At 33.4% G+C, this 576,716-nt stretch overlaps 27 protein-coding genes and 2 long non-coding RNA genes across 57 annotated transcripts in view; 12 read left to right on the top strand and 17 right to left on the bottom strand.

The window, feature by feature from the left end:
- Nucleotides 1–71,295, bottom strand: part of LOC135832036 (potassium channel subfamily K member 18-like) — a 128,574-nt gene extending 57,279 nt beyond the window's left edge. The window contains exons 1-2 of the mRNA XM_065345001.1: nt 70,853–71,295; nt 20,083–20,163 (exon numbers count right to left, since the gene is read on the bottom strand). The gene's annotated coding sequence lies outside the window, so the exon portion shown is untranslated. The remainder of the gene's footprint in view (nt 1–20,082; nt 20,164–70,852) is intronic.
- An 18,891-nt stretch (nt 71,296–90,186) lies between these two features.
- LOC135832030 (prenylcysteine oxidase 1-like) lies at nt 90,187–95,509 on the bottom strand. 4 transcript variants are annotated; one of them, XM_065344990.1, is made up of 10 exons: nt 95,019–95,509; nt 94,127–94,333; nt 93,884–94,061; nt 93,584–93,795; nt 91,423–93,416; nt 91,018–91,112; nt 90,824–90,909; nt 90,607–90,732; nt 90,424–90,534; nt 90,187–90,326 (listed from the first exon to the last, which is right to left on the bottom strand). In XM_065344990.1, exons 1-5 carry the CDS (start codon nt 95,101–95,103, stop codon nt 92,650–92,652), a joined length of 1,449 nt encoding a protein of 482 aa, XP_065201062.1. In that variant the 5' UTR covers nt 95,104–95,509; the 3' UTR covers nt 90,187–90,326; nt 90,424–90,534; nt 90,607–90,732; nt 90,824–90,909; nt 91,018–91,112; nt 91,423–92,649. The 4 variants fall into 4 exon arrangements, with proteins under 4 accessions (XP_065201062.1, XP_065201061.1, XP_065201063.1 ...); XM_065344989.1 differs by having other exon boundaries at nt 91,022–91,112; XM_065344991.1 differs by having other exon boundaries at nt 90,424–90,531; nt 91,022–91,112.
- LOC135832031 (alpha-tocopherol transfer protein-like) lies at nt 94,661–98,856 on the top strand. 2 transcript variants are annotated; one of them, XM_065344993.1, is made up of 7 exons: nt 94,661–94,856; nt 96,492–96,601; nt 96,792–96,948; nt 97,031–97,283; nt 97,389–97,499; nt 97,596–97,701; nt 97,835–98,856. In XM_065344993.1, exons 2-7 carry the CDS (start codon nt 96,493–96,495, stop codon nt 97,984–97,986), a joined length of 888 nt encoding a protein of 295 aa, XP_065201065.1. In that variant the 5' UTR covers nt 94,661–94,856; nt 96,492; the 3' UTR covers nt 97,987–98,856. The 2 variants fall into 2 exon arrangements, with proteins under 2 accessions (XP_065201065.1, XP_065201066.1); XM_065344994.1 differs by lacking the exon at nt 94,661–94,856 and having other exon boundaries at nt 96,386–96,601.
- Nucleotides 98,857–98,894: 38 nt separating this feature from the next.
- LOC135832029 (G-protein coupled receptor Mth2-like) lies at nt 98,895–104,224 on the bottom strand. Of its 4 annotated transcripts, none has more exons than XM_065344987.1 (7): nt 104,122–104,224; nt 101,536–102,323; nt 100,930–101,385; nt 100,500–100,578; nt 99,907–100,091; nt 99,634–99,814; nt 98,895–99,299 (listed from the first exon to the last, which is right to left on the bottom strand). In XM_065344987.1, the coding sequence occupies exons 2-7, from the start codon at nt 102,266–102,268 to the stop codon at nt 98,960–98,962; spliced, it is 1,974 nt and encodes a 657-aa protein (XP_065201059.1). In that variant the 5' UTR covers nt 102,269–102,323; nt 104,122–104,224; the 3' UTR covers nt 98,895–98,959. The 4 variants fall into 4 exon arrangements, with proteins under 4 accessions (XP_065201059.1, XP_065201058.1, XP_065201057.1 ...); XM_065344986.1 differs by lacking the exon at nt 104,122–104,224 and adding an exon at nt 103,785–103,981; XM_065344985.1 differs by lacking the exon at nt 104,122–104,224 and adding an exon at nt 103,424–103,980.
- Nucleotides 104,225–105,018: 794 nt separating this feature from the next.
- Nucleotides 105,019–112,535, top strand: LOC135832033 (retinaldehyde-binding protein 1-like). Of its 2 annotated transcripts, XM_065344996.1 has the most exons (7): nt 105,019–105,444; nt 105,521–105,680; nt 105,751–106,000; nt 106,129–106,239; nt 107,532–107,637; nt 107,822–107,859; nt 108,900–109,039. In XM_065344996.1, exons 1-6 carry the CDS (start codon nt 105,345–105,347, stop codon nt 107,827–107,829), a joined length of 735 nt encoding a protein of 244 aa, XP_065201068.1. In that variant the 5' UTR covers nt 105,019–105,344; the 3' UTR covers nt 107,830–107,859; nt 108,900–109,039. The 2 variants fall into 2 exon arrangements, with proteins under 2 accessions (XP_065201068.1, XP_065201067.1); XM_065344995.1 differs by lacking the exon at nt 107,822–107,859 and having other exon boundaries at nt 105,023–105,444; nt 108,900–112,535.
- On the top strand, nt 110,037–112,535 carry LOC135832034 (uncharacterized). The gene is made up of 2 exons (XM_065344997.1): nt 110,037–110,244; nt 111,666–112,535. The coding sequence occupies exons 1-2, from the start codon at nt 110,037–110,039 to the stop codon at nt 112,235–112,237; spliced, it is 780 nt and encodes a 259-aa protein (XP_065201069.1). The 3' UTR covers nt 112,238–112,535.
- On the bottom strand, nt 112,279–118,829 carry LOC135832035 (uncharacterized). 2 transcript variants are annotated; one of them, XM_065344999.1, is made up of 4 exons: nt 118,685–118,829; nt 114,159–114,226; nt 112,809–113,032; nt 112,279–112,718 (listed from the first exon to the last, which is right to left on the bottom strand). In XM_065344999.1, coding segments are annotated over exons 1-4 (312 nt in total). In that variant the 5' UTR covers nt 118,703–118,829; the 3' UTR covers nt 112,279–112,716. The 2 variants fall into 2 exon arrangements, with proteins under 2 accessions (XP_065201071.1, XP_065201072.1); XM_065345000.1 differs by lacking the exon at nt 118,685–118,829 and adding an exon at nt 118,363–118,645.
- A 13,931-nt stretch (nt 118,830–132,760) lies between these two features.
- On the bottom strand, nt 132,761–137,987 carry LOC135832028 (calmodulin-A-like). Its single transcript, XM_065344983.1, has 7 exons — nt 137,833–137,987; nt 137,421–137,496; nt 137,279–137,312; nt 137,087–137,188; nt 136,213–136,348; nt 135,949–136,097; nt 132,761–134,747 (listed from the first exon to the last, which is right to left on the bottom strand). The coding sequence occupies exons 2-7, from the start codon at nt 137,493–137,495 to the stop codon at nt 134,716–134,718; spliced, it is 528 nt and encodes a 175-aa protein (XP_065201055.1). The 5' UTR covers nt 137,496; nt 137,833–137,987; the 3' UTR covers nt 132,761–134,715.
- A 2,006-nt stretch (nt 137,988–139,993) lies between these two features.
- LOC135832023 (acylamino-acid-releasing enzyme-like) lies at nt 139,994–145,323 on the top strand. Of its 2 annotated transcripts, none has more exons than XM_065344977.1 (13): nt 139,994–141,296; nt 141,391–141,611; nt 141,680–141,852; nt 141,941–142,083; nt 142,210–142,477; nt 142,564–142,706; nt 142,788–142,959; nt 143,035–143,289; nt 143,372–143,509; nt 143,574–143,794; nt 144,209–144,288; nt 144,794–145,009; nt 145,091–145,323. In XM_065344977.1, the coding sequence occupies exons 1-13, from the start codon at nt 141,261–141,263 to the stop codon at nt 145,200–145,202; spliced, it is 2,178 nt and encodes a 725-aa protein (XP_065201049.1). In that variant the 5' UTR covers nt 139,994–141,260; the 3' UTR covers nt 145,203–145,323. The 2 variants fall into 2 exon arrangements, with proteins under 2 accessions (XP_065201049.1, XP_065201047.1); XM_065344975.1 differs by lacking the exon at nt 144,209–144,288 and adding an exon at nt 143,949–144,028.
- A 655-nt stretch (nt 145,324–145,978) lies between these two features.
- On the top strand, nt 145,979–148,208 carry LOC135832024 (UDP-glucosyltransferase 2-like). Of its 2 annotated transcripts, none has more exons than XM_065344978.1 (5): nt 145,979–146,271; nt 146,339–147,136; nt 147,211–147,445; nt 147,521–147,740; nt 147,830–148,208. In XM_065344978.1, exons 1-5 carry the CDS (start codon nt 146,266–146,268, stop codon nt 148,098–148,100), a joined length of 1,530 nt encoding a protein of 509 aa, XP_065201050.1. In that variant the 5' UTR covers nt 145,979–146,265; the 3' UTR covers nt 148,101–148,208. The 2 variants fall into 2 exon arrangements, with proteins under 2 accessions (XP_065201050.1, XP_065201051.1); XM_065344979.1 differs by having other exon boundaries at nt 145,985–146,271; nt 147,211–147,436.
- Nucleotides 148,209–148,249: 41 nt separating this feature from the next.
- Nucleotides 148,250–159,731, bottom strand: Sec16 (Secretory 16). 5 transcript variants are annotated; one of them, XM_065344972.1, is made up of 28 exons: nt 159,410–159,731; nt 159,090–159,239; nt 158,816–158,945; nt 157,499–158,728; nt 157,297–157,428; nt 157,033–157,225; nt 156,808–156,954; nt 155,929–156,015; nt 155,763–155,825; nt 155,502–155,564; nt 155,234–155,334; nt 154,884–155,151; nt 154,699–154,811; nt 154,461–154,611; nt 154,250–154,367; nt 153,990–154,176; nt 153,750–153,916; nt 153,562–153,679; nt 153,271–153,488; nt 152,960–153,202; nt 152,561–152,882; nt 152,279–152,490; nt 151,939–151,962; nt 151,143–151,334; nt 149,868–150,108; nt 149,665–149,796; nt 149,535–149,599; nt 148,250–149,435 (listed from the first exon to the last, which is right to left on the bottom strand). In XM_065344972.1, the coding sequence occupies exons 2-28, from the start codon at nt 159,198–159,200 to the stop codon at nt 149,370–149,372; spliced, it is 5,094 nt and encodes a 1,697-aa protein (XP_065201044.1). In that variant the 5' UTR covers nt 159,201–159,239; nt 159,410–159,731; the 3' UTR covers nt 148,250–149,369. The 5 variants fall into 5 exon arrangements, with proteins under 5 accessions (XP_065201044.1, XP_065201043.1, XP_065201042.1 ...); XM_065344971.1 differs by having other exon boundaries at nt 152,558–152,882; nt 159,090–159,235; nt 159,410–159,726; XM_065344970.1 differs by having other exon boundaries at nt 152,558–152,882; nt 159,410–159,725.
- Nucleotides 159,732–159,900: 169 nt separating this feature from the next.
- Nucleotides 159,901–161,620, top strand: Sec22 (vesicle-trafficking protein SEC22). Its single transcript, XM_065344982.1, has 5 exons — nt 159,901–160,324; nt 160,628–160,737; nt 160,816–160,976; nt 161,050–161,196; nt 161,268–161,620. Exons 1-5 carry the CDS (start codon nt 160,250–160,252, stop codon nt 161,414–161,416), a joined length of 642 nt encoding a protein of 213 aa, XP_065201054.1. The 5' UTR covers nt 159,901–160,249; the 3' UTR covers nt 161,417–161,620.
- LOC135832026 (retinol-binding protein pinta-like) lies at nt 161,543–165,308 on the bottom strand. The gene is made up of 6 exons (XM_065344981.1): nt 164,917–165,308; nt 164,659–164,818; nt 163,064–163,316; nt 162,238–162,348; nt 161,856–161,958; nt 161,543–161,774 (listed from the first exon to the last, which is right to left on the bottom strand). Exons 1-6 carry the CDS (start codon nt 165,062–165,064, stop codon nt 161,626–161,628), a joined length of 924 nt encoding a protein of 307 aa, XP_065201053.1. The 5' UTR covers nt 165,065–165,308; the 3' UTR covers nt 161,543–161,625.
- A 3,194-nt stretch (nt 165,309–168,502) lies between these two features.
- On the bottom strand, nt 168,503–180,088 carry LOC135832025 (alpha-tocopherol transfer protein-like). Its single transcript, XM_065344980.1, has 7 exons — nt 179,855–180,088; nt 177,078–177,292; nt 172,051–172,210; nt 171,707–171,956; nt 171,020–171,130; nt 169,063–169,168; nt 168,503–168,834 (listed from the first exon to the last, which is right to left on the bottom strand). Exons 2-7 carry the CDS (start codon nt 177,223–177,225, stop codon nt 168,674–168,676), a joined length of 936 nt encoding a protein of 311 aa, XP_065201052.1. The 5' UTR covers nt 177,226–177,292; nt 179,855–180,088; the 3' UTR covers nt 168,503–168,673.
- A 3,574-nt stretch (nt 180,089–183,662) lies between these two features.
- LOC135832021 (alpha-tocopherol transfer protein-like) lies at nt 183,663–192,543 on the bottom strand. Its single transcript, XM_065344969.1, has 6 exons — nt 192,248–192,543; nt 186,078–186,237; nt 185,056–185,305; nt 184,220–184,330; nt 184,014–184,116; nt 183,663–183,911 (listed from the first exon to the last, which is right to left on the bottom strand). Exons 1-6 carry the CDS (start codon nt 192,387–192,389, stop codon nt 183,760–183,762), a joined length of 918 nt encoding a protein of 305 aa, XP_065201041.1. The 5' UTR covers nt 192,390–192,543; the 3' UTR covers nt 183,663–183,759.
- A 25,339-nt stretch (nt 192,544–217,882) lies between these two features.
- On the top strand, nt 217,883–341,747 carry FMRFaR (FMRFamide Receptor). Of its 5 annotated transcripts, XM_065344968.1 has the most exons (5): nt 217,883–218,334; nt 304,708–304,907; nt 337,617–338,285; nt 338,361–338,851; nt 340,933–341,747. In XM_065344968.1, exons 3-5 carry the CDS (start codon nt 338,060–338,062, stop codon nt 341,497–341,499), a joined length of 1,284 nt encoding a protein of 427 aa, XP_065201040.1. In that variant the 5' UTR covers nt 217,883–218,334; nt 304,708–304,907; nt 337,617–338,059; the 3' UTR covers nt 341,500–341,747. The 5 variants fall into 5 exon arrangements, with proteins under 5 accessions (XP_065201040.1, XP_065201036.1, XP_065201035.1 ...); XM_065344964.1 differs by having other exon boundaries at nt 304,765–304,907; nt 337,617–338,851; XM_065344963.1 differs by having other exon boundaries at nt 337,617–338,851.
- LOC135832005 (uncharacterized) lies at nt 234,391–235,657 on the top strand. Its single transcript, XR_010556262.1, has 2 exons — nt 234,391–235,200; nt 235,388–235,657. It is a non-coding gene; the product is annotated as an uncharacterized LOC135832005 (long non-coding RNA).
- Nucleotides 341,748–343,432: 1,685 nt separating the features above from the next.
- LOC135832017 (mediator of RNA polymerase II transcription subunit 22-like) lies at nt 343,433–344,760 on the top strand. The gene is made up of 2 exons (XM_065344962.1): nt 343,433–343,669; nt 343,772–344,760. The coding sequence occupies exons 1-2, from the start codon at nt 343,567–343,569 to the stop codon at nt 344,092–344,094; spliced, it is 426 nt and encodes a 141-aa protein (XP_065201034.1). The 5' UTR covers nt 343,433–343,566; the 3' UTR covers nt 344,095–344,760.
- A 233-nt stretch (nt 344,761–344,993) lies between these two features.
- On the bottom strand, nt 344,994–363,334 carry LOC135832007 (uncharacterized). The gene is made up of 6 exons (XM_065344945.1): nt 363,034–363,334; nt 362,885–362,968; nt 355,929–358,050; nt 352,719–352,943; nt 351,721–351,859; nt 344,994–346,798 (listed from the first exon to the last, which is right to left on the bottom strand). The coding sequence occupies exons 3-6, from the start codon at nt 357,921–357,923 to the stop codon at nt 346,554–346,556; spliced, it is 2,604 nt and encodes an 867-aa protein (XP_065201017.1). The 5' UTR covers nt 357,924–358,050; nt 362,885–362,968; nt 363,034–363,334; the 3' UTR covers nt 344,994–346,553.
- A 367-nt stretch (nt 363,335–363,701) lies between these two features.
- Nucleotides 363,702–371,140, top strand: drosha (ribonuclease 3 drosha). The gene is made up of 20 exons (XM_065344944.1): nt 363,702–365,071; nt 365,141–365,284; nt 365,367–365,521; nt 365,596–365,729; nt 365,806–365,973; nt 366,045–366,234; nt 366,314–366,439; nt 366,514–366,657; nt 366,724–366,874; nt 366,950–367,291; nt 367,411–367,523; nt 367,609–367,829; nt 367,900–368,031; nt 368,116–368,259; nt 368,329–368,432; nt 368,516–368,621; nt 368,699–368,860; nt 368,928–369,088; nt 369,164–369,309; nt 370,844–371,140. The coding sequence occupies exons 1-20, from the start codon at nt 364,431–364,433 to the stop codon at nt 370,954–370,956; spliced, it is 3,597 nt and encodes a 1,198-aa protein (XP_065201016.1). The 5' UTR covers nt 363,702–364,430; the 3' UTR covers nt 370,957–371,140.
- Nucleotides 371,141–371,304: 164 nt separating this feature from the next.
- On the bottom strand, nt 371,305–372,736 carry LOC135832019 (uncharacterized). Its single transcript, XR_010556265.1, has 2 exons — nt 372,236–372,736; nt 371,305–372,140 (listed from the first exon to the last, which is right to left on the bottom strand). It is a non-coding gene; the product is annotated as an uncharacterized LOC135832019 (long non-coding RNA).
- Nucleotides 372,737–372,932: 196 nt separating this feature from the next.
- Nucleotides 372,933–376,796, top strand: LOC135832013 (pre-mRNA-splicing factor 38B-like). Of its 2 annotated transcripts, XR_010556264.1 has the most exons (13): nt 372,933–373,198; nt 373,291–373,370; nt 373,453–373,593; nt 373,663–373,787; nt 373,860–374,011; nt 374,487–374,547; nt 374,618–374,737; nt 374,813–374,952; nt 375,027–375,425; nt 375,693–375,775; nt 376,332–376,400; nt 376,520–376,576; nt 376,698–376,796. XR_010556264.1 is itself a non-coding variant. In XM_065344954.1 (12 exons), the coding sequence occupies exons 2-12, from the start codon at nt 373,352–373,354 to the stop codon at nt 376,711–376,713; spliced, it is 1,299 nt and encodes a 432-aa protein (XP_065201026.1). In that variant the 5' UTR covers nt 372,934–373,198; nt 373,291–373,351; the 3' UTR covers nt 376,714–376,796. The 2 variants fall into 2 exon arrangements, 1 of the variants encoding a protein (XP_065201026.1); XM_065344954.1 differs by lacking the exon at nt 375,693–375,775 and having other exon boundaries at nt 372,934–373,198.
- Nucleotides 376,797–377,795: 999 nt separating this feature from the next.
- Nucleotides 377,796–402,812, bottom strand: GABA-B-R1 (gamma-aminobutyric acid type B receptor subunit 1). Of its 2 annotated transcripts, XM_065344947.1 has the most exons (17): nt 402,367–402,771; nt 402,091–402,258; nt 386,632–386,730; nt 384,763–384,897; nt 384,394–384,564; nt 383,358–383,574; nt 383,129–383,277; nt 382,845–382,977; nt 382,297–382,424; nt 381,991–382,132; nt 381,754–381,904; nt 381,436–381,676; nt 381,115–381,322; nt 380,760–381,016; nt 380,527–380,664; nt 380,296–380,394; nt 377,796–378,100 (listed from the first exon to the last, which is right to left on the bottom strand). In XM_065344947.1, exons 2-17 carry the CDS (start codon nt 402,229–402,231, stop codon nt 378,065–378,067), a joined length of 2,445 nt encoding a protein of 814 aa, XP_065201019.1. In that variant the 5' UTR covers nt 402,232–402,258; nt 402,367–402,771; the 3' UTR covers nt 377,796–378,064. The 2 variants fall into 2 exon arrangements, with proteins under 2 accessions (XP_065201019.1, XP_065201018.1); XM_065344946.1 differs by lacking the exon at nt 377,796–378,100 and having other exon boundaries at nt 378,200–380,394; nt 402,367–402,812.
- A 968-nt stretch (nt 402,813–403,780) lies between these two features.
- Nucleotides 403,781–406,207, bottom strand: Kyat (Kynurenine aminotransferase). The gene is made up of 9 exons (XM_065344953.1): nt 406,051–406,207; nt 405,850–405,954; nt 405,579–405,729; nt 405,245–405,481; nt 404,931–405,180; nt 404,686–404,852; nt 404,426–404,612; nt 404,172–404,335; nt 403,781–404,086 (listed from the first exon to the last, which is right to left on the bottom strand). Coding segments are annotated over exons 1-9 (1,329 nt in total). The 5' UTR covers nt 406,053–406,207; the 3' UTR covers nt 403,781–404,020.
- Nucleotides 406,208–407,179: 972 nt separating this feature from the next.
- LOC135832016 (RRP15-like protein) lies at nt 407,180–419,396 on the bottom strand. 2 transcript variants are annotated; one of them, XM_065344960.1, is made up of 5 exons: nt 419,099–419,396; nt 411,178–411,626; nt 410,719–410,804; nt 410,435–410,624; nt 407,180–407,868 (listed from the first exon to the last, which is right to left on the bottom strand). In XM_065344960.1, exons 1-5 carry the CDS (start codon nt 419,133–419,135, stop codon nt 407,779–407,781), a joined length of 852 nt encoding a protein of 283 aa, XP_065201032.1. In that variant the 5' UTR covers nt 419,136–419,396; the 3' UTR covers nt 407,180–407,778. The 2 variants fall into 2 exon arrangements, with proteins under 2 accessions (XP_065201032.1, XP_065201033.1); XM_065344961.1 differs by lacking the exon at nt 419,099–419,396 and adding an exon at nt 415,681–415,899.
- Nucleotides 419,397–419,875: 479 nt separating this feature from the next.
- LOC135832014 (kynurenine aminotransferase-like) lies at nt 419,876–424,011 on the top strand. 2 transcript variants are annotated; one of them, XM_065344956.1, is made up of 9 exons: nt 419,876–420,009; nt 420,094–420,417; nt 420,511–420,661; nt 420,738–420,974; nt 421,161–421,407; nt 421,475–421,641; nt 421,702–421,888; nt 422,807–422,970; nt 423,581–424,011. In XM_065344956.1, exons 2-9 carry the CDS (start codon nt 420,341–420,343, stop codon nt 423,635–423,637), a joined length of 1,287 nt encoding a protein of 428 aa, XP_065201028.1. In that variant the 5' UTR covers nt 419,876–420,009; nt 420,094–420,340; the 3' UTR covers nt 423,638–424,011. The 2 variants fall into 2 exon arrangements, with proteins under 2 accessions (XP_065201028.1, XP_065201029.1); XM_065344957.1 differs by lacking the exon at nt 419,876–420,009 and having other exon boundaries at nt 420,043–420,417.
- LOC135832015 (uncharacterized) lies at nt 423,586–494,423 on the bottom strand. 2 transcript variants are annotated; one of them, XM_065344958.1, is made up of 5 exons: nt 494,067–494,423; nt 480,072–480,141; nt 425,511–425,652; nt 425,084–425,398; nt 423,586–424,602 (listed from the first exon to the last, which is right to left on the bottom strand). In XM_065344958.1, the coding sequence occupies exons 2-5, from the start codon at nt 480,107–480,109 to the stop codon at nt 424,132–424,134; spliced, it is 966 nt and encodes a 321-aa protein (XP_065201030.1). In that variant the 5' UTR covers nt 480,110–480,141; nt 494,067–494,423; the 3' UTR covers nt 423,586–424,131. The 2 variants fall into 2 exon arrangements, with proteins under 2 accessions (XP_065201030.1, XP_065201031.1); XM_065344959.1 differs by lacking the exon at nt 480,072–480,141.
- Nucleotides 494,424–496,097: 1,674 nt separating this feature from the next.
- On the bottom strand, nt 496,098–538,752 carry LOC135832010 (uncharacterized). Of its 5 annotated transcripts, XR_010556263.1 has the most exons (5): nt 538,130–538,347; nt 537,458–537,534; nt 500,456–501,878; nt 499,631–499,766; nt 496,412–496,547 (listed from the first exon to the last, which is right to left on the bottom strand). XR_010556263.1 is itself a non-coding variant. In XM_065344950.1 (4 exons), the coding sequence occupies exons 2-4, from the start codon at nt 537,509–537,511 to the stop codon at nt 496,156–496,158; spliced, it is 1,869 nt and encodes a 622-aa protein (XP_065201022.1). In that variant the 5' UTR covers nt 537,512–537,534; nt 538,569–538,752; the 3' UTR covers nt 496,098–496,155. The 5 variants fall into 5 exon arrangements, 4 of the variants coding, with proteins under 4 accessions (XP_065201022.1, XP_065201021.1, XP_065201024.1 ...); XM_065344950.1 differs by lacking the exons at nt 499,631–499,766; nt 538,130–538,347 and adding an exon at nt 538,569–538,752 and having other exon boundaries at nt 496,098–496,547; XM_065344949.1 differs by lacking the exon at nt 499,631–499,766 and having other exon boundaries at nt 496,098–496,547; nt 538,130–538,344.
- Nucleotides 538,753–539,188: 436 nt separating this feature from the next.
- mtm (myotubularin) lies at nt 539,189–544,142 on the bottom strand. The gene is made up of 13 exons (XM_065344948.1): nt 543,867–544,142; nt 543,517–543,633; nt 543,324–543,434; nt 543,042–543,260; nt 542,820–542,930; nt 542,590–542,742; nt 542,187–542,503; nt 541,988–542,118; nt 541,724–541,899; nt 541,527–541,634; nt 541,267–541,451; nt 540,973–541,171; nt 539,189–540,886 (listed from the first exon to the last, which is right to left on the bottom strand). The coding sequence occupies exons 2-13, from the start codon at nt 543,613–543,615 to the stop codon at nt 540,737–540,739; spliced, it is 1,959 nt and encodes a 652-aa protein (XP_065201020.1). The 5' UTR covers nt 543,616–543,633; nt 543,867–544,142; the 3' UTR covers nt 539,189–540,736.
- Between the last annotated feature and the right edge of the window lie 32,574 nt (nt 544,143–576,716).

Here is a 576,716-nt window from a genome sequence, read left to right as displayed (position 1 = left end):
GAATATGAGGTAGGTACTTTCCACTTGTTGAACTAGCCGATAAAAGTTGCAAAATGTTCCCGAGTGATAAGTAATTAGGTAAGTATTATTAGTCATATTTGTACATGCACAAGAAATACGATGATATCGTGAGTATTACCAATAAGATTACTTCGTAAAACCATATTGTAGGTAGGTAAATACTTTTTTAGTAGAAATAAATGACCAATTTTTTTCTAAAATCTGGTCTTCTTTCTTTCGATATTTTATTTAATAAAACGTTACATTGTGCTTTTCATTGCTATTGTGCTCAAGTATCGTATCTGTTGATATTAGGTAGGTACTAGGTACATAGTAATGTTGGCGAATTGAAAAAAAAATACACCCTTGTACGCCAAATAAGTATGTGATGCACATTTATGATTCTAAACGAAAGCGTATGTTGTTGAAAAGCGTTAAATAAAATTATAACGCCATGTCGAGAACAGTATAGTTCATTTCAACCAATAAATTCCCTTGAATAGAAATAATTAAATCAACGTTGCAACCCTCTTCACAAGTTCTATTGTGAAACTGTTTACCATTTTGTTGGGAAAATACAATTCGTACTAAACGAGAAGGATGAGAGCATAACTCCATCTATTACTGAGTACCTACTACCTACCTACGCTACTAATGCATTCAAAATACTCAATGTGCATTCGGTTATCCACATTATACTACCTATATACTAGCGATCAAAAAACTCCATTTTTCCACGACCGTACACTTTTTCGAATAATTATATTGGTGGCGTATGTGCCGTCGAGTCGCATAATAACTATACCTTATGGTGTGTTTTCATGAAAACAAAACCAATAAATTTCGAGCATCGTTTGTATGTGTACGAACGTATTAGAGCATTATTTGAAATGGAACCTATTTATTTTCTTGCATATTTTCCGCGCATTCGACGAGTAAACGCGTCAGGCGAAATTTTCTGCGAATTTGAAATGCGAACGTGAAAACGATGGCTAAAATTTCTCTATTATGATATTTCTATTTGTTTAAACACACATTACGAGGTTGAATTGCAAACAAATACGTGGCTATATTCACTAATTAATCTAAAATTACTATGCCAATTTTATTTCACGAGTTTAGCATTTTCTCCTCGATTACTCGTCGATGCAAGTTCTGAATGTATATTTTGTAGATTGAATCATGCACCACTCCACCACATCACGTGCACTGTAGCATGTGCATCAAGTTATCATAGACGAATTAGGTATACGTTTTGCATAGTTTTGTGAATTTGTAATTGGGGGGGGGGGGTGGGGGGCTGATTATAATCAAAAAATTATTACCTATACTTACACCAATTTTAAACCCATTTCTATAAATGTTTACTAGGACCTAGATAGATTATCAGGAGATAAAAAGATTGGAACTCAGAAACCTATTACAGTGTCATAATGAATCCAAAGGAAGTGGAACAATGTGTGTAACTACCTGCTGCATTCAAAACGTATTCACTGAATACAGTAGCATTTTCATAATTAAGATGGATGAATTAACGAAGCGCCTTATCTTGATTTAATAAAAATGTAACACTGCTGCAGTAAAATTATAAATGGCACAATACGAAATAGGTACATAAAGGTACCTAGGTGGTTTCCTGATGTACTCGTACGCTTCCTTATGAAGTAGGTAGGTACCTACTTAACTGACATACGTATTTGGACGTAATATGGAAATACGTAAGTACCTATAAGTATATCAACTTCGCAATTAAACGAAATGAAACGAATTTATGTACAAGCTCGCAAAAACGTTTTACTTGAAATTACAAACTTTAATACAGTCTATGTATTTATATAAAACTTGATAATTTTTTGCCTATTAAACGCTTTATCGTGTTAATCCTTAAAACACTAAAATAGGCGAGTATTTGTTAATTAATTTACGTCTGCGTATTTACAACAACCCGATAATAATTGTCAAATGAAATGATAGGAACTCAAATTATATTCTTCGATTTTAATGAAGCTTTCCGATTGTATTTTTCCTCGCGCAGTACGTAAGTAGACCTAGACCGTTGGGTGTATAGCTAAAAAAGTATATTTAAGTACCGGTTACGTATTAAATATACTTTTTTAGCTATACATTACTACTTTAGTTTACGGAATATAGGTATTTCATTCGGAAGTAAGTACCTAGGTATTTTGAAATCTTTGCGAATAAATCTCTTGCTTTTAAAACTATCTTTCGCCAAACCTCATTTACACACCTTTTGATTGCGATATTTTGTTACATTTCAAAGCACTCCTAGTCATGGTCGTTTACACCGATCCTATGATGAAAATCTTCGAGTTGTGGGTTATATCATGATAGAACTATCGTTCGACAATCCAATCACGTCCTGTTATCCATTCTTTTTGGACAACGAGCGTGCTATTTTGTTTAAATGTTTCGATGAAATTTTTACTTCACTTTTCCACAGTTATAGGTACGCGCTCTGCTTCCAATAAAGTGTAGTCGATGACTCTACGTGTGCTCATACGCATACTTATATATCAAATACTTTCATGCTATAAGTATATCAAACCAAGCTACCAAACCAGCTCATTCGATATAAGGAAGTATTATAGGAAAGCAAATTTGATATACATATCTTATTTCGATCAAGTCAGTATTATGTCCAAATTACAAATAAGGATTCCATTTCATGAATTCTTTAATATATTTGAGAATTTCCATATAGTTCGTGCTTGATCATACGGAGCTCTGTGCGAATTGTAAGTAACTTGGACAATATACAAGAAGATTGTCAATGATTTCAATGTAGGTTAGTATGTTTTGTTTTCATGATAATTTTTATGAGCAGTGCAGCAGGAATTATTTTGGAGTCCAAAAATAAGAAAATTGCTACCTACTTTGAGAAAAAAATTGAGAAACAAAATTATTTTCAACATGCAAATTTTGACAAAATCGCTATAACAGTAAGTACATATTTTTCGAATAAAATGGTTGCATACTTAATGTATGTATTTGTCGCAAAGCAAATAACAAAATTTATAATAATGTTAATCAAACTCAAGCAGATTCGAATAAGTACCCGGGGAAAAAAGTTCAAACTTGGCCATACATGATCATGTATGGTGGATGAACTCGAGCATACATGATCATACATAAACCGAAGTTTCCATACATGCTCATGTTACAAAATTGTCCCCCACATGATCATACATGTCATATACGATCATGTATGATCAAGTATGATTTAGTGTAACCATGATCATGTGTAAACGCGGGGATTTTTTTTAACATGAACATGTATGATCATACTTAAAATTCGAGAATGTATGAATTTTTATAATAAAAATATTGTCAGTATAAAATATTTGGGATGATTTGCTGAATGGTATAAGTACATAAGATGTGCTAAGAATGCAAGACAAATGTGGATAAATGAATTTCAGACATTTTTCCAGATTATAGACACTTTTCTAGATTATAGAATAAAATGTATGATATAAAACATGCAATTTCATACAAATGATCCATACATGAGCATGTGGGGGACAATATTTTAGTATGATCATGTATGAAGTCGTCATACATGATCATGTATGGCCAAGTTTGAACTTTTTTCCCCGGGTAGGTAGAGACGTTTCAAGCGCAAGAGTATTTTTTTTTACAAAAAACAATAACTAATAGATACGTAGATATAGGTAAGAAAAAGTGTGCCGAATGAACTCCTTCTTCCTACATAACTTCGCTGCTAATTTTCAGCCATCCGAGTGGACTTGAGGGTCTTTCAAAAAAATTCAAAAATTTTCAAAATGAACTCGATTTCTTGCTGAGGACTTCAAAATAGTTCATCAGTCTGAAAAATCTCGAAGAGAAAATGTCTCTTAAGCATCTTTCATTTTTTTTCAAAAAATGATTCATTCATTTCAGCAAAATTACAACAGTTATTAGCCATTGGTTCTTTGAGTCATTACAGCAATTGACGAGTTCCTCCCAATTTTCAACCACCTTTCTTTGTATTTAATATGGTGCGCGCGACATGTCGATTCCTATAAATTTGCAGTCACTGCATGTTATTACGAGTACCAATTCATTTTTTGGACCCCCGGATGTGCTGGTAACTCTCAGCATCTATAGCTTGAAAAAAGCTCAAACGATTTCAAAATAGTGGAAATCGACATGTCAAATCATTTCAATCGAAGGACCCGACTTTTTCCAATAATTTTTCCATTGGGAACATTGTCAATCATTTCCTCTGGATATCTAAGTCACTGGTTTTCTAATTTCACTATAAGCGCGAACTTTTTCAAGATGAATGATACCGAGTAGATACCTATAGAGATATACTACATTTATATTGTTGTGGTTCACACATGCGATTTCATAAGTTGCGCAAACTGTTTTTCAAAAAAATAATCTCTTCAAACATTCACATCACGAATACAAGGCCGAAGTCTAGAAGTCTGCAAGTTTAAAATTCAAAATCATGAGTGTCTTTTACTGGCTGGAAATGTTTTTCACTTAAGCTCTAAAGTTGGAATTTTATAAGAAAAATAATAGGTATACGTATGTATGTACTTTGGAGCATAAAAACTGTTGAAGGAAAAAATTGAAACTTTATCCAAATTACCGGTTTATTTATTTGTACTTTTCAATAACAAACGGGTATAATGTTCATGAAAAAAAAAGAGACAATAAAAGGAGAAGAATAGAATACAACCGACGGTTGTTATCATTTAAATACGTCTCAGCTGTAACAAGGCTTTCAAAATGGATTCGGTTTTATATCGTTGAATTTAAATATAACACCATCGTACGAACAGAGAGCTTTACCAGCGCGAAAGATAAGAAATTCGGCGGGAGCACTATAAAATGTGGAGAAGCACTTTCCAGATGGAAGTAATGGTAGGTTACGGACGATGAGGCACAAATTCGAAAAAGAGATTTTCTATCCGCTGTGTCAGTGTGGCGTACTATATGTAGGTATATTGGTACTTCTAAATATCTTATATTCCGACGGCATTTGGCACCTTTCGTCGAATTCGCATTTTAATGCAATCCAATAATTTAGTAAACTTCGATAACTTCATCGTTAACTCGCGTCGCGTCGAATTCAAAAATAAATTATATACTCGACTCAGGTACCTACGAGTATATCGATACATTCAGGTCCGAATTCTGGAAAAAAAAATTCTATAATGTTCATTTTTCTGCTCGAACAGCTCGTCGCCTATCTATTAAGAAGTAAAGGTTATTTTTTTCACGATGTGAAAATCGTTTTATAACGTTATCGGGCTATCATTTTTATCGATTAATCGATTATATATTGGCGAGTCTCTCTGAATTTGATTTTAAGTACATACCTACAGTCAATTTTTATGATCACAGGACTATTGATATTATGATTCTCACTGTAAAAATGAAACTCTTTTTCTACGACACTACGGCTCTATACTACCAGTGAAGCCTCAAAGAGAATATTCGATGTTGGTAATTTGTATGTAAGTTCTCTTTTTTACTTGAATACAATTACTTACGTCAAGTTCAACCGTACTTGGTGTTTGTAAGTAAGTAGGTATACGTAGTACATACTCGTATTTTCATCACATAATGTACCTAACTACCTACTCAAATTGAATAACATTCGAACTACACAAATTAATTCAATTTCTTCTTCTTCTTCATCTTCTACAGAAAAGAGCAAAAAAATATAAATTTTATAAAAACGAAATTCGACTGTACAGCATCAAAACTCGCCGACAACAGTGTTTCTACATCATTCTTATAGCTTCTACAAAGACCCTTTTTGAAGTGTAAAACATACCAAATAAAAAGGTCTAAAGCTCATCAAGACCTTGAATAAGCCGATGAATAAAAGTAGAAGCCAACCAAAAAAATGCTTTCGCAGAGTTGAAAACTGAAAGATGCTATAAAAAAAGAGCACTGGTAAAACAACGACAAACAAACAGAATCTGAAGCAGAGAAAAAAATTTCTTATGTACCATTTAACTCGGAACAGTAATTAGAATTTCCATTTGAATTTGCGTGCGTTAGAAAAACCGCAGCGCATTTAACACGCGGAATTTAAATGCTAATTCTTTTGCTAATTAATTCGTGAATAGGTACTTATATAACATTATTGTCATCGATTAGATAAGTACATTCTAATTTCGACGATTTCAATAATTAATGAGAAGGTTCTCGCCGTAAAATAGGTTCCTATTCGTGTACGGGATTGGCACATAAAATGTTAAATAAGTATGTGCTTAGAGGGAGGCTTTTCCCACGAATCGATTCAAAGCCCAAACTACAATAAAATAGAGTGTACAGCCAACGTTTCAAATATAAAAATTTTTCAACAATTCTTTTTCCATGATGTACATCTTGGACAGATTTCAGCTCTGCGGAGAAATTCAATACTTATCCTCACGAAACGATGACAATGAATTTTTGTGAATTTATGTTTGAAATAAACATAGGTTCCTACTAATGTAAGTATAATAGGTAATGAGAATGGAAAAGCCAAGCAAGCCGGTTTTGGACAGGAGAATACGGAAATCTTCACTTACAATGGGTGGAACAACATCAATAACAAAAATCTGGTTTACCTACCAAGTTTTTTAAAAAATGCCTAATGGCCCATCAGGTATCTACACTCTACAGTACCTACCTACGTATTAAAAATATGTACCTGTCCACCAGTCCACCAGGGAACTGAAAAATTGTAGGGACTCAAACATTTTGATGGACAAAGTTGAATTGGCGACCCTGAAATGTGAATGCATACGACATAGGGTACGTAGAAAAAAAAAACTACCCAGATTGCATTTTCATTTCACACATTTGCCAAACATTCAAAAACATAATAAGTGTATCAACAGTTGAAATTGAATACCTATTCGGAATAAATTAGCCGTAAGATCAAAATTATTTCCTATTTAATTAGGTATCCTACTTACATCAAAATCTAAATTACCTATGACATTCGTCATTTTACGGTTTGATGTTTTTATAAGAAGAATTACCTACCACGCCTTTTAAAATCGAAACATCGGTGAAATGTTGATTTTATCGACACGGGGTATCGCGTATTATGCAGGTACGTATGTATGCGCCTATTTATGTCACCTGCAATCTGCATTCTCAGTGAACATGAATTACAATTCCGCTATATTTTTGTCATTTTATCAGAGGCGGAATTTTGCGATATGCTCCAGATATTTGTCGTAAAATAAATTTCGGTCCGCAATTTAAATTTGGTGCCGGACTGTTTGTGGTCCTGGAGGTTAAAATACGCTCCATAAAACATACTGAAAGCGTGAAGGCACCTGAATAATAAACATCTAGATTTCAGTTAGTTGACCGACTTTACACCTTCCTCATCTGCTCGTTTCACGTATCTAAGGTACATTTAGTATTCAAAAGACGAATCTTCGTAGTTCGTACGGCGTTACTTTAACAATATTTCGAATCTCATACGGACGTACGAGTAGGTAAGTAGGTATATTTATACTTAAGATTTTCGCAAAATCTATTTTTAGAAAAATGAAAAAGTGAAGTGAATCTAAAATGAACCAATAAGTTATGAGTATTTATTTACCTTTTTATGAACCTACAGAATTATTTTCCTACAATATCCAATCCAATATCCATCGACAGCGGCATGTGAACATGAGAGTGATTTCGTTTAGGTATACTTACGAGTAATTAGGCTATACTAGGTACGATTATTGAAAGACTAACATGTTTCAAGAGTAAGCCACCCGATAAGCGTATAAATCGACATTTTCAAGCTTTTCATATTTTCAGTGAGAATTCAAAAACGAATCTATATGTACTAGCTCATTGTACTTTTGAAATTCTAGTAAAACCAATTTAAGTACCATTTGCCAACTTACCACCAATTGGTTTTATTTGAAATCATTGAAACAGTTTCATTATTATCAATTCAATGCAACCAAAAGCAACTATCAGCTGATGAGTTTTTCATTGAAAATAAAAACCCTAAAAATGATTGCAATATTGAATTTCCAGTTACACGATGCCTATTTGAATCTGGATATATTTAAGGTAGCTAACGATTTAATACGATAGCAATAAGGTATTATTTTGAGGCTCCACCAACCAGATGTTCGAACATCATTACCTATCTAAAATGTATCCTAATTCAATAATGAAGCACCATGTACACCTCAGCATTTTGTTGGAGAATATGATATACTTAATTCCGTCAAATTATATGTATTTTTATGAGTTCAAGGAAACCTGGTATTCGTATTAACTTTACTGTTTGATAGCTTTGGAATTTTCTTTTTATTTGAACTTAATATAGGTAGGTATCTAAGAACACTGTTTCATAAAAATCATAACGAATCGTTTCAAATCGTTTGAAAAAAAATAGTTTTATTAGAAATCTGTCACTCAAATTTCATTAAAATTTTAAACCATTTTTCCCAAATCCCAACCCATCGAAGATAAAACATTTTTATTTTTTCGTAAAGAAATATAAAAAAAGAGAATTGTAAGGTTACGAATTTTTCTAAACAGTAATCTCATACTTTGTACTTGAATCCGCGTTTGACTTTCAATACCTAGAGATAGTTACTCGTACTTTAACAGAATAAAATAGCGAATTTATTTCGAAGAATTTTGTTAAAATTTCCGTGTAGCTATCATCTACCATGTACAAAAATTTTCACCGTCAACCCGTTAAACTCGTGGCATGTTATAGAATAACGCAATAAAATCTTTTCCCCATTTTCTCGACCTTGTTTAACCATTTTTTGCATTGCCTTTGATACTATCCCGCATTTTAATAAGCTTTTTAAGAATGTAGTTTTCATTCCAATTTAAAGAAGTCTAGTTCCGACTAACGGAGTTTTAATATTAACGCGGCGTTTCAACTGTTTTTTGTATTTCGCTTTTTTTCTTTGCAAAAAAGTAGTAATCAAAACTTCCAACAAAAAAAAAACGAGCAGCTAGATAAGTAATTAACTGAAGTTCGTCGCGAAAAAGACCGGAAGGAACGAAATTGGGAAACAAATTTCACTTGAATCCTTTTCTTATAAAAAAACAACAACAACAAGATAATGAATTTAGGCAGTCAAGAGGCATGTATCACAAAAAAAAGGCGCAAAAATTCCGTCACAAAAATAAAACTTTTTATAATATTGTTAAAAAACAATTACTTACCTACTGATGATTTACTTAATAAAGGTTGCAAAAAAATAAGTTTAATGGTGGCAGTATCGAAAAAAAACAATGAATGAATTGTTGACGAAATTTTAGAGAATAGGTGTAGATAAGGTACTATACACAAATGATGCTTTGGAATTTGGATTGAATTACCTACATCCTAATATACGTACACTGAAATCTTGGGTGCGTATAGAAAACGAGTCCCATGATCAATCGTACCTACTTAGGTAGGAATTGCCTACAAAAATATCAGATTAAAATATTAGGTGTCTACTACATAAATACTTAAACATACAGGTACAGGTAGGTACTACATAATCTTCCGAAAGAAAACATTGAATGATGGTTGCGATTTCAACAAACTATGGGAATTCCAACGATTAAAGTAAAATTTGAAGGTGATTGAATTGAATTGAAGCACTGATAGTTTGACATAGGTAATACCTCCACCTGAAGTCTTAATAACGGTAATTAAGGTTGAAAACTGCAGTTTAATTATGCATAGTTATCACAACAATTTGCAGATTAAAATAATTATGATATCTACTTAATTAAAATAAAGCATTTAGGTATCAACGAAATTTATTCAATGATAAGTACATAGGTGGGTACCTGTTCTTCTTCAACTGTTCGTTTTTCACATGATTTATGATTTTTTCGCACTATGCATTCAAGATGTTTATTAAATAGGTACCTATGAACCGCATTTCCCTTGATAAGTATTTTTAAGAAGCTATATGAACATGGGAGAAAAACAAGAAAGAACTTCAAGATTTGTAAAAAATAAATAAATTTTAAAATCGTTTATCGCAATTCATTACTGTAACCTTTCTTTACAAAATACTTACCTACTTAATGTAGTTCATTTAAAAAAGGAATAAGTCATTCCAATATTCTATAGGTACAGGTATGTACCAAGATGAATAATATTCGAGCCTAAGTCACATTTTTGCATAAAAATAAAATAAAATACTTATCATAATAATCTAAATGTGAAAAAAATTATTTCACTCAACATTTTCTTAAGAGTTCCTCCTTTCGGGAAAATTCTTAAAAGTTAAAGAACCAATATCATTTCACTCCTCACTTCTTCGGGGAAGGGAGAGGGAGTGCTTTCAATCCTATACAGTGAAACTGGTTAAATTAGGAGGTTGGCATTTTTTCGAAGCCATTTCCTCATTACCTACGGAATTAAGATTTTATAGTATGTACCTATTAACCTATTAAAAAATGACAAAAAAAATAAATAACAAAAATATTCTCAAAAAAAGAAAGTTTTCAAGAGTGTAGAAAGAAATAAGGTGCCAATAATTCAAAATTTGAAAAAGAAAGTCATACCGAAGGTATATATTCTAGGTACTTACCAGAAATACGTGGGTACAATTTTAGAAAGGGGGTGGAGGACAGACTCTTGGTTCCGAAACAAATCATGGAAATTGTGAACAAGTTTTCTACGTGTATGATGTTGTGGAACAAGTTCATGACGAATTTCAATAAAAATAATGTGATCTCGTACGTATACCTTTACCTAGGGAGGTACTTAATTAATTTTAAAACCTAATGAGTACGCCACTCAAAAGTTATGTAAATGCGTGCCGAAAGAAAAGCTTGACATTAAAAAGCTTTCATTCAAAAAAAAAACCTACGATCGCACCTACCACATCTGCTTTCTACATTATAGGTATATATCTACGTACGTTATACAGAGAGGAAAACCTTTAGGTTATGTTTGTTTTGTAAGTTAATACATAGTTATAAAAATCACAACGGTAGTAAAAAAAAAACAACTTCTAAAGGAAACACAATAAAAGCTTTTGAATTCAGTATTCACTCTTGTTCCTTTTATGTACATTTTCATAACTTCATTAAAGAAATAGGCATATGCTTTCAGATTCGTGTCAATGCCAACTGAGAAGCAGTATGGAGTAAACGCAGAATACCCAACCTGGCTGATTGTTATCAAAATTTCTCACAATTTACTGCTCCCTTGATGTGTTAATTAATAGTTGAATTTAAATTAACCTAATTGCTCATTTTCTGCAATAAAGATCAAATCTTTTTATGTACTTTGAATCCCAGATTTTACTCGTACTTACTGTTTTTTGTTTTTTGTTTTGTTTTTAGTGTGCGTAGCACACTATTACTTTCGTTCCGAAAGTTGAAAAATTCTTTGGCTCGAATGTTCTCTTAGAGGAATGGGCCGATTTTTTTGAATCTTTCGTAGGTAGGTGAGGCATAACTTGAGGGAGGGAATGTCGTAATTATAATTGCAATTACTCAATTAGCTTCTTGAGTAATTGCAATTAATTAAGAAAATTTGTACCAAAAAAAGAATAAAAAAGGGAAAAGGGCCATATCAAAAGGGAAGCCGACAAAAGCGAAGCCGACTTTAAATTTTCAAAATTGAACAATGAGAAAGGTATCAAAAGGGAAGCCGACATCGGTTTTGAAATGTAACACTGCAGGGGTCCTAAAATATTCTTATCTACAGTGTTATCTTTCCCATTGTTCAATTTTAGAACACCTGCTGGTGTTTCATTTACACACGTTCAGTACCTAGATGCTGAAAGCAGGTGGTTACCCTTTCGGAATCAAAACCCACCAGTCATTTGTGATTCTGCTGTGCTCCCAAGAGGTTCTCTCACTCTCTCAGTACTGCAGTGCTTATGCTTTCCTGATACATATATCACGTTGTGCTCCGGAGCATTCAGAATAGCATAGTATTCGGAATCGCGTTGTGCTTTTTTTTTTTTGAAATCACGTTGCACTTCTTTTTTAAAATCGCGTTGTGCTTCTTTTTTAAAATCGCGTTGTGCTTTTTTTTAAAAATCGCGTTGTGCTTTTTTTTCGAAATCTCGTTGTGCTTTTTAATTCCTAAAATTTGCATTGTGTTTTTTTTCGAAGTTCGCGTTGTGCTTCTTTTTCTGAAATTGTGTGGTGCTTTTTTTCGAAAACGCGTTGTGCTTTTTTTCTAAAATTCGCGTTGTTTTTTTATTTTGAAGTTTGCGTTGTGCTTTTGTTCAAAATCGCGTTGTGCTTTTTTTTAAAATCTCGTTGTGCTTTTTTTTCAAAATCACGTTATGCTTTTTTTCCAAAATGGTGTGGTGCTTTTTTTTCAAAATTTTGTTGTGCCTTTTTTTTGAAGTTTGCATTGCGCTTTTTTTTAAAAATCACGTTGTGCTTTTTTTCCAAAATTCGCGTTGTGCTTTTTTTCTAAAATTCCCGTTGTGCTTTTTTTCCTAAAATTCGCGTAGTGTTCTTTTTTTTTGAAGTTTGCGTTGTGCTTTTTTTTCAAAATTGCGTTGTGCTTTTTTTTAAAAATCTCATTGTGCTTTTTTTTCAAAATCGCGTTATGCTTTTTTTCCAAAATGGTGTGGTGCTTTTTTTTCAAAATTTTGTTGTGCCTTTTTTTTGAAGTTCGCGTTGCGCTTTTTTTTAAAAATCACGTTGTGCTTTTTTTTCAAAATTCGCGTTGTGCTTTTTTTCTAAAATTCCTGTTGTGCTTTTTTTCCTAAAATTCGCGTTGTGTTCTTTTTTTTTGAAGTTCGCGTTGTGCTTTTTTTTCAAAATTGCGTTGTGCTTTTTTTAAAAAATTGCGTTGTGCTTTTTTTTTCAAAATTGTGTTGTGCTTTTTTTTAAAAATCTCGTTGTGCTTTTTTTTCAAAATCGCGTTATGCTTTTTTTCCAAAATGGTGTGGTGCTTTTTTTCAAAATTTTGTTGTGCCTTTTTTTTTGAAGTTCGCGTTGTGTTTTTTTTTGAAGTTCGCGTTGTGCTTTTTTTTCAAAGTTCGCGTTGCGCTTTTTTTAAAAAATCACGTTGTGCTTTTTTTTCCAAAATTCGCGTTGTGCTTTTAAAAAAAAAAAAAATTGCATTGTGCTTTTTTCTAAAATTTGCGTTGTGCTTTTTTTTTAAAATTCGCGTTGTGTTCTTTTTTTTTGAAGTTCGCGTCGTGCTTTTTTTTAAAAATTGCGTTGTGCTTCTTTTTCTGAAATTGTGTGGTGCTTTTTTTCGAAATCGCGTTGTGCTTTTTTTTTCAAAATCGCGCTGTGCTTTTTTTCCAAAATTTGCTTTGTGCTTTTTTTTCAAAGTTCGCGTTGTGCTTTTTAAAATGAAAATCGCGTTGTTTTTTTTTCAACGTTCAAGTTGTTTTTTTTCAATGTTCACATTGTGCTTTTTTCCGAAATTGTATTGTACTTTTTTTTCCAAAATTGCATGGTGTTTTTTTTCAAAATCGCGTTCAAAATCTCGTGTTTTTTTTTTTGAAGTTCGCGTTGTGCTTTTTTTTCGACGTTTGCATTGTGCTTTTTTTCTGAAATAGCGTTGTGCGTTTTTTCGAAATCGCGTTGTGCTTTTTTTCCAAAATCCGCATTGTGCTTTTTTTTTCAAAGTTGGCCTTGTGCTTTTTTCAGAATTCACATTGAGCTTTTTTTCAAATTTCACATTGTGCTTTTTTTTCAAAATCGCGTTGTGCTTCTGCTTTACTAAAATTCGCGTTGTGCCTTTTTTTTCAAAATCGCGTTGTGCTTTTTTTTGAAGTTCTCATTGTGCTTTTTTTTTGAAGTTCACGTTGTGCTTTTTTTCCGAAATCGTGTGCTTTTTTTTCAAAATCATGTTTTTTTTCGAAATCGCATTGTGATATACTACCATGCCTACATTGTCTACGTGAGGGATATTAGGGAGACACAGGTTGGTAACACTGGGATATTCGCGATGTCCTGGTCCTAGACCAGGATATGAGCAAATATCCCAAGCCAGTTCGCTATCCTGAGTCGACGCAGAGTAGTGCAATTCGTGGACAAATAGTGCTATTAATAACAGACCCTTAAGGTCATTCAGTTGATCCCTTCTTTCAATAGAGTTAAGGTGTTATCGTTATAATTATCCCAGTATTAATTCGTTGTGTGTTAAATTGAATCGTTCGTGTTAAATAATCCAAAATATACGGTAATTGGTGAGTCACTACGGTGTTCCCTTATTTGTTGTATATTTACGAGAGTAATAGTGCTTTATAGTGATTAGAGCTAGTCTGGCCCCTTGGAGGAATTATTCCAGCTGAGTAATTCCAGGAGTCTTCCAATGTACATGTTCTAAGATATATTCCATCGAGCCATACGCCATAAATCTATTATTATCTCTCAGCATTGTGCTTTTTTTGGAAATCGCGTTGTGCTTTTTTTCGAAGTTCGGTTTTTTTTCAAAATTGCGTTGTGCTTTTTTTCCGAAATTGCGTGGTGCTTTTTTTTCAAATTGCGTTCAAAATCGCGTTCTGTTTTTTTTTCAACATTTGCGTTGTGCTTTTTTTTTCGAAGTCGTGTTGCGCTTATTTGCGTTGTGCTTTTTTCAAAGTTGGCCTTGTGCTTTTTTGAGAATTCGCGTTGATCTTTTTTCAAAGTTCGCACTGTGCTTTTTTTCAAAGGTCGCACTGTGCTTTTTTTCAAAATTACGTTGTGCTTTTTTTTCAAAATTGTGTTGTGCTTTTTTTTTCAAAATCGCGTTGTGCTTTTTTTAAACTAAAATTCGCGTTGTGCCTTTTTTCAAAATCGCGTTGTGCTTTTTTTCGAAATTGCGTTGTGCTTTTTTTCCAAAATCGCGTTGTGCTTTTTTTAAAATCATCATTGCGGTCTGCTTTCAAAATCCCAATTGCTTTTTTCCAAAGTTGCTTTGTGCTTTTTTTGAAAATCGTATTGTGCTTTTTTTCTCGAAATCACGTTGTGCGTTTTTTTTAAAATCATGATTGCGTTCTGCTTTCAAAATCCCAATCGCTTTTCTTCAAAGTTGCATTGTGCTTTTTTTGAAAATCGTGATGTGCTTTTTTTTCATAATCGTATTGTGATTTTTTTTAAAATCATGATTGCGTTCTGCTTTCAAAATTCCAATCGTTTTTTTTTAAAGTTGCGTTATGCTTTTTTTTCAAAATCGTATTTTGATTTTTTTCGAAATCTTGTTCTATTTTTGAAATTTGCGTTGTGGTTTTTTTCTAAATCGCATTGTGCTTATTATTTTGAAGTCGCATTGTGCTTTTTTCAAAGTTGCGCCTTTTTTTGAAATTTTGTTATGCTTCTTTTCCAAAATTGCGTTGCGCTTTCCAAACTAAAGAAGCTACGCACACTGTTACAGCTGCGCTTGGCGCAGCTGTCTAGTTGAACTTTACACTTAGTTATAAAAAAAGAGAATTATTAACTCACTCACTAAGATTAGAAAATTTTTTGAACTTTGTAATAGATTTTTGTACATACTTTTTCCTTGTAAAACGCCTATTTTTTCCCAAAGCTCCCTTCCCTCCGAGAAAAATGTAAAAAGTTGCTTCACTCGACTGAAAAGTAAGAATTCAATTTTTTATGAAACGAATGATATCCAACATTTAAATGGGATTTTAAAATTTCAGAAAGAGTTGGTACCTTAATAATAATTAGGTATATCTACATTTACAGGTAGATAAGGCAGGCGAGAATTGTACAAACTCACAGGTTGAACGAATCAAAATGAAAATATGAAAATTCTTGGCTCAATAAGTAACTTTATTTTCAATTTATGTTGGCACGAGAATTTAATCATGCAACGTATTCGTGTTTCAATGGCAAACTAGAAAATAAAAAAAACACATTTCTTCGACGATTGAAGACCCATATTTGTACCTACCTATCTTCATTGAAAAGTAAAATAGCGTAGAATGAAAACTCCTCCATGTAGATAGATAAACATCGACAATTCAGACTATTTTGTCATACTCGAACTGTAGATGCCAGAAATGTAAAGAAAACACATTGCCACTTTCCACGTTCTCCTATATAAAAGCAAGGTAGGTCAAACAAAATTACTAGAATTTTTTTCACGCAAGGCGAGAAAATCAGGATAAAAGGAGAAGAGTGAAGTACTGCTCAGCTTGTACACCTACAAAAACTACCGAATAGCACTGCATATACGTTAGTACCTAGACACCTACCTACCTACTACGACATATTCTACAGAGCGTAAAATTTCTATCCGCAGCTCTAACTCGGCCGACACAAACTGTCATTTGTAATTCACCATTCACTAATTTATTCATAAGCATAACCAAATCTATCATTAGACGCGGATTTTAAACTAGGAATCTTTTAATTAAGAACAGCGATTTCAATACAAAAACAGACTAAGCAAACCACATTATAATACAACAGGATAAATCCACAAGTGCTCGAATGTAATTTAGTTTCTCCGGCAGTAACATTTAGTTTTACACCACTTTAGAAATAGGATGTCCGATTAAACCGTACTCTGCAGTTTACGTTAAAATTACATCGACATCGAATAAAATCTTTTCGTATAAATACAAAAATTAAATAGATAGAGATTAACTAGATTCTATCAGCTGAACAACCGCAAGAATGTAGATACTATATGTAGGTAATGTACATACCTAACTACTATACCAGAGTATAAAGCTACATTACATGCATTGTGATGGTCTTGTGCACATACGGGTACTTATATCGTATGTACATACATGGTCGTGATAAAATTTTAAGTTATCTATCGGGGAAATAATCCTCGAAAAATTTCTTGATAGGACGCCGATTTTTAGATGAGATAAACATTTTTTGATTTTTAATCGATTACCTAATTCCTTGTTTGACTCTTCCTTGTCCATCCCCTACATTCTTCTCTTCTCACTCCCAGAAAAATCATGCTAATTATTTTCGTGGTTTTCATAAAACTCCTATCCAAGATTCTCAATTGTGATCAGTGAAGTAATTTTCGAACGTACTACAGTGAAATATTTTTATAAATCACAGATTCATTTGCTTGCTGTTGAAGAAAAAGTAATGAAACGTATCTAAGTTTGTTTGAGGTTACCTATACTTAATTTCCTTATTGAGCACCGCAAATAACACTCCTACAAATAATGTCTCTTGAAACCTTCTTTGAGTGACCTAGTTTTTACCTACTCGCACCCAATATTACCACTATCGAGGTTTATTTGGTTTTAATATTTTGAAACCTGCTAAAAAGGTGTAAAATTGTGGCTTTTACGGTGAATTTCTATGTACGTAGTACATTTCAAACCAGTACTAGCTCTTCCTTTGGAATTCAAAAAACAAAAACAAAAAACATTGCAGACATCGCAGCAATTGGCAAAATTTTGATGATGGTCATGAAATTTTTTCTTCGAATTTCTTCCAAATGCGTTGAAATTTATTATAGAGATACGCAACGCGAAAATCTATAATTATAATTCAATCGAATTCTAGTCTGTCACTTCAAACGTAATTTTTGACGATGTTGTAACGTAGGTACCTATACCTACTCGTAATTGTCCCGAAAATCTGGGTTACGCTGCAATCAAAGCCATCAATGTACATAGATAAGTATAAAGAGAAAAAAAATTGAATACCAACAATTTTTTCGTTGCTTGGTTGTGCCTTTCAGGTAATACATACCTACAAATTCACCATCACCCCGCACACTAAACTCAAAATTTCATTATCATCAAAAAATAACGAAAAAGAAAAAACTAATTCAAAAAACAATCATTCGTTTTTATTTATACCCGCAAAGATTATTCTGTAGTTACGTGGAAAGCATTCCACACCACGCCATTTCATCAGTTGGTAAACAAAATTAGTTGGCAAATCATGCTCAACTGTACTATGCGAGTACGCGACTAGACCCTCCATTCATAAAAATGAAATACGAGAAAAAATGTCCTTTTCTAGATTCTTTATCTTAACAACGGCTTCTTTTATGACCCATTAAAGACAGTAAACACGTGTAAGATGCTTCGCTACATTTCAAATAGGTCGTAAACATGGTAATGAATTTCAGGTCACAAGGTAGGTACTAGGTACCAGATAGGCAGATACCTACTACTAACCACTGCGTCGTTCTCAAACGCATAATGTCATCTCACATAGGTATAAGCTAGACACGGCGTGGGATATACTACATTTTTTGGGCGAAAAGCGACATTTTCCTATTTTGAAGGATACCTACGAGTAAGTGAGTATTTTAGTTTTCATTGCTCATAAACGAGTAAAAAAGAAAAAAACTGTAAAATACAAGTTAACCAACGAAACGCGCTTTGCAGTTTGAAAGAGATGATTAACGTTTGTAAAAACACTCAAAGCGAGCTAATTTATTTCGCGTTTCTTTATTGAAATATAACCGCTATTTTTCCTCGAGGTGACGTACCGAAAGAAAAAAAAAGAGCGGTAAAAAACTCGGGAATGTTTCCATTCGATGGAAAATGGAATTTAAAAAACCTTTAGGAATCTCAAAATTACTTTAAAAATTATCACTGCATTTATTTTCTAATTTTTATAGAATTTCGCTTTTGAAGCGGAAAAAAAACACGCAAAAGATCGCATTTCTTTTGGGAATTTTTTTCATTTTATAAACTTCGATTTATCGCGTCAGTACGTAAATTCAGGGAATTTTTAGTTGAAATGAAATATAAATGATAAAATAAATAAATACGAAAAAATATTAAAAACAAATCCGTACCTAAGCAAGAAAGATATTTTTCTACTACCTATATAAAACTTGATTCAACAGTTAACTCAAACAATTTACTCTGGGTATCGTTCGTTGCTTCGCTTAAGCATCAAACTGCTTGATGAAATTGGAATTTGATCCCTAAGCATTCCGAAGAAAGTTGTCTACAATAATATGGTCGAAAAAGTACATATCTAAGCACGGTAGGAGAAAAATTGTTTTGGAAAAGCGTTCATTCGTAGCTTTCAATATTCAAAATTTCAAAAAATTTCAACTGAAATATCAATAAGCAGAGATAGACTAGGTAGAGATGTACTTAACTTATACAGAGTTACAATTCGACTCGACGTTGACGACGTCAAAAGTTGCCTAGGTAGTTGTCATTCAGAAACCTTGTTCTCGCCACGCGAATAGAATTGCATATCCAGTTTGCCGTATTTATGCAATTTACGTCTTGGTCAGAAGTTGAATTACCGATAAAAACGAATTTCAACATCATCATAAATACCTATTTACTTACTGACGTTAAAAGGTATATTATGTGTGTGTGCAATTATCTTAAATTTACCATAGGTACGTGATTCTTTTGATTTCTTTGGAAAATTGCGGTATCTATTATAGAATTTAAAAGTACATATAAAGGAGCAAGTGAGACTGTCAAGATAAATTTTTAAAGATCTGGCTTTTAATTTTTTTTTTAACTTTAAGTACCTATACCTATTCATTCGATAATTATTTTTTTGAAGGTTGTTGTTCCTCAACGAAAAATCAATTCAGTCCTCTCGTGAAGAAAGAATGTGGCGTATTGTGAAAATTATCAATTTAAAATTTTATCAAACAGTAAAACTGATTCTGTAAACTTCATCAAATAACCTATGTACTTTAATGAATAAATAATGATCGGTCTTCGCTACATAAATTAATCATAGTAAAATTAACGAAAAGGGTACCCAGTCCACGTACTTTTTCATTCAGACTATACCTATTTATTAATTCAATTCCAGCATAAACTTCGTCGCTAATATTTTAAGCACGAGTTTAATAATCTTTCGTTACTCGTCAAAATCATGAAATTTTTCACACCGATAACTAGCGTAATTTTGGAAATATTCAGCGGAGTATATTTTGATTACATACCTTATTTTATGACACTATTACCAGAATACGTAATACGTAATAGAAGAGTCTAAGAGATAATTTTGAAAATGCCAAACACATAAAACCGCTTCATCAAAATTTTCTCTCACAAAACATAGGTAAGAGATAACCTTTCTTAAACGTTTTATCGCGTAGAAATTGGAAGATATCATGTTTATCGTTATAAAGTTAATAGATAGGTATATATTTTCAATAATTTTATCGTTTTGATTATTCTTTGGTTATAAAATTAATTTATTTTCTACGTCGTGATCACTTACCGCTCCTTGGCTACGTGATGGGAAATTCAAAATCATTACAGTTTCGTGCAGCCGCCAACTGAACAGCTTCCCGCCATTTTCCTATAAAACCAAATATACTTATTTATATAGGTACGTACATTATTACCACATGAGAGTAGAAACCGTGAAACTCGAAATAAAAATAAACACAAGAAAAAACATAACGAAATAACTTATGTAGATATAACATGTGAAACACATAGTAGATGTTGGTAGGTACTATGTAGGTATCTGTACTTTCTTTTCTTTTTTGCTAACGCTTTATGCCGTAAACACGCGTAGGTACAGAAAACAAGTTGCCATCACCTGCCAAATAAGTACTGAAAATTCTAAAAAAAAGTACATATGCAGCTAAACGTATTGTGTAGGTAGGTACGTGTTGGGGTCAACATCGAAAATACGGCGAATGTAAAAATTTATTTGCGAATGTCGAGAAAATGTAACCCGAATTCACTATTTATTCGTTAATACCTACTTGATATTAGTGGATGAGTGTCATCGCAATATCATTGATCTAATTTACCTAATGGTTTCTTTACTTATTTGACAAAAAATCAAAAATTATCGAATGCTACATAAATCTTTCTTCATTCTTTTTTCATCCGTAGAATAATTTACGAAATTACAGCATTGCACTCGTAATACTTACAATATGGTTAGCAGATAGTTAATTTGCCAACCTTCCTAGCAAACAGTTCAACTCTACTGCGAAATAGGTATCTAGTATATAAGTAACTAGGTAACGTGAGTATGCGCGTCAAATTTCACTAAAGGAAAAGGCAATCTAGCTCAAACACATTGTGTAGCAAAGTTTTTAAAAAAAAGTGTCACCACATAATACTCAATTTTAGCTTATTTCTTTGAATTCCGACCAAATGGAAAAATTAGAAGACTATTTTTGTGGAGTGAGTGTAGCGATATAACCACACAAGCCAACTTTAATTTTTCTTTGTGCTCGAGAGTTATCAATTTACAACAAGTTAAAAAGGAAAAAAGCAAAACTATAGGGTACATACTCGTACTTCAAATATTACCCTTCAACAGCTTTTTATACGTTAGTGAAACGAAATTTCAAGCTATTACCAACTCGCGTAAGCCTGTTACTTTGATTTTGTCTAGCTGTAAATTTCTTTTGTTTCTTTTTATCGTTTTTTTCTCTGTTTCATATCCTGCCTGTATTTTGGTTCTTTTCACGATTCTTCATTGCCACTTTTCTCAGTATTTTATTCTCTTTTGCTCTCATTCTAACCGCATCTATAAGTATACCCTTTGAAGAAAAAAATCACTTTTGATAACATCATTTCTTCAACTCAGTGAAAAGTCAACTGTCGTGAAAGTTTTTTCGTTTTTAAAAAAGATATCAAGTGAAAAATTCCCATTTTTCAACGCCATCGATATCGTTTTCTGATTTAATCCTCCATTTAGCCAAGAAGATTTTTTTTCTGTTCAATGCGTAGGTAGTTTTATCTGGTGTCAAATTTTCTTGTAGAAGACTCGTATTTTTTAAATAAATTATTTTGTTCAATTAGCGAAAACGTCAACTTTCATCCTGTGCGAGGTGTTTCATCAAGCCTCTGTCAAGATTCGGGTAGGTAGGTATGTATAATTAAAATTTGGGAATGAAAAACCTTGGAAGGTTACGAGCAGAGCACCTAGGATTGTTATTTGAAAGAGAAAGTTCTCATTGACTATCCTCTCTAATTTCAAGAACAATGGAAATTTGAAAGGATAACTGGAGGTGCACTGAAGATCGTATCGGCGCATCCAAAAAATGAATAAGTACGTTGGTATATGTAGATATTGGAACCCAGCGACCATGAATAGATAGAAATCAATGTAGTAGGCACCTACTTACCTAATCGTGAAGAGTTAATATTTTGAATATTCCCTCCATTTTCATCAAATTTTGCGAATAAGTAGATTTGCTTCAAGATCAACCAGTTTTGAGACATGAGTGCCTTTGAAGTCTCATTGTTTTGCTAGAAATCGAAACGTAGGGAGAGTTACCTAGCCCTACCCAACACCCTGAGAAATATTCTTTTTTCACAATGTCACATGACTACATGGTACCTTGGGCTATTTCAAATTTTTTGTCAATTAAGGCTTCCTAATAACTTTCTTAAATATCCAAGATGCACAAATTGATCACAAATAATTTTCATTCAGCCGGAGCCTAATTGTTCTTACATCCATATTCCATAGGTACATTTTATCACAGTTGCCTCTTAAAAGGTTTGAATGGTCATTTCAAGTATATACCCATGAACACTTTTTTGATACCTCCTTACGTGCATAGAACACCCTGTATAATATGCCGTTCCATTATTTGCTAAACTTACTACTCGTTAAGAAAAAATATCTCCAGCGAGCAATTCGTTATTTCAATAGCACCAATAATACATAGGTACTTACTTACCTACCTAGTAGGTACAAACTACAAACGTTAACAAAATAGCAAAATGTCTTTTAAAGATAGTTCTAAAATTTTTTCTTTCACTCTAAAATCCATCATTTTGCCTGCACTCTTCAGGTACGTACCTAGGTAACCTACATATTACGTAAATACATTTATAGTTAGGTACCTACTTTAAGTACACTTTACCGGTTTTGGTGTCAATTCTGAATTATTGGTAGGTACATAGAATACTTAAAAGCAGTACTTCGTGAAGAATTTTAAAAGGGTACCCATGTACGAGTCAAAAAGTTTTATAATTTAAACGAAAAAAAAAAAAAAAAAAACTTTTGTGACATATGCTCAACAGTTTGAAAAAATCGCGTTAAGAACAATTTTCGTAGAAATATTTGCCAATACAAAGTAAACTTCGTTAGGTGCACTCTTTTACAGTAACAAGAAACGTGAAATTGAAAAACTACTTGAGCGTTACAAGTTTTGTTAAATCGTTGGAACATAATTTAACCTATCCGCAGCATGAAATTGTGTTTACACATTCGAATCAATGACAAAAACGTTTTTCAGAACAAATCGAAAGCAAAAACCATATGTAATGTTTTCAAAGACAATTTCGTTACGTAAAAGCAATATTTTCTTTTATTCGATAAAAAAAAAAAAAAACACACAAAACAAAAAACCGTTTAATTTCTATTTCCATTCTCAAAGAGACCGCAGATGTTGATATCTTTCGTCGGTTTTTACGAGTATACCAAATAAACTGAAATAGGTATCGCTATGTAGGTATTTACCTATATGCAAAAGTCTGTTTCGAGGTATACGTATTACTTATGTAGGTACACTTAGATAGGTAAGTATAGCCAGTATATGTAGATACTTTATGAGCTGTACCAGTTTTTCATTCAAACTTCATTGCCTAACAAGTACCTAATCATTTTTTTAAAGGAATATCTATAGGTATCTAGAGGTACGTATTTGAAAAAAAAAAACACACATCTGAGTGACTGATACAGAGTTCACTGCGCACGAACTTGAGCAGCTGCATCTGATTCAAAAAATCAACAAATAATAGCATTTAAAGTTACACCTTGCGAAGAAAATTAGATGAAACAAAAGAATAACACTTGAAAAAGATCTTTCATTTTAGACAGCAATGCGAATGAATCAGATTTGAAAAACAACCTTTTCTTCTAGACATGTTTTTTGCACCAAATTGTATAGTGTATACCAGCATTGAAAAAGATCCTCTATTTGTTGAAACTTCTTTACTGAGAATCACATGTTTTAATCTCACCATTAAGTTTTTCCTTCTTTTTTACAAGTGTTTCTTTAATAAAAAGTTTGTTTTAAAAAAAAAACTTTGTTTACATTTTGGTTTCTCAAGTCACGTTCACACTAATGCCATTCTTAACAAAAAGAATACGTAAATACGGACGAAAGAAACGTGAAACAGAATTGGATTCTAAAATAAGAAAAAAAACAATGAAGTACTTATTCGATATCAAGTACATATACATATACCTATACCTATGGAAAGAATCGTGACAAATCACCAAAAAGTAATTACTACTCTGCTAGACGACGAACTACATAATTATTAAAGGCACCTACCTCACTATATACATGAGACTACGGCATCGAATTTTCGCACAATTTTTCACATTCCTTACTCACATAAATACGAAAATAAATAAAAACGTGCAACGCTTTCTTCGAATGTACGCATTTATTCATAAGTAAATTGCCGAATAAATTATTTCCCAGCGTAGATAGGTACATAAATCTTAATTCGCAAAACTAAAGTTGAAATTGAAAAAAATGAATAAATAATAAGTATAGGTAAATAATACGAAATTTAAAATAAATGATTGCATTTGACCGATATCAGTATTTGTTTATTTTTCATCATAATACCCCATTCCCGCCTATTCGAAAACGAAGTCCATGTTGTTTTTATATAAGTCACACGTATTACGTAATCCCTTTCGATATACGAACGCCGTTTATTTGAAAAACTGTGTCAATTTATGATTTCGGTTAAAATAATCTAGTTGTAGGCAAGGGTATTTGATACTCGTAGAATATTGTTCGTGTTCAATATAATATCAAAATATAATATGTATGATGAAGAAAATACATAGTTCCGAGATTCATGCGATCGATATCAAAATTGAATGAATGAAGGCTATCTCGCCATATATTTATTTTTGCACGCGCATAAATATCATGTGAAAGGTATAGAAATCTAAAAAGTTGAAAAAGCGTGAAATGAAATAGCGAAGAACATAGCGTCGGCTTATTTTTCCACGTTGAAAGTTGATTGAAGTAGGAACACTCACCTCAAGTCACGAAAAATAGCGTAAACGTAAAGAAATAGATGTTATTATGATCAGTGAAGTATACGAGCTACCTACCTAAAATCGAGTCCCTTAAATGTTTCAATTAATTTCATCGCACAGTTCAGAAACATACACACAAAATGTTATTGAAGTTTTTGAGGTTTCTTAGATGTTAAAACCTTACGCACGCATTTTTAAATTGGCTCTTTTGTTTGTACACATTATTTTGCTTCACGTCGTTGTATTAACTGCTATGGTGCTTCTTCTTGAATAATTTTTTGATTTCAAAAAGCGTTATCTCAGGTACAAAAAATGTTTGAGGTTTTAGGTCGAGATAAAAAGAAACCAAAAAAAACATCCACAGATGCACCACAATGAATCTAAGATTTCGAGGACTACATTCATTTTATTTGGAAAATTTTGGCAAATTCTTGCCTAAATATTCAAAGATTTACGAAAAGCACGTAGGTAATAGAAAGCTGAAATTGTGATTACTCACATCAGCTATTTCTATAATTCAAGTTCCTGAATTGATCAGTGACAAGATTTTGAGCTGTTCTGAAACTCTCATTGTCAGTGGATTTTTGGAGTTCTCAACTTTCGAAAAAATTTAGGAAATATTCCACAATGAGATGCAACATAATCAACACCCAGGAACATCGATTTAGGGCACTCTTTTTCCCAGATCCTCCAATTAATTTCATCACAATTGGCTGAAATCAGATTTTCAATTCAAATCCTTTTTTGGGGAGGCAGAGGAGGAATCTTGAAAAGAAATTGAAAAATTTATCAGCCGCGTAGGTAAGTATATTCAACATGAAAAACTTGAAATTTGGTTTATACGTACTTGAGTAATTTGTTTTCGATCACCAAATGAATGAAATTTGAAAACGTATTTTTTGTTTCTTTCGAATTAGGTAAGAGAAAGACGTTTTTTTATTTAAAAAAAAAAAAAATGTGTGTTACATTTTTGCCTTATTCATATCCACCAAACCGTTTTAATACTTTATTTGAAAAAAAAAGTTCAAGGAATCATCGAAAAATTCAATTTCATTTTTTGGAAATCACTATTTTACTTAAAAGCCAATAAGAAAAATGAGTTTTCAACTTAAGGTAACATTCTTCTCTTCTTTGCTTTTAATATCTACCTCAAAAAATAAAAAAAAGGACAAAAGAAAACAGCTAAATGAGAAGAATCTAATAACTAACGTATCTGATATATTTTTTGATCCGAATGAATAGGTAGATATCGTACCTAATTTTTATTATTGGACGAAGTGCGTTCATGTTCTTCATTTGATATCATATTGGCGGAGAAAAAATTACTTTTAATAAATTCTTCTACAAGCTTATTTGATACCTACTTAGGCACTACGATTTTCAATAAAAGCGGAATTCAGACTTCTGCTTACTACAAAGTTTCTTTTTCAAATTTTTTCGCATCGATGTCAAGAGCTATAGTTTTGAATTTTTTGATCTTTTTGAAGTATACCTATGTAAGGAAAAGGATACTTACCTACTTCTTCAGTGGGTATTTAATTTTTTTTTACGTAACTTCTTAACTTTGATTATTTATATTTAGGTGAGATGGAAAAATACATAAGCTAATCGTACATATGTATGTATAAGTAACCGTTAGTGAAAAGATAACTTGAAAACCGATTTAGCCAAGTGAAACCTTGGAAAAGCTTATCTCGGAAACCATCTCTACCAATTCTGCACGAAAAAAAAACGCGATTGGACATTCAAAACAAAAAAAAAAAAACAAAAAACTTCCATTTTCATTTGCGTAAGTTACGCTACAATAGAAAATGTCTTATTCTAATTTTCTGGCCATTAAACATATTTTTCTATTTCGCATCTCCATACGTGACTTTTCAAAAAAAAAACAACAAAAATGTAAAAAAACAAGCAAAATGGAAATCATTATTATGAAATAGCAGAAGAATTGATTGACATTTCTTGAAAATCTGCACACATGGAAAAAGGTCACTATTGTAAAGAATTTTACAAGTTTGGGAAATTTAATGTAAGATTGAGAACTATACATAGATGGAAGCGTGTTGAAGTTAATGCCAAAAGTTTTCCTTATCAATGTTAATATAAAGTTTTAACGCACTCAAATTGAAGAAATTTTATTTACACTTTTCTCTACTTTATACTTTGTGAACTGCAGAATTGGAATTTTAAGCATGCGAAATTTACGGACATGTTTTCAATTGCTCTGAATTTCAAATCGTGCTTTGTAATGGTAAATATGGACTACCAAGAAATTTGAAAAAAATTGAAAAATATAATTAAAAAAGTAGAATTTATTAAGGTGGGTAGTGGGTACCCATCTACCTAATAGGCATACAAGATGTCTGAAGAGTGTAGCACCAAACTGAAAATTTGGATGTGAACGAGTGACGAGTACCTATTTAGAAAAAAACTTCAGTAATATAATTTGTTACATTATCAAGTGGGTATCTCAACAAAATCATCGAAAACTTCTGTAGGCATATCAACCTCGTTGATAAAATAAGCATAATGCTATTGGGTTCTCATACTACACTTGTTAAAATATAGGTAGGCTAAACAAAACCAACACACTTAGGCGTAAATTTTTATGATGCTTAAGAAAGCTTCGTACTTTAAAAAGAGGTACCTACAGACGGAATCTTCATTTATAAAACACTTCATAGCATATTATGTTAGTTGGTGAACATGAACACTTATTCTACTCGTATATCTGATTAGGTGATTGCCTACTCAAGTAAAAGACAAGATAATGACGAAATGAAACGAGTGTTTTTTGAATTAAAATTAAACTTTATATTTCCGTTACATTTGAAGATTTATTTTGGTTAGCATATTTATAATGGTGAAAAAATAATTAACCGTTAAAGCTATCGAAGTAGAAAATTACCACTAACTATGAATCTGGTTCATTATCCAAGCAAGAATAATTTAGTATCTCAATGGGGAAAAAAGTTAATAAAAGGGTTTCAGCATAAGATGAGCTATAAATCAGGATCTATCGGCGAGAAAATGGAAAACGCTTAAATTCGACGCTTTCTAGGTACCTACCTCAAAAATTATTCTCTTGTGCGCAATTCAAACATGGCTTTACTTTTTGCAAAAGCATCTGAAGTGTATACCAGTGTACACTGCGTGTCCTCGAATACGGAACGAGGTGCTTCGCAGTACCTACCTACCTACTATCTAGTTTCAGATTATGTGAAAATCACCGACACATTTTACCTCGCCACATTCGTACGGTGGAACTTTTTTTATACGCGACTGATTTCCATTGTAATATTAGTATGAGAGAGTATTGACGTGCTGTATAGTTGCGCCTTAATCAGCTCCGGTGCTTTTTCCCCTAGTAAAATACAGGTAGCCTACCCATTTTTGCTCGTATTTAAATCAACAGTTTTTAATTTCTGTGAAAGTGAAATTGACAATCAAATTTCTTTGTGTTTCGCGATATTTGCGGTAAACGTTTTCATTTTTGACAGATGTTGTATTTTTACGTACTATAATATCTGCGATGTTTTTTTTTTCTTCTTTTTTCCTTGATGTTTTTTATCTCAGGAAAAAATACATCAACTTTGTTTTCCTACTTCTTTGAAAGAATCAATAATTTTTCGGGGGAGGGTGGGGTGGAAATACATTTTGGAAACACGTCACTTGAAATACTGTAGCCTAAATTTCAAATCACGAAAATAAGAAATTATTCTTATGTAAAATAGCTCCATTACATAATTCATAATAAGTGCATAGATTGTAGATAGGTAGACATACCAACAATGTTGTTTTGTTATACCTATTGTCCCAGCTTATAACACTATAGTAGGTGCCATCGAAGCATTGTAAAAGTAGGTATTTCATAGTTCACTATCATACTTTAAATAGTTTTTATACTCATTACATTCCTTTATCTGCTTTTCTATAACTTTCATTTTAATCACGAGTGGGTGTAAGAAAAATTTGAAAGAAAAAATCGAAAATAAAATGGATACATTTTTAGGTGCTATAAATTGTCGATGTAATAAAAACGAATTTGTTTGCATTTATGACTGGAATGGTAGTAAATAGTAATATCGTTAAAACAGCGCCCGGTATCAGCCGGTTAAATTACACTTTACGAGATACATCGCGCAGGAATATTTCCTGGCAAATATATGAAATTATGAATAATCGTATTAAGTAAGTAGATGTTGTTAGGGGTCAAATGCGACACGATGTTGAGCAAAGTAAACAGATATAAGTTGTGGTGCTTGAGAAAGTTACTAGGTAATCTTACAGTATTAATGAGGCAGCCTACTGGAAATTTGATAGAATGGAAATTTTTTTACTTTTACCTAGCTCATATCAGACTTTTTTCAGTTTTTCGTCTCATATAAACGAAATTGGAGTAGGTAAATAAGAATAACGATGACTTTAACCGTAAAAGCGAATGTTTCTTATACCTATAACTTATAAGTTTTATCGTTTAAAATTAGGTAGGTACTTTCTACAATGTAGGCCCGATTGAACATTTTTTCATATCATCCTTTCCAGCGAACAATTCATCTTTGTGAGTAGAATTTGAAAAAAGTGACTGTTATTATTTTATCGTAGTATTAAGTGAAAAATATCTATCTGTTGTCGTAATTGATTCGCGGACACGCGGATGACTGATTACCAAGACGAAAACAACGGTCTTTTTTCCACATTGTACATGCCTAGCAACCTACTTGTAGCGTGTAATAAGTTGAATGTTGTTTCATTCCTGTTGTAGATATACTTTGTCATTAATTTAAAAATGAACTTATGGGGCAATTCGCAAAGGTTATAGTTATAATATTTTGTTTTTCATCAGTCTTCTATACTTACATGCAGTAAATTACAGATAACAAGGTGGGTATGTTTTACGTCAAAAGATAATAAAATTCTCACACGTGATTTTTCACAAATACCTACAATATCTGCTATCATAAACGTCAGAACATATTATATTTTCCAGGAAAAATAAACGTAGGTATAGTCTTAAGGATCCGCAGGGAATCAATAACTTTCGCTTTATCAAATCAAAACTCGATAACCGGAATTCTTTTGAATACATACTTACTTATAAAATATGAGAACACTTCTTCAGACAGAATAGTCAACCATCTAATCACCTGTCGTTTGTGTCCCCCTCCCGTAATGTAGGTACCTACGTAAGTAAGCGATAATTGATTAGTTTTGATTTTTAAAAAATGTTAGAAAAAATAGACCTGCATCGATTAAGTTTTCAATATTATTGTAACTTATTGGTTACCTGCCGCGTGGACAGGATTCAAACGAACTGCTTGCTGCAGAATATCATAAAAATAGCGTGTCTGATCAATTGTGAGCTTCTCCAAGTACTTTTTTTTTGAGATTTTGTAAGTTGGAAATAACTCGCTTAAAACAAAGCTAAATGCCTTAAATTTTCAAAAAAAAAACTTGCCAGAAAATGCCTACAGAAATTGAAAATGTATACGAAATTCGTTTCACTTAAGTACATTTTTTAAGTATCGTCCTAGGAATGAATTTCTGGATGCGTGCCTTATACCTGCCTACTATTCTGTAACCATTACAACGCCAGTTGAGTCACCATAGCATGACCACAAATTCCATAAAACTCAACGGCTACCTAAACATTGCAGCAACGCTTTTGTTTTGAACTTTTAATCCGAAATTTACAAGCCATAAGTTTTTACAAATATTTCGAATTCGAATCTTTTCATTGAACCATTCTATTTTTTCGTTATTTAGCTGTATCTATATGGAGCTTGCTTACTATCCGAGACCCAGTACATCGTACTGCTGACGATCCGAGGCCCGCGTCTTTGACACTTAGAAAAATTTTAAAGAGTGCCTGGTAAATTCGTTCGCGCATGCGCCTTGCTAGCGGCTATCAAGCCTGGTCTAGAGCCGTTGGTGCGATCTCCAAAGAGTGATTTATACAGGAATGGCGCGAGTATGAAGTTTCTGTGTGGGGTGAAGTAAGGTAAGCTGTATATACTGTAGGTATGATACCTACTTTGTGAGTCCCAGACAAAAATTTGTCTATAGCATCCCTGAAGTGTGTACATCATGAAAATATAGTTTTTAATAGGAAAACGTTCCGAGACCCGCTAACGGGCCTCGGAACGTCACGTCGGGTCTCGGATAGTCGATGTCACTTCCAGAAACGGGCCTGTATAAGCTGTAGCAAGTCTGTATAGGTATAGGTTTATTCAAGTTATTTTGATTCTATAGATACGGGTTTGAAAATTATATGTAGATTAGGCGATTAGCCCATATGCTTTAGTATACTTTTGACCAAATTTTCCAAAAGAATAAATGAAATTTGATCAAGAATACCGAACTGGTATTTGATGGCTATTAGACTTACTTATTACTTACTGAGTATAGGTACATGTGCGAAACGAAAAAGAATAATGAGGTACCCACGTAAAAAAAATCATTTACTTAGCCATAAATCTGGCATACCAAAAAGTATACCTACTTATTGCAACCGAAATACGTACAGGGTGCCCAGAAATATCGAGCACACCTAAGAACGTTTTCTACTAAAATACTTTGGTTGGTCACAGTGAATGATAATAATAAGGCTAATAGCACATGATTGGTAGTTGGACTGGAGAGATAACGTTCTACCAATCAGATGCATCTATTTCACGTTGCCAACCTATATTTTTAATAAAAAACTTTCTTATGGGTGCTCGATATTTCTGGGCACCCTGTAGTATGAACCTTCATCCGATGCAGATTAATTTGGTACCTAGGTATTTATAAGTTTGCATGGATAGGACATACGCCAATTCTATCGAACTGCATGCTAGTCAGTATTTAGTAGAAACGCATAGGTGAATATATAATATTTCATCTCCAATTGTTTTTACGTTACAACAAATTTTCGTTGCAAATAAACATTATTTACGCGGAGTTCAACGTCGAGAACGCGGAAAATTTGTTGCAAGTTTTGAATTTCGTCACTATGGTTTGAACACATAATTAAAAGTGAATAGGTACAATTAAACAAACAATATCTTTCAAACAAAGACTAACACGGTATAAATAAACCCATTTAAATTAAAATTAGCCGATGAACAAAGTATAAACGTTCAAAGGGTAGACAGGGACTCAGTACGAATCGTTCGCATTTACAAGTAATCACTTTTATAGTCACTTATTAGCTCTATACACGTTCTACATACCATTTGCATAGAATGTATAGTGCATACTGTAATTTAAAACAAAATTTAAAAACAAAAATATCAATAGGAGCATAGCATCAAATTTTACTGCAAATAATATACTATTACCTGTAAGTCTAAGTAGGTACTTATAAAATGGTTTCAAAAATACCTAATTTGATTTGTATTTTATTTCAATTTCTCCGGGGATGGCAATCAGACACGCGAATAAAATAATATAATTATTCCTTATTATTACAGGTATCAAATTCAAGTACGTGTACGGTAAAGTATCAAAACAACAATTTCCAGGAGAATAATACAATTTTACATAACTATCGAACGTTCGAACCTATTGAAGGTAAAGAAGATTGATGAGGTTGTTTTCAATATTCACTGTGCAACACAAGTTTACGATATCGATACCATACCTAGATTATAGACGATTTCATAGGATTTTTTTCAAACCATAGTTGAGTAGGTAAGTACCTATTATATTAAGATTGGTTTTGGTACATATGTTGGTAGGTAGGTAGGTAGGTAGGTAGGTATAAGTAGTAATGAAACGGCAATAATTTCAAAATTCTTATTTTATAATAATATGTAGGTTGGCACCTAATTATTGAATTATTTTAGTTACGCAATGAAATTAAACGTAAAATTATTATAAAAATTTCTTATTAACATGGTAACTAGGGTAGGTAATTTGTTTATTTGGGGGAAGTACAAAACGACTGAAATATTGCTGGTTTTGTGCTTTTTTTCATCTTTAATGCTTTTTTGAGTAAAAATTGGTAAAATATCATTTTTCAGTTTTGGTTTCTGATTTTTCTTCTTTTAATTGGTTCAAGTTACTTACACATATTCAAGGGAGATATCATACTAGGTTTGAAAAGACCTTTTTTTTTGGTATGAAACATGGTACCTCCAGATTTGATAGAATTTTTTCTTGCATTCTTTTTTTTCATACCTAGCGCTTAAAATGTGTTTGATAGCGCTTAAACATCTTTATAGCCCTACTGATCCCAAATACGAGTACAACCATTTCTTCATAGTTCATTGTATGTTTATGCTAGATGTATTTCTGGCATCGAATCGAGTGTTTTCCTTTCCCCTTACAAACACGTAAATAAGTGTAATCGCGTTAGAATAACATTTTTACTTACCTACATTTCATTTTTTTTCCCACGAAGTGTGTAAATGAAATTCAAATCAGATCCATGAGATAGCGATGTAAGTGAAAAGTATGGAGACAATATTTTTGAATATCCTTGTGTATTACTTTAAATGAAAATATCATTTTCGTCGCTTATTCATGCAAGTCACACCAATACGAAATCTGTTCGATACTTAAGCCGATTTAAGAATATTTCATCCTATCTTCTGAATTTGTGCAGGTAATCTTTTTTCAATTTTCTCTACTGAGGCTGTACTATACTTTCGTGTTTGTGGAATCTGTTTTCAAATAAAATTCTATCGCGAATGTCAAACGCGAATAAAAATCAGTTCTATCTAATGCGAAATGAATAACACTCATAAATAGGACAAGGATTTTTATACATTTTCATATTTTTCTCTTGCTCTATCTTATCTCGTACTTATATTCCAATTTTTTCGGCGCGGCGTTTTAAATTCTGCAATTTGAAAAAAAAATACGAATTTTGCGAAATTTTGTTATTATTTTAGTTTTGTCTGTCTGTCTGTCTGTCTGATGGTCTGTATAGTAAAATGATAACGGTATACTTTTCCAGTTTTCCACCCTCACGCTGAACACTCAAACGTGAAAACACGCGTTACTCCACGATTTGGAAAAATAACTTCACAGACTTGTAGAAAAAGTTCATTTTGAATTTGTGTGCGTTGTTACCCTCGTTTCGCCACCCTCGTTGTGAAATAATTATACTATTTCAACTCTGTTCGAAATTTCACGAAGTCTAGTGAAAAATGTTATGAAAATAATGTGTAGTCGACGTACTCGTAGTAATGTATCATTGTAGTGCATAGAAAGGTATGTACTTCTGTGTACAAACCATTTACCTAGCTCTCTTATTTTCACTATAGGCATAAACATATCCGTACTTACGGCCTACTTATCTTACCTCTTTATCTATTTTAAAAGAAAAGAAAAAAAGTAAAAACTTTTAACAAGTTTAAAACTATTTAGTTTTATTTAAACGTAAAACATCAAAACAAAAAAATGCATAAAACAGAGGATCGAGTATGTGGTTTTTTTTGAAGCCTTATTTTCACATGTAACTTCCTCTGAAAGCGGCTCACTTCAAGAACTTTTAATTTTAAAAATACATATTACATTATACCCACTAGTTCTCCAAGAAAACTTTTACCTTTCACGATACGAATATCAACGAAAAGAATTCAATATTTCTACACTAATATATTTTTATGAAGTTTTCAAAAAGTTAAGGCGCATTGGAAGGTGAAAGGAAGAGGTAAGATGGACGAATGAATCTGAGTATGGGTTTTGAAATGAACTAGTGGTATGTAGTAGGTCTCCGTAGTATGGAAACTTCCTGTAGTGAAATTTTTGCTCTACTCCGTTCATACTCCACAGAAATGTTTCAAAAAATCTTTCAGCGAAAATTTTTCATTTTTGTCAATTTTTATGCGTAATTCTAGGCCTTTGAAGTTTCAAAATTGTATGAAAAAAGTGAAAAAACACATTTGGTACCACTGCTCAAGATTACGCATGGCGATACAATTTTATGCGTTTAAATAAGCAGTTAGGAGGTAAAACTCAATAAGTAAGTAAGTAAGTAAGTACAAGTAGGTATATCAACTACCTACACAGAAATAAATGTTTTCTTTTCCTTGAGAAAAAATTAATTTAAAAAAAATGATAGGGAGGATTTACAAGGAGTCGCCAAAAAACACTTATCAGAAGCATCCGCAACGATGGTGAAAACTCGAAAGTAATTTTAACGATTCGCCACTTTATTTTCATCGTTGAAAAAAATAATTACTTTTGGGTAAGTATAACAAGATATCTCGCATTCATCTCTCGGGAAAATTTCAAATACTTACTCGAATACGTGTACATCTATAATAGATAAACGCTTGAGCTCATTCATACAAAGTATACTGAGTGCGGATACAATGTAATGTACCTACATGTAGATGTTTGTACATTGTACTGTACATATCAAAAATGTGACATATGCACTGATCACGTTATCACGGTTGGATTATTTTCAAGCGAGGAGGATTTTTTACTGCCGCGTTTTTTTATAATTCTTTTTAAAGTGGCGGAAAGCACGTTCATCATTCATACTGTTGATTTGTTTTGTTTCATTTTTCGACTTAAAAGGATTTCAATTTAATGCGGAAAAGTGGCTACGTTTATGTAAAAAGTTTTCTTTAAATAAATTTCAGCCACTGAAGCGTAGTTTACGTTTTTGTTTCCGGGGAATGTGTATGGCATCGCGTTGATTTAATTTTTTTTTAAATGTTCTGAGGGCACTAGACGTAGACAGTAGACACCTATAGATTTTTTGCTCAGTTTGGTTTTCGAATAGCTGATTGTGTTTTCGCAAGTTGATGTTTACGCAGGATTTTAAAAACCAATATTTTAATTTTATTTCTAGAAACTATCGATGTATGTTGCAACATATCTATGATGTATTCGCTGTAGATCAAATAATACAATATTTTTCAGGTAAAGTACCTATTTTTCATCACGTTTATTAATATTATTCGACAATTTTTTACAACATATCGCATATCTTCAGTTTAAAAAATCTATACAACACTCCGTCACAACAGCTATGAATTTAAAACACAAACAGTTACCTAGCATTGCTAGCAAACTTCCCTTCCCTTGCCTTTCAATACACAAAATACATATGCTAGCAGGTGAACACTGTCTGGATATAACTACTTTTTTATGAAGTAAAAGATAGGTACCTACTTAACTACCTATATTTCTAGGAAGAAAATAGAGATAACTCGCCGTATTTTTTATTACTAGTTGTATGTACTTTTTTCGTGAATTAAATAATTGTGTATAAACAGTAACGTAAAATGGACTATGTTGTAAAATGGTCCATTAAATCTACTGAGTTCTAAAATCTGATTTATAAGCCCATAAATTCAAGACGTATCATAACATTCATGTTATAGTATGCGTTGGGATAGCAATGTAGGAAAACATTATTTTTTTGGTTCAAAATGTACATTGCCATTCCCTAGAATTGATTAGGAGATAGATCTGCGGCAAAACATGAAAATCATTGTAAAAATTTCTGGAAAATTTTTTCTGGCCGCACATACTATGTACATCTTCTTACGATTGTTCAACATTCAAAATTATGTAAGCTGATTAAGCTCGAACAAAAATTATTTCACACAAAAAAGTAAGTAGGTATACATCCGTTTCAGTACCTTAATAGAAAATTTGTGCTGGGGTGGGGTTGTTTTAATTTTTTTATCGACATGAAAACCAAATATTTATTACCTACAACAATCGAAACATTTCCAGATCGAAATGTTAAATTATACGTACTTATTTGGGGCGAGAAGGTGAAGGAAGACGCGCTGAGAAATAAAAGGCAGGTAGGGATTGAATTAAGGCAATTCCATGTAAAATCGAACAAATCTTGCACGATGGGTCATCGATTTTTTAAATATTTTTCATGTGTGTTAAGTAGGTACCTAATCGTTTTTCAAATGATGACAAATGACGTACTCACATAAAACCGGACGTTTCGGTGATCTTTTTACCCGAGATATGAGCTTTTGAAATTTTAAAAAAACAGTGTTGCGAGAAAATTTCAGATGCGAATAGCTTTGTTTCTAACGTCTTGGAGTTAGCCACGATTTTTTTCAATTTATTCTACCATTAGGTATACTTAAGGTTATCTATGTAAGAGATTTTGTTAAAAACAGATTTGAAAATCCAACCGAAAGCTGAAAGCCGAAAACCGATGCTTTTTGAGGCTGTTTGAAAGCTGAACGCCAACTCAGTTGTATTATTCTCCAGCTAAAAGCTTCATTTTTTCGGATTTTTTATTATTTAAATTTTGTTATCTTTTTGTAAGTTTTGGAATTTTAGAATGGAAAAAATTTCATTATTACTTTATTTTTAAAAAGTTCAAATAGAGATTTAACCAATGTGCGTTTATTATGATAGGTGCATCTGTGAACTAGAATTTTAAGTCAATTTTTTTTCAATAAAATGACGTACAGGTACCTACTTGTAGGTATTTTTTAGATTTTTCATGCAAAAGGCCACATTTTACCGCAACTGAAACCAGCTAAAAACCAGCGATATCGACCATATCAATTTTGAAAACCAAAAGCCAAAGCTAAAATTTTTTATATTTTATCGAAAGCTAAAGGCCAAAACCTCAGCTTCATCTTCCGGCTTTACAAATCAGGTCAAAATGCCAGATAACTTGCTCCAGACAGCATTGAATGATGCGCATAGTCGTTCATTCTGATGACTGATTCTAAGTGTAATGGATATGCCCTTCCTATCTTGTTTATCTGACCTGAACTATGTATGTAGATACTTGACTGAACAAAAATTTATTCGTTTTTTTAAACATTGAAAAAATTATAACCCATATGTATATTCTCATTATTAGGTAGGTACTTAAGTAGGTATAAATTCAAAAATCGCTCGAAAATTCAAAATGAAACATGCAGTCTGCAGTTGCTGTTATTCGCGTATAGAAAATTCATATAGAGCCGTGAACAAACATCGTATGTTTTCTAGGAATGAAATACATTAATAAAGTAAAAGTGTACGTTACATTTATTTATTTGCTCAAAGCATCGTAAAAGATAATTTACAGTGATTTCAAATAGAACGGAAAATTTTATCTAGAGGTAAAAATATTGATCAGGGGTTCTCCTCCAATTTCATGACAAACATGAACGGATATCACAGCATAAATAAATATCTAGACCCACATCTTATATATACGTACAAAACACGTGTAAAAATATGTAGGTAAAATTACATCATGTGGATGTGTTAAACAAAATATGGTAACTTTCAATAGAACATTTGCAATTCACCAAAAACGAAATATTTGATAAATTTCTTTTACAATCTGAAAACAAATCACACGGTGTTTTCCAACTAACGAGAAAACGAAAATACAATGGAAAGTGCAATTTATCAAAACCCATATTTAGGTACTATTTTATCCTTATTTTATTACGTCGCTCGTAAAGTTACAGTAGCGGAAGAAGATAGGCTTTTTCAGTGCCACGCACAATGCCAGCCAAAAACAACTTGTGTTTGAATTGCTTTCGATTTGCAAAACTGCGGTATTTTTCGGTCATTCGATACGGTGAGTTATGTGCAATAAGTGAATCCATTTAGCAAAAAAAAAAAAAAAAGTCCAAATAACATTTTTAATTTTAGTTACATACACGTACCTACCTATTATCAGTTGTTAATAAGTAAGTACTTGGACAAATATTAATATTATCGCTTTCAATATTAATATATCTTCATTTTGTATCACGCTGAATAGATACCTATAGGTTTTTATTCAAGCGCGCTATAATTTATTCAAAATACATACGCGACCTTATCAACTTTTGTTCAGTCAACAGTTGTCGCGTAGAAGGTTCAAGTTAGAAGACATCAGTCACCGAAGCTTCAGACATATCTAGGTAGATACCAGATATTAAATCCAGAAAACCCACAGAAAATTTATGAAGGAAAGGATGACAATTCAGCTTGCGGAAAAATAACTAACAGCCAGTATAATATACCTAAGCACTGGCGTCGCGCTGCGTAGCGTGTAAATATCGCCGTATAAACGAAATCTATGTCCTACAACTTCTTACTGCCTGAAAATGTTCGCAGTTGTACGAGTAGATTTAATACGATGTTGTATCATTATGTGTACTTAGGTACTATCTCCCACAAATAAGCTCATTTTTTATAACGCGTGAAATTTCAAATGAGCTGAAAGGAATTATAATATTGAAATACCTACCTACGTTTCACATTACACGTTCATTATCTCTGCACAAAATTTGTTACTCATCAAAAGACTCCTGCGTTATACATCACTATCCAATCCGTATACCTACGAGTATATCTATCTACACTACACTAGCGAACCAATTTTATGCAAATAATGTGAATTTAATACAGCATACAGTGCATTAGGTGTAGAGTGACTACCGAAAAATAAAATACAAAATTCGACGCCTTTTATACACTTTACTAGCATCCATATCACTATAAATACAAAACGTGAGCCATACAGCTAGGTACCACTAGTATGTATAGTATGTATGTACAATATTGGGCATACTTTCAACTATATGCATTATATGTATTTTGAAAATGTTGATAAGAACTTTTTTTAAACATCAAAAGGTTTTCGATGCAAAAGACGAATTGTTTCGAAACTTAAAAAAGGTAAAACTGACCTGACTATCCCTTTTATCAACAAATTTGATCGACAAGTAAAGAGTTTCATTAATTTACAGAATCTCTCCAGTAGGTAAGTGAGTACAATATTACCAAACAGCACATGATGAATGCAGGGCACAGAGAGACCTAAGAGAATCAAGGGGGTTTTCTTCCAAACCCCCGAAGTTCGAGTTTTCAAAGCCTTAAGAGTATTTTGCATCTTCAATCCTAATAACATTAATTTATCGTAATATTTTAGATGTATGTACCTACACAATAGGCTCACTTATTAGTCAAAATTCGCTAAGAAAAAGTAGTGTCTACTATGTAGAAGAATTTCTTAGTCCCTTTTGCTATCTTAATTGCACCATACGAGTAAGACCTTGAAAGTAGAAATTTACAAAATGTGTTTTATGTTATCGTGTACAATCCAAGGGGATTATTGTGCTTGGAAAAACTTTTCGAAGAGTGTACTGCAAAAATGTTGGGATAGGTACAGGTAGGTATACTTACTGTTAGAAATCTGTTTCCTTTAGTCTTTGATCGAAATTTTGTAGACAAGCTTTACAATTTTTCCATCGTTTTTTGATAGAAAAATTAACCAGTCAAAAATTTCATTTTCTTTTCCGTTCAATTTTTCAAATTCTTAATAATCTGCATTTGAGGAAATTTTAATATTTTTCAAAATGTTTTATCAACTTTTCAAAATGTTTTATCAACTTTTCAAAATTACTAGGCACCTAGCTATAGTAAAAGCGTAGTTTTTTCAATTAGAAATTAATACCATGTATCATCGCATGTACATACGTAGATACTACACGCAACGAAAATTCAATTTATCTCTCCTAAAATTTTTTCAATGTTTATCAACATCAATTGTTAGAGATTTGATAAGTGCTTGATTCTATGGTTTTTATTTACTCGTATATAGGTACCTAAGTACATATTATTATTTGGTGGGAACGATACAAATTAATTATTCGTATGTTGATGAATTTGCAATCAACCATACGTAGACTATCTACCAATAATAGTATACTATTTTAATTTCATATGAGAGGAAAATAAATGCTGAAATTTTAAAAAATGGCTAATTTCGAATTTGTAAACATGTGCGGAAAACAGCTACTTTCCTCCCTAGGGAGGAAAATAACTACTTTCCGCACTTGTTTTGATAGATGCGTTAAAGACGTATTTTCCAACCACAAAACTGTCTAGGAAACTACTCATTTTCCGATCATATGAAATTAAAATTGTTATTATAATTCCCGAATGTTTTTTTTTTTTGACTTTCAGATTAGTTTCCTATTTTTTACAAATGTTGAGGCTTTTTCAAACATTTCTTTTCTGGAAAATAGATGTAAAATTAATTCATTACTATATTGACAATTATTCACAACATCATGTTGAAAATCAAATGGTAGGTAATGGGTAATAGGTAAGTAGTTAAGTACCTACTTATATCATCACTTCATCGTATTTACGGCAAACTGGTTATGCAATTCTATTAAGGGCATATTCCCAATACATGGCTAGTACATATTATATCGGTTTACCTGCCAAATGTTACCTAATATTATAATTCAGAGCCGCAGAAGCATGGATTGGGCTCAAATTTGAAATACATGTTTATCAAGGAATTTTGAACAATCCTATGTATGCATTTGTAGATACGTTGAGTAGTTTTTTGAAAAAATACGATTTAATGAGATGTTGGACTTTTTGAGAAAAATTCAACATTTCTTGAAACTGAATTTTTTCGAAAACTAGATATTCAATGTAATATTGACAAATGCATGCATAGGATTGTCGAAATGCCTTAAAAAACATGTATTTCAAATTTGAGCCCATTTCCTGCATCCGCGGCTCCAAATTATAATACCAATTAAAGTTTGTCCCATAAGACCAATGCAAAATAAGGCATTTTGGTTATGCTGTAAAAAAATTTGGTGTATTGGGAATATGCCCTTAATATGAAAACATCTGAGTGAGATGCAGTTCACACATCACTGAGCATATTTACGGCAAACAGGGTATGCAATTTCATTACATGAGTGCATCGGAAGATGACGTCTTAAACAGGCCAGCAGAGAAAGAGTTTCCGTGTTGATAGTTTAGATACAAGGAATAAACATATGTATACCTACTCAACGACATTGAAATTTGAGTAAGCATGTAGAATTGAATTTTTATTCGAAAGATCATTGGAGGCAGGATGTTCTGTATTAATTCTCACGAAGGGAGTACCTAATTCAAATCAAACGTAACCTGTAACAGTGTACCTAACATTAAAAGTTCAAAAATTTTATAAATTTTAAACTGCAAATCTCTTTGAATAAATTTTGAAAATTTTGAAAAAAATTGGCAATAATTTCAACGTAGCCAAAAGCAAGTTGCCGGTACGAATATGCAAAATTTTGAATGATGTATAGGTATGTAATAATGTAATTGTATCATATTTTACGAAGAAAATTCTCTGAGGATTGAGAAAGGGGGATTCGCGATATTGGTAAAATTTCCTCGTGATTCAGAGTGAATTTTTATATGAATCAACCCAACACCAACTGGACAGCTTCCTTTCTTTATTAAGTGTTGGTTCTCAAGAAGAAAATTTCAACTGCAAAGTTTCAGATTCTCACGTGACAGTATGTTACAAATTTTCCAATTTAAAAAAATACTAACAATTTTATAAAATTGTATGAAATTGAACATTTTTTGTCCATTATAATTTCTCAAACTTCTTGATCAATAGTGTCTCTCTGTAGTGGTAGTTCACTTCAAAATAACTAGAATGTAAGCAAAAAACAGACACACCAAAGCATAAGATAAAGAATAAAATTAAAAATTAAAATTTCAAAAAACTAGGGGGCTCCGCCCCCTGGCCGCTTCGCGGCCCAACCCCCGACTCGTTCCTCGGGCGCAACCCCCCTCATGGTCCGTCAACCATTCCTATCTGCGTGATAGAAGAAAACTTCTGGAAAAAATTGATATTTCATATTTTTTGGTACTTGAGCTTTAAAATCTTGTTTTCTATTGCACTGATAACTTTCTAACTTACTCTATCTTGTACAGAACTTAACCTTGATCGTCTTCCATACCCAAAACACGTATGTCCTTATTCAACATTTCGAGTAAATTTGTAGGTAGATATGTAGGTACTTATTTTAAATACGAAAAACAATTTTTTCCAAGAGTTTTACAAATTTTAGTTTTTATAACTTGTTTTCTATCGCATGGATAACTTTTTAAGCTACTCCATCTCGTAGAGAATTTTACGTAGATTATTTTCCTTACCTCAAACACCTATGTTCTCACTCAAAATTTCGTTTAAATTGTATTTTTTTTAAATAACACGTTTCTCAGCCCCATTTCAACAGATTTTGAAAATTTTTCAGTACGTCATGTATATCTTTATAAGGTTTCCCCACAAAAATTTTCAACCCCCTCCCATCATTATTTAACCCTCGAGATGGCGTTTTTTTCATTTTTTATGCATATCAAGAATCAAGATTGCGAGGTACAGTTTTAGGGGGGCTTAGGGCTCCGGAGGGGCTGTGTGAGTGTAAAACAAAATCTGACGTCATATTCGTGCCCAGCGGTACCGAATCATAAGAAAACGACACCCTACTCATTGATATTTATATTTGCCAAAATTCCCATTTCACCCCCCCCCCCCCCAATAAGACACATTTTTCCAACTTTTCAGCACGCCGCACCATTGAAAAAATGTCGAAAAAAGTACATGATGTTTGGGGGTCAAAATTACATCCAAAAAACGCGTTTCTAAAACTGTACCTCGCAATCTTGATTCTTGATATGCATAAAAAATGAAAAAAACGCCATCTCGAGGGTTAAATAATGATGGGAGGGGGTTGAAAATTTTTGTGGGGAAACCTTATAAAGATATACATGACGTACTGAAAAATTTTCAAAATCTGTTGAAATGGGGCTGAGAAACGTGTTATTGAAGTTTCAGAAAAGTGGGGTTCGCCAAAAAGGGGAAGGGGTGTGGATCTGAAACTTTCCACGCGGAAGTTTCTCAATGGTACCCACCTTCCATGCTAATATCAACTCGAACGTTTTCGGGGACCATTACACCCCTCTTAGGCGCCTATAGCCTTTATGTATTTTTCAGAAAACCCCCCTCATTTAAATGGTTGCCATGTGACCGTAAAGAAGCGTAGTTTTTACCGACTTTTCGCACGAAAAGTGAAGGTATTGTATTTGTCATGAAGGTTCGGGATTTGGGTGGGGGTGGGTTTTCTTGACGTTTTGGAGTGTGCTGATCACGATAAGACGTATGGCACCAAACGAGATAAGTATATATATACATATGTATGTATGTATTTATTTATATATCAATTTATGTACAAATTTGTGTCACGCTGAACTCAAAAGCTCCGAACTTCAAGTCGAAACTGATGATGGCAAAATATTGCTGTGATACTGAACTAGAGAAATTTTTAATTTGGTCGAAATCGATTCAGCCGTTTACGAGATATGAACGTTTAAGTGTGTTTCAACGTTATGGATAAGCTGAAATATTTGTAAACCCTTATATCTCGAAAATAGCTCCTTCCCAACGAACTGATGGGGTGGTCAGGGTGTGTAGATTGAAGATTTGTGCGCCGGAGGTCGGGAGATCGAATCCCGCGTGAGTCAAGAGATGAAAATTTTTTGTCGATTTTTTTACTGATTTTTTTTTTAAATTTCATCCTTTTAATTTTTTTAATATTACCTTAATAATTTTTTGCAATCAAAAATCAAAATTTTTCAAAATTTCTAGTATTGGAATCGCGAATTGCAAATCAATAGTTATTTTTGGCGAATAACTGGTTGTAATACTCGTTTAAAAAAAACGTAAAGTTTTTGGTGAATAGCTAGTAACTTTTCATAATTTTTTTTTGGTATATTAAGTACCTAAATAATTTTTTTGCAATCAAAAATCAAAATTTTTCAAAATTTCTAGTATTGGAATCGCGAATTGCAAGTCAATAGTTATTTTTGGCGAATAACTGGTAATTTTTGTTTTAAAAAAACGTAAAGTTTTTGGTAATTGGCCAGTAAATTTTGATGATTTTTTTTGGTAAATTAATAGTAATTTTCAGTAAATAAAATAATTAGTTATTTTTGGTGAATTACTTGTAATTTTTGGTAAAAAACACATAACTTTAGCTGATTACAGGTAACTTTTGATAATTTTTTTGAAATAAATTACTGGTGCTTTTTGGTAATTGTACCGGTAGTTTTTAGTAAATTACCAATGATTTTTGGTAAATTACCAGTATTTTTTGGTAAATTACTCGTAATTCTTGGTTGGTAAATTTCTGGTAATTCTTGGTTGGTAAATTACTAGTAATTCTTCGTTGGTAAATTACTGGTAATTCTTGGTTGGTAATTTACTGGTAATTCTCGGTTGGTAATTTACTGGTAATTCTTGGTAAATTAAATTTCTGGTAATTCTTGGTTGGTAAATTGCCAGTATTTTTTGGTAAATTACTCGTAAGTCTTAGTTGGTAAATTTCTGGTAATTCTTCGTTGGTAAATTACTGGTGATTCTTGGTTGGTAATTTACTGGTAATTCTTGGTAAATTACCAGTACCAGCAATTCTTAGTAAATTACCGGTAATTTTTGAAAATTACCAATGTGTGCCAGGGAAAAGTCGGTTGATCTTGCGCGCTGCGCAAGATTTTTTTTCTTTCAACAACTAAAGCAAAATCTATGTAAGATGAAATTAAATATATAGCATTGCGAAGTAAAGTTCTGTACAAAGTAGGGTGGGTTTAAATGTCATCTGCGTGATAGAAGAAAACTTCTGGAAAAAATTGATATTTCATATTTTTTTGTACTTGAGCTTTAAAATCTTGTTTTCTATTGCACTTTCAAACATACCTAATTTTGTAGAAAATTTTACTTTCCTTACATTTTTTTCGAATTCTACTACCTCGAAAACATACTTATTGACATATTTCACATCGATGAGGGTTGAATCCTAATTATCGCCGTTTTTGGGGGGTCTGTGACCCACTGTGTACTTCAAGAATTCGTAGCAACATACTATTGTTTTGCGAAAAAAACACGCGGAACTGTGTTCACTCGAAGTTCAAATTGAATTTTTCGAATATCAAACATTAAAAAGATAAATTAGTCGTACGCACTTGAAACTTTGAAAATCAAAAATCAGGGAAATTAGTTTATGTAAAAAAGTCAGTAGAATCTGAAAACTACCTTAAACAACTGAAATTAAAACTCACTCTTTTTTATTTAGGGTCTAAACATCTATTAAGCCCATGATTTTTTCAAAATCCGTAAATTTCGAGTTTTGCGAAGCAATTGGCTTCTTCAACTCACAAAAAAATCAACCAGTCATAATAACGATCTACAGTTGAATTTAATAAAATCCTGAAAGTTTAAAATCTCAAAACTAAATCTAACCGATGCCTCAGGATGATTGAAGTCACATAACATTTTTTGAGCGTCGATGGATTCTTGCCCACGGTGGCACCGCAGAACGAATTCGTTATAACGCGGGAACTACGAAAATTCGCAACCATATCCCCCCCTCCCATCAAAAAATAGCAGGACGTACTTCGGCGATCTAGTGATATCCGCATCCTCGCTTCATCTATCCTTCTCTCCTGTACTTGAACCAGACCAGTTCTTTCAATATATGTACTGCTTTCCCGCTCTCCTTGTCCCTCTACCTTCTTTCATCACCTACACTGTCCGTTCTCCTTTCTCCTGTTCCTTACTTCAACACCCAAATGTTTCACGCGGCTTGTGTTGCGCCTGCGCCAAGGCTCACCACTACAAACACAGTACTATGTTAATACACGTCACGTTGCAATTCCACCACTCCGACATTTTCGGTGTTCGGTGTATTTCGACTCTCACTACCACAAACATACAGCGTCTTGTAAACGTCTTGTAAACGCCTTACTAACACATCTCCGACTTCCGAGTCGTTCGCTCTCGTCCAGAAGTTGTTTGACGGGTTTTGATTTTTTAATATAGAGAGATTTCCATAACTTGTCATCACTTACGTACTCATTGTCTCTTTTAATATCTAAGAAACGGCTTTGAGACATTCAAATAAAATATGTAGGTACATGTAGGTATATCTATCCCAGGTTTAGAAGGTGTCTCAGGTTGTGGCTGAAGGGTGATACTTTTGCCCCCCCTCGGTGATCGATTCTCCCTGAATTAAGTGACAGTGCCTGGTAGGTGTTGTGGAGTGCTCATATTTTCTCTTATATTGTGTGCTTACTATGTTTTTGATGCTACATTATCTTGAGTGCCATTTGTCACTTTTTGTGTTGTTTACTCGCTAATTTTTACTTATTCATTTATTAATTTTTTTATTTATATCAATTTGTTCCGTTTTGTAGTAATAATAATCCGGCTCCTCCCCTCACCTCTGGGCATAGAGAGGTCGTCATGTACCAGAGATGATTGCATTATATAGTTAAATGAATCAATAAATTTCAATCATTTTTTTTTAATATTACATCAAAATAATACCTAGATATTGTAAAAGTTACCGTCGCGAAACAGATTTAATAAAAATCAATTCATCACTATAAGTAGGTACATCATTTCCCAAATATTATGAAAATTTTAAAATCTTTAGATGAAAATTTGATTTTTGAGTTTCAATAAGTCTGCTCAAGAGGCTCCTCGTTGACTTTGTAGTTGAAATTCTCATTTTTCTTCACTAACTGCCATTTTGAACTTTTTAAATTAAAGATTCGCCTCAAACAAGTGGTCATTTGTTGAGGACAAATGTATGAAAAAGGAGACTTTTCTGAAGTTTCACTATCCGCAATAAAAGGAAACAATTAATTACCTACCATGCATCGTGAAAGTTTCTCCCATTCATTCTACTCGTAGGTAAGTATTTTTATCAGATCCACCCCCACACGTCAAAAGTCTAAATTGTTACTCTTCCTATGTACGTACGTATCTACACACACGTTCACATTATCACAATAATACGCAATCTAACGCGCAATTAAGATTCAAAGGCGACGAAAATGACAATACAACAATGATTTATATATTAATGTGATTTCATTCAAAAAGAAAAAAAATGAAAACATTTAACAAGATAATAACGCACAGCGACAATAGAGTAAAGTGAGGTTCACCAGTTTAAACCTCTACGAGCACTTAACGCAGCTCCAATTTGAATTCATTAATTGCTGCGGTTACCTGTGAAGTTTACAAAGTACCTAAAAGTTACGCGTTAAATCGTACTTTAAGCATTTTGCGAAAATGGTAAAGGGCGCTCACTAATTACGTTTTCCCAGCGATCGTATGTCAAAAACGCAGGTAGGTAAGTATACCTTAGACTATCGAAAAACTTTCGTTTCAATTAACCAACTTTTTCTCCCTGAAGTTTAATCAAATTTTTTGTGCATATATAGCCTTTCTATACACTTTACCTACACTCTGTACATTTCCATCCTAAAACTGTTTAATAACAAGTTTTATAAAGTATCAAGTTCCCGAAAGAAGTTCTACATTATGCTTTTATTAGTAAATTCATTAAAAATACTAATTTGAATTAGGTATTTAAGATCAATATTTGGAGGTGGCATATTTATTCTTATTACTCCTAGAAATAACTACATAATAAGGCCTTCTATGTAAAACGGTAGGCTAATTATACATATGTAGTACACTCAATGAGTTATGTTGGCATGTTTGCCTGACTTTTAGTAATTTTTCATCATTTTTCATCATCGTACCTATAGGACGAAAGAAAGGGTAGGTATAGGTATACCACAGTTATTAAAAAATTTTACTTTTTTAAGAAGTCCAAAATTGTTTTTTCCTTTCAACAGTGATACGATTATTTATTTTTCGAGTTCAAAATGATACAGTTTTTAATTTATTTTAAATTTATAGATAGAAAATCAAAATATCAGAGTAGGTAAAAGAAAATTAGCAAAATAATGAAATAAGATCTCTTATCATATATGATATAACTAAGTAACAAGGATTGACAACCCATAATGGTTCTGAATTTCATTTCACTAGAATTCGAAAAAGTAAATTTTCAACTGTCGAGAAATGTTTACTTCAATTTAAAATGCCCACCAAAAATTAATCAATTTGTCCATTCGAAATGACTTTTCAACTTTAAAAAGGAGGAGCTGCTCAGCACACACCCCCAAATACACGACTACAAATTACCTTCATCATTTAATCTGGCTACGTCGAGTCAATGTATTATAAAACTCGGCTAACGAAGGTATTAACAAAAACATACCGACCGACGACCGAATAAAGACACACAACTTCCGAGAAAATCGTAAAGACTAAAAACAAAATCTTTTCCAATTGATGACGGAATTCATTCTAGGAGAAAAAAGAACCGGTAGAGATTAGACGAAGCGATAATATCAATTCATGTAGCCGCAGAAGCACAAAAATCCCGGCGACTGTTTCTGATTTCCACAAAATTACTCTATTCCATGAAATCTTGAGCGATTTGCGAGAAACTCACGGCAATGCCGGCGTAAAACATAAAACGAGGATAGATAGAGCTTCTGTAAAGCTCTTTTCTATACTATACCGTTGCCATTTATCTTCATTCAGTTTTGTGTAAAGGTAACTTTTTCTTTGGATTTTCAAACTGATTTTACTATTCGATTCTCTATGGTATAGGTACCTAACCTATCCACACGGACCTACCCACATTCAATGTAACTCGTCGATGAAGATTTATCGTGTTTTTCGATGTACTTATAAGTGATGAAAAAATTGGCGTTAATTTTTCTATTTATACATTCTACAGTTCGTTGAATTTTTCAGCAGCTATACGATACATATACCTACCTATTAGAAAATTTCCCGCAACATAAATTAGCTGATACCCGTTTCAACTTTAGATTTGGCAGGTCTAAGAACAACATTTCATTAAAAATGAGAAAAAAAAATCGGTTAAATGTAGAAACGTAAGTAAGTAAATATATTGAACGGTTTTTATCCAGGATTTCGAATCCCTTCATGGGTCATCTAAATGTAAACTTGAAAAAAAAATAAAAAGGAAGATAGAAAAAAAGAAAACCCGAGGAAAGGAAACGAACGGAGAATATTTTATTCGTTCAATAAAAGAAATGAACAATGAGCGGCGGTGTTCTTTCTACGTTCATTTCACTTTCGTGAGTGAATTGATAAAAAGTGTTCTTTTCTTGATGCTAAATAAAATTCATTGAGAACGATTTCGAACTATTAACTCTAAGACGAACCTATTAGCAGATTTTAATGTTTAGTAATTCTTTACGTAACATAAGTCAACTAAGGTAAAACGAAGAAAAATCAAAAATATTTCTTTATTTTTCAATCAACTTACTCGTATTACTTATGATAAAAATTTTAATGGTACTTTGTAAGCGCATATAAATCTAGACAATCAATAATGTTTCCATAGGACTTCCATCGAAAAAAAAAAACAAAAACAAAATAGAATAGGTATCTACCTATTTTGAAAATATTTATTAATTCGAATTGGAAGTATAGGAAAAAAAATATTCCATAATATAAGCTCGATATTTTAATTTACTAAGTGAAAACGTTTTCAAATCAAGTCCAATACCCTTTAAAATGCTGGAAAATTGCCGAAGCAGAAATAATAAAAAGTGGTTGAAAACTGATTTCCTGTGCACAATACCGTGATCGTTTTCAAATTGAGTGTTTAGGCGTTTTTGTCACATTTATTTTTCTACAATGGTATTCCGGTTTTTTTTTCAGAGGGTTTAAAATCCGCAGATAGCGTTTTTATTAGTATCTATTGTAAATAAATTAAAATACAGAGAACAGAGAAGGCAAAATTCAGGATTTTTTGATTTGAAATAATTAAATGTTCCGTATACAGCTCTAGGGTTATTTGTCAAACGAAAGCGTGAGTAATGAATTTATAATAGCATGGTAAGATGCGTGCTCTGTCACATTATATACTTATTTACTATTGAATTAACACGAGAGAGTAAACAGTATTAGGTACGTTTACGTTTACGTACCTACCTATTTTAAACAGTAACGTAATCGCGTTACAGGTGATATTTTAGAATTATGTCACTCACTACAAAACAAATTTACATGCATTATCGTTGCTCAAAAATATAAACCTTCATAAAGGCGTTTCAGGAAGTATGGTAGGTATCTAACATTTAGCTTTGTTGCTGGGAAACAGTGATATTTGTTTCAAAAGAGGTTCTCACACCTACCTGTATTAAAAAAATTACTCCAACATTGTCTGCTCGTAGTACCTATTCATTGAACAAAATCAAAACCAGAAGTAGCTGGTACCCATCTTCTGTTTCATCAACGCAGAAGGCCATTAGTTTCACTTCAATCCCGCAAATATCGTGGCCTATTCGATAGATAAGAATTCAAAATCAGGTGCATACCATTCAAATTGTTATTTTAATTTTGATTGAATTTTGAACCTACCTCCTTCTTTGGATTCTTTTAATGAGAAGAAGTGAAAATGACAATTATAGGTAGATTTTTTATCAATCCCACAGAAAATATACCTATCTACTGATTTTCAGGTACGATCAGAAAATGTTGAAATGGACGATTTTCAAATTGTTTTTGGCGAACACTTTTTCGCAGAACGACGAAAAAAAGTGGTCTCAGAGGAAAAATTACTGAATCCGATCTGACCTGAACAATAAATATGTAGGTACTTATAGGTATAGGTAGAGCAGGTATACATAATTAAATCTAGTCAGATCAAAATGAATCCGATAAATGTACGAATTTAATCTGATCACCCTCTCCTGAGTAAAATTTACATACTATACTCGTATGTTCTGTTCATAAGCTTGGCCAATACAAAAGTAGGTGTATTTACTTATGAAAAGCATGGATAATTCCCCTCGACATAGAACAAAATGTGGGCGAGGAGATTGATGGGGTACCAAACAACATTCTATGTATCATGAGATTTTTTCGATTCGAAATTTTCTCCAAAATAATTGTTTTGAGGAACGAGAGGAATCCACAATCCAAGGATGTTGTTTTTTCTTAAACCCTCCTGAAATTCCAGAAAAACTGAATTTGAAAACACTGTCACCAAAAGGTGGAAGTAAGGGCTTGTAAGAAATCAACCAACTGTAGATTTAGGATGCCCTTTTCAGACTCGTTTCGTCGTTGAGATTATGATTGAAATCGTAAAATGGCAACAATAAAGGTTAATTTGAAAACTCTTCGTATTATTTGCGTCAAAAGGTTGATCCATGGTTCGTTTGCGTTTAAAATTTCCACCAGCCGACTTGGCAGCGATCGTTATAGCGAGATGCTGGAATTGCTGGCGGCCATTTACCAAATAATTCTCAGGATGAATTAATAAAAACGAGCGTAGGTATCGCGTTTCGGCGGTCGAAATTTCTTACGCAATTTTCTTTCGTTCTTTTTATTTGTATCATTACTTTCCACTGCCGAGAAAAATAAAGCAACGAGTTTCGGGAAATAATTAAGCTTACGTTATCCGTGTCCAACAAAGCAGACTTCTATTATGACACAAATGAATACTCTTCATTTTCTAAAAGAATCCAACTCATCAACTGAAAATATCAATAGTGCCTATAGAAAGTTTATTGTTTAAGAATATGCGACTTGATTACCTTGAAAAACGATGCAATAAATTCCAAAAAATACATCGAGCTGACTTTTTTTAATTTGTTGATGTAGGTACAATGATGAAACGTCGGCTAACCGAATTTCAGAGATTGGTTCGAGCCTATCAACATTTGTATTGTTTTATAGTTGAAGTTCAGCTTTGGTATTGATATTTGAAGTACATAGTGATGTTCAATTCAAAATGGAAACAACGCGTGCTATTGAAAAATTGTCACACCACTTTGGCTGAAGACGGATAAAGGAAAAAGAAAATAGAGAAAAGGATACTTCCAGCAGTAGAATGTAATTTATAGGTTTTCCGAGAGAATGTACCTATACGCAAAGTTGTAATTTTCTTACCAACGTTTGCAAATGTTTTAACTTTGAGAGGCAAATACATACAATGTTTGTTAGGTACATTACATACAGTACAAGGTTGCAGTCACAGCGAGAAAAAAAATTAATAGTCCGACAGATGAATACGGCTATTGCAATCGTTGTTTATCAATCTATCATCAGTATAGGTATGTTTGTACCTACCTACCTAATACGAGTAGGTAGGTATTGTATAACAAATGTGTGCTAGTATATTTTGGTGTTTTTTTGTTATTGTTATTTTTATCATTACACTTAACCGAGTTCAGGAAAAATAAAATTACAGTGATTTCATTCTTAATTTGCATGTGACGGTGTCATTAGGAAAAAAGGAACAAGAAAACGGAGAACCTTCATCAAGTTTAGTATCCTTAATACATGGTTAATGCAATAACGCGTCCCTTCGTTTAATTAACATGAAAGTAGTCCTTGTTACGGTACACCCTTCATCATTACCTTCTCGTCACTGTAAAAGTTTAACTTATGGTGAGCTTTTCATTAAGTTTTACGCGGAAATAATTAAGCGAAGAGGAAAAGGTTCCATTCTTTTGATTTAATTGCTAAAACTCCCGAGTGTGTTCGATGTTAAGAGCTGATTTCACTCGCGATAGCACTTTTTGTTACCTACATATGGCTAAGAAAATTTAAATACGAGTACTCCTGCTTGGTGAAAAAATAACATCGCTTTGACGATTTTGGGTAGGTGCCTATACTCCAATTAACAAGTCCATTCTCCTTTTATATGGTTTTCTTCTTGACTGAGTATGAACAATTTGCTCTTTAGATGCAGCTTTCATCTAATGTATCGATGTAAGGTACAGCGCCACATGAGGTACCTAGGTACATACCTACATGAGACTTGCGTTCACAGAACATTTTTATTTCGATTTTTCAAAATCATTTTTGAGTAGGTATAGGTGCTTACGGAAAAAATAATATTGATACATACTTATCACTTTGAAATTTTTTATTAGGTATTGTATGTACTTAGCACAAAACTTTTCCAACGTTTGACACCAACGGTTCCAAGTGAAAATGTACTTATTATATATTTTTACGATAACAACAAATTATGAAAAAAATCTCTTCAACGCGTATTTTTGTAGGTAAGGAACTACTCATTAAATAAAAAAATAAGATGAAGTAAAATCTTCAAAATAATGTACCTACATAGACATACTAACTTTGTACTTCTACTTGTAGCGGGTGCGTCTGCGTACGTTCAAGTTTCACGCAATTTATAAACTAACATTCTAAACCAGAGATGTCAAAAAGTTTGCAATCAAAGCGTCTGCTCCAGATCAAGTTAGTTTTAACCAGAGTCAATAACTGCCACAAGCCATGTAACCGTATTTAATATGTTAATATGACTTACCTACATACATAGCTTATATAGTAGGTATATTATACTTTTACCTAGGTAGATACCATACACAAGACGTGTTCGTATTTATTGATATACCTATATCTAGGTACCTTTAGCAAATATGATTATCATTTTTCAATTTCAACAGATTACGAATGATTCAAAATTATACCTGGAAAATTGTGTATACAGCAGCGATCTACATTGTCAGTAAAATGGGTATCGAAGAAAAAGACCTTCTGCATGAATTACGAAGCTGAAGTTCTGCTAAAAGTTTTGATCTCATAGGTACGTTTTAATTCAACTACTTACTTACAATAGATAATATGTAGAAAGACAGTTAGCTGGGGATTTATCGTTATAGACACTGTAAAAAGGGAAAAACACGCGAGAGCCTACTGACCACATGACTTTTAAAAATTACGAAACTGAAAAATTTCAAACAAAACAAAACAAGTTTAAGTTTATTTTTCACTGTCATTTGATTTTTTTTTATTTTTATTTTTATTTTTTAAGAAACAAAACTGAGATAAGGAGTGTATGCTGTTGAGCTGTAACATGATACTTTATCCTCGTCACTTGATGGAAAGTTCCTTTGAGGATATATCTAATACGTTTGTTATGACCTAGTTAGCTCATTTCGCCGCGAAGATATTAATAATGAAATTTCTCTTGTGGAAGGTTGGTACATTTTAGAAGCAAAAAATTCCGGAGTTACGGTAAAATTTAATTATATTACGGTTCAGAGCTCGTATAGAAATGAAGCATTTTTTATTGCCGAGGAATGGCTTTCGTGAGGCTTTTGAAGTATAGCAAAATTTACTACCTCTACCTCGTCTTAGTATTTGATCTGCGTAAAAATAACTACCAACACCAGAACGTAATAGTAGAATGAAACGATTTTGCTCTTCCGATTGAGAAGAAATAAGCGCAAAAAAGGTTACAGCGCTTAAAGGACAGATAAGTGAGCCTTTTCGTTTGCACCTTGCCTTGGGAAGTAAATTAAAGGGGTTGAGAAAAGCATGGGCAGAATTCTATATGAGCGGTGAAGATTGATTTTTGAGAAATTATTATCATTGATTTTGTAATCATCATTTTTCACGTGACGCAATCTTTTTCTCGAGTCGTTCATACTTAATTGATTTTTAGTTCAATTTTTTTCTAGAAAAATTCGACTAACGTAGCAGTAAATTCAGTTTTAAAAAAGGTGGCGAAAATAATTTTTTTCTAGCTTTTGTAACCTACTCATAGATAGGTAGGTATACGTACATACATTATGGCTAATTATTAGGGTGGATCTGAAAAAATTCATAGCCCGATCGATTCCGCTAAAATTGAAGTACGATGCAGGAAATTTTTAGTTGAAATTAACCCAAACAAATTTTCAGCCCCCCACATGCCCCTGCCGTAGAACGGTCGGGTCATTTTTTTAAACGCTGTTTTTTGAATATAAAAGCACCAGATCTCCACTTTTTTCCGTTTTGCCATTTCAAGTACCTATGTAATAGAGGATGCGGTCGATTTAGATGTCGAACGCGGTTTTATGACTGATTATTACTGTTTACATTGAAACAAGTAAATTTAGTTCGTACTCCAATCGTTACCCCGGCTCCATTCCCGAGGGCGCACCCCCCAAATTTGAAAACTCGTCTACCAACTTAAATAGGTATTTCCTACATTTTGGTTTTTACGAAAATTTCATTAGGTGCCATCCTTGAGCCCCAAATTCCCAAAAACCATTTCCAAAAAAAGTCGAAATCGCGTTTTTAGGAAAAATTTGGAATAAAAAACGTGCTCACAACTAATATTATTCATTTTTTTCCGCCCCTGTCCCGCTCCATATAAACGTTTAACCAAGTATTTCTGAATTATTTCGTAAAATTCATTACTATTTTTTAAAAATCAGTAAAATTTTAAATATGAAATATTTTTTTAAAGTGAAGAGGGAATTTTCAATTGGTGGGCGCCCTTGGGAAAAGGGGAGGGGTGAAGATTGGAATACGAGCTAAATTTACTTGTTTTAATATAAAAAGTAAAAATCAGTCATAAAATCGCGTTCGACGACGTCTAAATTGACCGTATTTTCAATTGAAATACATATCAAAAAAAAAAAAAAAAAAGCTGATTCGCGACTTTTTAAGCGCCAAATGGGGCGGTTAGCAAGGGTCAAATCAAAAAAACCAATTACGCTATTCAATTCGTCATCTCAATTGCATCTGTTGAGTAATACCCCGCTCTCGGAAAAAATGGAGACCCGGTGCTTTTAAATTCAAAAAATAGCGGATTTTTCATAAACGACCCGGGCCACTGTTCCCGCAGGCGCATGTGGGAGCCTGAAAATTTTTTTGGGGTCATTTCAACTCAAAATCTCCAACTTTACTTCAATTTCAGCGATATCGAAGACTATGATTTTTTTTAGATCCACCCTAATGCTTACCTATATTTTTTCACCTGCATTCTTAGAACGACTTAGCTTTATAGCTACAAATCTGGTAGATCGAATGGTCTCGAATTTCGTGAATCATATCTATTTAAATAAGAGCATTACCTACCTTCACACCACACAATCATAAAGCATTCGTTCAAGCTTGTAGCTTTTTATTTATTCCCGAATGATGGAAAGCATACCGCATTCTTCTTTTCAAAATAAATAGGGTAAGTTGTGTGTGATCATGGAAAGAATAAAAAAAGACACATTTTCGTATCTGTGTACGAATTCGTTCAGTATTTTCACAAATACGTATTTTTAAAATTAACCAGTAGGTACCTACTACCCACTTCAAATCGAACGAAACAATTGTTCACTTTCGACCCTTGTGAAAATAGTTAATGAAAAACGTACTGTAATTAGGCCACTATAGCTGTCACATAGGCATTGCGAAAACTGCGCTCAAATTTAATTGCTTGACGTGTCGTGTCAAGTTAAGTTTCATTCTTGTACCTAACTGACGGTATTCAAAATAAACAATTTCCTTAATTTTTCGAGGCTCGCTGAGTTGACTGTATGTTGAGAAAAAATTTCCATTTCAAAGTGATTGGAAATGCTAGATTGCTAGAACGTTGAAAGGAATTCGTAATTAAAAACTCGAAGAGTGATATTTCTCCTATATGATTTCTGTAGATGAAAATTTTTCAAATAGTTGAAAAAAATTCTTTCGGCAAGCTTGAGGAACAAAATACAAAAGTATTGACAAAATGAAAAAGAGAAGTTAAATCTTTACGAAGCAATATTATCTACAACGAGAAAATTTTCCAACAGATGCGCTCCATTTTCAAGTCTAAAAGTTTTCACCTCGTTCAAATATTTTAAAGATTTTAACGAGGTAACGATTTATTACTTACAGATGAAATACAGGAAAGATAATTAATACGAGTTCAACCATGAATAATTATTCAGATAGATAAACATGAAAGAAATTTATCAGGTTTTTCAAGTTCCCATTTTGATTACAAGTTTGTCAAGAAGTCTCAGAAGATATTTCAGATTAAGATTTTTGCAGCTTTTTGAAAACAAGAAAACGTTCAATGATTAATGTAGTATGAACAGATTTGAACCTTTAAAGACTATCATGGTTTGTACACAATTTACCTACGAAAATGGAGCCAAGCGTTTCATTTATGCAGCGTTTATTTTCCGTATCAATTAAAAATTGATGGAAGTAGCTCATCACGTCATCAGTCTTTTTTAACGTACCTATACCGTACTGTACCTATAATTTACGTACCAATTTTTAATATTCAATTTCGCCGTGGGAGTCATTGGGCTGAAGTAAGTACATACATTGGTCAAGATAGCTGTATATAAAATCTTTCAGGAATAAAGAAATAATTCATATTCCATTATTTAATATAGATAGGTACCTTGGTAATTAACGCTATACGTGAAGTCTATTCCTCTTAATCCCAGATAATAGCCTAATAAATATTTTCCATAACTAAAAATTTCAATGTTAAATAAGCCTGTAGGTACGGTCTAAAAGCATAAATATAAATACACCACACAACAACCATTCTGAAGAACTTGAGCGGTAAATTGAATAAATACTTCATAAACAAGAGAAAGCACTCGAGTCATTTGCATGGAAAAAGTATAAAGAAAAAATGAAAGCTGCATTACGACGATGAACGCATCATCAAAAGGATACGGTAGGTATTTCACTTTAATAGAAATTACGTTTTCACCAAACTGCATTAAATTCGATGAAAACTCTTTACAAATAGGTACTCAACTTCTTTTTACAAAGATTGTTCTATAAAGTGAATAAAAACCTCAAAAGCATATCAACGAAGCGTTTAAAGTGAAAAAAAAAACTCCACCAAAAGCGAAAAATTTCCCAAGCTTCAAGATACCTATGACATTTTTTTCGCAGGAATAAAAAACAACTCGTCAATGAAAAAAAGACATTAGGTAAATAATACGAAGCAACTACACAGCCTACCACACTTATTGTGACTCAGGTAGTGCCTTTTAAGCATAAAGAAAAAGAAAAAAATGAACAAAACGAAACCGTTCAACGTGAAATTCAGCAACTTCAGTGTACTAAATAAACCTACTCACCACGTCATCATGTATCCTCTATCTACCTAGTTGTGTAAAATAAAATATACTTAAACGCGATTTGAAATCATAATCAATGGAATTTTTCAACTTCACTCCACGATATATTTGTACTTATTTACTTACTTACTTAATTAATATAGTATAAGAAGTAAATTGCATAATTTTTCAAATCAAAAAATTTCTGGAAACGTGGAAACACTCGAGTTAATTCTATGGTCAAAATGAAATTTCAACTTAAACAAAACTCGTCACTGTGTAATAATGAAATTTTTAGTTTTGTTTTTCTTTTGGATTTATTCTAAAACGTCAAAAAAGTTAAACCATCCAACTAAATGTTCTTTACGCCTTTTCATTTAATTTGCATAAGAACATAAGTTATATCTATTAATCACTGTCATAAGTTAAATATGTAATGTTCGATTTGCTCGTAACCATAAAAAGCTGATTAATTATTCTGTCATTTCTAACATATACATGGAAATTTCTACATTAAGCAAAATATGTAAATATCGGGACAATTTACGTTTGAAAGCTGTTACGCTGGCAAAAACCTATGACAACATTCAAGCAATAAAAAATTACTGTTCTTATTCAACATTTTATATCTACTTTAATCATATGTACATCATCATGCATTTAGGGTAGTACGTACATACTTCAGGGTAGATATGGGGTGATGTCTTCTATTCTGTGAGCATGCAACACTCACTTTTACGCGGGTACGCGTATATTGTCTTCCAGGCGAAATGGCATTATGATCTAAATAAATTTTCAACTTTTTCTCTTTTTTTTTCGATTCTTATCACTACATTTTTTAACTATTAGCCATTTTAAAGTATCTAGGTCTCAACCGCAGGAAAATAATACCTAACAATAAGTAATTCGTCAATCATAGTTTGGAAAATGAATGCGATAGAATCGTAAATTAAGATCAATTCAGGTTTTTGTTGCATAAAGTAAGTACCTAATTTTCATTATTGAAATTCTATACCTATACTTCAATAATCCAAAAATGAACACATTGAAAAAAATAAAGAGAATAAATCCAGCAGTTTAAAATAAGACAAAATGGTATCTACTTTTTAACGGCTTTAAATGTCAAAATATTGAATAAAATAAAGAAATAAACGCAAAAAACTCATTTCGTCGAAGAGATTAGCCTATTTTGAATTTTTTTTTTTTTTTGCAAAAACATTTCATCTTTTAACGGCTTCTCTCTTAACTGAAAATGACGTCGATTATCTGCAATACGCCGAGGACATTAATAGATTAAATATATTCTTTTCTTTGGAAATGTCAAAAATGATGTACCATAAAAAGAAGTAATTATCATCACAAAAGATTCCGCAGAAGGACTACTCGCTTCGTCGAATAAATATAAAGTATTTCGAAAAAAGGTTCTTAAAAATGTCTCGAATCCATCGCTTTCAGGTCTATGTTTTGGTCTTTTTATTTTTCACTACGCTTTAAAGTTGCACTCTTTTACTTTTTTTTCTTTTCTTTTTTTTTGTTGCCGCAGGAATAATATTACGTTAATTTTATCTCGAGGAAGAAGAAAAAACAAACCAAGATCTTATATAGGCAGACTGAAAAATATTTATTCCAATTGTTTTCGTGAACCTTTGACGTAATTCGAATTCTAAGCTCATTTAAAATTTGATATATTGTTACACATTCGTGCTTACGAAGTTACGAATGGGTACCTTTACCTATCTGGACTTGACATTATATGAACATAAATTAGATAGGTACGTAGGTAGTAGGTACGTTACGTAATGAATATCTATACAGGGTTCCCAGAAATATCGTGACCCCCTAAAAAAGTTTTCTGCTAAATGTTTCGGTTGATCACAGTGAATAATAATAATGATAGCGCATGATTGATTGTTAGACTGAGGTGATAACATTCCACCAATCATATGCATATATTTCGCATTGCCAACCTATATTTTTAATAAAAAACTTTCTTAGGGGTTCACGATATATCTGGGCACCCTGTATGCACTATACATGGTACCTATAAGTAAGTACCATGAAGTAGACTAGATACCTATCTAATTATTTGTTCATATAAATACAGTACCTATAAATCTGCAAAATTCAACAATGCACTGAAATATTTGTTGAGTTTGTAATTTCATTCAGTTTGATTTATAAATATGAACTTATTGTTACATGTTGTCATGTGTTTTTATGAAGAAATTCGATTTACATTATTGTATTGGAATTGAACGCAGCGTGTTTACGTAGCCAATTTAAATTCGAGCACGTAGGTAAAAAGAAAGGAGTAAGCGAAAACATAAGTAATATAAATTTTTGAAACAATTTATTAGATATATACATGCACAACTGAACACAGAATTTTATTTCGATGCAGTTCATGCCATTAAGTGTAGGTAGGTATACCTACCCAGTACCCACTTGAAGATGCCTATGCATTTTAATTCTTAACTACCTATTATTTCAAGTGAAAAAATTTACTCAACAAAATTTATTTATGACTGGTGTTGCTTTCTACTTTACACATTTTTATCTTTTATAATTATTTATGTACGAATTTTTATCTTATTCAACCAAACAAAAAAATGTATCCGCAAATTTTACCTTTCAACATGCGTAATCGTACCTACCTAATCCTATTAATTTTCTTTGCCGTATATAAACACAATAAACAAAGTACTTTTCATACCATTACTACCCCACAAATTGAGTTTAATTTTAATGCAACATTAATGGTTTGATGGAAAGTTATTTGACCACGAAAATTTGTAAATGGAGAAGCAGAATCAAAATTTCATGAAACAAAACTTTAGTCTTTCAGTCATCGTCTAAAGTTTTAAATGAACCAATAATCTCTATAAATTCTGAAAGGAATGAAGTAATTAAACAATGCTCTTTGAAACTATACTTTGTTTTCTATATGGAAGGTTAAAGTAATATCGTTAGTGCTGGGGTTTGTAGTAAAACGCTTATGTGTCCTGTTTCTAAATTTTGAAACTTTTCATCTTTAACATAAAGCTCTAGCTGCGTCTTTTCAAAGACTCATATAGGAAATTGCATACCTACCCATCTATCTATCTATGATAGGTACCACAAAAATATCCACAAAATAAGTATCTAAGTAATGAACCATTTAAATGGGAAATGACTATGCTGTTTTCTTTATTATACATAGATACCTAAGTAATCGGTAAGATTCAAACACAGGGTCCTCAATAATATCGAGCACAGCTAGCGAGCGTTTTCATGACAAAATGTGAGTTGGCAGCGCTGAGCCATATCAAAATACATTATGATCAATGCCCCCAACCCACATTTTTTTGTAAAAATTCTCACTAGCTATGCTCGATATTATATTCGGGACCCCGTGAGTAGTATCAAAAATACATTTTTTTAAAAATCTACATGTATCTTGCAACCTATAGTATAGGTAACATTAGCATTGAAAAACATCTATCAATACTAATTCACTTATTGGAAAATACTTTCGTAATAGCTAAGTATATTTTCTGCTGTCAATATTTTAAAAAATGGCTGAAATTATACCATTCTGGTGGTTTATTAACCATGAAAAAACACAGGAACACAAGTTCTTTTTTTTTTGGCACCTACCTGCCTAACTTATTTCACAAATTTCAAACCATTCGATTTTGACAAAGGAAGAGACACACAGACATATATTTTTTATAAAAAAGTTTCCGTTGCTTTTCTTACCTCTACTCCTCTCGAAAGTTTTAGTCATCATTTTACACCTGGGTGTGAAATGTGATGAATCGACAAAATTTGAAAAACGTAGTGATGGATTGGCGAAAGTTTTGGTCAAAGCATTGTTGTTAATGTTTCTTTTCCAAAGCTTCGTAAAATTTTACACTCCAAATTGAGGTACCATACCTATATTATTTTTTTTTTCAACCGCGAGAAACACTGACTATTTATATGGACCCTTGCTTCACAAAAAAAATAGATAGATGTATGTATTACACAATGAAAAGTTCCTTCTTCAATTTCCCCGCTTTGTAAATCAATTTTTTTTTAACAATTCTGTTTTGTTTTTTAATTTACCTATATACTAACATAGCTAAGTACCTAAAACAAATTTCAACACTCGTTGCCCTCTTCCATTGTTGAAAAATATTGTAGATGACCTTACAATTTTTTAAGAATTTCAACTCAGAGCATGAATTTCCCATACGTAAAGAAAGAGAAAAATTTTAAAAATTCAGATCGGTTCTTTCTTCACGAAAAAAAAAGTATGGATAATTTTTACTATTTCACACAGTAACCGGGTCCCATTCAAAAATATTGTGATTTTTACTATGAGATTAGTAAATACTATGAGAGTAATAAGTTTTACCTAGTTCTATAGGTAAAATTTATTTGTTGGCTGAGTAAAAATCACTATTATTTTTGAATGGGATCCGGTTACTATACTGAAATAGTAATTTTTATCAATTTTTTTTTCCGTGTTTTTATACCTAGCTACTATTTAATAGGCGTGGGTAAATAGCGGGCTTAAATAGGAAAAAATTGGCACATGAATTTTTTCTTCGGGAATGTGTTTGGATGGACTTTCTGAACTACCAGAAAAAAACTGACCCTACTACCCCTGGAGGTAATTTTTTTAGGGGGCTAAAACCTGTTCCGATTCACGTTTTTTGAGTTTTACTCCGCAAATATCAGGTTTACGAGAAAAACTACCATAACTGAAAATGTTCCCCTTCAAATTTTCGATAATTTGATACTACGCTCGATACCCATCCCTCAAGGGGGTGTCTAAAAAAAAGGGATGGAAAGAGTCGATGTTTCAAAAAAGGTCAGTCGGCCAATAAATTAATCCAAGTTATCACTTGATATCATTCGTTTACGCTTAAATTTTTTTTACGAAATCTACTCACTCAACTAGGTACTAATTAAACCACCATTGATTTGTCTTCAACCATGTTCCAATTTTTTCCTTTTCGCCCCCACTTTTTTACGTTATTTTCCCGCTCTATATGTAGGGAGGTACACAAAGGCATTTTCATTTCACAATTTTTTAGGTTTACAAACATTTGAATAGGTATTGTCAAACGCCCTAATTTCGGACACAAATTTTAAACGAATAAAAAAGGAAACAGTGAAAAAAATGAAACCTGAAATATACGAGGTGTTTCTTATACATTTTCTGGTAAAAAATTGTTCATTTTTCCTTTTGATTTTGTTTTTATCGATCAAATTTTCTTTAAAAACCCGATGTCCGAAATTGGGACAATTGACAGTACCTTATATTTTATGGAACAGATGCCACAGATAATACGATTCGTTTAAACGATTCCGACGCATCAATAAAAATAGAAATGAAAACATAAATTTAAAAAAAAAAACAAGAGAATTTATCTTGAATATTTACTTTGATTACCATGAAAACACGAAAAAAAGAAGCATATATTTTTTCCAGTGATAATAAGAGAATATGTGTGATATAGATTTTCCATTGAAAATATACTGCAAACAAATGAATTTGAAAATGATAGTTATGATAAAAAAGGGAGAGAAAATTTCAAGATTTAGGCGAATTTTATTGCAGATGACACACGCTACCGAACAGCTGCAACAAATTTCTTTGCGGCAAATATGAACTGTTTGTGTGGGAAAGCATAACATATTACTTATATAAAATAATAATAAGTTATGCCCGAGAAAAACACCCATTAAATTAATGCAATCATTAATAGTTGGACTCGGCGGTTACAGGGTGCGTTTTTACTCGCAGTATAGGTTGAAACACAGTGGATAACAAAAACAGAAAGCGTACATTTGTTTCTCGTTTTTAGCCAAACTTTAATCATAAAAATAACCGAAAAATGAGAAAAGGAAGATCCATTTCCTGAATAAACTTTTGTTCCATTTTTTTGGTAAAAACTTTTATCATTAAGAGTAAAACCGGTATATTTTTTTGGTAAAATATAATAGGCGTCGGTGCTGGAAGCGCGCAACCTTTTTAAATAGATTATATGTCAAATGAGTGATTCCAGTTATTACAGAATATATGTGTGGTTGAGTGAGTATATTGCGATTTTGGCGAATATTTTTATTGTACTCTGACAACATAATACATAACTATGATTAATTACGTAATGGTTTTAGACTTTCAAGTTATATAATAATTTTTACAGCTAAAATGGGGCGCTTTTGACTGGTTTTGATGATGATATTAGGTAACATAATGTTGGAAATGTCTCGATCAACTTTTCAAGTTGGTATAAAATTGAAACAACTTTTTGGGACGGAAGAGAGGGATCAATAAAAGAAGTACTTGAATCTTTTTTTCACAACTGGCATTGAAAAATGTACTTCAGAAATATTTGTAACTATAGCCTATAGGTAAGTTACCTCGCCGAGCACAAAATAAATACGAACAGTTCATCTCGAATCGAAAAAATAAGCCAGTAGTAGCCAATATTGGATTTCAGCGCTTTCAAATTTGCAAAAATCGATATGCTACTGTAAGTGCGAAAAACCCTCGATTTTTTGAAAATGCCTCTCCTTTGAGGGATTATATCTCTTCTTCAGAGACACTTCCCAGGCTAAAATTCTAAACGCGCACGCCTCTGGTACTCAGGAGTGCGTTCTGAACTGAAACTATAGCTCTTGTACTTTCTTTCCTGGTTGATGGGGCCTGCCTTTGGTAGGTACTGCAATTACTGCATCCACAACCGATCAGATTGTTTCCTTCTTTGGGTGACCGATTCCAACTCTTTTTTCTCACGCTGTCGTCTCTACTGAAATAACTTGCTCTTTCCACGAAAAAATTAAATTGAAAAACCAGTAGGAGACAACAATTAATCAGACACCCAATAGATATGAGTTGGGGAGGGGGAATGAAAACCGAAAACGAATAATGTATCTTCAAAAACCTGCTGGTAAGTAAAAAAGTGGGAGTAAGTAAGTATTTTTTCACGTAGGAGTATTATAGTAAGTATACGTTGTTTACTATACTAAAGACATAGCACTGGGATTAACTGAAAGCGTTTCCATTCAACTGCTTATCCAACAACATGGCCTGGTTCATCGCTTTTTTTCAAACTTTCATCGATAATATTTACTAGCCGTTAACTTGTTCAAAGTATCGCGTAAATGACGAGTGAATCATGTTTATTTCTTTTTGATCGTTTCGCGTAGGCCTGCATGAAAGCTACAATAGACCTAAATGTCTACCATACCTCAATCTTTATTCGATGTTAAAAATTTTTCAAGATTTCAAAAGAATTTTCTATGATGCAACAAAGTAGATATCTACGTAGATTTAAATGATAGGTACCTATACTTATTGAAAAATGCTCACAAGAGATCAATCCAAACGAGGAAAAAGTTTACAAAAAAAGCTTCTATACTATAGCTTTGAAATTTCAACATCCCTCATTTGCTTTAGGTACGTAGTACGTACCTATAGTTTTTAGTTGGAAAAAATAGTAGATAGATATAAATAAAACACCTAGATTTAATATGTAGGTATTCAGTTTCGTCGAAAAACATTTTTTATCATATGTAAGTAAACTAAAAGTACCTATCTAGATGAAAACTACACGGAAGTAAAAAAAAAAAAGTGAATACTATACTGGAAATGAAAATTTGTTTAAAAATAAAAATAAATGCAGCTCCATAAACGAATGAAATATTAATGCGAAAAACAGCTACTTAATTGAATTTTTCTAATGAAAACATTCAAACGATGTCGAGAGTATATAAAGTAATTAATCACATTAGTATATAGCGCATATAGTTCGGATGAAATTAGCATACATCGAAGATGAACAAAATAAACAAACGGACCAAATAAGTCTTGATTATTTATTCAGAACCTATACATACGAAAAAAGGGGATTTCTTGAGATGAATCGAAACGAGAACTCGAGCGTAAATTTTCTATCGCGTTGTGTTATAAATCAAACACCTATAACATGTATGTTTTAGAATCCGTTTTTATAGTGCACAGTTTTACAAAGTTGGTAAATTTTTCGCGTTCATTTGAGCTTTATGAGTTTTACATTACGAACAGTAAAAATAAATCGCAAAGAAACTCGCGCTATTAATCATCCATGTAGTTTATACATTTAATGGACCCTTAGTGAAAATGTTGCTTTTATTTTTTATTTTCGATTGTTCGCAAAGCGGAATCTAGCTTTTCATTTTAATGAATATAATATCTTGCGTTATTTCTCGAAAGATTAATTCATGGTTTAGGTTTTTGAAAAATTTATAACGCTGGTTTTAAATAATTTTTCAACTGCAATACGATGGATAAAAATATCAAAAATTTATAAGTATCCACCGTTAATATTTAAATATAGGTATAACAAGAGTAGACTATAGGTAGGTAGCGAGGAAAAATTGAAAAAGGAAAGGTACCAACTAACAAAAGCAAGGCTAATTTTTACTACGATTTTAGGTACACGCTTAGAACACGACTGTTGTACCTATTCATAATTATTTTATTCAATTCGAATCCCAACAATAAATAAACAATGCATCTAACTCGAACTAAAGTTTAGTTCACTGTGGTTTTTCGCGTCTTTTTTTAAAAATTATGTATTAAAAACCACACCTCTAAATTATGTATTTAGTAATCATTATGACTTCATTTTATTCCCCGTTTTATGTCATATTTGTGTCACAATATCCCATCATTAGTGAATTTCCCAACGTTGTTTGCGATTATGGCATATGCCGAGGAAATACACATACGTACAAATTTAAACGCTACGTTCGGATGAAAGTTCATAATATCGTCATTATTTATTGAAAGATAAAATTAGTTCGTGCAGCTAAAAAGCGAACGTAATGACCGAATACAGGAATCGAAATGTTTTTTTAATACGTACTAGGTACGGTATATTTTCATCGATGTGTCAAAATAGATACTAAAATGTGTGTTGTCCATCATAAGCAGGTAAGCTTACTCCATATGTGGTTAAAATGAAAATCTACACTACGAAGGTCCGGCGTTCGTATGGAAATAATGCGATTCCACTAGAGCGCGGATGTTTTGAGAAAAACAATTTAATAGGTAACGATTTTGAGTAGGTTGTGAGGTAGCTAGCTACATTATTTTTTTCGTTTCGTATAGCATTGGCTTAGTAATGCTGAAGTCGCGTGCTTAGAAACATCGGCACTCCAAAGAAAGTTTTTTGTAAAAAATAAAAGTTGATAACGTAGCACAGGACATGTGGTTGATAGATCCAACAAACAATCATGATTCATGATAGTTATCAATGTTCACAGGGTCCAACTAAAATAGTCAACAAACAACTTTTTTTTAGGAATGCTTGATATTTCTGAGCACTCTGTACCTACATATTTTCTTATACGCCCATTACATACACAGTAGACTCACCTTTATTCTGTTTCATTTTTTTTTTTTCAAAATATCCACTAAAATACTTGAATGAAAAAATATAAATTTTGAAAAATTCACCGGGGTGATCACAAAAAATATTTATTGCGGTACCTATTTCAACGTGCGAAGGACGAATCTAGCGATAGTTTTTTCAAAATAGAATTTTCAATGATAGAATCGAAATATTTCCGATCTATTAATTTCCAAGTCGTTTTTAGAGGACTAAAAGTGGTGTTGAATTTCAAAGTCAGTGGGTCAGGTAAGTTCAGAAATTCCTAAGTCACGTCTTTTTAGGGGGGGGGATGACCATATGGTTACAGGTAAAAGTATACCCAAAAATGGCAAAAAGCCTTTAATTTTGTTCAAAAAGGACTCAATTTAAAGACAACTGGCTGAGCTCCCAATACGGTTAGAACTCGACATTTTCCTCCGATTCAAACTTCAACCATAATATTAATTAAAGATGAAGAGAATTTCTCATCCATTAGGAACTTTGTAGGTACTCCAAATTTCATATTTTTTTATGCAATCTCAGGAAAAACGGCCAATTTAGGAAAAGATACTAAAAAAGTCATTCAAATTTTTCACTGTGTGATTATTTTAAGAATAAATGTTAGCCACGACTAAGCTGTTGCTGGGCACCCGACATGTTTTCGGTCTCATAAAATCAAAGTTCAATAAGAATTTGTAATATTTTTATTTTTCCGAACTTGAAAAACCTTCGGCTATGGAATTAGATTGGATGGGTTCTCTGAAGACGTTATTTCTCACCTACTTGAATAGCTTCAAAAAGTAGGCTGTATGTACTATGTACTTGGCAGCTTCCATTACGAGTAACTGTGTATCTTCGTTCATAATCACTTTCAACGTAGATTTGACTATAGAACTCTTTAAACCCTGTTGCTTTTGGTTTATTTAGATTTGTATCAATTTTGACATACAGTAAAATCAAAAATCCATCGATTTGTACCCATGATTGAAAATACAACGTGAAATTGAATCAAAACCAATTTAATATTTCTCCAAAGTCTCTAAAATGTTTCAAAATTTGATACAAACCAAAAAAAAATTCAAGCCCGACATCTTGCAAGGTTGAGGATCAAGTATAGTCCGTTCCAAATAAGAAGTGCAAGCTGCAACCACGCAATACACCAGGAGGCGCGATGTTCCGGGGAACTGACGGGGAGGTAAACCACGGATCAATTTTCGGATCGATTTTCAATTTTTGTTACCATTATGGTCATTGAATATGATGATTGAAAAAAATGATTTTCTTCCACTTTGAAACAAACAAATCATTTTTCACATTCCATGTTTTGATCTTGCTACTTTAGACAAATCAAACTTCTCATTTTGATATTTCAATTACCTATTAATTTAATTTAAATAACATTAAAATCATTTTTATTTGAAATCTTTTTGGATTTTTTTTTTTTTAATTACATGAAAAATTTTAAAACAAATAAAAAGGTGAAAAGTGAGGGAAAAAATGGAAAAAGTAATAAAAAAGATGGTATCGATGGTGATCCGTTGAATGATCCGAAAATGAGTGATCCGGATCATGGATCAAGATCAAATTTTTGAAAATGATTCGGATCATGATCCGGATTATGCCGAACCTTGCAAAGTGCCAACATTTTTCCATTTTTATTTCAATTTAGACGACAACCCCACTCTCCCTCCCCCTTATATAAACAAATTATTCAAACTTAATTGTGGAATTCAGTAGCACTTAATTCATTTATTAGATATTCAAACTTTAATGACTCTAGCAGTAACATGAGAAGAATTGTAATTTTCAATTATTCCGATTAAAACCTCAGCCCAACTTTATTTCACCCTACCTATCATTTTTCAAAACAGGTATACCTTTCTTTGTAAATGAAAAATAGATATCTACCTACTCTAATCTCGCAGAGTTGAGTTTAAAATAACGTGCGAATGAGCATGGGTTGTAAACACAATTTCGCTCATTTGAATTTATTGATAGCACGACACGTTTCCAATTAGTCTAATAATCATTCTCATTCATGTTTTCAGTTCAGTTAACTCATTTTAGATTATTGTTACCGCGGATACCTATTGGACGGTATAATATGTAGGTATGGTATATGCTCCCGTGGGGTTTTGAAACTATCTCAGTTCAATTAATTAGCATTCATTTTTTTTACAAAAAAAAAAAAAAAAAAGGTAAGAAGGAATGTAACAAAAAATAAATCAAATACGTACGTACCTGGATATTTCTATGAAAAAGATAGATTTCAAGTTAGGTACCCACTTTTCTTTCGAGGCCCTGACTCATCTAAAGTTCAACATTTTCTCGGAAATATTAGGTACGTCCAAGCAAACCATCTTGATTACATTATTGTAAGATGAATACACCTCATCAGGTTATCTCACATGTACCAGAAAACCGAATTTCTAGACGGTACCTATGAAAAGAATTTGTAGTAATGTTGTGGTCCTATGGATATTTTCTCTCCACGGTAGTGTAAGCAAATTTAAGTTTTATTCATTCATGTATAGGCAATATGTACCTATACTTAAACTTATTTATGCAGAACAGAGTTGGCCATATGCACTAAAAAAATCAGGTGCAGGAGCAAAAAATAAATAAATAAATAAAATCATTAGTCTTTAAAACTTTGACTTTCCATAATGAGAAATGTAATCATCACAAAGTTTTCGCCTCATATGTAATACTTTTTGAAAAATATCAAACTGAACACCAATGTTTCAAATTTGAAAATCAAAATTTCTATGCATTAAAATGAAAAATGTCATCTTCATTCAACTTAATTGGCACTGATGCGAAATGAAACCAAAAAATTCAATTTCTACGTATTCACAATGTAAAAAAGAGACTTCAACGGTTATAGTCATTTTAAAGTACATATAGGTAACCTGCAAAATATGTACTTCAGGGCATGTTCTAACTAATACAAATTCACATACTAGTTCGTCCGTTGAAGTGATCCTTACCTCAAGGTCTGCTTCTTACATAGACAATTTCATATCTATTATTAGGTACCTAGACCTACCTACATTTGATATGCAGGTACCTATATCCGAAGCTATTAAAGAAAAATATTTTACCTGAATTCAGTATCTCGTAAAAATTAAATAAGTAACTCAGTCAAGAGGAGTAAATGTCACAAATATTAATAAAATTCAAAATTCTAGGTAACGAACAAACGAGAAAACCGCTGTTTTTATGCCACGATAATTTAAACGCATTTTCTCACCACGAAAACAACACTGTTCAAAAGTTACTCGCGTAATCGAACATTTAAGCAAACTGAAAATTACTCGCGTAAAAAACTCAATTTTTATAAAAGATTCACGTGTAAAAAATCTCGGAATAGATACCACCCTTTACCGTAAAATGCTGTCATGCCGGCACGAGAACCGAAAACCAACTGAGAATGTTATACCGGATGAAAGCGCAAAGGTGGAAAATTTTCCGCCATCTAAGGGTAAAAAATGTAACGAACGGATTTCGCATATAAAAATAAAACGGGAACAATAATCCAGCTTATATTTAGTAGCGGAAGGCAAGCATGGGCTGCGTCGTATTATTTGCGAATTATTAAAAACTAACGATTTCGTAAATAAGAAATAAATTTGTTTACTTCTCTCCTTTTTTTTTTTCGAAGTCATTTATGCGTAACAGTTCGCTATGGTTTTTTATTGAAGCAGTTTACTTTATGGTTCTTTACCTTTCTTTACCCTATAATGTAACAACAACAATCATCATAGGGTTCAAATTTAACCAAAAGTAACTTAATGCGATGAAGCGTAGAATTTCAAAAAAGATTAAAGAAAATACATACCCTGACATATCCTGTGCTTAGGTAGGTACGTACTACTTACACTACACCAATTAGGCCTACTTGAAAAGAAAAGAAAACCCTCAAAAGTATAGGTACCTACCTATACAGAAAAGGTAAAACGAACTCAAGATAGGGGACTTATCGTCATTGCGAAAAACAGTGAATTCGATACACAATCATCTAAACATTTAACAGCGATTAAGGCAACCAAAACATGGTCGTCGACAGTTACACCAAAATTAAATACAAATACATGATATAAGGGAGATTCTATAGCAATTCTGATCCAAATTTAACTTACCAAATAGTACATTGGGGAGCATCGTATAAGGATTTTAAAGGGCTTAATACGATTTTATGGTCAATAAATAAGATAATAGAGGTACGGTCTTCACATATCAGTACAAATTCTGTTTTTTAAAGGTTTGCCGAGATTTTCTCCGATTGTTGAATACTCACGCTGGCAACATTTTTTATCCCTGGAAGATTTTCATTTCGACGCAAAATTTATTGATTTTTCAACACAAAAAGATTAAGTAGGTATAGTTCATCTAATAGTACAACGACGACGAGAGCTACTCAAAAACTAATAAAGAAAAATCACCCTCGGGGAATAAGAGCTAAAGAAAGCAGTAATCCTGTAGTGTACCCCAATCGTCCATCCGTCATTAATCTTCAACTTTAAGCTTAATTAACGGAATCTAGCGGTCATCGAGATGAATTTTCTAACGAGCAAAACAAATTTCATTTTCTAATAGTAAGTATGTAAATAAGTACCTATTTAAATTTCAGAAAAAGTCTGATAATAGAAAATACATAGTAAATTCGGCTAGTCGTGAAAGTAGTCCTTTGGAAAAAAGTATAATTTCTTGGATAAGTATTTGATTCTGATCCACCAAACCGTAAATTCGACGTTCGTCATTTCTAAATTATAATTACAATTTTACCATTTTTAAGTTAAAAAAAAATCAAACTTTTAAATAATGCATAATCATGTACAACCTATGAAGTTCCCGAGGTTTACAAGTTTGGGAACATACCAATACATAGTAAATTCGGCTAGTCGTGAAAGTAGTCCTTTGGAAAAAAGTATAATTTCTTGGATAAGTATTTGATTCTGATCCACCAAACCGTAAATTCGACGTTCGTCATTTCTAAATTATAATTACAATTTTACCATTTTTAAGTTAAAAAAAAATCAAACTTTTAAATAATGCATAATCATGTACAACCTATGAAGTTCCCGAGGTTTACAAGTTTGGGAACATACCATGGATTATTATTGATTAGGTATGTATGTACCTCCAAAAAAAATTTACGTAAAAATTCATATCCCTCGGTGTTGGAGGTAAAATGTTGACACCACATGGAATGAGTAGAGAAATAAGAGAACTCTGAACTGTCATCAACACTTATTATTCTATTGTCCCCATCTGCTCTAAGATCGATCATCTCTACAAATAGACCAAGGCTCCCCATTCATTCCTGACGACCCCTCTGAAATAGAAAAATTCATCAATTTAATCAAAAAACATAACTTACCGAATTCCATATAAACCTCTTTACGAAGGGTGTAATAATCTAGTAATTAAAAATACCCCCCCCCCAAAAATGAAAAAATAACTCTGGACTGAAGAGGATAACACAAAAAAAAATGCAACAAAATACATGCAAAATTTTTCTCTAAAAAATGTGTCAACGACTTGGCAAAAATACATGCTAACGAATTGTGCGCACAAGCTTACCCTATCTTTGAAGTAAATTCAGTCCCCATATATCGAGCATTACAGCAGGGGAGAATTTTCACAAACAAATGTGGGTTGGCGGCATTGATAAATGTGTTTTGATATGAACTTTGGAGGTGGTACACTCGAATTCTAATGTCACAACACTAGATCAAAAAGGAAAACAAATTTTCATCAATTAGGTACGTGTTATGAAACATTTTTCCCTCGCCAAAATGGCTGCCATGCAATTGCGCCAAATATACCCTGAATTGCGCCGAGTAAAAAAATAAGCATACCTACCTGCAATTGCGCCAAATAGGGAAATGTGTTCATGGGGAATTGCGCCGATCAAAAGAACGAATCTTCCCGACCCTTTGCTCACACTGCGGACTGTCAGAATCGTAATTTTGGTGTACTTAGTTGAATAATTCGTTCTTATAATTAGGTGTAGACACTGTAGACGTAGGGGCATGAGGCCAGGTACTTACCTATTGCTATTATATTTTCACTTTTTATAAACATAAATTTTTGCAATCTAAAAACATCGTTTTCTTACTTCTCGAAACAGATTTTGTCCTCGCTTCGTTCACGTCCGTTTGTTTTTCATTTTCAAAATTGAAATTTTCAAAAACTCAACATTCAAATTCTAAAATTCTTGAGCAGAAAAAGAAATAAGTTTTTAAAAAATACATCGTTTTTCACTTCTTGAAATACAAATTTTTGAATACTTTTGACCTCATTTTGCTCGGACCAATTCCTATCTCTTTCCCAAACTAAAAAAATTTCATACATATTATTATTTGGAACTTCCATAAATTCAAAAAGGAAAATTACAATTTTTAAATAAGCTTTAATGGATGAGTGAGTACCTATTTAGAAATGCATCATTTTATTCGGCAAAATTGGTATTTTTTTTCCTCATACCAATCGAAAAATTCTCAGTCACCCTCCCCACCTCCTCTCGAACAACCTCTAATTTTGTTCCTGTTCGTTGAACCTATTTTTTTGCGACATTAGGTGGAGGAAGATTCTGGAGTGAGTGAATAAATCATAATTATAGATCTAACTTTTGCGACTGAACGATTCATTCATATCTTGTTCGTTTCGCATTTCTTCAACTCGGCGCAATTGCCAGTGTACTTTTTTGAACACCCGGCGCAATTCCGGGTACATGATTTTGGTGATTTGGCGCAATTGCAGGGCTCCCGCCAAAATCTCAGTCACCACATTCCATTTTTCCCGAATTTGGGGTGATTTCCAAAATCAAATTAGTAAGCAAATCACACTGATTATACGAAATAGGGAAGGATCGTCGAGATCTCGATTTTTACAGTTTTTGAATTTTTTCTAGCAAAAGTGAATAGTACCGGAATATTTTTTTCCCTCATCAAGAGTTACTTTTTGATAATTTAGGGACATTTTCTTTGTTATCGAAATGTTTAGATAACTTTTTCCATCAGACGAAAACTTTTGCACCATGGAAGAAGGCCCATGATCCAAGCTGTCAGAAAACGTGTTCGATTATACTTTTCATGTATTATTTTGTATAGGCCTATCAGTAAAAATAAAAAAAACAACATGACCGAAATTAGGGCAGTTGTCAGTATATAGATACGAGTACTTCATATTTTTTTTATACCTAATTAATTGATGTTTTTGAGCTTGAATCAGGAGCTCATTTTGTGTACGAGAATAACTGATTAAATAAATTTGATAGGTAACCAAGCGGACCCAGTGTAGTTAATTTACACTCAATTTAATTACAGGCTAATGATTTGATAGATATCATATCATTCGCAGTTTTTCAAAGAGGTATTTATATAAGTACCCAAGTTTTATAATAAAATTTCAATTAATGAAGTCACACCTTTTGAAATCTGATTATTAGAAACTATACTTGTAACTCACCGAGGAAAAACTTTAATAATATTTTCAATACCTAAAAGTTTAAACGCTGCGACGCCTTATTTGTCGCACGTACGTATACTATACACATTGATATAATAAGCCACCTATTTAAATGAAAACGCAAAACGCATTTGAAAAGGAAATGGTTAAATTTTTGAAACGCGACAACGCAGTTGAACTTGGTTAAATTTTAAAAGGTAAAGTCGGAAAGTACAAGCTATAAGTAGAAGAAGGGAGTGCTGTTGAATTGCTATTGTTTCTTATGGCAGGTAACTAAGGAAATCCGATATATCTGAACTAAGTCTGCAACGGAAAGGAGGAGGAAGACAATGGGAAAATGAGAAGTTCGGAAGGTGGAAACTGCAATATAGCGGTTTAAATCCCCTCCCATCGTGACACATTGGAAGATTCCAAGGATGAATAAATTACATTGTGTCACTGCGCGCCGTCGCTGCTACAATGAATATCACAGTATTTTATTAAGTCGGCGAGTTAATTCCAGTTGACTCACACAGGTTAACAATTTTCTGCGACGACGACGAATCGATGGCAATGTTTTTATATCGTAGGTACGCTACAGTAATTATAAATTTACCATAGAAGAGCATACCTACCTAAAGGTTACCTTCAAATTATACGAGTACAGAAAAAGAACGACGCGACGCGACGTTTCTTGATGTTTCGTTATACGAGCGGTTCAAGCTTCAGGCGCACAGAAAGTCGAAAAAACATCAGATGTAAAGGCTTTGTTATACCAAAGTTGAAAATTTTGACTGCAATATTGTTTAAAAGCGAATAGATTCGAGAAAGAATTCTTTTGATTAGTACCTTTACCTACTACCTATGGTACAGTCTATCGTTAGCGTACCAAGATAACAGTCTCGGAATCAAGCAGTCCGGTCGGACTGCCCCGCCAAGCAAGAAAAAAAAACGAACACAAAAAAAACAAAAACCGATAATACCAAACGTGATGACAGTCCGGCCACTTACTGCTTATATTCCCTGAACAACTAAGCGTATTTTTGATGATGAATTTCTCGCGAATAAAAACACGCACGAATCTGATTTTTTGATATGTTGTTGGCATCAACGAGAGCTTTAATTTGGTATGCTTACAAACTTTCTACGGTAAAAAATGATGTAGATTGGAATACCCAAAGTTAGCATTTTGGGGTAATTTTTGAAATCACTAATCTTCGTGTCAAGAGAAAACTACTGAACCAATTCAAGTCAAATTTCGTACACTGGTGTAAATTAATGAGTTATTTTTAGATACAACGTCAGTTTTGAAAAAAAATTATTTTTGACCCCCTTTTTCTCAACTTTAAAATTTCTTTCCCCCCTAAAGCACCCCCAAAATGAAAATTTTTCGCGGTACCGTAGAAAAGGGTCATCTACATTATATTCGCCATCATTGTGCAAAATTTCAAGCAAATCGGTTCATTTGGAAAGGCTGTAGCCTTGTCAACGGAAATTTAAGCATGAAATTTCGTGATGACTATTTCCATTTTTCATCCTAAACCACCCAAAAAATGAAAATTGTTAGCTGTATCATAAAAAAGGGTAATCTACATCATATTCACTATCAATGTGCAAAATCTCAAGCAAATCGGTTCATTAAGAGAGGCTGTAGCCTTGTCAACGGAAATTTCAGCATGAAAATTCATGAAAATTTCCGTTGACAAGGCTACAGCTTCTCCAAATGAACCGATTTGCTTGAAATTTGGCACAGTTGTATTAAATGTGATGCAGATGACCCTTTTTTATGGTACAGCAAACAATTTTCATTTTTAGGGTGGTTGAGGGTGAAAAATGGAAATATTCATGAAATTTCATGCTTAAATTTCCGTTGACAAGGCTACAGCTTCTCCAAATGAACCGATTTGCTTGAAATTTTGCAAAATGATAGCGAATATAATGTAGATGACCCTTTTCTACGGTACAACGAGAAATTTTCATTTTTGGGGGGTTTTATGGGGGAAAGCAATTTTCAAATTGTGAAAAAGAGAGTCAAAAATGATTTTTTTAAAAAACTAACGTTATATTTTGAAATAATACCCTAATTTAAATCACTGTACGAAATTTGACTCATATCAGTTCGGTAGTGTTCTTCTAGTGAGAAACTTTGTGATTTAATCAACAAATTATTCTAAAATTGTTGGTGTACCCGAATTCCCATTAATAATTTATAATAATGTACATTATTTAAAAAAAAAAAAAAAAGTGGTGATATCAATCGAAAATACTTTTAAAAAGCAAAAATTCCGCCAACCAAAAAAAAAACTTACCTACAAAAAAACAAAAAGAATTGTCAACAAAAATCTGATATTCTCAACTTCTTGGAGTATGTACCCAGATTCGCATTAACAATTTACAATATGTACACATTAAAAAAAAAGTCGTGATATCCATCAAAAATACTTTTAAAAAGCAAAATTACCGCCAACCAAAAAAAAAAAAAAAAAAAAACTTGCAAAAAGAATTGTTAACAAAAATTTGTTCATTAAGTAACTTTAATGAAAAAATTCATGATATCAAAACATCGCCAAGCAATTTTCATTCAGCAGTTGTGATCAGGAATTGATATGGAATTTCAAATTAATTTGGTACTTACTGAAATAAAATATCCATAAGTTTGAGAACTGAATTGAAAAACCGGGCCAAGCGCCGGCGGAATTTATCGGTCCGGTTTTTCAATTCAGTTCTCAAACTTATGGATATTTTATTTCAGTAAGTACCAAATTAATTTGAAATTCCATATCAATTCCTGATCACAACTGCTGAATGAAAATTGCTTGGCGATGTTTTGATATCATGAATTTTTTCATTAAAGTTACTTAATGAACAAATTTTTGTTAACAATTCTTTTTGCAAGTTTTTTTTTTTTTTTTTTTTGGTACAAATTTATGTCCGAAAGAACTCGCTTCTGCAAAGATATTGGCATTTAATGAGGAAAAGTTCAAATGAGTAAAGTTGAAAATTACAACCTATTTGCGTTGGGAAACGGCTATAAAAAAAACCTAAAATCTAATGGATTCTTTTTTCACTCATGCATGCACCGAGACAGTTTGATTTGGGAATAAAGTTTCATCATTTTTTGAAATTCGCGATACGTAGCCTACGTGCGGCTAGAAGACTCGAGAGTTCGCAGCTTTCCACTTTTCATCGAATAATGAAACAGCTATCAAAAGAACTTTTGGTGTAATTTTCGAGGAAATATATAGGTTGGTATCCTACATTTTATTTATTTTTTTTTGTTGAAAATTCACAGTCCTATACGAGTAAAGTACATATGTTGGAATTTCTTAAATAATTAAATATCTACATTGTTTCTTTGGAGATGACTTTGTTGTGTTTATTCACAGGTAAGTGTGAAAAACGATCATATCGCGAAATTTGATGAAAATCGTGCCGTGGAAATTGATGAGTAGGGGTATAAAAATAATGAGTAGATCAAACACGTAAGTAAGTAGGTATATAGACTCTACAATAAACTTGAACAGATCTGCAGATAAGTATAGTTCATTTCGAAATGTTCTCCATATTTTGAATAGATAATCACGTATCTACTGTAAAGGAAGTTTTCTTTTGTGGGAATTCGTTTCAAAAAAAAAAAAATCAGATATGACGGATTTGCTACGCCAGTAGTGAAAGTTTCATTTTGTTTCGCCCGAGGGCTGAATTTGGATATAATTTCCAACTTGAAGATACCTAACTTTACAAACTAGAATGTGACGACGAAAACGATATAACAAATTATTCTCACATGACGCTTCAATCTTTTAAAAAACTGCAAAAACCATGACTTTAAAATTTCTTCTGGGTAATCCATCAGTATGAAGTGCTCGAATATGGAAAGAAATCTACATGTTTTCAAAATTTGATAATTGCTAGGTGAAGTCACTTTGCTGCTTCATTTGTTTGAAAATCGAGCACATATATGAGAGTCCAACACTATTCAAATACCCCTCGATGGAAAATTTGCTTTCAAAAATTTTCATATCGTTACGAGAAAATAAAAATAAAAATAAATGAGAGTAAAAAATTTCTGATTGGAACATGTATGTAGAATATTTTTTTTGAACTTCATTCAAGGTAAGTATTATGAAAATTTTTGGTAACTCGGAGCTCAAACGACGGAGAAAAAATAAAATACAGACAGAAAGTGACAAAATAGGTACGCCCCTCATATCGAAACGTTCACCAAATTTACTTTAAAAGTTGAAATTTGGTAGGTATGTGTATGTACTATGTACCCTATTTTCAACCATTTCTAATCTATCGGAAACGGTTTCGAACCGTTTTGAGCAGATCATGGAGACTCCAGAAAATTTTACAATGTTTAAATTTCCACCAAATTTCACCCAATAGACGTTTTCAATGATACGTCATAGTGACATCACTTTGACGGACAGCTGCGATGTGATTGGTTGATAGATAGCGTTGCCAATCAAATTTTTGGCCGTAAATTAACATTAGGGTATAGCTTAAATGAGAAATTTAAAATCTACATACAGAGCGGAGCAAAAAGCAGTTTGTAAATTTGCAAAAGTTGAAAAATGAAAAAAGCAAGTTTACAAAATTCAATTTTTATTCAATTACATGTAGCGCGAAAATTCTTACAGTAAGTGCTCGAAATGGTCACCGCTGACCTAAATACACTTTAAATAAGGGTTTTCGATGAATTTAACAAGGAGCCTCTCACCAAATTGTGAAAATTCTAGATTTTATAAAAAAGGTTATACAAATTGTACAAATTAAATAAAAATAGGATAATTAGGTATAGGGGACGATTTCATGCAGTCGACGTGTTCCTCTTCCTGGTACCTATTCGAAACATCGTTTGTGCAAACACATGTCACAAGTACTCATACGTCTCAAGGTTGGTGACAATGGTGACCCCTCCCCCTCCACTGAAGTGAAATAAGTTCCTTTGTACTAAAAACGAAGGAGAAGCGTACCCTATGTAATGCAAAAAAGTTCCAATAGTACCTACAATAAATCGGGCTCCGGTCTTTCTCATTTCTTGTCGTGTACTTTAAATTTGTAATCACGTGGTTTTTTTTTTAAATTCTCACGTTCATTTTTGCCATGGTAGTCTCGTCGGCAATTATTCTAATGATCTGTTCCATAAATTCTCATGTCGTGAATTAATAATTGTCCCTTTAATTACTCATTTTAATCGTTTACACCTACTTTTTTGTCGTATACGAATTGTTTTCCCGTGAGTTTTTTTGTTTCGTCGTAGTCACGACCAATTTCTGTCGTGCTAATGCCTTTTTCTGATGTGTCGATATTACCGAAAAAAATTGTATGCTATAAATAAAAAAAAAAACATTAAAGTCATCTGCTCTTCTTTGCAATGAATTCAAAATTTTCAATCACTCGAATTGATCAATAATTCCTGACGTTTGAAATGATGGAAGCCAAACAAATTCAACTTTTACATCTTCAATTTTTCATTAATTTTTCATCAATTCGAAAAAATGGATTATGTTAATGTTGTGTAACTATAGCTACACCCAAACATAAAAATATGTATGTACATACATATTATAGGTATACCAAGTACGAAAAATTCAAAGTAATTTTCTGTTTTATTACCTCAATAGGTACCTTACCAGTATGTATTGTAAGTACGAGTAAGACTCAGTTTAGGCCTATCTAGTAGCAAACACAAGAATTTAATACCGTATGTATATTATCTTGTAAGTAAATAGGTACTTACTTTTCTCATACCTAATGCTTATATGTAGTTACTAACGCTTATTAAATATTATGTAGGTACACGAAAATAAAGTAACATACTTTATTACTTTGTTAAATGCTACTCATTTCTTCGAATCAGCAAATCTTAATATGCTTTAAAGATAAATACATCGTTCATCGTTAAATATTTCCAACTAAATTGTGCCTGGCAACCGAGAAAAGTATAATTAATGAGAAATTTCCTGTTAAATTATTCAGCCGCGATTTAACAAATGCCAAAAGCAACAAATTATTTGATAAGAACACGTTTGTTGTTCCTTATTATTCAGTCGATTATGATTACAATTGACGAGGAATCATTCTGAAAGCGTTAGTTATTGTGGTAATATCATCATTGACATTTCATCTACTTATAACTATACTAGTTTCGTCATCTACAAGTCTAAGCGAATGAAACTATAGGTAGAAATGATTAAAATGTGTGACAGACTGTCTACGGGTACATACTACATACATATTAGGTAGGCATCCTATGTATAGGTAGGTACTTGAGTGTAGGAAATGGAATCAGCGTTTAATTTTGCATTTTCGCTAAAATAGATTGGACCTAAACAAAATAACACTTGTCTCAATTACTTAACCAAACTTACGAAATCTCAAATTCATCGAGATGTCATCTTACATCGAACGTTGAAATACTAACCAAAAGTAAGCAATAATTACATCCATAGTTCCCACGTAAGAATACTTATGGAAATGAATATTATTTAATGCGTTTAAATTCAAATTATCTTCAGAATTACTTAAAGAATTGTTATTCAAAAAAGTTGAACCAAGTTCAGTAGCTGTGTATAAAATATTTAAGACTTTTTTGTCTTTAAAGTAGAACATTTAACTTTAAACAATGTGACCTAATACTGCAATAGCTCGACCGACAAGTGCAGAAAGAACATTTTACATTATTAAGTTAAAGGAAAAGTAGTTGGAAAAGAAACTAAAGGTGATAACGGGTAGAGAAAGGTACTTAATTCTTATGCATGCTACACGCTTCCCAGTCTTCATTCTCCAAAAGCTGAATATCAGTTATCGTAAAGTCGAAACTTATTTTCCTTACATTTCACATTTTTTTAAATGCCTGAAAGAGAAAAGTGCCACCTTGCTCGAAAAAAACGCAAACAGAATTTTGAATTTTCTAGGACTATCCCAATACAATACATACCTAGGTATTGCTGGTACATATAAATGAAAAATAAGTAGGTGGGTTACATATTCTTGTATATTCTTAATAAATTATACTTAAAAAGGATTTCATTTTGCTACAATGATGTAATTCAATATTCAATATTGCGTGGAGTTTTAAGCGAAAATTCAATAAATACCTAGATAAATAAATAAAACGAAAAATGAAAAACTGTACTATATTATTTGATGCGAAATACAATGGGGAAATTTTTTGAAATCAATTTCTTTTCAGTATACACCAGATAGATCTAATTTGAAAGAATAACAAAAAATAATTCCGAAAGAAATTACGGAGTTTTTTTTTCATTTTATTTAACCAGAAAAAAATCACTGGAGGCGACCTTTTTTCTTTTACCAAACTTCTTATTCATTTTTTTCCCTATTACAACCATATCCACTTAAAATTTTGAAGCCTGAATTGTGTGAAAAACTTTTGTGTTTATAGCAGTTCGTGTGAAATCATATTGTAGGAGAAAACATCAAAATTAAATTAAGGTATGTTAGATACGCTAGAATGAATGTGATGTGCGCTCTGTAAGTAGGTAACTAGGTATACAAATTCGAGTTGAAGAAAATTCTGATGCTCTTTGTTCTTTTATCTAGTTTTACGGACAGTTATGTCCAACAGTTGAAATTAAGTTAGGTATACCTACATATCTACACGGTGCGCAGAAATATCGAGTAGGTACCCCAAAGAAAGTTTTTTTGTTACAAATGTAGGTTGGTAACGAGAAATAGATGCATATTATGATTGTTGGAATGTTATCACCTCAGTCCAACAACCAATCATGTGCTATCATTGTTATCATTTAGTGTGACCAACCGAAACATTTAGCAGAAAACTTTTTTGGGGTACCTACTCAATATTTCTGCTCACCCGCGGTATCTATGTACTACATGGGAACATGTTGTTGTCTTGGATAAATTACACACAAATGCATTTCACTTTATTTTTACTTATTTTCATCTAAATCACTCCAAACCACAATTGTATAGAAATAATGTCTATGTTATTTTGTAGTTGAAATACAGCATCGTCGTTTGTTCGACTCGTCAAAACAAACTACGTACCGTATTCGTATCAGTTAATCCATTCTTTGCGATCGTGGACAATTACGTTGAAAATATGATAAATTTTTAGTCCTCAGTGGCACTTTTATTTTAAATACAAAGTTTGTTAGGTACACGATTACCTACCTACGCTGAATAACCAAGCGAAATGTAGCGATGCCGTAATTTGAACAAAAGGAAAAGCGGACCCAATTGTCCAATTTGGAGGGATGAGAAACAATATCCAGCAAATATTAGCATTAATGGTCCTTTAGAATGATCATAGGAAGCTTTTGATGTGGTGTTATCTGTTGAAAGTACTTCCTATTAGTTTAAAATTCCAACATTATCAGTTTTAACATCTTTAACTATGGTTAAAAGGGCCGGTTTAAGTGGTCAAACCATACAATGAACGGATTACTCGCCCGTAGCCCTCGCGAAATTACATTATCTCGGATTACCGCGTTTTAAAACAGGGATTCTCAAGTTGAAGTTGTTATAAGTTTATAAGGACAAGTTCTTTTTATAACGAGATGTCAATCGAATGAATTAGTTAACCGGAATATAAATAAGAAGCATGTCCAAAAAGATTGTCTCTTAATTAAGTACATCGAACCTGTGAAGGTAATAAATTTAATAAATAGGTACGCCATTTAATATAGGTATAGGTATACTTGGGAGTTTTTCTAGTAACCTATACATGCGTTTGGAAGTGACCAGGTAATTTTATTCTGTGATATCGAATAAAATAAATCATACAAGAGAGAATATGTATATTTTTCCCATGTGAAAGATGGCTAATGTATCACATAACATATCTAAACCTACCTATGGTTGCAAGAAATGAAATGTTTCTGTTTTGTTTCTAATAGGAGAGAAATCAATCCTGTTGTTTTTTCATACTTATTCTTTGGGGACGAATACCCGAATATCGCATTCAATTGTTCAGATGTCAATAAGTTCTGCTTTATTTTTTATTAGTTTACACTTTAGTCCTATTCCGAACCAACCTAAAATTAGACAAGTGATATGGGAATTCCAATTTAACTTTCAGTCAAGAAAAAACGTTTCACAGTAGACATCCAACGATTGCATTGATTTTCAATCTTTCGGACAAATACAAAATTGACATTTTCAAGCATAAAACTTTCGCAAGCAATATTAACGCAATTTCCTGCCAGTAAAATGTGGATTCTTCGCATAACGTTTAATTAATATAACATTCAACTCTTTCGATGAATTTAATTGACGTTTGAGAACGCTACTCCGTTTTATTTTTTATTTTATTTTTTTGAAATTTGATCACGATGGCCAATGGGTGAGGAGAGGCTTTTGCGCTCACAAAATGTAGGTATTGCGATTCCGTTTTGAAATTTAGTTTCTTACCAAGAAGAAAAAAAAGGTTCTTCACTCTAATTATTCGAGTTTTTAAGTGGCCGTTTGAAACTTTCGTACTTATCACGAAAAGTTGAGCTCTCACTCTGAATATTAAAATTTGAGTTTTTTAAATTTTATCAACACTGGTTTTAAATTTCTTATTTATATTCCCTTTGAAACTTCACATTCAGATTTACTCCAAATTCAATCAGTCTTGAGATATGAGCCTTTAAAGTTTGACAATTTCGCAAGGAATTGCAAGCGCGTAAAACCGTCACCTCCCCCCCCCCACCCTGGACTTCTGGAGGGTTTGGGAAAAAACGCTGGCAGACCATCCGAAGTGAAATAATAAAAAGATCATAACACTAACAAAATCGAAGAATTTTTTGACTCTATTTCGGTTACCTTCAGTTTAGTTGATGTACTGTAGGTATTTATTTTTTGTAAATAAAATGTGTTCGCAGATAATCCGATGGTGTTAATAGAATTGCATACTCGGTTTGCCGTAAATACGTAAGTACCTACAGAGTATGTACAAAGTATGCAAACTTTTACACGTCTGTTTTTTACACCATTTCCTACAAAACTGTCAAACTATGAGAACTCATGTGCAAAATAGCTTAAAATGTAATTATGCACATCAATCTACATATGTACTATGACGTACTTACTTAACCAATAGCAACAAGGTGTGTAGCTATTGTATCTAATTATTTCATACGTTGCCAAAAAGTTTTATCCTTTTGGCTATTTTTCAAAAAATGAATTTTTAAAATGAACGGGCTTCTTGAGAAATTTAAACCCTATTAAAAGACTCAATACCATCAAAAGTAGGTAAGCTAAGCTAAATCCACCAGACTGGTATCTGGAATCGACAAATAGCTATGAATACCTAGTTACATGGTGCTCGGCTACTCGCGTTATCTGTGTACTTATGCTTCATTCTCATTCATTCAAATTATTTTCATGTAGCTTTTCAAGACTGAAAACACAAACTTTATAATTGAAAAGTTGAATAAATCGCCGGCTAATTTACATAAAGAAAACGTGTTTCGCTTATAAATATAACAAAGGAAATAAATTTTTTAAACTGCACTCGGTTATTAACATTTTAAAGGCGGGAATTTCTACTGTTAAATACACAGATTAAACGTACTATATTTAGAGGGCCTTAGTATTTACCTATGAAAAGATTTCCTCAAATAACGTGTGTTCAAAGTTTCTTTATGGTTAAGGGTGGCTCTAAAGAACGCAATATTGTGGACAAGCCGAAACAGCGTAGGGGTTAAGTGGCACGTGACATGAAGTTATAAACTGAATACAAGCGAAATCTACTAAGGTCAAATATCCAAAAACGTGCTGCATAAAACCGAAAGATTTTACACCCTTTGATATACGTCGGCTTGGATTAAGTTTTAAAGTATCGATAAAACTCTAACAAAAAACTACCATACATGACTCTGAAAATAACAATGAAATAATTTTCAAAACGCATAAATATTAGGTAGTAGCTCAAGTAGGTAGTACGAGTAAGTAAGTAAGTACCATAGACTAATGTATGTAATCCGAAATTGGCATTTAATTTTAACGAGAAGGGGGGAATCGAAACTAAAGATACCTATTTTTCGTTTTGAAAATATTTCTACATACGTACCTACCTACTTGAATTATCTTTAAATTTTATGCGTAGTCAGGTGTTGATGCCAAATTGTAGAGATGAAACGAAAATGATAAGAGTCAAGATGGTGAAATTTTACCAGATCGTTTTGAGGTTTCGGCACAATTTTTATGCTACCTACACACCTACCTCATCACCTGCAGCTACATGCTCCCATTTCTATCACATTTCACAAAAATTGCCATACCTCAGATTTTTTATATTCACTTGCAAATGTTCATCGATTTAGACTGATGGTTTTTGATATCTCGAACTATCAATAGATAAATTATACGTTATTTGTAGTATGCAGTTTACGACAGAGAAAAATCTTTGGACTATCACCAGCAAATCAAATTTACCGCCGACAAAACACAACAATTTGTTAAATCAAACTCTTGCTCTTTGAAAAATTATTCTTTTCAAAATGCCAATCGAATAAAAAAATTATGATATTTGTTGTTAACGGAGAAAGTTTTGTTACTAGTTTTATTGGTTTCTTTTCTACGTTGATGCTGAGATACACTCAAATAATATTGTAAAATAACCTCTTTCTTTCATAATGCTGAAAATTAAGGGAAAATCAATTTTTGAAACTTTTTCCGTTTGGAATGTTAGGCTAGTAAATATTTTCAAGGAATCCAAAAGTTCAAAAATTCCTATTTTTTTTTAGAAATGCATCTTGTTCAACTTTCGCTCTTAAGAGCTTTAAATTTTCCTATCATAATAGAAGAAATTTTTTGATTCAGCAAAATTATCAAGCAGACAAGTTACTGTTTTGCCTCTCAAAGGTTTTCCCCTATAGGTTGGGAAATTTAAATGGCTGCCATGCAATTGCGCCAAAAGTACCCGGAATTGCGCCGAGTAAATAAATTAGGCATACCCGGAATTGCGCCACATAAAAAAATATGTGTATGGGGAATTGCGCCAGTCAAAAGAACGAATCCTCCCATCACACTTATACTCAGACTTCGGATTGTCAGATTTATAATTTTTCTGGTGTGGTTAAAAAATTCGTTCTTATGATTAGGTACCTAACTTTTAAGTATTCAGTCCAGCTCCAGCAATAGATACAGATTGTCAAAAAAAAATAATCCACATTTCTAATACACCGAGGGCGCATACGAAAAGGTACCTTATGGCCACAAAATTAATTTTTTTCTTCTTCGCCCAATTTTCCTAGGGATTCTTCAAAAATCAAGTAGAACCCTCCATAGGCAAAAATTTTTTTGGCCATAAGGTACCTTTTTGTATGCGCCCTCACCCCTCACATATATCTGGATGAGCATGTGAGAAGTAAGTTTTTAAGGTCGAATGAAAAGCCTCACACACATTCCTTGTCCTTCCCGTATGTCTATTGACGCTCATAGGTGAAGAGGAAAATCTGAGTCTTCGGATATGTACATACATAGTACTTATGTACTCTACCAGATAATTACAAAATAATATGTGCATACGTAGGTACTTTATGTATGAATATAGTAAAATGCACCTCTATACGTTGGTGATTCATTATCAATTCAGATAACTGCGACTGAACGATGAACGATTCGTTCATATTTTGTTCATATCACATTTTTCTCAACTCGGCGCAATTGCCAGTATACCTTTTTTAAAACCCGGCGCAATTCCGGGTACATGATTTTAACCATTTGGCGCAATTGCAGGGCTCCCATTTAAATTAGTTTACAATGATTGCTCGATTTTCTCTTCTCAGCGAACAATTTATCGCCATATGTCTTATTCGTACGTGGATTATGCCACTTCGAAGTGAAATTCGTGAAATACATTCTAGTATCCATAATGCTTTGAGCAACACATAATTTGCATAAGGCACATTCAAAATGTACATAGGTAGATAGATATAGTCTAAGTCTTCTTTAAACGTGACACCGCTCACGCGCAACTTGAATGAAAAGTTAATTGTTACCGATTGCGAGCGTTTAGATTTCAAACATTCATTTCGTGAACTTTCTTCGGAATCATGAAACGAAGACTGCAGATACATAGGCGCAGTAACTTCTACTTAATGGATTTCAAATCATTTGTTTTGCTGTTCGATCAGTAAGTAAGTACTTAAGTAGGTTTGCCCAGTACGTAGGCCGTTACTGAATGGCAATTATTGGACAAGCTATTGAAAAGAAATGGACAACGTGCGAATAAAAATAAAAAGGTTCGCCTATAAACATTCATGTAGAAAAGTTTTCAGCTGGTAAGTAGAAATTGAAACAGAATAACTTTGAACGGAGAATGAAATAAAAGGTACGTAGGCTCTAAGAAAAAGTTTGAGTAGGCTACATAAACATAAAACCTGTCAAATACTGGCAACTTACCTAGATCGTGGGACATAAATATTATTTTTATTGAATCTTTTGCCACAAGAACTGTATTCTTCCCTCAATGAAACGTAAGCCTGGAGGTAATTTCAAAACAGTACTTACATTTATGCTCCCAGATAACGATTTTCATCGTCAAAAAATTTCACCTTACTTAAAACACACTTTAACAAAATAATGAAACACCCATAGCAGTCAAATAATCGTCGATTCACTGAATTATTTTTGTATCCAACTCAAATTTTACTTTTATACCAACTTTCTTAGAAAGAAAACGTGATTTATTTCAACATTCCTGATCTTAAATTTGACTGTTTACCCTCACGCAAAAAATAGTATGTACTTTCTGAGAAATATTTTTTTCATGGAGTAAAAACTAAGGTACTTAAAAACACCTTCATGGATAAATACGTATTAGTAGTTTTACTTAAAAATTAGTTAAAAATTACTACTTCAAAACTACTACTTACGAAGTAGTAATTTTCACTAGTTTTTAGACAAAGTAGTAATTTTAACTAGGTAGTTTTTTTTTTACAAAATAGTAGTTTTCAAATAGAACTACTAATATTTCTCCATGAAGGTGTTTTTAAGTACATAGGTAATAGTTTTTACTCCCTGAAAAAAGTACTAATCAGAAAGTGTTATTTTTTCCCCGTGAGGGTAAAGCGATAAAAGTAGAAGAAATTGCTTCAAATCAAATGATACTGATCGAAAATATAGACTATGCAATGGCAACAAGCATAAAAACATTATAGACTAACACATTTAAATCACAATATTTGTAGATTGATAAACGATCCACAAATCAGAGAACTGACGTGAGTGATTACCAGAGTTGGACATGGCTCGTCGCACCACATCGTTGTTACACAAGTATGATACTCGTAGAGAGGGAAAGGGGGTTCCCAACCACTCGCCACTATCAAACCCATCATTATATTTGCGCTAGAAACATTTTAGAAATTTTAGATATACCCTTAATAAACTGATTTTATGCCCCGCCCCCTCTATCTCCTGACAATATAAATTTTATTTCACTGATCTAAAGCTACAAGAACAATCACGTTCAAAATTTTACCACAAATCGGTACCATTTGTGGGAATATCAATATACAGAAAAAATTTGAGCAGTTTGTTCATTTTTCAAGAGAGGATGAGTAGGTCATATCACAGCGAAGGCGAATGCACTCAAAACTGAAATTCAACTATGCTGCAAAAGTTACACCAAATAACCTTACAAAGTTTGAAGTCGGCATGGGGTCTATAGGTATCATTTTTCAGATGAGATGACATCAAAAAGTTGGCATCCACAAATGAATATCCGCATTAGCTTGTAATCATTTTAAACTTCATTACAGGCCACCATCATAAGCATAATCGGCTTTATTATGCATCATCAAATGATTTTCAACGAAATAAAAGCTATCAGTATCAGACCGTGTTTCAAATGGATTTTCTATCATTTCTTGCACTAAAACACACAGCAATTGAAATAACTTAGAATTATATCAAAATGTTGAAATCTACTAGAGAGAAAGTGGTGGTAACAGTTACTTTGTTTTTCAGAAAGAGCGAGGAACTAATAGATACATATGTTCACATGTGTTTTTACTATTAAGAATACAGTATTCAAATTTGAAATCAAATGTTTTCAATAGCTTATCACGAAAGAAATGCCTTTCAATTATGTGGAAGTTGTTCACAGGAACATTACCCACTGTAAATTCAACACTGGAAAATGAATTCAAATTAGACTAAGTGTAAGTGGCTATCTAATTTAATACATAATATATTGATCAATGATCATTCAAAAATGCATATAACTTACGTTGCTCCAACTAATTTGAGCTTCAAGAATTGAGGAATAACTGATAACGAACAAAACGACCAGCGTTAGGGTTTGTATCACTGTTTTCTTTCTCGAAGCATCCATTTTCTACTGTGTACATTGAACGGTTTTTTGTTTCGTAATATTATAAAATATGAACATCCAAACCGATTCAATACTTACCAGAGGAAAATGTTGGTTTGGCGATTTCAAATAAAGTAATTCCGGTCTCAAGATCTCTTATTTTAAAGCGTACAAAATCAATATCATGAACAATATGAACATTCATATGAGGTGAGCACAAATAGTCTGAAAAGCATAACAGAAATATTGGCATTGTTGCAGATAGTACTTATCTAAAATTATTCCAAATCACATCAATACTAAACTATAGACATACTTTCAGTTATCTTATTCAATTTCATCGCATCCTCTGGAGAAACAAGCTTTTTCTGGACGAGCGTTTCTTCAGTGATTTGACCTAGCCTATATAGGGATGAAGTATAATGAAATCAAGAATACAAATTGGTATGTATTAAAATATATGAATAACTAAACTTCGAAAAATTGAACTGAAATCAAAAAGAAAATTACCTACTTGCGTTATCACATTGAAATCATCCAGTAGTGAAATTTTTGGGTTCGTTACAATGTTCATGTTCGATTGAATTCGAGGTGATCTAGTGTATCTGTTATGAGAGAAAACAGAATCAATCACATTAATAAAACCAGCTCAATGTTGAGTGAATACAACTTATCAAACTGACAAATATACAGGCGAAGAGCGATACACAGAAACACATTCGTTCAATCCTAATCTCATCATTTTATTTTATCATATCAAAATTAAATTGGCAATTTGGCACAACGCGAGTCGCGACGAAGTATTAATCAACTGAATGACAGTCTAATCAATTTATTCGATCGAAGCATATACGAAAGCAAGAACTGAATTATCAGAATAATGATAAATGAAGTATTACAAATTGAATTATTCACCAAAAAAAAAGGGTTGATGAACTTCTGCCCAGAGGTGTAACGATTATAATCGATGCTGCATCGATCATTTCGTCCCAAAATAATCGGACTAATCGGAGGATAATCGATTAATCGGCGATTATTCGGCCAAAAAAATTTGCTGTTCCATGATTGGTTGGAATTGAGTGACGTCAGTCATCGCCATTAATGTTTTCTGAACCATTATCTGAACAATTTTCATTTCCATTTTTTTACTCAAAAAGTAATTGTAATGAAAGGATTGAAGAGAAAATGAAAATATGAAACATCAAATAACAAATTAAAACCAAAAGGAAGACATAAAATCAAGATTTGGATTAATTTTAAAAAATTACCCAAAGGTCCGATTAATCGGCGATTAATCGATTATGGCCGATTATAAATAATCGGCGATTATTAATCGGAGATAATCGATTATAATCGTAATCGTTACACCTCTGCTTCTGCCCAAAATTAAATAAAGGACATTCGCGGTATCCCGGCAGTTATGCAAACGCACGTGCGTAACACAATTCCAATGATTCCAAGCCAATCGCTCTCAAGAAATACAGCTACTTCGTTTCCATTGGTTGCTGATAACGACGCACGTTTCCCGCGAATTCGAATTTATATTTTTTATTTTTTTAATAGGACCGGCTATACTGAATTTAACTGATTTAACCGTAACCTTAAACTTGACCCTAGAAGTTAAACAAAGGCAACTTTTATGTTAACGGACATTAAGTTTAGCATAAACCACAAACCAGTCTCATTCTTAAGTTACGGGAATACGTTTACGGTTAAGTTCAGTACCTATAGATAGCTCATCCTTTTATGTTCGAAAGAAGAAAACATTTTTTGAAATTTAATTCAATTTTCATTAAGCAAATCAAAAATCAGAAATCTATGCCCCAAAATGCACAAGTTGCAAAAGAGAAAATTCAATCTTTAAAAATTCGTATGTTATTTGCGCTACAATTTCATTACAAAATTTCTCTCCATACGTATGGACATCTATGGGCGAGGAATTAGAAATTGTGGAATACAATATACAAGCAAACAATTGAATAGGTACAGACATATTATTTTCGATGAAAAGAAGCTACATAATTTTACAATATTCTAACTTTGAAACAAATAAGAAGTAAAATATGTACCTATCAGTATAAATATCACAGATCACAGGGCAATTTACGAAAATATTGTAGATGTTTACGTAGAAACAAAAGTTCATAATTCATTTCGCTCATTTTTCATAAAATTCTTTTCATTTTCAACTTGAATAGACAACTCTTTTGAGATTAATAATGCAACATTTTTTGCTCCAATAACACTCATTTCCATCGCACTAGCAGCCCATTCAATAGCATTAATATAATACAACCCGGGATGTAAAATGAATTTACTCGATACTCCTAGATCGGTATACTGAGGATACGCTAACCAATCGACGACAGAACACGGACTACGCTCAGAAAATAAATCATCCAATTCAGTTTCAGTAAGAGGTCTTTTGCTAAAAATTTTCCATACATTACTTTCACTCAGTTTCGAAGTACTAACTGGATTAATTCTTCCTACTGAATTTATCACTTTACTCACGTCATTATTGATTACTAAATCAGGCACTTTTTTTTCTTTTATTCCAAAATAACTCCCATTCAAATTACCAGCTAATATTGTAGAAACAGTCCGGTGATATTTTCCTTTCACTTTAATCGGATTGGGGAAATTGATGAATTCAATAGGATCTTTACAATCGTCCGTGATAGGATGTGCTAAAACTACGAATTTATAAGTGTTTGATAATTCATCTCCATTTTTCTGGTTAATGGATTCAACGGTGTAGGTTTCATTTTCATCATTGAATATGATTCTTATAACTTTGTTATGGATAAAATTAACGGAATTGTTTTTAATTAATAATTCTGGAATTTTTTTGTTTCCTCCTTCAATGGACCATAATTTACCAGTCATTCCCGCGACGGAAACGGAACCTGAAATGATTGAGACTACATTAATAAGTATTTGGATCTGGAGGATATCTCATATTAGGCTTTCACAGAAATGCCTCAAATGGTTTCATTCCAGCACATTATTATGTAGAATTAAAACCAACAATATTCTCAAAATTAAATTTTTTAAAAATGCTTCAATTACCTACCAACAAATAAATGGACGTTAGTGGTTTGTCCATAATTTACTCTTAAAGATCCTCTGACCAAGTCATTTATCGTTACTTCATTAATACCGGCGATTTTCGAGAATCCATCTTCAGAATCAATGTTCAAGTACTTCAAAAAGTTAGCACTAGCGGAACCCAATAAATCTTCAACTGTTTCGAATGATTTACCTTGAAGTTGAAGTTCGTATATCCTACAAATTTGCATACGTACATATTTTTAGATTATTGTCTCATTAACAAGAAAAGGAACAATTCTGTACTTCATTAATATCTCATCACCTATCGAATTCATCCAACATTGTTTCAATAAATGAATCCAGTTTGAATAAAGAATAACCGTAGCGTAAAAGCATCTTCGCAAAGGTCACCAACTTCCATTCGCTGGAAATGAATTCAATACCATTTTGATCATAAATTCCGATTGCATATTCAGAACGTTCTTTAGTTTCTTCGAGCTCTAAAAAAATCGCCACTTTGAAAATAAATCCTTCAATTTTCATTTCAAAATACACACCTTCTTACCGAATTTATCCCGGAAGTAACTCATGTATTTATTCCTGCTATGAATCACACATCCTCCAACTTCATATGTACCCCCCTTATAGTCCCGTGTGGCCAATCTTCCACCAATTTTATCAGCTTCATAAACGTCTATTTTGACCGTATCGCCCATCAATTCGCGAAGGAAATGAGCGCATGATGATCCTCCGATTCCTGATCCTACGATAGCTGTAAAATAAAAATAAATTTAAAAAGTTGACATTTTTTCGGTCTCTTAACAGTAACTTTACGATTGATAGTGGCAACAAGAACTGAAATACCTGAATACGTATCATGATTTTTGTGAGATGCGGATTACACAACTCAAAAAAATTATCTAAAACGAATGACATAGCATAACTTACAAATATTTGTCAACGTGATTCAAATGTTTCAAAAATCTCAAAAATGTACCAAAATAAAAACCAGTTTGATCTTCAAGGACAACAGACATCTTGTCCGTTTCCCATCTAATTTTAAATTAAAACCTGCTTATAGTTTTTTGTCTCAAGTTTGACGTCAGCGTACTGTTTTTCAATATTTTATTTACGCGGAAATACGTACTCAAGTGACTTTGTTAACTTTATCATTAGGCACGAGTAAAATAATAATGAAAGAGTCGAGTAAAAAAACTTGACTTTTGTATCAAAATAGTTTACTTTTTCAGTTCAGCAGCAACAAAATAACTCGAATTATTCTCCATCAAAACAATGTAAGTATTCATTTTGATTTAATATAATTCTGAAAATTTAGATATTCTATCGTGTATAAATTCACACAAAGTGTATAGAGAAATATTATTGCCTACTCAATATATTTCACAGATCTATATGTATGTACATACGAATCAATATCAATTTTAAATCATTCTTACCCACTGTTGGTACATCATATCCTTTTGTCGCTTTCAATATGAATAGCAGAGGGACATAGTAAGATAAACTTTTCATCTTCATCATATTTTTCGAATTCTGCTGAAAAATGTAATGTATAGACCACTCCGTTCACCGGTTATAATGGTGCACAAACGTTTTCACATTTGGTGTTTCGCAGAGTACAATATTTTTAGCACGGAAAAATTTTATGAGCAGAACTTCTCTTACTTAAAAACATATGTGTTCACATTTTTCACTTTTTCATCACACCGCATAATTTACTAGCATCGAAACTGCCTCAGTTCTGAAAATTTCGGCTTCATTTTGCATGTTTACGTTCAGTTCAAATATTTTTCACGAATTTGTTATCATTAATGATAAACATTCATTGTTGCCATCTACCGAAATGCTCGTAATGTGCAGCCCTGCAGCCTCGACTGCAGTGTTACGCGAACGTAAACGCGAACGCTCTACGCGAAACTGCGAAAGAAATTTCACAAAATTGAATAAAATAGAATTGAAAATACAATGGCAATATGTACGTCTACATATTTGCAGAAATTGAAATCCTATTCATTATTTGGGTTCTAATTATTTTTAATTTCAAAAAGTTGATGCCGACAAAAACAACGATGAGTGAAGTGAACCTCAACGCATTGAACCACAATATGTTTCTAATCTGATGATCTGATGCACCATTATTTTTAAATTGACCTACCTACCTATATTTCAACTTCAAATTTGGCTTTTAAAAAAAAGGATCTCGCAATGTAGGTATGTGAAAAGACAGTATACATACACATAAATGTATAATACCTCCATTTATTTGTTTCATTATTTTCTATGCTCAATGAGTTAGGTAGGCATGCTTATATGTACATTTACATTTACGCGCTTGAAGAATTAGCGGATCTCTAGCATTTTTTACGATTAAGTTACTGCGTGTTCAGAAAATGGAATAAGGGAGACGAAAATTATTCAACGCAGAAATATTATAATTATTTCCATTTAATGCGAATTCAGATTTTTTTACTGAATACCATATACCAATTACCTATTACGTCTTCGATTTATAAATTTTTTGTAATGCATCGTACGTGAATCACATTTAAAATGAACTTTCCAGAATCCGTAGAAAACGAAACGAACATAGGTTATTCATATACTTACTCGCCTAATACTGAAACAATGAGAACTTTATAGCAATTTATTTACAATCAGTTAGAATTCAAGGTAATGTAGGCAAATCAGCAATTAGGGTAGAGTGTTTGTGAATCGTAATTTAGGTTCGTGTATGACAATAACAGTGAAAAAAAGGTATAATTTGACATCCCATCATAATTATGATTGATATTCAACGTCAACTGAAAATACAGCTGAATATCTCGGTATTCGGCAGTAAATTTTCATTGCACTAGTTCGGTTGGAAACGTTTTTAAATACCGACACTGAAAAAAATTTATACTTTTCAGAATGTTTAACGTTAACGCAGAGTTTGAAAAAAACCCCGAATTGAAAAAAGATGACATTGACCATATACAAGAATGGGTTAAAAAACAACCGCATCTCCCTGAAATTTCAGGTATGACAATTACATCTACATACTGAATACATATATTATTACTTACCTACAATACCTACATACATGCTTATAAAAGTAAGTACATTTTTTGTAACATTAGGTTACGCTTTAAACAAGTAGGTATTGTTTTTCGACTGGATTAATGTACCTACCTATAGTTTGAATTTTCTTGCATTAATTAAAATTTCAGAGCAACAGGTGATTATGTTTTTACACAGTTGCTACTATCGTTTGGAAGCAACAAAAACCACGATCGAAAATTTTTTTACTATCCGTACCTACGCTCCTGAAATTTTTTCCAAACGTGATCCTTTTGAAAAAGATGTTCAGGAATCACTGAAAACAATGTAAGGCTCGCTTGACGATGGTTAGATTAAGCAAATAAAATTCACTTAATAGGCCTGACTCGAGGATTTTTTTCAAATCTAGGTACATGACAAAATTACCTGGGAAAACAGCTCAAGGGTATGATGTGTTTTATTCAAGACTGAAACGTATTGAGCCAGAATTTTATATCATGGCTGATATCATAAAAACTTACAATATGCATTCTGATATCTGGAATGCTGAAAATGGAACTTCAGTTGGACACATAATAGCTTTGGATTTGGAAGGAATATCACTTGGACACGTAGGTCGGATCAATATGAATGTCATGAAAAAAAATTTATCATATCTGCAAGTGAGTGTTACATTCCTACCTATTTTATTAATAAACAAAATCGAATCAGATATTTTATTATTTTGATAAGCAATAACAAAATGTTCAAAAAAAAAAAAATGTAAGGATGCCATGCCAGTTCGTTTGAAAGGAATACATATGCTGAATGTCGTTCCATTCATTGATATGGTTATGAACATGCTAAGGCCATTCATGAAACCACACCTGCAAGCTTTGGTTTGTACCTTCATATAATTTTTTTGCTTTACAAATTAGTAATATTATATTTTCAGAACTGAAATTTTTCTTACTTTTACATATACCTATCTACAGTTTCAATTCCATCAAGCCAATTCTCCAGAAGTTTACGAACATATTCCCAAAAGCTTAATTCCAAAGGAATGCGGAGGTGACGGCGAAAGTTTATCAGTTTTACAAGGTAAATTCTACAGTGCATTGATAACCATTCTCCCTGCTTTCAACTTCCTTCAACAAGTTTACTGAGTATTTAATTACATAACATTTTATATTTTGTACATAATTCAAATTATGAAAAATTTGAACTGTTTCAGCTGAAACTAAAAAAATATTGGAAGATAATGTCGAATGGTTTAAAAAAGAAGAATTGCAAAGAGTAGACGAAAGTAAACGTCAAGGAAAACCAAAAGATACGAATGCTCTTTTTGGAATGAGTGGATCATTCAAAAAACTATCTCTCGACTAGGTAACGATTCGAAGAAAAAAATATTCCAGTTGTAAAAAAAAGATTTCATGCGTTATCGTATATCGTAAGTATCTACCAAGTGTTCAATTATTATCCCATCAGCAGCTCTTTGCCAAAAAAAACCTCTTAAGGGCACAGAGTTTTTATTTGGTGATATTGCAATACACAGTGCATTTAGTACCTCCCTACTTAAGCAATTTTCATTTTTCAAATTCTACTTACCTCTTAATTTTTTGAAATAATGTTTATAAAAGTGTAATGCAAGGATAAAGGGGCTAGAATCATTATTCACAATTTTTTCACATAACTGCTGAAATTACATTTTGGCCACATCCTATAAAAATGCGGATATTAGGTATACGCTGCAGACTACAGATATCCTCTTCAGAAGTTTGTGTTTCGCATCGTTTGTCGTAAACACAATATTTAATACCTAATATAGTTTACCCTATTGTACTTTTTAAAATGTTAAGCACAAATCAAGATACTCGTAGTTTTTTACGCTAAAACATTTTACGTAGGAACGAGTACATTACTTTTAAAATGATGTAGAAAAATGTGAAGTATTGCCAAGACTCGATAACAATCGTGATCATGATTTACGTTCAAATTGGGAGGAATTGAAAATGAATAAGTACTATGTAGCATGATTTTGATTTTAATTGGGTTTCAAAAGTTTAAAAATATTCAAGATTCACATCACTTAACCTTAATTCTGTATTTTGATACTGCATGTAAAATAATGTTAGACTACAACTCTTGTACAGACAAATTGATTTTTAACCTTAAAATTGAATGCCGACTGTACAAAAGAAATGTTTATTGTAAATAATATGTGCAACAAAAAAATACATTAATATCAAGTACTTATATATGTATGTATTTGTTTTCAACTATCTTACGATAGCTTTATGACATATGTAGGTAGGTACATTAATAATGTACTTCCGCTATTGTTTTTTTTTTCGTCGAATTACTTCGTTTCTTCATTTCGATTAGAAAATTCGGCCAATTCCAATTGAATGGAATTTGTTTTATTTGTAATGGACGTACAATCAGTTTTTGTGGAAGAAGAATTCGATTGTTGACTAGTACGAGGATACGTTGTTTTAGGAATATTTAAAAATGAGTTTAAAAACATGAGTAACGTTTTTTTCTTACAACAAAAAATTAAAAATATAAATAAACCTCTTAGAGAGTTTATTGCATCTGTAACGTACCAGAAGTAAGGAGGTCCACCGATAGCCCATGATAATATTTCGAATATCCACGTGACACCCATGAGTCCGAATAATTTTGCATACAACATCAATCTGTAAATCAAATACAGTCCATCTATTCGTCAAAAATGCAGGACCAAAATACTACATTCCGTAAAATAAATAAAAATATCAATTCTAAAATATTTTCAAACTTAAAAGGGTACCTAAGAGAGAAAAGTCTTCGGATGGTCATCCTCTTACGGTACCTACTACAAATATTTTAATTTTTAGCTTATTATTTTTATTGCTTGAAAAAAAACACGAGAATCTGGATGAGTTGAATTTATTTTTTTCTCAACGAAATATGTACCAACAAACTCGGTGAAAAAGTCGTACTTATAATCGAGAAAAAAACGGGTAGGTAAATTTATCTTGAAATTCTTACTTGTGAGTTTCTTTCTTGAAATTATGCGTCCCCACGTATCTTTTGCTTTCTTGATTAAACAGTCTATTCGAATCCCTCTGCAATTTTATAATTTGTCTGGCAGTAGACAGGAATAAGTAAAGATTGTAACTGAGAACCACACTCACAGGAAGGTAAAAATAAATAAATTTGGCTGTATCGCCTGCAAAAAAACATAGGTAGGCACATTAATCATACAACGATGATGATAAATACTAAATACTAAATTGTCAACGCGATGGACGAATTATTTACCATAAAACCAACAATATCGTACTCCAAATTCTGGTCTGAAAGATTTTTCCAAAATGGATGTATTGTCAGCGATCATCGTGATCACAGTTATAATCGAACTAGCTCCCCACACATAAATGGAATTCAATATAAAATACTTTCTACCTTTTTTTGGAAAAATGAATTTACTTGACGATGAGTATCCTCTGAAAAATTATTTTTTTATGTAAGTATAGGTATGTAGATACCTGCCTATATGAGTTTATACAGAATAATTTGGTGAATTAAGTTAATTACACCTATTATAGGTAATGGTCAATGTCAGTGGGGATCTCAAGAGCAATATATATAGTAAGAGAGTGTGTCTCTTTTCTCCTTTCTTCAAAACAAAGGCAATTTTTTTTTTCAAATTTATGAGCATTTAAATTAAGTACAATATACTTTGATAGATAAACTTCATTCAAAAAAAAAAATCGTTCACGAGGTAATCCATTGTTCATAGAGCTAAAATTGCTTGCTGTACCCGTTTCCCTTCTTTAATGTCTCTTTATCGCCACCATTGATCATTGATATAACAATTTATTTTTAATAATGATTTTGTAACACTTACTCACTTAAAAGTTTCTGAAATATCAATACACAGAACATTCAACCAAAACATTGCTGCTATAAAAGAAAACTGCATCGAGTAAGCTGGAAAAACAATTGAAAATTTAAAAAATGGCACAAAAAAGGTGTAATACCATACCTATGTAATAATTGTTCGTTGAAGTTCGATAACAAAACATTAAATTAAAAAATAAAAACTGATCATTTTGGTCATCTTTGAGCTTAAAAAAAAACATAATATACAAATATGTAGGTACTCATAAAATATTAAGGTATAGGACTATAGGTAGGTACCTAACTACGAGTACATACCTACAAGATACAAAGTGGTAACAAATTTACAAATTTCGAAAAATTCTACACAAATTTTTCCCCCATTAAAAACGCTAACATACTCGTATGTGTATAAGTAATTGTAATTAATGTAAAACTTACCAATTATGATGCAAAAATTATGTTTCGAAAAAATGGAGAAAAAAAATTCGTTGAAGGTAAGCGTTAAGGACGAAACAAACATGCAAAATACGTGAGCCATTAAATAATGTGCATGAGTCGCTGATCGTAATTCTTTCACTACTCCATATATCAAAAGAGTTAGAGCCAGAAAGAAAGTTCCAATTGCGAAATAGGTACCGTACAAAATACGTTGAAATTCGGTAGGAGCCTCCTGTTCATCAGGTACTTTACAAATTCGTAAATTGGTTTGGAAACTTCCGTTAATATTCCAATAATGAACACAGTAATCCTCGAATTCTATTTCAAAAGGATGTCCTTCGGCTTGAATATTGCCATTAGGTAAAATCCAAAATTTTAGCGAATCGTTTAAATTTTTATTCAAATAGTATTCGCCGTGTTTGCATTTTGGTTGATTTTGTACCGTGCTGTACTTTTCTAAGAAAAAAAAACAACACAGAAAAACAAACGAATAGATCAAAAAAAAAATTAAATAAAACATAAGCATGCAAGTAAATAGGTAGGTAGGTACTAGGCACCTAAAGTTGAATAGAAACTGGGAATTAGGTAGTTAGGTATATAATTTACCTGGCGGTTTAGCGACTTCTTCGAAAGAATCGTCTTTATATTTCAAATTCCATTTGAGTGTGATATTGGGGGAATACTCGCAGGTTTCCGGAGTTTTCGAGACGTTTAAAAAATGTTTCCATTTGCAGCACATTCTAACACATGGCATGTACAAACAAGGACATAATAAAATGACAAAACTGTGATCGTAAATATGCCCAGGCCTTCCTTTCCTCTGATTTTTACTCAATCTAGATACACGATCCACACAATATGAGTTATAGGGAAATAGAATCGTTTTAGGCCTCACATTGTCTTCTGTGTTTGTAATCAACAAAGATCCATTTTCAAGAATGAATACGTAATCGGCAAAAGGAACAATTTCTCTTTCCGTAATAGAACACGGGTAGGTCTTATTGAATAAAAATTCCATATCGGTTAATTCGCTGAATTGAATTTGTACCACTTTGAATCCCGGCGACTGAGACTTTGATGAAATGAATTTAATATCCGGAGGCAACCACCAAACATGATGACTGTCATTTTCACCATTTTTCACGAAGTGAATACCATCTTTATCGTATGTGCTGCCAGTTTCGTACATCTCTACACCGTCGTTGCCATCGAAATCTATACACGTTTCAAAGTTGACGTCCAATTGCTGTCTTCTATCGCAACATTTTTGAATATACGAACATTTGCATATGAAAATCAATTGAAAAACGTGAAGTAGTAAGTTGATATTCGCTTTCATTGTCCGAAAAACAATTTCATGTGCTGCTTCATAGCTTCAGCCATTCAGTATTGTCCTGAAAATTTTCAAAATTGAGTTCTTATTTCACATATTCCAGGTTTGAACAAAAAAAAACTTATGGATAGAATTTTCACAATGGAATTAATTAAACGGAGGGATAAATTATATGGATAAGTACATACCTGTACCTAGACAAGTAGACACTTACATATAGTGATTTTTTTCTGTTCAACAGACAGTTTTTTCACCGTTATCAACAGATAAAAGATGTTAACGCTATATAGCACTCGCACACTCAAAATCTACGCCTGGGAAAGATTAGCACCTTCCTTGAAAATGATATACCAATGCAAACAACTTTTTTCTGTAATTTCTTTTGATAAACCATTCAAAACCGAATTTAATACAATTTTTAAACTGAAAAAATTGAAACCTGATTGGAATGTGTGTAGATACATACTAGTATGTAGGTAGGTACCTATTCTAAAAATAAGAATAAGATAAAATTGCACACCAAACAACTGATAAAAATTGAAGAAACAATTCATTTTAGATTAGAAAAATAAAGAAAGCTGTATTGGAGTTTGAAATTTGAAAATTCAAGTTTGAACGTACAATGTATTTCACGATATTGCCCTTCTCACAATTTTTCCAAGCTTCATCCTCGGAATAATATTTTGACTAATTAGTAATAATAAAAAATAGCCCTTCGTAACTTACATTTTTTTTTCAAGAATATAGTTAATTTCGACATAGTATACCTACTACCTAGTACCTAATACCTATAGCTACCTACATAGGTATCCATAGTTCTGTCATGTTCTTGAAAATTATTAATGCATTCTCCCTCCCTCCCTCCCTCCCTCCACATCAGTATACATTTTAAAAACAATGTAACAATGTACGTGATTCTCAATTTACATACATATATACTTCTTGATTTTTTTCCACCCGAAATCTAAATTTTTATCGAATTCATCAATTGAGATTCTGTGCTAAAATTCAAAAAAACGAATCTCAACCCTCAAGCAAAATTATTCGACCGCAAGTTTATAATAATATCAACTGCAGATAACTAATTTACTAAGTATAAGTAGGCACACCTGATTGATAAAATACCTTGATAATAGTATCTATGTGTTCAAAAATACTTACGCGTACAAATACAATGTCTCTACGCAATGACCATAATTATGCCACAAGTACTATAAGCGCATACTTATTTCTTGCTTCACAAAACACTTTTTTTGAATTCCCATAATTAATTTGTTATCATGTCTATAAAATCACTTAAATTGCACGCGAAATGCAACACAATTTTCATGGAAAAAGTTCATTATTTTTTTCTCGAACCATAATATTTGTATTCGAGTAAAAAACCAACGAAAAACAATGACACACGAATTCGTAAGTGTAAAAAAATTGTTATTTTTCGTTTACGATTGTTAAATAACATAAATTAAATTTTCCAAACGTCATGTACATGAATAATGAAATGGAAAAATAGAGAACGTACTTGGACTCACATCACCACGACGAATCGAGAACCGTTATCGTTATCATATTACAGATTGCTACAAAATATGCCATCGTTCACTTATATTGACAAGTTTTGAAAATATGATCGAAGATTCGGACAGATAACATGTACACAACCCCACTCTATCACAGACTTATCATATCGCGTATTTTCTAGCAAATAAGACAATAATTTTTCCCAGCCTATCTCCATTTGGCCTAAACCATAACTTGTCTCCTTTTTTTTTGCGATGGTCCATCTTCCTAAGAAATTATGACGAATGATAGCGATAAAAAATTAAATAAAATTAGCTAAGTTGATTTTTAAAACTTACTGCGCAAATGGCAAGTGCGTATCAAACACCAAACCACCCTAACTCATCTAGGTAAAGATATGGTATAAGTAAGTGCAACCTGTAACCAACTGATATGAATCGGCTATACAAGAAATGTGATTAAAGAAAAACGCACTGATAAGGTTGTAATTTGAAATAGTTGTTTTGTAATTAATACAGTACATATATTATACGTACATTTGGGCAACACCTACCTAGTACCTTACCTACACCTACATCTTGTTTCATTAATGAAGCAATAGTTAGCTACGTTCATCGATATTCAGTGACTTTACGCATGAAATGCAAAAAAAAATGGTAGCCAACGAATTACCCGTCTATGGGTGAAAATCCCTTGTATTAGTTTTAGTATGCAAGATTAGATGGGTAGGTCTATGTCATTTTAATTTACGTATGTAATTATTTTTTAGGGAGGGGGGATGGAAACCCATAGATGAAATATTCTTGACACTTATTTGGAACTTCACTCAAATGACACGGAAATCGCTGATAATCGAAATTATCAACTTCACTTCTGAACAATAGCACAATAGTCTAATGTGTGTTTTTTTTGACTAGGTAAGCAAAAATAATCGATGAAATACGAGCGAAAATACGTTTCTTTCTTTTGCTTTCTTTTTCCACAAAAAATACCTAGGAAAATACACGAGTCAAGAACATAGTTAAAAATCAATGTCATAATTTCGGTGACTTTAACCTTAAATAAAATTATAGTACTTCCGTCATAATAAGCTCCACATTTCCTCGAATAAGTTCTTTCTTCCTCAAGCAATAAATGTAAATAAGCCAAGCGGGTGTGATCAGGTGCAAAAACAAATATCGCTCGAGCCAATTATCACACAAAACATTTCCATATTCGTGATAGTAATTAGTTCATTGCCATCGATATAAAGAATGGAGTATAATATTTCAATTAAAATTTGGAAATTCCTCTTTATTTAAAAAAGTACGAATTGGATTACCTAATTTACTATGGAAATTTCTGCTACGATTTCTGTTATAAACGATGTTACGAATATTTTTTCATTTCATTCATTGCCATGCCGTGGCGAATGTCAAGTGCAACGAGTGGACATTATCGAAAAATTGCGGACTTTTATTTTATAGTGTGAATTTCACGAGTATCTGATTATATTATTATTGTTGTTATCAAATCGACCATTTCGCAATACATCTCTCCAACTGAATAGTAAAGCATTACAATGAAGATTCTTGATTCAAAGTCGCAAAAAGAAGAGGAAATTATACGTGAAATTTGCCAGTGGGTTGAAAAAAATAATGCAAACCCGGAATATAAAGAAAGTAAGTTTCGAAGTAAAGTTATACTCATTCTATAACATTCGTTGAAATCAAATTGAAAGTATAATGGTTTTCGCAGATGAATACGCGATTCGACTTCAATATAAATTTTTCGGATGTGATGTGGCAAAAGTGAAGAAAAATTTGAGTCTATACTATAAGAAACGAAGTCAAGTAATAACTCAGTATGGCAGATATGACAATATTTATGAAAACTTAAGAAATTCATACGATATGGTGTAAGTTGAACAGTAAAAATCTTATTTTTCGAGTCACATTGAATTATATTAAAATCGCCTTAATTTACAGAGCAGGAGGTCTCTTACCCGAAAAGAATCCATTTGAGCATTCGGTTATAATAGTTAAAGTTACGAATTATGATAAAGATATTAATTTCATGGACGGCCAAATGCGTCTCATTCTTGCTGTTGAAACGCTTCAAAAAGAAGATCTTCTAGGGAAAAAAGTCATCTGCGTTATTGATTATTCGGGAATTTCATTGAGTTATTTATTCAAACTGAATATATTTGCGCTTCAGAAAGCTTACAAAACTTGGAAAGTACGTATTCGTGTGCCTATGACAGAGTGAGACTGCATAATTTATTGAATGGGTAGGTACATAGTATGTACTTATGTACTTCTACCTACGCTTACTGCTATTGGTTGACAACATTTTTTTATGAACAGGACTTTGCTTTCTTATCGTGTTCTGAAATACATCACATCAATATGCCACTGTATTCTCATTACATCGTCAATTTAGCCAATTACATCTTGGATGAAAAATTGAAAAAAGTTGTAAGTACCTAACTAACCTGCCTACCTACCTACCTACCTACCTAGTACCTATGCAATTCACAAATTTATTTCAATGAACATTCACATAAGTAGGTACCTAATGTTTAAAAATTATTAACGATATCAATATCAATGATCAAACAATCATCGATGAGTTCATGACTCTTTTGAATTTTTACATTAAAAAGTTTCAAATGTTCACAAAATCTTGTTTCAGAAAATTAAGTTACGACTTTCTAAAGCCTATCCCTTTCCCTGCGATACAATTTTATGAAACTCGAACTATGTACATACAATACATATTCTAAAAACCGTAACTCGTTTGCGCACAGGAAACGTAGCTCCACAGGCTTAGGACTGTCTGTTTTATCAGAGGGCCTATTTTCTGAATTTTCGAAAATTGTGGCTTGAGAATGAAAATCTCCTTCGCATCTCATTTGAGCCCTTTATAGAAGGAATGGGCTCCATTTTCGAGAAATTTCAAAAATTGTGACATACTCGTAGGTACGAAAGAATAGGGTTTTGGGGTAGCTGATTTGTCTTCACATGATTCTCTACCTCCGATTCCAAATTATATAGTCCCTTCCCCAAAAATTAAGACTTTCGGAGGGAATTAAATTTTCTAAAAATTTCAAAAATTGCGGCATTAGTATGGAAGACTTGATTTTTGGAGTCGTTAATTTTGATTTTTTTTTTGTTGATCACACTCCAATGCTTAGAGGGGGCGTAATTTATTGAAATTTCAAAAATTTGACATTTGTGTGAAAATCTAGTTCTTTGGGGTCGCTAATTTGATTTCTTCTCTTGATTCAACTTTCGATATCAAATGACATCCCCCTCACCCCAAATTGAGGGCCTTTTAGGGAGAAAGTGCTCAATTCTTGAAATTTCGAAATTGTGTCCTGCATGGTGTTTTTATGTTGCTGATTTTGATTTCTTCACTTGATTTGGCCCTAACTCCGAATCAATGTATGTGCGCAAACGAGTTACGGCCGATAAAACAGTTTTTGGCTCCTTGCTTTCTTTGTTTTTTTTTTTTTTAATTAATAAAAATCATTAATACCCGATTACCTGTTTACCATTCTCAAACACTATCTATCCTATAAAGCTGCAATACCGTATATCTATCTATCCACCTATATAAATAGTTTTTAATTATACTCGAGCAGTAAAAAAATTGAGCCTTCTATGTGTTAAGAATATGTATAAAACTACCTATTCCTACTTAATTATGTTTTGTAGATTGATTCACACAACGTAGACATACTTAATAATTATTTTTTTCTCAACAGAATTACTACCACACAGAAAACTTGAGTGAGTTTTACGAACACGTGCCCAAAGAAATATTACCGAAAGAATACGGTGGAAACGCTCCAGAAATCAAAGAACTAAGCGGTAAAATTTTAATTTTCGAATCATTTACACTCATTTATCTAATCGTAAGTTGAGGCTATAGTAGCGAGGAGGGGGTACTTCGAGCTGGAATCCCTTTCCCCTTGGCGTAAAGTCAAAGGATTTCGCGGACGAAAATTTTACATAAAAAATACAAAAATCAAGCAGTGTTTTTGTTGCTTTATAGGTTTTTAGTCCATTTTTATTTGAAAAGTTTCAGTTTGAGTAAGTATTAGTTTTTCTTCTATTATCTACTTAGTAGGTATATAAACTAATCGTATAAATGATGAAGTATTTTTAAAAAATTATCTCAAATTTTAACCTTTTCATTCTTAACAATTTAATTTGTCAACTTATGATTTATCCCTCCTCTTCCAAGAAGATCTTGACTACAGATCTGATCCAAGTTATTTATAAACTGAGTCAATGTGCAAGAAAATGCTGTCTAAAAAAACATCGAAAATATTTTGTAGAAAATTTCTTAATTGATTTTTTATAGCATAAGTATCAGCATCATGGACGCATTTCACATCCCATTGATGGTAAACTGATTCAATATCGTCGATCGGAAAGATACACATCGCCTTCGTAATGCACTCGAAGAAATTATTCAGTTTCTTTTGAAATTTTCTTAATTTGGAAATTAAAGGCACAATAATATTGTTTACATTTACCGCAGTAAAAGTTTTGTCAATAATCTCTGGCACCACTGCCTAAACGGAACAAATTTGCAGTTTTAAATATTTTTGGAACATAGGTACCTACTATTTACAGTTCTCTCTCATAGTCCAATCCGGGGTTGAAATTATTTTCTCAGGAAACATGTCAATGTCTCCCCCCCCCCTACTTGACACAGGTTTTTCATTCTCTAATGGTCTTCAGAACATTAATTTTAATTTGTTAATCGAAAAGATTCTTCAATTAGGAAGGCGATTTATCACTGTTTTCATAGATTTTATGGCTTATGGAGTATGGACTCGCTCGAAAAAGCTCTTAGGAGGTCAAAATTATTTTCCGAAGTTCGCCATTTTCATGTACCACCCTATTTTCTGGTTTTAAAATGTAATAAGTTGCAATGCAATGACAAAATACGCAAAAATGATTGAAATACTGATTTTAAAAATTCATTGTGATTTGTAATACCTACCTAAAATCACCTATCTATACTCAATTAGATCAAGTCTCATTATAACACTGTATTCACTAAGGACAAGTTGAATTTCCTCCGTCATTTTAATGATGTCCAATATTTCTTATCATTGCAGAGATTTGGTATGAAGAAACGATGAAACGTTGTGATCCTGTTATCGAGCACTTTAAAACACTAGCTGAAAAATCAACAAAAATCAAAAAAACTTCAAAATCTTTCTACGAGATCCCTTTTAAATTATTTGGAAAATTAAGAAAACGAACAAACGCAACATGAAAATCTATTCTGCGAATTTTTTTTGTACTCAACATCGCATTGAAAACCGCCCGCGCCCGTTTTTCTGCAAAGATAAAGACTGTAAAACAAAAAAAAGTTCATATTCAGGTGCTTCCAAATTAATAATGTAGGTATTTGCATTTGAGTTTATGGGTACCTGGTACCTTTACCTACCTATATAGCCAGGTCCCCCTTGGACATGATTTGACCAACAAAAAAAAACGTATAATAATAAGTATGTAAAGTAGCAAGGCATTTTATATAATTTTAGAACTTGTTTTATTAGGTAATTGTTTTCTAAAATATTTCAATTACAAACACTTAAAAAAAAACACAGTGAAAGTTTTTATAGATGAGAAAACGCTGAAAATTTAAAATATTAAAAATTTGTAAATTAACCGCGTCGTCCTTCCCTTGCCACAGATATTCAATTTTTTGCTGACTTAATGGTAAGCAATTCACTTTCCGGTTCACTTTGGAATGAACCGTTTTCTGCGCAGTTATCTTCCCTAATTGCTGCTTACAATTCTCCAATCCTTAACTATGCAGGTAGTATAGGTAGCCGGTATACTTATACTCGTGCTGCTTGCACTGGACACCGTTACAGCAAACTTCCAGATACATGCCAGTGTGCTGTGCGTGCATTTAGCCATTTACGACAGTAAGATTGTCTCTTTTTCTGAAGTAAAAAGGCGGTCTGCTTAGTTGCTTATACAAATGTTATAGTTTCGATTCTACAGAAAAGTAAAAAAAAAAAACAACCTCATCATGAAGCCATAAATTATGGCGTAATTGGTTTTGACTCGAGAGTATAGCTATTCCTTCAACCATATGTTTGAACCATGACGATGACGTGCCACCTTATGTGTACCATGTATTTTAAAAAATCCTTAATTTTTTCTCTGCTATTGTTACATATACAGACTACAGAGGTACGTACTGTATACGTCCGAATAGAAATTCGGTTCAACATATCATGAAAATTGTGAGAACAGTGTGTTGTGTGTCGACGCTCCTAATATTTGTGCGCGGTGTTCCATTAGGAGAAGAAAATGAGCTGCAAAATGAAATTCACGAAGGACAACGAGCTTCGGAGGAATCAAGAGGATATTTTCAATCCATTACAGACACAGTGAAAGAGTACACTGTCAATAAGGTGCTGAATATGTTTAAAACTATGCCTGGTATGGAGTAGGTACCAATAATTAACAATTCACCTATAATCATAAAATTCATATCAACCAGTGTTTTCTAATGGTCTGGACTTCAATTTGCTCGAATACATTTGAATTGCAGAAAAAGAGTGCAAACTCAGATTAGCACCTGCACCACAAAAAAGACCATCTTAATTCGAACGAATTGCCTGCCTGAAAAATATAGGAAACTTGATACCTACAGAAAATCTTACTCGGAAAAATGTGCTTTATGCGACAGAAAGGCCATTGATTTCTGTACAGATGTTTAGGGCTAATTGTGATGAAGATCCTGTCCCCTCTTCCGTCACACGGTACATAGCCTACATACAAAATGAAAGTGCCAAGTACCTATACTGTCGTAATGCACTCATTGATGAAGGTTTTCATTGTTTCTATTAAAAATGCCAACGATTTGTGGTACCTACCTAGGTACCGTGAATAAGATGTCCCAAAATTTGTAAAACTGTAATTTCTCAGATCAAAAGCTATGGTTATTCAGTGATTCTCAATCCGAGTTGAGGTAAAAGTGATTTATCAAAAATAAAATGCCAAGAAGCGAAAAGAATTTAACCAATCCCTATCTGTAAGGAATTAAAAATTATCAGGATTTTTTCCGATAAAAAACACTTCCTATCTCATTTGCGTCAGTTTGTAATCTTTCTACTTTTTGTGAATTGTTGAATAGAGATTCGGGATAAAAATGAAAACAATGGCACTTTTCTTAAATTTTTAAGGAAAATTTTCATTTATAGAGCGTTTTTTAATTCACAAAAATGGTCTTTATTCGATTCTATAACGATTTACTCTCCCCTTCCAATGCAACATTTTGAATTTTCGTATCCCTACTCCTCAGATAAACGGGAAAATGTTGTCAATAAAAAAAAAATTAGTTTGAGAATAATTATGAATAGTTACTTAGATACCTAATCATACATACTAGAAATTTAAAGAGCAAATTTTTTTGGTTCCTTTATCGTTAATACGTACAGAGACAGAAGTCCTTCCTAATCAACGAGGTACTTTATTATTATATCATTTGCGAAAAAAAAAATTAGACATAGTTTGCTACTTTCCGGGCAATGAAGGACGATTCTCTACGTATTAGGTAATTATATGTAGCTCATAAGGTGACATAAGATTAAAAAACGCATTCTCTTCAATCCAAAAGATAGGCAAGCTATCCTACTTGTGTTCAGCATGGGTTGGCTACTCAAGTATACTTATCAGATGAAAGGGAGCTAGTCGATGGTCACACACCAATTAAGACCATCTAATGTATTGAATAAGATTTGTAGTGGAACCCTCTTCACCACATTTTTAAAAAAATCTTTTTTTTTTTTTACAGATTTAATTTAAAAAGCAATATTTATTAATTAACGTTCTGTCTTCAATTTATTATCACATTTCAGTCGAATGCAAGTCAAAAATCAACAAATCCGGAAAATTAATCGCTACGAAGAATGGAAAAAAATTCTGCGAAAAAACGTGCCTTGAGATTTATGAAAAGATAGATAATGCGAAAAAAACAATAAATGCGATAAAAAGTTATCTTCCATTTGCGCAAACTTTGGAATTAAAACCAAGACGTCATCAAAACTCACGTGTATTCAAATGCGCTCGAAATCTCACTGGAACCAAACTCATATGCGATTGCCCACAAGCTCCTCAATTCAATTTTGGTAAATCGTTGAAAAATTATTTGGAAAAAACATTTCTAAAGCCGTCTGCAGCAGCAAGAGATAAACATAAATACTACTATCCTCCACCATACTACGGATACGGATACAATAACGGTCCTTTTGGTTCTTATGGCTCTTACGGTCATCACGGTCATCCTTGGGGGTACGGCTTTAATCCTCTCGGAGAATTATTTTCAATGATTTTTGCTCCTTTGAAAATTTTATTCTTCATTGTCACGCTACCTTTTTGGATTTTCCTTTTAGTATTCCTCGGAATGGAATTAGATGATATTTTTGACTAACAATACTCGTATTTTGAAATAAAAACATCAAAAATAGAAAATTATAAAAAATGGACATTTTATTTTAAATGGCATATTGTGGTCTCACTCGTCAAGAAATTGTTGGTAACATCTCAGGTATAAATTGTAAGCACATCTAACATATTATGTACATGTAAATACAATAGGTCTACATTGGTAAATAGGTAGGCTATACAAAATTAAAATTTAATGAGATGATGATAATCATAGTACTTATAATACTAAAAATTCGATGATAGGTAGGTAAGCGTACGAGGTATGCTCGAAAAAAAAACAATCATAATATAAAAGTACAAAAAAAAAAACAAAAAACAAAATGCAGGTAGACCAAAGATGGTAACTAATTATGACACATTACTATGGATAGGTCTATATGTACATCGTATTTCCTCTCCTTCAAATAACATACAAGTCATTTTCATTTTTCTCATTTAGTTGCTCGTTTCTTCGACGCGTGTTTCTGCAATAAAAGAAAGATACTCGCACATTAATTATTCAAACATTCTCGCTATAGATATGTGTAAATTTCCCGCGCATTCGTGTCACTTACATTTATCCCAATCCCATCCACCTGATGACCAACCACTAGAAGATGGAGTCCAGTCAGAAGACCATCCGGAACTAGCTGGAGCCCAGTCAGTGTGAGAGTGCTCTTTGATGTAGATTGGTTTATGTTCCTTAATAATAATGGGCTTAGATTTTATGTAAATCGGAACTTTGTGCACGTGGTGGACGTGGTGAACATGGTATGGCACATGAATAATGTGATGTTCACTGCAACAGAGACAAATTCAAATATTAGAATAGGCAACTGGTTGGAAAAATTTCTCAATTTTATCCTTCCTACCAATTTAAAAATATTTACATCCTAATACTGATTGGTGGTACATATTACAATTTATTGCGTAAATTAATCCGAGTAGGCATCGAAAATACCTATTTCTTATTCAATTCGCGAATTCGCGACGCATATTTCCAATAACGGAAAACTCAACGAAACAGTCGTATACGATAGGTACCTAATTTCTTTTGATACGATTTAAAAATCCGTAGGTATCTTAATTGTTCGTTACATCATTTTAACATGTCACGTAAATTATTGACATTTTTATCAATGCGAAAATATAGACATCACGGCGTTAAATAGATCGATCGGACGTCGATAATTTGTACGATTTGCCGCCAAAACAGATCACATATCAAAAGAGCGCAGCCGGAAAAACATTTTTGATAATCCGATGAGAAACGTACAAAAACACGTCAACCGGTTTTACTTTTATACGGTGCAGTTTCACTTTACCTTCATGTTGGATATCGTTTGAACAAATATAATTATATTTTTATGTAATATCGCGTCATACATCATGATCAATTTTTCCAGCGAGTAAGTATGCGTACCTACATTACATACCTATTTCTGACAGTTCGATAAACTCTGACACATAAATGCCAATTCCTACCTAAATAATAAAAACAGGTTCGCCATTTTAGGTACCTACCAATATTAAAGTTGTGTTTATTGAAAATTATGCCGAAATTACCGGAAGACTTTTAATTGAGCGAGGAAACAGTAATACCATCCTTTGGTAAGTATAGCGATTAATGGCAATTATTTTTTCTTGAAAAAGGTAATAACATGTAAATTACTTTGACTATAAAATTGTTTGGCTTAATTAAATACCTATACAAGTGTGAGACCATTCTTGTGCAAGCGATTAATTTCGCGTAGGTATCGTTTTTAAAAAGCATTATTTTTCAAATGTATTTGCGGCACGTGTTTAAGCATTTATGTACCTATAACTATCGTTTGCGAGTTACACGATGATCGTTCGGCTTTTAAGTGGTAATAAATACATACTTATTCTAAATGAATTTATATTTTTAAGAGAGTAATACTTACTGTTTACCCCAACCACTGGGAACTGGTGAGGCGGATACAACGGCTAAGACAGCCAGAATGCAAAGAGCCTGAAATAATTAAAAAATATAAGTACATACAATGCTCAAGTATGGTATAGATAACATGTGCGGAGGGGTAGATGGGAGGTAAAGGTGATTTATTTTAAAAAAAGAATCCGAACGAAAAATATTGCTCCTGGTTTAGCTATAGAGCGAGCATGTGATGTGACACTAGGTATAGTCAGAGTATAACACTGTAAAGTTTAAGAGATAAAAGCAAAAATCAATTCTGGAAATTCGTTGCATAAATTCACCTATTGAACTGATGGTGTTAACCGACGTTGAAATTGTATGATTTTTGAACAAATCTCGACCATTGAAGAATACTGTAATGTGTGTAGATATGTATCTCGTCTCTAGGTATTCGAAATTAAAATTGCGCGGCGGTGATTTTGGCATTCGGGCACTTCCCGAAAATTTAAGAATGCGTTTTTGCCGGTACATTTTGTAAAATACCTACTTAACTATGGCCCAAATTAAATTTAGCCCGAGCAAACTTGCTGTGATGTATTATTGGCCCTTTTAATCAATTGTAAGCATTTTTTGCCAAAATATTATTCCTGCTGATACTAATTCTCACTAGACATTTGTTGGATTGGAAAAATAAAAAGTTCGTTTGTACGTAGTTAGTTTAAGGCTAAAGCACCAAGTAAGGACTCCAGAATTGCTCGAAATTGCCGTAGGCCAATGTTTCAGCTCTTTTCCTAAATTGATCAAATTTTGATATTTTTCACAAACCAAATTTAAAAATTTAAAAACCCTTCGGATTCGAATATCGAAATTTTATTTTGTACCTATACTTAGCACTTGCCAAAATACGTATTTTAAGACGATTTTTCGATTTTTTTCGGCCCCGGCCTGAAGGTTTTTATCGCTTGAATTATCTGTGATGCGAGATCTCTCAAACAGTCATCAAAAATATTTCTGATCACCTTTTCACATTTCAGGATAAACTCCTCTTTTGATAGTTCCGTATTTATGATCCTGATTCCTACAGGTAGGCTGTTATTAGATACGAGATTTTCCGAGTTTGATGGGACAACCTGCATAGGTTTAGCTACACAAGTTATAAGTACGTTTACAGTTGAAATACTCATTCCTTTTCTTTCTTTAACGTCAATTAACGAGTGTCAAAATAGAATACAACTATAGGTAAAATAATCTGGAGACCTTTACGATTGATTGGACATTTTGTATTTGCAGAACGACTAAAGCAGTCGTTCCGCCTAAATAAGTATACCTACCTTATCACTCCTAACGTTTGATGTAAAAAATAATAATAATAATAAATAATACTGCATTTAAAACGTGTGGCTACGCAATTTAAAATGATCTTCAATCGATTTACCAAGTTATTGTTCCATTTTAAATGATGATAAATAAGTTTCTCGTTCACGCGCATCAATCACGACTCAATGCGTGACTGGAAATTGGAATATACCTATTCACGAATAGATAAGTGAATGTTAAGACTATGTGCCAGGATTTAAACATCAAGTAGGTACTTCCTAAAATCATACTTATTTATCCAGAAAAATAATTCGTCACATACATATAAGAAAACTTAGATAGATAGATATAGTTTTCATGATGTGTTCCATGTAGATAATGCTAGGTACGTTGAAAATTTTGTGTTTTATATTTATATGTAACATGACGGTCATCATTATATTCATTACGCAGATAAAGACAACCTGAACCTGCCCTGCAGTTATAAATCTCTCCGTTACACAGTTGCAAGTAATATTTTTGCACCTACACGATTCTTGACCTAATGGTAAGTTCAATGTACTAGCGAACGTACATCTAAGTACATACACGCACTACACATACCCATACGATTCGCATCATGCGTGACTTTGAACTTGATAAATTAAACAACAAACTACAGGTACCAAACGAAAATAAAGCAATGACATTGAAATCACTCTATAAAGTGGCATAATGCACTTCATCACACTTGATTAGTTGTTCAGCTTTTCAGAAAATGCTCGCAAGTGTAAGCGACCGTATAATCTGCGCACCTATTACTATTGCATTAGGTAAGTAAGCAGGCGGCCGACCTAAAAATTTGTCTACAGAACATCGACATTAAAATTTATGTTCTTGGTGTGAATTTTTATACCTAAGTAGGCACATAGTCTATTACATCTACTCTACGACGACGAACGACTTTTTCGTTAAGCAATCTATGTAGACAATAATTTTTTTTTTTTTGAAATATTATACCAATGTAAAACTGTTGTACCTATAGTAGAAGTTACGTAAAAAAGATGAACTCGGCCTACATAAGTACACGAAGTAGATATTTTAAGCATTTCTTAGGCATTGTGTGGGTGATACTGGCTCAAGATTCAGTGTATAAAAACATTGACCAACAAAACTTGTGGAATCACATCAAAGCAGGGTGGGATGATACATAGGTACCTACAAATAAATTCTTATTTAGAATTTCGACCCAGTTCATATTTTACTATCCGCGAACTTCCATTTTTTTTCCCCGATGGAGATTAGTGTAAAGCTGTTGCTTTTTTTTTTTATTTTTTATAAATTTTTTCAAGCTAATTTCTAAAAAGTGCCATAAAATTTTTATCTAATTATGATCCATACATAGTTAATTCTTTTCCAAAAGTGCCTCGAAAAATCGTTCAATTGTGCCACCGAGTTTCGATCATCAAGAAAATTTATCGAGTTCTATTGCATCGATGCAAAACCGAATCAGGGAAATGTAATGTTATTATGTAAATGAAATTTTGGTACATATTTTTTTTATTCATCACTATACCTATTTCACAACATGTTTCGAATAAAAATTACTTACCTAATAACAGAAAAGAAATGATGACACGGCGCGACAGAATTTCTGTATTTCAAAATTTAAAAAATGTGGAAATTTGGCTCTTTATCGATAAAAAAGATGCACAGAAAGGTCAAGTAGGCACCCCACAGAAAGTTTTTGGTTAAAAATATAGGTTAGCAACGTGAAATAAGATGCATATGATTCGTGAAATGTAATCTCCTCAATCCAACAATCAATCACGTGCTATAACTACGTATTATTATTCACTGTGACCAAGCGAATTATTTAACATAAAACTTTTTTGAGAGGTACCTACTTGATATTTCTGTACACGCTGTATACTGTATAGTGTAAGTAAATGTGATAAATTGGTACCTAGGTAATGTGAACGTTGATGAAAATAATAAAAAGTATACAATTAAGTACAAATTTCCGCAAAATACACTAAAAATTAAGACTTTAAATCTTCAGTTTATGACCACAAAGATGAAATCCTTTTCTAAAGTATGAATTCAAAAGGAGTAAGTACACGAAAAAAAAATTAATAAAAAATTAGGTACTATTTCATTATAGTAACCGGATCCCATTCAAAAATAATAGTGATTTTTACTCAGCCAAAAAATACATTTTACCTATAGAATTAGGTAAAATTTATTACTCTCATAGTAAAATTTACTGATCTCATAGTAAAATTTACTAATCTCATAGTAAAAATCGCAATATTTTTGAATGGGATCCGGTTACTGTTTGAAATAGTAAAAATTATCCATAATTTTTTTTTCCGTGTACATATAAGAGATAGGTACGTTCAAGTGCCTCGTAAAATATAAACAATAAAAAGTGAAAAACTGACTAATTTGAGTAACCTGAAAATTGAAAAAAAATTGAAAATATTGTCATCAAAAAGTGAAATTTTGGTAGGTATTCCTATGAACTAAATTTTCTTCACCTCCTTTTTCCTCTTCAACTTGGTCGACCATTTTGTAGTATTGTGGTCTTATCATAAGCTTGAAAGTTTGCGTTGATTCAAGCAATCTGCTCAAAAATGGCTTCAAAAATTTGTCTCGGAATCAAAAGTTACAAAAGTGAGTAATAAGATATTGATAGATAATTATCTACTTACCTAGTAAACAATAATTTCAAAATTTTAAATAAACTTAGTTCCTTTTTTGAAAATTATATTGCGTAAAACCATTTCTTTTTTATTTTCAACTCAGAAAACTGAATTTGATTCTTGAAAAACAATAGCAATTCTATCTTGATAAGTTTTTCATACTTAAAAGATCAAGCATGCTAATTATATTTGGAATTATCTTTTCCAACTAGGTATGACGCAAATACATACATACATACGTAGCAGCATTTTCCATTAAATTAGGTAGTGCATGACTTTCCCACACTTCTTAACATTTCAGTTCAATGTGGCACCGATTAAAAAATTGTTTGGTATTTGTTTTACGTTCGTTTCAAAATTTCAATCAACTAAGCACGTGTCACAATAGTAGGTAGGTATAGGTAGGTAAGTAGGTATAACTGAGACACAAAATAGAACATATTCCGCACATGAAATTAAAAAATCTTCAAACACGCGAGTAAATTTGAAAAAATACACTAAACAAAATCAAAAACTATTGTTAAGTATATATTATGATGTAGGTAGTACTTACAATAACACGAAGCGACATTTCGAAAATTAATTGACGACGATTTCGCGTATATCACGGTGAAGGTTTTAATGATTGTAACGCGTCGGCTTTCATACGTTTCAATATATATATTAACGAATGCAGGTATCTGGATTTTTTTTTAAACAATATTTTATTTACCCCACTATACAGAATTTTTATCCTACATAATTATCTTAAACACATCGCGAATTACATAACGATAGGTCGTCGAGTTTACAAGAACAGTATCGCATGCCCGTCTGAACACATTGTGAAATGACCCGACTGGTCATTTCTTGTTTTTTTACTCACGTCCACCTCCCCGAAGCTTCTATTTTCTCTTACTAGACTTGATATATTTCCAATATTGGTACAAAGTTAGACACATTAAAATAATATGCGTCTGGCATCTTTGCAAAGTGCCTACCATGGGAATTTAAACGAACAAATTATCCGGGTATCGAATGGCATGAAATGTACATTGATGAAGGTAGGTATTATTTAGGATTACGAAATTAGATAGGTAGGTATATATCTGGTTTATTCTTTTCTTAAAAGATGAGATCTTATAATCGGGTGTTTGTTTGTTTTTTCTCGAATCTTTCGATAGGATGTACCTATATTTGAATTACAATTATCAATAGAAATTTTATTAAGTACATAATAGACAGCAGGTATTTTCCTATGTCCATCGTTCATTTGTCCTTTAATATAAGTACCTAAACGGGTACGTACTTTAGCATATTCAATGCATTTTGAGATGGTTTTATTGACTGGTAAGTCGTGACCTATATATGGACCTTCTCCAGAGGGTGTAACTGGACTTAATGAAAGAACACACGTTTATGTTGTTTCCTCATACAAACAACATGAGCTGACTTACGATTTCATTGGTCATTGAATGAGTACCTACCTACATATGTGTATACCTACGCATAGGAATCGTAAAATCTTTCAATAGGTAGGTAAGTGAAGATGTTGTAGATAAACATCTGAGAAAACAATCTTCAAATGAATTTTCTCCGCTATTTCACAGCTAGAAAAACAATGAAAGAAATTTGTCAAAATGAAGAAACAAAAATATTTATAATGCAATCAGCCTGGTAAACACACACCGAATGCTAACTATTTGTCCGCAAAAATCGCGGAGGAGAAAATCGTTTCAATTCGCTGTCGAATAGAATGCAAAAATCGCATAACAAATTTCTTGTATTTGCATTTGAATAGAACTTAAAGTTGAAGGATTTTCTGCAAGATTTTTCATGCGATTTTTGCATTTGATTCGCCTCCAATCGAATGAGAATTCAGATATTAGGTAGGTATCTTAACGCGAGCATGCAATATAACGAGCAGAATTTTGTGAATTTCAGCTTTTCGTTGGTGTTAATTTCAAATTGGTTTTCTGTAGTGTTCAATTCTGATGAATTTTTTTTCGAGTGATACCTATAACAAACAAATTTTTTTCGTGATTTTTAGAATAAATTTTTCACCAGTGATTTAAAATTTCATATTTTTTAAAAATTCGGCTTAGAATTTTTCGTGGCGATTTCAAATCGGTTTTTTAGTGTTGAATTCTGAATTCTCATACATTTTTTTTCATGTTAGGTAGGTATTACAGAAGAATTTTTTCGGGAAGATATCAATAAATTAAATGCATTTTTCGTGGTGATTTAGAATAAATTATGTTTTTTGTACTTAGTATTAATTTTTAATGAATTTTTTAGGTGATTTTCTGAATACGTTTTCCTCTATGATTTAAAATTTCATCTTTTTTTATTCACCTTACCGTTGGAATTTTTCGTGTCGATTTCAAATCAATTTTTTGTAATAGAAAATCCCAAATGAATTTTCCCGCTATGATTTCTGATTTCAAATGACGTGAGTTTTCATTTTCAATGTTGAATTTTAATAATTTTTCTGAGGACCATCGCAAATGATTTTTTTGCGATGATTTCAAATTACCAATTCGTATAGGTACAGTAATGTTATTCATGAATCATGATGATTTAAAATAAATTTTTCGATGAGGATTCAATTTTTTTTTTGCTGATTCAGAATAAATTGTTCAGTGGTGATTTTAGAATAATAATTTCTTTTTGCTTATTCGGTTTAGAATAATTTCTGATAAAGGAGATGGAAAACAACCCAGGAAAAGAAACAAAAGTAAAAAAAAAACATGAATACTTGGATTAGTGCTTCTGCTAATGTCGCCATTGAATCGCTTTAGAGTAGCATTTTCCAACTATTTTCATGCTAAATTCGTTGCGTTTTCCGCAGGCTATTCACCTTCGAATTTCGCTGCAAAAAAGGCGGACATTTACGTCCGCGAATACGAGTAGACTGCTATTTCGAACGCTATTCGTGCGCTACTGGTACGAAGATCGCGTTCCATTCGCGTTTGAATCGCACGCGGTGTGTTTACCGGGAGTAAGTAGGTACCTATTAAAAATTGACGTACAATATACCAATTTCTTGTACCACATGTCATTTTTTATTTATTTATAGGTACTTATATTCTATTTGGTATTGCATGAAATCATAGGATGAATTAAATATTTGAATCGAAAATAAAGCATACTTAAGTAAATCGTTAGTAGCAACTACCAAATTAAAAAAAAAAAAAACACTTTTGGCTTACTGTAACATAAAAGTAAATGCGTGTTTCCGATTATCACGTGAAAGATAGTAAAGTCTACGTCCAGATATCCTGCTGCGATAGTCGATCGAGAGACAGTTCAATAAAATAATTACGAAACAAATTTTCAACGCTCCAGTCGATCAAACAATTGAAATCTCTAGGTGCTGAATGGACGGCGAGAGGGGGAGATTCGTGAAATGATCTTACTAGGTAGATGATTTTGCCGGGGCTTCCACCTGAAAAAGTAGGTACCTACCTAATCAGTAAAAAGTAAAAAAATTGTTGTTTTTTTTTGGACTGAGAAACTTGTACGTGTACCATATAGGTTTGAACTTTTCATAACGATATTCGCATTTATTTTAAAAATATGTAAACGGGTACCTACTTACAATGATGGATTATCAAAATAATTTGAAATGATCATCCTAAAGTAGATATGTACATGTATTTCAATTTCAAGTATTTGACGTCCAAGCTGCTCACCCACTCTCCATAATAAACTATAATTTCTTAATTGATTCTTTTTTCAAAAAAAAAAAAAAATTAAAGTACCTATAGTGTTCTCGTTTAGCATTATTGTATCCGCCCGTTCCCAATACGTCATTATCATTAAGAACTGAAAATTCAAAAAAATCATATTGGAGCTTGGAAATACAGGTAGATACATTTTTTGAATTGAAAAATGAAGCCAGTTTCATATCAATTCCGCCTTTCTCCATCTTCTCAAGAAAAAAACTTGAATTTTTTTTTTTGAAAATTTTGAAACAAGATTTTAAGCCGTTTGGCATGTTTTATATGGGGAGAATATAAAAAATTTTCAGGGTAATTTTCTAGGAAGGTATCGAGTTTCTTACATTCTGAAAGCTCGTGGCTGAATTTTTTTCTACCTAGTCTCTCTCCTTTTCTCCTTTCAAAAGTGTATAAAAATTAAAACATCAATTTTTACGCGTCCTCTCCTAAAATTACTAAGAAAAGTGAAAGGAAAGTTTTCCAAAAATATCAAAACACGTTTATTGGATGAAAACTGATGTTTCATTATTATTCATTTCTGAATGAAGAGGGTAAACTTTAAAAATAAAAGTTTTTATGGGCTCTCAAAAAGAAGAAAATTGTATTTGATGCACACGTGAACACTCTTTATCTTTTTCAGAAAGTTCATACGAGTTAACAATTTTTATACAGTAGGTATTCTTTTGAAGGAAATCATGCAGATGACCTTCTAACTAACATTTTATCAAAATCTGCTGAAGAAATGCTCTTTTTGATAGAAGCGTACGATGTAAGTGATGCACGTGCACCACTTACATTGTTATATTTGCGAGGTTCTAGGTGGTACCTAGATCGAATCGGTACAAACCACGTTAATGAGGTTGCATACTTATACTCTTAGTTTGGGTAACTTATGCGCTATGTAGGTAGTTTGAATATTATGCGTATGGTCTAGTTATTAAAAACATTTCGGCAGAAATTTTCCGATCAAGTGGGCACACTACTTATCTGATCAAAAAGTAAGCACGTACATATTATATTGAAGCTGAACTGTAAAAATCGAGACTACCTATCTTAATCGTTTTTCTCTATTTTCGGTGATAAATACTGCTTAAAAATTAGATCTGTATGACCAAGTTGTCCTTTTTTAAATAACTGTTGCGAAAAAGGATACATTTTCACTTTTCAGGCTAAAAAAATTCAAAGATTATTTTTATTATAAAAAACAACATTTTTGAAAATTTTCATTTTCAACATTCAACTTAAGCATAAGTAAAAACATTTTCAGTCTAGAAAAAAATTAAATTTGATTATTTTTATTACGATATTAAACTTTTTTTTTTTAATTTAAATAATTACCATTCAAACTAAACAGGAAATTTAAATTAACATTTTTTTCTAGTGATTTTTGGCCAAAAGTATGACTTTTGTGTGACTTGTATGACTGATGCAAATCTCAAAGTATGACCTTTATATGACTTATATGATCCGGCATAGACACCCTGTAGCTAAGTATACCTACGTATAAATACCTGCCTAAGTGCCTACAAATGAAAATTTTTAATACTAAAATCTTTCAACAATATAGGTCTTGCTCATTCACTACTTCTTTTGGCAAATTATATTCACCCAAGTTTGATGTAGATACCTAAATCATAAACCTTTACTTTTAAAAAAATGTAACATATTAACAAATCATTGACTTTTTATTTTTATTTTTGTTTTTGAATACGAGAGAGATAATGCATAATACCGTATGTAATACGTAAGTAAGGCATAGAATGGCAGGTAAATTAAAAATTACAATATATTGTATGGCATCAATTTGAACTTTTGCATGAAACATCTTAGCTTCGCCTTCGCTGTGAACCAACGAGAAAGCTTCAAAGTCGCAACCTTTCATGAATTCTTTCAATTTTATGCATAGGTACCTGGACCTACCTCCTCATAAGTAAACAGCATTTTTATAGATGTTGGTATATTATGTATACTTTCCGTAGGGCATAGGAATAGTATGTTTCAACAATAAAAATCTACACTATTTTTTGATAAAACATCAACTTTAACATTTGGTACTTGATAAACCCATAGGATGAAAAATTTACGTAAAGGATTTTGCAAAAATTATCAGTAGGTAAATGTCGTGCACCTAGCGTTTAAAAGATCCGATAATTCAGTTGATTTTTCCAGAAATCAATCAAACACCCATAATAGGTACGTATTATGTATTTGGTAAAATACTCGTAGTAGGTACACAGAAAACTAGCTAGGTATTAGTTTTCAATGTTTTGAAATCTTTTGTTATGAACGATGAAAAATCCGCGTAAATAAATTTCGAAACCTTTATTTCTTAAAACTGGTTTAACTTGTTACACGATTACCTTGTATTATAAATACTGCATGAAATGTAGGTGTCTCGAATAAGCTTCCCGAAGAAAAGCATTTCGTCCGATAATTGTAATTTTTCCCCGGCGTCTATTCGTGCACCTAGCCATTGATTATTCATTCCATTACTATGTATAGTGTGTGCGCCGACGACGATGAGAACTGAGAACCTAGGAAGTGGTCATTTAAATAAGCACACCTAGATTGTGTTTGATTATACAAGAACTGTCGTTATTATTTCGTAATAATTGGACTTACTTTTTTGTATGGAATTTTAGAATCTTTTATTTGATAAATTTTTGGCACCTACCTTAACCAAGTTTTAAATTGAAAAAAAGAAGATTGGATTAAAAACTGAAATAATTAATTAGGTAGGGTTCATTCCCTAGTTTCCCGTCTTTTTTTTTTTTTTTTTTTTTTTTTAATGGTGTCTCATACTGAAAACCTATTCAATTCGAGTATTGAAAATATACATTACCTATTACGTAATCGAACCTGGGTTATGAAAACAAAAATGTACCAAAGTCAACCTATCCACATACCTGCCTAAATACTTTGTTACGAATTGATCGCCGAGAATACGAAATAATCTTTAAAAGGGCAACCAATCGAACCGCAGTTAAATTCCACAGTTCCATATTTTTTAACGTCTAAGGAATCTCCCTTCCCTTGTTTATATCTAATTATTATTCTCTTAACACCGACTCACAGGTGCCAATGAAAAATTTCAATTGTTGACAATCGAGTTTATTAACTCACACCAGACTTACACCTACAAAGAACAATAACCGGTATAGCCACTTCATTTCGATATTAATTTCATCTTTCAATACTCCGATATACGTATTTGCCTACCAAGTAATACTTACATACATACTTAAATGAATGAGCATTCAAGAAAATTTGAAGATTCGACAACACATCACAATTTTACACTACCTGGCTGAAACTAAAATTAAATAATAATGACGTAACATTTGCAAATATTAAATTACGAAATTTCTTTCAAACGGCAGAAATCGAAAGAAAGAGTAATAATGAACCATCAGTTGAAAAAACTTGAAAAATTATGTAGACTATGTAACTGTTTTATTTTTAACGCTATCCAGTATGAGAAAGATGAACTTTAAAATAATTAGCCTACAGGTGAGATTGATCTCCTGACCTTACACATTTACATTTTTGAATAAAAAATCAGCAGCCTATCGACTTGGATTGCTCGTTTGTGTAGTAAATCAGTATGGAAAATACCGGCCGAGTAATTGCATTAGGTATAACATAATTCGGGTTTATGGAAGGAACGTTCACGTATCACATGCAAATTAAATTACATAAAAAGGTCGGCACACGCATAACATAGTTAGCAGTTCGATATATCCTTCCCATCATAATATGTACCTATTTACGTATTTATGCATTTCTCTGGATACATAACATATATACCTACTATAATATATACATTGTATATACATGGAAGTAAAACCATATACTTGAATAAAACCCAGCCACCCAGCAAAAATATAGCCCACTTCTTTACATACGAGTACCTATTCCTGAAAAAAAAACACACATACACACACAAAAAACTAAATTGTGATTCTACGTAGGTACAGGTATAACTACCTAGTTTTTTGCTTGGAGATGCACTAGTAAAAATTTGAAAAACGTCATAACATAATATTATTTACTGCATAATATAATCTATGCAATTGACCTACCTATGAATAACATACTTACTTACGGATAACTGTAAGGTATAGGTACTTAGGTATAGGTACTTGGACTTACATGCGTCTGCACTGCAGCCTGTAGCATAATAGAATGCAGTTTCTTTCACGTAACGACGACAGAGTGAAGTGAACATTAGTTAATTCGCTGAAAATGTAACAGTTACCTACAGTTTCTAATTTACCTATAGGAATTACGGCGTATTACTTATTTCACTTGATTGTAGCGAGCATCCGTCAAGAAAAAGGTGAATGATTTGTAATGAGAGGAACTGGAATATTTTATTGCATTCGTTCAATTATTAAACAATAAACACCCGAGTAGTGTTATTTATTTTAGAACTGTAATTGCGTCATTATAATAAATGTACATAAATATCTATACCGTATACGGCGTATACGTATGTACAGGGTGTGGCAGAGAAACCGGACCGATTTCAAATTTCAATCACTTTTTTTTAAAAACAGCTAGACTCAAAATTTTTTCACTAAAATAATCTTCATTTCGGACTATTTTGAAATGCTGATGGCTTATTTGAATAAAAATTATTTCTTGAACATGATGGGATTTAAATGCGCACCCTTATTTTTGACACATCAAAATTGACGACTATGAAATTTCATCAAACAAACTTTTGATGACTGATGAAGCGCACTTTTACCTGGATGGTGACAAGTAAATATACAAAATAGTATACATTGGAGTGATACAGATCCAGAAATAATTCATGAGAACCTGCTTCACTCTTCCAAGGTTACTGTTTGGATGAGAATCGCAGTTTGGCATATCGGACCTTAATTTTCTAACAGCACAGTTGATTGATGACGCGTATAGGATGATGTTACATGCCCGAATCGAAGTGTAGACGTCACTCGTAGTTCAGTACGGTTCCAGTAGGACGGCGCGACGTGCCTTACAACGGTAGAAACCTTGGACCCGCTTCGAAAACATTTCGACGCGCGCATCATCTTTCTGCACAGTGACTTTGCTTGGTCATCCTGTTTCTCGGATTTCTCTGTCCGCGATTTTTTTTTAGGGGTTAAATGAAAGCGCGTGTGTGCAACAACCTTTCATACACCTTGGCAGAGTTGAAGGCGAATATTAGAGCCGAAATTTATGCGATTCCAGCGAGTATGTTGCAAAAACTGTTTGTTAAGTTGAAAAAATGATTCACAAAATCTGTCAAAAATAAGGGTGCGCGTTTAAATTCCATCACGTGTAAGAAATAATTTTTATTGAAACGAGCCATCAGCATTTCAAAATAGTCTGAAATGAAGATTATTTTAGTGAAAAAATTTTGAGTCTAGCTGTTTTTAAAAAAAAGTAATTGAAGTTTGAAATCGGTCCGGTTTCTCTGCCACACCCTGTACATCAATACGCGAGATTCGCGATTTAGCGACGCGACGGAATAAGAAAAAAATTAGGTGACCAGAACACTATTGTTTCTCTGATGAAAAAAAATTAATTTCAAGTTCCCTTATCTTGTTTTATAGATTATCTCTCTTTAACAATTGCCTATGCTGATAATGTCACAGCACTGTGCGTACTATAATATACTCGCACTATAGGTATTAGGTACCTGCTTACTCGTTTCCATATATTTGTAGGCTATGTACTTAACTTACCTACCTAATACATAGGTAATGTAATTATGAAAAGTAAACTCTTGTTGGACGAATGCTTTTACATAAAGTAAGGGAAAGTGATAGATGAATTTTTACCCTCATTTTCTCTCCATCCCATTCCTCATGAGAATAATTCAAACAATTAAGAATCATCATTTATGGAACTACGTAAACCAATTCGAACCTCAGTCTAATCGTAAAGTCTGGTTCTTATCTAATAACGAGACCCTTTGAGGTGCCCCACTATAATTCTCGTTTGATTTGAACGGGGTCACAATTTTGAATTTTTGAAAAAAGCGTGGTATAAAACTCCCTCTTGATTAAAATTTTAGGTAAAAAAATTGATTTTTCGGTTTTCAGCGAATTTTGAAAATTCATAATCAACTAATTTCGGAGATTTGCACTATTTAAAAATATATATATTCAGTAAAATGAATACAATTTTGTCCTAAAGGCTGAAAGTATGGTACCTACATAATAACAACTCCTCCGAACCGAATTTTACTATTGGCCATTTAGAGCCTCCAGCGCGATTTTCGATTTCTCCAGAATTTCAAAATTTTCCCAGAGGGCGTGGAAATCAATTTGCGGTTTATTCCTGACCTACTTAAAGAGTTTATCCATGTTTGGTGTGATTCCCGGGCAGAATACTCTGGGAGCGCTTTTTGACTGCACATAAATATATACTGATTAAAAACTATACTCTCAAAGGTTCCGCCTTGAAAACAGCTCAAATGCAGATAGGTCCTTTGAATGGATCGGCGAAAATTGATTCCTACATACAACGGACGGAACAATTTCTGAGAAATTGAAAACTGCACCGAGGGCTCCAGAATGACCGGAAACAGTGAAATTCGGTTTAAAACAGCCAAGATGTCAATTTTTGATTTTTTTAAATTTGTCAAAAATTGAAAAATTAATCTGGACAGCTAAAATTTTGACTGTGGCAGTTTCAGTTTGAACCATGCTCTATCCAAAAATCGCAGTCCAGTTTAAATCGATGGCGGACATGGAGGTTTCCTGGTTCAGATACACTCGTAAAGAAAAGTGAATGTAAAATAATTTTTTTTTAAAGAACCTACAGGTGTAATTTAAGGAGGTAACAAAATTCAGATTTTTAAAAATATGAATCTTCAGAAATTGACTCAAAAAGTAAAACCCAATTAAAAAAATGATACATATTTGTATAATCGCCACTAGGTAGATAATGATAAAGGTACCTAATACCTATCTACTAAGTAAGTGGTTTTAGTTTCGTGTTTCATTGTATGTATTTTTATTTTATTTGTACTTCGTCTTGGAGTCGCCAGGATTTCTTGAAGTGGGGTAAAAACGGTTATTTCCGGAACTTTGACTATCTCTCCTGATCGCAAAAACTACTTAGGTATTTAAATAAAAAACTCACTCTGTTTTTTGTTATAGGGTCTAAACTATCGTTTAAGTGCATTTCCAACCCAAGTACAGAAAAAATTTCCACATTGTTGCCCAGTGTAATTCAGATCATAAATGGGTTGAATAATTCCTATATATTTTTGTTTGCAGTTTTATGGACTCAAGTAGGTACTGGTACTCAACCTTAACAGCAGGTACACATAATAAGTATTACTGATAGACCTGTACAATGATAGGTATTCCAAATACATAGATATGTATAATTGAATACTCGGTAATTTTTTTGAATAGGTAGGTATGTATCTTTTCAATGTAGGCACTGCATTTATAGTTTTATTGTTTTTTAAAAGTTGATACATTAATAACGGTATACAATATACATACATATGTACATAGATAGATAGGTACCTACTTTATTTGGGTAACTTTAGAGTAATGAATATAAGTGTATTGCTCTCTGTTGTAAATGAAATAATACTTACCTAATTATTCAAAGAAATATGCTACTTGTTCATGCATGTGTTCAATTTTGATTACTTTAGTTTGTTGGTTTTGCTATCTATGTAACTAAATCACTTATAATAGTAATTTTTCATCTTAAAAAAATATTGCGTTTATGGTACGAAATTAATTTATATTGCACAATTTAAATGCGTGCGAATGATCTAATGCTGAAATAATGATTATCTACCTACAAACGTTACTCTGCGAGTTCGAGTTAAATAATTACAGTTCTGTCAATGAACGGACGAATGAATAAAATGTGACAAAATATGTGCATAGGTAGGTATATACGTAGTAGCCTATAGTGATGTCGGTTAATCAAAGTCTGATTCTGCACTACTTTCTAAAACTGGTTTCAATTGATAATAAGAACAAAAACATGAAAAAAATTATTGAAATTAATTTATGATATTTATTCAATTACCTACTAGTACTCATATCGTTGATCACCTTTTACTACTTATGTGCATGAAATACTGATAGCTGATTATACCAGGCTGTGAATAAGCGTATTAGGATGTAATTGAAAACATTTGTCTTCGAAAGGTAAGTATGTGATTTTTCTCAATTTATTGAGCTGTAATCATCTTACATAAGTAAATATGTTGGGTTTCATGGCTTAGGCTATTTGAAAGAAGACTTATACAGACAGGTATACCTATGCCATGCCTATGCAGATTCTCAGAGTAAGATTCATTTTTTAAGAAAAAATGTTTTGGTGTTTAAAATTCTTTGCCCTTCTTCTTCTCTTGTTCAAAATCCCATATCATTATGAACTTTTGAAACTTCGTTACAGAGTTTTGCTCCACTCAAAATTCAAATGAACGGGTGTTTGAGTAATTTTATCAATTACCTACAAATATTTTTCTGATCAAAAAATTACATATTCCTGTTTTTTTAATGTTTTCTTTTCAGTACCATACAGGTAAATTGTAATTATTATTATACTGAAAATAAGATTTAATTACAGTAGACTTCCGGTTATCCGACATCTTAATTATCTGACCAAAAAAATGCATCTGACATCTTCCGATTAACCCACCAAAAAAGTCGGATAATGTTTTATTATGCGACTACCTAATGCTGAATTTCTTATCAAATCCATGTCACACTTTACGAATTCTAACACTTTTCATTTTCTGCGAATTTATGCAAAAAAGTTATTGATTTTCAGACATTTTCAATGATTTAAATATTTTTTACATAATTTATAAATGCATTTTAACACCTTTTTTAAAACGTATTTTCGGATAATTTTAGTAAGTCTAGGCACCTAGGACCTACATTATCAATATTGATTTTTAATGCTCGTTTGAGTGATTTTTCATAAATTATTCCGTCTTATCAAAAATTTAACTTTTTTCGAAATTTTCAGCCATAGTACTTCATTTTGATACTTTCAGTTTCTTCGATTTTACTTCTTAGGTAGGTACTCGTATTTGGGTATTTTCCATCATTTTACCGCGTTTTTACGCATCTTTGAAACTCTTTTAATGGCATGACTTTTATTCTTTAAATTTCAGTGAAAAATCAAAAAATAAATTACCTATCTGACTTTTATACGTATGCGACATCTGTCTGCCCCAATTGACTTCGGATAATCAGGAGTCTATAATATTCTGGTCTTACCTATAATTAATTGGATAATATCGGTAAGTAAGTAACTATAAGTATCAGGCTACGTGTATATAAACCTCATGTAGGTACAATTTGTTGCACTATATTTAGGTATAGGTATGAATGAATTTATATCTTCCGACTTCTGAAGAGTGTTATGGTAGTAGTCTGAATGCACCAGTTCTCGATGAATGATGCGTTCATTTACCTACTTTTGGTTTCTCACGAGCTGTTTGTTGTAACACAGTCCTGGTAGTAGCTATAGGTAATAGGCTCATACTAAAGTACCATCTGTATCTACATATTTCACTGTAGAATATTTTGGTAGCGTAGGTACTTCTGTCAGCAGAAATAGTGTATGACCTATCTAGAATTTAATTATGAGAACGACGTATTTTTACCAGGTAGGTACCCATTTTTGTTTTGATTGAAAATGAGTAGGTACCTAATTATTTGGTAAATCTATCTCATTTCACGCATGCTCTCAAAGCTTTCCTTAACTGAATAAATAAAATAACACATTTGGCATTGTGAATCGTATGTTTCTCCTATGTTTTTTAATCGTAGCAACAATAAATTTAATGTAGGTACCTAATACCTGCTTACAGTGCACATAAAAAGACAGTTTCTCATAGTTACACTATGCATGATGTAGGGTAGCTTATAGGCCTATGTACGTACATACCATCTTGAATAACAAGAATTAGTACGAAGTGTTCGTGTGAACACGACACATGGAGATACAAGCACTATTATTCTTTATTCTGCACCAAGTGCAATAAGTGCATAAAATGAGACTCATTGCAGTTGCTTACTTATTTTAAAAGATTAAGAACCATATTTTTAAACGTTAGGTACATATTCTTTTTTTTGGAAATTTCTTTATGTACCTACCTAACCAAAGTAACTAATTTTTTTCAGAGAACAATTTAGGTAGGTACATACAAGATATTAGATATGTAAATTGAGTATAGGGAAGGAGACAAAATTGAAAATGTTTTCCTGGCAGCAAGCACGAGTAATGAACGGAATAAGGAGGTTTATGTTTGGAAATATTTCAGCTTAGCAATGTTGAGCTGGCTTCCTGGCTATTTCTCTGTTTGACACTTACACTACACTGGAATAATGTAAAATCCAAAATCATTAATAATTCAAAAATTTGAAAGAAAAAATAGAAAAATCAATTTGGATATCAATTTTTTGTTTTTTTCCCACACTGAAAAAGAAAAATGAAAAAAAGAAAGAAAAATAAGTTATGTATTTGTGATTGTGAATGTTCAAATTATTTTCTAAATTATTTGGGTCCGCATTGTAGTAGCTTAGCTTTTTCACAAATGTTTGTAAAAATGTTGACAAAACGAGCATTTACAATTTTCATACAGATGTTCTTAATATTCCCTCTTATTACTCGCTCCTAAAAAAAAAATTAAAAAAGAGATTCGAATCAGTGACAATCACGAACTTTAACATTCACTGATACTTCCACCAATGGGGAAAATGAAAAAAGTAATTCACATTATACTACGCTAGGAAGCGTTGTTGTAGAGTTCTGAAGGAAAGTCATCGTCATTCGTCAGTCCAAATGTGCCATTACTATTACCTACATTTAATACAGCTTGGTATGCTAAATTCTATAAAGGATTTTAATAGGGTTCCCATTGATGGAGGAACCAAAAAAACAAAAAAAAAATGCCTGGAAATAATGACCTACATATATTTCAATTTTCAATATGTTTACAAAAGCAGAACTGAATGTTTCAAGTTAGGCAATTTTGTGTAAAATAAACAATGCAAGAAAGAGATACAGATGTTCATTTACTTCAGAGTGATTGATCACTACAATGATAATGTAAGTACCTACTTAAGTAGTTATTACATTGCGAATAAAATCATATAGATAAGATAAGTAAATAAATTTAAACCAATAATACAATAATTATAATTGGGCTTAATTATGATTAGGCACCTATTGTATAATACATATCACAGTCACACTTTTGTACTAAAATTACCTATACCTACCTAAAAAAAATAAAATAAAAATAATTTTGTAGAATCTGTAATACCAGTTTTAGTGGATTATAAAAATGAATTGAAACTTGAAAGTATCCCAAAACAGATACAAGTTCTCATAATGGATATTCATTTTTTCAAAATCAAAAATTGCTATAGCCTAAGCTATTTTTATTCTTTCAAATGGCGTGAAAGTATGTTTTTAGAAATGACTCCTAATCCAGTTTTGAGATCATATATTTTTGCATTTCTAAATCTACATCAGGGCAACTTCCTAATGTTTCAACACTTTCAACAATTTTTTAAATTAGGTACCTATTCAAGTTTCAAGTTTGGTCATTGACCGTTTTTTATCACTATGAAATTTTATTTGAAAATTGAATTCAAAGAATTAGTGTTATTCAAAAGAGATAGGTAAGTAGGTATAATATGTCCTAGAATAATCTTTTTGAAAACTTCTTGAAAATATTCGCTTTAATACAAATTTTGTGCCTTCAACCCTTCTTACTAAAACGCTTTCAATATCTTAATAAGAACCCATACAAATAGGTACTTGTAGGTATCATTATTTCGTAGAAAATTTTTCATTTCATAGAACTTGTAACTAGGTACCTATTAAAATTAAATCCATCTATGGCCTACTTCAATCAAATTATAACTCCTATAAGATACCTATCTAATGGTATAGAAAAACTAACATAGTGCAATATCTAAGAAATCTAAGGACCTAATTACTTAAATAAACGTTAATTTAAACAAATCCATTTAAAATAGCATAAAAGTAAATAGGTAGGTAAATTTAAATTTACGAATATAAGATGAAAAAGTTTATAAACGCAAAATTTTCAAACATATAAAAATCAAGTCCAAAAAACGTTTTCTTCTCACAGCGAAATCAAGTCATTATGTTCTTAATTTACCATTGTTTTGTGCTGGTGTTGATTTGTTTTTTGATTTGTACATTTTTTTATTTTTATAAATATTCTGGGGAGCAATCTCGTAACCTTTTTCTTTAAATACCAGCAAACGCATAACGTTTTGGCAAACTCGTAACCTTTTTAGGACTTGACTTTTTTATGAGGTGCCATACGGAGAGTATACTGGCAAAGTTTGAGCAGGGATCAGGGATGTGAGATTGCTGGACAGGTCTATCATTTAGCGAAATAACAGGCTTGCAGGGTGATGCGCGCTCTGAAATGAATGCTGAGCAATAGAGTTACAGACGGCGCGTGAGATCACTGTTTATACGTATAAAATTTTATGAGATGACCTGTATATAAAATACCTATTAAAAGTGATTGTAATTAAATTCTTTGTACATTTTTGTTGATTAAAATATAGGGTAGGTAAAGGGTACTTGAATGAATGGCTGGATTTTTCTTTTTCTTGAGTGTATAAATGTAGGTATAATACAAATTAATGTTTGAAAAAAAAAAAATACTGAAAATAATTCAAACTTGAAATCCTGAGTTCTTAATAATACATATTGTCGTCTTGAAGAAAGGTCAGATTACCACGGCGTATTGACGCTGTTCCGCATCCACATCTCAAGTGAACATATACTTGTACCATAGGTATACTTTCCAGCAATAGGAAATAATGATATGAACTGAATGCTCGTTTGCAATATTATGTTTCTATCATTTGCATGGTTTTATGATTGCAATAAATTCTAAAAATTCAAATATTTAATCAAAGCATTAAAGGTAGTAAGGTGATCGATCATCAACCAGTACTCTAAATCTGATCATACATACGTCTATCTTGTAAACTAATGCCATCGGTTAGCCGACTTCTCTAGGTGAATTTGGGGCCGAGCAATTCAAAAAACAAATAAGGTGGTCGATAATCGGGCACCTCGATATTATTATATTTGTTTTGGTATTGAGGTTTCGTTTTTTTGTCAATAATTTTGTGGTTTCTTATTCTCATTGGATGCATAGTTTTCTCAAAACATCAGCTTTAATGATGAAAAATACAAAAATAGGATCTGTATAGTTAAATTTAAATCAAAATTGAGGAGTTAAAAATGAAAAAACCGTTTCAGTCGATTTTCGACCACGTTACATGAAAGGGGAGGTCTTCAGGCAACACAATTACAAAAATACAAAAAAGGAAAGAAAAAAAAGAGTTTTACGATTAATTCACATTTTTTGCAGCATTTAGTTGTTCAAAAAATAAAAACGTTTTGGTATTGGTTTTGGTACTTTTTTTTTTGTTGCATATTTTAACGTATTTTTTCGGTATTGTTAAAAAATTTGGTATTGGTACCGTTACTAGTCCCTGCTTTAAATATTCCAAATGGAGCCTCCAACTTTACTTTTCACTTCTTATAGGACAACTAACTAAATATTCAAAATTGAAAATATATATGTTGGATCAAAATAATATAATTCAACTCTAAAATACCTATACTACCTAGACCTACTACCTATAGGTATACCAGAACTTCACGTATCCCTTAGATGTTTAAGGTCGATAAACCAATCAGCACTTGTGCAGCTTAGATTGCATTGCCGAATTGCAAGGCAAATGATTCGGCATTTCGAATCAACCCTTTCGAGTTCCATGTGTTTATTAAAAACTTATTTTGCAATTTTTTTTTTGTATTTTAGCGAGGTGTGTCTTTTAAAACGCTGATCATATCATGACCATCTAATCAACGTTTTGTATGGAACTAAGAGTATCTTGATTGATGTAAGCACTTATTTTGTGCTTGGCTGCTGAAGGGGAATTGTTCGCGAATTTTGTATGTATTCAAAATGTAGCGGATGCATTACCATGGGCTCATTTTAAAAACTGCATCAGCACAAATCTTTGAATGCATAGACTATATGTACAAACTAATTATAAAATATCCTACGAGTATTTACCTGTAAAATCAACTTTTCCATCACCATTTAAATCCGCTTCTTTTATCATATCGTCTATTTCCTCATCGGATAATTTTTCTCCTAAATTACACATTACATTTTTCAACTCATCCGCAGTTATGAAACCATCTCCATTTTTATCGAAAACCCTGAAAAATATTGATAAGCGCGTGATTTAGGTATGAACAATAATCTTTTATCCAGTGGTAGAGTTGGTAAAACATATTTAGGTAGCAGGTAACTTGATGTAATTTTATTTCGAACCTAAAAGCTTCGTGCAACTCGTGATCTTTATCTGTGCTTTTGAGTTTCTTTGACATCATTTCCAAAAATTCTTTGAACTCAATCGTTCCGTTACCATCTTGATCTACCTCATTAACCATACCTTGTAGTTCATGTTCTGAAAGTAATCCGTCTAGTTAGGTGTTCATACGTTGAATGAATTAAGTACATAGGTGTAGCCTGTGCTTGTATCAATAAAAGTTGCTAGCTGATTTACACAGCCATACGTATTTCGATTGTTTGCTGAAATACGGTGGCGAGGAAATGACCAAAAGTAGGTACGCATCTCACTCATCTACGCCGATTCCATTCAACAGGGCATACTTGACTAGTTTTCAAAACGCGCTCAAAGGAATTACTCAGAGAGAACTCGCATTTTATTTTTCAAAATTGATACCTATCATTTATAAACGGCAAAAGAAATTGGCTGAAAAATATATGCGAAGTTTATGCATAGGTTTTCGCAAAACTTTTTGAAAAAAACTAGGCACATAATACATAAGTATGTACTTCCAAAAAAAAAAAAAAAAAAAAAAAAACTGAAAAATGGCCAAGATTTTCATTTTTATCAATTTTTAAAATTGCGGGTTCCCTTTTTTTTTTTTTTTTTTTTTTTTTTTATTATTTTTTATCTGAATCACAAAATATTTTTGTACTGTTTGAACCAAAAAAAAAGTTGTTCTATAGGTAGTACCTACCTATGTAAGTATTTTTAAGAAATTGTCTATCTTTGAAAATTTAAGTTTCTTGAAGTTCAATGATACGCGTAGAATGAGATAAAACTGCCTTCTTTTATCGAGAATGAACAATTTAGATCATTCCTTCGTAAAGCATTAAAAAAAAATCTTTGCAACACCTTTTGGTTTTTGCCCCAAAGATCTCATCACCACTCCCAATTCTGCCACTGTGATCCGGCCATCTTCATCTTTATCAAATAATAGGAATGCTTCTTTTATTTCTGTGAAACGAATCCATTAGAAGTATAGGAATGTAGTTTTCAATCTTTTACCTACAATACTCACTATCCTTCAAATTAGTGTCATTTTACCTGCAACTTGATCTTCTGTTAAACCGTACTCAGACTAAAAAAAAAAATTAAGAAAAGAAGTGTTCAAACTCGAACTTGGGCTATCGTATGTGTAACTGTTGAACATAATTAAGCAAATATTCAAGTATACAGCATAACGTACAGAATGTGATCGTATATCATAATGACTGGTAAGCCTTCTAAGCCTTGAATATTCATAAGTATATCTATCGTTCATTCTAAAACAAATAAACGTTTCTGAGTACTTAATTAATGAACTGTCACAATAATAGCTCAACAAGAAACAAATTCCGTATGAGTATCCTAAATTTTTAACACAAGCAAAGCAACTAAAATTGAAAATCATCTTTACGCAAATAGGTAATCGAATTTCCCGTTGTGAAACAAAAGAAGAGAAAAATAATTCGGTATTAATAATATACTTAATAAATATAAATACTCGTGAAAGCTGCATGCCGATTTAAAGTACATAAGTATCGTTGTAATTTAATTAGGTGAGTGCACAAAAATTATACTGATAAAATTAAACAGTTCTCTGTAATGCGTTTACTTACCTAAAATGATGTAGGTATACGTTGAACAAATTTAATAAAATAACACCTGACACCAATGTAATTTAAATAATAATTTGTGTTACCAATGCACCGATTGAACTTTCTCATGATAACAAATTAAAACAGTTTCCCGCTAAAAATAGGACAATAATATTGCATCTTTCACATAATAAACGTTGGATTTATGCCATTCTGGCACAAATTTCATTTTTGTAAATTTTCAAGATGTATTTTTAATTTCCATAGATACATTTTAGAAGCCGGAATTGACAGAAACATGTATGTAGTTGATAGTCAAAGTGAATAATTTATTATCGTGTCGTCAATTCTGCATCGAGAATTTCGAAAGATTCATCGATTTATACGTTTGGGGTATTTGACTTACAAGTAATTGGAAACGTATTGCATAGTACATACATAAATAGTATGTCTCATTGTTATAGGTACATATAATGTAGGTAAGGTACCTACCTATGATTTATATAATATTAAAAGATGGTATATGTCAACGATGTCACGTGTTATTATTGTGTTTTTATTTCATTATACCTACCTGAGTTAATAGTACGTAAAGTTATGAAATTTTAATACTCGTATGTGTATATGTACTTAGGTATATCATTTTGAAAAATAAATATTTTCTAATTAAATTGTACCTTCTTAATTTAATATACCTAGAATAAAATACAATTTTCCAGACACCGAGAATTATTTTTATTTGTACTTTGAATTTTGTAAATAAATACGTCACTATATTCTACATAGGTACCCTTGCCCTTTACTCACAAAAATGTAATTTCAAATTATATAGTAGGTAACTATTGAGCGTAGGTAATTATCTACTTAAGAATATCTGGCTGTTATATTGTGTGGATGTCAAAAATTAACCCATGCTTACATTTTGGAATAAATTAATAATAAATTTAAAAAACGGAGGTTTTTAGCCAGGCACAATCTATTATACATAGGTATAGGTAGGTGTTCAATATTTCTATTTTTGAAGCAATTTTATTTGGTCGAAAAAAGTAGTTTTTATCATATAAGTACAATTCGTTGGAGGAAACAAAACGTAGGTATATGAAGGTACCTACTTATCTGTTTCCTGTGCAAATAATTAAACCATGTTCGCACATTTGATCCCAATTTAGCTTTTAAAATATTTTTAGAATGCGATTTTCTAACCACTGAGCAGTTGTTTTTAATTAAAACTGCCAATTAATTTAGAAATGGTGATGAAAATTCCGCTAGTTGATGAAAAGAAATAACGTTATAAAAATCCCTTTAAAAATGTCTTTTTATACCATTGCATTACATCGGTGAATTTCTTTTCTAGATGATTTTAGATAACAGACTACATAAGTTTTAAAAATGCGCTCTTAAGTTTGAAAATGAATTAGTATTGTGTTCGAAACATTACAACCTTCAGTTTTAATTAGTCTTTGTTCACGGTTACTCGAAATATTCAATAATCGTCCCGGATAAAATTTTCGTACACTTGAGATCATTTTCGACATTGTGTAGGCAGTAAATATGTGCAGGAAGTACATTCGCGAATAATGGTGAGGAAAATAAATAAAGTAGTATACATATTTTATAGAAAATCTTGGAGAATATGTTAATGCTATCTTGAATTTGTACTGATTCGGTTTACTTAATTTGGAATGTTTAAAGTGAAATCGGTGAAGGAGCATGGCGATGAGATTACTCATATGTATGATTTTATTGTTATTGATAAAATGTAATTTTTGTAAAATACCAACAACCCATATCAAAGGTAAGATCTTAAAAAACCATAATCATATATTTTAATTTGATTTTTAGGCAAATATGTACATAGGTATTAATAGAATTTGATTTGTATAGGAAAATAGTATTTTTCATTTCTTTGGTGTAATGTAAATATGTATGTAATTTAAAAAAATTCTTGTAGCAGATATGGTCTTTACTTAAAATGTTCGGATTTCATTGCATTTGAAGTTTCATTTTTTTTACATTTTAGGAAATTGTTCTCCAGGCCAGCTGGTGTGGGTTGATTGTAACTTATGCATGTGCAGCAGGGAAGGTCGTCCGAATGCAATTTGCGCTATAATGTGGTGTCCACCACCGCCTACCAGTAAACCAAAACATATTTTGAATGATAACTATAGAAACGATTTATTCTATTAAAATTAGACAAACCAACTCGTAAAATTATACATTTTTATTTTTTTATCAAGTGTTTGCCCAGCTACATATAATACGAATTACGATTACTTATGTCGAATATTGAAATATACGTACCTATTACTTGCTCAGCTCAGCTGCAGAGACGTATTTTCTGTTTTGTCTACGTCGATCTGATTTAATTGTGGATGGGTACTAAATAGATACATTTTATCTACCTGGTTGAAAACGGGGGAATTTCTACACTATTAAAAAGCATGAGAGACTACATAATTCTTCATTGTACCTATATAGCAATAGACGACAAGTTACGAAAATATCAATGTAGAGTTCTATAATTAATCAGTGGAATAAATTTGAAGAAATTGTACTTACATAATTATATGTACCTACACTTGAGTATAATTCACTCAATTAATTTTGATAGTTAAAAAATTAGAAATACTTACAGTTCAAGTTTATGAATTAAAAGTTTAAAAGTGGATTCCAAAAGACAAATCGCAATCAAGCTCAAGTAAGATTCAAGACACCTTTAAGTAAGAATTTGACTTTTAAAGCAGGTACATTTTTAATAAATAAGATGGGTACCCTACCTAATTTTTAAAAAAAAGAAAAGAAAAGAAACTGAAATTATAAATAAGGCAGTTTTTTGACTCGTAGCTCATGAATATACCTAACGAATAAAAAATCTATGAGTGCCTACAAGCCTAAAATCAAGGGCTCAGGTTTTCAATTATGCAAAAATGCTTTTAGCTTGATTTACTGATAGGTACCTACTTCATAAATGGAATTTCAAAAAGGTATCCTAGTGAATGTGGTTCTGCGGAAGCAGTTATGTTATTAGGTACGAGTACTTCAAGTACCTCTACTTATACTAATTAATAATTTTAAGTAGATTACTAAAGTAAAATTCAATCGCTTCTTAATTTATTTCGGATCCGAAATTCTGAATTTCGATTTCGATTTCCGTAATTCCGTATTCAGTCGAGTAGTTCCGGATTTGGCCGGAACCGAAACATTTCTCAAGTTTTAAACACGTGTTATATGTTTACATTATTTTTCTCCTTATCAGTCACTAATTTAATCCGTCCCCGTCATTCGGAAGAACAAAGAAATAATAACTAAATTTAACGTAACTTTCAAGTTTGAGCTTTATTTTTTAGTCGTCCAAGTTTCAACTTTTCTTTTGCAGTAACACTTGTAAAAGTGTCGTGAATTGACAGTATCTCTGTACTTGTATACCTATTTTGTGTTAGGTATTTATCATGGATCATAGTTTGCCGGAATTGGAAAAATCTGAGGTAACATTTTCCTCTATAAGTTATTTATTAAATCGCGTTTCCTTTGAGTACCTATTTCAAGTAATGTAATCGTAATTTTGTTCGCGATTCGCAGGTTGATGAAATCGTAGATGTATTTAAAGACGTTTACCAGTCTGCTTTGAGAATCGTCTCGGCCAGAGTACGCAAACTTGATAAAACGAATAATGTGATAGTTTCTGAATGGAGTCAACGTGGTCTAGAACGTGGGTCATCTATTAAAATATTAAGGACCGCAGTGGCCGATTTATGCTTGAAATCATGTTTTGAAATCGATTCAGTTGATGTTTCTCAATGGTAGAGTATTTGCTTGTATTTCACTGAGATTTAGTTTCGCTGTAGTTAACGGCAATCTTAAAATACAGGGCCTTGAATGCGTTTTCGAAATCGGAACAGCTTAGAGCAATAATACGCACTGTTCCAAATGAAAGTGTGAAAGGAACGACTAAATATTTTTTGGAAATATGGTCCGAAGGAAAATGTAAGCAGACGTTCGATCTAGCCGGTTTGGATGAACATGGAGCTGTATATACCGATGGTAAAACATAGATTAAATTGACAAAGTTTTTATTAATACTTATTTTCAGCGTTGCAATAAACTGTTGCGTCCGGTGCTTTGTTTTTAGATTGTTTTGGTTCACTTTCTTGGTCAAATGTAGAAGATAAAGTGGTTTATATAGCTGAACAAAAAGAAGCGAAAACCTCGCCTTTTTATCAGCAAAAACCACTTGGCGATGCTACAGATGGTTCAAAAAATGATTGCGGCAGGGTAAGTCTTGGGAGAAATAGTCCCTCTTTGTTATTTTTTTGTACGTATTTGTGTGTTATTTCAGTGTCTGACAGTATTTTCGTTCTATTTGGTAATATTCATGTTGATGTCGTATTAATAATGTAGGGAGATCAATATGTTTATGAAGAAGACTGGGGAGAAGTGATTTCACCAAAACGACGACCTGTGATCGTATCTTGTGATATTTTAAAGAAGAGCATTACCATATTGGAAGGCGTGCCGAAAGATTTTTCTCCTGGTCAAGTAATTTGTGAACCGCATGGTGATGGTGTGATTGGAGTGGCATTTATTAATACACCGAGGAGATTGGGATTAATATATTGTACCAGTAGAAAGAGTCATGTATTTTACTTATCTAGTAAAGGAGAATATGGTTTGTTCATTTTAATAAGTTGATGGAATGAATACTTAATTTATTCATAACGACACATTATCATTGTAAATTTTCCATTTGTGTAGTTATTTTGAGCGATAAAAATGTAGCTGTCCAATCTCCTCGGTTTAGTCCTGACGGAAAATATCTCATTTGGTTGCAAAGACCGTATGGCGGACCACATCACGCCGCTCATTCGATCGTAAGATGTAACTGGGATACGAAAGAGGTGATGAAAATATAATTTCTGTACCTAAGTACGTTACCGTTTTCATTTACTTTTTTATGTCTTGGAATTTTGTTGTTGTAGATTTCTGTGGTTGTAGATATTGTTCAAGATAGCATAACAACGAAAAATGGAAAGGAATTTTTCGGAGTTTTTAATCAAGGCTTCGTTACAAGATGTTGGACATCTGATAGCAAATATTTACTTTTCAGCACACCTCAAAAATATCGCATTAATACTTACGCAGTTGAAATAGGTATATTTTATTTAATAATACTTCGTCGTTGTTCTTCTGTCAAAACGTTAGCTTATGACTGCGGAATTTTTGCAGAAAATGGTAATATTTGGGATATTGGTTCAAAAAATGAAGATGAGAGTACCATCGTTTTGGATGTATCTGAAGATGATTATGCGCTTCTGAATGCCACCTCATTTAAGCAACCTCCAACTTTATCGTCGTTACATATTCCCTCCGCTATTAGTAATAGCTCAGATGGTCCTTTGTTGACCACACTAACTGAACAATCCTCAATTTTCGATAAAAATATCATTTCAAGATTTACTTTTCCTAATGAAATTACAAAAGGTACTAAACGTGGCTATTTTAGTATTTTTTCAAAATTTTAGTGTACCAAGTAAATAATAATGGTTTGATTTGATCTTTCCAGAAAATTGTTTTGCCACTTATTACGGTCCACAGAATGAGCTAAATCAGTCGACGCCATTGATATTGTATCCTCACGGAGGTCCTCATGCAGCAACTTCCAGTGCATTTAGTCCTGCCTTCCATTTGTTTACTAGACTTGGTAAAAACATGACAGTAAGTTAAATTTTGGCAAGAATTCAGTGTTACATATTCTAACTTTTCAGGATTTGGTGTATTGATAGTGCATTTTCACGGATCCACTGGCATTGGACAAAAATACGTCGATTCTCTTCCTGGTAAAATTGGTTCCATAGATAGCGTAGATTGTAATTCCGCCTTACAAACTGCTTTCAAAAAATTTCCGTGGCTGGACCAAAACAGAGTTGTATTGTTCGGCGGTTCTTATGGGGGATTCTTAGTTACTATTCTGAGTTCGCAGTATCCGGTGAGTTTTTGTGTATTGTTTTCATGTTCGATTGGATGATGTATGTGTAGTGCTATAAATTAAAATCCAATTTTTCGTATGAAGGAAAACAAAGTACATAATTATATCTTATTTTATTTTGAAACCATGTTCCTTAATTTTTAAAATATTTCAGTCTTTATTTTCTGGAGTAGTAGCTCTAAATCCGGTGGTCAATATCGCACCTATGATTTTCCTTACTGATATTCCCGATTGGTAAGATTAGCTTCTACCTCATGCAACATTTCATTATGTTGTGATTCAGTTGTGATCATTAGCCGCCCTAAATTCTTGATGTTTGTTTTGATGAAGACTCAAAATAATTATTTTTTGTGCATATTTTACTTTTGTTAGTTATCAAGTTTTGCTGGTTCACGTGTAACTTGTTTGTTTTAGAATGATTTTAAAGCTGTAGTTGCCCGAAACCCTGTTACTAACCTTATCTTAGCATGCTTCCTTTCCGATATTCCTGATTGGTGAGTGAAATTTTCTCCTTATCATAGCTAGGAATTTCGCCGAGGTAGCAATAGTTCTCGAAGTTTCCTGAAACACAGCTTTATTTTCATAAGACATTACATATGCTCAGGGGAAAATTATTGGAAATGAACACAACTGGTCAGATCGAAGTTTTGATCGAATAAGATTTCTTCATTGTTCAGACCTGATCCGTCCGAATAAGGGAAAACCTGATTAGATCTAACCAGATCAGATTCAATCATTTTCCCCAGGATGCTTACTTCCCGAGTGACGTGATAGCATTGTTTATTTATTTGAAAAGTCATGCCATGAATTGAAAAATCAAAAATTATTATTAAGTATGCAATACATTTAAAATAAATTTCGTATAACTTTGAAGAGGAGAGCGATTGCTCTTTTCGCCCTCTTCGGCTACGTCACTGACTATTCACAATCCTTGCTTGCACTATTGAAAATCTTATTAGAAAAATCGTTCATTTAAAAAGTAATAATATCTGTTTGTAGGGCTACCGTCGAAAGTGGATTTCCTTATGAAGGATTGACTGCTGTTGTGGATAACCCAGAAATAATAAATAAAATGATGGAAGTTTCACCTATAAAATATATTAAAAATGTGAAAGCACCTACTCTGTTGTTATTGGGAAAGAAAGATTTGCGAGTTCCACCGTCTCAAGGGTTAGCTTACTACCATGCTTTGAAAGAACTCAACGTACCTACGAAGTAATAGCTTGCAGATACACTTTTTTTTTTATTTTGACTGCGTGATTACGAGAATCTTAATTTTAAAATGATTCGTTTTAGAGTGCTATTCTACGAAGATAATCATTCACTGAGTACAGTGCCGGTAGAAATGGATAGTATCATAAACTCGATCATTTGGTTCAAACGCTGTCTTAAACGAGTAACGAAGTGAAACTCATTTCGCTTTCGATTTGTGTAATTTAATTTCAATATTATGAATCATCGTACCTACATAACGTATTTACTATTTACTCGATAATATGTATTATAGCAATATATTTTCTGCTCATTCATCTTCCTACATATTCTTTACCTAAATGAATACAGAAAAGTGATGTACTAAAATATGAGGAGTATCACCTGTGAATACAAGACCATTCGAAAGCACCTAGTATCACCTGTGAATACAAGACCATTCGAAAGCACCTCGTTTGAGTGCCACACTCTTTTCTACTTGAAAAATCGTATGATGTGTATACCTATTACCTATATGATTTTTGCTCGATCCAATTTTGAATTTTCTTTTTTCACTATTGCAACTAACTATTGCGCAGCAATTTCTATATAAAAAATTAAAAAATTTTCATCCTCATACTTACATATATTTGTTCTTATTGAATAAAAAAAAATGACGAAACTGAATAAGGAAACCTAAGAAATGTCATCTCATGCTAGACTTACTTGAAATTCTGGATTTTCGCTCCAAGTTTTTCTCTTTTAAATGCTTTATTATTCTCTAACAAATTACTTGTTGAAAAATGTCGCGTTCATCATAGTTTTTTCGAGGGAAAAGATGAAAATTCTTTAAAAATTCGCCGAACGCTTCCATTAATCTAATTCTAAATCTAAACAAATGAGCATGAAAAATAAAATAGTCCCATGGATGATGGAACCTGCAGTCCGCCTGACTGGCCTAATGACGTCACGTGCGTCATCTGCAGGCTGAGGCGCGGCTTCGTCTCGTCTTATCAGGATTTCTTATCAGTTATCACAAACGATGTTAGGATTGTATTGTTAGGACGATGTGGAACTGGATAATTTTTCAATTCATTTTTTCGTTTCCAAAAAATGTGTTTAATTAGTGAAATTAAATAATGCAACTTTCCTTCTCGTAATTCGAAGTCTTGTTTCGTCGTACCACATCGTATAAGAAGTTTTCACTTCTTGATTTGAAATCACCATTTCACAATTAAAATTTCCCGGCGTTTCAGTCTGCAGTATTTTATGAGCAAAAAATGAGAGTAAGTAAATTTTAAAAGGAAAATTTTGATTCCAACAGTTGAAGCATCAATTTATCTTCTGTTTCAGGCATTCTTACTGTTCTCGTACTGGTTTTTGATTGCATTAAATGTTACTAATGCTGCTAAAATATTATATATCTTTCCCGTTGGCTGCAAAAGCAGTTTTTTGTTTCATCAAAAAATGATCGAAATTCTCGTTAACCACGGACACGACGTCACTGCAATTAGTAAATTTCCCCAAGATGCGAAACGTCTGAACTACACCGATATCGGTGTATCTGAACATCTGTACAGTATGGCAGATGCTATATCAGTCACCAATAATCCTCGTGGATCGTATGAGAATCTGTATATACCGTATAGTGGTCAGTTACAGAATTGTGAAAAAGCATATGCTGATAATAAGATAAAAGATTTGCTCTCAGAAAAATTTGATTTGGTATTGTTGGAGGTAGCGGCGACTAAATGTTTCGTACCGCTAGCGTTTTCATTCCGGGTTCCAGTCATCGGAGTGGTCGCTGGTGCTGTAGTTTTTTCTGATTTTGATGGATTTATTGGTAATCCTGGGAATCCGTCGTATGTTCCAGCCATCATGAGTGGTGTGTCTCCTAAAATGAGTTTTTCTCAAAGAGTACTCAATACATATGAATTCATCTTACATTGGTTGTTCAGATGGTACTACACGCGTCAAGGAGATGTCGTTGCTCAAAAGTACATCAAGGGAACACCTCCGATTGAAGATCTCTTCACCAATACTTCCTTGATATTTTATAACAGTCATTCTACGTTCTTACCTCAACCTCTGGCTCCGAATACCATTGAAATAGCTGGAATTCATTTAGAAAAACCTAGACCGTTACCGAAAGTAATAAATCGTTTTTTATAAGAATACTTTTTGTCGCAAAATCATAATTGCTGATCGTTATGTGTGCTCGACAGGAAATCAGAGATTTCGTTCAGAATGCACCAAATGGGATAATTTTCGTAAGCTTAGGATCAGTTGTACAGTTCAGCAGTTTTCCGAAAGAAATTCACGATATATTTTTAAAAGTATTTTCTCGACTCCCGTATCATATCATTTGGAGGCATAATAAACCAGAAGAAATACGAAACCTGCCTAAAAATGTTCTGGTACATCAATGGCTACCACAAAATGATATTTTAGGTAGGCTAGGTACCTAATTTTGTTTCAAATTTATTTTCACTGGAATAACTACCCTTCTATCTCACAACAATGTCTTTTTTCTAGCTGAAGAGAAAACTGTGCTGTTCCTGAGTCATTGTGGAATATTCAGTATTTACGAAGCTATTCATTATAGCATACCTATTCTTTGTATTCCAGTTTTGTATGATCAGTTTTCCAATGCAGCCATTATGGAAAATTTAGGAATCGGTTTGAAAATAGACTATCGAAATATTACCGAAGAATTGTTATCGGGATCAATTTACGAAATCTTGAACCAAAAACGGTACGACATGTTTAAAACTGTAAAAAAAAAAGAAGAAAAATCTGATTCTTAACGGATTGTGTCAATTATAATATTTCTTTCATTTCTAGATTCTCTGATAATATAGAACATCTGTCAGAAAAATTTAACGATCGTCCACTTAGTGCCGAAGAAACCTTTATCTACTGGATTAATTACGTGATTCGCTTCGGAGGGGCTACGCATTTGAAACCAAATTCTTCAGGACTACCATTTTATAAATACTTACTCTTGGACGTGATTTTATTCGTTATTCTTACATTATATTTTCTAACTCAATTCGTGTATATGTCTTATATTTTAATAACAACAATCTCTTTCCGAAAAGAGAAATTGAATTGATGTTTTTGTGTCTCTCATGTATCAAGATATTTATAATGTAATTTCATGTGATGAATTGCTGTGCTATATAATTAGGTATTAAATCATTTCGTTTTCATTACTATTCAATTGGTCAGCATTTTTTCCAAGTACATACATAATCACAAAAATGAAGTACACATTCGCGTATATTTCTACCCGAAGTAACAATTTATTCACGAACAAAATACAAATGTACAATTTTTATTACAGACATATAATGACCCACAACACCATAAGTTTAAAATTTAAATACGGATTATTTAGAATATCAATCTCAACAGAAATAATACATATAACATGACCGCAATCAAACAAATTTTCGATACAAGCTAACCATATCGAAACAAAAATCACAAATTGGATATGCTCTCATAAAAAACATAGATCCACATTCAGTATAAATACAATACATTCAAATGCACGCGAATCGAATTTTATTAAACAATTTACATGCATTTCATCTTTCTATTTCTCGCATTTTAAGCAACTTAGGTACCTACATAGAAATTATAGCGTTTTTCGCACATCAAAATATGAAACTTCAGAAAAATTGACGAGTTCTCTTTGAAATAAATCATTGATGAATAACAGGTGTAACTATGTTTTTCATATGCGAATTTCCGAAATGGCACACGATAACGTATTAAAGTTTTTGAATTATAAAACAAAGAATTGGGCAATGAAAAGCAAAAACGATCCGTTGAAACATTAAGGTAACTACTAGTTAACTACATATTTAGGCATTGCAAAAAAAGAAAAAAAACGACGAATTGCATAAAATACCTTTAAAAATATCATTTTTAATCACGAACAGCGTCCAATTAAAATTAAAGCTCATCAAATTGAATACAAAATCGGGGTCAATATTTCTTCTTCGACATAACGTAATACACTTTGAAAGAATTAAGATGACCAACGCTTATAACGTATCAAGATTAACTATCGAATCTTATTTTTAATTTTTTTTTAGAATTAAAAAAAAATTATGATGCAAAGATTATCTTTTTATGAATTTTATAATCATTAATTTTACGAACGAAATTGCGCAGTAAATTTTTGGGTTTCGCATTATCTACACAAACGAAAAAAAATCATCATTACCTATATACGTACTTTTATAAACATTAAGACTCGCTCAGTGAAAGTAAGAATGATAGAAAATCAAATGATTACAATTTTCAGCTTTTCTGTCACATGTTTTCATTGACGGACGATACGTGAAATCAAATGAAAATCTTTGATAAATATTTACGAATTACTCGTATATTGAGCAGGATTATAAAACATTGGCATTTCTGGATTAGAATTGCGAATCTGTAATATGAAAGTATGGATGCATTAGTAAGTAGTCTGAGATTTATCACATCAATTGAGCAAGCAACACAATGTACCTTATCTTGCCAGTTTACTTACTTGAGGATTTTCGGGTAATTTAGAGTTGGAACCCGGATCTCCGGATACATGATTAGAAACGCCATCTGGGAAAAAAATGAATGCTCAATGTTGAACTGAACTAAAAAAGTGAATAAAGGATTATACTTACCAGACGAGGGAGCAAAGAAATTCATATTAGAAGGCATTTGAGAATACCCATCCATTGCTGGGCCCGGTGGAGGAACATTGTTAGATGGAGTCGTGCTTTGAGATAATACATTGACATAATTCATTTTCATACCTGTAAACGAAGATCATATCCAATAAAAAGTGAGCAGACGATTTAAAATATTACCAGCGAGTTCACCTCACTTTTGCCTCTGGGTAATTTATACATATTCGTTCCGGAGGACTGTACAGGAGGCTTATTAGGATCGGCATGAAGTTGCGACATACTTGGTGCACCATTAGACCTTGGTAATTGATTTGGTGCCAACTGAGGTTGTACGTTCGGCACTCCCGAAGCTCTGGGAGGGGGTGGTATTTTACTAATATCGTCCTCGTCATCGCCGTTAACATCAACCCATTTCTTTTTTTCTTCATTCCATACGATCTATGGAAAATGAAATATTCGTAAAGTTTAAATATTGCAAACATTATTACAGGGACATTAATCCTTTCTGGCTTCTCCTAGTTTGAGTGAGCCTAAATTGAAGATTTGGCGAGTTCACCATTCAGAAGACATCATTTCCAAGGTTACAAAGGGCAAGCCGTATTTCCCGAAGTAATCAATATCCAGAGAATGTGGAGTGGGCGTCAGGTGAAAAATCAATCAATGAATGTGAATTCATGTCGTCAAGAGAGCTCTTTTCTAAAAATTTCAAAATCACGTCGGAAAACAATTTACATTAGATATCATGTCTGATTTACGACTCAGTAATCGACTATACGGGTCGTCTGAAAATTTCATTCAGACAACAGCAATGGTTTGCTTCAGAAATCATCAGATAAATTACCATTTTTTTGTTGTAAATTTCCAGTTTTAAATAATTGAATTAGGTACCAAAAATGTTTTTAGATTTCCGACGTGATTTTGCAATATATGGAAAAAAGCTCTAGTGACGACATAAATTCACATTTCATTAATTCATTTTTCACCAGACGCCTACGCCACATTCTCTGGATATTGGTAACTTTAGGAAATACGACTTCTGCATTTTTTTTACGTTTTTATATATTTTTTCTCCTAAAAATTTATTAGTATCATGTTTTTGAAGTATCTGGTAATTTCTATTTTTGTTGTCGTTATTTTAAAATTTACACACTTTTTACAATTCTATCACATATTTTTCTGTTCGCAAATAAGCGACAACTTTTTTTAAAAATATGCTCTTTTCCGACGGGAAAATATTTTTAGAGATAATTTTTTTTTCTGTTTTTTAACCTTGGAGTGATGCCTTATGATACACTCGCCAGATTTTCAATTTGGGTTCACTCAAACTATGAGAACCTCGAAAGAGTTAGAACTTCAATTCAATTCAATTCTTTATTACGTACGTGGGCGCCTTTCGGCTTTGTACTGTACAAGTTAACGTATGAAACATATCTTAAACTTATGATCCTAGTTTACATAGTTCAAGAACTTACTGATGGATTCTTATCATCAGGGAGTTTCATTTCGGTTTTCGCTCGAAGGCTCAGTTTGCCAAAAATACCTTCCAACCAACCGCCACCATTTTTGCTATTTTCGTTTTTATTCTCCTTCTTGGTATTTTTATCGATATTTTTATTCGTTGGCTGATTATTCTCTCGAATGTTTTGAGAAGCATCTTGAGTCAACTACAAACAGACCGTAAAAATGATATCATTACGAAACGAAACGAAAACTGTACATCTCATACAGCCTCTTCGCCGCAAAATAAGAATGAAAAGCGGAAATAGAAAAATATGGAAAAAATTCCAGTTTTTGATGCGAAAATCCGATAAATAATTTTAAAAATACATAAATTCAAAAATTAAACAACAGTTAATTAAGGAAAAATACCTGTAATTTTTCACCGAATTTTTTTCTTATTCCAAAAGGTTCATCGATAGGAAACGTTCCGTTAAAAACTATTTTCGAATTACACAACGAATTGTAACGTAAGATCGAGGTGTTACTACTTTGGTAACCGTAAAACATATTTTTACTAATCGTCAATCTTTTATCGTAGAAAGGATTATCCATAACATCGTGGTTTAAGCGAGCGATTTCGTATTGTTTCAAATTCGATGATCTATCATCAAAATAAATTTCAGCACACTTTTTATCTGTACGAACGCCCCATCGATGCAACCTTTTGATGCGGTATGTTTTCGTGTTGATCGATCGATGAGCTACATTATACAATATTCCGCATTTCTTTGGCATCATATTATTACTCGAAGCTCCTGATTTACTTACATTATTCAACTTTTTGTTCGAAATCTGATTGCATTTCCAAGCGGCAAGCAATAAAATTAATTTGTTATCATAATAACAGGAACGTATTTGTAATGCTAGTTAATGTAATCGACAATAATTCTCAATGTCGAAGAAATGAAAGGCTGACCAAAAGTTGGTTAACGTTTGAGAATACGAGTACCGATAAAATTGTTGATTATACAAAACTGGCTCGTGAAAACGAAAATGAAACTAAGAGTATAAAAAGTTACAAAATGCCGGCCTCGAGCCTCAAAAGTGAACTGACTTTTGTCTAGCCAGTCTTCATATTATAATATCAGTCGTCAATAACATTACTTACGGGTTTTTTATCCTCTTCTGGGAAATAAGGGAACTTGGATTTCGAATGCATGGTAACCGTTTGTGGCGATGTGTCCCAGTAACTTTGTTGTTCATTAGTAAGGGCATCGGACTGATCGAACTGATTATTTAATTGCGTATTACTATCATTTGGCTCGAAATATTCGTTATTATTTGAAGCAACACTTTTATATGGATCTGGTACAGCATAGTCTGAAATTGTTATTTTTTTTAGTATCAAATGAAATTCCAGTAGCACGTATTTTACTTTGATACACACTACTTATAAGTTCGTGGCTATGAAATTCACTTTCCCAGGGCTGACTCGGACGTCTCTCCGAAGGTTGTTTACTAACTGGAGGAAAACTGGGAGGTAGGGACATCGGCGGATTAATGGGTAACGATGGATTAAAAAAGACAGGTTGTTGTACTTCATTTGGTGTAAATGACTGCGGCTGATTACATGACGGTTGTTGGCCTGCTGTGTGCTGCTGCTGATGTGGTTGTTGTTGCTGTTGTAGTTGATGATGAGAAAAAGATTGATCCTCAGGATAAGATGAATGTTCATTCAATTGAGGCACGCCCGAAAACCTCTCATTGTAGTCCTAAATAATATATCATAATATTATTAAATCCTGCTTCTTAATCGCTGTCTCTCTGAATAATTTATCATTATACTCACAAGATTTGCTATTCGGCGTAAATCAATCAGCCATTGTTTTTCGTCACATAAATCCGATGCGTTTAAAAATTTCCCATCGGAATACTTGACTTTTTCTGATAATTCAACGACGTCGTTAATTTGACTTTGATCGTAATCATTAGGATTTTCTATTATATCCAACGCCATCGATTCTAAATATTGTAAAGCGACCGAAAAATTTCTATGGCTGATTAAGCGAACTGCCAGCAACAATTTATAAGGCTGGATATAAAATTACAAAAATTAGTAATCAAATCAAAGCAAATTTTTCAAATATCAATCAAACGCACCAATAATGAACCAATGGTGAACTTTTTCCGTTGCAGCCGTTTGGCAAACTCGTATATTTCCGTAAGTAATATAGCGCGAGTAGGCGGATAGTTATCGAAATTATCGGCACAGTTTCGCAGCGTCAATAACGTGTATTTTGTCGACTGTTTCGTCGGTGGACCGAAATCCGCTTGAGCAGCCAGATAACAAAAATGTGACGCGAATATATCCTTATGGCCTGAAATCGATCACAGTTTTAAAACGTTATTTCAAAATGAGTCATTTAAACATCGTCGACTTTGAATATTTACTTAATGAATCTCCCAAAGTTATAATAGCTTGTTTATTAAATTCTGGATCAGGGGTAGGGTAACTCAACATTACCGCCAAATGGATTCTCCAATCGTTCCATTTTTCATCGGAACAAATCTATAAAATTTAGAATTAGTTACGACAAAAGGAATGTATGTTTATCCATTCAAGTGCTTTTTAAACCCACCATTGCAACTTGTGGAATTTGCTTCGAATAAAATTGATAAGCCGTCTTCAACGGACTATTGATCGGAATATTAAAGAATTCATTCAGCACTCTGCTGTGGTATTTCGGACCCATCGTGAATCCAGCAATCATAGCTTGGCCCCACATTTGGTTACTGAGAGCCAGATCTGTAGAAATTAAATCAGTCAGAATACTGTACGGATATATAAAATATTTGAATACGATTGGAGTAAATGTTACCTAAAGCTTCATTTCTATTTCCTTGGAAATAAAGATTGTAAAACTTTTCAATTAATTCCGTTTCCGATAACGATTGATGATTATTAGCAGCTAATTTCATTTCTTCCTCAGAAGGCATAACGTTGGCGATTTGACTTTTGCGGTAATTGTCCGTCAGTAATTCGGATATAGCGACTTCGTCAGTTACCTGGAATAAAAATCTTGCTTATTTAATTCTACATTAATCCTAGAGATTTCAAAAATGAAGGTATTTCATGTACCCCTCTGAGTTTTATGATGAGATCAATCAACTGATACAGCAGTTGTTCTGAAGGATCGGACGCGTTGTTGATGAGATTTCTCAAATAATTCGAAACGGTGTTCACATGTGTTTCTCCGCTGTATAAATTAAATAAAATTATTGACAATAATCTATTAGCTTGATGTTGATTTGCCAAAGCATAGTCCAACTCTGTTAGGAAATTTACTTACACTATGCAAGGTCCACTAAATTTCAAAAATTCGATATAATCAACATCTTGTTCAACGGATAAAACACGCCCAAAATCTATATTGGCTCGTTGACCATCTCGAGGCGAACACGGATTGATCATCAGCAATTGGTTAAGCGAACTAAATTTACCTAAAAGAAAACAATTTTCATTATTATCAACATGACAAAGTTTTTAAAAATCCAAAAGCTATATCTCCAAAATCATTCTGTTTTTACCTTTGGCATGAGGTATAGAGAATTTCATCGGTGTACATCGTATTTCTTGCGTCAAATTCAAGTCTGATTCAACCGGTTTGAACAAAGACTGTTCTCTACTAATATCCAATGATCTGTAAAATATTAGGAATAAGTATTCCAATTTCCAACTTTTGAACGTATGACTTCAACCTAACTCAACTTACCCATCGTCATTCGCGGTAATATCATTATTAACTGAACTTTGGCCAGAATGACCGCTGCCACGTCTATCAGCTTGATATGTATTTCCAGGCTGGACCATTTTCGCACTGACGTATTTCAAATACCATTCTTTATATTCTTGAACGAAGGTTACTTTGAACCAATTCATGTATTTTTGAGGATCTATTTCACGTATTTTCGACCAGTAGTCCGTTTCTTTCTTACTTAATCTAGGTTCACCACCGTAATTAACAATGTAACGATGATCGACTGCAAGATCAAACGATAGAATTCGATTATTACATGACGTATTATCGCTACTGTTTCCGAAGCGGTTAGTTCATTTACTTACGATGCTCGTAATACGGCAGCCTGTTGTAAAATCTTGGATTCACATAGTCGACAAATTCACGCCGATATTCCGAACCAGATCTGCTAGATGGTCTTGAATTTCTACAAAAAAAATAAACGAAATTCTGATTGAAATCTGTACTGATTTGCTGGAAAATGGAGATTAGTCTTCACGTCAGTCCCTCAGTGGCGTAGTGGGTAGAGCCGCGACCTTTTTTTCAAAATAAAACTTCACTCACAAAATATAATTTTGAACGAAAAAAAATTACCTTTCATCGCGATAGCGTGGATCGTGCTCATAATGTTTGTACAACGGTTCTCTAGGGTATCGCCTGAAAACAAAAGATGGGATTAATCATAAATATATCACAAATCTTGTTGCCATTCTTCGCGTATTGTCTAGAAAAAAAGGTATCGTGATCGTAGCTTCATATCTACTATAGTAGTCTTTACCATTACAATACTCCCCCCTCCCTCAATAAAACTTCACTCACAAAATGTAATTCTGAACTGAGAAAAAAAAACAATACCTTTCATCGCGATAGCGTGGATCGTGCTCATAATGTTTGTAAACCGGTTCTCTAGGGTATCGTCTGAAAGCAAAAGATGGGATTAATCATAAATACATCACAAATTTCACAATCTTGCTGAAACCTTCGCGTATTGTCTGGAATTTCAAAAACCATCGAAACATACCTTCCGTAATATTTACGCTGATTCCTATAAGTATAATCATCATCATCGTCATCATCGAAATAAGATTCGTCTTGCGATTGTGTAAAGCTGTAGAGTATGAAATGAAAGCGGAGAACATACAAAGGGTAACAAACAGAAAAACAAAGGTGAAATTAGTGCAATCCAACAAGCATACCAACAAGCAAAATGATTCTTTCGAGAGAATATTATTCAGCAGGTGAACAGAAACTCATCAGGGGAAAGGAAACGCGAGACGTTAATTTGTTACAGAAAGCAGGATGAAAGTTATTGAATGAAATAAAACACAAAATTGCACAAATGAATGACAAACCATAAAATGTAATCTAGGTAAGAACTATTGTTCAGGTACACGTCTGAATCTGTCTCTTCGTTTCGTATGTTTCTATCGTAATTTGAGAAGTTATTACGTAATGCACTTCTCGTGAAAAACTCGATAGCTAAGTAGAAGTATGTACTATGTAGATATCGCTCTTTTCGTCACAACTCACTTTCCATAACCGATTTAAAAAAACATTACCGAAAATTAATAATATCGAACATAATCGAAAGGAAGAACTATTTTAACGAATGGATTATCATTTGCTTTCAATCCTTGAAACGAAAATGTACGGACCTTTACAATCCAACAATTTCAATGTCGAGTCAGTATCAAGAATAAATTTAAAAGGCGAACACTAAATAACAATAATGGGGTTGAGATATATCCCTTCTCTATTCTCAATAATGATGATGAAAATAAAAATGTGTATATTTTGATGAAACCATATAGTAGAACTGTAGAAGAAATGCGATGTGTGCGTTTACGAAGGATAGAAAAAGGAAGCGATCTAAATGCGGCTTAAGTCACCCAGAACCTACCTATCTCGAGTTCTTCTATAAGAACGTTTATCACTACGATGCGGCGGACTATTTCGATAATACTTGTCATGGTAACTGCGTGATTCTCGATCAGGACTGTTATCGTATGTTCGATCACCGAATTCTTCATAGTCTTCGTCGTCACTACTACGAAAAATGAACACGTCATTAAAAAACAGTTCATTTCGATTTATGATAAGTACGAAAATAAGTAAAATCACTTACTCTACGTTGTGGTGCTCTATCCGATCGTAAAGTTGTTTCTTACGATCTCTGCTGTAACGCGGTCCAGATGGATTTTTACTCTTACTCGGGATATTTCCTCCTTCACCCACAACCATACGATGTTCCAAAGGTTCAATTTTATTCGATTTACTAAATGACGAATCAAATTGATACTGCGTGTTCACTTTCGAATCTGTAAAACAATATCATTAATTAAATTATAAAATAAAATGAATCACAAAAATGCAATAGGCGACAACATACCTGGAAGCATTTTTCGGGAACCGGACCGTGGTCCTGGTATCGTGTTACTATTATAACCTAACACCATTCGACGGCCTAAAGATTTCTCATCGCTATCGGTACCTTGGACAATCTCTTCTCTTTCACCATCATCTGAAATAATGAAATAATTAACTTACGCGAAAAATCAGAACTCTACAATGACAACTTCTTCACAAATTACCTTCGATAGTTTTGAAAATATTCGAATTATTATAATTAGAATTGTTCGAATTTTGAAACGAACGCATTGATTGGTTTTGACTATCATTGGGAGTACTCTGAGCGCCAGGCACCTTGCCCCTTTCTAACGAAACCCCATCATAATCAGCTCGATCCTCTCCACCAACAATGGAATTCTTGCGATAAGGTGACTTCAAATTTGATTCTTTATTGACGTCGACTATAAGTGAAGCTTCTAAAGTGACATTTGCGAGTTCACGATGATCCGAGAAATTTCCATCATGATGAGCGGAATCCTTTTTCGCAACATCTCGATTTCCAAAACCATCTTCTTGATTACCTCTGATCGCTGATTGTTCGGTATGGTTGAAATGTGCATTATTTTCCTCCAGAGGATTAGATTCGTAAGTTTGAAAAGAAGCATTGTAGTTTTGCGAATTAACTTGCTGATTATAAGGAATACCGTAGCCGGTGACGGCAGAAGGATGTTCTTGAGTGAAATTTTCCACAGATGGTCGTCTGACGGAAAGATATGCATCCAAAGGTTTTTCAAGGTTGGTACTTTGACTGTGGTCTAACGGTTTTAAGACTTTACCATCCGGTTGTAAGTGGTTAGCACGAGTTTGTAAATTCATCGGAAAAGGTGAATTCAAATTCTCGTTATTGAAATCATCGTTGAAATTATTCTGCAAAGGTTTCGGCGCATTAACGGGTTTTTCAGGTTGAAAATAATTTCCTCTTTTGCTAGCTTCATTATTATGAAAACCACCGGGCAAGTTCGGGAACTTCTTCGAGCACTGGTTAGGTTTGGAGGTACTCTCATCGTGCGCTGAGTTACTATCTTGTAAATATGAGTCGAAAAAATCTTGAGTAGATATATCATTACTGCTCATATTTATAGTATCTTTTTTCGGCGGTTGAACACCAGCAAACGCACTATTATTGTACGCATTCAAAGTATCTTTTTTGGGTGGCTGCGCTACGAACGGTTGATGAGGCAATGAGCTATAATCTTTCGTTGTACTACCAGAAACATATCGTTCAGAAATGGCAATATTTTCCGGATAAGGATCAGCTGCTGGCTTGGACATTCTCGCAGGTTGGGGGTAATTACTGAAAGCGTTTCCTTCGCCAGGAACAACCCGATCGAATGGAGGTGAACCTGGACCATCGTCAAATGATACTGTTTGGCCGGTAACTAATCTTCTCAATCCAGGAGGTGGGTATGGCTCTGAGTGACATAACAACGATGAATTTAGGTTTTTTTAAAATACATAGTACGAACAATATTTGATACAAAAGAAAACATTACTCTCACCATCATCTATAACATCGTTTTGATTTGCATTAGAATCCAAGTCACAACTATTGTAGTTTTCTTCGGTTAATTGAGTTTCCATATATTCTTTCCGATTTCCAAATTCATTAGGAGGACCCGCTGACCATAACTAAAATTCATTCAGATTGTAATTAAACCAGACATAAAATTTTTATGTAGGCTACGCGAGTCAAGGAAAAATACTGAAAGGAAAAACAATGAAGAGCGTACCTAACTATTTGTAATTAAAATTGAAATTGATCAAGAAACGTACTTGGTTAGCCGAGCTTGATAATCCGGAAAAATCACTTCTCTGCTTATTCTGATCATTTCCTAAATGACCATACACAGGAGGAGGTATGTGTGAATAATGGTGCTCGGACATTTCAAACTCTCGCGCAAAAAATTACATCAGCAAGTCTAACTATCAACAGATGAACATAATATAGCATTATAAATTGATAAAACTAATCTACTTCTTCAAATGATGAACTACATATTCGTCGACACATTTTCCTTGATGTAGATTAACTTATCTCCGAAATTGCAGACATCGGTGTTACTGTGGGAATTTCACTATAACAATATACTAACCTTATATTGTATAAATCACATTTCGCTGCGTGGTTCAATTCGATTCAAAAATACATCTTGTAAGGTATTACAGCCAAATTTATGTTCAGAAATCTTGATGAAATACTTAACTTAACTTTCACTCCCAAAATCGAATATTCATTTTCATTTTGTGTACGTTACACTTTAGTTTCTGTGGTAGTAAGTCAGCAAATGTTGCGGATCGTAAAGACATAAAAAGCGTTACTTTGCCCAAACTAAAGTACACATTTTTCTCAAGATTTAACAATAATTGTACGTAATAAGACCTAAAACAATTTACAAAATTTGAATTCTAGTATTAATAAACACCGTGAATGCTTTTCATTCTACCATTTTACGAAAAAAGGAAAATAAATAACTATTAAACAAATCGGAAAGTGTTCACTGAGAGAATTTTTAAACGGACAAGTTGAAATGTTATCAGTATGACGATTGCAGTGCTCTCTAACAAAACGTAAGCGAAATATGTAACTAAGACAATTATTGATAACACCGGGAACTACAATTTACCAATCTGCGTGTAAAAATGACGTGTAAATAAATTCAAAAATTAGGTACTATATTGTTGTGAAAAGTGTCATTTTAATAATCTGTAACTCAGAACCTTTTCTTGAAAAGTTTCTCCACATTGCGGAAGATCGGTCCACTAAAGAAAACATTCCAAATGTACTGAGCGTTCAACCACAACTTTCTTCGTGTTCGGATTTCTCTCTGGTAGATGATAGATGATGCTTAGTGTTTGTACCTGTAGATAATCTATACTTTTCGAGACATTAGATTTTTTACGATTTCAAGAAAGTTTATCGAACGATTTACACAATGGTTTTGATGACCATGATTGGCCGTATCCCGGACGGCTTACCATTAGCTGCAACTATACAAGAAGACGAACAGGTGAGAATAGAATTACACAGCAATTTTTTGAAATGATGTAACTTTCCTCAAGTGTTTCTGAATGTAAGTTCAATGGAGATCCAAAATTTAATTGAAATGACCTTTAGAGTGAACGAATTGAAAAGAATATCAACTTGCATATCCAATATCATCTTCATCATGTTAATAAACCTGTTGACATGATAACTAACTAACTTACGTCACTATGTAATGTATCATGGTGATGATGATGTTACCGAGTAATTGAAGATCCATTATCACAGGTTTCAATATTCAAAGTCTTGTGTTCTTTTTTGTTTTCAGCATGGAAGAAACTTAATTGATTATCAGAATCAAGCTAAATTGTTATTTCGTAAATTGAACAGTCAAAGTCCCGCGCAATGTTCAATCGAATCTGGGCCTTTTCTTTTTCAGTAAGTATATCGCATATTTTTCTTTGAAATTATGTAATCGTTACCATTTCAAGTATTTAATTCCGATTTATTTTCCAGCTATTTAATTGATCACGATGTCTGCTATTTGGTATTATGTGAGAAAACTTATTCTAAACGTTTAGCTTTCTCGTTCTTAGAGGATATCGCCGGAGAATTCAATTCACAGTATGGTAAAAGGGTTAATGTTGTTACAAGACCGTATTCCTTTATAGAATTTGGTAAGTGTAGACTTAAATGGAAATATAACCCATATATTACTTCATTATTTTCATTATGTAATATGTTTGGCAGATACGTACATCCAGAGAGCGAAAAAAAATTATACAGATTCTAGAGTTCGAAGGAATTTGAATAATTTGAATAACGAATTGCAAGATGTCCAGAGAATTATGGTTCAAAATATAGATGATGTTTTACAGAGAGGAACAGTTTTATCTGGTAAGTTTGTTATTTTAATTGCTCATATTGAGTGTATTATTGATTTTACTTTTTTTCTCTTTTACCATTAGAGCTTGATAATAAAGCACAGAATCTCTCGATGTTATCGCAGAAATATAAAAAAGATGCTGCATATTTGAATATGAAATCATTTTACATGAAAGTAACTGCTGGATGTATAATTGTTGCTGTATTTATATTGTATTTTTGGGTTTTTTAATTACCGTTTTCTCAAATTTATCTATTTATCGGACTATTTGTCCAACTTCATTTGTAGCATATAATTTGCGGTTACAGGATCCCGTGATTTACACGATATACTATTAAGTGAAAATGAAAATGATGGTTATAATTGTTTATGTTTTGTATTATGTTAGATTCCATTAGAATTGTATGTTCAATAAACAACACAATATTATACAAATCGTTTTAATCGACTGAAATTTGTCTGAAAGATCCGACCATACCAGATAAATCGGTTGCAGCAAAATCTTTCGGTGCTTTTGATAAATCGGTGACATATTTTTCGGTGGACTGCAAGTATTCATAGTTATTTTTTATTTCTTCGAACCACAAATCTGCACATATTTAAATATAAATACATAAAAACATTGTATTCGATTTATAATTCTACATGAATGATAGTTGCAAATTTTTACCTCTAAGTTCTACCAAAGGAAGTTCCTCTCCTCCGTATTCTCGTGGGATAATTTCTTTTGGCAAATATTGACATATGTCTGATAAGTTCTTCAGAATTTCTATCTGGAATTTAACTATTACATGTAGTATATGTTTTAATTTTTTTTCTTTTAAATCTATTAGTAGGTGTGTACATGTTTGATTGCAACTATCAACTAAACGCCCTGAAACTTCTATACTTAAAGAAATAATTACTATTCGTTTACATACAAATTTAGATTAATAAGTCGCCTTTATTGAAAATTGAAAAGGAAAACGTCGTTAAAAAAAAAATGCGCCAAACCAAATTTTCGGTTATGGAAATGAAAGAAAATTTATACACCATTACTAGGTAATACTTACTCGATTTGCTAATTCTTTCTTTATCAGCGATTTACCAATAGAAAGCAGTATTTCACCAGCTTGACTCATGTTGCAAAAGTACAATTTTTTGTATCGGACTGATATTGCTTTCTGCAATTGTAATTTAAATTAGGTATAGGTACCTAATTAGGTAATAAAGTGCAAAAATCGGATGATTTGTGAGTAGGTTACTAACAGATATGTAGATCAGGTAGGTACATATGTAAGTGTCAAGGACAGGGAGGGGGTTGGAATACACCTTTCTAAAAATCTATTATTCACATTCAAAAAATGTTTAAATCAAAAAAATTAACTCCTTACATAAAAATAAACGGTTTCTAACTTCTTGAAACTTGAATTTTTCAACGCTTTTGTCCCATTCTTTTTCAAACTTAAATCACCATCGCAAAACATTGTTTTCACCTATCAAAATACGAATTTTTGAATAAAATTTTTTTATAAGTCATGACAGCCTGGCTATAAGAAGACCTAGGTACCTATAATATCAGCAGGCAGAATTGTTTTCTCATCTTTTGTTTTATTCGACAAAATTAGTATTTTGTTCTCTTATTAGTCGACAAAACCTTAATTTCATCCCTAGTAAGTGTAGGACATTGTCTACTAGGTATTTTCACTCTACATCGGTGTTATACATCAAGTGTGAAGTGTTTTAGTTAATTTTTATTATTGGCCGGACCACAGGCCTAGTTTGTTTCCAATTTTATGCTTTCTTCTTCAACATGAAAATGTTACGAAGGAGTGCTCAATTTTTCTGAAGATTCTGTACCTACACCTATTCATAAATCTTTTTATGTTACTAACCAACCTCCGTCAAGAGTATCAGTTTTTGTAAATGAGATGAAAATGAAACAACTAAGGGCATAGCAATATTTGCTACATCGTGGATAACGATCACTCCTTTTGGATAGTCTAATTTTCCCATCAACTCGATTGTCATCTGATTCAGTTTGAAAAAATCATCTAATGAAGGATGATGAGCAGTTTTAACTTCTTCTGAAAGATAAAGCATCACTACTCTGTATCCATCTGGCGTTAGTTTTCGTAAAGGAACAAACATTCTGCAAAAAACAGGTTAGGTATTAGCGTTATTAAAAGCGATTGGATGCATAATACGATTATTCTTATAGCAATCAATGATGCTGTAAAAAAGAAAATAAATATGACGAAAACCGAAACTTAACGATTTACGTAGGTAGGTAGGTACCTATGCTAACTAGTGTTGGCATTGATCGAGCAAAGAGCATAATTCTCAGTGCGAGTATTCTCATTTGGTTACCTATTTTGAAAAATCTCAAATCTTCGCGTTTGGGGAGAAAAGTCGACACTAATTTTGATTTTTGCTGCAAATATTTCAGAACATATACAACTTGAACATTTTGCAAAAAAAAGTGTAAATTTGAGCGTTTAGTGTTTTTTTTTTTAAATTGAACGTACAAATACCTATATGTGTGAGAACCAGAATAGTGCATCAGTTGTTACTTGAAAGTTAAAAAATGAACCACATATGTATTTCGAATTCGACAATTTTCCTCAATGTTTTACAAATGTTCGCGAACATTTGCAGCTAAAATCAAAATTCGCAAATGTCAAAACTCTATTTTATTAAACCAAATTTTCAAAAGAAAAATGATGTACCTAGCGAGTGTTGTATATTAATTATCCTACTTGTATTACAACCAAAGATAGAAAAAATATTCGCATTCATCACAACGAAAATATTACGTAGGTAGATACCTACCTACACCTAACATTTTTTTTTTTTGTTTACTTCTTGTAACGACTCATTGAGAAAATGAATTTAATCCATTCAAATGGACATGTTATTTCGAATTAAGTAGGTACCTACCCATTTTTTTTGGGCTTAATTCGCGCAACTACGAATTGTCATATTATTATAAACAAATGCTGAAGAAACTTGTAAGAAGTAACATATTACCGACAGTTAAAGTAATACTGGAAGAGAAAATTCTCGGCAAGATGTTTGGAACTATTCCAAAGAAAATGAACGCAAAAACATTAAAGTCTCGAAAACAATACCCTGTAATGTGGGTTTATTCCCATGTACATATAAAGTTGAAGCAGGTTTATCTTGAGTCAAAACCCGCGCAACTTTTTTCTCTTTTTAATCGTACCTAACTGTTTAGGATACAGTTGATCTCTTTTACAACTAAATACGGAATTTTGTTGAAGTTCGTTTACAAATCGTTAACGTAATACATGTCAACATTTCAACTTGCCAAAGATTTTTTCTAGAGGGAGGATGAGGCTGAGCATGAGTATTAGCAATCGCGTCGATGACGCGTCTAATTTTTATTCCATATTTTATTCTTTGAAAGGTTTACACGATCAACTATTTTCATGTCACATGTTACTATAAATTATAAGAGTTTGAAAACTTACCCGATATTTTTTTGAGTTTCGAGTTCTTTTTGAAAAGGGCTTCGATTGAGAAATATCTCCGGTAACGAAGCTTTGGTGTTGAAATACATTTCAAGACGACGTTTCGTTTTTTCCAGACTGTTTTTGGAATTCAGCAAACAGTGTGATAATACGTGTTCATCTGAAGGTACATATGAAGAATATTCTTTAAGCATCAAGGTTGATACTTTTTAAATTTACACCGAAGGGCTTAGTTAGGTATCATTGAGTATCCTTAACCTTTAAAATTTGGTAAGTGAGGTTGTTTTTCCAGCCATTCTGCCAAAGCTTGGACATCTCTTTTCACTGATTCCGCTGTAGAGTTGACTTCTCTCCTGGCATTTTCACGTTGTTCGTCATCAGGAACTTCCAAATATTTCGTTCGCATTGTTTATCGTATAGGTAGTTAAAAAATCAACAAAATGCGTCCGGCAAACAATTAAATAATTTTTAAAAAAACCGAAAACACGACTAGTAACAAAACGTGCTTAGATATTTATTGTTTTGCACAAGTACCCAGCTACTTACCTAAATATACCTACCTACCTTAAGCTGATGTCTTATAGTGGAAGGTCATTTATTAAAAGAATTAACCACACGCAAGATACTCGAATGCACACATGAGTGACATATCATCATTACTGTCGTATTATTAAGATATTAAAACGCTGCAAATGGAATATAGTTGTCTGAAGTTCTAGGCTTGAATAATAGGTACCTACCCTAAATTAAGCCTGAAATCTTACAATTATTGCACCATGTCAAAATAATCTACCTAATAATTTTGTTTACTAAGAACAGTTTATCAGTATAGTTTCAGATCGAATCAGGTAAACTGAACATCACCTTACGTCAATCAAATTTCTAGATTTATACCTACTCGTAATTAACGCATTTGATAATTGGAGTTGGCGACTACCAGTAGTTCTAGGTACCTATGCTTAGTTATTATCTTTGTACACCCCATAAGTGGGTAAATATGTAGGTACCTACAAATTCATGAAGATGTCGATATCTCTGAAGGAAGGGGAGGAGGGAGGAGAATTCTCTTCCAAATAATGAAATGAGTGGGAGAATACGAATGTGGTATTTAAAAAGTTCAATAAAGAACCAATTGTTAAAAATTGAAAATTGAGATAGGTACCTACCTTAATTTGCATGCTACCTATTAAGAACCTACGTGTACGTATAGCACAGGGCGCACAGAACTCAGAAGTATCGATGAATACCTAAATGAAAGTTTCTTGTTGAATAATATGCAAATTGGCAACGCGAAATAGATGCATATGATTCGCATATGAATAAGTAGTGGAATGTTATCACCTTCACCCAACAACAACCAATCATGTGCTATTTGTGACAAACCAAAATATTTCACGCACAATTTTTTTCAGAGGCACTTGATATTTCTGCGCACTCCATACGTTCCCAAGTGTGGGTATAATTTCATACGAAATGACTGCAGATGACCGTGAGTACAGCTACAGTTGCATTCATATAGGTATATGTACTTTCGTCTATAACGCTATGCAATAAAAATAAGTACTTAATTAAATAAATTGGCTATAAATTTGAGCAGAATGATCCGCATTGTTTAGTTCTTAAATAGATACAGGTCTTGAGCGTTAGGCTTTGGGTGAAAGGATGTGAATGCACCATTTAATTTTTTTTTGTAATAATAAGGCACGTTCGTTCGACATAAGAAAATGCGCCTAAAAGGGCTAAAATCGATTTTGAATTACTAATGGTTCTGTGTGATTCCGAGTACGAAAAAATGATTGGGAGTGGTTTCAGACTCCTAGGAGACTTGCATTGGCCTTAAAAATGAATTTGAAAAAAAAAGCTAATTTACGCGTATGTCACAAGTCAACCAATTTTTAAATGATGGACTGAGGTTGAGATAACATGGTCAAAATGACTTCCAAAATATGTACTTCAATCGAACTAGCGTAAGTACGTATAATGCCTGCAGTTACCTCGAAAAATGTCAAAAATTCTCGCAAAAAACACTCAAACTAGATTAAGCTCTATTTTCCCAAAAAGTCATATTAAGCCTTCTAAACCTCATTTTCTTATTCCACATCACATATTCATTTTAGCCTTGGCGTTTCAGCTTTTCTGACCTTAAAAAGTTCGTTGCACTTGAGTTTTCTTCTTAAAATCTCAAACATGCTTTAGGGTAAACAAAGCAACTTGATGTGTGTTTTTAAAGTAAAACTTCTTATATGTAATTAGCAACAGACTCATAAATTATACTTATTCCATTAATACATATTATTTAGTTTCACCATATGGTCACACATTCAAGTACCTACATAAAATGACGAAAATTACTTAAAACGACATGTATCTATCTATGTATAGTCGAATTCCTTGCTATTAAGTACATATTTATTCGTTACACTCATGCAATGTAAGTAATAAGTAAGTATACGTCATTGTGTTGATGGAACTGCGCGAATTTGATTTTAATACCTAAGCATTTGATAATAGGTACACCTAAAATTTGTACGCGTAACTTTTTTTCATTAGGTACCTGGATTAAATTTTCTGTTTTTTCTACTTCTCTAATATCTATTAAATGTGATCATACTTTAAGAATTTCTTGAAAGTGAGGTTTCTGATAAGTAAGTACCTGTGCCTAATTAATTACATACCTATATAGCAACATTTTTTGAATAGAAATATCAATGTTATATTTTGAAAAAGAAATTTAAGAAATGCCATACAACTTTCATGAATTGAAAATGTTTTATTTAAAGTAGGTAGTTTTCATTTTTTGTTTGAAATTTCAGTTTTTTTTCAAACTCGTGAAACGATCTTTGATTTTTTTCAGGAGAAGAAAACCTATACCCATCTACAATTGTGTTTTTTAAAATTGAAAAAGCAACAGCAAATTTAATATTTTAATGCGATATTTAAATTTAGAGGTTAAATAGGAAAAATATAAAAATAAATGTTATGAGATCTTACGTTTAAAAATGGTTCTACCTACCTTGCATAAAATTTTACTGGAATTTTTGTCAAAGTTTGTTTATTTTTTCTGTTTTTTTTTTTTTTTTTTTAACCAAAAAAGCTTTACACCTCATAAAAATTTACCATAATATTCGTAGATGATGAAAGTAATTTTTTTCTCAAATTTTTGAAACATACCGATTGAATATTATGGTAAAATTTGATAAATTTGAAATAGTCCTGAAAAAATTAGCAATTTAAATGGATGAAAAGTCATCTGCTGTAAAAACTTTTTTCATAAGTTCAACACTTCAGCTACCATAGTCATGTAAAATAAATTACATACCTACCTATTTGATTTTGGATCATTTTGTGTCTGTACGTAAGTAGATGTAAAATTTCTATTGTTTATAGTACCAGACCTACTTCCATCGAAGCACTATAGATGAGGTACATTACATTAGTAGGTAGGTATGTATACTAAGTAGGTTCTTGTTTTCCTTATCAACCCCAAATTTTCAAACCTGTAGGTTCAAACTTTGAAACGTAATCAACATTAAATCATTACACCGACAGTGCACTATGCGTACAAATAAATTTTATATTTAGTAATATTCATGGAAAATCACGCAATGTCTCAACATACTTGTTGTGTTCCTGTTGAGCTATGCTATTTTATAATATTTTCAAAATTATAATTCCAAGAATAGAATGATTCACCTTCCAACAAATAACAATTCAAGTTGACATTCATTTACGAAATGAAAGAAATGGGTAATGTTGATAAAAAAAAAACTTTACGAGTGATAGGTAGGTACCCTATGTATCCACGATGCGAAAATGTAGAATTGAGTAGAAATGATGACCAATGTTGAGTATATTGTAATTTATTATGGAAAATCTTTTTACATAAGTAATAGGTAGGTACTTTTTTTAAATCGTAATTTTAATTTAAATTTTAAAAATGACTCACAATTGTTTGCAGAAATTTTAAAATGAATTATAAATAAAGTGGCATAGAAAATATAAAATAAACACGACATCAATCCAAACAGATTTTACGAAATGAACCCTCTATTCCATAATTAGTAACATCATTATTTGCGTATGAACTATCCACCGGTTTTTTATTTAAATCGGCTTTATTTTTTTCATCGGAAATGAACCAATCTTGGTAATTTTTTATTTCTTCGTACCAACGATCTGAAATAAATGAAAAAATTTTATTTTCTGCAAATAAGATACCTTGGTAATTAAGGGAATTGCACATATTAATTATCGATTAATTTGAAAATCCTGGTTTCCGAGCATAACGCGCTGGAATAGGTATAGGTAATTATAGGTACCTACTATATGCATAACTCCCTATCTAAGTATTGAAGTTCTAGTAAACGTAGGGTCTACTAGCTCGCTAACTTTTAATGAAATTACCTTTGAGCTCTTCTAGTGGTTTTTCAGTTCCTCCGTAATTTGCGGGTAATACTTCCTTTGGTAGAACAGTAATTAATTTTTTTGGATCATCTTTCCATACTTGAACCTGAAAGAAAAATTTAATCGTCAACATTCGCGGATATAGTTACCTAATTTCATTTTAACGAAAAATTGCATCTTTTTTTTTCTTCAAACATGTACATACCTATCTGCGTAAACACATAGGTACCTATAATTATTTTTCTCGCATTCTCAAAATTTAACGTGGATAGATTGAACTTGAATTTTTTAAAATTCCATTGAGGAATAAATATTTCCTTTTTTTTTCTTTCGACCTTACAACGGAAGAGATTGTAAGCAACAATTTAGGTAACTATATATTTGGAATATGATTTCAAGATATTTTGTTTGTTACACATCCAAGACATATCATTAGCAGTTTTTGAATTTTCGTACATATGTAATATAAAATAAAAACATTGAACTGAGTCAAGGCAAACAAGAAAGTAGGTACGCGAACGTTCTTCCTACGATTGATTCATTTTTTATTAGATATGTAAATTGGGTCTAACCAAGCATTCTATACATGTACCATACCATACCATACCTATATCAGGCAACGAATAGAAATTTCAAATGTTTTATCAATAGATTTTATAAGAATGGGATAACATGTAAGTACTTAGTTGAGACATGTAGGTACTTGAGTACCGGATACATACATTTAACTATGTACAAACGATTCGCAAATTTGCAAAATTGATATTTATTCGGAAAGCCATAGGCTAATTTTCAAATTTTAACGACGTCATGGTGGATCTTGTTGGTAAAGACTGTAGTGTTAAGTAAGGTACTCGAAACAATTTTCGTAAATTTCTTTTCATTTTCTTCACAATGTATGAAAAATTTGTATCGATACAAAATGAGAAAATTTGAAAGAGAAATGTTCTAATACAAACTACATACCTATACAAAATCTTAGGCGCTGAATTTTCTTGTTGCAAGTTACGGCAAATTTTTAAAACTTTTAATTTGGTGTGGGAAAATATCACAAATTTGGTGAATTTTAAGTTTTTATCTCCCTCTTCTGGCCTTGAATCGATTTCTGGTAGTTGATATGGCAGAGACGCCACGAATATCGTGACCTACCTAACTTTAATTTTTGGGCTGCGAATTTCATTAGAAAGAATCCTCTTGGAGAAATTATTTCTAAAACTTTAAACAAAATACAAAATCTGTAAGTAACTTCAAAACATCTCTAATATTTCGTCGAAATCAAATTTCAGTTTTTTGTAGATATATGATTACTAGATTATTGTTCAATATAATTTTCCTGCCTATCAAAATTTTGATTTTTTTTTAGATGCACACAATTTATGTCATCGGCGTTAATAAAATTTTGAACGAATTTAAAACCTTACTTTTTGCTTTTTTTTAAAGTTTTTTTTTCCTAATATGAGAAAATATTTGTAATTGTTGTTAATTTCATAGAATAATACATTCGTTAATAAATAGATAATTTGCATCATAGGTAGGTGGGTAGGTACCGGGTCTTATGTTTTATTTCTTGTTTTGAAAAAAGACGCCATCAAAATTTTTAGAAAATTTCAAAATTATCTGCACGTTTTTTAAAGAAGAGGAAGAGCGGGAGAAAAATGTAACCGACTTGAAGTTGAAGCCTATTTTCTTGGACATTTTGAATGCTAATTGCTGCGAGGATCAGACTTTACCCCTAACACACTAATTAGTAGGTAATTAAGCTATTAAAAGCGCGTGGCATACGAGGGAGTGTTGACTGTTGCGAAGTTTAGGTAGGTACATGGTACTTAAATTTTGAGAAATATATAGTTGAATAATTATTATGATATGTAGATAGAGGTACTCGATTCACGTAATAATAATAATTTCTAAAAAATGAACAGACATTTAGTGTTCAGTACTTAAATTATAGACTTACTCTATCAGCTAATTCTTTCTTCACTAAACTTTTACCGAAACTGATGATTGGTTCGACTGCAGGTATCAAGTTGAGAATGTAAATTTTGTGATAACGACATGGCGTTGTTTTCTGTAAAACAAATCGAGCGTAAAATCAAAACGAATAAAAAATAATTTCTCTTCATTACACATATTTATTTACACTGGGTAGTTGATATAAATTCACGAACTGAAATTATTGACATCATCTCTCAATGAAACACATGCGTATACTTATGCCATAAAATGGTAGAAGTTTTTGAATAATGACTGAAAGCAGAAAATTTGTATTGCTACCCCATGCACGAAAATTTAGGTGGGTACCTAATATCTATGTCTACATGTTTGCGCGAAGTTTTCAAAATAGTCGTCAACATTCGAACATCATTTTACAATTTGGATATTCAAGGTCGCAGAGAATCCATTCATTCGCATCCAAAAGCTAAAAAATACTTTTTACTCGTGAAAATCGTATACAAAGGATAAATTTCAATTCACTTTAAAAATCTCATTACAAAGATAGATATTTTTATCGAGGTTTCTCTCTATGTAAGTAAGTATTCTTTTATTGTATGTACTTTTCATTTCTTCGAAATCGATTCACACGCCAGTTGAATTTTACGTAGGTATACGTAGATAGGTAGGTAGGTAGAGTTGCCAAACTTACGGTGGCTAACGTGAGCAATTTTTTCAATATGGAGAACATCATTGTGATATAATTCATAGTAATATTCTGAAAATCGTAAATCACAATCATTCCTCGAATTTTATCTACTTTCAAACTGTAATCAGTCGATATTTGTGTGGCTTTAATTATACTCTCTGGATCTGGAATGCTGTTCTTTGAGTCGTCGAAAATTCGAAATATTACGATACGATAACCATCTGGGGTTAATTTTGTAGTTGGTACGTAGCCTCTGAAAATAGAAATAAAAATAAAACATCCTTAATAACATTTACACTGGCTTATTTTCTTATTATGACCGTCTTTACTTAGATTTACCAACGTACCCTTGTCGAAATACATGTTCTATTTGTTTTGTGCATGGGTCGCGATCTTGAAAAACTTCGGGCATCAAGGTCCTCGTTGTGTAATATCCGTCTAATACTTTTTTTGTCTTTTCTAGACTGTTTTTACATCTTAATAAAAAGTTGGTTAGCCACTCATCATCTATGCAAGCAGACAAAATCACGAGTATAGGTAAATAAATATAAAAATTATAGATTACCTGCGTAATATGTTCTACATAGGTACATTATTTTAAAATATGCGCTATCACGTGTGAGAAATGAATACAACGTTTGTTGAAAAATTAGCGATATAATAAAACAACCTGAGCATATTTGTAAGTAAGTAATCTAATAGATGAATACCTACGCTATATAAAAATTCAAGTAAGTAGGCATGAGAAGTTGGATACCTGTTTTATGAATTTAGATGTATGGTACTAAGGACAACCACAAATATTGCACTTTTTTTTCAATGGGAAATTTCCACTTCTATCTCATCTCATACATTTTTTAATTTTTCGATATTGGTCAGCACTATACGTAATTCAAAATATAATCTGACCATTCTGTGATTCTTTGAGATGGAAATTTTGAAATCTTGATACGAATACATAGACACATACCTACATATAGTATGTAGGTACGATGAATTCAAAGAACTGTATTACATACATATAACACCGTAGGCAAAATGCTTTAATAATTTCTTCTGATTCATCACTTAAAATTTCCCGTCTGTGTTTATGAACTTGAGCAGAAATACATATGTAAGTACGTATATGCAAAAATTCCAAAAGAAAAAAAATGCCACCACTAGTATTAGATACCTACCTATAGCAATATTAAATACAGACTTCACCTACGTACGTGCCCATATCAATGAACTTTAGGAGAACGATTGTTGTTTATTTGCAGAGCACTGACGCGTGAATCAAAATAAACCAGTATACCTGTACGAGTAAGTGGGAAGGTGAACATTTAATTTTTCAATGAAAAGTGAAATTTACTCGTAAACGCCGAAACATAATACCGGATTCCGTTGTAAAAATTAATTCTTCACTCGTAATTCCACGCAAAGTATGTAGGTATTGAAAAATGTATTTGAAAATTTTTTCAAAAAAATGAATACCCACCTACGAAAAATGCGTTAATATAAAACCCCTTTTAGAGACCATTTTTACAAATAAAAAGCACACGATATGAGAATTTTTGTCAAAGGAAGTTAATAAATCATAGTAAAAAGGTATACCTATACGTACTAGATAGGTTGGTTGGTAAATGATTTGTGATGTCGTTGTGTATTTTGGTTCAAAAATACGAATAGCTATAAGCAGGTAATTATTAGAATATTTTCAAAATACTTATATATAGAAATGGTTTCCACCTACCTAAAAAAAAATCCATTAGATATGAATGGAATGACTCATCGTAAATTTTCACATAATAGAGTTGTTACAATTTGTTTTTATCAGTGACTTGAAATTTTGAAATAAAATATTTTCGGGGTACATATAGGTATACTTACAGGGTGCCCAGAAATATCGCGAACCCCTAAAAAAGTTTTCTGCTAAATGTTTCGGTTGATCACAGTGAATGATAATAATAATGATATGTAGCACATGATTGGTTGTTAGACTGAGGTAATATCATTCCACCAATCATATGCATCTATTTCACGTTGCCAACCTATATTTTTAGTGAAAAACTTTCTTTGGGGTTCACGATATTTCAGGGCACCCTGTATCTAGTATACCTGCTACTGATTTATGCTTGACTATTGTACTGGGATTAACAACTGAAAAATGAATTGCGTGATTTTTAAAGCCGGCATCGTATTTCACGTGCGTTGAGCGAAATCACCTAGCTACTACATATTTTCAAGCAACATAATTTTTCTGACGCCCTGTTTTAAATCATCGATTATTGCCCACTTCTGAAAAAAATTTACTTTCGAACAAAAAGTCCAGGAATGAATGAGGTACTCGTATTTTAGTGTAAAACGACGAGTGCAGCGTTTGTTCGACTCTATAATACGAGTAACAAGTTATCTAATAATAATTTTGAAAAAGATGAATGGGAGAACCAATCTACGCAAAACCGATCAACTACGCAACCAAGCAAATTTTCTCAAATGAATAAGTACCTCTAAGCAAGCTTTGATTTGGATAGAAACACGAAGTGAACTACGATTTATATCGCAAATGCATGTCGTATGGTATATGGAAGTTCACCTAAAATTGAAAATACGAGCCTGTGTGAAATATACATAAGCAGATCTAACAGCGTGCTGTAGTCCTGTGTTACTAAAAACTGCAGCGAGGAAATTGATTTTACACAAAATCCGGCCTTTCGCTATAAATTAAAAGATATCGCTGCCATTACTTTGTTTTTAGAATATTTTAGAAACGATGAATAGGGGTGGCTAAAATTTAACCGCTTAGATATTTATATAAACTATTATGAAACTGTTAATGGAGGTGTAGGTATTCATAAAACCTTACATAACTTCATTATTAATTTAGAACGACCCATTAGGAGTAATATCACAAGGGTAGCATAATTTTTTACCCCAGCTTTCGATGTAATTTTGAATAGTCTAGTAAATATTTTTAGCCCACTCGAAATGCACATAATATTTACACTACTACCTATGATTTTTTTTAAAAATTATACTTACCTAGTTCAAGTTATTTTATTTTTGTATAAAGATTTTTTCTTCATTCAACAGTTTATCAGCAAAAACCAGTATCATGATGATACACATGTGTTTAAAATTAATTTAAAGAGGGTTCCTACTACCTACCTAGTACCTATAATAATGTCGTTGTATATAGGTATAGAGGTACCTACCTACCTACCTACCTTACGCATTTGGAGTTCATGCTTATGAATTGGAAATTTTTTTATATAATTCGATTGGCTACAAAATGAGTCAAATAAAAGAAAAAACCCGAGTTGTAGTTGTTGTTTTTTTTTAAAGAAAATTTTTCTAAAAACATATGAGCACTGAATTTTTAATCCAACTATAGTGATTGATCCTGTGATTCCATTCGAATTTTTGGTTGATGGTACTGATGGCACTTATACTACCTAGATATAGGACATGTAGGTACCTACCTACATATGATATTTTCGAACTATACCCAGAACACCCAAGAATACCTGATTTATGAATAGAATTTTCCATCTCTGTGAGTTTTTTTTTTACCAGACAGCTTCAAACACGTGGGGATGTAGGTATAGGTGAGTTTTTATGTTAACAATATTTTTAGGTTTTCCCAATTACAAATGCGTGGCCTCGAAATCGACTCTAAAGTGTTTAAGTACCTATCTATAATGTTGGGGAAATTATCGAAGGAAAGGTAATAATTACGAATAAAGTATTTCAAACTATACTCTACATTCTTAAATCAATTTTTATATATAAAAAAAAAGGTCTACTGTAAGGCTAGAAAAATACATTTCCAATATTATTGGACTCCTTAGTTTTGGTTCATCCAATACCACATTTCTAATTGCAAAAATGCAGGAATAGGTTCCTTCCTATTGTTTTTATTCTGACGATGAGCTCAGAGCTCTTGAAAATGAGACCAAAATGAAGTTCGTATACAGTTAGCCTAAGAATTTGTTCAATCATCTAATTTGCTACTAATGTCTCCTTATCTTAGTGGGCATGTGTAGCAACAATTTAGCACCCATAATAAAATGTAGAATTTCTCAATGTTTCATGAATGTTTTAAATATTGATTGCTTCGACTCGATTGTTGAGATGTACCTATTTGTTGACACGTTTCTAATATACTGCAACAACGATTCTTGAGGGGAAAAATCCGCGTATTAATGATACAATCACGGTATAACCTTGAACAGTTGAATAAAATACACCTGAAAGTAGCGAACATCTATCTGTTCAATTTCGAGGTCACTGACACGGCTGTGTAGATGCAAATGTGATAAATTTGTGCACAGGATTTGAATTTGATAGGTGAACAAAACGTACATATAGATACCGACAAACTACATTCCTCGCTTCTTCCCTTTCTATACTGCCTTCTCCCTCCAAAGGAAAACATTTGTAAATCACTGAAAAAATGATGTCATTTTAAATTATTTTTTGAAATGTTACATAGCGAATAAGGAAAGCTTTTTAAGAGCGTTTTAAAGAAATGCTGCGTCCCTTTTTTTTTTTTGAAATAAGAATGACTCATCCGCAGATCCGCGACCCTCCATTTTCGTTGATTCATTACCAGGAATAAATTTGTTTACAAGTGATAACACTATCAAATCAAAAGAAATTTTTCTATTTAAAAATGCCATACTTACCTACGAGGCACAAAGAACGAAAGTATAGTGATTAAGGAATTTCTAGCCATCTAAAAATTTTTGACAAATTTTGAAAATCCCATTTTATTGTAAAATTTGAAAACATCAAATAATTTCAACGAATTCTTAAGAAAAATCACGCATTAGATAATACCAATACCACCTCGCGTAGGTTGAGAAATATTCGAATAACGTAGAGTTACCTATCTCTAAGTAGTTGGAGGTGTTTCAGACTCATACTCTGATTTGTAAAAGTGATGGAAATCCACAGGCATTTTCTTAAACAGTTCAATTTATAGCATGCATAATTTCATCACTGAAAAACCCCACCCACTCATACAAAGTATATGAAGACTATTCGCTTCATCACACGATAATACTTCAGCAAGTATTATTTATTACTTATTAGTTATATTTTTTCTCACCTGTCACCTAATTCATTCTTTGTGAAAAAAGTACCTACCAAATAATTTCTAAAAACAAATTATTAAAAAAGGTGAGTAATAATAAGATGTTGATATCGATTCAGAATAAAATATGGAAGAAGAAAGCAATGCTCAGGCAGGTACCTATTGTACTTACGACTTACGAGTACAGTAAAAATATAGGAACGTTATAACAAAAATATATAGGTATCAAAAAGATGGACATCACAATAACATTAAAAAATATTTCCAAGTTTTCCATCACGTATATTCTCTTACCTTCAATAGTTGGCAAATGAGCTTGTTTCCTAATCCATTCTTTAAGATATTTCACATCATTTTGGACTGATTCTTCGGAAGCGTTGAATTCGGCAAAAAATTCATACAGTTGATCTTTGGTACAGATTTGCAAAAACTCCGAAGACATGATAAACACAAAAATGACGACCGAATTTTGGCGAAGCGATAATTCTCCCGAAAACTGAGCAACTTTCCTAGACGAGAGAACTGGATAAAACTGATTTCCCGGATATAGGTAAATAAAATTATTATACGTAAGATCAGTTCAATATTTAAAGCCCAAGTTTTTTTTCTTCTAAATAGAATAATCCACAGCAAAAACTCGCAGACCTTGATAAGAATATAAGTGAGTTCCTAACTTCTCTCATTCGTTCTGAAATTCTCTATACCTTCCCGTGTGTCTGTGAACGAGTACCTACTACATATAACAACTGTTTTGGACCGCAATAAAAAAAGTTGAACCAGAATCATGGCCGAATAGCGCACCGAGATAACCACTGTAATCCATCTTCATCTCCAGTTCTTTTTTCTCTATTTTTTTGTGTTTTTAATTTTCAACGCGAAAATTAAATTTTTCTTTTAATAAAAAAATTGTTCTTCACTGTTTTGCTAGGACGTACTTAATTATTTTGTTTACCTGCTTTTGAAATGTAGTTTTTTGTGATCTTACTTAACAACAGGAGAGAGAAGACTGAATTTGTTTAACAGATTTTCTACCCGTAAAAGTATAATGATAAACAGAATACTCTAAAGACATTAGGTATTGGTGACAACCCCTGTCCCCTTTCAAGGATATAGGTACCTGTGTACATACATAGTACCTAGATATTTTGATAAATTGAAAAGGTATGTTGATGGTGTACATCTTGAATAATTTTACCCAAAATACTTTCTTTGGAAAATTTCTTTTTTATCAATATGTCATTATTCTTCTTCAATTATTAAAGGTTATTAAGCCATAATTTATGAGTGACACTAAGATATTTGAATTAAATTTTTTTATTCGTTATACCTAATTAATTCAACGTGAGAAAAGAATCATTTAAAAAATACACTACACATTAAAGGTGAAGTAAATATAGCCCAAGTTATCAGCATAAATACTCGCAATTTTACTACAGACTTGTTCTTAAAAAATAATTTTACATTAAGTACGAATGAAATAGAAGGAAATTATCACTTGGTACACTTGGGTACTTGCGGTACTTATCTAGGCCCTTGTAAGCAACATAACATATAGGTAGGTAAGTAATAGAAGTCAGACTACCTTATATTTTTCAACTGCAAAAATTTACAGAGAGCTATAGATCGTGGAAAATTTTTTCATGAGTCAATATTTACAGCATTCGGTGATTGTCCTCGTCAAGTTTTGAAAATTTCATTTTAAGCATTAAATCACCATTATACCCACCGAGTAAAATAAACTACTCGTGACCGGTTTGATAATTAACCGTGTAAGTATATCCAATGTATTTGAATGAGATTATTCACAAAAGCACCGACTCGCTAATAAAATCGGGTTAATTGCAAAGATTCGTAATTTTACAAAAAAAAAAGAGAGAAATTTAGTCATGTTTCCTTGTTTATTTTCTGAATGAATTTTTGGTAGGTACCTATATCTACCTGAAAAAAATGAAATAAAGAACTTGTGGCCGTACAACATACGTACTTAGGTAAACAATTCTTTGAGTGTACGCGAGTACATGGTGAAAATTTTTCTTGAATAAGTATTCGCTGAATCCGAATTTCCTATCGGAAATTTTTGTGCAAAAATTTTTCAATGCTGATCGAAAGTACAAATGAAGGTCAATTTCAAATTAACTGATTAAAACATTCTTCACGTCTTGCCCATAAGGGAATCCTAGTTGTCTCAAACAGAAAAGAGGACAGAAATTTCACGAAGCTCGAGAAGTAAAATTTCATACTTTTTCTGATTTTTGAGCTTGGGCATGTTTGCCTCCCGCCATCGCGCCACCAAGAAGTCCTCTCTCTCAAATGAAATTCTCTAAGATTCGTTAGGTACCTACTTTTAGTTTGGTTTGGCTGATTGAAGGAGTTTGCGTGCGGATGATCTTGACCTGAAACTGATACATACATGTCCTAACATTCAGGTAAGGAAGAAAGGAAAGGAGGAGTAAAAACCAAAAAAGGTGAAACGCATAGGAATGGGCTGGAGGGAAGTTAAAGGTTGCTAGCTCATCTAAAAATCAGAACTCTCAATGAATTTGAAGGAAATTAAGAAATCCAGAATTTTCGCGTTTTATGTATGTGCTAATGTGCTTGATAAAAATTTTCATACCCTCCACCCTTTTAAGAATTGATTTCAGAGATTGCCAGAAATTTGGTATGCACGAGTAGTTACATCGGGACTGTACACGACTGATGTGCTTTTTAGAGGTTTAGATTTGAGAATTTTCATGCTCATCCCACTCCGTCCTTTTTTAGTTAATAACCAAAAAGCAGATTTTCGCGCTGTTTTCAATGATTTTCAAAAAAAGAAAAAAAGAAGATGCTTACCTATATGAGTAAGTGCCTACCTATCGATTAAAATTTGGACATGTTTGAAAATATTTTCAAGTTTGGTTATATTTTCTGAACGGAGCTGGAAAAACTCGAGAATAAAAAATCACTTTTTAATAGGTAATACATTATCTCATAGAACATACTTACCTACATTTCAAATAATAAAATTTACAATATGGGATAAGTAAGTATGTACTCTTTAATACCAACTTGAATGCAAAATTGCAGCTTACCAGTATATCTTTCGGCTTCATTTTATGCAAATAGGATTCATTTATTGAGCCATAAATCCAATGCGAATCATAAAAAAATGATTTCAAAATATCGCGACATTTATGTAAAATAAAGTAGGTACCATGCTAAAATGGAATGTTCGGCACGTTTTTTAAGTATTTAAAAAAATACACGATTACACGAAAAATTGAATCAGTGCACTTCTAATCGTAATGTAGACGGCAAATTGACAAAATGAAAAATTATCCAAGTATTGTTCACGTGTCATCAAGTCACAATGATGACGTTAAGAATAGATGATTTTTTTGGCTCCAGTATAATGTTACGTGACACATTATTATTTTACTGAGCGATTGTTGGACTTTTACTTCATAATTATAAGCAGGCAATGGACATTAGGATTCACAACTCGTACCCATCTTCCATTTCTCTTTTCCCATATGTTTAATGACTTTATAATCAAGGTACAGTAACATTCAAATAATACTAACAAGACCTAACTAACAAATATTTTAACATTTAAGCCAGCGATGGTACGTATATTTTTTACTTCACGAATAAATTTCTGCAAAGGAAGCTATTTTTCAAGAAACAAAAAAATATACCAAAATAGGTAGGTGATTACGTAGACGTATGTATTAAGGACGATACGCGCAGATTTGAAAAATAAAACACGCCTACGAAATACGAATTCGTCGTATCTACAATCTACTACAGTATTTGTTTAGTTAAATGACGCAAATAAAGTTCGCAATGTTTGGAAAAGCGAAAGACCGATTTGATGCTTAGAGAACTGGCTACAAAAAGTAACAATTCAGTCGTTGCCCTTTTCGAGATAATTTCCCTTTTGTTTATAGGGTCATTCTCACGATAATGGTTATGCAAAATTACACGGAAAGGCAAACAAATACGAAGATTATCCATTGATACCTATGTTCGTTAGCTTTTCGTATAGCGTTTATAAAAATTCCCGTTTTTACGAAATTAACTTTCCTCAATAAGTAAGTAAGTACAAGTAGGTATAAGTAACTTTATACTTCTTTCTTATTTTCTTTCGAAAGATAAAACAGGGAATTGAAAAAAAAAGTTGGAAAAGTTACACAAGTTTTAACCCGCAGATCGCGCAGTGTAGGTAAATAAAACTACCGTCTGCCTGAAAAAATTCGTAATTTTTTTTTACTTAGGTAGGTACTTTATTTTGTTATTAATGAGTGTGTATCTTGAAACCGCATATGGCAGATACCAGTTCGAATGATTGCAATGAGTATATCAGGCAGCTAGGTACCTACTGCACAACAGGAACAATTTATGGTTACAGCCTGGAACCAGTTAGCGCGGTAAAGAAGAATAAGTAAGTACCTATATATACCTAATAACAATGTTTACATAAGATTCAACTTCCACGTTGTGATTAATTACCGACTAATTACTTGCTTTTGGTAGAAATGCGAATATTACTTATCGACACTTTTTCGTTAATCATAATGATATCTCGCGAATATTGACAGGTAGGTATTACATTTTATTGAAGTGTTAAACTGTTACAGAACACCAGTTCAGCTCTTCCCCCTGACTGAGTATCGGTACTTTGTCCTCTTTGTAAACTATCACCCGGCTTACTACATATAGTCCAAGAGCTATACCACTGTGATTGGGCCGAAATAACTGAAAGCTGGGAATGGTCTCAAAAGTTAGTATACATACCCCTATTTTGAAAACACTTGGTCTGCCGATCCGCAGCTGCTGCTTTAAAGCTCAGTGAAAGCTCGAAAGTTCAAAATTTTTCTGAACTTTCAGCTGAGAAAACTGATGGCTGAAATTGGTGCCTAATTATAGCATTTTTCGCGCTGAATCTGAATATAGCGGTCTGCCGACCCATAAGTGCCGCCAAAGCCCCGCCAGACTGGGTCAAAAGGGGAGCAAATTTGACAAATTTCATGTTTTTGGGTTAAATTCTCATAAAAAGCTACAAAATCGGATTGAAAATTATTTTCAAGCAGTTTAACGGAATGCTCTATGGCTAAGATGATTTTCAGGCACCGAAATTTTTCAAAATTTTCATTTTTTGGGGGGTGGGGCGTAAGGGGAGTATTAATGAATTCAGCAAATATGGCTTTGTGATACATCAAAATATATGTTTTTTGATCGTATTGTCCTCCAATGTGAAAAATATTGCCATAAATGAATTCTACAGCTCAAAAAACATATATTTTGATGTATCACAAAGCCATATTTGCTAAATTCATTAATACTCCCCTTACGCCCCACCCCCAAAAAATGAAAATTTTGAAAAATTTCGGTGCCTAAAAATCATCTTAGCCATAGAACATTCCGTTAAACTGCTTGAAAATAATTTTCAACCCGATTTTGTAGCTTTTTATGAGAATTTAACCCAAAAACATGAAATTTGTCAAATTTGCTCCCCTTTTGACCCAGTCTGGCGGGGCTTTGGCGGCACTTATGGGTCGGCAGACCGATATATTCGGATTCAGCGCGAAAAATTCTATAATTAGGCACCAATTTCAGCCATCAGTTTTCTCAGCTGAAAGTTCAGAAAAATTTTGAACTTTCGAGCTTTCACTGAGCTTTAAAGCAGCAGCTGCGGATCGGCAGACCAAGTGTTTTCAAAATAGGGGTATGTATACTAACTTTTGAGACCATCCCCAGCTTTCAGTTATTTCGGCCCAATCACAGTGGTATAGCTCTTGGACTAATAGGTGTATATACCAACTACCAAGTCGAACCAAATTCACTACATGTTTTTACAGGTTCTCTTCAATGGTCTTGTGAAATAGACATCATCATTTTCATCCTAAAAACAACAGGGAAAGGAGACGAACCTAGAGCCTTGCACTGGAAACGAAATCATCAGCGGCGGCTGTGGTAAATATACAGCACTGGTGGCTGGCGGCGGCGGAGCCAATTCTACCCGATGTTATCAGCGCGGCGCGCGGCTGTAAAAATTTTATTCAGTGGCGGCTCACTGCCTCAGCCGGCTACAAAGTTGAAATTTCGCGGTAATTTTTGGTAAATTATAAAATTATCAAAAAATATAAATTTGTATGCGAATTTAGATTTAACTTTTCAAGTAAGTAGGTATTTTTTTCCCCAACTGAGAAAAGAGTCCTGCATTTCAGTAGTCTTTCTGTTTCTAAAAAAAAAATGAAAAATTTTACTACCTGAAAAAACAAAAGTATGCAGAAAATTACAGTGAAATTTGGCCATTTTATAGCAACAGCATCTAGAGTGATTACTGATTTTTGATGCGAAGACTATGGCGTGAAAAATGTTTGAAAAATTGACGCCGCGCGCCGGCGATAGCGCGGCGCTTCATAATTTCTACATTTTGGCGATTTTTTTTGGGGGAAAACCATAAGTCCTTACCTATATCAAACTTTTGAATTTGAGAAACTATTAGACTACATTATGAGAAAACCTACTTGCAGGGTTTTGAAGAATACAGATTGAAGAATTTAAAATCAGTTATCAAAATAGGGTGTAATCACCATGCAATTACACAACCCCCCCTCCCGCCATAAAAAAGGTAATCAAAAGATTCAGAATTTCCCAGCAAATTGAATTTTTTTTCCATGCATGCCCTTCTGCACGGTAGGTAGGTAATAGGGAGGTATCTCGTACAGGATGCTCAGAAATATCGAGTACTCCCAAAACAATCATGATTGGTTGTTGGACTGAGATGATAATGTTCCACCCCAACTTTTATTTTAAAAAAAAAACAACTTTCTTTAGGATACTTGTTACATTATAGAAGAAAATAATGCGAGTTGATTTATGACAAAACGCAAGTACATGTAATACAACATTTTTTATTTCAACTAAAAAAAATAAAATTTTGGCACAATTTGCAAAATGGGTAGATAAGTAGGTATTAAAATTATACAAATCAATCTAAATTGATTTTCCTAAAAGACCCTTCTAGAGGCGTATCACCCAAACGGCTATTAGTATGGGTAAGTTTCTTTGATTTATCAGCTTTAATTTCATTTTCAGCAAAAAACCAATCTCGGTAATGTCTTAAAGTATCTAACCAAGCATCTGAAATATACATAGCATTGCAAGAATTTCAATTTCAACGGATCGATTCGTGTAGCTGGTAAAAATATAAATACTATTAAAAATATTAGAAAAAAATTGCACCTCGTAGTTCGCTTAACGGAAGTTCTTCTCCTCCGTAATCTCTCGGTAATATTTCTTTTGGAATTGCTTTGAGTAATTCGTCGCTGTTTCGCAAAACTTCCAGCTGTAAATTTTTGACAAAAAGAAAACCGGGGTACAAAATGCACGAATCACGTATAAAATAATTTTTTATTTGCTAAAACAACTTCATTATACAGTCAACATACCTTTCGCCATAAATCTTTTCTGATAAAACTTTTGGCAAGTACAATTAATGATTCAGCAGATGGTGGAGCATTAATTACGTAATTCCTCTTTTGTCTCATAGGTATACCTTTCTGCAGGATATGAAAAAGAAAAACTTGAATTGAAAAAGTTATCATTTCACGTCGACAAAAAATTCAATTCTGCCTTCATTTTTAAAAAATTGCTTATTAGGTACCTAGTTATAATTCGTCAGTTTTAAAGCATTTGGTGCCTTAATTTGGCACGCTTTAAATAATTGCAAAAAAGTGATTTGTACAAGGTTGAGGGCTTAATAGAAATTTTACTCTACAGTAATTCGTACTTAAAAAATAGGTAGGTAGGTTCCCACTTGAACCTTGAACCAAGTAAAAATGTGTAAGATTTTCAGTTTCCAGCATAGGAGGGTAGGTATACCTACTTGTTAATCAATTTCATTAAAAAAAAGTATAGTAAGCTACCTTTCTATCCACATTTACTGATCGAATATTCAAAACGTTGTTATATATACTCGTAGGTATTAAAAATTTCAAATTCATACTTTAAGAATAGGTAAGTAGGTAGGTAGAGGTATGAGAAAAATTGTTACCTATTCATCTAAATGCGTTTAATATGAAACGCGTTTAAAGACTAAACTGTAAATATGTTTCATATATGTATCGTATGTATTTAATTTAAAAAACAGAAATTGATGTGTATTTTTTACATAGGTATCAAACATTTTTTCAGAAAGTATACCTACCTATACTGGATATTTTCATAAGATGTGATGGCATACAATAGTTACCTATTCATTTTTACAAATATTGTACAAACTTACCGTTCCCAAGATGAGAAATTTCTTCAAATTCGCCATTATCAACGACATGATTGGCATGGTGAAGTCTTTAAAATCAAATATCAGTATATCCGACCGACAACTGTCTATTTTTAGTCGAAGATCTCCCGACATGAAAGTAGCTTTTATTACATCATCTGGGTGAATTTTATCTTGTAAGCTGGCGTCAAATACACGTAAAATGCTTACACGACAGCCATCTGACGTTAATTTTGGTAAAGGTACAAACGCCCTGGAGCAGAAATATAGACGCGTTAAATCGTTGAATTCATTCATCTGACAGACATAATGTATTAATTATTTGATAATATGTAGGTAGGTATATCAGTTTCAGTATGTTTATACTTATTTGTACAGCTTATTTAGGTAAGAAGGTATACGATTTTATCCTTCAGTAAACTTAATCGAGTCAAGTTAGGTACCTATTGAATGATGACTGACAATGTGATAGGCAAAAATGTAATAAATTCAGAGATCGTGGTCGGTAGATAGTAGGTATGGGTATAGCGTATTTTAATTTTCTCTTTTCATACGCCATGTACACGTTATGGAGTACATCAACATTTTACTTTAAATGAAATGACTCCATGAGGATGGATTGGTATAAGTATTTTTTCAAAATCCATACCCATGAAGGAATCTTAGGTCAATGCTAAAAAATTTAAAGAAGAATTTTAAAAAGAGTACGTCCTTTCCTGAAATTTCAGAACCTGTAGTGCGCTCTTATACAGAAAAAAATTAAATACACGTAATACGTATATATACACATGAAAAGTGGTATTACGCAGCCCATGCCGGGCTGCAAAAAGTCCTGATGGGCCGCAAAAAGTCTGAGGTTTATCTAGTATGGGCTGCGTAATACCACTTTTCATGTGTATATATATAGGTAAATTTGGATTCGGGTAGATATGTATGATAATTGACAATGAAATGTAGGTACCTATAATAAAGAAAGAAATGAATTAGTTTTACTGTAGAAAAATTAGAATGATATAGAAACTTACATCCCCTTCATGCATCGTTCGATATCGAGAGCATACGGATCTCTATCATCATATATTTCTGGCATAGCTGATTTTAGGGTGTAATATGCTTCCAAAACAGTTTTACATTTTTCCACGCTGTTCTTACATCGCAATAGACAATGAGTCAGCATTTGCTCGTCTGCAAATAATTTTTAATTTTTATTGTTGGCTGAGGTTGTATTGATATACCTTTACCTGTAGGTATAAGTAAGTACTCTACCTATATATTACAATGTATACCTACCTATAGGTATGCATTATGGAGGCATCCATCTATTTTTATTATCTAAAGACGAAAAATTTCGCAGTTCTTGATAATAATCCAATTATCATTACAATTTAGCATGTGGTATAAAATTACCAAAACAGTGCGAAGGTTAACTAACTGTATGCCTACATCTATTAAGGTAATCTACGTACGTAGTAGGTACGTATAATACCTATACAATGTACATGAATGATAATTTGACTAGCGTATCAAAGCACATATTTCTTGGAGAAGTAGAAAAACAGAAACAAAAAAAACAACTCTATGTACCTACTTACTCACTGAGGTACCTCCACCTACCTAATACGTGCCTACATACAGGGTGCCCAGAAATATCGAGTGCCCCAACGAAAGTTTTTCATTAAAAATATACTTAGGCTGGCAACGTGAAATAGATGCATAATTATGATTGGTGGAATGTTATCTCTCCAGCCCAACAACCATGATCATGTGCTATCATTATTATCATTCACTGTGACCAATCCAAAGTATTTGGCAGAAAACTTTCTTTGGGGTACTCGATATTTCTGGGGACCCTGTATGTACATCTTAAATACCTACCTACATACATACATAAGTATACATAAAAAGCAAGTGTTTATAGATTTAAGCTTAGGTAGTCATTGTGGTGCCCCTTTGAAGTATACGTAGGGTAGTCATTGTGGTGCCCGGTTTTGGGCTTGTGGTGCCTAAATCGGGCAATACGAGGTGTTTTTATATAAAACGATGTAGAATTGAATGAAATGCACTCAAAAGTGAAATTTTTTTTTTGAGGTGGGCACCACAAGTACCAATAAGTTTATAAGTATTAGCTGGTATCACTATGACTAAAAACCCAAACTGCGCCAAAACACCTTTATCATACATACAAAATATGTGATCCTCTATGTAATACGCGGGCAACACAATTACCTACCATAAAATACCCGGGCACTACAAGGTACTAAGTACGTATATTCATATATGTAGGTAAGTACACCTATCTATACGAAATGTTGAAAGGGTATCTAGGTAGTACCTATATAGATAATATTAAAAATGAGGAAAAAATGTCAGCGAATATATCGAATTGTAAGATTAAAAAAATGCAGCAAATCACCTACCGCTGATCAAACGAGCACAATGAAATCTAACGAAAATTATTACACTTTTCTATACCCTACAAAAATTCTATTGTATGGGGTAGAGGTACCTAAATAAATACTATTAAAAAATGTGAAGTAAACAATTGAATCGGTGGGTGCAGAAAGGGAACAAGTCACATTTTTGGAAATTTTTTTTTTTCACGGATATAGGGGTTTCAAAATACGGCGGATCAACTGGTGATGTCAGATTTCCGCAAAACTGCCGGGAAAGTGGTATTTGGGCGCAGAAAAAGGGCGGATCCACATTTATGACTTTTTTGTAAAATTTTTTAAATTCCTTGAAAAATACTTAACTAACATTTTTGAGAAGACCATTTTTTGAAATTTAAGTTAATCTCTGAACTGAAAAATGATGAATAAATTAACAACTTCGGCAAAAAGTCTTAGAACTCAAGGGGTTTTTGGTCAATTTAAACGAGATAGCAGTCTAAATGATGTACTTAGATTTAGAATCAAGCCCCATTCGTGCCCGAGCAATTTCAAAAAAAATTTTGTCGATTGGGTGCAGAAAGGGTCCAAGTCCCATTTGTTTAGGCAGCAACAGCGCCGGCGCACGTGAATATTTTTTTTTCTAAACAGTGCTAAAAATTGTGTCTTGGGGTCCTCTTTCAATGACCTTTAAGCATGTTTACCAAAAATTTTTGATTTTCAAATATGTAAATCAGTTTTTTGTTATTCCTGAAAAGTGCGAAAATGGACTTGTTCCCTTTCTGCACCCACCGATTCAATTATATTTGAAGAAAAAAAATTGGAAGTACCAGGCACATTGCATGGCGGTGCACTAAGGTTAGCCCAGCTTAAGATATGAGCCAAAAGCCATCGAAATTTTGTAGCTTTGCAATAAACCTCCGTTCACTTTCGGGCATAGGAGGTCCGTTGAAAAATACATAAATTGTATTGTAAAATACCCATTCAATAACGCATTGAATTTAAAATTCTATTCCAAACAAATAAAATTTTATTACTTAATAAATACCTACCTAGGTAATAATTTCTTGAATTATAATATCCTCAAAATAATTATTTTTTTGATAGGTAGATAGGTGTAATATAGGTACTGCCGGTGAATTTATTGTTGTCTTTTACAAAACGTGATCAAATTTTAATTTTTGTGAAAATTAAAAAAATATATCATACGGATTGAACTTTTATAGTCAAGAATGAAGCAGTCTCATTGAAAAAAATAATAATTTTGGTGATTTTTATTTTCTTGAATCTTCAGGTTGTCGGACTTTACCTATAGGTAGGTACCTATTGGTATCAATTTGAGCATAATTTAAATGAAAAAGATACAAAAACCGCAACTTTACCTCTTCACAGTATTTTCGCTTCCAAGAAGCTGGTATAGATATTTTTTGAAAGATTTTTAGCTTAGAGGTATTGTAGAAGTAAACTACCTAACTCTATGGCTTAATTAATCAAAAAACAGCACGATTTTTACTCCACTTATTCTTTACAGCGCAGTTCATACGCCTATCATATCCATAACATGTACAAGTATTTGAAAAATAAAATAAAAAGAAGCAGTTATGAAAATTGTTTTATAAGGAATAGCCACTGAATAATGGGCCAGAACTTTCGCTCCACTCTCTCACCAAGACACCCCGTACTTTGTATTAAATCATAAATCATGCCTCATAGAGTCATAGGTACTCGTAGATCTGTTACGCCGTCGCATAATTTCTTGAAGTTGTACCGTAGCCAAATGCGAAAGAAGAATAAGGGAGCAACGTTTCTTCGTCTAAACCGAATTAATTACTTTTTCAGAATAATTATTATTTTACACGCATGTGCTTGTACGTACCGATCAATAATTGATCATATTTCGATAAATAAAATTATGCAAAAACCTGTTTATACAATATTCAACAAGTTATTCACCTAATTTCAGCAATAAGAATAGGTAGGTAGGTATAACAATTCTCGTAAATTACGAGTACCTACATGTACATACCTATACAATATGTATTCATGAAACGAAAAAAATTGACTAAAAAACTGAAGATTTCCATTTTTATAATGCCAGAAGTTGATTATTCACCAGGAAATGAAGCAATCGCCGACTCGCCGTTAAATCTCGTACAGATGCATAGATACATACTGCGCAAGTTGTCACGGTAAGTATAGGTATTAGGTATAGGTATCTATACCTACAATACCTATACCAATTACCTACTGATAGATTGGGGTGGATCGCAAAAAAAAAAAATGTCGGAATATTTTGATTAATTCGGTGAAAACTTTCATTTTAAGGTGAAAGTTACTTACAAGGGAAGTATAATTCCAAATGGCACAAACAATTTTGAACTGGACAAGGAGAATCGAAAAATCAAAATTTCAGCAAATTGACCTAGGTATAGACAGCTGAAATTTGGTTTATACCATATTTTCGATCTTCCGAGTTAATTGATCATGGTTTTGAACCGTTCTGGAGCCTCCAGTGGATTTTTGGTTTCTCCAGTTTTCGAGTGAAAATGAAAATCAGCGCCCATGAGCTCGGATGTACCATCTTTGCGACCATTTCAATCGATTAGAATTTAAATTTGAACCAAAATTGCAAACATTTAAAATCTTCGCAAATTGACCTAGAAAGCTGAAATTTGGTTACCTAATACTCTATTTTTCGACTTCCCAAGTCGATTGGTGACAATTTCGAACCGTTCTGGAGCCTCCAGTGGATTTTGGAGGCTCCAGAACGGTTCAAAATTGTCACCAATCGACTTAGGAAGTCGAAAATAGAGTAGGTACATATTAATCTTTCAGCTTTGTAAGGTCAATTAGCTGAAATTTTAATCTTTTCCAATTTTGGTCCAAATTGAAATTTTTTAAAATTCCCCAAAAATCAAAAAATGAATTTCAGCTCCTTTTGGCTTTTTTTCTAGATTTCTTGAAATAGCAACTTCGTGACTAAGGAATTGGAATCACAGCGTTTCAGAATATTTTTGAGTTTTGGAAATGACACCTTTCGATGTTTTAAATTTTAATATCAATGCGAAATGTTTAGGTAGAGAATTTTTTTTTCAAAATACGAATTCACCCTGATATAAGCGATTTGCGAATTGTCAACCACTCAGTAGAACCCTAAAAGTAGTCTTGTACTTTGATGGGAACAGCTTAGGTCGATGAAGAATCTCAAATTCTATCTTTGAAACTGGGCCATTTTCCGCAAAACAGCTAAGGTATAGGAGCTAGAACGAAAAAACTACAATTTTTTGAAAATGTCCCCTCTTTGAGAATCCCAGATACTCCTCACCATGCCCGCCATATTATAAAACGTTTAAAAGGTGAATTAAGTAAGTACTTAGATAACCTATTAACAGAAATTGTTGAACCACCGGAAAAAATTCATAAAAATCTCAATTCAAAAAAAAAAAGAAGTTTAGGTTGCGATAAAAATAATAATTAAAAAAAAAGGTATGTAGAATTGTAGATGTAGATACAATAAGTAAATCATGCTAAATATAATAGTAATATGCAGCTTATAAAGGAGGTAGGTAGCTTATAAGTAGGTATGTATACCTATGTAACGGAAAATTCAATCTCGATGCGAAGAACTATCTATTAAAAATAATTCGAATAAAATAGGTACTCGTACATAAAAGCGCACCAAAGCTTCAAAAAAAAAAAAAAAAACAAATTTCCTCATCCAAAAAAATAGAGGACAGAATATCAATCGTAATTTTTCAAAAGCACAAAAATGTCAAGACCAAAAAGAAAAATATCCTGTCCTCAGATGAAATAAAAAACTGAAATATCCGGTTCATAGGACGATTCGAAAAAAATTAAATAGAATTCTTGATATGGCTACTGCACATACGCAAAAGCATAAAGAATCGAATAAGGGTGAAAAAATATTCTACTTACACGATTTTTGGTATCTCTCAGTACCGGAACGTAAAATAAGACGTAAAATCTTTTACACTTCATCTCAAAACGGGGCGTAAGACAAAACTTGAAAAAATATTATACACGAGAACAAAGCGAAAGAAGAGGTGAAAAATAATAAAAATTTTCCCACTTGGAAATAGGAGCGTTAACCGTAACATTCTATTTTCTATAACAATGGGGAGCCTGGTTTATATCAAAAAAATAAATGAAATGCTGAAAATCTTCATTTGCATTTTCAAAATCCAAACATTAGAATTTAGAAATCAGCTAATTAAGCCATTACAATAATACCACCGTGGAAAATAATAGATGTGTACAAAATTTGAACCATACCACCGTGAATTTCATTCAGTACCGAATATTTCTCTTGCACTACATACCTACGATGAAAATATACAACATATTGAAAGTTAACATTTTCATTAACCAAATGTTGAGCTAAAATGGGTCAAAGCATTATTTACGAATGTGATTATAAGTAAATATTTTTGAGAATCTTGTGCAATTTTTGGTAGGTACCATATAAGAAAAAAATTGTAAGAACCATCTTTTCACGATGTACCTGAGTTCAAATTTGTGTAAGTACGAGTATATCCTCGCTGTAAAAAAGATCGATTTTGAATTTCAACACAGCCGAGTCTATGAGTACCTAGGTTAGTACCTATATATGTTATAAGTAGGTAGTTAAGTAAGTATATTTATTTTTACGTATTATTTAAAAGCTATTAATATGTTGTATAAGCAATAAGAGTAAGTATCTAATTTATTTCAACATCCGATATAATTTCTTAGATTAGGTTTTGCAGTATTAAAAACATCAATATAAACGAGCAATAATGGATACAAACCTTCAACATTGGGAAGATGCGGTTGCTTTTTCAGCCATTCCATCAACGAACACACGTCTCTACGAATTGCTTCCGGAGTCGTATTCAATTCTCCATAAATGAAGTTTAATTGCGATTCGGTGGCTTGAACTAATTCCAGCATATTCGAAAACACTCAAACGATGGCACGCGTGTTACTTGATACAGATAAACCAATGAATAAGATAATGCCCCGGTAAACGTAACTTACAATGATATTAATTGATCATTATTTCACCATACCACCAGTTATTATATGTACCAGTAAAAGCAATCACAGCATTTCAAGTTTCCGATATATTTTTTCGAAAAACTCGGTAACCTTCGGCTCGAAAAACGATTTTAATGTCTCATGATGTCTGTTAAGTGTATGATTCATCATTCGATGCCATAAGAGTAGGTGAGTGGTAGGTAGGTGCTAGGTGCCCAACTGCCCACAGTACGAATCGTGGATTCTACATGTATGTTAGAAATGAGCTTTATATGTTTATGTATAAATTTCGTTCATTTAAACGAAAATTCGATTTAAAAAAAAAGCATTCAAAATTTTTGGGTACTACTAGATATTTGACATAGGAATGCTATTATTCTGATAGTGAGCAACAGCGAACAGCAGCATTTCAATAAGACATTCTTCGTTCGGATTGCATAAAAAAAAACAAAACAAATGAAATTCGTGACAAGCGTGTGAAATGCTTTTCAAAATAATGCAATTGAATAGCTCGGTTGAAAAATCACGAATTATACAGAAAACCAAACTTTGCCCATAACAAAAATAGCACGTTTGTTTGTTACTGGTAATACATCCATAACGTATGTATAATGTACCTAATAATGGAAACTAAGCTCATACCATGCCTACCTATGTATATTTTATAGTTTGCTCGACGTGCTTACTAAAATTCATTTGAAGAAATTGACGATTGAAGTAGATACCTATCTATTATATAGCAATTTATAAATCACTTTTGGCTTGAAATAATATTTTTCAAGTGTTCCTTTTGCTTTTTTTTGTTTTAAAATATACATTTATTGAGTAATTCAATTCGCTATTCTGCAATCAGGCAAGCTTTTGTTTTTTTGTTCTTGAAAAATAATTAATAACGTTTGAAAGATTTGTGTTTAAGTATATTTATTCATCCTAAAAGATTATAGCAACGCTTTGTAAAAAGCATAACTTAATCGTTTCGTGAAATAAATTATACTGGCAATTAATACCCGGATTAGAGAAGAAAAAAATTTCATTAATTGGGAAGAAATTAAAGTAAGTGTGTTTTTGTTTGTAGGTAAATACGCAGTACCTACCAATCAATCCGCATAAATGATCCCCTTGGTCCCATTGTGGGTATCTAATGCAAAATTTGAGTTGAAAATATTTTTGAAAGTTATAACCTTTTTCAAATTTATTTATTCTCGAAAAAGTACCTACATTTTCATTTTCAGCTTAGGTATTCAAAAATTTCGTAGTTACTCGAGAAAGTTACGAATTTTTCAACCCTATACTGTTGCTTATTTAATAATAAAATGAGACTCTGGGGAGAGCGGAGACAGCACTACAGTATCCGTTTGAATAAATGGATCTTTACGGTCACACCGTCAGCGATTTTGCAATGTTTTTTTCCCGAAGCGTGAAGAACCATAGGGTGGCTCAATTTTTGTTTAGCAGCATCAATCAAAAAACTCGAGGCTCTCAGGGGTTTCAATTTTTCAAAGTTGGTGGTCCAAATAACACATTTTATCAATATGTTAATGTACCTAGATGATTACTGATAAGACTTCATGTTGAAATCTCTGTAGGAAGTATGCATTTTTGAAGGTGCAAATTTTTCAAAAAATAGAGTAACAATGGCGGATAACATGATCCAGTGGCTGGATAGCTTTGAAAATTTTTTTTCTGGCATATTTCATCTTTTATCGAATTTTGAGGCCCATGTTTGCAATTTTTCAAGGGCTAAATGTTTGACAAAAATTCAAACGACGATATCTGAAGTTGTAGCTGCCCAAAACTGTATAGGTAGGTAATAGGTATTTTGCCATTTTACCCCGTTTTTGAAAATTTTTACCCTCTAAAAATATGTACTACGTAGGTATAAGTACATATCTACTATGTAATATTTTCTGGGCCGAAAGCCGTGACTATACACATAGTGTTTTTTTTTTTTACTTTTTTAGGCAAATACGACCTACTTTTAAAATAAATGCTATCTTCTTTGAAACCTATGATTTTTTGATTGGGTTGCTGAAATTGTTTTGTGACCTACCCTGTAGGTTCCCATGTTCCTTCAAAGAAAATAGGCCAAATCTTACAAGCTAAAGTTCGGGAGGTTTCCAAAAAAACAAAACACTTCGTTACTACATATTTTTATTTAGCCGAGAATTAAATTCATCTGGGTGATACAAAATGAGCAATCCAAAAACGTAAACAGCATTTTAAAAACATAAGGCGATCGCGTATAGTTCCATTTATGCATCACGTATCTTTACCTACATATGAAGAGTGATATTCCAAAACTCGCTTTGTCCATTTTCACAACTTTTCAGGAGAGAGGAAAAACAGTTTCCCTTTAAACGGGTAAATTGGCTTTTTAGGCGAGTTTAGCACTTTATTTGGGTGGATTTATGAGGTAGGAGTGTAGGTATACATTTCATCCACTAAATACTGCTGAAAAAAATTTCATTTTGGTAAGTTGATGATGTAGGAATGTGTGTTAATACTTCATCTACCAGGTACCATTGAAAACCCAACTTTGATAAAAATGGACAAAGCGAGTTTTGGAATATCACTCTTCATATGTATTATGAGACTAATGTGCAAGAATCGATGATGATGTTGAGGCAGTTAAACTATAATTCAGTTTATACCAAGTTACCAACGCCGAAATTTTTGCGTTGCGTTAAAAAAATGATAAACCATGCATTTCAAAATGAACATGCACTGAGGATAATAATTTTAGTAGGCACGAGTTTGTTTTTTTAAACATTTGTAACAAATTAATTTGTAGATATATGTATACCATTGAAAACCATACCTAATCTTTTGAATATAAACGATAGGTAACCAATTTCATTGTAGACACCTTAACACACCCACCTACCTACTCATTATTTGAATAAAAACTGCAATTAGACTACATACTACTGTTACAATGCCATACTTATGGTGGCATGCCATAACCATTATAGAGTAGATTATTTTTAAAATCTAAATGGCATAATGAAAAGTGAAAGAAAAAACAGCGGAGGAAAAAACGTAAAAAATGGATGAATTATTAGGACAACGTTGATTTGTTTATGCTGTAGCAGTAAAGCTACCGCTCCATTTTCTTAAATACCATAGATACTTTTTAAATCCCCATCTTCAATTTCACGTCATCTCTAAATAATCTTATTTTCAAATTTGGTCTACATTTTTTCCTCCGTTAGGTACATTTTAAAGGAAAAGAGAACCTTAAAACCGAATGATTTTGTTTCTTATTTAGGTATTTATTATTTTTTTTTACAAACAATACGAAACACATGAAAAAAATTACCTCTCGTTTTCAAATTGATGAAAATGAATCGGCGAAAGAACGCGATGCGTAGGTATCACCTTCGGTTAACTACACGAAAACTCGTAATTTTTACATTCGACTGATCAACGGAAGTCTTATGATCTACCTATACTCATCGAAAGTATAACCAACCGTTGGAATGTACGACATTCGAAAAACTCGATTAAAATTAGTTTAAAATTTAATAAGTCGAGAAAACATTACTGCCGTCGTTCTTTCAATCAAATATGTACAAGCCCGATTTCGTTAAATTTTCTGGGGTGGGGTTTATTAGTGTTAATTTATTCCAAACCAGGAATATATGAGGCTACATTTTCATGTACCTATTTCATAATTAATAGGTACCTCAAAAAAATGAAACACGATTATCGCGATAACTAGTTTATTATAGGAATAATTCAGCAAAAACCAACAATGTGATTAGCTTAAGAACATTTGCAAAAAATAAGTAACATTAAGGATATACTTAAGGTCTACGTAGGTACCCACATTTATTTTAATTCATTTGGTACAATATTATAACAACATCAACGAGAGTGTACATTTTCTGAAAAAAAAAATCCAATTAGAAGAGAAATCCTGTCACAGTTGGTTAAGAAACCATTTAACAATTTGATAATCAACCTTGATGGACTGTGTGTAGGTGTAGGTATAATACAATAATTGTAATCCACATATAAGTACGTAACTTTTTACAATAGTGATTAATATAGGTAACAAACATACATCAAAAATAAAAACAAGAAGCAATATAATTCACGAACAATACATTGTATACTACCCATACATACCTATGGCTATACAAGTGACCCGATAACAGATATCAATTGAGCGCAATAATTTTAAGGAAATTACGGTTTACTTAAAATCACAAACGTAAGAAATAGGCGTTTCTGTCTACATAGCCTTATTACTCAACAAATGAAAAATCCAATTAAATCGTTTGATGCATACTACCATATCTATTGCAGAGGCGACAAAGAAACAGCGAAAACACGAACACCTAACAAATAATTATACCTATAATACATACGAGTACTTATTTTCTCCCCAATAAGACAGTCCTGGACCCGGTCATAATATTCTAAAAATAAACTTCTCTATGTAAATAGGTACCTACATTGTTTTCTCTGAAAGTATACAGAGTGTCCCTATAGCAATTTTCTGACTTACATTACTTAAAATTCTGGTATAACTTAATTAAAAATGAAAAAAAAAAAATCACTTGAAGAGTAGGCAGGCTGTCTATTTTGCAACTTGGAGGAATTTCAATGCAAGATGAACCGCATTTTACTAAAGCAGACTTGCATACCTATCTTTAAGTTTAGAGGTCCACTTCTGACACCAGCGAAAAGGTGGAATGTTATCCCTCCAGTCCAACAACCAATCATGAGCTATGATTATTATCATTCACTGTGACCAACCGAAATATTTAGCGTAAAACTTTTTTAGGGGTTCGCGATATTTCTGGGCACCCTGTAGGTACATTTTAGTGATATTTCAAGTACAAGTACACTGTAACACGAAATTTTTTGATTTTGCAAGGGGTGCACAAAAATATCGAGCACCCCAAAAAAGTTCTAGCTTATATTAAATACTTCGGTTGGTCACAGTGAATAACAATAGAGTAATAATAGCTCATGATTGGTCGTTGGATTTTGGATTGGGGTGATAACATTCCATCAATCATATATGCATCTATGTCACTTTGCCAATCTGTATTTTTAACAAAAAACTTTCTTTGAGGTAGGTACTCGATATTTCTGCACATACTGATGTAGTTGAGTTACCTATTTACCTATTACATAACCTACATGCCATGCCACTGGCGATTATACCCAAATCAAAAATGCCCACAGCAAGCATGAAACATAAGTGTAATTTCATCTCTCAAGTCGCAATGCAGTTATGTCGCTGATAACAAACAACATAATTTTATCCGATTGTCCACAAAATGCGATATTATATTTCAATTCATGCTCCATTTCTTCAACAAATAAAAACCATATAAAAATATAGGCCCAAGTAATACGGACTCGTGTTATAATTACTTATTGAAAATCATCTGCAATTTATAGAAATCAGGAGGAAGTTGAAAACACTGGTTTTACCAAGGTTCTGGGAGGTAACTATGCATCGCATACATATAATCATTTGGTTATTTTTTCGTCCATATTGATTATTGTAATATGTACAAGTAAATGTGGTGCCTATACGATAACTGACCTTCAATTATATCCAAAACTTTGTAACTTTATTCTGTCGAATTTACGCATTCGAGATACACACAGGTAGAATGAAACCGGATAAGTAGCGAGGTAAGCAAAAGTAAAGGGAACATAACAACCATTTGACCACACTTCATTCATCCGCATTTTAAACGAAAACAATGAGTAAGTATCGGCATCGACTTAGGATCCTACCTACCTATCCAATGTTTGTTTTCACTGTAGGTAGGTATTGATTTCTAGATAAATTTATTATAAGCTTGTTATCGATCGAAAGAATTCAAACCAGTTCACGTTCAAATAGGTAGGTATCAGGTAATATCGAATGCATTGACTAGACATAAAATAATTATGTACATAAAAAATGCAATTTGAATTAGCTATACCTACGTACATAATGCGTAATTGCATACCGGATAATTCCATTAAGCGTAAGTTCCTCTCCCCCACCCACGAAAATAATCTGTAAGTAATTCTTATTGCACTTGCAAGAAAACTGGTATTGCTTGTCTTATTATTAGACATAAATTGATACATGTATGTACTCGTACGTACATACAAAACCTCTCAAACAGAAATTTTTGATTGATTCTAATTATAAACACGCTGTCATTTTACCGCGTAAAAATAAAAATAAAAATAAACTTGAACTTAAATATCAATCAGGGTTGTTCACCGAAAAGATTCGTCGTTAATGATTATTAGCTGTTAGGTATACAACTATACTTACATGCGAAATACAATTACACTAGAGAAAAGAAAAGGAAAAAGACTGTCAACACAATGACCAAATTTGAAACATCAACTTGAATTTTACAAGCTTAGTTAAAGGACTCGCTATCCACCCACCAGCATAACTAAGAAGATTTTAAGTGAAAAATATTCAAGCCTGATAAGAAAGTCTTAACGATAAGATTCCCCAAAGACTCAAATCCGGACACAATTCTCCGTAAAAAGTGATTCTTGTCCCTTAAAAGAAATCGATCTGCGACTGGAAACTCTTCCTATGGATAGATAAGTAAAGTATACATTCACGTACGTTCTCGAATCGAGTAAATGCTATACTTTTGATAGTTTTTCAAAGTTTGAACAGCGTTGTAAAATGAAAAAAAATTATTGGCTTCGTTAGTTGATGTCTTTCATCGCATGTTCCTCAGAACTTTCATATTTTCAAGATGCATCCGTTCATATAGCCGTACTGAAAATGTTATGCTACAAAAATGGTGGGAACCTGAGTCCCGAACAAAAAAGTAGTACGTACGCTATTTTGGCGGTAAAATCAAACGCAGTGGGAAAAACGGAGAAAACCTTATTTTTTTAGAGGGGTCGGGAGGTGAATCCTCCTAAAAAATTAATAATGAGTCTGAAAGGTGGTAACTCTTAGGAGCTATTAAGGGATCACTCTCGACAATTTTCTCCAATCAAAGTTTATCTACAGGTAAAAATGTTTTCATTTTCCAAAAAACATGCCAATTTGCGCAGGTAGTTGATTACACTAAAGCGCCTTCGATTTGGAAAATGCAACTCATCGCACTGTTTTTATCGTTCTGTAACCGAACGTACTCGTAAAAACATTTCCGCGTCAGAATTTGCGGTGATTCAAGGCCCCCGTTAAATTCGAAACAGACAACCCAAATACGTAATACCTTGTCATCTTTGTAAACATCAACGCAGACATAACGTGATGAAAGAAACAAGGTTAAAGTCGAAAGGCTTCTAAAATTTATTCTCCCCTTTCTGAATAAATGAAAAAATTATGAACATCAAATATTGACCGAACGAAGCGAAAGCGAAAATTTTCAGAAATCAGAATTTCAACAAAGAAAATATAATTTCCTTATTATTTTTATCATAAACATTCCCCTTTTCTTTTGACTTTTTTAAAGGTCGTAAGTAAGGGTTTAGATAGAAACTCACTTATTATTTTTAAGGAAATATATCCAGATAAAGTCTTTGAAAATAAATAGGTACGAGTAGGCAGTGTCAAATTCACACTATCACTGAATCCTCGATAGCCTAATGGTTACCTATTGTTATTCTAATCAAATCGAAGTTCATAAATTGAAAAAAAAATTTATGGCGTATGGAAATGAAAAGACTTCAGATTTTAAAAATTTAATACCTATGGGTACCTCTACCTACGTATTATTTCTGCATTATGGAAATGTAAGTTACCTACCTTTGGTATTTTTGATATACTTACTTAGGTAATTCTATTTTCGTGTAAATGTAACCGTTTTACAATGTTTGTACCTTATGTTGCAGTATGAACGGTATCTAGTTCTTCGGGAGAAGTTTTTGTACAATTAACATTTCAACCACAAATATCATGTTCTTAAAGTACCTATAAACACTACCTACGAGTAAGTAGGTATATTATAGCTTGATATGTACCATACTTAGGTACTACAAAAAAATGGAATTGACCAATGTTAGGTATGGAGTTTTTGGAAAATTCCATGACATATTATCCGTTTTATCTTGTAATATCGAAGCGCGTTCAATTGAAGAACATCACATTAAGTAAAAGTCTAGCTACCCAATAAAGGCGTTGTCCTTTCTTTTTAAAATATTGATACCCCAATTATGGAAGACCACATACTTAGTTAAAAACTTTCAAAAGTACCTGTTTTTTTTTTTTTTTTTTTTAATGATGTATTGTTCCTTTTCAAATCACGCTTAAAAAGGAACTTTGAATTTCAGTAGGTACCTACATGCAACAAAATAGGTATTATAATCAATATCTCGTTATTCATCCCATCTCATTTAAAGGTAGATAGGTACGTTTAAAAATCTATTAGGTACATTCAAGTACCGCAATAACGAAATAAAGAAAAGAAAAACACTTTTCGGGGCCAATTATATTTATTTTTATAAACGAAAGTATGTGAGCAGAATATCAATCACAATCAACAATTGCACGAATTCATTGAATCGATACGAATTCCCTTATATTCTTTAATTACATAACCAGTCTCGCAAAAGAAAGTCGGAATCTTTCATATGAAAAGTTCTGAATCAAGAAAATGACCAAAAGTTCCGAGGATAATATATATGTTAGTCACGAGGCGAATGTTAACATAAAAACAAACCCGTATCTCCAAAACACACTTCAGTATTGGAAGAGGATTTTATCTGCCTTTTGTTTTTACGCGTTTCCTTTTTCCTTGTTCATATACCACTTCGTGCCAGTGTTACTTTTCCGCTTTTAAACAATATTTACATCTAAAATTTTTCAACATTCTATTTCCCAGCAAATTTATATTTTATTTTTCGTTTAATTTCTCTCTGAAAATACTGTTTACTTGTTCGTGACAGATTATATCAAATTGATTATCCAAGTGTCCTCGTTCGATTTCGCTTACCACTCAAACATTGGTATTTGATAGTTGCTTCATAATGTTCGTAGAGATGGTAAAAAATTTCGCACAGGATGCGTGCCATAGCCTGTATACTACATGTTTCAAAATTGCACAATTTACAAAAGTTTGAACTTTTTACCAGAAAAAAACAGCAAACGCTTCAAGTCATATAATGAGATCAGCAACTTGCTAGTTAATTGCTATACTCACTTATTTTTTTCTCTTCACTTAACTAACCTACCTATACTAATGTAGGTAGGGTATACATATCAATATGAATTTGAAGGAAAAAAATCTTATAATAATAGCCTCTCTTGATGTCGAAAAAATTGACGAATAAAGAAGTTCTCAGTCATTGAGATTGTCATTCTCTAATTATTGCTGAGTAAAAAAATCCGCCATCTCGAAAATTTTTTGTATTTGAACAATACCTAATTAGATAATTTTGAGTGTTGATTTAATACTCTTTCCGAAATACGCGACTGGTAGGTACCTCTATACCTATCTAAATAGTAGGTAGGTATTTACAATTAGAGGAACTATTTGAACAGGAATTGATCAAATTAAAGTCTTTCTCGGATTAGATTTTCGTTAAAATGAAACTTTATTACATGGCAGTGATTGATTACATCGTGATTTTGATAACAAACCTTAGAATTTAGGTGTAATGAAAAAACAGGTCAAGTTTACGACAAATGTTCATTAAGAATATGATGTGTCTGCATGATAAAGAATAAAGTAAATACCCGTACCGTAAACAGTAAACACTGAGACAAATTATTTTGCCAAAACGGTATCCAGGTTGATACCTTACCTAAATTAATGAACACCTTGCGCCGCTGAATTTCATCCTAATTCAGTTCGTTGCAATTTGTAGGTCCTCAAATTGATAGAAATGTTTGAATTTTCATTTTTAATAAGATCACTAAGTATATACCTTCCAGAATCACAGCTGTGTGAATCGAAACGTGCAATGCTCTACAAGACTAACTTTTAGTCCACACGGCTTACTTTTTCTTTATTATTTTACTTCTGGAAAATGTGCGAATAAAATTTGTCAATTAGATGGCATTACGCATCGACACCGATTCAACTCCCATATTAATAGCTATGCATCGTAGACAAATCATAAGCATGTCGTGATAAATTGTACGTAGGATACTTACTTGTTACAAAAATTACTGACAAAACGAAGATTACCGATATGGCTCCAGGCTGTCCCATAAAGAGAATAGTAAGCTTCTTTCTTCGAACGTGATAACGTTATGAAATTGTATTTTACGAATTCGAAGAGACGAAGTTTTTGAACTTTTTAATATACGCACTAGTAGAATCATTTATTACATTTTTAGAGAATTACCTTCATAAATAAACATCATAAGAAAAAGTAACTCGCAGTATAGTAAGTAGGTATGTAGGTGTTCGAAAATGAACTTTTGATCGACCATTCTCATCTCACTGCTGTGTAAACACAATTTATAAGTTCGATAACTACGAATAGAATTTTGAGCGATTTTTCAAAATGTTTACCATTTCTTATCATAAAGGAATGAATGGATGAGTGAGTGATCAAATGTGTAAGTTAGGTGGGTCAATATGCAAGAAGTCAAGTCGCCGAACATCGAAAAAGAAAAGTCACCATCCAGTGAAGATATAAAGAGTTACCTTCATACCTGATAGAGTTGAAATTGACGTTGCAATTCTTGAGTTTTCAACTTTGATGGCGAATGCAGTTTCTACTAGGTACCTAATATATTTTTTTTAAATTAAATGTTTGAAAATTTTCTAAACCGAAACAGGTGTTTTCATTCATAAATTTGACCGGATTCCCAATCATATTATGTAACACTCAACTCCATTTCAGTTCAGCGATGCTGAATCATAAGAAATTATTCACAAATTTTCTCAGTGTTAATTAAAAGAAATTAACGCATCTTAATTCTCAAATAAATTCTAGATTCTGGCAAACGTACAAGCATTCAGTCAGGATAAGTTGCATATGATAAAGATGGAAGGGAATACACTTGTCGGTTGAGTGGTTTTCACCTTAACATGCACCTCTACCTACCTACCAATACCTACTTCTGCAAATTCAAACAAGGGAATGTCGCTGATTTTGCGTATTAACCAGAACGTGGAGACTCATAAGATAATGAAAAATTGCGGGTCCTGCGGAAATTTGAAATTTTCAAAATAGTCCTAAACTGCATAAATCGACGATAACATCAAATAGGTACCTACTACCTAACCAATTCGTGCCCTGGAAAAACATGTAGGGATTATGATATTTTTTGGGACCGAATTTTTTCGAAGGGCTGGAAATCCCGAAATATATGTACTTACTTACTACGTATATTGAGCAGCTACAACTAAGGGAATTTTTTTTCTAAATCTTGATCATAGCCCAACCTTTACCATAATGTTGACACCTTTCAAAGGTCACTTTTGCCATGAGTGAGGAAATGTGTGTTTTTTAGCACTTGAAAAAAAGTACCTAAACCTAGATCTCCATACGTTGGTAAAGGAACAATCAAAATCGGCAACTGAGCAGCTGAAAGTTGTTTTTTTTTTTCATGTATTTGAGGTAGGTATTGATCTTGAAAATAGGTACCTAGCATAGGATCATTAAAATAAAATACGATTCTTTATTTTCCAAAATTTTGCGATTTTTTATAGATGGTATTTCTAAAATTAAATTAAAATGTCTTAAACTTGAGTACGAAAGAAAAGGAAATTTTTAAGACAAAATTTATTATTTCAAAGTTTGAAGACAGTGTAACCTTCACTGATCATGATTATTCACTTATGCTTGGCAAAATTAGAATATAATTTTTATGCAAACACACCTCAGCTCTTCGAATCGTCAATGTTACGGTAGAGAGGCGGTAGGTACCTAACTCATGTCAGTAAAATTGAAACGTTTCTTCTCAAAAATATTTTATTGTTCCTCCTCCCTCTGTCTTAAAATATCCCGAAGTTCAAAAGCACATCCAATTATCCAGAATAAAAAGAAATAAACCTCCCAATTGACAAAAATTTGGATAAAAATGCTAGATAATAGCTAGCTAATCACGCTACAATTGCGCTAGCGCACTAGCGTGATTTTGGGACTCTCTGCTAGCTTTTTTTCGCCAGTGTTTCACGCTAGAAAATCACTAGCAAAAAGCTAGCGTGTTCGTTAAAAGAAAGCGAGCCTCAGCTAGGAAAAAGCTAGCAGAAAGCTAGCGTTTTGTGCAGTTTTCGGATTTTTTTGAGCGATAAAAACGCTAGCAGAACATGTTGCTTCTTTCTCAGCTCGCTATACGCTACCATTCCACTAAATAAAATAATAATCACCCATTAAAGCCAAAATTTTATTTTCAAAAATTAAAAGAGTGGGGTTAGGTACCCTCAATTTTGAGAATTTCTTTACGTCTGAATTCCCCTTATCACAACGAATTTTTTAAGACCTAATTTACCTACGAAAATTTTCCTACCTAATTAACGGGGATTCGAACCAGCAACCCTATGTTCCTAACTACCTACGCTTAACGACATGGCCACGACGGAGATATTTGATTCAGGCCCTCCAAGTATTGATTGGTGTATCACTGTACAAGTTTGTAATGTGGCATTTATTGGATTGCAGTGTGTGAATCAGTGTTTCTCATTGCAAATTTTTTAAAGAAGAATGTTCATTATCAATCATTTATCTATAAATTGAATTTTCAGTTAGGTAGGTAGACCTACCTACTTAAAACCTCAATAAAAAATTGAAAAATATCCATCATAGTCCAGGAAAATTGGACAAAAAAAAGGGTCATTGGGAAACGTGAGGTAGAAAGCTATGTGCTGAACACGAATCCGATGAGTCCCCGCTCGTCCCTGGTGAGCGTTCTCCCCTATTGTGGATCTAAGCCTCCCAAACCAGTTTTTCGCAATTTTCTCCCCCGCATTGCATTTTAGCGAAAAATATGTGGTTAGATAAAAGAATCTACGTCAAATTTCCGATCTAGTTATATATCAACTTTCCTTCCACCCCCAAGGGGGCCGGAGCTGGAACCATTCAAATGAGAGGGGTTGTCTAAAAAACACAAAAAAACTATCGGCTCATAGGAGGGGTGAAACGGCCCCCCGAGAGCGTTCGGGTTGATACTAGCATGGAAAGTGGGTAGCTGGGTACCATCGAGAAGCTACCGCGTGAAAAATTTTAGATCCACACCACCTCCCCTTTTTGGGAACCCCCTCTTTTTTGAAATTTCAATAACACTTTTCTCAGCTCCATTTCAGCCGATTTTGAAAATTTTTCTGGAAGTTATGTATATCCTTGGTAGGTATCTCCACAAAAATTTTCAACCCTCTCCCCCATATTTACCACTCAAAATGGCGTTTTTTTCATTTTTTTATGCCTATTAACAATCAAGATTGCGAGGTACAATTTTGGAAACACGTTTTTTGGATGTATTCTTGACCCTCAGACATCATATACTATATTCGAAATTTTTTCTTTGGTGCGCCGTGGTGAAAAACTTGGAATAATGTATTGTAGGGGGATGGGGGGTAAAATGGGAATTTTGAGAAAAATGATTATCAATGAGTAGGGTATTGTTTTCATATGATTCAATACCGCTGAGCACGAATATGACCTCAGATTTTCTGCTACACTCACCTACCCCTCTCCAGAGTCCCTCAGCCCCCTCAATTTTCACGATTTTTGAAATAAAGTTGTATTGATGACATTGGTTTTGTTGCTATGGGAAAATTACATAGGTAAGTGCATTGTTATTGTACATAAAATTTCTCATAGAATGAGCTAGAGCACATGACTTCCCCCCCCCAGGGGGTGGACCCTTGATTTTTTTGCTACACAGAAAACGTTACAAATCTGTATGTGTACTGCACTGTATAGGTATACAGAGCATATGTGGCATAATAATATTCATGATAACTGTAACTTGAGTACGTATGAGTATGTATTTTATAATTCAATGACTACCTACATGAAAAATCACGAGAAAAAAATATGGTAACGAAATACTGATTAAAAAAAAGTAAAGAATGTTATGAGGGGGAGCCATGTGCTGTAGCTCATTCTACGAGAAATTTCATGTACAATAACAATGAACTTATGTAATTTTCCCATAGCAATGAAACCAACATCATCAAAATAACTTTATTTCGAAAATCATGAAAATTGAGGGGTGCTGAGGGGCTCTGGAGAGGGGAAGGTGAGTGCAGCAGAAAATCCTAAGTCATATTCGTGCTCAGCGGTATTGAATCATATGAAAACGACACCAATGTCATCAAAATGATTTTATTTCAAAAATTGTGAAAATTTAGGGGGGCTGAGGGGCTCTGGAGAGGGGAAGGTGAGTGTAGCAGAAAATCTCAAGTCATATTCGTGCTCAGCGGTATCAAATCATATGAAAACGACACCAATGTCATCAAAATAACTTTATTTCAAAAATCATGAAAATTGAGGGGGGGCTGAGGGGCTCTGGAGAAGCGAAGGTGAGTGCTGCAGAAAATCTTAAGTCATATTCGTGCTCAGCGGTATCGAATCATATGAAAACGACACCAATGTCATCAAAATAACTTTATTTCAAAAATTGTGAAAATTGAGGGGGGCTGAGGGACTCTGGGGAGGGGTAGGTGAGTGTAGCAGAAAATCTGAGGTCATATTCGTGCTCAGCGGTATTGAATCATATGAAAACGATACCCCACTCATTGATGATCATTTTTCTCAAAATTCCCATTTCACCCCCCCTCCCCCTACAATACATTATTCCAAGTTTTCACCACGGCGCAACAAAGAAAAAATTTCGAATATAGTATATGATGTCTGAGGGTCAAGAATACATCCAATAAACGTGTTTCCAAAATTGTACCTCGCAATCTTGATTGTTAATAGGCATAAAAAAATGAAAAAAAACGGCATTTTGAGTGGTAAATATGGGGGGGAGGGGGTTGAACCCAACAATGTTTCATTAAAATTTCAAAAATCCAAGGGTAGGGGCATTTTATCTATTTTACTCTGGAATACCCTTTGAAAACAAAGACATGAGTAGGAAAGCTAGCAAAAATTCACTCGCTGATCGCTAGAATTACACGAGCAAATCTAAGCATTTTCAAACTAGCTCAAGTGCGCGAGATGATCGCTTGCTTTTCGCGAGCATAAAACGAGCAAATCTAACCATTTTTAAAGTAGCTGAAATGTGCTAGATGATCGCTAGCTTTTTGCGAGCATCTGAAACGCTAGCTTACAATCGCTAGTAAACTGCTTGATTTGCGTAAGGAAGGAAATGTTGCTAGCTGAAAATCGCGAGAAATTCGCCAGATAAACGCGAGTCAGCGAGGTAAACGCGAGGTTCCGCTAGCAAAACGCTTACGATTTTGTCAATTGGGCTATAATTGCTATTGTTTCTCGTACTGTAGGTATGTGGGTGGAGGTAGGTAGGTATGTATTTCAGTTGTATCTCCAAACTTGGAAAAGTTGTCAGTAATCCCAATATTCGAGACGTAACTCTCGATAGAAAATGTTCAAACATTCTCATTTCACGTGATACTTTGATACTTGATATTATACCAAGAGGTATGTTCAGTGTAAGTCACCAAAAACATGACTTACAAGCGTTATATAAACTTTTAACATTTGTTTAAATCCCAAACCAATAAACTAACGTTTTCAAATTATCGGAATTCTTTTTGCGCGAAAGTGTAAAGCACTCGATACATGAAAAACGTTTTAAAACTTTCAAAGTAAATAAAAAGAAGACAAGAGTTGAGCTGATGCATCAGCGTAAGATATGAGAATTTATTTCACGACAGCTGATGTCGTTTAAAAAGTAGTTGATTTGTATTTTTGTCAATAAAATTAGACGTAAGTAGGTATATTTCGCTTTAAAATGCAAAGCATACTCGTACCTACAGGTATACGTTTAATTCTCAATGCAAAATTGAATGCCATGCACTCTAATGTGCGGAAACGAATTTTTTGGCGGGTACCACAAGCCTACCAATTTTGTATAGGTACTTAGTCGGCTCCGCTATGACTAAGAACCCAAATGATACCAAAACTTATTATTTTCAAGATATTTGTACTCCTCTAATGTACAAGGGCACCACAAGGTATGTATACTAACTTTATAATACCTATTTATTTATAAGTACCTACATATAAAATTAAAAAAAAATAAAAGTCATAAGTCAAATTATTGTTGAGTTATATGTATGTACATGGGCACGATCGAAACAGACATTTCTTAAAAGTAGATACCTAATTCTCTAAAAAGTGATAAAAATTTTCTATTCAATTTATATATGATACAAGACTCGTAATACCATTGGTTAATCTGTTTCAATTTTTAGTCGTCAGTGCCTATTGTTATAAAAGAAAGTGAGAAAAAAGTTGAAAATAAATTAGATAAATTGGAAACAATCAAGTTTGCAACCGTTTTTAGCTACGACTACCTACATATGTTTGCATTGAAATTTTTTCACACATTTTGATGATTCGATTGACTGTCACCCAAAAAAAGATCAACGTAATAGGTAAATATAAATAATATTGTATGCCTTAGGTAATGACTGCAAACTAGTCCAATGCCTTGTACATTTTGCTTAGGCAATTCAACCGACTTGAATACCCGAAGACGAAATATCTACTGCCCAACATTTGAAGCTATAAGGTAGCTTATAGCTCATTAATGAATCCTATACATGCACGCAAAAGACATTCTCATCTAAGCCTTTCGTTAACAGATCCGTAATTGACCGAGAGAAGCAATCTGTATTATTCTGAAGGATAAATGAAACGAATGCCCATCGAAAATAATTACAACCTACAAAAGGTTCTGATCAAATAGAATAATCCCTTCGAAACAAAATTTCATATTAAGGTACAAATGGATGTAAAGTTGAAGGTCCTCGATGTAATTTTTTACGCATCCTAATTTATTTCAACGAACCATTCGTCATGTCAGTAAGAGATAAAATCAAAACACAAAAATTTAAATCTTCACTTCGCATTAATTTGTTAGATACTGATTTGAATGCGTAAATTGAAATCCGAAGCAATTTCAGTTTCGGAGAATGTGCACAGATTGTGTAACACAGTTTTCTCTTTCTCATTTTTTTCGTCATTCTCGTACGACGACAGAATGAAAAAAATCTATTGTTATTCAAATTAAGCATCAAAATCAATTCGTCTATAAGGAGCCTCCGCTGTTTACAAATTTTTTAGAATGATAAAAAATTTTTTACTTCGTATTTTTTGTGTAAACATTTTAATCGATTTTCCTCCAATTTTACCCTCGATTGTTAATAATGCACTTCCTTCTGTTCGAATTCGTATTGAATTTCGGGTATTAATTTTTCCCACGTGGATATTATACCTACCTATTTCAATTACGATGACGGTATATTAAACTTTTTTTTTGTTCTTTTTAATTGTATTTATTCGCGTGAAATGGAAACCTATGTAGGTATGTGACGCGCAATTATTCGAAATGTTATTTTCGATTAATTGCACCGTTTAATCATTCAACAGTTTTGCCTATCTTATTAAACATGTACGGTAACAAATAGTTTATCCATTGTCTCGTTAAGTGAACTTTTTCAGCTTAGGTTATTTGAAAACTGTTATAGACCCGAAATTTTCAGACGATGAATTGATGGGAGCAATGTTTTACATTCATTTCTGTCCCTCCTCTCTCCCTTGAGAAAGAATCAAAATAGGTACGATTAGAGTCGTTCAAATTTTAATGTTTTGAAAACTTCTACTTTCATTTTCCAATATCATGTAGCTATACAAGTACACAGAACACACCCACACACACATATATCTACCAATTTTGCGAAAAAGTTATCCTCTTGTTTATTACTACCTTCCTATCTAGGTATTCCATTAAAAGTGTTGCCAAAAGGTCCCAGATTTGATAATAAAAAATTTCAAGATGGTACCTACCTAATACCTACCTATGTGAAGAAGACTGAAACATTCTTTATTTCATTTTCTTTTGATAAAACCTTTCTTGATAAAGACATTTTTTTAAAAAATGAGTTCTTGCAAACAGAAATCAGGGAAACTTCTGGTTGATTAAAATTTCAAATAAGTCAAAAACAAAAAAAACAAAAAATGGAAAAAACCCTTCTTTTATTGAACCTTTGGTATCTTGATTCCTATGCAGTCCTTATGAAATGAAGTAAACATCGAAATCTATACCTACTTATTACAATGTTAAGTATTTCTTAATTTAGATGCTTTCTCACTTATACCTATGTAATCAAGGTTACATACTTACGTGATTTATAAGTACACAGGTAAGTTTATGTTTTTTTTTTTTTTGAAAGATAAATCACCTAATTTGGCTTATTTGATGTCTCTCAGATTTTTAATAAAAAGTATAAAAACCGAAGCGAGACCATTTTCTATCGGGAGTAAGGTTTATCTCAATTAATATCACGTTCACCGTTTGCGTCCGCCTTTTTTTTACAACATTAATCTGTAAAACGATACCTATTATCCAGTTAATGTATCTTTCATTAATAACACGCTCAACATTCTCACGCATAATTAAACAATTTTCACCGTAAAAGCGTGTGATTAACAAAAGCTAAAATTTCAAATGTCCAAAAAAATTCCTACGCGATATCATCGTCGCAGCAAATTTACTATAAAACTGTTTGTACGAAATGTTTTTAGAAAACAAAGAATGTTATGACCACCTCTTTAACAAACTAAAACTAAATTTGAAAAGATTTTGTTTTAACACGAATACCATAGGTACCCACCAGTGGAAACTTTTATTCTTCATACGCGAATTTCGACACTTTTTTTTTTTTTTTTTGAACAACGTTATTAGGTGACACTATTACCATTAAGCAGGCGTTACTTATTTTTATATTAAACTAAAACACATATCTTCGCAGAATTTTTAGAGTGAAAAAAATAGAATAAAAATGCAATTACAATTTACCTATTCTCCGAAGCATGTATAGGCTAGTTTGTAAAATTATGTACCTACCGACGAGAAAAAAAGTTTGAAATTGTAACTACTTTTCGGAAATGATTAGGCATGTTTTCTGTTCTTCATTTAGTTTAAAAAAGAAAAAAAAACTGCAGGTAAAGTACATACCTACCTACTCGTGGGTAAAAACTCAGAGGAGCCGTACATTCATTTCCCAATGGATACGCTACATCAATTGACACCTATACAAACCCTGGTTATAGCACACAACCGTGCTTACAACTCTTACAAGTACATAGGCTACGTGTGTACTACGATTCGTATTACGCAAAGAAATTTTTTCATCAGTCATCGATTTATCGAGAATCGAGATAAATCTACGAACTTTCTTTATCGTCTTGAAAAAAAACCGCTGACAGAACGAAAGCAATAAGGGAACGAAACATTAACAAACCACGGTGCCTACTTGTTTTTTATATTGATACGACCGATCCCTCAGAGTATTTACCATTACAAAGATACACCTAATCTATCTGTTTCATTACGCATTTTCGTCGCGACTTTTCCTTTTTTCCCTTAATAAAATTTTCATTTCTTCGACAAAACTCGAGGAAAGAAACTTATTCTGTACAACAAGTTTAAAGGTGAGTACAATGGCTAATTTTTTCCAACCAAAGAAAGATTCACAAAAAGTTTCTAAAAAGTTTCGTCCAAATTTATGATAGTTTCACAAAGTAAATAAAATTTTATTATAATAATAATATAACGAAGAAGTCATTACTTACGTTTGAAATAAATTCAATGATTGAAAACTCCACAAAAATTCTTAAGGCTTCTACTATAGTAATTGGTAGTTCTTCTACGGCAAAAGTCTCAATCTGATATAGGTATGGTATAGGTACTCACCGTCATCGTATGTCTTCTTGTTCATTTTCATAACAAAAATTGAATTTATCGAAGATAAACTTACTTAGATATCCTCATCTCTTGAAAGATCAAAATTCTATACTTACTTTAGATTTTCTGTAACTACAGAATGTAAGGAAAACACTTGGGTATTCGAAATTCAATCGATGTGATTGTGTTGCAGTATGCTTCAATTCATTAATCCCATTTTTAGCGAATTCTTCTTCCAGCATCCTTTGCATAATTATCTTCATTTAAAAGACACAGTGACACACGTATTGAAGAACAACATATTTTTTTCTTCTACCCCTGAAAAATACTTAGACGAGGGAAACAGGGACGAAACTGAGCATTCTTGTGGGGGAGGGGGGGGGGGGGTAGTCGACCAAAAATTTGCCGAACGATATGACAAAAAAATACCTACATATTTTGCCGATTAAAACAGTGAATTTTTAAATGTGAAATAAAAGATGATGAGAAGATGATTTCGCCATTGATATTATACTCAACACATGGTATTAGGTAATATTCATAGCCTATTATGACTTATAAAAAATTTTCATGTTCATTTTTCAATTTTTAGAAGCCTCAAGCAGAATTTTTTCGTTTTATGAAAACGAAAACAAATAAACAAATTGGCCCGAGCATAGCGAGGGCAAAATAAGCTTATGAAAAGATTTATTTTTATGAGTAAAAGAACAATGATTTTTTATGGTAGGAGGTTGATTTTTTTGGTTAAAAATTTTCAGAATTTGAATAATTTTTTAAAGTTAATTTTAGCTTAAAAAAAGAAAAGCAAAAAGGTCCAAACAAAGTGAGGGGTAGACCTCTCAAAATTTCGTCTTTCGAGAAGTAAAAAACACTTTTTTTCTATGTGAGGAGTTTATTTTTGGATTTAAACATTTTTTAAAAGTTTGAATAGTTGACTTTTAGAAGTTTAATAAGTCTGAGCGAAGCGAAGGCTGAAGTCGACATTCTTAAAATTTAGGAGAGTACCTCTACCTAGAACAGATATTCCCAGGTGCAAAAATCTAGAAATAGACCAACTGTATTCAGCCCGAGCGAACCAAGAGCAAACATTTTTAAAATGTGCTATTCAAGTTCCATAAAAGTCGGCAAATAAGTCTCTTTATTAAGACTAACAATTTTCAAAACTTATCGACTTTGTCGAGTCTCAGCAAAGTCGGCAAAGTCGGCGATTGCCGACTAAACCAATTTTTAAAAATCCAAGAATGTACCCCATACCTTTAAATTATTCAAAATAATTTCAATCAAGCTCATACACAAAAAAAAAAAAAAAAAAAAAAAAAAAATGGAATACGAAATTCAGGAAATCTGATCTTAATTTTTTTACATACATACTTAATTTGATTCATCATCAATGTTTTTATCAACTGCAAAATATAAAATTGGTCTAGGTACTGATAAGAAATTCAAAGCTAAAAATAGGGCAGAAACTAATGTAGATACGTACATAGGCACTTATATATTAGGTACCCTAGTTGATAAGAAAATCAGAACCATTTGAAAACAAATACTTACTTTATTATATGTACTTACTTATATGTACCAATTTAAATTTCCAAAAAGCTGTGATTAGGCTACCTATATCTGTTCGGTTTTCATGTTACGTACATAACATTATAAATCAACGTCATGTCGACTTTCATTCTCCGGTAAGTATGTGGAGTGGACATGTTGAAAGCAGATGTGAAAGAGTAATGTTATTGCAAAATTCAACTTTACCTAAACCTACATCTTTCAAACGGCCAATAAAGCACTTTACCTTATTTTTGAAAATTTGTTGCTTATTTATATTATATGTACTTATATTGCATTATACTTATAGTAACACGAAGAATTTTACTCCAGGAAGTATGAAAACTTTTGACAGACTTCACATTGAGTAGGTTATACTCTTTATTGAAAACAGTATTTACTTGAAACTTTTTTTATGATACGTAGATACATATTTTCATATCGTTAAAGTAAGTCATCGTTACATAAGTTCTACAATTTTGTTGTTTTGCGAATCAAGTTTCACTTTTAAAATTGATTTTATTCGCATTCAACAAAATCTGTTAGGTAATATGTAACGATTGTAACGTAGAAATACTACAATATTGATACATAGTAAGATACATTATTTTTCAATTTAGTATGTAGTGTATACCTAACTCGGGTGTATCAATAGATAAGCTATGGCTATATAGGTAGAGGTACCGTATAGGTATAGTTACCTACATGCGTAGGTATACGTATAAAAATCTGTGTATCTCAATAATTTTCGTTTTTCTAACATCTACTACAAAATGAACGATGTTTATAGATATATATCATCGATGAATTAACTACACACCATACCGAAAATGTGTTCAAGTGACTCAAAAATTCCATAATGGCCAGACAGCTTTTAATAAATTGTTAAAGGAAGATATTTTTTTTCCAACATTGAGCACAAATAAAATATTTCCGCTCCATTTAATCTTTGATATTTCCGAAAAACCATAACATTTTACGCAAAAGAAAAACAGTGAATATTTTGACACATAAAATATGACGAATAAGTTGAACTTAATCTTTTTCCAAACTGTCCCAGGAAAAATAAATTCAGTCAGGTATTCCAGATATTCTTCGCACATAACATTATAACCATTTGATATTCTTTCGACACATTTTTTAGAACAAACTATGAGCCTATATCCTTTTCTCTTTTTTTTTTTCATATTTAAAACCTTATCTAAACTGTCGATGTTGCATTTGATAAAGCTTTCTCCTACAGGTATCTTTCAAAAAATCAGAATAGGTATTAGGTATATGTACCTATAGTATCTTCCTATTTTACAATGCCTATAATAAAATCCCACGCATGAAGTACCTACTTACCTCTAGTTCTAGAGACCTATCATAAAACTGCGACGAAAATGTGGACGTCTGAAACCAGAATTATTATGTAAGTACCTATCCTTTTATTTTTCAAATCATTCGGTGTTGGTGTTTTGTTTTCACGTAGTTATTCAAGCATTCTTTCCTCCAGAAAATACCACGGTTTTTGTAATGTCGCAGGATTTAGACTTTGGAAACACCTACTATCAGACTCATGGTATTTCAAAAACTGAAATAATATTCGACAATTCAATTTCATGTTGAGAAAATATCCTACAAAGCTGAAAACTTATACAGACACCAGAGAAAATGCGCAAGCAGACATGCAAATAAAAGTAACATTTTAAATTTTATTGTTGTTTGTACATATAATTTGAAATGAACTTACTTTTACTTGTTGTCATCAGATCATTCAATTTAAATGGCTTAAATTGACAGCAAAATTATCAAACTATTTCACCCTGAAACGTTATATTATAGGGATACATGCGATGTCTTACCTTACGATACGACGACAAAATGATGCTAGTTCAGTTTTTTTTAAATAAATTTTCCAAAGAAAATCCCAGAAGTCCAGCTTTTTGCAAAAAATTTCAATGTTGAGCTGATAAAAAAGTTCGATGAATGATTCTAATTTTCACCCTTATACTAAGCATAGGTACAGTACAGGTAATCTTTTGGACCGGACAGTGATTGTTCGAAGGGTTTCGAATCCATGTCTATGGAGGGTGTATCATGATATTTTGTTGTCAAAAAATCGTAAGTTTGCCAACAAAAGTTAGAATTTCAATATTCTAAGTACACGGTAGGTACATGTACCATAGTGGTTTTGTTGCCAAAACTAGAATATTTCAAATGATTTGGGATAAGTTACATATGTAAGTATTATTCTTAAAATTTTTCAGTTGAATTTTTCTATTTTTAAAATTTCCGAAAGTGTAATTATATCGGTTCTTTTTTCTTGGAATTTTTCAAATTTTATTGATTGATTTCTTAAAATTTTAATTTTAGAGAAGAGAATTGAAGTAAGCCGAGGGCAAACGCTTTCGAAATTTTAAATTCAAGAAGTAAAACAACGTTAATTTTAATGTGAGATTCAGTTTTTCCATCCTTGGCATTTTTAAAAGTTGGAATAAATATTTTTCAAACGCAGTATAGAATATAGATGTAGGAAATTTGGGAAAGAAAGAACAACAATCGAACCCAAGCGAAACGAGAGGGCGAAAACTGAAGAAAAAATAACAATTTGTTGTTAGTTGATTAACAACTTTTCCAACGAATTAAATTTTCAAATAAGAGGAGAGGGTGTGTACCTCTAAATGTATCCTCTCATAAATCCGTTCGAGAGACGGAACCAAGAAAAATCAAAAGAGCATTCAAAAATACATGACTTAGGCCAAACAAACGCTGCACTTAATTTTTCAGTTCTTCTTTGTAAATGTTTAAAAATTCAGAAATTCACTTTCTGTGAGGGGGAGATGAAAGTTTGGTTATAAATTGATATACATACAGGGTCCCTAATAATATCGGGCATAGCTGGCGAGAATTTTTGTGGGTTGGCTGAGTTGAGCCATATCAAAAGCTATGCCCGATATTATTGGGGAGTCTGTGTAATGTAGGTAGAGGTACACGACGGGTATCATGACAAATAAATCACAACTGCGAGAAAACAGTTAGGTTTCTTCGTGCATCCTCAAGAGAACAGAAAGAAAATTACAGTGGATTTTTCGTCTCCTACTTGGAGAAAAATTCACACTAATGTTAAAGAAATGTAATAGAAAAGTGGCGTCGAAAAGAGGTACCTAAATTATTTTTGAAATTTTTGAAACTTCCCATCATACCTACTTACTACACCAAAAAAAAAAGCTGGACGTCCTGTACTATTTTGAATAGGTACTTAATGGATACCCTTCGCTGTCTTGTCCATTAGTTTCCAAATTTTATACCTAATTATAGTATTCTTCTACCTACGCAGTTTCAAATTTCCAAAATAGGTATATTATAGGTATTTGGCAGTGTTTTAAAATCTGTAGATCTGCTGAAATGGAAAAAGGTTTTAATAGCTACTCTAATTGAAATGAAAATACGGACATCGCAAATCTAATATTGGGAGTAAAGAACAAAAATTTCCAATTTGAGCGATCGAAATTAAATGCGAAAATACGCGATTCCTATAAAATCATCGCTTTTAAAAAATAGTTCTGAAAAAATATTAATATTTTCTATTATACGTTTGCAACGTTTGATAAATGATGGGAAAAAATTCTCGCAGGCGATTTCTCAAAATTCAAGAATAAAAGTGAATGGACGGTCATTTTGCGATAAAATGTTGCGGAAATTCAACATACAGAAACTTTGAGAAGCACTATAAAATTACAATTTTTCGTTTCCTTCTATCCCCACCAAAAAGTGCCGAAATAAGTTTGTCGACCATTTGTGTATATTTCACCGCGATAACAAAGATAAGCTTAACATGTTGAGCAAACTTCACGCCGTATATCGAAAGCTTAACAGAAGAAAAAAAAATTTCAAAATGTTCTTATTGCTGGTTTTCAAAACGCTATTCCAAAATGATGGGTAATTAAGCAATAATGCCAGTAAAAATGTATTTCCGGTACAACCGGATTATTAACATTTTTCTTTATAATTACATCGCTTGATAAATCGGATAGGGACGGGAGGGGGACAAACAGTTAGCGCAAACGCTCTATTATTAAGGGGTTCTCTGTTACAGCTGATAAAAAAGATTGCTTCGCATTCACTCGAATCCTCGAAAACACGCTTACCTCTCGTTGAACGATCTTAACCGATTCCTTTATGCGCTTTCCGTAAAATACGATTCGAGAATTTTTTTTTCTTCGTATGTACTTACGTGTGCGTGCGTGAATCTATTTTTCAACGAGTTTATGCAGTTTTTTGCGTTTATAATCTAGGTAATTAAAATTAAATTATGTAATTTATTATTGAAATTTTGTATTGCGGTGAAATAAGAGTATAATTTTTTTATCAACTTTTCGTACAAATTTTTTTGGTGAGAATAAGTAATATCGAATTTGATTTTTTCTTCCTTTTTTTGGAAAAATAAAGATTACGATTTGTGTTGTGAATTGTGTCTGTGTTGTGAACCATTTTTCATTCATATTGCGAACCACCTGCCGAATGATTTTTAGCCAATGGTTTTATCGAAAGGTGAGTGAACTGAAATAATTTTTCATCGTCGTTTTTTCAGATTCGATATGTACTACTTACAAGCTATGTACTTTATTATTTATAATAATTACTTTTTCGTTCTACAAAAATTAATACAAACTGCGATCTCACCGCGAGGGAAATTTTATTTTGCGTCACTTGACGTAAATTTAAGCACCTGTAGTAAAAAATTTTCGCGAAAGAAAGAAACGATAATCCGAAAACTCGACGATGTTTTCATTTACTTATTTATTTTTTAATTAAAGCGTCGTTTTGACGTTTAATTTTTCGGTTCATCAAACTCGGCAAATATTTTTTCAAACTTCAACATTTCATGTAAAGTTGACTTTATAACGAAATATTTTTTATCAGAGATTCTATACATTCAATATTTTTTCAACCGCCGTGTTGAATAGATAATTTTTAATCAGTAAACTTTCATCGTCTAAAAGTACCTATTCATTAAAAAGTTTATAAGTAGGTAGGTATGGATCGGTAAGAAGTTAATGAATTTCCAAGATTTTTTCTTGGTTGAAAATTTCACAGAAAGGGAGGAAAAAACACAATAGGTGTCCTATTCAGATTCACAATCTCGAACGAGGCTGATTTTTTGTTTACAATAAGGTAACATCGCACGTAGAAAATTTGATCAAGATATTACGATTAATTAAGATAGGTACCTACTCAAAGTTGTTTAATAGTCACCCATTGAAATGGATCGCTGATATTTCGAGAAGTAAAAGAACCTCCCAAATAAAACTCACTACAGGTTTTTTCTTTCAATTTTTAGCTGTTATAAAATACTTCATGCAAATGAATAAGACGAGAGGTTAATATCTCACTGATTGATTCTATAAAGTGGTCATCGTTATAAACGCAGACTGCGTTCTGATGCGCTGATTTATTAGTTTTATACTTAAATGACAATGTATTTAAATCTACGCAATTAAAATATGGAAATAATTTTTTTTCACGCAAATAGGCACTAGTCATAAAGTTTATGAATAACGATTATAACGATTACACGATTAGAAATAATACTTATTATTTGTGAAATAGGCTGAGAAAAATACCTACTCGCATTGTAGGTACCTAATAATTACATAATGTAACATAAATGGTTATTGGTTAACCATAAGTATAGGTACAAATAATTATTCCAAAGCATTGGTTAATTAGTATGAAAATTCATCAGCTTTTAGGTATTACAAGTACATACCTACCTATTTCACGAGCGTGTCAATCGAGCCACCTTAATCAAATATCTGCGACATTTAATACCAAGTGTGTGAAGTGTGCAAGTTCTGATTCATTGGGAAAATTTCAGTATTTTAGAGGTACTATGCACTTAATAATGTTGATTTATTTGAAAATCGATTCGTTTTAAATTACAATTACGTACTTTATCAAATGACACGAACAAAAATCGACGGATATTAGTTACTGTTTTATTGGTATTCATTAGACGGCTGTATCTAATTACGTATATCAAGTCCGTACTTCAAAAATTCTGTCTTTAAATTCGAAGAAATGCATTCCTAATTGGTATTGCTTGGTATCTACTTGGAATAAATCGTAAAGTACGATACGTAAATACAACAAATAACAAATTACTGTTTATTGAAAATGATCACTCTACTTTTTTTTCCACTGAGGAAACGTCGAATCTAGAAACAGTTTTTTAAATTAAAATTCAGAGGTAATTTTACCCCCTCGAGCTATACGCAAATGTTTACCTACCCCATCGACAGAGATTTAAAATAAAAAATAATACAATATCTACTACAAAATGAATATTAGAGTGTCCACCTCCATACAGGCGTCATGTGTTATTATAACGAACTATAGGTAACGGTAACATATTTTTTATCGTAATATTAAAATGATTCCAAAACTTTCGCACGTTTCACAGAGTTTCAGACGTGTTTTACTCGTTTCTTCCCTGTAATCATCTCATAAAGTCGATGGATTATGAATTTTGCTTCGTGAAAACTCTTTAATTTGGAGTTTCAGATTTTTTATTCGGATTTTTTTTTTCATTATTTATTTCGATCAATTGTTTAGGAAAGCCGAAATTTTTTTGGAAGTAAGAATGGTGCACGGTTGTGGTAACTATCTCCGTTTCATTTTCCTTCCCTCTCATCAAAGAGTCTACATGTGTGAATCTATCGTCCTAACAATATTGTTCTTTGTTGTTGTTCTTATTTATAGGTATATTTAGAACCAAGTTCTTTGGTTAAACGACGCAATAAATAACATATCGAGTATCGTGCCTTTGAAAATTTCAAGTCGGATGCATAATAAAACTCAGTATTTGGAAACGTTTCAATACCAATACAATATCCAATCAATTAATTAATCACATCAGCGCACTGTTACAGTGCACCCATCATACTGCATATTAGAATACGAGTAAACGATAAAAATAGAGAATTCAAAGAAAATCCTTCATTCGCACGATGAAATTCGAGTTAAACCATCATTTTGCCCACTCTCCCCGCTCGTAAATTTGAATACATATTATAAAATTTTTAAATAATCCAACAAAACCAACATTATGCATTCAAAAGTGTATAAAAACGGAAAATATACACCGCGTATTATTCAAATGTGTATTTCAAGAATATAGCAAATGTAGACATACGAAACCAAAATCAACCAAGCACGAATGATAAATTCAGCATTTTTCTGTAAAACAGCATCGAAATGATAGGACGTACAGCGATGCAAAATTATACGTAAAAATCTAAAAATCTTCCCCAATGAAGTAAATTACTCGAATACCTACCTTTGCCAAGAATTTTCCTAGATTACGTAGTGAAAAATAAAAACTGAAAAGAATAAAGTGAAAAAAAATATATAAGAAATAAAATAAACTAGTTAAACGTATTTTTTTGTTCAGTGATACGGAAAAATGTAGCTCACGTAAGTAATCATGCGAATATCTTCAGAAAGACGTTTTTTTGATTTAGGTAGGTACTCCATTGTATCTTTATGTTTCCCGCGTGTTCGAGTTCGTTATGCAAAATATCCCAATTAGACTATAATGAATTCGTTTAAGAGTATCGGACTTTTTTCCGTGATTTTCGATGGGAACATATTTATTTTTATAATTTAAGCATATACCTTGATATACGATGTTATCATTTTGCTTTTTCCTTTTATTTGGTAATTTTTTGTTGTTGCATGGTACCTAGTTAGGTAGTTTAGTTTGATAGTTATTCAACTCAGCGTTATCATCAGAAATTTCAAAATTTTTCCTTTTTTTTCTTTTACAAAAAGATACGTATACTTATTTTAATATACGTATTTCTACCCACCGAATACTTTTTACCCAACGCTACCTACCTTTCATAGAAGTTTTTATTTTTATCTTGGAATGGAAGAAAAAAATTATTTTCGACAAAATGTTAATTGAAATAAGGATATGAAAACTGTTTCAATTTTTTTGACCCCGCTCGAAGCATTTTTTTTTCAACTATACCTATTGTATATAAGAACTAAGTATACGTAAGAATTTCAGAATATTTCAATTTTTTTTATCAAACTGTACTTACCTACTTATTTCTTTTGAAATTTTGTGACTTTAAAAACGTGGTTGAGAATGAAATATAGCTATTCAATATTTTATTACTCTTTTGATGGAGTAGATACTCATAAGTACAGTACATAATTCGAGCCGTCCTCAAAACATATAAGAACATTCTCTCGTAAGGTGTGATCATGATAATCGTAGTGGATAGGCTACATGCTCACTGCTCATGTTGAAGTGTTTGAGTCTCACTAGAATTTTCGTTTTTTTGATAACAACCAAGCGTTAAAATAATATTCTTAATTGTCCGGCAAACAATATTTTCAAAAATATTACTCTCATAAGTAGAGAAATTTTCAAAATTCTTTAGATTTTGAAAATTTGAACTGAAATCTATATCGAAAGATTCACTAAGACGGTTTATCCAAGCTTATAAGTACGTATACTTGAGTACAGAATTTGATTTTGTTACTTCTCCTGGAAAATTTTTCAAAATAGACTGCCACTAATTAATTGAAAAGATCGAAAACGAAGTATAAAACCAAATTTCAACTTTCTGCTATTGCCCCTTTTTAATAAATTCCGTCGTTAAGGGTGAGTTGTACGAATTTCGTTCAAGATTTTGAACTAAATTTAACTAAACTTTGTTTAAAATTTGAGTGAAATTCGTACAACTCACCCTTAAATATAAAAAGGCCCTTTGAATTCTCAAAAGTTCGCCAAAAATCGAATAATCAAATTCAGTATCTGAAATTTGGCATAGTAGGCTACCTAATGTAGGTATTTTTGGTTGCTCGATTTTGATTTTTTTGATTTTTCTATGTAGCCTACTGTTTATAAATTGTTCTGCCATCCCCTATGGCAGGATAATTTTCGAATCTTGGATTATAATCTTTTCCATTTTATAAATAAAAGTATTGTCTTCGCATTTAGAATCCACTATATTTTTTTTCTCAAATGACCCACCTAATTATACTCATGTAGGTACTACACCTTTTTGTTCATTACCTATTTCAGGCATACTTACATAAGTAAAAGGTATATGGCATAGTTTCCCTGTGCTCTCCTTCAGCCTCTGTGTACTATTCTATGCTATACCTACCTACTCCACAAAATTTTGAGTCATCTAGCTGTTCATCAAATAGCTTTCAAGGTTAATAATCATTCTAAGTTACGGAAAAAGTTTTTTATTCGAATAAACACGCAGGTTTCGCGCATAAAATCACACCGCAATAAGATTTTCAACGCGAGTGTCCTTTAATCTGGATAGGTCTAGAATATACAGGTGAATCAGTAGTTGGTGGTGGGTAAAACATATAAGTAGAAGTACCTACCTGTACCTACCTAGGTAGGAAAGAGGGTACGAGCGCGTATAAATATGACAAAGAGAATTGGCTTTATATTTTTCTCCAATTGCGTCACGAAAACGAGTGAAAAAGTTTTCGCATCGTGGTAAAAACTAGATAATAATAATTTCGGTTATCATTATTCGTGAAAAATGTTCACCCGAACGTTATTGCAGCCATAAATAAAAGAAAAAAAAGACACACGTTGGAAGCTTTTTCTCAAAATTCAGACCTTTCATGAATATCAAGAAATGCCCAGTTAGGTGCATTATCAGGTAATTTCAACAGTTTTATTTTTCTTTGAAAACTTTTCCAATTACAACGTCCGTTTTTTTTTTCTTATCGCGTAATCCTTTTAAAAATTGTCAAAAAATTATAAAGTAATATGATATATAAACTGAAGAAAAGTTCCGTTGGGTATTTGAAAAAGTACTGTAGGTAATACATAACAAGAAAAGTTATTTCCATTAATGAATATCTTAACTTGAACCTTTCAGAGTTCATTATATTAATTTTTATTAATAGCTAGCTTTAGAAAAATTGTTTCACTTGGAAAATTACTAGCCAAGTCACTATCTACTACGTTTTAAAAACAATTAAAATCATTCGTTGAAAAAAAGCCAATCCATCAGAAGCCCAACTTTTTTTTATGGAATGTTTTACAATAAGTTTAAGTAGGTATACTAAAGAAAAATGTGACCCTCAAACACATTTTCACTTTTTATTAAGAAGCATTTTTTGGTTAAAAAATATGCGAGCTACATCAATAGCAAATTGAAGGTTTTATTAAAACCCGAAGAATTTAGTATGAAAAATGCGCAGAAAAAATTTCAATTTCAATCTTCTTTATGATTACCAGCAAAAAAGAGAAAAATAACCGCGTAAAATATTTTAAGGAAATAGGTAGACTAACCAGCAAACACGCGCTATGTCCTAGCCCTTTAAAGCGTTTTAATCCGTTACGTACTTACCTATTTTATTTTTGATAAGATGTTCATTTCCAACTTTAAAAAATAATGGGTAAAGTACTTATCTACCTATAGGTACCTAGTAGATCTTACATATGTGCCTAGATGTACCATCATTTCAATTTCGATCCGTAAGTATGGTATAGAAAAAAGTTGATTTAAAATTGAAAAATTATTATCTTTCAATAATTGTCTCTTCGTGGTAATCAACACTGTTCTTTATGTTTTGAAGACCTTTTTTTTTTTATTGTAACCTTAATTGAATCAAAGGTCGCAATTTTATTATTGAGGTAAGTACCTAAGTTTGACTGGAGGTAAATCAGAGCGATAATTAGAATACTCGTAATATAGGTACCTACCTAATGGACAAATCAATAAAAACTCATTTTGAATAGGGTGTTAGATATACGAGTACGTATATAGAAGTTTCTTTCTAAAGTAGGTAGAATTAGACTGAGAAGGTGCAGCCTATATTTTTCTTGTCAGTGTGAATTATAGTTATTTCATATCTATATTCAAAATACCTATTGAAAAGATAATACCTATGCTGAGGTATCGGCAGAGGCATTTAATATGTAAACGCTATTAAAATGTTCATCATAAAATTTATTGTTTTTCGTTGATCTAACGTAAATATGACTGAAAGAAAATTAAAAAATTCACAATTCGAATAAATCATAAAATGAAATATAACATACATATTTCCAATCTCGGGCTATAAATTTTAAAATTTTTCTTATTCAAACGTATCGTTTATTCGAAATAAGCTCAAATGCGTAGCGGAAATCGTCCCAGCAGAATATCGACTTAATTTTTTCTCAGATACAAAAAATGAGAAAATTTTTCTACCCTCCCGAAGAATATAAATCCAATTTTCTCGTTTTAATCTTTATTTTACAGAATGTGAATTATGTTGAAATAATAAGTTTAGTATGTATTGGGAAATAGGCACCTATAGTCTAGCTGTGCAGATTCCATTCATATCAATTAAGTACCTATCTATTCCATTGTATTGGTTTTTCAATCCATCAGAATTTTGTGTTCAAATTTTAAAGATGTGAAATGTTCTCACCGTATTTTGGTCTCTGATAAGCCTTAACTTTTTATGCGAATATACGAGTATGTTATACTTATTAAACTTGAACCTACATGAAGAATAATAAGTAAAAGAACGTATAAAGGCTATTTTGAATTGGCACAATACCATGAAACTTACACCCTGAAGCATGGAATAGATACGTTCCAGCCAAATTATCGTGAACCTATGTCCGTACACGTTTTGAAACATAAAGGAACACGTGGACTAGCAGTTCGGGTCAAGTTTTGTGTGAACCGTCATTTGAGTATCTTACAACGTTCGTCATTTCATTCAAAATTAATTTTCGGCTTTATCCAATCAACGACTGAGGAGCAAATAGAGTTATCTAATGGCCTTAGTATGTATACTCGTACTTTATGCATCAGAATGATCTTTTCAAGGCCAAATAAATCAATATAATGATTTACAAATATTATACTTACATTATTTATTTTGGGTACCAACCTATGTAATTTGTTAAAATGGCGTCGTTGCGCACCAAAATCTTTTTTTTTTGAATTAAACAAGTACATATAAAAATTGTACCTATATGGAACTTATATGCAGAATGTTTATGTTCGAGAATTTCACTATGGACTAATACTCACAATCAAACTTTGAGATGAAGGTTAAATTGAAATATGTAGGTACATATCAAATTGAAGGGATAAACATGAATGGGCAGGACTTCCAGAAAAGCGGAATCCAAACAATTGTTTGATGATGACTGATGAGAGAGAGCATACTTATGCTAGAAAAATTGAGATGGTTTCACCAAAACGAGTTTTTGTGCCACCAATAAAGTAGAAAGAATTTTGAGGAAAATTCTCACTTTTCATAAAACAGGAAAATTTATCAATGTCTAAATATTACGTGAAGTGTTGTACAAAAAGGTCACCATTTTAAATTCCTCAAAATTAATTTATTTTCAAAAATTTTAACCGTGCCGAGTGCACGATCAACACCCAGACAGCTTCTACGAGTAGGTATGTGTTTTGAATTACAGCTGGTGGTCTTGGACTCCTATTATTCAATCACCTATTATATGCATCGTATTATTTGTGAACATCTTTCCCGGCTTTATAAGGCACCAAAATATCTTCGTTCTCGCGACCAGTGGCAGTGGCGTGGCTTGGCAATAACACACTATCTACATTACTATACGTACCTATGTAAGTACTAAACACCCTGTATAGGTATGTGGGAAGAATCTTAAGTTCAATTCATTGTAGGAACTACTATCCACTTGTGAAGTTGTGATCTTTACTTTTCTGGTAGGTAATTTTCAATAAAATATAATTCACATACTTACATGTCTTAGGTAACTTGGAAAATTTTGCAACGAAAATCAATAGAATAACTACTTAGATTTAATAACTTCCAAAGTATTGCAGGCGCCAACTTGATAACACGCATTGAAACGATTGTTTAAACATAATAGTTTTATGGAAAGTCTTTTATTGCCAAAAATTTGTTCAACTAGGTATAGGTTAGTACCTACTCTTATTATATTCGAAAATTTCAAAACTATTTATCGATTCACACTATGTACGTACCTACTATACATACGTAGGTAGGTATATGTTACTATAAAAATAACATCAGCCGCCATGAACAAAGAAACACGTGAAGTGATAAGTAGGTATTTTAGAAAAATGGATAGCCTACGAGAACGTAGATAAATAAATCAAAACAAGTGAGAAACTGAGTTGAAAACGCAAAAAAAAATCACAAAAGATAAAAAATAAATTATAACCTAATTTCACTTCATATGTATAGGGAAGCATGCTAAGCGAGAAAATGTTATATAAATATCCCCAGTGGCTTGCACGCCTCCGCCTATGTTGCTTATTAAGACCCTACCATACTACTGAACCTAATACTGCCATTTAATAACCACACACGAGTAGAACTTGACGAATCAAACATTTAGTTCAGTAATGAATATTATTATAAGTCCAAGATTTTACCTGTACTGGGACTTAACTTCTTCGAAATTTCAATTAAAACACAAAAAAAATTGTTAGGTACCTAATATAAAAAAAATAGCGTAGACAATTAAAAAGTGAAGTCAGACACCTGTAAAACAGTAGCAACTTTTGAACTTTAAAATATGAACTTAAAGTTTAAAAGCTAAGAAAAAAATACCATGACATATGAACTTCCATCATACCAAATCAAAAATCAATTTAATAACTAGTTGCTATGAAATTTTTGTACTTGAATGTTTGTTAAATAGGTACATAAGTATCAAAGTATTCTTGGTTTTATTCCTGGCTAAAAATGTATGCGTCATTCTGTCAGCTCTCTAGGTATAGGTACTTAGTGAAGTTATACCATTTCAGCGGCTGCTATTTCTTCAAATTCATCAAAGTTTATAGGAAGGTATCAGAATGAGGATTGAATCCGCGTATATTTCGCCCAAGAGATCTCATTAGTCGTTACTCTCGATCAATTTTGAGCCAAGCAAGCGTACTGAGATTTTGAAAATATCAACTTCTATAAATTCCGTTTATTTAGCGATTTTTTTTTAAAGTTTACTCGCGCACCTGATGTCCTCTCATTTTTTGAATGTTAATGCAATGGTCATTTTCTACTCATCCAATTTATAAAAAATAAAAAAAAGTAGGTAGACTACTTAAAATTGATTATTAAGTTATACAATGTAAAATGCAAAAAAATCATGAATAAGTAATATCGGGGGCGTTATATAAAAAGTAGGTACCTATTGAGCTAAACTCGAAAAAATTTTTAACATGATAAAATAATTTCGTCAGCAATTTTAAACTTGAATATTATGGTAGATTTACTTTGATAATGCATAAATTACAATCTCGTGTTTAAGAAATACGCATACTTAATCCAAGTTAACTTTTTAACTTGATACCTCACCTACCTGCGAAGTAAAAAAATAAAGCAAAAATAACAACACGAAATTTGATTAAAATCAAAATACGTATTATACCTAATCCGTTTCAGCTCACGATTTCTTTCTGGCACCTGCACCTAATTCTAATTCAGATTTTTTTTTTTTTTTTTTTCAATTACCGCCTAAATTTAATTGTTCAAGTTTTATTTTGAAAATACTGCTGAAAATCTCGTGCTCGATTTGGTAAAACGAAGCTCGAGTAACTGAATCATTATATTTCATTTCGTTGTGCTTTTGATAGTTTCAATACAGAAATTAATCGAAAAAGGTCGTTTAATGCTGGAAAAAATAGAAAAAAAAATAATAAAAATAATAAATGAAAGCGCTATTAATTTTAGAGTTAATTAAACCAACAATTTGAAACGAGTTTCTAGATACCATTTTCCATTATGAATACGAAAGGAGAGAACGGAAAATAGGAGGGATACAAAACTAAAAATTTCTTCATTTTTCCTCTCCCTTTCGTCAAGAAAGTTTTCGAAATTCAATTGGTAAATTTTTCGTACCCGAAAATTCTTTACCAATACTTCGATGTTTTCAAATTTCTAAATTCTGGAGTTCGAGTACCTACAGTAGCCGACCCTAACTACATGTAACCACGATCCTAAAGTTTATGAATAATCGAGATGTTAGGTTTAAGCTCATCTAAATACCCACCACCTACTCCTACACACTATACAAAATGTCAAAACAATTTACACTAAAAATCTCCAGTATTTTGGAAAACTGCTGTTGATAAAATAAATTCACGATGGTCTGTTTTACCATACAACCTCCGCTGTCATATAATCCAAGTTGAAAACAAATATTTCCAATTCAGCTCCAGGGTGCGCTCTCCTTCTTCATTAAATATTTCGCAAAAACGCGGTTTGCCGGGCTGTCAGCCTCGTCAAATATACGCACGACTTACAACTTTAAACATACAAAGTATGATATACGCTCGAAGATATATACAATGTCATTTCGGGGATATATTCGCAGCATTCAGAAAAATCTATCACTATGTATAATTTGCAGCTTAACAGTAACAGAAGGTTCAATACATTTTTCCGCGGAGTTACCCGGATTTTCAATCACATGCCTACCTATTATACTTAACCCTCATTCTTGGGTATGTTATGTACCTCTACTTACGCGGTTTTATATTTAAACTTCTACAGGGTGAGTACAGAGGGTGCCCAGAAATATCGTGAACCCCTAAAAAAGTTTTCTGCTAAATATTTCTGTTGGTCACAATGAATGATAATAATAATGATAGCACATGATTGGTTGTTGGACTGGAGAGATGACATGCCACCAATCATATGCAGATATTTCACGTTGCCAACCTATATTTTTAATGAAAAACTTTCTTTGGGGTTCACGATATTTCTGGGCACCCTGTAGGTACATGGAAATATCGGGTGGGTATCCCAACTGCCTACCAAACGAAAACGCAACACAGTTTTGTGTTTTGTGTGTGAAACATAAGTTGGTAACACCTAACGCGTAAGCGAACATTCAAGTTGTGTTATCAACTTGATACGTGTTACATACAAAACTGTGCTGAGTTTTCGTTAGGTAGAGGTACCTAGTTGAGGTACCCGATATTTCTACGCACCCTGCATAATGCATACTTGGTGCCACAATAATACATACAGGGTGCCCCGAAATATCGAGCACCCCTAAGAAAGTTTTTCATCAAAAATATAGGTTGGCAACGTGAAATAGATGCATATGATTAGTGGAATGTTATCTCTCCAGTCCAACAACCAATCATGTGTTATTATTATTATTGTTCACTGTGACGAACCAAAGTATTTTAGTAGAAAACTTTCTTAGGGGTGCTCGAAATTTCTGGGCACCCTGTATCAGCTATTGTAGGTACATAGGTAGTAGGTACCTATCAAGTTATTACAGGGTGTCCAGAAATATCGTGAACCCCCAAAGAAAGTTTTTTTTATTAAAAATGCAGGTTGGCAAAGTGAAATAGATGCATATGATTGGTGCAATGTCATCACCTTAGTCTAACAACCAATCATGTGCTATCATTATTATTATCATTCAGTGTGATCAACCGAAACATTTAGCAGAAAACTTTTTTTAGCGGTTCACGATATTTCTGGACACTCTGTATGTAGGTCTAGGTATACGATATTTACCTACATGTGTAATTGTGTACATTTACGTGCACACTAATACGTATAGGTATTAATAAAAATCTTATGCGAATGGAACCATAAAAAACTTTTAAATAACTTTTGAGATGTTCGAATTCTACGATAATCTAGAAGAGAGCAATTTCGCAAAAAAACACAGCCATCATAATTCATAACACAGCATAACACTATAACACACCAAAAAATCAATTCGTATCTGACTAATTTTCAATTAATTACGAAGTAAGTATTTCTTCGAGATGAATATTATCTATTTTTGAAACTCGCTTTGCTTTAATAAAATTTCAATTTATTTTCCTATAGTACTATTTACGTGTGTTTTTTCAATTAATTTTATAAAATTTTGTTTACGCGGAATTGTTATTTCCCATGGGTCGCATTGTCCTTTTACAGACTCTAGTAGTATGCCGTATAGTTTCAACACAGTAAGTCACCGAAAAAAAATTATCATCAATCATTTTTAAACTTTTGTCGTCATTCGTCAACTTACAATTTCAATTCGTATTAACTTAACGATATAAAGAAAAAAAGAAAAAAAAAGTTAAAATATGTCTCATCTTAAAAAAGGATGGATGCCTATTCAAAGAGGTACCTACGTTGAAAAATAGACTACACTTTGAAAATTCCAAGCGGGCTATCTTTGGCGAACAATTATTACATGAAATATTGTATTTTGCTGAGCATAGCTAGGTATACCTAACGTTGCGAATTCGTGGTATTGACATCAACTACCTAGGTAATTAAATTGTAGATGGGTAAAACTTGACAGTACGTAACGTTACAATCCTACATTTAATTAATTGCTGCGTGACTCAACCGTCTTCAAATCTTGTTTATTTTGAATAACTTGGATTAAAATCTAAATTCGGGCAAGAAATGTATTAAGTTCATTTGATTTGGGCTTAGCGAAGTTAAGAAATTAACGAATACATAGATATGTACAATAAATTTTAATTTTCTGATTCTAGGGAAAATTTGTAAAAATCAGTTTAGGTAGGTACCTACCTTGTTTTCTGGCCAGGTTTGTACCTACTGGTAAATATTTCTAGCACACTTATTAACAATTTTGATTAGTACCTCCTACCTACTGCAGCTTACTATAAAGTGAATGTGAGTAAGAAAATCAGAAATATATTGTATCTTGTAAAAGCTGACCTCAAAACCAATCTGTACTAAAGCTGAAAAAAAATCTCACTACTCTGTGATTCTAATTACGTAATTCTTTTTTGTGCATTTCCATTACTCGAGGGAATTCAATTAATGTTACAAAACCGCATTTGTTCACGACTGACAATGAGAAAAAATCGTTCAGCAATTAAATAGAATAAACAAAAAATAATAACGAGCAATCGTTGCTCAAATTTAATCTTTGTTTTAAAAATATAGGGAAGTTTTTTTTTACCGTGGTAACCAAATTAAATATTTTTCCAGTTATATCTTTTTATAAAACAATGTTCATTCGCTGTTTATTTGATTGCAAGAAGAAATTAATGGTAAAGTATTTTAGCGATTCGTTATTTTCTTCTTCCTCTTCTCTTTGTACTTATTATTTTTCTCTTTTTTAAATAAGAATTTATTCAAATTAAATACAAGACGGTATACAAAGTATTTCTGCTACACGAATTGTTTTTTATTCAGAATATCTGTATTTCGAATCGTTATACTATACCTATACCTAGTTGGAGGAAAATTATGCCTAGGTAATAGATATAATATCAAAAATAAATTACTTTTAATTTGCATTTTAGGCAAATACTTTGATGTAAAAACTATTTAATCATCGCCAAGATTTCAATTGATTAAGAAAAGGTTATAACATTAACAAAATAAAAACAAACAAGAAACATTTATTTTGACACATTTTCTTTGAGGGATGGATTCGAAGTAGAATACCTGCCTAATGCAGATTTCAGTGCAATGAACACGGAGTCTTTTCATTCTTATTTATGTACGTATAATTTAAAAAATAAAAACGTATACGTGATCGTACATAAATAATAGGTAATAATGTAGGCTATGTACCTATTTAAATTTTTTTAGCAGTTCAAGTTCGCATTTTTTTTTCATTTAGGGAAATGGGTTGATGTTTCGGATACCTATTTGCTTATTCTGACATTCATATATTTTTTGGCCTGCCACCAGAATAATTACGGAGGAGGATAGTGGAACTATCTATGTTACAGCGATATCTGTGCATTTGGTGACCACTCGAACAAAATACTTCTTTTTTGACAGAAATTTCACTTTCTGCATTATAAAATTATGAAGTCAATATGAAAATTTGAAAAAAAAATGTCTAACACCGCGTTATTGGTAGTCTACTAAAGTAACAGAAGTTCAAAAAAGACTTTAAAAATATTCAAGTTCATTGTAGAAATCACCTGTTTCATAAAAAATGATATGGGTGGATGTTTCGGACATGCATATTGTCCTTGGCGCCTTAAATACGTACCCCGCATGTGACTAAGTTACGTACGAGGTATCAAAGGCGCCAACCACGATATACCTAATTAAGTAAGTATGTGATAATTGCTTTTTACATCAGAAAAATTAAGATATTTTATGAGTAGGGACACAGGAGGATGTTTTGGGAAGGTCCCAATGAAACGAAAAAAAAAAAAAAAGTGTTCCGGTCCTAAAGCGTGCTCAACGGTACATTTTCACAGGAAGGTAAAAAATAAATTTTTCAAAAAAGTGCCCGAAACATCAACCTATTCCCCTAAGGTAAAGTTATTAAGTAAGTGTAAACAAAACAGTTGCATTACAATTACAAATTCCTATTGGAAAAACTGAAACGAGACAAAAATTGTAAACTCAAACGGAACTAACGGGAGCATTGCCTTAAAATTCGTTTCATTCCATGCCGTGTTATATCTAAAAGCCACAAAAATTTGATGAACACAATAAAATTTGCTACCGGAACGTCAGATTAATTAAAGAAGAACATATTTTTTCTAAGTGAATAAATATTTTGAATATGTTTAATGTTCCATGATATCATAGGTACGTATGCTACATTTTTCATCGCTACTCTACCCACAACATATCATGATACCTACCTACCTTACTTGTTTTACATTGTTATTTGCGTACCAACTCACCTTTTGATTATTTAGAAATGCAATAAAACTAACACATGGTATTTTGAAATTTTTTATAAAAGCAATGATTGCAATTATTTGCTAATATTGTAACAGGAATTACCTTGTTTTCTTTGTAATTCATGCTAAATAAACTACCTAATTTATTTTTACCAACGCACTGTATAAATTATCATAATTACTGGCGAAAAATCAAGGATGTGCGATACCTCAGCGTAACACAATTTAATTAACAAGTTTATGATTTAGATTTTTCGGAAATTTTACGAATAATATTGAACTCGATGCCTTTACCTACCATACGTGCAAGTGACAATAACACGTTGATGAAAAAAAATTACGATTTCTTTCATTAATAAACAGAATGTAAAGAATTAAAAATTAATAGTTACCTAGATTCTGATTCATCCCCCCTCCCCCGTTATCTATAGATCTTTGATTGTTCTACATTTACAGATTTGTGATTTGAAACCGCCACACGAGAAACCTTCTGAATTTTAACATTTTTAAAACTTTCAAAAAATACCTAGGGTTAAAAAATTGAAATTTCGAAAATATTTTGATGTTTTTTAAAAACCAAAAATCTCAAATTTCTCAAATTTCCAACTTTGAAACGTCCAGTTGGGGGCTGAAAGTATACACTCGAATTGAGTCGTCAATAGTTCAGTGAGATGTAAAAATTCGAATCGCACCTTTTTGGTGCGGTTTCCGAAATTTTACCCAACGCAGGCGATGTCCAGGTCAAAAACACGGTTTTTTCAAAAATGACCCAACTTTGAGACCTCCTAGCTCCGCTCCCTTTTGGTCTCGGCGACTTGAATTTTTCCTTGTGCTTTTCCAATTCAAAAAGTACTACCCCTGTAAAGGTTCAAATTTGTAATACTTTTTTTCGCGGTCTACCCTTATGTACTCGTACCATACCACATACTACTGTGATATACTACCATGCCTAATGTACTTATCCGGAGAATTCCGGTGTGTCAAGGTTGGCAATACTGATACATTCACAGGATCCAGGTATCTATACCTGGATGCTGTGGATGTATCTTCAGTCGCTATAGTTGGGTTAACGCTTCTTATAGTTCCTCATAGTCAAATTGTTAATATAACGTGTTTACTTAGCTTGTCCATTCGGTTGGATATTAACTTTCAGTAGTCAAAGTGATAGTATAGCATATATCCAAACCCTCACACATTAGAGCACCTTCACTGAACGAACGTTCAGAAACGTGATTCAAGTTCTTATCATAACTTCATAATTCATAAATCATAACACAAATTATTTTTACTTTACAGCAACTTGCGTGCGAAATTATTAATTATTTTATTTTATAGACTCGAAAATTTTCAATGATAGCCTACACACGTAATAATTATTGCTATGAAACAGCGAAGTTATAATTTTTTTTACACTCGAAATACTCAAATTTAGGCTACTATTCTATTCTATTTTACACTACGCAACCAATGAATCAAAATTATCGAAATATTACGTAGATTATTAAATGAAGTTTACCAGGAGGAAAAGGTACTCAGCTATTGTTGCACTTGGCCGTTTATAGGTACATATTATTATATATAATATATTGAACTATTGAAATTATAGATTACTGTACTCGTAGTTGGCGTAATATTTCCGCTAAATTCGTTCGATACATCAACTGAAAGAAGCAGTACTGTTCGCCATTTGTGATGCTAATTGCTAAATATTTGTACTTTGATCGAAGTGAAAGACATGGGGTGATGTACTGATGTACGTAGAACTTAGAAGTTGAAAAAACAAAAACCCTACTTGCTGACCATTATTTTGCTCTCTATTTGGAGGAGTATTATTCTTTTCAAAGGAAGAACACCACGAAATGATATTATTATCCACAGTTTTATTAATAATCATTTCCTTCTATCGAAAATCGAAATTAATTAAGTAAATTCCATTGCAGGTCAGCTGGTGACTTAATTTGTATACACTGTAAAGTAAAACGCAGCATCGGACATAGGATAAGTGATAAAAATGCTCTAGGGTGGTCGCATTCAGCGGAGAACGATATTTTCCATACTTTTCGCTAGGAGGTGCTCTAATGTGTGAGGGTTTGGATACATGCGATAGTATAACGTGTTAATTCTATAGTAAAATTGATGTTCGTATTCAAGCAGTTATTTTAAGTTAATCGTCAACTTGTTAAGAAGAAGAAATATAATCGTGGTAGTAAGTGATTGTGTTATTATTGACTTCTATGGTATATTTCTGTGGAGTGTGGGTAACGTTTAAAGCTAGTGAAAGCTTATGGTCAAAGTATAATTTCTCAGGTAAGTGTATCTAAGAATAACTCCGAGGAGTATATTCAAGATTTATCTCATCGAGTACGTTTGGTCAATTCAGGGAGTTCGCCTCAAGTCTATAATTAATATTATTCCACTCTCACATTGGCGCCCAAACGTGTTAAAGCTCAACTTTAAATAGTTAGAACTTCACGCATGCAATTTCTCGTATCACATACGGAAATTCAACTCAATTTTGCAAATTTTCACCTATAAAAAGGTTGAAAAAATCACGAATTTGTAGTATTACAAATCAAATAGATAGACGAAAACGTGATACTTTTAGTATACACGTAGGAGCACAGAAACTAGGTGCCAAAATTCCAACGGTAAAAGAGAGCATCAGTGCGGTGCAGTAGACCTCCGCTACCCCGCCGCCACCCTTCAAGCCAGTTACACCTATAGGTAGTAACGGCTACAACCTTTCCAGGTAAAAAAAAAAAATAACGGTACATTAAGTACACGTCCCTTTCAACACACAGTTCTATTCGCATTCCAAACACATTAGAATACTCACAAGTATTACAATGGCAGAAAACGCACGCGAATCAGGAAATGAGGCACTGCAAAATTTAATTTGCATGTGCAATTCACTAATACATAAAGAAGATTGTCCTTATGGTGCAAAGACCAGAGTGATAATAAAAAAATACTCCAATAAAGAAAAAATTCAGTGTGTACCAGGTTCGACATCGTCATATATGGAAGAATTATTCTCAAGTGGCCGACAATCAGAGGACGATGAAGCAGAATTTGTAGACGCACATACAACGATATTAAAAAACAATAGAAAGCCTATTGAAGCTCCATACCAATCTCAAATAAAAAGACCAATCATGCCTGAATCTCTAACTCAAGAGAATCCGGCTCACAATCTATTTCAACAAACATGGGATTGGCACACAGATTTCGAGAAAGAAATAAACTCAAAATACAACTCACACGAAACGGCCATTCAAAATCTAAATGAGGATGTGCACGTACTAGACAAAAATCAAAAAATTAACCACGCAATGATGAATGCTCTACAAGAATCATGCGAAGAATGGACTACTAGAATGCAAAATAAGGTACAAACATTCGAACCGCGCATCGAAAAGAATAAACAGATATCAGAAAAAGCTTTAGAAGTAGCCACCGACACAAAAACACAATTAGTACTCGTAAAAGAAAATATGATGTCTACTTGGACGGACTGCAAAAAAATGGCAGATGACTATTATAAAAACCGCACAAACCTCACAGGGGGTTGTGGTGGTAGGACAGGGGCAGTTCAAGCGAGAGCAATCTCAATCGAAGCTGCAGCCATAAAAAATGCTGGAATATATTATAACGAATCACGAAGATATTTTCCCCACGAATTCCTAGACGAATTCGAAGACTACTTTAGCACAGGCTTGGTAGAAGATTAATACAAGATAATTGCCTTTAAAGGTGTAATAGGAACGAAAGATTACGATAATTGGAAAACAAGCATAGTTGGCCTGAAAACATACGATGAAGTGAAAGAAGCTTTTATAGAATATTACTGGAATGCTGAATACCAACAAGAAGCTTGGGATAAATGTAACAGAGACTTCGTACGAGCAGAATCATTAAAAGATTTGACCATCCAACTAAAATGTTGGGCAAGACAACTAGCCCACATGACAATAAAAACTACAGACCAAATCATAAACCTATTGATTGGAAAAACCGATTTCTCATATTGGCCTATGCTATATCAACCAAATCAAACTATTGAACAATTCAGAGCAAAATGTGACAATTTGGCATTGTTCAAAATCGATCCACCTACACACGGAAAAGTAGAAGTAAAACCAAGGAACCGATTTCCAAGAAATAGGTCACCACCCAGCCCTACATTACAGAAAACATTTCAAGGTAAAACATCAAACGACACCGCCGAATTTATAAAAAAGGCAATCTCAAAGGCATTAACCATGTCAGGACAAGGGAATTTCACCAAAAAATCAAAACATAAATTTCCTAACACAAATGCATCGCAAAGAAAACCTTCTGAAACACCAAAAGAACCCATAAAAACCAATCAAGAAGAAAAACCAAAAGCTCCAGAAGCAAATAGCGAATTGAAGTTCAAAACTTTCAAACCAAAAAACGCATCCCAACCAATACAAGTATGTCCTGTATACGTAGACATATCAGGCAATATATACAATCCAGCTGACCTTGAAGGAGAGGAAGAAATAGAGAAAACAGAAGAAACTCAACAGCAACAAGTACCTCTTGATGTAGCTACAATTGCAGCCAATTTGAGCAAAATACTCACTGGCGAAGACTCTGAGGAATCTCAGGGAAACGACAGCAGCTAGACGCGAACGAGGCAGTGCCTAGCAACCAAACCGTCCTCTAAAAAACAATTTTCACTGAATTTATATGGGTAGGGGATGGACTCGTTCATTTTATAAAAAGGGGCGACATAGTCTTCCCCAACAGCCAAAAACCATACCTCAGAGATCAAATCCCTCTCGAACATCTATACACTGTGATTGACGAAGAAGATTTCCCTGAAAACGGCAAATTTATCCTATCACTAGGTCAACGGGAGATGAATTTCTCGAAAAAACCATTTCTGATAATTCAAGAGCTAATTGCTCGAATATTAGACCTGCTATTCAAAAAGAAAGCAGTGTTAATAATATTACTATTTCCAATTGTAAAACCTCGAGTCAAATTTAATGAAAGAGGATACACCAATTATGAAAAAGAGGTTGGACTAGGTAGATACATCCACTTTCGTAACATGTATAATAAACTAGCCGAAGACAAAAGAGTGGTACTCTGGCAAGAGCCATCTTACACATACCTCCAAATGGAGGAAGTAAAGAATGAATCAGGTACAAAATACATGCGACCTATGACTGGCAATTACCAAGAAATATTAGCCAACGAATCCAAATTCCACTACGCTAAAGACTTGAAGCGCTATTTTCCAGCAATATCCACGTATAGAGAAACCTACGACACGATGTGCCGAGGTATTCAAGAAATTATGATAAATCTTGAAAATAAAAAGAAGAAAAACATTGCCAGTGGAAATAATCGCGACAGTAACGCCAAGCTAAAGAGACTAGCAGATGTCAAACACGTCGAAGAAGCTCCTAAAAAGCGTCAAAAAATTGAAAATTCAGAAACAAAGGTTACTGAAACCAATGAAATTGACATCGCTGCAATCATTAACAAAATAAACTTCGCACCGTATAAAGGATTATTTACGAAAAATAAACTATATGAAAACGCAAGAGCGGGTCAATTATCAAAAATGATGCCAATAGAAGTAACCAAACGTAGCAAATTAAAAACATTCACGAGAGAAAATCCTGAGACTATATCGACTGAAGAATTTATAGCAAAGCACACCAGTGTCGAGGCCATAGATGCCATAAACAATACAAAATTAATAAATGAAAAAGATATGAGTTCCGAAGCCAAAGAATACCTAATAACTCAGAACATGGAGGATTCTTCTAGTATAATTCCAATCCAAATTGACACCAGTCAATTAACGCTACAGCTAGACTCAGGTGCTCTACCCAATGTAATATCTCACCAAGTACTCGAACATATTACACGCAACACTAAAGGATGGGTAAGATACGTAAGGCTAGAAAACCCAATTCTACTAAGAATGGCAAACCATGCTATAGTAAGATGTACGCACGTCGCTGAAATAAAAATGTGGCTAGGCAAAGAACTGATTAAAACTCCATTCTACATAATGCCGGCCGATGGACGCACATTTATTATGGGCAGAGTAGCGATGCGTAAACTACACATACATTTACATTTCGACGAAGAAAGTATGACTGTAGAAAACCCAGGCGAAAAACCATACAAAATACAATTCCTAAATCCTGAATCATACCCAAACATAATGGGGTGCTATAAAGTACTCCCAGTTCAAAGCATAAGACATGTCGATCAATGTACACACACGATCGTACATCAAATAGGACGAAATTCCGAGCGCATTGAACAAAACATCATTACTCAAGAAGACCAACAAAAGGCGCTAAAGATATTAAAAAAGCGACTAAAAGAAGATCTAGACGAAGCAGTCAAAGAAGGTAGAATCACGCCGGAAGAGGCTCAGCTGGGGCACAAAAAAGTCGAAGAATATCAAGACATTTTTAGCTTAAACCCTGGCGAATACAAAGGTGAGGCGGTAAAATTCTCCTTTAAACCTGGTAATGGACATTTAAAAAAGTTTCGTGGTGAGAAATTTCGACCATCGAAAAAACTTAATCCTGCTCTTAGACAGGCTATTAAGAAAATGCTCGCATTAGGCATTATTCGACCATCACGTTCGACATACATAAATACACTGGCGCCAGTAATAAAGAAGAATGGTGACATTCGACTATGTCTGGCTGCCGACGAACTAAACAGTTTTTTAGAAAGCGTACTGACCGAACCTGCAACAATGGATAGTGTTATCTTCGACAGAACAGGTGACAAATTTTTTTGCACTCTAGACTTCACATCCGGCTTTTGGCAGCTGGTATTAGACGAAGAATCACGAAAATACACAGCATTTATTGTATGCGGTCAAGTATACGAATTCTGCAGATTACCATATGGACTAAAAATCTCCAGCGGAGAGTTTGTCCATATGATAAATCAAGCCATTCCAGACCAGGATGGAGTGTCAAAGTTTGTTGATGATGTGAAAGTCGCCGGCGGTACTTTTAAAGAGACGCTAGACAGACTAATACAGGTATTTGAATCAATAAGAAAAAACGGTTTAAAACTGAATCCCAACAAGACACAATTCTTTAAACAACGAACTGACCACCTGGGCTTTGTACTCTCGAAGAATAGAATAGAGAAACAAAACAGCAAAATGGAAAAGCTAGAAAAATTTGTAACAGATCACACTAAAGGCGGTGTATTTAGATTAAAAACTAAAAAGGAAATACTCGCATTAATCGGACTGACCGGCCTATACAGAAGCTTTATTCCAGACTATATGCACATAGTAAACCCAATATACGAGCTTACCAAAGGCAAAGGTGAAGCTGTAGAGTGGACTGAGGTACAACAAAAAGCTTTCGAAATTCTCAAGCGTGAATATAAGAAAGACTTCAAACTCTCTCAGCCACCAAAAGAAGGTGACCTATACTTAGATACACAAATAAAACACGACACAATGAGCGGAGTACTATACCATATGGTAAATGAAGAAAAAAGCATCATAATGTTCGTATCGGTTGCCTACAAACCCCATCAAAGGGACTACACATTATACGATAAAGAAATGATGGCATTAGTAGCATGCGTAAAGAAGCTTCAAATGTGGATTTATAAACGAAGAATTCACGTAAGGTCTAATTTAAAACCAATAAAAGATGAATTCACAAAATTAGCGCAAACTCATCGTAAAGCAGCCAAGTGGATCACCACACTGAACAGCTATGATTTAATCTATGATATGAAATTATCTAACAAGGCACTTTATGACATAAAGGCCCCTGAGTTGGTAGTAAATACAGTAAACACTGCACTAATCAACAATGATAAATATGAAATGTTTTTAAAAACAAACATAAACCTCGCATTGGATTTAAACCCACCTGAAATAGATAAAGAATACATAGGTACAGCGGTTCAAACAACAGAAGTAAATTTCATCGAAGAACACACGCCTATCTTACTTAAATATCTGGAAGATATAGCTGAATTTCAAAAATATGACAAGCAATGCCAACAAAGCTTTGAACTGCTAGAAAAGAAAATTCCAGCAAACAACAAAAAACTCCAAGAAAGACAAAATCGCAAAAAAGAAGCTTTCACAATAAGTAAGGACAAGAAACAACGCAAAGTCCTACCTAAAATACTAGACGACGGATCAAAAGTACCATATTTACCTGATAGAATATTTTACGACACCATCGACTATTTACATTGTGCCTATGGTCACACCGGAGCGGCTCGTTTAGATATAATTTTTAAACAACTATATTACCATCCGAGCTCGCTAGCATATATCCAAGAAATAACTGGGGCATGTATTGTTTGTAAGGTAAACAAAAATTATGCAATGCACAAAGTTCTGGAGTATGCTCAAATCGAAGCCTACGCCATAGGCGAAGTACTCTCCATAGACATATATGGACCAATTCCAGCATTAAAAAATGAACCAAAATATGTTCTCGTCGCTAAAGACATATTTTCAAGCAAAGTCTGGCTACGTACAATGCATCAAATTAAAAAAAAAACAGTTTGCAATGCCATGCAAACAATTCTTGACGACATCAAAAAAAGAGATATACAAATAAAGAAAATTATCACAGACAACGGATCTCAATTTATATCAGAATCCTGGTATAATTTGCTCGAAGGAAGAAAAATCAAAGTGGCTCATACAACAGCCTACAATCCACAATCATCTTCAGTAGAACGCACAATGAGATGTATTGGCGACAAACTTCGAGTCAAACTCAATAAAATATATAAACCAAATCAAACACACTTAAAATGGAAAATATTCATTGAAGAAATCGAGGACGAATTAAATAATACCCCGACATCATTCAGATTCAAACCTAATGAAGCTTGGGGAATTAAGGATAAAATTTGCCCGAATATACCTCACAAAGCGGTAACGTTCAATTTCAAACACGAATTGATCAAATTACGTGAACGCCTAATTAAAGAAGAGGTACCGTCCATAACGTCTGAAGAATGCAAAAAATTGAAACTAGTGCCAAAAACTGACCTAGTATTCGACACAGACAATTATGCAAGAGTCACTGCCGATGGTGCGTGCTCAAAAAATGGTGATCCACAGGCGATTGCAGGCATAGGCATTTGCTTTGCGCCGGATTCGCCACACAACATATCAGAAAGGATCTCTCACGATCACTTCCAAGCATCCAATAATTTAGCTGAACTGCAAGCAATAATCACTGCACTAGAGATATTGAAATTAAATGACATAAAAAAGGTCAGATTACTCTCAGATTCGAATTATGTAATCAAAGCTTTACTCAATACAATTTCCATTTGGCAAGCAAACCAATGGAAAAATTCGAGAAAAAAGCCAGTACATCACAAAGTACTGTTTGAAAAAATCATCGAATTATGTAAAGAATTTGAGGACGTGCAATTTCTTCACGTATATGCTAGAAAGTACGAACATACCAACATCATTGCTGATCATTTGGCTAAAAAAGCGGTATACACGCTCGAACACACAAAGATAAAAATTGATGAAATGGATGATAAGCAAATAATAGAAACTTTCATCCGAGAAAAAAGGTACCTGAAGAGAATTGAAGATGAATATTTATTCAACAAAGCCCATCCCAGTCCAACGCTACTTGAACCCGGTGATTTGGTATTAATGACCAATCATAAACAATCAAGCTTTGAGAAAAGAACAAGTGCGAAATTATACCAAAAGAAAACAGGTCCTTTTACAGTGATTAAACGTGCTGGTCACAACAGCTACTTAATAGCACCTACGGACGGAAGCTCAGTAAACAGAATCTCAAATGCGAGACAACTGACACGCTTTATGTCCAAAGAAACGCTACACAAATTGGAAACAGACGAATGTCTAATTTCTGAACTGGACAATAGAAAGGTCGAAGAAAAAATACGAGCGTTCCTCAATGAACACCTCGATAAAGATCTCGACGAATCCAGTGACGAAGAAGATGGTACACCCCCAATGGAGAGTGCACCACTCGTGCCAAATGCCAGTAGAAAGGAAATAGCAAAGGCTGAACACTTAATACGTCAAAAAGCAAATGCGGCGCTTGCTCAAAGAGCACAAAAACGCGAAGCCAGACAGGAAGGAATAAACGCTGACCCGTGTCCAACAGCATCCGAAGGACCACCCAAACAAACAGGCTCGACAAACGAGGTACCTGTAAAGAGAGGATGGGGTAGGCCGCCAAAGGAAAAGGATAACAATAACATTGTCAATCCTAACGCTAACGATACTAAACCCTTACCTGTCAAAACAAAGACAACGGTCAACAACACAAAAAGGGTTAATAATGATCATACTCAGGTAGACGATGCAACCCCCTCAACATCAACAGGGGCACCTGCAACAGAGCCCAAAAACAAAGAGATTGCGAACGAGGAAACAATCACCAAGAAAAGGGGCAGACCACCTAAAAACAATGATAAAAACAATACAAATGATCGTAATAAAAAACCCCCCGAATCAAGCGAAAACAAACCCAAAATTGAATCAAAATTACAACAAAAGCGATCTGCGAGGTTACTAGCTCGTCAGATGAGAATGGGCAGTGATATTCAAACAATTGGGTGCAATTCAATTGACTACCACGATATTACATACGATGAACCATATAAACTATTCTTCAACAATGATCAAATGGACGATTACAAATTAATAAATGACATAATCATGCCTCTGAATTATATGGCTCCAGAATTAACCCCCAACATAGAAAAAGATTTGGGATATGTGTACTCTGAAAACCCTGAAATCGAACACATACCCATCCCTGATCAAAGAAAACTAGCTTTGATACCGGAGAAAATGATTTTTTCAGCACTATTACCTACGAAGAAAGTATCGCTAGAACAAATTAATTTTAAAAATTACGGCGTACCTGAAAACCCCAAACAAGAACTCAAAAAATTTTCCCACTATCCAAATGTTAAATCAATACCTTTGTCTGAAATGAAAGTATCGGCTAGAGTACTAAAACTATTGGGAAATTTCAACCCATTTAGAAAAGAAGATTAAAACTCACCGATCAAAGTTATCCATCTTGAAAAATTACCATCGTAACGAGATGTGTAATAAAATACTTCAACACACGCGACACTAATTACCCTAATTAGATGTGATCAATTAAAAACAAAACTCCATAGACGAGAAAATACACCCACAAATAGATAACAAAAGCAAAAAATACATCGAAATAAAACGCGCTGCGCACCTAAAAACTGAACGAAAATGACTAGAATCGATTGGTAACTTCAAAATACCAATTAAACACATTAATCACGAAATATTAAACTAAATTATAAACGACCAGCGCGAACAAAAATAGAATAAATTCAATCACACTTCAAAAATTTAATAAAAATCAAAAAACGCGAAGTGATAACGAATGATGCGTTCGATACGGTACCGACGCGGTATCCGGTAACGTTATCAAAACAAACGAATAAAACTAGACTTTTTCATAAAACAAACGAATAAAAGGATCAAAGCAAAGCATTTCAATGCTAAAACTAAGTACTCTGTACATAATAAAACACGCAATCCGTCTCATTGAACAAGTACAACGTTAAAAAACCGCAACAGGTAAAAAACACAAACACCGTGACGTCAGCATGATACGGAGAGGCATTCCGAAGCACATGGCGCCAACGGATACCTTTGACAAATCAGCTCCGTGACAGCTGATGAATTATTTCATAATACTACCAAATACGTTGTGTGTTTTCTGACTGAAAATTTTTCTTCTTTCTTTCGTACAAATTTTTTTCAAGTTGATTAAAGTATTTTTTTAAGAGAAGTGAATTCGATTACAAGCTATTCAACGAGTTTTAATTGATACGCGAATAATCGTACGTGTGTTGCGGTATTTTTTTCTCGTCGAGTGGATATTTAATTCTCAAAAATCTTCGAAATGGCGTAAGTACAATCTCAAGGTGTAAAAAACCTAGGAGTTACACTAACTAAAATTATGATTAAAATGCATAAAACTATAATCAATCCTTATCGATGTGGTTTGGAGTAAGTCTAAGAACACTTCTCAATAGAAACCCATCAATAAACAAAGAGCCAAGCTCAGACAAAAAACACTTAGTGAAAAATGCATAAACGTGTCGATCATAACCACGTTCAAAGTAAAAAGTTAATGTAGAATTAAGGTTTCAAATTCCCAGCATACAACAATGTAATTCCAAGTGGAGATCATCCCTCGATATGAATACATTCGCATAATAATCTAATCTGTAATATTTCATATATGTTACAGTATCGCTTTCCACACTTTCGATATGAAACCATTTGGTTTAAACATCCCAAGATTCATCTTCCTCCAAGAGACGGAGATACTAATCGGAGATCTTCGTCTAGTAGTAATAACAACTAATGAAGGACAGAAGAAGATACGATTACTACCGGACTCGTTAATCGCGATCATACGGGCTGTGTTATAATATCATGTAAACGAGACGAAAATGCATAGTACAAATGAGACGACGAAGCTCAGTGATCTATCTAATAAGCCCAAGTACTGATATTTTTATAATATTCTAAAATTAAGCCCACGATGTCGAAATTTTATACTGTTTATTAGTAATATATGATGTCGAATTTTTCTACTAAGATGTCAGTTTTTTCTTTTTTTTCTCTCAAGCGAAAGATCAACCATGTCTGATTTGCATCAGTACTTTCAACGCAAAACTCAATACTTTCGACTCAAGCGAATAATACCTAGGTAAAAAAGAATAAAATACAACTAAAGCAATATATTTTCGATTATATGATACAGATAGAAAAAAGCATACTACTAAGATAAAATATCTATGAACTAAAAGCTACGAATACATTAATCTAAAGCATTACAGGTAATGAGAAAACAAACATAGACTAATGAATTAATTAGGCAAGAATCAGGCTCAGCTGCAGTGATGATTAGTAGATGGAAAAACTTCATGCTAAAGCCATACTTGAACTAGAGTCTAGAGCCAAGTAGAGAACTAGCACAAAGATTCCGAATCTAAATTAACAAGCTGCAACTCACGACGACGTTGAAATACGATCAAGAAAGTATATCACGATATTCAACATTCAATAATGCTTGATTGACAGAACAAGCAAACATAATCGATGTTGGGATCGAGATAAGCTAGAAGGAAAGACCTTCGATATTCAAAACGATACGTAGCGAACCAGTTAACTACGATAGTGCTGAAAAAACCTAAAAATAGAATACAAGCTATGATACAATCAAATAAGAACCAATTATTAAAATAAAAATAAAATCAAGCTCGTACAACAACCATTAAAAATGGACAAAATCATCAAAAATCAAAGAAATACAATGTGAAATGCTATCGGTAAGTGATAACAAACGAAGGATGTTTATCAACGATTAGCACAGATGAAACCGGATACACCACCTTGCATTTCTAATTTCCAATATTTCACCCTAGAGTGCGATGTAATATGAGTGAAAGGAGGGTGAAACGGAAAGAAAGCCAGCAACCACATTGTACACCTCGAAGACCAAACATTGTATTTTCTCCACATGTACAAAGCGGTACTAAGTATTACTGTGCTCTTGAATGCGACAAAGTTTTTGTTTCTTTTTTGCAAAGTGCGGAAACAGTGTTAATTGTTATCCAATTAAACAATTATCGCGACATTTATGTGTCACCAAACGTTATCATCCGTGTAACAAGTATCATTGCGACATCCTTTCGTGTCATCAAACATTATTTATCGTGAATCAGTGAAGTGTATTTAAGTATACACAACTCAGTGCGATACGAGTAATACCACCACGCAACGTGAAGTATTTTGATTTCATCTCATCGTATAAACAAGAAGTAAACTGTAAGTAGATTTACAATTACACTATAGAAAGTGAATTATATGTAAAGTGCTGTCAAACATACAAACTATCGACCAACTTAACACGCACATGGTAGATGATTTGCTCAAAGCTCACACACGTGTTTGCATATTTTTTTTTTAGATAATGGACCAGAGCAATCAGATCGTATGTGAAGTATGCAGACTGCCTTTGAGCGAAATCGTAGATACGAACACCGATCCGAACGGCACCATATGCACATACCCGTGCCACCATGTATATCACACGGCATGTGCCATAGCTGCTGGAAGAAAAAGCACGGAAGGAAAATTTCACTGCAAGCATCCCGGATGCACCAAGATGCCCACAACAAAATCAAGGATCACGCTAAACGCTGCTCGTCAGATGATCCCGCTAAAGAATCAAGACATCGTCGACCAAATGCAAGCTCAAATACAGGCACTGACGGACAACGACGAAATACGAACAACCGAAATAGCGGAGTTGGAAGCAGAGCTCTCCAGAGAGCGAGAGCGAATTAGGGTATTGGAGAGGGAATGCAAAAATTTAGAAATTAAATACGAAGAACTAAAAAAAATCAGGGAGCGCCGTACGGTGTCTTCGACTCCAATTCAATCATCACAGGTAGCAGCGGCTATCGCCACCGCCAATCTACCACAAGCCAAGGATGACGCTCTGCGCCAATCCAAATTTACGCAAAGTAAATATTCAACTCACGAAAGAAGCGAAGAACAAGCAAAACGACGTGACTCTTCGTTCGACAGGAGTAGTAATCGTTCAGGCGCGAGCTATAAAAGCGAAAATCGATCAAATCCATTCGATAAATCAAACAAATCAAATCAAAACTCCGGCATTTCACCACTATCAATAGCCCGACAACAGGAAGATTTAGGCGAATGGAATAGGCACAGAACATATTCTGAGCGAGAAAGTATCGGTTCTACCGATTCCACGTCTCATAAAAACAAGAAGTCGAATAAAGAAGTAGACCTATCAATCTACGACAACGGTAAAAACTACAAGCGTTTCTATGATCGCTACAAAATACCGCACAAGGTAATTTACCCATTTTTTCCGATGTGTAATTACCCAGAAATGTTCTGCGTGGCCGGAATAACGAATAAAAATGGCAAAGACTCAATTGGAATATTCGCATTCTCAATCTGGATCATCGGAGACTGCCATGCGGTATCAATTGCAGAATTCTTAATCGGTGAAAAAGATTTCTTCGACACATTGAACGAACATTTCTACCGAAGAGACCTAACGATAAAAGAACTCGCAAGGCTAGTAAAAGCCTGCGGTGTTTTACCAAGAAGAATCATGCTTTCAATAGGAAATTACGACGTACACATTGGTACTTCATCGAAAGAATTTAAAGCCTACATGGAAGAAATATGCAACAAATTCGAAGAATTAGGCGTTCATGAATTACATATTCTACCAATCATCAATTACCCTGGCATCAACCAGGACAACTTTAACGCCATAAGCCAGGTATTTGATATAAACTGGGGAGAGATAGGCAACTTCCACTACTCAATTGAACCTAGGCACACGCAATATTTGAGACCCATTGTGCCAAAAATAACAGAAAAAGGTCCGGTGTACGACAAAGAACTTTACCACACCGTGATTAGTAGTATCCGAAGAGACTATATACCAGTGGTTAAAGGTGACGAAAGGCCGAATAACACCCTAATACCTAAACCGAGACCCAAACCACGTCGACCAAAACAAACAGCGGCGGTAGCGGCAGCTCCAACAGCAGCGGCACCGGCTGCAGCTCCGACGACAGCGACACCGATAGTAGCGCCTGCTCCAGCAGTAACTGCGGCAGCCATTACGTCTCAAGAAGCGCTAATCAATGCCATGGCAGCAGCGATGCCATTATTCTCTGAAATAATGCTACGAAAACAATAAGAAGCAATGGCAAGATTGAACCCATCGCAAGTGCCACCGGGTTTCAACATCGATTACTCAAGCATCATTCAACAAAGACCGCAACATTTCCAAGATCCAGCGATCATCTCTAACGTAATGCCTGGCCAAACGAATGCCCTACACGCTACCACATCAGCACTTCAATTTTTAAGCCAAGCGGGTGCGTCACAAAGCACACCGCTAGCCCCCCAAGCTACGAGTCAAACGGGTATTTTACAAAATACACCGTCAACAACACAGACAGGCCAATCGCATACGAGCACACCTACAAAGGCAGCTCATGACACAGCACAAAATTTGAGCCACTCTACCTTCAATTTATTCAGCAAAAAAGAAGGTGAGCCTTCCGGTAGCGTTCTCTATAAACAAGAAAAGAACAAATCGGAACCCAAAAAGGCTATCGATAACCAAGCGACCATGGAACACTCCGGACTCGGAGGCTACCACTTAGATGACTTTACGGTAGGATTAAACCGATCGGATGCACGGATGACACCTCCAAAAACCAGACCACGGTCTCAATCTCAGGGTTCAGCTCTATCGTCAAGACGGAAAATATTCCTTGGACCAGAAAAAATAGTACAGCAGGCTGAGTCGACAAAAACGACTTCGGCAACCGATGATACTCTAGTCGACGACGATGACTGGAATAACAGTAAAGACGACGCTCAAGACGTCACCGCCGAAGACGAAGACGAACTTCTAAAGGACAAAGGCCCAGAAGAGTTCAGTAAAGAATAAACCCTGCCTCCTCTCCAGCACGCCTCTGTTAATAGGATTCATCATCATCTGAATAATCAAACACATACGTCACAGCGCGCAGCCAATCGATGAATCATGCAATCATTACCAACACCGCATAACGAGACGCAAATGTATAAACTAAGAAAGCAGATTAGTAACTCTATATACGTGTAAAAATTTTTTTTTTTGTTCTTTTTGTTTGTGGTTTGGCTATTTTGTATTACCTCATTACTCTCTAAAACTTAATATATAGCAATCTGTATTTCTCTACCCGTAGCATACAAGCATAAGCTTGATAGATATCTTTAAGTTTTTCTTAGTTTATATACGTATTTTTCCAATCTTTTGATTTACGAATCACATTTATTATTCTAAGGACTCAGAAGCTTATATTTTTTTTTTTTTTTCTCTTTCGTTCTTTTCACAGATACTACATAGATTTCGATGTTTAATTTTTTTTTTTCTTCTCAGACAAACATTGTACCTAGATTAATCTCTTTTGTTCATCTTTTTATTTTTTTTATTTTTTATTTTTTATTTATATTTTTTTTTTATTTTATGTCAAGAGTATCACCCACACAAAATTCATCTGTAACCCTGGTTCAGATTGAATATTATCATCATACAAAAATACACCACATTTGACCACCACCATTTCGAACCTGTTATAAAATCTTTTGAGTGTTTTTAACCAACGTTTGTGTAGGCATCCATTGTACATTGAGCAATCAATGGATAGTGGATACTACACATCCGATTGACCAGACCTCAATTCGATAATTTCAAAAAGTGGATATTCTTAAACTCTAACCGTCATTCTCCGTGAAACGTACGGGGGGCAGTTGAGATATCCATTCCGGGTAGGTACATTGGGGTAGGCTTAGTATACACTACCGTGCGTTTCTCCGTTGGGAATGCCTAAGGGTAAACCCACGGGGGGCATATGTGATATACTACCATGCCTAATGTACTTATCCGGAGAATTCCGGTGTGTCAAGGTTGGCAATACTGATACATTCACAGGATCCAGGTATCTATACCTGGATGCTGTGGATGTATCTTCAGTCGCTATAGTTGGGTTAACGCTTCTTATAGTTCCTCATAGTCAAATTGTTAATATAACGTGTTTACTTAGCTTGTCCATTCGGTTGGATATTAACTTTCAGTAGTCAAAGTGATAGTATAACGTGTTAATTCTATAGTAAAATTGATGTTCGTATTCAAGCAGTTATTTTAAGTTAATCGTCAACTTGTTAAGAAGAAGAAATATAATCGTGGTAGTAAGTGATTGTGTTATTATTGACTTCTATGGTATATTTCTGTGGAGTGTGGGTAACGTTTAAAGCTAGTGAAAGCTTATGGTCAAAGTATAATTTCTCAGGTAAGTGTATCTAAGAATAACTCCGAGGAGTATATTCAAGATTTATCTCATCGAGTACGTTTGGTCAATTCAGGGAGTTCGCCTCAAGTCTATAATTAATATTATTCCACTCTCACACTACCTATCATGAAATGAAGAACATAAACTTCACACCTTCAGCGAATTGTAGCCTCGCTAGCCTGCATTGCGATGTTCGTTGTGGAACGAATTTTATCCTTAAATTTCTCAACCAGATCGCAAATTTTTCCAACCGGAATATTATCATTTCCAACATAGCGGAGTAGAGCTGTTTCTGTTTCCCTCGAGTAGGAGTCCCTTTTTGTAATTAATAAGTAGAATTCTGGTGGAAAAAATTCAAGGACATAAGTTGAAAATGTTTCTATATAAAAACGCAGCGTGAATATTTCAAAACGTGAAATAAAAATTAAAAAATCGCCTCGTATACTATGCATTCTTGATTCATTAAAAAACGTAATTCCGCCAAAAGTGATCAACGTTCAAGATTAAACTTAATGTCCCAGTAGAGAATTTCGTTGCAAAATTTTTGTAAATTGAAAAGGATTAAAGGTATAAAAAGTTGGAACTAACGTTTAAAATAACGACACCCAAAACAGCCATAAATAACAAACATGTTGGAAATAGAGCAAGCCACTCAGTAATGAAAGTAATTTGCTCGCGTACACGTCTGTATATGCAGCAATCAAGAAGATGATATTAATGATATCATCAACACAGGTTTTTATTCAATAAACAATATCTCCATGTTTTTATAACTCCTTATGGGGTGCATATATACGCTACAAAAGGCCTTTTTTCACTTTAAAAAAAAAAAAAAAAAAAAAAAAACGAATCTGTAATCTTCAATGAAATAATTTCTTTAGTTTGTTTGTTTTCCTAAAACTCGTATTTCTTTTTACAACCGCAAAAAATGACCACAAAAGCAAAGAACTACAACAGTGAATTTACGACGCGAGTCTTAAAAAACCATGTTATACGTACGTATACCTACTTACTTACGTTAAAAAACACGAAAATGAAAACGTTCAATTTAACATGAGAAAACGTTGTCTTGTTCAGTTTCCTTAAAGCGTAGGTATTATGAATTTAAAAAAATACCGTCGTATTTTAAAATTTTCAGAAGTGGTGAAATAAATGTTTAAGTAGGTAGGTATCTAGAACTACATAGACTTGTACGTAGGCCTAATTCTAGGTAGGTGGAGGTACTTATAAGCAGAAGCTAACGTTGAACCACAACTTGAACGCGTTATAGTTCGACAAATTGAAGAAATGAATAAAAACGAATGAAAAATATCGATACATTCGTTCCTAGTTCATGTGTATAAAAGAACTAAAAATAGTAATATTTTAAAAGAATCTAAAAAAAAATCAATACTTATAACTACCAAGGCTAGCTTAGCTTAGCTCCAATTAAAATTTGAATGAAATCACAGCCATCTGGGAATATTCTCAAACACAACTTTCAAATGTCATTTTGTGGACGTATTTAAAAATAACAACATCGGAATCGAAATATTTTACTCAGTTGATGAAAGTATTTTTATTCAAAACCTGTATTCCCATGAAAGTTTTCGAACAAAAATAAAAAAAAAAGCTAAACAACAATCGTTATTCACGAATAATTTAAAGCGGTATTGTCCGGTTCAAATTATTTTTGCATCAATTAAAAATATACGAAGAAGAAAATTCTTCAATTTCCTGAAAAGTTTATGGTGCCGCACCAAGTATAGGTAACTACTCATATCTTACATACAAAAAATACCTAAATGTTTAGATAGGTACCATACCTATTGAATGTTGAAACCTTAGTTCTTGCATCCTAAAAGAATGATGACCTTGGAGTAAAATTCGTATGAAAAACTAATCAAAAATTTTGTACACAAGAAAAATATTTTCTGATAGATTTTGGAGATGAAACCAATCAAATACGTAAATTCAACAATTTCGTCATTTTTTCGTCTTTGTTATCCCGAACACAGAAAAATAAAATAAGAGAAGGCCTATTATAGTCGGACGATTTCTATTTAAAAAATCACGTTTTTTACGAAACACTTGACGTAAATTCTACGATGAGTATCTCATATTTCGGAATATAAAAAGATAAATTTTTTTAACAACACAAAACACCTACTCTCATTACAAATAATAACATGACATTTTTTTTAGCGTAGAAAGAGAAAAAAGGAAAAGTGAAAGGAAATAATGTAAGAGTCATGAAGCAAATACTTCAAGATTAAGGCCTAATACTCAACAAATTACGAATTACAACAAAGGCAGCGTATTCATTTTGTTTTCATAAATTTTTACTACATTCAACTCGGCAATTTTGTGTATTTCTTTCTTCCATAAACTTTATGGTTTAAAATAATCGTGGTTTTGCATAAAGTAAGATAACAGACAGAACTTGAATTTTTTGCGTTTAGAATATTATTTATTTTTGGCCGCGTCTAATACCTTACCTTGCTGTTAAAATACGCGAGGTCTTACAAAGCTATGAAAAATTTGTTACAACAAATTTCAAAGGCGAACAAAGAAAGTTTAGATAGGTACCTATTATTTTGGCGTCGGCAAAAATTATTTCATAATCCCACTTTTTCGTTGCAATTTTTAGGATTGCTCACAGTTTGTTGTTGAAACTTTCTATTTTTATTTTTTGAGAGAAGGCAATAGCGCGCAATCGAATCAAGCGATATTCAAAGTACCTAAGTATTTTCTTTTGAAATAAAAATTCAGGGAATGGAAAATTTGAATTGAGAAGCAGATTCCTTCGAGTTTATAGATACATAGGTATAAAAGAAATTGAAATCGTCATTATTTCAGATACCTAGAAGGTATATAATTATATCCGGATACCTTCTTCTGTTAGCATAATGGAATGATAGGTATCTGAAAAAATTCCACTAAAATAACAAAGGCATAATTTTACTATACCTACTTACCTACAAACGAAATTTCAGCAAAATGCATGGTTAATACCCGAACCTATGCAAAAAAAAAGGAGGAATGAAACGATTAAATAAAATTCTCTTAAATTGAACTTTTTTTTCTCGCGAATTCAATACCTACAAAATTTATTGACAATGTGGACCAAAGACTTTGGACATTCAGAAAAAATTGATCAGAGTTTTTTTTAAAAATAAGTAAACTAAAAATAGGTACATACCCTCAGTTTGAATAAATAGGTAGGTATGCAAATATGCACAAAAATGCTGGAAAACTCGATCAAGCGATAGGTATTTTTTAGCCGCCAAATCGGTGAATGTGCGCGAAGGAAAGCATCAACATAAAGTTGAATCTCTTTATGACTGCTCGTTTAAATAGCATTCATTAAATAAAGCTAATCCCTTTGCGAAATGTCATACTGAATGTTACATGATGCAGTCGTTACCAACCCCAAATTTAAATTCAACATTTTATCTTTCGTTTTGCGGATTTCATCGCGGTGTTTACCCACAACTCAACACTCGTGCAATTCAAAAAAAAAAGATTTTTTTAATTTAAGGAAAAGATATTGAGTACGGTAAGCTGTAGTGTCGAATACATCCAAAACTGACCGCAATTTTCCAACATGATAGAAACCGCTAATTGATTTCTATCGTATTATTTTGGCATACACCTATACTTACTAGGATAAAATTGTGTTAGTAGGTAGTAGGTACCTACTTGAGAAATACGTAAATTTGCTTTGTTAAAATAAGTACAACTACCTATCGTGTTCTCAACCTAGTACCTACCTATACTACATTTTACATCGAAACAGGAAAGCATTTAAGAAGCAAGGTAGCCATCACAAACACGCGTTTAAGCATCTTTGATTAATTTATGGGCGATGATTGGTTAAGAAAATGTACGTATACCCTTGGAACAACTACTACGGTGGCAAGTATGGTATCGCGGTTGACCGAAGAAATTTTTAAGGGAATGCAATTAAACTAAATACAATTTCGACAAGAATGCAAACACTCGTTATACATAAGTACGACGTTAATTAATAATGTGGTTAAACATCGCCTAATGACTCTCTTAATCCGTTTAATTGAGAATCTATGTTCACATTACACCGTGTACGACTTATTGTTATTCATGTTCGGCGTTCGCCTTCTTTAGGTACCTAAATTATCTACTATTTTACTCTTGAATAAATTGCGATTCAAATTGCATACTTACACTTAATACGTGTACCTAACTATTATGTATAGGTATGCTGTAGATATGCGCATAAAAATCAACAATCCATCACAGACGATGCAAAAATGGCGATTTAAAATCCTACGTATCATATTTTTTCCCATAGGTACCTAATACCTAGACGTACGAGGTATAAATATAAAACTGATTAAATGTGGAAGCGCATCATATGTCTTCTATAATAGTTGCGAGAGAAGTAACAAATTGATTTCCGAATTATCTGGTCTCTTCACAAATCGCATACCAGTGTGCTTTTTCACGTCATGGTAATTTTTCAGATGTGGCTACCAATGTGGCGTAGGAATTAGCATTCTGTTAGAAATAAAAATACGCATAATGTACGAAAAAATAACAATAACAATATTTAGTAAAATACCTAATAGGTAGCTAAAACAGAATAAAATTCCATTTATATACATATAAATCATGTATGAAGTCATATACTCAAAGTTGCCAGTTGCAAGTTGCAACTTTGAGTCTGACTCCGTATGTTATTGGTATTAGCGGTCTAGGTACTACGGTAGTAGGTATCCAAATTCTTAGAAGTATTCTGGTGGCAGCTAATAGTGTAAGAAATTTAAATCGAGGAAAATGTGTATTTGAGCACTTATATTGAGCAATCGGTAAGAGAGAGCAAAAAAGCATTTTACACTCTGTGTTGAAAAAAATAAAGTAGGTAACGCCCTCCAAAACACTCTTCTATAATCTATAAATATCTAATTCACACGATCAAGAAATGAATTCATGCAACTAAATTAGTTTGAGAATGATTCAAATTCAAAATTGCTTGAAACTTTGAAGAAATCATACGAATATACATATAAAGCTGGATTCTAAGATAGGTATACGTATGCAGGATATGTGTAATGTGCAATTGTGTACCTATGCTTCCAAATCACACCAACGATACGCTTAATTTAATGACGCACATGCATGCAACTTCACTTTTACCTTTCCCCTTCCCAATTACAAATATGTATTCGCCTGAAACAATAACGAAACACATTAAAGTTTAAATCGAAATAACTAATGGCTTAGGTAGTTTCAGCTTATGAATGAGTTTTCAGTTTGTTTTGTTTTTTGTTTGTTTTTGGTTTTTTGTTTTCATCTACTTACATTTGATTGCGTTGGTGGGTCTAGATAGATATAGTGTACTCTTATAGGTAGTAGTTACATCCTACACAAAGTTCTCTAATTGCCAGCAAAGGTGCATAAATTCTTATAAGAACATTGAGTAAACGTTTCCTCCACTCATATATTTAAATTTCAGCTTGGTATACATACGTACATCGGAATCGGAGTAGGTACCTACTACCTACCTACCTACCTACGTACTACGTAGTGAGGTCAATAAACCGTTTTTTAAAATGTTGTTGAGTGCTGAGATTTTACTTTAAAAAATCATCATACTCTCGTCAATTTTTTCGAAATTTGAAAATTTATATTGTGTATGAATGAGAGGAGGAATAGAAAGAAATAAGATCGCAACACCGTGACCTGCGCTATTTACTATACTTAGGTAGGTCTAGGTATATTTACTCTGCAGTGTACGTCATTTGATAACTTTTTTGACGACCCCTTTTTTTCAACTTTGCGAAAAGAAGAAGGTAATCTCGATCCTGCTCTAATGATACCTATACTCTCTTTCTCACTTTCGGTTCTTCTTTAAGCTTCTGTAGGATACTAAATGCCTATAATAGGTACTATGTACAGGGTGCCCAGAAATATCGAGTACCCCTAAAAAAGTTTTCTACTAAAATACTTTAGTTGGTCACAGTGAATGATAATAATGATAGCACATAATTGGTTGTTGGACTGGAGAGATAACATTCCACCAATCATATGCATCTATTTCACGTTGCCAACCTATAATATTTTTAATGAAAAACTTTCTATGGGGTGCTCGATATTTCTGGGCACCCTGTATACGTATTGTACGTCTGGGTACCTATTTTTGTTGCACTTTTTTAAAGCATTATACGTACGAACTTCATATATTTATTCAAATTCAATCAATCCTATATGTGCGTTAAAGTTGGGTACACCATAACATCTAAATCAAGCTTTATAACTTTAAGCTAAGTTTCAAGGGATAAAAGTACCGAAGCTCATTCATGCGTCATTGAATTATACGGCACGTCTGAATTAAACAAGTTGCAGGCTCTAAAACAACACTTGCCTTTGAGAATATTTAAATGAGTGGTAAAAGCGTTAATCTTTAGGTGTAAAAGTCAACGATTTATTGCTGCCAGTGATTAAATCCATTCAATAAAGGTAGAGAGTGTACATATAACTAAAGCAAATATATGTGGAATCTATTGAAAGAATTTTCCTTTCTAATTTGGACTGTTGTTGGAATTCTTAAACAGTTTCGGAGTTCTTCAAGCAAAACATTTTAGTTGTTTTAAATTTGAGAGGGCTGCAAAGTGACGCGTAAAAATTAGACATTATAGCAAAGTTTATTATAAATTAACTAAACTTTCGTGCCATAGATACCTCCCCCTTTTTTATGGCTGAGATAAGTTTTGTGGTAATTATTTCTTTTTTTTTCTTTCTTTTCCCTTCTTTTTTTTCAAGCGAATTAAAAAAGCATATTTCGCATGCAAAGATTCGTCAAGTACAATGGTATCATTTAGAATTAAAAATGCAATGGTGATAAAGTATGTGTTTCAAGAAAGGTAATGTACAAATTTGTATGAACAATAGGTAAATCAAATAAACGGGTCACAATTTAAAATGAAAAAAAAAAAAAAAAAAAAATGAGTAGCCTATAAAACGAACATCACATTTAATTTTTAAAAACTTCAACTGAAAGCTTATATAGGTACTACATGGGAAGCTCATAACATTTATTTTTTTTCTTCAAAAGTACAAAAATCAAAAAAATGCAAAAAAAATCGTACCTACTCGTACTTACAGGTAAGTTATTTACCGATATCTCCTGTGGAAAACTTTTCATCAACTTTTATAGGTAGTTACATATACCTACCCGAGTAAAAATTCGAGTTGTACTCGTAACATTGTAAAGAATTCATTGAAACGAAACAAAAAGAAGAAGAAGAGGAGAATAAATAATAAATTTAAGTAGGTATACATATAATATATGAGTGTACTGGCATACCTTTAGGTTCCTTTCCTACATATAGAGCTATAGGTATTCTCACGTAACGCGCGATAAAGAATCAAGAAATCTCTATAATGATGCAAATAAACTAGGCAATCATTACACCTATACTGGATATCCCTCGAATATAAAGCTTTGCTTGTGGCTTAAACATCTGTGTCTTTTCACAAATGGTACACATTTAAACGGCTTGTGTGGCAATTTACATTCACGCTTAAATGGAAGATTAGGGTTTTGTCTTTCAAATAAAATTCGCATATGTAAGGTAACTGATAGGTAGGTACACATCTATATTTACATATTTTGTGTCCTCATACATAATTTCAATATACCCATAAACGCGAATCATTCTTCCGCTATTTTAAAATCGCGAGTCGATTTCAATCTGTTTTTATACCCTTTGTATTTATTTCTGAATCGTACAAAAATTCTTCGACAGTAGCAAATTATACGCGTATTTTTTTGTTCATTTTTCTAAAAGAAACAGTATCTATTACCTACCTAAATCAAAAAATATGGTTTTTAATCCAATATTTTTTACTCGTTTCAACCTATAATTTCTCTTATTGCCATATTTTATTTACGCTCAGTGAACACACCAGTAATTAACTCCTGATTTTGACTCGCCTTTTTACAAATACCTATATACTTTCAGTTTGGAGTGGTACGAAAAATATGTCTTTGAATTTTCGGTGCGAAATATTCTTTGAGTAATCTCATCCCCTTTAAAATTCGAGCTTCCATTCGTTTCATTAAAATTTACGACCCAATTCTTAAATCTCTGATTAGGCACCCTCTCCTACTTTCACAAAATAACACCTTTTATACTACGATCGGTTTGAACAAATCTGTACTTAATAGGTTACGAATACCGTTGTGTGTTTAATCTTTTATGACAAATTCAAAGCTTTATTCGTAGGTACCTACCTAGCATAATCTTCTAGTTTGAAAATTATTACCAACCTACCCACCTAACTTCTGTATATTTTATTTTAATTTATAAAAATTGCCTTTTTTAAATTATATTTTTAATAATAGCGTCTGCAATGCTACGTACTTTGAACATGAATCACTCTCGAGTCATCATTACAATTCAATTCAAACAGGCTATAAAACCCCATATGTTATATTATGTTATATGTACCATTTTACCTACATATCTACTGCATAGGTACGTACTACGTATGTATAACAAACCACCTTGAAAATAATGAGAATGCATCTACTAAAATGAATCTTCTTCATGACGATAAAATCAACCAAGTTAACAAATTCAATATAGCAGATAAATAAATATTCGTATAGGTATACCAATGATGAATAATATCGATATGATACAAAGGGAATTGTGTGGGTGTTACATTGCATGCAAAGCGCTAAAACCTGTGATAGAAAATAACAAATTTCAACGTTTTCAATGAAGTGTACTCAGTACCTAACCTACCTATGTTTGCTTTAAATTTAGCATACTTCAAAAAGCTTCTTTAATTTCCGTAATTTAAAATGGAAATCACGATGTGTAGATAGTACGTAGATACCTTGCGTACGAGAGATCAAATATTTTGCAATAGAAAAAATTGACGTCACGTATGATTTAATACATATGATAATGAATTCAATAACGATAGGTATAGGTACTAATAATGTGTAGGGATCTAATAATGTCCACTTGAATTACCTGGAGAGAAATGATTAGATCTGATCAGGTCATGGTTTAATTGGGTCGCGGGGCAATGTCCGGGTCTGATTAGATTTGGTCTTGTCCAATCAAAATCAGATCTTTTTAGGTCTACCGTATTGGATCTTATCAGGTACGTACAGATCTAATCTGATCCAGTAATTTATAATGTACCTACCTAATCTTCGTTTGTTGTTTAGTTTCATTGTCAGTGAACTAAATCGTAACGGAAATTTAATTTCATGTTCTTTCGAATTTAAAAAAAAGTGTTTGGGGCGAAATGTACACAGTGATAGACTAGAATTTGTAATCATAATTCAGAATACCTAATGTTTTCTACCTAGCTATCTAGTCAATGTTGTAATCCTCAACACTACTTTGAAAAAGATGTATGTATACTTACGTGTATTTTAACAAATTTTAATATTCGCGAAAACAAACTTTACGTCTATAAAGCATACTACCTACTCTTCCAGCTTATAATTTTTTTTTTCACTGAGAATAATTTATCATTTGATTATTTTGAAAATTCTCAAATCTTCGCGTTTGCGGAGAAAAATGACCAAATTTCGATAAAATTTTGATTCCTGCTGCGCAGCGCCAATATTCGCGAACATTCTCGAACATTTTACAAAAAAATGTGTAAATTTGGTCTTTAAATGATGTTTTTTTTTTAATAAATTGCATATGGGTGCTTCAGGTTTATTGTTACTTGAAAGTTGAAAAAATGTTTGCGAACATTCGTGAATATTCGCTGCAGAAACCAAAATTTTTGAATATTGCCAACACTATACCTATAATAGGTACATACATGCTAATTTTAATGAAACATTGAGTTGATACCTACATAAAAAGTGAACTTTTCAAATGTACAAAAATCGTCATATTTGTGCAGGTGTAGGTACCTATACTATAATTAGGTATTAGGGTAATACGTATGAACCAAAGAAAAGTAAAACAATCGGTTTCGAAAACACAGGTAGCTGATGTAAATTAGAGGGAAAAAATTCGTCACAATGCCAACTGTATACACGATTTCGTGGTCATTCGTCTTTACCAGAACTGCTGCACTGTGGCATGGCGTATTTTACTTCAAAGAACGTAAATTTACAAAATAGGTACCCGCATTCCACAGGAGGCGTAACTCTTGATAAACAAGAAATTACACCTCAAAAATATGCCACCCCCATTTTGAGTCGGTTTCATTGAATAGCCGAAAAATAAAGGTATGCCTACCTACTTGAAAACTGCATTTTTTTGCTTAAAACAGCTGATTTTTTTCTTATTGAAAATCTATTCGTGAGTAGTAGTTTGATTTCCTTCTAAACTATACCTACCCATTTACCTACGCTGTGTACGTATAATATTTTGTTGATCAAATTACATTGACATCTTCGACGAAGAAATCATTACCAACCTTATTTATCGCATTGCCATAAAGCAGTTTAAGTATAATTCCTACTTAACTACTTAACTTGATACGCCCACATTATATGTGCGAAAAATTTTTCAAAACAAGCTGATAAATACTCGTATATCCTATAGATTTATACTTATGACTCTTCTTCGTATTTCAACAAATAATATCTACTTTAATATAGAAAATATTTAGAGAAATTCTCTCTACGTCGAATTCCGCTTAGATAGATGCGTATATATATAGCTAATACTGCGATGATCAAAGTTGAAATAATGGATGAATGAAAGTTTGTATAGATTAAATTTATTCTAAAATTCAATTCATTATAAAATGTCTATTGTTGACATCATCAATCAAGGAAATAATAGATGTACACGAACTAAGTTGGACAGTTTTGAATTAGGTCCATTTTATATCTTTCAAAATAAAAGGATATAACACATGATTTAGTGAAAACAATTTTAGTAGGTACATACTACAATTTTCATACTGTTTGCTTAATGAGGATCGAACAAACAATTTTTTCATACTCTAGTAGGTATACTTACAGTGTAGGAGAAATAATAATATAAGAGGTAATTAAAACGAGGAGATACTTATTTAAAAAATTGTAAATTTTCAAAAGACCCATATTATTCCGCAGTTAAAGGGATAGTTACAATAAATTCGAGAAAAAGGAAACTATAAGGATACAATTTCAATAATAATGGTTTTAAAACGATTAAGTGCCCAGTACAAGAAGTAGAAAGAATATTTATTGCTGACCTCTAGGCCCTAAGTATATTTTACTTCTGTCCCATTACTGCTGGGTGTTCGCTAACGTGGTGTAATGGCCTTTAATAACAACACAAACGCCTAACGCAGATCTGCGCAGAAATTATTTCAAGAGTCAATCTTCAACGCTGGTAATCTTTTTACAGCTATTTAACTTTATTAACCGCTACCGATGTTACTGAGGAACGAAATCCGTATGCTGCATTTTGATGAGATATATGTATTATCGTCCATTTTATTTGTACGTGTGTAATTGCCCAGTACGTAAACTATATTGCACGTGCCACGCCGCCACGGGTTCTCGTGATAGATTAATAAATTCCGCGTGTATGGTGGATAGTAGAATTAGATATGGGTAGGTAGGTACCTCTACCTTCACTTCCTCAAATAAATTAGCTCAATTCAAAAGCGCCAGTCAAAACAAAACCTTGGTATATAATCGAAATGATTCTTTAAGGGTTGCCGATTTTTTCCCCCAAAAATGAATTCTCCTAGCATACCTACCTACGCATAGAGAATTTTTAGCCAATTTTTTAAATAGGTACCTGTACCTTCCTAACTTCTTATCTTTCTTTACAAACTGTTGTCACGGCACCTGACCTGACAATAGAAAGAAATTCGACACATAAAGACAACAACAAAGATCATCAATTTTTATGCTCAAGTTGATCAATTTAAAAATTTTCAATTTTGCCTCGATTTTGATTATATGTATGTAGCTCTACGGTTATTTTTAGTACCTAGATGAGTTTTCAGTTTCGCTTCCTTTCTTCACTCAGTTCTGAATATTAAAGAGTTTAAAATTAGACTGGTTTTGTTTACAGTTACCCCCGGCAAAAAGTGGGTAGGTAGGTAACTATATAAATGCTCGTGGGTAGATACTTTCATAGTGAATGAGAAATGAGCAGATACAATTTGTTAATCGATACCTATAGGTACATAGTAGGTACAATCGAAATAAAGGTAATGAGAACAGTCTGGGTAATCTGAAAATTCGCTTAAAAATTTCGAAAATTCAAAATTCATCTCACGTTTAATTTTGGTAGTTTCTTTACCGGTCTTTTTGTGGACAGTTTTTTTTTGAGTATTTCCTCAGCATGATCTCTTGGAGAAAAAAAATGAGTGATTACTTACTCAATTTTTCAAAAATTAACTGGATATATGTATGATGTGCTTCTAAAATTTCTCTGCTCATTTATATGTATTTCAAAATGACCTCAAAAAAATAATTTTTAGACAGTTTTCATATTTACTGCTCGTAAAAACCTGTTTATTGGGGATTTTATAATTTAAAAAAAAATTACAAAACTTCCTCTCATATAACAGCTGATTTAATGAAAACTAATTGACTTAAAATTCTCTTTTCATTATAATGGAATAGAATAATTGAAGACTTGGACGTTCAAAAGGCTAATAAAGGATGAATTTCATCTGGATGAACAATTTTTTTAAATAAGCAAAATGTTAAATGTCTACTTCTATAGCTAGGTACGTGTTTTTTTATTTAATTTTTTTTCATAGAATTTTACGCATATCTACCTAAGTAGCAGTATTCATACGCCAGGTTTCGCTGTACATCTCTACGGAAGTGAAATCCCCGACTCAGGAAACTGCATGAAATGCGATAGTACCTATGTTGCAAATTGGGAAACTGTGCATCTTCTAGTTTGTTTTTGGCGCGGCGCGGCGCGGCGTGGCATTAAAGTTAAGATGACGTTTGGAATGGGGGACACCATGCATAAGATGTGAAGGCGTTTAAATCGCTAGTTCTACTTATCATCTTCTTCCCATTATTATCAAATATGTACTTCGTTATTTTAAGATAATGCATTTGTGCACAATTTGCGAGTGAGGTGTATTCTAAATGAGAATTTAAATTCGTTTTCCTCTCAGCTTGTAGATGTTTGTTAAGTAATCGGCGCATATTTATGTTAAATGGATTATGGATAACTTTCAGCACATTAATTCGATTACAATTTCAACTCTCTCGATAAAGTTAGTAGAGCTAAGCAATGCTAAGCTAAAAGCCATGTATTTTAGCATTATATCCTTTGTACTCGTACTACAGATACTTATACAGGTAGGTCTACTTTTTTTTTACATTTTTTTAAAGCGTGAAAAATCTAATTAGGCAGGTATTAGATTAGGTACGTATTTTCAAAACTCGTCGATTTCGCTTTAAAATGATAATTTAATACGATAATTTAATAACAGATTCTCTCACTCAAGTCCCCGTTGGGATTTTTTTCAACGCTCAAAATACCTGCACTTACTGTCTGTACGATAACACGGATAAAATGGTAGTAGGATCAGGATGGTCACGAGTACTCGTATATGTAAACTCACGCATAAAATATAGATTATGTAGGCACGAATCTGCATTTAAAACAAACTTAGATCTACTACAGGTCAGTTTAATACTGCAATGTCAAGAGGATGAAAAGGGGAGATGAAATTTTAAAATCCGAGAAATTTACACTATTTTTACAATTTAAACAAAAAAAATATTTCGTATCGTGATACTCGTGGGTATGTATGTAGGTAACTAGGTATGTACCAATTTTTAAGCACGAAAATTAAAATTCAGACAGTTCGATTGAGCTGATAAAACGTTGTACCTACTTCCCTGGATAATCATTTCTATTTGCTGGTCATTTTTTCTCGTAATTTTGAGGGTCATTTTATATAGAAACTTATTGGGTAATCAAGAGGGAATTTTTAGGGTGTCACTTTTTTGAAGGAATTCCGGTAACCCGCTAAAAAATCGAAGGGTCTTAAGCTCTGAGATTAAAGTTTCAATATTATACCTCTACTGATATACTTAACTTACTACTAAGTGTGTAAATTCAAGTTTTGGAAACTTAAAAAATTATTAGGATATTGAATTTTGCTGTATAGGTACCTAGCTAAAATTGTTAGGTACAGAGTGGAGTACGTCGAGAAAAATGTAAATTGGTACCATGGAACAGGCATATTTATGCATCAATCACAAATCACCATTACTACTCTTCACTGTGCCCAACTTACAAACACTATTGCGAGTACTTCGAATATCATCAATTCATTGCTGATGGAACGAATTTAATGAAAATAAACTAAATAGACATGTATGTATGTATAAGCGACAATCAAATATAGATTATCTCAAACATTCATTTCACTTTCGAATGATTAACTATGAACATCATTTTATTATACTTGTCTGAATCTTTAATTTAATCAAATAAGACAAAATTGATAAAGAATCGTTTCCGTATTATAGATGAAAGCATTGAAAAGTTGACGAACTCTTACTTATTAGGTATTCATAGTTTTTATATGTATAGTTATACTCTTTCGTACATTGACGCTTCATGATTTTAAAACATTTACAGAGTAAATTCTTTTCAGTTTTAAAAAAAAGTGCTGAGTTAGCCTAAATTTATAACTAAACATGCTGTTGGCATTTTTCAAAATTGTTACGATCATCAAAAGCCTATTATGAAAGTAATGATAGGATGTAGTACATCCAACTTTGAGCATTGTAATTAATAAATTAGTCCGAGTACCTACCAGTAGAGTGTAACTTTTTTTAAAACAATAGGTACGCTGACAAAAGTTTTTAAAATGCATGTCACATGTGGTATATTCTTTTATAGGGACTTTGAAAAATAGGTATGTAATTTTTCATTTTAAAGTAGGTATGTAGGTACGTAAGTATAGGTATAGGATAGGTAGGTATAGAAAAATCAGACAACTCTTCAATACTCCAAAAGTAGTTTAATGTCTAGATTTTTAACAATTTTTACAGCAGACTAACACTGAAATCAAATAAAAATTGTACCATTTGTACCTGAGAGTTTACACGAATTTTCCGCAGTGAAAGACCAGGCCACATTAGAAAAAATCGGAAATAATTTATAATAGGTACTTACTTACCTACATGTATAAACTATGTTAGGTGTTCATCAGAAGAGAAAGTGATTACAGTTCGATTTAGCTTTTACTCCGGCGATGAAACCAATTTAGTCTTGAAACACCCAATCTTGTTTCAACTCCCTCTGAGCATGTACATGAGGATACCTCGAAACATCATTTATTTTCGAAGCTGTGGCACTACAGGGACATTAAGTTGTAGGCTAAACACGATAACTGGAAAATCCACAAACTTACAGACAAGACACAAAAGTTGAAAGAGGTCGAATTACTGTAACAAAAGGAATTCACTATAGCTCTTTGAAATTGACAAATTCTCTGCATACTTATTCCTTTGAGAAATATACAGTACCTACCTATCTACATGGACGTATATTTGTTCGATTTTTTTTCCTTTTTTCAGTGTTGCTGTAGGTAGTGAAATCAAGAGTACATTCAGTATAAAGTTATCGTGTGTAAATATTCTCGCGGTTATATCGACTTACCAAGAAACGGTAGAATTTTTCGACTTGAAAAATACGACTAAGTTATTATATAACAAATGATGTGCCTTGTTCTTTTACTATTACCCTGGGTAATTTGATTTTAAAAACAATATTTACATAATAATTTCTGAATTTGAGTTGTTAGTAATTTTTTTTAAAAGACAGGTACTGAAACATTTTCAAAATATAGTTTTGTAGAAGTATACTCGTAGGTACTCGTATAATTATCAAAGAATCTTCGTAGCCTGAATTCAGATGCAAAATTTGAAACTGAAATAAAACAAAATTAAAACCGTTGTCCTATCAAGTTTTTTTTTTTTTCTCAACAATTAAAGGACATTATTGCTGGTAGTTACAAATCGTGCACTGTATTGTATGATTATCTTTCTCCTGCCGCTGAGAAATGTTACTTTTTCCACAAGGGTCGACCCATTAAAAGTCCGCAAGCTGGAAATTTTTAACGCAACATTTACTTCTTTTTTTTCTCTCTCTACAAGGTTTACTTCCTTATAAGCGAAGCGAAAACTACCAAACGCGCTTTTTCAACCACTATCACAACTTTTGCCACACTGAAAATCAACTATTACTGGGTTTTCTTTTGAAAAATGCACTGAAATCGATTATTCTGTTATAAGTATTTTTATCAGCCAATTGCACTACTTTAGTGTTTCCATTTAGAAAATTATGGCAAGTTCACATTCCATGGAACAATGGCTTATGAAAAACGTATAGATATACATACCCACCTAATAAGAAACTGTTATGATCATTCTCAAAATTATATTTTTCTTGTCATTGAATTAATTACATTTAAATACATACGTAAGTAACATCTCAGTTTTACCGAGTTTTCGGTGAAACCGAAAGGCCGGGTACTATACCTGTGTTGACTCGGTGGGAGTGGTGGAGGGATGTTAGTTTACTTTGCGTTTTAGGGGTTAAGGATCACGACTAGACCACTCACTCAAATTGGGGTTTCCTTATTTATTTATTTATTTATTCATTCGTTTATTTGAATGTTTTTAGGTTTATTAGGTTAGGTTTGTGGATCAAATTTTGTGGGCGATTATAAACTCGAAAACTAGATATACCTAGGTATGGTGATTTGTGTAGATGGTTTTGAAGTTCTCAGATTTCGAGTTACCTAAATCCAAATCGAAATGAAGTTTTTGTGATTTTTATACGGATTTCCCTTCCAATTAATCCGCTTTAGTAATTTACGTTCAATTTTTTTAATAAAAAAACTGAGTGACATTTGGCTAAAATTAGGGAAATACGCAGGGTGGATGAGGTTGAATACAATCTGCAATCTGCATTTTTGATATTTTTTTAATTCAACTTTTTAAAAATTTTCACCAAAATTGTCATGATTTATTTCAAAAAGTAAATTTTTGAAAATTTTTGCGTCATCCGATAAAATTGACTGAAAAGTTGGTTTTCTCACGCAGTTTGCGTGAGTTTTTTAAATGAATTTTCCATTTGAAATGCAAACACGATTGAATATTTCATACTTATTACCATCTGAATTAAAAAATTAACGCGTAAAGATGGTTCATGCGTGAAATTCCACACAAACGAATTCTTCATTTTACTTGATACTAACGAATGTAGGAAGGTACATACATACCTATATGAGAATAAGTTCTCGGATAAAAGGAAAGTTTGATGATAGTTTCTGCTAACTTGATAAATATTTACACATACATACTTGTTGAATTTGAATAAAGATAAATTCCCTCAAGAGTTAAGTGAGGGAAACAAAGGGATATACTCGTAAAAGTTTGCAAAATGATGAGAAATACCTTCATGTAAAATTTTGTGGATTTCTTTTTCTCTCTTGAAAATTACAAACAAGTTTGTAGTATCATCTTTGAAACGCGAATGATCATTTTCAACGTACATATCTATGATGATTATAGAGGTTGTCCATGGGATGAGTAACCAAACTGAACCACTGAGAAAGTAAAGAAGTGGGATAATGTGAAATTGTGAAATCATGCATTTAAAAAAAGTCTGTTGACTATTTGCGCTTTTCATAATTGCGCTTTTATACTTACCTCGATTGCGTTTTTGGAAAGCAGGGATTCCCAAACTTGTTACTATGTTAGTAATAACATTATCTAGACACCTATTGGAATGCGGAAGTACCCTTATAAATAACCAATCATATAGGTACCTACCTAAGTACGTTACGTATGATCAATGTGTAAGATGAATTTCATAATTATTACTGTAAGCTGTTCCTAGCGCATGTGTAATGGGTATGAGAAACAGAGAAAGCTTCATTTTATCACGAACACCCCTCAATTGGGTCAGTATTTCAGTAATTTCGGTTTTAAAAGAAATCCAAATAGAGAGTCTAATTAAATTACGGGATATTATTTCGAATGGTAATATTAAAGAAATGGCATCAAGAGACAAAAAAAAATTGATAAAATTTTGAATATATTCCTAAGTAAGTATGTACCCAGATATTTTCAATGTATATACCAAGCAAATCGAATTTCTCGTTTCAAATTTATAAAACGCGTCAGTTACCTGAACAGGACTACTGATACTAATTTAAATTTTACTACCTGTGAATGCTTCAGTTTTTGATCGAATTTCGATTCGCTGTTTTTTATACTCTCATGTTTTTTAAATTTTCGCATTTTTAATGGATCATTTTTACTCGTTGTGTTGGTTACACTTTTTAAATTGATAGTAAATAAAATAATCAAGTGCTTAACATTTTGATGCTGTTTTGAGAACCCCTACAACACTGACGAAATGTCAGTCAAAAGCGCAAACGATGATTCGCCTAAAAAAAAAACTTGGAACCGGTACCCAGTGTATGCTAAAAGTAGACAAATTTGATTACCCAGGTAAAGTACTTTTTGCTTGGTACAAAATTCGGAGAATTTATTAACACCTAAATTTGGCGGATTTGCAGTTTTAAAAAATTTTTAAAAATCCTATCCCTTTTATTTTACGCATTTCCAAAAAAGATTTTCCACCGCCACCTACATATGTATCTATATACCTACCTAAGGTGATCATTTGAATTGGAAAGAAGTCTGTTTCATTCCGTCACTGCAAGTTGAAGCTGATAAAAACATCTAGACAAGTTACGCCATTAACAATATTTTTTATTTTAGCATTAAAATGATACAGTCAATGTGAAGTAGGGTAAACTCGCAGCATCATTAAACCATTAAAATACGAAATAATGTGGTTGTATCTTGTTAAAAAACAAAACAAGAGAAAAAAGAGAGGAAAACGGTAACATAATTTGGAGTAGCCTCAGAAGTTTTTCTGTTTGGTTTTTATTTTATACAAAAGCAAAAATGTGGATACCTACTATATTAGTATAGGAAACATAATTTGTCTGTAAAACCAATTTTCATTATCTTTTCTGCAATATTTAGACGCATATTTCTCAACAAAAATTCGATAATTACAAACGTTTTAACATCATTATTCACAACTTTGGTAGATATTTTAGACATTATAGTTCATTTCCTATAACTTAATTTGACACTTTCCCGATTACGTAGTAGATACCTGCTTCAGTTTCAACCACCAATTACGGCAAATGTTAACTTACTCTTATTCAAATGAAATATTTTTACTATATCTTCCATTTGACTTTTAATATAAAGATTTCAGATACAAAAATCTGCGTAGATTAATGTTGAAAAGTTTCTCAAATTGGTCGACGATTTAATTACAAGTTAACGATATTAACAATCTCCGTTATTACTCGGAAGTTACCGTGTATTGTATTCAAAAGACACGATATTTCGGAAGAAAAAAAAATAACAAAATACGACAATAATGTCTCTATTGTTTACAACCCGAGTGTAAAAACGACAAAAAGAATCAGCGAGAGTAATTTTGAAAAATGATGCCGGCTTTGCTAGCATTACAAAAAAATATGAATCATCTCAGATAATTTAGTTTATTTTGGCGTAAATTATCGAGAATTTTGTCAACGATTACGTTTACGTGGAGTGTTTCCAAGGATTTACCATTTTAACATCACTTGGAGTAAGTCACTCCCTTAAACTGTCCACCACAAAACTACCAAAACCTTTACGAACTCCTAATCATTAATCATTTCGCCAAGTTACGCGCGTCGAATAAGAAATTTTTCCTGCGTTTTAGAAGTGTAACCATTCACTAATATGTTTCGCCATCAAAATCTACTAGGTATGTAATGTACATTACATATACGTTTTCGCAAAAAAGTGAAGTGTTATCAGCATTTTATTATGAAGAATATTTTCATCGCTTTCAAATTCCTCAACCAAAAAGCACGTTAATCGTCTAAGTATTAGCAACGCTATGAATAGGGTAAACCATATTGATGTGTTAGGCTATAAAAAGATAATTTTTCACGAAAATTACAAAATTGCGTTAGGTACGCGTTTCTTTACTGGTAGCTTGTATCCATTGTAAAAGGAGTTTACTTCAACGCACACACTTTTTGATTATTACTGTCCGCAAAAGCGTAGAAATTTTCTCGCATGTACATTTAGAGTAGGTTAGGTACTCCTGGAAAACGGCAACCTCCTCCCCTTCAGCATTTTTCATTTTTATAGAAAACTATTCCCGTAACTTTTCCTGATATATAAATGCTTGCTTACAAATTTCATGGAATGAAAGAAATATCGGACGCGTAAAATTTTATTTGTTCATGGTCGATTGAAAAAATTGCTTACGGTTTATTTTTTCCAATTAATGAATGAGAGTATCACTTAAAACTTCGCCTACAAGGTGCTTATAAATTCTGGATACCTAAACCTACCCCTTTTTAAGAGAAAATTCGTAGTGAAATTCCCTTTTCTATGGGTGGAAAAACCCGTTCAATGATCTAAGACCTATAAAGTATGCTGGAATAGAAAAGGGCCTTTTTCAACTTTTGTTTGAAATAAAAAGTCCTGGTCCAACAGAGTGGGGAAAAGTGGCTTTGGTAGGAGTATAGGCAGTACTTCAAAATTAGGCTGCTCTACATCATCAACCTGACAAAATATATGTAGTTAGTAAACATAAAGTACCTATAGGTAGAAGGCAAACAAGTTTCTTCATCATCGGATAGTCCCACAAAGAGTACTGAAATACCCTACATGTTATTGCTACCAGCTTACCACATGGATACATTAAAAAAATTTCATTCCCATACTACCTCTCCTCGTTTTCTCTTCGCGCTCCTTTCATGCACGTGCAGACACATATGTACTTAATTCAAGCTATGTAAGATTAAGACCCATTCCTGATGCGTTCACGTAATGAATCTTCCAATTTTTCGTAAAATAAATTTGATAACCTTACTGCAGCATAATTTTCTTCATTTTTTTTCAAATTTCATTTTTGGAGAACATGTAGATAGAGATACACCATGATAGGAAACAGCGATTACACCGAGGTAGGTAGGTAGGTACCTAATAATAATTATGTACAATAAAACTTCTACCAATGAAAAAAAGAAATGAATGAGTAAAGGAAAAGCATGATCTTTGTCACGTCCTGCCGTAATTATTTTCCCATCAAAATATCGTAAAATTAGCGCAACTTCAGTCGACGCTCAAAAAAAAAAGTCAAACTGAAACAATCGCATTTCCTTTGCATGAAAAATCTTGTTTACGACGAAAATACCATCCAAGCTGAAAGCTACAATTTTAATTAAAACGCTGTCCTAATATTTTCATTGCACGCGATAAATCTTTTTTATTTATTATAGTATATGTTTAAGCGATAGAAGAATAGCAAACCTTTACAATTTTTCGTTTTGGGTTATTCATTCAAAAAAAAAAAAAAAAGTTGTGCATTGAAAGCAGGAAAACAATACGTATTCTGAACATCGAATAACAAAACGCCTATATAAGGTTGCTGAGATTTTATTATTTCCCATTGTTATCTAATACATCCGTCAGAGATTTACTTTGCGGTACATCAGGACAGATTAAAAACGCACCCAAAAAAGATTAGCCCATGAAGCGAATACACGGTAAAAAAAATATATTAAACTTTACCTAATTAAAATACGCGTTGTTATCGAAAGCAACAAATCACAAATAAAAACTTATGTAGGTTGCGGTTGGTTTCTTAATTCGTGATTTTACAGACCCCTCGCAGCGAAATGAAAAAATACCAGAAGCGCAACTTTTTACACAACAGATTTCATTCCGGGCGATGATTTATGAGAAATGTCATTATAACAATTTGTATAAATCACACTTTTAAATGGGACAAAACTTTCTTAATTAAAAAGAAATACAAATAAAAATATCTTCCTATTGTCAACTTTTTCATTTTGATTCAACCTTAAACCCTTTAAAACTAAATGTTTCCGACTTGAATACCGAGTTTGTGAAATGGAGATATCTTTCAGAACAAAATACCACTCTAAAATATGGTACGAAAAGGATTTTGTAGCCAGGGAGAACAGATAGAGCAGTAAGTACTTGATCTTACAAGTCACTTCACCAGTTGGTTTGGTACTTCACTGGACCCTAATTTTTACTCATTCACAGCCTAATACCAAATTTCGATTCATATTTAGGGTCTAATTACCTATAATATCCTTTTAATTTTAAGCCATAGCATTTATTTAAATAAGACTATACCTACTTGTTATTGAAGGTACCGACCCAATTAGTTTATAGGTAAGTGCGATTTTAATTAGAAAATTATCGCTGGCCGAATTGGTCTTCAAAAGGGTAATAAAATGAATACAGTGGGGATAAATTTCATAAAAACAATAAAATTTGTGTGCAGATAGGTAGTTAATGAGGTCCATTGGTTAAATAAAATTTGTATCAATCATTGTACCTACCTATACTTACTTCTATGTGCACGTACTTAACAACGCTTGAAAAAAAATAATAAGTAGGTATCTAGGCATATCGTCTTAAAAAAATACTACATAAGTACATATTTACTTACCTACTTTTTACTTTGAAATTTAAAAATGGATTTAAGAAAATAAAATACCTACTTTTACCTTTATTTCGTACCTACAAAATGTTTCAACTTCAACTTTCGCGAATACATTTTTCATTCTTAAGATACCTTACCTCTCATTTAGGCCTATGTAAATACTTTTCAAGTGAAAACTGAAAATGGGTAAAATAAAGTTGATATTCTCAACTCGATACTTCAACAATCAATACTTTTCAAAAATAAAAAAAATAGGCAAAAAATTATTGAAACTTAAGATGTAAAAAACGAAGGCAATACAAAGTTCTGGCTGTTGATAAATAAATCAAGGTAGGTAGGTAGGTACTTACCTTTAATAAGAGATATTTAAATAAGAAACTAGATACCTGTGCACGTGCCATCTAGGTATTTTAAAACTCGAAACAGCGATCTTATAATTAAAATTTAAATGGAAAATTTCTCGGTTCGAACAAAACTTTTCATAGGCACTTATATAAGGTGATCTAGAAAATCATTACATTGTAGGAGCGAGGTAACTAATTTTAATCATTTTTCAAACTCTTGATTGTGTTTTTTTCTCAAGTGCTTGAAGAAATTTTTAAAGAATACCTACGTAAACTTTTCAGAGGAGTCGTGAAAATAAAGCTTGAAATGGAAAATTCGAATTTCAAAGTATACCATAGGTAAATAGGTGCAATTAGTAACAAATGAAGAGTTGCGTTTTTTTTTTCATTTTTTCATTTAACTAGAAACCACTGGAAAAATGAAGTACCTACCTAAAATTTTTATACAACTAAAATGAAAATATAATCTACTAATTCAAACAAATTAACAGAGTTTTGCTTTCATTTTAAAGATTATACGAGTAAGTAAATGATTTGATTGAATGTACGATTACCTATTTGCTTGAAACTTGATATACCTATTTTAATGTAAGTACTAAGTATGTCCAATTCATGTGTGTTACAGAGTCAAACCTGCAGTGGCACATTTTTTAAAATCCACAACTGATATACTAAGTTTGTTTTTTTTACACGGATTATGGCAGATTTTCGAGAATCTGGATTTTGGCAGATTTAAAATCCACCAGAATCTGTTAGGATAGTAGCTTTTGAAAATGGATTATGGATTTCACTTAAAGAGAGAAGACTTCTGATGTTTTGAAAGTTTGTGGTGGGGATCTAAAAAGTGTTTAAAAAAGAGATTCAAAAAACGTCCAAAAACCAGATTTTCGAGAATCTGTGTAAAAAAAACATACTTACTAGTAAGATGAAAGCCCATTTTTTTAAATTTATCATAAGTATGACAGGTCCTTGTAAAAATACTTGCTCCCGCGAGAAGGGAACGTGATCATACTGTCAAAAAAAGGAAAACCGCTTTGAAATGGGAAAATTTTGTCATCGAGGTTCTAGTTCTAATGTAGGTACCATATCGCACCTCGAGAGTAATAAGGTCACATCTAAAAAAAAATTGATTTTGATGTTTTTGCATTTTTGGGGTTTGCATGACCCCCTGCAACCAAAAATAACACTTTGAGTCGGGTATGCTGCTTAGATCATGTAAAAAATGCAAAGGGCCTAACTCAAAATTTCTACAACATTGCAAGTTGTTTGGAGTTATAAGGTCACATCTCAAAAAACTCCTCTTTCTTTGAGTAAAATTCGCACATACAAAGTGTCAGAAAACAGTTTCGATAGTTTTGAACGTTTTTAAGATGTAAAATAATCACAAGGAGTGTATTTTTGGTAGGTTTGTTCCAAAAAAAAAATTTTAAATAGAACATTTTTCAGGAAAATTAATTTGCATATATATTGAAATTTTAGTTTTTTGAGAAAAACTCAAAAACTAAGCACTCTAGAGAAAAACTAACGACATTATGTCGATTGGAAATTTAATTCTCTACAATTTTGTTATCATGAAATTTTTTTGGACGCTTTTTTCCACCCAGATCACTTTTTATGAAAGGTTATTAATAACTCAAAATGTTTTCCAAACATTGAAATATTTCCTCTTTAAGAGTTTATTTTTCAAAATATTCTTACGCTAAATGAAGGTAGGATACCCAATCTTCAAAATGACATGCTATTCATTCCTCACAATTGATTATAAGTTGATGAAAATAATGAATCAAGTTTTAAAAAAAAGAAAATCACTCTCCTGTAAAATTTCACTTTTTTGAGATATGACCTTATTACTCCCGAGGTGCGATATATGCCAATGATGAACTACATGAATTACACCGCGGCCTTCAGTATCTGAAATGATTTTAATTTAAAAAAATATTGGCTCAATGTTCTAAGAAGTGGATTACCAGTAGAAAATCATAAGATCAGATTCAATCATTTTCCCATGCGTATTGTGGATGAAAAAATCTTATAGGTTCCTAGATACCTAGGTAAACTGAGCTTCGTAGTTGGCTGTGGTACGCGTTATTATTATCCAGTATTGAACGCGTAATATATGAGGTACTTGCATTTAAAAATTTAACAAGTTTCAAAATGAGGTGGCGCGGCGTTTACTATTTTTATATGTATGTAATATGTACGAGTACAATATAAGACATACGTAAGTGATAGAACTGAAAACATTGATCTGCCATCAAGAGAACCAAATATACGACTTGCAAAGAAAGTATACGTTAAAACGTTGAATTAAGTTCAACAGGTAGGTACATAAATTATGAAATGTAGTAGGTAGGTAAGTACCTACTCTCTTCTAAAAAAATCCTCAATGTGTCTAGCTGACTCCATTTACTTTCCTAATACAAAATGAACTACAAAAATTTATTTTTTCAACACCATCGCATACATTCTTTTTTAGATATTATATCAGTAGGTAGAAAAGTACTTACCTACATATCTTCAAAGTTTCTGTTTTCTTGAAAATTTGACGAGATGAGGAGAGCCGAGAGAGATCATACATTATAATTATGTGAGTGACAGTCGAGATAACAAAATTTTCAACATTAAGTCTTCTAGGTTTCAATATTTTTTCATGGCGTTGAATTTTATTGTTGTTTTCATTGGATTAATTTTTTTATTCCTTTTTGTTTCAAGAAAAACGACACGATTTTAAAGAAGAAAAATCATAAAAATTCACTGAAAAAATGACTTGAAAAAATTCAATTTTTCTAAAAGTTATGTACCTACTTCTCTCAAATTTATGACATTTTTTTCACATTTTTTCATTGTGTTTCTGGTTTGTTGCTCGCTTATTAGTTTTTATTGTTTATGCCATCATATAGGATCATACGAGGACATTTTTTTTCTACCTAACATACGTATGTACCTACCTACGTGCATACTTGGTAACCAATCCTCTTGATTTTTAAAAGAAAATTCTGTTACAGTAAAACTTTTTTGTTTGTCTTAAAAAGTTGGTTTAGCAGCATCCGTATCTGTAACATTCTTTGAGGTTTCCTAGTTTCAAAAGTACTGCTCCTTGAAATTCCATAAAACAAGCAACAGGTCCATATAAAGTTTTTTTTTACCATAACAGAAGTACAATAAGCGTGTCATGGCTCAACAGCCCAAAGTTGGGTTCTCTCCTCAGTATGCCAAGTTTTATTGCTCACCATGGCTTCTTCAATAATTACGTATACCACCTTCGCTGGTTTAAAAAATTTGTTCAAACTGCAGCCACGTAGGTATCAAGGACAAGTATGTATCGATATGGAGGAAAAAACGAAAGCATTTCAATACGAGATACTCGAAATTTCTCTTTTTAGCCATTTTCGCCATTAAATGCATGAAAAAATCAATTTGAAAAATTCAAATTTTCCACGTAGCAGTTTTTATAGCCAAAATGAGCATTTTATCGGGTAAAATGGGTGATTAGGTATGCGGTTTTGGGTATTAAACGAAATTCTAGTTCAACCTATAACAATTCGAGAATGCTCGTTACGCTGCTAATTCGCAAAATATTTATAATAAAATTCGCATAAATTAAGATCTTACGATTTTTTTCAAAGCCCATACGACAGCGACACTATAAAAAATATGAATACGTGTCCGGTACATCGTTGTCGAATAGAATTATCGCAAAACACAATGTTCAATGAACTGCGTTTATTTTACGTTTGACATGAGTACCTCCTTTCAATTAATTTCAAACAAAATCACCTCGAACACATCTTTAAAAATTTTTAATTAAAGCATTAAGTTAGGTAGGTACCTACATTACAGAAGAAAATGACGCGCGTGATTGGAATTACACAACTAATTAAAAGTGATCAAATATTAGGATTGTTTTCGAAAATTACTTAACCTACAAGCGAGCAATTTTCAAAATTAAAAATACATCCAGCTGATGGAATAAAACAGTAAAATTCTATGCACGAATAGAACTTAATATTCATAGGACAATATTGTTTTGAATATTTCTTTCTTTTTTTTTCTTTTTTTTTTTCTTTTCTTTAATAAAAGTGATAAACTTAATGCAAAGTCAAAACGGAAAGTTGTTAGGGGGTTTTAACATCGCTTTTTTGTCTTTCTAGAGTAGAAAGTTAAAGTGGACATAAGATACTGGATAGCGATATGTAAGCTCATTCGGACGTGACTGAAATAACAGATTTTGTAAAAGGGATAAGAAATAATTGGGTTTTGGAGTGGGGCAAAGACGCGCGTATAACTGTGTCCGTTGACGTAAGTTGTTGTAACTGACTAGCGGCTAACCACATAAAAATCCCTTTGGGAAGTTTGGCACGCTATATAGTGTCGGTTTTAGTACAAAACCGAGAACCATTTCCATCTTCTTGCTAACAAACAGCAGTGTATTATTTGGATTCTTAAAACTATCTCTAACAATGGTACTTTCTTAGCTAATGATTTGTCTAAATTAGTGGTTCAAAAATTTCCCAGCCTTTTACTACTTAAATCATTTTGAAATTTTACGAAATCCCCGACTTTAACGTTGTAGGTACTATTTAATCACTATTTGCAAAACTATTTTTGTAATATTGTTTTAAATTCGGGCAGTTTTTTCTTGTTGGGTTTGAAATGGTTTTTTCTAAATACTTACGTAGGTACGCATCTATTTCTGAATTCTCACCTTTAGGTCTACAAGAAAAAATTTGAAAAAAAAAAACATGAAAATGATTATGTACTTGCTTACACAAAGGCAATTTAAATAAAAAGATACTAAAAAAAGGTGCTCAGTTATTCCTTGGAGTAATGAGTGCTTCAAATAGCTAGGTGCATGTATGAACTATGTTCATGTTAATTACGAGTATGTACATCATCCGAATCTATCAACTGACATTGGTCAAATTTTTAGCTTGTTCACAGTTATGACTTATGTAGAAATAATGTACTATAATTCGCACATCAATTTCTGTTACTAATGAGAAAAAAACTCTTCATCAAAAAGTCGAAAATGCTTCCCACGAGACACACGTTGTTGGATTGCACTCGTATTGAGCTTTCATATTTGTCACGTTGAATGAATGGCATTCTTGATAACTAACACACGTTATAAGTTCTCATCATCTCATCTGTAGCTATCACCCCCTCCCCATTTTGCACTAGTGTCGATGATCGTGATACAGAGCAATTTTTTAAGGTGTTAATTTCAAAAATAGGAGACTACAGCAGGCGGCTTGTATCATTCATGCCTACTCATCCATTGCAGAAATTAATGCACTTCACCAAATATCGTCAGACGGATGTATGTATTACCTAATATATTGTGAAACATCAATTATATACCTAGTACTGAAGTACTATATTTAATAGATATTGTACATACTTACATAGATGTGAAATTGAAGGAGCAAAATATGGCTGAAAAAAAGTTAAACAAGTTTTCAACCAAGAGAATTGGGGGTCGAGTAAGTACCTATTTCAAAAAACAACAATTTTTTTTTGAAAATTATATGATTTGAGCACAAGGCCGCTGGCAGAACCATCATTCGAGTTCACCTGCCGAAGTCGTGGATTCAGATATTTTCAAAGAGCCTGTAGAGATAGGTAGGACTAGAAATATGACTAGTCTACCAGCTCATGTACCTATCTATGTATACATAGATGAAGATTTCATTCCTCACACTAAAAAACTTTACTTAATATTTTTCAATGATATTTTCCAATTGAAAATATTGTAAAAATATAAGAATGAAAAATTTTCAATTTTGTTTTTTTTTTCAAAATTGAAAGCTTATAACCTAGGCACTAATTTGCGATAGATCTATTCTTTCATGAAAAGGAACAACTTTGAAAGATGAGAAAGGGTAAAAAAAAGTAGGCCTATACGTAAGTAGCAATTGCAGTTGGGTGGGTGGTTGATATTGAAACCAAATCCACCACCCTTCCTACTATTGACGACTTATCACCATGATCCAAAACTTTATAGATAGCTTTCGAGTGCAATCGCAGACAAAATTAGGTAGGTACCTATGTGAAAATCTGCGTGGGGTGAATCAGCACACAAATTCATTAAAAATTGAATTTCTCAGATTTAAAATTTCACAACAAGGCTACTAGCCTGACATTTCGCCATAATCTTCAATTCATCATGTACCAAAAGCTCAAATGCTTCCAAGTTTATCGCGTGACAAAATTTATTTTCAAAATTTTTTAAAAATTAATACCTAAGTATCTAGAAACCAGCAGAACCGATATCGATGAAACTTGAAATCTCACAAGACCTTCACCATTCCTACAGTCTACAACCATCACTATTGAAGAAAAATCGGTAAAACTGAATACCTATTAGTGAGGATAACAGACCTATAGATTAGGTAAATTGAATGTTTTTAGCATACTTTTTCTTTAAAATGAATTTCGCTATTTAGTTTTATTTTTTATAATGTATAAGTAGGATCCACGAAAATTAAAGTCGACGAAAACCGAACCGACAAGAAGAAAGTAGTAACGTTAATGCGTGAAGTTACTTATCTAATATGTATCTTTTTGCGTGATGTACACACTTAGCTGATGGTTAAAAAAAACTCACAAAGCCTTACCTAATCTGGCCTTAACTCCTTAAGTCATTGAAACAGAATCTATGCTTCACAAGTTACGGTTAGTTTGAAAAATACATGGCCTATTATGTGTTACCGAAAAAAATGATAAAATAAAGTCCTTACATTGAAATTTGATTCAATTGAGGAGAAAAAGATGAGCAATGATGTGGTGAATACATAACTTGTACTTGACCATGTACCTGCCTACATTTTACGAATCCTGAATTAGGAATTAGATAGTGATAAAACCAACTGCCCACACTTCAGGTAGGTACCGTGTATAAATAGGTAGGTACCTTTATGTTGAACTCAAAAATGCGTTAGGTATCAAGAGGAAATGGATTCGGTAGATGGAAAGAAAAACGAATAAACTTCGAATGCGAGGACAGCTTCATTTTGCACGACTGAACATTGAATTGAAAATAATTTCAAATATTTCATGGAATGTAATCAAACTACCTAGTACCTACATTAACAGTTTGGTCTGGTAAAGCATGAATATGGTAAACAGTTAAGTTTAAATAAAAAATATTTGAAAGAAGTTTAAAGGGTGAAGATGACAGTCACATTCTCTAAATATCATTATGTGTACCTAATTACCTTACCTATGTATCTATTTGACCACTATGTACTTCAATCGTGAATATATTTAAAATCTTCAAAAATAGGTATCTACAGACACTCTTCTCTTAGATCTAGTTAGGTACCGTACTTATCTACAAAATATTTCATATTACGAGACTGTAAGGCTTTCGGTACCATATAGTGAAAAAAAAAATTAAAGACGTCGTTCTTGTCATTTTAGGTTGACCATAAACTTTTTCATAACATGTAAATTATCTGGACTAATATGGGTGTTTTCTAGTTTCTTTGGTGTTCGTGTTTCGAATGTTGTTGCATGAAAACAAAGAAACAATTTTCTGTTATGAAATTTACACAAAGTTGACAAAAAATGTCGGATTAACCGTTTTATACGTATACCTACGTAGTATATACATACCTACGTACTTGCCACTTGGGTACCATACCTACATTTTTTTTGCCTCGCAAAAGATATGTTTACATATCACGTGCCGAAAGATATACGAAAGGCTATGTATTACCTACCTACTCATCATATCAAAAGTTCTGCTCATCGATAAATTACTCTACATAAAGAGTGTTATCACAGCATCGAATCAAAATTTATAAATGTATGTACTTATAAGCTACCTAGTACCTACCTACAGTTGTAATAGCTCTTAGTTTTTCATAAGTATCGTCTTCAATAAACTATTATAGGTACCAACCTTACATGATCGTAAGAAATATCGATTTTTTTGTGGAAAATATAGGTCCCTATCTATTTGTAGCGAAAACGTGGAAAACTTTCGGAATTCTTAAAGCTGCTTTTTCACGATCAACATTGCGGAAAAACAGGGCACAAATTTATCACAAACGTGACATTTTTCAAGCTTGTATACGAGAACTTAAAACCAATAAAATTACCAAATGAAAGTTATAAATGAAACACTGCGTGTGATAAAGTATCAGATTATCTCGTTAAATTTCAAAACCATGGAATCATAATTCTTATATATGTATACTGTAAATCCTTTATATCGTATTCCGCACTTAAACTAGGTAGTATAAGATATCGTATTGGTTTAAAATAAGGAATTCGAATCGTTCTCAATATTTTTAGGCATCAAAATATCATACACAGTAGGTAGGTAATGTCATAATGTTCTTCGTTATTCTCACGAAATATTACATGAATCATTGGCGGATCTTTGATTCATTTTTTTTCTTTTTTTTTCAAGAACAGAAAAGTGTGAACTTCGGTTTGCTTTCTTAGAATTTCATCGGATAAGGTACTTTTATGTAGATCAGTTGCTGATTTTATCAACGAATACTTGGAAAATGCTTATTTACGTTGAAAATTAAGAAAGAAACCATACCGCCGTTTTTCGTCTCCAAAAAAAGATGAAGAAATCTACTATAAACGTGTATGTAGGTATCGAACGAAAATCTGACATTTCTTCTGTGAGATTTTTCCTACACAAACAATCGTCTTGACTCTTGAGATGAGACATTGATCAAAACAAAGAAACACCAATCGAACCAGAGGGAATAAGTATCTAATACCAAAAGTCTTAATCTCAACTTTTGAAAAGTTTTAATTACTCAACAACGAAATCATTTCGGAATTCGGGTACAACAAACATCATCGTTGCGATATTAATAAAAATACACCACGCTTCAGCTGAGTCTTGGAACACCATTTCCAAAAAAATAAAAATAAAAAAAAATATAATTCACATAACGGAAACTGTAAAACAGACATTTTTACTTTACTACAAGTCTATTTTACGCTCTAACGCAGGGGTAATCCTTTTGTGGAAATTTTCTTGCTCTTGAAAGGAGAAAAAATAGGTACTCAACAAGGTCTCTCGTTTCCTTGAAACTTTCCTTTCTTTAAAACGTTTTAACATAATTTCTGCCCAAACACTAGATTTTGAAAAACTTTACCTAGTCAATTTTTTTCTATAAAAGGAAGATCTCCAGCAAAAAAGGAAAAAAATTCTGTTTCAACGCGTGAATAAAATAACTCGTTTCTGTGTTAACACACTTGATACCTACCTGTCTACTTATGTAATACGTAGGTATGTACTCGTATATCAGAACCGATTGATCGAACATAAAATTCATCATAAAATTATCTATAAAATTTAAACTCAACATTCCAATAGGTACAATGAAAAGAAAAATGTAACGCTCGTATAAGTAGTAAAATACAGATTATTTTACCTGATACAATTCCACAAAATAACACCTCGTTTTGCTTTTGTGAAAACGCATACATTATTAACAAAAGGAAAGGCGTGTGTTTGGTATGTGTATCTACCAAAGGCTCAACGGTTATTTTGCAAACAAATGTAATAAAGCTGGACACGAAATGGGGTATGGAATTCATCTTATGTGCTTTGTAAATTCATAAAACATTTACCAAAACCTATATCAAGAAGGCAAATACGTGACCAATAATATCATTTTGCAAATTTTCATTATGCTAGACAACCAACGATAAATTTTTGATATGTTTTATGCGAAGGTTCATTTTTTATTGATTATTTGGTCCCATTTCTCTTGAGAGAATGTATGTATAGGTAGGTACTGCACCTTTCCTACTGTAAGGTAGAAGAAATAGGTATGTAATATATTACTGACTTAAATTCGGTAAGTGCAAAGGCTAATTCGTTTGCTAACTGTAATTTTAATTTTGGATACCCATGTGCTACTATATAGGTCTAATACTCTTTTGCCAATTGACGATATTTTTTTTTATTTCCCGATTTCGATCTGGCTTGTTTGTGCATAATGGAAAAACGTGAACATCCAAATTGTACGTGCTTCGTGTAACCGTTTCGTTTTTGTGATTTCGAGATAGCAAGTGTTCATGACAGTTGCCGAGTAAAATTTTAAGCTTCCATGTCTATCCTCGGGTTTTTATATTCTTGGTTCTCTTATCAAAGATGTCGATTTTTTTCTCTTGAATCTGTGTAATTTGTAGAAGCGAAGGCAATAATCAATCAAACAGTCGTGCCAAGCTATGATGCTAATATTTCGACATAAGAAAGTCTATTATGCGAGTATTCAATTTCTGAAATAGGTACCTAGTAGGTACTTAGGTACCTAAATATTTGTCTGCTTCGTTCTACTGGCAATTTTATTGCGGGGAGGTTTGTGTTTTGTTTTTGACAAAATTATCATCGCTTTTTTATTACCTACCTAGGTACTTATTTCTTTCAATCATTTTTCAACTTGAAATTAATCAGTACGTACTACGTACCTACGTAGGTTGGTACTTCGTTTAAAACGTGTCTTTCGTCAAATGAACCAATTTGAAAAAATTCTCGCTTGAAGATGTACAGGTGAACGACAGAAAGATAAGATAGGTAGGTAGAGGTACTTACGTCACGTCTGCAGAATAAAACACGCGAAAACCCCGTGTTTGCTGAATCCGATGTAACGCTGAATTTGTATCAATGTAGGTATGTACCTATACCTACATATACATTTATACCAATACACGATGTATAATCTTATGAAAATGGGTAATAGAAGATACTGTATTGGGGTTCTATTTCGTTATACAATGGGAAACAATTTCGCAGCATAGGGGAAGAGCAGATAAAAATAACGATGTTTTAGTGAATAAGTACTCACAATTGTGGCACGAATAGGGAAGCAACAAAAAAAAAGAGATGAAAATTCACGTTTACGACGCTCATCGATACGCGACAAGTGAAAATTGTTTTAGATATCGCTAAACTCATGGTGAAACAAAAAACTACTGGAAAACTAGTAGTTAAGCTGTATAGTCAATAGTAGTTTTCTACTACTTCGGATGTGTGTAGTTTTCCAGAAGACCACCCTTTGCTGTGTTGTTATTACTTACTACCTAATAGTTCTGTAGGTAGAGACATGTAGAGCTATAGGTACAAAGCATCGACCTTGCAGCTTATTCAGTTCGCTTTATGTTCGGCAACAAGATTATTTACAAGGTCGATGGTACAAAGTGTAATACGAGTATATCGAAGACGTGTGACAAGTAATCCTGACTACGTAATGAGTAGCTCACGCCAATAGAAAAGTGATTCATTTTAGGCTCCATCCCTCTTCAGGGAGGACAAGATAAAGGTCTGCACACCTCAAAATATTAATTGTAAATAAGTTGATGCGAAAAACCATTTAAAAATTTACCAAATTTGACCGAAATTCAGAAATTTTTTTTTGTCTTCCTCACGCGAATGTGTCTCTTTTAGAACTTTTAGAAGGTACCACACTTCCAAACCAGAAGTGATGGCGTGGCGTGCTCTTCTAAACCTTGGATCAAGAACTACTGAACTAGAAGTCAAAAGGTAAAACTAGGTACGAAATACGAATAAACTACTAGCATAACTGCCTACAGGAGTAAACGAGTCCCAAATGGAGAGAATAAGCTATTATACATTAGTCCAAGCTTCTTAGCGGATAAAACTACATAGTAGCTTTTTCGTGCACTTTTTCGTCTACGAGTAGCAGTCCTCACCACCACACCACCAGAGCTGATCGGATACTCGTATCTATCTAATCAAACTGTGCTATAGGAAGCGCGGCAGTAGGTACGCACTATATGTAAGTAGTAGTACCTAACTAGTAAGGACTGTATGAAAAAGCTAGTTGAGTAGTTTTTTTTTCATCTTGGGAAAGCGTACCAAGATTTGGTTAAAATAGCCTGGAATTCTATAAATGATTAATATGAGATGTGATAACGCGGGGCATTCAGAAAGTTTGACCCAATTTGGAAGCAGATAGGTAAATGTTGTGAAAATGAAACGTTAGTTTAATGTTTGCAATGCTTTTATACATAGGTAAACTAAACTAATTACACCTATAATAGTAAAAATTCTACAACTTGTGTGAATTAACCCGAGATCGTTTCTTAATGTGGTCTGACAGCTGATGTAGGTAATTAGGCATACCCATAAAGCATGGCCAAAAGTATGCAAAAGTGGCGATTTTCATCCACATGAGTAACAGGTTTTGCAGCACATTTTAGACGGAGAGATACTACTTAGCTAACAGCTACTTACTGTAGGTACCTGGTCATATACCTATTTGCCGGAGAAGATTTTTTAAATTCGCATTACCCTATTTCGTTGCTGGGAATAAGAAAATACCAAGAGGTAAAAAATATCCAGTTTTCAATTAGGTAGGTACCTACTACCCACCTATTCAATACAAAAAAAATTGTATGGTTCTAAACAATTCTCTACGTACGACCCAGTTCTCAGTATGAATAAAAAGTTAGTTCGAAACTGAGGGATTGTATTATTTTGAAAATCAATTCAACGGATCGGGTCTTTTTTAGCTGTCGCGCTATAGTTAGTGTAGGTAGCCCACTCTTCCATTTGATCTGTCAAACCGAACATTGATTAACATCTATCCTCAATGTTTTTGGATACTATGCTCTTTTCTACTATTCAAGTTCTAATTTTATATGTAGGTATCTCTTAATAACACAGTGTTGTCAAAATGATACCTAAAAATTGGAAAATGTTTTTATGCCCCTTGACGGCCTTGACCAAGTAGGTATACATACATACGAGTATTTGCAAAAACCTTGATTTGTCTCCTACCTTGAAAATGTTCTGGTAAAATAGCCTTCAACTGACAAGCTACGTGTAAGTATGTAATTTTGTTAAAATAAATTTCACAATCAAAATAAGCACAATCGTCAATCTCGCTGAACTTCTGAACATTTTAATATTATTGCATTGTGTATTGATGAAGTTTGTTAGGTACTTGCCAACTTCATGAAGTATGTGCTGCATAGGTATTCTATAAACAAAAATCCTGTTCCATATGGGCTTTTATTTTATTTTTTATTGTTTTGATATCACAAATAATTGAACTACTTATGGTAACAGATGAACAATCCTTAAGAGCAAGTATTAAGAAATATTACCTACTCCAACTCAAAGACTAATTTAGGGTGGGGGTAAACCTCCCATAGTTGTCAGCTTTAAAAAAGTCGATCAAAATTTACCGACTTTGCCGAGATTTGACGAATTCAACATATTTTTCAACTTCATAATAATGACTTATTTATTTGCCGAATTTTTTGGAGCTTGATTCGCACATTCTTGAAATTTTTTTTACCTCGCTTCGCTTGGGCTAAATACATTTTTTTCTGTTTCTGAACTTCTGCGCTTGCGAAATATCTGTTCTACTAGGTACCTAATTTTTAAAAATGTCAAATGTAAAGAAATTGACTTTTTGTGAGAAAATAATAATTTACTAGGTACAAATTTTCAAAATCTTCAGCCCTCACTTCACTACGGCTTATTAGTTTTTCTTTTTCAATATCAACCCTATCGACCAAACTTGGCGTTTTTATGCCACATAGATATCTGAATAGCATTTTACGATTTGCAAACGATTTATGCGATTCAGTTTCTTATAATGATATCGTATGTATGTCTGACTATATCAACCATGTCACAGGTATATCTATCGATATCTGCAACAACGTATTTCTCATCATAACTTTTCTAGATATCGTTTCGATATTGTGGAAAGGATATGGGTTTGGTGATATCTCTAGGATATCTGTAGAATATCGTTTCTACACGAGGTGGTTTATGTAAAAGTAGCGATATCCTACAGATTTCCAAGATATAGAACGATATCTTCAACACGTTTTTTTGTATTCAGTAAGGAGTGCAATGTGTGTAGAGTATCAGTCAAGTCAAGATGGCTGAAAAGTGAAATTGATGGTTTGTTATCTCTAAAGTGTTTTCTGGAATGTTTCATAACATTGTTCATTTTTTGTTTTTTAAGGATGGTGAAGTTTTTTTGAAACATTTTATAAATCAGTGTATGTGTTTGTGTTGGATGATATTTCCGAAGTCTTGAGAATTGAGCATTTTTAAATGGAATGATGAAGCTACCAATACAAATTCCATTAGACTGTGATTTCATTTTCATTGAGGTACTTTGTTTTATTATTTCAACTCATTTTTTGAAAATATATACATGCCTTTTTTTTTTTCTACAAAAACATGGTTCAAAACGTTTCAAAAACGTAATTTTAAAAATTTGAATTCTTTTCGAAACTTTGTTGTGACCAATTTTACTATCAAAACTCCAAAATAAAGTGATATCTCCAAAAGTAACACATCATAATCATTCTTTTGTTAAATGTATGTACCTTATATGTATGATCATTAGGCCAGATATTGTGGTTGGTACCACACAAGAGATAACAATAAATAAACGATTTGCCCTGGCACCTCCTCCCTGGGCCAGTGGTGCCCCTGTGTGAGGTTCCCTAGTTACTGGCTTGTGAGCTTTGAGAGTGAGGCATTCTCCATATTTGAGTGAGGTTATTGATCTTACTCAGAATTTTTGAATTGTATTGATGTGAAATGTATGTTTTGAAGCTAATACTGTGAGTCATAGAGAGTAATTTTGTACCTACTTGTAGGTATTGAAAAACAAGAGAAGTGAAAATTTTTACATTACCTACTGGTGTAAAAAATTGACTTTTTTTGTTTTACAATGCAAAATTATTCTTTGTGACTTGTTGTATTTTCTTCATGTCTTAGATTTTACATCAATGTGGTTCGAAAACTCTATATCAAAATTCACCAGAAGAAAGATATACATACGATATAGATGGGTACCTATTTCACAGAAATCGGATGATATCTACAGATATAGGCTAGATATCTAGCGATATAGCAAACGATATCCTCTGGATATCGAAAATATATTCCTCAGATATCTATGTGATATATACTATAGCAGTGCTATATCTTGCAGATATCGCTGGTCAGATTTCTGAATATCCCTGAATATCGCTGAGATATCATCAGATTTACAACGATTTAGCGATATAGGCGGACATTTTCGCCATTGTATGGATATAGCACAGACATGATACAGACTTGTATGAGATATGAAAAGATATCGTTTGGTCGCTAGGGAAACTTTTAAAATTATTCAAACTCAAAAAGTGTTTCAATCAATAAATAAAATCCTCATAGAAAATAATTTTTTTTTTACTTCTCGAAACATGAAATTTCGGGAACGTTCGCCCTCACTTCGTCCGGTCCCTTTTGATTTGATTTTTGAAAACTGAAATTCCTATTTTAAGAAACTCATTCAAATTCTGAAACTTTGAAGCCAAAAAATCAAACTCTTCACATGGAAAAAACGTTATTCTTTCATCTATTAAAATACGGATTTTCAAAAGCTTTTGCCCTCGCTTCGCTCGAGCCAATTTGTTTCTCTTTTGCAAAGTGAAAAAATGTCATGTTTGAGGCATTTAAAAGTTGAAACGAGAAAACGAAAATTTTTCTCCTTCAAGTCCTAATATACGTACGAGTACATATAGGTATCAATTTGTAAAACTGTTTTCTCATCTAATTCAAAAACTCGGCTTTTTATTCGGAAAAATTAGTAGATACCTATTTTGTTCTCATGTTAAGGCACTATAGCTTCACTCAGGTGAAATCGGTCGGCCATCTTTGGTGCAAAATAACAATAGAATTTTTATGAAACGTCACAGTGACGTCACTTGCCGAACAGCTGTACTGTGCTGTGATTATGGCTGAAATCATAATTTTGCACCAAAGATGGCCGACCGATTTCACCTGAGTGAAGCTATAGTGCCTCGCTCATGTAAGTCGACAACATTTTGGTTCACCCCCCTTCCCATAATGAGAGAACGCTTGGTCTCGTCCCTGCTCCAACTATCAATTTTTCAATTTCCATCACATTCGTGGTGCTATTTCTGTAAACTTACTATGTAAGAGTAGGTACACCACTCGCGGTAGATATGTAGATAATATCTTTTCATGCAGACCTAAGTAAGCGTAGGTAATTGATACTGTTTCTAAAATGCAATTTGCATAAAACACGAAAGGGATGAAATTCAAACGGATATAATAAAAATATATTCAATAACAATCAATTACAATATTGAAGCATACGTTTCCAAACTGCACTAAGTCCATTTTTAAGGTTTCTGAGGTTGCAGCGAACGCGCCATCTAGCATGTAGTCGCCATTTCTACATTTCCAAACTGTACTAAGTAGGTACCATGAATTTCTTATCAATATTTTTTTGGACTTGGTGCGGTTTGGAAACGTACCTATGCTTCAAATGAAAAAATGTAGGTACCTAATATGTATGTTGAAAATTTCATGATTTTAAATAGGGAAAGAGTTTTCTTTCAAAAGAAAACTTACATATTACATGCGTTGCAAATAAACGTTCATGCCATATAATGAAAAAATTGCACAAGAAGAAGTACTAACATGACCTGGACATTTCAAGCAGGCGTAGGTATACTTCGCTGTTTGCTACATAAAATCTACCTACTCAAATATTAATCTTTGCTCATCTATCATAAATAAGTGTCGTAACAAAACATACTTACCATTTACGTACCATAGTTGCACTTTTGGTGGTAAAGTTATCTTTGATGCTAGGTAACCTACCTAAGGTATTAAAGTGGAGAAATTTGATAAATTTGATTTTTCTGAAACAGTATTATGTGAAGTAAAAAAGACGATAAAAGAAAAGGAAAAGTGATAAAGAAAAATTACAAGACTATGCTGTGGTTTTAAGTACCTACACCTACCTATGTATGTATTTTTTTCAACTTACAATAAGAGAGCTTTCGAGTATAACAAATTTAAGAAGGCACACGTTTGCATCATTAATGATTTAATAAACTGTAAAATGAATGCTCAGAGTAGCATAATTTATTTTCGCTTCTTCAAACACGAAGTTCATCCCTCAAGTTATATGTTAATTAAAATGCTTACTTATACAAAGCCTATAAAACAAAGATTTTTTTATGCTCACCAACTTGTAAATACGCTTTTTAGCCTTACACATGATATCACAATCTTGTTAGTAACACCCGATGGTTTTGGAACTCCGTGTTCTTGAAATAACATTCGCGTGTGTATGAATTTGAATCAGGTTGGAGAAAACTTTCCAGCGAAAGAAACATATTGAAAACAAAATATTCAAAATAACACCAACAATTTTTTATCAGAAACCGTTAGGCGACTTATACAAAGTGTGAAAGTCTTCTCGAGATATCGTCGCGTATTAAAGCAGAAAAAAAATAATAAAACAAATGATGGGCCATTTTTAAAAATAACAAACTTGGTTCTTCGTCCGATTTAATATCCGCACATGTAAAGAAATGCTACACCAGTCCCCGAAGTGCTGTATAAAAATAATGCCCCAACAACGGCAGAAAAAATCCTGATCGTAGTTTTCCGATTCTTACATTGTATTTCTTTTTTCACCCTGCCAAGGGAGAACATCGAATCACTTCTTTTTCTTTTCCCTGTTCTTTGCTGCGTGTTGAGCAGTAAACATTTATTAAATTTTACGTTCGGCAGTTTGGCAACACTAATTAAAAATTATTTAATTCGCGCGGGACACTTGCATGACGTGGCCTTGAAATTAATTACTGAAAAGTGAAAAAATATTTAACCATGGGTGAGCCATAAGAATCATTTTGGGCCATTATCTACTTATGTAAATTTCACAATGATTGTTTGGAGTGTGTGTAGTTCCTTATTTTTTGAAATTTTGATCTTGCGGAATTTTTGTGAGAAATTGGTATGAAATTATGAAATATTGTAATATTGTTTCTTTTTCGGTGCTATTGTTTAATAGTTTTTTAGCCACTCAAAGTATTCAAGGTTTTGCCTTCTGAAATTTGATGTAAAGTTGGTCCCTATTGCATAAGTAGGTATATATTTAAAGATAGCTAGATAGGTACTTATTCCTCTTGAATGTCTTATAAAATATCAACAATGACACTCGTTGGAATTTTGTTGCGTGTTAAGAGAGAAATTTGATGAGATAGAAAAGAGAGCGATAAAAAAATAAACTAGCAATGTCGTACATGCTGGAAAAATTAAGTCGGTGAGAAGATGGTAATCAAAATGAGAGTGGAATAGGTAGCAAAATTACACAGAGAAACGTATTACCCAGAATCAGACATTTTCATCCCATGGATTATTATAGCAGTTTATAGAGTGTTAGGGTTGAAAATTAGGTATTTACTTATACCTACCTTGATACCGACGTACAGGGTCCCAGAAATATCGTGAACCCCTAAAAAAGTTTTCTTCTAAATGTTTCGGTTGATCACACTGAATGATAATAACGATAGCACATGATTGGTTGTTAGACTGAGGTGATAACATTCCACCAATCATATGCATCTACTTCACGTTGCCAACCTATATTGTTTGTAAAAAAACGTTCTTTGGGGTTCACGATATTTCTGGGCCCCCAGTAAGTAATGAGTAGGTAAATCAATGCCGAATAAGAAAACAAAAGACGAACGCGTGCTATCTTGGTAGTCGATAAACGTGATTTCTGGGGTACATTTCCCCGTACCCCCCCATTTTGGGAGGGGCGGTAAAAAGCACCTAGAAGGATAGTGCTAGGTTAGTGCTGGTTAGTGCACGTATCGCCGACGTTAGTGCACGCCTCCTTCACCCCCATTTTTTAAAAAATATGTGGGGGGTACAGGGAAACGTGGTACCCCCCCCCCATTCGCGGAATGGGGTTAAAAACTCTCTAGAAGGATAGTGCTAGGTTAGTGCTGGATAGTGCACGCATTCCCGACGTTAGTGCACGCCCCCTTCACCCCATTTTTTAAAAAATATGTGGGGGGGGGTACAGGGAAACGTGGTACCCCCCCATTCGCGGAATGGGGTTAAAAATCACCTAGAAGGATAGTGCTAGGTTAGTGCTGGATAGTGCACGCATCCCCAACGTTAGTGCACACTTTCTTCACACCTTTTTTTTAAAAAGTTTGTGGGGGGGTACGGAGAAATGAGGAGCTGGATATCAAAACGCCGTAAGTCCATTTTGCAAAATTTTCAGAAATGAGGAAAAACTGTGAGGGGGTCGGGGGGAGTCGAAAGGGGTCAAATGTGGTATCAGAGGAAAGGGGAAGTCACCATGACCTCAAAACAGGAAAGTGCCCAAATTTTTGAGAACCGGGGGGAACGTGGGAAGGGGGAGAAAAAAAGTTACTGCGTTTTGATCTGAAACTTGCTACAAAAATCACGCACATTTTATATCAAAACGCAGTAAATACACCGGCACTCTCTTACTGAAATAAAAACACATGGGTAGAGAACCATTTTAATGATTATTATCTATTAAATAGTAAAAAAAATATTCAAAATTAAAGCGCCGTTTCCCATAGTGACTGAGTCATGACACAAGATTTTGTTTTTTATGTTCAGGCCAAGTGTTATTATGATTGAACAATATGTTGGAAATTTTTTAAAAGTCTGTAGTTTCATTACCAACAGTAACCACCTTCTGAAATCAATGTTTACCAACCTTAAAACACAAAAAACGCGAAAAATAGTGTAGTTACTGCGTTTTGAAGTAAAATTGCTGGTTTTTACTGCGTTTTGAAGTAAATCTCAACTTTGAGTGGGATTTTCGAGGTGAAGCATGGCAGATGGATTTACGACGATGGCTGCAATCGATTCCCCGTTGAATTTTACATAGGAAAACACTCTTATCTCAATTTTCATAAAAATGGACTTACGGCGTTTTGATATCCAGCTCCTCAAATGATTTACAAAAAAAGGGGAAGAACGTTGTTGAAAGGGTTAAAACCCACATAGTTCGATTCAGTTTCGTTAGTGCTGGTTAGTGCACACACTTATACAATTATTCCCCCTCCCCCTCCCTCCCTCAATATTAAATAAATAATTTTACACCCTATGGTCCAGTAAAATGAGCATCGAATAGGGAAAATCGAAGTGGCAAGCTGATTTTCGGTATGTTGGTCCATTTTGATGTCCTGAAAACGAATCCGAGGAGTCTCCTACTGTACCGGGTGAGCTCCCCCCCCCCAAATCAGAGTTTGGCCAAAATCTCGAATAGTACAATATACTGACTCTAGCGCAAAAATGGTTTTAAAAAATGTTCTTCTACTTGAACGTCAAATTTCCCATCAGATGAGCGATTGATCAATTTTCCGGTCCCAAGGGAGGTGGACCTACGGCGCTCCGAACATAAGGGGATTTGGGATAGCTTCATAACGTTGATAGTTAATATTGATCGTAATATTTTCAGGGCGGACTACCAGTGTTACCCCTCCCACCTGCCCATCACCATTTAGTTATTTGCCCATATAACGTACGTGAAATAAATTGAAATGTACGAAAAAATGTAAAAATGTCGAATGGAATGTTAATACGAGTTTCAAACACCCATTTCAACGTAGAGTAATGAATTCTCTCCCTTTGTAGGTCCCAAGCCCCTTGAAACTTTTTCCTATCAATCTTCTTCAATATGGGTCAAATTGGAAAAATTTGCCATAAAATGAACCTTCCTTCATATTTCTCACCTCTGAAGGGGCGAGGGGGGTGAACCTAAATCATTGAATACCTATTACCTACCTACCTTCTCGTTCTCCCAATGAAATTTCCAATTCAATCGTAATAAGCAGCGCAAAAATGTGAAATTAAGTAATCATAAATTGAATCGGTGAGAACAGAAAGGGGCTAAGTCCATTTTCGCAGTTTTCAGGAATAACAAAAAACTGATTAATTCGGAAATTTAAAATTTTTGGTAAACATGCTTAAGGTCATTGAAAGAAGACCCCAAAATACAATTTTCAGCACTGTTTAGAAAAAAAATATTCATGAGCGCCGGCGCTGTTGCTGCCTAAACAAATGGGACTTAGACCCGTTCTGCACTCAATCATCAAAATTTCTCTTGAAATTGCTCGGGCACGAGTGGGGTTTGATTCTACATCTAAGTACATCACTCAGACTGCTATCTCGTTTGAATTAACCAAAAACCCCTTGAGGTATAAGACTTTTTGCCAAAGTTGTTAATTTTTTCGTCTTTTTTCTGTACAGAGATGAACTTAAATTTCAAAAAATGGTTTTCTCAAAAATGTTAGTTATTTTTCAAGGAATTCAAAAATTTTTACAAAAAAGTCATAAATGGGGATACGCCCCTTTTCTGCACCAAAATACCACTTTCCCGGCAGTTTTGCGGAAATCTGACATCACCAGTCGATCCGCCGTACTTTGAAACCCCCATATACGTGAAAAAAAAATTCCGAAAATGTGACTTGGTCCCTTTCTGTTCTCACCGATTCAATTATAAACACACAAAATCTAAAAAAAAAAGTATTTGCAATATTTTTTTTTCACTTAGATTTCAACTTCAATACGTTTGCCTAAAAGTCCAATTTCAAGTTGAAGTTTTCAAATTTTATCATTGATTTGAAACCCCTTATGTAATTCTTCTAAAATTCCACTATCAGATTTGCTTCAAGTTCACTCAAGTCTTCAGAAATGAAAGTCTCCAAAGTTTGTTTGTTTCACATAAAATCGAGAGTATGTGATTTCCTATCCCACTCCCCCCTCCAAACTTTTAGAAGTTTGTGGAGAAAATGATTTTTTTTTAGCAAGACTGCTATGGGAACGCCTTTAAAAAAAGGTAAGTACCTAAAGGGAATTTTCAGTTCAATGTTACAGAATCGGGACTTTTAGAAAAATTTGAGGAAAAGTGAGGGGAGGAGATGAGTCTTCAGCGAAGACAGAAAATCACATTTTGCGAAAAAGTGTGTGAAAATCCGCTTGGGGAGAGATTGAAAAGTCATTGAAACACTTAAAAAATACACCTCGGAACAGGAGTAAAATAATTCGCCTGGTAAAACAATAATATAATCGATTTAATGATGATTAACTATCAACGTTATGAAGCTATCCCAAATCCCCTTATGTTCGGAGCGCCGTAGGTCCACCTCCCTTGGGACCGGAAAATTGATCAATCGCTCATCTGATGGGAAATTTGACGTTCAAGTAGAAGAACATTTTTTAAAACCATTTTTGCGCTAGAGTCAGTATATTGTACTATTCGAGATTTTGGCCAAACTCTGATTTGGGGGGGGGGAGCTCACCCGGTACAGTAGGAGACTCCTCGGATTCGTTTTCAGGACATCAAAATGGACCAACATACCGAAAATCAGCTTGCCACTTCGATTTTCCCTATTCGATGCTCATTTTACTGGACCATAGGGTGTAAAATTATTTATTTAATATTGAGGGAGGGAGGGGGAGGGGGAATAATTGTATAAGTGTGTGCACTAACCAGCACTAACGAAACTGAATCGAACTATGTGGGTTTTAACCCTTTCAACAACGTTCTTCCCCTTTTTTTGTAAATCATTTCTCCGTACCCCCCCCACAAACTTTTTAAAAAAAAGGTGTGAAGAAAGTGTGCACTAACGTTGGGGATGCGTGCACTATCCAGCACTAACCTAGCACTATCCTTCTAGGTGATTTTTAACCCCATTCCGCGAATGGGGGGGTACCACGTTTCCCTGTACCCCCCCCCCCACATATTTTTTAAAAAATGGGGTGAAGGGGGCGTGCACTAACGTCGGGAATGCGTGCACTATCCAGCACTAACCTAGCACTATCCTTCTAGAGGGTTTTTAACCCCATTCCGCGAAGGGGGGGGGTACCACGTTTCCCTGTACCCCCCACATATTTTTTAAAAAATGGGGGTGAAGGAGGCGTGCACTAACGTCGGCGATACGTGCACTAACCAGCACTAACCTAGCACTATCCTTCTAGGTGCTTTTTACCGCCCCTCTCAAAATGGGGGGGGGGGGGGTACGGGGAAATGTACCCTGATTTCTGCATGGTAGGGACTCAAAATCGGTCACCTCCAATCGACTCACCTAGCATGTTGAAAATAGGTGAAAACTTGAGGTGATGAGCAAAGCACCGTACGATCATTTTTGCATTCATATGTATGTACATACATAAGTATTACCTATTCATAAACTACAGGGTGCCCAGAAATAGGTATCGGGTACACCCCAAAGAAAGTTTTTCATTAAAAATATAGGTTGGCAACGTGAAATAGATGCATGATTGGTGGAATGTTATCTCTCCAGTCCAACAACCAATCATGTGCTATCATTATTATCATTCACTGTGACCAACCGAAGTATTTAGCAGAAAACTTTTTTAGGGGTACCCGATTTTTCCGGGCACCCTGTATGCATGCTCAAATAACCTATTTATTTGATTCTGTTTATTTTTTTTTTTTTAATTTCAAGATTTCAAGGTCAAAAACTGAAATGACTGGTAGGGGAGAGGGAGGATGTTCTGGACAAAAAAGTTTGAACCCGATTTTTGACTCCCGGTAATGTGGAAAAAATTGATCAAGTGCGGCAAACGATTCCTTTGGGTGACACATACCACATATATTTTTTGCAAATTTTTAAATACAAAACTGGTGGAGTAATTCAACTTTGAAAATTTCGATGTTTTTGTCCAGAACATAACTTTGGGTGCCATGTTCTGGACGCGAGGGTGCCATGTTCTGGACAGCATACAAATTGTACCTAAAATCAACGATGTGGTATTCTAATCAAAGGAAAAACGATTGAAATTTATTAAAAAACAGTTTATGCGTTTATTCAGAACATTTAGGGCATTCCACAACCTCTTGGTTATTTTTTGAAAATCCGAGGCAAACATCATGCAAAAAAAAAAAAAAAAAAATGACACATTTCGAAAATGACGCATATCCACGCAAAACCAAGCTTTCTTTCTTTCTAGGCCAGTTTTCCAATCTTTCATGCATTTCTTCAGTTTCTGAGACAATGTAGGTATTCCATACATGTAATATAAGCAAAGTGTCCAGAACATCACACCCCCTCATTTTGGAATCAATCGGAAATATTACGAGTTGAAAGCGTTCTAGGATGAATATCACCAATTCACGTTATAAAGTAAGGTTCACTACTTTCATAATTGCCTGCAGTTTTTTCTCCGGTCGTTTCTTCTTTTCAAAATATTGAAAACTAAAAAAAGTTGTCGGCGAAAAAATCACACAGGTTTTAGACAAAGTCACATATTTTTTTGATAAGAACTCCCAGGGGAATGTTTGTCAGTGCAAACGCATGTAGTATCACAATGCCACGTACTCTTATGAAAAAATAATTTTTAGGCACAGTCAAAGTGGTCAAACTAGATTTCGTCCAGAACATCACCCTGTCCAGAACATCCTCCTTCTCCCCTACCTAGTTGATCCCAAAAATTCAGTACCTAGTTGACTATAGTTGATCAGCTGATAAGTGTCATTTGAATAAAAGAAAAGAGCAGATATACTTAGGTAGGTACCTACTCACAGTGAAGTATGATTGTGAATTAGAATTACTGAAATCGAAGTTGTTTTTGTTAGGTAATTCAGAGGTGTTTTAGTGCATCCAAATTGTTTAATCACAGTTATTAACTACTGGCTGAGAACTATGTATATTTTTCACGTGCACTGAGTGATCAGTGGCCAGTTTATCCACACATTTTTATGTGATTTGTTAAATTTCAAGTTACAAAATGAGTATCGCTGAACTTTCCTTTTTTAAAACATAATAATGTACCCATTATGGTTTTTGCGAATTTTACTAGCTGTTTACTGTGTGGTAAGATCAATTATTTTGATCAACTACATGGCTAACAATCAGTTACTCGTCTGTTTGAGTATAGGTAGGTACTTTACATTGAAATATAGCCTCAAATTTTTGTTAATCTGATGTCTGATCTTTCATCGATCAGAAATACAGTACTTACCACTTACATGCCATAGATGATAGGTACCTAAACTTCAAATTATGGGATGGTAAAACTACATGAACAGCTGTACCTGCCTACTTACTTACGAAATCACTTAATTTAAATTCCAAATTGAATTATTCTGCTTTCGCTTATCTATGGCAGCTATAGGTACCTAGGTACATACATATAACACAGCGCGATTTCAAGATACCTACCTATAATATCATGTAAGTACCTAATTTATTTTTATATGGAAGTTTTGTATGCTGTAGGGTCAACAAATGAAGGAAAAGGTTGTTTTCTATCGAGGTATTTCATAATTCAATAATTAGAATAATTTTTAAATTAAAAGAAATATTACGATTAGACAATGGAATAGGTAAATGCTTATCTATACCGCGCACTCCATAGAACAGCTCACTGAAGAGATATTTTTCCTTATTTCAGAAAAGGCGGGTAAATATAAGTACAAAATATGGGTCTGCATTTAAATAAATATTGTATTTGTACCTACTTCGTCAAACTATAACAATGGCTTCTCGAATTTTAAAATAAAGTCAACAGTTTCATGTTGTAGGTACACTTTACTTGCTAAAGAAAAACACATTTTTATACTGAAACGAGACAAATCGTTATTGTACCATCGAATCAAACTTTGTTAGCAATAGAAGGTAACGAAGGAGAAAATTCCAAATGAATGCTCACATTTTTCGAAATTACGAAGTATGAAAGCCGCGCCTCATATTCCTTGATACAGAATCTAAATTAAATCGAATCTGAAAAATAAATTAGCGCAATGGCCTAAGGCTACATCCCTTCGAGTTGAGAGTTAAACTTCCTACATTTTTAATTTGTACAACAAAACGCGAATGATTCTAATCATGAAAAGAATCTGATCATGTTTTTAAATGGATACTAAGTACCTAGTTATAAAGCCATATTTAAAAATGACAAAATTTAGAATAGTGGGGAACTTCCGTAGGTATAAGTATACCTTCTGAATTTTGCCTGTGATTTAACTGATATACATATAGGTATACTTACGTATGTCCACATTTCAGAAATATTTCCCGATTTTAAGCATCAAAGTCTAAAAGTGTTGAAACAAAGTCCAAGTCATGTAGCGATAAATTTTCAAACTATCCGAGTAAACGTCAATTTCTATTAGAATAAAAAGAACAATAATTCTATTATCAAAAAAGCGGGTATATTTTTATACAATTTAAATTTGAAAACTGTTTTGTTTCTTGCATTGCTGGCGCCCGAATGGGCATCAGTATGAATAAAAAAATATTGTCAACCGTTGTTTGCAAACTTATTTTCAAACGTTATTTTATGGACAATAAAACTAACAAGTTATAGAATGACGCCATTATGAATTTTACAACTTTTCACAGAATTCCAGCAAAGTTCATTTTATTTATTAACTAAAGAATAAAGCATGCGGTCAGTAACCGAAAAACTGTTGATACTAGTTCTCACCGCATGATACATATCATTTTAAAATTTCCGACGCAACATTAAACGAAATCTCTCCCTAATGGGCCACTATAGGAAATTTCATACAAAAATAATATAACGATTAATAGCTTCGTGTACAAGTGCAATGATTTCTCTTTATATGTTTTAATGACCACGGGTCATCCAGCTGATTTGAAGCAATATTAAATTGGTACCTAATCTATGAGCATGGAAAAAATGATATTAAAAATTTACCGAGTGGGATAAGTACCTACAAAAGGCCTAGGACTTGCATTCATCGAACAATTTTTCTGAGTCTTTCTTCAAATAGATACCCATAAGATAGGTAAAAATTCAAATAGGCTAGGTATTCAATTATCTGACTTACGTAAGTAGGTACCTACTTATGAACTTTTCAACATCGTCATAATGATTGGTCAGTTGAAGTAAGTAGGTAAGGTATAATAAGACATATCTTCTACAGTAAGTAATCTACCGTCTACAACACGCACACGCACCGCAAAGAACGTGTCTCTAAAAATTCAGTCAAGTCGTCAAAAATTTAAATTTCCTTACTTTCACTCAGCATCCAATAATTATAGATTCAAAATGATAACCAAAATTTATCGGTCTTGAATTTCAAGTTGAGCATAAACTTTTGACACTTTAAACTTCACAACAAACGCAATATTTTAGAATAATGCGAATATTTAAATCATTTTATGTGACAGGAAACTTGTTACTACGTGAAAGTTTGCGTTAGAGATGGTCATTAAGTAAGTAGTAAAATTTCATTTTAATCTACAGCGATAATTTGCTCATACGGAAAACGTTTCCTTTGTCATTAGTGGATGATGAACTTTGAATTCATAATAATGAACCAGTATCATGACTTTTCTTCGCATAAAATGTTTCCAGCAAAGTTTTAACTTTCACGTACTGTCAAATGTTCGTGAATTTATCAAATTCAAGAAAGCAAATTACTTTTTGATGCGGAGTGGTAAGTGGTGATGATTGTGTGTCTTTATTTTAAACACGTCGAATATGTTAATTTGGTTCCTGTGTATTTTACTGACTATACGTAATACGTATTAACCCATTTTAACCTTTCATTTTATAAGTAGGAGGTATCCAAACGCCTTCAATTACGTTATTAGCAACATTAGACACTTGAATATTGGCAGGTAGATATTAAAAAAGAAACATTCACTTTTTTACTGTTACTTATAGAAACTTACTTGATTTGTTTTTTGCTCACATAGGTAGGTACCTTGGTACTTGGTAGGTGCTAGATACCTCCTTTAAAATGAACAAATATCTTAAATACCTAAAGGTTTTAATTAACATGTAGCATTAGGCACCGCAGTTACCATATCAAATCATTTGAAAGATTCAATTCGAAATTAAAATCCCCTCTCTTCTCCTAGCAAATAATTGGCATTAGGTATTTCGACTGGAAAAAAAATAGTTTATTGTACATCAACGTCAACGGACCCCTCAAATAACAAACCAGTAAACCATAGCACAAAAGAAGATTGCAAACTTGGTAACTCACGTATATAAGAAGCTTTTTTCGTGCCAATCCAATTTTTATTTAAAATCGTAAATTTAACGCGAACTAAATGAAACAGAAATGCGTCAAGATTTTCAGAAAATTCGTTTTATTGTCTTTATCTCTGAAAATCCTATAAAACTTGAACAAAAATTTTGCATTTGAAATAGAAAATTCATTAGAATAACGAAATACTCTCGATTCAATTACTCGAATTTTCGCGTACCTAAATGATGAATGATTCATTACAAAAGAATGGTGGGTGAGTATTGAGTAACCACCTATTTCAAAGGCGGTTGTAAAAAGCCATTATTTCCTTCACATTTTTTGTAGGTAGGTATACTATAATTTCACTGTTCTTTTCTTAAAACCAAACTTACTAATGAAGTTTTTAAAAGAAAACCCTCCGTAGGTATTTACTTTGGCTCACTTATCCAGAGAATTCATACTTACTTCCGTGTTGAATGTCGATTTTAAACATACTATTTTATTTTCGTTGAAGTTTCTCCCTATGTCATCTACGGCTGATAATGATAACGATTGTCTAATGTTCTTTATACCCGATTTAAAATACCTAGGTACTTCAAATTTTCAAGTGTTCACGCTTTATAGGTAATATTTATAATTCTGAATTAAAATTAATTAGGTATCCGTCTATTCTCTCTATACTGAATTGAATAAAACTCCTTCTCAAAAAAGTTTACTGCTGAATTGAATAAAATCCCCTCTCAAAAAAGTATCTGGATACAGTAGATACCAAGTAAAACTGAAAAAATTAGATACTAAAGGTAAACTGATTTATATGTATATGAATACACGTACTTACCTAGTACCTTGTGGTGCCCGGGTCTTTTATGGTAATTGTGGTGCCCGCGTACATAGAGGATCACATATATATATGTATGATAAAGGTGTTTTAGTGCAGTTTGGATTTTTCATCATAGTTAGTCATAGAGGTTCCCGATACATAAACTTGGTACTTGTGGTGCCTGCCTTAAACATTTTTTTTTTCACCTTAGAGTGCATTTCACTCGATTCTGCATCGTTTTATATAAAAAGACCTTGTGGTGCCCGATTTGGGCGCCACAAGCCCAAAACCGGGCACCACAATGACTAAGTTTAAATCTATATATACTTAATAATTCAAATGAGTTATAGGATTTATTAAAAACAATCGCCTCTTCCTCCTGAAAAAGTAAAACATAGGAGTGCGCTCGAATTCCTCAGAGATGATAACATCCTATTTTGAAAAGTAGTTATTGGTGAGCTACATAATCGTAAGTACCAACCTATAGTATGAAAATTTTCTATACGTGGAAGCTGAGCTGATCCAATGATTAGATAATGTAGGATAGGTAGGTACCTAGCTAAAGGCACATAGGTAATCGTTTTATTTTTCAAAACTTCTCACATATTCATTACAAACCCCTTTTGAACGCTATAGGTAGGTACCTAATTATCATAACGCCTTGATTTTGAATTATCAAAAATTTCGCATAGGTACTTAAGTAAACGAATCTCGTACCTATACGTACTTTTAAATTAGATTATTTTTCAAAACTGAGGAGCTAGGTATGCTTTAGGTAGAAAAATCTATTAAATTCAAACACAGCTTTCGTATACTGAACTCAATCTGTAGTCTACTCCGATTTACATTTTCATACAACAACTGAAGTTAAGTAATAGTAATCGAATCTACCCCTAGAAACATTTCCATGGCACAGGATTCACACGTGATTACGATATCGGCAAATTTTTCATTCACAACTGCTTCGGTTTCAAAGCCTTTATAACACACCAGAATGAATTGCTATATTTTCGGGTTTCGATTAGCTTATACGAAAAAGCGAAATTGTTATTTTCATCTCATGAACGTATTTCCAGCTTTTTGCACGAGATACTAGAAAGTTAACTCAATGAAGTTGGACTTTCAGAACTTATATTTAATTTATATTTGCCACGTACGTTTTTCCATAATATGTTTTTCTCGAACTAATATGATCTATTTTAAACGTGTCTATGTAAACAAACTTTACATCGAAGTAGGTAGGTAGGTAGGTACTTACTATTTATACATCAAATGAGAAGTTCGACTACACAATTTTTTGCCACGTTGCGGAAAAGCAGCACTACTGGTGGTGAGGAGGGGGATGGTGAAATGTCCCGAGCTCGCAGACTAGAAGGCAAAAATACGAAAGTTTGTCACGTAGTAATTTTTTAAAGCTATTCCAAGGACTAATTTTACCAATGATTTCAACTAAAAAGGTATCATGTTCTCACCTCGCCGCAACATCCCTGGCTATTCCGAAACCTCCATTCGAGGTAATTTAATCACGAAGGATGCGCCGAGAAATCTTTAATTTCCCAGGCCCCACTGTTATTTCTAGGGTTCCATTAAATCAAAATTTTCATCATTGAAAGGAGAAAAGCCACAGCAAAGCCATGTTTGATGAAGCAGTTTTCCACTGCGTCGAGTTTTATATCTATCATTTATATTAATTTTATAAATTTGTGATTAATCGAAAGCGGCTGCTATGTACTTATCAATTAAATCAACACCGAGTAGCTTTATGATAGTAACACGACTGATTTTTTTTTTCAGAAGGAGAAGAAGGTATAATAAGTCGACTACACGAAACTTCAAATATTATTGTTCCAGAGACGATAAGATACTAAAACTTGAAGGAAATTTATTCAGTTCCCCTTCATGAAGCAAGTCGGTCTCATGATAGTTGGTGATTTCTTTACGCATGATGGAAAGTTAAGCTTCTCTAAAAGGAAATAAATCTCGTCATTTAACATGTAAGTATTCGCATCAACGCAATTGTTTCATTTTTAAAACTAGGTACCTATTTTAAGTAATTTCGTCTAAATTCAGTTTATTATAGCAGATTACGTTTATCTCTGATTTCTATTTCAAGTACGAAATTTTTTTCCCAAAATAGGTAAGATATTTCACAAGGATCTGATTTTTAATAAAACTGTACGCTTATGATAAAATAACAATAAGTTACGGAAAAAATAAATATTATCAAGGTAGGTAGATATACACGAAAATTTTTCTCGCCATTTTTTTCTATTGCATTTCCCTTTCATAAACTAATTTATCAATGTCGAATCATTATAACCGAATTTTCGCTTTAGCCCGGCTTATTCTTCTAATTCAGACAGAACATTTTTCAGAGATTAAAATGAGTAAATACGCGCTATCTTGGTAATCGGTTACACTTGCTAAAATAAATGTAACGTAGGCTGAAACTAAATTAATAGCTGGTGCTCTTCGAATTATAAATATACTTTACCATATATGCTTGTACTTGCGAAAATTCAACTCCATTCTTTGAAATAAACCATGTTCACGACCCTTGAAACGAAATACAATATTACGTTGCATGTAGGTAGGTACCTACGCGAAACTTATGACGGGTCATAAAATTCTAGAAGGAATGCCAATGACCAGTTGTACCTCTGTTTTAGTAAATTCAACCCTCTTCAACGTGTCATAATACAGTGACAGATAAATACGATCGCTATAAAGATATGTACTTGACAAGAACTAGATGTCTGAGGTTATTTTGTTCCAGACAAACACATACGTACCTACATCAGACGTATCAGTTACATTCATTTCATTAATCTCAAGCAAATCAGAACATCGAGAACGAGGTAGCAAATTTTGTTAAAACCGTTCATGGAAAATGAACAAGTATTTATCGTTTACGGATGTGACGCTATAATTAATTGCTTCATTATTTCAAAAAATCTTTCATATCCGACACCATTTTCGGATGAGAAACGGAAGTTGAAAAAATGCAGATCGCAAAAATTCTAGATTTTCAAGTACCTATCAACAAAAAAACAAATGAAAAAATTGTTTTTAAACTCAAAAATTCTAGAAATCATTTTCAGTTACATTCTTTGAACGATTACTTACCATACTATTTCACTTAAATTTTCAAATTTTGGTTTTTCTTCAATTGAAAAAATTTAAAAAAAACGTGGGCACAATTCTTTTTGATAAATATCTGTTTTGGGGAGGGATGGTTGGCTTCCATGAAGAATTTTGCTCCAAGAAATCTCACGAAGAATTGTCCGCAACTCGAAAAGTACATAGATAGCAACAATTAAGACTTATTGAAAATAACTAGGTACCTATACTATACATGTATAAGGTGCGCTTCTATATTATGTAGAATTGTCCACATCGCATGATGCAGAACCTACCTCGTATATGAGAAAATGTTTTAGTTCAACTTGAAATTGATTTCCTTCTTTCTTATTCATTTATTTTAATTTCATATGATCGGAAAATGAGTAGTTTCCTAGACAGTTTTGTGGTTGGAAAATACGTCTTTAACGCATGTATCAAAACAAGCGCGGGAAGTAAGTGTTTTCCGCACATGTTTACAAATTTGAAATTGACAATTTTTCAGAATTTCAGCATTTATTTTCCTAGACAGTTTTGTGGTTGGAAAATACATCTTTAACGCATGTATCAAAACAAGCACGGAAAGTAATAGTATATTACAATACAAGGAGCGAAAGTGAAACATTCTTCACGTCGCTTCTTGCATTGTAAGATGTTTTTCATTATTCATGTTACGAAAATAAGTTTTACGCCCGTTTTTGGTTAAAGTGATGAGTATGACCCCTTTTTTGCATAGTAAATATATCGAATACTAAGCCTCCTAGAAAAAAACTAAAGACATTATGTCGATTGGAAATTTAATTCTCTACAATTTTCCTCGACTTCATTTTTCCGTAGAATGCTTTTTTCCGCCTCCAGAGCCCTTTAAAAGTTAAAAGATTTTCATTTTCGACCCGGGTAAACATAGAGCATTTTCGTAGCATGCACAGAGGGCGGAAAACTTATACTTTCGTAGCATGTATAATGAAAAGTTACTTTTCTCCCTAGGGAGGAAAGTAACTGTTTTCCGCACATGTTTACAAATTTGAAATTGACAATTTTTCAAAATTTCAGCATTTATTTTCCTCTCATATGAAATTAAAATAGTATACGCGACAGGATTGGACAGTAACGCGATTAATTGTGCGATTCAAGTCGCTCGGCTTCGCCTCGCTCCTTAAACTTCGCACTCGTTAATCGCATACTTTCCGCTCCTGTCACGTAATATACTATTACTATTTTTATTCATTGCATAGAAAACAAAAAATTCTCCAAGAAATATAGGAGTCCATGAAAATACAAAATCAGAAAACACTCCATAAAATGTCATACATACCTACCTAATACTATCTTCATAATCACAGTTGAGTCGTTGACTATGCGACAAAAATACACCATCGAAAACGTAATTACGACGCACGATTAGAATTGAAAAGACAAAAAAATTCAATAAATAAAGAAATATTCTCACTTTAAAATGAAAATATTCGAGTCAATATTTAATTTCGCTGTAAGCAATAAAAAAGAAATTTAAAGATATTTTGAAGCAGACCGTCATATTAAACGTATTTATCAGAATACGCAAACGTGAGATGTAAAATGAATGAGAAAATATCAGAAGAAAAGAAACGAAGATACATTCTTTTCTCCAAAAACAGAGAGAGATGGAAAGTTTAAGACAGAAAAAAAAAGAAAAATCGTAATTTATTTGCTTGAGGATAAAAACAATTTTGAAAAATAAACTACGCGTACTTGTAAATGCAACAGCGCGAATGAAATGTTACACAAATTTTACATACGAAGGGGAAAGTCGCTGTTTGCTTCTTTTTTTTTATGTTCAACAAAACCATAAAGTGCGTTACGTTGTGGAACCGCCAGAAATATATTCCTATTATTTCGGAGAACATTTCCCTTTTATGCTGGATTATTGTACATATATTTTACTACACGTATCAGAAAAATTTTTATGTTGAAAACTTTTCTTACTCCCCGGTGAATAAAAGTTTTGAATTTAAGCAAAATACAATTCGCTTCGCTTATTACATGTAAATTGAAAATCAATCGAATACTTCTTCGTAATGAATAAAGAACCGCGCAGCAATATGATAAGAATTTTGTTATTACTTTTTAACAATTCGAAGTATCTTTCCAACTTTGAAAAACATCCTCCTCAAAAAAAAAAAAAAAAGAAGTTAAAATCAGAAGAAAAGACATGAGGAAATCTTTATATCTACTACAAAATATAGGTAGGTACAGTTGTACATTATACATACATGACACGACCATTTAACGACGAAATTGTAGCTTTTTGTGTAGGTAGCTAGGTATGTACTTCGCTATAGTCAATGCAAGTACCTATGTTTACATTGCATAATAAGACTATCTCGCGTGCAGTATAACTATAGCTTTTGCAAATGGTGCATACTCTTCAGAGTGATTTCACCACTTATACATATATACGTAACGTACATAGATAGTTGTTGCACTATCGTAATGTACCTACCTACATGTACCTAATAGGTACTGTTTTAGAAATATTTGCATAAAATTTCAAAGATATCGAATGATTGCACATTTGATGATAACTCGACTCGTAAACGATGCTTCACTCACTCAAGGGAACTAGAAAATAGAGGATTCCATATTGTACATATGTAAGCTACGAGTATGTAATACGGTGATCGTCACACCAAAACAGAATAAATTCCATTCAGTTAGGTTAAATATTTCTGGAGAAATTCATTTTACAACTTTCAGCGTATTTTACTCGAAAACGTTTTTTTTTCTCTGACAGATGTCGTCTCCTTTTCCTAAATTTCTGAATATGTTTACCTAAGAAAGCTAAGTACCTAAGGCGAAGTAAGGTGGTTCCGGGAGAGATGCCGTACTTTTTTCAATCTCGAATTATTTTTTTTCAAATTCAACTCAGAAGCTCAGACGATTATAATTGGATCAATCGAAAGGTATCCACGAGTACCTACTTTAGCTAATGATAGCGAGATATTTTTTGAGTACTTATTTTCATTTTCAAAAAAAAAATGCGCGCGGCATCTCTTCCGAATAAAAAAAGTCAGGAAAGATGCCGCGCCTGAAATTAAAACACTTTAAAACTCATAAACTGAATATTCTTCAAAAATGTGATGTAAAATCAAAACATTATGAAGTTTTGGAGCGAGTAATACAAACTTTTTTCGCTTCAATGTTTCCTCTCATTGAAAAAGTAACTCAAAAGTTTCAACAAGGTCCCAAAATGAATCTATAAACTTTACCCATACATCGAGGTTTCATTTCGATACCTTGCTTCTGAGCCGAAAAATTAATTTTTCAAAAAACACAAGTAGGTAGTAAGGATTTTTTTTTACTCACCTATTCAACTACATATATACCTTATTCCTAATGTTTTATAAAAAAGAGTTAGAGAAAAGAGAACAGGGCAATGAAAATACAGAGAAATGTTGTTGATCGAACTAGGAAGACGTAGGTAAGTAATAATTTCTCAAAATAAATCTCAACTCTCCCCCTCTCTCAAAAAAAAGCTTCAAGTTTTCAAACTTTTTTGGAAAATTTGAAGTAAAATGTAACTTACTTATCTGATAATATTTATGGAATTTGTATTTCTTATTCAAAATCAGGATTATCAAAACATTAGCAAGAAAATTGCAGATTAGACCCCCCCCCCCTATCACGTCTTTTTTAGTAGTTACATAAAAACTATGGTCAAGTGAGAGTGGAGAGTTTTCATTTTTCAATTTCAGATCGCAGATCACATAAAACGTTTTTCATTTCAACTAAAACATAAATCAAAAATGCCAAAAAATATGACGAATTTTTTTAAAAGATTTCGGTCATAATTTGGATGTTTTAGGGGCTCGCAATTTTCAAAAAACAGTACAAATTCCAAAAAATACATGAACAAAATTAATGACTAAAATGACCGAGCAGCTTCCTTATTATCAGCAAAATATAGACAGCTACTTACAGTTCCGAAAAGATGAAATTGTTACGAAGTATGTGGAAACGAATGTCCTCTCAGCTAATATAGGCATTAGTCTACACTGAAAAATAATTTGAAATATCAAAACGCAATTCTTATTCTTACACTTCGTATTAAATGAATCACTCAATCAAGACGCGAATTTTGAAAACAAAATTAAATCTCGACTGCGGCTGCGCGGCATTGCTTCTAAATCTAAATGAAAGAAGAAAAAAGTTTTTTTGTAAAAACAAAATATAAAGACAACTGAATGTGATACAGTGCAATATATGGCTCAACAAAGAATCTAAAAATTCGATCAATCATGGAAGTACATTGTTACGTACATTACAACTTCATATGTAGCAGGTATGAAAAGGCGCAATTTAACCCAAATAAGCCTATACTTAGCTATAATGAAAATGATATCATCCATTTGCTTTTTAATGTATGTAGGTACCTATATGTATGTATAGGTCTAGGTACCTACAATAACCTGATACCCACTCTACAAATCATCTCAAACTTGAATTAGGTATAAAATGTATTTTTCTAAAACATATTCCAGGTAAACCTTGCGAACTAAATTGAATAGTGTTTGGTAAGATAGGTATCCATTTTACGTATTGAATTAAGCATTATCTATTAAAGTGATACCTTAAGTATAACTAAAGTAGCGGAAGAAAATGCAAAAAAATTAATTTCATTCACTATAGGTACCTAGATAGTCAGTTTAAACAGTTTCAATTTTTCATCAATACAAATTATTCAAAAAAACAGGCAAAAATATTCTGCTTCAAAATAGCTACCTACTTGAAGTTACTCGCATACCAATTTGTGTTCAAAATAAAATATTCGAGAAAAGAATCGTCCGGGTGATTTAAATTCGGTGAATCGGATTTGGAGAAACGGGTTTCGGGAAATCGGATCCGGGGAAATGGAATTCAGGGAAATAAGATTCGGGGAAATGTCCGGTCACGGGTCGTGATAATGGATTCAGGGAATTGTACCAGAATCATGTTGATTTGTTGTAAACGTATGGTCCAATACAAATCGACGAAATCAAATACTCACGTAGCTATAACTAAGTATAAACTTGGTGAAAATTTATCTTACAAACTCAGTAGTTTACCTTACCTATTACCAACATCAGCTTTCTACAAACTTGTGAACACTTCAAATTACAGTATAGGACAAAGAGAAAAAAAACGAGGAAAACCCCTGCAGCCTCGTAGGAGTCATTTTATGCAACGTTACGATATCAACGTTTTCCAGAAAAACCGTAATCCCTTACATGTGCGTACACAAGTGATACCAAAAATCGCTTCAACGATAAGTACATACAGATATTCTTAGTTCATTTTCCTTTATTTTTTCTTTTTGAGATACCTTTTTACGTTTGAAATAATCCGTTTGGATTGTTATTACCATACACCTACGTGAAAAAAAATTCACGGATGATCATAAAATTGCTTTTTATCAATATCACCAAAAATAGGTAGGTACATTTCCACTTGAGCGCGTTTTATTTTTTGTTTTGAAATTAATAAAAGTAGTTTTTATTTCGAACAAAGTGGCCGACGTTGTGATTATTTAAGACCACATCTCGATGTCGTAAAAATTCCTAATTGTTGGCAACTACTCGTAGGTGCTTCAAAAATCCATGCGAAGAAAAAATAAGCCTTTCAAATAACAAGGTTCATCGCATATAAAGGGTAATAAAAAGGCAGATTGGGTGAATCAAGACTAGGTTTATCGATCTAGAAAAAAATTAAACATGGTCTTGAACAAAAAATAACACGCTGCTAAAGATGTTTTCACATAAGAGAGCTTTTCTCATTTTTTCTTAAGGTACCTCTTATACATTCTATAAAAATTTATGTAACGGAAAGTGTATATTTTTGAAGGACACAGATGCAAAATAAATGAAATGTAAATGATAGATTAGTTTTCTAGTATACCTACAAAAAAAAGTGAAAAAAAATTCACTTTCTTCAAGGAAGCCAAAAAGCAGAGAAAATTCGGGTAAAATGTTAAAATGTTTAAATTCCGGTTTTTGCGATGAAAATATTTTGATTTCGTGTACTTAAAAACGAGAGCACTTTAGGTACAAGGTGTCCCAAAATGAAAATTCTGTTCATTTTTTAAATTTTTTTATTGCATCTAGCTGCACCGAAATTTGAAGCACAGACATGAACAACACATTTTATGGGGTGGTAGAAATGACACAACCTTGACTAATTATAAGAAGGAAATACATAGGTAGGTATTATACGTAGAGCAGGTGCGTCGGTAGTAGACATCAGATATTCAACTCTTAATTCGAAAACATGGTCTCCATTATTCATCACGAATATATCTGGTACGATTAAGTATGCACATAGAAAGTAAAAAGTTGAGAGAATTCGGGATTTTTTCAAAGAAATATTATCTCGATCAAACAAGGTACCTACCTACGTTTACAACGAATAAGTCTAAACCCTTCATAACATAATTCAAAAAAACAAGCCTGTAAAGAAGTAAATTTTTGTCGTAAAATTTCCCTTAACTAAAACACCGTCATCGGATAAGTTTGTTTTTAAGATTTTCAGCATTTGTTCCCGGACGAATAAGTCACGTAGAAGTGAAAACTAAAACCATTTGTCTAAAAAGCTCTCGCGAAAAAATATGACCGTCTTATATAACGTTTACTCCGAGTTGAATTTTTTTTTTAACTTTTGAAAATGAAGAAACTGAAATTATACTGGTAAACTTTTACCCTGGTCGTTATGGTGGAAAAATTTCTGGAATATAAAATTTAAACTTTCACGTTAGGTACTAATTAAGAAGAAAACACGTTGTGTACGAATAAATATTTTTTATGGCGTAAGTGTCCTATCAGAGTTATGATTACTCAACATTACATAATTTTCTTTTTAAACGTCTAGCAGTGTTTTCAACTTAGCTTGATTGTTGGGAAGTTTGTGTAAACAAAAAATTAAATTACTTCGATGAAGGGGAACATTAATTTATCTATGGTTTACCACCGAAATTACATTTAACAAGTTGTATAAGATTTATGTAATTTTGTTAACTGTAACAACCAGCGGCGCTTGTTAGGCAGTAATTTACTACCCATCTTTTACACTTGTCACCGACATTTAATCCTGGTGTACGTACACGTAGACAATTCGCCGTGGAATTTTATGGAAATTGAAATGATTCGGAGATGTCATCAAACGCATTTTGATTTACAGCAACAAGCGTTAAAAAAATATTTACTCGAAATTTATATTATGTAGAGGGCGTTTTGTATAGGTACAGTAGGTGTGACTTTTTTTTTTCGTTTCCCTTTTGAGTTTTGATGTTGAAATTAAAACAGAGATTTTCAAAAGCGTCATTCTCCACGCACTATATCAATTTAATCTCGCGTTTTGTGTTTTTATTGGTAAGCGGCTGGAGTAATTAGAATGAATTGTAATCTTTGTAGTTATGTGCGTATATACTGTGTATGTGTAAGTGTACTATGTAGGTTCTGGGAGATAACTAGGTATATAATTTGACGATAATGACGTAAAGTTCGTAGCATCAGTTCTCGCTCCAATTGAAAAGTCGAAAGTTAAACCTCTTGAGGGTTAAGCCAAGTATTGTTATCAGAGATTAAATTTACAACCTTCGTCTCGTCGCCTTCTTGAAGTTACATGGCTTTCGAATTAAATTAATGATTTCGACAATATTGTTTCATAATAAGCTCCATACTCCGGGATATTATGTCGCTTTATAATCGTATCTTTTTTCACCAGCAGGATTGAAAATTTTGTGTTTGTTTGTTTTTTTTAGCTAGAAAAATGACCTTGATGAGTATTTGAAATTTAAAGCTGCAAAAAATCATGTGGAGGTGTATTTTCCCTTCAAATTATTCGTTGCCTCCACATAGAAAAACAGGCTTACCTTCTTACTTTAGAACAAAGAAATACAAAAAACCATGTGTAGGTATCTACTTTAGATTTTGACCAAATTCATTGTGGAAGTTTGTTATCACATGGTTGACGTGCTCTCAGCAGAAAATATTTGCGAATCTGATCAGATATATGATCTCACTTAGTTATGCGCACTTCCTGGATCCAGTTTGATTCAGTCAAATCTAATCTAATCAGATCTGTTCAAATATTTGATCAGATTAGATCATGTTCAGACGTGATCAGATTTGATCAAATTTCACCTGACTTTTCTCAAAAAATCTTAATTTATGGTTTTTAACTGTCAGTTTTCCCTTCTCTCACCTTCATAAGATAAGAAATTCAAATTTTTCATGGTAAACTTTCAACTTTGTCGATGAATTTAATAAAAATCCAAAAGATACGTTTGAACACAATAAGTAAGCAGACCGATACCTATACCTACTTATGAAAGAAACAAACAATCTCAGATTTGCCATTTTTAATTATTTAAAATTACTAATATGGATAAATAAAATTGAAATTTCATATTTAAAATATTTTTTAATAAAACACACGAATGTTCGAGAAGAAATTAAATACCGAAATCCTTTTACTTTACAGGCATGAATTTAGCTGAATAAGGTATGAAATGAAAATAATCAGTAGATTACTTTCTGAATACTTGGTTGGTACACTTCTGCACAGACTCGTCGAACAGTCGAAATTAAATTCAAATTCAACTTATGACAAACGTAGGTAGTAAGTACATAGTAGGTACCTACCTAGCTACGTATATTCACGACAATTTTGTAAGAAACAATTAAGATGAATACTTTAGGCACAGGTTCATTAGTGCGTTTATATTTGAACATACTCTTGTTAGATTTACGCAGCGTAGTTATAGTAGTTAATGAATCCATGGATTTATATGTATGTACTATAGCACATACATATATAGGTAGTCCTTTCAGCAAAAATGAGATGAGTTTAAATTTAACTTTGCTGCAATATTCGCTTTAGAAATTAACTGGTAGGTAATTAAAAAGCGGATCTCATTCATCAAAATGAGTCGTCCGGAAATGACTACATTCATCTATACACTCGTGCATCATAAATCGAGATAAGCACTTCCATAATAGGTAGCTATGTAGAATGTACGAAAAAAATACATAGAAATTCTCCAAAAAAAAAAATACAACTGAAATGTCACCGAAAAACTCGGCAGTTTCTTATTTCAAGCGAAATTCTAACAGACGCATTACGTGTGGTACGTCAGAATCAAATTTTAGCTACCTACCTACACGATTTTGTAACAGAAGAGAAAACCAGACGAACTTGGTTTTCCTCGCGTACCCGTAGCATCACATTTTTATCTGCGTTAGTCGTTAAAAAGTCAAATACAACACGAGCATTAGGCTCGACGCTTGACTGGAGTTGATTTCCACCTCCTAATACAAACTTGACTTGTGAAAAAACAGCCAAAAGTACTTAAAATTGTACGAGTAAATAATAGCAACGAATGTGTTGTCACAAGGTGAATGATTTTCTAAACTCGACAAAATTTCCTTCGGCGTTTATTTATTGACAAAAAAACTTACGCCTTAGTAAAACGGTTACATTAACACGATTTGTCCACGAATACGAGCAAAATACGTAACCTTATTACCTACCTATGTTTTTATATTGAAAACAAACTCGACGAAAAATTAGACCCTGATCCGTCAGGATTTTCCTTTCTTTTTATAAAACAAAATATAATGTACCTTTGTACCGACATTAATGAAACATTTTTACTTGCGAACAGCTAAACAAATAAAACCTAACAAAATCCCTTCATATGTGTGAGAATGACGAAATTAGAACATGTTCTGTAAACACATCTTTCAAACTGTGTCTGTAGACATTTGCTCTATGCCCATTTTGCATTTGAGTCGAGGTAATTTTTTGATGAAATTTATAAAAAGGTACAAATGGAATGGATATAAAATGCTTTAATTCGAAATGTACGTATACCTATGTAAGTAGTATTTCAGAGTAGAAGTAAAGTCTTCTTTATATAAATAGGCCTATGCATCGTTTACTGAACCCATGCAGGTGTGTTTGCATAACATCCACGTTACAGGAGTAAGAATACATTCGTTAAAAATTTGCATTCTTATTTATTCTTATTGAGCTTAACTTTTGTCATCATGATAATTGTAAGAAAGAAAATTTTGGAAGAAACATGTTTTTTTTTTTTTTAGAAATCTCACTTTGATCCAAATCACGGACGAATATCTTGAATGAATCCTCATTCTCCAGTAAGTAAAAAATCAAGGAATGAAAACTTTTGCTACGAATTTTTTCGCGTAATTAATCTACCTTTGCGTTTTTTTCAATGAACTGTAGATAGGTAGGTACTTTTCCGTGTTGATCAGTGTCCTACACGAGATGAAATGATGGAACTTGCAACGAAAAGTCATTTTTCGCCGGCTCGTAAATTTCCTTTTCTAACAGATAGTTGGAACTCAAACAAAAATTAGAAATGAAGAATTATAATCGTAAGAACTGTAGCTAGGTACCTATAACAATAAGCTCTCGCCCCTGTCTCCTGTAGTTCCCAAGTTATGGAAATGTGTCTATACATAGGATCAATTCATGTTGCCTTGTAGTATGAAAAATTGTTACTTTTACCCAGAAATAATCTACATTCTAGGCTTTTATATGGTTTATTCATTTTGTAAATTGAGTTCCCTCATTTATTGCTTCTCGTAAATATAATTCAACCAATCCGAGATTTTGATCCACCAGAAAAAAACACGCTTCTTCAAGCTGATAATCTAACCGACATCTGACTTTTGCAATTGCAAATCTTATTTTAAAAATGTACCTACTACCTAGTACCTACCCAGGTATTCTTATACGCAAGTACCTACGATAAATATGAGGAAAACAGGCAAGTTAATAAATAAACAAACAAAGTTAGTAGGTAAGTATGCGTGAATGAATTTGAGTTGATGTTAAGTAAAACGTAAATAAGTATTATTATTATTATTATATAAGTACGCAGGTACATGTACTCGGGATTAAGAAACACAACCTTTCGTTTTTACGCATAAATGTTTGCATTGAAGTGAAAATGGGTACTGTAGGTATAAAAGTTTATATACATATCTACATGCTTTTTGAAATATGTAGAAGCGATTTTTTTTTCAATTATGAATTTTTTCTACAATATAAATTCGTTATTAGAAATAATTCTGGAAAATACGAGTAAATGGAACGCTTAGGTATTTCTTCAGGGTTTTTTAACCTCAAACGTACATACGGGATGGAAAATTTCTGCATATGCATAAAGCTTTTGATTTTCAATCAAAACATACACGAAAGCTAGTATTAAAAATACACAAATTGCGACAAATATCCCACTTTTTACGCGACAAAATGAAATGTTGTGAAAAATCAATCAATTTTATGTACCATATGACTTTATTGTATAAAATAGGCCTATATGCTCAATGCGACTTCGTTATATTTTTAAATGTCGATGTACTTGCAACAACAAAAAGTTTTCAGAGATTTCTTTTCATACCTAAGCCGCTGCTATCAATCCGAAATACGGTAAAATGATTTTCACCTTATTTGGAATTGAATAATGAAAACCCGACTTTATTCAATAATTCACTTGTTACGTTATCAGCTTGATTCAAAACATCCGCACAACAATTTGGAAATATCTTTTTTTTTTGGTTTTTCTCCGTTTTTTCCTTGACAGCACAAAAATTCATTCGGATTTCTACGTCGTGTAAGTATTTATTGACGCATGAAGTCGAGTTCGAGTAAAAATTTCACTACTTCGTTGGGAACATGAATTTTTACATCAACGAAAAAGAGAGTAACATTTTTAACACATAGTTCAACAGTTTCTCATCTTTTCGACATTACATTTCCTTCACATTCCTGAAATGTAATATGTAGAAACTTGATTTACGTATAACAAATTAAATGCGTGTCGATGAAAAGGGCTGTAACTCAGTCTGAACCCCTCCCCCCGCCTCGCAGTTTGAGAAAAACATATACTTACTGCTCAGATTTTCTCAACTAACTCTTGATCACTGAATCATACTGATTATGCTCACTTTTTTTTACCAAAATATGGAGACTTATAAGGTAACTCTCGAAAAATTTCAGCTGCCTAAACGGAAAATTCAGAGTCTTACAGAATTTTTTGTTTTCCATAATCGTATAAAAATTGCTTACCGAAACAGATGAAAAATATCTAATAACTATCTACCTAGTTGTTATTATTCTAGGAAATCTCACTCATTTCCTTTCACCTATGTTAAAAATGGCCTCTACCGCGCAATAGAAGTAGGTAAGAATATTACACTAGGCAACAATTTTTGACCTTTTTTTTGTTTTCGGGTTGAAAATGGGCTTAATCGATAGTTTAGACCCTAAAACAAAAAACAGAGTGGGATTTTTCAATTTGAGTTGTTTTTGTGGTCAGGAGAGATGATCAAAGTTGCAAAAATGGCCGTTTTTGCCCTATTTCGCGAGTTTGTGGCGACATCAGTATTAGGTTTCAAAAAAAAACAAGGTCATATTCGAATTCTACGCACTTTTTCAAGTAAACATCTTTACCGGATTTTTGATTTTCGAACATTCAAGCGCATACATACGGAAGATTTTCGTTTGTAACACGAGATTTTTACTGCACGAGAACCTCGCCCGCGCGAACACGGTCCGCGCCACGATTACGTCGTGGAGTAACGCCAGCGTCGCGCCCTCCGAGTTTTGAAATATGTTACAAACAAAAATCTTCCGTATGCGCTTGAATGTTCGAAAATCAAAAATCCGGTAAAGATGTTTACTTGAAAAAGTGCGTAGAATCCGAATATGACCTTGGTTTTTTTTGAAACCTAATACTGATGTCGCCACAAACTCGTGAAATAGGGCAAAAACGGCCATTCTTGCAACTTTGATCATCTCCCCTGACTACAAAAACAACTCAAATTGAAAAACCTCACTCTGTTTTTTATTTTAGGGTCTAAACTATCGATTAAGCCCATTTTCAACCCGAAAACAAATATGCCGTTGCCTAGTGTTATGAAAAAAATGCTTAAAAGGATATTTTTCAGTGTTGCAGCTGTACAATTGCACATTTCGGGATTCAGAGGCGTTTTTTAAAGAATATCTTTTTTCATTCATCTCGAAAGTAACTTTTGACACGAGTGAATTTTATGATTTACGAAGTGAACATTTTACACTCATTAGGGGTATAAAATTACTTTACCACCTGAGGGGATAGGCAGTGCTGAAAAGCAATGTGGTTTAGTCTTATATACCTTGACCATTCATATCAGACAGTGCCGGTGTCAGGATTTTTCCTTTGGAGAGAGATAATTGAGTCTAAACCAAGTAATTTTATCGCCTCATTTTTAGGTGGAGGGGGGCAAAATCAAGTTTCCCGGGGGAGCAGAAACGTCGATATTACACTAAATGGATACACATGCGAGTAGGGTGATGAGTGGAAAATTTACGACCGGGGAAGTGCACAGAGGAAAGGGACGACGAACTCGTGTTTGTTACTGCGCATCCGTTTAGTGCAAGTATACCCATCGAAACGCGTTTTGCAAGGATGAAGAGACGGCTGACTTCAAATTCACATGGCCCTACGCGGCCACCAAATTTGAATTCAAATTCAAAATTGACCATCTTAGATGCCCGCGCAGAAAAAAAAAACAGCAGTAATAACTTGATAAGCCAAGCCGCCGTTGTTATTGGTCGGAGAGTTAATGGACGTGCTGGGTAGGTACAGGTAGGTATCCATCTATGTATAGTGTATGCCATTTATTTACGTACCTATACCTTCTTTATTTTTTAAAAAGAGGGATTTCAGCGACTGAAATTTGTCTGGAAGGTAGTATTTCGAGTAAATAGTGTACGAAAATACCTGCAATAATGCAGGTTTGAGAAGGGCCTCTTATTCTCCAAAAGACAAAAAAAAAATTGAAGTAATATGAGCTCAAGTAAAGGATGAAGGACGCAAAATTTTGAAGAATTTTCAAGTTTTTTTTACAATTTTAGAACAAGCTTGACATAGGCGTGTAAATCGTGTAATGAGCATTTGTCCCAGCACAGTGAAACGAGAGCGCATAAATGCTTGAAAAAATTACCTCTTTTTATCAACAAAAATTGTTTTTTAAAAAAACTGCACTGGAAAGGAGAATTAGCACCCCAAATTCCTCCTTCAAAACCGGCACTGATATCAGGTAAGTTGAACGATACTCAAGTTGAAGATATGGGAGTTCTTTCTATTAGAGGCTTAGAAGCATGCACGAGTTTCATTTCATTTTGATCTTATAGCACATATGGTTGTAAAACAGCGCAAGTAGCAATTTCATAACTCGATAGCATCCATTTGAATAGATAAGAAAAAAAAAATGCACACAGCTCTCACAACATGCTTTCAAGTTCGGATATACCTACCTACTTACATAAATAGGTTTCCACAATTGTACGTATCTACTTAAACATTTTGGTGATGAACTACGATTGTAGTATTCAATTTTATTACGTTGAGAAGTAGGAGACATCAAGATTTTATTTACTTTTTTCGGTGCCGTCCTTTATTTTTTTCTTTTTAAGCGAGTTTCAATTTCTCGGGAATTTGATTAAAAAATGACTCGTAGATTTCTTCAAAAATGTAAGATTTGCTGAAAAGGTTACGATCGACGATATATTAAACCGAGAGAGCGTAAAATAACTTTAATGGCAAACTGTGCAAAAGAATTTCATACTCTCGAGTGTTTTATCTGGTTTTATTTAGAAAATACATCGCGGGTAATTCATTCGGGATTTTTTCCCCTGCAAATAACCATTTTAGGGTTTATTTTTGCAATGAGATTTTCAGAGGACAGTATTATCCTACGTAGAAAAGGTATCGAAACGCTTTGAAAATTTAAAAATCTGCAACGAATGCGGTATTTTTATTCCAGTTTCAGTGTTGCTGTATCAAACAAATACTTATGCTCAAACATATATAAAATGTAGGATCTACCTATACAATATGATGATAAGTTTAGACAATAATCCAAACTGTGATAAATTATAAACATTAAAGTAAATGTTGCTAGTAATTTATGCATACTTACCAACACAACCGTTGAAAAATTATTATAATTTTCTAATGGCTTGATAAATGGTATCTTCAACAAACTATATGCAAGGTTAAATGCCCATGCCCATCAAAAATTTAGCATCGTTTGTTAATTGGACGCTTTTTTGCAAAAATAAACTCGTTACTAATGCAAAATACTAGTCTGCACAAACACAAAATACCCACCATCAGAGTACATCCTCATTATGCAAATAAAAACGTATCCTATCGTCGCGTCGGCGTGCTTTTCTCCTTAATTATTCATCGATGTAAAAAAAAAAGGTCTATCAAGACATAAAAAAACATAAAATAGCACGTTAGTTAACAGCTAAAATTAATAAAAAGGAATTAAAACCAGCAGATTGAAGAAATTATTTACTTATTTTTGATTAGTAGGCTAGCATTTGATATGAAGACTGAAGAGGTACTACTTATATGAATTTTCATCCGATTGTCTCTCATGAGATGACGGCTCATTTTGACTTCTTCATCTACTGGGCGTTCTGTTCATCAATTTTCTCAGCGTTTTTTCAACTCAAGAATGTTTTAAAACTTTAAAAATACATATTTTTTCATTAAATGAAATTCAAGAACATAATAGGTAGGTACCTACTATTTAATTTCTTTTACTTTTCTATAAGTAGGTAGAGATTCTCAAAACGCATTAGATGTATTTCAGTTCTCGGTATCTGTTCTTTTTGGTTTTTGTTCTTTCTCAAAAATGGTGTTTTTTTCGTTACCTACTTTGGTTTTCACAATCCCATAAAAAAGTAGGTAGGTATCATACATAGAACAATATAACTTCACTTAAAACCAACTCTAGTTTGTTTAGAATGAACTCAATCATGACTCAAACTAGCATATGAAATGACCATATCCAAAAATAGGTACACATTAAAACCTCCTTAATCTTCATTAGGTACTTATTTATTAGAAAATGTATAGTAAACACAGACATATGTACTAGTAGCGAATTATATTTAAATCTTGTTTTTTTTTTCAGCTGCTCTGCTTCATTTGAAACTTCCTGGATAAAAAAAAACTACGTCGTAGTTGGCTAAAATGATTTCAATTAATTAATTTTTTTAAAAGAGCTGTTTCAGCCATGTTCATAAAAAGTAGGTGGGTATGTATAAATATCGTACAAAACTGAAGAAATCAAACTTGGAGTTCAGAATCTCTACCCTTAATTAAAAATAAAATTGCGATTACTTTAAAGTAAAACTTGGAACAGAAACAAATTCATATAAAAAATGTGTTTACGCTTCGGCAAAGCCTTACGCATTACAGCAAGAAAATTATTTTTAGAAATAAAGATAAAATTTACGAGCATGAGGTAATTCGAGTTCGCATGGGGAGAAAATTTTTCAACTTTTCTAAAATTTGTTTTCGAAACGTATACTTAAATATTTGTAGGTTTAATATCGTTAAGAATAAAAATCGAATGAAACTGAAATCGGGGGTTTTAAACACGCGTATATGGATCCGGTACACAAATTTCATAGGCAAAAATTGTATATTGGCTCTCGCTATAAAAATTCATCGAATAATATTCAAAAACTTGCTGAACATGAATGCTGAAATGTTTTTGAAATATCTAGACTTGAGAGAAATCGAAGTGAAATAATTTTAATTTGAAACCCATTTTTACTCGTTATGATGAAGGGAAATCAAATTATAAATAGGTATCTAGGTACATACTAGGTACACTCTAACGAAAAACCAAGATTAAAAACACGAAATCGCCAACTTTCACCGTGCAATTCGATAATGCTTTACTGGATTAATTTTGCTCATACCTAAGTTGATAAATATAGGTAGATAGGTAGTGGGTACCTAGCTACCTAAGTACCTGTTAGTTTTGAATACTGTGTGACATCGTCATCGCCGCAACAAACCTAACAATCAACTTTAGTTACATGCTCGATTTTCGAATAAACGCACTTAACGGACAACGATCCGACGTATTATTTAAAATACACTATATGTACTAGATATAGCTTCAGCGTAAATTTAATATTTAAACAATTCACTTTATTTTGAATTGTTCCCGAATGAGATTTTACAAGCGAGTGCGAAATATGCGACAATAGAAGCACCAAGTACCCTTAGTAATCGTAAACAATCTCTTTTACTTCGCATAATAATTATACTATTTTCAATTTGAATTATCGTTTTTTATCACGTTATTCCATCATTGTAATTATTTTCCACCCTGTAGACGTGTACATTAGCTGTTTTACCACACAAAATCTGCATAAACCGAGCACCGAACACATCCTCACTTCGCTCTTATCTTAATTAACTTTCGTCCAAATTTTGAAACCGGAGTCCCCTTCGTAAAAATATTTCCTACACATTTTCATTTTTCATGGCATTTTTTTTTTTCAAAATAGGTATCATGACCATAATTAACTTATTACCTACGTCACTATCTTCGTTTCCGCGTTAGTTATTGTACTTATTACTGTTGAGTGTCGATGGCCGGTGCAATCTACGCGTAGAGAAGCTGGATAAAAAGAATTTCATTCATAATACTTCCCCTTTCACACCCTATTGTATAAACGGGCATAATTCTTGATAAGTAATAGTATCTAATATTGGCACTATGCCTGAACGAAGAGAAATTTTATACCATGTAGGGAGAAAAAAACGCTGGAGAACCAAAAACTAGCTATTTTTTTTCAATGCCTCGCTTCAGCAGATTTTTGTAAAATAACGTACCTACTTATGCGAGAAAATGATCCAGTGTAGATATCTCTAACTACGTGATCCGTGTAAAAAATTTTAGCAATCAATTTACAAAATTCATCAACATTTTTACTTCGTAATAGGTAGTTAATTAGAGCTTATATCGTCATATTTTTCCGGTATGTCGTAAGAGCACATTTTAACAAACAATTCGTTCAAAATCGGAGGGTGGGGGGTTGGGTAAAACATACGAACGGGGTATTATTTACAAAATACGAATGCGAATTACTACTTTTAAAAAGCACAAGAAAACCTCTTCGAATGTATGGAGTACAAAATATTTCCAGTTCCAAGTTTATGCAAGTTGCGCTAGAAAATATATGTTAATAAATTTGCATAACCAGTTTGCCGTAAATACAGTGAGATTCACATCGTGAGATTTATTCGCATTAATTTGAACTAAAAATGAAGTCGGGTTCTCCGATTCCACTTAAATTTTTTCCCAAGTTGCTTTCGATAGTCTAATTGAATGACCGCTATTTCCACGCCAACCCCTACCCAGGGAATAAGGGGCCCTTGCGATTACTTTATATAAGCTCAAAATTGAATCTTCAAGGTGAATGTTCGACTTTTTCAACAAGTAGGTACACACTACACAAGTTGAAAACTACTATAAGTACATATTCAAATTACCCGATTTGAAAAAATTAGAGAGAAAACGAATCTTCTTCACTGTAAGTATGTTCATTCAATTTCCAATGTAGGATCATGATATTTCAGATGAGCCTTTCCCTGCTGGTGTTCTAGAATTTATTTCGTGTAAAAAAAAAAACTGTCTCGAGAATAAAATATTGTATTCTAATATCCAGCTCTCTACCCTCCAATGGCAGTGTTCCTGAACCTCATACTTTTGAAATATGAATAAAAAAAGTTGGAGGGATGAAAAAAAAATATTACCAATTTATAAATTGACGTTTCTTCAAAAATCATAATATTTCAAGTTCTGAGAGACTTTTTATAGATGTTTGAAAAAATTCAAACTCAATTGAATGAACGTCGATTGTGAAAAACTTAATTTTTTATGCAATTTTGAGGCATGAGTTACCTATCCACAATTATAAAATAGGAAGCGTTTTTAATCAACTGAGTTCTTTAAAATAAGATTCGATACTTCAATCTACCAATTTACGTAACATAAAAAACCCTAGCAAGTATGTAGTTACTTTCTCTTTTTCAATTTCACAGATGGCCTTCGGTAGAAATTTCTATTACTGTAACTACACTGAAAAAATTCCACTGAAAATTGATAAAAATGAAAATTTTCAACGAAGAACAATTTTTTTTGTAAATAGGTAACTAAGAAATATGACTTCTTTCATTTCTTTCTTTTCGCGTTTTATTGATAACTAGGTATGTGTATAAGTCTAGGTATACTTCTCCGTACCTAGGTACCTATAGATATTGATTACGTAGTACGTAGGTACCTACTCAATATGATACCGAAAAAAACCATCACTCAAATCCTATAACGCAATACATTAAGAAATAAATCGTTCTACATTATTCAATTACATGTTATTGGTCGAAGCAATCTGTCACTTCATTTATTTTATAGAAAGAACAACGCCTTGTTTCTTCTTCTATCGCACAGGATGAGAAATTGAAAAATGGTATTATCATGTAATCATGTAGCACGTATGTATGTACCTACTTTTCAAATCTTCAATATTGAAAGAGATTGTTCAGTAGAAAACTACTTGTAAATGCATTGTACATATATATATAGGTGATTTCATTTTTTATGACAGACACTTAGGTAGTAGTATAGATAAGTAAATATCTACTTCTACGTATATCGTTTAAGCATTTCCGGATTTTTGACTTCGTAAATCATTTTAACATCACTCACGTTTTTCAAAATATTGACGTAGGTATACCTTACCTATAATAGCCTACTGTATTTTATTTACTGGCTGTTACTCGCGAGTATCTAAGCAGTACCTACTTAACCTACCTACCTAAATTCTTTTTCCATCGTGAGGTTATTTTTATTAAATCAAATAAGGATGTAATCATCAACAGTAACCTTTTGTTGATACAGTTGGTATTTCTCTTTGTAACATTCGAATTAAATAATTTAGGCATTCCGATGTTTTTCTTTTGTTGAAGACGAAAAACATACGTATCTTTTCAAAGCGGAGGTTGTAGACATAAATTACGCTGTAATTTCTTTGAAATCCTTAATTGAGTACATAGTTTCATTCTTCCTTTTCTTGTTCTTTCTTTCTAGGTTTTCATCAAGTTGGTGAAAAAAGTTATTAGAATTTGCTTAGGTAGGTACCTACTTAAAAGTATTCAATGGTTTTTTTACACTTGGAAGTCTTCTAAATCTTTAGGTACTTATGCAAGTAGGTAATCGAAACAAAAAAGAAAAGTTCTGTCCAGAAATAAAGACATTAATTATCACTGCAGGAGCATTTCGCCATTATATACATATAATTCTTCAAATAAAACCAATGTACTTAGGTACTTACATAAAAATAAAAACTTTATTGAATCTATTTGTTGTAAAAGTGATATAAAACTTTAATTGCAAAAGAAAAGGAAAAATCTTTTCGGTGATGAAGAAACTTTCATTTTTTTTTTGTTTCATTTGAATCATCAAAAATAAAAATTTTAAATCAGAGTTCACAAAATTAAGAGCGTCACATATCATCATTTTTAAGAGAAACGTTACTGAAATCTGAAAGAACCATGCAGCATGCACGGATGTGCATTATTGTAAGTACCTATTCGGTTTAACAGGTCCTTCCAGCATGGTTATACCTATAGGTACTTTGTATTTTTTTGATCATTTGTTTTTTTTTGAATTTATTGTTAAATTAAATTTTAAAACATTTTCAAAGAAGCAAAAAAACTTTAGATGAAAATGTTAACCTCATGCAGTATCTTTTCTTATTTTATTCTGTTCATTTTCTTACTTATTAGGTAAGGTAAACCCGGGTAAGATGGCCAACGGGGTAAGATGGCCAGGGGGCCATTACTCGAATATGGGACGGCGGATCGCGCTGCAAAAAATATATTTTATTCCTCTTAACAAAAGAACATACCAGACATAAAAAAAATTTTCAGTACTTCATTTCTGTCTGTGTGAGAAGTGTTAATAACATTTTAAGGCTAATTTTTTTGCCAAAAGAAGAATTTCGGATTTTTATTATCGTTGCCAAAACGTATTTAACGAAGTGATAAGTAAATATTTCTGTAGTGACAGATTATATAACCTACATTATAAAATTTACCTGGTTGAACAATATAGGTCATCATGATACAGTCTACCTTAATTTTTACCAAAACATCCTTTCTCATATTAATTCCCATAAGAACTCATTTATCATCTCATATATCTAATTGTATGTTAATTTCCATAAGAGCTCCATTATCATCTCATATACCTATTTGTATGTTAATTTCCATAAGAGCTCCTTTATCACCATATATTTACTTGTATATTATTTTCCATAAGAGCTACTTTATCACCATATATCTACTTGTATGTTATTTTCCATAAGAGCTCCTTTATCACCATATATCTGCTTGTATGTTATTTTCCATAAGAACTCTTTTATCATCATATACCTACTTGTATGTTATATTCCATAAGAACCCTTTTATCATCTCATACAGCTACCTGTATGTTATTTACTATAAGAACTCTTATATCTATTTGTATGTTAATTTCCATAAGAGCTCCATTATCATCTCATATATCTACTTGTATGGTATTTTCCATAAGAACTCTTTTATCATCTCATATAGCTACTTGTATGTTATTTTACATAAGGACACTGTTATTAGGTACTAGTATTTTAGTATATAAGCTCAAGCAAACCTAGTAACAGTATTCAGTTCTCTTCCAAGCTTCATTGGAATAACTTATAAGAAACCTTACTGTTTCAACTTATAAATGTCTTAACAAGTGTTAAAAGTATATTTAAAAGTGTTTTAAAGTTTGTTGTGTAAAACAAAGTAAATAAAATATTTCTTTTTAAAACTGAATCAATAAATCTGTCACCACAAAATTTTACTGTTTCAACTTATAAATGTCTTAACAAGTGTTAAAAGTATATTTAAAAGTGTTTTAAAGTTTGTTGTGTAAAACAAAGTAAATAAAATATTTCTTTTTAAAACTGAATCAATAAATCTGTCACCACAATTTCATATATCATTCGAAACCTACGCTGAAAATAAATTAATCGATCTAGTACATGTCTCTGTGATCGTAATACATGTCTCTGTGTTATTTTACAGCTATAAAAAAAGAAAATCCTATAAAAATAAGATAGATTATGATAAATAGTTGGAATATCTGTACCCCATTTGGGGTAAAATTTCCACCTCGCTGTAAAAATGATTAAAAATTGCAAATAAATTAACAAAATGCAAGTTTCTCAAGTTATTAAATTTAAATATAGGTAATAAAAACCCCCGAAACTTGATTTTGTTAATTTATTTGCATTTTTAATCACTTTTATGGGATGGCCATCTTACCCTGGGTGGGTTGGCCATCTTTCCCGGGTACTTTTTTGAGAGCCCAAAAATCTACTTTTCGAATTTCTTTTTTTTTTATATGAATAAGTTCACCAAACCACTTTTTAATTAAGGGAAGTTGTAGAGGGATAACTTAGGTTTATTTAAAAAAAAAAAAAGTAGAATCGGACAATTTCTGTTGACTCCAGAGCGGTTTTGGCAAAACATGGCCATCTTACCCGGGTTTACCTTACGTCTTGATAATGATATTACGTACCTACTTTATTATTGGACAGGTGCTTTAGAGGTTCGTATGTATCAAAACAGAAACAATAATTTCAACAATAAAAATTACAAAATAGGTATACCTACTTACACGGAAAGTGAAAATATTCGTCCCTAAACACATAGGTACCTAATTAAGATGTTTTTCAAAAACCAGTAGGCCTGCTTAATATTTCACGACTACGCAAATGAGAAAAACTCTATTTGTAACATGCAGGGCATTGGCTCGCTGAAGACGTTAGGTCTTCATTAATTTGCCAATTACAATTAAACAGTGTTAGGTACTAAATGGGTTTCATTTTTCAATCACGTTCTTGACAATGTTGGCGCAAAAAATCGATAAGTTTTAATTTCCAAGCAAAACATCACTGTCACAACGCTATCATTTTCATTACTTAATGGATGAAGTCGAAACTAATAAATTTTTAAGATGCTCTCGATATAAATCGAGTTAAATGATAGCTACCAATATTACGGTTCGATAACATATTCGCGATAAGAGCTCTTCAGAATGTAAATGAAACACGTACTGTTAACACATTGCATCCTATACATTAATAAATTCAGCCTTTCGTTTAACATAAGCTGAGCTTTACAAGCTTAGTATATTACACGTTGAACCGATTAATCAGGCATTGTCAAACATATTAAGTAAAGCATAACCTCATAATCAGCAATACCTACGTATCGTACCTACACTCTCTTATTAAATGAATATACATTAGTGCACGTTAATTTTGGTGATAGATATATTATTAAATAATTTCCAACGTGCTATCAATACGTAAATCTAATATAAAGCTACTACTTTCAATATAGGTAGGTATACATACATCATGGGTAGGTACACAATACACACAAGTGCAAAATGAAGTGTCGTCGAATTTTCGAATGAAATCAATATTCATAACTGTTCAAATGCAAGGAAAAGGATTTTTTCTAATCACATCTTTTTTCGGAGGGAAGATTTCCATTTTCCAACCTCACATTGAGTGAGAATCTTCAACACCTATCACCTATACACACCGAAACGAGCATTGCAAAGTTTATAAATAGATACCTACCCACTGTACCTATTTACTTATTGCTGGGTACGCGTACACGTAGAGAACTAGTACACGTAGGTACATAGGTACATCGTCTGAGAAGTTTTCAAATGCTTCGTGATGCTTATCGAAAACGAGTTTCATTTTCATTTTGAATGTAAGCTCTTTGTCGACAAGCCGCTGGCAAGTTGAAATTTTTTTAAAGTATGAATGAAATTTTCATGGAATTTTTTTCATACTTACGATGAAGTATTTGATAAATAATATGAATCTCGAACCGGAGTTGACATCATCTGTAGGATCAAACGACTCTCAAATAACCGATTCTAGGAAACTGAATGGAATATTTTGCATTTCTTTTATGTCATATCGCATCGGTGATTTTAGATAAAATTTACAATTTTAGGATGTCTATTAAATTTCAAATAAAATGAAATTTTCGGCCATTTTCGATTCAGCTTTTTTCCCGCAGTTCACCAATTCCTAATACTATCCATACGGACCCTCCTTCTTTCTTCCTACCTAGCTCTGCACAAAAAATATTAAAAATTGCGTACCTATAGGTATAACTACACTTTTTTCGCACTTTAAAAAAAGTAAAATTTCCACCCTCTCAACATTATGTATCGCTAAATAAAAAATACGTGTAGATACCTATAAACACATGAGTCCGGAGAAAGTTTTCGAAATAAAATTCTCGAGAACCAGAGCAGTAGATATTTTGACGTGTTTTTTTTTTTGGAACGAAAAATTCTTTTACATACCTACTTGGATAATTTTTTGAACAAAATGTTCAACTTTCTGTGCATTTTCTAGAGGTAAACGCTCTTTATTTGGTTTATAAATTAAATATTTTGTGTTGTTATGAGATGGTACTTTCCTTATCTTTCGGGCTTGCTTGTATAGTATACTCTTAAAAGAAAGACAGAGGTCAAAATTTGGTCTGATATAAATCTACTCGTATGCAATGATTTCGAGTAGGTACCCATAATTACGATATCTACTCGTATGTGCACGTTTATTTCATTGTGATAAATAAGTGGTTATTGTCGTCAATTCGCGTGTTATTTTATTTTGGTACCTAGCTCTTACCACTTTATATTTTCTCGGTCAAGAGTGAACGATTTTTCCAACGAGTGAAAAATGGTGTTTATGTGAGTATTTTGTGTACTTACCTAATTATTATAGATAGGAGGAGAAACAAATAAGTACCTATATGGAGACATTGTTCAGTTTAATCTTACGTGTCTACTTTTTGTGAAAATACCCACTTTAAAGTCAAATAAACATAGGTACGTAATAAATAGGTATCCAATTTCACAATGCAATTAAAAAGGAAAAATTCGAAAACAGTTTTGAAAACATAGTTCTAAATTCAGGAAGAAAAAAACCACTTCCGAAGATATTTTGAGTAGGTAGGATGGTTGTGATTCAATTTTTAGGCACCTAATCCACTAACCTACTTACATATTATTTTGAATTAAAAATTGCAATGTTTTTCGCTTTTTCCATTCATAAATGATGGGTACTCTTTTCAAATAGGAAAAAAATAAATAATCGATTTTGGTAGAAAATATCAAATACATATTTTGAATTAAACTGAAATTGTTAGATACTCGTACATATAATCTGCTTCAAATCGATAGTTTATATGTATGTACTTGTATGAATATGAATTGACGTAAGTACATATTTGGTTCAGATTCGAGTTAATGGCGTATTTAATCGTACTTTTTGTACCCTTTACCATTTTTATTAGTACGAAATTTACTTGATAATCTTGTTGAGTGAAAGTACTTGTATCGCTCTCTCAAAAACCGTCCTTTTCAAAAATAAATATAGGTACCTATTCATAAATCGTTTTGTATAATGCTTGTAATTAATGCAAAAGATAATCATGCTGCTGCTCATAATATCTTTATCCCTCGTTAAAATCGAAACCTTCGGCTATATTTCACGCCGAAATTTTGTTCACAAAATTTTCATTGCGATACGATAAAAATTTCGAAATTGTCGAATGGTTTAGTATACTTATCTACTGTTCGTAGTATAAGTATAAGCTATTCGAGTAAGATATCAGCGCGTTTGTTAATCAGTAAGATTTTTAATTGAATCGTTTTAGGTTTTTAAGAAAACACGCTTCAACAACTATTATGGTAAAGATTTTTCCAGTAAACTTACCCGCCGACAAAAATTTATTGAATAAATTTCGCGTAAAAATTCTTTCGCCTAAATGAAGTACAAAATCTGTAATATACTTAATCGGAGCAAAAACTCATTAAAATTCATACCAAGAAATCCACCCGAAGCAAACGTACCACCATATTGCGTTTTGATTATTATAGCATTTCAGCAAAGTTAATGTTATCTTTACACTTGGCACTTATTATTTTAACCAAACCTAACTGATAAAATCTTTATTTGTGCCAAAATAAATAGCCGTCTACAAAAAAGAGCACGCGCTTCTGAGCAACTCAATTCAACTAATTTTGAAAAAATTACCTTCTACGTTTGGTGAATATATATTTTAAAAAAAAAGAACCTTCTCTCGAAATTACACAATTGAAAAGGAATAAATCGAGTGAAATGAAAGAAAGCGTTGACTTTTTTCTCCCCAAAAGTAGGTACAATATTGTAAAAAAGGCTATAAACGTGAAATTTTATGAAAGTGATTCAAACGTACAATTCAAAGAACCAAAATTGAAACCTTCATTGGCAAATTTTCTGGTATTATTTGCAGAAAAAAAAAACACCAGGACCATAATGAATTTTTCAACCATAACAGTTACGGTTAAAACTTTAAAATATCGCTACCCTTTTTTTTTTTTTTTTTTTTCTTTAATCGTCCTTAGTTAAAAGAACAATTTATCAATGACGCCAGTTTACACGATAATTCTAAAGCATTTTTGTATAGTCTGTACTGTATTCTATGATATCTTCGACGAACTCTGACCTTTTTTTTCACTAGGTTTTATTTTCGCAATGCTATTTAACTTTTTTTTTTTCGTTGCAAAAGTTGTGAAGCTATTTTTATCGTGATGTTTACCAGGGGGTTATAGATTGAATTTAATTTCGCTAACCTGTTTATTTATTTAGCGACAAGAGGTTGCAGTTATCAAACAGCTTTTTTTCGGCATTTTTTTCTCTCATCTTAACAAAAAGCTTAACCAATTTAAATCGTCTGGAATGTTAAATGAGATACGAAATTGAATTCATTAAAAGCAAAATTTTGCAAATGAAACTACTCGAACGCGTTCTACCATGTTGTACCTACTCGTATTTGCGGCGAAACAGTTATGCAATTTCTTTGACATTTTTGTGAAATGCAAATTAAAGTATCCTTTCATTTACTCGCTAGGCAACTTCACTTGCTCGTACCTTCGAAATCGTCGATATTGTAGGTAATTAAAATTACACCAACGGTAGGCTCGTTTCTTGAATAATATTTTTAAAATTTTCACATTTGTTAAAAAATGAGTGGAAATACATTAATACGATTGAATTTCCGAATACGACATCAATTCAATTTTAAGAAATAAATGAAGAAATTAATTTGATAAGTTGGAAGAAATTAAAAAGGCGGTCTTTGTTGAACGTTTCGTGATAAAAATTCAACATTTGAATTAAGTAAAGTGTATAGAAAAAATGTTGCACGTCATTACCCTTGGAAGAAATTTTCAGATTTGAGTGAGATACATATAATAACGTTTCATTCAACATGATCGATGTAATATAGCTTGGCAGGTAGTCAAGACCGTTTGCAGTGAAAAAGTAATGAATACCGCGTCGACTAGGTTTTAGATTGAACAAATCTTTCCAATAAAACAACTCCTGATATCCGTCTTAGGGTCATCAATACTGATCTTTCAAAGCTCCAATCAAAGTGTAACAGCTTAAGTTGGACATACCATTTCCCGGTGGAACCGTTAAGACAACACTTCGACTTATACTTTTGGTGACCTGATGACAGAGTGAAAAATTGTATGTATCAAAGTACAGCGAGCTGTCAATAAACGAAAAAATGATAAAAGTTGATTTATTTATGAGTTGTACCTATTTAAATTTTACATCAAGTAGGTACCTAATTTACGACAAACGGTGTTTAAAATTTACGAACCTATAACAGAAGTAAATAATTTCAGCGAATGTTGTAAGTATCAAGATTTCAAAATAGGTAGGTAGGTAGGTAGGTATTAAACGCGCGACCAGAAATATGATAAAACGTGATTTACAGCAAATTAATTTATTTATCGGCCATTTATGTAGTTTCCTAAATAAAACCATTAAAGTTGAACGAAGATGAAAAAAGTACTTTTAAAAAAAACCGTAGATATTTATTCATTCAACTACATACTTAACTACCGCGAGCGTTTCATTTTAAAGATATCACTTTCGCTCGATTAATTCAAAAATTAAATTAAACGAGCAAGATGCATTCTTCAACGTTGCAAAATAGGATGGATTGAACTCTGTTGTTTTTTTGTGTTTTTTTTTGTCGGGAAATTAAACGAGGGATAGCCTAAGAGTTGTTTTGAAGTATAGAAATAACTTTAACCATCTTTTGAGTCAATATATTTACGCCTATCACTCTGCCCTATGATGAGAGCAGAAGCAGCAGACCGAAGAGAGCTATTGTGAGGACGTGGAAGTTTCCATTTGCGAGCTTCAGCTTCCAAACTCAACAATGGAAATTGTTAACGCTTTTCTCAGCATCTAAATGAAAGTTTCATGAGATTAGGCCTGAAATTTTACTTGATTTTTTAATGATTTAAATTTTATGGCAAAAAGTTCTGAGAAAAAATATAATAATAGGAATGTACCTATATCAATTTTTCCAGACTTTGAGCGAACGGTTTGATTTCTGTATTCTCTCGTGCGATTCAGTTCTGCAATCAAATCTCAAAAAAATATGGCATTTTTTCCAAAGGGAATCGAATTCGAAAGATATTATTTCTAAAACTGGGAAAATATTTTAGGATAAAATGGTGTAAATTTTTTCGTCATTATCGTTAATGTCAGAAAATTGAGAAATTTTTATTAAAAATGGTCAAAAAAGTGTTACCATTGCATTACAAAAAATCCGCCCTTTTCAGAAATGATACTGTGTTACCTACGTACATACCTATTTTTCGTTGTTTTAGCATAATTTACGCGCAGTATTCGAGAAAATAATATTTTCAAAATTCGAGATCACCCAAAAATAAGCATTTGCAAATTTTCAACTGCTCAGTAGAATAGCCCTAAAAGTAAATTCTGTATTTTTTTGGAACTGGGCAATCCACTGAATTTGGTCAAAATCCTCCTTTTTTTTTGCGTTCCACCCTATAATGTCTATAGATATTCAAAAAGTAAGTGACTAGAAAATTGGTATCTATTAAGAAAAAGAAATTCGAATATCTAAACAATGTTACCAGGTCTATCTACATTCGTTTCGTGGCCCTGCTCACGGATATAGGCCCCTTGAAAGAAGGTTCACGAAGAAAGAGGAGGCATGACACTTCGAAAAATTAAATATACGCATAAGCGCTCAAGTTTTCATTGAAATCATCTTTTCAACCATCTGCAAAAAATATTGTCGGAGCAAAAATCGGAATAAAAACTAAACTGGAGTAAGTAGAAAGAAATTCTTTGCGCCCGCTCCAGACCCCGGAGTGGAACAACACCCAAAGTGTAATTCTACAATATTAATTTACTATAGTGAAACGAGAGTGTAAAACATTTTTGAAGCATGGAGCAGGAGCCGAACCCAGAGTCAAAAAATTTTACTCCGCAATACTAATTAGGTATTGTAAACAACTCGCCCGTCAAATTAATCTGCCAATCTTATTAAAATTCGAAAAATGTTCTCCACACGTGTTGATTAAAAAAGACAGGTTTCAAACTAGGTATCATAGATTTAAACTGAAAAAAAAAAAAAGTTCGATACGCGAAAGTTTACCCATATCTAGCCCACTTCTTCATTATGTTATGATGTTACGATCCTACATATTTTGTTTATCAAAGCCTCGTATATTTGATTTGGACACTTTTATCTATATGTACCCATTTCTTTTATTTTTTTCCACTTCTGGCTCTACAATACGATATATCCGCGCTTACTATATTTAATTCTGTGAGTTATTTATTAGGTATTATTTTTTCACCATTTTTATTGGATAATCTTTTCGACAATTTCGAATACATGTAGTAATTTATATCCGAGAATAATGTAAAGCTGTGTTGCTCTTGGCCATTTTATCTTCGTCATGCTTTCGTCGTTATGCGTACGCGGGATACCTAATGGTAAAATTTTAGAAAACTGCGATCAAAATACATATATATTTTCACGTAGTGCTATAGCTTTTTGAATTATTCAGATAATATTGCGTCTTTGGTTGCTGATAAGACGATAAAATTTCCCTCGTGGTGTATATCATTCAATGAAAAGATTAAACATAATTTCGTTGAAAACCTACACGAACAGGTAAGTTTGAAAATGCAAAATGAACAGCGTTTAATTTCACCGCAAAACACGGTCGTTTCTTTGAAATGATGAAACGAGTTTGAAGCCAAACACGATGCTAAGATATGATTTATTAAACACGTGGGAAACAGTGAGATTAAACACTTGTCAAAACAGTTATTCCGAGAACTTCCTAATAAAATAAGATTCCATCTAATATTTTCACCAATAATTAATGAAATTGCAGCATGGTGTGATTTTAATTACACTTAAAAAGATTCCAGCGTGTATCTTTCTCACGTCAAGTCTCAAGCAAAAAAGCCATCGAAGTACAACGAAAAATAGTAGGAAAGAATCACTCATCTTTGTACAGAGTGTTTCTGCAACACTTATACCGAGTTAATATAGGTACCTAGACCTACTACCTACCTATAATTCTTCACCCGACTTCTACATACACAGAAGCTGCAGCAGGGGCAAAGATAAGTTCGTAGAAAAATTGTCATTTATCGTTTTTAATTTTCATTGCATTGACAGCTGTGATAGGTTGAAAGAAGGGGACGAAGTGCGAATAAGAGTAGATTTCTAGACCTACCTACTATGTACTACGTACAGGGTGCCCAGAAATATCGAGCACCCCTAAAAAAGTTTTCTACTAAAATACTTTGGTTGGTCCCAGTGAATGATAATAATGATAGCACGTTATTGGTTGTTGGACTGGAGAGATAACATTCCACCAATCATATGCATCTATTTCACGTTGCCAACTTACATTTTTAATGAAAAACTTTTTTTTGGGGTGCTCGATATTTCTGGGCACGCTGTACTTATTTTTCATTTATGTGATGGGTCGTAAGGAAACTTTTGATCTATCTAAGTAGGTATGTAATCTGAAACATCGTGTAGGTATGTGAGTAGTTTATTTTTATATTTCAAAATGCATGATTATTCGATCCGATTACCTAAGTAGGTATACAATACATACGAGTATAATAGTTAAATTTTTTGGAATAGTCGACACCGTCTTTCTCGGCTGATACAAGTCATTATCAGATTTGAATTTACCTGATTAGGTATAGTAAAAGTGATAGAAAATTGATAATGTATCGTATACGTTACCTATACTTCATGACCATCGCGAATTAATATTTTCTCAACTAAATAATAAGTAAAACAGAATGTGTAGACGTAGGTCTTAGGTAGTTTAAATTTAATTTCAGTTTTCGGGAGTATTTCAGGTTTCAAAAACGTAGGTAACCCTAATATCTCTCGCGTGAATATTACATACTTAGTTAGGTGTACCTACAACCTATATAAGTGGTACGTATACGTATCTACATTTTTTCCTGAAGATTTTCCAAAGCAATAACAGAGAATCTATGTAGGAAAAATGCCCGAAGCGTTTGGCGTTTTTGAAACGAGAAAAAAACGTAGACACAAGGATACATTTATCACTTTGTGGTGTGAGGAAAATAAGAGTAATCGCGGTTAAAAACTAATAATGAATACAATTTATATTTACAGGTGAGCAATGAGCGTCGTATATACTCACATGTTATTCTTCTTTTTTTGTTGACAGCTTTTCAGACAAAACGGAAATTTCGAAACCGCCAACTACCGTAACTGTCGACTGCGAAAATTCCAGCAACAAAAATTGAATACATACCTATCATAGTGTATATGTACACGTGGGCGGTAAAACAGCACATTTCAAGTGATGGAAAAATCGTTTCTACGTGTCGTTATAGATCCTTCATCAGTTTACAAATACGATGTAAAGCATATAAAACGCTAAAACCATTTAATTTGTGAAACAACGGAGGGTAAATTTTAGAAAAAAACCGGTACTACTCGTACTGGGCTGTAGTAAACTGACGTGAAAAAAATCCAGTGAGTAACAAAAAGAGAAATTATCGATGTTATCGTCAAGATTTCTCCAATGCGATTATTGCCAATGGGTACTCTAACGCACGATGCCTGTGTTGCGATTTTAAAACATTAATTCCGATTTTGTTTCAAGAAATGAATTTTTCGGATGAAGAAAAATTTTTGAGCAGTGATTTCTTCAACGAGACGAAATTTTTGAACAGTAGTTTATTGAACGTTACTAGCTTAGTATACGATTTAGAGTATTGTGCGTCAGATAATTCCAGTAAAGAAGACCAAGAAAACGAGAATGTGAATATATTATTCAACTTTGTGACATATGGCATATTACTGAACTGCGTTGGAATTTTCGGGATATTCGGTAACATAATTTCGATGATAATACTATCCAGACCACAGATGAAATCATCTATAAATTATTTATTAATTGGTCTAGCCAGATGCGACACTGTTTTAATTATAACATCCGTTCTGCTGTTCGGCATGCCTTCCATATATTCGGCTACAGGACACCTTTTTATATATTATTACCGAGTGTACCCAGTGATTGCTCCTGTTGTTTTTCCAATCGGCATGATATCGCAAACTGTATCCGTTTATTTAACGTTAATTGTAACTTTGGAACGATTTGTAGCGGTTTGTCATCCTTTGCAAGCTAGATCTCTGTGCACATGTGGCAGAGCTAGACTCTACGTTATTGTAGTGATCATTTTTTCAGTATGTTATAACATCACTCGGTTCTGGGAAGTGGATATTCTGGAATGCAAACATATTCTGTACGATGTATCAATATACAGAGTGTACCCGTCGAAATTACGAAACAATACGCTGTACATTAAAATTTATATCCATTGGATGTACCTGATATTCATGTACTTCATCCCATTCGGATTTCTCTCCGTGCTGAATACCGCAATTTACAGACAGGTTGGTTGCAAATGATATTAGATAAATACCTAGGTTTTTCTTTATTTTTAGTAGGTTAGATAGGTACTTCAAATCATACATGTGTTTTTGGATACTGAAAAAAAAATATACAACTGATCTAAAGTCTTGAACTCATGAATTGGTCGTGACGTAGGAGAAGCGTAAGAGTATTTTTGACAAGCAAATCGCCAAAAATAGGTACCTTGGAAAGAGAGAGGGGAAAGTGTTCTTAAGTGTGCTCGTAAGATTAACGCGAAGAATAGCCACGCCCACGTTAAAAATGTGTTCATAGATTTGCCTAACCAGTTTGCCGTAAATGCAGTAGGTAAGATGCACTCGTAATTTATCTACATAATAGTATCTATCTATCTACGTACTTCACGTAGGTACTTGAATGTTTTCACGAGTAAAAAAGTTGAAAGCTACCATTTGGAGATTTGAAAAAATTACTGTGACAACACCTTTATTCAAACACGCGCATCTCAAAAGGCAAAAGCTTACTATAAATGCTACTGTACAATGTACAGGGTGTTCCGGCTCGACAGTACCCCCTTATAACCAGTAACTGTACTACCCATTGTGAGTTGATGTATGTATGTTTGCCTACCCTCCAGGCCGCAGGGGCAAAGTTATGGACTTTGAAAAAAAAACTTTTTTCGATTTCGTTCAAAATTTTTCGTCATGCGTCACTCGAAACCCGTTCTAGATAGAAAGTTGCACTCGGCGGCGTTGGATCGCAAATTTTGTGTAGAATTTTTTAATGTGGTCGATGACCTTTGTGGAAGCGAAGGGGAGTCTGTACGAGTCAATATAATTAAAAAAACATGACCAAAAGTGGTCAAATTTTTTAGTTTTTGTTAAATATCACAAAATTTTTTCCTCTTAAGCTATGATTTTTATTAACAACATAGGACGAGAAAAGTCCGAGCTTTTCAACGCCGCAAACCACAGCCTTCTATCTCGATTAGTTACGGAGTCATAATGTTTTAAAAGCAGCAAAAAAATCAAGCAAAAAAAATCAAATTTTTTGATTTTTTTTTGCAATCATTTTTTAATATAAAAAAATCATTATAAATTCGTTTCAACGTAGAGGAAGGCCCGCGACTAGGCCACAGTTGCTCAATTGAATTTTAACGGCTGCTGACAATGATTGCAAAAAAAATCAAAAAATTTGATTTTTTTTGCTTGATTTTTTTGCTGCTTTTAAAACATTATGACTCCGTAACTAATCGAGATAGAAGGCTGTGGTTTGCGGCGTTGAAAAGCTCGGACTTTTCTCGTCCTATGTTGTTAATAAAAATCATAGCTTAAGAGGAAAAAATTTTGTGATATTTAACAAAAACTAAAAAATTTGACCACTTTTGGTCATGTTTTTTTAATTATATTGACTCGTACAGACTCCCCTTCGCTTCCACAAAGGTCATCGACCACATTAAAAAATTCTACACAAAATTTGCGATCCAACGCCGCCGAGTGCAACTTTCTATCTAGAACGGGTTTCGAGTGACGCATGACGAAAAATTTTGAACGAAATCGAAAAAAGTTTTTTTTTCAAAGTCCATAACTTTGCCCCTGCGGCCTGGAGGGTAGGCAAACATACATACATCAACTCACAATGGGTAGTACAGTTACTGGTTATAAGGGGGTACTGTCGAGCCGGAACACCCTGTACATATACGTATTCATAGGCACACCCATAAATTTTTCAAAGCAGGAATGTTTTTCAAAAACCGTATTCCTCCTAGTGGAAGAGGAAAAAGGGAGAGTTGAAAATTCAACGATTTCCATTGTTAGTCTTAATAGGTACCTACTTGATTAGATGTGTTCAAAGTTTTTGTAACCTTAGCGTTTCCTTCGTGATATTGCAGAGAAAACTTGAGCAAACAAGAGTTCAAAATTTCAAAAAAATTTTTATTTGGAAGTTTTGAGAAGCAAAAATCACGGTATTTTTCTCAATGACCAATAAAAATGGTGTGAATGTGTAACCGTTATGCGAGTGCGCATATGCCTATTATAGTACTTAAAAATTAAATTTTTTTATTTCAGCGAATACAAGCCGACGATTTAATTTTCTGTTCTAGGTCCGAAAAGCGAATCAAGAAAGACAGCGTTTATCTAGATTACAAAAGAAAGAAATAGGATTAGCAACCATGTTGTTATGCGTAGTCGTTGTATTTTTAATATGTAATTTATTGGCGTTGGTCTCAAATGTACTGGAGGCTTTTTACGGACAAACAAACGATTTTTTAGTAGAAACGGGAAATTTAATGATAACGATAAATTCCTCTGTAAACTTTGTAATTTATGTGATATTCGGAGAAAAATTCAAAAGACTGTTCTTCAAGTTGTTTTTTCCTCACGGACTGAGGTTTTGCGGTAACGCTTTCGGAGGAAGAGATTCTCCTGAACACATTCACGAAGATAGTTTCATGTCATGTAACGGTGATCGGAGTTATTCCATAAGACAACATTTGCAAAGGATAAACACTACTTATTCGAAAAATAACAGAAGTATAAACGTTAACCCACCCGGTAGAAAAGTACAAAGTACTAGAATTCCAAGAGCGTCATCTCCTGGTCCTTGCATTTACTATCCTGCTCGAGAGAGCAGAGGATCGTGGGAACAAACTAGCACTACAAATTTTTGAAAACGTACTTAAGTATAATATTTTTAATCCATTTTCTCGTTTTTTTCGACCAATTTTCATTTTCCCCCTTGAATGTCCTTTCTTGTTTTCCCTCGTTGTCGTTTTTCTTTATACAGCGTGTATCGATGCGAAATGTAAATATTCATGTTTCAATTTAATGTTATAAATTTTTTTGTTTACATAAATGTTAATGGTTTTCTCATTTTAATTGTATTGCATTCATCGAAATAAATGAATAATTGGGTGTAGCTCGAATTTACTACAACTAAAAACCAGTTTTTAATTTTTCAACGACTAAATAATTAGGATTTTAAAACAAAACATTACAAGTAGTTTTTTGACATAGGTAGGTATCTACGTATTATCAAATCTTTCACCAAAAAGACAGAGGACTTCTCAGTCATGTGTCAGGAGGACAATGCCACGATTGATAGATCGCAATAATGCACAGGTAAAAAAATATGATGTGATCGATTTACCGCAAGGTCTGTTTAGATTTGGAATCGAGAATCCAAATTCGGAAATTCCAATGGACGAACTTCGCGTGAAATGAGCATGATATGTACCATCAATCAAAATAAGTACATAATACATAAATTATTCATAATTATTTATTTTTTTTTATTTTTTATTTTAAACATTGATTTAAAAATCAATGTTTTAAATTTTAAAATTTGTTTTCCAAATTCCAACTTCTAACTACATACGTACAACACTAGCGCTTCTACTGACGTTTTTTAATACCTTTGTTTTTATTTTATCAGTTATCATCTTATCAATATTATCAATATCAAATTTGCAAAGCATGAAGCGACTTTTTTTGTCGCACGCCGGATGCGTCACATGAGTCATTCGGTCGTTCCTTTTCCAATGTTTACAATTTTACATTTACATCGCATCTTCATCTTGGCAATTTTGCACTTGTATTATTTTTCAATTAATTTCAATTTCGAGCATCGAAATAATAAATCGGCACATTACTTATCTTTGTACTCATAAATTTGAAAATTCTCAAATTTCCTGGCGAATTAATTTGAACACCATGCAGTCATGCACATGATGAAAAAGTTACATAAATATTACATTACAATTTGATTACATACTTACGCAATTTAATTTCATTTTTGATTTTATATCAATTTCAATTTAATTCATTTCCAACGGCATGAGGAATGATAAATCCAAAATCGAAGTACAATGGACCAAATGCCTTCTCCCCCTTTGCTTATCGCCGATTTTATTCCATCTGTTTCTCTTTCCCTGTTCTATCTGAATGAAATGGCTATATCATCTCTTTTAAGAATATAAAGATCTCGTCTCAAACTTAATTGCAGGTAAAGTAAAACGTAAAAGTATGTATACTTTGCAGAAAGTGGCATGTGTTGTGTAGTTGTGGTGGTGTGTGTCAATACTTAATCGATTAAATTTCAAACTCGTAGTCGTATGAGAAAGAGAAACTGAGAAAAAGAATACCAATTTTCTCAACACTAGGTACATTCGTTTTATCAATTTCACGTTGGGGCGTAATACTTTTTAAAAATAATGTAGTTCAATTCAATGTTCAAACAGTTTAAGCTTTGCAATTTGCATCTAACATTTGATGTTTCGGACATACTTGAAACTTGAAAGTTGAAATTGAGATCAGGGTATGAGTCCGAACTTCATCGAAATCTCGAAGGTGTGATGGTAATAATTCTGCACGAATTAATAATATAGCAATCCTTGAGTTGAATTTATTATTTTCATGCTTAAAATATGATTTTCGTTGTAAAAAAGGAAACTCAAAATTGGTCAAAAGTGTCAAAACTTTTGTGTGTATGATACAGAATACAGATGCGTGATAAGATATTTAAAAACCAAATGAGTCTATTTTGCCATGTTTACATCTGGATGTGACGCATCCGGCGTGCGACTAAAAAAGTCGCAAAAATGAAAAATAATGAAAATAATTCATTAATTTTATGCCCTAAATGTATTTAGCGCTCGTTAGTCTCGTTTATTCTTCTTTTTCAGTATTTTATTCATTTATCCCTTCAATACCCCTAGTTGGATACCGTTTCTTGCGTAATGAATCCTACCAGAGCTTTACCTCAAAACAAAGAAGCTTTACTGAAGTCTTATAATAGTCGGCTTAAAGGTGACGTGAAATCGATGCTAGATAATTTTGAAGGTAAATATTCTAATGCAATTCAGAAAAAAATTGTATTTTTCAAGAAAGACATCTTGAATTTCCATGTTTTTGTGTTGATACTGTCAACCTCCTCTTTTTTAGATATCGTGAAGCTTTGTAAAACGGAACATGACATACAAATTTCTCGTATGACACAGTGTGAGCTTGATGCTTACGAAATGCAAGTTCGATCAGCTAATATGGTCAGAGCAGCTGAATCTCTCTTGAAATTAGTATCCGATATAAAGCAGTATCTGATTCTGAACGACTTTCCTTCAGTTAACGAGGCCATAACGCAAAACTCAAAGGTGTTTCGTGCCAAACAAGCTGAATGTGATCAAAAGTTAATGAACCTGAGAGACGATATGGCTGCCGATGTCCATGATTTGGAAGAAGATTATTATACTTCGAATTATAAATGTTGAAAATTTAGGACATACATATTTCATTCAAGTGCTTTTCTTCAAACAGCTGCGTCAATCGTTGTACAAAAAACAACAAACATGAAACATGAAAGAAATGTTCGATTACAGCATGTTCATAATCAAGGAATATTAGTATAATCATACTTACTAATTTATATTCCTTTTACATTATAACGTCTTGTAAACAATGTTGAAAACGCCGATACACTGTCCAAGTGCCCAATATGCAATTTTATAGGTACCTAATACCCATCATAATTTTCAATTTGTTCAAGTTTGTTTAGTACCTAATTGAATTTTGTTACTTGTCATTTTTTTACGAGTAGTTTTCAAATTACATATAGTACATTAATCTATAATCCATCGAAATTTTCCAAGAAAAACCGCGTATAACTTGATGTACGTCTACATATTCGAATTAATGAGTACAGTGCTTAATGATTTGATTTTTGTAAACATGCTTCTAAAATGTAAAAAAGGTTCTTTTCTTTGAATAAAATCTGCAGGATAAGTGTGTAATGTATTTATCAGAATGGATCTGAAAAGAAGAACCATAAAAATTATAAATTTGAGAAGCTGAATTGAATAAGTAGGCAGCCCTACTTATGTATGTAGTACAATACAAACATGTATCATTTATAATAAATAGGTACGTTGATTAGATAATTATTTAAATGATTGTTTCAAATGTATGTCAGAAAAATTGATAATCCAATCCAATGTAATGATGATAATTGATAACAAAATAAATGAGAGAAAAACTCCATCACAAAAATTCTCTCATAGAAAAATTCGCAATGAATCGAAATGTATGTTGAAATGTTTCTACAATAAACTCACTGAAAGAACGTTTCTTCAGGGAATGGTGTAAAATGAATCACCTTGATGAAATTATAATATCTTATTAATTATTATACAGGAAATTTATTTTACAAGAGCAAAATTGTTTTAAGAAATGCATACAAAAATTGAACACAACGATATGATTTGAGCAGTGTTAATTATAATTACCAACTACATATATATAAAATTTTTTGGAATGATGAAAAATTTGAGCAGATTTATATTTTAATCAAAAATATAGGTATAGGAAATTTGAGAAATAAATAAAAAAATCAATCAAAATATGTTTTGAAAAGTAACATAAAATTGTGAAAAACAGGGCTTGATACCCTACCCGAATATGCGAGCAAAAATCCATCAATTTCGGTACCCATGCCCATACCCAATACTGGTACCTGAGAAAATGAAACGAGCAATATCTGTCTGTACCATACCTGATGAAACTATTTTGAACCCATACACGCGAAAGATTGGGTACTACATGCGGGTATTTCATTGATATTACTCTAAATGGGGTATTCTACCATTATCATCTAAAAATTGAAATAGCAAACAAATAACAATAAAGAAAATTCAAAATTAATGGAATACCCGTTCCCCAAACAGCACCCAAACCCAAAAACGTTCGGTGAAAAACATGGAACATCATTTGTTGATGTGAACGTATAATGAAAAAGCCCTCGCAAATTTTAACAGTAATTCGTCAACTTTTAACAATTTTGGGTTTTGACATGTTTTGATTCTGAAAACTGAGATCTATCCAGCTATGCAAACAAATTTCGAAAAATAAACAATGAATCATCAGAAACTCAACTTATTTCAATGATACAAGTAGGTATGAAAAATTTCTTGTTTTCTCAAAGTTGCCGTTTGCAGACCCGCTCACCAGGCATTTAGACAGTGTCACAAATTTTTAAGATTCAGCCAAGTGAATGAGAAATTTTTCTTTTTCTTGTTTCTTTACGCAATATCTGTTTTTTTTTTTTTTTTTTTTTTTAAATTTGAAAAAAGAAATAGTAACTGCAAATGACAGCAAAGAGAAGGACTGCGGTTTCTACACATAAGGAACCACAAACAAACGATTCAAAAACATAAAATAAACCATACAGGTAATCACACTTTTGACTTGAGAACCTCAATTTTTTAGCCTGAGATTAGCAACATCCCTACTAAACAAACAGCATTTAAAAAAAATAAACTTCAAAATCAAAGCAACAAATTATTGCACAAACTTAAAATAACAAGCACAACAAACAAAATGCAAGAAAAAGGAACAATATAATAATATAATTTACTTATAATAATCTCTCTCTAAGTACTCATAATCCACACTACACAAGATATATGTAAAAATGAAAGAAACGTTTCAATTATCATTAGATCATTACTTTAGGAAAACAGCTGATGGAAGTTTTAAAACTAAAAAAAAAAGAATTGTATAAAAAATTTATGAATAAGGAACAGTTCAGTTTTTGTTAACAATAAACGTACTTATGAATAATATTCACATTTTCAACTAATTCATTTTTCAGAAACAACATGGGTAAATCATGTCCTTTGATTAAACACAATCTCATATCTGAATAAACTGTGAAACTGGATTCACAACATTGACTTTAAAATAAAAGATCAGGAATGGATTCTTTGCTCCACACCATGTTTTCATTTTCAGAGGCTGGTTTCAGGTAATTGGCAGAATTTTCATTGTGTTGTATTGTACTATGGCTATTTTTTATGATTTTATCGTCAGCACAAAAATTTACAACATTGCTGATTACGCCATTACTTCTTGTGATGCCCAATTCAAAACATTCGCCCATGCTAAGCGTACTAGGTACATAGTTAGCCAAACTGCTGCCACCTACAACAGCCAATCAACACCATATTAATTATTATTAATATAGATATTATAAGGTCTAATAAATGTCTAATGACCTAATAGCGGCTTTAATTGTTTTAATTAGTGGAAATTTAGACTCTTCAGGATAAAATTCAAGTAACCCACTAAGAATTTGCTTTCATTGTCTTGATTAGAGACATCATTCTGTAAAATGTTATTTTATCGATTAAATGACTTTTTATACAATTGCATCCTGTGTTTCTGGAATTAAGTCGTATTAAGCACCCAAAATTGACTTTTCAAATTTTGACTCTTTTCAGGAAAGAATTCATTTGACTACGCTGAAATTTTTAAAAATTTTGAGGCTTTGAAATATGTACTTGTGTGACAATAGATAGACTGATGTAGGTCGGTATATTTTAACTTTTAAGCTATCTACTATGTTTTTGAATAGCGACCACGGCATTCAAAAACAGAAATGTGGTCCATAAATGGCTACCTTACCCCGTGTATACATAAGTACCTACATACTTGTACAGCTATAGGCATAGGGCAGATTAATACAGGGTGCCCAGAAATATTGAGTACCCCTAAAAAAGTTTTCTACTAAAATACTTTGGTTGGTCACAGTGAATGATAATAATGATAGCACATGATTGGTTGTTGGACTGGAGAGATAACATTCCACCAATCATATGCATCTATTTCACGTTGCCAACCTACATTTTTAATGAAAAACTTTCTTTGGGGTGCTCGATATTTCTGGGCACCCTGTAGATTAATATTCATAAAATTTGAAATTTTACACATTATTTTTTAAAGCAAAACAATGGGAAGAGCAGAAAACTTCACCGCATTTTGTAAAAAATGATTATGTACTCCTATAGAATTTACAATTATTTGAGGTTGCTAAAATTGATTTACAAAAAAAAAAAAAAAAAAAAAAAAACGCTCAAAATTTGTAGGATTTTTTTGTTGAAAATACATTTTTTAGCAGGAAGAAGCTCAGAACCCCCACCCTCCCTGATTAAAATATATGTCTACATGCCTTTTTTTTCTAAAGCAAGGTGTCCAACAAAATTCCAAAATGAAAAAGCAGGATTTTAACCGAACTTTTAGCAAGACATTTTATAAACACTGGGGGGTTTCAAGAGAAGGAGGGGTGTGGGAGACAAAATTTTGTATTCAAATTTTTCACTTTCCCAATGTAATTTCATCATTTCAAAATTTTAGATTTCATTTTCACGTTTAAAGTTCTTGCTAATGTAATGAAATTGAGCGAAAAAAAATGTTTCCAACATAAGGTAGGTAACAAATTCATTAAAAATGTAAAAAAAAAAATATGGGAAAATTTGAAGGACATTTGGAAAAAAAATATACAAATTTTTCGAAATGAAACGTTGAGTATTCAAATAAAATACATAAGAGATAAAAAATAACAGGTATTCAGACTGGAATGATTACCTACTCAAATGCTTTTTCTCAGCTCAAAATACATAGGTAATTCAAAACGAAGAAAAATCCTAATGTGTTTGTCCAGTTTCAGCCAAGAAACATTTTTCAAAACCACGTAGCCTATACCTACAACGATATGATTTTTAAACGATGAAAAAGTATTGTTCAAAAGCATCAACCATAAAAATTCTTGACAAGATGAATAATTGAATTAAAAAATGAACACAAAACGTCCAACACTTTCTTCCAGCACAAGCAGAGTAAGTAAACGCAACGCATAGAATAAAATATGTACAAGAACAGTGACAGGAACGCAACTTCAAAAAAATAAATAAATAAACAACGACAAACATGCAGAGAAGAATTTTCTAACGTGGTGAAAAATATTTTTCATCAGGAATCGTAACCATACTTAGGACATACAAGTTAGAGGTATTTCCAATGAATTGAAATTCAAATTAAAAAACTTGGTTCAATTTTACACATTCAACGTATATAATATGTGTGTGTAGTCGTCGTACGCATAAGAATAAATGCTACACCTTCGCTCAGATGCAAACATCACGATAAATTGAGCTAACGTTTGAAAGACTCCCAACGTTCGTATTTCGAAGGCAGCATCATAAAACATTTTAGTGGAAATTTCTTATAAGATGAACATGGCATATTCTACGAATAATAATGCTTTAAATCGTACTACAAAGCTTATAAATGTACCTACTGGTCCCAACAATGAGAATGCAATTTGCGAGTTAAAAAGAACTAACGCGAGCACAAGTACCGAGAAATATTGATTTTTTTTTCTTCTCTCCTCATCGTCAATGCATTCAATACACAAAGTACAACCCGCAGTATTGTGCTCGTCCAATCAGGTCCTTTCTTTTGGTACCAATATAATTTTACCATACAGTGGAAATAAGTAACACAATGTAAACTCGTTATGAAAACGAGAATACTGACATTATGACACTATCAATGCACTCAAACATGTACCTTCTTACAGCAGGTAGGTAAGGAACATATTATGTACTGGGTGCTCAGAAATATCGAGCACCCCAAAGAAAGTTTTTCATTAAAAATATAGGTTGGCAACGTGAAATAGATGCATATGATTGGTGGAATGTTATCTCTCCAGTCCAACAACCAATCATGTGCTATCATTATTATCATTCACTGTGACCAACCAAAGTATTTTAGTAGAAAACTTTTTTAGGGGTGCTCGATATTTCTGGGCACCTATGTATTAGGTAGTAGGTAAGTTTAAGATGTATGCAAGGGCCTATCCGAAAGCCTGATACGAAACGGGTCGGGTCGGATCTATTGGTCTTTCTCGCGCTGAGGAAAGAAAGGACAAAAGTTTTTGATACTTTATAATCCATGAAGTTAAAAGGTCGAAGTTCAAACAGATATTTTCCAGATCCAGTACAGTTCAGAAATAGAACCTGTTCAAACCTAATGTAGCTAGGGCAAAAGCCATCAGAAATGTATACCTAATTCTACACCAGTTGAAAAAATTTAGCACTCTCCTCCTCCATAAGTTTTGTTTCATACTCATGCAGTTAAAATTGTTATGATCCTGAGGATAATCAGTGGATGACATGAATTTATTTAGTTTGTTACTAGGGCAGTAGGGCCCAACATTGTGAATTGAAGATGAGGTGTAAAAATAATTTTTTTTTTAACTTTTTTTAAAATTAGAAACAAATGAATAAAAAATATGGCAAGGATAGCACTTTGTCGCAACAATGCCTAGACCATCGCATTGCATTGCGTCGCATCAAGGTCAATGCAACAACGTAATTTAACTAGGCGTTGAAATACGCTAGGTAATTTTTTTTGTGCAAAAACTCTGACGTCGCGTCGTTGGGTACCAAACATCACAACATCGAAATATGGTAGATGTAGTGATTAAGTACATATGTAGAGAAAAAGAAAACTCAAAATTTTACTTTTTTGAAAACTTGAAAAATGAATGGAAGTATGTACCTAGGATCCTTGTGAGTTTTCAGCAGACACAGAAATGAAAAAAAAAATTGTAAATCGAGGACACTGAAAATGACTTGGAAAGCTGCCAAAAACGGATTGTTTTTTCACTGTCATTCCAGAATTAAAGTTAAACCTAAATTGAAGTGAGATTGGAAGTTCAAAATCAGTTTGCAAATAGCTCCTCTCTCCATTTGTCAAAAAAAGAAGGTTGAGATGGATTGCTTTCTCTCAAAAATGAATTTGCCAACTACAGAGAAAATTAAAAACAAAAAAAAATCCTTTGCAAATGCATACTTTTCTGCTAAATTTACACAAAGAGCTTTTGCCCTCACTCTGTTCAAACTTTTTTGCTTTTCTTTTTCTTAACTGAAATTTCTATTAAGAAAATCATTCAACCTCTGAAATTTTGAAACCAAAACAGTCAATCTCTCGTCGGCTACGTGGGAAGGGTGCCTCGTGAAATTCGTAACTTTACACCTGTGTGAAACGGTCTTTCCACTCTGAGCACCATCTATCAGTCCAAATGTTCAAACCAAAAGTTATGTTGCCTCAAGAAACCCTTCCCATCACTTGAAGATGCCTTCAGATTTGAACTTGGACTGATAGATGGCGCTCAGTGTGGAAAGACAGTTTTACACAGGTGTCAAGTAACGAGTTGCACGAGGCACCCTTTCGCACCACCCTTTCGCACTTGGGCGACGCTTTGCCTCCTACCATAAAAAAATCATTGTTCTTTCATATATCAAAAGGAGAATTTTCAAAAGTTTTTTCCCTCGCCACGCTCGGGTTACATTGTTTATTTCATGTTTCAGGCTTGTAAAAATTGAAAAAAGAAATTTTTTTATAAGTACCTAATAATAGACAATGAATATGACCTAATTAAGTATCTACACATTATACCAATTGACAAATAATTCTAATCTTTTATTTCACATTAAACAATTGTTTTGCTGTTTGGGAAAATATAGGTATACCCATTTTTTCATCATATCAGGAATAAAAGTTGAACCTACATATCTCAAAAAAAAACCTCCCTTTCAGATACGCTCTGGCTATGCATCTGCCTGCGCCTTCAATTTCCAAGTTAAATGGAAGATAAGCAGCTGCAAGTTGTTTTTTCATGTATAACACGTAAGTGAAGTTCTTTTCAGATCGGCAACTAACAGTTGGGGTACTTCCCTCATAAACATTGAATGTACAGAGAAAAATTTGTTAAAATAGCATTTTTAATTTTTGAATTCATAATGAGTAGGTAATCTAATCTGAATAATCTTCAAAAACCATCCCTCAAACACATCGCATGCCAAATTATTTGTTAAAAAGTGATATTTTGGCTAATAGATCAATAACAAAAGCAAACCTGCAGGGGCATTTTCTGAAACTCTTTTCGCATAAAACCTAGTTTGTTGGTACAAATAATCATTTTTGTCCGTAGAAATATAAACCCACATTAATTATGTTGATTATATTACAGGATGAATTTTGACATCAAAGATACTTACTTAAATTAGGTGAAACACTTATCAAGTTACTGGGAACGATATTCAAATCATTTGTCAAATTAGACAGATCTTCCCTTAATAAAGAAGCTTCTGATGGGTACTCAAACGTTGTTGAGGTGTCGTTGAACTGGATATGTAACTAGAACCAAAAAAACATACCAATTACACATCTGCTAGACTTATTACAATCAATAACCGTTTACAATTATTCATAATAGGAGAAACTTTTTTAAAAACAATTTGATCACATTATGTGAATTTTCAACATAACTACATGAAAAGCTATCATATAACTGCTTGATTTGCACTGCAACATCTAACAAGTACGCGTAGGTATATTTCCCACCACTAAGTGAACAATGTAATTTGTACATCATTCAGATAGTCATTGTCATTAAAACCAAAAAGTTATTGCACTGCCCATATCATCAAGTGTACCCAAAAAATTACAACTAGAATCGTTAACTTTGTTAATTTTTCAATCAGTGTTCACATTACATTATAATAACTTTCAAGATGTATGTCTCAAGGGTCATTCCACCTCAATTCAACCAACATTTTTGAATCATGTTCTTCGATTTTGCTCAATTTTTTTGTTACAATGTCCACCCAGCCAATGAGTGAAAAGCCTGCAATAAGTTTAGTCCCAGTCCCTTCAAGGAGCAGGTGGAGAGAAGATTCAATTATTTTCAAATTGTCTCGAGGTACTCAACTTCAGCAGAGCATGTCTCCAAAGTTATGGTACATTGATCAAAACTGAGTTCACAATTTGAAAGGGCATTGCAATTTAAACTTTACAAGTATTTTGAAATTTTCAAAAGTTGAAAGTTGAACTTTCAAATTGAAAATTCAAATTTCAAAATACAGTAGGTACCAAAATACCAATACAATTCATGATTGGTATGCAGCCCTGACCTACATCAGAATGCAGACAGAAGCGTTTCATTCATACAATTTTTCACCAAAAAATGAAATAAAATAGCAAGTAGGTAACTCACCTTTTTCTCTCTGGGATGTTTCCTTAAATTCGACTTTCCATTTATCACAACATTATCACCTTCAAAATTAACATTACATGGTGATGGAGGGCCAGATACAAGCTGCCATTCTTCGTTACATGAGATAGTTGGGGCATCAGTGGAGGACTCGTTTATTGAATTATCCAAATTACTATCAACTCCTAAGATGATATAACCATTACCTCCGCTTTCTTGCAATATTTTCTGTAATTTAAAAAAAAAAAAAAACAATGTAACATCAACAACATTTTGCATCTTGGGAGTAATAGGGTTAAGTATATCTAACAACATTTCGCACCTTGGTAGTAATAATAATAAAGTTACATCTCAAAAAACATCAATTTTGACATTTTTGCATTTTTGAGGTTTGTATGAACCCCCCTCCCCCCAAAAAATAAAATAAAATATCTCTTTGAGTTGGGTACCCTATCCAGATCTTGATCTTGTAAAAATGCAAATGGTATACTTGACTCAAAATTCCAAACAACATCACAAGTTGTTTGGAGTTTGATGTTGTTTGGAGTTATGAGGGTAGATCTCAAAAAACTCCGCTTTTTTGGATAAATTTTGTACATACAAAGTGTTGAAAAACAGTTTTGATTGTTTTGAATGTTTGTCAGATAGAAATAGTCACAAGAAAAGTATTTTTTTTTTATTGGTTTGTACCAAATGGAAAAAAAAATTCAAATTGATCACTTTTCAGAAAAATGAATTTGCAAATGTAATGATATTTTAGTTTTTTGAGAAAAACTCAAAAACTAAGGACTCTAGAAAAAAACTAAGAAGATTAATAAGTCGATTGGAAATTTAATTCTCTACAACTTTGGTGAGATGAAATTTTTTTGGACGCTTCCATTCGCCTCCAGATCAATTTTGATGAATGGTTATAACTCAAAATGTTTTACAAACATTGAAATATTTCCTCTTCAAGATTTTATTTTTCAAAGTGTTCTTATGCTAAATGAAGGTACATTACCAGATCTTTAAAATGAGGTGCTATTCATTCCTCACAATTAATTATAAGTTGATAAAAATAATGAATCAAGTTTTTAAAAAAATGAAAATCACTCTCCTGTAAAATTTCACTTTTTTGAGATGTAACCTTATTGCTCCCAAGGTGCGATTTGATCCAATGTTTAAAATGAGATGTATTATTCATTCCTTACAAATTGTAAATTGATGAAAATTGAAAATAATGAATCAAGTGTTTTAAAAAGAGAATTGCTCTCCTGTAAAGTTTCACTTTTTCAAAATGAAACTTTATTACTCCAATAGTGTAATATGTCAGCTTTGAATCAAAAATGCTCAAAATTTTCAGTGAACACAAGTGTGTTTTTAAAGAGCAAAACTGTTTGAAATTTCATCCTTTGTAGTTAGTTTTTCATTTTGTTTTTATTTTCAGAAAGTTTTACCTCTCACTATTCAATTGTTCTTGAAGTTCAAATTTGCAGAAGCAGGGCAAAAACAATAGGGGAATTTTGCATTGGAGTAGAAGTATATCTATATACAGTAGGTATGACACAGAAGTAGTGCCAGGTGGCTTTTATTTCTAAGTGGGAAAGAGCTAGAGAGATGAATGAAGCGGCGTTGAGTAGGGAAAAATAAGGGCTTTCAAAAGCAACCTTGAAAATTTCAGGCCCATGTACAGGGTGTCCACAAGGCACAAATTGAAAAACTGGTTTGGTCAAAAAATTCAAACTGGTTTTTATTGGCGCAATGTATTCTACATACTAAGGCCTAAGGCGACAAAAATGTGATATGAATTTTTTGAAACTGGTTCGTTAATTTGCAACAGGTTAACAAAAAATACCCAAAAATTGCAGATAGAGAAAAAAGTTTGGAACAAAAGTTGTAGAGTGTGAAAAATTACACAATTCTGTCCAATCACATTTTGAAACCGGTTCATTGGTTCGCATTTAGCAACCAGTTTTTGACAATCACCTAAAAATTGATGATAGGGAAAAATTCTTGAAACAAAAGTTGTAGAGCGTGAAAAATTGAAGCGTTTTCGCTGATCAGATTTTGAAACCGGTTCATTAATTTGCAACCAGTTATCAAAATTACCTAAAAATTGGAGATCGAAAAAAGTGCTTGAAACAAAAGTTGTAGAGCGTGAAAAATTACACAATTCTGTCTAATCACATTTTGAAACTGGTTTATTGGTTCACATTTAGCAACCAGTTTTTGACAATCACCTAAAAATTGAAGTTGGAGAAAAATGCTTGAAACTAAAGTTGTGGCGCGTGAAAAATTGAACCATTTAAGCTGATCAGATTTTGAAACCGGTTCATCAAGTCGCAGCAAGCCATCAAAAGTTACCTGATTGTAAGTTAATTAGCCATTTTCAAAATACAGTCAGGAAAAATGGTTCAATTTTTCACGCTCTACAACTTTTATTCCAAGCATTTTTCTCTGTCTTCTATTTTTAGGTGATTGTCAAAAACTGGTTGCTAAATGCGAACCAATGAACTGGTTTCAAAATGTGATTAGACAGAATTGTGTAATTTTTCGAGCTCTACAACTTTTGTTTCAAGCTTTATTCTCGATCTCCAATTTTTAGGTAATTTTGATAACTGGTTGTAAATTAATGAACCAGTTTCAAAATCCAATCTGCGAAAATGGTTAGATTTTTCACGCTGTACAACTTTTGTTTCAAGCATTTTTCTGTATCTTCAATTTTTAGGTGATTGTCAAAAACTGGTTGCTAAATGCAAACCAATGAACCGGTTTCAGAATGTGATTGGATAGAATTGTGTAATTTTTCACGCTCTACAACTTTTGTTTCAAAATTTTTTCTCTATCTACAATTTTTGGGTATTTTTTGTTAACTGGTTGCAAATTAACAAACCAGTTTCAAAAAATTCATATCACGTTTTTGTAGCCTCAGTGTGTAGATGCATTGCGCCAATGAAAACCAGTTTGAATTTTTTGACCAAACCGGTTTTTCAATTTGTGGACACCCTGTACAAGTGTACATGGGCCTGAAATTTTCAAGATTGCTTTTGAAAGCCCTTATTTTTCCCTACTCAATGTTGCTTCATTCATCTCTCTAGCTCTTTCCCACTGAAATAAAAGCCACCAGGCACTACTTCTGTGTCATACTGTATAAAAAACTATATGATCAAAAAGTGTGATGACCTTTTAAAAGATGCAAGAATTATGAACAGGTTTAATAAACCAACTAATTACCTTAGCTCGATCTTGATTTGTTGTCAGTAATAAACCATCATTCTCAATGTAATCTGGCACTTCTTTTCTGTCTTTGAAATTGAAGACCATGGAATTTTGATGTTGGTTCCATGGTTTATTAAACCATAAACTTGAAGGTTTATTAATGCTGTTCAGTGAGTTATTGGAATTAGTTGATTGCTCCTTGGAATATATGGAGGTATTCTGTGATGATGATAAATTCAATGATTTCTTTGTATTTATATAATTCTTTTCTATTTCTTGTGGTGTTAATGCTGGTTGAACATTGCTAACCTTTGTTGACACCAATGGTCTAATGACTCCTACTTGTCTAACTAGTAACCCTTCAGATGGTTTCAATATATTGTTCTTGAATTTATTATCAGCTTCATTCATAGCATGATTTTGAACATGGCTTTCATCCTCATTGTTTTCTATCTTTTTATGATTTTTCACCCATGTATCATTTTCTACAATCTTCTCACATGGTTTATTAATGGAATTTGTATTCAGATGATTACCACTGAAATGTTTGGTAACAGGCTGAGTGTTGTTTGCACTAGCAAGACTTATATCTAAATTAGCTTGTTCAATTATAGAATTTGTATGATTAAATGAACTAGTTTTTTCAATTGTTGTATCAATGTTGTTCAGTACTGAGCAAGATTTTCTGTTGTTTGAAACAGTGCTGACTTTAAAACGAATAATATTAAATGTTGAAGAAGCAGTGTGTTCAGGTGACTTATTAGTTTGAAAGTTAATCTTCAACACAGATACAGGAGAAGAGGAATGTGTACAGATGTCATTATTATCATGTACTTTTGAGTAGGTAGTTTCAACATTCAATTTTTTCACATTAGACAACCCATTTTGAAGAGCACCATTTTGTACATCACTACTCCTATCAGGTTTAGCTATCTGATGACATTTGACATTCATATTCATTCCAACAAATGATTTTATAGGACTAGATCTTTTCAATTTCAAATCAACTGCACTAATAACTGGTTTTGGGTATAGCACTGGTTTGCCACAATTTTGTATTTTATTCTCCATTTTAGAAGGTTTTGAGTTAATTTCTAGAGAATGTGAGAAAGAATTATAGTTTGAATTATTCCAACTTTTAGCAACACCGGATTTCTTCTGACAGTTTTCAAATATTTTAAGTGTCTCTTTCACCATATCTGGTGGAGGTAATTCTTTGTTTTCCTGGGAAAGCCTCTTTTGTCCTTCATTTTTTACTCCTGTGATTGTATTTTTCTCTATGATGATTACATCTTCATTTACAATAGGATCAAGTGGTGATAAATTCAATAGATTGGTATATGGTTTAATTGAAGTTTTAAAGTGATTTGTACCTTTAGTTTTGCTAACTGCAAATCTGACTTTGGGTGAATCTGGTTCTTTTAGATCATTGGGTAATGTTTCCATGGATCGGGCTCGTTTCAAATCAGGAGAAATATTCAAAGCTTCACAATTCATGGTTTCTTTGCCAGAATATTTCAGTTTGTTAACGCAACTGATAACCGAATTGATTTGATATGATTTCTTCTTATTCATGAGGTCATTGTCTAACAAATTATCCAAACTTGTGGCTTTTCTCATGCTACATAATGGTGGTCGTACACCTTTTTTCTGATTCTCTCTTAAAGTCATACTAAGATATTTAGTTTTTAGTTTATTGACTATACCAGGTCCATATTGCAGTTCTTCACTTGAATCAGATGCATTATCATCTTCAGCATTTGTTGGGGATGACAATGACCACACTTTCACTTTGGAATTGGATGAAAACTTGTTAATATCTAACTGAAATTTATCAAAACACTTTTCTTCATTCATTTCTATAATGTGTTTCACATAATTTTCACGGGCACATTTGGTTCTTACTACATTACTCATGAGAATGTGAGATTTAACTGTGTTATTGCACACACCACCTTCATCAAAAAGCTTCATGTTATGGTCTGTAGGAACAAATGATTGCTGAAACATACCAAGTGATGCACACTGCAGGAGATGAAAAAAAATCTGGTTGCCAGCTATGGTACACTGCTCTCTCAATGGTTGTTATAATAACATCCTGCTGTTTACTAACATGTCAAAGGCTGAGGCTGATATCCTAAAACAGAAATGATTAAGCAGCAATGTAAGTAATTTCTTAACAATTTTTAATATCCTAAAATTAGGGTTGTTGTGATTTAAATCGCATAAAGAATTGCTAATAGAACAGCACGCAGCTCTCTCATCAAGAGAATCGCAAAACACACTTTTGCCGTTCTCTGCAATTGCGGTTCCAAAATTTTCAAGATTTAGCCAAATAAATGTGCAATTCTTCAGTTGGATTCTTCAATTTTTCCCTTAGTATAGGCCTAGAACTAAAGAGTAATGCAAAATTTCTTTTGTTGCTTTGCTCAATATTCGTCTGTTTTCAAAATTTGAAAAAAAAATTGGGAACCGCAAATGAGAACTAAGAGAAGAACTGTGGTTCCTATGCATAAGGAACCGCAAACAAGTGATTCTATTATAAAAATCATAGAATCAAACTTTTGAGAACAGCGATTCTTTTAGCCTGAGAATCTAGTGTTGGGCAAATTCGCGAATATTCTTTTTTTGCTTGCGCATGCGCAAGAATATGCGCATTTTCCTGCGCATATTCCGCAGATTCTTTTCAAAAAATAGAACATTATTGCTTAGTTTAGAGATAATAGGAAACTTTCCATGAAAAAGTTTCAAATTATCAAGGAAAATTGGAAATTTTTAAAGAAAAGTAGTGGTAAAACTTGTAAACTGTGGAAAATTGAAGAAAAATCTTCAACTTTTTTGAAAAAAATCATGATTTTTATTTTTTTGAGAGAATATTCTCCAAGCATTCGAGAATATTCGCGAATATTCGCGAATATTCTCAGATTATGCGCATTGAGAATATTCTCAGGCCAACACTATGAGAATCGCAACATCTCTGCCTAAAATGTATAGAGCAACATTAAAATCAAGAACAAAATTTCAAGAATATTTCAAGCACGCAAAATTTTTGGTTGCTTAGGTATTTGGACTGTGCAAATCAGTTGTTCAGTGAAGGGGTCAGTTCTTATCAGTGCTGAAAATGGGATCCCATTTTCTTTTACATTATGTTATATGGGAAATTTTCAAATTTGATTAAGAAATTATAAAGTGAATAATCATGTTTTTGAACAGATTTTTATTTTAAATGAAAGAAGCAACGTTACTCTTTCAAAAACAATAATTTATTTGGTAAGTATACTTCACAATAAGGGATAATTGTTTAATTTTGGAACACCCTTGTTATCAGGTTTGAAGTTAGTTTTGTATTAATAAACTGTTCAAATATGTGTATCCTGAACAGAGTTTTATTCTGGTAATTGAAAATATCAAAGAAACTACAAAAACAGTTTTTTATTTAGGATTCGTTCTAGTTGGATTCAGTATTGCCAGTATCCGACTTTCAGTCATCTTTGCCATCTGTTACAAACTGCTCTCCAGTAAAAGTCCAAATAAGATTTACTTTACCCTAATGCATTCAATTACGTGTCGAAAGATTCGAGAATACAGAACGTCATAGGTGATCAAATTAAAGGATATTTGGTGAAGATGAAGAAACACGATGCGGACGAAGACGATATATTGCTCACGTTTCGTATCAAAAAGACTGCATGAATTTATTATGAATGAAATAAATTATTGTTTTTGAAAGAGTAACGTTGCCTCTTTCATTTTAAATAAGATTCTTAGTTCTTACAAGCAAGTTGAATGCCTTTACCCACGCTTTACCCCTTATCACTTCATTTTTGCTGAATTTTCTTCTGTTTTTTTCTACACTCAAGTTTTTATGTACTTTTAATAATTTCATTTTCAAATTTTGATTTTATACCTATTTGGCTATTTGTTATGAATTCTCTGTTGAATATAATCAGATTCAGATTATAGTGTTATTTTATTTTCAGTTTTTGGTTTTTGATTTTACTAATTCCAAATTGATGTTCAGTTTTTAATTAGCATTCCAACTATCAATCAATTTTACTTCAAGCTTTATTTTCAAAATTTTCAATATCATAATATATACTCAGGCAGTTTTCAATTTTATTCACATAATTCACATAATTTCAGTGATTCTATATTTTCAGTTTTGTAACTTCATTTTCAAAATTCCCAATTTCATATCAACTTATTAATTATCTTTTTTGGATTTTTCAGTTTCATTTTGATTTTTTGATTTCTTTTCAGTTTCTTTCTGGTCTCATCAGAATCCTATGTAAGTAATTTCAAGCTTTTGATTTCTTTCAGAATTTTTAGTTATATTTTTTATGTAGAATTTCATTCCCTACTTTCCTTCTTACTTTTATTTTTTGATTTTATCATTTCCAGTCTTAAATATTACCTACCTATGTATTTTTAAAATTTTCAAACTTTTGCTTCTGGTTTTCAATTTAGTTTCCAGACTTTTCATGCCCATGAAATCAAAAAATAAAATTGGAAAATGAAAATAAAATTGAAAGTTCTGAAAATAGACCAACAGCCGCTTAAAAATGAAATGAACGCAATAACTGAAAATGAAATTGAAACAAAATGAAATATTACCTAGGTACTCAAAAAACTAAAATTAGATTTGAAAAATAATAAAATTCTGATAGGTAGTTAGAGCAAAACCTGAAAAAAATGGAAAAAATAAAGTAAAATTGAAAGCTCTGGAAATGAATTTGAAAATTTATTTTGTTTCAATTTCATCTTCAATTTTTGATTTCAGTCTTTCATTTTTCTGTTAGATAAATATGTAATTTAGTTTTTGATTCTATTTTCAGAATTTTAAAAATACTGTTCTTCACATGCATACATGATACAATTGAAAACATCCACAGTACATAGTACACACCATAAACAATGTTACATTTTAAACTTTGTCGCATTGTCTGTAGTGCGTTAATAATGTTAATTATTGGCCTCAAACCACTGCTTAAGGATAATTAATTTTTCCTGATGAAGTGATGATTTGAGCAAAGGAAGGTGTGTGCGACTGCGCATAGAGAAAAATACTTGTAATTGGGGGGGGGGGGATAATGCAATTTTTCAGGTTTTATTGAAATGTGAGACTTTGAAATTTTGAGGAAGAAATCTTGCATAATAAAAATTTTCAATGAAAAAACTGTTAGTATGTAAAAAAAAAAAAAAAAAAAATACGTGAAGTTTTCAATAAGAACTTTTTATTTATCAAATTGCTTCTATTTTTTTTTTTTTTCATTTTTTAAAAATTCAATTCAGGATGTCAGAATTATCTTGAAAACACGAAACCCTGTTTGAAAAATCATAGGACCTACCTATACCTACCTAAAAAAAAAACTGAGCAAAAAATACATTTTTCATTTTTGAAATTTAACATTCAAGTACATTTTTTTTTCAATTATGAATTGAAACGACGAGAAAGTATAAAAGTAGTAATGCTAAAAGCCGAGTCAAGAAATGGTTTTTGTAAGCTTTTGCGTTTTTATAGGCACTTGTTAATAGAAATACTTAAAACTTTTGAAATCATCGTTTCAATTTTAAAAACAATTGTTCTTGAATGTTAAAGAACTCTCCACGGGTACCTATAATAATATGGCAATTATAAACACATTACCTTAAATTTAAAAAATTAGAAAAAAAATAAAATTGAAAATAAAAAATGTACTTTTTTGTTCAATTTCATTCGAAAATTTTTTGTAAGTACCTACTTGATTGCTATTCAGATTTTAAATAAATTATGTTGGATTTTTTTGCTCAGTTTCATTCAGGTGTAGGGATGATTTTTCGAACAGGGTCTCGTGCATTCAAGATATGCCATGAAAAAAAAAAAAATAGAAACAATCTGATGAAATTTCGAAATTGAAGAAATCCTAAAATCGTGTATAAAACTCGAATCATGTGCGCTATAAGCGATCTAAGGGCATATAGATGATTCTAAATTTAATCCTCCGAGCACACGTACAACTCTGTACATCAACATGTCCCCCTAAAAAACATCATTCGCGCGTAAAATCGCGGAAACGTTTTCGCAACCCCTGAAAATAGGCGATTTTCATACTTTCTAGGACTTGTCCTTGAGTGCTAAGGCTAAATTTTTAAAATCAATTTTGGAGCTTTTAACCTGAAAACCGTGCATTTTTAGCCAAAATGACCCTACTTTGAGGCCACGTGGCTCAGCCCCATGGTGTCGTGGGGGGCTAAAATTTTTTTTAGGGTGATTTCAACTCAAAAGGAACCACATATGTGAATTTCAGAAAATTCTGAGACCTACGTTTTTTTTTTACCCACCCTAGTGTGTAACCTTCAAAATTTTTAAAAATTAAAGGAAACGTGACTTTTTTGGAAAAATGATTTCACCATTATTTTTCTCACATTTTCTTTCAAAAACGGGAATGAAATTTTTTTGGAAATTTTGACATCGTAAATTTGGAAATTTTTCAACTCAGTCTCTAGGGCCTATAGGTCATAATTAAAAATATTTTCTTAGCGGTTTTTCTTAGAAATGTAATTTTTTCAATCTACATTACAATATTTTTTATTATCAAGTCAGCATATTTGATTTTTAGGAAAAAGATCAAAGTTTTGTACCTCCAACTTATGTTTTAAGACTACCTTACTTGAGTTGGAAGAACATTGCCACTTGAGAATAAAAAAGGGGAAAAATAGGGGGGGGAGTGAAAATAATTAATTCTCAATTTCTCTACAATAAAACTTCGAAAGTAATAACATGGGTGGAATAAGCGAAATCATGCCAAAGCAAGCAATTATCGGTTGCTTAAAAAATAAAATGTCTTCAACCTGTGCTTAACTCATTTCAAGATATAAAAAGTACTAAGCAATTGTTTAGGCTGTTGTTAGTGAGCGTTTCTGCCTTAGGATACCTAGTCCTAAAGGTATGCATGCATTAAGTTATCTACTGTTTGTCATTTGACACGAACCTGCTTTTGAAGAAGAGGTCCTTTTCTATTAATCAATTCCTTTTTCCTTTGGGGATTCATCCGTTCTAGTTTGATGTTTTCTCGCTGAACCAAAGTCATCACGTTAAAACAAAATTCAAGATGAGATATCATAATCAATCAGCATGTACCTTAAGCTTCTTTGACTACAACTTCGGAACATGAAATTCGAAATTTACAATTAATGATAAGGAAAATTGTAATCAACTTCATTTGATCGATCACCACAATAGTATAGACGATCACGTAACGACGCACAACTAATGAAGCATTAATTTGAGAACCGCGATTACCTATATTTCACATCGCTTTACTTTATTTTTCCGAATTTACAAAACGAAAACCTTTATTTTATTTTCATACCAACTTTTCGATTGTTTGCCTTTTTCAAATTTTTTATATTTTTTTTTTGTTCTCAACCTGCTTACTGATCCAAAGATAATTTTGTCTGGATAATAAAATAAAATAAATGTAGAAGAAAAGCGATAATCATGTCCAAACTTCTAAACGTCAACTAATTGAAAGTTATAATATTAATTTAATATACTTATAATTTTGAAATGTTACAAAAAATTTTACATATTATTTCACAATATGAAAAATGAAAAGTGATAATAATGCTTTCTTTTTACTTTTTCATGCAATCACACGGAAAAAACATTATAAAAAAATTAAATGTGCGTCTTGTTGGTCTTGTTCCACATTCCACAAACTGCATCGTGCATCCAATATCCAACAGTTTTTTTTTTGCTGTCTTTCCATCCAGCAATGAAGTGTTGATGTGACTATGACTTTCTCTAGTATCCCAACTCCCAAGAATATTCCCAGTTTTCAGTTTTTTGAACCCTTGAAGTCTTATTAATTTTTTGTAGTTTTCACTTCTCTGTAGTTAATCGTTGTGACGTTTATTTTAATTTGTTAACATGATAGTTCAGTGACGGTATCGCAAGATAGTATGTATCCCATGTGAACTACGAACTTGAAGTGTAGTATTGTAATTTTTATGAAGTTTCGAATAACTAGTTTGATTTGTATCCATATCTGCCAATCTGCCAGTTTCACATTCCAATTGATTAAACCTGCTGATTAGAACTGCTGAATGTGAAGCATCTAGTCACGATCATGAGAACGTACCGAACGTAGTACGCGTTAGTGATATTGAAGCTGTAGCCCTTCAAAAAACATAATTTCTCATTGATTGTTGTGCGGCGAAATAATCGGAGCCATTCGTCCTGAAATATATTTGTATGAATTTTGACGATAGATACATCAAGCTGTTATCGTCCCTTGGAGTGATGTGAGCAATGATACAAGTCTGTGAAATCGGTAGTTCTCCATTATCAAGTGCCTTGAATTTTTATGTGGCATGACGTAGGACGTCTACTTGTGTTTATGTGGACGTGTGACAGCTGTAGTGTTTGCATTTCATTGTTGTAATCCTTTAAGTCTCTGTGTTCATGATTTATGTAATTCCTTATGGGCTGTGTCTTGAGTGCATAAGACTATATTTCCAGAATCAACTCCGAAGATGAATCAATATCCTCAAAATAATTGTTTAGGAAATTACCATGAGTTCAATTCCGCTCCTGTATATTCACAATCAAATGGTTTTCCACTCGCTCCATCTTATCAGTATAATTTCAACAACTACAATGAATATTCTTGTTACCCTCCATCTGTTCCTCCCATTTCGCCGTGCCTGCCCACCAATTCCTCTAATTTTCCATCCGTTAATTCCACTGATGTTCCTATTCCGATTCCTCCGAATCAGTATCCATACATGCCAACAAACCCGTCATACTATAATATGCCAATCAACACTCAAAATTATGGTGCTTATTCTAACGCGGCTGGGGAAATGAACAAGATATCTAATCGCGAAGGCTCTACTCAGAAGCGTAATCGATTGCCTTCTCCTGAAAGTTTCATACGAGAATGTCAAAGTGGTAAAAAAAGTAACGAAAGATTATCCAAAGAAGAACTGATAAAAAAGGATCTGAAACGTAAATCGGATTCCCCAGAAAATTCTAAAACTTTGTCGAGGCGGAAAAATAGAGAATCGTGTGATCACGACAATTCTACTTCAACCAAGAGGGAGAAATTCTATCAAAAACCTAGAAACACCTTTAATAAAAAACAGAGAAGTGAAGAATTCTTGAAGAGATGGAGGTAACTTATGCGCTGTTGATTTTATTTTATTGATTGGCTTGCAAGTTTATGACAATTTTTTTCTCTTAGACTGAACAATTGCAATGATGAAAAAGAATGGGAAGAAAAGATGGAGAAACTTTCAACTATGGACCCACAAGAAATTTTGAAGCTGGAGGGACAAAAATGGACTCGTACCACGCCAGCTGAATTATACTACTCTCCGTCTCCGAAGTACATATTTATTATTTCAACGTAGTTTTAGTTTTTTATTTTCTACATTCGTGTATTTCATTTTTGCCCTCTTTTGAAACAGTAACGCAAAAGTTCTGTTCGCTACGAAGAGATGCACGTCTCTGTCGGAAAAGTTTAAAGAAACATTGCTTGATAGAAGCGAAAAGATCAAAGCTACTAAGCCTGCGTACGAATTACCATGTAGAAAACTGAAGCTTAATCTACTTAATATCGAGTGTAAGTTACCTATTAACGCATTATCTTTTCATTTTTGTGACGAAAAACTGTTATCTTAATTATGCAAACATTAGCTGGAGAGTCAGATTCTGAAAAAAGCCATTCTGATGAAGAAGGCCATGAAAATGAAGCCATGGAAGAACTTAAAAGAAAGCAACAACATCCTGACAGACTACATCCAGAACTGTGGTATAACGAGAAAGGCGAGGTAAAACGTAGTAAAATCTTTTTGAAAGGATGAGTACTTCGCATTAGTATCGATGTTGATGAATTAATTTTTCCAGTTGAATGATGGCCCTCTCTGCAGGTGTAGTAGAAAAGCTCGAAAGTTCGGTATCAGACACAATATTTACAATGGGGAAAATGCGTTGCCGAGGTGTGATTTAAATTCTAATAATGCTGATAAATTGTATCACTACAGAATTACAATCTCACCACCCACTAATTTCTTGGTAAGTTGACGTATCAGTTTTCAATTCCAGCTCATAATTCGTTATACTCATCAAATTTCTCATTGTGACAGATTAATACACCAACTATCATCAAATATGACGATCACGAATTCATATTTGAAGGATTTTCATTACTTTCTCATTTTCCTTTGGAAAGTTTACCTGCCTGCAAAGTGATAAGATTTAATTTAAGTTATACCATTTTATACGTAGAAGAAAAAATACCCGATAATTTTACTATACTGGAATTGGATTTGTTTTGTGAGTATTATTTACGTGCGTCGTACATTTATTTGCTGGTTTTCTCTACTCAGTTTCTGATGATGAATGTCAATTACAGACCAATACTTTTTCAAAGAAATTCTGGAGCTGGTTGATTTCGATTTACATCCTCCAAACGTGCAAGAAGAAGAAAAAAGTTGCCCAATATTTCATTTTATGCCACGTTTTGTTCGTGATCTACCTGGTATGTAATGTGCCTGACTTCAATTTGAACTGGAAATGTTTGAGATATGTAAATTTATTTTGGAATTTTTTTAGATAATGGACGTGAAATTCTGTCTATGTGTCATGTTTTACGGTACTTAATTGATAGCAGCGAACCTTTAATCAACAAGAAAGATTTACCTAACATTCAAAAAGCTCACGACGAAGACTGGCAAGAAATAGTCAAAGATTTAAAAGGTATAATTTCGATTAATCTGACTCTATTGAATTGACTTGAATTATTAACGGCTTTAAAATTTTCAGGTTCGATTGTTACTAAACCAACGATGAAACCTTGTTCTATACGAATTGATCAATTGGATCGCGATATATCTAGTCATCCTGATAATTTATTCCCTGATATCATTCATTTTGGTATACGACCTCCTCAACTTAGTTACGCTGGGAGCAAAAAGTAATTTTTTTAAAAACAAAAATGGTCAGTCATGTGTTCATGAAAGTTATTTTAACGTCTTTACATTTATTTCAGATATCAGCGTTTATGGCGAACATACGTTAAATTCAGACATCTTCTTGCCAATATGCCCAAACCATCAATGGAAGATAAATTGAAATTGCATAATAAAGAAATGGAATTACAGAAAATGCGATGCGAGAGTAAATTCAAACGCGGCGTAACTGTAGTACTTTCTAGTGAAGGATTCTACAAAACAGGAATAATGTGTGATATTATCCAACACGCCATGTTGATACCAGTTTTAGTCTGTCATTTGAGATTTCATCGATCGTTGGATTGTTTAGAGAAGAAAATCGGTTACAAATTTAAAAATCGATGTTTATTGCAATTGGCGTTGACGCATCCTTCTTATCGGTACTAATTTGTTCGTTCGTTTGTGTTTGTGTTTTTTTTTTTTTTTTTTTTAAATGAGTTCATTATTTATCTAGTATGTACTAGTGAAGTACGCAACTGAATTATAATTTCGTTCGCAGAGAAAATTTTGGAACAAATCCGGATCATGTTCGTAATGTTTTGACTAATTGTGGTATTAGGCAACCGGAATATGGCGATCGAAGAATCCATTACTTGAATACTAGGAAAAGAGGTAACTTATCTACATTCGAAGTTATTTTAATTTTTTTTTTTTTCAAGTTGTAACCAATTTTTTTGTTTCAATTAATCTATTTTAGGCATCAATACCTTGATTAACATAATGTCCCGGTTCGGCAATAGTTCTGAAAAACAATCTAGTATAATGCACAATGAGAGGCTCGAATTTTTAGGGGACGCCGTTATAGAATTTGTTACGTCGATACATCTGTTTCATTTATTCCCTGAAATTGAAGAAGGTGGGTTGGCTACGTATCGAGCAGCGATTGTACAAAATCAACACCTAACAATAATGGCGCAGGTATTGTATTTTCATCATTTTTTCAAAGCATTATCTTTGCATGAACTTCATAATGTATTCCTGTTTTTAGGAGCTGGAATTACATCAGTATATGCTTTTCGCTCATGGATCCGATTTATGTCACGATTTGGAATTGAGACATGCGATGGCTAATTGTTTTGAAGCTTTGTTAGGAGCATTGTATTTGGATGGTGGAATTGAAGTAAATAAGATAAGCTTAATTCGAATTTTTTTTTATTCGATCGTTTTTTTCTACATGTTCATTAATGTAATTGCGTTCATTTAGGTCGCTGACAAAGTCTTTTCGGAAACATACTTTGCGAAACAACCTCATCTTTTTGGTTTATGGCACAAGTACCCGCTTCATCCTATACAAGAACAGGAACCATTCGGTGATCGTAAATGGATCTCTACTTTTCCCGTTCTGCAGGTGAGAATAATTGTGTCGGAAGCGACCCATTCTTCACACGAATGCTGATGCTGTATATTTTGATACTAGAAACTTACCGAGTTCGAAGATGCTATTGGTGTTGAATTCAAGCACATCAGATTACTAGCAAGAGCATTCACAGATCGGAGCATTGGTTTCACCAATCTTACACTGTAGGTATCTTAACCGAATTCACAACCTTAATCAAGTTTATGAAAGTGGCGATACGATTGACTATTTTTTCCCCTTATTATAGTGGTTCTAATCAAAGGCTGGAATTCTTAGGTGATACTATTTTACAGTTGATTTGTTCTCTGTATTTATACAAACATTTTCCCGACCACCATGAAGGACATCTCTCTGTTCGTAAAATTAATTCATCATTCTGATCATGATACATGACATTTTATATGTATGTTAAAATGTTCAATTTTTACAGTTATTGCGAAGTTCGTTGGTTAATAATAAAACACAAGCTGTAGTTTGTGATGACCTAGGAATGTCCGCATATGCAGTGTACGCTAATCCAAAAGATTTGTTGAAAATTAAAGATCGAGCTGATTTGTTAGAAGCTTTCTTAGGGGCGTTGTATATCGACAAGGTAGAGTAAAATTGTAAAGTAACGTTGCAATGTCAATTTATTATTTCTAATTCAAATCCATATTCAGGGTATGAAGTATTGCGAAGAGTTTTGCAACGTATGTTTCTTTCCTCGACTGCAATATTTTATCATGCGACAAGATTGGAACGATCCAAAATCCAAACTGCAGCAGTGCTGTTTAACTTTGCGAAGCATGGAAGGAAGGGAACCGGATATTCCAGTGTACAAGTCGGTTGAAGAAGAAAGTCTCAAATTTGTAAACGAAGTATTTTTTTTTAATTTTCGATATTCATTTTATGGCAGGGTTATTGAGTGTAAAGGACCTACGAATGGCAGAACGTACACGGTGGCGGTTTATTTCAAGGGACAGCGATTAGCTGCCGCTCATGGGCATAATATTCAGCAAGCTGAAATGAATGCGGCTAGCAAAGCGTTGGAAAATTCTAAAGGTAATAATGTTGAGTCATTTTTAGCGATACTGGATTCCTCCTGTGATCCTTATACGGTGTTTATTCTACGGTGATTTATGCTGCATGTTATGGTACTATTATGGCTTGCTTTTCTATATTCTATGATGATAAAACCTATGCTATGAATATAAGTGATAAACTGACGTGATTTGTTTAAATTATAATACCTATTTAGTTAAATGTTTGCATAGTACCAGACTATTTCAAACAAACGAATCGACACATTTTCTTCGGTCTTAGTTTTTAATATATTTTGTGAAGTTTCGCGTTATGGTTTATTCTAATGGGTTTAAGAAGTAGCTTTGATTTTTTTAACTTGAAATTATTTGCAATGAATTATCGAGTCGATCTGTAATTGAGGTACTTTATAAAACATGTGCTTTGCTTCAGCTTGTATGGAACATTCATTCACTTGAGATTTCATATGGTTGTTTTTTTTAGCCGACATATATTGATATATTGTGTACTAAATACCGCTTTTTTACGTACATGTATTCTGAGAGTACGAAAGGAACACTCTTAAGTTCATGATTGGTGTATCTTCAGGACAAAATCGAGTACTGTGCTTTCTATTTTACGATGAATTGGACGTTGGAAATGACTAACAAGTGTATCGAGCAAGAATATATTGTAAAACAGTCATCATTCGAATTGGTGTTCTGTTACATATGTTCTAAATTGATGCACGGGTTTATTTGAGAATATATTAGAATATCAGTGTAATCATTTTAATGGACGTATCATCCGATTATGGTTGCGGTGTTAACGATATAAAATAACACCACATCTATAGTTGGGTAATATATTCAGAAATTACTTCAAGATGTGCTGATTTTCTGCAGAATTAGATTTAATGTTATGTTTAATTTTACTGTAAAATGTTGTTTTTTTTACTTTTACGCTATATATTTGCACCTTTCTTAGTTTCTAACTACGTATTTAATTTATAATCGCGTAAGTTAATTCAATTTTTGACTGAAGTGACTAAATGAAAATAATAGCAGCGGAAAGGCAAAGGATAACTCAGTTGGAGAAATAATATTATCGCAAGTTGAATTTTAAAATTTAATGTCTTAGTATTATTATTAAGTCATCTTCAGTGCGTTTATCCTGATGAAAGTTTTTCAAAAAAAAAAAAGGCTATTTTGTAATTTTCATTCGTTACATTTAAAACGGAATCATATTGAAACGAATAAAAAAAAATGGTCTACTAATAAGAAAAACTTATATGAAAATTATCTGAATTTCATATGTATTTTAAAATTATGTGCTTGAACGCGGAATTTTCTAGTTGATCTTGACATCTCATTCGTACGGTTTCATTTTCAGAGAGATAACTTGAACCTGAACGAATCATTGTTTTTTTTTTCAATTTCTCCCAATTTGAAAACTATACTGATCTAATTGATTTTATATCATCATCAATTTTCTGCTGAGGCGTCAAAAATCAACTAGATTCCGCGCATCCATTATGTATTACTATTTTTTAAATGTAAATTGTATTTTTTTCTAGATCTATTTCCTCATTTAGAATTTCAAAAGCGGGCTATTTACAAAAGTATTAAAGCGAATAAAAGAGATGTCAGGTCTCCTGATGTTTCCAGATCAAAAAGGCACTACAGATGATGCAAGAATCTGCAGCTCGACGTGTACAGAAGATATTTTTGTTTGCGACTGTGCGCTTTAGTCATGATATGGTGCGCTTAACGAAATATTTTCAGCAGGAATGTGTATGTGTATTTAACGCGAGGCGTAACTTGTCTCGTTTGTGATTTTGTAAACATTCGAATAAGAAATACTTTCATTTTTACTTGTTTGTGGTGTTTTATTTCGATGCGTTCATGTGAATATTTTGCGTAACTTCACAATTACTTCAGCGAAGAGAAAAATGAAATACCCTTAAAATGAAAAAATGCTGCCTTATGATTTGATCTAACCTGAAATATCTTCTACTACATAGTAACACTACATCAATGAACATACGTAATTTTTCATTATATTTAAATTTGATTACAATACACTTTCGTACCATACATTTTTTTTAAATTTCGCATTTCCAAGTGAAAGTAGTAATACCGAACTACTACAACTTAGATTATTAGAATAATAGCATAATTACAATAAAACGAACATCATGAAAAAGTACAGGCCAAATTCCTTCATCAATGGAATTGTATTTTCTCATACGGGATTCTCCCTCGGTAATAAATGTTTTTCGTAAAATTCAATAAGTAATTCAGGATATCTTGTTCTTAGAAAATTGTGATTAACAACAGAACATTCATCCTGATCCATCCAAGAGATCAAGTACCATCTAACTCCTCTAAATAACGCAAAAGCAATAATCTTTTGTGGTTTATCAGATTCGTCAACGGCTGTGGTCCCAAATAATGAATCGTAAAAGTGAGCCAATTCTGGATTTTGGTCGGGTACTGGGATATTCTCTTCATAATAGTCGATCAGCATGTGTGTAACGTGAGTCTGTAGGACTGAAGAATAGTAAAATTCAACTGTACTTGAAGCTCTAGTTTGCCATTCAACGAGCAATTTTATTCGATTTGAAGGATCTCTCTTCCATCCAATTATTTCGCTTCTAAGGAATTTTCGCTGATTTCGTTGGAACAAAGTCGTTTCTAAATTTATTACGAGATCGTAACAAGACGGAATGCAATCACTTTCTGTTTGCCAAGTATCATCATTAGGCCCGTAACCTTGCCATCGAATTTTGAACTCTTCTTCTGATTCGGAGTTCCTCACCAACCTTTTATCGACTATACTGTTGACTTCATACACGTCGTCTTGACTCATATCTGCAAAGGTGTTCAGAAAAGTATATCAATCATTGCAAATAGCAGTTTCAAAATTTTTTCTGCAATAAGTAATCTAAGAAAACGTAATTTGTCACCTTTGAGGCCTTGATACATTAACTGATCACGGGGTGTCAAAATGTTGACTGTTGAGCACCAATAGAATTGTGGACAGTCATGCACAAATTCAGAATAAAGACACAATTAATAGCATATTCAGTTATCACTTCATTCTCCGATTTTGCACAGCTTTAGCTTCACAAACTTCGATATTAGACTAGTTCACAGTTGAAAATATAACGAAAAAAGTAAACAAGTTCAATCTTGATTCACCATTTTATATTCTCAACAAATCTCTCCGTAAGTCATTATTGGTTTGCCATTTCCTTAAAATTTCAGAATCGCAATTTTACATAGGTAGCTTTTGAAAAAGAAATAATTCAGTTAATAGATAGTTGATAGTTATAACATCGACAATTCGACACAGGACACAGATAACACACTACACAGCTGTTGCAAAAAAAATTTAAAAATAAAAAATAAAAAAAAACCGGGAAGTTGATAAGAAGTTTTGTAGTACCCATTCAAAAAAAACCGTGCCAAGTGTAAAATTTGAAGAATAATGATGATTGTGATACGCTAGATACGCTTCAGAGTGCAGTATATCAAACAAAAAATTAATGCATTCGTGACATTCAAGGTGAAAAAACCTGGCTTTCTGTTATCGAATCTCGTACTCGTCCATTTTATTTTGCCTTGCGCCTTGCATCATTTTTTTCTAGTTTTCTTTCGCGAAAATGGAAAGGTATTAATTATAATTATTTTTCTGTCGTCGTCACTTTTCTTTTTTCATTTTGTTTCATGTTGAAGTCTTTAACGAAAGAATTTCTGTTGCTAGTGTGCGCTCAATATTATTTGAAAGGGGTCTTGTTATCGTAAATAATTATTCATGCATGTTGTTTTTTTTTCGTTCATAATCATAAGGTCTTATCGATTGAAAGAGTAACTACTATCTATGAACATTGTAGTCCTTAATTTGCTTTGTGAAATCATTTTTTGAAGTGAGTATCAATTACTTAGAACACTGATGTCTCTGTATTATTTTATTTCATTAGCTGCTTCACTACTTAACGTTTTGTGATTTGTTTTCAAGGTTTTGTCTATCTATGTGTTTGTCGATATCACTTTAGTCGATAGAAAGTCAAAACATAAACATGGATGAGTACGATGAAGGTATGTTTAGTTTGAATTTAATTAAATGTCAAAATACAGTTATAAGTGATATAGATTTACACTGTGCATTTGATGTTGATAGGAAAGTATGATGAAAAGGAGGAGGCAGGAACTAGTGTGCATCACAAGAAAAACAATGTTTTACCATTATGGGGCAACGAACGATCTATGAACTTGAATCCTTTGATTTTAACCAATATACAGTCATCTCATTATTTTAAAGGTGAGCGGTGATTTTTTGTTTAATCTGAAAATGAATTTTGCTTATCATATGCATTATTTACGTCAACAGTTAATTTATACGAATTGAAGACATATCACGAAGTAATTGACGAAATATATTACAAAGTTAGCCATTTAGAACCATGGGAAAAAGGAAGTCGTAAAACTGCCGGACAAACTGGAATGTGTGGTGGAGTGAGTACAGACAGTATTGTGTAATATTTTTGTATTTTTTGGAATTTTAATTGAATCGTTGTTCTGTGGTAGGTCAGAGGAGTTGGAGCCGGCGGAATTGTATCAACGGCATTTTGCTTGCTTTATAAGCTCTTTACCTTGAAGCTTACCCGTAAGCAGGTAATTGGGCTAATCACCCACCCAGATTCTCCTTATATACGCGTTCTTGGTTTTATGTATATCAGGTAAGTTGACTAGTCATATTTGTGAACATATTTTACACAGCGTGTTAAGAACAACGTTAATTTAATGTTTTGCTGAATTGCGTACGTTTAACGATTGCAAAGTAATTTTATTTTCTTATTTATTACGTTGCTAATTCATTATTTTATCCAAGAGAAAATTTTGTCATCGAACTAGCTGATTTTTATAAATGTTTTCTTTAAGAATTGTACTGTGAGTTAATTGCAACCACCGTCGATAGTTGAGAGTTCTTTCGATAAATTTTAACCGCTAAGCTGTGAATAGTAACTCATCTGTGGACTTTTTGAGGGCAGCCATTTTAAACTGTTCTTGTCGTGAGTTGATTAATACAACGTTATCAGTGCTGTAGTATTTTTAAGTTTTTTAACGGCCCGTTCTTGTTTTATATTTCGAGTATGGTGTCATTTTCACTCTCGATGTTAACAGTTTCGTTTTTTTTTCTTCGTGTTTTTTTAGGTACACTCAACCACCAGCAGATCTGTGGGATTGGTATGAGCCATATTTAGACGACGCTGAAGTAAGGAAAAAGTTGTGTCTTGTGTTTTTTATTGCGCATCGAATTCAATTAATAGGAAATTAAATTTTAGGAACTTGACGTCAAAGCTGGTGGTGGACAAATTATGACCATTGGAAATATCTTGAAAAATTTCTTATGTAAATTAGAATGGTTTTCGACTCTTTTTCCTAGAATTCCCGTCCCTATTCAAGTAAGATAGTTTTTATGATTTTATTTGTTTTCAATATCGATCGAACAATCATTCATGTGTGAATGTGATTTGTAGCAAAAACTTGAAAGAAAAATGAACGAACGGTATCCTCCACCTGTTCCTACAGCACGACAACATGCAGGCCCTGCTGGCCGTAGTATGTCGAAATCAAGGCATTCGCCCGAAGATAATAGTAAATATCCAAGACCTAGAGAGTAAGTACAGAGGACTAACGGAGAAGTGTTATAAATTCTGCATAACTATTGATATTTCAATTCATGTTACACAGAGTTCAGCCGAGTGCCGATCGCGATAGAAGTTCAGGCCGTTATTCAAGAAACAGAAGCTCGAGTGTGGAACGAACAGAGAAGTATTCCGAAAAGAAACCAGATGCTTATGAAGAAAGAAGTAGAGATAGAAGTCCTAATGCTCGAAATGGTCATCGAAGCTCAAGTAGAGATCGATACAGAGGTGAAAGGGATAGGTATCGAGAAAGGAGACATAGCCCCGAGCGTCATCGTCATCGTAGTCCAAAGCCTTATTCGGAATACAAAGACGATAGATATCGCAGTAGTTTTAAATACGATCACGAAAGAAAGTGCGCCGATGATTACGAAGAAGAGAAGAAATACAAAACTGATCCTCACGATAAAAGTCGTAGAAAATCCTATTCACCGGATAGTCACAGGTTGGTAAATTTTTCAATTTTCCATTGTGAAAAAAATGTCAATAAATGAATATTTACGTCACTATTCGGTTTGAAATATTCAAAAATGCTAAACGTACAATTCATTAAAAAATATCAAAAAAAGTTGATTACTGGTGTTGGGAAATGTGTTGTTAGATCAATATTGTTCATCAGTATTGATGATGTTCCGTTTCTAAAAGAAGGAAATCGGTTTTTTTGTTTGTTTGTTTGAAAACTTCATTTTAAAATTGAAATATGTTATTACAGGTAGTTGTTTTCTCCAGTTAGAAGACGAATTTTTAGGTTCACGCTTACCTTTCTATCATGAAATGTTCATGGAGTAATTATGGGTATTGTATACCACTTGTGTTGTTTATAGCTCGTATAAAATATTGTCCTACTTTTAATTTTGCGAATTTTTATAAAAGCTGTTTCTTGTTCGAGTGCTTTTGATTCGGAAAGATTTCATTCGTATATTTTGGAATCAAATTAAATTCCTTAAAAATTCAGTCTTTTGGAAGAGTTTCATGCGTAAAGAATCATGTAATCAACTCCAAAAATGCCTTTGTTGCTCATCTCTTCTCAGGAAAATGAATCTGATGATTGAAAATTATAATCCTTTTTGAGTAGTTTTCATGTATAGTGATAAATTGACGGAAGTTTTTGCAAAAACGTGAACATTTTGATTTATGTATTTCAATTTTTTGGTTTCCCATTCGTATTTTCACAAAGTTTGAATGCGTATTTCATTACAATTAATTTAATTTGCGAATATGAGAAAAAATTCAGCCTAAAATGAATGTGGTATACTACCCTATGTCAACTGAGTAATTTTACTGATTAATTGATAGAAAATCAGACTTATGATGACTGTTTTTTAATGCTAAGTGGTATGATTGTTTACAGATCTCATAAATCAAAAAAAGAAAAATACCGATCCAGTTACAAAGATGATGATTATGAACGTCATAGAAGGTGGGTTTTTTGAAAATAATTTGAATCTTCTTATGATAGAAATGTATATCATGCCTCTTACCAGAAGTAAAGTGGCATAAAAAGTTAATTTTCTCTAATTAACTGAATTTTGCTTATAGTGATAGAAGAAAGTATAGTGAAGAGAGGGATTATGAAGATGAAACGTCAATAAAAAAGTGAGTAATTCTCTAATTCTGTATATTTTTTTGATTTAGGTTAATGATTACCGCTTGTTCACATTTGATCATTTTTTTTTAAATGTGGAAATTAATTCGCTTTTGTGGTCCGTTATTTCAGGTCAAAGTATGCTTAGGCTGACCCACCGAATTGAGCTGTGAAAAAAACTTTGTAAGTTCTCACCATTGTAAAAAATGTAATAAAATGTTTCTTTTTGTACTTTTATAATTAATTTTTTGGAAGGCGGGATTTTTATAACTTGAGGGCTGAATCAGAGTTGTTAGTTGTTACTTGAGTGTAAGTTAAATGACGAGATATGCCATGTACGGTATTGAAAAAAATTCTGAACTAAAACTCCGCCCTCTGAACTCGGATTAATAGAAAGTTTTTTGAGATTCAATTTTTAAACACGTTTGAAACTAACGTACTATTGCTATGATATAGCGTGAAAATTTATCCTATTTTTTCGTACTAAACAAAAACTTGAAATAAAAAGTTTAGAAATCTTGTATTCGATAAAATTTACATCAATAAACTTCGGCAAAATAATTTTTTTTTTTCTAAATTTAAAGAATGAAAGAAAATTATTTTTGTGAAGGAGCCAGAATGAACGAAAAATACCCTTGAGGGATTACAACGAACGAAAGTAGCGAAATGGATATTTTCGAATAACAATTGAAAATGGGTATCGTGTGTCGTATGAAAAAAATTCAGTTGCCCGAAGTAAGAAAACATATTTGCATGGAGCTGTTTGCTACTGAACCTTGACGAGTGTATCGTATCTGGTGTGTGATGTTAGATCCGCTTCAACAAACCATAAAACTATCTGTATCGAATACGTATAATATTTTTAGAAAAAAAACATCATAAAACATGTATACCTACTAGGTATTTTATATCTTCATTCGTATGTTTTGAACATCTTTGACAAGTTTCATCGTAATGCGTCGCTGGTATCGATTTTAATTCAGTTGGGAAAATGACAGAAGTATAAACGGACTAATATTACAAACTGAAATGTAAATTCAACCCCTTATATCGTCGAAAACAAAATTTCATGAGGTAATCGTTCAATTTTATGTAATGACAAGTTGTCAAAAGGGAATCGAGTTGCGAAGATATTTCAGCAAAACGGTCCGCTGAACACGTTTCGTATTTTAATCTATATAATTTTCGCAGGCGAAAAATTTCAGTCATCGATGTTATTTTGAATTGTTTATTTTTTTCATAATTTTAACAATAAATCAAAATAAATTAATCCTAACTATAAAAATTAAATGCAATGATTTTCAACAGTTAACTATCATGTATAAAAACATAATAAAAATGAACAAACAAAAAAAAGAAAGAAGATACGGCGAAAATGAAATACAAAATACACATCACTCAGGTAGTTTTGTTCGTCAAATAGGAGACGTAGAAATGTAGTCGATAATAAACAAAACGTTGAATTTACTAATTGAGTTTTGATTTCGTTGTGTTATTCTTCAAGTATGACGTCTGAAGTCAGTTCTTGGAGGTAACTGTGAAGGGGTAAGAAAAAAGGTATTTATTAAATTGAGCGAATGATAGGCTAATTTTTAAATGAAGTCCGTCCTTATGTTGCGAGAAATAAAAACACGTTGAATCTTTTTAGATCTTTATTTCGATGTTTTTTTGTTTTATTGTTTTGTTTTTGGTTTAAACATAGGAACACATATCTAAAGGAAACTCCCAAATTAGAGATGAATTATTCGTGCAAATTTCTTTTTCACATAAGGACGGATCTTTTTAAAATGTAAAAGAAAACAATGAGTTTTTGCAAATGGAAAAAGCAGTAAAATCTCGTTAATAACGCCGTCCAAGTTTTTATTTGGGAGTTTACTTTGTACAGCAAATATCTACAAAAATAATCAATTACACATCGATACTTAATTGAAACAATTTATAATAAAAGCGCGAATAAGTACAGATTTTTTTCTCGTATTTACACATGGTTTACGAAATGTGAATATTTAGGACATCGCTAACGAGATTTCACTGGTAATATTTTCTTTATATTGCTGCGTATAGAATGTAAAACAAACTAAATACTTGAAAAAATGCGTAGGTATGCAATATGGCGTTCTGATTGAAAGCAATGGAACTACCTAATATGAAATGATGTCAGGTGATCTTGTTTTTAAAATTTATTTGTTGATAGAGATTTTATTAGTTTTACAAATCACGACAAATGAGTGCCCAAAATCTAGTTGAATCCCCATTGAAAAATTTTTAAATTTGAGGAAATTATCATCGGCGATTATACATTGCACGAGAGAATGATCTGTTGTTTTCATAACGCATATCCTTGAACAACGTGGTAACTCACCAACATACCTACCTAATTTCACTCGAATAGGTAATGATACTAACTTCACATGGGTATAAATTAGTAGTTTTTTCTGATTTTAGAACTAGGTATAACGTTACATTTTTTGGGAATCAAGGAGCCGAATTTTTAAAATTTTGATGAAATCGCTTGTATGGTTTCTACAAGTCTTATGGCATAATAGTAAATATAAAATAATTTCCAAAATATAAATAAGTTGTGTGTTTAATAATTTCAGTAGTCATCTCTAGCATCTTTACCTCTGGTTTCTTCAAATAATTGGTACATATTTAAAAATCCGCAATTTCTTAAATAACTTTTTTTAAATTTTACCTTTGAAAATAGAACTAGAATTTCTGTTTAAACCTAAAACCTTGCGACTCCAGGAATAATTAAGAAAAAAAAATCATTCTCTCCTCTGATAATTGCCGAACGATCCTTCAGTTTTGAAGGTAGATAATTCTGTGAGAATTTTTTCGTTAGGTATAGTCTTCAACAAGGACGTTTTAATTGAAACTGTTCACTACGGCTCACACCGCTTGTAATAGCACGTTGACCACTGTTCACAAACAGCACAAACTATGTGCGCTCCAGTGAAGAGTCCAGATTGTTATATCGTCCTTTGGGCCAAGTCTCATCAAAATTAAATAATAAAAAAGCTCCTTATCCTCGAGTGCATATTAAGGAAACAGAATCGTTTTGATAGATACCTATTGCAAGCTTTCAACCATTCCCTCGTCAGTACCTATCTAATAACTTATTTATCTATTACTTTGATTTCAACAAATTAACACCGAAAAAATAAATAGAAAAAAAAACTAACAAAAATAACAATAAAATAACAAAGTTATTAAATAACATCGTTAAAGAAAGACGCATTTGATGCGTTAAAAAAGGTATTGGCCCCACAAACCAGTCTTCTACAAAGGTTCTAAACAAAAAGTAAAAACATGATTGTGCAAACGTTTACACAGCATTACTTTATAGATATTGTCGAATATTCGCCATTAAAGTAAACATTTTTATTGCATGTGAAATTACTAACTTAAAAAACATTTGAATTCCAAATTTACGTTTAAAATCTACGAGTGATTTTTTTTTTTGTTCGAATTTCGAGTAATTTTCTTCGGTGGTTTGACAAAAAACGAAATGTTGATTGTCTTTTTCTACGGAATTAGGTATTTTTTTTCTGTTTCATTTTCGAACGTGAAATGCTTGTAAACTTTAAAGATACGATTCTGAAAATTCAATATCTGATGCACTCGCGCGAGATGACCTGGTTTGTACGGAAGTACCTCCACCGTAAGCGGAGTCTGATGTACCTTCGCCAGTAATAAAATCGGCTACAATAAGATTATCTTTATTTACCGTTAAGGTATTCGGTGTTTGATTGTCGGGTTTCATCCCTCCAGAAGCCGCTTCTTTTTCCGCCAACTTAAGTCTGAGCATTATGATTTTATCTTCTTTCTAAAGAGGTATAAAATAGAAAATTTGTTAGGTACCTATTCTATTAATGCAAAATGAAATATAAATTTTACATTGTTGACTATTTCAGAAAATAAAATGAACGCAGATCTGTAAAACTAAAACAACGCTCACCATTTTGATTAATTTAAATAATTCGTCATTTTCAGCTAATAATTTATGGTATTTATCCTCTTCTTCTTTGGATAAACCATAATCTGGATTATATTTAGATTCAGCCTTATCCATTGGATGACGAATAACTTCAATTACCTGTAAATGTAAATTCATGGTTAAAAATCCGAGCCCTAGTAAACAACAAAATATATCATCGAAAATTTGATATGTAAGTATATACCATCACTTACTTTAGGAACAAATATAAGAGCCATTGAAAGGAAACAACAAAATATAATTGATAATGCTGTAAAAGTAAAACTAGCGTCTTGTTGGGACGCAATTATCATAGTAACAGGGGTGGTAATAACACAGAGCACAACCACGTTATAAATGGACATTCCGACGTATCTCGAATCGTTTATTTGTTTGACTTTAATACTACGTGTTTCGTACGCTAAAAATAATCCAAAAGCTAATATCACTCCTTTGTATCCTAACGCTATGCCTGTAAAATAAAAATTTACGATTAATATTGTAGATCTACTCTCGAGACGGTTGGTTTATTGAGTACCTATAAAAATATTAAAGAAAGAAAATTATCACCTAGCCAAATAGAGTGATTTGTGCTTTCGCAATGCTCCAATTCAGGACGTATTTTTATATCATCTTCCGCAGAAATTGGTAATTCTAACGGAAATACTTGTATACTTCTCTGAAGTGGATCATATATTTGCCAAACAGATAATACGATAAGATCTATCATCAGAAGTCCGGCAACCATAGAATATAATTTCCATGGCTGGATTTTTTTCTGAAAAATGGCATAAAATATTTCTATTAATATTAATTTTTAAAATTTTTTTCAAACAACAAACAGAAATGTTTTAGAAGTTATTTGAAAGAATATTTTTGCGCGTTACCCACCTTAATATTATTTTTCGTTTTCGTAGTTAAACGATGAACTCTCCAAACTTTACTGAACATGGCACCATATCCAAGAGTAAAACCAATTGACAGAAGCCAAGCTCTACCTTGGCAAACTAACGGATACATTTCTGGCGATACGATTTGCCCATCTAGTCCGAGTAATATCACACTTGTTAAGCAGACAATAACACCAACGAGCATTATGGTGTTACATACTGGATGTGAAAATTGAATCACTCTGTAAAATAAAACAAAATAAATATTTTATATCTTCCCGCTGACAAAAGTGAACAGCAGCCTATTTTGAAAGCTCACCTCCTGTGACGATTATAAACATTAAATACAATAAGGCCAATGGCCACGAGTATGCCGATAACTGATATCGACCACATACACAAGAATAAAGGTACGTTTAACGTTCGTAATTCTGGTTTTATAATTGTTCGATCAGTAGGCACTTTATTACCTAAATAATCAGAACACAATCGAATTATTATCATTAGAATATTTGGTTCGAATTGCGTGTGTTTTTCCGTAACAAAATTCACAGACCTATCCATTTAGCATCATTCAACCAAGTGAAATTATTTTTCTCAGTGTCGTAATATGCCAATTTCACGTAAGATCCATTTTGTACTTGTTCAACTTGAGTTAAGGCTACTCTATCACCTTGCGAGCTAAATGCGACAACGCCCTGAAAAACAAAAAATAACACCGAAGTTAATTTACGTACGTCAAATAAATTGCGTAACGTAGCGTAGCGCCTTGTTTGAACTTCGAAACATGAAATATAGGGCGAACCGCTTAGGCAATTTTATTAACACGAATATTACGAGAAGTGAAAAGTGAAACGCTTACCGAGATGCCCAAAAACTCGGTTGAATTCATCGCGCTGTATATTTCGGAAGCAATTTTTTCGTTGGTGTATGTGAAACTTTTTAAAGACTCTCCTCTCTTTGATAAAATATTCATAGTTTTATTAAAAGCTGAAAATAAAAAAAAATACAATCAAAAAGAGAAAAATACATTAATATAATAATATGTATGTAGTAAGTATGTGACTAAATGAACTAAAAAGAATACTGGTAGGTAAAGAAATATCTCGGCGGTTCCTTTCTCGATCAAAAAAGCTCAAAAATAATGAATGTATTTTTGTTTTTGAATTTTTAAAAATTAACGTTCCATAAGAAGTCATAAAATTAGGTAGGTAGGTAGGTACCATAAGTATGTAGTTACTCGTATATGTATATATTGATAATCTATTTCACTGTTTATTTGAAAACTCAAAAGAGAAGAAAGAAAGAAAGAACCAAAAATGAAAATTGTCTCAAGTAATTTGGGGAGTTTTAATGTAAGTAAATCTAACCTTAAGAATACAAATTAAGGTTATAGATAAATGATATTACCTAAAGCCACAGCCCAGACCGCATCATATGCTAAAGGAGCTTCTTGGTAACCTGGTGGGTATCGACTACTATTAAGTCCGTAACCAGATTGTAATAGAACTTCGTCCAGTCTTTTTTGGAAGTCATGAGCAGTCTGTATAAAAAAAAATTAATCAATGAAAAGTTGTAGATACAAGTAGGTACCTACCTAATAGATGAGATACCTACTTACATATACTCGTAAAGCGATTGACAACGTAAAGATGAATGATGAAATAATGCTATAAAGTAAAAAATTCAATTACCATTCCTGAGATAGTTTTTTGAAATCTATTTTGATTCCACATAACAGCTTCCGTAGTGAGATGACCTTCCGCTGCTATCATGAGTTCCTCTGTTTGACAATCTGTATCGTTATCGACATTGCTCGTGAACCAATCGTCTTCGTACCATCCTACGCGAAGGAAATATCACAAATATTGACGTAATATACCTACTCGAGAAAATTTAGCTCCGAGAAAAATGCTTTCTCACCTATAAAAAACCAAACGTACGATTTACCATACAGCTGCTGCTTGTACATTTCGCATAACACTTTGCGGGCAGCTACAACGTAAAATAATCCGACAATAATTCGCGCATCTTGACGTTTTAAATTTTTAACAGCATCAGCTGGATCGCTTAAAAAACTTTGTCTCGTAATAATTTCGATGTTTCTTTCTTTGCAGCGTATCTCCAGGTCTTCCACCGTCTGTATAGGGTATAGTTAAGTATAGATATATAGGTATATAACGTTATGCAGATAGGTACATTAAGTTATAAGTTTTTGCTAAAGTATTTTTTATTTATTTATTTATTTATTAAGTATATGTATAGCATATAACGTCGTTTTTCAACTATGTACTTAATGGCATCTAGTGAAATTGTTTAAATATTAAAGAACTGTCAGCTGTCTTTCATAAAAATGTTCAAAAAGTTTCAAACTTATTTTTGTTTTGATCCACTTTTACTCATGAAAAATTCAATTACGTACACTTCATAAAGAAGGAAAACAACATTTCCTCGAGCACACCTCCGAGTTGGCTGATTATTACATTTTCTCTATTTGGCTGGCATGCCATACAGTTCACGTAACACCGACGTGATGCTTAAATAGTAAATATTTCTTTTTGAAATGTTACATTATATTAAGAAAAAATCATCTTCAAAAAATATAAAGTAAAAAGTTTTCTTCCTTCTAAACAAGAACTGGCATCGTAATTTTGCAGACAAACCGAGTAGGTAGTATAGGTATACCTACCCATATATAAGTCTGTATTTTGAAAATTTTTTCAAATATAGCTATACGTGCTTTTCAGAGTGTTTTTTCCACTGCGTGTATTTCACCTCTTTCTTTTTTCTCCCTTACTTTTTTTTTTTTTTTTTTTTTTTTTAGGGGGATGATAATATACTCGTACATTCGTATTAAGTACATACATACTCGTATATATAGGTACCTCTAGTTTTAGTATCGTGCAAATAATACGGCACTTTCTACAGTATCGTAATATAGATGATAATAAAAACCCACCGAGATAAAAACTTCTTCAGCTTGCTGGAGTATTGCGATTCTAGACCATCCGTACTTTAGCAACAATTCAACGCGAGTAGGGTTATGAACAGTTGCAGAAGGATGAGTACGAAATAACGTTTTAAATCTTTGACGGTCGGATAAAGCGGGTGAGCTTGCTCCATAACATAGCTGAAGAACAAAGCAAATAAATCTGTATTAAAGCGTTACAAAAATTGTGACGTAACAAAGGATTAATTTTTTTCCTAATCGAGAAAAACTTTTTTTCGAAATTAAACAAGAAGTATTCAGCCTGAATGGTATTAAACTTGTCGCCGTATACGACGTACGATATCTGTTATAATAATATACTCAGTCGTCTCGTCTTACCACCACCAAATTCCACATTTTCGCTGCTTCCGCGACTGTCGTACAAACCGTACTACAACCTGCCAGTAGCATTAATTTTGTAGGATCTTGGTAGAGCAAATCGTACATAACCAACGCCCCGAGTCCTGGTTCGCACTGTTGAAAATATTACACCGATTAAATGTTTGTTTTTCAACCGTGTTCGCCAAGTATAAGATTAACATTGTCTACGAAAATAAAAACTCTATTCAAAAACTCTCTCGCCCATTCGGCTATTCGAATTTACAATAACAGAGTAACTTTCGAGTAGGTATAGGGTAGATATACCTACTTTATCAACTTTATAATGAAACAACATTTCAAAATTAATCGCCGAATTAATTCGAAATTTCATATTGATAATCCGTTTGTAAATGTAAACCATTCGGCGGAGCCTAATCCGCACTCGTAAATTAAACTCAAAAAATAAACGAAAAGGTTTTTGACGTTTCATCCTTTTCGTTATCTATATACCTATACAAACGTTTTTAAAGATCTAATTAAAATCGAGTTTATTTAATATGTTTACTATTTTTGGTATAGGTAGGTATATCTAGGTATTTCAGTTTTTCAAACGTTGAGTAGGTACTTATCAATTATTCGACCAGAGTAAGTTTATAATCAAGCTCGAAATAAAATTAATTAAGGTTCTTTCAAAGTTTTCCTCCGGTTAAAGTTATTTCTTTTAGGAAAGATTCGACAGTGTTTGCTTTCAGTTGCATAGCGTGAGAGGTACCTAAACCTTCTCTTGACTCCAATACTTGCTATAACTTTGAAAAAAAACTTTTATCATCTCTGTGTGATTATTAAAGCAATATTTCAGATTATAGGTAAGTATGTAATCAACCTTTTTTCCGATATTTTTTTGTATTAAGCTAGGTATTATGAAATACAAGCGAATGTATTTGAAGTACCTAGGTGAAAATCCTTTTGAAATGAATATACTTGACGTTATTCCACGAAAATTCATCATTTTGATTAAATATTTTTCTACCACAAGACAAAAAAAAAGATACAGAATGATAGCTACGAGTAGATATACAGGGTGTCGCGTCTCAGTGTAGCTTCTTTCAAATAAGGACACAGGCAATTCATCTTGTGTTAATGTACAAAATGTAGACCTACATTTAGCCAGATCAGTTAGACTCGGAACAATGTATTATTTTTGTGCGAATAAATTGTTTTTCAATCCCACGAAGCAGTTTTGAGTAACCTAGCTGCTGACTACGACTACGAATTCAATTGTATTACGTATATATATTATTTTCTAAAGCTGATATAAAAATTGAAACTTGAACTTGAAGCGCATCCTGATTAAGGTAAATATAAAATTCGGATGTTTACAATTTTTATTTCTTCTTTAAAAAGCCATTCGACAAAAACATTGTGCCAAGATTCGTTGATTTTTGTTGAAAATATCAAATACATATTTTCTCCTTAAGTATAGTATAGGTAGGTACATTACGCTCCAAATTTGAGTAGCCATAAAAATATAGGCAGGGGTACAGTGGAACAAAAATTTTCATGAAGACAACAACTTTACGTACATTTCTAAGAAACTAACTTCCGAGTATTTATTCTTGACAGAATTACTCTGGGCATACCTCCCCGCCACCATAACGCAATTTTATATCCACACTGTATATAATATTATGGGTGTACAAAAATACAACTGAGTTCACATATCGCATCAGACTTCGTTGAAAAAAAAAATGAATACGAAATTACATTCCTCCAGTCCTTCGCATCCCTTCTGATGAAAAAATATTACACACAGTTTTCTTGTTCAAGATTTTAAGGGAACATCCTGTACATTGTACAAGTATAGGTATTTAAGAAAAATTATCTTACCTGACTATCGTTGTAATGCATTCTGAGCTTGTAACCTGGTAAAATAGTTTTATCTTCGTTAACATCATCCAGAGCTAATCTTGCAGCTGGTTGACAAGCCTATAAATAGAGGAAAATGAAAACTTTATTCGAGTCGAAGAATGATGGAGCGTTTTTAAAATTATTCGAAAGAATAAAGGAATAATGTTCATTGTTTAATATTTGGTTAACTAAATGGAAACGTTTTGGTTTGATTGATAAGCAAAGATTTTACGCAAGCGAAAAGCTGAAGCAAATTCTGTAAGTGGTTTACAATAAGATAAACTTAGATAGGTATAGACATTTTTGTCAGCCACAACTTTCAAATGTTTTAGCACGATAACTTTTGAAAAATAAATAATTTCTAGGCATAATTAACGATAACGATTTTTCGATTGTTTGATATGGTATCATAACCTACACATTATTTTTCAAGATAGGTACCTCCTTACCTGCTCATAAAAAGGAAAATTTTCATGCATTCGAACTCCTCGTTTTTAGAATACCTACTTATACCATTATATCGATTGCCTTATTTATCTTCTCTAAAGTTATATTTGTCTCTTCCTTAAGGGAATGGGTTTGGATACGATCCCAAAGTAATAAATAATAATTTATAGCGAATGAAGGGAGACTCGAAAATCACGAAACATCGTAGTCGTAAAAATTGAACAAAAATGTAGGTATAGGTACTTAAAAATAAGCATGTAGATAGCGGAAAATGTTGAAAAATTAGACGGATACGACAAACAGGTACCTCGTAAGTCGTAGGTATATATAAGCTTTAGGCAAGTTTCTTTTCTCAAACATAGCTTAACTGTAACTCGCACTCTTGACGTCTTGGAAATATCAGCAAAATATTGTCGAAATCAAAACATTCATTCGAAATTTTCCTATGTACATCTCATCTACATAAACTGTTATCATTTGAAAATGAGAAAATTTATGCCTGATTCGTGAACGAAAAACAAAATCAATGGAATAATGGCCTGACATTTTACTTTTAAAAACTGATTCCTAAGACAGTAAAGGGGAGTAGGTATTGTATTGCAAAGCTAAAACTCATTGTTTGGATGGGTAGGTGATTGAAACAGGATATTTTTTACAACCCTATATGTATGTCGAATCAAATGGAAGAATTCCACCGGGAATTTTCATTCACATTTTTCCGAAAACCAGAGGTCATCGTTCGGTTGGACCTTTTAATTATGTAGGTACTTATCTACTCGTATCAAATTAATAAAATTAACACGCTTTAAGATTCACGACTTCGTGAGATAATACGTACACGTCCAAAAACGCGGTAAAAATTTTACAATTTTTTTATGCGAAAATTAAACTACGTTGTTGTACCTACTTGCGTGTCAGTGATTTAAAAACGAACATTTCGCAATGGCAGTTTTGTTGAAAATCAAATCCAACTTGAATGCAGCGAGCTGATGTGGAAATGACTTGAAATTGCTTTAGCTATATCTTTGAGTGAAGATATTGAAAGATACTTAGTCTAGAATTTCCCAGTCCGGATAAGTACCTAATTCCACGCGTTAGCAGAATATTGGAAATAATTTTGCTTTTATCGGGTACCTATTCGGTCGCAGTTCCCAATCCCAACCTTTCATGTAATAATATGATGATGATATCTGATACACATAGGAAAAGCAAACCCAAACTAAACTTCACAAATAGGTACTAGTAGATTCACCGTTACTGAGAGTTGAAGCAGGAAATGTAATTTAATATCGGTGTTAGGTATTCGATATTAAATAAAGTTGCCCTTTTAAATTTTAGAATCGATGAGTTCATTTAGACCACGTTGGAGTATTTTCTATTCGGTTAAAATATTATTTCGCTGAACTAATATCGGTATGTTTAATTGAAATTGTAACTTTTCAAAATTTTCATTCGAAGGATATTTTATTTTCGTCATTTTGAACCTTTTATTTGTATTTTATCCTATATTTATTAACCAGGTTTTTAAATTTAGATGTAATATTGCCACGTTTTTAAACAAGTAGGTACCTTCCTAATAAAGTAATTACCTATTTGGTGATTATTTTAAACAATAATGTACATACATACCTATTATCCCTTGAAAGTTCACTTTAGCTCAATCTAGTTAGAAGTATTTGATTTTTGCCTTACGAAAAATAGAAAATTCATAAAGTACATAGTTAGGTAGGTACCTAGTTGCATAATTTAAAAAAATATTTCTCAGAATTTATTATCTAGGTACCGAAAGAAGCAAAAATTTCACTCAATTATGCAAGTCTATAACTCATCTCTAATTGGAACTGGGCGGGACTCGTAGAAAGTACGACAGATAACTGATGAACCTAACAAACTACATACCTAACCTTTTCGTATCATCTAGCTCAACATACCAAAAATACCGGACAACAGAGGGTTAGATGAACATGAAATGACCACTTCAACTGCTTTCTAAAGCACTAATCTTTGTCATCATATAACTTTGGAATGCACAGAATAGTAAGGCCTGAGTCACACTTTAGCTAAGAAATAACGAGCCTAGAGATTTAATCCTTCGCACGAATATTTGTTTGGGTGTATATAAAATTTGATTGATTGATTTTCATGATGAATATTGTTTTTATAAAGAAAAGTCGCGCGTCGTTTCCACGTAGTGTGTAAATATTTCCCATTTTTAAATACTTAGGTATACATACTTATTTTGTGCCAAGCAAGTACATATCAGCGCAGCATTGATATTACATTGCAATGCATCGAAAGGAAATTAATGAAGACAGGCATGCCGGAAATGATTTCGGTAGGTATTGCAAATTTACGGCAAACTGGGTATGCAAATTTATTAACATGCTGGATCCATACACACTATAACTTATCTTTGGAAGGCACGGAATGATTTTTCAATCATACTAGTGATGCTTGGGTAGTAGGTCCTATGAGTATCAAAGTAAGACAAATATGTTCAATTAAAAAACTAAATGTGATTCATTTTGAATAGACACCTATGTACTTGAGTATTCATGTATAAACCTTGAAAGCGCATCACTTCAAAATTTTAGAATAAAAAACTGCGTACGTACCTACTTATTTCGCGCAGCACCCTGAAAGACACATGAGGTCAGAATTCAATCAAAAATAAAATTTTAGAGGTAATTGAATTAAAATATCCGCATATTATTTTTTGTATATGCCCGCTTGCTACCCTTCCACGTATCTCAATTTTCCAAAAAAAAAAAAAAAAAAAAAAAAAAAAAAGGAAGAAAGAAAGAAAGAAAAGAAGAAAAAATATGAAGAGAGTATCGTACGACATATCGGTTCTCATTTCACTTATTTCAGAGTGCTGAGTTCAAAATTCGAATATTTACCTACTTATTTTTGAAATTTGATCCTTCGATGACCTCCCAGCTCCTTAATTTTTTCAAAACTGGGCAAATCACAATATTTTTAGAACAAACGTAGACATTTACATATTATATAAATATTGATATAATTTCAACATTATCATTTTCGCGAGCAACGTCTCGATCCAAAAAGTCCAAATTGTATGTTGACTAGATTATCGTACGGTCGTATTGCATAAGTATCGAAAAGCGAGCAAATCTGCGCCCGTTAAAGCTATGTCCTCGCATTTCCTTCGATACTTACTCGTAACTGCGAGCCATTTTTCATTTTGCATTTACCAAAAGTTATCTCATCCTACTGTAATAACACACTTTCGGCGCGGCAGCGTATCTATAATGAAAACTACTTTTAAAAGGCTGCCATTTCTTTGAAAAATATTGATACGAAATAGGCTGTAGCAAGAACTGCATTTACCGCACACGTAGACAGTATAAATACCTATACCTACGTATATGTAGGTAGGTAGGCAGGCAGGCAGTATATAAAAAGTTGGCAAATTGTTATACTGTATAGGCACATTTTTAAAAATGTCCACGAAATCGAATGTGAAAGAAAAGTGTTAAGGGTATACTATACCTACATCAATAATAATGGAATTTATTACGTGGCAGAAAGTGGAAAATGCGAATCTATTTAGAGACGAGGATAAAGTTTAACCGTCCACGGGATACACATAAATGGCAGTTTTTATGAGGGATGTTTTATACGGAATGTCTATTGGCAATAATAGAAAACCGGCGTGTTTTCTCTTTGGAAAGTTTATTTTTTAAACCCATTTTTCCAGTTTCTTTTCTTTTCTCCTTCTTCTTCTTCGTCTTCGTCTTTTTTTCTCTTGTGAACTTGAATAAGAAAGATATATATCTGAGTATTATTATCCTATAACTTCAATTGAATGCAGAAATTCTTTACTAGGCAATATTTTCCAAAAAGAATAACATGAAACTTTTCCCCAAGTTGATCGCACAGACAATGATTTCTTTCGCTTTTTACACGAATTTGTCGAGTTATATACATACATAATACCTACATTATGGATGGATTGTCTGCAGCGTAGCGTTTCATTATCTAGCGAAATATTTTCGAATACATTTCAGCCAACCGACTGCGAACGTAGGCTATTTGTATTTTGTAGGCAGCTATTATACTCGTATTTCTCAAGTTCAATCAGATTTCTTATGCATGGTTAGGATATTGTTCTTGTGTACTGTACACGATAGGTAATAAGGTACCTACTACCTACTAATAATATCTACAGAAGGTCTAGCTATAGATATCTACCCAGCTGTAGAAATATGTATAGGTACGTTACGTACTCGTATAACTATACTAGCTCGCAAAATGAACGCGTGAAGTCGAGTTTTAATTTTCATTTTAACGAAACAGTCGTTGATTACGGTTAACAAACTTTCATAAATGTTGCGTTTAAGTTATCGTATAATCGTTGTTTTATGGTAAAGGCATAAATTTCTGCACTTAATGTTCGCTGCTCACCTAACAAAAAAGGCTCCTAAATATTTCATTACTTCGAAGTGTTCCATGAATTTTGGTCGTTAGTGCGGAGAAATATCAGGGCAAAAAAGGGTGCAAACGATACCACAGTTGATATTTCTAACCGTCATAAGTCGAAGATTACATCTTGCCATGATTTATTATATACGACAGACATATTCCTCAATAATAGATGTTATATCAGAACAAGCTTTATTCGATGGTTTTGTATACCTAGGTACGTAGGCTAGGTACATAGGATAGGTACCTATACAGCTTTACACGAGAATCGGCACACAATAGCGAATTGATTGAGTTTTTAAAGTTTCATTTGTCGTCGTATTACGCGCGTACTTATATATACGAAAGCGCATAAGCAGCTCGGATTGCTTTCTATCCTAGTACGTAATCTCAATTCAACAAAACGTCAGCAATTATAAAAATCTTTCTTTTTTTCCTACACCAAGCACCAGTTGAATGGAAATATTGATGAAACGGACGCCGATACTTGAAAGATAAAAAACACTCTGTTGAAGAAGAAAAAAACACACAAACGAAATTTAATTTAAATAAAAAAGGATACCGCGTGTAAACTGTTCAAACGTTTGGAAAACATTTGGAAAGAATTTTTAATGAGGCTCTCAAAATGGAAATGAATTCTAAGTGAAAATCAATATCAAGTAGACATCCAGCTTAATTTAAAACGTGATTGATGGTGGAATCTCATAAATATTAGAAATGCAAATGTGGTTAAACTCATGCAAAAAGTATAATGTGAAAAATTATTTGTAAATTTTCCAACATTTTATGCCACATTTTAACCGAATATAATATTCCTATTACTACTCTCACGGAGTTGCAAAATATACCTGCCTACTTACTTACTTACTTATACTTACTTACTTACTTACTTAAATAGCGAAACACCTTTATAAAAGGTTTTGTTTAAATTTCACCATAAATATAAATTAAAGTGCTAAATTGGGGCGGAAATAATATAGGTTTATACTTCAGTGGAATCGATACTTTTGGTAAATTATATACGTTGTATTCGGCTAAGTAGACGTATACCTATCAATTTAAATTTTAATTAGTCGCAATTTCAAAAGGGCGCAATAAAAGCTTTAGGATTAACAACCTCGGCTTTCAGTTTGAACTCCTAATACTTATATATATTAAAGCTACGACAGATATCATTTCTTCAGTCTACAAATTATTACATCTTTGATAAAGATACCGACCAATAAGTAATAAGTAGAACTATCGTTTTTACAAAAGGCTCCTTTTTGATATTCTACATCCCTATTTCGTTTGATAGATCGCTTACCTATAGATACTTCAATTTCCAGAACGTAATTCATAAGCATCCTCTTTCCTTCACAATCGCTTAAAATTGCTGTACAATGTTGCTTCAAGATTTCAAGTTCAGTTATGATCTCGACAAAGTACAAATTCACCTGCCCGAATCACTTTACCCTATCAAAAATGAAAGCGATGGTGGCGTTTCATTTTTTTGAAAGAGGCGAGTACCTACTCAATAAATTTTTAACCTTTTTGAAATGCATAAATAGGCTATACTAATGCTAATTCTAATATGAAGTCATGTTACTACGTCAGAAATATAAATGTATAAATGTGTATAGGTACCCGCGATTCCATCAGTCAGAAGTCAAACAATCGAACAAGTTTTTTTTTATTAAAATAGGAATTAGTGACCATCACAATGCACAGAATTTTACTTGATGATAGGTACTTTTCCATCATGTCACACATGAGCTCATTGAAGTATAATTTTGTATGGTTCCGTTTTGATTTTTGGGAAAAAATTGTTTTTAACGATCCGCACATCGGCGTTTACTTTAGAAATTCAATTTTAAAGTAAGTAAATTTCGTCCGTAATTTTGCGATTTGTATGAGAAAACGAAACAAAAAATAGGTAACTATCACGAGTTCTTTTAATTAAAAATGAAAATATTTGACCTTGGTTCCTCAGTTTATTAATAGGGTAGGTACCTTATTTTTCATTATAAGTAATGCCTACTTATAGGCCCGCATCTCTATTTATTATCACTTCATTAACAAAGTTTACACGTAAAGATGACGAACTTGAAAATTTTTTATTGAAGATTTGTTCCTAATGAGAAAAGACTTTTTTTCAAATAGCTACTTTAGCTCTGTAAAAAATTATCTTTCAAAAGGAAAACCAAAACGAAAAACAAGTTAATTAGACGGAATTTATTGAGGAAAAAATTTCAGAAATTAACATCGATAAAGTCAATGTCATAAAAAATTAAATATCTCGACGTTCTTAACGATGAATGTTAAGTTTTTTTTTTTTAAATTTATTCAAGTTAGGTACTTACTAAAAATTCATAAATAAGGTATTATAAAGATAGATCGTGAAAAAAATAACTGTAGGAGGATTTTGACCAAAGTCTCTAAAGACTTTCTAGAAGATATGAGCTCTCAAAGAGGAGAGGTTTTCGCACTCATTTCTCCGTTTTTGATATTAAATTTTGACATAAGCACAGGACTTCCGTCAACTTACCACTGTGCAAGAAATGCGATTAAATCTCAAAGTGGTTCTTCCACCCATAAAAACTGATTTTTGGCTTGCTTAATTTTCAGACTTCCTCGCACAGAGTGAGGAGAAAGGATCGCAATGTGACTGGAGGATACAATCTCCCATTCTAAGAAGAGAATACGGGTAATTATTATTTGAGTATTTTCTCAAAATAATTGCATTATATATATTCTGTAACTTGACATAAGATAACTTTTACTAGGTACCTATCTTTTCACATCGTCAAGATTACAAAATGTAATGCGTCAAAAAGTAGATCTTTTTGCAGGTAGTATATCTACTGCAGTAAATCCAAGTACTTCATTATCGAGTACCTACGTAAGCGGACCAAGAAAGTTTGTAAATGCTTTCCGCATACCTACGCAAAATTTCAGATGTTTTATAAAACTTGACTGCATTCGTAGGATACACGAGTACAGTAGGCACCTGCGAGCGCATAACACATAGGTACGCGATGGAAAGAATTTGAGAGTCGAAATTCTTATCAGAAGCGTAAAAAATAATTGATACCATACTACATCATATAGTTACTTCGCTTTTTCATTTTATTTATGAAATTTTGATTTTTAAAAAAGAGGAGAAGGCTTATTCTAACAAAAAATATTGAGATCCTATTTTCAAAACTAATTTGTTACAAAGAATACCTATTTGTAACAACAAGTCTCATTGTAATTTTTCAAATTTTTAAACAGTATGGCTTTAGATCTTTGCTCTCATCTTGAAAACTTAAGCTCTTACTCTGAAAGTTTGAATTTGAGTTTTTTAAATTTTAATAAGTGATTTTAAATCTGCCATACATAGACCTACGTACGCATTAAAACTCTACAAGCAGATTTGTTCCAAGTTAACCAGTCTTAAGATATGAGCTTACAAAATTCGGTAGCTTCGGAAGGACTCGCTCTATGTACGTAGTTTAAATGATAATTCTCATAGGTTTGAAAATGGTCTTGATGGAGATGGCGTTAATAGAATTGCATACTCTGTTTGCCGTAAATACGTAGATGTGATCTGTCAGGAGAAAACCAGGTTAGTGTCCAAAACGTAAATTTTACAGGACGGGCATTTGAAGTTTTGAATCTATGTGTTCGGGGATCTATGATTCGTAGGTCCGTGAAACTTGGACCATTTTTGACCACCAGGGATGCCAACATAACCTGACATTTTTTTCAAAATCAGGGTTGCCAAAGACCAATAATCGAAATTTCCCTAAATCGATTTTTTCGTTTTTTTAAAATTTCACACCAAAAATTTCGCGAAAACTACTAAGAATGAATTATTAACATGAAATAAAGTTATTTATTGAGTTTTTCAATTTTTTCAAAAAACTTGTTCAAGGTGAAAAGAGTTGATTTTTCCAGCTTAAGCCTCATTCAAATTTCAAAAAAACGACCTAAATCCTACAAATGTGAGCGGATATCCACAAAAATTTGCATGTTGACTCCCCTGGGCATACATTTTAAGAAAATGAAAAAAAAATTTTTTTTCATTTTTTTTGGAGATGCTCTATTTTTTTAACCTTAAATTTAGGGTCAAAAGAATCGTTCGCGAACGTTTTTACCACCACAGGCAGATTCTGCACCCCGAGTACTACCAATATCCATCAGAAAAAATATATCGATTTTTTGGACACTAACCTGGTTTTCTCGTGACAGATCACAGATATACTCGTTTACTCGTATTTACAGCATGCAGACCGCGTACCTAGTACCATACCTACGCAATTTATTTAATATATGTACAGGGTGCCCAGAAATATCGAGCACCCCTAAAAAAGTTTTCTACTAAAATACTTCAGTTGGTCACAGTGAATGATAATAATGATAGCACATGATTGGTTGTTGGACTGGAGAGATAACATTCCACCAATCATATGCATCAATTTCACGTTGTCAACCTATTTTCTTAATGAAAAACTTTCTTAGGGGTGCTCGATATTTCTGGGCACCCTGTAGATGTACCTAAACCTATCTACCTACCTAAGAGTATGTATGTATGCATTTGCATATATCCACTCACTTACGTTGGGGTAGATGTGGTCACGGAATCTTGATGAGAATAGATAGAAGAATCATTCATTCACAAGACGCTAAAAATCTCAAAACCGAACTTTCAAAGTGAAAATTCAACTTTTTACGACAAGAACAAAAATTGAGACATAGGTACTTACTAATTGAAAATTTAAAAAAAAAAGGCGGTAAAAGACCATTTTTATCATTTTTTTTTTTTTTCAACAAATTAACTGACAATCCCTTTTCAACCTATACATTTTTGAGCTCAGTGGCCGCGAATTCTACTACCTAAAGAAAAAGTTTTATTGATAAAATATCTACTTACAAGTTTCACGAAGAAAAAAATCAAATTTCAACGAAAAATTATCTTCATTTACTGGACGTATCATAAAAAACCTTCAACTTTCTACCTTCAGAAGAAAGGAAAATCTTTTTTACATCACTCGTTTTACATACTTATGTATCTGGTTCTGCAGGTACGGAAATGAAAATAGAAATGCCTACATCTTTTCGGTCCGTCATACACTCGCAATATAATTTTCCGCGAAGAATTTATTTAAATAGCAAATTAGATATGAGAAAATCTAGCCAACATCTGAACAAATACGAAACACATGAAATACCCTCGGGTGTTCATTTCCACCTAGAATTATTCTTCTTTTTTTTTTTTCTTTTCTCATGTTTAATATTTCAAATAGGTAGTATATATTTATTACTTTACTACGGTTTGTTTATGAATGCAAGTTGAAAACACGATGAAAACGAAGAAATAAGTAAGCGTATCAACAAATCAATTTATTATTTGGAAAATAAATAACAAACCATTTGAGAAGGAATATACCCCAAAAGAATACGCAATTTTTCACAACGAAAAGAAATAAAAAAGAATAAATGCGACTTGCAAAATAGCTACTACATTTTCCTTCCACTATAAGTAAGTAATACAATTCTTGCATTTCATATTTTGCAGAGAGGAGCGAAAAAAAGAGAAGAAAATAAACGAGAAATGGAGAATTTATCACTCTTACATTAAATTGAATTTTTATTAGGCTCTACGACTTTTTATTTGCTTAATGACCGCAATCTTTTGGTAAATATTTTAAAAGACGGAACAAAAATTTCATATATTTCAACTTTATCCCCTGAAAAAAAAACACACACACAAGAGTATGGCGCTAGCTCAGCAGAGATTTAATGTTTGGGTATAAGCTACTTGAATATTTTATTATTAGATTACCTACGTTTTCTGTGTTTTTTGCTAAGCTACATTTTATGCTTTACTGAATTCTATATACCTATACATACAGCTAGCCTATCACGTGCACTCTTCCAGTCTCATTGTAGGCAGGTAAGTAGGTAGGTAGGTAGGTTTGGCTAGGCACCTTAGTTGCGTTGTACACGTATAAAACTGTGTTACATTTCGGGATTTTAAATGAACGTGCTGAGGGCATCTAAAAGCATGCTACACCGTAGGTGGATATACAAATTTTGTAGGTTATAGACTGAACCTTTTTACCAAGTTTCAAAATATATTACTTACTCATTTCGAGCTATATCGAAGCAGTATTGATCATTTACGTCGGAAAAGAACGTTAATTACAAAACAAAATGGTAAAAAAAAAAAAAGGGTAAAAAAACCTGGAAAATTTTTACAAATATGCCGAGTCGAAATAACCGTCTACATAATAAAATAAAACGAATAATTTTCACGTCGCTTTGTCGTACATTTAAATATGGCATGAAAAAACAATTATATCGTAGTAGGTACGTGCGGATAAAAATGAAATTTTTAGATTCAGCAAATATTTTGTTGTTTTTTTTTTCGTTTTTGTAATATTACGTACGTCGATATGTTTTTCATTTTTATATCGATAGGTAGTCGTCTTTTAGGTACCCATCTATGCGGTTAACAAAATGTGCAAATAATTGGTTTTTCGAAACTTTATGGGTACTTGGTACTCGAAATAGGCGTACACCTACGTTATTAAAACGCTTAGCGTAACGCTCTCGAGTGGAAAAGTAATAAGCTCGCAGGAATGTCACCAAATGAGAAAAACTATCACGCAGTAAGAATTACTACACAAGTGTGAAAAATTTGGCCGAACGTTTCAATTACATTTCAAGGTACCGTGTTATTCTTTGTAAAGAACGAATGAGGCGTCGTAATCGGATATTTTTTCGTTGTAGTTTTTTTTTCTCTTTCTTATTCTTGTCTCTCTAGCTTTCTTTCTTAATACACTTCTCTGCTGGCAAAAAGTAAAGAACGGCGTTGTGTTTATCAAAATTTCTTTTATCACCGAAGGCGAAAGAAAAATAAAATTTTTGATGAAATTATGGAGTGCAGTACTGAGTACACGCAGAAACAATTTCTCAAATGGAAAGATGATGTTGGATGCGAAAAATCAATACTTCAATTTTGTAAATACTTAATTAAAACATGCACGCGTTTTCCGCCGTCTTTATTATCTTCACCATATTATCTCGTATTATCTATTGACAAAATTTTCAACAGTTTAAAGGGTAACAGTTGAGTGGTAAAAGTACCACTATACATCGAGGGTTTGTTATTTTTTCACAACAAAAGCGACGTGCCTAATCTTCATCAATACTGTTGGCTTCGGTTCTCTTTTACATATCTACTGGTATATTTTTCTACACCTGTTACGATCTTTTGACTAACCAAAGTTCTTAAATATAAAATTAAGCTGTGTCCAAAAGTACCTACCTACCTACTTAATCGAGTGTTGGAGTTTTTAAGAGCTCGCTGTTGTTTACAATCTGTTATAGTGTATGCGTTTTTTGACTCAACACCGTATTGATTTTTTTTCTGCCCGAAGGGCTTACGCACGTCATTTTTCAACAATTTTTCATTTTTATGACGTTTTATTTTTTTAATTATAACTTTTCAAATTCGATTAGTTTTCAGTGCGATATTATTTTTAATAATAGTAGGTACCTGTCTGCATTTTTTTTTTAAGTAGATGAGCAAAAGATACGCTTACGCACCACTTGCGAAGAAATTAATATCGTGCGGTTTAAACTAAAATTACAGCCGGTCAGAAAAACAAATTTGATGGATTGGTTAGAACTATAAAAAGTCAATTTAGTATAAGAGAAGCAAATAAAAAAATCCATTAAAGAACTGATTGAGTGCTTAATATTTTGCCACAAATTGATTTCAATATCGTTATTGAAAGTAGCATTCTGCTCCTACTCGTTGAAATAAATAAGTATACCTCTGCCTATGTAAGTAGGCCTACACATTCGCCAATATTAACAAGGGAGCGGTTTAGTGAGGTCAGTCATCAGAACGAAACTGCGCCTACAGTACGTATCTACTTGAAAGAGTAAAATGCATCATATTGATATTTTTGATTTTTTTAACGCTCCCGATTGGGAGTGAAATTTTCAAATATAAATTCTGTCTCAACTTTTGAAGACAAACCGAAAAAGTTTCTATCCCAAAATAGTCTACCTTCAAAGCTGAATGTTGTAATTTGACTTTCCGAAATGTTAATTAATTTGCATAATCTGTTCGCCGTATGTCTACAATTCGGTCTTCATTCGCTATTATTTACGTAATTCAACGATATCGACTCATGAGGAAAGTTGTCAGAAGTGATGATCGCAGCTATTAGAATAATACTTTGCAAAGGCCATTAAAGTGATTACATGAGCCTTATACCTACTCATTCGAGTTTTATGAAATTTCCTGTAATTGGAAATTGAAGGGCTCTGGGATCACTTCTCAAAATATAGGCTACATCAAAAAAAAAAAAAAAAAAAGGAAAAAATGAAAATTTCATGTTTGTTATTTTTCCATTTTTTTGTACTCATATAATCATAAATTCTCACAGAAAATTCTGCGAGTAGGTACCACCACGCCGAATTGTACAAATGATGATTCGTAGCAAAAAACGATAGATACATCTACCTTTATCCATGATAAAAAATCAATAATAGAGCAACGAATGTTCTCAAACTATATTGTTTTTTCAATATGGCAGTTGTGCAAGAAATGCAAGCGACATAACTTGAAGCTGAAAGTAAAGTACCTACCTACCTGCTTATGGTACAAACTGGTGCGAACGAATTTTCATTTCGCACGCTCTAATTCTGAAGTTTTAAGGTGTTTGAATTTCAACTTTTTGTTTTAAGAATTGCATTTCTAAGGCGTTTTACCATACAATTATGGAAATCTTGTTGACATCCCACCTCTTTTTAGGTTTTCCAAAGGAATACAGACATGCGAAATGAACTTTACAACGCCATCAACGCTCGGTAAAAATTGCATTAAAATCACGAGCTGCATAAAATTTGTGAAATACCTAGTTATTGTTCTAACTACCTAGGTAAAGTAAAGGGGTTTCGGCACAAAACAAAGTTGAAAATCCCCCCCCCCCCCCGCACCTAAAAAATATCCCATCGCGTCGGATTTTTGGTAAAAAATATTTTTCAGCTATGAAACACAGAAAGAACTGACAAAATGATCTCAATTTGCAAATTGAAAAGAAACGCACAAGAACTCAGAACCAGAAGTGGCAAAAATAAACACCCTCGATAAGTTCTCGAACAGAAAAGTCAACCGAGTAAAAAAATCTCTACACAATCTGTGGGTTCTGTATACTTTTGCAAACACAGTAGACGTTGGTTGTAATAAAAGGTATTTAATTATGTAAACTTTTCTTGAATGGAGAGATAAAGTACAAATATACAGCGGAGCAATTCGCGCTTTCATATATTATTAAGAAGCAAAGAAAAGCAACAGAAGCATCGAAAAGGTACCTTATTTTGTAATTAATTTAACATTAAAACGAATTTCGACTAATTCAAATCGACATTTCAGCAGAACGGTTGCAATATTCGATAGCGAACAAACGAACATGTTGGTATAGGTATGTACTATGTTAGAATTCGTATTCTCGGTGGAATATCAATAAGCGCATTCGTGCGGTATAGCTCTCTATACACTACAGCTATCTAAACATTGAGTTGTATTCACGTGAGAAACGACGGTATACTCGAATATTGTTCGTATAAACTACTCCTTTTGTTTATTGAAAAAATATATCCATATTTATGAAGCTAATAAAAAATTCAAAATTCGACGTCGTAATTTTATTAGATTAATAATTCAGTGTTTCGAAATCATATATTTCGTAAATTTCACGAACATACACGCCTCTCCGGAGAATAAATCGGTACCTGTTGTAGATTCTTGTTTAAGAAAAGCATGAAAGTTGAGGAAACATTTTTCCAAGTAGGAATACGACCAGAATGTTGTAACAAAAATAGTATTCTCATGACGGAAAGAAAAAAATTTGCTCTCCGATTCGACGGTAGGTACCTACTAAATCTAAATTATGTACCGTAGCTGTTTTATATTCAGACGGTGAAATGTTGAGCGACAAGAAGAGGCCACTTGAAACATCAATGAGTTAAAAGAGAAAAAAATACCATATTCCAGCCGCATAAATACGAGTATAAAAACACAATGCTGAATTGTAATCGCGTTTCGTTTGCCACGTTAAAAAGCTACGCTTTGATAAGCTTTTGGGTACCTGATATCGTCATTTTTAAAATTTTTTTTTTTACATAATCTTAAACAACGTAACAATCATGTGCTCAAATACAAATGTCATTATACTTGACATAAGTATTTTTAACGATGAGTAATTTTTTGTACCGCGCGAAACAAAAGCACAACTACGTAGTTCGTGCGTCTCTGAGTAGATAGTTTAAGTACCTGAGAATTGGAATTTTTCACTTCCAAATATTAGATCATTTCAATACACCGAAAGAGTTGAATAAAAGCTGTGAAGGATTACCCGCATTAAATAAAAAGCAGAAAAGTTATGCTAAAACGCACCCTTATTTACAGAAACGAGGTGCTTGAAAAAAAAAAAAAAAAAAAAAAAAGGAAGCAGAAACGAGTCAGAGCTAATATTCAAATTAGTAAATTTAAATATGTACCTGGCCACCTTGCCATCCGCCTTTTCCTCTTATCGGAAATATTCCTCCAATATCTAAAATATTCGCTTCGTTTCTTTCTTCGGTGGTACCTCCTAAAGTTTCGATGCATATCAAAAGTAACAGGCACCACATACCCATCATAACAACAACGACGATTATATTTTACACCTGAAAAAACGCATAATTAAAAAAGATATATCAACAAACCGAATGAAATAGAAACGTGAATTTGGAAGAAAAATTCTATAAAATAGAAAAACCGGATAAATTATTTACCTTCGTCTTGATAGAGTTTGCATGCTCGAACGATTTAATTTTTCGTTCATCATAAATCGCGTTGATAAATCGAGTAAAAAAATCTTAATAAAAATGTAAAATTTAAAAGCTAAGATCACGTTAGTTCCATTTTGTGTGAAAGTAAAAAATTGAAGGGCGTACTGAAAGTTTTCCAGTTACACTTCAGGGAAATGAACCCCGGGGTTTTTTAGCGCTAGAGTATTGATCAGCGCTGAGCCTGTAACCTACCATGGCCTATTTTCCAAATACTTCAGTCTTCGTGCGCTATGCGTTTAGTTCGTGGTGGCGGTTTTTGAGTGACTAAAGTAAGAATCACACAATGCGCACAATCGCAGGTTTCTATGTGCCCGTCAAAATTACTCACATCGATGGTTTGTTCAAACAAAAAATTTTATCATAATTTTTTTTTTTATTAAAATTATTTTCTACCCAAATAAACAATTTTACGAAGTAAATTATTAAATGACCAATAAAAATGATATTATTGTTCTCCATAAGAGCTCTTCAAATGGTTTGTTATGTATTTAGAAAATTGATTCATTTTTCAATGAAAGTATTTTTTTTATTGCTTCGTAAGATTTAAAACTTTTCTTGTCCATTTAAGTAGGTACTTATATAAATTACAAATTATATTTTTCTGTGTTTTTAAAATAAAATTTATTTTTCCACAGCTTTATAAATATCCGATCTAATAACTTGAAGCGAAATTTTGATAGCTTCGTAAGATGGTATCATGACGCATTTTGATATGTTCTTTCAATTCAGTTAGCGATCTTTGAAGACTAGAATACATATATCACGCAAAATATCGGTGTTTATTTTAATCATACGAATTACGAATATACGTATCTAAGGATTACATCTTGTGGCATGTACCTATCAAGAATACTTCACGCTGCTCCGAATGCCATCGAATAAGATAAAAATTGTTGTTGGATCACCCAAAAGCTAGCATACGCACGTGATGTTGAAAACATGAATTTTGAAAAATTAATAGCTCAAGTAGGTACATATAATGAAATAAATCAAGTAGGTACCTACACTAAAGTTCGTTAATTACACAAAAATTTTGTAATGTTTCTCTCGTCATTTGGTTTTCAGTTAACTTCATACAGATGTTCTGTAAAATGAACATCCTCCGCTTGCGGTGAAAAAATACATAAGAAAGCGTAACTGTAGGAACCCACGTTCCGCGTTAATGTACTTTAATACGATTTAACCGAACAATGCGTGCATTGTATTCAGCGACTTAATACCTCTATGTACATAATTTGGGTATATCATGTTTCGAAGTTAATTAATTCCTTACTCTAAAACTTGGCGATAACTAAATGCAAAATTCGAATTACAACCTTGATGAAAATTCATAGGTATCTTTAGCATTAGAAGAAAATTTCTCAAAGTGACGTATATTTCATGTATAAATGATTTAAAAATACGAACAAGACGATAATAAAATATTAGTTACTTGGTACATGTTACAAGTACCTAATCGGTAACTGAATCGCTGTTAGAATCTCATTGAGATAACAGATGAATATGGTACAATATTACACTGATTAGCAATAAACTCGCTCTTACTTAGGTATGTTACATTTATGGAAAGTTTCGTAGGAAATGAGGTAATTTTCTTCTACAACTTACACGAATCCTTCCAAGTGGTCAGTATATTTTCGGCATTTTGAAGCGTTTTATCCTCCTAAAATGAAATTGCAAAATTATTGCGATTACAACATTCTGGAAATTTTTCAATCTTTTGCAATCATTCTATATCAGATAATAACCTTAAAGAAACAGAATCGGATGTAGTTTTCAGCCAACGTTTTGTGTTCTTTACCATAAAAAGCTGACGGAGGAATTCCCAATAATTTGACGTTTTTTGTCATCCATTTGGAGAACTTGTAATCTTTTATGGGATCAGGCTCTGCTGATAAATCAGCGTATTTCGCTAAATGAAATAATAAAGATTAAAATTATTTTCAATACAACACAGAAAACTTGATTTTACTAAATTTCGTCACTTTTAACGAATACTAACCAAGAGCTGACCAGTCTGCAACGACGAAATATCCCGCATCAGGTATTGTGGGTTTGAATCCTACCTTTTTAAGAACATTCATGAAATAATCTCGTTTAGGTTGTAAGTGTGAAGGTAAATTTTGAAAATAAGCATTTCCGCTATCTAAATTAAGGAATTCCTTCTCGAAACACAACGCAATGGCTTCCTGAAAAGATAATATTAATGCATTAACGGAATGAATAGAGGAACTCCGCAATTCACCAACAAAGAATCTTCACTTGAATAGGCGTATTGTAAGTATAAATATTATTTTGATGCGCGATATTAGCATTTTTCAATAAGTAGTCTGGTCCATATATCCAACCACATTTCCATCCAGTTACACTGAATGTTTTCCCAACCGAGCCAACTGTTAAAGTTCTTTCCCACATGCCAGGAAGCGTTGCTGTTTGAAAAAAATTTAAATGATAAAATTATGTCTCAGTAAAAAAAAAAATCTCACTAGATAGAAATATAGACGTACCTATTCTCACGTGAACATTTGGTTTATACACTAACCATTCGTATACTTCATCAGATAAACAGACAACATTGTGTTTTTTACACAGATCAGCTATGATTTGTAGCTCTTCTCGAGTGAATGCCTTCCCAGTAGGGTTGTGCGGAGTGTTGAGTATTATTAATTTGGTTTTACTATTGAATAAACCACTCAGCTCTTCTGTGTCTAGTTTCCAGTCGCTAGAATAAACGTCTCCGCTGCTGCCAGTTTTCGTCTAAAAAGTCATATTAATTACAATCCCCTCAAATTCAATACAGCGAATATAAAGCGTTAGTTACATTTCTCAACGGGATGAAACGTGGAACGCCGCCGAAAATGCGAACAATGGCTTCATAACAGTCGTAAAATGGTTCGATGATTATAACTTCATCACCTTGATCTACATGACCAGCGATAGCGCTGTAGATGGCTTCATATGCGCCGCAAGTGATTAAAATTTCAGTCATCGGGTTTATTTGACGATTTATCAACTTGGAATACATTTTTCCCAGTATGTTGACCAGTCTCGGATGACCCTAGAAAACAAAATTAGAATATCAAAACTATCACTTGGCGCAACTCAACTGCTATCTCAGTCTAAAGAGAGATGTGGTAAATTCTGCGTTGACTTACAAAACCACGGGTATATTGATGAAGAAAGTTGTTTTTTTCAGCAGCAACTGTTGCGAGCGTGGAAGGTATATACTGCGATGCATTATAATCAGGGAAACCTTGTCCCAAATTCAATGGTTTATACTTAGCCACCAAATCGACAAACTCTACCCTATAATGGCATGTGGAAAAACAAAGCAATGAGCAAGTACATACATAATTAATCACATATAATACACATAAATGAACAACGTCACAACTTATAAAACTACAAGGAAATTAAATCAATTACCAAACACTGTAGGTACAATCTCTGAATCTTGCTGGAAGAGCGAATCTGGATTGCACATTATTCAAAGACATGGCGCTTTTAGAGAAGAATCTCAATTGTAGTTTCCTTCAGAAAAGAATTTTAATTGTAAAACAGATTGAACGCCCAAAGGCACAGTGTAGAATGAATTCAATGACTTAAATAAATAAATTTCATACATACATTACGGAATTCTTATCAGGGCGATAAAGATTAACACTATCACAACTCGCGACGTTCACGTATCACCCGGTGTGGTTTGGTTTGGTTTGTGCTTTGTGGGATTGTGCTGTGAGGTGTTGTGGTGTTTTATTAGGCTTGGTTAGGCGATAACGAACAGAAAACACATGATCGAAATCGAAACAGATCGAATAAATCGACTATTCAACTAACCTTTCAACCCTAAATCACGAACATTGAAAATTGAAACTAAATTGAAACGAAAGGCGTAACTGGCGTAAGAGTAGGAAAAATTGTAAAATATTGAGAAAATCGGCGAGTAAGCTTTCATGTCCATCTATCAACTTTCAACTATCTACCGAAATTTTCATTTTTTTTTCGATTTTGAATTTTGATGCAGTATTCCCGAATTTTAAATCATTCAAACAAATATTGATTATTGAAAACTCTCTTCAGATACACAAATTAAATCCATTCAAATCAAGAGATCAGAGATCAGACACAGTTTTTAAATTTTAATAGGTACCTACATATAAGAAATATTCAATAATTTTTTAATACAAACCCTGAACGCTGACGGCTGAAGCAAACCTAATCTAACTGGACTTCACACGATACGATCAAAGCTCTAGATCAATCAAAGTATAGAGTTGGCTAGTATTGGGCTCTGGCTCTTGCCAATGAGAATAAATATTCTTAGTAAATTAAATCTTGAGTATGAAACCTAAAGTTGATCATTGTTTGGTAATTTTGGCAAACCTACTCTGAGTTTATAATTTTGTTTTTATAGTTTTTGTTGAATCTGATTTGTTCAGATGATGTTTTCAGTTTCCTAACATCATACTTCATTAATAATTATTATATTATTTCAAATTGAATATATTTAGCTTCTAAGTACAATAACGATAGAAACCTATGTAACTAAATTCGGCATTGTCAGACATGATTCAGCAGAATCATGAAACCTTGACCAGTCTAACAAAAAAAAAAAAAAAAAAACAAGCCAAAGTAGGTAAGTACGTTGTACGTTTGATCAAAATTTTCATATCTAATTTGCATCTGCGAAATAATCACGTCGTGAGAAGTTTGGAAAATTAACAAATACTCAACTTCGTCTGGAATTTGAAAAAACTGTGAGGAACTACGTATTTTATTAAAAAAAATAATTCATACAGATCATAAAGTAGATTGTTAAAAAATTAAATATAGGTAAGTAATTGATAATGAATCAGCATTTTAAAAAAAATATATAATTATAATTTTTCAAAACGCAAAATGAATTGACCGTATTATTTTAAGAATTAGCGACTAATACATTTCAACTACCTGGTGAGATTTCAGACAGATAGAAACACGAAGCTGTAGGAAACACATCATACAAAATAAATTCAATATCAATATCAATACTTGAACTTGACTACTGATCTTAATACCACTTTCTGAGACCAAACAACAAATTTTAAGCCTGAACTTCTGTCTAAGAAAAAAAACGCAATACAATCATACCAATTTACCATTGCATTCTTTGACAATACAACCTTTCTATTAAAATCAATCTCACACCTTCAAATCAACTCAACATTTCAGTTCACGAATTGGTAAGATGTGATCTACCGAATGAAACGCTTCACAAATTCGCAAATCTTACAAAATAAACGGTAGCTTCAGAAACAATGTAAAGGAAATATCACATTATCGAGCACATTTTGAGTTTGGAGAATTTCACGAGCTTCATTCCTGTTTATCCCAGTCTTTGAGATTTGCACCCATCATAAAATCGTCTCTGAGTACACCCCACATGCATTTTTGTTTACTAGGGATCTGTAAACAAAACAAAAAATTAATTAGATATCAATTATTAGTAACGTAAATGAATGAATACACCTTCAATACTTTTAATATCGATAGTCTTTATTATTATTGACGATAAATTACGCATGTGTGTATTTATAGGTCACTACAGACAATCGCGTAAAATTTCAATGGCGAAATGAGAAGACTCGAAGGGTAAAGTTCGTTCAAACTGTACATTTCAGCAGTATTACAACTTCAGCCACATATACTTTTAATAATAACTTTGAACAACATGCGATAATCTGAATACATTCCAACATTCGTAAATGAATATCTACACTTCGTCTGTTCTTATCTTATATTTGTACACATACTACGTGTTCATGAGCACTTAAATCCAACGCTTAATCACGAAAATAATACGTAGCATAATGAAACAATGTACCAAAAATATCACGTAGGTAGAGGTGCCGACACAAGACATCACAGCACAATTTTTTCAATGATGGAAAATATTACCCAAGTACATACATACCTACAAATGAAATTTACATACATTCTAAATCACAGCACGCTAATTTTAAAATTATTTTTTACGTTTTCTTATCCTTTAATTTGATAGCTGAATGTTTATTAATTTGTTGGTTTCACTTGAGGAGCACGGTTGAAAAAGAGAGCCAATGTCCAGAAATCAAATTTTACAAGAGACCAAAATAACAAATAATTCCAATTATAAAGAAAAGAAAGTTTCAACTATGGTGGTTTTCAGGGGGAAAAAATGAAGAAATAAATGAAAATAATAATTATTTTGAGGGAAAAAACAGTTTCACCATCCTTTTTCTCGTGAAACGTTTTTTTCAAAAACATCAATAAAAATTGTTTGCGAATTTTGACATCGCTGGTTCTTCAAAAAAAACCTCATTTCATACAGAGGACGGGAGGAAGCGCATGACAAGCTTACAGACATCAATATGGGATACATGGGATAGGTATAGGTATTCAATTCACTATTTAGGTAATGCGGGGGGAGGGGGCATTAAAAATATATGAAATACGTACTTTGCGTAACTACCAAACTGACGCATAAAATGAAATGTGTCTGATGAAAGTGAATTTCAATTAGACGACAAATTACCGCTCGTTCCTATTATCAAAAAAGTTATGTACTCGTTCAAAATCAATCATTTTTCCCTAGAAAAATCTGGGTACGCAACTCATTGTCAGATATAATATATTAAAATTTAGCGTTCGATAATTTTCAAAAATTCAATGCCATCAATTTTACAAATATGCTCGTTTCAGAAAAACTACGCCTCCAAAAAAATCATTTTGGCAAAAATCTATGAAAGAGGTGATTATTTAATGGAATGTGATGACTGATTACATACATCCATATCTTTAGACTTGACATCCATCCATCAGGCATCCTATACACTACAATGATACTACGATCAGAGGCGAATCACTCGCTGAAACACTGAGATTTTTCCTGCATTCAGTTGTATCTTATCACAGTGTCATAATCTTCAGATAAAATTAATTCGCAGCTTTTGACGTTGGATTAAAAAACGCTCTCGAAAGTCGAAAATGATGATTAACCAATAACCATGTCGACTAAATATCTCGAGTAGGTAGGTAGGTAGGTAGGTACCCAGTACACACCGCCTAAATCACAATGTTTTGCATAGGTAACAAAAAAATCGTCAATTCACTAATAGATAAACGTTCCGTTAAACTTTTAATTACTGCGCTAAGGTCCCATAACTACATAGTATGCAGCGCACACGTACCTATACGTATGTATCACTGAATCACATATGTGAGTTCTTTGCAGAAGAAATTAAAAAATCTGGCGCGAATAATTCATAATATAGAGTAACTGACCGTAAGTATGAACCATTTCAAAATCTTATCAATGATTAAAAGATCAGAAGATCATATCAATAGCTCGTATCGAAGACGCAAAACCAACCTTTCAACCAAAGCATAAAATGTAGAAAGTAAAAACCTATGTGTACTTCCGTTTTCAACCTACCAATTGTGTTAATTTATCCTCGAATGACCTTGAAATCATCTTAACCGAATTATGCATACGAACTTGATAGCTTAATTTTACTTCCGCTTTTTTTTTTTTTTTTTTAGCGATAAATCCGCTTTGGTAGGCTATACTTAGTCGATTGTAAAACAGGTTTGAAGAGAAAGATCGATGGATTCTAGACAAAACTCATGTTCTAATACTTAGGTACATAAAAAATAACCACTGATTCGGCAAAACGATATCCCAGTATGATTTGTAATTTACCAATAAACAAACAGCGCATAGTAACATGATTAAGGATGGCCACACGAGGAAAATGGAAAACCTTGCGTCTTTCAAGGTAACTCTTCTCTCGCCGATATGTGAACTATGATAAGTTAATGGTTGTAGAACTCGAAATTACTTTAATTTTCGGTGAAAAAAACCCACCTAATTAACTCGTCTCTCATTGAACTGGACTTATCGGAAATTATAAATGGGTAATCGGTAATTTCAAGAGTAATGCTAATTAATCGTCCAAATTATTATGTAATGCGAATTTCGTCTAAGATTTACCTCTTCCGATTTAATTTCGTTATCAATGGGTGTGCTTTTAACTGAACCAGCTAGAACATCGAGGAACTTTTTCTTATCAATTGACTCCAACATTCGTTCACGTTTCAATTCCGATTTACCGGCTTTTTTGATCGTCTTCTCCACTGTCTTTTGTTGTTGCCTCACTGCGTTAAACAACTGTACGACGCCTCTGCAGGGGAAAAAATAGAAAATGAAAAAATCACGCAAAATATTATAACGAAAGAATCGTGAGAAATTTTGCCTACATAAATGGAAATACTTACTTCGTGGCAATTTTCATTAAAGTACGTTCACGATCTTTATCCAATATGGAAGGTTTAACTCTGCCTCTTGTTTCACATTCTTTTATCTAATCAACATACCAAAAAAAAATTCCCCATGAGTATACGATTTTATCGTAGCACACACATATGTGACTCGCGTATTTTTTATTTGATTGAGTAAAACTCACGCATGGCAATTTCTGAACGAACAAGTCTATTAGTTAATACCGCGACATTGAACTAATCAATTATCAGCTATTAGAAATGTGAAAAATGTAACAAATGCGAAACGATTGCGATGTAGTCGTTAAGCATTCGCAAATAGGTATTGGAATTATCGACGAGATGTTGAATTGTTCGAAAACAAAATATTTACAAATTGAAAATGAAAGGAAAGAAAAAAAAATTGCAACAGCGGTAGTCAATACGGATGAATTTTACATTTGTAATTTCCCTTACCGTTGATTTTCTGCTGAATATGTTTTTTTTATCATCCAATTCGTCTACATTTGGCTTTTCATTTTCCTCGTTTTCCGCGCCAACGATTTCGAAGTCGAGCTCGACTTTTTTTGGTTTTACGTCTTTAATCTTTTTAGCTTTGGATAATACGATGGTTTTCTTATTAAGGGATTTCTTGCTTCTCAAAATTTTAGCCATGGCGTCTGCCCATCCGGGATTCGATTTCAATTTATTTTGTACATTCAACATATCTCCTTCATCGTTTCCTTCGCTATCGGAAGCGTTGTCGTTGTCGTTGTCGTTTTCATCGTCGTCGTTATCGGACGATGATTTGTTTTTACTGTCGGTTTTAGAATCCAAAAAATTATCGCCGAGTACTTCATTTTCGAATTCGTCTTCTTCGCTGTACGAATCGTAGCTTTCGATCCATGCGTCCGATTTTTCGTCGTCTGTAATCAATTTTGAGATGGATTAAATAACAATTATGTAAATCAAATTATCGCTCCACTACATATATATTAATACCACAGTACCACACCCAGAAAAGATAAGAATTATCGCTTACTCAGCGGATATAGGTACATATACATATTCCTGGTATAATTATAAGATAGGTACTATAAAACATGCACTCTCATAAGTACTTGAATTATATTCGTGACTCAATAAATAGTACATATATGTTCTAAATTATCAGATTCAATTGACTATCGAGTTGAAAAGTGTAGAAGATGTCATATGATATAGGGTGATTCGAAAAAAATATAACTTACGATAGATAGGTATATTCATATGTTCCGCAGACGACAGTACTAGGCTACCAGAAAAATATCGAAATAATATTATACTTAACATTAATTTTAATAGCTCACAAAAGCATGAGAAATTTTGAAAATTTGAGAAAAATTATTTCGATGCATCAATTTTTGGAATCATCAAAATAACGACGAGAAGACTTTGCTGAAACATGGAAACTTGGATGGTTCGATAAAAACTTTTGATCAAACTAATCTGGTACGGAGAATTGTTTTTGACAAGTCTTTTACATATTCGAAATGGTTCAGAAAAAATTCAAAATTCTAATATGCAGAAAGGCTTAAGGTTTTGGCAACAAAAAAAATAAAAACCTATATATTATTGGTTATTATGCAGTATTTCAGGCGATGAGTTTCAGTTAGATTTTTTGAAAATTCGTGTTATTTGGCCTACAAGAAGTATGAGAATTTGCTTGATTTAAGGTAGGCAGCTGAAATTTGATTCAAACTTTAAACAATATTTTCGACATTACAAAATTGATAGTTAGCGATTTTGAGCCGTTCTGAAGCTTCCGGCGGATTCCTGAATTTTCTAGCGGAAAAAATTTTTAAAAATTTAAGAAAGGCCTTCACATAATTCAACATTTATTATTTCCTTTTGTAATTAGTCAAATTGACCACATTGTTGGAGAGAAAAGATTTGAACCGGCAAGAATTCATTTTAATTTTGCTGAAGGTTCTAAAACAGCTCAAAACAAGTACTGACCAATTTTGGAAATCGAAAATAGGATGCATCAGTTCTTTACTTTAACTCGATCATATGTAGGTACATATTTCATTAATTTTCATAAGTTACATTTTTAAAAAAAATCCAGTATTTGAAAATATTGCCTGATTACGATGTAGGTATTTTTTATACGAGTACATATTTTGATTTCAAAGCTTTGAACCCGTTTCAGCAACTACAGGGTCAAAAGTATCTTGCCAGAAACTTCGAATCAAACTTCAGGACTTGGCCAATGGCCATACTTATGAAGGACCTGAACGTTTAAGACTGTATTTTCAAATTTTCGTTTCCTTCTTTTCCACCCTTTCTTCTGGTTTTCCATGCTGTTCCTCAAGATATATGAACGACTCTTTCATTCAAGCGTAACCTGGTTCACAAACAGACTTTCTCATAGCCACATTTGAATTTTTTAATTTCAGATAAACATCGTGTTAGAAGTCAATTTAAAATTAAGAACTTATTAGTAAAAGCCAATTTCAGAAATCGTCACTACTTTTTCAATTTTCAGCATCACTTTGTTAAATGCAAGTCCTGTAGGAACTATAAATACCTTGATCTAGCACGATTTTCCACACGTATCGATGTAAACACAAAATACATGAAAAACCCGGGGGAGGGTTGGGGGGGGGGGGTAAATCCCATCCCTCAAGAGTGGATGTAAATTACACGTACAGTAGGCAGGGTCAGGCACGGATCACGATTTTGTGAATCGGATCACGGATCACGGATCACACATGAAAAAATGATTCGGATCACGGATCACGAATCACAAACTTTAAATTGATCCGGATCACGGATCAATGATCCGTGATCCGTGATCCGAAAAATTGGATCATTTTCGGATCAATTTTCGGATTAATTTTCGGATCATTTTCAATTTTTATTTTTTATGAATATGAAAATTGAAAAAAAAAATAGCCTACTTTTCTTCCACTTTGATACAAAAACAAATGATTTTTCACATTCTACGTTTTGATCTCGCTACTTTTGGCAAATCAAACTTCTCATTTTTGATCTTTCAATTATTAATTTAATTTAAATAACGTTAAAATCTTTTTTATTTGAAATTTTTTTAGATTTTTCTCCTTTTTTAATTACATGAAAAATTTTAAACCAGCTAAAAGGGTGAAAAGTGAGGAAAAAATGAAAAAAGTAAAAAAAAAGATGATATTGTTGGTGATCCGTTGAATGATCCGAAAATGAGTGATCCGGATCACGGATCACTACGACTGGCTGTGATCCGAATCACGGATCAAGATCAAATTTTTAAAAATGATTCGGATCATGATCCGGATCATAAAAAAAGTGATCCGGATCATGCCGAACCCTGACAGTAGGTATGTATGTATGTATACAATACGTAACCACTCGCTGACCCTTTCTTGACCTGTGCTGTGTTGTAAACATACACCATTCGATAGTTGGGAGAATTCTTCATGCACTTGAACACTATACAGATCGCGCGTGGAAATAATAGTACATCAAAATTCAAAGAGGTCCATGAAAAAGATCTCTCGAGTGCCATTAAAAATTAGGCATAATACGTATCCGCGCTTAATCCCACGGTGCCAACACATACTAAAATATAAAGCAATGAATTTCCAACTTATCATGAGTTGCTAACACTCGTGTCTCGTTTACGAATACTCAGCTATGGCAGTATGGCACGTAAGCATTTTTGTTCCGCTTAAGAAAACTTCAACAATACGGCTCGAATGAAATGAAAAAAATTCGCCATATAATATCGTATTAGGTATTCCATCAACTTTTTCCCAAACGATAGCTTCGGGAAAATGAACTTGGTTAAAGTTTAATTTGATAAAAACTTCGTCGAGTTATAGCACATCTCAGGAGAAAAACGCAGTCCAGCACGACGTTTTTAATACCATAGATACGCCGAGAGAATAATTCTAAAAAATAACTAATCTTTGAGTTTACTACATCACATACATAATACATGCCCAAGTTAATTAGCAAGCCAATTATTAAACAAGAATTTCAATTCGAAGGGAAAAAACTGTACTACGACCATTACGAGAAAAGTAAAAATACTTCACTGTACCCCATGTTTAAATTCTGAAAAAATGAAATCCTTTGACAGACAAGCACCAATTTATACTTCGAAGAAATTATGTGCTTAAGTAAATCTTCTCGATGAATAAAATGAATCAGCAGGCCCAAGTACTCGTATACATACAAACACGGTAAAATCATTTTAAATTGAACGTAAATTCATAATCAAACAGATAATCTAAATCAATATAGAAAGGAAAAAATTATATCGATATAAGCCATCAGCAAATAAATCAAGACAAACTAAAAAGTACCAACGTAAATGTATAAGTTACTTTCATCGATAAAGTTAGCACTTTATACACACGAGGGTTAATTTTCACTCTACATCCTTGCGGATAAATAAGGAAAACCCGAGATAGGTACCTAATACCTAGCTACCTACAACGTTATCAACTTTTCTCATTAATTACTTTCTTCCTTGACAAATTGGCTATTTTTTCATGACTTGAATGAGTAAACTCTGTAGATAAGCCATGAACGCCCAGTTGAAAAAATTAATTTCCGTTGAAAGGGTGCACTACTCTCAGCGTCTACTTTGTTCAGTGTAATCAAAAACCGACGGTAAAAGCATATAAAAGCGTAAACCCCATAAAATTAAAAATTCTCCCGTGTAAGTCATTATTTTTTCATCTAAAGGTGAAAATTTCCTGAAGAGTAGAATTTTTGAGTTTAATTTGGGTTCCTAATAGCATAATATAGTAATGGACATTTACTCACATCACATCACATTGCCAGTTTTTTTCTTTGTATTCACTTAAATTTTACTAGTAGGAAGGTAGGTAGAGATACAGTTAAACAAGAGTGTTTAAAGTTTAAATTTTCTTAGAATTTAGGAAAATGAAAATGACTAAAATTTGATGCATATTAAAAAACAAGGAAACTTACACTTCAAAGGAACTGACTTTCCTAGCTTCATGTTGAATATGTTGACTAAAATAGAAAATAACTAAGAGTAAAACAACAAATCGCACACGAAAACTTCTACGCCGCAGTACCTCTACACATCATGATTTACAATGATCAGAAGCCCAGCTACGTGATGAAATAAACAAACGCACACCACGTTTACTCTTACTCGTGTAATAACGCTCATAACCCATCAAACAACTTTTTATCATCGACAATACAACGCGATAAGCGTCTGATATTAAAATCATAAATTAATATGTATTAATGATCGTTGTGGTTCTAGCGAGCGCAATCTTTTTTTTTTTTTTTTTGAACGAGTGAAAAAACGAACAAAAATATTGGGTAGAGCATACATAGGTAGGTACTAGGTAGGTAAGTGAAAAGACAACTGACAAGTCTTACACAAAAAGGTGAAATTAATTTTGAATTTATAGATAATCCATTACAATACGTCAAGCAAGGCGAAATGATGTACTTGAGAAGAAGGTGGAACTGTTAATCATGAAGGTATAAAATAAAAATTGATCAGAAAATTAACTAAAAATTAAGTAGTTAAGTTCTTAGATATTGATTCTTGATTGAATAAATTGTCAAGGCTTCAACTTTAACAGTACACACTACACACAAATATAATTTCGCCAATTAGGTAAGTACGATTTTTTTTTCAAAGTATGGGAATATTTAATTTGAAAAATAGAATAAAAATACCTGATATACACAAATTGCGCATAAAATAATATGTAACCCACTTATGGCAAGGGGTTGCCCTCACTACATTGAAAGAGAGAAAATTACTCAGAAAAAATTGCTGGAAAATTTGGTGAAGTTGCCTCCAGATAATTTTTTGGTATACCTATCATTTAACAAATAGGTACTAACAATTTTATAGTAGATAAGTACGAATTGCCCAGACAGTGGATTTTGACAACATTTTGCACAGAGTTGAAAGTTATTCAGAAGAAATTATAGCTCCGGAGGTGAGGAGGTGCCCTTGGAGGAAAGATGCGACTTCTCAAAGAAGGGGCATTTTCGAAAAATTCATGTGGTTTTTAGGGTTCTACTATCGCTTACTTTCCGATTTCGGATAAATTCGTGTTCTGAAAATGTTTCTTTGTAAATACTTCCATATTTTGATTTTGCCGAAATGTTGAAAGATATCATTCTTGAAACTGGGAAGATATTTTTGAACGTAGTGGTGTCAATTGTTTGAATTATTACCAACTTCAAAAATCGAAAAAATTTCATCATGTTTCTTGATTTTTTTAAATTGATAATAATAACATTAATAACCAAAAAATTTGTACCACTTTACAGGGTGGCGCAATTGAACCAGGTACCTAACATTTTAGGTAGGTAATCAAACATCCAATAGCAAGACGTAATTTTCTGACTCAACTAATCGATCAGGGTGTTCTAATATCATTACTAACCTTAAATGTTACCCGGTTCAATAACGCATCCCTGTACGTCCCAAATATTCTAGTTTCAGGAATGGTAATACCTATCAATTATTTTTCAATATATTGGCATAATTACTGCGAAATATTCGTGAAGAAAATTTGTTTACAACATCGAATTTATCCACAACTAAGCGATTTGTAAATTCTCAACAGCTCAGTAGAACCCTAAAAGTGGTCTTAGATTTTGAGGGCAATAGCATCGAATATAGATCAACGCAGAATCTCAAATAATTATTTTTCATTTGGGACTGAGCCATTTTCCTCAAAACAGGTTGGGTAGCGACAGGAGCGAAAAAACCAATATTTTTTCAAAAATGCTGCTTCTATGAGAGCCCCGATCTTTCCTCCAAGGGCATCTCCAGAGCTAGAATTTTTTCTGAGAAACTTTAAACTCGAAATGAAGGTCTCAGCTGAATTTTGTCGAAATCCGCCGACTTTTTTTCGCAATCCACCCAAACGTACAAATACCTACAAATCTTTGGAGTTTGAAAAACGTAGTAGAAGTATCATTTTTACAGCTCGTATTTTTCAATTTTTAGAGATAATAAGTATGCATATGCAATGCAATCAGTAATGTACCAAGATGTTCAGCAAATACATAATACCAAAACATTACTAGGAGACAACTTATACCTATGTACGTATTCACTTTTTACTAAACTTTTATCTTCACTAACAAGCGTTAGTTAATCCCAATCCAATCCTAATCAGAAGATCTAGAAATATTTGTGACCTTCTAAGCGCCATTAGTACAACAGTGGATTAAACACCTGATTTACTTAAGATACATAACTATGAAAAGTTATAACAAATTACGGAATCGAAAAATAGCAACAAAATTTGAACGAAACCACTTGGTAAAAAAACATCAAATTTAAAAGGATAGCCTAATTCAACTCCTCCTTCAAATGAAAACCTCGTCGCACACTCACACAGTATACCTATCTCGCATCAATGTAGATAATTTTCCTCAATCGAGGTTCAAATTTTCATTCTTTACTGATTTTTTTGATAGCATTCATTTTCAGACAAAATAATTCGTATGCAGACAGATAAAAATAAAACTTGGAAAATGATTGATTAAATTTTCAAGGAAAAGTCAAGTATATTTTTTCGCACAGATTTTGGCAGATTTTCGAGATTTGGATTTTGGAAGAAATTTAAAATCCACTAGAATCTGCTAGGATATAGCTTTTGAAAAATGGATTTTGGATTTTACTGAGTTTACTGAAAAATATAACACTTTTAAGGTTTTGAAAGTTCGTGCTTAGAATCTAAAAAAGTGTTTGAAAAAGAGAATCAAAAACGCCCAAAAACTAGATTTTCGAGAATCCGTGAAAAAAACTCATGAAATCAAATTCTCATCTTTGCACTTGATTTTCTATTTTAGGATTATTTTACTACTCGATGCATGGTAATTGGTACCGCGTTTTAGGCCAATCAAAGATTACACTTTGTTAAATTTGATACACACGGCGTTGAGAAACACCATTTATCGAGTTATCTGTTCTTCAATTATTATAATAACCATTAACCGTCAACTCGTCAACTCCGTCAAGTAATTAGAAAAGTTCATGTTGCGAATCAGTGATTCAGTTAGTCAAAGAATCTCTCAACTTGAAACAGGTACTTTGGAAGTCAGGCACTAGGTGGGTTGGGTACTGAAAGACTGAATAACTTCAGACTTCAGACTGAGTGTCAGTTTCAATTTGGAAGAACTGCAAGAAGTTGCTACTAAATATACGTAGACTCTGTTCTTCTTACACGACCAATCAATAGTGTGAATCGGTATTCAATGAATTGCAATAAAGTAGAAGTAATCAATGGAATAACGCGTATTCTGTACTTATATCTTCTGTACTTTACCGACACCGAGTTCCTTCATACCAAATTTACTTATGTATTAAGATGGGGAACAACAAAAGTTACAATACCTGACGCTGATGATACTGATGATGCTGAGCTATCCATTACAAATTTTTCAATATTCGACAACTTCAAAACATAGATCAACAGTTCTACACTTGTTCAGATACTTGAAAATTGAAGTAATTTCAATTTGATTTTGAATATCGAATTCCATTGAAACTTGAAACTATCCAGCACGCACATGTTTCAATTCTTATCATTTTCTAACCTTTTTTGTTTGTGATAACAGAACACGAATGAATGAAACGAAACACGACGATTGCTCAAAAATTCAAAAATCCGACTTTTTTTTATCACTTTTCCCGTCTTCCTTATCACTCGCTGATTTCATATTTTTTAAAAACACGGTGAAACATTAGAAAAAGTTTATTTCAGATTAATAATTTTGGTATAAATAATGTCAAAATTTTATGTATTTTATCAAAGTTTGAAGTTAACTTCTTATTTAACAATGAGAATCTATCCTACGTAATGATACCCAATTAGACGAGATGCCGACGAAAAACAAAATACTATGAATGCAAAACAGCGATTGCTAGGTCAAATTCATAACCAAGAGACGCAGTATCCTACTTTTGTGAGACCCAATACGTGTGAAAATCTATCAATTCGCTAATTCATATTCTTCCGACCAGATTCAGCTCAAAAGAAATTTGTTTCCTGCTTTCCTTACAGCTTGTTCCAGCAACGTAAAGGTTCATTTTCAACGGAGAACAAAAAATGAACACGTTTTTAGAAATTTACAACACTCACATGCTTTGAAACAGAAAAATTCAAGCGCAAAAGTATTCAACAAATGAAGGAACACGAACACTCCTCATGCGTTAACAGTGAACAATTTTTATTTCTGACGCGCTCTTCGTTTCGTCGAATATTCAATTTCTACGCGTCGAAGACTATTTCAGAATAAACAGAAGTACATACTTATACTACTTACTTATGTGTTAATATGTTATACGAAAAATAATTTAATGCTACAAAATTTATCTGTGATTCGTAGATTTCATAAATTACGGATTAAGTGGAGTTGACGTCGAGTGTAAACCGGCTCATTGTTTGTGATGTGGATTTTTCAAATTGAAAATAGGCAATGATAAGATATACCAGTTAATTAAATTACTGCGCGCTTTTGGCATTACATAAAATGATAGTTCATTCATTAGCTACGATTTAAAATAGTAGCAACCCGCGGTCGCATCAAAACGCTTCATTTTTCAATATTTTAAACTTCGTGCTAAAAAGTAATCATGAATGCAGAAGTAGAACGTATTAAAAAGAAATTTACTTTGCCTCATTTGTTCCAAAGCAGTGAATATAACGTATGGTAAGAAAAATCTCTGGAAAAATAATTTTAACGAATAATGGTGTATTGGTACTCATACCGGCCATAACTTACCTACTATTACTTGTTTTACAGGGTTGATTTTTCCATCGTCGCAGCTCAATATAAACCTGTAGATTTAGGACAAGGATGTCCGAATTATTTACCGGGAGCTTTTATTGTAGACACACTTACCGATGTTTCTGAATCAATGGATTCCGCAATTCTCCACGAAGCGCGAGGAGCTGTAATTTTTGTTCCATCGTTACGTATACCGGTGAAGTTGATGATATCATTTGTGAACCTTATTATTTTTTTCGCAGGGTCATTTAAGATTGGTGAACGCCCTGAGTGGTTTGTACTCTAGATTTTGCAACCGAAAAATTGATCCAGAAAGAGAAGTAATGATTACTTGCGGCGCATACGAAGCTTTATATAGTTCAATTGTTGGTAATGTGGAAGTCGGTGATGAAGTGATCATTATCGAACCTTTTTTTGATTGCTATGAACCGTTGGTGCAACTTTGTGGAGGAAAAATCAGATTTATTCCGCTTAGAAATGTGCGTTGCAATTCATTTTATTTCGTTATTCCAGTTGTATGTTATGTGTTTATTTACGCAGTCATTGGCAGATGCATCTCTTAAATGCTAACGTGCGTTTCGTTTGCTCAACAAAAAATATTTCATTCATTTTAAAACCATCATTTCGAATGCTTGATACTGATACTTTCTTTTTCATTATTTCAGACTTCCAAGAATGGTGTATTCAGTTCATCCAGTGATTGGAAACTAGACGAAGACGAATTACGAGGGCTGTTCAATGAAAAGACCAAAATGATCATTTTAAATTCTCCGATGAATCCTATTGGGAAAGTATTCAATCGAAAAGAATTAACCTTCATCGCCGAATTATGTATTAAATATAATGTCATGGTTATATCGGATGAAGTTTACGAATGGCTGGTATATGAACCAACGCAACACGTGAGAATTGGTTCGAAACATGACTCAAATATCTCGCGCATTTGTATTCAGAATTGTTTATACTTTATTTAATGCAGCTTCGTTGCCTGGAATGTTTGAAAGAACCATAACCATAGGTTCGTCCGGTAAAGCTTTCTGTGTGACTGGCTGGAAATGCGGTTGGGCTTATGGATCTGCTCAACTAATAGCTAATGCTCAAGTTGTTCATTCCATAAATACCAACTCTTACATTACTCCAATTCAAGTGAGCAGATCTTCTCTTTTCAGTTCTTTGCGTAGCATTTTTTTAAATGTAAAATTTCAGGAAGCTGTTGCTCTCTGTGTTGAAAGAGAAATTGCAAGGTTCGATTCTCCAGAATGCTGGTTCAAAGTTCTTCCTAAAGATGTTAAACCAAAGAGAGATTATTTTATTAAAGCTTTAATTGAAGCAGGTTTCAAACCAATCTGTCCGGAAGGAGGTTTTTTTATTGTTGCAGATTGGTCTGCTCTAGGTAATTATCTGTTATATTTTGTAGAAAAATTCAAACATCGCGGGTATTCCAACCACTTTTCTATATCTCTTGGCATACTTTTCATCATGTCCTTCAACTTTGGCCCCTGTAAGAAAAATTTCAATGTCGTGAATATTGATACCTAAATTTAAATTAATGGATTTAAATTCCAATTTGATATTTTGTTCTGATAATTGTATCGTATTTTCCTTCTCCTCCCTAAAATTATTCTATTGTTAGTATTTTGCTAATGGTTAGAAAGAAAAATTTTTCCCTTATGATTCTTAAAAATTGTCATTTACCTTGTCACTACCTACTGCTTATGTAAAGCCAATGATAAGATTTTGTAATTTGGTATTTATTCAATTCAAGGGCGAAATTTTTTTGGGAATTTGCGTCATATATCTTTTACCTAATGTACAGTATTCGCCATTAATCGTTAACTCATTCTCTGATTAGATGAAATTATCTGTACTATTTAGTTTTCATTTTCCTTATCTGATTATCTGTAGAATGCTGATTATTTATACAGTTTACTTCTGTTTTTGACCATTGCGCAACTTCCTATGCATCTTATTATTGTGGCTAAATCAAAATTTCATTTCAACACTTCATTAAATCAGATTCCTACACACTGATCAGTTTTGCTGCGTTTCGCTGAATATAATTTTTATCTGTACCTATATTATGTTCGTGCATTTGGTATTTTTAGGACAAACATTAATAATTTCATGGAAAAATGTATGCTAGATACTACTGCATATATTCTTCACGTGTTTTTTTTTATCTAAAAATTTATTTAACTATCTTGTTTGTTGGAATCGCAATTATTGCTTCATTAGTCATTTTTGTCGATTACACGGATTTTCTACATATGAATCTTTTCAACATTACTAGGTATCTAAACATATGTTACAGAATCGAAAATGGACTTGCAGAATGAGACAAGTGAATTCAAAGATATAAATATGGCTAAGTGGATGGTTAAGAATATCAATTTATTAGCAATACCACCATCTGTATTTTATTCAGCCAATAGCAAACATCTGGGATTAAATTTAATTCGATTCTGCTTTTTCAAAGTATGTATACTTGTTTCGTTTCATTCCCAGTCTGATTAAAAATGTATCATGTATGTGCTGAATGGATCGTCAGTTCAGCAATTTTGCTTATGCTTCTCGTAAATCCCCTATTCTTCAAGAAATTTGCATGTTGATTTATCTAATACCGAAAGAGAAACTTTTGTATAGGGTCTTAAATAGAGAGATGGGACTATTTCGAATTGAAATAAAATAAAAATGAGCGATTCTGTAAAATTACCTATTATTTTTACTTACAGATCCTACACTTCCAATTTTCATAGGGTGCTTCATTGTTCATAGTAGAAATCGTGTATAAACTAATCGAGCTCTTTTCTAGAAATAATTTACTTATTTCGTGAATTAGGATCTCAAAATCAAAATATCTTCCATCCGCCGATTCAATATTTCAACATGATAACATTTCAGTTGTTTTCTAAATTTTTGTGTTGAAGACCGATTTATGGAAAATCGAAAGTCGCCTACTTTCACAATACTCAAAATTGAAGCGGGAAAAGGACGTTAATGTGTAATTCATAATCAGTAGAAACGGGAAGAAGTAGATATCAGAAATTAATATATTATGTAGTTACCAATTTTATCATTTTTACAGACTGATGAGACGTTGTCCGCTGCTGTAGAATGCTTGCAAAAACTGAAAAACTTTTAAAGAAGTAAATTACCAACATAATAAATGATTTTTATTGAGGAACGAAAAACATGAACAAGCGTCTGATTCTTAAGTATAATACATATAAATACTTACTCAATAGTTGACATGAAAATGAGATCAAGAAAAGACATACGAAATATGTACAAAAATTAAATAAAGGAGAGGAAAAAAAACAACAGTATGCAAGATTTTACGAAATCAATGTAAAAAGAAGAGGGAAAAATTGCAGAAACATAGGTATAACAGCGAATATCCATGAAAATAAAATGTGTTCAAAAGTTACCATAAAGATAACATTTTCTACGTCACATGTTCATCTTCATTTTAAAAATTACTTCGTTATGATTTAATAAAATTTATTTTGAATCGTTTTTTGCATTACGTAGAACTCTCAATTTTTTTTAGCGAAGCAGCTTGCACATCGAAATGCTAACAACGAGCGTATAAATAGGGCTACGAGTAACTTAGAAAACAGCTAAATATCGGATCTACTAGGATTGTTCAAATGAAAACGTAAACCTGTTACTTTTTTCGACCCAATTTTTCAGTCTACCTCTCAATTCTTCTAAAGATTTTGATTTAGCTTTATTTATTCTTTTATATTTGACATCTTTTGGTTTTGTAACCGATCTGTGATTACTCATTACACGATTGTAAGCGGTAACGTGATGAGTAGGTTCTGGTTTTTTCTCGTCGTCTAATCGTTCAACGCTACCGTGAATTTTATTCGCTCGATCTTTAGTATAGTATATTCTAGTTTGCGGTTTTCTTACATTCGCGTTATCATCTTTTTCGTCGCTGGTCTGTGTTGTTGGACTGGAGGCTCCATCCGTGTCCGCGTCTTCTTCCACGCTGTATACTGTTTCTAGTACTTCTGGTCGTCTTAAATAACCGTTACTTCTTCTCAACGTTAATAGTTTGCAGCTGTTAGGTTGTTGTAATACATCGGAAATGCTTCGAACCTTGAAAATATTAGTTTCGTGGTTAATGACGATCCGGAAAATTCAAAGTCAAAGCATTGTACATGCCAGTGAGACTAGTGAGAGCGGCAATCATATTTTCAAGAATATTTAATGTTCTACATCAACAGTTAATTCTATAAAACGAAAAAATAAACCCCGTGCCAATTAAGAACTTTTAAATTATACGGATATCATTGAGTGAACATCCAATTTCTATTGAGTCATCCTCGTTCAAAAATGTGGGGAGGTAAAGGTAAGTAAAGGTATAATACCATCTGCACTAGGGAGAAAGAAAAACTTTCTTTTGTCTTTTGAATGATTCACTTCCTTCGAAATCGAAACAAACATGTGTTCCCTATATTTCATACTTACTGAAGATTTTTTAATTCAATATGCTTAAAGGAAATAAATAATTTTAGAATAATGAAAGATACCTAAATAAGTACCTATCTATTTTTTTAAAATGAAAAAAAAAACTCACTATTGTTATACCGTCTCCAGTATGAGGCTGGTGGTACACAAAATTTTCGTCGTCTTCCATAATAACTGCGCTATCGCTGTCATTAGCGGTATCTAGATTCGTATCTTCATCATACTTCAAACCCGCATCACTTAATTGATTTTGTAGCGTTTTAATCACATGTTGCTGCTTATTAATGATTATCTCTCGTTGAACCAATAAGTTGGCAATTTCTTTTTGTTTGCGATATAATTTAGCTTCAAATAATATCAGCTTACAGGATAATGACTTGAGCTGATCATTTCTGTCTTGAACGATATGTGCGATCACGTCTTCCTAAAATATGTAAAAATTACATAAATAGGTACCTATAAAATACTTGCCTAATAAGATGATAAAATACGTGAATAAAGCAGGATGAAATAATATGTCATAGATGAAGCCTCACTTGTGATTTGAATTTTCTGTGCCACGCTAAAAACTGATGTGATTGAGCTCTGAGTTTATTTTGTAATTGCTTGATAATTTTTTGAGCTTCTTCCAAAGAGGTTATCTTATCGACTAATTTACCTCCGCTAAAAATTTCTTCACTGTAACAGAAAAAAATACAAAATTTTTCAAGTTGGTTGATAATAAAGCGAAATTAAAAGTTCATTCAAGAAAGTATATTGAATGACAAATATTGGAAGGGTAAGGTAAAAATTACTAGCTGGGAATAATCCCAAAATTTAATCTTATCCAATGTAACCTAACCTCAAGACATGGCAGGGCAAACTTGTGTGGGTAGGTAGGTATAGAGGTAAGTAGGTGATACCTATGTAGATATATATTCTATGGGTATGAATTTAAAAAAGTTTTATTTATATATGTATGTAGTTAAGAAATTCGACGTTTTCCTAAATTTGGGATCATACGCCCATTTAGCAACGTATTAGGTGAATATCTAATGTCAGCGAGTATAGCTATAGTGGGATAAAAATTATCACGCGATATAAATCAATAAAGAACGCTCATTTTCGTCATATTTTGTTTCATTGATTAGGTACAAACATGCGTCAATAGTGCTGTAATAATTGATATAGCAATAAAAGTAAGTAGGTATAACGATGGTTACATCGATAGTTTTATTCAACGTTGTAATAAATCAATCATTGGGCTACACTAAAGGATGTCTAAACACCTATTGTAGCCAATAGATGAGTAACTATGTAAGTATATTGCACAATAAGCGTGTACATGTTGCACGAAAAGTTACACTCATCTCAGTTATTCTCGAATGATTGTGTACTGTACTTGTGTGGCTAATCTAAAAGAGAGACCGATCTTGTATAATTCCTTTGCGGTAAAACTGATTTGAGGATTGTCAAGTAGTCGGCAGATAAATGGCTAAATTTATGCTTTCTTGGAAAACTATAGGTAGGTAGGCACTCGAGTGAACGCTTGGGCGAACTCGTTTAAAATCGTTTATCAATCCACCACGTAAAGCAAAATGGGGTATACTTACCTATCTATTTCAAACATAGAGGTACAGGTGCCAATTAATTTTAACAAATCCAATAAGCAAAGGTGTGGTATATAATTTAATTGTGCGACAAACAAGAAAACCTGAACGACTATCGACTACGAAAAAAAAAAAAGTCTTGACGATAAAGGATTTGTAGGGAAAACAAACATTACCACTTCCATGCAATTACAAAATTTTCCATCCTATCATATCAAAACCAAAAAACAATTAAATAAACGCAAAACAGTATAGGAAATGACTAGTTTTTATTAGATGATGCATCAATTAAAATGAAACGCGAAATTCTCGGAAACGAATAAGAAATGTTTTTACGCTAGTATAAGTATGTAATATGCATGGAATAGATTTGTCATAAGTGGTTTTTAAAGGGAACATTTTACAAAACTGCCTCACTCAGATTTGAATGAAATGTGGTCTAATTTATAGTAGGTAGAGGCTATATAAGTCTATAGACTACTTACTATGAAAATCTTATGTGCTCGTTTTGATCAAGGCTAGGAATGAGGGATAGATAAAAGTAATGTAAATTTCAAATTTTACTATATGTCACATGCGTTTTAAATATCACTTCACATTTTTAGAAACCTAAAGCTTCACCTGTGAAGGATACAAATACGAGCAAAATAAAATTCAAGCTCGAGAACAGCGATTTTTGAGACTTCTGACGTACCTAATTTTGCCCAAAGAGGCCAAAGATTAGAGAAAATGTAGGCATTAAAATAGTTTTTCTTTGCTAGAATCCACGAATTGAATATTTTATAATTTCACTACAGATTGGGTAATCTACATGCATGCGAGTAGGCGTAAACGCTGAATGCTTAGGACGCACAATGTAAAAAAAACACGTATACTTATAGGTACCTACACTCCTACACCTACACCTACCTGAAATTTCAACAGGTTCATTTTCACTATAAAAATCGGCGAACTTTTAAAAAACCTAATGAGAATTGGCAGGCCCATCCCATGTGAAAAATCCCTTGAGAAGTGACATGAATATTTATAGAGAATTTATAGGGAAGTTTTTCGTAAAAATCGAATTTGTAATAGTGATAAATTATGCTCCACACTTAAACTCTGACGTAAATTTTTCAAATGATTTTTGTAGGTAGGTAGGTAGGTAGGTAGGTAAGGTACATTATCGATGTATGTACAACAACGCAGTCCAAACAAACACACGTAGATCCATGATCCAATCATAACTACTAAAACCAGCAACGTCAGCATGCCAATTACGATTCGCGCAAGGCATTAAAATTACATATTTAAGGCGACTCAGGCGAGTATGCATCTAGAGTTTGTAAAGTACCCATAGGTACATTAGGCAGATCCAGATACTCGTAAACAGAGTTTTCTTCGACAACTACCTACCTAATTGACCTATATCTGTATAGTCGACATCGTGTCTACTGTCTAACATAAATGTCTATGCTAAATTTCCGTTCAAATTCACCCGTATCAAGGCGAAATTCCGAATGACACACGTCCATATATCAGATTCTCCACAATACACTCGATTTACTAAAATGTAAGGTGACGTATAAACATTTCCTTTTCACGGTCTTAACTTTACCAGGTCACAACAATAAACCATCTGCTTCGAACCATAACATTTCCGACATTATCGTTAGACAATTTTCGTATACTTATACCTACCTACTACCTATATAAATATATCGTAAGCAGTTTAAAGCGTGCAATATTTTTTTCACTACCCTCTGATGTACATCTACATATCAAAGAAGAAAATCAACAAGTTATAATACGGGTTACACGCTCCATCTCTTTAAAAAATATCATCTATTTTAATGAGTACCAACGTATGTACGTATAATGAAGCGCTGAATATTCAAATTGCTTTTGATTTCCTCGTTTCCAATGTTGTACTTTTCGTATTGTAATCAAAAAATACGTATAGTATGTATTAGATGGGTAGTAGATATTGTGTATGTGGTATACTCGTATGTTATAAGGCAAAAACAAATAAGCGAGGAGATAGTCTGTATTTAACTGGAATAAAAATCAGGACCGAAAAATTGGATTACAAAAGCTGAAAGAGATTTTATTTTCAGTGGGTAGATATAGGTAAGTAGTAAGCACAGTAATAGGCTATGTGTTTACCTGAGCTCAATCTCGAATCTATTTTACAGTAACACCAACTTTTTCTCTGTTCGTAGCCTATACGTTAAGGCTTTAATCACTTAAACTCGTCGGAATTGTGTTTTTTTTTTCAGTTTTCTTGCTGGTCTTCGTGAATCCATATTTATCTAATTTTTTTCTTTCCAAGATACCTATCGGAAGTTATAACTAAGGCCTTGAAATGTCGAAATGTAGGTACATAGATACAAAACTTGGCGAAACTTTCATCTAAATAAAGACTAAGGTCGGCCATAGAGGACTGTTAAATTTAATGATAAGAGCAAGCAATCTCATATTCATCAAAAATTAGGAAGGTATATCATCAATATCATCCGCATGATTTACAAAGCTAATGAAAACACTCAACTCAATAACTACAAGCACATAAAATTGTATGATTCTTCAGATAAATCAATTTTTTGTTCAGTCCTGGAGGTGACAGTATAGCACAAAAAAATGGACGAAGACCTCAAGTGACGAAGTGAGTTATTGATTTGGCAGGTACCTATGTATCCTGAGTTCTGATTTCAGAGAATTTAGGAGACAAGGACGCAACGTTTTCACAATATTTCTTGGCATTCATACTTCATCTTTTAGACTTTTCTTCCTTGATCAGAGCCACCATGTTTTTGCATTGCTCTCACGGTTGACTTAAAGCTCTTTAATACAAGTATGGAAATAGATCATGCTCTTAAAGTCTTAAGAAAGTCTTAGCATTTTACGTATGTGTTACGTACTGCGCATGGCAGGTTGGTGTCGTCACGAGGTGGAGGTGGGTGGAGCAACCAATGGGGTGCAACGTTGTACGTGAACAGCTGATTTGATGCGTGCTCGCGCACTGCGCACCCATGCAAAAAAATCATAGATTAGTAGTACTGCAGTAGTACCACAATACTACTTTCAAAGTCATGAACAATTAGTATACTGGAAGTAGTTGTAGCGAATTTTACTGTATTTACGCCGTAATTACGAGACAGTCGCATCTCGTTTGTTTCTTGGCTCTCTTTAGCCAAAACGATAACCTTGAAGAACACATTTCTATGTGTTGCTCCGAAGAGCTATTATTATTAGAGTTATATAGAAGTATCGTTAGAAGTAAGATGTCGTCTATATTAAATTACCGAATATGACGATTAATTAAGTTGTTATCCGTTTTTAATTTAATAAAACAAATCGAAAAGTAGTGTCCGCCGTTATTCCGAGTTTTAACCACTTATATATACTACAAATCAGAAGTGGTGAACGAAAATCGCGTCTACCGCAGAAGTTTATCCTATTCCTGACAAAGACAAAGACAAAGACAAAGACAAAGTGCCGAAATCTGCCGAAATCGTTGAAATAAGTGCCGAAAAGACCGTTTGTAACCGAATAATCGTGTTTTATAAGTGCCGAATCAAGTAGAATTCAGTTCTAAAGACAAATCGAGTATTTTGCGTTATTGTGGTGTTGCCTTAATAATACGCACACGAGTCACATTGATTGTGAAAGTATTGAAAAACATTCGTTAAACAGTTTATTGTGCCGAAATCGCAGTTTTCCAATTGCTGTGAGTACCGTAATTACAAAACGGTAGTGAAAAGTACAAATTGCAGTTGAAATTGTACGTGAGTAATTTCACCTCTTTGTGTCAATATTACGCCGCTAAAATCGAAGTCCGCCGCCATTGTTTTGTTTCAATAACAATAACAATAACCTTCAAGTTCAAAGAACAGCTGATTTCTTTGTTGTTGTATAAAACGTTGAAAGAAGTTCCGTTTTTAACCGCTTAATGACCGTATCACCGAAAGCCTAATTCAAGTAACATTTGAAAATGGGTAAACCGAAAACGAGACAGTCCCAAGACGAAGATCTTGAGACTAACGATAACGTATTAGCTAATCAGCTAATAAAGGCCTTAAAAATAGCTGGTAGTGGTTACCAAACCACCGATGTGCCATATTTTAATGGGAATGTATCAGTGCCGGAGGCTAGAGAATGGTTATCGAGTTTTAAAACGAAAGCTCGTATCAACCAGTGGACAGCTGAAATTAAGCTAGACACCGCTAAAAGTAAATTGAAAGGTGCTGCTAAAAGCTGGTTACTTTTCCACTCCGAAGAATTAACGAACTGGGAAAAATTTGATGAATTGTTCCGTGCAACGTTCATTGGCGAGCTGAGTATCTCCGAGAAATTCGAAAGATATCGAGACCGAAAACAAAACCAAAACGAACAACCATTCGAATACGTTTACGAAAAATTACGATATGCCAAAGATGTTGGTATTTCTCCGGCTGAAGCCAAAGCCGAATTATGCGCGGGTTTCAGTAAATATCAGTTGACGAACTACTTACGCTCATTCGATTACTTTTCCGCAGAATCATATATTGCCAAAATTCGCGAATATGAACAATTTGAAAAAGCGAAAGCGAATTTCGCCCAACAATCGAGTTCGAGTCCGTCCAGTTCAACCGCAACCAAACAGACTACGAATTCCACGTCGAATACGAATCCGTCGCCGAGTACTACGAATCCGAATACGTTATCTTGGAGAAAAGATAATTCCCAAAATCGACCTGCTACCGCCACGCCGTCAACGTCGTCATCGAATACTACGTTATCAACTGATAAACCTGGTATATTATGTTACAATTGTAACAAAGTAACGGACCATATTTCCAAAGCTTGTCCGGAACCTCGTAAAAAGAAATATTGTACTATTTGCAAAGTCGAAGGACATATTCGCAGCGAATGTACTAAGTCGAAACCACCGAATGCCGAAAAACCAACCAACGTCGCCGCAGCCGCAACCGTTATTCCGTCGAAAAACCATGTCGATGATAAGTATATCAAAACCGCTTACATCAACGAAGTCGAAGTTCCAGAAACAATGATCGATCCTGGAAGCCGTGTGTGTATAGTTCGAGCCAGTGTCGCTATACAAGCAAACCCAATGTTCGAAAAATGCGAAGAACGTATCTACGGTGTCGGAAAATTAGAAACCGGCACCAAAGTTCTGGGTAAATTTACCGCTGCTGTAACAGTCGACAAAGTAACTGTGTCCAACGTCGAGATATTGATAGTACCCGATGCAATTATTCCCGCACCGCTACTAATTGGACAAACATGGACCGAATCACCCGAAGTAACGTACCTGAAAGTTCGAGACCAACTGGTGATACGAAATGTCAACGATCCGTTCTGCAAATACCCTGTCGTCGAGCCGAAATTCAACAGAGTACGAGTAGAAAATGCCGAACCATCGAAGCAAAATTTAGTAAATTTTGTTCGAGCTGATACGAATACGATCATCGTTAAGTTTCCTGAACCGAAATCAGCGAACTGCGACCCATCGTCCAACGTCGAATCACCTGCCGATCTACAAATCAGTCGATTAACCGATACCGATATACGAGCCAGCGAATCTCCGCGATATTCGACAGAGAAAAGCGAACTCAACTACGAATCCGCCGTAACCGAATACCAGAGTTGGCGCGATTCGAATCGCGCGAAAGAATCGAGAAAGAATCCGATTCTCACGATTCGAATCGGATTCGAATCGCGGTTCTTCAAGTCGAAAGAATCGGAAAACGCAGGAATCCGATTCCCTTTTATAGAGAATCGCACCTTCTCGATTCCCTGCGATTCCTTGCAGGTATTATTCACGTGTTGAAACAGTAAAATGCACTGTTTTTAATGGCTTTTAGTGATGCATTTGCATTTTGTAGTTTGAGACTGGTGACATTTTTTTAAAGATTGGCTGTTGTGTGATAATATTGCAAATCAGTGATTCTATGCAGTGAAAGAATCGCGCAATGCAAGAATCGGATTCTCTTTAATGGAGAATCGCGCCCTCGCGATTCTCTGCAATTCCCTACTCACAGCCACAAACGAAAGAATAGAACATGAAAAATGATCATATACCTAGTTGGGGAAATTACTGATTTCATTTAAAATTCATTTGTCAAGTCCTGAAGTTGAAAAAAATTAGTATTTGGGAATCGGAATCGGAGGGAATCGAGAACCGCTAAAGAATCGGATTCAGAACCGGATTCACTCTGTGAAAGAATCGAGAGTGGAGAATCCCGATTCTCTCAGGTATGGGAATCGTAATTCAGGAATCCGATTCTGACGAACCGAGGAATCGCGCCAACTCTGCCGAATACAAACCGAGTAAATGCGAACCCATTGTAACCGAAACCGAAAGCGAACTCAAGTCCACCGCAATCATCGAGCAGTGCGATCTTCAGTCTACCGTCGATAGCGAAACCACGTCGAATATTATCGATTCATCGATCCAGTCGATCAACAGCGAATCTTCAGTCAACAAATCGAAAACCGTCGAAACCGAAAACCGCGAACCTAGACCCGAGTACGAATCTACGTTCAAATCACCGTTTACCGTTGGACAATGCGAACCTAAGTCCAACCATAGCGCACACATGTTCAAAACTACCGAAACCGATACCGAATCCGTAGTTATCACTGCCAAAAATGATAACAAATTTGAAAAATATCCGATCCGAATCCAAACCAAATATGGGTTAAAGCTGAAATATCCGAAAGGTGTTCGAGTCAGAGATTATTCTGATGGTTCCTCTGATGACGAAACTAGCTGGGAAGAAGCCCGAGTAGCCGAATTAACCGAATTCAACGCCAATCGATTGAACAAAACCGAAGTATGCGAACCTACCGCCGCAGAGTTAAGCAAACTCACCCCAACCGTTGCAACCGTTATTACGTCGAGTCCGAAATGGCGTCCGTTAACAAAGAACGATATAAACTTTGGAGACACGCTATCCGCCGAAATTCAAGAAAAATTTCTTCAATTATGTAACCGTTACCGAAAATGTTTTGCTCTCGACATCTCCGAATTGGGAAGAGCGAAAATTCAACCGATCGATATCGACGTGCTGCCCAACTCCGCACCGCCAGCGTCGAAACCGTACCGTCTAAATGCCGACGATGCGAACGAATTATCTCGTCAAATACGTGAATGGAAAGATGTCGGTATTGTCGTAGAAACGACATCTCCATATGCCGCACCCGGTTTTCTTGTTGGGAAGAAAAACGGAAAACGTCGACCCGTCTTCGATTATCGTAAACTCAATGCGATAACGATTAAGAAAAATTTTCCGATACCGAACGCTGATGAACATCTGAGCTTAATTTCCGATGCTCAATACTTTTCATTATTCGATCTCGCATCAGGTTATTTCCAAATGCCGTTATCGAAAGCTGCTCAAGAGAAAACCGCCTTCATTACTCAGAATGAAAGTGGCGAGTTCACAGTTTATCCGTTTGGACCTACCAATGGTCCCATCGACTTTGCGAAAACCATGTCGTTAGTTTTACGCGACTTACGTAATACCGTCGCTTTTAATTTCTTCAACGATGTATTCGTCCCTGCGCCGAACCTTACCGAAATGCTCCGTCGAGTCGAGCTTGTGTTACAAGCTTTCGCTAAATACAACCTTGCATGCCGTCCCGAAAAATGCTATTTCGCAACCACTACCGTCGAATTCTTAGGGTTTGAGATCTCTCAAGGTCAAATGAAACCCGGAAATGCGAAAATCGCCGCAATTACGAAGTTCCCACCGCCGACAAACGTCCATGAAGTCCGTCGATTTATCGGACTTGCAGGATTCTTCCGCCGATTTGTTCGAAATTTCGCCATTCTAATTAGTCCATTAACCGAATTAACGAAGAAAGATACCGATTATTGTTGGACAGAACCCCAACAAGCCGCATTCGACGACATTTGTAAAACATTGACCAACCGACCTGTTTTACATTTATTCGATCCGAAGTTACAAACCGAACTCCATACCGATGCGTCCAGGCACGGTATAGCGGGTATGCTGCTCCAGAAGAAGACGCCTGACGCGCCTCTTCAACTAGTATACGCCGTAAGCAAGAAGGCTACGCCTCAGGAGGCGCTGTACTATTCTTCGAAGATGGAATTGTTGGCCATAGTTTGGTCCGTTTCCCGATTACGCCAATTTTTACTGCCGATACCGTTCACGATTGTTACCGATTGCCAGGCGCTCTTGCACCTGAACGCTAACAAATCGACCAATCCCCAGATAGCTCGCTGGTCATTATTCCTTCAAGAATACGACTTCACGATAAAACACCGAAAAGGCGACCGTATGCAACACGCCGATGCTTTAAGCAGAGCTCCTGTCGAACCGCCGTCTGATACCGAAAACATCGTTCAAACACTTGGAGTTTTTACGATATTAACCGAAAACGAAACCATACGAATGTATCAACGTCACGATGCTGATATCCGAAAAATCGTCGAAAACGTCGCCGCTCATCCGAAATACGAATTACAAGATGGTTTATTGTTCTTTCACGATATCGAAACGCAACGTAAGCTATTTGTTGTCCCGAAATCCATGAGAAAAGCGCTGTGTATCCAGTTCCACGATAATATGGGTCATTTTGCAATGGAAAAAGTCGTCGCCGCCATCAAACGAAAATTCTGGTTCGCCGGAATGCGCCGTTACGTACGTCTACACATTAAAACGTGTATCGACTGTCTTCTAGCGAAAGGAGAATCCGGAAAACCGAAAGGCCAACTATCGCCTATACCACCTGGTACTCGACCGTTTGAAATCATCCATGTCGACCACATTGGACCGTTTACCGAAACCGAAACGAAGAAAAACCACATCTTCGTCCTCGTAGATAATTTCACAAAATTTGTGAAATTGTGGCCTGTTGAAACTACCTCTACAAACGAAGTAGAAATATGCTTAAAAGATTTATTTCTACGCTACGGAAATCCGAGTCGAATTATCTCCGACCAAGGATCGTGCTTTACGTCGAGCCAGTACGAGACCTTTTGCCGCCAACGAGGTATTATACCACACCGAGTCGCCGTACGACACCCACGTGCCAACGGACAGGTAGAACGAATAAATCGAATTATTAACGCCCAGTTAATAATATATGCGTCGAAATCGATCGAAGAAACGGAGTCATGGGACCGTTTCATTCCCGAAATTGAACGGAATATAAATGTTTCGATCAACTGCACGACAGGAAAAACCCCGTTTGAATTACTCCACGGGTACACACCGAGATTTTCCGATTCACCGTTACATTGAATCGTCGAAAAGTTCCAAGCCGCTGAAGATCTAGAAACTATGAGACACATAGCTCGCGAACATATCACCGATACTCAACGACAAATGAAAACCGAATTCGATCGTAAACACGCCGTTGGCGATAAATTAATTACCGGTGAAATAGTATTTGTAAAAGTGCCGAATACTGCGAAATTGCAACCACGATACCGAGGACCAATGGTTGTAATGAAAAACGTCGCTGGAGATATCTACAGAGTTCAAGATCTCCGCAATGAAGGAACGAACCAAGGTGTCGTTGATTTACACGTTTCCCAAATCCGCCCTTGGAAAGCCGCAGACATCGATTCCGAAAACGCTACCGGTGACGAGGACGCCACCGTTGCCGAGGATGGCCGAGTGTAGCGAATTTTACTGTATTTACGCCGTAATTACGAGACAGTCGCATCTCGTTTGTTTCTTGGCTCTCTTTAGCCAAAACGATAACCTTGAAGAACACATTTCTATGTGTTGCTCCGAAGAGCTATTATTATTAGAGTTATATAGAAGTATCGTTAGAAGTAAGATGTCGTCTATATTAAATTACCGAATATGACGATTAATTAAGTTGTTATCCGTTTTTAATTTAATAAAATAAATCGAAAAGTAGTGTCCGCCGTTATTCCGAGTTTTAACCACTTATATATACTACAGTAGTTGTGACGAACTCTTCATTAACTTCACCATTTATAAACTTTATTTTATCTTCACAAAATTATAAAACATTTTGACAATAAAAACGTGTTCTAAATACTACTCGTAGCTAACATCTTAAGAAGACTAATAATCCCAACTTCCTAGAGATGGCGCTCCGCCACACTCCGGGCAACAAAATTTGATTAATTATCGATAATATTGGAATGGGTAATTCTATACAACGTCGTTCTCCACCCAATTCCGGATCGTTTCCTTTGCTCGAATTGCGGCGGATCTTTGGCTGGGATTACGCCTCGGCGTCGCATCTGACGATTGTAGTGTTGGTGGCTTCGTTGGGTTGGGAGTCAGAGGTGCCGTATCTGTAGTCGCCGTCGTCGGAGATGTTATCTCTGTTGTTGGAGGTGTCCTACTCGTAGGTGCTTCTTCGTTTGTGCGTTCTGCTCGATCTTGCTCTGTCTCCAACGGGTGTAGCAAGCATATTGGTCGAGTTATGATATTCCCATTCTCGAGCCGTACTTTTGCAGAACGGATTTTTCCGTCCGCACTCTCGATTAATTCGACAATGACACCGGTGGCCCACTGGCCTCTCGGTAGACGATCTTTGTTGATGAGAACGATGTCTCCTTTTTCAGGTGGGTGAGGTGCTGTCCGTTTTCTTCCTATTATCGTATCTCTACACGTACGTAGGGTCTCAAGATAACCAGTGCGCCAGCTTTCCCAGAATAAATCCAACTGCTTTTGTCCCTTCTGCCAATTTCTCGCGATGTCGAGAAGAATTTTACTGCTGTTGGCTGGTTCGAAGTCTGATGGAATGTTGAAAGGAATGTTCAACAGATCACTTGGAGATAACACCATGTTATCATCGGAGCCTACATACACGATAGGGCGAAAGTTGATTACCGCTTCAATCTCAGTTGACGCCAACTGTAGCTGTCTTCGTGTCAGATTTACTCGATAAAAGGTTTTCCGGAGCGCGTTTTTTACTAGTGCCACCATTCTTTCATATATGCCACCTGACCACGGTGAAAATTCTGTTATCTGTTTCCACTCGATTTCTGTTTTCTTCAAAGTGCAATCCGTTTTGTTTTCAAGTAGAGATTTTAATACATTGAATTGAGGCGCATTATCAGATAGAACAAACTTCGGAATACCTTGTCTGGCAAACATACAACGGAACGCAGTGAGCAATTCTTCGCTTGTCATATCTTCAATTACTTCTAAATGAACCGCCCTGGTGATTAGACACGTAAATAAACATATCCAGATCTTTTTCGTCGTAGATTTCTTCTGTTTTCGAACATACAGAGGTCCTAAAACATCAACGCCAGTGTGGGAAAATGCTGCTTCTCTTTTTAATCGATAACCTGGAAGTGGTGGCAATATTGGATACTTGTAAGCTGGACCATTGAATACCTTGCAGTTTTTACACTTTTGAAGAACATTGTACACTGTTCGTCTGCCACCTAGTAACCAGTATTCTTTTCGAATCGCTGCCAAGGTTTGTGATACTCCGGCATGATACAGGTTTATATGAGTATCCATAATCAGTAAATGTACAAAGTGGTCGTTTTTCGGTAATAATACTGGGGGAATGTCGTTTGTTGTTTGTAAAAGATTTGACAGTCTGCCTCGTACTCGTAGAAATCCGTTCTCATCCATGACTAGGTTCATTTGTTTCTCAAGGTTGGTTTTGGGGTCCTTTTTTTGTCTAATACGTTCGAATTCGTCCGCAAAATTTACTACCTGAACATATTTAATCCATGCTTGTTTTGCAGTTTTGAAATTTGCTTCATTTTCTGAGATCTTTAGTTTAGTAACGGTTCGTAACAATAATTCCTTCATATCGGCGATGTCTTCTATTTTGATTTCACCTGGTGGTTTCGGAAGTTGAGTGCCATTATCAGTTGTTAACATGGAGATACTACGTACTTCGGAGTGGAAGTCCTCGGATTCATCAACTTCTATCATTGGCCACTTTGATTCGTTTTCTTCGAGCCATGCTGGACCTTGCCACCATAGCTCCTTCAAATCATCGACGGTGGAGCCTCTGCTGGCAATATCTGCGGGATTTTCTTCGGATTTTACGTAGTTGATATTTAACTGGACAAATTTACGTATCTCTGCTACTCGCTTTTCAACCCATGGTGATAAATTTTTGTTGGATCGTACCCACGCAATAGCACACTTCGAATCTGACCATAGGAATTTCTTATCAATTTGACAGTTGTGTAAACTTTCTTCAACGAACTTTAATGCACGAACGCCGATCAGTGCTGCCAGGAGTTCTAAACGTGGTATTTTCATAGGACTGTTCACCGGAGCTACTTTTGATTTTGAAAATAACAGTTTGGTAGCAATTTGTGTAGCGTTTTCAAGTCGGATATAAACCATTGCTCCATAAGCGGTTTGAGATGCATCAGCGAACACATGTAGTTGAATGTTTGCCGAAAATCGTGGTAGTGGAAATCTCCTTGGAATTTCGATCAACTGAATTTTTTCCAACTCTTGAACTACCTCTAGCCATGACGATTTTACTTCTGGTGAAACTGGCTGGTCCCAATCGATATTTTCCTGCCATAATTGACGTAGGATCAATTTTGCTTTTAATATGACAGCCGAAAAATAACCCAAGGGATCGTAAATCTTGGCTGAGTTTTTCAAAATGCTGCGTTTTGTAATAATCTCTGTATCAAATGTGGTTGCTTTTATGGAGTATGTATCCGAAGTAGTGTTCCAGTTTAAACCTAGCAATGATACAACCGCGTCTTCGATCCATCTAATTTCAGGAAATTTTTCTACTATTAGCCTGTCATTTGTCTGCCATTGTCTCAGTGTCATCGATGCATCGGAGAAAATTTTGATGCTGGCTTCAATCAGCTGTATAGCTTCGTCTAAGGAATCAGCTCCGGATACAAGGTTATCAACATACAATGCTTTGAGTAGTTTTTCAGCGATCTTGGTGGGGTATTTTTTCAAATGATGAGGGATTGTAGCAGCAAGTAAAAATGGGCTAGCACTGGCTCCAAACAGGATTCGACAAAATCGGAGTATAATAACATTGTTTTTGGTCGTTTTCAATTCTTTGTTTTTCAGCCATAAAAACCTTACTGAGTCGCGATCCTTTTTAGCCAATACCAACTGTAGAAAGGCTCTTCGAATATCGGAAATGATACCATATTGGAACGTTTGGAATGCTAATAATAACGCAGCAATTAGTTCATTAAGATTGTCACCTTTATACAAGCAGTCGTTGAGGCTCTTATCTTTTCCTTGTTTGGCAGACCCATCAAACACCGGACGTAGTGGGGTGCTTTTCGATTCAGTTTTCACACTATGATGAGGTAGATAATGGATTAAATTTCCATCTGGATGGGCATCGTCGACCACTTCGATGATATCTTCTTTCAAGTACTCTTTAAATACTGCATCGTAATTTTCCAGGAACTCGTAGCTCGATTTTTTAACCAAGTTGTCTAATCTGCTAAGTGCCAAGCCGTAGTTGGGTTTGAGATCAGGCGCTTCATTTACCCAAGGCCAAGCTACTTCGTACCTTTTATCTGTGTATTTTACCGTCTTATCAAACAATTTTTGTGCTATTTCACCATTCATGTCAGGAGTTTCTTTGATACCTAGCGTATCCAGCTCCCATAAGCATTTAAGGTCATTATTAGTATCTGCTTGTATGGGTTTCAGTAATAAACAGCTCACCTTGTTTTTCTTCCTGTGATTAGTAGCTATTTTACCCGCGAATAACCAACCAAGTTTACTGCTTATTAGGTATTGATGGTCGCCAATTCTGAGTATTTCTGAAGTTAAAACATCGTACAGGTGATCGATGCCGATTAAGATTTGAATATCTGTACGCTTCGAAGTATCTGCAAGTCTTTTGTCACGCAGCACTGATGTATCTTGTAATAGTTCTGGATTGAATGGTTCAACATCGTCTATTATTTTCGTAATGGTATTCGCTTCGATACAGATTAGCTCGCCAGAGATTGTTTTCATTTGGAACTGCACGATATTTGAAAGTAATTCTTGTTGTTTACGGTCACCCACGGTATCAATGATTAGGTTTTCTTTAGAAACCGAACGTAGATTTATTTTGTCCGCTGCTTCTTTTATTATAAACGTTCGTTTACTACCACCATCCAGTATGATACGTGCCTCTAGATGTTCACCCGTATTCGGATTTATTATCGTGGTCACTGCTGTTAATAACCAATTCTGCTCACGATCTGATAATAAACAGCTGACTGTAGTACTTTCTTTTTCATTGGAGTTCGTCGATTTTGCGTCGTTATCAGCTGATTGTTGTTGTGTTGTGTGTTGCGTCGTATTTTCTTCAAATAGCTTTGGGCACAGGCTTCGGTGGTGGTTCTTTTTCTGGCCACAGTGTACACATACACGATCAGCTGTGCATTCTTTCACTGAGTGTCCTTTACGTAAACAGATAAAGCAACGGCCTTTTATGTTTTCTTTACGAGATGCCATGGTTTTGTGTTTATCACACTCATCGGACCAGTGTTTCTCAGAAGAACAAAATATACACTTTTGGGTTGGTTTTTTCGTGTTGTTATTTGTTTTTACCATTAGTGTTTCTGTTGTGTACGTTGATGACTGGGCTTCTGTTGTCTCTGTGTCAAAATTCAATTCTTCTCGTTGTTGAATAACTCCTTTCAGTTTCTTACAGAACTTGGCAAGCGTGAGGGTACCATTTGCGTGCTGGTGAATTTCGTATACAATCTCCTTTGGGTATTTTTCTTTGACTGTGGTGAACAAGATCGTGTTATCGTCGAACGTTTCGTTGAGTGATTCTAACGTACGGAGAGCTACTTCCATTTCGTCATATAGCTTCCTTAGGCTTGCTGTGCTGCTAGTTGCTTTAGGTAAATTTGTAATCTTCTTGTACAGTACATCGATTGTTCGTTTAAGATTTCCATACTTCTCTTCCAATAATTCCCAGGCTATCGGTTAGTTTTCGTTAGTTGTTTGCAACCCTTTTAAGTCGTTTTCTGCATCTCCAATACACATTGTTTTCAGGTATGCTAGTTTTCTATTGTCTGGTAATTCGCTGCTACCAACTGTGACGTTGAAGTTTTGTTTGAATTCTTGATACAGTGTGATATCTCTGTTGAATGTCGTTTTTGGTAATTCGGGTAGCTTCATGCCTGTGTAAGGATTCGTAATCGTGATGTTTTTCTCGGGGGTGGGCTTTTCTTTATTTTTTTGTTCATTTTCACTTATGGCATTTATCGTTGCAATGGTGTCATCGCAGTCAAGGTTCAAAGTTTCGTATTCTATGATTTCACCATCGAATTTTTTTGTTACCTCTTCATCATTGGCTGTCAATACCGCTTTTTCCAGATCCTCTCGAAGTTTATTGACTCGTTCTTGACAGTTTTGCAATTGTCTCAAGTTGATATTCAAGGCGAGTGCATTGGGTAGAGGTTCTTGGGAAAGCTGGTCTTGTGTTACTTTGAGCTTGTGGACCAGGCGATCCTTCGCCACTTTGAGCTTTGTCTCTATTTGACTTGGATTCGGATTCATCTTTGGAACTTATTTACCGGTCTGCTACCATGTGACGAACTCTTCATTAACTTCACCATTTATAAACTTTATTTTATCTTCACAAAATTATAAAACATTTTGACAATAAAAACGTGTTCTAAATACTACTCGTAGCTAACATCTTAAGAAGACTAATAATCCCAACTTCCTAGAGATGGCGCTCCGCCACAGTAGTACTGGTATTATACTTGAGTAGTACTGCAGTACTACTTTCAAATTCATGTACTATTTATTTAGTAGTTCAGTATTACTCAGTATTACAGTACTGGAAGTAGTACTAATATTATACTTTAGTAGTACTGACCATGTACTGACTATAGTACTGAAGTAGTACTGAACCTCGCATCACCCTATAACTCACAGTCGGCTGTGAGCACCCTCAAAACGGGCATAATTCAAAAACTTACAACGAACTCTAAAACAATGGTACAATGATATCCTCCCTTATGTTTTTGGGGTCGCAGAATACGAGTTCGACAATATTTTTTTTGTAGGGGTGGGGGTGAGGGGGTGAAGGGGGCGAAAAATTCAGAATTTGACTATAATGATGTGTGATACATTGAAATGTATGTTTTTGAGGGTGTAGATCACGAATCTGACAATACTTTTTTCGTAAAGGTCGATGGTGGGGGCTGAGACGGTGAAAATGGTTAAAAATTCAAAATTTGACTATAATGATGTGTGATATGTCGAAATGTACCAATTTTCATCAATTTACTCAATTTTAGTTGTTATAAAGTAATTATAGAGGTATAATTTACGTTGAAACTCCGTTTTTCCTATTTATAAATACCTAGGAATAGAACAAAATTTTTGCACGTAGATGCACGGGAAATTCCAGCGGCTAGTAATACTTGAGGTAGTGTATTTCAAGATGTCAATTTCCATTTTTGCCCCCAAATGCCCCGGCGACTACAACAGTCAATTATACCTAGTGAAGAATCATGGTGAATTTTGTTAAAATGTTACAAATTTTTTCTTCCAGGGACTTTGACGGCTCCCCAATAGAAAATTCTTCATCCCCCGCCCTTCACCCCTTCTACACCCTCGAAAACGTACATTTTGACATATCACACGTCATTATGGACAAATTTTGAATTTTTCACCGTTTTCACCCCCTTCATCCGCCACAATTCACCCCTACGAGAAAAATATTGTAAAATTCGTGATCTACACCCTCAAAAACATACAATTCGATATATCACACATCATTATGGTCAAATTCTGAATTTTTCACCCCCTCCATCCCCCACCATTCACCCCTACGAAAAAAATATTGTCAAATTCGTGATCTACACCCTCAAAAACATACAATTCGATATATCACACATCATTATGGTCAAATTTTGAATTTTTCACCCCCTCCATCCCCCACCATTCACCCCTACGAAAAAAATATTGTCAAATTCGTGATCTACAACCTCGAAAACATACATTTCGACATATCACACATCATTATAGTCGAATTTTGTATTTTTCGCCCCTTCACCCCCTCGCCCCCACCCCTACAAAAAATATTGTTGAATTCGTATTCTGGGACCCCAAAAACATAAGGGAGGATATCATTGTACCATTGTTTTAGGGTTCATCGTAAGTTTTTGAGTTACACACGCCCGTTTTTAGGGTGCTCATACAGCCCACTGTGCAACTAATGTAATTCAAAAATGCTCCATCAGTACTATATTAATACTATAGCATGTTTTAGATCCGTCTTCAGTACTTCCACAGAAGTTAAGCAGTCTCAGGCCTGGCTAGAGGTTGGATGGGTGACCGTTTACAAATTATTCTCTTGGAGTACTGAAGTTCGGTAGTTCAGTAGTACTGTAGTAAAACTAGGTTCAGTTCTGCTGTGTGATACTATTTTTTTCATAGAATCGTGAAGTTACAGTACTACTGAAAAGTAGTACTACAGTATTACTTTTCAGTAGTACTGTGGTACTACTGTGTGATGGTACTAGAGTACTACTTGAAAAGTTCAAATTGTTACTACTGAAAGTAGTACTGCTTTCAGTATTAAATTAGTAGTACTATTTTTTTGCATGGGCAGTACCTAAAACTTATGTAAAATCCTATGACTTTCTTAAGAGTATAATCTATTTCCATACTTGTATTAAAGAGCTTTAGGTTGACTTTAGATGTAGTAGCTAGTAGGCTATCCTGTCACAAAAAGGCAGCAGTCGCAAAACAAAACGAGTAAGTAGCTATAGCATATATTTTCGTTAGCATGCACACGCGTGCATACTCTTGCACGTGCTCGAAATACCTAACTTAATTTTCGCTACCTACCTATTTATTAAACTGAAATGAAATTTTCCACGAAAGCAAAACTTTTCACAAGTACCTGAGTATGTTGTTCGAATAAAAATAAATGGGTGAAGTATCTACCTACTCAAGTGCTTATATCCTCCTCGTCTCTGTATACTTTTATTTTAAATATACTTACGTATTATAAAATGAAAAACTCTGCTGAATTAAGCAACGCAGGTAACTTAACATGATATTTTACTTCGCTAGTAATCGAGAATTTTACTATCGTCACAGGTAGGTTTTATGATACGAGTACTTCAATATAACAGGGAAAAAAATCTGTTCCACGCACACATTTTACTGTTTAAATTAAATGAAGCAGTTTGATACTTCGTTAGCTCAATTACAACACTGAAAAATATCGCGACACTTTGGATGCGCAATGAATTTTTCACATAATACTTAATTATGCTGAAACTTAATCTAATTTAATCACATAGGTAGGTAGATTAGGAACAGGGATGCGCAGAAATATCGAGTACCTACCCCCAAAAAAGTTTTTAGCTTAATGCTTCGGCTAGTCATAGTGAATGATAATAATGATAGCACATAATTATTGTAAGGTGATAACCATTTTTCAATTCATGCACTGCGCCGTATGTAATAAATTTTTACAAATTGTAAAATTCAAAATTTGCAATCAGTAAATTTACACTTGATCCGTGAAATTGGCCTTCTGTAAATTTTACGATACATAGTGTTTACCGACAATATTTCGTCTTCTGGGTATTTTTAATAAAAAAAAACTTACTTTGATGTACATAGGTATACTCAATATTACACTCTTTCATTGCATTATCTAGATAAAGTGTAGGTAACATAAAAACTTGAATTTATTGGCAATGGCATTGGATACGTATACCTACCTAATCAATACTAAACGGTAAATAAAAAATAAATGAAAGGTAAACGCTATACATTCTACAAGGATTCAAATTAACAAACAAACAAACAAAATGTAGCTTAATGGACGAATTTAAGCAAGAATTTTTTTTTAAAGGGAATTTCTCGTATTAATGGATTGATGAAATTTTAAAAATTTGAGTAAATCTTCTGAAAATGGAGGAATAAAATACCTATTCTTGAAAACTCTTTGAAAAATCAGTACAAGCTCAAAATCGATTTTTTTAAAACCTCCAGCTTACCTCCTCTACTTTTTATTTCAAACAATTTCTAAAATTTTCACTTTCATGAGGTAAGTACCTTCTTCAAAAACTCAACAAAAAGTATACTATGGGTTGACCAGAATTCAGTCGATCACCCGCTTTATGGTAGCTAAAGGTAAAATTTCACAATTTTGATTTTTTTTTCAACTTGCAAAAATTAATTTAGAATTTTGTACTCTAAAAATTGCTTGATTCATGTAGGTACCTGCATTTTTATTTTTTGAGGGAGGAGGAGAGGGTGCACAGTAAAATTTTTATGTAATTAAGTAAAGTGCCTACCGCAAAGAAAAAGTGAGAAGAGGAAAATTCATCGAAATTGGTTTTTAAAAATACCTATACCTACCTACCTACCTACCTACCTACTACGATTTTTTAAAATGTTATTATTAGGATATAAATGTATATACCCTACTATTTGAAAAAAAAGAACAAACAGGGAAATTATTTGAAAAATTTATTTTTTGGGTAGGTAAAAGATATCATGCTCACTTGAATCCAGTAAGTATTTAAGATTTTTTTCAACAAATCGAGAGAATAATTCAAATTTTAAAACACCGAGTTTTTACTGTCCGGAGCGGGGAAAGGGGATACAAAACTGCAAAGTCCCATTCTCCCTTTCAATTTTGATAAAAGTTGAAAGTCGGAAATCAGGTTTACAAAATTTAGGAATCTGGTTGATAAGTGATTGCAAATTTTAAACGATACCTACTTTGTGAGTCCCGGACAAAAATCTGGCTATAGCATCCCTAAGGTGTGTACATCATAAAAATATAGTTTTTAATTAGGAAACGTTCCGAGGCCCGTTAGCGGGTCTCGGAACGTCGCGTCGGGTCTCGGATAGTCGATGTGACTTCCAGAAACGGGCCTGTATAAGCCGTAGTAAGTCTGTATACTAATAAGCGACTTTTTACAAAACAATAATCCCTAATTGTTCACAACAAAATTTGAACATTCTTCAAAATGAAAAGTTAACAGAATAACCAGGATTTCAAAAATTCACTGCATCTCTAATTACCTACCTATCTACTCAACTAATTTTAAGTAAGTACCTACAGTTCAGTGTATCGCAAAAAGAAATCACAGGCAGAATCGAAACATTGTTCAATACTGAGGAATTTTTGCATATTTTATGCAAAATTCCACTAAAACTAGGTATACCTACTTTTTTGTAGACGCTATTTATCTGAAATTAGTTACATACGCACTTGTGTTTAGTACTAATAACTCAAAGAGTAAATCGTTTAATGAAAAATACCGAGCATTATGAAATGATGTAGGTACCTAATTTAAATTCAGCCAACATATTCAAAAATGTCTCCACTATAGAGAACTTTCTAAAAACTATTTAAAAGCTGAAATAAAATTTCTAATGTTTTTTCCGAGTACCTAAGTAGTAACTATATTAGACGAGTGTAATTTCATCGTTGAAATTACATATTCTGAATCTGAGCTCACGCTCACACGGACGCCAACAAAAAAATTGAAGAATAACGACTGCAAAAATATACTGATATAAATTTCAAGCACGTGCGGAACTATTGGGGCTTTTAAAAAACTCACTCCAAAAGCTGAAATAGCATTTTAAAAAAAAAAGAAGAAAAAATGAAATCGTAGTTCGTTTTTGTAGCGTCACGAAACAAGTAATTTTCTGACGCATTGAATTATTACATCACGTAGGTACAATTTAGAAGTAAGCCCTTTCCACAATTCCCTTAACGGTGCGGTGTAAGTCGTTTAGTTATTATTTATCGACATAAATCACGTCATTTGGATTAACTTCGAATTGCAAAGATCAGCGAGAAATTTCGCTAAAATAAATGGACGATTTCATATTCGATGCATTACCGTGGCGGTTTTTCTGCCGCAAAAATGTCAACGGATAATAATAATTAATGTGTTTTAAATTCACCGAAACAAACCCCGCGTATTATAGGCTATAGATAGGCTATATCCTATAATACGTGTTGGCAAAACCAAATCCGCACGTTTAAATTACAATGCCAACATGAAACGAATTCCAATTTTCAACAATTGACTTCAATATGATTACTCCATTACTCGTACCATTATATCAAGTATGTACCTCTCTACCTATACGAAAGCGAGAGTACATCATTAGGTAAGTCGAAAAATTTGTCTTTATTAGCACTTAGCAGTGTTCTTCGATAAACAGCAATTAACAATAAATTAAAAATACCATTTTGGTTGAAAAATTACCAACAATAATTCAAAAAACCAATTACCCAACCATTTATGTTATGTTGCTGCTTTTGATAGAGTAGGGAGGTACGAATAGACCTATCCGCAGAAATTTCATCTTTACGTAGGTAAGTAAAGTACACATAATTAATACTTGTCAAAAACATTGACTTTAAAGTTACGAAAAATATTCTTCGAGTGGGTGCTGTTCTAGAAAAGAAAGCAAAAAACTACGGTGACGTAATTTTATTTTACGTTTTCAGTACAACTTTCATTTTGTGCGATATATCCGTTGGTACGTACATGTAAAAAGCAATTGAGGAAACTTCAGATGAACTTATATAGTAAGTTCTAGTGCACATTTTATGCCATGTTAAATAGGTACCTATTTATTTACTACGTATGTAGGTAGTTAGGTACCTATGTACATATTTCCCTTTATTTGAATTTACTTATTTCAGAATTTGATCATGATCCAAAATTTTGTACTATACCTACTCAATAGCTACGCCGATATCTATGTTTTTTAGATCAAGTAAGTAAGTGGAAGCCAAGTTGGTCGATTATAATTTATTTCACTCCAATTTCATTTCTTTTTCTACTTTAGGGCCTTACGAAAAAAATCGAGGACGTTGATAAAGCTCCTCATATAGTAAATTATTCGCATGCTTTTTTCGGATAATATCTACATATTATTCAATCGAAAAGTACGAATGTACTTACTTAGTGCAAATAAACGTAACACTTTTCATTTCTATAATTCCCAAGTCCATAATTACACTTGCACAAATAATTGAACAGAAAATACATTAAATGTAGGTAAAGGTATACCACATACAGTATACACATTATGTCGTCTACTCACTACACGCATTAATTTTACAAAAATCAAAGGGAGACACAATGAAATCGTGATAATAGAACGTATATTGTTGTCATGATAATATATTGACAATATTATGTATATAAACTATAATGCCGATTTGTTAGCTCGATTTTTTAATCTCTTAGAGTAGAATATTTTATTAAGCTTGAGTTTCATTACAGTTGTGTGTGTGTGTGTGTGTGTGTGTGTACGTATTTTTATAATTCGCTAAGTAGGTATGTAGGTACCTATTGACATGAAAATATAGCTGAAAATGAAAAAAAAATCACTGAATAGTGGATAAGTCGTATAACTTTCTAAAATGTTAGAAATTCAGTTAGAGACATAGGTACTGTAACATACCATAGGTAGTACCTACTACCTAGATATGCATTTGATGACATAGGTGAGGTACTAGGTAGGTAGTTAGTTAGAACTTTCAACTTTACCCTGGACACGTTAACGTTAGCATCTGACTGACAATGCTCAACGCTGCGAAGAAAAATTATTTTAATAATTTCTCATTGAAAAATGTTGCTTTCAGTAACAAAGAATAACCAAGTAGGCACATAAGAATAAGGAGTTTAGAAAGAACAATTTCACAGCAGCAACAATCGTAGGTAGGTACTTATTCTTTTAAAATTAGTCAAGAGGCAACCTTTTGGTGTTCCCCCCTCTTCTCCAGTCGGGCTGAGAAAACACCGTATGGGGTTTTAATTCAAAAAGAATCAATGAAATTGGCATGTCACTTTTAATTTTTATGATTTTTAATGATGGTAATGGGGGTGGGCAGGAAAAACACTGAAAGAGTACGCCAGGAAATCTAACAAATGGCGAACATTTCTGATCGATAATTCTACTTTTTTTTGATCGTTTGGGTAAGTTACCTTTTTACATAGCAGATTTTCGAGAATCTGGATTTTGGACGTTTTTTAAAATCTCTTTTTTAGAATCCTTTTTAGATTCCATTCAATAACTTTCAAAACCTTAAAAGTCCTGTTTTTCCAAGTAGAATCCAAAATCTATTTTTAAAAGCTACTACCTTATAACAAATTCTCGAGTATTCTGAATCTTCCGAAATGCAGATTCTCAAAAATCTGCAAAATTCGTGTAAAAAGTATCATACATCTAATGATTTATTCGCGGAGGCGGTTGAATTAATGGCCTTTTTTCTCACTTAGAAAATAATCGTAATAATTTTTGCACAAGAAACTGGAGATTTTTTAAATCAAGATAGAAGGACCTATAGGTAATACATAACTACTTATTGCACGCATGACGCATGGTGCATATTTTTATCGTAGGTACTTATACTATTTTCACCAAAAAAGATCATGGCATGTAGAAGAATCGATTTAGAAGAAAAGAGGCGAGGTTCAACATTTTTCCCATACAGGTGGAATACCTATAACTTGAATACGTTTTGGAACGCATCAGGATCTAAAATTGGGCACCTTTGATTTCAACGTACCTATCTTCAACACATAGTATAACAAGAACTCAAAGAACACGCCGGAGGGTTCAGAGTTACCCTGCCTCATGTACGAGTACCTGAACCGCCATTCATTTTAATTAAAATACGGCGGAGTGAAGGAGAAGGGAGCACGTAAAAGTCAAATATGAGCATCCGAGGTTTTCATCGCGTAATTTTTTTTACGTCATTCCAACAAATTTTTTCTCCGTGAAATCCTCCAGCTTCCAGTTTCGAGGAGGAAAAAACATTTTACATCTACCCAAGTATGGCTAATGCAGAATGAAGAATTATAAAATTAATTTTCTTATTCGAATTTTATTTTTATTCGTTTAGTATAACAAAAGAAAATTTCTTTAGAATTGCTCAGCTTTCTGATTAAAATTCAGCTTTTATTGTTAATATAAAAAACCTCAACCCACGTTTTTCACGGTGTCAAGTTAGCTAATAGTTAGGTACATATAACTATAATGTGTGTGAAATGGGGCATAGAAAAATTTCATGTTCATTTTAGAGTTGTTAATTTTGACATAGATATCGCGTGATGTTAGTTGACTAATAAGGAATATGAATTTAAAATAAGTCGCTTAATTACTATTCGCATGTTTAATTTGCCTACTTACAGTCGTGATTTTTTTTTTACACCATTCGTTCTCGATCAATACCTCGAGTGCAGGCATTAGTAACAGTGCAAAGAAATTAATTCACACAGTTTATTATTATTGTTAGGTATTATTTTCGTTGGTTAAATGTTCATTAGATGAACGAGTAGGTTCGTCAAAATAAATAACTACACCATAGTAAGATCTTTAAAATTTAAAACCTAATGTTTTTCGAAAAAGAAGTCATTAGGCATTTAATCGTTATTTAGGTACCTACTCATAGGTACTAACCTATTTCGTAATGTGTGTTCTTCAATATTTTTTTTTCAGCCAAAACTTATAAGTGGTAGGTAGGTACCAACATGATTCGAATAAAATTTACTTATGCTGCAGAGCTGTATCATTGAATCAAACTAGGTATTCGTCGTACATTTTGCTAAAATGTTGGAATGGTTAGGTATACGTATTATAAAAATCCACTTTAAATATGTGAATTTGTACATTGACTTCGACTCGATGAGGTGTAATATTTAAATACAGACGTAAGAACGTATACAGATACACGCATACCATCTCATACGTATGCATTTATGTGCCTTCAACGTGAGAAGGAAGAGGGAATACCGTTTAGTGGAATACTTTGGATTTAAAACTACCTAACTCCATCTTACAAATACCTACCTACTTTATGATACAATTTTCCTTTTTTTTTAAATCGAAATTTCACATTTTTTACACGATACTTCGTAAATGAAATTATTATACACAAGTACCTATCTGCTTGAATTTCTCATAAACTGGGTATGCAGAGAAAAGAAGGTGGGAGGTACGTACATATCAGTTGATAGATACCTACCTATAGGTAAGTATAAATACATCCTTGGCTCCGTAAATTTTCATTTTTCATATCAATTTACGATTTTTGAATTTACTTGTTAGACATACAATGGGGACCTACTTCAACTCAATTGAGTTATCAATCGATAGGCTAATGATTTTTACTACTCGGTGTATTCCTTAACTTGACTAAATGAAACAATATAGATTTTGGCGTTCCGATTGATATCCATTTACCTCGTAATACTTACAGTTGCGTTATAAAGCGATATGATTATGTATCAGATTCAGATTTTATTTTAATCATCCGGTAGGTAGTTATACAGCACTATACATAAATTTAAAAAAAAGGTAAGTAACCAAGGATTTTCCTTTTGTTTTTTAAAATTGATAGTATACCCACTCATATTTTTTGAGACATTTTGAAAACGGATGACGGAAGGGAGAAAGAATTTTCATCGGAAAATGGAACCGACATTTGTTAGGTACTATACCTATAGTAATTTTTCAAGGTGTTATATTTTCGTTGTTATTTAATATTTGATGGTACCTTTCGCAAATTTTTATCAAGAAGAATTTCAATTTTTGATCTCTAGCATACCTAGCTGGTAGCTCTAGCTACCACGCTCTCATTTTCATTGTGATAATTTTGAAATTTTAAAAACTGAAAAGCGATAAATTCGAAACAGCGTGGAAAATTAATAACTTTTCTGCCTTCTCGTTTCAATGGCGAAATATTTAAATTAACTTTTAGGTAGGTACTTTGAAAATCATTTTTTCTTTTGCTTGCTTTGTTGTTATTTTTTCCCTCATTCAAAAGCAATAGTTGATTAATATTTCAAGATCGGATTATGTATTTTATGGATCGTATCCGTAGTTGTTATTTATATTTTTTAAATATTACTTATTTGTTTATACTTAGTGGAAATACACCTATTACCTTATTATTTAATGAAATATTGAAATCTGTAGATTTTTTGTTTATCTTCTTGGTTGAAATAATTTCTGATTTCAAACGCAAGTATTACATACCTATACTTTATACATTTTAAAACGAAATTTTTAATTAATTTTATATTAATGAAAAAATTACGATAGGCAACCTACCAAACCAATAGAAAAACAAACAGATATTCCGTAAATAATTATACCTACATACCTAAAGATTACATAGAAGCATCTAAAATTACAATTTTAAATTGATTTTAATAAATTAGGTAGGGAAGTAAGGGTAATGGCACTATTTTTACCCCCCCCCCTCCCCTAAGAACGTTTCTTCATTGGAAAAACTTTTGATCAAATGAAGCTAGAGAAAAACTAAAAAGCTTGTTGAAATCAGCATACATTCCTTGACAAGATCCAGTATTTGTAAAAGCTTTAATTTAATTAGATTAGCCGAAAAAAATAATTAATCATGCACAAGAAAATGAGTTTGCTATTTTTTTTACCCCCTCCCTTTTTTTTGCTGTATAATTAGTTGTAATGACATAATGCAAAGTTTTCTCAAAAATTATTATAATCACGCCAAAAAGTGCCCTCACCCTGCATTAGTATTAGTGTGTTCATTGCATTGAAAACGATAGAAAAATCAAATTAAGAACTTATAATCATTGTTTGTTCAAATTTTCATTGAAAAAATGTATTCTAGCCGTATTTTTTGACTTCAAAATTCCTGGACAATCACATAAACGCATGAACACGTTTTTTTTTCACAAGAAGCCCCTGTTTTGAAATTTTAGAATCCTTAAAATTAAAACACACTTTTCAAAGATTTTCTAACGAAAAATGACAAAAATTCGTATTAGGTACCTACATTCTTCAAAGTCTCTTAAACCACGAACAATGAATGGAAAATGAAGCTTTTCGAGGACATCGTGTTGCGAAAGAAGCACAAAACATGTTAATACATATTATGGTTTGCGAATCGATTCATGGCTTTAGTAGACCGTCCTAGCTTTTTTTCCCACAAAATTCTGGGGGACATGGTTTAAAAAAACTGGGCTGTTACCCTTAAGTGAAATTTATTCATTATTGCGTGTAAGGAGGCAATGGAATAAAACAGGCGAATAAAAAATTAATTTTTCAAGGGAAAAAAAGTTTTAAAACTGAAAAAGTAATTTTGTGGCTTAAAGTATGATGTTCAAATCAAAACAGAAAAACAGTTACAGATGAACTTTTCACTACCTGTCTTAACTTGAATTTTCATTTTCAATCCTCAGGTGTAAAAAAATTTGCCACTTTTCGTCTATCTCAACGTCAGTTTCGCAAAATAAAGAAAATTTGAAGGTTAATAATTTATTTAAAATGAAAATAAACTTTCCACAAGTAACAATTACGTATAAGTCACATTTCAGGATGATAGGTATAATAAACTCTTCTCTTATATACTCGTTACAACATGAATATTTTATTAGTTCTTCCCTCGTTAAATCCAACCGCCAAGAAGAAATAAAAGTTTTGAGGAGAAAAAAAAGAAATGATAATAAAAAGTACTTCAAAGTTTGAAGACACCGAATAATTTTAATAATGGAACATTTCTAGTCCGAATACCGCCATACTCAAAACACTAAAGGGTGAATTACTCGTATAATATGATAGGTACGCATTAAAAAAAAAAGTCCCCTTCCTTCCAAATTATTAAGAAAGTAGGTGTTTATAATATATTATAGAAATGTTGCCTATTAGAAGTGAGTTGGTAAGATGACAAGATAACTTGGATTATCTGCAAAACTAGGTACCTACCTAATGATTTTAATTGATTAGATATTAATTTAATGATCCAATGAACTGAGCTATTAGATAAACAACGAGCACCAAAATTCCGATGTGAAAGTATTTTCAACTTTGAAAGAAATCGTACGTAACTCGTAGGAAATATATACCCATCTATACTGAATGAAAAAGTTTTCTATCACTCCTTCATTTACTAGAAATTTAAAGGCAAACATAAAAGAGTTATTTCGTTCAACATATGCGGGGCGTTTAAAATGTGGACGTCGCAGAACTTTCCAACTTGTAATTATGCAACGTTTACCAAGTATAAGTATGCGAAGTTTATTTGCCTAATCTCAATGGCTGCAGGTGCAAGAGTGAGTTCTTAATCTCACTCAAGACTACCTTTGCTTTTGATTTATATGTATCATCATCTCAATATGTAAGTAAAATCTTTACGAATGGATATATTAATCATCACAATTCAATACAAAAATGTACAATTCGCATTCGCCGTGAAAAAGTTAAATGCGATACGTAGGTAAAATGAAAAATGAAAGTGTATTGTTTCGAATAACTATATCCATGTTTTTTTGGTACGAGAATTGAGTGAACATATTATGCCTTCAGAATGGATTCGATTTTTGCATCTTATAGGTACCTACCTGGTCAACGGGTTGAAGGCTCTACTTTTACCCTGAAACACTCGGTATGCATGTTTCATGATGAACACTGTAAATAATTCAGTTGAAAATGTCTGGTACGAGTACACGAGTCCGTCATAATGTAAAGTTGTGACAAAATCCGGCTTTTATAACAAGATTCATCGACACGCGTGCTTCTCTTTGAATTATCTCTGCATAGGCCTAAGTATCTACTCGCTATTTTGTAATCTCTATGCGGCCATGTAACTGTTTGTCCAGTACCAGCAACCTTGGAAAAACGATGTACCGTATTTCCCATATATCCATGACGTTGCTTCCTGAAATTTGGCGAGGTTTTCTTTTTAGTAAAAAGGAAAGATAGTGGAGGCGGTTTTTGGGCGTTATATAGTAACTCGTTTCATCTATTTCTGAGCTCAAAAAAGTAACTTTTCGTAAAATAGAGATCATTTAGCTGAGCCGTTCTCTTTTCATCTTCTTAAATAATTAATCATACTGCGAGAAAATGGCTCACGTAGCGACGCTTTGGTTTGAATTCAATTTACATCGAATTTCCTATCAGATACGCGATCGAATATTTCTCTAGTTACGAGGCAAGATGAACCATTCAGAAAAGGATGAGCCACAATGGCATGAAACCTTATGCCGACAATCTTTCATCTTTTTTCAGCGAAAATAAGTATAAAGGAAAATGCCATCGAGAGCAGTATTCAAGATGATAAACGATGATAATCATATATTGTGCGGTATTTAGGATTATTCACGTAGGTAGGCACCTATTATAATTCCAAACGAGCAATACCAATAATATTATCGGCCACTTACCTATTCATAAAATTATCGCTTTCGTACATTAAAAAAAACAAAAACAAAAACAAAGACTTCAAATTTTTTTTAGTAATTCGACTCCATTTCTAAATAGGTAATACCTAATTGTGTAGAAATATTTTAATCGTTCAATATTGAAAAAATACTTATTAGAAAACACGAGTTTCTAGAAGGCAATTAAAAAACAGTGATTCTAACCTCGAGACAAACTCGGCAGAAGATAAAATTTAAAGGAAAGAGCATTAAATACAGGTTATTGCATCGAAATGTGTAGATTAATTTAATTAAAGAACTTTCATTATCCTCGTAATTCATCGATTGCATTAGGTTTTCTAGTCAAATTTAAATAAGAAACCTTGGAGACTTCGCTATCTCATTTTGATTTTTAATATCCCGCTGTTGTTAGGCTTTAGAAGCCACACATTTTAATTATAAATGCCATTTTGAAATTTCGCACGCAAAGAAAGCGAAATTTCTTCAGCTTAAATTAATTTTATGGAAAGGCACGAGTTTACAAGGAAAAAGTTCAACTTTAAAATATCTCTACCCTCGAAATTAAAACTGCAATAGTTTAACGTCGTGCAGAATATTTTATGTAACGTAGAGATTAGTACTGTAATTTCAAATTTAGACGATACACTTAGGGTCCAGAATGTCAAAAAATGTGCGCATGTCCCTGTTCACCGGAATAATTTCCCTAAAAATGGTTCAAAACTACTATTTCGAGGTAGTTTTCAATAACGTGCAATCAAACTTTGGGTGGAATTTCACCCTTGACCACTTCGGAGGGTGGTAATACCTACCGTCCTCCTACCGCTTCCATTTTTGAAGAAAAACATGAAAAAAACGAATTTGGCGTCACAATTATGAGTTTTTAAGGTGAAAACACGAATATGATGTTGATTTTGAATTTTGACCTTCCGGAGAGGGAGTGCAAGCTGCAAGATTTCAATTTGATAAAATTTTGTAAAAAATCAAGTTTATCACTTGTTATACCTACACGTTACTAACTGGTTCGATTTATTTAAACAATTTACCCAATTGAAAATCGAATATTTTAACCGAGCAATAAAATTATTCTTCGATGCTTAAATTATTATTTTTTGATAAAACTACCAATGTCTTATTTTTTAAAAATAAATAAAATACTGAAACGCCAACGAATTTAAGACCTTCTTGAAATTTTAAAGAACATGAATACCAAAAGAAATAAATTTTCACCCTTTCACCCAGTTGACCACATGCTAGCAAAAAGCTAGCGTTTTATTCGCGTTTTGATAAGTTGCTAGCAATTTACTCGCTTTTTGTGGCCAGCAATAATTGTCTCGCTAAAAGTAAGCGATTTTCTTGCAGTTTTTCGCTAGCAAATTCAATTCTAGCAATTTTCGAGCTGTTTTCCAGCGACTCTCAGCTAGCTTTTACTTCACTTTAACTTGCTCGCCTTATGCTAGCGTATTACTGGCGGATACTTGCTCGCAATTCTATGCTAGGACAGTTCAAGCAATATTCTCGCATATCTCAGCTAGCTTTTACTTCACTTCATACATGCTCGCCTGATGCTAACGTATCACTGATGGATACTTGCTTGCAATTCTATGCCAAGAAAGTTCAAGCAATATTCTCGCATATCTCAGCTAGCTTTTGCCTCACTCTATACCTGCTCGCTTAATGCCAGCGTATCACTGACTAATATGTACCTGCTCACAGTTTTATGATAGGAAACTTCAGGTAATATTCTTGCATCTCTGACCTAGCATTTACTTAGCCATCTGGCTCTAGAAAAATGTAAGCATATCTCTAGTTTCTGCATCTGGTGACTTGGCGTTTTCTTTGTAGTCAAATGATAGGAATGTGCTACCAGATCTTACGCATTTCTCACCAATAAACCTTTTTCTGCGTTATTTATTGTAGCAAAATGCGAGCAAGTATCTTTTCCATCCCTCAGCGCGCATACAAAAATCATTAAAAATATTCCTGCATATGACAATAGGAGTAATTGCACCCCCCCTCCCCCCGCCGATCTTCCGGGGCAACTTTTTTCTTAAAGGGGACAACAAAATTTCATCAAATGGACATGGAAAGCTGTAATTGACTCTACACTCCAATTTTAACACCTTCTGAAGACGACTTCAGGTGGGTTCAAGTCATTTCAGAGCCTCCAGTAGGCTTTTGAAACTTGAAATTCCCACAACATTAATTTATCAATTGGAGCTGGCAAGCTGAAATTTACTTCGCAGGTTTCAAATGGTTTTGAAGCTTCCAGCTACTTTTAGGAAATTCCAATTTTTCAAAAAACGCCATACAACCTTCGAAAAGTCGCTGGAGGCTCCAAAACGACTTGAAATTCACCTGCAGTACTTCGTAGCGTATTGAAATTAGTTTTCAGAATAAATTTGAGCTTTACAACTTCAATTTGAGTTTCAAAAATCTGCTGGAGGCTCCAGAACTGATCAAAACAAGTTGAAACCGTTTCCCATCGATTTGGCATGTCGAAAATAGGGTATATCCCAAATTTCAGGTTTCTTGGTCAATTTGGTAAAATTTTGATTTTTTCTCTCATTTTGGCCAAAATTTGATTTTTGAAAATTCACCAAAAATCGAAAAAGGTACTTTACCACTTGAAATTTTGACAGGTGATGAATTTTTGTATGATCTTTCGATCTATGTTTGTAAGGTTTGAAAAATTTCGTGCACGTATTATGTTGAAACGCAAAATCTGCGATTTCGGCTGACCTTTCAATCAAAATGGCCGCGATTTTGTAAGTAAGGCCAATTTTTTTTTCAGCAAGTTTGCTTTAAAATGTTCCTTAGGATGTCCCCTTTAAGGAAAAAGTTGTCCCGGAGGATCGGCAGGGGGTGCAATTACTCCCATTGCCGTGGACTAAAATGTTGTTCAAATGTTTTTGAAATTTTTCATTTTCATGGTTTGTTTGATACTTCATTTTCAAATTTTAAATTTTGACAATTTTTCTATTTAAAAAAAAACTTCATTTTTTATTTAATAAAGAGATTTTTCAACCTATGCGCTAGCATAATGCTAGCGAATTGCTAGCGTCGATCTCTCTCATGGTATAGTTTGCTACTCTTAGATAAAGTGTGTCATCAAGTTGAATATAAGCTCAAGGTGGTATCTTGTTGAAAAGTAAGAAGAGTGACATCACTCTTCTTATACTATCCCAAGATCTCAGCGTTATGCTAGCTCTGAGCTGGGACAGTTGCCTAATTTTTGGAATTTCCTGGAAAACTACCACCTGTTAAAGGTAAACACCCAGAATTTTTAAAAAGTTAACTAATAGTAATTACTTTACTGATCAAAGTTTTTCTACGCTAGCAAAAAGCTAGCTTCTTGCTAGCATAATTTGCGCTAGCGTAAATGGTGCTGGAATATGAGACACTTTTTGCAAAAATTGCTAGCAAATCAGTCGCGATTTAGTCGCATGTACGTAGCAGAATGCAGAGCAAAGTGCCAACAAAATGCTAGCTTTTTGCTAGCTTTGTGCCAGCTACGTGCTAGCTATTTGTGCGCAATTCTGCTACTCTAATGCGACCTAATCGCAACTGATTTGCTAGCATTTTTTTAAAAAAGTGTCTCAAATTCCGGCACCATTTACGCTAGCACAAAATTTGCTAGCATTTGGTCAACTGGGCAGCTGGGTAACCTGCTTTGTTATTCGATTTTTTGATTCGACACGTTCAGAACCTACGTAGAAATGTCCAAGACTTCGATTAAATCGTTCAATTAGGCTATTTATACGAGTTAGTGATGTTGATATTTAGAAAAATTTTATATCGATATATCACGATATTTTTCCAACAGATATCGATATATCGACGATATATCGATATCTTCAATATTGCCTTCAAAGTACCTATTTTTCCCATTTGTATACTCAGTCATTTAAGTTTAATTGCGAATTAACAACTGCAAAAAATTTGGTACGACAAAAAGTTTTTTTATAGATTTTTAAATTTCTTTCTAATTTCAATTTTTACTCATATTTTTGGCTGTTTTCGTGCATTTTTTCCTCAATTTTTGACGATACGATATATCGTCGATATTGATTTTTCATATCGATATGTCGATATTGGATCTCATATCGATATATCGTTTAAGATATCGATATATCAACACCACTAATACGAGTAGTTATGCATGGTACAAAATCATTGGTAGATAGATAGATATATAGATAGATAGATAGGTAGGTAGGTAGGTAGGTAAGGAGGTATTTCCTCGTGACTCTTTCAATTTTTCAGATAATAAGCTACTTTGGTACAGATGATTTTTGCTCATCTTAATGCAGGTAGTCGTTATTGAATCAATGCTAAATTTCGTTTTCTTTGAAATTTTATGACAGATGTTTAATATAGGATGCCTCATATACCTACGAGTAAATATTATTAGACAAACTGTAGCTCACCCAAGTACCTATTCATCGTTTATGTGTTGGTATCTACGAATAGATTCATCCAAATAATCTGCAATGACCCGACAAGTCACTTTTTCAGGTTCGACTTCAAAATACGTCAGTTTATCCTACGTGGCCTGGGTATATTCACTTTCATTGGTCGTTGGGAAAATTTACAAGCAAACTTCACAACTAATAAAACCCAACGGTGGAAGAAAAATGACTGCCAAAACTCTCTGACAAATGAAATATCCTTTCGCGGCTGCCAAGTTTGTCGGTTTTATGGAAAAATAATTCAGTTGTACGTTTTAACGAAACTTTTTTTTATATGTACGTCACTTCACGAGGTCGTTTTGGAAAACATATGTTAAAATAAATCTATTTCAAATAATTTTGATGAATGTTTCAACTATCATGTCGCGCAATGAAATCCATTTTCAGTTTCATGAAATTGCAACCTAAAAACTTTTCGTCGTAAACAATAATTGGAATTTACGAATGGAAAAATTTTTATCTATCATTTATTCAATTTCCTGCAAAACCGTTTTGACTTTGATCTCATAATTAAAACAAACTACCTACATAGTACCTATGTTTCGTAGTAACTGGTAAGTAATTATGCATACGCATTTATGTATTAGTCTACATAGAAATAACGGTTTTTTTTATTCTCTCAAGTCCTGCCATTTTATGCAAAGTTTAATTGCAATTTAAAGAAAAATTAGAAAAGTAAGATATTTTCATAATTCAAGTTGAGTTCTCATCGCAACGAGATTTACTTTCTGAGAAAAACACATCTCTAATATCAGTACCTACATCACTTCCAAATTAAAACGAGAGAATCTATGAAACATAATGCAGTACGGTATGTATCATGTACCTACCAAATAACAACAGAATAGGTATGCCCAATTTTACTTTTTGTGAAAATGTTACGTACTTATTTCAAAGGATGTAAATAGATAGGTACACCAACACCTACTCATTAATCCCAAATTAGCGCATGGAAGAGATATTTTTCATCAAAAGGAAAATTTTCCGCAAGCAACCAAAACGTCTCAAACACATACTTACCCCAAGCCAACACCAAACAAATAATGTTGTGTAACTAAAATCATTTTTCTATTTGCTTTTCATTAAAATATACTTAGTTCAAAAACATTTTAACGAGTGCTACACTGTAATATTGCATACCAAATTTGCCAAGCACCTAACTATTAACAGAAAAATATCAACTCAACTAAACATGTCCTAAATGCCGAGCTCGCTACCTGCTCATTTACATCAAAGTTGCCTACACGAGACGAATGTTGTAAAAAAAGAAAAAGTTACATATTTCTCAAAATAACATTTACAAGAGAGTTAGACCAACATCTGTTTAGGTAGGTTACTAAATACCTACTCGAAAGTAAAAAAAAAAAATTCCGCTAAATTATCATTTTGCTGCACTATACATATGTACTCGTAGGTAGGTATATACTTGTACTTAGTTAAGACTTGCATTTTCTTATAACGAAATGAACGCGCGCTCGTGAGTTTTGTAATTTGTTTCTTTATTTCTGTCTAGCCTTTTTATGTACTCGTACGTACGAGTAGGTATGTAGGTAGATATGAAAAAATTTAAAAAGTTTAGCTCATGGCATACACAGTACACACACAATGTTCTGATACTTGTACATACGTAGGCACTAGAGTAGATCGCAGAAAAAACAATGCCAGAGGATTTTGATCAATTTCAATGGAAACCTTCTGATAGAGGGGAGATATGCCGGACCTGTAAGGGTTATATAGGATTAAGTATATGTGTTGGTAACACTGATCACGCGTCGCGACACAGGGCTACAAGCCCACGGAGCGGCGCTGCGGCCGATTGTTATATTGTTGAGGTACGTAGTGATCGGACGTGTCGACGCGATATAATCTCGGTGGTGTATTATAGCCATAATTGGCAAGAAAGCGTATTATATTAGTTTTAATTATTGTTTAATTAGCTTAAGTGTAAGTATCGTGTTGATACATATAAACCTTCTAAAGGTATTTAATTGTGTTTGTTCTTTTACATTTAATACAAAGTGTCTTACACGTGACTACATTTGACTTATTGTGTGATATAATTGGTACAGCCTTTGGCCGGGGTAAGTAATATTCTCAGAGTATTCAGCTTATGCAGTATCACCAAGTGGTACATAATATCATTATATTTACATTGGCGCCTAACGTCAAGTACTTTTTCATTTTTTTGCTTATTGTCTACAGACAAATAGAGAGCCGCTAGAGCTCGTACACGCTTGCTATTTTTCTTTTTGGTGGTAAATCCGCAAATAAAAGATTAAAAAGTGGCTTTATTAATAATCTAGACATAAGTAGGAGCTTTTATTTGCATTTTCGCGTAGGTTAATTTGAGAAAATTAGCCAAGAAGAGGCGAAGCAAAAGCACTCGAATCAACGTGGTACGTGCTGCCACCGCCGCCCCGTCCAGCCGCCGAATTCGGAAAACGGAGCCGTTGTCGCTGTCGCAACCTCGGACGATTATACTGTCGCAGCTGCCGCTGCACGTAACGTATTTTTTACAACACGAGGTGTTTTCGCGCGTTTTTAAACAGCGTGATCTACCACGTTGCGTATATATACGCATTTAATTGTACATATTATTATTTGTGACTTGTATTACTTGTAATAAAATTTATAACTACACAGTAGTGAATTTATTTTGGCGCGTATGTCAAACTTGAGACGTAGTGAGAGAAGTATAAGCCGTGTAGATTACAACGAGGTAACTCTACAAGGGGGAACTCATAGGCGCAGTCGAACACAAAGTGTTCCGAAACCGATTTCTGAAAAGCGAAATCAGAAAACTGTGGAAAAATCCGATATCGTATCAAACGAAAACATGAACGACAAATACACATTCACTCCTCGTAGCACGAATATTCCCGCCCACCCTCCCGGTGAGGACGATGATATAAAACACCTACGTAATTTATTACAAGAGTCATGGAAATATGACAATACACAAATGCAAACAATTTTTGATAATCAACGCGAATTAGCATCGCATATCGAAACAACAAAATCGGTAGCAACTGAAGCGAGAAACATCGCTCAAACCGCAGCTGAAAGTGCGTCGACATCGGCGTCACACGCACTCGAAGCATGTAATCAAGCGCAAGACGCAGCTACAAACGTACAATACGTACGCCAAAAATTAGATGAACTAAATGACTGGGCAGTTAATTACTCAAACAAATATACGACATTAGACGAAAGCGCTAAAAAGAAATTTATAGAAAACGACAACAGAATGCAAAGCATCGAACAAAATGTAGCTGAACAAGTACAATTAGTGAACAATTGCACTATCAACCAAATGGCACTTACAAATACAGTATTAAAAATTCACGATTCGCTACAAGCAAATCCACACCAACGTGCGATCACAGGCGCAGACACGCGACCAACGAAGATCGACTACACAGCTATGCGTAACGCTGGCGTGTTCTTTAACGAACAGCGACGTTATTTCCCATACGAGTACATTAATGCGTTTGAAGAATACATTCTTGGATTTAATGTGACTGAATTTATGAAGGCCGCAGCCTTCTGTGCGAACATAGACACGAAAGACCAATGGGCTTTCAAAAGTATTAACTTACAAGTTCATGTATATAATGATTTACGCACGAATTTTTTAAATTTCTACTGGAATGCAAAAGCACAGCAAGATGCTGAAAACTTTTGCGATGACGCAAAATACTGCCGTTCGTTACCAGAAATCATTGGATTTATGATACGATGGTTGGAAAATTTCAAAAATTCCACTATTAGAGATGAAAAATTCATCGTTGACATGATGAGAGATAAGACACCAAAAATGTACGCATTATATGTCCAAAAACCGGACCTAACGATCGACGAATTTATTGAAATCTTAAGACAAATCTCGAAAAAAGAACATAATCCCAAACACAAGGAACTAAAATATACACCCGAAAAATTTACGACACAAAATACTAACATACCTGATTTACGCACAGCGCAAAATAATCTATTGATGCAGCAGCAGCAAATGCTACAACAGTTCCAATCTAGATTTACACCGGAGCAATATGCTCAATTCTACAATCAACAAATGAATCAAAGATTCAACAGACCTCAAAATCAAAATAATTGGAATCAAAATGGTCAAAGATTTCAAAGACAACAAAACAACAACCAATCAAATGGCGGCCAACGCCAACAACACAATAGATTTCAACAAGGTACACAGAGACCACCCCTACCAATACAAGGTAGGCAACAACAACCTAATACAGATACGACAGTAGCTATCTACAAACCTCCACAAGGAGGAAATCAACAACAAACATTACCAGTGAAACAAATGGAAATGGATGGCGTAATGCCAGACTACGGTCAAGAATACACCCCCGATTACGGGTATGATAACTACGGCAATTATGTCGATTTCAACAACACAAATTATGATAACAATTTGGATGATAGCTACCCAGACACAGCTTCTAATTCATCGCAGAATTATTTCGATACATCGATGACTCAAACACAAGCACCTATGACATATCCATATCCACCGGTATTTCAAGCACCCACATATTATCCCTACCCGCTAATGCAAATGCAAATGCCGACTTACATGCCACAGGTAGATCCAAATGCGCTCGCAGCTCAACAAGCAGCACTACAAGCGCTAAATGAACAACAAGCTGCGCAGCAGCAATCATCGAATGTAACTCAAGGTACACTCACAGCGCCGGTAAACGCGCTAAACCAAACGAATGCGCAAACACAAGCGCAAATTACGATCTTACCTCCTCCGAAGAAGGAAACTGAAGAGGAGAAGAAGAAACGTTTAGAAAAAGAAAAAGCTGACAAACTTACGGGAAACAAGTAGAGCTAGGCGACGCGGAGGCTTCGTCTAGCAAAATGCTTCCTCCACCGATTATGCAAAAAAATGCATTCACAGAAGACTATATATGGATAGGCGACGGTATCGTACACTTTATAAGACGAGGAACGGTACGCAGAGCCGAACAACTACCAGAATATATAAGGGACCAGATTGACATTAGAACATTACTAAAACTAGTTTGCAAAACCAACTTTCCAAAAAATGCCAAATACATACTGTCCGCAGGACAAATTGAATTTAATCACTTTAATGCGCCTACGGAAATGGTAAAAGACAAATTACGTTTAATCGTAAATGCACTGCTAGAAAAAGGAGCGGAACGAATAATACTATTAATGCCAATAGCAAAACCACCGAAGAAAGGTGAACAAGGCACGAGCCTACATCGATACAAAGAGTATCGTAAGATGTTCCAAGAAATAGCAGACGATCACCCTAGAGTGACATTTCATAAGCAAATAGCTTACGAATTTTTACGCACTGAAACAGCCGAAAGCAACAAAAAAGGATGGTTCATTCAACCCGAAGAATCACCCAACGGAGAGGTTATGCCGATTGAGGCTACTTTTCACTATTGTCAAGCATACGACAGGTATTATCCTGATATGGCGATGTACCCCATAGTAATGGACTTATTATGCAAAATATTGCTAGATGTAGACGATTCAGGCGAAGAAATGCCCAAAACAGGTAGTCTATTGAAAGAACCAATAAGCTACGTACGAGAAAATAAATTCAGCGAATGCTGTACACAAAAAACTCAAGACAAAATACAACTTAATCGCAACATGATGAAAACTTTGGTAGCTGTTTTAGCCCAAAAAGTAGACATAGATCCAGCTACTGGAGAATACATGCGAAGAGAATTTTGATCACAAGAAAACGGAAAAGCTGAATTCGTAAGAATAACTTACGATCCACCTACAAAAAGTGCACAGCTTTCAAAACCTTATAATACAGAAACGGCAATGAAGCCGAAATCAAAGAAACATATCTTAGAAGAACAAAAACAAATCGAAGGTGAAGATAAAACCGACATTGAAAATGAGATAAAAACATTTGAGGTAAAATCCTTGAACATGAATGGTACGATACCACCGGACAAAATTGTACACTATGACTATTACGAATACGATTCGATACTTGGAAAGAAAAAAATTAAAATAGACAACCTCGGAAATCGAGAAATTTACGAAGACAAAGCATCACAAATGAGACCAAATGATCGTCTAAACGAGGCAATTTTAATGATGCCTGACATAATGGACTTAAATGATGTACAACTATCATTTGTAGACAATTTAAAAGACGATCCATGGATCAAAATATCCAAATATGAGCCAAACGAGGATGAAGAACATCCAAATCAAATCAAAAAGATTGAATTGACATTAGAGCAAAAAGCTTTAGACATTTTAGAATTTATGAAAACAAATGAGAGTGAAGCTCGTCACGAAACAAATTTACAACGACCAACAATAAACACAGAAGATTACTACTGCGCAATCCCCATATTTATAGACAATGTACCTATACCAGCTCAGCTGGACACGGGGGCATTGCCCAATGCAATGACAAAACCGGTAGTAGATTACCTAACAAGAGAGCATCCTCAATGGATCAAATACATAAAACTGGACCACCCAGTAAACTTAAAATTAGCTGATAATAAAATCATACGAGCAATGACACATATTGTAGAGGTATGTGTACGCATAGGCAACCATATGCTAACAATGCCATTTTTTATACTAGACACTGACGGATACAGCGTCATAATTGGTAGACTTTCACTAAGATACTTAGGTATAAAAATTGACTGTGAAAATGGTCAAGAACGAGCTATCTGCAACCCTAAGAATGGTATACCGTTCACAATACCTTTCCTCACAGAAGATGAACGTTTTGAACTAACACCTAGATTTGGTTATGGTAGCTTACCATTGAAAAACATGATGGTATGTCCACAAAATGTACACAGTACAGTACGAATGATAAAAAATCATACACAGTACCTAGATGAAGACTGGGCTCACGAACAAGAAAAAGCCAGAGAGCTTTACAAGAAAAACATGAAAATAGACTTAAACAATCTCGTAGTTAAGGGATGGATTACTCTTGAAGAAGCAAACAATGCTTGGAAAGAACTAGAAGAATATTGTGACATTTTCAGCTTTAATGCTGGTAAATACAAGGGCGAACAAGTCCGATTCAAATTTATAAATGACGGTAAAGAACCTGACTTGAAAAAATGGAGAGGAGAAAAATTCCGACCCTCACAAAAGATAATTGAATCTTTACGACGAGCAATATCAAAAATGCTGAAATTAGGCATAATAAGACCTTCAAGGTCAAACTACATAAACACCACAGCCCCAGTAATTAAAAAATCTGGAGACATACGTTTATGCCTAGACGCTGACGAATTAAACGCAGTGTTACAAAAAGTACTCACTGAACCAAGTCCGATAGAATGGATAATTTACGAGAACACAAGTGACAAATATTTTTGTACTCTTGACTTTACGTCAGGATTTTGGCAACTTGTTCTACATGAAGCTTCACGAAAATTCACAGCGTTCCAAGTATGCGGACAAGTTTACGAGTTTTGCAGACTCCCTTACGGTTTAAAAATATCAAGTGGAGAATTCGTCCACATGATGAACCAAGTTATTCCTGACCAAAAAGGAATTACAAAATTCGTCGATGACGTGAAGGTATCTGGAGCTACATTCCAAGAAACACTAAAAAGACTACTACACGTATTCGAACGCATTCGTGAAAATGGATTAAAATTAAATCCTACAAAAACACAATTTTTTCGCGAATATGCGGAGCACTTAGGATTTGTAATATCCAAAGACGAGATCTCCAAACAAAAGGATAAAGTTACCAAATTTATGGAATTTGTGGATAAACATACAAACAAAAAAGGTAAATTTAATATCACGACAGTAAAACAATTACTACAACTAATTGGACTAACAGGTCTTTACAGGAATTTTATTCCAAATTACATGCAATTATTGCGACCAATTTATAACTTGACTGTAGGTAAAAGTGCTAAAGATGGCAAAATACTGTGGGGCCCAGCCCAAGAAGAAGCTTTTGAAAAGCTAAAGACAGAATTCTGTGCAGATTTTACACTGAAGCCACCACCTCCTGACGTCGAGTTATATCTCGATACGTACGTAAGTGAAGATGCTATGAACGCAGTTCTATTTTACATCACAAATAAAGACAAAGATGACGAACAAAAGCATATATGCTTATTTGTATCGATCGCATTCGAAGCTCACCAAAAGAATTTTACACCTTTTGATAAGGATATGATGGCGCTAGTCCAAGTACTTAAACGCCTACAAATGTGGGTATTCGGACGTGTAATTCACGTAAAGAAAAACCTATTAGCCACAATAAATAAATACAGAGACATGATGCAAACGCATCGCAAAGCAGCATATTGGATTACAATGCTCAACTGCTTTGACTTACAATTTTCAATGACCAAATCAAATAGGATGCTTTATATGATGAAAGCACCTGAACTCGAAATAAAAAATTTCGAAACGATGATTTCTACTTTTGACTTAAAATTTTTGGACGAAAATGTCCCAAGACTTTTTGACAAAATGTCAAACATATCAAAATATCAACAAACTGATGAAAATTGCATCGCAATGATGAAAATAATGAAGGAATATATACCTGTAAAAAACAAAAAAGAATTAGACAAAAAGAAACGGTTACTAAACCGATACAAAATTGTAAATCAATGCAATACGAATATCGGAGAACGTACTGAATCCGACACAGACGAAGAGATTCAAGACACTGTAAAGAAAAAGGAAATTCTTATGAAAAGACTTGATGACGATACATACGTTCCCTACTTGCCAACAGAACTCTTTTATGACACAGTCGATTTTTTACATACTGCCTATGGCCACACTAGTGCAAATAAATTAGACGCAGCATTTCGTCGCATTTATTACCATCCAAAATCACTCGATTACATTCGAGAAATCACTAATGCATGTATAATATGCAAACTCAATAAAAATTACGCTCAACCAAAAGTGCTTGAATTCGGAAAAATAGAAGCCTACTCAATGGGAGAGGTACTCTCTGTAGACATTTATGGACCAGTTCCAGCTATACAAGGGGCACCTAGATACCTACTAGTAGCCAAAGACATTTTCACGGGCAGAAATTGGCTAAGATCGATGCCAGAAATCAAAAAAGAAAACGTTTGTCGAGAGATGAAAACAATCCTAGAATGGATAGACAAAAAGGGTATTAAACCTAAAAAAATAATCTCAGACAATGGGAAACAATTTATCAATGACGACTGGTACAACCTGCTGGAAGACAGGAATATAAAAGTGGCACACACGAATGCCTACAATCCACAATCGTCGTCGGTTGAACGAACGATGCGGATTATTGGAGACAAACTCCGGACTAAAATCAATAAATTACACGATCCCTTTACAACGCACATATGGTGGCACACATACGTTCAAGAAATTGAAGACGAAATTAATAACACACCAGGTCCTTTTGGATTTAAACCTAATGAGGCCTGGGGCATACAAGACTGTATTACTGACAAAATGCCACACAAAGGGGCCAAGTACGATTTTAAACATAAACTGATAAAGTTGTTACATAAATTAGCAAAGATTAAACTACCTTCGATGACAATCGAACAAAATCACAAAACAACATTAATCCCTGAAAAGGATGTATACTTGGATCCAGACGGCTATGCGAGAGTGACAGCTGATGGAGCCTGCTCCAAGAATGGAGACGAAGACGCCGTAGCAGGCATTGGAATTTGTTTTTCAACTGACAGTACAAAAAATATTTCACAGAAATTGGAATTTGACGGTGAATTTAGTCTATCTAATAACTATGCCGAACTAAAGGCAATTATAGTCGCACTAGAGACAATGTTAAAGAACAACTTTAAGAAAGTAAAATGCTTTTCGGACTCCAATTATGCGATCAAAGCATTGAACTATACTGTCACAAGATGGCAACAAAACAACTGGCTTAACTCTCGTAAGAAGCCAGTACACCACAAAATTTTATTTGAACGAATTCTGGAATTAGTGAAAAAATTCACAAGTGTACAGTTTATACACGTCTATGCTCGTAAAATCGAGTACACAAACGTAATCGCAGATCAATTGGCGAAAAAAGCAGTCTACACGACTGAACACATGAAGTCCAAAGTGGAATCAATGACTCCTTCTCAAATAATTGAGAATTACATACGCGAAAGGCGTAGACTACAACGTATAGAAGAAGAATACAAATACAATAAGGAGCATCCTGATCCTACTATCTTGAAAAAAGGAGACATGGTTCTACTCACGAACCACAAACAATCCAGTAAGGACAAGTGTACGGGAGAAAAATTTTACCCTAAAAAAGTGGGTCCCTACCTAGTAATAAAACGTACAGGAATAAATTCCTATTTACTAGAGCCCACAGACGACTCAAACATCAATCGTGTAGCCAATATAAGGCAACTCACTCTTTTCCTAACTCAAAAGGAGATCGACAGAATGGAAAAGGATGACAAGTTACATTCATACATTGATCAACGAAAAATGATTGACAAAATCAAAGACTTCCTAAACAAACATAAACATGATGATCAAAAATCATCAACAACTGACTCGGAAGAGGACATGCTTGAAAGAATTCAAGGTATACCATTAGCAACTGATGCGGAAAAGAAAATTTTCCACGAAGGATCAAAAATGGTCATAAAAAAACTTATTGACGTTGCTAGAGAGCAAAGACTTCAATTACGTAATAAAAAGAAATTAGAAGCGCAGCTTCAGCCCAAACAAACACAAAATGAGGAAAAAGAAAGTACTCAGGACAAAAATTCGACAGACGAATCAACTGGGGCACAAAAAGCTCGAAAGCTACGCAAAAAATTATACAAAAAGCGTAAACAAGAAAAATCAGACAATGAAACTAAAAAAGCTGAAATTAAAAAGAAAAAGCGAGTAAAACTTGCAGCGAATTTTACGAAGCAGCCACCTAAGACTGACGACAAATTAAAAAACAAAGAGGTAAAAAACCCTAACAAAAAGGAAATAAAATTACCCACAACTACTCAAAATTCGGGGACACAAAACCCCCAACCATCCACAAGTGGAATCAAATTACGTCGATCAGAACGCATGGCCGCTTACAGGCAAAGAATGGGCCCTACAAAGCCTAAAAAACTTAAGAAAACACTAAACGTCATAGACGTAGATGCTATCGACGTAGTTGATTACACTGATGGAGAATACATCAACTATTTTGCACCGGATCCTTGTGAGCTAATCAAAGATGAAACGGAAATGTCATCTGACGAATCTGAGCTTGACAATAGCAGCGACGACGGTCAATCGATCATAATATCGCTAACAGACGACGATGACGTAGATCAGTTAAAAACTGAACAAGAAAAAGTATACGACGCATCGTCAGACAGTAGCTCTGAATCAGACTCAAAAGACAAGACCAAAAAACACAGCAAAAATGCGGAGCTGAAGAAAATTTCAATCCTAAAACGTCCTTCACAACAGGAAATAGAAAACATGATCAAAAGAGATCTCGACTTTGAACCCACAGAGGTTTACGATAAGGCCAATGAAGCTGAAAAACACAAAATCAAACAAAAATTCATTGAAAATTACTCAAACTTATCAAAAAAGATGAGACCAAAATTAAACATATGCGTAAGCAAGATCGTAGGTGACGCTTCAGTAAAAAAATACCTAAGAGATCAAGTACAACTTGAAAAACTAAAGAAAAAAGAAAATCACGAAAAATTACGCCAAGACATGGCGGAAAGACGAGAAAAACGAATTACATTGGAAAAAGCTAAGAAAAAGCTTAATGACCTACGAAAAAATGACGCTACGTAAAAAGTTTCGGAAAAATCGCGAAATTTCGACTAAATAGGTAACATACCTACCTAACAAAAATATGCATAAAAAATTTTCTAGACAATTTTCATTTACTCCTGAATATAGCACACATCCAACGCCGTTGGAATTTTTCAAATCGGATGAAAATTCGCGAAGTTAATTTTTCCCTCAAAATAAGGTAAATTCCCTTCGAGGGAAAAAGGGAAAAATAACTTCAAGTGAAATTCAGACAAACGAAAGTATTTCGAACGTTTTTTCGTGAATAATCGAAATCGACGTATTTTTCTAAGAAATTAACCTACGTGTGATACAAAGTATCGAAAATTGTACACCTATTGATCTCACGCGAATTTGCGACGTAACGCGAGTATTCAACCTATCTTTCGTGATAAAATTTCGTGACAGTTTTATACAAATTCGTACAACGAAAATCGAAATGGCAATCCACAGCTTTACCCTAGAAGTCCGTCAAAGACGACAGGAGGCGACGATCAACATCGATTACATCAGTGATTTTGGAGACGCGAACAGACTTATACGAATTGCAACTTTTTTAAACTGGATGCACAGACTTCGAATCTTCAACGAACCGGAAATCGCCAGCAACGACGGATATGTCATCACGGTAACTCGAGTCGCAAGACGTGGAGACAAAATAAGAACGACGGTGAAAATAAATGGACAAATACGTAAACGACCATCGATACCGATAGCCACGTTCAGAGAAATTTCAGGAGTTTTTGGAATACGACGACCTTAAGTAAGACTTAAAATGTACCTACGAAGAAAAAATCTTCAATATCGAGTCGAAGACTTAACATAATGCGACACAGTCGCTACTTTCGAAGATTTTCAGCCAAAAGGCTTAATTTACAATTAAGATTGACTAGAAATAGAACTAGAATTAAGAGTGTAAAATATTCGAATAAAAATTCTCCACGACGTTAAAATGACTAGACTTTTATTTAGGTAAAACTTAAAAATAATTAACAAGCAAAAAACAGGTAAATAAATTTATTTCAACAAGAAGAAAACCGAATTTGAGAAATTCGCATCAAGACTACAAGTTCGATACGTAAGTATTAGATACAACATAGGTAAGTAATACCTACGTAACTGAATAATTAAATTCAAATACTCAAAACTATTTTCGCGTAGCGAACACCTAAAACACCCTCTCCAAAATTTTGAAACACATTTTGAACCAAAATTGAACTTTTAATATTACGACAGGCATCACCTTTTGATTCGAAGTCAAAATTTTTCCAAAACCAACGAATAAACAGAAATAGACGAGTTTACTTCGGAGAATTCATCGAACACGATGAAAACGACATTTGGCAACATAGCCAACACAAACCGATTCGATCGAGCTGATTGTATCAGCCGATTACATGACTAGATTTTTTCACATAAAACAACAAGTTTTTATTAAAATTACATAACAAAGGAAAAATATTCTTATACTAAAAGATGCACAGATTTATTAGGAACATTTCTATCGAAACAGAATTTTGAAATATTAATTAGCAACTGAAATATGACGTAAAATTAATCGAAATCGAGCATAGCTCGACACGTTTGCAATTGGACAGCAGAAATTCCTAGAACTTATCGTAGTTACCACTACAAACACATCACTTACACGATCGGTTCGCAACCAGCCGCCCGACCGGCGCCGTTTTCGCCAACCCAACACTACGAACGTAGAAGAAGTAGGTAGGTGGGGGACTCAGATAAGCCGATACAACCGGCTGCATCGAGCGACACGCTGTACTTTACGAATATTATTGTTCTGTTCTCCGTTCGGGTATGTGCTTGCTCGTGTACTTTTGCGAACTTCTGCCTTTTAAGCTGAAAGTTTTTATAAAACGTGTCTCTTTTGACGTGTAATTGTGCGAATTACTTCGCGAACTGCTTTTTACTGTGATTTATCGAAAAATCCAAACATTTTTCGCGACTTTATGCGAAAGGATTTCGGAATCCAAAGTGCGCTCGGTAGTGAGACGTGCGATTCAAGTCACGATCATACTTTTGTGTAAAGTGCGATTTATTGTATACTCTTAAGCTCGAAAGCTTAATTTCTAATCGCGAGTGCGAATGTCGGAAGGTGAGAAAGTATACGAATTTCCACCGATCGAAAAACGGCTCGCGGACATAGACCCACAGTGGAAAGTGTCGACGAATCCGAACATTGACGAATCCGAAGTGCTAGCGACGCAAAATCGCGACTTTTGTGCATATCACACACAACGATTCGGACTTGCCACCAAACCTGGTAATTGGATCAGAGTAGCGAGAAAAATCGTGAAAGAGGCCAAACCTGGACCAGACGAGCCAACTTCAAGTACGAAAAGTACTAATAACGACGAAGACGGTGAGTGTAAATAACAACACATATTTATTCTGCTTTTTAATGCATGACTTTATTTATGTAAAATCGAAACATCCGTGAACAAGTGCCGAATTATCGCGTATTTTTCGTTTCATTTTGCTTCACAGATGTCGGCGCTTCCAGCATTAACGTGCGAAAAATGCCGCCTCGTAATCTTCAAACCGGCGATCACGGCAGACCTAAAGGAAGCCGCCACCGTACTCGCAACAAGTGATTGCAAACACGTATTCCACGCAGCATGCGTAAGAGACATGTGTACCGAGGCAAGCGCCAACGGACAACAAATGGTCCTCTGCCCACGTGATCAGTGTAACATGACACTTTACGCCTCACAATTTCACCTAATGCAGACAACGCTACAAGCGCTAGATTTACGTGCGCTGGCAAACTAGACGGTGGAAATTGAAGCTCAATTCTGGCAGGATAGTCACGCCACGAGTGAGCAACAAATTGCGCAAACCCAAGCTCTAGTAGCGAAGCTACAGGCAGAACTTACGAGTACGAAAACTCAACTCGCTAAGACTAAAAGTCTTTACCAATTAGCTTTATCTAAAGCTAATGAAAGGCGATCACGATCAAGATCGACTACACCAGCGAGAAACGCTGACGACGCATCCGTCATTCTCAGCACAGCTGCTAACGTATTATCAGTTCAATCTGACAACACAAACCAACCTGGTACATCAACATCGTCACCAGCTTCCTACGCAGCTGCAGCCGCAATCCAACCGGACTTCGAAAATATTCAACGTCCGATACATGAATACAGACCACCGCTAAAAAGTACACAAGGTCAAAAATTGCCAACAGGCAATATTCAGAAGAGTTTTGCTCCGAACCCAACGATAAGAGGCCGAGCTCCGACTCCAACTTACAATCCACAACAACAGATGTTACAACATCAAATGCCGCCGCCACGGCTACCAAGAGGAATATCCCCCGGCAACATTCGAATGTCGAAAGCAAACCAACAACGTGCCGCAGCAGCACAGCAGCAAATGGCACCAAATGCCAACGTAAATCTGGCAGCAGCCAGACCTGACCAGGTACCTCCTCACGTTTCGGTGATGGACCAGGTACCACAATACGACGATCAAGGCAAATTGATACCACCTGCGCTACACGTACCTACAACTGAGAAACGTAGCATTTACCGCACACAACAGACAAAAAGTCGAAGCAAACTAGAACGTGAACGTAAAGGACCTTTCGCACAGACAAAACGAGAACACGATCGATTTTTTCGACGATATGCGATAAAAGCAACGACGTTATATCCATTCTTTCCACTGCAATTTTACCCGTGTCGATACACACTCCTCGCGACGTTCCACAACCAAGCCGCGAACGGCGTATACACTGCAGTTGCAGCTCAAGACGTCCTAATGATGGGAGATGGATATATTTGGGGAATGATCCAATATATGCTTCGACTTCGACAAAATATGCTACAAGCATTACACCCAGGACTCTACCGACGTGATTTGAGCATTGTCGACCTGATCGACTGCCTAACTAAGTTAAAAAACTTACCACCTCGAGTCATGTACTCAATTGGAAACTGGGACATGTTCAATGGCATGTCACCGACGACTTTCCGCGAACATTATGCGGAACTATTAAGACTAATGCGAAAGTATAAGGTTAGAGAAATCTACCTTATGCCACTAATGTATTTTCCCGACCAGAATGAACAGCTGGTAGCAGCTTATACGAAAGTTTTCACGGACTCCTGGTCGAGAACCTACAACGGTATCGTAGAGATAATGGGACCTGAAAACTTTTTCGGCAACATGCGACCAAACATGGACGATTTTGGACCCTGGTTTGAACCAGAGGTCTATCACGATTACGTATTTGCAATCCGCGACGATCTTATCATGCCCCCGAAAGATCCGAAAGAGCGAGAACGTGAAGAGAACGAAGGGGAAGAAGACGCCTTCCAATATTACGACGATGATACTTCCTCGGAATACTCGCAATCGTCTCAACATTTCGTTCAACAGGACGATGAATTTCCAGAAAAACAAGCCGAATTACAATTCGAAAGCCCAGGAACGGATTACATACCGATTGGTCAGCAACAAGCTGGAATTAACGACAATACACTCGTAAACGCGGGACTTAGTCAAGCTAACTTGGAGCAGTTCAACGCTCAACAAGCGCAACAAGCGCAACAACATGTTGCAATGGAAGGTATCGAAACCACACCGGAAACGGTACAAAAGATGGTTGATATACCTGGAGGACAACAAATGATGAACATTTCGACTACCAGATTCAATCAAGCTTGCGACGAATTGAATCAAACTATTCAGCAACATGCTCCTGAAACAAAACAAATGCAACCATTTGGAAACAATCAAGTTGCAAAACACCAAGGGCTACCCCCAACGATCGATAAACCAGCTTTCACCATTGTAAGAGATGGAAAAACTGAGTACACTGGACACAGTCCAAAAACACCTGAGAAAATGGAGGAAGGAGTGGAAACGACTGTTCAACCAGGAACGGTTCCATTTTCAGAATACCCGTCAACGTCAAACCCTGGTACGCCACAGGCGCCGATAAACACGACGCAAGGATCCACAGGACCATCGCCGAATAAGTCGCAAAATGCAGCAAACTTCCTTACTAGTACGCCGAAACCTCAACGCCAACAAGGCGAAGCGAATAGCAACAAAGAAAGCGCAAACGCTACAATCAACCACGAAGATGCTGACATGCCAGAGAGCTAATACGATACAATCGTAAACACGACTTAGACACAGTCTAATACATAAAATCTGGTGAAAAATAACAACTACGTACGACTCAGAAAAGATAGAAATTTTGGCCATTTTTGAAATAATAATTTCAACTTCCAAATTGTAGGTACCTATCCGAATAAAAGTAGATACTGATAAATTCAAAAAAGGTTTGAACCTAGGGGCCAATTTCACCAGAATTTTCATTAAAAAATCTTCCACTCGAAGTCTTATTCATTTTTCGTAGTTTTGAACTTTGTCTAATTTTCCAAAATCGAGTGGACTAACGTAAAATTGCAAAAAATGAGTCGAAATTACCTTTTAACATAATCGCGCAGCGATGTCAAATTGACATTTTATAAAAATTACCCACAGGGTACCTTATTAATCAACTTTCTCAACAGCAATCGTCGAAATATCATCGTAGTCGCCACTGACTTGGCATCATCGCAACCAAGGCGAGGTAACATTCCGCCAACGTTTTATTTCAACGTCGTTATCTGTATTCGAAGAAGTCAACTTTAACATCCGACGATAATCATCTGTATTTTGGTTCGATATATTCCACTACGTTGCATTTTTCGATTTATATATTGTGCTGATTGTTATAATTTGATTACATGTAATTTTGTTCGGTCACAGACTGATTAATTTTTGTTTATCTATAATTTTGTTTTCGAAAGGACTGATTAGATTTAGTTTTATTTTGTAAGATTTGACAATTTGTTTTTACGATGCGTATTTTTGGTCAGTTGTTTTATTTTTAAGATTTGTATTCTCGACGCATCGATACAGTCCTATTTCCTATTGTATTTTGTAAACTTTGGTAAATGTTTAGAAGTTCTAAGTTTTTCGTAATTTTTTCATACTCGACACGACATACTACCACAGGTAGACGACAAGTACCTTCAACTTTGATGCACAGCATACAACTTTCGGTTCGCCTGTTTGATTCTTGTCTCGTCTATCCTTTTCGATTTGGGAGTTTGAAAAAATTAGTAGTTTAGAAAAAACGTCTTCATTCTTGATTTCTGTCGCTAGATAGTACATACTTACCCGATGTTTTCAACTTCGTGTATTCTGTCCTTATTCGTTGCTCGTATCTTCGGATGCGACAGCGGGTGGTGCAGGGTCGCGAAGGGGAGCTTCGGGGGTATTGCTACGTGCACAGTGGGCTAAAATTGGATTTACTCTGCCTCGAATTTCCCGCAGTGGAACACCACGAGGGGCAGAGACTGCTCCCACAGGGACCAGCCTTACAGCTTCGACATATCTTTCTCTCTCTGATCCGTGCTTTCCACGACTGGTTATACTCATTGAGTAAAGCCACGAAGGGGCATATGATAGAGGGGAGATATGCCGGACCTGTAAGGGTTATATAGGATTAAGTATATGTGTTGGTAACACTGATCACGCGTCGCGACACAGGGCTACAAGCCCACGGAGCGGCGCTGCGGCCGATTGTTATATTGTTGAGGTACGTAGTGATCGGACGTGTCGACGCGATATAATCTCGGTGGTGTATTATAGCCATAATTGGCAAGAAAGCGTATTATATTAGTTTTAATTATTGTTTAATTAGCTTAAGTGTAAGTATCGTGTTGATACATATAAACCTTCTAAAGGTATTTAATTGTGTTTGTTCTTTTACATTTAATACAAAGTGTCTTACACGTGACTACATTTGACTTATTGTGTGATATAATTGGTATAGCCTTTGGCCGGGGTAAGTAATATTCTCAGAGTATTCAGCTTATGCAGTATCACCAAGTGGTACATAATATCATTATATTTACACTTCATTTTTTCGATCATCTGGAAGTATCTCTAGAGGGGAGATGAGTCCTCAGAAAGGGGGTACATACAATTTTCGAAAAAAACTTGTTTTATTTTTTACTCCAGCCCTCTCACCCAACCTATTCTGGGAGAAATTGACTCAGTTCCAATAGGTACCTACTTAGATAGTAAGTAACTAGGTACTTGAGATTCATGCATTCACCTATGCAGGCCATTTCCATCAAAATTCGTGACAACTTTGATGTGGTTCTCTAAAATCCTGCATATTTTATGCGGTGTTTCAAAACAATAAACATTAGGTAGGTACCTACCTAATTATAGCGTAGCCTATAGTAAGTATAAATAAGCATGGTTCTAAAAACTTGATTTATTTTTGGCCCATATCGAAGCATCGATACGTTATTTTCAATTAAAATTTCTAATTAAAAACATTAGAGTTATTTTCTGCGGCAGAGATTACCTATCATTTTTGTTTCCAATCTACCTGCAGAAGAAGTTTTTAATAAAGGAAACATATACTAGCTACCTAGATCCTCGGAAAAGTTTTCAACTTTAGTTAGGTAACGTTTGTAGAATACGTAGACGTAGGTACTTATGTGAGACAGACCTGTATGAAAGTTGATCGCTTTGTTTGTTAATAGGTAGCGACACGGCACAGAGGCACACATTTATTTTATACATATTAACAAAGCTATAAACCTTAGAAGGTAGGATACCAAGGTGTAACTTACACACAAGGTACCCACTACCTAGCTACAGTTCATCAAGATAGCTTTTGTTACGGTTTACATTTCTGCATGAAAATTATAAATTATTATATATCAGTAATTTTGAATTTATAATAGCCCACATTACCACGATTTATATAGTCTTCAAAACAAATTATAAAACTATTGTACATGAGAAACTACATTTCCGTTCTCAAGTTATTTGATATTACTAGGTAGTAGATATTCAATTAAATGAATGGGTAAGATCTCATTTACTCTTATATTCGATATAGTACTTATTCGATTAGCTAACTACACAAACAGAAAGCATTAAGTATTTTTAATCGAAAATCACTCGACATGGAAATAGAAAATGTGTGAGGTTGAAATGTAAATTTATATGTATTTGTAATAATTGCCCATTTACCTATTCGCTCCATCCATTGATGCAATCATGTCACTCATTTCCTTGCATGTCTTTTCTTCTTTTGAATTACCTACACACATGTTAATTTACTTTGTTTAGTAGGTATAAATGAATTATCAACAGGTAAGTACTTAAGCACTTAGATTAATTGTGGTTTGAATCAAAAGACTATTAAAAATAACCATATGATGCCAAGTCACTGTAATGCAAACAACTGAAAAAGCACTATTTGATTTCCTATATTACCTACAAAATAACACGATTCATGAACCTATCTGTTTTTTTCCTAGACTAAAAATAATTGCGACTAAAAATTATATGTTTTTAAAATTTTGAGAAAATCCGAATTTTATGATTTGAATTAAAATGTTTATAAACTGAGAGAACGCCGCAGAATAAGAATCTGATACGTGAATAAGAAACTGCAGAAAACCGTCTCATACAAAGAATACTTACACGTTAGAAGCAAATAAAAAAATCCACATCTCGAACTACACCGACAAAAATTGCGACCACTCGAAGATATACATCTTTTTATAGAAACTTTCTTTTCAGTAATTCAGCGGAATTTTTGAAAAAGTATAAGTACATTTTAAAATACGATAATCGCAGAGTCGATTCAATGTACCGTAAGTAGGCTACAAAAAAAATTACAAAAAATCACTTTTTAGTCGACGATAGAATGAATAATGTGCAGTAGAATTTATTCTACTATTTCTATTTTTTTCCTTCTTAATAATATACAGGGTGTCCCGGCACAGAATAATACCGTTTCACCAGTAACATGGGCAACCCATCCTGAGCACAAATATGCATGTTTACCTGCACTGGGATTTGAAAGGGCTGAATTTTAGTCACATGAAAATACTCGTATGTTGATCATAAGCCATGTCAGACGAAAAGTCTGAAAAAACGTGTTCAAAAGTTGGTAATTTTTTCATTTTTCCAAGTTTCTTGACGCGCGTATTATTACGAGGATTAAAATGATTCTTGAAGGGGGGGGGGAAATGCTCTTTCTTGGCGAAACCCCACTCCTCTTTCTTGATTAATTGAAAGTAAGGTATAAAGGTTTAAATTTTGAAGAATCACTCTCGAAAAAATTTGAAAAAAATTTTGTTTTAAAAATTGGTCGAAACGCATAAAAAGTTTTGCAAGTGGTTAGGTACCTACTTAAATTTTTTACTTATATTTTATATTGTATATTACGTTGTTTTATGAGTTTTGACTAATTTTTAAGGCAAAAAAAGTTTTTTTTGAAATTTTTCGAAAGTGGTTTTTCTAAGTTTAAAATCTTATCCTTTTTCAACTAGTCAGTATTATGTATATGTTGGGTACCAAGTTCGAAATTGTACAATTCGAGGTTGGTACAGCCAATTTTGTACCATCTCCGAAGTGTCCGGACCAAGCGTGAATATTACTTTTTCATCGGGCTTGGTTCGTACCATGCCCGGAGGGTCCGGACAAAGTGTTCGACTTGGTACAAATTGTGTTGTGCATAGTTCGAAAAAATATGGTTTTACAATGAATGAATTCGAATTAGGGTTTATCCATATTTGAGTGGTTTTGTGGACGTATTTTGGGAGGAAAATTCAAATTATTGCAAATTTTCTGTAGGCAGCTGGAGTTGAAATTTGTTTGGAATTGCTGTGTCTTCTCCAACGCAGTCCCCCCTATTACGCGAATCAGTAAATAAAGTATTACCATTTTTTGGGACATTCTCGAGCCCTCAGCGTGATTTTCCATTTCTACGGAATCTGAAGATTTCTCAATGTAAAAGGCATGGAAATTAATTTGAGAGCCTTAAAATCAACTTGTGGCTTATTTTTGACCTGTTTAAAGGGTTTATCCGCATGGTTTTGCCATTAGGAAGAGCATTTTTCCTCCTTCAAGAATCATTAATACCTAATCCTCGTAATAATACGCGCGTCAAGAGTACCCCACTTGACAATAGATTCGCCGCTTTAAGCCGAAACGCCGGCTGATTTTTGTAAATCTGCCACTTAAAAGGCGCTCAAAAATGACAGTAAATTTGCCGGTGAAAAAACGCCAGCTAGAAGCGGCTAGTTTATAAAATCAGCCATTTAAATCAGCCGCTTTCCGCCACTTTTAGAAAAACAGCCGCTTTTGAGCCGGCGTTTTAAGCAGCAGTTTTTTATTTTGTTGATTTGCCGATTACAATGCACATGCGCAACCTGTGTTCAGAACTCATTTTCAAAAAATTTAAAGGAAAGTACGAAGTGCGGTACATGTATACCACTTGAAAACAAAGATTTTATTGTTGCTGTGATAGCTGAATGGTGAGCGCTCTGGACTTCCACGCAGGAGTCGCGGGTTCGATCCTACCTTGGGCTAGAAATTTTTTGTAGCTTGGTAGATTTTTCGGCGTTTTAATGAATTAATCAGCCACTTTAAACAGCCGCTTTTGGCTGGCGTTTTTTTACCGGCAAATTTACTGTCATTTTTGGGCCGGCTTTTTCACCGGCTTTTTCGGGCGGCGAATCTATTGTCAAGTGGGACATTTTTTTGAGATTTTCAAGAAAAATGGAAAAAATTACCAACTTTTGAATACGTTTTTCAGACTTTTCGTCTGGCATGAATCTAGACAAAATTGGCTATTCAATGCTGCTTCGCTGCATATAGCGCAACTTTTGACGTGACGTCAAAATTTCCACGCAAAATCAAAAACAAAAATTTTTCATGCGAGTAAAATTCAGCCCCAGCCATCCCAGTGCAGACAAACATATCGTAATAATATTTGTGAACAGGATTGGTTGCCTATGCTATTGTTGAAAAGGCGTTATTCTGTGCCGGGACACCTTGTATACATATATGCGAGTACATTATAATCGAAGAATAATAAACGATTTTTCATAATAAGTGTGTATACAAATTGCGAAAGAAATGAAATTTATATGTATAATTCGTAACGTGTATTGCCGACAAGCATCGAATAGCCAAACTTCAATGTAATTTACATTTTACCAATTCATGTTTAAATTCTTATATTTTTTATAATTTTCGAAAAATATTCGACAACAATTTTTTTAAGCTTTACTGTTATGTATTACAAAAAAAAAGGGGGGATACATAGAATACTCGTATATTTAAAATTCCAAGAGTCTATTGAGCGATTTTAGGTTTTAGAAAAAAATTTTGAAAAGACATCGCGGACCTATTATTTCCTAGGAGCCATAGAATGTTTCTCATTTCATTTGGTGAGTTCATCCCTTCGGACTTGCCTTGTTAGGTACCTTACCTACGTAACTATTTAGCTATGGAAATTTTAATTCAATACGGTTTATTAAAGCAAGATCGTTCTTCGTAGAACGCGCCCCTTCATTCTTTCGGAGATTTACTCCTTAGGGGCTCATTTTAACGAATTTTGTGAATAGTTCCAATCTAAATCTCAGAATCATCGTAGACCATACACCTACTTATTAAGCTTAGTTTTTCATTAGTTCTGAAGAAAATCAGTCTAAATAAAGGGAGAAAAAAGGAGATTTCGATTGAATGACCACCTTTTGCATTCATGAAGACATGACCTAGGTTGTATAGGTAGGTTATAAATTAGACAATACCTAAATATTACAATCCAGCTTAACATTTTCAATTCAAAAATTTTAAACAATTGATCATTTTCAAGAGGGTAAACTCAAGTAGGTATTCGTCACCTTCATTAATAAAATTGAAAAGGAAAAAAGAAATTAATCGAGGTAAAAGTGCGAGTAGGTGAGTACTCGAAAAATTCTTCATTAAATCAATATCAAATGTATGTACCTACCTATAAAATAAATTAGCTAAAAATAATGATCTAATAAGAGAGACACTTGACCTAGTGGGAATTAAATTGACCAAAACTTATTCGATAAGATGAAAACGGACAGTACCAAAAAATTGAGCAAATTTATTCCTAAGAGAAGCCAGAGCTTTCAAGTATTAAGAAATATTTTTTGTATTAAAAAAAAGTTGACTAACATTTTTCAAAGAATGAATAATTCACTATTCAGCAGAAACGATACCTATAGCAATTGAATAGGTACTTATCCTAATAAAATGTTAAATCTGCTTTTTTTATCCACCTATACCTACACACTAAAATTTCAAAAGATTAAAGATAGGATGGAACATTCAGTGTTATCAAAGAAAACTAGCGCCTTTAGTCGCAGATCCAAAATATGGAAATGTGAGTACGTATATAGGTTGTAGGTAGGTACTAGGTAGTAGGTATAAGTAGAGACACAGGTGGTACCGAGACCTATACGGTCGAAATTTTAAATTATACATACGTAGCAATTTTTGGACCAATTATAATCTTGAATTTATACATTTTATACTCGTAAAATGTTCAAACTTCACATCTCATCGCTATGAGCATGGAAAAGCCATTTTCTGCTAAACAATTTATTGAACATTCACATATCCACCAAAATTCAATGAAAAATGTATTTCAGCATCTAAAAATTTAGTCCTAATTGTGAGGGTTTTTTGTGGTGTTTTATTCATACGAGTAGGTACATTCAAATTTTGGACAGTTAAATCAAGTATTTAAGTACTTAGGTAAATAAGTATGTACCTACACCATGAAAGCTGCGTAACAGTTTGATTCATTTTTGATCCAATTTAAAAATATTGATTTTCATTCGATAAAACATATTCACTAAAGTAGTCGAAAGGCCAGCAGGTAATCATTATAATGTTCCTTATAGGTATACATATATGCGTGCCTATATTTCGTGTATTGGATAAATTGTCAACAGAATGAAAATTACCTATGATTTTAACAGAAACCTTTCAAAGTATAGTTTGACACAAAATACTTCACATAAGCAAGTATATACTTTCGTTATTTAATTTAAATTGACGGTAGAGCATTTAAACAAGACTCATCTTTAAAGTACCTACATACCTGCCGGTGGGTATTTCAATATACTTACAAAAAATGATGGCATAGACATTTTCGGTGAATAGATTATTGCATTCGCATTTTCACACTAACATTACCTACCATTCCTATCTATCACATTACACGAGAAAATTCATAGGATGTACCAAACTACCTACGTTGTACAATTCTTTATCAAATTAATAGCTATAAGTAGGTATCTACCTAAATGTTTTGATATGCAATGATATGTAAATGAATCAGCTCTAATTTGATTGTTAGGTATGGTTCTACAAGTACAATTACAATAGAAATATTAACATTAAATAAACATGTTCCATAATCATTCATCGTATGTACACAACAATTACTTAGTTCAATGGTAAACATGTAATAGGTAGTACCTACTCTTTTATATCGAAAAATTAAAAATAATACCTAAACAGTACCTAACAAACAAAATTGTGAAAGTGGGTAGGTAATTAGGTATTCTACTCGTAGAATTATTTTCCAGTCTTTGCTTCCATGAAAAGTTATCAATGTCTTGTCGAGTCCCTACAACCTACCTATAACTATTCGCAGTAATTTTAATAAATTACTCGAATCCTTTGAATGTTTTTACCTTATGAAAATCGGGTAAGTATACGTACAAACGTCATGGCTAAATACACGCGCTTGATAAAAATCAAAAACAGCTTCTTTTTTTTTTAATTTGAAAATTATATATGTACTCCATATTTTTATTAGAAGAAAGGGTGGTTGACCAAGTACACCCTACAGATTTTGATATACGTAAATATGTTTATTTCATTTGAGTGACAACCTAAAAAAAATCACTGATTTGAAAAAATTGATATTTAATGGAGAAAGTTCCACATAATGAAAACAAACAAATAAAATGGCCTATATAAATTAATCAAAAATTTTCCAACAGTATCATTTGTACGTAATTTTTTCAGCAGAAATCAAACAAGGGAAACTTTATTCCCAGAAGATTTTTCTACCTTTTGATTTGTTAGCATCCTAAAAGTACCTATAGAATGACTGCGTTTCAGTCGGGTTTTTAATATGGTTTCTTTTGACCTAAATGTCCGCATGGACGTAATTACATTTCAGTCCACCGTAATTTTATTTCTATATGCCAAACTAACTAACGTTTACGACAATTGACCATCGAATCGTGTACGAATTTTTAATGTAAGAACCTATAAATACAGTAGGTATATACTTATTTCATCATTTTGTTTTTCGTAAAATGCTGACTGATACACAAAGTGTCCTTTAGTGGAAGAGGCAATCCAACAGTACATTTGAGTGCATTTTTTCTTGTCTGGCTTTTATTTCAAGGGCATAGATGTAAGAAATAATCTCACCCATTGACATTTTTGCTCATGATTTTGAATTATACTTAGGTACCTACATATAAACCAAGTTTCTGAAAATCAAAGAGTTGATTGCGACTTTAAAATTCCGAATTATTATCTTTTGGAGATTATCAGAAGTACCTACTCGTACATATTTCTTCAGAAATCAGATAACTACCTATTTGAGCACAGAATCGTCTTATTGTTAGATCATTATAAAATGATACTGGGAAAAAATGACGCGACTATTTAATTAATTTCTAATTATTACCTACCAACGTAGAATATTATAATTTAATTTTGCGAGAAAATTAACCACGAATACGGTGAGCTGAATTGTGTTTAATAAATTTGAAACATTCAAAGCTGTCCTATTTACAAAAGAAACGTACAAATTAATTCGTTCAAATCACGGATTACACTCATTGTAAACCAGATTATGGAATCCGGTCGCGAAACTGAATGGAAACAATAGTATTAGGCTATTCTGATCGCTTTTGTTCCTCAATCGCTTATCTCATTTTGAAGTATATTCTTAATCTAAAAATGTAGTGAAAATAAGCACCCATATATTACGAACGTGTAAAATAAACCTTTTATGCGAACCTCTATTACATCGTATCAATGTACGAGTACCTTCGTATTTTTGCGTTGAGAATAATGCAAGTCGAAGACTAATCAAAGAATCAAAATTAAAATAAGATGAATTGTGTACTGCGAACGTCGGACATTGAACATAGATAGGTAGTAGGTACTAGGTACGTAGACGTACCTATCTATAAAAATTCGTATGATTTCTTGACAATTAAACGATTATTTTTAATTTTTCTATGTAAAAGAGAGTAGATTTCATTAATCAGGGAGGCATTGCTTTGAAACGTACATCTATGAAAGAAAAATATGTACCATTAATGCGCAATGATACTATGAAGTACTTATATATGTATGTAAGACTGTAGGTAGGTAGGTACCTATCTATGTATACCTATAAGTATGATTACAATTTTATCATATCGATCAATTTAATCAACTAGGTAGGCAAGTATAAAAAACCACGTACCTATACATACTTATAGCCATTTCTTAATTTAAAAAAGAAATAAGGAACGAACGAACGAACGAATTTATTTATGATCAGCAATTAGCATAGGTAGTTAGGTACCTACATAGAAATAGTGAGCGAAGAAATCAATAAAAAGCGTCAAGTCTCATTGCTGACGCGAAGAAATTAGAAAATTGATAAGTTACCTAATTGAAAATAGCTTCTTAATTACCCACAGAAAATGTTCTATTTTATTTCCATGAAAAAGTCGCGAGAAATGTAGGAACCCAAATGAAAAGCAATAATTCATTACTGCAGCTTTGATATACCTACCTCCACTTATCAATTTCAAAAGTTTTAGCTAACGAACTTCAATTACATCTCGATGAACGTCAAGCATCTTCCGTTATTTATCAAATTTAGGTAGGTATCTACGGTAGCTAAAGCTATATTAGATACAGATTTATTTCAAGCAATAAAATCAAATTCAATGGTATAAAGAGTAAAAACTTTGCCGGCAAGAAATTGTGCAAAACGTAGAATCATAAAATACATACTTTTAGAAGAATTTATCGAGTTTTCGTCGAGCTCCTAGTTCTACTATAAACAAATTTATTCATATTTTGATTCGTATTATTTCCCCGAGATAACTAAAATTAATCACCTTAACCATCAACGAACGAAAATATTTTGACATATGAATCTCAATATAACATATAACCGTAGGTACCTACGTATGTATGTAGAATTCTATCTGATTTCAAAACATTTTAGGTAGGTATAGTCACGCACATCTAAGGTAGGAAAGCAAAGCGTAATTTCATATTCATAGCATTACCAAAAAGAAAACCGCAACAATGTCTCATTCAGTTTTTTAGCAATTCTAATTGCGAATCTCATAAGCTTACCTGGATAATGGGTAGCTCCACCCCATGGAAAATTCCATTCCTTTCATTCTGTTTTCTTAATTCATACGCAAACGAGCATCCTGCAGGATAGAAAAACACCCTCTCTTTCTTCCTTCAAAAATGAGAAGAAATGGAAAAACGTTGCTTAGAAAATGAAAAAAAGTAGATAGGTAAGTAGATAGGTGGATAATAGGTACTTTTCAATTAAGAATAACAATTTTCAACCCACAGACTTGTTTCTGAGTTCGAGATACGTAAATAATAAAGCGTTACCTAATTACATACTGTATTTTTTTTTTTTTATTAAAAAATTTGTAGTTAGAAGGGCTCCAGAAAATTGAAAATAGGGAAAGTATAGGTAGGAAGTAGGAACATCAAATTCGTGTTTTCTAACTTAATTTGATTTCTTTTTCGTAATAATGGACGGCTAATTTCAATTTTTAAAAATTCGTTAAAAATCAAAAAATTCAGTTCAACTTTTTGAAGTTTTGCTTTGTAGTGCATTTTTGAGTAATATTCTTTCATTTTTTCAAACATCTTTTGGTGTTTTCTTAAATTACTTTCCATGTTAAAGGATTTTCACGGTCAGAAATCCCCCCTTTTCACTCCAAAAAATATATATACCTACATAATATTATTTATGCGCATATCTAGAAAATGGTTGTTCTTTCAACATCAATATTTTGAAAAAATAGGATTACAACGACTTTTTTTTGCGTTTCTGTAGAAATCTGAGAAAGATTTTTTTTTTTAAATATAATTTTTCAAAAGTATCCCATGACATGATAATTAAAATGGATTTCATTCATTTTCAAGATTACGTACCTCTGTACCAGCTAATTTAAAAATTAAGTTTGAACTTAGTAACTATAGTGTAATTTCGATTGAGCTTATGCATATCCCAATTTTAAAAAAAAAGAAAACTTGGTAAAAAAAGTTTCAAAATTTCTGAGCAAAAGAAGTTTAAAAAAAGAAAGAAAAGAAACTTCAAAAAATTATTAAAACCCCTAACTTGCATTATCGAATTCGGCTCGGAAATTTAACTCCATTACTTACATAAATTTTTTAAAGCAACTTTCTTTATTTTGTTACACCTTTGGGAAATTTTAACTTTTTTTACAAGCTAAACGAATAATTTCCAAGCAAGCCTGAACTTTTACGCATTGATTATAGCTAGGTAAGGTATCTACGGCGTTAGCAGCACCTCACCTAAAAATTTATATAGGTACTTATTTGCGAGTAATAACGTCACACTAGATAAGGAAGATTTGCTCTCATACCTTCCCATCAAACCCCTTGGCCAAAGTATAAGGGATGGATGTGGTAGTCGTAGGTGTCTACTACCACTGCAAGGTCAAGAGAGAGAGGAGGGACCTCACAGCGGGAGGCAATAACGATTCTCCCAAAAAGTACAAATTGGCTATGTTACCCGACCTGGCGGTCATACACACGACCCCCGCGTACCTTAATCCGGCCAACCGCCAAAAAAAATTCAATGATAAATGCTGTTATTCAGATGTTTACTGATCGTTTTAGTTTATTCATGATATCAACGTAAGTTTCTAGTCAATTTGCTTTAACAAATACCTACTGGTTAATCATATCAAGAGCTTAGGCGTGTATTTATTTAGGCGGTAAAAAAATTCAATCATATTCAATTACGGAGATGATTGGAACGTTTTGAAATAAGTAAGTAAGTAGGTGAGGTATATTTGTCGTTTTTTATAATACCTTCTTACGGCATAAGTACATATACTCGTACAGTCACTCACATCTTGTTTTGAAGCACATGATTCTAACTACCCACATGGTTCAGGTTTAGCGATGAAATATTTGTACACGATTTTCAAACGATGGGCATTGAATAGCAATTTGAGAATAAAAATTCTGAAGAGCTATCTTATTATAAAAAAAATCGAATGTTATTCTCAAGTTTGAAAGCAAGTTAAAATCCATCTATTCCCTCTCCCATAACTTAAAGAAAACGCAACATAGAGGACTACATTTACCTACCTAAAATAATTATTAAAATATCATCTGTTAAAAAAATAGGATAGGTATTATCTACTTCCAAACTTTTTTATTACTCATTTTAATGTTTCAAAATGTGGCATTTTCACAAATTTCAAATCTGTCTAATTGATGCGTTTCATAATAAATCAATTCGCGATACTTAATCAATATCAGATGAAAAAATTGAGAGAAAAAATCTCACTGACGAAATCCCTCAAAGGTTATTATAACAGTATAAACTTGAAACCAATACTTTTGACATTAAATCTGTCGGTTAAAAACACTTAGGTACCTGCTATTCTTTAAAAAAATGTCTTTTAGGTCACTGCACATCGTACTACCTACTACATCCGACCGAAATAATTTTTATTTTCACTGAATTTGCTCAATCCAAAATATGGTGTAAGTACACGGATATAATTTTTTTTTTCAAATTAAAAATTTATAATAATAGCTGCGGGAGGAGGGCGCAGTCCAAAATATTTTATGAGAGAGACAGAAAGAAATTAAAGTTAAAGTTTGGAATCACGTATTTTCACTTGCACAATAGATAAGCATATACCTTACCTACCCACACGGAAACTTTTTTTAGATAGTTAAGAATTGAAAATATAGTGAGCAAATATTGTTGATAGGTAATAAGGTACCTATATATACATGATTTATGTGATAAAAATATCAAACATAAAGGTAAATTCAAGTGTCTATAACCGCAAATAATTAAGAACTGCAGATAAAGGATGAATCAAATAAGGGAATGAGTCAACAATGTCAACATGAGTGTATAAAAGTGGAAAAAATTAAATCGAGTGAAAAACAACGAAACTATATTAAACCGCATTAATAAACATTCAAATTTTTCCAACCACGTGAATCATTCAAAAGACGAGTAGGTATTTCCTATTTCAAAATATTTAGAATAAATATACCTATTCGATATTTACGATACCTAACTCAAGCAGTTTTTCATATCTTGGACTTGGAGTTTAGATACCAATTTTAGAAAGTGTTTGGCACGTGAGAGGGAGAAAATGGGGGCCCAACGATATGTTAAATCTAGAATTATTTCTCAAAAATTACTTTTCAAAACAATTGATACTTTTATGGGTAAAAGCTCGCGAAAAATCAGATTGAAAAAAAAATGAAAATCCGTGAGTTTATTTGTATGAAAACATAGTTGGTATAGAATGAAGTATGGGATTTACCTAAATCGTTTACTAACATAACGGCATTGAAAATGAAGTCAATTCTTTATCATTAGCAATATTTAAACAGATACTTGATAGGCTACATTTGCACACAAGTATCCATCATCAATGATCAGTTTTGCTCTCGATCAGCTCATTTCTAAATAATTTACTATGTTTATTTTTTCTCAATAACACAAGATTTACGACAGTTTTTTCATGATGACGTCGTCGCGTGTGGGATTGCACCTTTAAAAAGGCTTACTTTACGAACCTACTTAATACTTAGATGCATGCAGTCACGTATTTTCTCTTAATGGAGAGAAAGAGAAAAAAGTTGGTAAGTCAGAAAACGGCCATTATTTGTTTTTACAACGAAAATTGTATCAAAAGTTTTTTCTCCAACATTTCCGTGTAAAAGTTTTCAGAAGATGGTAAGTAAGTAATTTCAACACAAATGAGAATGAATTTTCAAATAAAAAAATGTCCTCCCTACTATTATTCAGGTGCTCGTGGATATTTTTTGTTATAAAGACAAACATATAGTGCAGGTAGGTGAATACGTATATCGGTAGTCTACTATCAATTTTATACAATCAATACCATGTAGGTACAGGTAATGGGTAGGTAAGTGATAGGTAGTTTCTAATAATTCTATAGTCTACATCGAAAAAATCCAATATTCTTTCGAAGGTAAGTACATATAGGTTAGTTTATGAGAAATGCATCGAACGAATATTCTCTAGATAAAATTTCAAATAAAAAAACAACACGATACGTTCACGTTAAATTTTAATATTCCATACACGATATTAAAACGTTTTCATGAAATTTGTAGTCGAAATGTTCTTTTTCATATTTTGATTTTGATGAAAAGAAGAAACATAGTACGTAACTACCTACCTATAGGTACTCTTCAACTAAAGTGAAATTAAAATTGAACCCTGGAAAAATTATAGAATCGTATTTCAATACATATAAGTAACTATGTGGTATAGCTCTTTTAAAAAAATCTTTTATTCGAGAGAACGAGAAATAAAAAATTTGTTATGTTCACCATGACCTTCTTCTTTTCGAAAACGCAAAGTTATACGTAGGTATCAGAGTATAACGTTGGAAGCTTCCAACAGCTTAGTACGAGACTACGAGTATCAATATCAAATAGCCACAAAGCAGCTGAATCTCGCAGGTGAGTTTCACCCCAATCCCCAATCATTGAACCATAAATTGAATTCAGAACTGATGGAAACAATAAAACATGGTAATTAGGGGTGTTCGAGCGCTCTACAGAACGCTGCAGAATTTACAGAAAACGTAAAAAATTAGGGGTTTTGAGCGCTCATGAAAGACTCAAAATGGACAATAGACTGCTGCAATGCAATTTTACAAAAAACTGTGAAAAATTTTCAACGTTTTCTGTAATTGCTGCAGGTTTCTGTAACTTGCTGGAGAGCGCTCGAACACCCCTATTATTTAACTAACTACCTATAAGGATAAAACAGTGTCCGCAAGTATATGATGAGCATATATTAATATTATGTACGTAATAAAGGGGAAAATTAAAGTTATAGTTTGATTCGAATCGACGATATAGGAACCCAAAGGTACATATATGGGTACCTATATGACCGATTAGGATCACATTGAGCATACTTCTCAAAGCGACTTAATAAGCATAGGTACTCTCAGGGATCCTCGCAGGGTAGTACCTAGTTACCTACTCAAATTTCCACCAACGAGTACCAAAGCACCTGAGGGTTGAGATACAAGTTATTTTGCAAAATGGGTTTCTGATTAAGATGATTAATGTTTCGTTGAAAATAATTTGTTTGAGATTTGATACCTACTATTATAGAATTGCACTGAGGTCGCTGAAAATTGTAATTTTTCAAATCACTTGAAAATTCGGTCTCCAGTTCCCTATCTACCTAATAATAAGTATCCACTCCACTCTCGGTAGATAGGTACTGCTATAATGTGCAGACTGATATTTTAATTTTGTGTCATTGATAACCAAAAATAGCCAAAAGTTGAGTTTAAATATTTTTAAATGCATTGTTTCCTGGCATCTCTCAAATATGCTGTTCCTTGTACAGTACCTAGACCTACCGTTTCAAATTCTTGATCTCCCACACAAAACGAATTAAAATAGAAAAAGTTTTCTTATTTTAAATTCAAAAGCAAAAAAATCGAAAAAACTCAATGAAAAGCAATAAGCATGCATCAATATAGGTAGGTAAATCAAAAATACACTTTTCGATCGTTTATGCCTACTTAATTCACCTAGATACCATTAGTTTTAAGCAGCTTCATAAATATTCACGATGACGAAATGAAAAACGGAATTAAAGCTTCACCATATTGTTTGTTTTTAAATACCCATTGAAAATTATAAAAATTCACATCTAGTGTTCTGTGAATTAAAAACTATAAAAACTTCGAAGTTCATCACTTTTACCCGGCTATTTCAAGTAAGCTCTAACTTCGATGTTTTATCAATCACTTGGTAAAAAGAAAGTACATGCACGAAAATGTCAATTGGAAAGAAGAAATTACTCGTGTTGCAAAAAAATAAATACATAAATAAAGTAAAACATACCCCATAATAATTATTGTGATTTTAGGTAACTATTGTTTCACGACAACTTGTAGATTTGTTTATTGTAGAACCATTATTACAACCACTTCACTCGTAATCATCATTACACAATTGAGGAAAATACATCAAAAAACATAACATGTTTTATAACGAAACATTATTTATCGTATTTAAATTTAAACACCGAAAAAAAAAATTAAATCGCAATATATGATAGAAAATAAAAAGAATGATAATTACGAAACGAAATTAACTCCACCGAAATACAAACATGCACTCCAGACGATTTGACAAAGCATAAAAGCGCATCAGCTGGTACGTTCTGGTTCAGAGTTTCTGTTTACAAAATAGCATCGTTTGAAACTCGTTCGCCTCTTTCTTTTTTTACACGAAACATTAGCAAAAGAGAGCACGCAGAGCCATCTGTGAATTGAAGTTTTATTTCATGGTTCAATTTCTTGTTGAATAGAGTGCGTAAATTTCAGGTACCATTATTGCTTGTACAGGTAGGTAGGTACCATAGGTACATAGGTACAGGTAGGTCCATGGTAGGTCTAGGTACGTAATTTTTTTGAATTTTTCATGGACATCATTAATTTTTTTCGCGATGAGGAGAAGTATGGAAGGAAATCGGATCAAAAAGTTGCCACTTCCTTGATATCCTAACGTAGTAACTAAAATAGGCCTACCAGAAATCCAGAATAGATTTGGTCAGATAGGTACATTCCTATATATTGCGGAGGAAAAAGTGAAAATTACGAGTACCATGTGTGCAATTTTCTTACCACCCAGCCACGTTAGATTTAAATGCAATTCTTTTTAATTTGAAATTTAAAAATCAAATCAAATCAAAACCCACCAAAAAAGTATTTTTAATTGAATCGGAAAAGTAAGTAGATAATTTAGGTATATTTTGGCACATTTTATGAAATTACGAACTCTTCAACGATACAATTTTTTCGTTTTTAAAAATTTTCAACAGAGTATAGTTTTTATGCAATTAGAACAGGAGAAAAAATTGATTATTTCTTGAAATATTGATGCGAATAATTTTGTGAGAATTCAACGTAATAAGAATAACTTAATAAGTATGTATATTTTCCCCATAAATTGATGGTACCTACTATTATTTTTCCAATTTTTCATGTTTTTTTGTATAAGTATATTTTTTTATTAATTTTTATTACAATGATAACTATACCAGCTCTAAAAATATGTACTAAAAATATTCACTTTGATGAAAATTATATTTGCTTTGATTTTTGTTTGATTCTCATCTCGATGTTTTGGTGCAGCGCTGTCAAGAAAGCATTCTCTTAAGATTCTCATCAAAATTCAAAAAAATGAAATTGAAGTGAAAGGTTAATGATATCTACGAATATTTTTCAAAATATCGTCATTGTCATATGCAGATTGCAGGTAGGTACATATTCATATAATTAGCATTAGCTCATAAATCGACGACCATCTCTTGGGTAGAAGGCAAAATGCAAAAATTGGTAAATGTTCGTAAAATTATCTTTTTTTAGATCCTGTTTCATGAATCATACGAGTAGTTTGGTTCGCGAAGATTGGTCAACATTTTTCATCAGAACCAGTACATCAGCGGGAACTTGGATTCTCCGCATAGTGGTTTTACGTAATACGAGCATTGTGCAGCTACGTAGGAACGGTTGCCTAAAGTGAATAAATACGACGTTTTCGACTGGCGGTTTTCTGGCAAATTCTATATGGGTACATTGTAAGTATTGGTCTTTAAAAACGCCCGTTTGCCAGTAAAAAATTCTGATAGAATAGGTTTAAAGTGTCTTTTCATGTAATTTCTATATCTATATCAGACATCTAGATTCCTACATTTAAAAAAAGTTACGATCGGTAGCTTTTTAGCCATTCAAAGAAGCAATTATGTAGGCATATAATTATTTACTCTTCAATTCAAGCTAAATTTTGAGCCAATGAGCCAAAATCTACTGATTCAGATGGAATGGATTTCTTATAGCATAATTCGATAACATTAACAATGCAAAAAAGAAACGCAATAAAAAATATGTAATTCACATATAAATAGGTACGACATAATTTTTATAAATTATAAATATGGTTCCGTCCAATATTTCATGGTAGGACTAGTAATAGAGCCATTGGCGCACTTTTCTCCAATGACCGCTGACTTGACACGATTGCGATATTTTACATCTTTTGGTTTAACCACATTCCGATGATTACTTAAAATACGACTAGGAGTCAATATAGATTTTTGACTAAGGCCTGTAACTTCTAAAAACGCTTCATATTTAGCAGTGCTACTATTAGTTGTCTCAATTATAATACTGTCGATGTTATTTTCTTCTCCTTCTGCTTCCAAACGAATCGCACTGTCTTTGACAATATCTTCGCAAGTAGAATCTATTTCTTTATCCACTAAATGGAACTCTTCAAAGTTTGTTTGAAATGTGGCGTCATTTTTCAAAGCATTTAAACCTGGAACAGAAATTTAAAAAAAAATATTACGTAGGTATTAATACATAAATTTAATAATGAAAAAACTTGAGCTAAAATCTTTCATCGAGTATAAATTCGTCGTGCTAGAGAATGATGCACATGAACAATCGAGTCGTCGAGTAACGTAACGTTAAAACAAATTGAAAATTTGCGAGTATTTTCATGTCTACCAAGGAATTCCCTCAGGTAAAGCAATAATTTTGTTTTATTCAACAAGCTACAATAAAACTTCGTGAAAACATTTTAAATTCTGCTGCCGTTGTTGAGTTTATCAATTCGAGAAAACTTCGCCAACGGTACCTATAAAGAAGTCAGTTTAAATGAAAAATGTTACTTGATGAATTGAAAAGTTTTAGGGCACTTGTTCTGTTATTCCTCGAATAAAAAGCTTTTGTTTTTTTTCAACTCTGTGTAATCGTCCATCGAATAGGTATTAGGCACTTAATTAATAAGTATTATACGAGAAGCCAAGTACCTACTCGTTTGTATGTAGTTAACATTTTCTACTCGTAGGTATATTTATTCGTTTAATTTTTTATCGCCACCAGGAACAGGAAGAATGTGATGATTTTGAAATACGAGTATATCCCATAAAAATCATAAAACTCATTTTTATGGCAATATTCTATCACTTTGATGATAAAAATTAACTACGTAGTCCGTGGAAAAATTGTTCAATAAACAACTTGGCTATTACAACTAGAAAATAAGGGAACCTCTATAGTCACTTGCTGGGAGTTGATTAATCTGGTTCAGGTAACATTATTTGTTTTGACAAATTGAATGGTGAATTCATTTTCCGTTACAACATGTTGTAGCAGTCTCATCGTCTCAATCGGTTGGAAATCTTTTCAAATTGGACGTAGAAAAATTTTAAAAGCGCCAAAAAAACACCATTAGGCAGTTTCAAGAGTAAAGTTTAATTTTTTTTATCAATAATGGCATGGCGAATTCGAAAAAATTCCACTAAAAAAAAAAAACACAAATAAAATGTAGCACTCGCCAACAAAATTCGATTACAAAATACTGTTTTAATATACGGTTTTGTTTGTGACCTATTCCATCGATTACCTAAGATGCGAAATTTTTAAAATCCGTTTCTGTTAGATCAAATTTACATTTTAAACGTATTTTTTGAATGAAGAAAACCTGAAATGAAAATCTGCTAGAAGCTCCAGAATAGTTCGAAATCGTCGTCAAAGAATTTCGAGCGGTTGAAAGTATAGGCTAATGTAGGTAAACAAAATTTCAAACACAACTCCTCATTCAAATTGATGAAATTTTGTTATTTCGCGTGAGTTAAACATAGTTTGAATCCTCCAAAATTTCTCAAAGTCGAAAAATTTTATTTACTGGTATATACGTATATAAGAAAAAGAATATTATTGTCGATAAGATTGAACTGGATTCAGATGCCAAATTTTTAAATCTCGGACTTGAAACCCCACAATGGCGTGCGGGTGTTTTTTCGAAAAAATTTCACTCTCGCTCCGCTCGAGCAGTATGCCTTCATTTTTGTAAAATAGCCGTAAAGTACCATGGCAAATTTTCGTTCGATTTTGCGTCTCTAAAAATCTAGTTTTGCTCCTTACTTGGCAAAATCCTGCCAACGCCACTGAAATCCCTGGTATTTTTAAGTAATGAGCGGGTACCTAACGATCAACATTTTTGAGATTTTACTTCATCATCAATAATTCACTTCCACATTAACACGCGCTCAATTAAGCGAGTTACGAGTACTAAGCACGTTATAAAAAAGGCAACATTCCAAAATAGGCTCTAAAACAGGTAATTCATCATTCGTGCTAGTATGAATGCTGGATTCAAATCATGTCCACCCATTTAAATCAACATAACAATCATCACGTGAAAGTAATAAATGTAAATTTCTTATAATCAACGAGAAAATGATTTCAAAATGTTCACATTCAGTACCTCTGGTAGTAATAGGTTGCCAACTGTAGTGTACCATTGTATACATCACAAAAATGTTAATCACAACCATCCAAAAGTTTTTGATTGAATACCTAGATTCCTTATTTTTGGCACCTCGTTAAAATCATTAGTTCATTACTTAGTAGAATGTACGAGATGTCCAATCAAACGTCTGCAGTGCCTACCTAGACATTTGAAGAGGTATTGTGGTTTTTTAAAAGTGTACGTGTAGCTCTTTCAGATGCAAAAAAAGAGACATTTTCTTTTTGCAGGACGTTTTCTGTTTCGTGATGCCAAGTTTCGCTCAAATGCAAAGTACGTACGAAGCAGATTTCTGATGAGACACCCAGTATAATCCTAATAAAGCAAATCGCTCCAGCAACATTGCGTGACTAGCATAGCACATCCACAGCTCACTTAGGCACGTCAGCAGAAAGTCAGAAATAGGTAAAACGAAAACAGCACAACGTCCACATTTCGCCCACGCAGAAGGTAAAAATAGGTAGAACCACAGCCAACCGGTTATATAATCGTGGTCTCTCAATATATAAGTATACCCACCACCATCTCTCCATAAATATAACTATTTCGTTACCATAAGCTCAAGTTTTAAATATCTACCAGATTAATCAGCTGCAAATGACCGAATCAACTTAGCCTAGAATTGGAGAATCTCATTTAGAAACAGGATAAGGATTTCTTCCTTTGGTCGAGATAGATTTTAAACAAAAATAAATATCTACGAGTTAACACATGGAGCATACGTGACATTAATTGTTTAATTACGGCAATTAACATCGAGGTGAATGAATTTCAGTTCACGCATGAGGACTTGGTAGGTATAGGTTAGCCATCAATATTCAAGTTGGCACGTGAAGCGTAACAGGCAAGTACGTGTGGATCAAAATTAGCGTTAAGGCGCTAATAATTTATACGGGACGCTTAGTCGCTTACCTACACTACACATAAAAGCAGCTTACTTCAGACGATAATACCCGCATCTGCAAGCTGCTAGAGCTGGTACCCGTAAGATGAACAGCGTACTTATAGGTAGAGGTACTAATACACGTATCATACAAATTAAAATTAAAATACGAAATTCGGTTACTCTGTATTTAGCTATTTACATGCGGGGTAACGGAAATAATGAAAATTAAAGATTCATCTTCCAAGTGGTAAAGTTTCAATTATGAAACGGTTCGATCGAGCTGTTGAAGCCAATTTGAAGATTGATTCTTGCTTTTAGATTTGGCCCTTTGATGCCTGAAAGTGATTCAATGGATTAATTTTCAAAAATTTCTCACGAGGTGGTCATAAGTGAAGGAAAAAATTAAAATTTTTCGAAAACAAATAAACAAACAAAACTCGAGATCAATTCAATACCTATTCCTAACTTGTATGTACTTTGGGAATCAAGAAATTCCTCAGAACAAAATCTCTCAATTTTCAAAATAAAATTCAAGAATCGCGCTTTTTGTTTTTGTCAATTATAAAACAATGTGCTCGATCGAGGACCTTGTTTTATAAAAATTCTTGAAATTCATTCGTTGGATTAAACCGGAGGGCGGTAGGTAGGGTTAGAGTTAATTTTAGAACGAGAATCAATTGCGATTTTTTTTTTTCAACAGCTTGATCAACTGCGGTCCTTCTTTCGTGGTACCTACCTAGGTATACAGGGTGCCCAGAAATATCGAGTACCCCTAAAAAAGTTTTCTACTAAAATACTTTGGTTGGTCATAGTGAATGATAATAGCACATGATTGGTTGTTGGACTGGAGAGATAACATTCCACCAATCATATGCATCTATTTCACGTTGCCAACCTATATTTTTAATAAAAAACTTTCTTAGGGGTACTCGATATTTCTGGGCACCCTGTACATAGGTATATGTATACGTAGGTATGTAGATAATCTGAATAATCCTAATAAGAAAAACTTTCATACGCGTACCTTGTTTATTGATATTTTTCTTCGCGCATTTCAATCCTTCGAATTTTTTCACCATTTGCGAAACGGTCGGAGATAATTCGCACTTTTCGTCTTCTGATTCGGCCGAATCAGACAGCAAAGTGGAAACAGTTTGGACTATTTTACTTTCATTTGCTGCGATCCTCTCGCAACACTCGTCTTCGCCTTTTACTGCGCTTTTACTCGAGTCCACAGGCTCGTTCAACGAGTGTGTTTCGCTATACGACGATAAATGCGAAGAAACGAAAGATTTTTGATTCTCTTCGTAATTTGGTAACGACTTTACAAACAAAGTATTTTCGTGAAACGAAACTTTCGTACCGTTGGTCATCGTCGTGTTTCTATTGTTGGAGTCTTTTTTGTTGAAATTGGTAGTCGTCTGGGTGAAATTTGGTTTCGGTGGTTTAGCCGGGTGTTGCTTTTTGTTGACGGCGATTTCTGCATCATCGATCGAATTACAGCTATCGGCGGTATCGTCGAATTTCACATTTTTAACGCAATATTTGGTACTTTTTCGACGTTCGTTTTCACTCGATAGTATCTGTTCGACGCATTTCAAAACGGGATCATTTAGTTTTTCGTGAGAATTTTCGGTTACTTCTTTCAGAATCATGCGAGGTGTGTAGGTTTGATAAAGATCCCGTTGGTCGTTTTCTTTCATTTTAAATTTACGCATCTCGTTTCGCAATTTTTCGTCTATGATTCGATTGCGTGCATTCTCGTTGTTGGCGTTTTGATGATGTTCGACCGCATCGACGTCCGGCGAACCGGTTTGCGGAAAAGTTTCTTTTGTTTCGTGGGCACCGGTTCCTCGGACTCGTAACGAAGATGAACTAGCGTCGTAATCGTCCAACGAGGCGATAACGTAGGTATTTTCGTCGTTTTCCAATTTATTACTATTCGAGACGACTGCAGCGACTGGTTCGTCGAATTCTTTCAGCAGACGCGAATTCGTCGTATCTTTACACGAATCGATGATACCGATCGAACTGATTAAATCTGGTTTATTGTCGCTATTTTTCGTATCCGTATCGATGGCTGAAACTTGACTTTGGTGGATGTTTTGCAAATTCAACTTGACGCAGTTACCGCATCGATTTTCCATTTCTTTTTTCAGTTTGGTAATCTCCATTTGTTGGGTTCTGATTACGCCATCTCTTTCTATCAACGTGCTCTTCAGGTATCTTTGTTCTTTACGCAGTTTCGCCTCCAAGACGTATAAAGCTCGCAAGATTCTCGTCAATTGGATATGTTTGATTTGTAAATCGTTGCGAGTTTCCTCTTCTTTCTCTTGCAGTTTGGTTGAGAACAAAGAAACCAGTTGCTGGTATCGTACTCGTTGCACGCGAACTATATTCCTAGTTTTACCCAATTCGTTTTTCAATTCTTCCATTTCTTCGCGTATCTGCAAAATATAAACAGAGAAATTTTGTTAAGAATTTGCAATAGGTAATCATTATGGATCTTACAAAATTTCTATATTTTAATGAATTAATCATACAAGTAAATACCTAGTACCTACCCATTAGGTATAGGTTAGGTTATTTTGTGGTTTATTAAAAATACTGAAACTATAAATACCTATACCTAACCATTATGGGACAATCATTATGTATAGGTATCGTACGTAAGTAAGGAGATTTTCATAAATACCTAAGTATACCTATACAATGCTACCAATACACAAATCCTCGATCTGTTCAATTTGAATTACAATTTCGATCTTCTTCAGTACAAATTACACACGCACGATGTAGGTATACGATGAAATCCGACTAGTTTAAATCGTATCCACGCGTTTATCCGATGCTTTGATTTTTAATATTTCATTACGTAACGCTAGGTATACATTTCTATAAAATGGAAACACGCACCGTGAATACCGTGATAAACGCAATCAAGGTCTATGCATCACGAAAACATTACATCAAAAGTATTGAGAATTTAATGGACACCTCGGTCATTGTGTGCCTACTGCCTAACTGCCTACCATACTTCATATGAGAATAGAAAAGTTTTCTTTTAAAAAAATCAACGCGTGAAAGTATAAAATCACAAATGTACTTATGTAGTATTTCAGATGAAAAAGTAACGCGGGGAAAGGAAAAAAACAGAAGGATCGATTTCAATTTTTGAAAACCCAGCGAGTGACGAGACGAGGATATAAGTAGGTATATGTACCTACAGTGAAAAAAGTAGTAAAATGGAATCAGAAAAACGCAATAATAATCATCCTTAAAAATGTGTGCAGTAGCCAGTAGGTAAAAATTACTAAAGGTTTCATTTATGTAATACAGAAAAATGGAAAAATCGGAATTGTGAATTTTTTGATGTTTTTGCGCTCAGAAAAAAATGTAAAAATTAAGATTACTTAATTTAAGTTACAGTTAAAATGAATGAGAAAGTATCCAACAGTAGGTTTTCGATTTTGGAAATTCTAATTCTGAATTATGATAATTCTTGTTTCTTCAACAGCCCTGACCCCGGCACCAAGGAACAGACAAATGAAGAATTTTAGGTATATAGGTACCTCGGTATCATTTGATGATAGGTGATAGGTATTTTATCTTAGTGGAGATGTAAAAAATCCCTTCTGCCTCACCCTTCGTTCAGTACGAACTTACTTAGGTATACCTATATATTTGTTACCTTTAAATTCTATTAATGATAAAACTTTTCCAAAATTTTATCTGAGGATCTCTGAAAATATAGCGAGACAAAATCCGATGTTACATAATCCTCCATGGTTTGCCCAAGTAATTGTATACTTATATTATGTACTTACAATTAGATGCAGATTACCGAGTCTATATTATTATACCGTTGATTTACGGCTGAGAACACGAACAATTTTCAAACACAAATGCTCAAGTTTTACATTACTAAAGCCAAGTTCGCATGCTCGCAAAACCACACAATTACATTAACTTCAAAGTGATAGCCAACTGCCTCGAAGATGTTACACACAAATTAATTCCGGTTTTACTTGTAATATCCACGGAAAGTTAACTCTCATTTTTGTACATAATGGCGAATTCGCTTGTTTGAAAATATTTCTTTCGTACGAAATAAAAGCATCATACCTACGCATAATTTCAGCTTGTTAATTAAAAGTAGGTACAATATCATAATTTGTACGCGATCCTCGGCTAGTATTCGCAATACAGGTACCTATATTCACTTTTCTCTGCAGGGTTTTCACACGGATTTAGGCTAATTATGATGAAAACATATGCGCAGACCCACATACAATACCTACCTATCTCCATATTGTTCGTTAAAATATCAAGTGGGCAACACGATGGTACAAGTACAATGTACTCGGAGAGGAGGGAGGGCCAAAAAAATAAAAGTACTTTTCATTCGAGCAAAAATCGATAATGATGGAAATTAAGTAAACATGTAGGACGTGTAGTAGGTAAATTTAATAACAATACTTATACGAGCGTGGTTTAATCAATGATAATTTCTCTCGATAAGTACATTTTTGCATATACAAAAAAAAGTGCTACTCTCACAATCAAATTTCTGATAATTACTATACTTACATACCCACCCACCTACCTATCTACGTACCTACTTACTACGTAGTCGTATCATGATAGCCATGATCAGCTACAATAAGATTTACTGCACCGCAATGATTTGTTTGTTCTTATTCTTTATATAGGTAGGTAGGTAGGTAGGTAGGTAGGTAGGTATCTAGGAGGGAAATGATTACGCCATGAGTTTTCCTAGAGAAATTTTGTTGAACGTACAGTGTGCCCAGAAATATCGAGTACCCCTAAAAAAGTTATCTACCAAAATACTTTGGTTGGTCAAAATGAATGATAATAATGATAGCACAATATGATTGGTTGTTGGACTGGAAAGATAACATTCCACCAATCATATGCATCTATTTCACGTTGCCAACCTATATTTTTAATGAAAAACTTTCTTTGCGGTACCTACTCGATATTTCTGGGCACCCTGTACATATTAATTGTATAGCCTAATAAGTAGGGTGAAACTGCCTTTGGCATGGATTTTGGTTTCATGCTATTTCTCGTTTAGTACTACTAAAAAATGAGTTTTCAGCGCGCCAGTAGTTTTCCATTCACACCCAGGGGTTGGTAACCCCAAACCTGATTTTCAAGGAGTTTAAACCAATTGATTTGATACGCGATGTGAAGATAAATTCAGATAATTAAGTTTGATGGCCCTGAATTTTTTCAATTTTTTTTTGGTCCCACAACGATCTAGAAATCAACTTTGAAAACTTCGAATCAATGTGAGAAGGAAATCTGAAGAAATGCTAAAGATAGCTTAGAACCACTGAAAATTGTTTTTTGGGAACATTGCTCTCCTTGGATGCGGATGGAGAACTACTTATGCGCTCAAAAATCATCATTTGACAGTACCTCTACCTACCTACTTATACTAAACAAGAAATAGCAGAAAAACTAAAATCCTAGTCAAAGGCAGTTTCACACTATAAGTTATTATAGATACTAGGTACCTCTACCTACAACCTTTGACTGAGATTACTTCATTCTCGCTATCAAAAGACTACAAAAAAAAAAAAAAAAAAAAACTGTCAAAATGTATACATGCAGTCGAGTGCTCGAGTTGATTATTACTGATCAAGATAAGTACGTGTAGGTATACTTTGGGATGGTTCGAAATGATTTTTTCCGGTACGTATTTTTCCCTTTCATTAACGTATTTATGTAAATACCTATATGTACCATACTTCATTTTAAAATATCCTGTTCATAATGGGGTAGCACATACAAAAACTCGATAAATAATTGAAATATTATATTATCGTACCAATGCCTTGCTTATTAATTAATTAGCTTGTTAACTTTCATTAGCCATCGTGCCATCGTCATACGTGTATTGTGTACCAGCCCATGAAGAATTAAAATTAAACCAAAATAATCATAGTAGGTAAGTATCTTTAAAATACTCAATGTACTTAATCCACAACGGATAAACTCACGAAATAAACAAGGTCGAAATTTGAAATTTTACATCAGACAAACAAAGCTGCATGTGACAATATACAAAAAGGGAAGTCTGTCTATAGCGTATACCTTATCCATTGCCTATACATGTTAGGAGAAGAAAAAAGTGAAAATATAGCTCAAGTGGTTCATTTGGCATTCACATCACGTATTAAATTAAGGCAGCTATAGAAAAATACTGTATCCAAGTAGGTAGGTAGTTGGTAGTACAGGGTGCGCAGAAATATCGAGTAGGTACCTACTTACACAAAGAAAGTTTTTTGTTGAAAATATAGGTTGGCATCGTGAAATAGATCTATATGATTGGTGGAATGTTATCACCCCAATCCAACGACCAATCATGCGCTATGGTTATTGTTATTCACGATGACCAGCTGAAATATTAAACATAAATCTTTTTGAAGATACTATACTTAGATCTTTTTGCGCACCCTGTAGGTCTAGGTACTTGCTCGTGTGTAGTATGTACTACATATAGGTTTACTCTAAACGACGATGGGAGAATACATCACAACATTATTATGGAAGTTTGGTAGCTAGGTCGAAGTACCTACCTACTCTAGCATTATGGAATATTTCAATACCTACGAAGTAACAAAATGATGAGAAAAGCCATACGTCTCTTAAATCGAATACCTTTTTTAGACTAAAATAAGAATCACGAGTTGAAAAAATTTACAGGATTAAAATTCCAAAATAACGTAAACTGTGCTTCGACTATAAAATTTATTTTCCAGAACATGGAAAAAAAACTCCACCTTGGAAGTTGAATAACCAAATAAGGCGAACGTCGTGCATGGCAAACCTGTAACAGCTAAGGTCCAATGGACTTTTTTATGATGTATTTTTTTTTTGTCTTTGTCATCTTCGAAGGTAAATGAACGAAGCTATGCTCTGTACAACTATATATACCTATAACTGATCTATAATAGTGGTATGAGGACACGTTGAGAGAAAGTATTCGGTGGAATACACAAAGATATACAGGGTGTCTACTTGAAAGTGGAATACCTGAGGTAATAATCTGTGTACCTAGTGCAATGTACAGTAGAGTCTACTCTACATTACATGCAGATGTTAAAAGCATATACCCGGTGTCCGATCGATTCGGATCGCTTTGAGAATTCTGCAGAATTAGATTCGCGTCACGGCGAATTTTGACACGGAAACATTCTACATGATTATCAAGGTTCCAACATTGCGAACAGAAACTGAATATAATAAAGGTCAATGTTGCCGAAAAAAGACAAAAATACGTGTTTTTTTGTTGGTTAAAAAATAGTCTAAACTTTCGTAAGTGGTACTTTGTACTTACTATAGGTACTCACACTGCATATTATTTCATTGGAGGAAAGTAGAGCTGAAACCATTCCACAACAGATGCACAAAACGTTGTGTAGTGAAATACGTTACAAGTACCTAATTGCCTATACCTACTTTGAAATGGAAAGGCGTACTAATGAAACATTTATGGAAAATGAAACTTCTTTTCCCTTCCCCATTCCATTTTTTGAAAAAAAAACCTAAGGTGAGTAAAAAACGATAACTATTCTTATTTTTCCCATTCACATATACCATACATACATACAGGTATGGTACCCAATATATGAATACACGTACCTAGTACCTTGTGGTGCCCGCGTACATAGAGGATCATATATATATATATGATAAAGGTGTTTTGGAGCAGTTTATTTTTTTGGGGGTTTTTAGTCATAGTGGTGCCCGTTATATAAACTTGGTACTTGTGGTGCCTGCCTCAAAAATTTTTTTTTCACCTTAGAGTGCATTTCATCAAATTCTACATCGTTTTATATAAAAAGACCTTGTGGTGCCCGATTTGGGCGCCACAAGCCCAAAACCGGGCACCACAATGACTACGTATACTTAAAACGGGCACCACAATGACTAAGTTCAAATCTATGTACATCAAGTCTGTTATTTTTTCTTGCCTATTCCCTCTCTTGCTCCTAAAAAAAAAAACTCTTTCCGAATCTGCGGTTTAGAAGCTTCATTCGCCCAAGTACCTAGACTTAAGTACGTAATTTAATCATAATACTCGAGACATGCAGCTGATTTTGTATCAAATTATACGTAAACTAAACCAAAATTCACGAACAATTTGAATGATCTTCTAAACAAGCTCATTTTACCAATGATGAGCTATACTTATGTTGAACGTAACTCATACCTACACATATACCTATACAAGATATACCTACAAATTTTCCAGTGTGATTACCCATACTTGTTTATTCTCCCTGATAGTTTATTACATTGTTATCTATTCTTTTTTTCCTTCTGACTGCCAATGAAAATAATTGCTCAACATTTTCTGCGGTGGAATTTAATTTTAATAGCTACGCAATCTTTAACAGGTCGTGACTCACTTGCCGTTAGTGACCTTTATCGTCAGTATAAAATTGTCCTGCTTTAATATCTTTGTCTAAACGGATACCTACATGAACGAGCAATGATGAAAGTTTTATACCTACTTAGATATTGAGATTATTTACAAAATTCTCTAGTATTTCGGTATAAAAATAGACTCGAAAGCGGAAATCATATTTTCTTAGTTTTCAGGCTCCTCAGAAATTTAACTTCATCTACTTACGCGGATGACTCGATAGGCTCTGCTGGTCGAGATTTTAACCCTCTGACCCGCCCTCTCCTAGCTTTGTACCTAAAAAGTTTTGGAATTTTTAGAATAGGTATTTTAAAGAATAGCTGTAGGTATTTTATATGTACTCAAGTCTTTACTCAACTGTTCTACATATTACATGGATCTTTTTTTGTTTATATTGACGCTTTCTTCCATCCTATAGCATTGGGGAAGAATTACTACCTTCCTATGTAATGAAGAATTCTTTAAAATTCACTATTATACCCTCTCTTTTACTTCTATCTCTGCTGCTGGGTGCTGGAAGGTACCTACTAGGTAATAGGTATCTGTGTAGGACACAAAAAATGCCAATAAGAGACAACAAAATACAAAAGATGTATTTTTGGCAGACAAACTGAGGACATGTACGATTTTCTAATTGTATTTTCAACAGAAATTATCAATTTGTCCATGACGCAAGACCTGTGTTTATCTATCCAATTGAAAACCACCATTTTTATTTGGATTTTAAAAAAAACTACGCCTTGTGATTTTTAGAACACTTTGTAAATATATTGAGGTCACCTTTTTTTTGGAAGCGATTTGTCTGATATTTGTCCGCAACAGCACCTTTCCAGTTCTCATCCACTCCATTTCTTCCTCAGAAAAGGTCACTGCCTGCACTCCAAAAATGGTCTATGAACAACAATTATTTACTTCATACTATAAAAATTACATTACAAGAAAATTCTAATGTTTTCACGTTAGTGAGTTCTTCAAAACGAATCAAACTATACCTTGAATTATTAGTTTTTTTTAAAGAAAATTAGACTCGACCGGTCATTTCCGTGGAGCTCAGGTATCGTATCAATGAATAAGATACCTCTGTAGGTATTATTTTTCTGCGCTTTTAAAAACAACAGTCTCTATTCAAATATCATGATAGACAACTTTTCAACTTGAGTTTTTTTTTTTCGTGGTTGAACATAGCTCAGCATAAAATATTTGTGAACATTCGATAGAACGCCTACCTAATGTGAGAAATTCAACACAAACAATTCCATAATTTGAAAAATACTGTCAATACTGCCCTGCTTCAAAGTAAGCAATTCAATAGGATATATATGCGTCAATATGTTCTCATCTGAAAGTATCATCAGGAGAGCCGTTTTTGAATTTTAAAACGTTTCATTAACTCATTATTTTGGTCAAAATTGAGATTAAATGGCATAACAAATGAGTACTTACTAGCAATTCATTCAATATAGCAAACTGTGTGTCTGAAATAAGGACCAAAATCTAGATTTTCACAGTTTTTTAAATTTTTTCTAGCAAAAGTCAATAGTAAAATGAACGGACGAATATTATTTTCTCTCATCGAGGGCCACTTTATGATAATTTAGGACCATTTTCTCTGTTATCGAAATGTTTGGTTAGGTTCTTTAGATAACTTTTGCACCAGACTTTCATGTTTGGCATTGAGAAAAATCACGTGAGCATAGTCAAACGAATGACATACCTGTACGATGAAAACGTGTAGGTATGTTTTTATTTTCATGTATTATTTTCTATCAAAAAAATCAAAAAAACTGTTTTGTGTCTGAAATTACCTGTGATGTCCGCAATTAGGACAGTTGACAGTACCTATTTGAATTTCCTAAAGGACATTTCCGACTCACCATCTTGCAGCGTCTATGGACATCGAAAGTTGACGCAAATGACAAGATCATATTTATTGCAAGTACCTATTATAGGATTCTCGCATCTAATTTGGAAAATTAAAAACGAGACTATTTTCTAATCAAACGTAACGATTTTTTTTACTATATTCTTGAGAGTAGAACAATGTAGTAGGAATAGAAAGATGTTTCGGCGTATAGTTCTCGGTAGTCGGTACAAATGTTGAAAGGTATACGCGAAATTGTTGGTATTTTAATGAAGTAAGTACGCACACATTTGGGACAAGTACAAATAAGAAAACGGAAGCGTAGGCGCGACTTGAAAGTAAGAAGTAACGATTGTTTATAAATTTCTGGTCGGCCCGGAGCCCAACAAAAGTTATACGCGTGTTATTGCTGTTCTAATAACCTACATGGAGATTATGCCTCAGGTTAACACGCTTTCAACAGCAATATCAAAAGACGAGTAATCGTAAATTATTCTAAATGCAAGAATCCATTCTCGTACATACGTATTAGTTACAATTTGTGAAATTACACTTGTCAAATCATTCTTTTCTTCTGTATATAGGTATAAGTATTGGGTATCTATCGTGTATATCACAGTCTACAGATAAAATCATATAGGTACTGGCATATACCATACTCTACTCTGTAGTATAAATAAGTAGGTAATCGTAGATTTATATACATAGGTAGGTGGGTAGGTAGGTAGGTAGGTAGGTACAATAAATGTACTTAGTGACCATACAACACGACTTTATCGAAAGATAAACTCTGTGGGTATACTGACTGGGTACGTAGACGTAGGACGTACCTCAGATGATGGTTTATTTTCCAATTGGCAATATAAATAATTTCATTACCACGCCGAATTTAATATTGAAAGGAAATTGCTCCAAATATACCTACCTAGTATGTACAAACTGATTGTTGAAATTTCACCTGGTTAATTTTCAGCTGCGTGTAGCGTATTTCCGCTTCAGCAAATAACGCATATACACCACTTTAGCGTATGTTTTAACAAATGCAAGACTACGAGACCGGTGTTTTTAGTGTTTTACGCCTTTCAGTCTCTCGAGATTAACGCGATATTCTAAAAATCATAAATGATAATGATCTTTTCCTCGTATACGCTACAGTCTGCGAATTGAATATTTTATAAGACCATGCAAACTTGCGCGCAGATACCTATCGGTTAGTTTTCGGTAGGTAGGTCGCTACAGCTACTAGCTAGGTACGCAGTTTTCCCAAGCACCTCTGCAGCTACTGATGTATGTTAAGGGGGGTACCTACTACCTAACAAGAAATGGACAGAGCGGAGCATACAAAGTTAGAGACAAAGCATTTTGTATTACGTTATTCGGAGACAAATCTCAATCTTCGTTTTTTAGTCGGCGTCTACGTCAATATATATTCAAAAATATAAGGTTAGCTCGTAACTAAAAAGTTTTCATCTTATTTAACACATTCTACATACCATGCAGGTGCTCGTGTAAGTATAAATAATGTAAGTATGCGTAATACGAAAAGTACCGCATGAAGAAAATGAATGCGCGAAAAAAATTCAAATTATATATGTAATAAGATTTGACGTGTTGTACATACGACGAAAAGTGTGTCGTTTATTTTAATTCTATTTGTATACTTACTTGTACAATGTGACACATACAGTACATGTAGTACCTATATGTGCTTGTATCTGTACACCTATTATAGGTAAATATGTACATCACAATTAACGGAAATGATAAATAACTTACAGGAAAGGTTTGATGTCATACGAGCTAAATTTGTGATTAAAAACGCGTACATCAAAGCACCTGCATTGAATCACACACTCACTGTAAAATTAAGTACATACTTACAAACAAGTATATCTACATGCGTTATGCACGAATGTATACCACAGATTTGCAAAACCCTATAGGGCCCAATTATCAGCATAACACAGCCGACATTTTTCCCCAACAATTTCTCAAAATATCAAAAAAAATTTCACAACCTACCCACCTAGTATGACTATAACAAAATAATATGAATATTTGAAATCCTCTGAGCAAGAATTTGGAAAGATGGATGATATTTTTACAAATTAATGAGATATTAATATTGCTTCTATTAGAGCTGCGGCAGGCTAAGTTAATGTATTAGGTAAGTGGAAATATCCAAACCTAAGAATATTTAGGTATCATCGATAAGCCGATCTGAAATTTCCAGCAAAAGTTCTGAAACCTAATCAACTCCGTTTTTGATGGAAGATCTACGTCGATAACAGCGCATTTTGGATTTGAAGGTTTTCCAATTCGTTGAAGAAAGATCAACTTTTGCTAGCGAATTCAAAAAATAGGTAGTAATACCTACTAAGTAGGTATATCATTCAACGAGGGAGTGAAAAATGAATCATGATAAATGCGAGGTTCGTGATCGCTCGGGTCACAATTCACACAAGTTCACCTAGGTACTTCTTTTTTCAATTCTTCAAAATTAAGTATTTATGATTTTTTTAAAAAAATTGTTGAAACAATAAGAGAAAATTATTGCGTATAGTTAAGTCTGGCATCTGTGATTTGTATCTAATCTAATGGTTAATTTATATCATTCAAAAGTTCATTTTTTTCACAGCTTCTCAAAAGTAGGTACAAATGGGCCGTGCTTCGCATTTTTTGCAATTTACAAATTACAACTACGTAAGTACGAGTACCTATATAGGTAGACCTATTTTCTATGGTTTTGCATCATAAGACATCAAAATATAGGCATAAGGAAAAAAAATGGAATGAAATCTCATCAACTTTCAAAGTTAAGCAGTGAAGAGTCAACTTTTCTTTACACCGCGTTTCTTACTTAGGAACTTTTAACGTGACTTTGATGTTATTGATGCTGTCAGTGAATATGAAACTTGGAAACGTAATTCGAGTATACGTACGAGGATTTTAAAATTTTCAACTGTCGTCGTAGATAACTTATCCGAGTTTCAAGAAGTGCATATAAGATGGGGAATGGAAATGCAAAATGTATCTAAGCTCGAAAAAGTACGAGTATCTAATATTCGTAAGTAGCTCTTTTTCTCACTACATTGCCGGATTTATTCAGCAAATAAGCTGCCCCATCAACTTTAATGAATGTTGCCATTCGCAAGTACATAGTTCAATTCAATGTTTCAATATAGGCAATCCTTTTACTTCGGTACCTACTTAATAAGCGATTTCCTCATTTGCATCCCTCCTGAACTTGAGGTGTTCATTTCTAGGAATCTTGATAAAAATTCACAAAAATTTTGACGAACGAACGATTCTCAACAAATTAATATGTTATAATAAAGAATACCAACTACCTAATTGAATCCATTTTACTGCCTTGTTTTATTTATACTTGAACCGTCATAACTTATATTCACGAATGAAAGTAGGTACCTGCCTATTTATAATTTCAGATCCTTATTTTACATGACCTGTGCACATACCAATATGAGCTTAGGTATGGTTGGTATAAATATTTCTACATACTTAGGTAGATAATAATATAAAGTCGATACCGATATTTATTCGAAATTGTTGGTACGTATATCCAGGTTCATATATGATTGTAAGAACAATGCACGATCAAAATAATTGAATATTTTCATACTTTTTTTATTATTTGTTTTTCTCTTCATGTTTTCAATTTTGCTGAATAAATTTTTATGTAGCATATGGAATTTTACGTACTATATGAGCACACATATCCTCCTACCTACTTATAGTTGTTAGAAACTTTTAGGGATAGTGATATGGTTAAATGAATGGGTTTTGCGAGGCAGGAATATTTTCATCTGCACTATTGTAATAGCTTACGTCCATACTAGATAAATACCATTTCTACAGGTTTGAGGCCCACAAACCATGTCGTAATACGTCCGATTCATTTCTATGTACCTACGAAAAGAATCATCAAAAATCTTTGATTTGGTCACATTTAAAGTTTTGAAGAGCGGGGAGGATATATTGGAAGATTGAGAAAAGAAGCTGAGGAACGATGCCGCTGGACGTGATTGAAAGCTGATGTCCTTTTAGCCTTTTAACTGTCCAGTCTCATTTCACAGAAAACTCTCCACATTTTCAAAGCTTTAAAATATTTTTTTTCTTCAAATTGCTCCCTCGTTTTTTCTGAAAGCACTCTCAAGTACTTACATAGAAATGTCAAAATACTTATTATTGCTTCAGAGGCGTCCAAAATTTAGGCTACATCAATGAGTAAAAAGAAAAAATTACTCAATTTCGAAATGAAAATTTATATCTAGTGCCACCGAGTCTATACAAATTCAATAGCGAACCTATTTTCATTTAAAAATAAATTCGACCAATCTGTAACTTTTAAAACTGAAATTCAAAATACAGAGTAAAAAAACAACAAAGAAAACAATACCTGTAAATCTATGCTCGACTGCTCTGTCACTTGATTATACATCGTGTTCATTTTGAAATAAACACACCCACGGGTAATTGTTTGTAAATCACGATCAAAGTCGATAAATCAATTGTTTAATCTATAGGTAGGTAAAGGTATACACTTGCGAACTATAAAGATCACAAACAAAAACCGATTTCAAACAAGTACACTTTCAAATTATCATTTGGGCCTACTTAATGTGAGAACTTTTTTAATAAACAAGTTCAATTATAGATACCTAACCTAGGTACTAAAGAACAACACAAATAGGCATGAACGGAGCACCGACGAGGTATCCTTATCTTGACACACTGATATTTCAACAATTCCGCTATGAGTTAGGTGTAAATAAGTATTAATAAATAATTCAAGATGATTATGTACTATCACAGTAAAATTTTTTTTTTTTTTTGTAAAAACCAACGTTATCTGTCTGTAACGTTACAATAATTTAAACCAATCAAAAAATAAGTAAGTAGGTAGTGTAGTGTAAGTACATAATCGTATTAGAAATTTGGTGTTTGAACATTTTTGTGTTGTTATTATTGCAGTCAGTACAAATGTTTTCCCCCTTCGAGTTATATTCGTTCAATATTTATGTATTTCACGTAAATAATGTTACTTATAGGATTTGACCTTGTGCCGTAGTTCAGCAAATGTAACTAATCAACTTCAATGTAAGTATAACTAGAAAAATGTTGTGTCATACTTAAAATTAGAGAAAATCTGGTGGGCTGTGAAATATTACTTTATGCTGACTTCCTATAATGGATTAAGAAGAGACTTACCCCGGCTAGATTGGTAAATAATATTACACAGAATAATACACGACACGCGGTGTTTGTAGAATTATGTATTCATTACGTTACATGTCGATTTACACATAATATGATAATTACACGAAACAAATATAATAATTGCCTTCTTCGGCGGAACCGTTTAACACAATTAATACACTGATAAACTCAAATTAACCATATAAACTCACATTAACTTTACAAAGAAATAATAACTTCACATTAACCGTTCACGTAAAACGTGCCCAATAAATTCACATTAACTGACCCGACACTACACAGTAGTACATGACGAATAACGGCCGCAGCGCCGATCACCGGACTCGACGTCCAGCTCGCGACGCTGTTCAGTGTTACCACCACAAGGGTGGTAATCTGTCCCTAATATCCCTTACAGGAACGGCATATATCCCTCTCACATATGCCCCTTCGTGTGTTTACTCGTGAGAGTAGCCACAGAGGAACATACGGATATTATGAGAGTTATATGACGCACCTGTAAGGTGATTGACCCGATGTAGGATCGGTCCCCTGCCCCCCGTGTGTTTCACTGTGTGAAAGTAGGAGCAGAGAAAATACACTTTTCACCCACGTACGTAAGTAACTGCACTCGTCTACCACCCCTGCACTCAGTGCACTGCACTGCCCACCAGCGATCCGAGAACCGAAGGTGAACGCGAACAGCTCACATGAGCCAGGTGTACCAGGTATGTACAGTATACTTACGAGACAGTTTCCAAAAAGAAGATTTTTCCCTAATCTATTCGCGAAAAAACCCTCGCTTGGGTCGCTAGTATCGCAGTCCGAAAAGGTGATTAGATGGTAATATCTTTGGTGATTCGCGAAAAAACAGCAAATTTTTCGATTGTTCGCGAGTTCTGATGAACTTTTAGTTAGTCTTAAATTAAAGACAATGAAATTCCCTATCGATTGATACTAATTTTTCACCATTTATAGGAAAATTAACGATTTAATGAATACTTTTACCGCATTTTTCATACTATATGTCAACTTTAAACTAAAAATTGTCGAACTTTTCAGTAAACCTATGCATATGTTGATATACCAAAATGTTCGGAATTTCATCTTCTTTAAAATGATTTTTTACCGAAAGCTGTAGAAGCAACCGTTCAAAAGTATTCGAAGTTTAAAGTTGCGAAAACAAAGCAAAAACCAGCTACGAACAGTAAGTATTGAACTTTGGACTAAAATTACTCGAAATTTTCAGTGGACACCTAGGTATTTTAATATAGCAAAATGTTCGTAATTTTATCCTCTTTAAAATGCTTCTTTACCGAAAGCTCTACCTTAAACCGTTCAAAAGTTTTCGAAGATAATGTCACCAAAATGTTCAAATTGCGTTATCACTGTTATCAATTCAAACATGTGTTGATGAATAATCACTTTCCGCAACTTTGATCTTCGAAAACTTTTGAACAGTTGAAGGTAGAGCTTTCGGCAAAGAAGAATTTTAAAGAGGATAAAATTACGAACATTTTGCTATATTAAAATACCAAGGTGTCCACTGAAAATTTCGAGTAATTTTTGTTCGAAGTTCAGTACTTACGATTCGCAGCTGCTTTTTGCCTTGTTTTCGCAACTTCAAACTTCCACAACTTTTGAACCGTTGCACATAGAGCTTTCGGTAAAAATCCATTTTAAAGAGGATGAAATCCCGAACATTTTGATTATTTAAAACGCGCACATGCTCACTGAAAATTACGAGTATTTCGAGTTTGAATTTGATGTACGTAGTATGCAAAAATCAGCAAACTAAAAGTATTCATAAAATCGTTATTTTTTCACGAAATGATGAAAATTTAACATCAATCGATACGGAATTTTATTGTCTATAATTTGATACTGCACTAAAGTTCACCAAAATCCGCGAATAATCGAAAAAGTTGAATTTTTTACACGAAAAATTGCATTCACCTTTTCATCATATCACCTTTTCAGATAGTTGACGGAACAGCCGCTAGGTGTCAGCCACTTCGTTTTTTTTCGCGAATTTGAAATTTTTCTGTTTCAGCGCAGTGGCTGGAGTACCCTTCCGATCAAAATTGGAGAGAAGACAAAAGCCAAGAAGAGCGAACCGTTATTCGAATCGCAGTGGATTCTGTTTCAGGTCAGCTGTGCTGCACTGTGGCAGAAAATGAGCGAAATTACATCGAAGAATTTAAGAGTTGGTAAAAACTGTCAAAAAATACGTCAAAAAACATTCAAAATACATAAAACAAACACTTTTTACGAATTAATAGTGGACTTCTTTTTTATCTTCTTTTACTGGCGCTTTATATAAAAACAAAATGACAAATACTTAAAAATTAAAAATTGAGCACCTCTTTTGAAAAAATTTACAGTTTTGGTCCACGTTTTTCTTCGAATCAAAACAATGATAAAATTAAAGCAAAAATAAAAATTGTCAAAAATAAACAAAAACATAAATGTGACATAAAAACAAAAACAATAAGATAGAAAACGGTAACGTAACCGTAAGCTAATTGCTACAAGGTACAAGATGCTTTACACGATTTTAACATCATTGAATGAATCACAAATCGAAAAAATTACATTGTTTACATCAACATTCACATAAAACTCATCGATTGCACACGCAGGTGCGATAAAACGTTTACTCAGATGTAGTGAATCGTATACAATTTTTAAACAATGCTGAATCGATCGAAAATACAGGAACCGTCGGATGATACATCGTTGATAATCGAATAATTACGACGACGAGATGAAAAGATGAATATATCGTTGAGGCGGAAAAGTCCCTCGCCTTTACTACGCTGAGTCGACTGGCTTTAACGTTGCCAGGAATCGTTACGACGCTCGATGATTTGCTAAGTGAAGCGAAAACCCATAGCAATTAGTACATAGAAATAAAAAATATCACGCCGACGTAGGCGTTGTAGGAAATTTGAACAAATTTAAATTAGTTTACGTTAGTTCACTCGAATCTAAAAAAAAAAAAAATTGAAAATGGTCGAAACTACGAAAGTATTGGCGACTTCGAGTGAATTTTGAAAGTTTTACTGGTGAAATTTTGGCCCTAGGTATTGCTACCTTTTTTAAATTTATCAGTACCTACGTTTGTTGGGTAGGTACCTACAATTTTGAAATTCTTTTTTACATTGCCCAAATTTATTTTTTTAATAAATTAAAGTTGAATAAAAATTTCACCAGTTTTTGATATCGTGTAGGTAGGTAACCTAATTACGATACTTACGAGTAGGAATTTAATCTTCCTCGTTTTTCGAATCGTCAAAATTGTCTTTCATCGGAGATTTTTGCTCAGCCAGGCTGGGCTCATCCTCCATTTTGGATTCGTCTGTCGCTGAGGACAGTGTCGATTGTGCCGATGTGTTCGGCGATTGAAACGTCGTGTTAGCTGGTGTCGATGCCACCGATGATGCGAATGAGGTGTTAGGCTGCGTCGGCGTGTTAGGCGCAGTGCCGGTGTCCATATGTTCGACTCCAAGCGACCGTGAGCTTGAGTTAGGCGCGAGGCTAAGATAATTCGGAGCTGTAGAGCGCGGTGACCCTTGGACAATCGACTGTGGTGGCGCAGAAGGCGCCGGTGATGCTGGAGCTGATGGTCCAGTTGGCGGAGTTGCCAAACTATCAATCGATTGAAAGATTTCGTTGGCACTTTGGCCCGAGGTAGGGACATTTTGCACCGAATTACGTGGCGGAGAAAATATGCGGGAGTTTACGGTGATAGTAGCCGTACCTCCGGGTATTTTCACTGTTTGTTGTCCGAGAGCAGGTATGCTCTGTGAAGTTTGGTGATTAATACCAGCTCCAGCAGATGCTGCGTTGTCAGTAGGTGGCGTAGGAGCGGGTTGACTTGACGGTCCGGCCACGGCATTCGGTTGTTGGCTTTGCTGGGTATTATTACTCGCAGCGAGTTGCTGCTGTACTGAGGCGTTGAGTTCACGATCGTTATCGTCGTTTCCCGCATTAGACGCATTGTCGTCGTCATTTCCTTCGTAGTTGTCATTATCATCGTTGGCACGTTCGGTGACGTCTAAAGGAATCATGATAAATTCGTTACGTACAGTAATGACGAAGTCGGTGAAGTCTTCTAGTCGGTACATTGGGCCGAATTGATCTATCTCAGGTTCTAGACCTGCGAAGAAGTTAAGTGGTGCCATCATTTGGATGGTACCGCTGAACGTTCTAGTCCAAGTGCTGCGTAGGACTCGCTCGTAGTCTTGTAAGACTTGTTGGGGTTGTTCGCGGTAGCGAATCAATGGCATTACGTAGATTTCCTCAACTTGTCTACGTTGTAATAGGCGAAGTAACGCAATAAATTGTTGTTCGAAATTGAACACTGCTGTTCCGTGGAACGCGTCCCAATTTCCAATCGATATCATAAGCCGCCGTGGGATCTGTGGTAAAGATGTAAGGTAGTTTATGAGATCTTGTAACGTAAGGTCTCTGCGATATAGCGAGGGGTGGAGGAGGTCGCGCATTTCGGGTTTACGTTGCAATATGTATTGCACCATACCGAATATGAATCCATCGCCGAGCATTAAAATATCTTGCGCAGCTAGCGCAGTTTGAGCCGTACTGTAATCGTAAATTTACACGAAAAATTTTAAGAAATGCTTAAACACGCACAGAAAACCGCAAAATTAGCAAACTTGCGAAGAGAGAACACATACGCAGACGACGAACATATACATAATGGCTCAGTCGAGCGGCGTACGTCTCGATGCAACCGGCTAGAGCGGCTTATCGAGTTCCCCTCCCTACCGCAGTTGCCTGTGGCGAGTGTCGTGTACGTGCCGTTGACGTAAAGTAAAATGGCGACGAATCGGTTCGTTTCATGTTACAGGCGTATGTGTGTCGTTGTGTGAGTGTAATTCGATGGTGAATTTCTAGGAATTTTGCTATCAAGCCGTTGTGAGCTTGCAAATGTTTGCTTCGTTGGCTTGTTTCGATCAGAGTTGTAGGCTCTGTTGCCTAATTTCGCTGATAGTTTTGCGAGTGTGGTAGTGTGTATGTGTGAGAATGGCGAACGATCTCGTTGAATTTTATGTGTATTATATTTGCTGCGAAATATATCTTATTGTCTGATTTTTATCATGTAGATAATTCTGGGTATTTTTAGCTCGATCGATTCGAGAGAGGTTGGTGTGTTGTTGGCTTAGTTGCCAGATTTCAGGTTTGTCAGACTTTGTCAAAACTGTGTTCGAAGTCAAACACGTCGAGGTGTGACGTATTGTCAAAAAGGTGAATTTTGCTTTGAAAATAGTATTATTTCGGTAAAGGGGGTATGTTGAAAGTATTTGAATTTGGGATATTCGAGTTCGAAATTACATACGTACGTGTTTTCAGTCATGTATTTTTTTTACAGAATAAATTACCCAAGATGGATCGAGAGTGATTTTTCGCATTTGAAATGTGTTTAAAAATGCCTCGTAGGTAAAAGTAGATGAGTGTGAGTTGGGAATTTAAAAATTCAGCTGTATAAAAATTGTGTACTTACCTTGAAGTTTTATACTTACGTTAGTATGATTGAGTCTTGATGCGAGTACGTAACTCGGTTTTTCAAGTAGGTACCTGGGTAAAGGAGTCAGGTTTTGAATTTCCAGTTTCGGCTGGTATGCTCACTTTTTCGAAATACGTATGCGAAATAAATCAGACAAGTAGTCAAGTTTTGAATATTTTATTAGTATTAAATTTACAACGTTTAAATAACCGCTAGTCGGTGCGTAGTAGTATCACGTAAAGCTAGGTAGCCAAAATGGCCAATTGTATTGGCTACGTCGTCGTAAATTTAGCTTAATTTCTATTCAATTTACCGAGGTAGGTAATGTTTGGATTATTTCAGCAATGTAGCTGAAGTCATTCGAGATCATATCCTACTTCGAATTGTTCGCATCTATAAATGCGCTATGACTTCGCGAAATTTTTTTTATGGATGTCTTGAAGGAGCGTCGACGTCGTCCGTTAATAGTTATGTGTAGGCGAACTCCTGCGTATTCACGACTGGTTGAAACGTGGACAGTAAAAGGGTCGTCTTCTTCAATTTCGACATTATTTAGGTGCAAAATCTGTAAGATATCTGCTCGCTGCTGTATCGATATTGGGTCGGTTCGTTCGAGTCCTCGTATTCGACGAGTAAGTTGTAATTGGTCTTCTGTGAACCTTGGGAAAAACGTGAAATTGAAGTCCGGATGAATTGAAGCGATGTAGGCGTTCATCTTTGAAAATTGTATTTCAACGTAGTCGGAATTGTGAAATGTCACTTGTATTTTCGTTACGTCACGAACACTGTACTTTTCACTTCTCTTTCGGAAGTAAAAATCGAATCGGTTTCGAAGTCGAACACGGAGGCGCGAATCAGTCAATGTTTGTTTTACGCGACGAAGCAATTTCTACTTATCAATACGACACGGTGTTCGGAAATTTTTTATTGTGTATTCGACGTTGAATTTTGTATTTTGGGAAATGAAATTGAAACTTCTCGGTTTCGGTGGGTTTGGGTATTCGAATCGTTTTCGATCTGTCTTACCACAGTGGGTGATAGTTAATTTAACCCCCGAAATAGGTAGGGTTTGTTTTTCATTTCTTTTTCCATTTCTTTGCACTTTTCGTCAAATTCTTCTTTTTCTTTTTTACGCTGCGCCATGTCAGCTTTCAAACGCAAATAGGATTCGCTTGTTTTGCCTTTCTGTTTCTCCCTGAGTTCGAGGTTTCTTTTTTCGATGTCGCGTATACACGCATTGTAGCGTGGTTTGGCTTTTTTAGCCACTTCACCATATTGGATCAAAAACTGTTTTCTTTTACGAATTCGAGTCGGTTCCGAAAGTGCATCGTCGATCTCTGTAGGGTCGACTTTGAGTTTTTGTAGTAGTTCAATTAGGTCTTTTTGTTCAGGTTCAGTGTCTGATTTGAATTTCACTTTTTTCTTTTTTCGTGATGTTTTAGTTGACTCGTTGTCAGTGTCAGACGATGCGTCATATTGTTTGACGTGAAATAAATTTAAATTTTTTAATTCTTCGACCATAGAGTCGGTATTTATATCGTCCTTTGTAGGTTTCTTTTCCACAGTGGGAATTTCTTTTTGGTTGGGTTTGGGGGTTTGTTTACTTGCCCCAGTGTCAAATTTTGGTATTTTTGTAATTTCAGCGTCAAAAATAGACTCGTAGCCTTGATCGATTGGATCATCGAAATGAATACTTTGAGTATTAAAATTCGTAAATTGTGGTTTCCAGCCAGTTTTAGCCTGTCTTTCAGCTAGTCGAGCTGAAATACGGGGTTTGTCCTGTTTGGGTGTGGGAACGGGGTGCCCTGCCCCTGTCGGTTGTGCTCTAGATGTACTAGGGGGAGGGTTATTAGTATTAGTGATCAAGCTTGTAGCTTGTGCAGTATTTTTGATTCTGTCTGCGACAGATGGTTTTTTCTTTTTAGGTGTAAGTGTGGGTGTAGGCTTGAGTTCAGCCTTTTTCCGTTTTTTATATTTCTTTTTGCGTTTGATACGAGCTTTTTGTTTTTGTGTTTTTTCTTCAGAAGAGTGGGTGGTTGAGCTCATGATCGACTCATAAAGTTGTGTGTCAAATTTTTTCAAATTTCGTAGATTTAAGCGCTGTTCTCGCGCTACGTCGATTACCTTTTTAATAATCATTCGTGAACCTTTGTCAAATACCGCTTTGTCAGCGTCAGTGGCTAGAGGTATGCCTTGTATACGTCGTACGCGCGAGTCGCTATCTTCAGTCGAGGTAGACGAGTAGGTTTTTGTCAAGTGATTGTTTAGAAAATTTTTTATTTTCGTAATCATATCTGCTTGATCGATATACGAATGTAAGCAAGGATCTTTCCTCATAGTGTCTATTTCATCCTGAGTCATGAAGAGCGTGAGTTGTCTCACATTTGCTACTCGATTTACATTCGAGTTGTCAATTGGTTCTATTAGGTAGCAGTTTTTTCCAGATCGTTGTAAGATCATGTATGGTCCAGATTTCTTTGGGTAAAATTTTTCACCAGTTAACCTATCACTGTTGGACAGTTTATGATTTGTGAGTAATACTAAGTCACCTAGACGTAATGTAGTAGGATCTGGGTGTTCCTTGTTAAAATTATATTCGTCCTCGATTTCTTTCAATCGACGTTTTTCACGTATGAAAGTTTCTATAATCTGTTTTTGTGACATGTTGTCAACTTTTAGGCTAAGTAGGTCAGTGGTGTACACTGCTTTCTTCGCAAGTTGGTCTGCAATTATGTTAGTGTACTCCAATTTTCTGGCATATACGTGAATGAATTCACAACGTTTAAACTGCTCTTTGAGTTTGAGAATTTTTTCGAAGATGAGTTTGTGGAAAACAGGTTTTTTCCTAGAGTTTAGCCAGTTATTCTTTTTCCATCTTTCGACGGTGTGGTTCAGTGCTTTGACTGCATAGTTTGAGTCAGAAAAGCATTTAACTTTTTCAAAGCCATTTCTTTTCATCGTCATAAGTGCTATAAGAATCGCTATAAGTTCAGCATAATTGTTGGAAACTGGGAAGTCTCCTTTTTCTCCGATTCGTACAGATATGTTTTTGTTTGATTCGGGAGCGAAGCAAATGCCGATTCCAGCGACTGCGTCGTCGTCACCGTTTTTGGAGCAAGCTCCATCCGCAGTAACACGTGCACTACCGTCGGGTTCGATGATAATATCATCTTTGTCCAATTTATATTCCCAGTTTTCCTGGATTGTCATTGATGGTAGTTTTGTCTTTGCTAGCTTTTGCAGCAATTCTAGTAAGCTATGCGTGAAATTGAACACGTTGTCTTTATGAGGTAATTTCTCCGAGATTGGATCTGAAATGCCCCAGGCCTCATTAGGTTTAAACCCAAAGATGCCTGGTGTATTGTTTATCTCGTTTTCAATTTCATTGACGTAAGTGTACCAATTTGCGTGTGTTGTGTAAGGATCGTGTTCCTTGTTTATTTTGGTTCGCAATTTGTCACCTATAATTCGCATAGTACGTTCAACCGACGAGGATTTCGGATTGTACGCATTTGTATGCGCAACTTTTATGTTTCTGTCTTGGAGTAGATTGTACCACTCTTCGCTTATAAATTGTTTTCAGTTATCAGTGATAACTTTTTTGACTGTTACTGCATTTTTCAGTATGTCATTGAGTATGGTTTTCATCTCTCGACAAACGTTTTCAGCCTTAATTTCAGGCAGGGAGCGAATCCAGTTTTTACCGGTAAAAATGTCTTTAGCGACAAGTAGGTACTTAGGTTTTCCCTCTATAGCCGGAGCTGGTCCGTATAAATCCACAGATAGGACTTCTCCTATGCCGAAAGCTTCGACTTTGCCAAATTCTATACTCTTAGGTTGCGAGTAGTTTTTATTTAATTTGCATACTAGGCATGCATTGGTTATTTCGCGAATGTATTCCAGCGATCGGGGATGGTAGTAGATTCGGCGAAATGCCATATCAAGTTTATTGGCACCTGTATGACCATATGCAGTATGTAGGAAATCTACAGTGTCGTAGAAGAGTTCGTCAGGTAAGTATGGCACCTGAGTTTTGTCAGGTAGTGTTTTCATTAGGATTACCTTCATCTTAACTTTTTTCTGAGTCGTATCAGATTCGCTACGAGTGTCAGGTGAAGATGAGATCTCTTCTGTAGTTTTCATTTCACGTAGGGTGAAGGGTTTTAATAGCTTTTTCTTAGCTTCAATCTCAGCTTTTTTGTCAGGAGAATGATATTTTCTTAGTTTTTTAATGAGTTTAGCGCAAGTATCGTCTTTTTGTTGGTATCTTGCAATGTCAGATAGTTTAGTAATTAGCATGGGAACGTTTTCATCTAGAAAATTTATGTCAAACGTCGTGATTAGTGTTTGGAAATTTTTTATTTCCAGTTCAGGTGCTTGCAGCACGTATAGCATTCTGTTTGACGTATTTAGTTTGAAACGTAAATCGAAGCAATTTAGCATCGTGATCCAGTACGCGGCTTTGCGATGCGTTTGCATCATTTCACGATACCGATTGATCGTAGCTAATAAGTGTGATTTGACGTTGATAACACGTCCGTGTACCCACATTTGGAGCCTTTTCAGTACTTGTACAAGAGCCATCATGTCTTTATCAAATGGTGTAAAATGTTTTTGGTGCTCCTCGAAAGCAATTGATACGTATAAGCATACGTGTTTGATTTCCTCTTTGGTAAGGGGATCTATGGTAATATAAAATAGTACCGCATTCATTGCGTCGTCTGTAACGTGGGTATCTAAACAGAGTTCCCCCGTAGGAGGGGGTGGTTGTATTTTAAAGTCTTTGCAATATTCTGCCTTGAGCTCCTCGAAAGCTTTTTCTTGGAGTTCTCCCCACTCAATTTTGCCATCTTTGGCATTTTTGCCTTGCGTAGTAGCATAAATAGGTGCAAGAATTTGCATGTAGTTAGGTATAAAGTTTCTGTACAGGCCAGTTAGGCCAACTAATTGTAGTAGTTGTTTCACAGTCGTAATGTGAAATTTACCATTTTTCTGGTGTTTGTTAACAAATTCCATGAACTTTTTGACCTTTTCGCTTTGTTTAGCGACTTCATCCTTAGATAAGACGAATCCTAAGTGTTCCGCATAACTGCGGAAAAATTGTGTTTTGTTTGGGTTGAGTTTTAACCCATTCTCGCGTATTTTGTCAAATATGTATAGTAAGCGGTCTAAAGTTTCCTTAAATGTCGAGCCAGACACTTTCACGTCGTCTACGAATTTTGTAATTCCTTTTTGGTCAGGTATAACCTTATTTATCATGTAGACAAATTCGCCGCTTGAAATGTTCAAGCCTTAAGGTAGTCGGCAAAATTAGTAAACTTGGCCGCATACCTGAAATGCTGTAAATTGACGAGAAGCTTCGTCTAGTACTAATTGCCAAAATCCACAAGTGAAATCCAGCGTACAAAAAAGGTTGTCACCTTGGTTTTCGTAGATAATGTATTCTACAGTGTTAGGCTCAGTGAGCACTTTTTGTAGTACTTTATTCAATTCGTCGGCATCTAAACATAGCCGTATGTCACCGTTTTTCTTGATAACAGGTGCGGTAGTGTTTATGTAATTAGACCTTGAAGGTCTTATTATGCCGAGCTTAAGCATTTTGGAAATCGTGCGTCGGAGCGCTTCAATGATTTTTTGGGAGGGTCTGAATTTTTCACCTCTCCACTGGCCTAATGGTGGAATTTTTCCATCTTTAAATTTAAATTTAACCGTTTCACCACGGTATCGGCCAGCATTGAAGCTGAATATGTCTGAGTAAGTTTTAAGTTTGTCCCAAGCGTCATTAGCTTCTTGTAAGGTTATGTCGCCTTTTATGACTAGGTTATTGAGATCAGTTCTCATATTTTTTAAGTAAAGCTCTCTAGCTTGGTTTTGTTCATGAGCCCAGTCTTCATCCATATAGAATGTGTTTTGACTGATTAAACGAATAGCTTCACGTTTATTTTTTCTGTGGACTGCAATCTTTTTGACTGGGTAAATATCATTGATTTCAGTTTTATTCAAAAATGGAATTTTAAAGGACTTTGCCTTTTTAGGGTGGCACTCGGCATATTCATGCCCCTCGCGGTGGTTAATGACTATGCCAAGGTGGCGCATTGATAATCGGCCAATTAGCAGTGATTTCCCTGTTGTGTCAAGTACGTAAAATGGCATGCATACCATATGGGTACCTAGTCGTACGCATATCTCGACGCAGTGCATCATTGCTTTAACTAGTGAATTGTCTGCCATGCGTAAATTAACAGGATTGTTCAATTTTACGTAACGTATCCATTGTGGGTGTTCTCTTGTAATATAGTCGACGAGAGTTTTCGTCATTACGTTAGGGAGAGCCCCCGAATCCAGCTGAGCTGGTAATGGCATATTGTTAATGAAAATAGGTATCGCTGTAATGTGGTCAATCTTCATTAGACTGGGTAGTTGAGGAACTGAGTCCTGTGTAACATTGTCTTCGTTGACCGTTGGTATCACGTTTATACCCACATTGTGTATTTCAAACGTTGGAACTACGTCGTCGGGTTCATCGAACCCTGAGTCAGTGTCATTTTCGAGAGTGTTTTCGTTAATATTTTCAATTTCAGGTTTAGTGATTTCTACGACGTTGTAGTAATGTTCTCCATCGTTAGGATCATGTTTTTCAAGCATTACTAGTGGCGGATCAAAACCACCTTTTGTTTCTTGAGGAATAAACCTGATGTTGTGAGTATTGAGTTTCATAATGTCATCAAGCTCAAGTATAGCTTTGTTTAATTCGATATTGGGATCGCATTTTAATGCTTGGTCATCGCAAATTTCTATTTTGTTGTCTTTGGACACTTTTATTGTTTTTGGTCCTAAAGGCGAATCGTACGCATAGTATTTTGCATTGTCAGCAATGTTTGTCATCGAAACTGGTATTTCGACTGATTTTCTTAATTTTATTTCTGGTGGTTTAGTGCCATCGTCTACAATTTTTACAGTATGAGTATATAGGTCTTCTATGTCGGCCATATTGACTAAATATTCATTTAATCTGTCATTTGTAGGCGACTTCTTCGCTTCGTCTTTCACGATTGTACGTTTTTTGTCGCCGTCCTGAGCGATTTGTTTTCGACCTAGTGGCGAATTGTAATCGTAAAGTCTTGAAAATTTGGCAGCTTTTGCTGGTGGATCGTACGTAATTTTGTGAAATGAACCTTTATGTCCGTCGGGAATGTATTCCCTTCGTTCATATTCACCGGAGATTGGACTGCAGTGAATTCGTTCTGCTAATAATTGTACTAAAGCACGCATTGTGCTTCTGTTTATTTGGACTTGGTCGTCCTTATGTTCATGTGAGGATTCTTCAGACTGTTCAGTCTTAGGATGTACTCTTTCATTGTCAGATAGGTGGATGTTTTCGTATTTGAGTAGATGCTGGCACATCATATCTAGTTTAACTGGGTACATAGCCATTTCTGGATAATGTCTGTTCATTGTGTTTGAAAAATGGAACGTGTTTTCCAATGGCATTATTTTGTTATCCGTAGACGCTTCCGGTAGTTGAAAATGTGTGTCATCAGTGTGCACGCATGTTTCAGTGCGTAAAAATTGGTACGCTAGGTCGCGTATAAAAGTGATTCGCGGGTCTTCCGCAATGCGAACGAATATATCGCGAGTTTTGCTATATTTGCCTATTTTGACGCCGTATTTCGGGTTGCGGTAAGGTAGTACAACAGGCATCAGTAGTATGATGTGTTTAGCCTTATGATCGTTGAAAATCATGTTTATGATTTCTCGTAATTGTTTTTCCGTCTTGTCGAACGGTTCATTGAAGAAATTTAGTTCTGCTTGGCAGGCAGATAACACGAATGTTGCGTTAGGTGTAAATTTCGATTTTTTAATTATATCGTAAAGGTTTTCGAGCTTAATTTGCTCTTGTATGCAGGCAGGTAGATTGTATTGACGTTTGAATGTACCTCTACGAATATAGTGTACGAGGCTGTCGCCAACCCAAATGTAGTCATCAAGTATAGATGAGTCTGGCTTAATCGGAGTCTCATTCGTACTAGGCGCAGACTCCTGATCGCCTAGTTCTTGGCGTTTCCCTGCGCCGTGTTAGTTGTATTTAGCTGGGGTGTACCAGTGGTGGTAGATGCAGTTGTATTAGGCGCAGTGGGTTGCGGAATGGGTCCAGTTTGTGTAAATGGACTCGTAATTGGGGCCTGGTGTGAAGCCTGTGTGGTAGGTTGGGGCGTGGTGGGTGGTGGCGGGGTATTGAATTGGATACCTGCTACGTTAGCAGCAAGAGTTGCCATCGCTGCTTGCGATTGTTGTGCTTGTTGCATTTGCAACATTTGTTGTACTTGTGTTGCAGTAAAAAATGTTTCCTGAGGCAATGTAGCCGTTGGCTGTTGTTGCTGTTCCTCCTCTTCGGGGTCAACAACATTACCATATTGATCGTATGCGATTACATAAGCCGGCACCGTATTGTCCGTTTCCGTATCGATATCAGTTACGTTTACTGAGTGTGTATTATTGTAAGGTACTTCAATTTGACCTGAGTGAGGTGAAAATTCACCTAGACAGTTACCTTCAGCATCGTAAGCTAAATATTTCACTTCCAGAGGCTTTGCTCTGTGTTTATTATTTTGGAAATTGGGTGGTGGAAAATTTGGCTCTTTACCATTTGTTATCGCGAGTATTCCCGGTGTAGGGGGGGCTGTAAGCGCGAGTGGACCTCTATTGGGAGGAGGAGTGTTATAACCATTTCCTATCTGTTTGTACCCCATCGTAAAAGGGTTAAGTGGTATTCCATTTATTGCACGTCCTTGCATGTCGTGGTGCGCGAAATTTCCGCTTGGTTGGTCTTTAGGCGGTTTCATGTCCGCATTCCAACGGTTGTTGAGTATCGTATCTCGAGGTATGTTTGTGCGTCGAGGGTTACCGTTTGGTCCACGCTCAAATGGTTCCAGTTTAATTTCCTGGTGCCAAAGTCGCTGATAATCGTCTGCAATGCTCTGCATTTTTTCAATAAATTCAGTAACCGTCGTGTTGTTTGTTATAGGTAATTCTCTGTGGAATTGTTTTGGCATTTTAGTCCTAAACATCTGTAATAGGAATTCTGTACCGCGATGATTTGATTGCGCTAATGTCTTTAACCATCTTGTTAAAAATGCTACGAGTTCTGGCAGAGTCTTAGCGGAATTGACCCTGTCGCACTGAAGTTCAGCTTGACCTTGTATGGTTGCGTTCCAGTAATATTTGAGGAAACTGGTTTTCGTCGCTTCGTACGTGTCAGTGCTGCGGCACGTTTGTCGCCATTGGGCGGCGTCCTTCGTAATGACTACGGACTTAAACGCAGCCGCTTTGTGCTGATTTTCAATTTTGTACATCGCCATATGATCTTCAAAGGCTTCAATGAATTCGTGGGGGTGCCACCGGTTCTCCTCTGTGTATGTAATGCCGGCGTTCTTCATGATACCGAAGTCAATACGAGGTGGTTGTAAGTTGCCTTGAATAGCTGCAAATTGTTGGTGCGGTGGCACCGCGTCGTATTTATCTTTTAGACGAAAGAATTCAGTTGTTAGTACTTCGTGGTTACGAGTATTCCTTTTAGTTTCAATTATGTTTTGACGTAATGTTTCGTCTGTATTGTCTGCACGTTCGGTAAGTTGTAGTACCGAGTACTGTGTGCTTGTTTTTAATTCAGCGAATTCAGCTGCGTGCTCAGTGGCCCAAGTGTTTATGTTGTTAATCGATTGTCTCAATTCGGCGAGATTAGTCTTCGATGATGTTAGTCTAGGATCGACATTGCGAACAAAATGGGTTGCGTTCGCAGCTGATATAGCAGCTTCTTGCGCGGCAAGGCGCGAATTTTGAGCGGCTTGGCTGCTAGTTGCCACTTGGTTATTAAATTGTTGTTGCTGAATGTACAGCTCTGTCAAATGTTCTCTTTCTACCGCGAATCCTTGTTGGATTGTAGCTTTCAAGTATGCGCAATTGATTGCTTCGTCATCCTCAGGTAGATCCGGGAAGTTTATATTCGGAATGTTATTATTCCCAGCCATTTCGGGTTTAGCTTCGGAGATTGGCTGTAAAGTAGATTTTGGCACACTACGGCGCGATGTACTCTTTCCTTGTAACGCACGTTCGTTATAATCTACTCGTGTGGTGGTCCGAGTACTGCGGCGCAGTGGTGTATTGGACATAAAATAAATTCTCTAAACGTATTCGAAAAATATTTTTATTGTATAAAATAATTGATTGAGGCAAGTTAAAAATATTCACGAGGTAGTAATAAAGAGAAAATTAGTAGGTACTGCGGCGGTACCGTCACACGAGACGCGCACTTGAAAAATTGGCGCGAACTCGTGGAATCGTTTTAACCGTTGAGACGACGGCGGCAGCTGCAGCTACGGCGATATCGTCCGATGTTCGATGCAACGAGCGGGTGCAGCAGCGGCGTAGGCGGGCCGGCTGCTACTGTTCGACGCACTTCTTCTATCTAAAAACGCGGGAACTTTTCTTCGGCCTTTTGTGGGCGCTTATTCTCCGGAAAATTCACACGAACAAAAGCGAAAAAAGCTCCTAATATTATCTAGATAAATTTAGCGCAGTATTTATCATGCAAATTGGGCCAGGGAGCCCAAATTAAGCTCACGCGGATGCGTGTATAAGCAGGAAAAATGCACTAAATTTAATTTCAAATTGCAGTTAGGCGCCAATGTGAAATATTACTTTATGCTGACTTCCTATAATGGATTAAGAAGAGACTTACCCCGGCTAGATTGGTAAATAATATTACACAGAATAATACACGACACGCGGTGTTTGTAGAATTATGTATTCATTACGTTACATGTCGATTTACACATAATATGATAATTACACGAAACAAATATAATAATTGCCTTCTTCGGCGGAACCGTTTAACACAATTAATACACTGATAAACTCAAATTAACCATATAAACTCACATTAACTTTACAAAGAAATAATAACTTCACATTAACCGTTCACGTAAAACGTGCCCAATAAATTCACATTAACTGACCCGACACTACACAGTAGTACATGACGAATAACGGCCGCAGCGCCGATCACCGGACTCGACGTCCAGCTCGCGACGCTGTTCAGTGTTACCACCACAAGGGTGGTAATCTGTCCCTAATATCCCTTACAGGAACGGCATATATCCCTCTCACAGGGCATTACATGATTAGCCATGTACATAATTCTGTTCCTTTATAGGAAGACTGAATTTGAATATTTTAAATTGGCGTGAATGATAAAAATACCTATCTTTCTTAACAGCGGAAGAAAAATTCATAAATCTTGTCGAAATAAGTACCTAGGTAAGTAAAACTATTCTCGAGGAAATGTATTCTAGTAGATATGTAATTTTTATTCTCAGATTTTGAACAACTTTTTCAAATCCATGGGTGCGGGTGTTCTTAAATTTCTTTCCTCACATCGCAATACAACATGGTGGGCTATTTTGAGGGTAAGAGAAGATATTTCACGTTTGAATTCGCATAAAAGTTCAAAAATTGAACAAAATTGAAAGATATATCATCAACTTTTCCATTTTATTTTTATTAAGTACATACTACAAGTTTTTTGGGGGGGTTTATCAATGGTAAGAAAACGAGAATAAGTGCTCTTCAGACTGACAATATATTTATGCTAAATTACGCGATTGATCCAAATCTTGTAAAATTGTTGACCGTTTTACTCATATTGATTAAGTACATTCACATAAACCTTAGCTGTGGTAACCTAAAAAATCTCATTTTTTCGTTTTCAACGAATAAAGGCAACTATTGTTAGAAAGCCTCAAAGTCCATAAAAATTAAAAATTGTCAGACAATTATTTTTTGAAAATTTTTGGAATCGTAATAAATAATTTCTAGAATATTTCAGAAGCCAGCATTTTACAGTGACTATAATATCCAGGATTTATTATTCAACGACGAAATTCCATTAGGTATACCTATTTCATTTCAGACACATACAGATGATAAAATAAAGGGTTATGTTATAGCTGCTCGAAAAGAGTAGAGGAGACTTAACTTTTCCCCAAAGCAGCAAACAGCACGAAATAAATTTACATTTTCTTGTCTGAGCAAGGTTGAATAAAGCAATTACAAATTTAAATAACCAAAATTCTTTATATGTACACTAGGCAACTGATAATGTTTGTACACGAACTGCACATAGGTAGATAGGTATACCTATTCAATTTTCATGCAAAACCCAAAGATTTCACTATCAACGCTTTTCAACAAAGAATCTTTCTCCTTGCATAATTTAAGATTTAAATTTTTACAATACAATAACACTCATTATTCCAAGTATTACGCATGAATTCACACATTCTTTTTCGAGACGAATACGGCATATTATTACAGGTACCTTGTCCATCTTATCCATCTACCCAAGTTGCTGAAGATGAAAAAAAAAACAGAACAAAATAATTTTTTAAATCATCTAGCTTGCGCAAAAAAAAACAGAAGTAGGCAGACACCCCAAATTTTTGCACGGTCCGCATTTAATCAGATCGGTATAGAAAAAAATCTGCAAGATGAACACATTAAATTATGAAACAACACATTTAAATCGGGTAGGCTACACTGGCTATAACTAGTTCTACAACTCCTTAAAAATGGCATAATTAAACTTTAGGAATGTGGGTGAAGACTGAAGGTCTCTCTCTAGTCTCTTGTAGACGTTGGAAACTAATACGCAGACGAAAATGCACGAGCTATTAGCATTCGTGACTGTCAAGATTCCAATATTTCCATCTAGTTCGTACTTCAGTTTAAACGTAATTATTAATTCGAGTGTAATTGAAATACCTACATTCATTATGGTGGGCAGAAGAACAAGACACAGATAGGGATATATACGAGTAAATATATAAGGAACAGTATGAATTGACTAACGGGCACAGACTGGAGTGATCGTTTTTACTGTTGACTATGATTAATCAAATACCTATCAGACTAACTGAACATTCTTCGAACCTAAATTTAAATTTATATGTAGGTATACACTTAGCCATGTTACCGACAATTAGAAGGAAACTTTTATTTCAGCATTTAAAACTTCCTTCTATGGAAGTTATCGTTGCCTGCATGTTATTTCTTTCATAAAAAAATACATAAGTATTGAAGTTCCATTTTTAAAAAATCTTAAATTATAAATACCTACCTATAGAACTCAATTTTATAGTTACCTACTTTGTAATGCACCTATGTGTGTACAATGTAAATATATTATACAATTTAGAAAGAAAAAATCTTCAAATGGGTACCTACGATGGAAAATAAGTAGGTATATCTACCTACGTATGTCATTCATAAAAGGCAAAATGATTATGATTATCTTATACACCAGCACCTGAGATTACATTACAATAATTGCATAATAAAAAATCTTGCGTCTTTATTTTTTGCACGTAAGTACCTAGTTGAGCTTTTATACCGTAAATTAGCATCATCCTTTCCTAATGATACGTACTCCTAATAACGGAGGATATTATGGAACTGTGCTCAGAAAGCAAAACAAGAAATTGACAACCGTAAACCACAATACACTTCTGTGTGTAATTCGACAGTCTACAGCTATTCATGTTTACGCGTAGGTATTGTTCATCATTAAGGCGAAGGAAAAAAAAGGAAATGGTGAAGATATTTCGACGGTAACTAGTAAAAAATTACAAGGAAGTTCTGGTTTAATGGCCGGACCACAGACGTTCGCATTTTATTATTATATGTATATTTTTCGAGATGTATCGCTACAAATTACGCTTGTATAAAGCGTCGCAGCATTATGAATGTTCCATGCGAAGCTTCTTGACCGTGTTATTTAATTACCCGTCTTTTTTATTCGTACATTCTTCAAGACATAAATAGGTAGGTCCTAATTCTAAGTACACCGGGCCATGATTTTGTTTGTTTGTTTTTTTCACCTTAACATTCATCTTCTTAATTGAAGAATTCGCAAAGGAGAGTTTTATGGCTAATTTTTAAACAGGTACCTAGACCTACTCAACTATCAACATATTCGAGAGTTACAGTTCAATCAGTGTTGAACAACGCGTCTTAAAGATGAACCGAATAATTACCATCTGAACGTCCAAGTAGCTGTAGGTTAATCACCTATGAGGTAAGTAACCTTTTTAACAAATATTCAGCGAACTTTATTTTTGATTTATCAAATCTTCGAAGCGTGAAATTGTTTAATTTACTGGAATATAAAGCACTCGCGATGTTCTGTAGGTAGGTACCTGTATAGTACAGTGTATGTACATGCACCATATGAATGAGTAAGAAATAGTAATTATGGTACGTAATAATTAGTGCGTATCTAAACAATGGATTGCGAAATTGTAAAGAAATTTTGAATTTGCATATAAACAACATTATTACGATTGAATCGCTGTACGTACAGAAAATGCTCAACATCTAAATAGTAAGTGAGTAAATATTTACTCGGAGAGAAAAAAAAGAAAGAAGTGGCGCGTGGCGTAGGTATAATCCATACGTAGGTACTACCTATTTCTTAATACGATTTTTGTGATCACTGATCTTAAAGATCTTACAATTTCGTACGAAAGGTAGACTTCAGGGGAGATGTTTTGATAAGTACCTAAACGAAGACGATTGTGCTGAATTCTTGTGGCATCTGCACAGAAGTTTTAAAAAACCGTAGACTTTTTTTTATCACGAGTTCAGAAGATTATCCACTTGAAAAGAGATGATCCATTTCTAATAACTAAACCCCGCATATGTGTATTTTAGAAACCTGAAGGACTTTAACTGAAAAAATATTATGCACAATACAAGTAGATAGGTACTTTATCTATTGCCTTAAATGAAATTAGACGAGTTCTTATTCAAGGGAAATGAAATATCACAAGCATTACGGTGGAAATACCTCCATAATTCAGTCATTTTTTCCGTATTGTTACATTTTCATCAGTTTACAATGTGTACTTTTACGGCACTTCCTGTAGTTCACAATCTGAATTGTTGCATGAAAGTGCGATGCAATTAATCAACAAATCATCGGATCGAATGACAAAGTATTCACAAAAATTTTCCTACATCTGTTTTAAATATAGGTCCATGCACGATTGAAGGTACTCGTATATAAAATAATGTCATCATTTATTGAATTTTCTCCATGCGTCAAACGCATAGGTAGCATAATGTTGGTAATGGTACATATGTAATGTATGCCAAGCACCGCTACATTTCTTTATCTACAATTCAACACAGCCCATAGGTAACATATTCGTACTCATTTTAATGGTGTGGCTGTGGATGTCGATCGACAGTAATTGATTGATAGGTAGAGTATGGAGGTCTAGCGAGGTACGTACGTGCATCTGGACAACTCTACTGCGCCCACTAAGCGTTTCCGAACTAGAACATACCTCACCTACCTACCTACCTACCTAGCAGTACCTACCTATTAACATCCAGTAATCGTATAATTAAACCTTACTCATTAAAAAATACTCCATTTAGAAAAATTTACATAGAATTAGCACGGAAATGGGAATCGGCTGATCAGTTAATAGGTACAGAGAAGGTACACTATTTTTTTTCTTTTTTCAATTTGTGTTTCGAGGAATTGGGTAAAGAGTTTTAAACAATGCACCAAGTCAGGTAAAAATTTATTCAACAGTGGAAAATTTCTTAAAAGAAACTGACCAAGAGCAATCATGTAGGTATACGTGATATCAAAAGAAAATCTAATTTAGCGTATTACTTTTGATTGCATTTTCTCTACATGTATAGACTTATGGGTACGAGGAATGAAAAGTACATATAGGTATAAAATCGCATTAAGAATCGATCCATCAATCTGATCATCGTGTTAATAAAAAATGAAGAATGAGTATCCAATGACAGACGCAAATAAGTACGAATGCACGAGAACTATGATTACATCAATGACAAATTAGTACTCGTACTTAATGATAATAAATCAGTTTTATTCGCGAGTGGGGTCAAATTTTTCTTCGAGAAAATTGAAATGCGATTTGCGAAGGAAATACTCGTACATGGTATTATTTCAGCTTCAATCAAGGTATACATAGCTACTTAGCCAGTACCTATTCTTTTCGCATAATTTCTATTTTAAAATATTATGTAGGTACTTCTTACAGGGTCTTCGAGAGAAAAAAAATGATGTGGGCAAGTGAGCAAATGTAACTATATACGTATAGGTACATATATGTACACATCGTAGGATAAACCAGTTCATAAAAACGTGTTTTTAATCTAACACTGTTTCGCATATGTGATATGTCTGGCACAGAAATGCTAAAGCTAAATGCCTGCGAAATTAATTTTTTTCAATACTTAAATTCATCTATGGTCAACGATACATTCACTTTGCATGGGTAGGGCTAGTAGATACTCCTCGTACAGCCAAAATACATTCGAAAGACTGAATTATAAATGAGAGTATTTTTTAGCATAGGTAGTGCTCGAAGGTGCGAATACATCTGTGCCAATGTAGGTATACCCTTACATTCGAACAACCCTTTCTTAGAAGGGTTGATTTGATTGAAGTACAAATCTGTAACATTCTTTCAATCAGATAGACCTGAAGGAGCTTCACAAAGTAACTACGGCATCATTTCATCCTTGAATTGCACTATCACATACCTATGAGTACCGACTACCGAATCAAAATCTGCATTTTGCATCCAGCGACAGTGGGTTAATTTTGCTTACCACATTACTCAAATTAAGACCAACTGATTTTAATTTCTCATTGGAAAATCTGTACAAAACTTTAGGCAGGTATGTTTGGTTCGCTGGGTAGGTACTATGTAGGTAGGTGTGTATTTATGTACGCATGTATAATTATCTAGACATTAGTTCTGGCTTAAATCCTTAATATTCAATTGATTTCATTATAGGAGATAACACATTCTAAAGCTATTATAAGTAGTATAGGCACTTGGTTTACCTTTTTTGTTTCATCTTCACTGAAATCCGTGTATGAACAAAATGTTTCCTTCATTTTCGTATCGTTATCAATTATATCTAAAAAAAACAACACCACCGCGTTAACACAAACAAATTGTAATTATACCGCAAAAGAAAACGGATGTTCGAACAATAAATCAGCACTTGACGCAGATCACCAACACATCGCGAAACCCAAAAAACACGATCTTATTCTCAATGATTATTCTAGTCAAGATAGCAATAGATTCAAATTCAAATGATTAGTAAAAATAATGCATCGGCGTATCTACAGGTAGTGAGTTGGTTATTTCGTTACTCTCCCACCCAAAATTCCCCCCTCCATCAATGTACGTACATACAGAAGAAACCGCTTTGTAGCATCATCAGTTCCGATGATTAAAAGAGGGGGACTTCCTTAGCTTTAAGTTAACGGTCGCCGGTCCGTCTAGCCCTGCAAAAAACGATGTTTTTTTGGGGGATTTTTAAAATAATGTATGACCACAACGTTACGTACCTACTTCAAATTGGTGACCGCTCCGCGGTAGTACACCTAATCATATACATAATCTCTACGTGTATAATAATAAATTAAATTCAGAATTAAGTACCTCTAAGGAATTGAACAGCAATCACATTATTATCAAGTATTCAAATACATACTTTCACGTACCTGCATTTACTCCACACATTAGATATAACGACATATCACTCATGCGGAAAATTCACAGATGCGTCTGCTTCATTCGACTCGACTGAGAAAACATTAAATGCTCTAAAATTTTCAATCACCTATACTTTTGCCATGACCCAATTTCACATATTTTTGTCATTCTGTTTGATAATATCATCGTCATTGTTTTACAGCACAACTAATAACCCAAGACCTAATGACGTGTCATTACTCGTACATAGAATTTTAATGAATCGTGGTTACGTAAGTACGTACACGTAGTACCTCTACCTACCAATTTACTTACAATTTTCTTATCAATTTTTCACATTTTTTTTGCACTTCCACGTCATAATTTCAGTAGAATTTAAGTAATTTAAAAGTTACCCGCATAGCAAAGCTCAAAGTGCACACTAACTTGCTAGTTTTAGTTAAATACCTGTTTGGCTGTTTCAAATTTCCCCCGAGTTACTTCTCAGGTCACATGAATCGGATAGGTACTTCCTCACCTCACAATGCATTAATTTTGCAACTAGCAGTATTAAAAATTCTTGATGTTTAAGGATCTACGAATTACAACTGCAACAGGTATTTCTCTCTTGAATGGGATATTTCCCTGTTCCATTTCAGAGAATACGTAAGGTTTCGTTGTACCTACCTGTTGTTCATAAACAAAGATAATGAGTCACTATAAGCACTAGGTTTGCGCGGTTATCAGTAAAATTTAACGTTTCGTGTTACAGAAAAAAGTTGAACTTACAGAAAAATGAATACATTATATGAAATACAATACATTCTTGTAAAATTCTGCTTTCGATTTTTATTCAGAACATAAAATAGAAAGTTCAATGAAAAATAACATTTATACTAATTATTGAAATAATAAATGGGTAGTAATAATTTTTGGCGTTAGATTAATCACGCACGCACTAAATAGATAGTTTTTAATAATCATTATACGAATGTATTGAGTGAAAAAATAATAATAAAAAACAAAAAATAAAAATCATAAAACTTGAATAATAAAGAAGTCAAAGAAAAAAAAACAAAATAAACAAATATTAATAAAATTTTATAATTATCTAGGTATGCAGTATGTACCTGGGTGTTCCTCAATACTTCACATGCATTTTACCAGTTGGGCGAAAATATATTTTCATCAATTAAAATGCCTATCATCAGTCACGTTCTTTTAAAAATAAACTGATCAGTTACTTAAAAAAATTCAATATTACAGTATCACTTAATTGAAAAGCATACGTTTCTAACGGGTACTAATATTTTGCACGACCAAAAAAACAAGTATCACAACGAGCATACGTAACGACCAAAAAGGCTGAATGAACGACAATCAAATATCAACTTTCACGCCAGGATAAAGCCCGACAGTAAAGTAGGTAGGAACGACGGAGGATGTAGTATGAGATAACAATAAACACGACTGCATAACATTATTCACGACGAACAAAAAATAATAAAATTTCACCCAAATTATCATGATTTCAAGAGATGAAAACCCAATTCACTGCTATTTTTAAAATATTTTCCCTCCCGCAAATTTTAATGTTCCAATTTTAGTCTTTGTTTTACTCATCTGGCGAGAAAATGTACTAGTTTCAGTCTTTTTCTTCAACTTGTTCATCATTTTTGAAAGAGTACTGGAAAAAATATGATTTTTCACATAATTATTTCCAGCTGTTTTGACCAAAATTACGCAAAAAAAAAAGTCACTGCAAAAAGGTCTTATAATTTTGTTTTTTCAAATGCATATGGATAAAAAAGGGAATGACTTAAAATTAAAAATATGATAAAAATGTTTTCCGAGACCCTGATGTGGACCTTCAATACACATTTTCAAAATTTCGAAAAAATAATTTCAAGTACCTTAAATCTGGATCGAAACTTTCAAATGCCAATTTGAAAAAAAATAATAGGCGTTCCATTGGGGCAGAAAAGGAAGAGGGGCCGACCCACAAAGGCTACAAAAGCCCTTCTACTTCAATGAATATTTATTCGTACTTGGTTTTTTAACCTTTTTTTTGTATTTCCAATCAAATTTTAGCATTTTTTAAATTTTTAATTTCGTCGGTAATATGTATTTTTCTGACTTTGAAATGTCGTCGTTGTTCGCCTTAAATGACAGGTGAAAGTAATAAAATGTCGTGAATTTATTTATTTGTTGTTGAATGACTTATCTCGTCGTGCGAAACCATTTTTGGTTGGGTAAACCTTTTTTGGTCGGGAATGCATTTTTCAGCCGTGAAACTTTGAAACGCTTGTCGTGATACTTGTTTTTTTGGTCGTGCGATTAAATGGCACCCGTTTCTAACCCCAGATAATCAACAACTGAATGTTCACCTGAGAGGTGAACTCTACCACGAATCAACAGCGTTATTTTACGAAATATGTATATAATCCACCTCACTCTAAAAGAGTTCGTCTATCAGAACTAGGGTTTGTTTTAAATCTCATGTTCATCTTTTTAAAAACTTAATTACAATCAGAATTTTAAAAAATGTTTTCAAAAGTGTTCGTGATTCAAATAGGTATAAAGATTTGACATCATTGATGAATTTTCAATCGAGATCGAGACCATTGTTCCGTTACTTAAACGTGCATAGGCGAGGTGATTCGAGTTGGTGTCGCATTCGATGTACGCGACGTTCGCGTTTTCAAATCTCTTTTCTTGTCTTCGGCCTTACTTTGCAACTGATTTCGCATCGCTAATAATTCACGCATTCTTTGATAAATAGCTTCCTAAAAAGTTGGAACTATGATTAGTAAAGTACGTGTACGGAAATTTTCAATATAAATTGAAATTTCAGTTTAAATTCAACACAGACCTGTGGACGCATACTTGGATTCCATCGGCAATACAGGCCTTTCCATAACTTGATGTATCGCATCGTGGCTACCGGATCCAAACTATGAGGTACATGGTGATATAAAGGATTTTTATAAACATCTATGTCGCTATTAATCATAGACCAAAGCGAAATAGCGCGCTGTTTAACGTTTCCTTCTTGCAGTCTTTCACGTTCACTAAATTAATATTTTGAAAAATTCATCAATAAACGGAACTAGGTACTTCGTTTTTTACTTAGTTGGTGAAATCGAAGAAATATGTACTTACGAACCTATTAAATAAAAATGTACCAAAACGGCAGGAGTACAAATGGTCTAGGATTGTAATTAAAAACAATTCGTTGAATTCGAAAGCATGCTCGAACATTTTCGTAACTTGCCAAACACAGTCTATAAATTGTAAAAATACTGGAGATCTGTCTGCGTCCGAATGATGATCATCACCGTGTCCTATGCGCTAAATATTTTGGAACAAAAGATTTAAATTTCTCTTTAATCAAGTAAACTAACTTTATAATTTATGCAGCCGAACCTGCTGAAATTTGTGGCCGAAACTCAACCATTCTTTCTCTATTAGTACTTCGAAACCCTTAATTGTCCTGTAATGAGGATCCAACAGCATCATAGCTAATGCTGTAAGCTAGAATTTTAAAAACAAACAAAAAACGAATTCTGAAAATTAGTTTTGTTACAAAACCGGAGAGGTGTTTTTAGAGTAGAAATAAATACTTGAGCAGTTCTATCCCAACCATCAGAACAATGAACAAGAACAGAGGTTTTATGATTTTCAACTTTATCTGCAATCCTGCAAGCACCTGCTAATATACATCTGATATGTTTGAGCCAGTACGTGGATTCAACACCTGATAACCACTTCGACTCGTCAATCAATGGGAAACACAATTCTGAAATAAAAACAGAATATTAATCATCGGGAAAACTACATTATGAGTCAAGTTCTATCCTTATAATATGTATAATACAGTTATTTACCTTTCAACTTCCTTAACGATTCTCTCATAACGTGGATATTATGTATATCCAAAAAAATAACTTCGGCATTCTGATAAGTATCTTCAGATTCGTAACCTCCTCCTTTAGCTTTGTTAGCGATTGCATTTGCACTAAGCACCCAACAGTCGAATAAAAATTTATGTAAGAAGACACATTATTTGTATGCTTTGAGCTTTACCTAGGTCTCGCATCCATGATGAATAATTTATGAGACTGCGCATTAGCATCCATTATAAGTTGAATATATCGTTCATCTTCTCGACATCTTTTACCACCAACGCCTACTAGAGGTTGAGAAGATCGTGTAATCGTAGCTTGCGATTCAGGATGAATCCATGAAAGTACAGGGATTCGTCCGCGGCTACGGAAAGCAGCAACTTGTCTCAATTCATCATCAGTCGCTTGCGCTGGTACCGCTAAGATAGCTGGGTAACTGTCGCAAAAGTCGTAGTTTTCGTTGATCTTGCTAATTTTCCACATCTCATTAGGAACACCCTGAAACAATGCACATCTAAACGTAAACTCCATGGCCACAAACAGAAAAGAATAGTAAATAAGTGAGGTTGAACATAGTTCAATACCATTCTTTTGTACTCGGCAATTGGTTCATGAACAGTCCAACCATTTTCAGGGAAAGTTTCAGAACATTCGAAAGCAAAAAGAGGTAATTTATGAGATAATGGAAATGCATACTGTTGTAATTTCTCGAAAACGTTACGTCGCGAGTGATTTTCCTGGGATATGCAAAAAATGTTATCACCAACTGAGTTCATGAACACACAAACAGTCATTAATCAACAATAGAATATACCTGTTTGTGACCAAACCTAAGATTTCTCATGTCTTTGCAAAATAATTCGATACCGTAAGAATTTTCACCTCTACTAAGGGATTGTCCTCCAACTTTTTCCACTCGACTAACCTGAGGAAAACCACATTTACGGTACATATTAGTATAACACCTCAATCATCCAAATATCTCAAGTTAAATCATGAACACCGGAGTGTTTGATTTTATGAAAATAAAACTCACCACGCCTAGTGGAACTTCAATAACGTACAAAGTATCCCTATCCATACTGCGAAAATGAATTTTATAATTAGTTACGGATAAAACACCTCTGGTAGGTCCACTATATGGGCATAAATATGTCACTTCTCGTGCTACCCCTTGGACTTTTTCACCAGGTAATAATGGCGGATCGTCAGGCCTGTTCGAAGAAGCTCCATTTGTACCCTCCAAAGTAGCATTCTAAAATCGATAACATTCAGTAATAACAAACAAAAAATCAAGGCAATTTTTCAATGACTTTACCTTGCTCCTTAATTTATGATCGAAAGAAACATTAGCTAAATTGTCATTTGACGTAGAACTAGAGGAACAAGGGCTTTTGGTAATGGAATAAGAAGCTTTACCGGAACTAACCTGCATCATTATGAAAACCATTGAAGTACAGCATTACATAGATCGTAATATTTCAAATCATTTTTACATAAATTACACTTACCGATTCCTGTCCCAATTTGGAATTCAAGGAACTGGATTTAGAATCGGAATCAGAACTGGTATGATGGTTGGTTTCTGATAAGACCCTGCGATGTTCCATGGTAATTTGTAATTCTTTCTAAATGAAATTCCAAAATAATACCATTACAAAATGAACAATGAAAAGTTAACTTGAAAGCCGATGATTATGTAACACTATAATTATAACTATGGAATGTAATAAGCGAATACGTAGATATGTACTACTTATTTTAACCAAGTCCAGCTTATGGTACGAAACAATCACGCGTGATGACAGCTAATAAAAAGTTGAATGAACAACATAATATACATAAAATCAGCCCAACTTACTTTGAATCAGGACAGAATATTGCACATCAAGAAATCATGATACAAGGTAAGTTCTCAAGTAATCGCTGGGAGACAAACAAAACAATTAGAAAATTATTTTCAAACAAAAACCATCAAAAATTTTACTCCATAAATAATTCACACAAGCCCTCCGCTTTAGAATAATTAGTACTGTTAATATATTATTAATAATTAAATGATTCTGTTCATACGTCCTGATGATAAAATGATCACTTCCGACGAATTTTTTTTAGCATCTTTTATCTTTCAATTTTCATAATTCATATCGCGAATTTCGATTTCGATATCACCCTAATTTCGATTCCGATTCGAGTTCAATCAACAATCGTCACAATCGATGATGCGATTTTTCTTTTTGCACGCGGGATGCGTAACAGCTGTTTATTTCGTTCATGTCGTTCTTTAATTTTGAATATTGAATAATTGAATAATATTGATATTGAATTCTTTTTTACAATTTTGATTTTTGAATTTTTTATTTTTTTCATTTTCAAAAATTCATTATTATCAAACATCTCAACATACACGGGGAGTGTTTTAAGTCAAGTCAACTGTTTGAAATCAAAATTTTATTGCCGGTAATTTAATTTTTGATTTTTATTTTTACTGAGAGATTTGAAATTGCTCGAAATCGAAATTTTGCGGTGAGTATAGTCCGGCATATGACAATAGGAGTAATTGCAATCCCCCCCCACGCCGATCCTCCGGGACAACTTTTTTCTTAAAGGGGACATCTTAAGGAACATTTTAAAGCAAACTTGCCAAAAAAAAGTTGGCCTTACTTACAAAATGGCGGCCATTTTGATTGACAAATGACAGGTCAGCCAAAATCGCAGATTTTGCGCTTGAACATAGAACTTGCACGAAATTTTTCAAACCTTACAAAGGTAGATCGAAAGATCATGCAAAAATTTATGACCTGTCAAAATTTCAAGTGCTAAAGTGCGTTTTTCGATTTTTGGTGAATTTTTGAAAATCAAATTTTGGCCAAAAATGAGGGAAAAAATCAAAATTTTACCAAATTGACCAAGAAAGCTGAAATTTGGGATACACCCTATTTTCGACATGCCAAATCAATTGGAAACGGTTTCAATCCGTTTTGAGCAGTTCTGGAGCCTCCAGCAGATTTTTAAAACTCGAAATTCTCACAAAATTCCATCAAATTGGACTTGTAAAGCTGAAATTTATTCTAAAAACTCAATTCAACGCGCTACGAAGTACTGCAGGTGAATTTCAAGTCGTTCTGGAGCCTCCAGCGACTTTTTGAAATTTCCTGAAGCCTCCAGCAGATTTTTGTAACTTTAAATTTTTACAAAATTTCATCAATAATAAATGGAGATGGAAAGCTGAAATTTACTCTACACTTCAATTTTAACACCCTCTGAAGACGACTTCGGGTGGGTTCAAGTCATTCTAGAGCCTCCAACGACTTTTTTAAAAATTACTGGAGCCTCCAGCGACTTTTTGAAATTTCCTGGAGCCTCCAGCAGATTTTTGAAACTTTAAATTTTTACCCAATGGAGATGGAAAGCTGAAATTTACTCTACACTCCAATTTTAACACCCTTTGAAGACGACTTCGAGAGGGTTCATGCCATTCTAGAGCCTCCAGCGACTTTTTAAAAATTACTGGAGTCTTTACCAAATTTTTGAAAATTGAATTTCCCACAAAATTTCATCAAATTGAGTTGGAAAGCCGAAATTTACTCTACAAATAATGTCTTTTGAAGCCTCCAGCAACTTTTTGAAAATTACTGGAGCCTCAAGTAGATTTTTAAAACCTGAGATTTCCACAAAATTTTATCAAAAGCATTTGGAAAGTCAAAATGAAATACATTTTGTGAACTCATTTTAATAAATTAAATGAAGTCGATAGCAGGTGGATTTCAAGTCATTCTGGATCCTCCAGTAAGTTTTTAAAACTGTAAATTTTCACGAAATTTCATCAAGTGTTGTTGGAAAGCCGAAATTTATTCGGTAAGCTAATTTCAATACGCTATGAAGTCAACTACAGGTAGATTTCCAGTTATTTTGGAGTCTCCAGCGACTTTTTGAAAATTCTTGAAGCCTCCAGTAAAGTTTTGAAACTGAAAATTTCCCAAAATTTCATCAAACGGAGATGGAAAGTCGAAATTTAATCTACACTCCAATTTTTACACCCTCTGAAGACAACTTCAGGAGGGTACAAGTGATTTTAGAGCCTCCAGCGACTTTTTTTGAAAATTATTGGAGCCTCCAGTAGATTTTTGAAACTTTGAATTTTCACAAAATTTCATCAAATGGAGATGGAGAGCTGAAATTTAATCTACACTCCAATTATAACACCATCTGAAAACAACTTCAGGTGGGTTCAAGTCATTTTAGAGCCTCCAGCGGACTTTTTTGAAAATTACTGGAGCCTCCAGCAGATTTTTGAAACTTGAAATTCCCGCAACATTGATTTATCAAATAGAGTTAGCAAGCTGAAATTTACTTCGCAGACTACATGGTGGTTTCAAATGTTTTTGAAGCTTCCAGCTACTTTTATTAAATTTCAATTTTCCAAAAAAACGCCATACCTACAACCTTTCAAAAAGTCGCTGGAGGCTCCAAAACGACTTAAATCAAGCAGCAGTCAACTTCGTAGCGTATTGAAATTAGTTTGCAGAATGAATTTCGAATCTCCATCTCAGTTCGATGAAATTTTAGAGAAATTTAAAGTTTCAAAAATCTACTGGAGGCTCCAGTACTTTTCAAAAAAGTCGCTGGAGGCTCTAAAAAGACTTGAACCCACTCGAAGTCGTCTTCAGAGGGTGTTAAAATTGAAGTGTAGAGTAAATTTCAGCTTTCCATCTCCATTTATTATTGATGAAATTTTGTAAAAATTTAAAGTTACAAAAATCTGCTGGAGGCTTCAGGAAATTTCAAAAAGTCGCTGGAGGCTCCAGAACGACTTGAAATTCACCTGCAGTACTTCGTAGCGCGTTGAATTGAGTTTTTAGAATAAATTTCAGCTTTACAAGTCCAATTTGATGGAATTTTGTGAGAATTTCGAGTTTTAAAATCTGCTGGAGGCTCCAGAACTGCTCAAAACGGATTGAAACCGTTTCCAATTGATTTGGCATGTCGAAAATAGGGTGTATCCCAAATTTCAGCTTTCTTGGTCAATTTGGTAAAATTTTGATTTTTTCCCTCATTTTTAGCCAAAATTTGATTTTCAAAAATTCACGAAAAATCGAATAACGCACTTTAGCACTTGAAATTTTTTACCATTGACTTTTTTCGCTTCAAACATTTTTTGAACATTCAAGATTTTACAAAATCAACCAATAACCCCCCTCCCCTCCCCAGGACAATTTCCCCATTTCCAGACATTCTGAAGCCTACAGCGTGATTTTTAATTCCTCCAGAATTTTAAATTTGCTCCAGAAGGCGTGAATATGAATTTGGGTAGCTAAAAATGAAGTTGTGTGTTATATGTACTTGACCTATTTAACGAGTTAATGCACATATGAGCCGATTTTGGAAGGGATACCTTAAGAATGGTGTTTTTTAACCACCTTATTTCGTAATAAAAATATGCATTCAAAAAATCCAGAATGGCATGGAAATGAAGAAATTCGCCCTCGGTGTGTTAGTTCTGGACAAAATACAGTGATTCGCGCAAATTTCGAAAATTTCCTCGCATTGGGAAACTTTTGATTTTTGGATATTTTTATTACATATGAAATAAACTGATCCAAAAACCACTCTTGAGATGTCTCTCCCAAAATCAGCTCAAATGTGGTAACACACAATTCGATTTTTTAGCTGCCCAACTTCATTTTCACGCCCTCTGGAGCAAATTCAAAATTCTGTAGAAATTGAAAAATCACGCTGGAGGCTCCAGAATGGCTGGAAATCGTGAAATTTGGATTTGGGGAATTGATATCAGTTTTAGGACTTACACATTTTGATCACTTTTACTGATCAAGTACGTACCTTTTTTAAAAAAAGCATAAATCACCAAAAACAGTCAACTTTGAATTTTCAAACGTTCGCCAAAAAAAAAATCGAGAAATGAAATTGGTAGGCTGAAAATTTGGTTTAGGGGGTTTTAGGCCATTCTCTTTTCAAATGACGATTACCTCGTCGTCTCAAATTTGAAATTACTATTCTAAATTAAACCATTTTTAGACTCCGTGTCCACACTTCACACCAGTGTTGCAAGAGTGGTGGTTTCAGCACTACTCTCACTCCTTACTCACTCCAAAGGAAATGTCAACACTCTTACTCCACTCCTACTCCACTCCTTACTCCCATTGTTTTTCATTATTTTTCAGGAATTTTGACTCTACAGATATTGAGTGATTGATTATATCCATACCTAAATTAAAGGTGTAAGATGGTAAAAGTATATCAATAATTGATAAAATAGTATCATTGATGATAACTAATGAGAAAAACAGTAAAATAAACAACTAAAAAAAATTGAAAATACTGAAAATACGTGAGTAACAGCAACATTTTGATGTAATTAGTCACAAAATTAGGGGGAAAAGAGGAGTAAGGAGTTTTGATTTGACAACACTCCAACTCCACTCCTACTCCTTTCAAAAATTCTCACTCCTTGCACTCCTTACTCCTACTCTTACTCCACTCTTGCAACACTGCTTCACACACTTGATTTTAAAAATCTTAAATAAGACTAATAAGAGTTTGAGACCAAATTAAATTAAGGAAATTTTCAAACTCTCAAAAAAAAGATTTTCTTTTTTGGCGGAACTTCCTCGCAGTCGCATTGCTATAATATGTATCGCGGTTCTTAAGCTTTTCATCTGCAGCTTTGGAAATCTAATGTGCGAGTATTGTAAGTGTAGGTATGTTGTTCTACTGCCATGCGCATATCCTGCGATTCTGAAATAGAGGATGTACATATGTGTTTTTAATTACGATTAAAATGGTGTAAGACTCGTTAAGACTCGGTACAATTTAATTTAGTATAGGAAAGGAATCCAAAGTCACCAAGTGGAACTTGTAAGAATTAGGAAACGTAAACTTAGCGTAATAAACGGAATAAACCCAATAATTTTGAATTCGATTTAAAAAAAAAAAAAAATCAAAAAATGAAAGAATCAACTGTCAAGTGAACTGATGCACCAGAAAAAAGAATCATACAGGCCATCTCAGATTGTGATTTGTTACGCATCCCGCGTTCAATAAAAAAAATCGCATCGATGATATTGCCACCATTTCATGGCGCCATCTGCCTATGAAAATAGCAACTACATACTTAAGAAATTTTTATTTTTTTAATAAGAACTGGAGATGAAGCCCGTGAAGGACGACGTAACGTTATAAGTTACAAGTTAGGTACATAAATGGATCTCAGCTTGGCTAAGAAGTGAATTTTGAAGCAAGAGCTTTAATTTAGTATATTTATTTACAAGCTTGAAGCTTTCTACGGTAAAAAATCAAAAATGATGTAGATTGGATTTGAAATACCCAAAGCTGGTACATATTTTGGAGTAATAAATAATAAATTTTTGAAATCACAATTCACAAATCTTCGTGTCAACAAAAAACTACTGAACCAATTATTCAAGTCAAATTATGTACACTGGTGTAAATCAGCGACACAGCGAGTTATTTCTGAATACAACGTAAGTTTTTTTTAAAATGCCGTTGACAAGGCTACACGCTACAGCCTTTCTTTGCCTTTCCAAATGAGCCGATTTGCTTGAAATTTTGCACAGTGATAGCGAATATAATGTAGATGACCCTTTTCTACGATACAACAAGACATTTTCATTTGTAGCCATTAGGGGGTTTTTAGGGAGGAACAAAATTTTCAAATTGGGAAAAAGGGAGTCAAAAATGATTTTTTTTAAAAAATCCATGTTATATTTCGAATAAATACCTAATTTACATCACTGTACAAAATTGGACTCATATTGGTTCGGTAGTGTCACTTCTAGTGAGAAACTCCACGATTTAAAATTAAATTATTCCAAACCCGAATTCCCATCAACAATTTACACATAATACATATATTTTTTTTCAACTCGTGATATCCATCAAAAATAAAATTACCGCCAAACAACACAAAAAAAAAAAGAAACTTACAACAAACAAAAAATAATTATAACAACAAAAATCTGCTGAGTAGTTTTAATGAAAAAATTCCTGATCACAACTGCTGAATGATCATTGCTTGGTGATGTTTAGATATCATGAATTTTTTCATTAAAATTACTTAGCAGATTTTTATTGACAATATTCTTTTTTGTTTTTTGTTTTTTCTATTTGGTTGGCGGTAATTTTGATTAAAAAAAAAAAAAAAACATGTAAGTATTATAAATTGTTAATGGAAATTCGGATACCTACTCCAAGAATTATAGAATAATTTTTTAAACCACGAAGTTTCTCACTAGAAGAAATACTACCGAACCAATATGAGTCAAATTCCGTACAGTGATGTAAATTAGGGTATTATTTCGAAATAATATAACGTTAGTTTTTAAAAAAATCATTTTTGTTTCCCTTTTTCCCAATTGTAAAATTTCGTCAGAAGGCAGAATAAAATTTCTGTTTATGAGAGAAAATTTTAAAATTCTAACATTTTCCCAAGCTGGGAAAATGAAACAATAAGTGTACTCTTGTACTTCTTAAACAAATAAGAAGAATAAATCATTTTCTGCCCCGCCAAGCAAAAAAAAAAGAACACAAAAAAACAGAATCAACGATAATACTAAACGTGATGGCAGTCCGCGGCCACTTACTGCTTATATTCTCTGAACAACTAAGCGTATTTTCGATGATGAATTTCTCGCGAATAAAAAACCGCACGAATCTGATGTTTTGATATGTTGTTGGCACCAACGAGAGCTTCAATTTGATATATTTACAAACTTTCTACGATAAAAAATGATGTAGATTGAGATACCCAAAGTTAGCATTTTGGTGTAATTTTTGAAATTACTAATCTTCGTATCAAGAGAAAATTACTGAACCAATTCAAGTCAAATTTCGTACATTGGTGTAAATTAACAAGTTATTTTGAAATATAACGTCAAATTTTTAAAAAAATCATTTTTGCTCCCCTTTTTTTCGATTTGAAAATTTCTTTACCCCCCCCCCTAAAACACCCCCAAAATGAAAATTTTTCGTAGTGCTGTAAAAAAAGGGTTATCTACATTATATTCACTGTCAATGTGCTAAATTTCAAGCAAATCGGTTCATTAGGAGGAGGCTGTACCGAAGGGAGGGATAGGGGGAGCTTCCCCCCTTAGGCGTCCGAAACGGAAAAGGTTGGCAAACTGGCGATTATCACTCGTCAGTTAGCAAAATGGTCCTAATTGAAAAAATGAAAATTTTTAAAATTTTAACTTGAACTCCAACACGAATAGTTGTCAACTGGATTTTATTGAAATACCAACTGGAAAAATTCAAAGATTTTTCCAATAATTTTTTTGAACTTGAATTACACATTTTTCAGAGCTTTTGCCCTTGCTTCGCTCGTGCCAAATAAAACTAAACCCCTATTGTTCAAGGTTTGAATTGGAAAAATAAACTCTTAACCGCATAAGGAAATTTTTTTCAACACATGAATTTTTAAAAGCTTTTGGCCTCGCTTCACCTTTTTTTTCAAGTTTAAACCTTTTTTAAAATCATCATTCAAATTTTAAGATTTTGAAACTAAAATAATAATCTCCTTCATCACACAAGAAAACGTCAAACGTGATTTTTATACCGGGTCTCTTGAAGCACTGATTTTCGAGAGGTTTTGCCCTCGCTTCGCTCGGGCCCGTTCGCGTCTTTTTTTCTGTTTCAAATTTTTCAAAAAAAAAATCATAATCCGAATTTTAAAGTATTGGAGCAAAATAATAAACTTCTTATAAGTGACTCATCTCACAAAAAAACATCAATTTTTTATATCTCTCGAAATACTAACTTTCGAGAGCTTTTGCTCTCGCTTCGCTCGGGCCCGTTTGCTTTTTATTTTCAGTTTTGAATTTTTAAAAAAATCATCATTTGAATTTTAAAATGCTCAAATTAGATACTCATCGCACACAAAAAAAACATCGATTTTTACACTCACACAAAAAAACATATTTTTTATACCTCTTGAAATACTAATTTTCAAGAGGTTTTAGCCCTTGCTTCGCCAGGGCTAAAAATTATACATATTTTCGACATCCGCTTGAATGGTTAATTTTTAGAAAGTGTTCCCAGGTGCAAAAATCTGAATAGAACAACTGTATTCAGCCCGAGCGAAGCGAGGGTAAAAATTTTTAAAAATGTGCTATTCAAGTTCCATAAAAGTTGGCAAATGAGTTTCTTTATTAAGACTTACAATAACTTATCAAAACTTATCGAGTTTGTCGAGCCTCTGCAAAGTCGGTAAAGTTGGCAATTGCCGACTAAACCAATTTTTGATTTATTTTGCCGAATTGCCGATTATCTGAAATGACTCCACACACCCCCCCTAGCTTTGTCTCTGCGAAGGTGAAATCAAGATGCCATTTATAATATTTTTTGTAGGTAGGTACTTACTTACCTAAATATTGAATTAGTATTTGAGCCACATCTCTCATCTGAGAGTAAAATTGTTTTCTTTAGAAAAACTCATAAGCAGTCGTCGTTATTCGTTTGTACAGTGTGAATAAGTCTTTCACTTATTCGATAGAATTTCAGATAAGCAATACCTACCTATAAGTAATACATAACCAAGCTACCTACCAATATTATGTATTTCAATTTATAATATCGTCTATCGTAAATTCTTTAAACATAATAGGTATAGGTAGGTACCTACATGCCTACGTATAAATGAAATGAAGATATGAAGTAAATTGTTGTACGTACAAATATTACAACCGCAGAAGCAAAACAAGCAAAATAAACTTATACAGTAAAAGAGCACACCAATGATAAAATGCGGTTGCAATCTGCATTATATTACAAAACACACAAAGATGCCAGATTGGAGGTAGGTACCTACACGTGAATTAATTTTATCGATTTATGGATCATAATCAGAACGGCAAAACCGATACATGCGAATAAAATGATGGAATTTTGAAAGCACGTGATAAGCATTTAATTTCTTGGGTATTCGCTGCAAATACCGAACGTGCATAAGATGATTTGTAATAAAAATTTTATACACTGCTGGTGAACTAGTTTCATCAGTGGTTTACTTTTCAGCTTCATCAGAAAATTTTTATCTCGCGGGAAAATTGAAATGTAGTACACTCTTGTTACCTATAGATTTTATTCCATGAAAGGAGGATAAAGCATATTTTATCACTCCTACTAATAAAATACCAACAAATTGATTTGTAAAGTTTTTATTTCGCTTATTTGAATTGAAAGTAATTTTATTTCAATCAAATAAATTTTTTAAATATCCCATCTCAATAAAATAGGAGTTTTAATGATTTATAGGCAATTTAAATAGCGATAAACCGGTCAAACGCAAGTACCTATCTTCCACATTTTAGTCTATGTGAAATTTATCAATGTGCATACCTACTATACGTATTACGTATGCAAATAATATCAAGCATCGGGTGAGTAGGTATATGTAGTATTTTACACCTTCTAAATCTGTTGTTTTGCTTGAAACGTGTGATTGCAATCAACTTGATGGGTAATTCATAAATCATTTAATCGTGATAAGAATATGACTAACACTAGAGAAGAAAAATATTACCTACCTGACCCGTACAACATCAACACATAGGAGTAGTACAGTGCATTTCATGATTCATTCGTATACCTATACCTACATCTTTGAGGTTCGATAAAATTGATCTCAACTGAGGGTAGTGAGGGTGTAAGTATACTAAACTTCTTGAATTGAAATACATATTAGAATTGAAAAAAAGTTTTATTGCAAGAACAAATTCTGTCCAGGTAGATTACTATTGCTGTTCTTAATTAATATCTTGGAAAGAAATCATAAAAAATATATATAGGACTAGCTGAGCATCAGCGACTAGGTATTTCTTTCTCTGTCGCAACTGTCGCAAAAATGCCTACAAAGAACTCATACAAGCTTCGACGAAGAATTCTTCAGAAAGAGATGGAATGAGTTATTTAGGTACTTATACTTAATTTTCGATTCATAGAGACTTTTGCAATACAAAGTAGGTACCTTTATAACTACGCGCTTAAACCCAGAGCACGAACAGGTGTTTTCTCACGAATGTAACCAATAAAATGCCCAATTACGTACATCTAATTTGAGAATATCATGAGATGAACGATGAACATATTACACCCGTAATGTTCATACAAAGAAAAACAAGTACCTACCTACCTACAGTAGGTAAGCTACTATATCTGGTTTCTTTGACAGGAACAGCTTGAACTATACATAAAATAAGTACAAAAATGTTACTTATAGTAATCTGAAGAATCATTTCCAAAGGCACAGGTACGTATATCTACAGTATATAAGAATATATACCTACTCTTTGGTAATTTGCCAATGAATAAATGCGAGGTAGTTCTCTTCGGTACTTTCAATTGTCTTAATACATGCTCGTAACCTTTTCGAGAACACGATCTTTGCTAAAGTTTCAGCGAAATGACCTGTAAGATGTAGATATTCTAGGTACCTAAGTCGATGTTCACTGAAAGTTCTCATAAATTCTTGCCTACATTAGAGTTCAAGCAGACTTCAGATACCGTATCAGAATAATACGTAATCGTTGCTCGTGACCAAGTTTATTTATATGCATATGAGTACATAGATACCTACCTATAGTATCCACCGATATTAGATACAAGTTTGCTGACTGCAATAAACAATAAAATTGTTGATTATTCTTTGAGAAAAAAATAATATGTAATGCTTAGAAATATATAGCCAGGTAAAGCTCATGAAATACATGCTTGAGTACGGATGAACTAATTTTTTTTTTTTTAATAATGATTTTTTTGCCCAGTAAGAGGCTACACTACATTTAAAATTGTTGTAATTCATCTTTGAATCAATAAAATTGCAACATCGAAAAAGTGATACCTAGGTTGACTATAGTGTTTTTCGAAGGCCGAGTTTTCTTTTTCCAGTAGATACATTACTTTGGTTTCTAGAACTTACTTGATTCCCAGTGATCCGTAAAAAGTGTTGAACAAGTAGCTTGGTGCGACAACAATTCAAACTACATCAGTGTAAATCGGTTTGCCGATCTTATAAATGAAAGGAACAAAGTTACGGGTTATTTACAGCTGATTTTTCACAATTGAATAACATTGTGCGAAGCAGAGATGGTAGAAACGAGCAAATTTCGAAAACGTTTTTCCAGACATTTCGTCCTGCATAGTCATTCCGGATGAACAGTAGCGCAGTGATCTACTATGTACATAGAAAAATTTCACGCAAAATCCGCAATTCAAAGTACATATGTACATATCTACCAGGGCCACAAAGTGCGACATTTTTCTTCTACATATCAGGGTTCTTGAAATTTTGAGTTACATAAGGTTAATATTGCAGAATCGCGAGAAAATATTTTTTTGATTGAAATTGATCATACTTACTTCGAATGAGGAAAATCTTGAGGAAAATCAGTTTTTTGCATTCAAAGAGACGTTTCACTCATTAAATAAATCTCAAAAAATATTTGTTTTGAACTAGATAAAATAAAAAATACAGGTAGGATCTACTTAAAGTAGCTGAACGTTCTACTACAAATTAAACACATGGTAATTAGGAACTTCATTCATCTCATCAAATGCGGTTTTGTTAATGTATTATAAAAAGGTAAATATAGCATATACCAAACACTACATTTTACCCACGCCAACATTAATTTTTTATTGCTTGAAGACGCCCAAAAATGTACCTTACCTACATTTATCCATTGAATCGTCGTCCAGCCAGACTCTCCATTACGAAGTTAATACCATTGAAACAGGTAGGTACTTGACAAGATGATCTGAATTTTTAAAGCCCCATTGAAACCCATTGTAGGTATAGTATAGATTTTGATAATGAGAAAAGCAAACAGATTAGCAGAGTTATTTTCGTTTAGATAGGTAACTTGTATGTATACTTTCCAGAACCGAACCGATATTCAGATAGCAAAGTAGACTTTTATGATGAACTAATCGAATTTCTCATATCCGCACAAATCATAAAATCCACACTGTTCTATAAATTAATCACTGCTCCATATATCGATTTTCTCATCACAACTCATAACCTCAAAATTACTCGCAAACAAAACCGTACCATTGTGCCTCGGTCTGTCTATCGGTAGGTAGGTATAGGTAAAGGTATTTTAAAAAGGCGGGAAAAATGAAACACCGCCGATCGAACGTTACTGGCTCCAAATCGCATAGCTTGTAACTAGTCGTATTAATTTTCACAATGCCTATTTCAAAGCTTTTTTATCAATTACTGAGCTAGGTAGGTGCTGTGCGAGAAGTCGGCTCGACCGACGTTCGTCTCATCCTATAGGTAGGTAATTCGAGCGCGGAAGTTCGTTTTGTCTGAGAAATTAATAAATTTCCAATTCAACGCCGATAAACGCAACCTTTTCATTCGGGTGCTCGGTGCAGCATAATTTAGCAAATAGATGACCACGTACAAGCCTCTCTTCTCATTGTCATTAACAATGTGGCTGGTAAAATGGTATCAGTGGTGCTAATAAAATGACTGTACGATGACGATAATGACGTAGATAATATGAACAGTGACTACCCAACGAACGGGATATGCTTTTTTCATGTACGAGAATACCAAGCGGTTCTTTTTAATTTAACGCCAATCGCCGAACAAAGCTTACAAATTTTGTTCTAAATAAAATCGCAAATTCGTTACAAGTGTGCAACACATTATACGAGTAGGTACCTATGTATAAGCTATACATAATGTGTACATACAATCATACATATAAGCGAGCACGATGCGATGGTAATAATACATTTTGCTCATACGTTTCGTGTAATGTATGTACCTACATATATATAGGTATGTGTGATGGTGAGCAAAATTTGGACATCTTTTACGTATTTAAAAACCTCCGTAACAACACGTTTATTGCATATTGGAATTTTATCGCAGTTTAAATCAATTTAAAGACCATTTTATAACGCATTTCACCTATACTTACACGTATAGGTATAAATGGCATTTATCTGGATCAGGACCATTCATTCGGGTTTGTTGCACCACAAAATTAAATCACTTGGCCAAAATCAATCGAAAATCGAATTAACTCGAATTTCAATTCCGCCTTCGAGTAAGCTTCTTAGCCTATATACATACGAGTACACACTTACGTAGTTCTTGAAAATAAAACCGTGCCTGTACTGACTTACTTATTATATGTACTCTCAACCGCACCCTACTTTATGGTTTTTCGTTCGTGAATGATAGCGAAATAATTCGGCCAATCAAACTTTCGTGTGTGTTCTTCCATTTTATATCAAATCGTTAAAAGCAGCACTCGCGCAAAAAATTCCACCGTACCTAAGTGTTTTTATGACAATACCGTCGAAATATTTGACCAAGGTGAGACTCCCTAAAGCATATAGGTACCTACGTAAATTCAGCATCACTCGCTAATGTGCCTAAATTTGCGCTTACATAGCAATTAAGTAAAACCTAGGTAGGTCTGGGTACCGGGTACATCACGTCTAACATGAAATAATTATACCTACAAATTCAAAGATGATGTCAACTATACCTATATACCTACTTCATTTTCTTGAATAGAACTGATTGGTAATATGAAATGAATAGAAATATATTCCACCTACATAAATTAATTCCTGGTAGGTAAATTTAAATATTACATATACCTACCTATTCGAATAATTACATTCACGAGGTACCCTACATACCTATACTTACCTATTGGTACCCATAGTAAGTACGTATACGCATTCTCGTACTCTACATTTAAATCCCATAAATAAAAAAATTGTAATCAATAATGAAAAAATTATAACAACGGAGCGAGTTCACATTTGAATTAGGTATGCAAACACGAATTCCTCACTAAGCTTCCACGCAGAAATACTGTCATTTTAATATGATCTAGAAACGAGACCGTGTAGATTTGCTTGAACGATTTGCTTCGCTGCTTCGGTGGTATAGTGGTTAACGTGTTCACCCACAACGTGAGAGATTATAATTTAAATCAGGAATATGACGTGATAAGTATTCGATGGAGAAAAAAAATAAAATAAAATCACCGTTAAATATTGAGGTTTTCTGAAACTCGAACACAATATAATATTTTTTCAGCATTTTATAGTAAATTTTGTTCCAAAAAATGACCAAAGTCCGTAAGTAATAAGTTGACCGAATATATGATTGCTTGTGTAAGTAGGTGGCAGTAAGCCACATATGTAGATACAGTAAGCAGCTATGTCACGATGAAGAAATAATTTAGTGAATAGGTACCTACCTAATGTAAGGTGAGGTTTAGGTTATACGATTTTTGTAAAATTGACCGAAGATCGGCTTAAATTTTCTGATTTAACTACCTATACCTATTCATTTCTATGTATAGGTCGATGTTTATGTCTCCATAAAAAGTTGCTTTATACTATTTGGTATCTACAAATGTATCTAGATACTTACCTATTTTTGAAGTGTTCAAGCTAAAAGGTTTTCGACCAGACTTGGAATTTTTTGAAAGAAGCCCAAAAAGTAGCAAATGTAGTAAGATCAGCTGATCATTCACATAGGTATCCATAAAGAAAAATCATTGGTTAATTATGGAAGAAAATTACTTTCAATGTATACCTATATTGGACTGAAATCACCGGAAATAGCGACTTTTGCGATACTGAGGATTCTAGGAGAGCTAAAGGTGTGATTTTTACCAAAATTTCGATACTGTTTCATTTACCTCTTTTTTCGACATTTTTACCACAAAAAATCAAATAACACAAAGATCAAACATTTGACCTTTTTAATAAAAATTTTGAAAATTCAATTATTTGTGGATATAAGAGAGAAGAAGGGAGGAAAGGAGGGAGTTTTTTGAAAGTTTATGTGAATCTAATCATCTGCTTCTTGAATTGATCTTTGAGTACTTTTCTTCAAAGGGTATTCCCGGTTAAGATAGGTGAAATGGCCCTGTTCTCAGATTTGAAAAATCATGATGGATTATTGTTGGGTACCTCCAATAAAAATTTTCGACCGGAATTTCCGCCCCCCAACCCACCCCCCTCGGTCAGTATAGCCAAAAAACGTGTTTTTTGAGCGAAAAATTCGGTATCCATGAGTGGTGGGGATAAAATTCTGGTACCACGCGGAATGTGTAGGGAAAGCCTGGGCCTTTCAACACGATTTTTTTCAAAAATTTTTATCGTAGTGGTGGGGGTAAAATTGACAAAAGAAAACTTTGAAACGCCACAGCTCCGAACTGAAGGGTACTACACAAAAACTGTTTTCGCCAAAATGTGTCTTTTTACTAGTACTTTCTTCCTACTAATCCATGAAATTGAAATTTTGTCTGCAAAAGGCTCATATTTGCAAAAAACCCTAAAAAATACACGTTTTTCGCGTTTTTTTGCAAAATTATGCAAAATATGCGAAAAATGTGTAGAACAAAACATGTTGAGCGTCGAATTTTACCCTAGAAAACGTGTTCAAAAGGTTGTCAAAACGCTCATCTACTGAGCTAAGCGCGCGCACACATCACATCTTTGCAGCAAAGTCATTAGATGAGGTATGGCACCTCACTGTGCACTATCTGATAAAGTGATAATTGTCACGTTAGTCATGTCGCTACATAGTAGGTATGTGACGAAAAATCGCTACTGCAAACTTGTCAAAAATTCCTGCTTTTGCCAAAATTATTAAAAAAGTCACATTGTAAAAATTATAAAAAAGTTCTCTAACTTCTGTCAAACAAAAAAGCACTGTTTTTGATCATAATTGTAGAAAATACATTTTCTTCTGAATGATGTTATCAAAATCCTAGATAATATTTTTTGTAAAAATGAGCAAAAAAAACCTGTTGTTGTCCAAAATTTCAAAAATTCCAATTTTTTGACATAATTATCAAAAAATCTTGACTTTTTGTAAAAATTGCCAAAAAAGCACATGTTTAATGCCAAAATGTTCAAAAAATCTTATCGTCAGAATCATTGTAAAAAAGTATCATTTTAGCCAAAATTGTAAAAAAAATTATTAAAAAATCCCAACTTTGGTCAAAATTTCCAAAAAAGCCCCGTTTTTTGCTAAAATTGTTGAGAAAATACCATTGTTTGGCGTTATCAAGAAAGTCCTAATATTTTTTGCAGAAATTACCAAAAACTTTGTTATTATTATTAGCCAAAATTTCAAAATTTCCTTCTTTTGCCAAAATATGATCCTAAGAAGTCCGTGTTATGTTTTTTGCCAGAATTGTCTGCAAAGTTCTGCTCTTGCCTAAATTGTCAAAAAAATCTCGTTTGCGTCAGAATCGTAAATATAAGTTCATTTTTTGTCAAAATTATAAAAAAAACTCCAACTTTGTAAAAATTGCCAAGAACAAAACTTCTGCTTTTTGCCAAAATGTTCCACTTTTTTGACGAAATATTGTGGGCAAAGGCCTTTTGCTGATGAATTATCCAAAAAATTCTATTTTATGCCAAAATGGTTAGTAAAATCTCGTGTTGGCCAAAATAGATCAAAGGTACAGTTTTTGAAAAAATTGTCAAAAAGTCCTAACGTTTATCTGAATTTGTCCCAAAAGAGCTGCTTTTTCCATTTTTAAAATCAATACTTGTAATTTTATAGGTATTTTTTCTCTCGATTTCTTTTTCTATTCATTTTCTCCAGTTCTCTTTAAAAATAGAAAAATTCTGACCCGAAAAAAATGTTTAATTATACTTGTAAATAAAATGATTGGTACCTATGTTTATCACATCAATCTTTGGATAAGATACACAAAGTGTACTTTTTTTTATAGAATATGTAGTATGGGTAAAGGATCTTCAAAAATGCATAAAAAAATTGATTTTTCAAACAATTTGTCCCTCATGGTGGGTCAAGTTTTTGAATTTTGGTAAGATTTGTTGAACATGTATGTATGGTATGTACCCTCATAGAAAATCACTACTAGCGACTTCAAAAAATTACTAGCGTTTCTGAAAAAGTTACTAGTGATACCGAAAACGTTACTAGCGCTTGTACTGACGCTACTAGCGACCAGCTCGACACTACTAGCGACTAGGGAACTGTAACCCAGGTATGTCAGACGGCCATTTTGTTCCTGGTTTGACGAACTTAGCATTGCAGTATATGGGAATTCGGCAAACTTTAACCGCGTATATCTTCAAAACCGTGCATTTTTACAACTTTTTCATAATAACATTTTTGAATGAGAATTGAACGAGCTTTCCAATGGTATGCTACATGTATCAATTGAAATACATTTAATTGTTTTGAATTTCAGTCATTTTTCAGCACTTCATTTTTTGGTTAAAAATAGTTTGAAATTGTGTGAAATTCACAGCATGTGCTCTAATTCAATGATTACTTTCATTCTATGCCAGAAATTCCGTCATAAAAACCTTGAATCGAAAAACAACAATTTTTTTTCGTGAGGAACAAAATGGGAGTCTGACATACCCGGGTTACAGTACCTTACTAGCGACCAGCTCGACACTACTAGCAACCAGCTCGACACTACTAGTGACCAGCTCAACACTACTAGCGACCAGCTTGACGCTACTAGTGACTGAGTCGGCGCTACTAGCGATCAGCTTGGCACTACTAGCGACTTTCTCAACACTACTAGTGAATGATTTAACGCTACTAATGACCAAGCCGACACTAGTAACGATTAAACTGACGCTACTAACAGCTATGGCAGGTACCTACAATTAGTGAAAAATTTAAATTAAAGAATTCCCAAAAACCATGTTTTTTTTTTGAAATTATGAATTATTGAAAAGTTTCCGCTTGGGCCAGATCATTTTCCTTTTTCTTTCTTCGACCAAAATTAGATAGTAGCAAAATTGACTTCTCACATCACAAATAATGCGATTTTTTACTTGATTTTTTTTTTAAAAAGGGTCCTCTGTTGCATTTCAGTCAAACTACCAGAAATCCTCAATCTAAAACTCCCTTTTTTTCACCAAATATCTGGAAACAATCATTTAACATTTCAATTTTTTGCATACATAGAAATTATATCCTGAAAAAAATGAAGAATTGTCAATTGTCAAGAGCTTTTGTCATGGCTTGCTCAGTTGCTCGGGCCCCATTTATATTTTTAAAATTCGGAGAGGGAGGGGAGAGGAGAGGAACGGAAAAAAATCCATGATTTTTGCAAATAAAGCCTAAATTTCAGTCGAAAAATGAAAAAAAAATCGAGGTACCAGCCCCCTCGGAGGGGGAAAGGAGGAGAGAGGAACGGAAAAAGTCCATTTTTGCGAATAAAGCCTAAATTCCAGTCGAAAAATGAAAAAAAAAATTTCGAGGTACCAGCCCCCTGGGAGGGGGGAACGAGTGTTAGGGGACGAGGAAGGGTCCATTTTCGCAAAGAAATATCGAATACGAGTGTATGATATCCATTTACTTTTTATCTAGAAATATTAACACACCAAAAACTCAGTTTTAATTTTGTAAAAAATGATCAAACTTGAATTTTTTTAAAGTCCAGAGTGCTAAAAAGTGCATATAAATTTTTCAAACACCTCATCTTCTAACTTCCTCAGTGGCCTAGTTGGTTAGGCAAGTAACTAGAAAGTGAGGGATTGCAGGTTCGAACCCCACCCCAGGCATGAAATTTTTTTTGATTTTCAAAATTTTTTTGGGGAGAATTCGTTGTTCTAGGAGGGTCTACGAGTAAATAGCTGCCATTAACATGTTTTTGCCATGATTTTCAGTGCAAAATGCGCAAATTTGCGCGTGTCACTACTATTGACAAACGTTACTAGTCATTAGTAACGTCTGTCAGTAGTAGTGACGCTACTTGCCGAAAAAGTTACTAGTGTTTTTTTTTAGTAATGACGCTAGTAGTGATTTTCTATGAGGGTACCTATTGGATTTGAAAAAGATTTTGTTGAAATTTTTGAAAATTGAAATTGAAATCGAAGTTTGTATTTTCTGCAAATACAGATTTTTGAGTTAGATTTCTGAACAATTTTTGGGTAATTTGCCTATTCTTGGTAACTTTTTGTAAGTTTGACTTGCAATATTTTCATTTTGAAGGATTTTTTTGACCAAGCATTGTGGAAACGTGTTTAAAATGAGAAGGCTGTGAAAATTATAACTGAATCGCTCGGACCTCAATTTGAATATTTTTGGTATTTTTTTTATTCAGAGAGCTCATGATTACAATCTAAGCTAACTTCAGTAGATGAGCGTTTTGACAACCTTATGAACACGTTTTCTAGGGTGAAATTCGACGCTTAACATTTTTTGTTCTATACATTTTTCTCATATTTTGCATAATTTTGCAAAAAAACGCAAAAAACGCGTATTTTTTAGGGTTTTTTGCAAATATGAGCCTTTTGCAGACAAAATTTCAATTTCATGGATTAGTAGGAAGAAAGTACTAGTAAAAAGACACATTTTGGCGAAAACAGTTTTTGTGTAGTACCCTTCAGTTCGGAGCTGCGACGTTTCAAAGTTTTCTTTTGTCAATTTTACCCCCACCACTACGATAAAAATTTTTGAAAAAAATCGTGTTGAAAGGCCCAGGCTTTCCCTACACATTCCGCGTGGTACCAGAATTTTATTCCCACCACTCATGGATACCGAATTTTTCGCTCAAAAACACGTTTTTTGGCTATACTGACCGAGGGGGGTGGGTTGGGGGGCGGAAATTCCGGTCGAAAATTTTTATTGGAGGTACCCAACAATAATCCATCATGATTTTCCAAATCTGAGAACAGGGCCATTTCACCTATCTTAACCAGGAATACCCTTTATTTATTAGGTAGGCACCCCTCTCCCCCACCGTAATTTTCTAAACATGAAAAGTATTATTCTTTAAAAGTTCTAGAGGGAGGAGGTAACCAAGTCAGAGACTGATATCCTCTTTGCATTATTTTTGGGTCATTAAAAAGATTTAAAATAGTAGGTACCTAAAAGTCACGTAAAATTATTCATTTATTTTTTTTATGGTCAATTTTTTATTTTCAATAAGGTAGCAAAAAATATGGAACCCAAATGACAAATAAAAATAGAATCGATTTTTCCGTGACTCATGAGTATAAGTTTACCTAGGTTTAAAAAATTGTCTGGTTACTGTACAAGTAGGTACGTATAACCATCCAAGGAATACTAAAACAATGAATACGCCAAAAATTAAAACACATATTGGCCGGTGACAGAGTGGACAGCGGACACCAGACACCAGTTATGTTCCAATATTGGTAAGTATTTTTTTCAAGTCTCGTTTTTTTCTCATATATATGTATAATTACTCTACCAACATTTTTATGTTAAGAAGAGAAGAAATTATTCGGATATGAGTATTTTGGCCACATGTAGGTCTTGAAAGAACCCTTTTTCAGTGCAGCGTAAAATTTTAATTTTAAATGCACAAGTTCTGATTTTTTCATTTTTTTTTTTTTTTTTTTTTTTTTTTAATATTATATGTAAGTACATAATGTGCATACACATTTGTTTGAACTTTCTTCAACAATTGGCCGAACATTGAAAATATCCGTACGTAGGTAGATTCTTGATGATGAGGCACAAAACATGATTCGCAAGAATGAATATTTCATTCTTCATTAAGCATGTTATTGACACGCCGTATCAATTTTAAAAAATGGTGTTTTAGTATATAACCTAAGAAGTGAATAGGTACATCGAATGCACTCAACGTTCTCATCGTGTTAGCAACAAAAAAAAAAAAAGAAAAAGAAAAAGAAACATAAATATCAAGCTAATAATTAACGCTTACCAACAGGATGATCCAACGAAGCGTTTATTAACGAGATAAAGTCTACATCTAGAGTAGGTAGGTATATAAGAATTCGATCTTACATACTATGTAGGTAAGAAAAAAATAAGAAAAGAGTAAGCACCTGGTATGTACTACTAAGTATAGTTATGTATTGCAAATCGCGATAACGTTGTCGTGTGGGTACTGTATATTCACAGCTACTGAAGAGGATAGCAAGCTGTCTTGTCATTCATTACTAGGAGTTTTAGGACTGATGGCAAATTAACGTGGTGATAATAAACCTATATATCAGTCATTATGGCATAAGCATAACTTCTTTTAACAAAAGGTACGATGACGTTACATTTCGATTAAGTTGGGTAGTGTGCCTTCCACGTGACTACCTATGCAATAGTCGCCTACGCTTCTATCTCATATTGTATTTGGCATGTCTAGCCTATTGTTGTTTTAGCCTATTTTTACTTTTTTAAAAAGGTGAGACACCGATGTTCCTATTCCGCTAGCTAGATGTTGCATTTTTTCTATGCTTGCGCTTGTGTTCTTTATCTTTACCTTTACCTCAAACTTGACTCGAGAGCACGCGAGATCGTAGATAGCTAAGTAGGCACTAATACATAGATCTGGATATACAAAAAAAAAATCATTTATCGAACCGCAAAACTGTACAGAGGTCTTATATTCATCGAAATGGAATTAGAAGTTCAAAGTATTTTGTAGATACGATGTTAACGATTCGTCTGATGTAGATAATTCGAAAAGTTATTCTTTGTTGCGATTAAAATTGTACGACTGTACGTTGAGTAGAAGGTGATATTAGAGGCAGGCATAACGGGTGTCTACTGTCTACATAATTATATGACTTCAATAAATCCCCAAGCATAAGAAAAACGTTCGAAAATCAAAAAAGTTTATGGAGATGATAATTAGAAAAATCCACGTTTGCTAGTAAAATATTTCAAAAAATGTTTAATGATTTTTTGAAAAAGTGGTTGAAAGTGATCCCTAAAATCGTTAAGTACGAACGAGTAATATCACTACAGGGTGCCCAGAAATATCGAGCACCCCTAAGAAAGTCTTTCATTAAAAATACAGGTTGGCAACGTGAAATAGATGCATATGGTTGGTGGAATGTTATCTCTCCAGTCCAACAACCAATCATGTGCAATCATTATTATCATTCACTGTGACCAACCAAAGTATTTTAGTAGAAAACTTTCTTAGGGGTGCTCGATATTTCTGGGCACCCTGTGTGTGGAATCCAAAGGTTGGAAATTCAACTTCAAAAACTTTCTTCGCAATGAACAAATGTTTCAAAAAATTTAAACGATCATAAAAATGGGAACCAGAATCATCTGTTTTTGCAGAAAAAAATTAAAGATTCTACTCACGTAAATTATTTAATTTTTTATAATTTTTTTGAAAAAGTAATAGAATGTTTTCACGATTTTTCAATAATGAGGTTGAAACACCTTCAAAAACTGCAGGAATTATAGAGTACCTCGACATTGGAAATTCGATAAGATATCGTGTACATCCTTGAGTGCATACATCTCGAGATTATCTAAATAAAAGCTTAACGCAACGAAACCAATTCTATTTGATCAAATATTATAGGTAGGTAGATAGATAAATTCTATTCTAATAATTGAAATTAAAATTAAAAGTGGTCATGATTTTAAACACACGTGCCATCATAATCAACTAGCATGAATACAGTAGATGTACATTAGACCATCCATTTTTATCATTCTAATATTTTTCAAAACGACCAATGAATTGAGGAATATATTTTATTCTTCAGCCACCTATCAAAAATGTAATAGGTATCGATAGATAAATTTACCGTGGATAAAAATTAATAAATATCTATAGAGGTACACACATATTTTAAGCTTCAACAATAGACCTAAGATTTTAAAAATAACTACAGCACAAAAGATCACATATTTCTTATTCGTTTAGCCTTTTTTTTTTGTTATTGAAAAAGTATAACATCATGGCATCCTTTTGACTGACAAGTGTTATAAATCAACACATAGAATAAAAAATATAATTAAGATTAAATCAGTTGATAAATAAATAAAAGAAAACAAACTTTGAAATTTTTTGAATATATTTTGCTATGTAATTCAAAGTTTCTCGTTCATTTAATTTGATTAGGTACCTACCTACCTAACCTTGAAAAATTCAAATTTCTCTCCAGAATTTTTGAGTTCCTTTTCATTACTGGTAAAGAAATATCCTCGTCGCATTAGGTAGGTACCTGCCTATTTATTTGATAAACCAAATTACTTATAATTTAAAAAAAAAAAAAAAATGCCACTTGCAAATTTACTTTAATTTTTAAAAAAAATTCACTCGTACTCGAAGTTGGATAAATTTAAAAGCAATTAAACGTGAATTAGCTTAACATTTTCTAGCATATTACGGTAGATCTTACCTCTAAACCGGTTAATGACAATACGGTCAGTCGACCTCAAAACTTGGAAAATCTTCCGGCTGCGTAAAATTTTAAAAACCACACTAATTAATCCAATGACCGTTATTAACGATCATTGCGTTTGATTTTATTCATAAAGGAGGGAATCGTATAATACACAGTTATGTTATTTAAGCGACACGGCGCGACGTTTCTCTTATGTTCTTGTGTTATCCAAATTAATCGAACCATTTGGTAGGCAATACGAGCAGTATCAAAAGCTAAGAAAAGAATAAGAAAACCATATTGAACCTGTATAAATATATGTATAAAGGAAGTAATAAAATAATACTCGCGTACCCGCTATTGATGACATGTTGATGTTCGTAAATTTAATGAAATTGAACTCCTGAATATTTGCTGCTTATTTTGAATTACTTAACGGTAGGTGCATGTTGTATATTACTTTTTATTTACGGTATCCATGATGATGAAAAATTCACCTTTCCGTATGCATTCGAAAGGGCAAAAACCTGTTGAGATGTCTCACTCCGCAGATGTCATTTACCCATCAAAGATTCAGTAATTATACAATACAGGAGGTGCCTATATCGTACATATCATAATAAGAAAATTAGGTACCTACCTTGAGCCTATTATCGGCGATTCGTAGTTTGTAATGACGATCATTTGTTAATTCGACGATTTCCTATTGAGAATACAAACAACGCATCAGCTTCTATTTAGCCATACGCGATTAAGTATAGGTATATACGTAGTAGGTAGGTAGTTGTATTTTGAAATGGTCAATGATGGTAGAAAATCTTTTAAAAAGCTCGATCAATAAAAAATCATTCAATCTCAAGCGCCTTTTCGACATTATGTCTCCTGCAGTGGAACCTGTGCTGTGCTTTTCAACAAGCTTACTTGCGTCTTACGTATATCCTCACACACTTTTGCCATCCCTTAATTAGATTTTCTGAGAACTTGTCTTCAACACTCAACACATCTGTTCAATCAATTCTTCCAAAAAAATGATTCTGCCCACGTTGACCTATATTACCATCTTGACTGAGCACATTAGCGACAATACATTAGATATCGTGTTTCATTTTTTCAAGAAGTGATTAGTACCATGCTTACTTAGTAGATCTTATGGTTAGGTACTTTATGGCACATATAGGTGCATACTCGTAGGTAGATGAGTAGATATCTTCAATAACCTGTTGACTAATAAGTAAGTACTTACCTATTCATGTGTAGGTGTATGCACAAAATATGCGTGTACAGTATACACATTTCGTGATTCGATTACATGTGTGCAAAGTTATTTGAATAAGTACGTAATTACACGGATGAATAAATAACCCATCATCAAGTCATTCGATAATAAGTACATATTTTTAAAATAGACTAAGCTAAAATACTGAATGCATTCAAAAAGGTGAATCTGGTAGGTAAGTATACCTACGAAACTTATATGATGGCTATACATATACGAGTGTAACGTAAGTGCCTATAGATTAAGTGTTTTGCATAGGTTTAGGTATTCACACGTTTACCGTTGGTTTAGGACGTTGTAAAAAAGTAAAGTAAATCGAAGAGCACGTATATGTGACAAATAGTGGCTAAAATTTTGACCATCGTTACGCTTTATTTATAATGAAAATTTCAAGATGCATTGAAGAGTCAAATTATCAAGTATAGCTACACTATTTATATAACTGCTCCGATTTCACCAAACAAGGAAATAACAATGCTCGGTTGTTTACCTATGTTTGAAAAATTAATGCAGACGAGAATATGTAGAATGAAAAAATTTGATCGGATACGCAGACTGAATGCATGATCGAATTAAACGTATAGGTATGGGTAGTACCTACCTACCTACCTACCTACCTATGGTACCTAGATATAATGTATTAGCGCTTGTGATCGTTGATGGACAACATGTTCACTGTCGTTATTTAAAGGAATTCTTTTAAAATGCAGAATTAAGGCGGTAAAACGTTTAGCATCTTGAAACTCAATTTATCCTTAATTCTGCCGCCGCGAAAAAGTATTTCGATTGACGGATGCCGGTTTCAAGGCGTAAACGAAGTTCGTGCATAACGTCCGCGCTAACGGTGCACAAGGACCATGTACAATGTTAAGGAACTCTGTAGTATGAGTTTTTGCTAAACGATCCGCTTAATCAGGGGTTTTCATTTTATTCGTTTATATATAAATAAGATAATGGAGGAAGATTTATCACAGGTAAATGATACAATATTGCACCGAGATTAAATGAAATTACCTTGTTAACATGGAATAAATTCTGCTTCGGAGATGGCGGTAAAATGCCGTTAATTGATAGGTGTTGGAAATCCATTTCACGTTCGTTCGCGAATAACGCACAGATGAGTCTGTTTCCACATTCGATATAAAATAATTGATAAATATTGTGGGAAATATTGGTTAAAGAATGACCTATGAGGTCGACAAAATAAACTGCTGAGAAATCCGTTAGATAAACACCATCTGTAACGTTATAGATATTGCAGGTACCTTACCTTACTTATGCAAAACAAACTTGCGAGTTGTTTGATTGAGATATAATTTTATTTATATTTGCATATAGCTGGGCACTCGCATACACGAAGAGACAAGGATAATATGTACATACCTATAGGTTGGTGAGTCTGAGTATCAATCGGGTAAGAAGGCACATCGAGACTCGAGTGATCATTGTACGACCGCACGCAGGAATGGATTTTTAAACAGATTTTTAGTCGAATTTTTATTCAATAAGAAATGACAAGCGGACATTCAAATACGATTTTTGAAAAAATTACCTTATTAATTAAAAAACGTTCATCAAAAATCATTTTTCCATTTCTTAAAAATTTGTATGAAAACAGACTATTGTAAATTTCACCAAAATTTGTGTCGCCTTACTATGTACTGCACAAAGAAACCATGGTTTAGTAAAAAATGCAAATTTGATTTTTTTTTTAAGCACTGACGAAGTATTCCTTCTCTCTCCTATATTAAATTTACCGCTATCACAAACTTGAAAACTTCAAAAGTAAAACACCACCAGCGAAAAACATCTCAAAAATGGTCTGAACAAAGTGAACTACCTACCAGTGGCGTAGCCAAGGGGGGCGAAGGGGGTCATGCCCCCCTTGGAGCGAAAAGAAAGAAAACATGCAAAAATGGACGTTTTTTTGTTGTTTTTGGACCAATTTTTTCTAGAAATTTTCGCTCTCGCTTCGTTCGAGCAGTAATTTTGCCTTCATTTTCATGAAATCACCACTCATCACGATAGGTTTCCAGAAAATTACCCCTCATTTCGATTTTTCATGCCTAAAAATCTGGTTTTGCCCCCTGCTTGAGAAAATCCTGGCTACGCCACTGCTACCTACTACTTGTTTAATTAACAGTTGGTGGTAGGCAGAACCATCAAAAGCAAATAAAACAGGCTCAAAACAGATCCCCTCCTCCCACATAAAACAAAATGTACCTATGAAGAAAATTATTTTTTTCTAAATGAAATTTTTCAACGAATTGGAAGGTTTAGCACTAGTACGATTAGTTCTTTACTCATGTTGAAAGCTTTAAAGTTGGAACTATAGGAGAAAATTGCTCCGTTTTTTCTCCCACCTGTACAGCCTTGAAGAAAAGAGTAGGTATAGGTATTATTTATTTGGTACATATTTATTTTAACTCGTATAATGTTTAAAATTTTTTAGAAAAATGTTTTCAGGTTTTTTCAAAATTTTTTTAAATTGCCAGATGCTAGTGCTACGTGCAATTGAAGAGGGCAAAGAGATGAGTATTACATAAGTAACTTACGAGTCGTTTTTTGAGGTTATTGTACTATTATTCCATTCAACATTGAAAAAGGAAGTAAAAGCGATCATCCTCTGCCATCGCGAGTGTGTAACTAACAAATTATGAACAGACTGAACGTTACCTACATCCCCATCACTTTTTGAATATCTGATTTAGAAAGTATAAATCTCAACCTAAGTAAATAATTGAGTAGGTACATACATAAATAATTAGATTATTACAAATTACAAATTTAAACTTTGAAATGCCGAAAAGCAGGAACGGAGACGGAGACTTTGAAAATGTTATCAATTCTCCCACACAAAATTTTCAGAAACTGAAAACTCATTAACCATTCCTGGAAATGAAGAAAGATTGAAAATACCTCTGTATCTAGTACAATGTGAGTTCATCAGTTGTATACTGTACTTGTACATTTGCAACATGATGAAAAAATTACAAATATTTTTGACAACAGCTTATAGGTATATGAATGAAAAATTGTATTGCATTATCATAAACGACTTATTCATTGAAATTTCTACGCACGTGCGATTCTTTTCAACTTTGAATAGAAAGTACCTACGTACTACCTACTGGCTAACAGCTACCAGAGGTACAGATAACTCTGGAGAACGAGTCTATACATTATTAGTTAAAGTGTATAATATGGACACTAATATTCGATTAATTTCCCTTTGGATGGCGTAATCAGTTTTTCTTCGCGAAATAAGGTCAAATATGTGTGTTAATTTTAAAGATGCTATAAGCATATTTGTAACACATTTAAAATTATTTGAACTAGCGAACCTCATTCTATGATTGCAATTTGTATTGGGAGTGTAAAGTAATGCAAAAAACCAAAAAAATGTCCTCAGATTTTCAATATATAAGTATGTACATATACTTATTTATAATTTTACATAAAATTTCCTCGATCATGTACCAGTGACGAAACTTCACGTTTGCTTTGAGAGGGGGTTGGGGGGGGTGAAGCCACAAACTTGCCGAATCAATTTCCCAAAATTTTTCGACTTGGTCCCCTCCAAAAAAAAAAGAAGTTGCAAATTTTATTAAAACTTGCCAGTGGTAGATTTAAAGGTGAAGGATCAGGTTGCGAATCGGAGAAAAATGCCCAAAATTGAGGAAAAAGACCCAAAGTAAAATTGTTCATGTGACACGTCGTTTTTCAGGTTTTCTAGGGGTGCTGTGTACAAAAATGCACTCAGCTTTTATCAAAATCCCCTCAATGAGCCAAATCGTTGATGGAAAACTTGAAAACGTATTACATTGCTTTGGGCAAGTCTTAGATGTTTTCTTTGTGATTTTTTTATAAAGAAATTTTAATCGACCTGAGCGAAGCGAGTGCGAAAGCTTGGGAAATTTTCTAATCCAGGAGGCAAAGAAAAAATTGTTTTTGATGCGTGAAATTGGATTTTTCTGGATTTGAAATTTTATATTTCAGATTTGTATTAAGTAATACTTCTCAAAAATTTCAATTTTAAAAAGGAAAGCGAATTGACCCTGGAACAGAGCGAAGGCAAAAGCTTTTAAAAATTTTCAACTCCAACAAACAATACTTATTTTGATGAGTAAAATTGATTTTTCTAAATTTAATATTTTTCATTTTCTCAGAAATTTCAATTTTAGAAATAGAATGTGAAGTAGGTAGTTCGATTGAAGCGAAGGCAAGATTTTGGAAATTTGTTTATTCCAAGAGGTTAAAGAACGTTATTTTTGACATGAGAAATTGATTTTTCCTGATTTGAATGCTTTTCAGAAACTTCAAATCCGAGCACAGCGAAAGCAAGAGCTTTTAAAAGTTTACAGTTTAGGATGTAAAACAACATTTTTGAAGCAAAAAATTTTTTTTACCTTTATATGTAATTTGAAAAAAAAAATTGAATGTCTAAATATTTTGTCAAGTAAGTTAATACGTGCATAAAATAATCTATAAAAAAGAAAAAAATTCTGACTCGGCGAAAACTCGTGAGAATTGTATTTGAAGAAATGGGAGGAAAGTGTTTTTTATTAGGTATCTGACAAGAAATAATTCCTAAACTGCAGAATCGGAAAATTCAGGAAAATTAACGATTTGAGATGAAAAAATCATGAATACAGAGTGCTGGGCCCCAAACCCCCCTAGCTTCGTGCCTCGGAAGCTATAATCTGTCAAGTCACTTTAGAATACCGTAATATAAATAATTAGACTTCTACTTGCATATTTTTATACCTACTACATATAAAATACCTCTATCTTTACTTATTATCTATTGGAATGGTAGTCTTCTTGGAATTGGAAAATGGCATCGCTAATTATAGGTACCATTCTTTCTGCAATAAATATTCAAAAACCATCATTATAAAATTACTCTTCCGAGGCCCAAATGTACCTTTGGGGCCCAGGTAGCTACCACCATGCACCTTGCCGCTTGTTAAATCCCCTACTGAAACTTGCCGGCTCCACCCCAGTTTTCTCATTTGCCGACTTTTTCATAACTTGATAATAACTGTGTCAAAACTTGCCAACTTTATCCAAATTTGACAACTTTGGAGAGAAGTGACTCTCAGTAACCCCATTAAGTTTTGCCCCTGCGCTATTCAATTTTTTCTATATTTCTTTTATGATAGGTACTTATTTTATTTTATTTTTATTTTTTTATCTAGCTAGTTTTAGGGCGTTCCTTTATGATTAATTCCCAGCGTAAAAGTAAGCGTGCGTCCCAATATTAGCTAATCAATTTTTGATGAATTAAAAAAAAATATTATGAAAAAAGGTAGGCCTATAAGTACGAGTATTTTGTTCTCTCTCTTCTCCCCTCCTAACACAGCAAAAAATTCCGTTGCCATTTAGGATTTCATGTTAAACGATCGACCGACGCGCATTTTAATATGTTTTTAATGCGCTAGATAAAAATATGTACTGAGTGACGGCCCTACTCACAGTTAAAAAGGTGCATTTAGATCCTTAAACGTTAAACACTTGGAAACTAATGCTCGTAGATCGGTATTAGCTAAGTAAAGGTAGGTATATTTTCGCCGAAGGAACATACCCACAATGAAATTGAAGATAGAAGCTACGCAACGTACGTAGGTAATTAAACTTGAATTGTTTTCATTACATTAACTTAGTATTCGCAGTATACAGTAACATATATCATATGAGAATTTGTATAGGTAACTAGTTCAAGAGACATACCTAGGTAAGGTAAATTCTAAATTCTATAGCGTGTTCAATTGTTAAAAGGTTAAGATAACGGTGGCATGTGAAAATGATTTAAAATTAATAAAATTTATGGTAATGCGATATAAACCTAGTCACTAATTATCTCCCGAATCAAGTACATTTAATCTTAATTGACTTTAATTCATCTACCGTTAAAAAATTTACAGCAAAAGTCGATGAAAAAGTGACAGAATAAGCTATCATCGTGTATGTTAGGCCCATAATATACGTAACAAACTTTGTAGAGAATCCGTTATTTTGTATGGATTCAGATTCAGAACCAGCAAATCGTTTGCAAAGTGTGAAAAACAAAATGTATGTAATTATTGCACATTCAACGCTAAAACAGGATAAAAATTATTACGAAATACTCACCTATACTCGCAGAGATATTCTCAAGAGAAATCAATGCAGATTAATCCAGTACCATAAACGAGAGCAAAATCTTAAACGCAAACATTTTTAGCTCATATAGAAAATTTTGTTCATTAAAAATTTTTTCTACTCCCTTGCCTAATAAAAATGGCCGGATTCTGAATTATCGTTTTGTAAGAATACTCGTAAACTGAAAATTTTCAGCATAATTTTTCGTGGAAAACCTTTAGATATACCTACCTATATCAACAACATGTTCATCTGAAATACCTATTTCAAACTTGTTTCAAATTCTATTTTAAATCAAACAGCAAAAAAGTTTAAGTAATAACTTTCGATGTTCATAATTCAAGGATTTTCTTTTGGAACAGAGGGGAGGTATCCTACATCTTTTATAACAGGTCACCAACTCGTCTGAATCAAATTATAGAATGGATATAGGAATAGGTGGACTATATTATAGGTATGTGTACACCCATTTGATGAATAAGCATTTCAGAAATGATATCCTGTCTAAAGACTAGGTAAGATACTGATAGATAACATTTGGTTTTCTTGTGGATTCTGCTTCGTTTTTTTTTCTTTTCTTTTTCTATTACGGTTGAATTAAGACGTAGAGCGTGAGAAAAGAACAACTGCATCATACATCTTTCTGCCATTCAAGGAGATGTCAACTTCTTTTGAATATCTCAAGGGATTGTCGGTAATCTAAAGAGGTACATACACATAGGTACTTAAATTGAGTAAAAACAAAATCTATTCCAATATAAAGAATCAGCGTCGTTTAGTATTCTTTTGGCGTTATAGGCTACTCGAGGAAGCACTTCTTTTTATTTGATTCATTGATAAAACTAAAAATAGTTAAAAATAAAGTAGCAGTACCTACCGAATATTTTGCATGATCGCCTTAACTATGTCTCATATCTACTTATTCTCATCAGATGAATGGCGGGCGCTTTTCAAACATTATTTCCTTTCCTGAAAGAAAAAGTAAACACGAAAACTGTAACAGGTACTTATTCATGTTATTGGTAACATTATAGCATACTAAGTATGTACCTTTCATTTCTATAATTGTGAGATAAGTACCTACTTAGATATCCACTCGAGAACAGAGTCAAAATCCATTGTACGAGTTTAATCTTATCCATTATTCTTAAAAAATACAAGTAAAAAAATATATGTAGGTACATAAATACCTGTCTTATCTACTGTTGCGTATTGCGCTATTTGATTTCCTAATTAGAGGTTGTCACAGAATACTTAATTGTTGAAATCATCCGAAGTTACCGTTAAATGTTATCTGATATTTTAATAGTAATGGGCGTCGTGGACATGAGACTAAATTAGATTATTCGCATATCCTCATGTCTTTTAATGACGTTGAGTTGCATGGTCGACCAGTCATGTCTAAGAAGTTGTCAATACTTACTTACCTACACTCGCAGAAAATTCGCATTTCGACTCGATATCCATCTTTTTGAAATCAATGTCAGATGAACTTCAATATAGGCGGTACATCATTCTCATGCATTGAACTTCATCCGTGCAAAAGTCTGCTCACAGCGCCCTTTCAAAGTGCCACTAATCAAATTTTTCTTTGTAATTAGATATGCTACTTTATTGTATTGTATTGTATTGTACCTGCTTATGTACATTGATTTTGAATATTCATATAGAAGGATATTAAATGGCTCAAAACTTTTAATCAATTGATTTGGGTGATAAAAAAGGGATAGGTAGTTTAAAGTAACTGAATTCGAACTTTTAAAAATTTTTAGAACTTAGATTAGTTAAATTCAGTGTTTGTAATTTAGCATAGGGGCATGTTTTTATAAAATGTCCTTTTGAATTTCTTTGCCTTGAATTGAGAATTTTCCTGACCGTCGTTGGAAAATCTCTCTCTTTTAAGATTTGATTGGAAATCAAATTACCTAAGTAGGTACCTACATATAAAAACATTTTACCTAAATAGGTATATAATTTTCAGTTCTTTATGAAGTACTTTTATCTCTCGTAAAGCACACCTGCCTGGTTACTTACTTATATGAAAGAGAGAAAATAATGGATCAAAAGAAAAGGAAAACAAATCAGTTTCATCTGGTAGGTACTTTATCGCTGATACGTTGAAAATGAATTATTTCACAC

This window comes from Planococcus citri, chromosome 1 (assembly GCF_950023065.1).
Source record: "Planococcus citri chromosome 1, ihPlaCitr1.1, whole genome shotgun sequence".
NCBI classification, from domain to species: domain Eukaryota; kingdom Metazoa; phylum Arthropoda; class Insecta; order Hemiptera; family Pseudococcidae; genus Planococcus; species Planococcus citri.
Note: the sequence above shows the minus strand (reverse complement) of the source record. Positions and strands in the feature narration are given on the sequence as shown.

What these genes read in the sequence shown, in the direction of transcription:
- drosha (XM_065344944.1), top strand. Translation starts at nt 364,431, where the DNA reads ATGAATCAATATCCTCAAAATAATTGTTTAGGAAATTACCATGAGTTC. An exon ending in TACTACTCTCCGTCTCCGAA is followed by an intron (nt 365,285 to 365,366) that starts GTACATATTTAT and finishes CTTTTGAAACAG; the next exon opens with TAACGCAAAAGTTCTGTTCG. An exon ending in ACTGGAATTGGATTTGTTTT is followed by an intron (nt 366,235 to 366,313) that starts GTGAGTATTATT and finishes TGTCAATTACAG; the next exon opens with ACCAATACTTTTTCAAAGAA.
- LOC135832017 (XM_065344962.1), top strand. Translation starts at nt 343,567, where the DNA reads ATGAATCCTACCAGAGCTTTACCTCAAAACAAAGAAGCTTTACTGAAG. An exon ending in GATGCTAGATAATTTTGAAG is followed by an intron (nt 343,670 to 343,771) that starts GTAAATATTCTA and finishes CCTCTTTTTTAG; the next exon opens with ATATCGTGAAGCTTTGTAAA.
- FMRFaR (XM_065344964.1), top strand. Translation starts at nt 338,060, where the DNA reads ATGAATTTTTCGGATGAAGAAAAATTTTTGAGCAGTGATTTCTTCAAC. An exon ending in ATACCGCAATTTACAGACAG is followed by an intron (nt 338,852 to 340,932) that starts GTTGGTTGCAAA and finishes TTTCTGTTCTAG; the next exon opens with GTCCGAAAAGCGAATCAAGA.
- LOC135832016 (XM_065344960.1), bottom strand. Translation starts at nt 419,135, where the DNA reads ATGGATAGCTCAGCATCATCAGTATCATCAGCGTCAG. An exon ending in TATTCAGCAGAAAATCAACG is followed by an intron (nt 410,805 to 411,177) that starts GTAAGGGAAATT and finishes TATGTTGATTAG; the next exon opens with ATAAAAGAATGTGAAACAAG. An exon ending in ACGAAATTAAATCGGAAGAG is followed by an intron (nt 407,869 to 410,434) that starts GTAAATCTTAGA and finishes TTTTGTTTACAG; the next exon opens with ATCCCTAGTAAACAAAAATG.
- LOC135832014 (XM_065344956.1), top strand. Translation starts at nt 420,341, where the DNA reads ATGAATGCAGAAGTAGAACGTATTAAAAAGAAATTTACTTTGCCTCAT. An exon ending in TCCACGAAGCGCGAGGAGCT is followed by an intron (nt 420,662 to 420,737) that starts GTAATTTTTGTT and finishes TTTTTTTCGCAG; the next exon opens with GGTCATTTAAGATTGGTGAA. An exon ending in TGCAGATTGGTCTGCTCTAG is followed by an intron (nt 421,889 to 422,806) that starts GTAATTATCTGT and finishes CATATGTTACAG; the next exon opens with AATCGAAAATGGACTTGCAG.
- Sec16 (XM_065344971.1), bottom strand. Translation starts at nt 159,200, where the DNA reads ATGTCCGAGCACCATTATTCACACATACCTCCTCCTGTGTATGGTCAT. An exon ending in AAACGATGTTATAGATGATG is followed by an intron (nt 158,729 to 158,815) that starts GTGAGAGTAATG and finishes TATGTCACTCAG; the next exon opens with AGCCATACCCACCTCCTGGA. An exon ending in CAGAAGAGGATAAAAAACCC is followed by an intron (nt 151,963 to 152,278) that starts GTAAGTAATGTT and finishes AAATGCAATCAG; the next exon opens with ATTTCGAACAAAAAGTTGAA.
- mtm (XM_065344948.1), bottom strand. Translation starts at nt 543,615, where the DNA reads ATGGAACATCGCAGGGTCTTATCAGAAACCAACCATCATACCAGTTCT. An exon ending in ATCATGGATGCGAGACCTAG is followed by an intron (nt 542,119 to 542,186) that starts GTAAAGCTCAAA and finishes TTGGGTGCTTAG; the next exon opens with TGCAAATGCAATCGCTAACA. An exon ending in GGTACATTTTTATTTAATAG is followed by an intron (nt 541,172 to 541,266) that starts GTTCGTAAGTAC and finishes ATATTAATTTAG; the next exon opens with TGAACGTGAAAGACTGCAAG.
- LOC135832007 (XM_065344945.1), bottom strand. Translation starts at nt 357,923, where the DNA reads ATGTTTCAGCAATCATTTGTTCCTACAGACCATAACATGAAGCTTTTT. An exon ending in AACATCCCAGAGAGAAAAAG is followed by an intron (nt 351,860 to 352,718) that starts GTGAGTTACCTA and finishes TTTTGGTTCTAG; the next exon opens with TTACATATCCAGTTCAACGA. An exon ending in AAGTGTTTCACCTAATTTAA is followed by an intron (nt 346,799 to 351,720) that starts GTAAGTATCTTT and finishes TGGCTGTTGTAG; the next exon opens with GTGGCAGCAGTTTGGCTAAC.
- LOC135832034 (XM_065344997.1), top strand. Translation starts at nt 110,037, where the DNA reads ATGAAAATTGTGAGAACAGTGTGTTGTGTGTCGACGCTCCTAATATTT. An exon ending in TATGTTTAAAACTATGCCTG is followed by an intron (nt 110,245 to 111,665) that starts GTATGGAGTAGG and finishes ATCACATTTCAG; the next exon opens with TCGAATGCAAGTCAAAAATC.
- LOC135832026 (XM_065344981.1), bottom strand. Translation starts at nt 165,064, where the DNA reads ATGCGAACGAAATATTTGGAAGTTCCTGATGACGAACAACGTGAAAAT. An exon ending in TCACTTACCAAATTTTAAAG is followed by an intron (nt 164,819 to 164,916) that starts GTTAAGGATACT and finishes ATGTACCTTCAG; the next exon opens with ATGAACACGTATTATCACAC. An exon ending in AGAAAGAATTAGCAAATCGA is followed by an intron (nt 161,959 to 162,237) that starts GTAAGTATTACC and finishes GTTAAATTCCAG; the next exon opens with ATAGAAATTCTGAAGAACTT.
- LOC135832030 (XM_065344990.1), bottom strand. Translation starts at nt 95,103, where the DNA reads ATGATGAAGATGAAAAGTTTATCTTACTATGTCCCTCTGCTATTCATA. An exon ending in ATGTTGGATGAATTCGATAG is followed by an intron (nt 93,796 to 93,883) that starts GTGATGAGATAT and finishes GCAAATTTGTAG; the next exon opens with GATATACGAACTTCAACTTC. An exon ending in TAACGTCCATTTATTTGTTG is followed by an intron (nt 93,417 to 93,583) that starts GTAGGTAATTGA and finishes CAATCATTTCAG; the next exon opens with GTTCCGTTTCCGTCGCGGGA.
- LOC135832035 (XM_065344999.1), bottom strand. An exon ending in CCCAGTGGTTGGGGTAAACA is followed by an intron (nt 113,033 to 114,158) that starts GTAAGTATTACT and finishes TCTCTGTTGCAG; the next exon opens with TGAACATCACATTATTCATG.
- LOC135832028 (XM_065344983.1), bottom strand. Translation starts at nt 137,495, where the DNA reads ATGAACGATAGATATACTTATGAATATTCAAGGCTTAGAAGGCTTACC. An exon ending in TTTGGGGCAAAAACCAAAAG is followed by an intron (nt 136,349 to 137,086) that starts GTGTTGCAAAGA and finishes GATTACTTTCAG; the next exon opens with AACATGAACTACAAGGTATG. An exon ending in GAGTTGCACGAAGCTTTTAG is followed by an intron (nt 136,098 to 136,212) that starts GTTCGAAATAAA and finishes AATATTTTTCAG; the next exon opens with GGTTTTCGATAAAAATGGAG.
- LOC135832024 (XM_065344978.1), top strand. An exon ending in AACCTAGACCGTTACCGAAA is followed by an intron (nt 147,137 to 147,210) that starts GTAATAAATCGT and finishes TGTGCTCGACAG; the next exon opens with GAAATCAGAGATTTCGTTCA. An exon ending in GAAATCTTGAACCAAAAACG is followed by an intron (nt 147,741 to 147,829) that starts GTACGACATGTT and finishes TTTCATTTCTAG; the next exon opens with ATTCTCTGATAATATAGAAC.
- LOC135832029 (XM_065344987.1), bottom strand. Translation starts at nt 102,268, where the DNA reads ATGAAAGCGAATATCAACTTACTACTTCACGTTTTTCAATTGATTTTC. An exon ending in AGAAGTCGCTAAACCGCCAG is followed by an intron (nt 101,386 to 101,535) that starts GTAAATTATATA and finishes TTTTTTTCTTAG; the next exon opens with AAAAGTACAGCACGGTACAA. An exon ending in GATATTTCAGAAACTTTTAA is followed by an intron (nt 100,092 to 100,499) that starts GTGAGTAAGTGT and finishes ATAATTTTTCAG; the next exon opens with AGGATACTCATCGTCAAGTA.
- LOC135832033 (XM_065344995.1), top strand. Translation starts at nt 105,345, where the DNA reads ATGAAGATTCTTGATTCAAAGTCGCAAAAAGAAGAGGAAATTATACGT. An exon ending in AAACCCGGAATATAAAGAAA is followed by an intron (nt 105,445 to 105,520) that starts GTAAGTTTCGAA and finishes TGGTTTTCGCAG; the next exon opens with ATGAATACGCGATTCGACTT. An exon ending in AGAAATCAAAGAACTAAGCG is followed by an intron (nt 107,638 to 108,899) that starts GTAAAATTTTAA and finishes TTATCATTGCAG; the next exon opens with AGATTTGGTATGAAGAAACG.
- GABA-B-R1 (XM_065344946.1), bottom strand. Translation starts at nt 402,231, where the DNA reads ATGATGGGTATGTGGTGCCTGTTACTTTTGATATGCATCGAAACTTTA. An exon ending in CTCTTATATTTGTTCCTAAA is followed by an intron (nt 380,665 to 380,759) that starts GTAAGTGATGGT and finishes TTACATTTACAG; the next exon opens with GTAATTGAAGTTATTCGTCA. An exon ending in TATTTAAATTAATCAAAATG is followed by an intron (nt 380,395 to 380,526) that starts GTGAGCGTTGTT and finishes ATACCTCTTTAG; the next exon opens with AAAGAAGATAAAATCATAAT.
- Sec22 (XM_065344982.1), top strand. Translation starts at nt 160,250, where the DNA reads ATGGTTTTGATGACCATGATTGGCCGTATCCCGGACGGCTTACCATTA. An exon ending in GTATTCCTTTATAGAATTTG is followed by an intron (nt 160,977 to 161,049) that starts GTAAGTGTAGAC and finishes TATGTTTGGCAG; the next exon opens with ATACGTACATCCAGAGAGCG. An exon ending in GAGAGGAACAGTTTTATCTG is followed by an intron (nt 161,197 to 161,267) that starts GTAAGTTTGTTA and finishes TTTTACCATTAG; the next exon opens with AGCTTGATAATAAAGCACAG.
- LOC135832031 (XM_065344993.1), top strand. Translation starts at nt 96,493, where the DNA reads ATGTTTAACGTTAACGCAGAGTTTGAAAAAAACCCCGAATTGAAAAAA. An exon ending in CAGGAATCACTGAAAACAAT is followed by an intron (nt 96,949 to 97,030) that starts GTAAGGCTCGCT and finishes TTTCAAATCTAG; the next exon opens with GTACATGACAAAATTACCTG. An exon ending in AAGTTTATCAGTTTTACAAG is followed by an intron (nt 97,702 to 97,834) that starts GTAAATTCTACA and finishes GAACTGTTTCAG; the next exon opens with CTGAAACTAAAAAAATATTG.
- LOC135832023 (XM_065344977.1), top strand. Translation starts at nt 141,261, where the DNA reads ATGGATCATAGTTTGCCGGAATTGGAAAAATCTGAG. An exon ending in CGGAATTGGAAAAATCTGAG is followed by an intron (nt 141,297 to 141,390) that starts GTAACATTTTCC and finishes CGCGATTCGCAG; the next exon opens with GTTGATGAAATCGTAGATGT. An exon ending in CTTTCCGATATTCCTGATTG is followed by an intron (nt 144,289 to 144,793) that starts GTGAGTGAAATT and finishes ATCTGTTTGTAG; the next exon opens with GGCTACCGTCGAAAGTGGAT.
- LOC135832015 (XM_065344958.1), bottom strand. Translation starts at nt 480,109, where the DNA reads ATGAGTGACATGATTGCATCAATGGATGGAGCGAATAG. An exon ending in ACAGAAAATTCAAATCACAA is followed by an intron (nt 425,399 to 425,510) that starts GTGAGGCTTCAT and finishes TACATATTTTAG; the next exon opens with GAAGACGTGATCGCACATAT. An exon ending in CTGGAGACGGTATAACAATA is followed by an intron (nt 424,603 to 425,083) that starts GTGAGTTTTTTT and finishes AATATTTTCAAG; the next exon opens with GTTCGAAGCATTTCCGATGT.
- LOC135832025 (XM_065344980.1), bottom strand. Translation starts at nt 177,225, where the DNA reads ATGTCTTCGGAGTTTTTGCAAATCTGTACCAAAGATCAACTGTATGAA. An exon ending in AATTGCTCACGTTAGCCACC is followed by an intron (nt 171,131 to 171,706) that starts GTAAGTTTGGCA and finishes TTTGTTTTACAG; the next exon opens with AAAACAACGCCATGTCGTTA. An exon ending in AGAAAGAATTAGCTGATAGA is followed by an intron (nt 169,169 to 171,019) that starts GTAAGTCTATAA and finishes TTTTTCTTTCAG; the next exon opens with GTTCAAGTATGGAAAGATGA.
- LOC135832013 (XM_065344954.1), top strand. An exon ending in GTCATCTCATTATTTTAAAG is followed by an intron (nt 373,594 to 373,662) that starts GTGAGCGGTGAT and finishes TTACGTCAACAG; the next exon opens with TTAATTTATACGAATTGAAG. An exon ending in CATATTTAGACGACGCTGAA is followed by an intron (nt 374,548 to 374,617) that starts GTAAGGAAAAAG and finishes ATTAAATTTTAG; the next exon opens with GAACTTGACGTCAAAGCTGG.
- LOC135832010 (XM_065344949.1), bottom strand. Translation starts at nt 538,172, where the DNA reads ATGAGTGATATGTCGTTATATCTAATGTGTGGAGTAAATGCAG. An exon ending in AATGTGTGGAGTAAATGCAG is followed by an intron (nt 537,535 to 538,129) that starts GTACGTGAAAGT and finishes TGTTTTTTTTAG; the next exon opens with ATATAATTGATAACGATACG. An exon ending in GAAAAATATCAATAAACAAG is followed by an intron (nt 496,548 to 500,455) that starts GTACGCGTATGA and finishes TTTCTGTTCCAG; the next exon opens with GTTTAAATGCTTTGAAAAAT.
- Kyat (XM_065344953.1), bottom strand. An exon ending in GTTTCATCCCGTTGAGAAAT is followed by an intron (nt 405,181 to 405,244) that starts GTAACTAACGCT and finishes ATGACTTTTTAG; the next exon opens with ACGAAAACTGGCAGCAGCGG. An exon ending in AAATGTTCACGTGAGAATAG is followed by an intron (nt 404,853 to 404,930) that starts GTACGTCTATAT and finishes TTTTTCAAACAG; the next exon opens with CAACGCTTCCTGGCATGTGG.
- LOC135832021 (XM_065344969.1), bottom strand. Translation starts at nt 192,389, where the DNA reads ATGCTGGAATTAGTTCAAGCCACCGAATCGCAATTAAACTTCATTTAT. An exon ending in GAACGATGCATGAAGGGGAT is followed by an intron (nt 185,306 to 186,077) that starts GTAAGTTTCTAT and finishes TTTCTGCTCCAG; the next exon opens with GGCGTTTGTACCTTTACCAA. An exon ending in TCCGTTAAGCGAACTACGAG is followed by an intron (nt 183,912 to 184,013) that starts GTGCAATTTTTT and finishes TGTATATTTCAG; the next exon opens with ATGCTTGGTTAGATACTTTA.